The sequence below is a fragment of the Melozone crissalis genome, unplaced genomic scaffold (genome assembly GCF_028551555.1).
Source record: "Melozone crissalis strain CALT ecotype California unplaced genomic scaffold, PUWL_Pcris_2 ptg000036l_1, whole genome shotgun sequence".
NCBI classification, from domain to species: Eukaryota; Metazoa; Chordata; class Aves; order Passeriformes; family Passerellidae; genus Melozone; species Melozone crissalis.
Genome location: NW_026535814.1, coordinates 14,209,575 through 14,663,038, shown reverse-complemented (window position 1 = coordinate 14,663,038; position 453,464 = coordinate 14,209,575). Strand labels below are relative to the sequence as shown.

Below are 453,464 nucleotides of genomic sequence, written 5' to 3'. Positions count from 1 at the left end.
CTGTGGTTATCCTGAAGAGGAAGGCACTCAGTATTCATCCTGCTTATCCCATGGCCCGAGCTATCTGAGCAGCAAGGAAGCTACAGCACTTGCTAGTGCTGTGGCAGCTGTTTTCCCCCTTTTATAAATTAGACTGAGTTCTCAGTCCATTTATAAATGGACTGAGAACCATGTCCATGGTCTGTGTTCAGGTAAGCCTATAAAATGTGGTGACATCTCATGGCAATCAAGATTAAATCCTAGTACCAAGTCATGCAGAAGTTCATACATAGTCGGCTCCATGTGTGTTTTAGGACCATGTTTAGGACAAAGGTGTAATCTGTCAGGTGCCAGGAGAGAATATGGCCTCCTCAGAGAGTTCAGACAATTAACAAACCAGCCTGAGTACCAGGCTGCCTCAGTTTCCCCACTGAGGATGTTTTCCCATCCTGTGTTAATGGAGATCCCTGTCCATGACAGGTGGATCCTTCTGTATCCTTCCGCCCATCACAGAAGTGATCTCTCCAGAATGAAGGTGTCCCAGCAGCTCCTGAAGGCTTGGGGTAACCAGGCAAGCTGTGAAACACTTTCCACTCTTGGTCCAATGTTTCCTGCTGTTTTTAAGCAACAAGAAATTTTAGGTTGACACGACTAAGAAGTTTAAGAGAGTTCAAGGGTCTCTGGGCTGCAATGTGCCTTCCCAAAATGAGAGACAAATCACTTTGCTGGCTCCAGCACACTTCCAGTGGGCACCTGGGAGGTGAAGTTGTGTGTAAGCCCAGGCAAGAGAAAGCTTTGTTTTTTAGGGGTTTGCCCATGGGCTGCTCCATACAAAATTAAACAAAATGGGTCTGGAGAACATTGTACTCAGTTGAGAGCTTGTTTGGTGCCCAGAGGAAGCAGATCCAAAACTGGCTAAAACCTGTTATCCATCAGTTTGTCCTTTGTGCCACGAGGACCCTGTGTGGACACAACAGCAGTGTCAAGTGGGATGAGCCAGAACATCTTTTAGATGCCCCTGAAAGCAGCTGGAATTGCAGTAATGCTATAGCTGGGGTGCCAGTGGAGAGGGAAAACCAGCCTTGATGCAGGGATGTGAAAGGGAAAGCAATGTTCAGTCTGGCAGCTGAGCTCAGGGTTAACAGGACACCACTGAATCCTTACCACGGGCCTTCTCCCAGGTAGTTTCCAATGTGGCATCTCCCCCAAGTCTGAGAAAGTGTTTCTACATTTTCGGCCACAAAGCTCCAAATGGTTCCCCATATTCGTCCTGGGGGAACCAGAGGGTCCCAGGGCGGCCCAGCAAAATTCCTCTGGATGTTGTTCCTGCACTAAAAAAAGCTTTCCTGCAAAGCTCATGCCCACAGTGCTGAGAGAGGAGAGAGCCAGACTCCATCACCCTCATACAGTACCTCTGCCCCTGTGATCCATGTGCTCGGCATGCACACAGCTCTGCCACCCACCTGCACCCCAGGCTGATGGGGAGAAAAACAGACAACACTGAGACTTCCTTCAAACCCTGGGGGTGATATGGGATGTCTGGTCCCATGGCTGCAAAAATGTCCCCCCCCATCCCCTTCCAATCTGTCCCTCAGTGCTTTCCCTGCTGCCCAGCTGAGCCACAGGAAGCCACAGGGGACAGGTGCTGGAGGCATCCTGTGAGCAGGTGGCACCACAGCCACCTCTCCATGCCCCTGCCACATTTGGGATGTGTGCTGTTGGAGGGACATCTTGTTTGCCTTGCTAAGCTTCAGTCCTGGTTGATTTTTTACACTCCCAGTGCTGTGCACGTGCTGTTTGCTGGAGGTGCTGGTGACATGAGACTCCTACAGAACCTGGCTCACCACAGGCTGCCTGTTTTTTGGCAGGGGAAGTTTACTGCCCTCTTTGATGACTGCTGAGCTGAAAAACACCCAGCCCTACAGGCAAAACAAAAAACCCAAACAAATAAAAATCTGTTTTTCTTTACTTGGCCTCTGGGGTTTTGTGTCAGCACAAACCATCTTCATGGCTCTCCTGGCACCTTCAGGCTGGCAGCTCCTGCCTGCATTGAGGAGGCTGTGCTTTTTCCTGAGGCTACCAGCCTGGCCATGTGCCCAAAGGAGCTCTGCTGCTGTCAGTTTGTCCTTTCACCACAGTCACCCCCAGCCTCGGGCTCTGCCTGCCTGTTGGCTTTTTCTTACTTTTAATCAAAGCTGTGATTTCAGGCAGGCGTGGACACGCTCACAGCTCAGGTCTCCTGGGCCAGCAGCCACTGCTCTGCTATCACCCACAGGCACCTCCTTGAAATCCAGTTTGCAACAAATTGGGCTCCTGCTGTAGCTCCTCTGGGGTTTGGATTTTGCCACTAACACTCCTCCCTGTGCAATGCACAGCTGTGGATGTGTCTTCAAGCACGGCTGTGTAGCTGAGACCCAGCACAGAGCTGACCCCACTCACTGCCCCCATGCCCATGGTGAGCCTCAGACACGCAGTCTACATACAGCACCAGGTTTTGTGAGGATGTAAATCAAACTCAAACCCAAAGCTCCAATTCTAGGAGGACTTCTGTATCGCTGAGGATCTCCTGCAAGGCTGTGAGGGCTCTAAGTTGCCAGCTTGCCTGAAGGTCTTCAGCAGTGCCAGCTTCATCCCCCATGTGGTCATCAGCCAAGTCATACACCCAAGGAAGAAGTCAAAGGAACAGCATTGGGAAAATGTCTTTTATTGCAAAAGGAGGGAAGTGAAGTCCCTCTCAACCCTCAAGCCATGCTGTGTGGGTTGGCCACTGCTAGTGATGCCCAATGGCATAAGGCATCTATGGTTTATGTGGTAACAATGGAAAGGGAATGAAAAACATTATTTGGGGCAAAGAGGGTGATGTGGGGCAAGGCAGGCTCCTAAATGAGTCTCACATGTTCCACTCCTGGCCTTCCCATAGCCACAAACATCTACTCCATCCACGTCCTTGCTGTCAATGCCATCTGGAAAAGGGAACCATGGGGACAGTGGGGACAGTCAGAAGGACCTTCTGGAGAGCCCAAGGGAAGCTGAGAACAGGCTCCTCTTGCTCATCCACTACATTCTTGAAGTGTGTGTCTTTTGAGAGCAGCATGGACTAGCAAATCCCCAGACTCAGTGTTGATAAACCTTTTTTGGGGCGAATGTCAGTAGAAATAGGGCCACGACCCTACAGGTGTGCGTGGTCCCCACTCCTTGGGGCTGACACAACATTGGGATCCACCTGGACACGGCTTTTCCTGGCCAGCCCTGAGGCACAGCTACTCTCTGCTGTCAGGACCTAAGGCAGGACAATCCTCAATCCAGTGGGATTCTCTGCCACCACGGCAAACAAGAGTGAAGTTACTGCCAGTTTTTCCTTTTAAAATATACCTAAAAACTGCAGGCTGCAAGCTTTAAATAAAACAACAATCTCCACCCTGATTTAGTGAAGACCAGGGTAAGAAAAGCCCCAAATCTCCCTGAACCACCAGCCCCACCAACTTGGTACAAATGGACATAGTTAAACTTCTTTTTGTTTTCCAAAATTTTATCTCAATTGAGGTGATTCATGTTACAGTTCATACCAATTAGCAATTAGAAAAGTGGTTAAAAACAGACCCACCAGCATTACAGTCTGACAGAGGACAGCATGTACAAACACAAGCATCCAGAAAACCTGATTCACAACAGTGCAAGCTTCAAAATTCAATCACATAAGCATCATGTGTGAAAAGGTTGAATCCAAGTCCCAGACCTTGTTTGGGGCTTTTTCTTGGCTTCTTGAGACAAGCTAAACCCAGCTTTGGCCTGTGACCCATGGCATAAATCAGAGAAATATCCCTAGCAGCAGTTCTCAAGGTATCCATGCAGAGCTTCTGGTCTGCAAGGTCTGAGAGATCCTCAAGTCCTGCAGTGCTACAGCATAGTGTTAGAAATAGTGGTTTTGGTAAAAAGTTGGATGGAAAGGCCATCTAGAAGCCTGTGAGACAGCTTAAGGCAGCACTGCTGAGGCTGCCCTTAACATCAGCTCATAGTCCTCTCAGCAGCTTTACCTTTCTCCTGGCTGGACCACTGAACAGCCAAGTCCACTTGTGCCCTAATTACAGCATTTAGAAAAATAAGGATATTCTATAATCTTACCCATTCATTGATATAATTAAATAAAAGAAAATGATAACTTTGTTAATAAAATCATTTCTTTTTCAGGGGAGGGGAAAGAAGACAGTGTGTCTAATGGAGAATTTCCTCCATGACCTTCCTGACAGTGCCTGAAACCACTGCAAGGAGATTGAAGGCACTCATTGGGCTGCACCCATCATTTTAATAGTAGGAGGATACTAGCAGGGATGCTGTGTTTCTCTTCACACAGCCTCATTCCTCATGAGTGATGCACATGGTGAGTGGCACAGAACCAGGGGAAGAGAAGACAGTATCTCATGGTCATGCCAGGATCCTTCCCATGAAGTCCTGTGCCAAGAATTCCAATTCTGCATGGGCAGCTGAGCTGTGTAACATCTCCTCCACCTAACTGACACCTTAAGTTTTAGCTTTCATATTTTCCAGATTCTGTACTGCATTAGTATATAACTCTGAACGTCATATAAAGTGTTAGCAAGTTCTCATCACAGTTTGGTCAGACAAAACAATCCTTTTCCAGCCTGAGAACCAGGGACACCATTGCAGATTCAGGCCCACAAAGTATAAACAGAGAACTGAGGAGAGCAAACTGGGAGGATGGGACTTCACAACCTGAAGCTGTAATGGGACAATTAACTCCAATATGGAAATGGATCAAAACTTATAAAAGTGTAAAAACTCGTGACCTGTCGTTCATCTTGGCTGGAGCCATGGCCAGGCCCTTTGTGTATCCAAAGTGTATCCTTTGAAGGCCTTTCTAACAAATAGCTATTCCTTTAATACTGTCTAGCCTCTGTTCTAGGTAGTCTCTTAAGGCATCATAATGACTCCCATGCCAAGGCATGACAAGTATTTATTTAATGAGCAAAGGTTGAAAGGGAAGAGCTGGAGCCCCTCAAAGCTTGGTCTTCATGCATTTCTAGGGCTGCAGAAGCTCCCTCCACACTTGGCCCTTCTTAAAGGCTTTGGCCAGACTCATCTCCTCACCTTCAAAATCACCCTGCAAGCAAGGGCCAAGTCCTGCTAGTGCTCTGATGAGTGACACTGAGGTTCCAGGATTAATTCCTTGCCAGAGGATGTCTGTAACTTGTAACATCACCATTATCTGCACCTGTAGCAGAGAGGAAACGTGAGTCCTTCAGAATTAAAAGCCTGAGAAACAAACAGGCTTCAGGAAACGCTTGTGCTCCAGCTAGCCAGGGACCTGTAAGGCTCCCCTACATCCCACTTTGGGATTAAATTATACAGAGCAGATTCAGGTCTTACAGGAGTCCATGAAACCAGACTTCCTCACTTCCTAACTACAAAAGCACTACAAAATCTGATTTTGCCCCTAACACCAAAATTCCTCCTCCTGCACCCCATCACAACCCTCAAGCTTAATGCATGTCCTTTTCTGCCTCCTGGAAAGCTCTGTGGCTGGAGATGGCCTTTGAGAAAGATCCTCATGACACCCAACCCTACCCAAAACATGCACCATCTCCCTGCATGGCTGACTCGTGCCAGATCCATGCCCAGCCCAGACACAATTCCAGCAGAAGCCCCACAGATGCTGAGCTGTCCCTGGCTGGCTGTAGCCTGGGCAAGGTGCCCAACCCTTCCCAGCTGTCACAATTCAATTCTACCAAAGCTCATTAAAAATTCAGGGGTTGACACCTGTTCCAACTGGGACAGAGCTGGGAATTCTTGCCGTCAGGAAGACTTCAATCCTGTTGGCCCTGCCTTGGGTCTCTGTAAATGCATTTTCCAATACAAAACCAAATGGGAAATCTGCCAAAGACGCAGCTGCTGGGGACCTGGGGTGCAGGATGATATCACCCCACACGCCCTCTGGGAGCCTCTGACAGCAATCCCACCCCCAGCAACACAACATTGCCAGAGAAAGCTCCCCAGGACTCTTCCAGGGAGAGAGCAGGGCTGACTCAGGAAAACCCTCAACAAAATCATCACCTCTAACAGTGACCTGAGATGGGTATTAGCTAAACTTCGCGTTAGATGAGAACATTTCCGTGGGTGCAGTGAGAACGGGCGCTGGCACAGAGCCACCAGTTAGCAGAGATGGTGGTTTCCACCCACAGGCTATCGGCAAACGGCGCTGCCAGCCCAGGGCACGTGCCGCGTGCGGGAACCGGCTGTGTCCACGCAGTGTCTGGGGACAGCTTTGCTCCAGGCAGCCCTTCTGCCAGCAACAAACCTCATCTGTCCTTAAAAACCAAAAAGGATGGAATCAGCAGGATAATCATGTAACCAAGTGGGGCCATAAGGGCTTTAAAAAATGGGACATGCTGGTAGAGGCGGTGCTGCTCCAGGAAAGTCAATGTTGATGCCCCAGGCAAAACACACGGGCAAGAGCCCTGTAGAGGAAGTCAAATGGGTGAGCAGGTGGGATGCAGCTGTCCCAGCAGGAAATAAGCGACCCATTCAGTTAAGACACATGGACATCACTTGAGTGACCTGGCCTGCCTGGTACCTGGAAAGCAGGAGCATGAGGCAACTGTTAGTCCAGCGCCATGCCAGGCAAAAAGGGGAAAAAAATAGGTGTGTATATATATATATTTATATATATGTAACTCTATTTTGCTTTATGCTCTTAAAAATATCCATTTAAATATATTTGCCATATTAAAAAACTTACGGCAGGCTGTGCTGTAGCAATCCTCCCACAGCACACACCCCCACAGCCAGTGCCAGGTGCTCCCACAAGACTAGGAATGCTCCCCACTGGCACTAAGCAACTTCCAACGCTTGAAATCCTTGCGAACTGTAAAGGTAATGGGTTTACCACGTGTCTGCAGACAGACTGACAACTCCTTTCTGACCTATACAGATAAATTGCTGCCTACTGTAATCCCATCAGAGCCTAGGACCAGACCCAAATTAAAAAACTGAAGATCAATCCCCAAATAAAAAAAAAAATTATCCCCAAGAACAGTGAAGTTGATTTAGTTCCCTTCCTCCACCCCAGTCTCAAATGAAATGTGCAATTACAGTTATTATTTGTTAGAAAGTCCTAGGTAAGGCATGGTTATTCCAAAGCTGATTAAGAAGCCTGTTAGGAAACCCAGAGGAAATAGGCAACTTCGTCCAGGTCAACGGGATAGTCGGTGAGCAGCACTGGGGTCTTCTCAAAGAGCTCCCCCTTGTAGCTGCGCCACTTGCCCGCTGGCAGGTAGACATCGCGCTCCTGCTTGCCCATCTCCAGCACAGGAGCCACCATCAGGGTGTCCCCGATGAGGAACTGGGAGTCGATGCGGTGAGTGGCCTCGTCGCGGGGCGAGATCCACCAGATGGGGCGGATGATGGGGTCGCCCGTGTCGGTGACCTCCCCCGCCAGCTCCAGCAGCAGCGGGGCCACCAGGGACTCGTGGAGCTGCGTGAACTTCTGGGCGATCTCCACCACCTCCTTGTCGTAGAGCCACGGCGGGATGGAGAACTGCATGGAGGGCATGAAGGCCGACAGCTCCAGCCAGCGCACGTACAGCTCTCGGTTGGGGATCTCCACCGCCCCACTGGTTTTATTGGGGAAGAAATTGCCTCCTATCATGTCAGCAGATATGAAGGGGTAGCCCAGCATGCTGATGGTGAGGACGGTGGGGATGAGGGACTTGAGGCCCAGCTCGTAGCCCCAGACAGAGTCGCGGTCAATGATGCGGAAGAAGCAGGAGATGTTCTGGGACTGGTAGCCCACACGCACCTCGGCCAGCTCGTAGAAGGGGATGGCCATCTCCGTGTAGCGCCGGGACCAGATGCTGGGGTCCGACAGCGGGCGGAAGGTGCTGAACTGCTTGGGCAGGTAGCTGGTCTCGCCCGCGTCAAACTTGAAGGACGAGATGCCGTACTTGTGCCGCAGCTGGCGCAGGTGGCTCTGGAACCAGTCACGGGCTGCTGGGTTGGTGAAGTCCAGGATGGCCCCAATGCCGTTCCACCACTCCACCATGGCCGGCAGCCGCCCCGAGGGCTCCTTGATGAACAGCTGACGCTCAATCCCCACACCAAAATTGGAGGAATTGTAGTTTATAAAAGGGTGAGTCCACAGAGTGACCTTAAAGCCATCTTCCCTCAGCTTTGCAAACATCTCTGTTACATTGGGGAACTTGACAGGGTCAAAGTCAAAGTCTCCGTAGGCCTGGGTGTACATGTCATCAATCTCTATGTGGCTGCAGTTAAAATGGTACTTCTTGATCTTTTCAGCAAACCGCAAGAGTTTATCCTGGTCAATATCATTCTTGTAGAGGGCCCACGTGGACCATATGGGGTAGCGGAAGGCGTTCTCAGCGGGGATCTTGGAGGGCTTGTTGAAGTACCTGCGCACCATGTACTTGTGGATGGAGGTGATGTCGGAGCCCACACAGACGCGGTAGCTGAGCTCGGGGAAGGGCTGCTGGCCCGGCGGGGGCTTGTAGGGCGAGTCCTTGTAGCGGGCCTGGAAGAAGAGGGCGCGCTCGGTGGCGTTGAAGCCCAGGTGGAAGGGCACGGAGTCGTTGATCTTGATGGCCGCCGCCTTGGAGGAGAGCCAGTAGCGCTCGAGGATGCCGCCAAAGCTGTCGCGGAAGGAGTAGACATCGCTGGTGACGTAGGGCACGGGCTCCTGGTAGCCGGCCAGGCGGATGGGCCAGTGCTGGATGCTCATCTCCGAGCCCCCGTACCAGTGGGCGTCCTCCCAGAACATGGTGTGCTCCACGGCCGGGCCGGCCGCCAGCTCCTCCCAGCGCACGCGGTAGCACATCACCGTGTCCTTGGGCTTCACCGTCTGGATGAAGAAGTTGAGCGGGCCCCGGCTGGAGCGCGAGCAGCTCAGGATCTCGCCCTCCTTGGAGCACGACTCCAGGTCCAGGCTGCCCGAACGGAAAGCCAGCCGGAACACCACCTCGCCGTGCTGGTTGCGGATGACGAAGCCGTCCGCCCGCAGGTCCATCAGCTCCGTCTTGAGCCGCTCCGCCTTCCGCAGGGACACCGTGTAGTAGCACCAGGCCACCACCGCAGCAATGAACAGGATGAGGCCCAGCAGAATGGCGCCCAACATGGGCCTCAGCTCCTTGGAGGGCTTCTGCTTCACCGGCGTGAAGTTCTCTGGCAGGAAGGTGTACATGGTGCTGCGCTTTCCCTAGAGATTTCTCCAGCAGAGTGGGAAGGAAGCACGCCTGGGCTTGTCAGGAGAAGACACCGGATTGTTAGGAGAGCTCCCACCTCCACCATGTCCCAGAACACCCATCTCTGAAAAAGGAGAGGATATAATTAGTCTGAGAGAACCTCTGAATCAAGGGACAGCATGTCATGCACTTACTCCTCCCGGCCTCCTGTGCCCATCTGTGACTTGCCAGGAGCTGTGTTCCAAGTACCAGACATCATCTCCAATTTCTCTGGGCAAGACAACACACGCAGAGAATAGCCTGAGCCCAACACGGGGAACAACTCTAGGGCAACAAGGGCCCATCATTCCCATATTTAATGGCTTTTTGTTGTTGGGAACACCTTCAGTGAGTCAGGAGTGGAGACTGAGTGGCAGTAGGAGGCTGAACAGGAGACAGATCAGCCCACTAAGAGTGTCTTTAAGAGAAATGGATAACTGAGAGCTATAAAAGACACCATGTAATGGATTCCATGCAGCCAATCCTAATTTTAATCATATTGCCTCCCTGGCAGACTTAATTCATCTGCAGCAACATCCCTTTCTTGTCCTAAGCATGTCCCAACTGCTTCACTTGGGTGATGCTTTGCACTGAAGGTGAGTAAATCCCTGCTTCTCCATAGCTCACAGAAAGCCAAATGGGGCTGGGGTACAAGTGGCTCACGTCTGGTTTTGGGGGGCATTTAGGGGATGCAGTAAGTAGCACAGAATGGCTGGCTCCTGCCATGCGCTCAGAGCTTTACAGCAGTTCTGGGTGGAAAAGGACTTCCAGCTTTTCTGGAAGAAAAGCTAACCTTGTAGGAGGTGAGCAGTGGGCCCAAAGGGCCCTCCATCCATCCAGCAAGGCTCCAGGCTGTGTTTCAGTTCCAGCCCACTCCCCCTGCCCGGCCCCTGGGAAGTGGGCTGTGCCAAGAGCCTAATGGCTTTTCCTTGGCCAGGGCCTGGCTGGGCTCCGCCAAGCATAACGCCGGGATCCAGGGGGGAAAAGTAAAGTAAGGACATGGGAGAGCGAGAAACAAACACAGCTGCAGGAGGAGCAGGGGAGGGAGAGGAGCTGCAAAGCTGCAGAGCAGCTGCCTGGTATCTGCCTGGTGCCAGCAAACACAGCCACCTCCTCCCCAAGCTCTGGGGCTGTAAAGCTGCAGGCTGTGGGCAAACCAGAGGGAAAAACCCTCTTTTTGGGCACAAATGAAACCAGTTGCAGAGATTCCCTCTAATAAGGTTGGTTTTTTCCTTAACAAAAAGGAAGAAAAAGATCCAAAATGAATTACATAACCCTCTCCCTGCCACAGGCATGGCAATCCAGAACAAGTGGATCCTGTGCCTCAACAGATCCTTCTCCCCAAGAAAGGAAAAGTGAAGCAGAAAGAGGTCCTGAATGCCACCTAAGCTTTATTGTTCCATTACAGAGGTGGCCGTGTGTAAACCCACAGCAGCATCTGTGCACAGGCACGACAAAACATTCTGTGTTTATATCCATCTTGAAGCACGTATTGGACAAGACCTTGCAGTTGGGGGAACTTTTCGTGTGGCCAGATGGGTCATTCTAACCTTCCCCGGGGAGCCAGTAACTTTCTAGACAGCCAGTTGCTTTAAATGGGATTATAGAGGCATTAGGAAGTGATTAGCCTGAACAGGCGATAGGTTTAGTTAAACAACTTGTGCCGCAGCCAACTCCCACAGAGCCCTCACTTGCCAGCAGGGAGCTCAGTCACGGGACGGGGACAGCTCCAGCCACTCCAACTGTGTCACCCAGCGCTGGATCCTGCCTCCCAGCAGGGCAACAGGGCTCTCACCCACACTGTATCTGTGATGCAAGGCCAGCTGAGCCCAGCCAAAATTGGGCAATAAAGGCAGGGAGGAGGTGATGGTGGAATGAGGCTGCGTTTGGGATAAACCTTCATCCCCGCCTCAACTCTTCCTTGGCTTTAAGGTGAAGCAGAAGGACCTTGGCCAAAACTGGCAAAGCTGAGTGAAGCCACAAAGCAGGAGGATGCTTCTGGAAATACAAACAGGTAGGCTGAGCCCAAACAAGCCCTCACCCTCAACACTGGCAGGTTTGGGGATGCCAGAGAGAGAGAGATGAAAACAAATACCTGTGAATCTGGAGGCACGCCTGCGTCTCACTCGTGCCTTATCTAGGGACTGCAAAGCTCAAGGTGGGAAAAAATAAAATGCACCCTCCACCAAGCAGGACTTGCAAATTATTTTGGAAAATAATTTTGTTGAAGTTTTCACATCTTCTTTACAAAAAAAATAGGGTAAAATAGTGTTTTCTTTGCCAATTGTCATTCAGGGTTTTAAGCCCAAGAAGTATCTGATACTGCTGCTGTGGCTCCATCTAAAATTGACAGCAGCTCTGAGGGCTTCAAGGAGTTTCTGGATTTTTATCTCCCTTTCAGGAAGCTGGTTTATTATTTATGAACTTCTTCGAAGCTGCTCTATTTTTGGCTGTTTCTTTCTTTCCCTCCCCCCCCACCATGGACTGGAGCTCATGGCACACATGAGGGAGCCATCACTGCCACTGTCAGTAGAGAAATAGTGTTTTTTAAGAAAGGTTTTGCAGCCTCTTGAGTCCCTTGGACACCGACCTGCCTCAGAGGGACGTGCAAGCTGGATGACTGAGCCGGTGGATTTAATCCTGCCCTGACTGCTGTGGCTGGGCCAGGGTCAAACCCTGTGGCTGCTGATGGACACTGCCCACTTGGACACCATTTCAACAAAGATGCTGAGAATGGTGTTTGCAGGCATCACCCAGGACAGTGATGGGCAAAGGAGGTCTCCAAAAACAATCTTGGTCTCTGCCCTGTATTTTTTTTTGCGTTGTTAACGGAGTCTCCCATTCTCCAGTGGGAGATTTGGCTCTGTCCCAGGTGAGAGCTAAGTCTCCCAGGATCCCTGGAAACGCCTTCTGCCTCTCACTCACAAGCTGCAGCCCGCAGAGGTGCCTGCTCATGTACTGTCTGTTTCAACAAGTTTTTTTTTTTTGTGTAATGCTAACTTGTTATTTTGCTCCAAGATGACATTGTGGCGACCTTTAACTCCTCAAAAAAACAAACAAAAAAAAAGAAAACGAGAAGGGAGAGTGTCAAAGTCAAACAGCATGTTTGCAGCTTGCTGTGCCGGAGCTTCCCAGCTGACCCAAAACAAAGCTTTTTCTCTGTGTTCTGTGGAAGCAGTGAGTCGCCTTGCCTCAACTCGAGATGAAAGCAAAACATCTGAGCAGGACACACTTTATGGAGTAAAAATAAAAATCCATTTTTTGACCGCTTCTATTTTTACCAACACCACTGCTAACCACGGGCTGCGAGACCCACAGCACCACTAACCCCAGCCACTTTGCAATTAGGACATTCATTTAAAGAGGGTCAATAACATACAACTGGCCTCTATTGCCCTGGCAGGCTCAGGTCTGAACCATGCTGGGGGCCAAGCTCCTGCTGGGGACACACACCCACTTCCCACGCTGGGATGCCAGGAAACCCTCCCTCTTCCACTGCAAGGTGCTGCCGCCTCCTCCCCAAACATCTTGGCAGGAGTCGAGCTCAGGAAATAGTACAGAAACACTGCAGATTTTACAGGAGGCATCTCCAACCCCACACAAGTGCAGGGAATGAGGACAGCAAGTTAAGGGAGAAATGCCTTCTCTGCAAAAAAAGCTGTGGGAGCAAAAAGAGCCTCCACGTGCCCAGTCTGGAACTGCCTGCAGGGAGCCTGCCCTGACAAAGGGACTTTGCACGCCCGACAGAGGGGACAAACAAGCCCGTCCTGGGGGTTTAATTTCCCTTGGAGGGCTCTGCAGCAGAGCACTAGAGTTCTCTGGAGGGCTTTTTGGAGTCAAATAGGGTGAAATCACTGCTCCTCCCGCTTGGTGCTGACGGGAGCAGGTGGGACAAGTGGGGGCACCTTGGTGACAACACTGGCACAGGGCACAGGGCTGCTCCTCACACACCCCGATTCCACATGGATCAGAGGCACGGATTCCCCCCTAACCCTGTGGATTCCCCCAAATACGAAGCTGGATCACCCTGGGGGTCTGGGTTTATCAATGCAGTACTCAGGCCATCTCGGGGGGCACGTGTGTGGCACAGACACCCAGCCCGTGAGCCAGGGCAGCAGCTCTGCCTTTGCAGGGACAGACAGGAGAACACGGTGCCCCAGAGGACCCCTCACCTTCACCGTCCTTGCTGAGGCCAGAGCAGGGATGGACACACTGCCTGGCCTGACGGGTTCCTGCACATGGGGGGACTCCCTGAGCCTCCTGCAAAGTGACAGATGCTTGCTGTCAGGGCTGCTGCAAATCCCCCCCTGAATTCCTCAGCTGCTGGAGGCCCATGCAGGAGGCACCTCATCCCTCCGGGGCACGGTGCCCCAGCGCTTACCTGGCCATGGCTTCCTGGGGATCCCTGCCTGCCGCCTGGCTCCACCACAGATGTCTTTTTAAGCCCATAAGAGAGGAGCAGCGCTATCTCTCCGCGGCCCCGGCAGCTCCATCCTCTCCGTGGCTCGGGGCGCTCCGGGGCTCGGAGCCGGCGCTCCGGGTGCCCGCGGGCAGGAGGAGGGAGGGGACCGGCGCGTCACCGCCACCGCCGTGTTTGCTCAGCTCCGTGACGGATGCGTGAGCAGCCAGCCCTCCGGCCGGGCGTGCCAAGAGGAGCAGGAGGGGCGGCCGCACACGGGCGCTGCTCCCACCCGCTCCGGCTGCCGGAGAGCCGCGATGCGGGCTGGCATCTCACCTCCCCGCCAGGTGAGCGGGAAGGGCCGGCACAGGAGCGTCCCCTCCCTGCACTCACAGGAGCGCACCAGTCAGAAAGCAAAACGGAAAAAAATAACCCTCAAAAAACCCAATCCAATAGAGGGTTTGGGGTGGTTTTCGTTTTCTCCCCCAAATCTTGTGATTTCAAGCAGAGTCATGATCCAGAGGAATAATGAGGCGGACTTGTGTGAAAAGAAACAAGCTGTGCCCCACTGCTGCTGGCTGGTTTGTAAGATAGGATTAAACAGCACTGGGCACTCGGATGATAAACCCCAAATCCAAGGTGGCCATGTGAATAAAGAGCTCATCTGCAAAGTGCAGACAGGCTGCCAGCACCTCGCTCTGTCGGCAAGAGGAGTTGAAGCTGTGGCATCAGCCCTGCCCAGCCTTTAATACACTCACCTTTATTACAGGAATCGTGACTTTGCAGCCCAGTTTTGTCCTTTAAAGTTTTCAGTGTCAAGTGATGCTCCAAACCCATTTAGTCACCTCATCCACTGTTCAACCATGAATACAAAGCAGCCACTGGGATCCAATTCTGGCAGCAGACAACTTAATATTTAACACTCCTGACAATTTCCCTTTACAAAATCCTCTTTCTTTGTTCTTCACCCCGTGCTAATTACCAAGATGAAGTTTAAGAGGCTGGGTTTCCACTTTAACCCCGCACACAGCTCATGGTGATTTTGTCTCATGACTAAATCATGACCAGAGGTTTTTCTTTTCCCTGCCTGGAGGCACATCAGGGAGCCTGAATTTATCTGAGCCACAAAGAATTTGTGGAGATTTTAAAACAAAATGAGTCCTTCTGGTCCACTTGTATCAAAGCACATTGGGCATGAGAGAGAGAAAGCTCCAGGGCTCTCCCTTTAAGAATGTGTCCCTGTCCATCTTGGAGAAGTCCCACAGGCTCTGGGGGAGCTGGAGGGAGGGAGCCTGGCTCTGAAATTGTGGTCTATGGAGTAACCCTGTGTCCAGCAATCAGCTCCTCAGCACCTGCAGGGCCATCAGATCTTGTGCCCAATAGTGGCAAAAGCAGAACACCAAATACTGGTGCTATTAGCTTATTTCATTTGCCACTTTTGCTGTTTAAGATACACTGCCACAAAGATTTTGGTGTCTTTGCCATTGTCTGTTGCCCCCAGCCCATCTCTGGCTGGTACCAGACGTGTGCCATCGACCACCCCATCACTCCAACAGCCTCTCCCCAAAATGCATGTCAATCTCACTGCTCATCTCTCTCCTCCCACCCCATAAGTGGGACCTAGTGCCCCATTTGGTCTCACAGATTCTTTCTTCAAAGAGCTGACTCAGCCCTTTGGGAGCGCTCAGCATTTCAGATGCTGATGCAGGCTGAAACCTGAGCCCACCCAACATCCAATTGCTACAACACGATATGGGGGAGAAATGGAAACCTAAGTACATCCCTCTGGCACAGCCCTGCCGATTTTCCAGCCATTGAGCCACCATCAAACTCCAGGCACCGGCAGCTCCGGAGAGCTGTGGATGGCTCACGATGCTGGACTGTTGACGTAAGTACCGGAATTTACAATCGTATCCAACAGTTGGTGACACTGGACAACCTTGGCCCAAACACAGTCACCAATCCCTTTAAGTGCTCCCTCTCAGCTCTTCCATGTGCAGATCCAGCCAGGCAGACACAACCCCACGAGCGCCACTCTCCACTGGGCTGTAGGTGTCTGCTGCGCCAGGTATTTGCCCCTTGGACATCAAGAGTATCCCAAGGTGGTAAGGCATAAAAGGAGAAGCAGCATTTCTGCTTTTTGACAGCTTTGGCTGCTCCTTGCCATGGCCAGTGATAGTGGAGCTGTCCCCAAACCCACTCCAAACCCAACCCAGCACAGAGCACAATGAGCTGCCTATACCCATCTGCAAAGTTTTCACTGCCAACATCTTATCAAGCGGCAGAAGTTGAAGCTACACTTTGTTAGAGGTGCCGGGGACGCGTCTCCTAGCTCCGCTCATCCTCTCCGGGCGGCCAGGCTCGCACCCATCACGGAGCCCGCACGGTCCCGGCACGGCGGGCTGCGCAGGGCTCGCTCCCCGGGCTCCGGCAAAGCTCAGCACCCTCACCCCGCTCCCCGCGGCCCTTCCCGAGCCACCGCCGATGCCGCAGCCCGGGGTCCGCGCTCGGGGCACCCCTCGCCCGCCTCCGCCCGCACCCCCCGGGCCGGGCTGGCGCCCCCGCCCCGAGCGCAGCCCCGGGCGCCGCTCACTCACCGGCACCGCCGGGCCATGGCCGGGTCTGCCGGCCCGGGGGCTCCGGGCTCGGGGCTGAGCGCGGTTCCGGGGTTGGGCGCTGCCCGCCCCGCCCCGGCTCCCGCCCCGGACCGGCCCCCGGGCCGGCGCTCCCCGATGGGAGATGTAGTTCGGCCCGGGAAGGGCGCGGCGGGGCTGGACCTGCTGGGGATGTGCGGGGCTGCGAGGGAATGGGGGTGCCCCCGGGGCTGGGGGGGATCGGGGTTTGGCGCTGGCAGGGCTGTGCCGGGATGCTTTTGAGCCGGGATGGGCTTTTCATTAGACGCTTTGGGACTGGGATGTGCTTTTCATGGAATGATTTGGGGCCGGGTCAGGTTTCTCAATGGGATGCTTTTAGGCCGGGGCATGCTTTTCACGGGACGGTTTAGTCCGGGATGGGGTTTCAGGGGGTTTCCCTGCTCCCAGGAGAATTGGGGACTCCTTGGCCTGGGCACAGCATGGCAGGCTGCCACCCTGGAGTGGGGGTCCCCAGAGAGCTCTGTGCTGAAGGATCCCCCCACTGCGAGGACCACAGTGCCGAGGATTTATGATCAGCAGCACACATGGAGGGGCAGGGTGGCGTTGCCCCGGCACTGTGCTCTCAGATCGTAGTCAGACAAGGGCATTTCACGCCCTCATTAATTATGTGCTGCTTTCAAAGTACCCCTCCTTATTTAGCCTGTGTCAGTGCTCAGCATCCCAGATGGATGGCAGCTCTTCCTGGACAACTTGCCAAAAGCAAGCACGTCCTCAGCAGCCCAGCATGAAGCTGACAAACACGGGTGTCAATGACAGCTTCTATTTTTGGCTGTGTTACTATGCTCCAAGAGCTTTCCCTTGCACGCTTTCTTGGTCTCCAGCTTGTGCATGGTGGGAGAGCACCAGGCTGCAAGGGCTGTTAAAGTGCCCACCAAACCAGCCGTCAGTGGAATTTCTCCACCCTTCCCAAGAGCTTCCCCAGACTGTGGGACAGGCTCTGAGAGGAACAATTGCCCAAGCCAGTTTTGATGGAAGGCCACCTTTGCCCTTCACCGGTGCCATGGGGCAAGGTAAGCCTCTGAGATAAATTAATGTACCCTGGCATTGCCATCTCAGTAGGCCATTTCTAGTGGGTCTTCCTGCCTACAAACACCACCATCTCTTGCATGGTCAATTCCCTAAAATTCTTGTTACCAGACCCATGCCAATTGAGGAAAATATTCCTGTTTCTCAGTGGAGAAGACTTTGAGAAAATTCTCTCTGAGGCTCAGGCATAGGGACATATATGGGGAATCCAGTGCTCTCTGTTTATTCTTGTTGTTGCTTGGTTTTAGTTTCTAAACTCAGGAATCTAAGGCCAATCACATGTTTTCTGCAAAGTCTCACACCTAATTTTGGTCCATGGGGATCTGATGCAGTAGCAGAATGATGACTGTGCTGGTTGAACAGCATCTTTTCTGCCCTCTGCCCAGGGCTGGAAAAAGCTGCTTCAGCAACAGGGACATCCTAAAGGTAAACATGTGGGGATTAAAAAGTGTTGCCAGACCTGCAGTGGATGAAGGACAGGGCTGATTACTGCATAACACACAGTGTGGCCAGGGAACAGATTTTTGGTAAGCAGAGCACACAATGACAACAGAAAATACAAAAGCAGCATAAGAAACACTGATGTGGCCCCAAAATCTGGGAGATGCTAGGGTACGTGCAGGGATGCCAGCAGGATTTCAGGTGTTATACAGTCCCAAGCATGGCTGGAGGAGACCATGCATACAAACAATTGTCCAGGGAGTAAATCTGGCTTCCTTAAGGATCTGTCATAGAGATACCTGGGGATTATGGGGCACCAGGAGTATTCCCCAGGCAGCACTTACTACCAGGGGATATTTTTCAAGGGAAGTCAGAATCTTTAGGATATGCAGACATCCCTGGGATAGGGATGGTCTCAGTCCAGGCAAAGAGATGGATGGCCATGGCAAAGCCACAAGCACATACACTGAGAGAGCATCCTTTTGGCACTGGCAGGAGGACACAACATGCAAAGAGGGGCTGAACAGACCCACTGCCAGCACCATCAGACCCCAGACCCCATGGAAATGTGTTCTCTGGGACACAGAAGGACAGCTAGCACCCTGGCAGAACTTTTGGAGCTGAACAATCAGTTCATCTCGGGCTGATAGGCAGTGGGATTGATGGCTGATGGTGTTCCTGTAGTTCCCCTGCATTGCCAGGGGAACTACAGGGAATCCCCATCTCCTCAGTCAGCTGCTTGGGCTGACCCTGGCCCAATGGATTTTGTAATGGGGGCATTGTTAATCCCTACAGACAGGAGGGACTGGGGAGATACACCCATTCCATGTGGCAGCACCTGCCTCCACGGCTGCTGGGACACACGGTGAAACGGGCTACTAGGCAGGATCTAGTGCTGGAAATGCAGCTGGATCTGAGCATCAAGCCGCCCTTGGGGGTCATAGCAGTGCTGTGATTCTCTCCCCAAGCTCCCCACTCACCCATAACCATGGGAGAGAGGATGGAATCACTGGCTCCTCTGCCCCTACGTCCAGGGTGTCCACAGATATTTAAGCACTTTGCCTAGTGGCAGATGGGGTGAGTGCACTGGGACTGCCAGGAATGGGGCAAGCAGAGGTTGGGAAGGGAGTTACAGGATTGTACCAATGTTCTACAGCTGGCAAGCCTGAGAGGGCTGTGTTTCATGGAGGAGAGGGTGCCCTGGTTGGTGGCATGCACAATTTCTGTCCTGCACAGTGGTGATGTCCCTGTCCATGCCCTCTGCTTGCTCCCTCATTACAATGCATGTGGTAACGAGGCTGCAGGAGATGAGCTGGTTTGCAGTGAGCTTTGCCTCAGTGCTGCTGACCTTCCTAGCCTGTGAGGGGAAAGCTGTGTCCCACAGATGCCCTTTGAGTGGGGCCTCAGTTCAGGGATCGCTCCTCCTGATCGCAGGACCAGGGCTGGGAGGGATTTTTCAGTGCCCAGAACTGTCCCCAGCCCTTCACATGGTCCCCTGGCATGGAAGACCCACCAGCTTCCTCAGAACTCATCTGAGTCTGGGAACTATGTTACAGCAGCTCTCAAAGCAACCCCATCATCACCAGGTCACACAGGTGCCTGGCATGAGCCCTGTCACTGCCTCAGTTTCCCTTCTTCAGCAGATCCTGTGCCTGGCACTCTCTGGATAGGGCTGACATATCAGAGCTTCTGCTCTGCCAGCTCTAAAATTCCAAAGCCACTGCAGGACACAGCTCCAGGGGACAAGTCAGCAAGCACATGCTGTGGGGTATCAAACACTCCTGATCAGGGAGCATGACAATGCCTCACTACAGAGACACAGTGAGGCACCCTCTGAGTGCCACCCTCCTGCATCTGCAACTGGGTAGGTGTAGAAACCTCAAAGTTTCCTCCTCCTGCAGCACTTACCTGTGTTACAAACTTGTTCTGTTTCCAGAGCTCCTGTGGAACCCACTCTTGGATGGTCCTTCTGACAGTGCACAGCGAGCAGTAGGAGTTGGTGCAAGTGCTGCTGAGGGTCCTGTGCTTCTTAAAGAGGAACATGTAGCCTGCTGGGACAGGTGTGGGTTGGCACTTGCAGCCCAGGGTGATGTTCATGTGGGCAGTGATGCCATAGAATGGGAGCACTGGGATTTGGTGGCTTTCTCTCAGTCCCACGGCCATACTCCCTGACTGCAATTCCTGCCTACATCCCTCTCGGGCCATACCCTCCTTGTTTTGTCTTGGCTCGCAGCTCCCTCCCCTCCTGCCAGCAGCTACCTTACAATGGTAAGAAATAGTTTCAGCTGGTCCTAGTCAAGATGATTTTATTTTGGGAGCTGCAGGAGCAGTGATTGTGGCTTTTCAAGTCCCTTTCTCCTGTATTTCCTTGGAAATCCTACAGCAATCCAGCTGCAGACAGAGACCCCCACACCAGTGCCACTAATGGCTGTGTCACAGCACCAGCACAGCTGTCCCAGCCTGATGAGGTAGCCAGGGAAATTATTGCCTGCTCTGTCTCCCCTTTTTAATTAAAAGCTGGATTTGGGTGATTCTGTGTTGAGCCTTGTTTGCTGTTCCATCCAAGAAATGGTCTCTGCAATCAAAGAGAGCAATCCTCACCCATCTCAGTGCAGAGGCAGCTGGCTCATGCCAGGGTGGGAGTGGCATGAACTGAGTTTGCTTTCTCCAGAGCTGGGGAGCTGAGCAGAGATGCCCCTGCAGGGATGGGGACAAGCCAAGTCGTGCTCTGGCCCGTGACACTGTGCCCACTCAGAGCCCTGCTGTGCTCTCTGTTCCAGCCCCTCTGCTGCTTCAGCTTGGCAGATCCATGGGAACAGACCCACACCCATCTTGGCAGGGGAGATACCAACCTGTGCCCCTGAAGGGCTGCAGAGCCCTGCCTGGTTTGCAGCTGGACAACCTGGAACACCTGACTGGGTCCCAGCAAAAGTGAATTATGTGTCCTTAGAGAAGAAGAAAACAAGCTACCCTTGATTTTCACACCCTACTGGTCTCTGCTGGGCCAGGTTTAGGGTTTCCATCGGCCCCATTTCCTGCAGGGAGTCAGTGGGAGGCTGGGAGGGAAAGGTGGACACTGCTGTGCCTACCCCTGCCTCAGCTCCCTGGTCTTGGAGCGAGCCAGGTCACAGGTCTGGGGAGCACCACTGTGCAGAGGTGGAACCCAAGCCTCTCAGCTGCGGGGGTACTAATCCTGCACCAGATTTGTTGCCAGCATGATCCACTGGCCTCCATGGCTGTCCTCTATCCCTGGTGGTCCACAGGTTTTCCAGCTGCTGGTATTGGACTTTAAAATCAGGGCTTGGCTCCTGTGCCAACAGCTTAGAGGGGCAGAATAGCTGCAGGGCTGGAGAAAAGGTTATTTCACCCATTGGTGTCATATAGATGCAGCAGTTCTTTCTGCTTCTTGCTGACCAGATGCAGGAGCTGGGTGCAGCCTTGTGTGCCTTCCTGCTGCCCTGGGGACTCATGTTTCCCAAATGTTGGTGGCCAGTCCTGGAATATTTACCTCTGCCATTCACACAGGTCACAGTAGCTGCTGCTTCTGGGACCAAGCAGGCCATGGAGTGAAGGCTGCACCCCTGGTTTCTGCATCTGCAACTGCTGGGGGCTCAGAGGAGCTGGTGCAGTCCACACTCCCTTGCCGTGGTTTGCTCCAATGAAAAAAAAGGCTGTCAGGCTGGTTTTCATATGTATGCTTTTTAATATCATTAATTCTGTTACACTACACACAACCAGTAACAATGATAAATACTGCAATGGAAATGTTAAAAAAAAATACTATACACGTTTTTCATGTTTTTGAAAAAAACCCCCACGTTTTAAAATAAATTAATGCACAAAACTGATGGTAGAAAAGAGAAAACCCAAAACAAACCATAACACAACTGATCTGTTTAAGGCAATACTCTACACAGACGGGAACAAAAGTAAAACAGTGTGCTACATGATCTGAATGGGAAAAAAGGGAACAAAAGAAAACCCATACAGGATGCAGACTGATGCTTTGGAAGTGAGAAAACTCCCAAAACCAGATAAAAAAAAACAATGGCCAAGTTAAGTGCAGCATTAATACACTCTGCATGTCAAATGATTAGCAGGTTCCTAACAAGGACTAAGGTCAAGCTACAACAAATTTATCTTCCTAATTAAAAGGTTATTCAGGTCAAACCCTACATTTAACTCTATTTGTGATTGGCTGTTTCAGCTATATTTCACTATATGCAAGGACAGCCAGAAATTCGTCTGCTCTTGAGATAAACACAAAGGTCGGGAGGTCTCCTGTCCTGAAATGTATTTCCATTAAATAAATCCAAAAAGGATCTTGCTTTTGGTGACCTTGAAATACCTCCCACCACCCCATCCCCTGCGGCACCAGGCACCACACGGGGAATGGAGACCAGGAAGGCATTTGCTCAGGCTGATTTTTTTTCCCATGCTGAGGACACAAAATGGAAGTGCAAATTTGTTCTGGACTTGGAGGAGTGCTCTTTTTCTGTCTGCCAGAAGTGTCCATCTGGAGCCTGCTGAAAGTACTTTGCCAGCATGGAAGAAACCCATCCTGGCTCTGGCTACAGCCATGACATTTGCTATTAAGGTTGGTGCAGAGCTCCACACCTGCCTGGACAGCCAGTGAACCCCAATTATTAATGCAGCCCAGAACTTGGCCACTGGAAGATGGACAATAATTGTAATGCCAAAAAAATCCCTCTTTCCCTCAAAAAAGAAAAGAAAAGGGACAGTAGCCACTTTCTGCCAACTTCCTTGGGTGGATCCCCATCAGCTGCCACCCATTCAAGATCGGCAGTGCCAGATCTCACCAGCATTGACCCAGTACATTCCCAGTAAGGTGCATGTCTGCAAGGTGCTGCTGGGGGCAAAGAAACTTCCTGGGACATGATCAGAGCCTCCTGTACTGCCCTGCTAGAGTGCATGGGAAGGAAGCCATGAAACACAAGGAAAAAAACCCAACTGGAGTTACTAGACTTGTGAAGGCCAAAAACTGTCTGAGTTGCCTTGGGTTTGGGTGAGAAGGGGGGATGCAGAACTGGGCTGAGAATCACTTTGGTGCAACTGCCTCTGATGCTCATCACTAGTGCATGGGGCAGGGGGAAGAAAGGCGACGGCTGCTTTGAGAAAAGGGGAGTGGAAGGAGGACGTGTGTGCAATATAACAAGGCTTGCAATTCTAGGACTAACCACTGGACACGGATACCGAAGATTACTTGTGACAACTAGCTATCCTTCTACTGCGGTTGCTCCTTCCCCCATTTTCTGGTCTGATTCTTCTTCAGTTTGGGAAGCCATGGCTGTTTGGCATGATGGCCAGTGCTGACCTTACCACCCCAGTCCTTGCCCAGCTCATGGGGTGACTCTGCTACAGGTTGGACAATGAGGTCTGGAAATCACGTCAGGCACAGACTGGCTCTGCACGCCAGCCAGCACCTGCTTTCAGACCCTTCAGAAACTTATTTAATGGCAGCTCATCTCCCTTATTAAACTGAAGGTTCAATAACCTCTGTGGAAGGAGTAAAAAGGGTTTAAAAAGTGCAAAAAAGGGAGGGGAAAAACCCAACTTTCTGAATTGTCTCCCTCGCAAAGACTTCATCCTCCACCAGAGTCTCTCTCCCGGCAGAACTACAGCCCCACCAGTATCTCACAGCACCCTGCCCCAGTGCAGCAAAAGCAGAGCCAACAGGCTCCCCACTAAGGCCTCTGCTGCAGGACTCCAGCCCACACCAGGAGCACGTGGGTTGGCACGTCTGGGACCACAGACCTGGACCCACAGCGCTGAGGCCAGGAAAGCAAAGGCATCCGGCTTGGTGGGCTGCATCTCACCTGGTTTTGCACGAACCTGGTGAATCCTCAGCCCCACAGCCTTCATGTGGGTGAAGAGAAATCCCAGCCTCCTGTCTGATTCTCACCCCATCTGTTCACTGACCTACAGCTGGCCTGACTTTTGCTTGGGGTTTGTCCTGGGACAGAGGCAGCCACAAGTTGAACACAGCTGCTACTGCAGCTTCTCCATGCAAAGAAATGGAACAAACAAATGTGTGAACTGGGGGTGGACATGAAGTTCTGTCATGAAGAGTGTTTGCCCAAGTTTTTCAGCTCTTTCCATGTGTCTATATTATATCTCTCAACAAACTGTGTCTCCCAAATCATGGAGGCTTGAGGAAGGTGGGTACCAAATGGAGTTGCAGCTTATTTAGGTTGCAAAGGCAGAAAAGCAGCCTGGGTGAAGAGCAGCGCTTCCCAGGAGCACACCTGGTACAACTGCATGGGCAGCTAGGGGAGAAATGCTGCTCTGGGAGGGTAAATATCTTAGCAGCAATGAGACATAGGATGGCCTTCCAGTGGCCTTTTCCTGGTGCCTACTGCTTTCAAGTAAGCACCAGGGAAAGCTGCAACCTGCTTTGTGACATGGTTTGCTGCATGCTTGCGTGGGCCATGGGGCTGTGCTCTGTGTGATCTCAGTCAGTCCCGGCCTCTGCCTCTCCAGCAAGCTGTCAAAGATGTGCTCAGACAGGCAGTGTTCAGCTGCTGTCATCCTGGGACTGCCAGCAATGTCAAGTGGGGCAAAGGAAGGGAAGTAGCTGTAATTTTTGGGAAGCAATGCAGCAGCTCAGCTGCATAATACAGGAAGTTAAAATATGGACCACAGCCCCTATGAGAAACCTCCACTGACCTCCTGCAGATAATCCCAGCCACAAAATCTCTCTTTATGCTAAATTCCTGGCCCTTCTGCTTCAGGTCTTGTGTGGTTCTGTAACAAAGGTGGGTTTGTCTGATGAGGTGCAGTTTGGAGCAATCCCTCTCACAGCTGAGCCTTGAAAGGAATAGACAAGTATGCCTAGAGGTGAAAAGCAACTCAAAATGAAGACCTTTCCATGCCTTCCCAGCTAGCCCTGTGGCACTGCTCCTCTATGCAGATGTTGCTTTTGATCATGCAGCCCAAGCTTGCTGAGCCAAGCAGCAGCCAGGTGCCAAAGCCTACGGCATTCTAGGTAAGAGTGGCAGTACCCCGTGTGGGTGTGAAGTGAGAATCGAAAAGCAAAGGATGAGCCCAGACAGAACCACCAGTCTAAAGGCTAAGATGATCATATGGTTGCTAAAAGCAAGAGCATGAAACTGCCTTAGGAATATCCCAAAAATGAGCCTTTCAATCCTCTGTTCTCCTTTGTGACTACTTGCCATCCCAAGCTGCACTCCTAAATTCCTTAATTCTGCTATCAGTGGATGGTGCTGTTGGGTCATCACATCTTTGTACATGTTCCCTCTGGGAGCAGGCAAACTCAGAAGCCAGCTGTGCAAGAGTCAGCTGCCAAGTAACTGGATAACACATCCTTGACAAACATCTTTCTCCAAAGATGTTTAACCTCTGTACTAACCCCCACCCTGCTGCATTCTGGCATGCGTGAGGAACATCAGAAGATGGTAAAGAGAGGGAAAGCAGAGTAGTACTTTGAAAACAGGAATTAAATTTCTAAAGCATTATATTTACATCCTTCTTGCAGAACTGTCCTATCAATGGTGCCCCTCACACTTGACAGTATCCATGCAGGATGTTGGCAGCACTTTGGGAAGGCAGGTTTCTCCCATGTGCCCCAGAAGGGAATTGACGTCAAGACAGGATGTGACTTGCTTGAGGTTAGAGCAAATACGTACAGCAGCAAGGACCTCAAATCTCATTTTTCTGTGCTCTAACAGTCCAGCAGACCCACCAGGGCTGTAGCTGGCGGCAGTGCCAGCTCAGGGACAGGATGTTTCTGGTGTGTACATTTGAAAGCTTTGCTCCCCACTGGCATCAGCACTGCACTGAGACAGATCAACTCAGACAACTGAGATCTGCCCAAGGCCACAACAGCACTTGGCAATCTTTCCAGTTATTGCTTGTTTTCCTTTTCCTGCTTTCCATCTGTTGCCCAGCTGGGTCCTTCCTTTCTTCAAAAGCATCTTCATGTTTCTGTTGAGTCACACACAGGGCGCTGCATTTTTCAAGCCTCCTGCATTCTCCTGCACAGCCTGCAGGCCAGCCCAGGATCAGACTGTGCTTGGAAAGGGAAGGATCCTGCTCAGGATTGCAGACCTGTGTGTCAGCCAGTGAACCACTGAACACAGTGGGTGCCTCCTTTGGGACAAGAGCTGGTGAAACAAACCAGAAGGAGCTGAGTCCCTCTTGTCTGTGGGGGAAGCTGTCCTGAAGTTCCTCTCAAAGTCCATGCAGCAGGAATGGTCACCTGGTTTTGCAGGTGGAAGGTATCTGCAGGCAGGACAGCCAGGAGAGCACAGCAGATCCAATGGCCAAGCACACATGTTAGGGACAGACATGCAGCAATGTCAGATATCACCCAGTGGCTCTTCCAAGGGCTCACTTCAAGATGTGTCTGGTAAGATATCAAATGAGCCTTCAGAAATGGGCATCAGCCTCCTTTCAGCTGAGGTTTATGTACAAACACATGAACACACTATCTATAGACCTTTCTCAAGACTAGGAGGATGTTCCTCCTCCCAAAGACATCTGGAAATGTGGTGTTTGCAGACAAGAGAGATGGAACAGAGTGCTGTTTGCGTGGTAATTGTAAGGTAGACAGCAATGCAGCATTTCATACTCCATGGTGTTCCTCCCCTTGGTTTTCTGTACAACTTTGGATTGAAAATGTGGCCTGAGAGAGCCATCTTGTTTGGTGCAAAGACTGGAGGAAGGAACAATTTTCTTTCTTGCATGCCATCTGCATTTAGGAGAGCACCCAGCAGCTCTGCTGATTTTGTAGAAATGTTGTCACAGAGTCTTTGCTCTTGCCTTCTGCCTTCTTCTGGCCCTGGTGGCAGAGACTGGTCTAAGGAGAGCAGTGCCAGCATAGTCATCTATCTCCACACATTCCCAGGAATTCACCACAGCATAAAATCCAACAAGGTTTGCTTGAGCAGAGAGGCTGGATCAGATGACCCCATTGTGGCCCCTTCCAGCCTTACCTATTCTGTGACTCTGAGGGCATATAGAAAACCTGATTGCTAAAGCAAAGGTCTGAATGTGAGGCCAGACAGGGGGAACCAGCCTCATCTGTGGTTGATACCTACCAATGAGCAGTCCTCAATATTCCATAATGAGCCAACAAACATGCTGCATGGTCATAATCTGCTGAAGGGGCTGCAGTTCAGAAGGGTTAGTGTTCAGTTTTCTATGACAGCCACATGTGCATTGCCTTAAGCCACTCAGCCTTTCTGATAACGACCCTATACAGGTAACTACTTTCCCCCACCCTTTCTACATTATTCCCCTAATAAAATATATGAACACAAAGCATAGAGAGGAGAAGCCAAAAAATTGCCATTTTATGGTCCTTTACTGTCATGCTGAACCAACTATTTCTACAACCAACTCCTTCTGTGCACAGGCAAAAATGCTTGAGTTGTGCTTCGGTTTGTATTTGGAGGAAGCACCAAGTGGAACATCTGAATTAATCTCCCTCCCTCCCTAAAGGGCTGTGCTAGAAGCAGATGCACATCACAAAATGCAAAGGGCTGAAGGCAGTTGCAGGGCTGGGGAATGTCTCAGGGCACATGGCAGGCAAAAACCAGCAATAGGGGCAATAAAAGGACTTGGTAATGGTGCCATGGGACAGTGGGTGTCACAGAACCCCTCAGGTTGGAAAAGACCTTTAAGATCACAGAATCCAACTGTTAATCCAGCACTGCCAAGTCCACTAAGTCTGTCCCTCAGAGGAGAGGTGTTAACCCTGAGAGATAAGAGTAACAGCAAGCCTCATTCTATCCTAGACTGAACAGGACAGTGCTTGGCTACAGCTGGACTCAGTGATCTTAAGGGTGTTTTTGAACGTAGACGATGGCATGATTCTGTGATGGCAGCATGATGGAGACCTGTGGGGTGTTCAGCCCTCAGTGGCTGGCCCAGGTGAAGAGATGGCTTGTTGCTCTAGCAGGCACTCTGAAATGCTCTGAGCTCCTGAGCAAGGGCTGTGGGAAAGGCTGAGGTGTGTGGCCTGGCTGGAAGGCACAGAGACTGACCCAGGAGGATAAATGTGATGAAGATGTTCCATGATACCTGTGCTGAACTGCAAAGTCCCTCTCCAGAAGAGTGAAGATTTAAAGAGTCCTATAGGATTTGGTTTGACCATGGTACTTCTATTACATTTTGACTACATTCCCCATTAAAAAAGACTCCTTAAGGAATGTTTTTCCCTTTAATCTTTTTCTGTACTCTCTACTTCCCTCACCTCTAGACAACCTCATACCTGAGTTGTATTTTGGAAATATTCCCCCTTAGCAGCACTACCAGGTAGTGAGAAAAGGAGATGAATTCACTTGAGGAACACTATCCCCACAAGAGTTGGCAAGTTAACCATCACTTCTGTATGAAGAGGCAGGGATGCTCAACAAGCAGCACCATTCAAGTCCTCTTTCCGTGGCCTGGAACCAGAGTGGCAGCACGTTTTTTAGGCAGAGGGGACAAGCACAGCTTTAAAAGTTGTCAACACCATCAAGTAAATAAGCCTGGGAATCTTGTGTGCCTGCTCTTTCACTCACACTGTGGCTGGTATCAAGTTTTGCACTGCACAGAGTAAATCTCCAGGATGTTAAAAAAATCTCCTGCTAATTAAGGACTTAAAGACTCAGCTCACTTCATATAGATTTCAGATGGGGGATCTGTCTGTTGTGGTGCAGCTCAGGCTCTGCTTTGTGACTCAGGAATTCTGATGGGAAGCTCAGAACTGCCCTCATTTTTTTTCCTTTCCTAGGCTACAAAGCAGGTGATGACCCAAGGCAGGTGGTCCTTCCTCTTGAAAGGCCAGGGAAACACAAGAATTGTGCCTGTGGCAAAAGATTTCAACACCAAGAAAAATGCCAGCCCATCCCTTGCATATGCTGCAGTCAGGGAGAAGACATGTTTCCTAATTCCAGAAGTGATTCTGCATTCAAAACAATCTGCTGGTGAGTTGGGAGCTCAGACCAGCAACCTAATGTAACAGGTTTCCTAATTTTCCAGCACCAACTGCTCCTGACCCGGGACCATGTCAGGCTCACAACTGGGCAGACAGGGGGTGAACAGCAGTTTCCTCTCATGGGCATCTCTCAGCTGAAGCTGTTCATAACTCTGCTGCTGCTGAAAACTCATCTCAAGTCTGACCCTACCACACTGATGACTTCAGCATTAACGAGTTTCTCCCACAAACACCCAGAGACACAATGTCAAGAGAATATAAAGAGTCAAGCACTCTTAAAATGTGCTGTCTTCAACTAGCTTTTCCAGCACTGTTGTTCAGCACATCTCAAGTCCTGACTCATGCAGGATTAATTTCTTGTCAGTTGAACAAAGTTTAAGATTTTTGGAAAGAGATGGATTGCACAGGGATTAAATACAGGCTGAAGTCAGAATACGTGACTGAACTGAAGTCACAAGTATGGTTGGTATTCCTGGGCAATGAGCAAGTCCTTGAAGTGCATGAGTGGATTGCAGATTGAACCTGATGTGTTTGGTAATTTAATGTGGCGCTAAGGGTAGATTGCATTGGCTAAGTGACACAACAGCTCTAGCTAGTACTGACTCACAGTGAGATGTCAGCTACTTGTCCCTTTTGCAGGTGAATGAATTGTGTCATGCTAGTCCTGGCTAGCCTTGCCATAAGAAAGGATGCCCTGGTCCGTCCCCATTCCTGTGCCCCAGTTATAATATTGTTTTGGTTATGTGAATGAAACAGGTTGAGTGAATGAATTAAGAACTGACTTCCTCTCATTGGTAAAACACTTTGATACCTCCAACTTGCCCTAATCTTTCAAATGGATCGGTTTCAGTGGGCAGGATTACCTGAAGCCCCATCTGACCTTTCCCATTCTGGAAAAAGACACTTTACAAAATATCCCCAGTGCCTAAACAAACCAAGGAGGTATCTCTGGACCCCTCTGCATTCGCTCTCCAGACCAGTCAGCTCTGCCAGGCACTGCCTGGCACATTGAGCAACTTCTCTTTTGTTTTACCATAGTTTAAAATAAGTTATCAACCAATCATAAAATGAATTTTTTGGTTTCTCCTGGCTCCATGAACACAAAGAGGTGCACGTCCTACCATAGGAGGAAGCAATGGCTGTTAAGTTTTACAGTTATAGTGGAAAGCACTGATCACAGCCTGCCGGCCTCACTACTGGATGTGACAGGCAGTGGAGGAGGTGGCTTGGCAACACATGCAGGTGGGGTTGACAGATTTAGGGGGGATTAGGTCGAGGTCCTCGTCATCCGGGATCTCATCTAACCGGTACCCATCCTTTAGCAGCTGGATGTTCAAGTCTTGGTTGATCTGCTACAGACAAAGAGACAAACAGTCAAACACTTGGGACTTCTTACTTCTGGTGGTCAGAAGATGAAGTATTCATCCATCATTCCCTTATTTGGGAATGTATTTCCCCATCATTAACAATTGCCCCACAGTCCTAGATTTGACCTCAGGTGAGGGGAGGGTACTAACTTCTCCAGAGTAGGAATATCCAGAGTGAGATAAACTATTTTGTTATGGAATAATTTTTCCCTAAGGACAAGCCCTCAGTTAAAGTAATGCAGTAATATTATTAACTGGCAGATGGGCAGTCCCCCCTCTCAGTCTGGGGCACACTATAGCAGTGAAAAGATGGTAAAGTTTGGCTCGGTGATCTCAGGTTCAAGTGCTGTCTAACTGGATCTACATAAACAACACTCAGGGCACAGAAACAGCTCAGATCATCTGACATGGTCGCTGCTCTTGGCTGTTTCCCAGGGTTTCAGAGGTATTTTATCCAAGGAAGAGATACAAGGGGCAAGAGTTCTGAGCAGTTTGTGGGCAGAATGGCTGCTCAGCCCCTGGATACAAAACCCTGCAGAAGCAGTAGCCAGAGGCTTCTTACAAGAGGCCAAGCAACAAATTAATGAGAGAGTACAGGAATTTACTCAGAAACAATGCAGAGGGACTAATAAGCCTGAGCTTCCTGCCTTTTCTCTTTGAAAGGGCAAGAGTTCATATCTGCAAGTCCTCCCTGGAATTTCTGCTTGCTCCAAGTAAACACACACTGGGTGACCCTGACCACTTCAGTAACTGGAAATCACAGCACACCCTCAGATCCTTTATTTGTGTCCTTGGCATGTGTACAGTTGCTGAGCTGCCATGGCAGTCAAGATGATGCTTTTGTACCTCATGGGTCAGTGCAGGACTAGGCAGAATGAGGGAAAGTTTGAGTGAAACCAAAGGTAGCCGTGAAAACTGCTGATGGGCAGATCTCTGTGTCATCACCAGGGAAGAAAGCAACATGACACAGTTTCTGCCATGGCCCCTTCCAGATTCACGGAGTCTATACCACTACTAAATTTGTGTGGCCATTTCTGCCTGTGCAAGGACTCTATAAGCCATTTCTGGCTGCTCTGTTACTTGTATTCATGGCAAGGATGACAGGAGAGAGTATAACTCACCTCAGCTGATGAGTATCCCGAGGAGGAATATCTGGACATATCGAAGTCATCATCACTGCAGGGAAGTACAAGTACAGTGAAGAAGGAATTGGTTAGATGAGACCTGTACTCCCCACTTAGTCCTATCTTTCTTGTGCCATGAAACTGTTCTTGAGGCACAGAGAAGCTACATCAAGGGAGCCTGTAGAGCAGCTTTCATCTGTGACCCTCAGATCTTTTCTCACAGCTCTCCTCCCTTGTTCTTACACAGAGACCCACCATGGCATAGGTCAGAGGGAACAGTGGAGGGAAGAATGTGAGTGCTGCCCTCTGTCATGAAAACCCACTTAAGCTGTCATGTATATCATGTTTTTAACCTTTTGCATACCTGTCTGTATCCAGGGCTACCAGGGGCTTTTCATCTGGACTCTGGTCTAGCGACGAGTAGCCCTTGTTGGGAACGACGAGCCTGAAAAAATTAAATGTTGTCCATTAACCAGACAGTAAATGGACCACACACAGTAAATCAGAACCACACACTGCCTAGGGTAAAGCTGTATGATACTTGGCTTTCCCCATTCCACTTCTTTGCAAGCCCCCCCTTATTGGTGAAGATGTTTAAATGGGTGCAATTCAGAGGGAGCAACATGTGTCTCTGGGTAGCTTACAGTGGTTTCACAGGGATTAACACTGGGCATGCCCTAGGAACATACCCCTTCCTGGAAGAAAAAAAACAACATTGGGACATTCTGTACTTCATTCTGGTAAACCTGTTTGGCTAGCATTGCCTGTCATATCAGATTGCTCATTTTTTTGTTGCTTGTTTTTTTCCTGGCAAGGGCACCTGACACCAGCAGTAAGCACATAGGAGAAGGAGGCGAGGGGAAGCCAGAGGCCAGAGTGATCCCACTATTCTGCTGTTGGACATCAGGAATATTATGTGGTGCCTCTTTCTGAATCCCTATCCAGGCCGCTGGCAACACAACACCTCTGAGTTCTCAGCACTAAATTTAGTAATATTAGAAACCTGAGCTGGTGTGACCAGCATAAGAAACCAGTCAGAGCAGCACTTTTTAAATTCCGTTTTTTGCTATGACTTTCAGTTAATCAGAAATGTTACAAAGGCTGAGGATGACTCTGCACCTTTAACTGCCCGGGAGAGTTTGTGAAATGGAGTGCAGGCTTCAGAACTTCTAGGATAAGAAAAATGTGTTAATACAATAATATCTTGTTCACAATGGAGTCCTTTCATCCAAAAAAATGCAAAAATAATTTGGTTCACAATTAAAATAAGATTAACTAAACCAACAAATGGAGTAGGATTCTTTGTTCAGCAAGTAAGAACCTCAGTAGTGACAAAAATCTCTTTCAGTAAGTCAACCACTTTCTCCCAAGTGGTTTTTAACAGCACACCATGATGCACAATGATGCTTCACTAAGAGTTTAAGAAATATAAATCTAAGTATGATAATCCATCTCATCCATGCTCCAACTACTCTCTAACTACCTGAAATGTTTTTCTGCTCCTGCACAGATAATTGCAGCAAGCCATTAACAATTTTAGAAATAAGAAGTCCTGGCAAGCACCGTCAGTGGTCAGGCTCAGGAAGAGTAAGATATATCAAATCCTATAACAAAGCAGATACATAGGTTCACAATTAGTTATATTTTCTTACTGTGTTCACTGAAACATAAATTAAATAAATTAATTTAAAACCTGACGCAGAATTTCCAAACTGCTGCACCAGAGGACTGGAGAAAATGGGATCCACTTGCAAAATTCAGTTAGCCCCTCTCACAGAAGTGGGACAGTCCTTCTGCTCCTGAGGTATGAAGGCAGGAAGTCAAGAAGCAAAGATGTCTGGAGCTGAAGCTGAGATTTGGCAGCACAAGCCTGCCCATACAGATATCAGAAGTACTGACTCCCATTTTCCCTCTCCAGTTTTCCAGTCCCTGCTCCATATATATTCACTGACAGTTGTTATTAAATCATCAGTGAACAAAGCACTCTCAGGTGATCTAGGAGCAGAACACTGTGGTGATATTTACTTGATGAAAAAAACCCCCCACTACATCTTCTTGAGAAGTGTCTTTTTTCTTAATAACAAAAAACTTTAATTTAACTGCTGCAGACAAAAATTGTTACAGTGTCTCTGCCTCTGATTTAAGTATTTCCCTCACATCCTGATTGTCCTTATCTTCACTTCCCACTGTCCTTGGAATAAAGTTGGGTAGCAGTGGTAGCTGCTTTTGTCTGCAGCTGCCCTGGTAAGCTTCTTTGTCTTTGTGTTTTTGCTCACTTGAAGCCACACAGGTTGGACCGTAATGTCCAAGTTTAGGTTACCCTGAGTGGACTGTAGCACTCAGCTGTATTCAAGTGATGTGGATGGTGTTGTGGGCTCTGTCTACACTCATAGGAAGAGCATCACCCCTACCTTGTTCACATTTAATTTGATTTTAAGGAGATTGAGAGTGTTATGGATCCAATTACTCTCATCTGTAAGGCTGGCTGCACCCTTGTCCCAGAAGAGGACTGAATGGTGAAGGCAACCTTGTACTAGAGGCTGGATGTCAGAAATCCACAGGGATAATACAAAATAACAGAGGCCTTGGGGAAGAAGGAGGAGGTGGAGCAGAGAGTAGGAGAGGTAAAGCACAAAGGAAAACATATTTGATGAGAAGAGCAGGACTATTTAAAAAAGGGGGAAATGGTTTTAGCTTAATTATCCTGCAGAGACCTGAGGAAGCCAACAGTTCAGACTTAAACAATAATCTGGAAATTTTGCAGTGTGTCCTCCTGTCCTCCTGGAATATTTCCCATTATACTGTTACCCTGTGAAAACCTGCTTGAACAAGCTTGTGGCATTTCTGCCTTGCTGGTGTTACCAGTCAGTGGCAGACAGACTGAAGCATTCAGAGGTGCCCAGATGTCCTTAAGTGAAATAAAACTGAGCTGGCTGTTTGAAATCTTTTGTCAATAGGTGTCACTGCTCCGCTCTTTCCACCGGCAGCTTGGAAACAACAATCTCTTCATGGAAAATTTGCTCATGTTACAGGTAGATACCTCTATTTATCCCACCTTCTCTCCCTTATTATCTTCCTCCACTAATTTCAGTGTTTCTAAACCTCTCAAGCTGCAAATCTGCTACCATTCCTCTCAGGATGCTAGCTTGTGCCTATTGTCAAAAGAAAACAAGCTTTTCCAGAATGTACTTGGAAGATAAGGAGGACCAGTGGGCACGGAAAACACAGCTGAGCACAGTTCCTGAATTTCTTGCTGCCATGAAAGGTCTGGCTCTTTTATATGGCCTCAACATCTGAACACAGAGAGGAAGCAATGCAGCATGTTCCCCATACGTATTTCAGGGGGACTAGTTGAATAGGTCCTGTCAGGATTTATAATATTTTGGGTCTGGGGAATTAGTGTGAACAAGAAAGCTCATCTTTCAGATGCATTGCATATAGAGAGGCTCTGACCTGCAGCTCCTATTCTACTTAGTATATGGTAATCCAGAAAACTTTCCCCTTCATCAGTAAACATCCAGCATTCCCCAGATTCCTCCATCATTTTAAGTGAGGTCCTCCACTAAAACCTGCCACCTTTCCAGCAGCATGCAAAGCATGCAATCTTGTGGGCTCATGGGGTTTCCTCTTTCCTGAACATAGGTAAGTAATACATTAGTGTACTGAAGTCTGTGCAGACAAAAAATAGAAATAGTCTAAAAGAAAATATTCAGCTCAGAATGTCTTTGTTTACAGCACATAAACCTCACTAGACATACTGCCTAATACTCTCTTACAGAGCTCCTTCAAAGCATCTCCAGCAAAGTGTGACCGTGCTGTTCCAAGGGTGGAGAAGGTATGTAGAAAATCACACAGAGACAGATTATTTACAAGCCTTCATTAAATCTGCCAGTAGCAGAACAGGTCACCATCAAAAAGGAGCAGTGGAACTTACAGTGACAAAGGCAACCAAGGCAGAATTAAGCTCTAAACTAGTCTGTGTTTAATGAAGAAGCACAGCTCCTCTCCCACTGGCAGGAGCAGGTGCTACCTGAGACTACTCAGATGCTGCAGGATGGCTCTATCAAGCCCCTGATTCTGACCTGGCTGGGCTGCCTCTGCCTTCTACAGGCTGCAATACCTCTGGTCCTGGGCTTAAGTGCCCTTGCATCTTCCCAGGGGCTGGGATGCAACACAGCCCAGAGCATTTGGGGCTGCCAGCTCCAGGAAGGACCATCACTGTTCTTGCAGTGTGGCTGGCAGAAGGCAAATGCAATGAACACTGTCCCTGACCACCCCAGGACCATTAGGGACTGCAGCTCAGAGCACAGCTGTGAGTACTCTTCCAGTCCTTTACCTTGTTCGTGCCATCACGTTGTTCTTCTTGGGCTGCTGATTAACTGGGCTTCCCATGTTGCCATTCTTCAGGGACCCCTTCCGAGCCAGCTCCCTCTGCTTCTCTGCACAGGAGATAGGAATGGGAAAAGCAAAATTAGAGCAGCAGCCTAGCTGGCAACCACAAGAAGAAACCCAGATCTGGTAGAGGCAAAAGGCACAGCAGAATTAACAGCAAAGGACATGAACTTGCCACTTCTTATGAAGGGATGCTGTAAAGGCTGGATGAGCTGTGTTCCACTTTCTCCAAGGTCACCAGGGACTAAAACTAATCTACCTTCACTCATAGCAGCCTTTTGACAGGGAACACACTAAAATCTGGGTCTCCAAGACCCTTAAGGTCTTGGAGCTTCTGGATGAAACCCAGCTGAGGCAGACAAGAGGCACAGACCTTGTGCCTATCTGCAGCTAGTTTCTGCATGGACTCCAATACCATGCTGTACTAATATGACTCTGCTTCTAGCAGGGATGGGAACCCAGGCATGTATATAAATTGATATTAAATTTTCTGATTGAAAGTCCTTCCTTGTTTCTTGTGGAGGACCAGTTGCATTGAGTTACCAGCTAGTCACAAAAGTTGAGCTAACTGCCCCAACCTCATCGTGTAACAGCAGGCAAGGATTGTATGGAAAAGCTGAGCTTGGAGCCAGTAAGGCAGGAATGAGAACAGCTAAAAAAAATTCTCCAGAGTGTGAGAAAATGCTAGAAACTACTTTTGTGGCATGCCTAAATAACAGGTGTACCAGACTGCTTGCTGATAAATCTGAATAGTGAATTTGTTTTGCTTTGTCCTCTCCTGCAATGTGAATTCTGTTGTTGGGTTGTGTTTCTTCTGCAGATTTTATTTCCACTTGGAGAGAAGAGCAGCTTTTCTCACTTGTTGTGGAAAAGCAGCATGCTTCTACAGTGCGCAAGTTCAAGGTGAGCCAACACTTTCCCTTCCTCACAAGTCAGAACAGGGGGACACACATCCAAGGCTCCCTTTCTTAATGGAGAAATAAACAGCAGGGATACCTGGAGATTGTTATGATGAGGAACATAGAGACAAGAATACATACACTTGCAAACCATACCCAGCCTGCTCCTGCTGACAGCAGAGGTGAATAAATGCACATGGAACTTGGCAGGAAAAGGATTGGATTAATAACTCACTCTGGCTTGAGCAACTTGAGAGACTGATTCAGGATCGAAATCAAAACCTTAAATCAGAGTAATTTCTCAGTATGGAACTTGAAAATGCATTGGTTACCTCTGTCTCCAGAATAAAAGGCTGATATTTTGCAGGCCACATGAATTTTGCTGTTCAGAGAGAGATAAAGCAAGACTATGAAGGCAAATACCTACAACACGAAATACAACCTGATTTCCACTCATCTCCATCAGAAGTTCCAGTGCTGACCACAAATACACAGCACTGTGACAAGCTGCCAATGCTTTATGATGCTGATGAAATGGTTACAGGGGGCTGAATACACTGTCAGTGCAGGTGTGATGGCTCACAGCAATTATCAGCAGGGTTGAAACCCAGATTCCTTTTGGCTTTTCACTAATTTTCCAGAGAGAAGCTTCCTTCAAGAAGCAGGACAGAGCAGAGAAGGTTGGGAAGACATGAAGCAGTTTGTGTCTGCCTTTGGCATTACAAAACACGTACAGTTAGGAGTTTGAAGATCCTGTCTGATGATTAGCAGAATCACTGTGTTGGATGATGTATTTAGTTTGTATGCAAGTTTTTGGTAGTGGAGGGTTGCACAGGTGGGTCCTGTGAGAAGCTTCTAGATGTTTCCCTGTGTCTAACAGAGCCAATGCTAGCAAGCTCCAACACAGACCTGCTGCTGGGCATGGCTGGGCTCATTAGCAATGGTGGTAGAGACTCAGGGATAACACAGTTAGGAAAGGGGGAAAAGTCCTGTACAACTGCAGCCAGACAGAAGAGTGAGGGTGTGTCAGAAACAGCCCTGCAGATACCCAGGTCAGTACAGAAGCAGGAAGAGGAGCTGCTCCAGGTAGCAGAACAGATTCCCCTGCAGCCCATGGTGAGGCACCCCTGTAGCCCATGGAGCTCCACAAAGGAGCAGAGATCCATCTGCAGTCTATGGAGGACCCCACAACAGAGCAGGTGGGCGCCTGAAAGAGGCTGTGACCCTGTGGAAAGCCCATGTTGTTTCTGCGTTTTCACTCCTCTGCCCAGATGAGTAATAGAAAAGCTTTGATTGGCTCCTGCTGTCCAGCCAGGGTCACCCCACCACAGGTAATCTACTCATCTCCATGCTTGAGTGAAGCAAAGCAGCAGTTTTCTGTTTCAGTGGAGAACTTGGAGAATACAGACAGCTGTGCTGTCAGTCTGACTCATGCGGGAATTTGGCTGCACCGGTTCCACTTCAGCTAATCCTGGATGTTGTGTCAGAAGAACACATGGAGCACGTGAATGTGCGTGTGAGGAGGGGGTCCAGGATCCTTCTGACACCCCTATACTGCTCTGAACAGCATGAGGAACAGCCTTTTGTCTGGATCTGCCAACCACATCACATCTTGCTCCTCCTTTTTGTTCACCTTTTCACCTCATCTTTGAGACACTCTGTCCCTTATGACATAAAAATCATTTCAGAGAAGATGCATCTGCTTAAAGAACAAACTATTGCTTTCCTGCTAGCCCCACACTAGCCTGTGCTGCTCGTTGACTCCACCTCCTCCAGCATCTCCTCCAAGTGCTGCTTCAAAGTAAGCTCTGCTGGTGACAAGACAACAGCCAAGCAGACTATGGAGCATTCAGTGAGGCAGGGAAAACACCTAAGTAAAAAGTAGCAAAGGAAATGCATGCTGCAGACACAATGAGCACCACAAGTGGCCCAGCCTTGTGTCCTGCCTGGCAGTGGTCTCCTATTATAGTTGCCTGCAAAATTAATAAGAAGGTGCCCCAGCATGCCAAGCAATCAGCAAACTGTCCTTGTCCCAGTATTCACTCACCTGATCCAGGACATGTCAGAGGGTGGAAGGACAGACAACTGCATGCTGACAAGTGACACACATCCACACAGGGAGCCTCTTTGGGGAGAGTCAAGAAGGGGCTGAATACTCCCCTTATCATGGGAACACCTACTGCCCTAATGAAACATTTCAAGCACTGCTTGAGATGATTTAGTGCAATCTAAAATGGTTACCTGTTCAACTGGAGGGTGTGTCTAGCTGCTTTATGATGAGAGAAAATAGTAATGGAGCATGTGAAGCAGAATGGACTTAACATGAATGTGTCTAAACTAAAAATCAGACTTGAATGAATCCTTAAAATTATTTCTCTGGTTTCAGCATTTAAACAAAATCATAATCAGTTTTAATAACACTTCCAAGGTTTTTTAATAAATTAAATGCTGAACAGTTTGTTTGGAGCACGTTGCTATGTAGGGGTGGGCTTGCTTTTGCCTACTATCCCCCCAAACGAGAAATGCCAAGAGTAGTCATATGCTTGAGTCTCCTGCAGAACTGCTCCTTTTGTGACATGAAACAAAGCAGACAATGCAGGAATCTGGTGAACATCATGCTGTACTATGCTGAAGAGATATTTGAAGAATCAGACCAGCCCAAATCCGCATTTTCCATTTGCCCCAAGATAGTGGGTGAGTCTGGCTATGATCAGACATGGTGGGTGGAGAGTGGTTTAGGATGCCATTGTCACACTGTCACTGTGCTTGACTACCTGCAGCCCCCTCAGCTGAGGCAGCCTGACTGGCACAAACACTCTTTTATGGCAGATGAGGCTGATTTGCCTCCTTTGCACTGCGGGGGGGAACAAGCAGATGCTGACTGCTCCAGTCTCTTTGCTGAGAGCTGCTGGCTGGGCCTCAGTAACTCAACTGCTTGTGAACCTGCCTGACCAGGAGAAGATGGAGCTTCCTGCTATGGGGACAGTGCAGTGTGGACCCATGGATTTGCTGAAGTGGCAAGACAAAGAGAAATTATTCCAATGTGACAGAATTGCATTTTTTCATTTTCAAGGTGGATGAGATGAGATTTTGCGATGTATTTCTCTCTCTGTCTCCCACAGTCAGCTAAATTGTTTCTGAGGCTGAGGACTCTGATTCCCTGATGATTTCTAATTTCTCAAGTAAGCTGAGAATTTCAATTGCACACTAAATGAAATTAATACGTCTGCTCAAATTCTGCTGAATGATGAACAGATTCATCATTAAAGCAAATTAAAGGAGAAAGAATGAAATGCTGTCTACAGCTTCTTCAAGCCCAAGTCTTGATTTCAGTTCACTTGCATCGCTTAGCTGGGGGACATTAGCATGAATCTAGGTAACACTGAAATCTTCTCCACCTTTCACCTCTGACAGACAGTACTTGTCAGGGAGGACTGTGTCACTGCTTGGAGAGGATTTCAGGGTACATACATAAATTTGGGCTTTGCCTGCAGGCTGCACGGAAAGGAAGGTGTAAGGAAGTTGTGTGTTAGGACCATGCTGATCCCAGTGCTCCCTGGAGTGTAAGTATGACCATGTGGCTGGCGTTAGTGCAGATGATGGCTGTGCCTACCTGCACTGAGAAAAAAAAGCAAAAGAAAAGTGATTTTTACTAAACAGGTGTAGCAGAAACAAAAAGGACCTATGTGTGGCCAGTCCCCCACGGTGAACATGGGAACCAAAGTTTCAAGCTGATACAGGCCAGGCATCAGCCCTGATTACTCACGACATCGGAATAAGGATATTGTTTCACTGGTTTCAGAAAAGACTGTTCAGATAGCAAGGGTCAGGCTGCTATGTCACCCAACTAACCAACCTGGGTGAGACACAGTATTCTTAGCTGAAGCATGTCATTTTCCTGACCCAGACAATCTTGGGGAAAATAGTGAACTATTTTCTAGTTTCTTCAGCTATATGAACTGGTTAGAAAGAATCAGTGTATGAATCTGTCTTCCAAGGTCCCTCTAGGACCAGGTTTTAAAGATCAAATAGCAGCATTTCCATATGTTCTGTTAATCTGGCTGTTGCTCTGTGCTTTTGGCATGGCTGAGAAGTGGCACAAACAGAAGTGGGCTGGGAGAGGTTCTAAGCTTCCTTCAGCTCCCAAGAAGGTCTGATCCAGAACTGGTGAAGGACCTAGGGACAACAAAGTTAATGTTTGTATCTGCTGTGTAAGGATGCAGCCCTTAACTTCCTGCATGGGAGCTACTATCAGCAGCAGCCAGTGCACTGCATGCACAGCCGGGCAGGGCTCATCCTGAGGTAGTGCTCAGCTAGAGTGCTGCCTGGGCAAGTTACCGAGAGGTTTTTGAGGGCCTGGGTGATTTTATTTTGCACTTCCCTTCAGAAAACATGCACTAAAACATCACACTATTCCTTAGCACAGAGGAAAACATGTAAGGGAGTGCTCCAGTCCCAGCCAAAGCTATTATCTACTTAAACCACACATCTCCAGAAGTGGCTTTATGTTCCCAGTAGCATGTCCTCATTCCCTAGCCATGCTATCCCAGCCCCACATCTCATGTTTTGGACCCTCATGTGATTATGGGAAGGAATGGCTTCTCTGCTTCTGCCCACTATTTGGCTTAGCCCCAGAAGAGAGCAGATAATTTCCTGCAATGAAAACCTCATGGCTGTACACTTCAGTAAAAAAAAACAAAACAAAACAAAACAAAACAAAACAAAGCAACACTATTTTGAACACACAGAGCATTTTACCTCTATATGGCTTAATACAGTAGTGAATAATCTTTGTAAAACAGTAAATTGTGTTTTACTGCTGGTAGAAACTACATAACTGGTTTAGCTTAAAGCCATGTAGAGGATCTGTGGCAGCAGGGGAGCACAGAACCAGGATTCCTGCTCCCAGCCCTCTGCTCGAGCTGTCTCTGCAGCCATTTTATGCAGACAGGTTGCGAGGGTGTAGCAGCAGGCAGCAATTAATCTCTCTTCATCTTTCAACACCTTTCTGTACTGATTTCAAAGGCATCTATTGTCGCAGCTCCTACCTCACAAGGGCATTTATTTTGTTCTCATTCAGCATGTGCTTTTTCACTTAATTTTAAAGGATTGAGATTTTTATTCCTAATGGCTGCAAAATATTGGATAGAAAGATTTCATTTATCACTGTCAAAACTGGAATATATGAACAGCACTGGTGATATTTAAATGTAATTTTTTTTCCATTTTCCACATTTACCTTCAGAAAGGGACTTGTATGGTATTTTCATTTACTTTTCAAAGAATATTTTACCTGCCAGCCAGAAGAATAAAGTTAGATATCTGGGGAAGCATTTGCATCCTGACAAGCACAGCTAAAATATTTCTGTTTACAAACTGATTTCTGAAAGACCTAATCCATAAAACTGAGCTATGCTTGCTTTTAAGATATTTTAAAGGGACAAAGAGAATTAATTTACTTCACCTGGGGAGGACTTCTACAAATGCCCCCTCATTAGTTTTACTCAACTGAACACAGGTTTAAGTCAAAGCCATTTGCTTGACCTTGATAAATGGTATGACAGACAAAAACAAAGGGGAAAGAAAACCAAAAAAGGGAGATTTTTAAGAGCAATTTAGCTCTCTTCATTTAAATAATTAAATTCATTTAAAACATCACTTATGCTATAGGCACAATCTACAGACACACAGAGGTAATATTAATGCCTACATCACATTTATTATGAGTTCTGATGTTCTGTGAAGAAGCATTAAGGTTACTGGTGCATGTACTAAATGTGATGCATATTCAGAAGAGTAGTAGTACAAACTTGCTTAGCTGAATATTCACAGCATTTGGTTACACAGGATGTCATCATACAGTGTCTATTCGTATTAAAAAACACTTTTAATAGAGTCTGACATCAGTAGGCTTGAACTGCATAGACACTTAGTCAAATGTCCACCCTTTCATGCCAAAGGTTGGTCTATGGGAGAGCACATGTGTTATACTGCCTACATAAACCACAGATTGAAAATAATAATAATAAAAAACCATTTAAAATATTTGAATATGTTGTCATTGTGAAAGCTTTCACTGACTGGCAAATAGCCCTGTTTGGAATGACTTATTGAATTCCATCAGTAGGCAAACAAATAAAGCCCTAAGTGATAATGCAACAGGCAGCACACAAGCTTAGAAGGGACTCACAGCCTGCTGATTCCAGCATTGTGCTTGCAAAGGACTCTCAGCCTTTTCTTTTACCAGCACTGAACTGCAGCTGACAGTAAAAGCCATGTTTCTGGCTTTATTTATCAGCAAAAATGTTGTATATTTGATCCGTTTTGCTTTATCATCTGCTGCATTTTGTTTCCATGAACCTATGTACTTCAAACAAAATTCTGTATTTTCTGTCTAGTAAGATGAAAGCAGATGGAGACAGGTAACCAGGCTGGTTAACACGACTGTTTTCTTCCCTGGAAAAGTAAAGAAAGAGAGTCAATAGCGAGCAGAGTATTGGCAGGGCACGTCACCTCCAATTACTCTGCTCCCCAGAACGGGACTTTCAGGCATTGTTTCACTGGAAGAATTGCCTGTTTACTATGAAACTCTACAGGAGAACAGGATATGCACAGCTCAGGGTGCCTCTTCCTGCTATTCAATTAGTGAGCTGCAGTCCTGGGTACTTGGCTCAGCTGGAGCTGTCCCACACAGCAGCCTGCTCCCCTAACAGGATTACTGACCTGATCCCTCCTCCGAGGGGCTGCCACAATCTGGAAATTTGACACACGGCCTCAGAGCTCAATTAGTTATTTAATAAGTCTATGATTAACCAATCTGCTGATTAGGCTTTCATTAATTAGATTGGTGGGAATTCTGTTTCAGAGGGATGGTGGACTCTATTGTCTCGGAGCAGGGTTGGAGAGCCCTTGTGTTTCGCCCTGACATTTCTCTTTACTGCTCCAGAAATGCCTGCAAAAGCAGATGGAGACAGGAAACTAGGCTGGTTAACATGACTATTTTCTTCCCTGGCAAAGGTAAAGAGAGTCAATAGTGAGCAGAGTATTGGCAGGGCATGTCACCTCCAATTACTCTGCTGCCCAGAAGGGGACTTGGGTGGCACCTGGGGCTGCTGCCAGATCACTGGGGCATGGTGACCCTTGGGGACAACTCAGTATTGTGGCCTGGTTGTTACACCTGGAGCAGTTCAAAGGCTCCTTCCCCTCTCTTCTCCTCTCTTCTGAAGTCTTGCAGATGTAAGGAGGCAGGCAGGGTTTATCCAGGGCAGCTGGAGACCTTACAAGTACAGTTTCAAAGGGCCTGGTCTGTCGTTTTGGTATTTTGATTGGGGTGGGTGGCTCACCCCAGAGAAGAGTGGGAACTCCTTTCCTCTTTTTCTTTCTTTAAGAAAGAGTTTAGAGAAAGCTCATGGCTTCATCTCTGGCTTTGTTCTGTGGTTATTGCTCTGATGGATGGGGCTCAGTGGATGCTGCAACCTGCTCCCTGTAGGGTGCCTTGGCTGAGAGGGCAGGGTGCTGCCACCTTCCTCCTCCAGGCTGGCCCCTGCTTTGGTACAGGACTGAGCTCAGGGATTATCCCAAACTAGCATAAATTATTACATCTTTTCACATCCGCAAGGGATGCTCTGTCTTCTTTCTTAGGCAGAGCTGGTATCTTTGGGTGTTAGACAGCAGAGAATGGCAAAGGGGATGGCAATCAACTGTTTCATGTTCCTTAACGTCCTCATGTCACAGGTGCAAGGCTGAAGGTTTGGAAGCTGCCTTCTCCTTACACCTCTCAAAAGGATTGGTGACAAAACACAGCCATGCTTCTAAGGGGCAGAGGGAAACAGGACTGGCCAGAGAAAACTCATGCCCCTGCTGAAATCCCTGAGAAAGAGTCTTGAAAGACAAGATGAAAGACAAAATTCTGGCTGTAGCAGCTTTAAGAGCTGCAGGAGAGGAAGCAGGGCTGGGGGATGACAGATGCCATCCCTACTGCAGAGCCCTACTGCAGCTGGAAATCAGACATGTGCACTGCTGAGCTGCAGCCTCAGTCAAAGTGGCTTGGAGAGCTCAAAGGGGCTCAGGGAAAGCCTGATTCATGCTGAAGAAAGCAGTAATGTGCTGAGAAAGATGATGACAATTTTTAACACTGATCTGCAACATGACAAGTTTATGTCATGGTTTAGTATTTCAATGCTGGTGTATTTCATGCTGTTGTGGACCTTTTTTGGTGGGGCAGTAGTTCTCAGAAGTTTGTTACCACAAGCTCCCAGCTGCTGGCATGTCCCTTCAGGGCTGAGGTTATGGCACTGCCACCCTAGCCCTGCTCACCACAGGCAGCCTCAAAGCAGAAAGGATGGGTGCGAAAGCACTGCTGGCTTGAGCAAGGTTTTACATTGCTTTTGGGGGCCTGTAAGTGGGAATTTAGGCAAAGGGGAGGTGGGTGTTAGCAAGAGTGAATGTGAGCCCCCTTCTGTCATGCCTCACACTACTGATTTTGCAAAGACTCATGCCTTTTGATCGGCAAATGGGCCCACCTCCTTCAAACAGCTGGCAGGGGAGGTTCCTGATTCTGCCTCCCAGCTGCCTGCTCTCAACACCGTGGCACTAAATGAGACTGCTGGCAATGCTGCAGCTGCCACGTCCCTGCTATCTGACCCTCTCTCCTAAATGAACCACTGAGGCAGAAATTCTGGCAGACCAACATTTTTACCTCCCTCCTGAATGGCCAGCTGTATGCACTGAAGGAAGGAAAAAAATCCCAGCTTGGATTTGCTTATCAAAAGACCATTAGCTAAGGATTTTCTAAAGCATTTCTAAAAGAAAAGGAAGGAGACAGGCAAAAGCAATACAAGAATTATCATAATTTTTGTACTCCTTACATGCCTGGGTCAGGTATATGTTGGGCCACAGTGAGCACATGTTCAGCTTCACTTGGCACATTTGAGAGCTAAAATTGCCAACTGCATACAAACATAAGGTTTATTGTTGTACAGCTATCTGTTTGGCTGCCTGAGTGGAGCTGTGGTAAGATGAAAGGAACAACAGAGTTGTAAGAGTAGAAGAAAAGAGTAGAGAAACAGCCTGAGGGCGTCAGCAAGCAAGGCTTTATTGCAGTAGAGCTAAGGGACTAAGGAGTGTGCATAGAAGACACAGCTGCTTGCCTGAGGAAATTAAGACAAAAGAGAAGCTGTGCATAAGGACTACAGGCAGCTAGAATGGTGGGTGTTTCAGTGATGCACAGTTCCTTTTAATTACAATTTCAGTTTGAATTATCTTTCAATAATTAAGATATACAACAGGCTTTAAACTTTTGTATATAGAGACCTAAGCACAGTGAAAGTGGACTTAATTTAATGATGAAAAAGTGAAGAGGATCAAGACATAAAAAGGACTTTTTAAGGGTCAGGGAACTTATTAGGGGCTTCATAAGAAATGACTTGCCTTCTCTTCAGTCAGATTGTGCCACTGGGTGGACAGACAGAGCTGAAAAAGAGATGATGGTGGGAAGATCCCGGCTGGTTGCTGATGGAGCAGGCAGAATGCGCAAGGAACAAAATCCTGCAGACTCCAAAAGACATGACAGCAGGGAGGTATAACCTCAAGGCATGCTGAGATTTTAGAGAGTCTTTGCAAAGATACAAGCTTGCTCTGTGTTTCTTTTTGCTATGCGTTCTCATAAAAGAATCTAGTTTTCCATTTATAATCTGATTTGAATCAAGAACACAAGTTTCCATTGCCAATCAACTGTATGCAGGTTAACACCATCAACTGTTGTCTTTTTTTGCCTCACTATTTCTCTCCACACAAGCATCAGGAACTTTTAGGTCATACTGTATCTCAAATTACCCTGGGGACAGAAAACAAAGGCGTCAGGTTTATCTGTCCTTAAGACAACTTCGCTTGTGAAGTGACATCAGAAACTCACTCTGAATTGGAATGTCTGCAGGAGAGATGTCTGCAGAGAGTGGGAATGAGACACTGGGTCCCCTGAGGGAAGAAGTTCAAGTGCAGGGAGGATGGAGAAGATGTGGTGTCTACACACAGACACATGGATATTCAGTGACTCAAGTTTGGAATCTCTTTCTCTCACACTGTGCTGGAAGGAGCCTGGTTTTTGCCAAGACCCAGACAGAAACAGCATTAACACTCAGCTTTCCGGACAGCCTCTCCACCCCACTGATGCTGGCACAGTCAGTGCTGAAAAAGGAAAAGCTGTGAGCAGAGGGAAAGCAGGGCAGAAAATATTCTCTGCTTTCTTTGAGGCTTCGTTAGAAGCTGCATTTGTGAGGTGAATGGAAGGGTAATACCAGGCTTCAGGGAATAAAAAACCTTTAACTCCTCTTCAGCAGAGGTATGGAGGAAGCCCAGGGACTGACAGCCTTGTCCTTTCCAGGGATGGCACTTAAGCCAAAATCTGAGGGCACTGGGATCTGAGGAACTGTCTTTAACAGAGCTTCTCCTTGGGCAGTATGTGCACTGGGAGAAGGAGAGTAAGGATCATAATTTTCTGATCACTCAATAAACAATCCAGCAAAGCCATCTGATTGAGGAGACACGTCCTGACTTGGAACTCATAGGGATAAAAATGAGAACAAACAGAAAAGGAACTCAAAGTAGCAATTTTCTATCTCCTGCATCTGTTCCCTGAGTGCCTGAAGTCATATTGACTCGGTCTGATGACAGAAACAAGGTTTCTTCCTGCCAGGTCTCCAGGGTCCACTAAAATATAAAGGAAAGCAAGCTGCATCTCCTCCCCTGACCACAGTATGACAAAGCTGTCAGAACAGCTCTGACAGTATAACGCCTGCAGCAATGTCTGCTGAAAAAGCCACAGAATGCCACTGCTCTTCTACATCCCTCTGGAGAGAACTGCACTGGAAACTGGAGCCGGAAAGTATTTTCTTCTGTGAATTTAATTTATTTCATGCTTAAAAGCAGTGAATTGGAATAAACAACACCTCCAACAAACTGTCCCTGCTTTGTCTGTTCTGGAGAGGGTGCTTTGTAGTGGCAAATTCCAGTAACATGGAGAGGTGAATTTGGGGGTTAAATCTAACACACCTTGCTCACTGGTAAGGAAAGTGACTGTGGTGTTTGTACTTTACTTGCACTGTTAAGTGCACTCTGCTTACTTTGGCTGACCTTGAGAAAAACAGTACTTAGGATTTACTGCTGGCTTCATAACCTGATCATATGGAACAGAGACCTCATGAAGGTCAACCAACATCTAACAACAGTGCAAGGAGCTGGGGATGTGAAGTAAAAGTGAAAGATAATAGCACACGTCAGTGGTAGATAGTGCCCAGGGGGAACTTTCTGGAAATCTCTGGGGACCACTTGAAAACAATTGGGTAACTTCAACACTGCTGGACTGGCAGAGGGATCTGTATGTAGCAGACCCCAGAGGCTATGAAGGACTGTCCTGAATAATCTTTTTTTTTTTTTTTTTAGTGATATTCGTTTACAAATCATGTACTTCTGAGTTTTAGTTTTTAGACCTCAAATGTTCTCTGTTTAATTTTTTTACAATACTGTGATCCTGCCTCTGAATTATAGAGCTGGTCTGTGAGGTCTGGCAAGTTGTTCTTTTATTGCATCCTGCCTTTGAAAAGTTTTAGTATTGTTCTGTAACATTGTTAGATGTTTTGTTTGAACAATCAGCTTTTTTCTGAACTCTTGGACCATGAGGGAGTATTTATTTTTTCTGGACATCAGTTTGCTGCAGACCAACATTCACTTTTTCCCAAGGCAAGCTCTACACATTTAACAGTCTTGAACACCTGCCCACTGTCGCAGACATTTTTTCATAGAAATCCTTTCTTTCAGATTTCTGCATCTTCTGGGAAGCAAGGGCCCCAGAAGAGAATGTAAACAATTGTTATCAACTGCTGTGAAATGCAATAGGATGCACCTGTGATTGGTTCATGTTCCCACGTTTATAATTAAGGGCCAATCACAGGAGCAAGCTGGGGACAGAGTCCCTGGACACAACTTTGTTACAGATTCTTTCTTTTCTATTCTTAGATTAGCAGCATCTGCAACTTCTCTCTTTATTCTACTTAGTATAGTTATAATGTATTATATATCATATATCAATAAATCCAGCCTTCTGATCAAGAAACAAGATTTTTGTCCTTCTCTCACCACCCCAGCGACCCACTCAGGTCGCTGTAATAGCCCACTGCCTCCACTCCTGCCCTAAAATCTTCTTAAGAAGATCAAAATAGTCAACCTCGTGCCTTTTCACATTAAAATAGTCAATCTTGCCCTCCAGGATGGATTTTAATCTTCTTTGATTCAAATCCATTCCCTCATTCTACAGGGAAAAAAGCATGGAATTCATAAAGGAAGAAATGTGGGATGGGATGACTCATTTGCTTTTGTTTTATTCTGTGTCTTCTAACATTATTTGTGGCATGCAGCAGGTAGGGATCTGTGTGTGACAACCAGCCTCTGGGTCATGATCTCTTTCTGCAAATCCCCTTAAAAATCCAGACCACAGTTGAAAATAATCCCTTTGCCAATCTAAGATAAAAGTGGCTTTCCCAAAGGCTAGTTGAGACATGACCAACACCAAGAAGAGCTCAAATTGGTCTAAAAAATTGAGATGTTGCACAGCCACCTTGGTAGCTGCTTGACTGTCACCTCACACAAACACATGCACAAACAATTTAATTTGGTTCTGCTTTGTACACTCTATTAGTGCCCTGTGCTAATGCCCCAATGTTTTGCTAGGACACAGTAGGTAGAATAAATCAGCTGCTTGCTCATATTACAAAATCATTCAGCATTGAGGAATGCAAGTTAGGAAACATATCTGTAAAAGAAGCAATCTCCTTGTCTCTGCACTGGAATCAGTAAGAGAGACAAGCAAAAGAGAAAATTAGTTTTAACTTTTTTTTAAAATCAATCAAGAAGGTTTGGTGAATTAAAGAGAAAAAATAAAAAGAAGTAATTAAAACTTAAAAAGAACATTCATAAGAAGTGAAAATCAAGCAGCAGTTGCGTTTTTCTTGTTTACCAGGGGACATATCAGAGGACTGCTTTATACCAGTTCATGCAAGTCACCTAAGTCTACCTCTGCAAATCCAGGAATCCAAAGGTCTAACTAGACAAAATGGGTTGTTTTTGTTGTTGTTGTTGTTGTTGTTGTTGTTTGTGGGTTTTGTTTGTTTGTTTGTTTGTTTGGGTTTTTGTTTGTTTGTTTTGGTAATGAGCAGAAAGTACATGATATCTTAAAAAAACAACCTGGAGTCCTAACCAGAAGCAGGATCACCGTTTTCTAGTCCTGCTCAAAGCAGCATCAACTATGGGATCAGACTGGGCTGCTCAGAGCTTTATTCAGTCAGATTTTCAAAGCCTTCAGGGTTGAAGATGGCATGATCTCCCCAGGAAACATTTTTCATGCTTGACTGTCCTCATGGTGAAAAAGGATTTCTGTAAGGTGAGAAAAGTAATAGGCTGGGAATGAAGTACCCACTGATGCTCCAGACAATTTACTGCCAGCTCAGGCATGATGCTGTCATTCCTCAATAGCACAGAGGAAGTTTCACATGAAGCTTTTCCTCAGAACTCCAAAGTCCTGGTCATGTCCCATGTGATGATCATAACCAGGTAAATGCAGACAACTGGCATGATGTTTTGCTCCCTTTAGCCCTGCCCTTTTCCTGCTCTCTATCTGCCCTGCTTTGAAGCAGAGATTACAGCCTACCTCTAGGTCAGATGAATGTGCTGTAGAGGGTTCAATTCACTTTGTCAACAAGACCCAGAGCAGCCACAGCCTTCTCTAATCATGACTCTGATTTCCAGGGAGATGGGAACTCCCCAGTACCCAGGAATGTTTAACTGCAGATAGAAAAAAGCACACTGCCAACAAAGGAACTAAGATCGTCTCCTTTTGTTGATCTACCTGTTCCAATGAAGGACAGGAAACCCAAAGGACCCAAAGTCAAATTCAAGGACTGTGGTGTATTGTAGCTTTTCTGCACACAATAAACGTGAGTCAGCTATGTTAGCTTGGGAGAACTAAAAACATGACATCTGCCTGCACAGAAATAACTATGCCAAAGTTTTGCTTTCACATTTTGCTTCAACTCCTGCTCTACAGATCCTCTACAGAGGCTGCATAAAGCCACATTTCAACCTGAGAGCTGAAGCATTCAGGCAGAAAAAGAAACTGGACTTGAGTCTTTCTGAAAGTCATTAGCTAAAAAAGGCATAGCTGCTTTGTGACTTGAGTCTCCCAGACTTTTTATGGTCAAAACCACCTTGTGAATTAGACATGAATTTGTGAAGAATTCTGGAGCCATCAGTTATACGTTCTTTTAGTCAACTTAAAAAAAAACAAACCAGTGCTATGATTTACTAGGAAGTCTAAGTCCAGGATACTTTTCTTTTAAAAAATGTAAGCAAACCTGAAAATCCAAATTTTAAAGGCAGCCTCCATCATGGACTCAAACTACCCATGCTTGACAGCATTACTTTAAATATTTAGTATGCTTGCCCTGTTCAAGATGCACTTTTAGCGGTGTCATTTATTATGTCAAACATGGTTTCTCAGATGAACTTATACAAAGTATAATTGTCTCACTTGTACTTCTCATCTGTTCTCTCAATTTTCTAGTTCTAGAACCAGCATTGAAAGTAATTTGTAGAAAATCTTTCCTTTTTTTAAAAAAAACAGCTCTTACTCTCAGGTTGGGTAGTGATGGGGAACAGAGAGGGGCTGCTTTCTGGCACCTGTCAGACTTGGGAGCTGAGTTGCAGCCAAGGGGCTGCCAGCAGCCCACAGCTCTGAAACACCTGGCGTGATTAAACTTTCTTTTCACAGCCAGCTCACAGTTTACTCATGGCAGAAAGCAGTTTAAAACTCATGAGCTTCAGAGTAGTGAGCTAGGCAGAACTGCACCATTCCTCCAGAACACATTAGCACCTGCTGACTTCATTGTACCGATTCCACAGCTGTGATCAAAAAAAGAGGGTATGTGGGTTCTGTGGAAAAAGTGGGGATTGCCTTCCATTTACAGCAGAATGCAGAAAAAACCCCCAAAGTTATAGCAAAAAACGAGATGATTTTGGGTTTACAGTAGAGTTATCTTAAAGCCCTGTAGAGGATTTATTTTATTGTGCTATAAACAGTGTTACTTAATGAGACAAAGGGTTGGAACATTCACAAAGACTTAGGCTGAATCAATTCAAGCTCCTGTCATGGTAAGCAACAAGAGGAATAAAAAAGGCAGAGAGCTAAGGAAAATAAAATTTGGGCAGAGTTCACAGGTGAAAGGGATATGAAGAGGAAGGAAGGCAGGAGTCACTGAGAAAAATGGCTCAGCTATGCAGTCTCTAAAACTGAGACGTATGATTTCACTGATGCAGAAAGTGGGAGGAAGCCTGGGAGAGGAACAGTTTGCAAAGCAGTGTGGAGACAACAGGAGTCTACTACTAGTAGGAGGTAGACACAAACAGATCACAATTATTACACAGGTTGGAGATGATTATTTGACAAAGACTTGGTTCCATCTGCCAGGAATGTATGTATTACCCCTCCTTTCCACTTGTAACTGGACCTGGAAAAAGCATATTGTCTATGGGGCATGTTTTCCTAAAAATCAGTTAAGAAAGTGGGACAATGCTCAAACATTTTAAAATTTGATCAACAATTCCTGCTTTTCCTGCTGGAAGATGCTTCAAAAAGGATACCACAGCTATTTTGCACAGTACCAGGCTGCAAAGTCTCATTTCCATGAGTGATGCAGAAAAGCATACCCTCAGCACAAGCCACTCAGCCATGATGCAGGCACCACTTAAAGCTCTTTGAATTATATTTGTGTTTAACAACTAGAGAAATGTCCAATTACTGCTGTGACTTTTTTCTTAAATAAAATTTTATCATAGTAAATATATGGCATCTGTAAAAATAGCTTTATTTTCCTTGCCTGTGCCCTGCTTTATAGAGCATGATTGCCAAGTGGAACAAGGAAAGAGCTGTGCAAAAAGACTGAGATCTGAAAGAAACAGACAGGTGCCAAATTTCTACACATGGCAGAGCAGGAAGGCTGTGGTCTTTCCTGGAGAGGTCCCTGCCCTATTCCTGTCAGGAGCGAAGTGATTGTGTGATTGTCAGGACTCTGAAGGTTCAGAGACCTTTTTGCACAATTAGTCCTGCTATCCTCACTGCAGCTTAATTCTCACTCCTAAAGCTTCCCCATAAAGCAGTGGTGTTGGCTGGTGTAAGAGGCTGAGACACTGACAACAGCTGAAGCTGTTGAGTTGCTTCTACCAATCTAACCCACAAAACATGTGCCCAGCACAGGCCCCTACTGCTCCATGTCTTCAACCAGCTCTCCTTCCATGAAGAAATACAGGGTGGTTTGTTCTGTGCTGCCTCCTGCCTCTGGGAACTGCTCCTCCCTAGAGCTCTAGACCAAAACTGATGGGCATTGTAACATGAGATTGTTGCAGACTGGCCAAAAACTGTCCTTTGTTGCTGCTGCAACAAACATTTCTTGTGGCACATCTCCCTGCCTGCCACATTAGAGCTGGGCCTTGCAGGTGCTGCTTTGGCTGCACCACTGGCTGGGTCTGGAAAAATGAGGCTTTGCTGTGCACAGCTGGATGTAACACTGTCTGCTGTGCCTGGAACAAAGCCTGGGGTCACAGAAGAAGGTTCCTTGGGTGTACCTCTGCTCATGCTCAGGTACCAGGACCATCATGGTACCATCACCTAACAAGGACTCTACTACTGGCAGGACACATGATACGGATGACATCCTTGTCTCTTCTGCTCTCCTGCTGTGGCACACCAATGTTTCTGTGTTTTTATGAATTCTGAGGTTCCAAAGAATCCTTTCATATCTCAGAGAAGCAACATGAAGTTTTCAGGTTGCTATGAATATATTGTCTATGCATAAGGATAGCAGCTAAAAACCAAGAATTGCAGTGAACTTACTATACCAGGACATGTTCCTCCCCTTTGAGAAGTGTATGTTATCTCTGTTTCATAGAGCTTGATCTGCTGATGGAGCATTTTAGTTCCCCACATTCAATAAGCAGACAGTAACCTTTCCCTGTTAAGAGCTGAGAGTGCAGCACAGAGAAGACAAAATGGAAGCCCACATGATTTGAAAATCAGAACAAATTCAATTAACTATCAAGCACAGAGTTTAAGGCTCATCATTAATAAATCAAACATATTAAATAAATGCATCACTCAACACTGTCTGGATGCTGTGGTCTGTTCTGGAGCCAATTTACATTAATTACACTGGGCTATACTTGCTTCCCTCAACTGCTAGGCAGGAACTCATCTACCTTTGGAGACATCATAAGGAACTACAGAAATAGTAACACCTGTGTAATTCAGAACTGGGGAAATGTTACACTGTGGTGGAACAGGTGGAACCTACATTTAAGGACACAGAACTTTGAGGAGCCAGAATATAGTATTACTGCCCTTTTCTGAGTTGATTTTTTTGAAGATACCAACATCTGAGCAGGCAGCCTTATCATCTCAACTGCTGTTAATCTTTTTAATGTCAGGAACAAGCTGTAAATCACCTCTGGGGACCTCTTTCTTTTAAACCAGTTCTCTACATGCTTCACAGAAAACTGTGATGAGAGTAACACGTACTTGCATAATGAGACCTCTGAACAGACCACTGTGTGGTGCTGCCTGCTGGGGTTAGGCTTTGCCAGACCAGGTACTTTTTACTGTCATCACTACTTACTACTTTTACTGATTTTTTTTTTCTCATTTCTATCAGAGAATCTCAATAATTTGCTCAGTTTGGTTTTCTTCACAACATTCTGAGCTGCTTCTCATATTTGAGGTGATTTGACTGTGGTGGGTCAGACATAGAAGAGAACCTGTAATTTGCAGTTCTGGTTTCCCCTTCAGGCATGAAACCCCCATTCAGACTCTGGATGTTTTGTACCATTCTCAATAAAAAATAAAGTAATATCTTCAGGGTTAGCTCTCCTTCCTATACTATCAGACTGCAGGTAGCATAAAAATATGGACTGGCTAAAGAACATACCCAAAATTATCCACTTACATTACAGCTTCCTTCTTCACAACTTTCTACCTGAAGGAGTATTAGCCAAGTGTGGTCTGTGCAACACAAGATGTGAGTGGGTGTGAGTCTCTTGGCTTGTGATGTGTGTTGGTACCCAGGAATGTGTCATGGGAGAGGGGCACATACTGGCCAGGCAAGGCCAGCCAAGCCCTGGTGCAGTGGCATAACAAATCAAGCAAAATTACAGTGATACAAAAAGTCAGGTCATTTGGTGAATCTCATGCCACATCATTCCCATATGCATATGCTCGCGCTCTGCTCCTGGGATTTGCTGTCTGGAACCCCCCTTCCCTCTGTCTCACTCCCTCACACATTCCCTCCTGCCTGGGTCTGTCTGCTGAAATCCAGTGATTGCTTTGTTCCAGTTTGAATGGCTTTACTCCTTACCCAAGCCTGTCTCAGGCACCTCTTCCTTTCTGCCCCTCTACTTCTCTTCTAAGTAATCTGCAATAATATGCCTGTCAGAACGGGTTTTCTGCCCTCATCTTTGCAGCTCTGTCTGCAGACAGCCCTACTAGCCTTAATGTGATGCAGCTGCTCACTCTCTCATCCTTTCCAAAAAGAGCCTGGAAATATCCAACAGAAAGGATGCTGCCATAAATCTGTGTATTTCTCTTATAAATGGAAAGAGTAATAAGAGGTGAAAAAATGTTTAAATAAATTCCTCCCAAGCCCCATGAGACTTCTGAGTGGTGGGCTGCACTACTGTCTTTATGAAGAAAATCAATAGCAGCACTCTATTGCTCCTGCTCTCTGGCTTCCACCCCACCCTTCCCCCTGCACAGTGCACAGACTGTGTTCAAGGAAATGGGTGCTCCCAGGGGAGCAAAATGGCTTTTTGCACTTAAGGTAATGATATCACTTGAGGTCGCCATGCAAACAGTTATGGATATGAAAATCTGCAGTTCTGTCAACAGAGCTGGAACCTGGGGACCCAGCTTAAGAGTTAGAGCCTTTTTATAAAATGTTTCCCTAATTTACCTACAGAGCATCTTCCCAGAAACAACAGCTACTGTACCTAATTAGCATTAATCACCTTGTTACAGAAAAGCAACTGGGAATAGTACAGTACTTGAAGTACTGACAAAATGATACACTAATGGCATTGATCTGTCCACTCTACTTCAACTTCCCCTTTATTATTCTGTTTTCTGTATGAAAAGCTTCAGAAGTCACAAGTTTTGGAGCAGACTGGGAAGTGATGATGCAGAAAAGGAGCCACAGATGGAAGCAGATATAGAGCCTTTTAGCCTACATAAGATGCTTCCTGTCGGCTCTGTTTGTGACTGCACTTCCCAGCTCTGCATCTTGACCTGAGGCAAGAGAAGTCCTGGAAGGGGATCTCTGAGCACAGCATCCTTTTGGGCAGCACTAGGAGAGGCTACTCTGCTGTGTGCTTTGTGGCTCTTCGATGGAGAGCTTTAAGACAAGCTCTGAACACACACCTCACCCTGGGGGGAAGGGGTAAAACACCTACACCAATTGAAAGATTAATCTCAAAAGCCACATGGGGCACTCTGTTGTTTACTGGGATCAGAGACCTTCTGTAAAGTTTCAGGCAGAAATGCACCAATTTTGTTAAGTTGAACCCAGAGGGCTTTGTAGTTCTGACTGATAGTCCTGGTACTATTCCTCTCTGACCACAGAGCAATTCAATATCTGTCATGAATACACTGCAGCAGGCTGGAAGGCAGGAGCTAACAATACAGACATGTCATCAGCCTCTGTCCCCTGATGGATTATATCCTCTGTTCACTTCAATCTCCACCAAGATGGGGCTCAGTCACGAATTAGTTTTGTCCAAGTCAGACACACCAGGGAACACCATTCTCTATGTCCCTGTGACGGTGATTTTGCTACTTTTTAACCCTATCAGTTCTGCTTGGTCTAAGTGAACAGCATTCCAGTAACATCCTTGACGTGTGACTCTGTTTCTTTAGCGTAGACATTCAGTTTTCACAAACTTTTATGGCCCCTTTGAGAAATCTTCCAAAAACAGTGTCTCATTCCCTACATAATCCAAGGAGAGGAGGTGCTTCCATCTAAGGCCACAGGCACCTTGGAGAGCTGAAGGCAGCTGTGAGTGTCTCTGCCTCTCTCCCACATGTTCATCTTACTGCCAGGCTCCCAGTGTGGTGGACGTGCTGATGAAGATGCCTCTGCCATAACCCTTCATCCCACCTGTTGCATGTTTTACAGCACTCCAACCAATTTCCACATTGCCCATTCTGTTTTAACACAAACTAATGTCATGACTGCTAGGAAAGACAGACACAGACTGTCTGGGTAGTGATTTCAGACCAGAGAAGGGAAATTAAAAATGCAAAATAGAAAAGCAGATGGCATAAGCTTCATTAAAATAATATCTCATCTCCTGGGAATGCTAGGAGGATCTGTTGCCTTCCAGTGGATGTGGTGCCCTGAGATTTACACTTGGGGATTATTCTGTTCCTCCTTATCATAACTCTCCTCTGTTTTCAAAAGGCTTGTGGTATGTGCTCCATCTGGATATGGCTCCTAATAAGGATGTGCTGGAGACATCTCCTAAGCACTAATGTACACCCAACCCCCAACCCTTGCTGTCAGAAGTCTCCTTATCAATGATCTGAAAGAAAGAAAGAAGCAAGGCTGAACATTGCAGCTCCGGATAGAAAGACAAAGTGGGAGTGCTAGAAAAGTGACAAATACATAATTAATATGGATACAGTATCAATAAATGTTGAAAATTATGACCTGTGTGAACTCAGAGATCTTATTTCCCTTTGCTGCGAGGTTCTTTTCTTGATGTGGCCCTAGCATCAAGCACTATTATTCCATTTATGAAACAGGTGCAACCTTTAGGAAGTCACTAGAAATACAAGACACCCATGAAGTTTTTCCTGTATCTAACTGACCCCCCTCAAGCAAACATGTAGCCAAATGTATTTATTTAGAGGGGAACAAGCAACCAAGGAAAAGACCACTCAAGCAGCAGGATAAATCTGCGTGCACTATGTGCAGTTTTCACGCTCTTTCTGTCACACTTCAATCACTACAGCGTCTGGAAGCAAAAGTTGTACTCATGCTGGGTTGGTATTTAATTGAGCTCACTTGAACCAAGCTTCCAGCAAGCACATACGACAGATTTACACACAAATCTTTGCAAACTGAAAAATGACATTTATCAACCTTCCATCAGAACATCTGACATTTGAACAATTGATTCTGATTTAACAGTGAAAAATGCCACCATCCATATGGAAAACCTGCAATAGGATGAAGCCCCTAGTTGCTACCATCCCCAAACAATGGCTTTGCCAGATAAGCTATTAAAAATTTATGTACCACCTTAACTTTTTCTAGCCTCAAAGAGATTAAAACCAACCCTGACAAGTTCAATGCAGAAGGGACAAAAAAATCTAGTCAGAGGAATGGGGGCCAGAGCTGGGAGATGCAGTGATTAAGCTTCTAGAAAATCGAAGAGGCTGTGCAGATTTTTAGAATAAGAGCAGCAGGAGCTGATGTGTTAAAGGCATGTTACACTGGCCACAGACAATACTGTTAGTCTCATTTTGCCTCAGATAACCTAGAGCTCATCTGAGTATGGCTAAGAGTAGAGAGCTGGTCCAAGTGCCACTAGGTATGTGTACAATTCATTAAAGAGGAACACTCTTTTCACAGAGATGTGTTGGGGCAAACTTCTCTCTGGAGACAAGGCAGGAAGATGCTTGTCAGCCTTCAGGGCAATTCCTCTTCAGCAGGTAGCTTTCACCCCCTGTTATCTTCATAAGCATACTGTGGTCAGCACTGAGGTCACTTGGCAGAGGCACCAAGGGGAAAGGAGGTCCTGGGAACAGTGTGCCTCCACTACAAAAACTGCTCAAACACTTCCAGTACCTCCCTTTGACTCTTCATGCCACTCAGCACTGGCTAAATGAAAGAGAATATTTCCTATGTGGGAAAGCAGAAGTTCTGGCAGGAAGAGCTAATAATTCTCCTCTATCTGATTCCTGGAAAAAAGTTGGTAAGTTCTGCAGAAGTGTGACTGTGGACTGTTTTCACGTATTAGTCCATTTCAATAATAATAACCTTAAAATCAACTGATGTAGTCATCCCCAGCTGATAAATGTCAGCTTACAGAACAGTGAGTTTCTCCTGTCCTATTCTTCTCATTTCTATTATTCCACTTTTCATGGTTTTTTCCTCTATGCTATTTCTGAGCCTTTACTGTACTTATTCCTCCCAAATATGCTCTACTAAATTTTCTCTGCCGACTCCTGCATTTTATGTAAAAGTCATTAATGAACATATACACAAAATGACTGTTGGAGAACTTCATTAGTAATGTCCTTTCTTCTGATACTTTCTCCTTCAACACCACCTGATGTGTGTTGACTTCCCAAGTTTCTCATTCTACCAGCTTTATTTATAATACTGAGATTGGTTAAAGATCTACCTCAAATTACTCTTCCATTTAATTTCTATGAATTGAACTTCTTCACCCTGAATCCAAATCTGTTTTCAATGATCTGATCTCCTAGAAAGGTGTCATGACTTACCAAAGCCAAGTCTAAAAAAGCCCCATTTCCTATCAGGTTAGTGAATCTCAGGAGGATATTTCATTGCGTAGAAAGTCAAGAATATTGCAGACTTACCAATAATAGCATCAATTGCTCTCTAACCTGTTTCCTGGTGTTAAATTATCCAAAACAACTACTGCAGTAGTAATTATCTGCCTAGTAACATTAAAGAACTGTCTTGGAAGCGAAAAAGGATCCTGGTGGCATATGGCATGCTGGCAGTAATAATCTTTTACCAAACTATGAATTGTGCTGTCATTAACACACACTGCTGCTCCCTGCCTTTTCCTGAAAAGCAGCCACTGTTTCAGAGTATTCATGACTTGCATAACCACCCTCAATCAGCAGCATCCTCTCAACGTTACTTGCTCTGATGTGAAGGACAGCCAGGGGACTCCTTCCTGCTCCTACTGGGAAATTTTCCACACTTAGATTTCCATTTTTTTTAGCAAAAAGCACACTGTTCCTTTGGCTTGTCTGTCATCAGGTTCTTGAAGCTGTGTGGCTAAATAGCTGCTCAGGTTTTGGAGGCAGACAGGCATGTGTGGATTGCTCTTGTAAGCATTAGCCTTGAAAATAAGCAGTGTCTTGTAGTAACAGGATGATTCTGCTTCCAGAATTAAAAAAATACTGCTCAGAAATAGATGGGTATTTGTGTGGGAACCTTTATGGACTTAAAAGTCCTTCATCTCACAGAAAAGCAGCACTTTTTCTGGTAGTGTCTCAACTCCCTGATCCTTTACCTTTTGTTGCAACTATTCTGCCTTCTCTTCTTTTTACAGTCCCTCCATATTATCTTCATTCTTTATTTGGCCAAGCCTTGATTTCAGCTTAATAAAAAACCTGTAGGTTTAAATGAACTATGCCTTGCTTTTAAGGCATTGCTTCCTTTCTTTACCACATCCATGGATACAGGGGCTTTACATGTTTGTAGGTCAGTTCCCTGAATCACAGCAGCAGAATCACAATGATAAAACTGCTCTGTGAGTTGCTTGAGCCTTGATGGCACGCTCAGCCACATGCACAGAGATCTGAATATGATTCTGTCTTTCAGGCCTTGGATTCAGCCTTTTCACTCTCCATCAGCACAGACTCACCTAATTTCACTTGAAGTGGAGATGGCTTATAGTTCATGGCTACAGTCTCTCCCTCTCTCGTATCACAATCTCTGTCCGAAATAGCTGCAGCTGTTGGATCCTGTTAAGAAAGAACAGAAACAAAACAGAAAGGTTTAGCTGAGAGTTCTGCAGCTCCTTCTCTGAGTGGCTATTAGGCAACTCCACTCCCTTCACATTCAGAGGGAGCAAAGAACATGCCAGTGTTTTGAACACTGATACCCAGGGGCAAAACAGAACTTTGGAAGCACATTTATTATGTTAAAAGTACCTCTGGAAATGCCAAATTTCAACATCAGGCTTATATGATGGATCATACCAGGAATATAAAGTGGATGGTGGGTCACTAGTTCAAATTCAGCCTGGGCTGGCAGTAGTCCCAAATAATTTTCACATATGACTCCTTGGGGTGTTGTATGAAACATATTTACAGTTTCAGATGAATCCCAAGTAGACCACTCAACTTCAAGCTTAAAACTAAGAAGTTTGAGACCAGGTCTGTGTGGAAGTCCAGCTTGGAAGGACCGAGGACTACATGGGTAGGAGAATTCAATTTCTGCTCCCTCTTGGGACCTACTTCATGGCTGACAGGAAATATCTGTCAGCACAGTACCTTTCACTGTCACTAAAATTTCCCCCCTGGAAAACCAATCTTCCCAAACACTTTCTGCTCCAGCCTACTGGCAGACAACATTATTGAACTCTATGGTACAGCACATCAAAGAACTTGAGAGAGAAACAAACTAACAACTCAGATAGTTCTACTACTGATAAAAATAACTGAAGTCCTTTCACAGCAAACTGCAAACTTGTTGGAACTCTCTCCACTTAGCACCATAGTGAAAATTAAAACTAGTTTTCAAATATGTTCTTACTTCCATCTAGAAGACAGAAATCAAATTGAACATGCTGATAGATAGATGTGTATTAAATTTGGGTATACCACAGTTAGAGATGCGCAGGCAAAGCAAACATTCAGCATTAGGTCCAATACATTAACAAACCATCACTTGTGAGAAATCATACAAGGCATCATAAATTAAATACTAGAATACTATTGTCTCTCTCTCAGTTTCTGGAGTTTTTCTTTTGTACACAATTACATGTAAAATGCAACACATCATTTGGCACTGACACCTGTACCCAAAGCAGAGTCACTGAGTTTCAAAGCAAGGTTACATCACTCTTCACTCTCAGTAAAAAAAACTATCACTTATTGAGCTACTCAGTGCACATTAGCTCTTTTAATAATACACTGTGCTTAGGAGATAAAATGTAATTTTTGAATTAGGCTCTAGCTTGGTGGAAACTAGTTAACATATGTAGTGCTATAACATTTTATGAAAATCCTGCTCCTTTGCACTACCCAGTAGACTTTGACAGTACTTAAAATGGATGGTGGATACAAGACCTCACATTCAAGGACAATGCTGAACAAAAGACAATTTCTTCTGCTTTCCTCTAACGCAGTCACTGCTGCAGTTTTCCTCTAATGTAGCAGTTTAGTGACTAGGTTGCAAACCAAAAAAACAGCCTCCAGGAGAACATTTAGGCATAAATCATAGACCAGTTCATGGGGTATCCTTGGAACATGAATCTGGTCTCAAACATGCCCAGATGAAGGGAATAGATCAGAATCCAAGCTGCAGGAAAGAATCTCAGGGTGTAGCCTCTCACCCTCCAGGGGAAGGGAGCACCCAAGATTTGCAGATGCTTGCGGACGAAAGGAATGTCGGAAGTTAGAGGGTCCACAAAATCCTACAAAGCTCTGTTAGTAAATTACACACTTGTTATGGAAATTGGTACATTAGTTCTTAGCCTCCTATTAAGCACCCAGCAGTGGGTTTAGGATAAAGGAGGGAGGTGAAAGGAAAGGGAGAAAGAGATGAATTAAAGAGGAACAGAAAGAAAGAAAAGAAGAAAAAGAGAGAGAAAGACAGAGAGAGAGAGAGAGAGAGAGAGAGATCAGCAGTCCTGGCTCCATTGCTGATGCAGATGATGGAGTGTTCAGGGTCATGGGGTGCACACGCAGGGCTTTGTGAGGGTACCTTTTTATAGATAAATTTCCCTCCCTGGAGGTAAGTTTCTCCCTTTCTGTGTAATTTAGTTACTGTGGAAATGGGTTGGAGGCTTCAGGGTATTTTGTGGTCTCCATATCCTCCTACATGCCTGCTTCTTGACCTCATTCCTACACCTGTGCTGTGTTGTGCTAATCTCCAGGAGCCAGGATAAGGATGTTTGTCCCAGAAAAACACTGCTCTACCTCCCTGTGGCCCCTTCTCCAGCCACATTCTATTCAGTGTTCTATTACTAACAATCCTTAGCTGTTACTAGCAACAATCCTTGGTTGGCTCCAAAGCCATCCAGCTATCAGTGTTTGAGACATTCACCTGAGCTCCCTTATCTTTGAGCTTCTACACATGGGAACATCTAGATAACACAAAGGACATGTCTGTCTGTCAGACATGCTATAATCTCTCCAAGAGGGATGTCCAAATGCTGCTAAGTGGCACCATTTGAGTCCAGGCTTCCTGGATGAGTACCTTTTCTCTGCCAATCTGGGAAAAGGCAGGACACAGCCATTTCTAAGGAGCATGACTCCAAGACCTGCATGCTTCCTAGTTGCTACTGGACACAATAAGGAAGTCCTGTGAGCCCCAGTCTGCTGGCTGCAGGAAGGCACAGGAGTAAACATGATATGGGAACTGACACAGTGTGATGACACTGTCTCCTGTGCTGGTCCAGTCCAGCAGAGAGTACACTGAGCTCAAAGCCAGAAATGCACATGGCAGAGAAGGGGTTTGGCCATTTCTAGACTAGCCCAGGTTCACATTGTTAAAATCATGCTAAAACTCTAAATCCAAACTAGCCCTTCCCTTTCATAGCAAACTGATGTGCTCACAGTAACTTTACCTTTGCAGGCAACCTGACATGAGACATCCATTTGCATCAACAGAGGGAGGGGGGGAATGTTCGGAGGTGCCTTTGAAGATTTGAACTCTGAGCCTGGACCAGTGAACTCAGCCGGAGAAATCTCAAAAGTGGGCTTTAGACCAAACACACAGAAAAGGCTTCCTAGGCCTCCTGAGGAAACCAAGATGATTTTCAAAGAGTGATTATTCCCATTCTGTCTAAGACACTCATCTTAAAAGGACACAAATCTGTCCTTGGAGAAGTGTTTCCCTCTCCCCACAGTCTAGAGAGAAGGCCTGGCAGCTGGTAGAGCTTCTGACACTGGAGGTGGAAATAGGTGCAGAACATGGTAGCAGAGTCAGCCCTAAGAATTCTTCCCAAAGGTTTGGCATGACAGTTTTCAGCCCCAGCAGCACATTACAGCTGCACAAGAGATCCACAGCTTGAGCAGAGGGATCACAAACACCATCACTGTGGGTGACCACTACTGCATGCATGGGCCAGGCCCACTCCCCCCAGAGAGTAAAATGGATTTGAGAGGAAACCCAGCTGGGCCAGGGACAGTGTCCCCAGCTCCAGCAGCTATCTACCCCTGGCCCAGGAGTGGCAAGACACTATCATATTTCCCATCCATCACTTCACAGACATTCTGCAGCAACTCACAGGACTCCATAGTAACAATGCCCACTGTGAAAACAGCAGCATTCCCACGCCAGCTCGGCTGGAGCTGTCTCTACACAAATACACTCTGCCTCTGTGCGTACTGAATGGATGCACTTCTCTCTCTACAGCTCAACTGTCCAGAGAATCGTTTACTTGACTGATTAGCCTTTTGCTAGTGAATGCCTAAGAGCACACTGAGATTCAACACAGGCTTTTGCTATTGGAATTCACTGGGCAATTTTTTTCTTTTTCACAAGCCTCCCTACAGCAATACACACAGCTCTGCCCACAACATCAAAATCTCAGTTATATGGTGTGACTGGTCCCAGGACAGATGATGTTATTTCTTTTTGCTCACTGAGGACAATGCAATGCTCCCAAACTAAAGGCAAGTGCTGAGAAGTGCCTGCAGGGACTGTAGATGACTAAAGATATCTAATATATTTAAGGTTTTTTTTGTTGCTGTTCTTGAGGCTTCTGTATGTCTTCATTCCTAAGGAAAATATATATTCAGTCAGGGCACTGCATGAACATTTGGCTGGGGCCAGAGTTTAATCAAAGTTTTCTCCCCACATGCTCATAGCTTAATTGGGCATGCACAATCACAGCATTTGAACGGTGGGGAGTTTTCTTACTAGATTGTTTGTTTCTATAGGCTCGACACAAAGGATCTTGAAAACTGCCCTCCTGCTAGGAGCAGCCATGTCCCACAGTGTGTGCACCATGTGCCATTTCTGAACATCATAAATTAGTTCCAGTAAACCTTTGTGGAGCAGGAGTGCTGTGAATCATCAGTATGCAGGAGCACACACAGAAGGTGAAAACACTTTAAACCGAAATCTGGGGTTTAAGGAAGATGGCATGCTTAGCAGGATTTTTTATTTCTTCTGTTTTAAATCACTTTCCTTTTTGCAGTACTTAAGAAAGCATCAGCTCAATAGCCTTTTACTTTTACAACCTACCCCTCCCAATAACCCACACCAACTGTGGGGTAGGGAACAGCCCCAACTGATGGAGTTGGGTGCTTGGTACAAACTCACCCTGGTAGCACCTGGGAAAACAGAGCTTTCTATGCCTTCCTTCACAGTCAGCACTTCTGACCCCTTAACAAGGCCCCGCTTTCCACTCTGCAAATCCTCAGGGACCCCAGTGCATGTGGAAGGGAATGGCACACACAATTTCTTTGGTCTTCAGCTGCACCTCAAAAACATATGTGTAACTTGAGAATCTTTATCTGCCCCTCCTTCTCAAATCTTTATCTGCCCCTCCTTCTCAAAATCAGTCATATTTACACCTCTAATGAAAATGTTCTCCACTTTGCTGTCTGTGGGAAATTCATCACCAATGTAGCTCTGCTGCTTTTTTTTTTTTGGATAAAATCAGAGGGGCAGAACTGCCCTCATCCTCTAATCTCAAGGAAAGACCCAGTATAAAGAGCTTGACCATCACTTCTTTCCATAGTACACAGGCTTCTATCTGACCACCATCAGCTGTATCAGTATGAGCCAACTGATCAAGAATATCATCCAGCTAACTTGTCTCTCTGCAGTACCCATCAATGATGTCCTTGTGTCTTCTGTCCTACTTAAAAGATGCTGGAAGTCTCAGTACCAACACATGTGTCACAGCTTACAGTGAGGGCTTGCAGCTCAGCAGACATCTGCTTTCTGGAGCTGCCCATGTGGATTGCATACTGCACACAAATGCTAACAGGAAAGGACAAGTCCAAATGTTTTGTTTCTTTCCTACATCAAACATTGAGTCTGAAAAATGGATAGATGTTCTGTGCATAGGGGACTGACTTAGTGAGCAGAAAAACAAGTGAGAAACCACACACCCTGAATACAGGCGTTACATTTGGGTCAACGAGAAGTTTCTGCAATTCCAGTGTTGTCATTCAGACTCTTGGGCTAGAACATTGTGCTGCTAATAAATATTTATACCTTCAGTCTGTGCCCTGGGGAACAGAAAGTGCTGTGCTGTTGGCAGATTCCCTCTGCCTCAAGCTCTACCACGCCAGGCATTCCTGAGAAATCTGGCTATAGAACGCTTCTGGTAAGGGGACTCTGATGTGCACAGGTAGGTATGTAAAATATCACACTGTGTTGGACAGCAGACCACTGTAGCCTCTACATATCACTACAATATAGACATAAATATCTATGAAGATAAAGTGCCAAAAAATGTCCACCAGGAACAAAAAGATTGAAAACCAAGATGTGCAGAGTTTGATGTCTACGCAACAAACAGCAAAAAGGAAAGGCTCAAATTTACAGGGGATCAGATTTATATAGGGGATGAATCAAACCCAATGTATAGACAAACAATGGTCAGTAATAATGGCATGTTTGGCAAGAGAAAGGAAAGAGTCACAGGGCAATGTGCAGCAGGAATGTAACCAGAAAGCCTCACAAAAGACTCTCATGATTTCTTCCTCAGGCCTCAGCTTAACTGATTTCTTCAATGGGCTTCAGTTCACATAATGTGCTTCAGTTTTGGAGCCCATTTTTTCAAGGAAGATGTAATCCCCCCATCAGTCCTACGGATAAAAGCTAGAAGCTACAACCTCCCCGGAACACTAGAAGACTAGGATTGCTCAGAGAAGAAAGGGGAAGACTAAGGAAGGATATTATAGCTGTCTTCAGTTACGGAAAGGGCCACCAGGGTGAAAAAGAGGAGTATTTTTTTTTCATGTTTCTCATAATGAGAATAAGAAATTATTATCTTAAATTGCAGGAGGATTACAAGGAAATATCACAAAAAACTGCAGACTTAAGGCTAAGGAGATGTACATTTGCCCGATGAAGTTGTGGCATGTTGTTGCAAACCCAGGTTAGAAACTGATGTCACACAGAAATTCAAGAGAGCTGATCTGGTTTTCAGGCTGACTGATCCTGATCTGGTGCAAACTGTGAAGATCCCTGGTCTTTTTAGGGCCCTGTCTGTCCCCATCTGTCTTAACAGAAGAAAAACTTCCTTCTATGCCAGACTTAGAACACCAGTTAACCCTGGAAGAGACGTTCTCCAAGTTCCCCTACCCACTGCCAAGGACCGCGGCTGACCTCCACCTTCTCTCTGGGAGAGCTGAAGAAAACAATCTTTTCCCTAAGCCTCACATGTTGAAGGAACTCCAGAATCGCACGGGGTCCAGAGCAGAAGGCTCCTGGGAAGACACAATGGTCATTCATCAACATGTGCACTTCGCCAGATCCAGAGCAGTAACTGTTCATCTCAGCATCCCCACCCTCCCTGTGCCAAAGCCAAAACAAATGACATTTTGGCAACACAGTGACTGATGTACTGAAAAACATTCTGATAGCTACTGACTCCTTTCAACAAAGCAATAAACAACAACTGTTTATTGACTTTCTACTAGCTCAGCCAATGCACCACTTACAACATTGCTGTTTTTCTTTTCTGAGCAACTACTGAACAGATCTTGTTTAACAAATTAGGCCTGCAATATCCACTACAAGATCCAGATTTTGAACCTGATTAGTTTATAATTGTAAGACAAATTGGTGTTTGAAACTATTTTATATCAGCAAATGAGAAGCCAGTAGTATTAATATTGCTGCAAGATTAAAACCTTTAGTCTTATTAATTACACTGAACCAGCATGTCACCGAAATGACTTTTTGCTGTGTGCACCTGCAGTTGGGGTAGCTCAGCTCACTGACAGGTAGCCAGGAGTTCAGACCATTGCTGTGCTTCAAATGGGGCCAGAAGAAAAGTCCCTGCAGGTGCTGCAGTGCTGGTGCTGAAATGCTGCCCTGGAGCCCTGGCCACAAAGGGTCTGCCCGACTGCCACATCCAGGCTGAACAAAATGCAGCAAACAGAAAAGCATACGCTGTGGAAAGGGAACAAGATGTTTCGGTGATCTATTTTCCTAATCAAAAATGACATTTGCAGCACAGGGAAGAAACTTTTTTTTTTTAGATGATGGTGTATGACTAATCCTGGGAGTCTACAGTATCAGAGGAAGCACCAATGCAATAACTAGACCAAATACTTTGGGAAAGCATTTGAGGGACAAACAAGAAAAATGGGAGCAATTACATGATTTCTGTTAGATTTCCCTCTGAGAAACCAGCAGCACAAGCAGCCCCCAGCCTTTTCCTTTCAATCATGATAGAGTATATTTAACACCGTATTTCCCTCCAGGCTCTTTCACACACATAAGCCATCTCTATTATAACATGCATTTATAAGTTTGGTATCTTGTGCTAGCTTTACATGACTTAAATTGGATCATTAACATTGCAAATTAGAGAAATGCCACACTGCACTCCACACTGCCGGCAGCACTTACCAAGTGGCATGCAATAGCTATTTAAAACCAGCGATTAATTGAGGTATGTTTTCAGGATGATTCAGTATCAAAATAATTCCTTCCTTGTAAAGGATATATACGTGAAGATATTACACCTTTCCTTTTGTGTCTCTGATTATACAGCCACAGCTCTGAGGTGCAACATGAGTATTCAAGGCACAAAAGCATCACAGATTCCTTGGTAGCTATTGTAAGAGTCGGTTTAGCAACTGGCATCTAGCCAAACCAGGATCATAAAAAGACCCATACAACTTTACAACTGCTCTTTAAACCTCAACTCTTGAGGGGAGATACCCTTAAAATGATTAAAAAATTGAGCCATATGTCAGAGCCAAGGTCACAGTGTGCTTGGAGAACAGAGGCAGGAGCAGGAGCCCAGGTCCTTGGCTGTATGTTGCAGTTGAATGCTATGGAAAACTGCACAGTCCCAGTGCAGTCTGCAAGGGACCACGGCAGCTTCTTGTAGTGACTGAATTTGTGCCCTTCGGCTATTGTCGAGAGCTTATTTCAGCTCTGTGTCCCATCTTTACTTCTTCAAGCCTTTAACAGAGCATCACCAAGAGGAACAGCCTGTTTTTCATTTCCACCTCAAATTAAAATTTTCAGAGACACCCCTGCATAGTGAAGGGGAATTGTGCTTCCTTCCCATGGACAACCCTAACACCTAGAGAAATGGGCTGATGAAGTGCAGGACAAGCGGAGCCTACTACTGAAATGCCATTATTGTCAGCATATACAGAGTGGTTTATGGATCCCCTCCACGCACAGGTAGGCTGCCCCAGCTGTACACGAAACACAAAATCAAAGTTTGGCTGAATGAAATACTAGAAATTTGGGTTGGTTCTAGCAGATACTGCAGAAGTGACATATTCTGACAAAAAGAGACCTGGTGCAATACAAATGACACCAGGAGAGCCCTGTTGCAGTGATGTTAGCTCCCACCAATGTCCTGGAGACTGGATAATTGCTGCCACAGGCCATTGATTGGATCCAGCATGGGAAACGCGATGTTATTAAGCTTTTACAGTCTCTGGCTGTAGGAACAATAGCCGGAAAGGATGGGATGGCTCCACATCCACCCCTTTCAACAGGCCAAGGGCTCTAATCAGTGGTTCAATGTCACAGCTATTACAAGCATAAATCTGGGTTACCTGTTCTTTTCCAGTTGGTTGGGGTTTGTTTTGTAAGGCAGCTGATTTTTACATGTTCAACTTCTGTACAGGTGTGATGAATGAGGTCTTTCTTTTCGCTTCTGGAATACCCCTGGCACCTTTAATCTAATCCCTCAGATCCCTTTCTGAGCTGTTTGATTGCTTCTTCTGTTCACTCCTTCTCCAACAATAATTCTTCATTCTGTCTGTTTTCTGCACTTAGTAAACTTCCCATCTTCCAGAAAGCAAGGGTGTCTGGTTCTGCAGGCTCTCTGACTGTGGTCTCAACCCAGGAAAGGAGATAGGGTGTAACAGGATACAAACAAAGCCCTGAAGAAGCACTGCGGGGCACCACCACTCTGGAATGGAGGCTCTCCAGGGAAGCAATTATGGCACCAAGCCTGTGACAGTTCAAGAAGGATGTGGACAATGCTCCCAGGCACATGGTGCAACTTCTGGGGTTGTCTTGAGCAAATCCAGGAGTTGGACTCCATGGCCCCTGTGGGTCCTTACCAACTCAGAATGTTCTATGATTCAAGAGATTTATCACAAACCATAATGGGAGCCCACTGGCATCTAAAGCTCTGTAATAAATATAAAAATCACACACTCTTCCAACACAGCCCCAAAGATGTGCAGCTACCCAGGGCTCCTGCACCAAGCGTATCTGCCACACTGAAGACAGGTAGGGGTCTCAGTGCTGGACAGTAGCTTTGCCTGCACAGAGCAGAGACTCTGACACAGCACAGCCCGTGCTGTTGCTGGGCTCAGAGGTTTCCCAGGACAAAGTCCTGACAGTTCACTAGTCCATACTGCAAAGGTGGATCCCAGCAATAAAAAATTGCCAGTTTCTCTTCGCTAGTAGAGAAAACAAAGCCACTAAGCTCAGAGTTCAGCAGCCCTTTTCTCTTTAGCACCACGCTTTCAACTTGTCTCCAGAGACAGAAAGCTCAACCATCAGATTTCCATATTTATAAGGAGAGAGTTTCTGTTTAGCCAAGCTTGCGACAGAAATAACCCTGCAAACAGCAGCAGCAGCAAGGCAAACACATCTGAGGGGCAGGGATGTGAAAGCCAGGGGAGATCTCACAGAGCTCCTACCTTGGCATGGCTTTCCAGCCCTGCCTGAGAAATTCTGAGGGCACAAATCATTTTGGCTTCTAAAATAAGAGCTTGCCTCGCCCCCGCCCCACACTCCTGTATCTCCGTGACTAATTAGCATCCGGAGGGATACAGATTCTCTTCTGATAAAGCAATGTTTTGCTCCCTTCTCCCCTGACACATTTGTATTAGAAATATCCTCATTATGTGGCTAATCAGGGAAGCTGAGACAAAGGCACAGAAGCTGACTTAAAGGGAAATCACTGATTTTTATAAAAGCAGCTTATAAATTATTCTGTCTCAAAAGGGCAGGGATATTTCCTCCCCTCCCAGTGCTGAAAAAAATGCAAAATTGAGGTTCTTGAAGAAAAAAATCCATCTTTATTACCAGAAGTGGCTTTTATCATTCCCACTATTTACTGAGCTTGCTCCCAATTCCCTTGGTTACTGCAGGGTTGCAGTCAGTGCACTGCAAAGGTCCTGGAGAGCCTGCCAGCTCTGTGCTGCACACAGGGGCTGGGCTCAGCAAGGTATCTGACAGCTGCAGCGCTGCCTGACACTGTGGACAGCAAGTGACAAGGCTGGTTAGCAGTTTACCACGCTGAGTTTAAAAGTCAGCAGCACATGAAAAGTCAGCCACATCACCAGCCATCCCTTGAGATGGTCTGAAGATATTTTAGCTACATCTTTCATGTAGCACAGCAGGCTGAGTGAAAACCAGAGCGTATTGAGGTAATCTGCGCTTGGCAGAAGGTCTCTGAAATAAAGGCAAGCAGACACCATTTGGCAATAGCAGAAGAGCTTTTTAAAGGAATTTGTTTCCCTTCCATGCTCCCTGGAATGGAGCTGGTGTCCATCCAGCTCCAGCCTGTCTCCTTCACCTCCCGTTGACAGCACCAGAAAGAGATACCAGGCCAGACAGCTTCCGCCTCGCCTCCTTCAAGGCAGCCCCTTTATCAGCTGAAATCACGCCATCTGTCCCCAGCACCCTCTGAGGAGCCGCAGCAGATTGTGGAGCATGGGAGGATGCACTGTGTGATGTGGGAACAGGAGGTCGAGGGAGCTCATTGCATGCACAAAAATCCCAACCAGATCCCTGTTTGAGCTGGGAATGGAGATGAAAAGGTGAACACACTATCAATGCTCCCTGGGACAGGCTCAGGCACGTGCACAGACTCCTGGTCTTTATTCAGGTCCCTCTGGGCTGATGCTCCTTCTGCTGCTGACACACGGACCAGCCCCAAGGCCCTGTGCTGGCCCTCCCAAAGGCTTTACTGGAAGGCAGACTGCTGTGAACAGTGGCAGGGGTTTGCCTGCTTTGCTTTTTAAGTGTAACTGCCCAAATCTTTGGATTTTGAGCATTTTTTTTCAGATGCCAACTGTCTACTCTTCGGGATGAAATTCTGCACTTTGGACATTTCTCTTAGCCTAATTTGAAATATGTTCCATATTTGCATATAATTTTTTAAAAATACCAACTTTTTTCTTTTTCTTTTGTTGAGGTGGGGTGCTCAGAACACATTTGGTCACCTGAGCCCTCCCCTCCAAGTGATATTGATATTCCAAGGCTGGAGCTGATGAGGGCCGGGGGACTGGCAGGAGGTGAGCAGGGAGGAAAAGGATCTGGCAGTCAGACTAGAGATGTCTGCAGAAGGTGATAGAAGAAAGAGACTGGATGGATAGCCAGACAGCTAGGAGGGGAAAGAAGAATAGTTATGTTCCTAGAAGAACAGGCCCAAGAAGAGAAGGAAGAGACACAACAGGGACAGCAAAAGTACCCATGGTTAAAAGCACTGGAGGACACAGCTGTAAGACATCAGTGATATGATGTACCCTCCCAGGCAGTGCTCTGCCAAGGCTCACAGACCTGAAGCACGACATCTGACCATTGCTGTTACTTCTCTAGGAGATCCTAGGCTACGTTTGAGTGAAGCTCCAGAAACCTTCTGGTAATGAACAGATTTAGGAACCTGACTGTGACCTGAATACAGCTAAGGCTGGTGGCATGTAGCAATGTGTTCAGACAGAGCCCAGAGACATGCTGGTGATGCTGTGACAGGCCAAGTTGGGGTTTTCTCGTAGTAGATTTTTCTGTTCTAAAACTGCAGGGAACTGACATTTGAAGCAAATAGCAGGGATACTTTTCCAAGCTCTCAAATACAGCAGCTACTGCAGCCTAATTTGAGCCCCTGCAGCCCATGTGCTACAGCACAGCCTGTAATGTCATATCCATGTAAACCCTTTCCCTTGGTAGTGCAGCATGGACCTGTGCTGGAGATGAAACAGGGTTACACAACAAAAGAACAGAAGCCCAAGTCTGTGGTTTCTTGCAGAAGCTGCAAGTGATGTAGGGAAAAAGGGAGAGATGATTTTGTGATTATACATTGCGGAGCTGTCCTAGAGAATTGAGACTTGTATGCTCTTACAAGAAATGTGCCAGGTCTCTAAAACCAGATTTCCCAGAAAGGGTCACTAATAAGGTCTCCCTACTTCGTTGGAACACTGGATCAGAGCCCTGCAGTGTGATATGATGGGTGCTTACAAATGCTACCAAAATTGAGTGGGAGTAGTACTTGCTGCAGGTGAAAATATGTGAATCAGAAGTGGGGGAGTGGGAAAGACTCAGGCAATAGGCATCCTACACTGAAAACCCCAAATGAATTTTGGGCCTTACTCTGTCTGTCTCAAGCCCTTACCTGTGCAGTCACAAGATCATGAGACAGGGAAGGTATTTTGAAAAATCTAGAGGCATTTGGTAATTTCTGGCATTTCTAACACATCCCTTCACCTAGCAGTAGGGCTGCAGAGATAAACAAGGACTCTGTGAAGTGCTCAGATGTCTTATGTCATGCTAAATGCCACAGAACAGTCCATAAAATGTCTTTCTAGGCCATTAGGGGAGTTTTGCTCCTCTGCCTTTTCTTCACCTTGTGTTCCTGTGGCTCTGACACGTCATTCTGTACCTGAACTGTTTTTCCAGAATTAGCTTGTTAACGTCTTCATGCTCTTCGCTCAGTTAATTTTCTCACGAACTTACACTTTTCCCATTATGATTCAAACTGCTGCAATTGAGGGAGAGAGAGAGAGAGTGTTTCAATTATGTCACACATCCCTGGTCAGTGTAAAGAGTCATCTCTCTACCAATCTGTCCTTTCCTCTGTCTTGAAAGCCTGTTTGCAAGCTTCCCTGCTGGCATCACCCTGCTGCCTGGTGCAGCCATCCTCCACCAAAACATGGCAGAGTGGAAAACCTCAGTGAAGTAAGAGCTATTGAAGTAAGGAACTATTGTAGGAAATGAGAATAGCAGCCCCAACCCTTACCTTGATCTTACCAAAGACTTGCCCTCATCCCAAACAAGGGTGCATGCCCTGGGATGACCTGGCACTTGGGGAAGTTCCCTTTCCAGACCCAGTATTTAGACGCCTGCCAGAGGTGATGAAAAAAGAATGCCCATTCCTTCTCACACTGTTTATTTCTACTTCATTATAGATCCATGCATCCAGTAAGGTGAGTCTTGTACCAGTGGATCCACAAGCTGTAGGGATGGATTTTCAACTCAGCCTCTTGCCCCTCACCCCACTGACTCAGCTTTGGGATCAGGGTCACTTAAACTCACTAAGTCCTTAATACTTGGTGTTTTGAAGCAGGAGTTCAAGTATCTATTAACCTTTTACCTTTTTTTTTTCCACCTCTTTAATTGATTTCTTCTTCACTGCGTGCCACCAATGTGCTGCTTCAAGAAGAAACAATCTCAGTATTTTCAGCATTTCTTTCTTTCTTGTTAGAGATACTCAAACTCTTCATGATTCTAAAATACTGTTTTTAGGATGGCTGAACAGAAACACACACCATGTTCCAGGCAACATACTACTGATTTAGGATGACTTTACAGTTTTTTGCCAGCATTTTAATCTCCCTGAACTTTGGTTTGCCTTTATGTTGCTATCACCACACTGCACAGCTGGCTTCATTCCTGTTCCCTGTAGTGATGCTGAGTTTTTTTCCCCCTGTGTCTCAGCTTTTCTGCCTTCCTTTTAATCTTCCATAATGTTTTTGCAGGAGAAGTCTGAATCATTTTCCCCTCTTTTGTATTTGGGAAAACTGAGATCCAGAGAAGTGAAGCTGCTAAAGATAAGAGAAGGAGAATTGAGTCCTTCTCCAGGGTTCTGTCCCCTGCAACAAAAGCATCTTCATATAGGCAGTTCTATGAACACATTAGAGAGGATGCATCAGAAAGTACTGAGAACCAATATTACACCCCAAAATACACTTCTCCCAAATGCAGGAGAAAAAAAAAGTGGTCAGGAGTTGCAGTTCCAGCACTATATTACAGTCTTGAAGCATTTTAAATGAAGAGGAAAATTACATAAACCACCAGTCTCACATGCCAGAGTGTTCATCACAATTTTTAAATGTTGGTGTCAGTATACAGGCTTGCATGTTCATCCCATTATCTCCCTTTTCCAGCAAATTGTTTTTCCAAATTAGCTTGTGAATGTCTTCATGCTCTTTACTCAGTAATTTTCTCAGGAACTTACCCTCTCCTATTATCATCCAAACCAGTGTAACTCACAGAGAGAGCTGATGTTCCAATTATGTCACATGTCCCTGATCAATGTGAAGAGCCACCTCGCTATCAATTGCCACTTCTGACAATTTCTTCTCCTGATGAGTCTCACTCATATAAGGAGCTTGGAACTAAAAAGGGGAAGAGCAACAAGTGATCCTAAAAAGCAAATTAAAAATGTGCATCTTTCCTCTTAAGGTATCCTCTCAGTTTTAAGTTTTGAGCTGCACACAGCATGTATAGTGTCCTGTCTGTATGTTCCCCCAGGATATACAGAAAAACAGAGACTAGAGAAAGAAAAGTGAAACATAAGAATGGCAACTTCTGGGGCTTCAATTCGGTTTCTAAGCTGCCAATAGCATAAATACAAGTGAAAGCATTAGGAAAACCTTTCACTATCAATGAAGCCTTTTAGCTTAATAAAGACAGCTTAGATACATTCAGATACAGGAAAGATGGTTCACATAAAATTTCTGTAAGAAAGGTCCCCTGAGCCTGGTTCTGTGTGTCTTCACAGTTTTCAATTAACACTGCAGGTAGGCACAGAAACACTTTCAGCTCATTATCCTCTTTTCAAATAGTGGTGGACATAAGATATTCAGCTGAAAAAGCCCTTTGTAGATCTTTTAAATTCCATTATCATTAGGAAGACAGGCATCCAAAAGAGATATTGTTTTTCTTACTAATAATTTTATCTTCTGCAGGGTAGAAGCAGCTTTGTGCATTAATTTAAGGCTGCAATATCTGTGCAGCTGGAAAAATCTATCTGAAATGTAAATCTTCAGAGCAATGATGGATTGAAGCTGAACTCAGGCACTTGACTTATGGAGGCATAAATAGGAACATTACTGGATCAAATATTCATCAGCCTCCCAATGAAATAAAAAATGGTAAATAAATAGAAGTATCTCTGGGCGATCATTTTCATTATCTGACTATACAACACAACCAGAGAATCACTAAAGAAAGTTTGTCATTAGCTGTTAATTGAAGGCACTTTTAGAAAGTGCTGCTTAAGACTTGAAAGATTGACTGTCTTTCCAACCACTGTCTAATGTGTATGTTGGAGCTGTATTATAAAGCAGTCTCATTAGGACCCTGCCTCCAGCGCCACAGCTCAGAGAGAGCTTCTGATGCTTTAGATGAAATTCACATTTGAAATAGCTCATCTACATACAGCCTAACCCCTGGGCACATCTTCAGCATACTTAACTGCATACAGATCTATCTAAGCTGATGCTCATGTTGTAGAAACACAACATACCTAAGTGCATTGTAATGACACTCAAAAGAGGCAGCAGAGTCCTGGCCCATGGTGATGCACAGTCACATGATGCGCCAACAACCCACATCATAATGATCAGCCTATAAAAGCTGAGAGCAGTTACCTGAGGGCATGATTTTAGGTTTGCTTCCTCTTTACTGCTCTTCCACATACCTTCTTTTGCTCTTACCATCTTTCTCTCCTTATTTCCAGACCTTTTATTTTCACACACTAATGGGAGCCTGTTAGTGTTGAAGAGGATCTCCTGTCAAGATAATAATTCCTAGAGACACCATACTTCCCATGAAGCAGCCAGCTTCTACCTCTAACATGTTCTAACCTAATAAAACGTGAGAGCTTTCAATTTACTTCAAAATGGATACACTTCCACTTAAACTTTTCTTTGCCTCTACAATTGTTGAAGTAAAAATCCATCTTGTATCTACTTTACCTCCAAAGCAATGTTTTCAATCTAAGTTATAGGGCCATCTATAGTAACTCAACATTGGGCATCATCACAAGAATTGGTGCAAACTGCCTACAGAACCACTGCTTTTAATTGAGTGGTGTGATGTAGGGTGATCCTGAGACAGCACACAGGGAGCCTGAGCCCAACAGAACAGGGTCACAGAAAATGAAACAGGGTCATGGCCAGGAAACACCAAAAACAACTCAAGTGGCTCAGCTATACCAGAGAGATCAACAGTTTAATTGTAATATGTGTTCCATAAAAAAAAGGCATTTAGCTATAAGAAAGCATCCAAAGGAGGGCCATGAGGATGGTGAAAGTCTGGAGGGGAAAGCTTTATGAGCAGTGGCTGAGGTCACTTGGTCTGTTCAGCCTGGAGGAGAGTGAAGGGGAAGAGCTCATCAGTCTACAACTTCCTCATGAGGGGAAGCAGAGGGCAGACACTGATCTCTCCTCTGTTGTGCTCAGTGACAAGTCATGAGTGAATGGCCTGAAGCTGTGTCATGAGAGGTTTAGGTTGGATATCAGGAAAAAATTGGGTGGCTAAGCACTGGAAAAGGCTCCCCAGGGAAGTGGTCATGGCCCCAAGCCTGCATTCAAGAAGTGTTTGGACAATGTTCTAAGGCACATGGTGTGACTTTTGGGATGTCCTGTGAACAGCAGGAGTTGGATTCGATGCTGTCTCTGGTTCTCCTCCAACTCAGCTTATTCTGTGATTCAGTTTGTACAGCCACTAGAATAAACATCAGATGAGAAGAATGACACTGAGATTGTGTTATGTTTAATCACAGGATAGTGGTGTGAATCTACCCTTTCTCTGTTTTTTATGCTTCCACTTCTGCAGTAGTTGCAAAAAACTGGAAGCAGAACAATAGGCAGCACTGAGCAGACACCTGTGCTTACACAGAGACGTAATTCAATCACATGTCCCACTTCACTAATTTTAGACTTGCACTACTCCTACAGTATGTAAAATCCCAGCAGAATTTATTTGACCAGGAATTAGTGTTAAATAGCACAAACAGTACAGTTTAGAGCCATTTGCCTCAACTTCTCCAAGGGCTTTTCAGATACTACTCCCCCAACATTATTTAACGGGGCAGGGTTCAGGGAATTTGTGACTGACAACTTTTGAAGCTTCCAAAACCACCTGTATGGCTGAACTCTAGTTTGAGCTGCTAGTTCTCAGGTCCAGCTTTTACATAAGGCAAATTACAAAGCTGTGTCCACGCCTATAGTAACCCTGAGCTGCTGACGGTGACCCCTGCACAAAGAAACAATGTGCGGCATCTTAATTACACACTACTTAATGCCAAACATCTTCATTTACAACCATGCCCAGCACCTTGTACCCAACACTCACATAAACATTTTGGTTATCATTCTGTATTACCACTGCACAGGTATCCAGTTGCATTAGCACACCATGTTTTAACTCCAGACACAAGAAATACACCAAGTAGAACAGGAGCTTGTATTGTGGTTTGTGCAGAGCCAAGATGTACCTCACAAAAGCACGGCTGTGTGGAGAGCACAGATGCTGAAGTTGCATCCTTCCTTCATTTCAGTTTAACTCCTCACTGTCTCTACTCCCTGATATATCCAGCAACTGCTGCACAGCTTCTCCTGAGCTGTACATTTCTTCTGAAATGAATATAATTTCCCAAAGGCTTCCAGAACTAGCCTAGGTCTTACACCAGCAATACAGTTTTCAGGAGGCAGTCATCACAGTGAAGGTGTCTTAAGAGAGAAGAATGCAGCCCACTAACAACCAGCAATCAGGGCTTCTTACTGAGCCCCTGTCAGGAGGAACTCCTGCTCCTTCTGTCAGTGTGACCCCTTGAGACTCCAATCTGCAGGTGATGGACAAAAAGAGGAGTTTGGAAAAGAATTTTTCAGTCACGTCCCCACAGAGAGTATGAACTAATAGAGGCAGGTGAACATAGTCTACAACAGTGACTTTAGTCAAGACCTCAGCTATTCAGGCAAGACTACTGCCGCTAATACAAAGCATTCCCCCTTCCACCACAATCAACTGCCAGGCTGACAAGTCTGACATTCACCCACAAATTGTGACATTTGCTTGCATAATGTTTTTGCATTTCTTCCATTAACAGCACGGTTCAGCTGGCATGCTACTTTTTTCTTGAAATAGGAGGGATATGGCTTTTCTGGAGGCATAGGCTGCTTTACCATCTGATTACCTCCTCAAAGCCATGGTGCTCACCAGCCCAGAGAGTCTGAGCAGCAGCTGGAAAGAATAAAGTTGGGATCACATCACTCCTTGCATACACAAGCATCTCAATGCTTACTGCTGCGACCACAACTGCATTGACTGGCCCCTAAATCCAGGACCCAGCTTTGTGAAGCCACTGAAACTGGGCTGTGCTGATTCACAGATGCTGCTGGGCACAGCAAAGGGAGGGAGCTGGAGCATCTCATGTCATATTCAAGATGACTGTCACAAAAACACCACTGGTGAAAAAAATAGACTTTGTAAGCATGAGACTCCTACATCTGTTTAAGTCTGTGAGGTGAGTAAGTGGCTACGTGGCTCTGCCATGTGCAGACTCATCCCTGCTTCAGAAGCAGGAGTTTCAATGTTATCTGAGCAAGCTTTGTATTTTATATGCAAACAATTACATGGTCCAAACATCTGCTCTTCTTTCTCATAAACCTTCCTCACTTGGGGAAATGGAGGGAAGAAAATTTCAAGGTCTAGACCAAGTATCTTTCACACAAATGCACTCAGTAGGTCCCTTGTACAATTGCTTCTAACTGGAGGAACTTCATATTTCCATTCAGATCTTTCTACCTGAGAGTGTTGCACCAGCACTGAAAATTAAGAAATGCAAGTCATTACTACTGTTCTCCTTGTTTTCAGATGAAAAAATTTTAAGAGGGGAGGGGCAACACTACACATCACTGCAGAATTACTGGAGTGACACTATACTTACACTGGAATGAAAACAGCAGTCTTATTTAAACCTTCTAAAGATACCAGGATCTAAGAACAGCAAAAAAGCCCCACCAGGATGGAGGAAGCTGCTTTCACCCCAGCCAGAGTGAGAACCATCTGTTAAGAGATTCACTTACGTTGTTGGAGTAACAATGCCACAGCTGTTCTCCATGAATTAAAAAGAGAGCCAAATCTAAAAGAATTGCGTCTTTCAGAAGACAGTTAAAGAGACTCTCTTCCTTTTTATTGCATTTCAAAATGATACAAGGAGGGAGATGCCACTGGCAAACTCCTGCTTTTTCTTTTTGGAGAAAAAAGCAAAGCACATAATTTTAACCCAAACCTCACCACTGGTTTTCTAAATTTCATAACCCAAGGAATTTCAGTTCATACACATTCTATCCAGTAGCAGATAATTTGAGACCTATATTAGGGCATTGGTCCCTGTGTGCTAAGTATACCTCCCAAACAAACTACAAATCCATTTGGTACTGAGCACGCTGCCAACAGAGGTGGACATAAGCAAAACAAAGCATAAGGTCATAAGGTTCTTCAATCTCCTCCCAGTAAAAGAAGTGCTGACCTAGAGATCTTCTTTTAGCCAAGTGAATGTTCCTCTATTGTCTTTGTTTATTTTAATGACTAGGGCAAGCCTCATGCAAACCTTTGCACCCATTCAAATCTTGTACAAGGACAAGATGTCAGTTTTAAAATTGTCCTGTGCTCAAGCCAACTAATGCAATTCCTGAAGACCCCACTCACACCATCTCCACCGGCATCTGAAATGCCCCTGGCTCCCATTGAAGTGAGCAGGTGGAGTTTGTATTCAGACTGCTGGCGCCAGATGTCAACCTCAGCCAGTGTGATGACTTCTTTACAGCAGCCATGACATGACAGATTTAGACAGTGAGTCTAAAGAGACTCTAAGAGACATTTTCTGCTCTCTTTGCCTGGATGCACGTGGTCCTGACTCCTATCTGCTCCTCTTCTCCTGTGTCAGCTGTGACTTTGCCACTCTTGTTTCTGCATGAACATTGTGATGAACCACTGATAGCTGAAGCTGTGCCCCACAGTCTTTAACTAGTACAGTCAGCAAAGAATTTTCATAAAGCAGCAAACCTGGACCATAAGGACACTGCTCTGCATAAGAAAAGGCCTTAAAATCCAAGCACAACTGTGGAACACTTGAATTCTAAATGATAATAACTATTTTTCTTTCCTGTAAGAAATCTAATGCCTTTTTTTTTTTTTTTGCCTTGCAGATAACAAAAGCATGGCCAAGACGAATTAAATCCTTTCAATAACACTACCTAATAGATATTGTAGATATTGGTAAAGTATAGATAAATTACTTTCCCTCAAAACCAGACTAATGTGGAAAAGTCTGGAAATGTTAAAAAATAATAAACATGAAAGCATGTAATAATTACATTGATTAAAAAAAAAAACAAAAAAACAAGCCTGAACTGTTCTGCTTTTAAGAAACTGTCCTCTCAGCTTCATGGACTCACAGAAAGTTACTGGATGCACTTGCTGTGCAGCACCATAAACTGTAAAGATCAGGGCTACTGCTCCAGGCTAATGATGTAATTTTCCACAGGGTGGTTTTCATTTACAATTCACTTATTGTATCTGGAAGTCTAATTGTAGCCAAGTACATTTTCGGGTTGTTCAAGGTATAATAAAGAACCAAATAGCTCAGAAAGGCAACTTTAACTTTATAATTAGAAACATTTGCTATTTCAGGTGGCTTCTCCCCAGCATGTTTATAAGTTTCCCAATATACCTTTCAGCATGTTGTAAAAATAAATTATGACAACCACAGAGTGACTCATAGATACAATAAGAAAAAGGGGAGAGGATTCTGGATAAATCTGAGTGTTCGTAAGCAAATCTGAACGCTCATAAGCAAAGTGTCTTCTACTAGAAATAAAGATATAGACAAGGAATATCTGCACTTGACTCCCAGAAGGCCCATTAAACACAAGGTAACAATGGCAATTGGTCCCCATTTCCCCACACATGAGATTAGTTTATCTGTCCATGTCAGAAAAATGCAGTGCTTTGGCAGCCACCATCCCAGTGTAACCTGGTAGCTACTACCCCCTGGAATAGCCAGGGATGCTTTTCCAACCCTCCATGACCCCAGTTAATACTGACACTCCCGACCACTCTGGACCCTGCTGGCAGCAACCCAACCCCCTTTGGAAGTCACTGGGAGCAGTCTGCAGTGATGGGGACAAGGCAGGCCAAGTCACACAGCAAGTGACACAAGAATTTCACCATGATGGGGGACAGCCAACACTGCTCCTCTGCAGCTAATTTGGTGAGACCAAGAGCAAAATTAGTAGAAGGCATGTTTCATAACCTATTTTTTTATATGAGCTCTAGTATGGCAGAATTCAGTCTTTATGAAAATCTGTGGTGTTCTGTCCAAAGAGTATTCTCATGACTCTTGTTTAATATCTTTGCTGAACCGGAAACAAATGTTTTCTACTGTCTCACAAGTTCTCCAACTCCCTAATTTCTCTCTGTGTAAGATAAATATAAAAATTATGTTAGACACAGGAAACAGCCCCTTAAATTTAAAAGGCCCAGAGTCAGTTGTTCCAAGGTTAGTGGAATGGTCATAAATAAACAGTTGAATAAAAAGATGAATTTTCTCTTACTTCCAGGAATTTACGAGTTAACCCTTTCCTACTGCTATCCCTAAAGTGGATATTAAGGAGCAGTGCTGAGCAGCAAATATTTCTGATTGCTTTATTTTCTGCCCTGTATCATTGCAACCTATTTTTTCTGTAAAACATACAAGGTTATAACTGCCATTGCAGAATATACAAGTAAACACCAAATATCAAATCTTCTAAAGACTCTCCCTCCTTCCCTCTTTCTAGCATGTCTGGATATTGCTTCAATCATCCTAATGACATGGATGACACAGATTAACTCTCTTTAGGGACATTGGTCACAAATACCCTGTGAACAGTCAGAAAAAGGAGGTCAGGAGTCCACTTAAAAAAAAAAAAAAAGCAGAGCTGGACATAAGCACAGGACCAGATACCACCTCTTCCAAGTAGTTCTGTGTGTGGTTGCTGAATCCTTCTGCTGCAATGCTGTAAATCCTGAGCTCCTGTCCACCACAAATGCAGCTCTGCATGCCAGCACTGCCTGCATGGGATATGCTGGTAATGCTGGATACAGGCTCAGTCAGCATGAGGATGTGGCTTGGGGAAGGGGGACGTTCCTTCCCTTTTCATGCTATTTTTTGGCATTCTGTGTAAGTAGATACATTGCTGATGGCTGTTTTTTCTGTAGTGTGATTTTATCAGTACAGAGCTTCCACGCTTAAAGAACAAGAGTGCAGACCATTCTCTGCTTGCAGTGCACTAAAGAAACCTGAAGAAAAACCTTTTCTTTCAGTGGTATTGCTCAAACTTGACATTTAATGCACTTCTGCAGCCCACATAGCCTTGTTGAGGGCTCTCACCCTGCCAAAACAACGAGTAAGAAGAGAACGTAATACCTAAGTTTAAGCTCTTCTCTTTCCATAAATAACAATATGAACAACTCTATACTATCAACATTTAAAATATATGTTTGCATTTAACATCTTTTGTATTATTCCCATTAGGTTGCCTTTTTAAACCAACAGAATATTGCAGAGATCATGGAAACCAGCTATCTTGACTCTTACACTAAAAAAGTGAGAAATTCTGAATCCTAAAACTGTACTAAAAACACTTACTAAAAAGAAGAAAGAAAAATTCTGACTTTGCAACCTGATAAAATATTGGCTATAGTGTAATAAAGCAAGCTAGGAATTGAACAATTTCATAAATTCTGTCACTGTTAATGAGGAAAGTTTAACAAGAAATTAAAATTCTTACACGTTTCATCATAAGCAAGGGAATTAAGAGAAGCTATCAAACATACTAGTGCCTGCCCCACTAAACAGGCCACAGCAGATGGAGAGGCTGGAGAAAAAGCAAAGATGGCCAGACATTCTGCATGGAGCGGTGCTGTCAGCTCTCCCTCCCGGAGTGTCCATGTCCACAGAGCTCCCTGGATGCAGGGCATTCCAGAACACACTCACCAGGGCTTTTAGACATTAGTCTTTTATCTGTGATAAAATACTCACTTGCTATAACATGAACTAGCCGTGTGATGAAATGATGCCTTGCTGTTCTCATACCTGCTCTAGCTCAGCTTTGCTCTGCTCACTACTCAGCAGAGCACTGAGATCCCCCTGCAGAACAGAGGAGCCTAAAGCTCACCTCAGGCTATCACTACACGGCAGTCATACACAGAACAGCAGCTGAGTGAGTATTCATCCATCATCTGTGGCATGTAAATGACTAATTAGCATCTCCCCAGTAATATTTTGCAGAGAAGACTTGGTTTATTACAACCAGCCAGCACAATGCTGGCTCTCAGTGCTTAAACTCACTTGAACCTAACAAGTTTCTTCTTTGTAATTTGCTAGCTATGACATTTCTAAAGATCACCATCTCTGCCACACAAATCACCTCTGCAGGCAAAGAATGAGGCACATGTCCTAGCATAGGTACTTCTGCTCTGAAGTTGTTTATTTTATAAAGCTGTTAGTTTAGCACGTCAGGAAACACCGGGTCTTCATTTTCATCCAAGGCTCCAGCAATTTTCCCATCTCCAGACTGGCCATGGTGCTGCATCATACCACCCCTGGCTTCCAGCTCATCAGCAAAAAGAGAGTGAGGCTTTTATGAGGCCATGATTCTGGTTCTTCCTGAATCATCTCTGAGTCTGAATTTTTACTCAGTGTAAAATACTTGCAGATAACATTGCTGCTAGCAGACTCCAGCGGATAACTTTGAACAGCAAAGATCAGGTAACTGAACCTCTGGAAAGTTTTAGGGACATAATAATACCCTGGCCATAATGATAGGCAACAGACACCTAGTTATCTCAACTGCAGCAGTTAACAGAAGTTTACAGAGAACAAATAAAAAAAAATATTTCTTTCAAGCTTCCAGTATCTTTAATTGGATTCCCAGGCTTAAGGTAAAGAACAAGAAATGCAGGGAAAAGAGATGGAAATGCTAGAGATTAACCAATTTTAGAACCAACCACACACTGTTTGCTTACAGCTGGTGAGTGACCTTTGCATTATTCTCAGCTAGCAGGAAATTCCAATCTACATTAATAAGCAGAATATTGCTCTTCTAACAGTGTTTACTTTAAAGGCTTTCTTGCACATATAGACCTCAGTCATTTTCTGTGCACTTCTTCGCACTGTCTGCTCATCTCAGTGCATTTGGTTTGCAACAGTGCTAACAACCATGTGGCTGTTCTCTCAAAAAAAAAACCACTCAGAAAGTTTTAAATGGGAATGGAAGAGAGATCCTTCACCCTTCACAGCTATTCTGCAACAGGCATTTCCAGATGGTCACTGCTAAGAGGCAGTTACTTTTAATCAGGGATTCACCCCAAATTTTCTGAGATTATTTCAGCAATGAAGGATTTAATGTATGATTAGATGAAGACAAATGGGGTGCCATTCGTTGCAGACATACAGTTCTCATTAAACTCAGTAATGCCTGTACACAGACGTGACTGGATTTCCAGATTTTGACTGCAGCTTGCTAAAATATGTTTTCAGCTACAACCAAGCATTTAAAAAGGAAGCTGCAGCACAGTGACAAATTAGTGTCTTTAATATCTAACTGGAAGGAGGTCCTAAATTAATTTTATAGAAATATTCTTCTAGTTGTTTTCTGTACTGCAGAAAGCCTGTCTGTGTGAGGTACCAAAGCGTTCTCCATTTGACTAGAAAAGTCCAATTCCATCTAACTAGAGGTGATGGCAATGATCCTGCCCACGCAGCACCTTCTCCTTGCTTTGCCCTCACACCCATGGCATGCTGCTGTCTCCAAGACTGGCTGCATTGCTGCAGCAGGGAAAGCAGGTGTCACTGTAAGAAGTGCTGAATGAGTTCTGTATGCACTTAACTACAAAGAAACAAGGGAAACTTAGCCCAGCATCCATCATTTGGATGCCAGAACGCCAGTCCAAGTCACATGAAAACATTTCTTCTTGACAATGGACCCAGGCCCATGTTTTGGTTGCAAGCACAAACTCTTCACCTCACTTGGGAATATCAAGTGTCATCTTTCATACCTTGGGTACATGTCCTCCAAGAACAGGCTGGTGGTTGCCTGGCCTGTTCCTCTCTGTCGTGCTACACCTCTGCCAGCTCCTGACTCACAGAGAGGGAGCATCCCTTCCCTCCTTCTGCTGGCTAAGAAGGATCACTGTCTGGCTCAGGTTTGCAGAGACCTCATGAGGTCACCTGGTCCAATTTCCCCTGCTCAAAAGAGGCTACCTAGAGCTGGATGCCCAGGACCATGATGAGATGGCTTTTGAATATCCTCAGGCACGGATAATGCCTGTGTGGGAAATCTGGAAACCACGCTCCACCAGAGAACAGCACGTTTCTGTTGCTGCCCCACTACCTGTATTCATCTCCCAGGGCAATTTGAGGCAGGCAAGCAATGCTCTGCTGCCCTAAAATGTACAGACTTTCCTTAAAGAGGTCACCAGTGAAAATTCCTGCAGCAGTGTTGAATACAAGAACCCTGGCTTATGCTAGGTCTGAGGCATTCAAGTCCCATAAGTATACACTCTTCCTTCTTTCTAGTAAGAAGACACTGAACCAGCTAGGGAAAACAGCCAATTAAACATTTCCCTGCAGGTCATAACCATAGCTAGAAATTCTTAATTAACAAGTTAAAACTCATTTAAAAAGGCTTCTTGAAATTTTTAGGATTGGTATACTTAGCTTGCCAACCAGAAAATAGCCTGAAACACCATATGGAAACCACCAGATTTTCCTTTTGTATTTGTCTCAGTTCATATACAGCAAGTTTCAGAAGGAAGCATCTAACCTGCTGAAAGTTTATTTATCTGAAGGTTTTTAAAAAAAATACTGAAAAGAGCTTTTAAAGCTGTAGTTTATAATCGGTTTTGGAAACTACGACAAGGTATTTACTGTCCAAGACAATGATTTGAAGGTTTTGACTCATTTAAGGATCAGTGCTTTATTTGATCATCAAAATGAAAGAGCAACTGGATTAAAAAATTGGACTTGTCAATCTGTCAATTGTAAGGCACGGATGAAGTACAGTGCATCTTTTTACCTCGGTGTCCTCTGGTTTAAATTGTAGATTTTATGAGCTGTCGCTTATGTAAGCCAACACAAACAGAAACAGCAGGCCAGAACTCAGTCCCTAACAGAGAGATGACCACATCTACCAGAAGAGCAAATTTTTCATGTGAAAGCAATGAAGTGCTGACCCCTTTGCTTCCACATGTGAGGTAATGCAGTGCTGTCCTCCCTCTGCTGACAGACAGGACTTTCACAGCATCTTGAGCTCTGCCCACCAGCAAGCACAGTGAGAACAGATGTTCTGGGTACTTCTGTTAGAGTGAAGACAAGAACTGTGGGCAGTAAAAATAAATAACACCAGCTCTGCTTTACTCTGCTGATTTTGGAACAGTCTGAATAGCAGTCATGAGCTCTTGAAAAAGACACATCTAAAAGATGGTCAGCGAAAAAGACAATAGAAATTCTCTCTTGTTCACAACCCAGACAGCATGGCTTCAAGACATAATGCTCCTTCTGTCCAGGAATAAAACCAGCTAAAAGATCCAACTCAGATGTCTTATTTTCTGTAGACACTGACTCAATGGAGCTCCAGCATACTAAAGAGCAAGATCACTTCAGCAGGAATTGTGACATATTTTAATTCCAGCATGACCCATACCAGACAATGAAACATCTCTCCCCTTCTCTTTAGTATCAGAGCTCCAGCTCTGAGATATCAGATGCATAAGTATGTTTCATGAGTTTTATATGAACTCCAAATTTTCTTTGCTGCTCCACCTGTCCATAACTGCCCCACAGAAAGCCTGTGTCTGAGTTGTCTTGTGCTTTTTTCCAAAGTCAGACAGGTAGGCAATATTGGAGAAAGGGGAGAAATAGATTTCAGAGAATTAACATGCTCTGTTGGCCTCAGGCGCTGCACCTCCTCTCCTCTCCACTTCCCACCATCCTCAGCCAGCTCAGAAAATGTTGCTTCATCCTGGCTATGAACAGTCAGTAAGAAGGACCCCAGGAGGATGAAGGTTTACAGATTACAATGACTTACATTTCATAGCTCCATCTGACCAGAATGAGATGAGCTTCCCCTGCACTGCAGCGTTACAGAGGGTAGCTCTGAAATCAAAGATAATGGGATAAAAGCCACATCCACCAAGACCCTTCCTTCCCTGTTTGAATGAAACAAGCAATTAGTGGTTAGCACAACCACCCCCAGAACTGCAGGCTGGTGACAGAAATAGGAGAGGTGCCCTGGGCTGTGCAGAGAGAACAGCTTGTCTCCACAGGGATAAGCAGAGTGCAGTGAACTGCCTTCCCTGAGGTGGCCAAGCCAACAAAGCTCAGTGTGCCAGGGCTCAATCTGTAAGTGCTGTGTGGTGGAATGACCCTTTTTAGTCCACAGCATTACCCTCTCTGCTGACTGTCAGCATCTGTCCCACCCCTGATTTGGCTCCTGCTTTCAGAGTCTCTCCACAGGCTGGAAATGTTTAGGATTTCCTTGTCATGCACCATACGAGAACATGTTTGCACCAAGTTCCCAGGGCGTGAAACACGCTGAGATCATTACCCAGCCCTGCTGTGAGAGGCAGATGGTTTGCACGGAATCTGGCTGGTAGGCTGCTAGTCACACCCTTCCCTGCCCATGCCAGGTGAGGGGCCTGAGGAGGGACTGCTCACAGGGCCAGGCTGCCATGGCACTGCTCTTCCATGGAACAGACACAAGCAAGGACAGGTGACAGATCCAAGGGCACGGGCACAGTCACTGACCTTTGTAACAGAACATCAGAGCTGCAGAGGTGAATGAATTTTTATTTTGATTTAGATTTTGAAATGAATTCATACAATGAAAAGAAGGAACTCTGCTAATGTCAATGGAGCACAGCAGGACCCGAGGGGCTGTATTCTGTTACGATGTAGTGGCAGCTGACTCATTTAAAGGGTCTGAAACACTAGTGCAGGCTTCTCCAATGCTGTTCTTCTCCTAAACAGATTTTCCATTCCATCCAAGTCTGTGTGAGAGAGGGAAGAGCCAGCATTATTGTAACTGAGCAATTTAATCTGTTGCTTAGATGATTTTTTTTGACTCACCTTCCACCAGAAAGAAATTACAACCTATAATTAAAAAAAGAAACAAACCCAACCCCCAGAAAGACACAGTAGAAGAACCTTGACAACCATTATACACAGGAACATTGGGCTACTGGGGACAATAGGAGATGCATCAGAGAGCCAGGGACAAAGAAACTGAAGCACAGGGTAGAAGGGATAAGCTTACAGCCTGAAAAACAAGATGAAAGTTAACAACACATGATGCTCTCAGAGGCCTTTTCTGAACCATTTCATACCATTCTGACTCCAAGTGCTGTGCTACCCTGTGGTCAAAGTTCCCCTTTTGTTAACACGCTTTGTGCCTTATTTTCTCGTAGTTGTTTGATGACACCAGTTCATAGCCCGATTTTTTCTCTTAGGATCAACATCTCCTTATTTCCTTCTAAAACGTAACAGGCTGTTGCCCGACTAGGAAACCTAAAGAAAACTTGGTTACATAACGATTTGTTTACTTGCCCTTTAATACCCCTCCTACAACACCACCGTCAGGAAAGAGAAAGCATTGCTCAGACCCAGAGTGCATGGTCCACTTTGCAAGCAGCTCCCATGCAAACCTCAGCTTGCCTGAATTCTGCTCATCCTTTCTACAATGGGACACTCATTTGGGTCTCTTTTACTTTAACGCTGTGTTTTTTAGTAAGCCCTGAAATATGACATCCTAGTCATCTTTCAAAAAGAGCTCTGAAATTGGCTTGTATCAGACAACAAAACGTATGTCAAGGGGAAATGGACAGATCACTGTCACACAACCCTCCTGTCCCTTTGCAACCAAACTCTGTCATGGAGGGAGGATCTGCACTCCAACCATTACCTCATGACACACTTCCATGTTTTCACATACTGCTGAAAATATGCTGTCATTTTACTGACACACAGGAAAATGAGGTGTTTCAAAGCAATACTCACCCCACAGCTAAGCGGGGCAAACCAGTGCCATTCTGGGCATTCACCTGCATTCCAATCAAGATAAGGGAAGAGTGTTGAGAGTATTTATCTCTAGAAATCTGAACAATACTGAACAACTGAAATTTCATGGGCTTTTGTGCACTTGCCTAAAAAAACTGGAAGATATTAGTGAGAGGTTTCTCAGGGCTATGTTTTCTCTCTCCTTCCCCACCACGCACACATAAAGACACAGCCTGTGATTAAAGTCCTCTTCTACTCACCCGAAGCTATTAAAATGCAGGTTTTAAATTTCTAATTAGACTCATTAGATACAGATGTGCTTCTTTCAAGCTCAATTGTGCATTTACAAGGGTCATCTGGCCAGTACTCCATAGAAATTAAAGCATGGCTCTGCATTTGGAAATCAGTTCTAAAAATATTATTGCAGAATCCACAAATCTTAATGGCCTAGATCAAACACACTCCACTTTAGTCCTTTAGGAACATCTTCCTGGTGAGTAGTGTGCAATGTAATCCTGTGGCAGATTCCTTTCCCACACCCAGAACTGAACTGTTGAGTGCTTTTAAAGAATTGCAGCCATATTGTGGCAAACAGGGAATTGGCAGTGTCAGAGAGTGCGTGATTTGACCTGCACCACTTCAACTAAAAGTAACGCTATATGAAGCAGGACAATGACCATCCAGGCCTGGACTGAGTTGCTCTTACAAAAAGAGCAGCTTTCCACCATGGCAGGTGAAAGCTAACCCAGTCAGAAAACTGGAAGAACACCACTACTGTGAGTCAGGACCATTCTCTGCTTGAAATTTTGGGAAGGCAAACTCACTCTTGGCAGTTTGGAATTCCAGCTCTTTACACCCAGTTCTCTTCCTTATTTGCTCTGTACTACCCACTCAAAGTATTTAATTCTTACAGAGAAAATTCAGAAAGGCTTCACTTCCTCAGATCAATCAGCCTTTGAATCATAGATGTGTTACTGGTAAAAATTTGCTGACTCCACAAGAAAGGCTCCTTGAAAAACATGCCTGCCCTATGCACAGCTGTGACCCTTTCCCCCCAGTTTCACAAAGGACACTGTACTGTGTCTATGGTGATGCTAAGGGAAGGATTTTCAGGCTTCAAATTCCCCCCAAATTTCAGCCTCCTCTACCAGCACTGCAGTAAGCCAGGACTGAAAAACTTGATGGCTCAAGATTAGGATCAAAACTATTGAATGAAGATACTACAATACAATGTAGACACTACTACAACAACACAATGATTGTTGGTTCATGGGAAGCTAATTCTAGAAGGAAAAATTATTCTCCTTTTTGTAGTGATTCCATGAACAGACATTATTTTATGGTGAGAAAAAACACAGCCGTGTTGGAATAGTTGAGTCTTTATCAAAGAGCTTTATGAAACAGCAAGCAGTTCAAATACACATTTATTAATGAAAACAACAGAAACTCAATCAAGAGAACATGCTGAAATAGAATGCTCCATAAGCTTTACAGAACAATAGACTGGAGACTAAGCTGTACTGCACTGATCAGAAGAGCATGAAGGCACAAGGCTTCACCAGGGTAGAATGACCTGTTACACAGAAATGGCCAGGGAAAACACATCTCTGCTCCCTCTAGTATATTCGTTGCAGCACTGGTTTTCATTGCTTTGAATTGCGAGGTAAAGATAGAAGGATGAGTTTAGGTGATTTATACCCCTATTAACATCAGTGGCTTAAAAATAAAATCAGCAAGCATGGAACATAAATTTAAGTCATTAATGTTCCATTTATGCATTAGTTTTTACTCTGATGACTGGCCCTTCTTCATTTTTCAGACAAGGTTAACTTTCACTTTTCCACTAAATCTAGAGTTACTGGTACTATTTCTGCTACTGGTATCAGTCTGCAAAGGAAAGTAATCATCTATTGTTATGTTTTCCAGACTCTGGTGTCACAATAACATTAATATGATATCCTGCCCCCATAATTCCTACTCTGCTACTGAAATTATGGAACAGAAATTGGAGGTATAGTGCACAAATACAGCTTTCAAAAAGCAATAAAAAACAAGCCTTAAAAATCCTGCACATGTAAGATTATAAATCCATTTTGAAGCAATGTGTTGCAAAATTGATCCAATTTCTGACTACAAATCAACAAGATGTCAGAAACAGCTCTCTGCCTCAGTTTTTTGTCATGGGTTGATTGAAAAAAAAAAAACAAACTTTCTTCCCTTCTCTCAAATTCCCAATTGTGAAATTATTATTAATAAACTGAAAATCTTTCTCATGCCCTTGAAGTGAATTACCAAAAAAGCTGGGGTTTTGCACGTCCAATCTAGGCACCCTGCATTCAGCTAGTGATTTGTGCAGTTTGCTAGTTGGACCATGAAGTGTGGATATCCCTGGTTCTCTGGATGTTTTATTATACAACAGAAAGTTTCTTTCACAAGGGTTGAAATATTTGTCTCAAATCTTTAAAGTAGCTGATCACGTTTTAAATTGAATTCAATTATGTTAGCCAGCAAATTGGCTGTTGTTCCATGTGATTGTCCTGGCAAGTTCCATGTGCTTACCTGTTACCTGACAGACATCACTGGGCAGAGACTGCAACAATGAGCAACGGTATCATAATCCAAATTTCAAATTCAAGTATCTCTCTCTCTCTTAAAAAGCACGTGTAGTAACCACTACATTCCCCAATTTTTAGTAGTATTCCCAGAAACCTTCTCTGCACTTTGATATCAAAGTGTTTCTCTGCTCAACCGTCTTTCACACAAGAACTCCAGAAGTGGCTGGTTTAACAAAAAATAAAAGTTGGAAACTGTCAAGAAAACAGGCTAATAACTAACCAGACACTTTTGAAGCCTCTCTCTTTGTTTCCAGGGAGCAGAAGTGTGTGTTCAGACTGGTAGAGGACACTTCTATATACAACTAACCAGATCCTGCTTTTCTCAAGAAGCAGAAGTAATACTGTTTATTCAAAGAAGAGGGAAAAACAATTTGCAGTCTTCGGTGTTTGCACAAAAAACAACACTTTCTGCTTTTGAATTCTGTTCTGCTGATAACCAGGTGTTTGGAAATGCACTGCAGAACAGGCAAGTCTCAGGAAACCAGAGTCTTTAATGCTTAAAGTGATTAAATGAGTGACTTACCTCCCCATGAATGTGTCAACAAGAATTTCCCAAGTGTGATTTAAAATAAGGTGGCCAATAAAGCTGGAAGTTGCTCAAATTTGAAGGCATTTTTTTATGGTGCAATGGCTTTTGGTTTCTAACATGTTGATTTCTATACCTGTACTGTGAAGGGGCCAGCCTGGACTGTGTAACCCAACTTACAGGGACAGGAAAATCAGCAGAATACAGAGGCCTCTCTCTGAAAATTCTGAAAAGGGAGACGAATTTATGTTGAATTTAGAAAAAGAAGTTTGTGCTGAGAGGACCACCCGAAGTGTTGTATTTAATATTCCCTAAAATGCTCACTCCATTTTACCAGATTTTAGTGGCAGATTTGTGTCTACCAAGGTTTCAGAAACTCTGACCTTGGAAAAGATTTGACTTTTATGGGCTGTATCTTTCTATCAGAAACCTTGTTAGAAGTCAATGGCCTCTGGCACTTCTTTTATCAGTGCTACTGCTGCCTAATTACAGCCCAATTGCTGTTTCCCATCCCACTGAACACGCAACAAGCCTGTGGCTCCCTCTTCTGTGTGTGCCTGATGGATGGGATGAGTTGTTGATTCGCAGTTCTCCAGGGTCCCTTTCCCCGTGCCCTGCTGCACAAGTAGCCTGTGTCACATCTCAGGCAGTTCCAAGACCCGTGTGCTGGTATCTGCTGTCGCCAGATACACCCTGTCACACAAAAACACCCTCACAAGCCTCTGGGAAACTGCAATCTTCCCTTAGCTGGTTCATCTCCAGTCTCTTGCACACACACACAAGTCCTGGTGGCCCTCACACCAAGGGCAGAAGCCTCGAATTGCACACAAGCACACCTGGATTTATCCCAGTATTTGAAATAAGATCTGGCCCCATGGCAACCTGAAGTAATGTGGGGGAACAGCAGCAGAAGGTCTGGCAAACAAGAAGCAGCTTAGGACAGGCATCTTTGGTGATACATTTGAAAGCAAACTAGCTGATCTGCAGAACCATCATGCAAAATAGTGGTATCTTAATCAGTCTTAATCTCAACCAAACCCACTCCCAAGGCAGGAAAATCTGAACTGCTGAGCACAGTTGCATGGATGTCCAGGAATAAAAAGGCTGCGTCATGGAGAGACTGGCCAGGAAATGACACTGCATGTTCAGTCCTTTGGGGCCACTTGTCCTGAGAAACAAAATCCTGCATTGCAGCTCTCAGCCAGCACTAAGGCACATCTATACTACAATGAATTGGCACCAACTTTTTAGATACTTTTTTCCCATACAACACGCTGACACAGTAATGGTCTACCAGAGACTTTTATTTCAGCTCACATGTTTATTACATTTTTTATTTCAGCTCACATATTTACTACATTTGATATTTCTGTCCTGAAACAAATAGTTATTAGAAAAAAGGACCCATGTAGTTTCTCCTGTGAACCCAGTCCTCCACAATCATCCGGCAAAGTCTTAAATCACTGTTTGCCCTCCCACTGACTTACTTATTTTATAGACACAGTTGAGGCATGCAGGTAATTTAAAATTCTGATCTGATGGCTTTCATGGGGGCATTGCTGAACTCTTCCATTGTTTCCAGTTTTTTTCAGAGCCCAACGCATCATGGCTGCATAGGAGTCATAGAAAACACTAAAACCATCTGAAAAATGTTTATTGAGTAAAATTATTTCCAGAAAAAACAGGACAAATACCAGAGACCAATCCACACAGCTAATTTTCCCTACACCTGCAGGATGCAAAAAATCCTCTTCCTAAAACACCTTTCAGATAGTTTTTAAGAGGAAACGTGGCAGCATAGCTAGCAGTCCTGCTAATCTGCAAAAGCTCTACAGACTGCCCCCTGTAATCACTGCCTTAAACAAATAAGAAAGATGTACAGCTCTACACAATATGCAGTAGCACTTAGAATTTGCTTGAAAATGTAATTACAGTTTAGTTCAGCAAGTAACTGTAAAGGGAAATCACATTTTCTCCCCTATTTCTTAAGGAAAGCCACTTGTAGTCAGGTTTCCATGCTGCAACCCCTGTAGTTACCTACAAAACACATTCTTTAGGACACATAAAACTGCAGCCAAATAAGTGAACATCAAGTAATCTCCCTCCTGGCTCTCTCTCCACAAGTAACCTGTACAGAAGCAGCTGGAATTTGTTAGAAAATGAAGACGCAAGTCCAAGAGGCAATACAACCTCTTCATGACCAGGACACAACTCTTGCATAGCTTAGAGGCAAATCTCTTCCAAGTGGTTAAAACATTTTCAGTGCTCTGAGGGTACTATCTGAGTTAGTGCAGTGCAACCGAAAGACAAATCCACTTAGCTTTAAACAAGTTACCTGAGGTATATTTTCACCAAAAAAAGCACAAAGCTCACCGAAAGCTAAATGACCCAACTTTTGGGGTGGTAAATGCAGTCCTGGAAGGCTTCATGCTGGCATGTCTGGATTGAGATGCTCAGCTTAACATTAATTCAGGCATCTCTACTTGATGCTGGAGTCTTGTGGTTACAGGACGGATGCACTCAGATATTCCTGGAAGTGGAGAAGAGCATCATATCCCCATTCATTTTCTCATGTGGTTGTAACAGCCATCACCAGAAACCAACAGATCACATCATACTGCATACTGGATAGGAGGTTCCTTCCAGGAACTAAGAAATTCACTAAAATAAAATGATACACAGCTAATAATGAAAGAAAAAGTTCCATCCCAGCTAGCTAAAATACATGGACAAAACATTCAATTTTAAGAGAGAAATTGTTATAGAAATAATTTTTGTTTCTGATAAAGGCATATTCATATACTTCTTGCCTATATAAAAGTTGAAGAATCTCAGAACTGTAGGTCCTGCAACAAGGTAGCTTGTAACAACACCCCGTCAGGAAGAACAAAAGGACTGCTGCTCAGGAAGAACAGAGGATGTTGACCTCACACTTGCAAAGGAATCTTTCTAGCCCATGTTGGCTGCGGCCCACCATGACTTCAGCAAGAACAACCAGAGGCTAGAAAGATAAAAATCAGTGCTGCATGATTACATTAGAGATCATCTTTGGAACACAAGTGTCTACCTCTCGAGAGCTGTAAGGTTGTCTACACTGTTTCATAGTCAGGATAGAAATAATTTTTCTTTGAGTTGTTTTCATTGGAGAATTCCCACTGCTTCTAGGAGAGTCATCAGCTGCTGAGCTCCAGTGGCAAGTTCACATGAACGGTTTATTAATTTAGTCTTGTTTTGCCCTCATCTGCATTTATTTCTTAGGAGATGGCCAATACCTCCACGGGAGACCTGCCAGAACCTCAGAGAAACTGCTGAAATCTGAAACCCAAATCCATGTTTCACCCTTAAAAACAGAAGATGGGCATTTTGTGATTCCAATGCATTTGTCCCTGACCACCCCAGGAAGCAAAGGAAAGACAGACTTAAACAGAAAACTTCTTCCACAATGGGAAGACATTTAAAAAAATAATCAATTGAGAACAGACACTAAAATCCCTGATCTTGTTAGCATTGCTTCGGCATCCTCAAAGGGCAGTCAGAACTCTCTTCATCTATGGGAAGAAACCTTGTTTGTACCAGAAAGACAATGGATACATTAAGTATAAATCTAATATTCAGTGAGTTTACAATATGTTGGTTGCCCATAGCAATAAAAGGGCAGTACTGCCAGACTCTGCTTAAATGAGACTGCAATTTTAATCAATATTAACCAAGTGTACATCCAACCAGATGTTTATTCTTGATACAGAGCTGACATTTATGTACAACTATCAGGTTCAAAAGCTATTTTCTAACATCCAAGCCTGAGAATATTTAAAGATACAGTGGTACAGAATCACAAAAGTATTCTTTCTTTAAGAACACTGCATATACTTTCTATATATGTTTTTCTATAAAAAGTTTAAACCTTACAAAGTACAATCTAGAGGAGCATGAGACTCTTTCCTGGAAGTCTGGGCAAAAAGTCTCTGGTCTTGACCAGAATTTTTTACTGATTTTGGCTCATCAGGATGTTTCTGTGACTCTTACCCACATTCCACACATTTTGGGACAGAACTGAACCCCTTCAGCACCAGTTGTCCAGGTTCATCCTTTTTTCAGTAGCTCTTTGGTAGAGACAGGTTCACAGATAGACTCAAACAATTTGGAGAATAAGGATTTTTGCACTGATTTTATAACTCATCCCTTCAACAGATCATAGTGGATGGAGCTTTGGCAAAATTTTTAGCTTAAATAGGCAACCACAGAATATTCTGCATTGGAAGGAACCTATAGGGATCATTTAGTCCAACTCTAACTGCTACGTGTGTACCTGCTATGCCAAAACAGCAGAACAACAGCTTGCAGGAAGGCTCTGCCTTGCATGCCCTCAAGTACTTGAGTACTCCAGCATACCCAAACTTGTCAGAGGCCTGCAGGTAGCAAAGGAACCACCACACAGGCCTCCCACCATCCGCTGGATAATTAGCCAGATGGCAAGCCCGCAACAAAGCCACCATGAGGCAGGCCATGTTCCTGTTCACTGAACCTGGTAATGCAGCTTAATTTCTCCAATCTAAATACCAAGCCCTGAAAGCTGCTGTATCTCTAGCCCATTTTCTAGTTAACATTAGGTATCCAGAAGGGAGCTGTTTGCATTAAAAATAGGACATGTCACATTAAGCCATTGGCACATTCTATAAAATACGGGGAAAGTATTTTTAAGAAAGCACTCTAAACAATACTGGTGTTGTTCTTGCTACTTCTGTAATTCAAGGAGCATTCAGTACAGTAAAGGCTGCCCTGTGGCCGAGTTCTAGTGAGAAAAGTCCAAGCTCAGCACCATAAGCATTGCTAAATCTATAGAAATCCTTGTCCAGGTTATGAGATGGAGATAAGGACTTCTAAGAGCAACTCCTCTGGCAAATAGGACTCCTTGCCAGTTGCTTCACCAGCAACTTTTAACCCAGCTTTAAACCACAGGTTTGTTATCAAAAGTTTTAGCTCAAGTGTCCCTCAATGTGCAGCATTAATTCAGCTGACATTGGGGCTGGTTGGTGCCCTGTCCTGTGATGTTTCCTGGCACGTATGTTCACAAAGTCACATCTGACTGTAACATTCAAGACTGTGACCATACAACTTGCTGTGGAACAAGTGACAGAAGCACACAGCAATGCTGCAACATGGGCAAGGCAGCTAAGTTTACGTATTGGTGTAAACTGAGCATAAACACATACTGAAGATGTTACAAATCAAACACTGTAGTGTACAAGCTGGTTTTCCTTAAATTGAAATGTGTGTGTGTAATTACCGCCAGCCAATGCACTGTGAAACCCTTTCTGTTTCACCAGAGCAATGTCATACAGTATTACTTTTAGATACTTTCACTGACACTTGGAGCTCTAATATTTCACTCACTACAAGTACTTCTGGAAGAGAAACATCTAGTAGCCAACAAAAGCCTGTTGCAGTACCAAAGCCACAATCTGAGGAAAAACCAGAGTGATGACCAGCATCTCAAGTAGGACTAGGTACATCCTTCTTACCAGAAGAAGTTATTGCAATAAACTCAAAGCAACATAAAAGAGTAATTTTCTCTGTACTGGCAACTCTAAGAATCTCAATCATTCCATCATATCAACCTGATAATAATAATAAGGCATATTTCAAGGAAAGATATTGCTTTTCTCATAAACCTACCAGCTGAGGTTTGGACAAAACAAAAAGGTAAAGGCTGCTCATTTATTTTTTATTTCTTGACTTCAGATGCACGAGGGAAGGAAAACCAGAGAGAAAAGCTGAAAGAAAAACATCTACTCAACATCAAATCATCCTAGCTGGTGGTAGAATTCTATCGACACCACAGAGGAGAGACCTCTGTTAAAAAATAGTGATCAAGGCAGGAGTTACTCAGAGTAACATAAAACAATACCAAGGCTAGGAGATTTGGTTAATCATGTTTTTTAGCCCTTCACAGAGCACAACTCTATGATGCAAGACAGGACAGAGACAAACCTCAATAACAAGTGGAATTCCCTCCACCTCTTTACTCAAAGATATGTAACTCTTTGAAATGGCTTGGGGTTTTGGCTGTTTGGTTTGGGTTTTCAAGGTATATAAAGAGACTGATACAGATCTTCAGTGTACTGGGGGATGTGCAGGTTTATCAGCTCACTAGCTTTGTGAAACTGAAATCATGCTGTATTTCAGCCAGGTCTGAAGAAAGATCTGCACTCGTGGCTGAGTAAAGCAATAGAGACATCCACTGACCTGGAGGTACCAGCTTGTTAAGAATCCCTAAGAAGTTTTTCTCTCTCCTCCCCTCCATCACTCATCCTGAGATTTCAGGCACCAATCCTTCCATCCCAGATGATAGCTCTCAATTTAGAGCTTTTTGATGTGCATTCATTGCTTAGCATACCCCTCTGCCCTCAATAAAGTTTTTGCTCTTTTTTGGTACAAATCCTGTTGAGTTTCAGAGCTGGAACTCTAATCAGAAAACATTAATTAGGCTGAAATAGCTAGACATAGCTGGTGATTTTCCAGGTGATCTGCCAAACTGAAGGAGGGCCAGGTTTACAGTGGCACTTATTTCACTCCAGCAAGCAGTAAAAGAATTTTTAAATAAGCCTCACTGATTTTTAAGTCCTTTCCCCATCCTAATTTAGAGGAATTACCAAGATATGTGTAAATATTAACAAGTAGAAACTGGACATACTCAGGAAATGCTAAATCACAGAGTCGTGACAGGTTCATAGAATGGCCTGGGTTGGAAAGGACCTTAAAGATCATCTTGTTCCATCTTGTTCCCCCTGCCCTGGGCAGGGAAACCTTCCACTAGACCAGGCTGCTCAGAGCCCCATCTAACCCAGCCTTGAACACTTCCAGGGATAGGACATTCACAATTTCTCCAGACAACCTGTTCTAGTACCTCACCATCTTTACAGCAAAGGATTTCTTCTTAATATCTAATCTAATATCTAATATCTACTCTCTTTCAGTTTGAAGCCATTCATCCTTGTCCTGTCCCCACATGCCCTTGTAAGAAGTTCCTCTCCATCCTCCTTGACGGCTCCCTTTAGGTACTGGAAGGCTGCAATTAGGTCACCTCAAAGCCTTCTCTTCTCCATGCTGAACAATCCCAATTCTCATAGCCTGTTCTTGTATGAGATGCAATAACTCCTCTTTTTAAACTTTTATACTTCCAGGGTTATTTAAAGTTTCTGCAAGACAAAAGCAAATAGTTTTAAAATAACTTCAGGAGACATCCATCTGGTCATTCCAGCCTTTAAGAAGTGTCTAACTTGAACTGTTGACACCATTTAGGAGAGGTCCAACCCACACATAATTTCTACCCTATCAAGGCCATGTCTGTTAGGCTCCTGCCCTCTGAAGGACATTCCACCAGCACTCAAGTGACCATGGCACAGTTCCATCCTTCAGACAGGAACCTTTCAAAATTAACCAAGCAGCTCTGGTTGAGTGCTGTGTGTGCTCACCATCCAAGCACTGCCTGCACCATTTGATGTACAGTAAGACTCTAGTTCAGGCAGGGCTTATTTGCTACAATATTTGCTTAGAATAGACTTTGTCTGTGGGCAAACACTTGAGCCATTAACTCGAGATCAGGCTGACAAATACAGCAAAACTTGGAAACTCAGGGAAGGATGATAATAGATTTTGAAAAATCTGACCCAGCAATACAAAATGGCAACTGACAGAACTAATAGAGGATGGATGGAGTAAAGGATGGTACTTTCACACGCGTAAAAATATTTTGAAGTTGATTCTGGTGGCAGTGACAGATCCATAAGGACATTCACTAGGCACTGCAATATAGGATGGGCAGCACTACAATGTGCCAGGGAAGCAGCCCTGTCTTTGAAGAACAGGCATGGATCCATCTAAAAACTGATGAGACACATTGTGTTTGTTAATTCAGAAAATAAAAGGCTCAATGAGGACTGCTGAAATTTCCAAGGTACTCATTTGGAAGTGACCACCATTAAATTTCATACGATTTACCAGTTAAGCTGAATGTTATGCTTTTATTATCACTGGCAATCAGCAGAATTAAATCCCATGCCCTAGTAATGCCCAGGAAGAGCGCTTCTATTTTTGCATAATAAAAAGAACGAACTGACTTCAGCCCTGAAAAATTAAAGGATTTGTCATGTTTATCAATTAAGACCACAGCCTGAAGTACAGCTTCAGACTACTAAGAGAAAGTTCTTCAGTCCTGCTAAACGAAAAGAACAAGTTTGCAATATCAAGGGGATAAAAACTCAGCAAGGGTCTAATACACTTCAGAATGTCAAGCTTGGAGTGGTATTTAGCAGACCTGCTTCATCCACGCCTCCTGGTTCTCTGTTTGTCAGCATGAACATGTTATCACCGTTGCAACTGACTGCTGGCAATTCCCTGTGATGTTAATGAGTTCTGAATTTATGCAAAGTCTCCCAGTTGGTGCTTCTGCAAAATCTACCAACCAAGAGAGATACCAAGGCAGGATACCTGTGGTAAAAAGCATCTAGCTTTCTCCCAGTTATTAATTACTATAGCAAGCCAGACTTCAGTGGCCATTTGAAAATCTTTCAAAACACATAATTGACTGGCCTAGGAAAAAAGAGTTGACAAAGATGCATCACAACCCTGTTTTGAGGTCCTACATATCTACTGAAAGAAATTTATGACATATTCCTGTATTCTGATGAATCTTTCACAAAAGACAAATCAGAAACCAGAAATAAAACGCTTGATCCTCAAAGCAATTAGGATTTGCAAAAAGCTGTTAGGACCTTGTGCAATCAAGTAAATCTGCAATGACAGAAGAACGTCACAGCTTTTTTACAGAATTATCCACGGTCATTCAGAATCACAGCCACTGTCAAATATCCATGGCTTAATAAGAAGGAGGAAATTAAATGAACCAGCATCAAACACACACCTTTTATGCCAGTAAAAGAACCTTGTGCTCCTCCAGCAAGGTCCTAGGACATTAGCTACCGCACTTCCCAAAAACCAGCACTGCTATGCACATTCCACTAAATATTGATTCAAGGGCACATCATTTGGATAAGCAAGGGGAAATTTTGGGACTATTGGAGTTGATACCATGAAATACTGGTTTTCAGATCATAGTTGAAGAGAGAGATGGCAAATACGTTCTCCATCTCCATATGCAGATCCAACAACCAGGGTCCCACTCACTGAAAAGAGTCAAAGTGTGCACCTAATTCACTCATTTGTTAAATCGAGCACAACTTATGGTCACAAACCAAGCAGAAAGCACTGCTCCTCTAAAAGTCAGTACAGAAGCACCTCTAATCTTCTAAGTGCTGGCAGTTAACCTTGTGGGACAAACTTTTCTTACTGGGTTGGACTCTATGTGAAATAATTTTTTCCCAAAATTCAGTGATTAATCTTTAGAATTCAGCGTTGCAAATATAGAACCTTAGAGTTAATAAAAGCTCATATCTGACATTTCCCACTGCAGCACAGGGGAACTTCTTTTCTGCAGAAAGCATGAATTATAAATTCTATGTAGCTACATAATCCAAATAAAATATTCTCCCATAACCAGATAATCGCTTTATAATAATTCTTACATGCACAGCATGGATCATCTCAGCTATTTTCACAATCACTTTGCCCTAATTTTTGCAAGAAGTACAAGAGATTCTTTTCACAGGACTGCTTTTGTGATATGCTTTCTAAGGTACATCCACCAAAGGGTTTGGCTCTACTGGAAATGATGAAAACAAGGAGCAGTATGACATTTTATTTCATCAGAGCAGCAGAGGAATGGCTAATGTTTTGCAGAATTCTAGACTATTTCTTCAGGTTTTATATTAGCATCCTGAATGCTGTAAGTGGCAACTCCCGCTGCTTAAATCTCAGCACAGATGTGTCATGACATATTTTCAAGAAGAACTGGACTTGCTCTAACTCCTTTAACAATACCCATCTACCCCTAATTGCAGTGATCAAAACTGGAAGCTGATCTGACTTTTGACACACATATTAACAGAAATGGAATCACAACCCAGCAGTTTCTCCTTGGCTTATCAACTGCCAAGAACCCAATGTGTAGTGCAGCTTTTACATGCTCCACTGGGCTAGGTGACCTCCATCCTCAGAGCCTGAGAACATGCTGCTCCTGTTACTATTCTCAGAACTGCAATTCCCTTTTTCCCCCTTAAATAAAGGGGAATTAAGATTAGAGATCTAGACAGACCCACAGGCCCAAAAGAGATTGGTAGGGGCAGAGAGGAATGGTTAAGTCTTTCCCTGGCCTACAAAACAACTTTCCCACAAGATCCTTTGAAGTTTTAGAATTCTAGGCTTAGAAAAGAAAGCTTTTTCTGCTGTTTTCATATCACACAGATCCTGTGAAAGCCCTATTACACACTTCCATTCCCATCTTATCCACGTATACCCTAGCTTTTCTCAAGGGATACCATGCTAGGCTTTCTTTTGTTCCACATATATTCCAGAGACAGATACTGTGAGAAACAAGGTTCAGGTATGGTGCATTGCCTTGTGCTTTCAAAATAATTCCACATTTACTACCACTAGGGCTCAATGCCACAACTAAAAAGGAACCAGATAATTTTGATGAGGCAGGCTGTACTTATGCTAATCTATTTTGCCTCTGGAACAAAGATGTCCCACAGAAGCACTAGTGGAAGTGTTGCTGCAGAGGGGAGGCTGTGCAGTAAGAACTGGCCCCTGGACTGGCACTGGAGCTCTGTACATTTCTCTGCACGCCTCAGGCCCTTGCTCCAAACTAGTGAAGTCTGGAAGGTTGAATCTTCTCTAGTTCTGTTCCATCACCCTGAGTGCCCCTTTCCATGCACTGGCTGACAAAGCAGTGATTGCACAATCTGTATGTGGTGTTCAGCTGGAAAGTCTACTCTGGCCATCTCAGACAGTGTATTTTTCATTTGCATCACGTGCATGTTGTTGGGAAAAAAGTCATGCTTTCATACAAAGAAGTATATTGTTTTTAGACAACATGCCAATCACAAGATTCTGCCAGAAAAAATCTTTGCAATGCCATCTCTGGTTAGGAACATTCCTATTCATTTTTTCATTTCAATTACCAACATGTACCCTATGCAATGCCTACCTCCTTGCCTCCCTCTCTCATTTTTCAGGTCAGTCTGCTCAAACAGCTCCTTGGATGTTCAGGTTCTGCAAATTTCAGAAATTTTAAAATTTGTCTTTTATTATACATCAAGCTACTTACAACAAATGACAACAAAACAAGTTTGATATTAGAAATTAGGCCCTACAATTGAGTCACTACCAACGAGGATAAGACCCATGAGTATTAAAATTACAAGTACTTTCCTCTACTATGCTAAACACTACAGGTAAAAGCCTTTTGAATCAGAGATTTCTAACCAAGCCCCCCCAGGCACTTTCCTGTAGTTCAACCCTGAACCTGTATTGGTACATATTCCTCACTAGGTGCAAGACTCTACACTTAGCTTTGTTGAACTTCATTATTTGATTTGAATCCCCTTGCCTTCTCTTCTCTAACAGATATTAGACCTTCTGCTTCAACCCCAAGAAACTGCTTTCCTAGAACTAGCTGGCTCAAAACATGGGAAGTCCCATCTGCCTCCCTTGCCCTATCATTAATTGGCTGTGAGGCTGGCACGTCAGCCAAAGAGCGAAACGTGAACAGTTCACTGTCTGGGGACATGACTTCAGCCAAAAGAGCTTAGGCAAGTGTAAACAAATTTACTCTCCTGAATTTACAAATGTGGGTTTAACCAACAGGTCCTTTTCAATACTGCAATACACTGCCAATGTGCTCTTCTGCAGGGACTGCAGTACTTCCCCACTTAAAGGGAAAAAGCAACAGTTTCTTAAGCCTGAGACACCATCACAGAGGTGAGCACAGAAACTCAAAAAATATCAAATCACCACAATTAATGATGCAAAAAAAGTGAAATGATGAACTGATGAAGAGACAGATTTAATTGCATTTAAGGGAGCTAAAAATGCTTGGTCCACCAGGTAAAAAAGATCTACTGGCAAGCTGTAAGACATCTGTTTGAAAAAAAGGAGCATGAGAGTCCACCACCAAAGCAGGCCATCTCATCCCAGCTAAAAAGTACTTCCAATGCCTCTGGCAAACTTGCTGAAAAAAGAGAAACCATCATGTCCCAAATTCAGCAGGGAATAGGGAAGGAAACAATAATTAGATCAGCATAAGCAACTCTGACATTGATGCAAGGGCCAAAATTGGTTTTCACCCAGGGCCACATACAAACAAAAACATGAAACAAGATATAACCTAGGTAAACATTTTGCTTGGATATGGGTGTACTAAATCACTAACTGACATTCCCATGCAGTCAGTAAAGCACGCAAGAGAGAAATGATCATTAGAATATTGCTGCTCCGCCTGGCTTAGGAAAAGGAATATTAGACTGAATGCTGCAGAGCCCAAAAGATGTGCTTGTATAAATGGGAGTTGGCTCAGAAAGGAAACTGAAAAGAAACTAAGAAAAAGCAGTGTCAGACAAGCATGAGTCAAGACACCATACCATGTCCAAAGAGGAACAATCCATGTCTGATGGTTCTGGATGCTGAACAAAATAGCAGCTCCTCAGAAAAGCTCTAACACAGACTATTCTGGAAGCAGGCTGAGAGGAGAGCTGAGGTATGTTTGTTCTACCTGCTTCAGCACTGCACACAGAGTCTAAACAATGTACTCTGGCAGGCAGATGGTGCTGGGTTACAGAGTCACTTGGTGGCCAGTTATTTGATAGCCAACGACTTTTTTCTACGCAGTAGAAATTAACTGGCTCAGGAAGAATTTAAATATGTTCTAACAATATAACTTGTTCACAGCAGAGGCTGCATCCCCAGCAGAGAGTTGCCACTACAGCTGGAATACCTTCTTAAGATGAAACAAACAGTACTTTCCCTTTTCCCTTCTGTATAGGAAATAAGGAAATAAGGTCTCATCCATCTTTAGAGAGCCAGGGCTCTTCTCAACAAAAGCAATATCTGCTACTTTCAACTTTACTAAAAATACACTTTTCTCAGTCCACAACTAAGATGACTGCGACTCACCTAGTAAAAACAGTTGGGATGCAGCCTGAATACTCTGCACATATTTAGGAGAGCCCTTCTTTGCAAAGAAGTTTCCTGATGTGATAAAACCTTGCTATCCTGTGAACTGGTGATGGATGTGTCCAAAAGTTCAGCAGATTTGCTAGCAGTTACTCTTCAAAATCAAGCAAATTTCCACCTACAATTTCACTCACTCTGACTCAGTAATACCCAGAGACAAACCAGCGAAACAAATGCTTGCTTCCAACTGCTTACCACAAAATGGACACTAATCTGTTGCACAAGATGACACTCTAAAATTCAAAGAATAATGGTTCAGACTACAAATGCTTTGAGCTGAACTGATGGTTTTACTAGTGGCAGGTGGCTGCATCACTACAATGTTAATTTTATAGTGCCAGATACAGAATAACCTTGGCGGAATCCTATATTCAACTGCACAAGACCTCACTGGAGATGTATGGCATGTGTGAGTGTGAGGGGAAACACATTTCTACAGACTGCCTATGGAAAGTGACAAACAACTGATCTACGTAGAAGCTGAAAGGCAGCCAAGATCTTAAAATGTCTAAAGAAACAGGTACGCCATTGTCACTGACTAACTAGTAGTCCTGCTGTTAGCCAACTTTTAATCCTCTAGCCTACAGGCCAAACTGGTAATGGGGTCTCCTCCTCTATCCTTATCAAGTTCAGGCTTCAATTCCACCAAAAGTAAAATGTACCTCCAGACAGGTCACAGCCCTGTTGGTAAGGGGAGGGCTTTCCTGGAATGAAGTCCTGCAGAAATTAAGGCATGCCTTGTTCTCCTCTCTCACCCTGGAATTTTCCTCATCTTGTCTCTTTACAGACCTGCCACTACCTGCTGGCAGAGAAAGGATACAGCTATATCAGCACAGAAATTGCTGTCTGAGTAGGTATTAACATCACGCTACAGCTCACAAGCTCTTGGGAATGATGGTAGAATCCCAAGAGTGGACTGTGCAGATTTAATTGTTCATAGAGTTCACTGCCCCCTTTTAAATACCTTTCTTCACTCAGAAGGAGACTTCCAAATATGACTGACAGAACAACTGTAGTCAGAACTTACACAAAGAAGCAGAGAAGAAGGAGCATGCCAGCCAGAACACACTCCCATACCCTGACAGGTCGTCCTCCAGACACAACAGCACATCCCTCACCAGCTTCCTTTGGGAGAATGTGCTGGATTACTTCTGGAGTTTTAGCCTGGCCTGGGGTGGTGACAAAAATGTTCCTGTATCTCTGCACCTCAGGCCTGACATGGGACAGGGAAGTGACAGGACAGAATCCCAATTAACTGAAGTATTCAGGGAGGCAATCTTTAGGCCACTGTTACAGATGACATGACAGCACATCAAAAAAAAGCTGTATAACTAAAAGTAGCATTATCTGAAATCAATTTTTTCAGGACCCATAGTTCTGCAACATTACAAATCTCATGTACTGTAAGCGTTTACAAAACTAGTAGCTGTGTAACCCCTGGGCTACATTACAATGAATATATATAAGGATGATATTTTAATTTTAGAAGCTTTTTCCTTCTAGAAAAATGAGGGATTTTTGTACCTGCACTATAGACCTAATGTTATATTACCATACTACTTATAAGCTCTACAGGTACAGCATTTCATTTTGCTTTAGTTACTTTTGGTTTTCTGTTCTTCATTTTCTTCATTTTACAGGGAGATCTTAGCATGCAGCACAACTTCCTTAAGGTGAGATAGGCAGTATTTTGCAGAAATAAAGAATGCAGATTTTATAAGCATGCCAAGCACTCATACTCTCTGCTGACTAAAATTACAGGTTTTTTAAAAAAATGAAGCATGAAAAAAAAGGTAGATAATATAATGTATTTTCATTCTCTTCTGATGTTAAAAAACAAAGCTGTACATAAATGCATTTTCTGTACCTTCAAAATTTCTGAAAATTTTACACTTTCAGAACTGGTGCAGATTTGGCATCTCAGCTGAAGAGCCAGCAGTATCACTGCAGGATTTGGCTGAACAAAACCCTTACTTTGGCTGTCATCCTCATAACTAGAGCTACAAGCCTGAGGCCCCTGCTGGCAAGGAACCAGGCCAGGCACAATGATTCAGATTGAGATATAGGAACCACCAGCCCAATTTCTCTGGAAAGAGCTCCCATTTTTCATGTGGGCTGAAAACCAGGAAACTGAAATACTGCATTCCTGCTGTTTTCAGAAAGTGAGCCAAAGTCTTAGAAGTTTGTGTCAAAGCTCCACTGAAGCTGCTGCACTTCGACAGATACGTTCTTGGGAAAAGTGGTACTGATGCCATGTAAGCAAAAGCACTTTTACTCTACTTTCATTTTTGTGCTAAGAACAGAAACTGCCTGTGTTGGTCTATAGGAGCAACGTGTGATCCAACACTGTCACCTGTCACTCTGCCATCACATGCCAGCCAGGGCTTGGTGCATGCAAGAGACACGGGCTTGGGAAGGCATCCATGTTCCAACAGACTCAAGATACAGCCCCACTGCAGCGTGCTTGGTATGTTTCATTTTAACAAAAATTCTAAGGGTTTGGCAAGAGTTTAGGTAACAGTCCAAAACACAGATTTAAAAATCACAGGGAGAGTGTGCAGTGAGACTCCAGTGCTGAAGAAAAGATGGCTCTACACACAACTACAGGGCCAGCCACTCTTAGTTCAAAGGAAAGTTTACTTCTTTTTTGTCTGCAGCATCCTCACTGTGCAAGTTTCCCTTCATCTCTCCCTCCCTTCAATATCTACCACTGTAATAAGAATTTTATGTTAGGAAACCTTCCTGGCAAAAAAACTTGCTAGAAAACAAATCATCATAACAAATGCACCACCACCAACAGACCAGGAAAAATTGACTAGTTGGAAGTTAAGACATCAAATACCAACTCCATCAGCCAAGAAAGCTATCTCCCCAGTGTAAGTGTCCCAGAAATAATGAATTTCAGGCCTCGTCACGTCCCTGCAAACCCTGAATTGATTTTATCTGGAAATAACCCTCTACCCAGCAGCTAAGGCAGAGAGACCTTTCTGTGAAGGCAGAAGGGTCACAACAGGTCGAGCTGGAAATGAACAGAATCTTAGCAGGACAGAATTCCTGCAGTTGAGCTTGCATGATGTTGATAAAGATGGCGTGACACAAAACATTAGGAGTAAACAGAACACCCTGTAAATTAGTTTATATTAATTTGAAAAGGCAGACATTTTTAGAATAGAAGCCAAATGTGACCAATATACAAGAATGGAAATGTGCATCAGAACAAACAGTTCCATTTTAATGGACAGGCATGACATGAATGTGACAAAGTGCCAGTGACCAGTCTGTCTTCTTTTCCAGGATGAAAATGTACAGAATTGTACCACAACATCAAAATATGCAGTGTAACGTGTCTCTCCAAGGTTTGAAACACTGGGCCTCATCCCATCTGACAACTGGATGATGTTTAACCGGGTTAATCCAGGTTACCAGGTACTGCATGCCATCTTGTCCATCTGCACATAGCAACTCTGTCCCATTAAGCCTTGTGCTGAACCTCTCTTTTGGGTGCACATCAGTTACCCAGCAGTTCTCAAAACACATTTGCAGAGGTCACACAGAGTCAAGCCAGCTTGCCTGACTTCACAATGCTTATCCAAACAAGCTGGAAAGACGAGGAAAATGACTGCCCACCTCATTAATTTCACATCACTGCATCCAATGTGAAGTGCTGGAGAGCACACATGACAGACCTGGCCAACATGCAACCTGCAGGCCAAACGCCTCTCAGCTCTGCAACATAATCCCTATCTGACTTGTTATCAGCAGAGAGAAACTTGCAGCAACCAGAGATCCTGGTGGGCTTTGTCCAGCCTGCACTAGTTGGGTGCTGCCCTTAGCCTCGCAATGGGAAGCCAACAGAGACCTCGGTGGGACAAGGCTGTCAAAGAGACAATGTTCCCCAACCAGACACATTTTAGCTTTGAAGAACTTCGTTTTGCAAAAAGCCATGTCAGGTTCTCTGTCCCTGGTCTGTAAATAAAGCACTGGTTACTGTCAGGATGTGCTGCCAGCAGACACCAGACATTAGTGTACTATCACCCCTGACAGACAGCTGATCAATAAATAGCACAAGTGGCAGTGGCAGGTCTGGAGGTTGGAACGGTTCAGAAAGGTTTCAGACTGTGTTCTAAGAAAGGTATAGCTGCTACATGCCAAAGAGAAGCCAATCCTTTAATTTTGAAGATGGGCAGACCAGGGGGCCTGTCAGATGGTTTCCAGGCAGATCAGCAGCAGCTGTCCTGGAGTTCAGGGACATCAAAAGACATCAAAAGCTAAGATGACACTGTATCCATGCAGATGAACAGACATTCAAAAGCATGCATGCAGGTCAACAACACAATGGTCAGGATTTTGAGCAAACCCTAGCTTCATAAACCTCATTTCAGAACCTGCCACACACTGGCCAGCACTCACAGGGAACAGTGCTTTCCTGGGACACCCTGTTCCCGTTGGAACACGATGAAAAAATATTTCATCCAGTTGTATACTCTATAAATCAAGCAAGGGACCTTATTTGTTTGCTTTTAGCAGGGAATTATGTTTAGAAACATTTATTTTTATATACAGATTCAGTGGCAAGTCATGATGACTTTAGGTAACACATGAAAAACAAACTTTTACTTCAGCTTTCTGGATGTGGAAAAGAGTGACAGATGCATCTCTCCCTGAGACCATTGGAAGTGAAAGCTTTTAAACTGGGAAGTAGACAGTAAATCCTGAGATTACAAGGTTCTCTTGTAATTCTCTACTTTTGTACTGATTTTGACAGGGATGAAGTTCATTTCCTTCACAGTGGCTACTGTAGGGCTGTGCTCTAGGTTTGTGCTGAAAACAGTATTGATAACACAGGGATGTTTTGGTTATTGCTGGGCAGCACGTTCTCACCCCACCCCACCAGCCAGGAGTCTGGGGGTGCACAAGAGGTTGGGCAGGCCCACAGATGGGACAGCTGACCCCAGCTGACCACAGGGATATTCCATACCATATGCTCAGCATACAAAGCTAGGAAGAAGGACTAGGAGGGAATGTTTAGGGTGATTTTTTTGGAGGCATTTGTCCTGTCAAGTATTCATCAGGTGTAATGGAGCCCTGCCTTCTTCTCTGGGCATGGCTGAACACCTGCCTGCCCAAAGGAAATGGTGGATAGATTCCTTGTTTTGCTTTGCTTGTGTGCATGGTTTTAGCTTTACTTATTAAACTGTCTTCATCTCAACCCACAAGTTTTCTCACTTTTACTTGTCTGATTCTCTCCCCCATCCTGATGTGGGAGGGAAGTGAGCAAGTGGCTGTGAGTGATTTATTTGTTAACTGCGTTTAAACTGCAACCTTAAAAGTACAGAATGGGAGGGAGAGTGACAGACACACAGTAACTGTAATGGCACTAAGTAGCATTGGCCAGAACTGCATCACCCAAACAAATTAATATGAGAAATCCCAGACTGGCAAGGATTCTTCCAAGTATCCAGTCCCTATCTGCAAAGTACACACCAGGAGCTACAAAGCAGAGGAACACACCAGAAATGCTGTACCAGACTTGCTACATCTCACTTCTGAGACCACTGTCAGCATTTCCACGCCTCTGGAAAAATCCTATACACCCAATCACAACAATTGTGTGTGTAGACCTCTGAACACTCAAGACCCCCAAAACCAACAGGTTTCACTATGAGCTCCAGTAGTCAAAAAGAATTGAATACCTGAAGCACAGAGTATTTTTTTAATGCAAATGTTAAAGCTCTTTGTGAAAATTTTCTAATTCTAATGTTGAAGGAAACGGTCTCCTAAGCTTACTATCACTGCTGCCCAATCCACCATCATATTCTTCCCTGGGTTGGACCAGAGACGCTGTTTGGATTCTTCCTGGTTCATGTCCATGCAAACATGCATGTATCTGCAAATTCCACTCTTCCACTATTATCATGGATTTTCTAGAAAACACTTAGAGTACTGTTTTGTCTTGCAACAGCTTTTTCAAACTTGCTACTTTGACTACTGTGCCTTCAATAAAACAATTAAGATGGCCATTCTTGTCACATTTGTTGAGTCTCCTATATAAAAACATCAAAAATAAGTAGGGAAGGCAACAAGCCCGTATCAGCTTGTATGGACAGTTTTTTGCCCACCACAAAGGTCTGAAGCCAAAGAAACAACCAACAAAAAACAAAACAAAACAAAAACAAGCAAACCCAGAATGCAACCCTAACTAAGCATATTTTCAGAATTTATCAACGCTCCCACAATAAGAGAAATGTATTTCTTGCCACTGAAAGATAATTTGAGTCTGTAGACCTTGAAGAGCTTTTCTGTTCACAAGACATTTATGGTGCTCTCAACTTCTTACAAACACTAACTGCAACAAGGAACCTTGTTTACATCAGGCTGTGTTTACATCAACTCTAAATAACGTATGGTTTGATATGTTAGAAATCTCAAAAGTGCTTCAGTGCTGGCACAAACCTAGCAACAACCTATCCTCACCTGCTGCCAAAAGGAACTGTGCAAGTATTTCACTGAAATTCCTTCCACCTTCCCAAATAATTCATATGCCTGTCTCACACAATCAGATGCCACGACGGGAATTGCTTACTCCAGGTGCCAAAAGGAATCAACACCTTGAGCAAGGAAGCTCATTATCCAGCTTTCACTTTAATGCCAAGATGAAGGGTATTTCAACAGGCTCCAGGTTACTAATAACACACCTCCAGGCAGAGACTGAGGAAGATGGGAGTAAGAGGAGGGGAACACACAACAGAACCTTTTCCAGGTAGAAAACAGAAATGGGCAAACACATTCAAGAGGTCTGTGGCAGGCAGATGGGGCACAACACATACGCAAACAAGCCTGGGGCATTGGAGCAATGCAGCTACAAGCTCATAAGAAGTGTTGCACTACTTCACGATGGTCTGGCATCTCACCTGGCTGCCAGCCAGCTGGCCTTCCTTCATAACCCATTTCAAAAGCTATCAAAAGCCCAGGACCACTCTACCTGCCCACTTACACATCTGCAAAGTCCTCTGAGCCTGCAGACTTCCTTCTCTGAAAGATTCCCCAGGGTCCCATGTAGTAGTGTAACCATTATGTCAGGCTCTTCAGAGCTCATTAATTGAGTATAATTGTGTCTATGACGTGAAAAAAACATCCTGGTATGAAAAACACATGCGGTGGCACGGCATCAAACCCTCACAGATTACTTTCCTTGCACAAATAATTTAATGTGAGCAAAGCTAATTTGATGGTTTCTTTGTAATTCTTCCATGTTGAAGGAAACTGTTTCCTAAGCTTACTATCACTGCTGCCCAATCCACCATCATATCCCGAAACAACCGGGTTGGACCAGAGAGGCTGATGTTTCTTTGCAGAACACCTGGACTTTACACAAGATGAGCTTCTTCTCGCTGCAGCTTAGTGTCGAGAGCAGGCTATAAAATCATCCTCGGAGAAGGTCCTGCGGCTTCACAGCGCTTGTAACTTCAGACCCACCCCGAGCAGCTCCGCTATCCCCGGGGAGCATCGCCCCGCGCAGCTCCCAGCCCGGGCTGGCCACAAACACCGCCCGATTACTCCACAGACACCTCACCCAGCTTGTAAAGTCAATTAAAAGCCCAGCCGCCCTCAGCACCTACAACCGGGCTCCCCGGTCCTTCTCCCTCGTCCCCAGGCCGTTCCCGTGCCCTGCGGCGGAGAACACCCCGGGATGCTCCGGGAGGAGCGGCGTTTCCATCGCGGCAGCAGCGGAGCCGCCCGCCTGCCCCCACCCGCTTCTGCTACCGACGGCGCTCGGGGACACACCGGGGGAGGAGGAGGAGGATGATGAGGAGGAGGAGGAGAGGACGGGGCAGGGGGCAGGATAAGAGGATGGCCCGGGATGACACAGCAGCGGCCCCGGGCCCGCCGAGGATGGCGGCAGCGCCCAGGACATCCCGTTATATAACGGTGGCACGGCCGCGCCCGCAGCGCCGACACCCGGGGGCGTGTGCGCGACCCCCTCGGCACCGGGGCCATTTCAACCCGGGCACAGCGCGGCCCCACCCGCCCGCCCCTCACCAGCGGCTGCATCTCGGCGCGCACGGCGGGCACCTGGAACCGGTCTATCTCCTCCATCATCTTGGCGGCGGCGCCGAGCGCGGCGGGCGGAGCACGGGGGGCAGAGCGGGCGGCGCGGGCGGCTCCTCAGGCGCCGAGAGGGGACAGCGACAGCGACAATGACAACGACACCGCCCGCGGCTGCGGCTGCCTCATCGCCGCCGCCGCCGTGACTCAGCCGCGCCGCTTCCGGGTCCGGCCGCCGCCCCGCCCCTTCTGAATATTCATGAAGGGCGGAGCCATTGTCCCTCGCTCGGGGCCCGGATGCTGGGGTTCCGCTGCCCCGCCATATATGAATATTCATGAGGGGCGGGAGCGCTGTCATTGGCTACCGAACGGTGGTCTCCTTGCGGCCCCGCCTTCTTCTGAATAGTCATGCGAGGGCGCGACCACTACAACCAGTTTTGTGCCCGGTTGCTCCATTGCCCGAGGCCTGCCCCCCAAATTGAATATTCATAAAGCGGGAGGGACCTCGGTCACCAGGTCGAGGCCCAGCTGCTTTATTTCCAATGGCTCCGCCCAATTGAAATATTCATTAAGGGGAGGGGCCTGCCGTCAGTCTCTCGGGGCCGGGGCGCTCTGTTTGCAGCGGCAGCTGGGATGTACCATTTCCTCCCTCGAGGGGAGAGCGGGGGGAGTTGGGGAATGGCCGGGTCCATCCGCCACTTCCGGCGCGTTGCCATGGCTGCTGCCATCAACTTCCGGCGTGCCGGGTGGGCGCGGGATTGCGGCGAGGGCCGTCCGCTGCGCTGAGGAACGGCCATGCCCCCCAAGGCGGCCGACAAGCGCCGGCAGGTAAGGGCTTGCCGCTCTCCCGTGGTGGCAGCAGCGCCGTGGTGGCGTCACCGCATGCGACGTGACGTCACACCCGCATGGCGTCACCGCGGCGCCTGGCGGGAGGCGGCAGCCCAGCAGAGGGAAGGTCGCTGTGCAGCCCCGGTGTGACCCTGTTGCCCTCGGTCCCTCCTCTGAGCGCTGTCCGTGGTGTGACACTAGCGGTGACGTCACCGTTCCCCGAACCTCCACCCGTGACGTCACTGCGTGCAGCACAGATCTTTCCCTCCAGGTTCACAGAACCATCAGGGCTGGAAGGGACCCCCGTAGATCACCCAGCCCACCCCCCCTGCTAAGGCAGGGCCACCTGGAGCAGGTGACACAGGAACACATCCAGGTGGGGCTTGGATGTCTCCAGAAAGGAGACCCCAGGACCTCCCTGCGCAGCTGTTCCGGTGCTCTGCCACCCTCAGCGTAAAGAAGTTCTTCCTCAGGTTGAGGTGGAGCTTCTTGTGTTTTAGTTTATGGACACTGCTCCTTGTCCTGTCACTGGGTACCACTGAAAAGAGTCCCCTTGTCACCCACCTTTGATATATTTAGGTGCATGAATAAAATCCCCTCTGTCTTCTCCAGACTGAACAGGGCCAGCAGTGCATCAGAACATGCAGTCTCTCCTTGTAAAAGAGATGTTTCAGACCCCAGATCATCTTTTGTGGCCTCTGCTGGATCCTGTCTGGTATCTCCTTGTTTTCCCTGTGCTGAGGAGACCAGAAGGGGACAGAGCACTCTCGATGTGCCCTCACCAGGGCTGAGCAGAGGGGCAGGGTCACCTCCCTTGACCTGCTGTCCACCTGATGCACCACAGGATATCATGGGCAGCAGGGGCACACTGTGGGCTCACAGTCACCTCACAATCTGCCAATACACCCAGGCGCTACTAAGCAGAGCTGAGGGGTTGAAGTGACAGCTTAGGTTGCCCCACAGAGCTGTGGCAGTGGAGTCAGCACAGCCCCTCTTGGCCTTGTCGAGTCCTGGCTACATCATATTGTGTCATGCTGTGTCATACTGTCCCTTCAGCTGCCCATGACGCCCCGAGAGTTCTGTGGCATTACACAGCTCTTCAAACCAGCCTGTCTCAAAGCTGCAGCACCCCTCACTCTGTCACCATGCTGTTCAGCTCTGTGAGACTACAAAGTCTTCAGACACTGTCAGGCCATTTCATCACACTTCCAGCAGCACCCCTTCCAAGGCAGGTCCTAATGTGCTCAAGGTGTCGCCAGCCTGCCCATGGATCTCCCAGAGACATTGAGTAGACAAGATAAAATCCTTTTTCTTACAAAATTTTTAAAAATTCTTTTTAGTTATCCCCAGCTGTAAGTTTTGTCTCTTTCCTTTTGCTTTGCTATTTGGTCTTTGCTCAGCTCCAGCAATGAGGAGGAGTCATTTGCTACCCTTCCTGGCCCTAAACCTAGACTGCTGTGGGGTCCCTGTCTGTGAGACCTCACTGTAATCCTTTGGGCTCTGTGTAGGCATGTCTGCATGCATCCTCTTTTAGGAGGATTTTAGGATAAAAATCTCAGGTTAATTTGAGTAATTCCTGGGTCTTGTCTGCTACTGGATTATCAAAGGGTTTAATTTAAAAGTGGATGGTGGCCTGGCTGATAAAACCCTTTTGTTAACATTTTTAGATCAATCCTAACACACTTGATGTTAGGCTTGATGGGAGGAGGGTTAGCAGGCATGTAAGCAAGAGTGAGAGGATCACTCTAACATTCCTAGTCCCCTAGTAAGTACTAATAAGTATCAAGATACAAACGGCTTTATAAAGTTTTCAAAGGGCACAAACTCAGAATCAAAACCCACATTCAGTCCTAGACAATAAAACTATTTATGCTAAAATTGTAAAAAACCCATTAATAATGATGTGAACTAAACTGGGGATGAAATTCTTGCTCTGAATTTCAGTTTCTTTTATTTTCAGAATTTCCACATAAATATTTTCAATCAATTTCAGTAGCCATTATCTCAATACTCTGAAATGGAGAGGCTTCGATTGGCATGTTTGAAAAACTTAATGTGCTGTAAAGGCATTGCCTTTATTTTAAAGCTCTTGAAACATCATAAGCTGTTTAAACTCTGAGGATGTTTGGCTTTTCACGTAATTTTCATCACAATAACCTAAAAGGCAATAATTTTAACTTGTCCTGTATTACATTTCCTATATTTGCCTTGAGCTTGTTAAATCTGATTGCTGTTTCACGTCCTTTTATCTGCTAGAGTATTCTTGCAGTGGAGGAATTACTGAGTGGAACTACCTCTGAGTCCAGAGGTATTCAACTACACAATTTTCCCTCATTTTCTCTGACTCAGAGTACAGATGACATCTCAGTGGCTTTGGGAGTGTGGGGAGTGAATGCCTTTGTGCTTGAGGGCCTGATGTTTGATATCTACTTGGCCATAGTGGCCACTGTAAAACTAATTGGTGGGTCAAGGTTTAGATTCCAACTCTTGACAAGAATTCTTCTGTAGTATTATGCTCTTTCCCCGTCTCCCTGTGCTTTTTTTTCTTTTTTTTTTTTTTTTTTGTATATTGCTTTATTCTTTATTATGTTTTTCACTGCTGACTGCTTTCACTTTGAAATTTTTTTCTTGACATTGTTCTCAAAGCTGGGATACCTACCTGTTCACCTGTTCCCTTTTACCATATATCACTTCCAGCTCCTCCTCTGCTTTCATGACTCCATGTTCTTCACATGCTCAGTGATAAATTCTTGTTTTGTTTTTTCTCCTCCTTATGTGGGGGTTGTGTGCTCTTCTTCTGTGCCTGTCTTGTATCTGCATTCTCCTCTAACATCAGTTTCTTGCTTTGTTTCACTCGTTTTTTTCTTTATCCAGATGATTTCTGCCTCCAGCTCAGACTCCAGCCCCCTGATGGCTGAAAATATGTCAAAGTTGGGCTCATCATAAGAATTAAAGTCTGTGGTGTTCTGGATGAATTACTTGAGTTGACCAAACCTTATTTATAAATGCCTGTAGGCTTTTATATATTTCTGTACATTAATAAGAAACTTTAGTGTTTCAATGTTCAAAGTCTTAAAATAGTGCTGTATGTCTGGATCTTTGTGCTTCCAATGCAGCTTTGGAAATAACACCTATGTATGTTCTGTACTTCAATAACACCATTCCTTTCATATCTGAAATACGTTATGCACAATTGAGCTCAACAATTTTTGTAGGGATGTGGAATTATGGAAAGGCATAGGCCAACTTTTCTGCATCAGACTGAAGAGAATGAGTGCATCAGATTCTCAGCTTTTGTGAAAAATGAGGTCTTGAGCATAGCAAGCAGGACACTCAGAAGTGTGATGTTAACAGCAGAGATGTGTGGCATGTGCATGGGCAAGCCAAAAGTGTTAGGGCAGGGAACAGCACTCTGTTGGTCCTATGTCAGTCCTGTGTGGGGTCCTGGGTGATGAGAGAAAGTGGCCAGTGATTTTGAGATTGTTATTTTGAACATGTTTGACAGGTTGGAAGTGTTTGTTTCAGATTTCTGTGCCTTTCCTATGTAGCTCAAGGAGCTGTGTTAACACCCTGTGCTAGTGTGTACCTCGGTGGCTGCACCCACCTCAAGGAGAAGCAAGGTCTTGCTTTGGCTCCTTAGCAGATCTTCCGTGCATTTAGTATTTAAAATACAAAACCGGAATGTTCAATCTTACTAGTTAGGGTTAACCCCACTGCTGGAACGGGTCGCTTAAGCAGTGCTAAGAAAGGGTCTGAATTAGGACAGAGAGGCATTTCTTTTTACCCTTGTGGTCTTGCACCCACTGACATTGAAACAGCTTCTTTGCTGTTCAGCAAGTCACAAAAGAAACAAATAGACCTCTTCCCCAAATACAATGAGACACAGTTTACTTTTTTAGTATTTTCTTATTTTCTATTTTTTTATTCCCCTGAGAAGGCTTTTAAAGGTGCTTAACTTGTTCTTACACATGCATTAACATATCCATGGAGTATAAAGCAAACATTCCATTTAGTGTTGCTCAGAAAGCATTAGAGAATGTATTGGCAAATAGCTCTTAAATTGGCATCCCTAGTGTGTGCAAATAAATATCTGCTACAGGGCAGGCTTCAAGTGACTTTGTTTCCATGCTGTGATTTCTTGCTCCTTGTGCCAGCTGGTGGTTTACTATGGAGTTTGTTAATATTCAAAACAGGAATAAAAAGCTAGCAGGAAACTTACAAAATTGTTTTACAGAAGTGCCAGGCTTAGTTCTCATAATGTCTCTATCTCTTTCTTTTAGAATTCAACAAGTGCATTACTACCTTACAAGTACATTACATTTTCCCCGCAATTCTAGTTAATCTCTGTGCTGTGCTGTAGAGGAAGTGGAAATTACTGTCTCTGCTCAGGAAGATGAACTAAATTTAACAGGAGCATTCTGTGATTGCTCAGCCTTGTAGCCTGATTGTATTATGGTGACAGCTAGCATGGGGAGCAAAAAGGCTGCAGGAATGTCTCTTTAATTATATTTTAAAAATATAGTCTAGGTTTGTCATTTGCCCTGATGAGTGTTTCATTAATATGTAATCAATTTTCAGCTCTTGGAAAATTATCTTAATATGAACTGAACTTCAGCTTGTCAGAGTGACCAACATGCATCATCACTGCTACTGAGCTCTCTGGTATTTTAGGCTGGATCTGTGAATCCAGGTCTACTTGTCCACCCTTATGCTTTAAGGTGGAAATTTTACATTTCTCAAGGAGTCACTGAATAGTGGTGTCTGGCTCCTTACCATACAGTGACCCTTTATAAGATCTAGTCTGAAAGGGGCAGTTTGGGAGAAAGATGTACTGTGGGAATCCTTAAAATCGGAAGGCTTTGGGAAAGCTGCAAAAGGCAGGCCTCAGAGACAGCAGAGCTGTGATTAGAGATAAGCAGTAGCCATAAGATAGGTCAGCAGAAAAATTATGTAAGAAGTAGAAAAGTAAGGACAAATAGAACAATGGTCTGTGTATTAATGCTTGACTAGAATAACTCCCTAAGCTGCAGAAAAATATATCTAGTGAGATATTAGGAAGTTCTAAGCTTAATAATGGAGCTCTGTGCATTGTGTTTTAAGGCTTGCAAGTAGGTATTGTATTCCAAAATAAGCAAGCATTGTTTTAACGAAAGGTAGGTGTGCTTATGGTGGGGGGATAGAACTACTGTCAGTGTGCTTTTGCTTTGTGTGATTGGTCAAAAAACTTTTGAAGTTGTAACATTAAGTTCTTGGTCCGCTGCCTGGGATGTCTCAGTCTGTTGCCTGAGCTGATGGCATCTTCCCACTGTCATAACCATGAAATGAGACTGATGCTGAAAACCAAAACAGCTCAAGATGTGTTCCTAGCAGTCCTGTCCTGTTTGTGATTGTACTGAGACCCAGTTCGGCGATATGTACCAGTCAGCAAAGGCTGCAGTGACAGCCCTTATCCTGGATGGCAGCACAGCACACGTGGGAACAATCATTGCATCTCCTGTTTGGATAGACAGTGCTGGCCTTGGGGCTGAACCTGAGGAGTAGACACGTTTTTCCAGGAGGATTTCTATCTCACCAATTCAGGATTCAATCTGGTTTTAAATGAACACTGGCTCTTGAGAGTAAATCTCTGCTTCCTGGGTCACCAGGATGATGTAGTTACTACTGGAATTGCCACTGACAAGTCAGAGGATTTATGCAGCAAATGATAAAATAGTTGAAAAGCAAGGCTCAGGGAAAGCAGTTCAGAAGCAAACAGACTTGAAAAAACTTCAGAGCTTTTAATATTCAGTCAAGAATAGCAATAGGTACTGGTAGTCCTGTCTCTTTTGTATAAATTCAGTTGATGATTCTCAGATCAGCAATTAGTGACTGTCATGTCACCAGCAAAAAGGAGAGCAATGTGAAAAAAATGTAGATACAGTAAACCTGAAAAAGACCTGAATGTATGGTTGAGTGTGATTTTTTTATTTTCTTCATTGCAGGATAATCTGGTAATATTACTAGGGAGTTGAGGGCAAAATTTCTATTAAACATTGCAAGTCTTTGATGGTTCCCCTCACTATCTTTTTCTTTTAGGAGGCAGAAATATGATACCTCTTATGAAATGCCAGCCTGGTAGGGCTTTCTTTTCAAACTTCTTTCTCATTTACAGCAATGGTCTTTAGAAAGTCACCAGTAGTTTCTTCTCATTTTTGTTTTCCTATTTTATGACTACAGAAAAATTAAATATATATTATCCAGACATCCTATCCAAAATACAATTGGAAGTTCTTGTTGAACAGCTGAGCAGCAGAAAGACTCCCTGCTGAAGGACTTAATTTTGCATCTATTTGTACCTCTTGGTGGCTTCTCTGTGATCGAGGGAACTGTGAGAAGGGGAAGGAATATTAAATAGCATTTAAAACATCACTTATTATCTGTTTCCTCTTTTCATTTTTATTATCCGATTGAATTATGGTATCTTTGCTGTAGTCTATAGTCAATTTGTCTTGTAGCATAGTAGATGTCTGGCCCAGGGAAGAATTCCTATGTGCTGATATCATACACACCCTGGAAGAAAGATCCAGAAAGAAACAGTAACTTGGGTCTTCTGCAACCTTTATCAAAGTACGGTGACTGTCGCAGGCTTCTAATATCTTTTTGCTGTTGGAAGTGTGGCAATCTGTTAATTTATTTAATGTAAGATAGTCATCAGAATAAACATTACTAGCCTCCATTAATTCTGACTCTGGCATTTTTCTCTGGAGCACTTGAGCATCTCCTGGAGTGGTCAGAGTCACGATGGTGACTTGGAGGTGAGAAACTCCTTAATGTCTCCTGCCTGTTCTTTAGTTCCCTAGCAACCATGTCTGCTCTTTTTTCCCTAATATAAATTCCTCATGATTATTCACACTCCTCTTCTCATTAATTAATATTATTATTAAAGGCAGGGATAGCAGCACATTTTTTAGGAAGATTTAGGAAGACAGTTGATTTTTTTTCCTGTAGCAAAACCATCTTTGGTTTATCTAGAATTTGCTAAAATGTAGCTATTTGGATTGATTAGTTCCTTGTTGGATGTCTGATTAAGGCTTTGGATTACAAAACCCCCCCCCACCACTCTAGATGCTGAACAATATGAACCAATAATCTATAGCAACATAACCTGGGAGGACTGAAGTGAGGCAGGAAACCTACAAAAAAACAAAGTGTGGGACTATGGAATTAAGCTGTGTATCATAATGCCTGTGCCCAATGGAATGAAATGAATGTTTCCCCGGCAACCTTAATTCTCACATTTTCTAAGTTCTGAATGCTTCTCTTTGAGATGTTAATAGTAGTTAACTTTTTTCCCCTATAGCTAATGTGAGACACAAAAATGTGGTTGAATTTTAAACATGCATATGAAGGCAAGTAAACATCTTACTAGTGAATATTGAATATACAATCATTATGTTGATTCACAGTTATAATTTGTTTTTTATTTGTATTGCAGATGTGGTTGTGAATTCTTCCCTATTGTATGAACGCTGTGTGATATATTTAGGTAGATGTCAGAGCAAAAGGATTACATTTTTAATCATTATTTATGGGTAATGCATTGTTACAGTAAAAAGAAAAATGGGGAAGCCATGGTGACAGGACACAAACTACCTAGGTGATATTAAGGACTGTTTACAGCTAATGTGGCAGAGAGAGCTTTTAAGAAAAGGTATTAAAAAGGAAAGTGTTTTGGCTTTGGAAAGATTTACAGAGAGCAGGAGCTTGCAAAAAAAGCCAGCAAAAGAGCAAAGCACAGATACACCAATAAAAAGGAATGTCAGGACTGGCCTTTTCATCAAGCAGCACAGCAATATTTTCTGTGCTATTGTCTGAATTAGGAAACAGTAAAAGATTTTGTATTTTTGACTGATTTATGTTTGCTCCCCAGCTTGCTTCTTGTAATAGTTTTAAACAGATCTACTAGTTTTGATGACTAGTTTCACATACTGCTAATATTGCCAAAATACTCGGAACCCATCTTTCCTCATCTTATTTTTTATCTTTGTGCCACCTTCCAGCTGGGTTCCAAAAGTCTGAGATACTTTGTAATGCACCTTCTGCAGCATAGGTGGCAGTAGCAGGAATGATGCTTGCAGAACAAAGTATGTCTTTCCTTTTCATGCTGTCTTCAATAGAGTACTGAGTCAAGTGGAGCTAGAGTCCCTACCTTCACTTGCGAGAGTCCAGAATATCCAACAAAAAAGTCATTCAACTTTTGTTGTTGTTGAAGTAGGCCTCTACATTGTGAGGGATGTTTTATCTGGGCAGGAGACAAGAGTTTTGCTGAACAACCCCAGAATAAGCTAAGGACCAACTCCTTAGACAGCTCCAGGTATGGCTGTCCTACCTTTGTGCAGCACACAGGGAAGAAAGCCCCAGATCCACACTGATCTCTGTCTGCTGGCTCCCATCCTCCCATTTCAGATTTATCATGTCTTTGGCATGGGCTATGTCCATACAGTGCAGCATTTTACCAAGGATCTGTGTCATAACAAAGTAGTTCTAAAGCATAACTGTTCAGATTGGATGGAGTGGTTGGAGTTTCTTCAGTTCAAAATACCAGACATAATAATTTTATGTCCTGTCAGTCATGTGCTTGCTCCCTGCTGTAGGGAATTACTTGGCTTAGTTCCAGGGAGCCCCAAAGCAAACTGTCACAGTCGGCAAGTAGAGCCTGGTAGGCAAGAAGGAGAAGCATGGAGAAGGCTGGTGTATCTCACTGACAGATGCAATGAAACCTCTTCCTTGAATACCCTCTCCCAGTCATAAAGAACAGCTATCCTTTGATAAAGGTTAAAAACATGCATAGGGTCAAAGCTAAGACTTTGAGAGCCTGGTTCTGTATTTTGCAGTAGTTTGTAAACTTTGTTGCACTCAAAATCTTGTTTATGGGCAAAGAGAAGCCACAACTTATAAAACTAAAAATTTCCTGTCAGTGTGACAGAAATTTTAGTCTAAACATTATTGTCTGTCCAGAGGTATTCATTAAAGAAAATAAGAAATACTTCTGTGCAAAAAAAAAAAAAAAAAAATCATTAATTGTGATACTGCAGTTGAAGTTGTTGAGAAAAATAAAAAGCTTCCCAGTTTCTACCTCTTTTCTTGTATTTGCTTTTCCAGTGCTCTGATTCCTAAAGTTGATAGTTTGATTTTGCTGTTGCTTGTGGTGTTGGTAGGGATGTTATGATAAGTTGTCAGTAACTGGAGACCTTCTTTCGGGAGGATTGAGATGTCCATTTTGATAGTTTCTCCTTTACCTGCAGTTTCTTTTATATGATACCTAATATATTTCCCTTTTTCCACTGGTCTGGTGCTCCACATTACACCTGATATTACTGCATGTGGTGATTTTTCAGTGTGCTATATACTATTTTTTTTCCTTCTTTGCTACACCTAAAGCAGATTTTCTTCAGTTCCCCTGTTTGCAGACCTGCATTTCTCTAACTGGCCGGTGGTTACATGCTTACAGCTGTGGGATCTATGATGCCAAGTACGTGCTCCATGTCTTATCCTGCCCTGCCTGTACTCCTCTGTGCCATATCCTGACTCTCCTCAGGGTCTCTCTATCATACCAGGCCTGTACTGCATCATTAAATTCCAGTTGTAAAACCATGATAGTTGTGTACAAAGACAAGGGAAATAGAGCCAACTAGCCACCGGTCCCTGGTTAATTTGAAAAATTGTTCATGCACTCAGAGCTGTAGCTTTTCTTTAGTCTCACTTTTATATTTTAATACTGTTGCAGGTATTTATTCACAGGTGAATCTTTGTGTTATGTTAATTGAAATCTGTGCAACTGCTAAAACCAATTATCCTCAGATCGCCTTGGCAATGCCTTTGCTAATGGATAAATGCTTTTGTAGACCCACTTACAAAAGACAATAGTAAGTAGACTTAGTTTCATGTTTAAAATTAGGAATCAGATTTTGATTTGGATAAGAATAAAATTCTGCTCTGAAAGTCTGTTTAAGTCACATCAATTCACACATAACAAGGTCCTTGTTAGGGAGAGCCCTTTTTTGCCCATTGCCAAGCAATCACATGCGGGAGACAGGCCAGCTGCATGATCCAGTCATCTCAGTAGTGGTTGTGACACAGGACCTCTTGGCCTCTGCTCTGCAATCTGCCCATGGTGGGACTATAAGGGAAATGTTATAACTTTTATCTTCTCCACCTGCATCACAAAAATTTGTATTTTGAAGTGAGCCATATTTTCTAAGCATAGAAATATGTCATTCTGTTCATTTTTCATGGCTTTTAATATGTATCTTCTGGAATAAAGATAATCCCTAATGCCTTGTTAGTAACAGCAGTTTTATGTGTCTTAGCTTGTACAAAGAGAAATAACACAGAGACACTGTCTCACATTTTTGTGGAACTTTGTTCTCCTCTGAAAATATTTCTTTTCTGAGTTCTTATTGTCAAGACTTAACAAGAAATGGGGCTTGATGAGCAATGCTTTGGGATTCTGGGTCAAAGTCTTTCTGGCTGCTTAATTGTTTAATACCTAGAAAGTAGGTGGTGGAAATGAATATTTAGTTTTCATAATGAGGAGGAATCATGAGGGGCGTGTATGAATCTCTGTGGAGGCTTGTGTTCCTGAAAGTGTTCTTAAGACACATGGAAGACAAGAGGAAGAATAGATGTTGTGATAAAGTGGGGCTTTCCAGAAGAAGAAGGTGGAAAACCAGGTGAGAGAAACAAATGGCAGACTTAAAAAGCAAGCAGTGGTTCTTTGCATTACCATGTAGTTGTACTGTGGGAGTCCTTGCTGTGGAAGCTGTGCGTGCTAAAAATGTGCATGGATTCCAAAATCACAGAATAAATTTGTGGAAAAAAGATTCACTGATATGGAATAAAAAGGACAGCATTTCAGGTTCAAGTCCCTGTGGCAAGCTAAGAGGTCATCCTGGAGAGAATAGAATAGACACTTACTTTGAACAGTGTTGGTGAGAGATACTTGGCTAGGTGGACCTTTGATCTGAGCTGAAAGGCACACTCTAATGTTCTTTTGAAGAAAATCAATCAGCCCTTGGGAGCTTGCTCTCCCACCCCTTCATTTTCCTTCCCTCTTGTCTGGTATCCCCTTCTTTTCTGTCACAAAGTCAAACACTTTTTTTTTCTGAGTAACTCCTCTGCTTTTTTCATCCATACCATCAAATGTTATTTGTGATCCTACCTGAAATTGTTCTTGCCAAGGTTTCTAATGTTGTTTCCTTTGCTCGATTTACCAGCTCTCTCTCTTCCTTCAGGGTTCATGGTCCTGTCTGTCCCTCAGCATCTCCTCAAAAGGATCCTCTTCATTTCCTCTCCTACTTTCTGTTAAATTTTCATGAATGTTGGTCAGTGGCACCCTTCTGTTATTCCTTGACTCTGGGTAGGGTAGTCTCCCTCTGTAAGGCACCCTATAAACAATTGTTTAATTGTTTTCCTTAAAGCCTGTCAAAATAATTTTTCTGTGCTATCATGTGTGCAGGGGGGTTGACAATGGTTTGTTTCGCAACTGTTCATCAGTGTTTTCCATGTTTTCTCAGTGCTCATGACTTTATGGGTGTAGATCTATTGTCTTTGGGCTCCCTGTGCCATGTAAGCACTTAAAACAGGGGCAGCCTTTTAGTGTGTTTGACCAAGGCACTAAAATGTGTGTATGACATTTGGAGTGTATCACAGACTAGGATAGACTGGTAGTGTTGTACTAGGACAGAGCCTGGCATTTTTTCATGCTGAAAAAATCACTGTCTTGTGTTGTAAAAGGGACTGTTTTTCCTTCAAATGATTTATACGCACGCTGCTGGCATACTCAGCTTTTAAAACATAACATTGGAGCAAGCATCCAACTTCTATTCTGATTTTGTTAAATCCAGAAAGAAAGTGCTCTGGAAGTTTACATTGGATGTGTTCTCACTTTAGGGCCAAGGTGGACCTTCAGGAGGAAAGGCAGGAAAAGCTGGTAAAAGTAAAAAAAAGGTAAGATTCTCAAGTCTTAAAAAATGTTTTTTTCTTTTTTCAGCTATGAGATGCAAAGAAGATATAGTCTGAACAATGAGGTGTTTTTTTGTAAAGTTGGTAAAATATAATTTGATTTAGCAGTAAGAGGTTGCTGTAGGTTTCCACTGAGAAGCGAAATATACCAGCAAGTTAAGCCAAAAAGTATCACCTGGAACAAAGGCACAATTTGGGTAAAATGCAATATGAAAAGATTAAATTAAGATATTTGGGATGTGAATTCCAAAATACTAGCTGACTTAGACTGTGAGAAATCTGCCTGCTCAGTTTAGAAAATTCAAAGTATAGCCCATATTCACTTAACAAAGAAGTATAAACTGATAATAACTCATGATAATGTTTTTACTATTGGGCAAATAAGTTATTTGAATACCTTGATTTAATCTACATTCCTCTTACTTAGCTCCATTGGGAAAGATGGAGGATCCATGACAGGGATGGAAGAACAGTCTACATGCCTTTAAATAGACATATTGATAAACAACTTTTCACTTTCTTGGGACAAATCACAATCTCACTGAATGTTCCTCTTTTCTCCATTTAAAAATGGAAAGTTATTTACTTTTAAAATTAAAATCATAAATAAAAATGTTAAAACCATAATACTACTTATCTGATTCACTTGGGAAAACAGCCACTGAACTAACTGGCATCAAATAGTATGTGATAAATGTCCTACAAGCAGGTGTTCATGTAGGGAGCATTAAATCACAAACAACTGTTCTGCAGCCATCGTCCCTCGTGCATCAGAGCGCCTGACCTTCCTTACAGCTTGCCTCATTTCAGCTCCCTTGGGGAGAGAAATAAGGCTGCAGCCTGTGAATTTCCCTGGGCTCTTGAAATATGCAAAATTCTCAGTTACTTTCAGCCAATGCACATTTTAACCCAGCGTTGTGCTTTTTACCTTTGTGGTACTCTGCAGGTAGCAAAGCATTGCTGGGTCCAGCCTCTGTGGCTTCAGCCATAAGCTGTACTTACACCTTGGACTCATCCTCAGCTTTGTATGGCTGTAAAGTCAGCAGGCCTGAAAGAACTGTATTTACAAGAATGATTGATTTATTTTAAATCAACTCATTACACAATTTGAACTGAGGGAGAAATTTTGCCTGGAGCAGTTAGGCACTTTAATCAGCAGTTTTGTGTTCTGACAGTTTTTTCTGCAAGGACAATTAATTGAAATTCATTCCTGCAGTGATTCATTTTCTTTTTAATGACCTTATATCCTGACATGAGCCCAGTGCTAGCCCAGGGAGAGCAGCAGTCTGTTGTTTGGAGAATAGAGACATGCTGGCCTTTGCAAGAAATTGGTTAACATTCCTCCAGGAGCCACATCCCTGCAGCTTTGTATTTCAAACTAAATTCTAAGAGTAGCCTATAGAATAACAAGCCAGGAGTAATTGCAGGTTCTTGGCTTGTGCCCTTGAATAGTCCTTAAGTCCTATAATACCCTTGGGTATTCTGTGGCAAGGGAAACAGAATTGCCGACTTTTAAACTAAGATTGAAGTGGAATCACTTGAGTTTTGTTATTGGAGTTAATCCAGTTTTGTGCCAGGGCAGGAATTATCTTCAGAGTGCAGCTCCTCCAACTCACTGAACTCCTGCTGGCAAGTGTAGCCATACAAAAATCTCAAATTTTGGCCTGCCATTTGTGTTCTTCTGCTCTGCTCAAAGCAAAGATGGGTGGGAGAATGTTGTTTTTATCTCTTTGCTCTGTGCCTCAAGAAGTGCTGCTTTGGCAAGAAGCAAAGCTGTCAGAGTCTTGTTGCATTTCTGAGCTTGTCATTCTTGTTCTAGGATGAAGATGACTTTCCTGAAGCGGGAGAGGACGGGTCGACAGCAAGGGCTGCAGTCAGATCCCCGGATCAGCTGGAGCTGACTGAAGCTGTGAGTAAAACAATGCCTCTCTTGTCATGAGGTGTGTATGAAACTCCATAAGCAGAAGCCTACTCATCAGTTTTGGAGGAAATTCTGCAAGAGTGAAACTCCAGTACTTGCTGAAGTACAGTGTCTGCAGTAACATACGAAATGGCTTCAACCAAAAAACAAGGAGAATGTGCTATGAAAACCAGTTCTGGGCTTAAAGCACTGTAACTGCCTGGAGATAATCCAAAAGCAAAAATGGGGATGGGGCTTTGCTCAGTTAAGGAGCACCCAAAGCCAGCACTGAGCTTTCAGGTGCCTGTGTGCAATACACAGGACAGGGAAATGTCCTACAATTTTATTGCTACTTCTTCTATTGGTTCAGTAGCATTGCAATTGGTCACCCTTCCAACTGCAGATGTTTCTCTCTGCGCACTGCCTCATAGAACTCTAGCATTGTTCCCTGTCCTTAAACTATCACGGGGAAGGTTTATGCATGTCCTCCAACTCAGGCACCAAAAATAGTTAGCAATATTTTTTTTTGTTCACAGTGGTCAATCCTAAAAGTACTGCTACTGAGCTTATTGTGGTTTTTTTGGACAGTGTAAATTTTAAAGACACTCTACAGAATGCAGTTAGCATTTTTCAAGTGATTCCATATCTTAGATGAGAATTAAAATCAAGAAAGCCCATTTAAATACTGTAGTAGGAAGCAGGATGACTGTTCTGGATTGCACTCTGAGCCAGGTTGTCCCCAAGCACTGTTATTGTGGGGCATTAGCTGTATATGTGGTATCTGCAGTGAACTGAGCATAAACATGGTGATTTTATTGCTGTACATTGTATTAGTAGTGAAGTTTTATTTACAGTACTATTTTGTTTCCATTCCAAAGGAATTAAAACAGGAAATTATACGTACCTTGACAGCTGATAATCCCCATGTTCCCCAGGATATTATCAGATTCAACTTTAAAGTAAGTGTAACATGATGTATAAAACTGGAATTTTTCACAATTAATTGGTTTTGTGTTTTCCTTTGGTTTATAACCAGGTAAATTTTCTTTTAATGCAGCTACATCTTATTACATATTTACTTCCAATGGTTCTTAAAGGGTTTTTTTAGAGGGTAAAATCTAAAAGCATTGATTCATTTATTTATAAGTAGGATATCATAATTACGGTATAAGATCTATCAGTGAAGGTAAAAATTGCACCTAATCTCATGTAGTTACTTTTCCCATTCTTTGGTGGTTAAAGGACAAAAGTTAAAGTTTTTGTCAGTCTGTAAGAATTATGTCTCAGTATCCACACTTGAAGACTGAACTGCAGGTGAGCTAAAAAATTTGTTTTGTGAAATCAATGTCCAGCTTTATTCATGATGAGTAGGAGTGAGCAACAGATAGCCAGAAAATATCCAAGAGTCACACCTTCACTTTTATATGTGCAGGGCACATATATACAGGTTATACCCTGTAGCAGCCTTCTGCCACTACCATATACAGCCACCAACACAATAGGGAGGGTAGGTGATGGCCTTGCCCTGAATGAAAGGGCATGGAGACAGCTCCTCCAACTCTGGCATTGAATTATTCCCAGATTTAGAGAGGTGTTGTGGTTTAATCCCAGCTGGCTGCTAAATCCCACCATTCACTCAGTCTCCCATGGTAGGGCAGAGAAGAGAATCAGAGGAGTAGAAGTGAGAAAACTCATGGGTTGAGTTGGAGACAGTTTAATAGGGAAAACAAAAGCTGTACAAACTAAACAAGGAATTAGTTCACCACTTGAGGCAGATGTTCAGCAACCCCTAGGAAAGCAGGGCTCCATGTCACTTAATGGTTACTTGGTAAGATAGACACCATCATTCCAAACATCCCCTCCCCTCATTCTTATTCTTCCCCCCAGCATTCTTTTTCCCCCAGATTTATATGCTAAGCATTCCATATGGTATGGCATATCCTTGGAGTCAGATGGGTGAGTTAGTGATGAGGTGGGGTGGTGAACAGAACTGTGCAAGTGCTGCTGAGCAATAACTAAAACATCCCTATGTTATCAGCACTGTTTTCAGCACAAATGCAAAATAGAGCCCCAAAATACAGTAGCTACTGTAAAAAATATTATCCCTATCAAAACCAACACCTAAGAGAAGAGAAAACCAAGCAAAATATTCCCATGTCTGTCTCACCTCTGTGCTACTGTACTTGTTTGACCAACCATCGCAAGATTCCAGAGAAAGGAAGACAGTCTTGTGGAATAAAAAAAAAAAGCCCTTCTCTTCCATTTGGAGCTGAAGCTTTCCTTATTTATGGTATATAGATAGGTGATCAGTAATCCATATCTTCAAATTCTCCACAATGACTGAAGTGAGCTCAGTGGTATGCTGTGATTGACATAGTAAGCAAATCAAAGTAAGCGAACTGTTGAAGCATCTGTGTTCTTTGGTGGCTTCTGTTTGCTTTTAGGTGCAGCTAAAAACTAAATTATACAGATTAAGCTGTTCTTTACTGTGAAGGTAGTGAGGCACTGGAACAGGTTGCCCAGAAAAATTATGGATTCTGCAACCATAAGTGGGATGCGGCTTTAGGCAACCTGGGCTAGGGGAAGGTGTCCTTGCCCAAGCCAGGGAGGTTTTAACAAGATGTTCTTTAAGATCCTTTCCAGCCTAAACCATTCCAGGATTCTATGATTCTATGGTTTTGTTGGGTTTTACTTTTGTAGGAAGGAGCATACAAGCTAGTGGACGATATGGATCATACAGCCGTTCACTTCACTTTGAATGGATATTTGATACACAAAGATTCAGATGAAGGCAGACGCCAGAGTATCAGATCAGCCACTGAAGCAGGTAGCTTTATTGTCTGATACTACGATAATTTTCAAATAGACACTAGTTCCTCTTATTCAACACGATGGAATGATCATGCTGCATTACCACAGAATTAAACTGCTCCTACTTGGGCTTGCCTGACTGTTGGCAATCAAAATTAGAAAAATAATCAGCCAGGTGTTTGCTGCAATCTAGAAAATAGTGTGTGTGTTTTTATTTGAATGCTAACACTGGAATTTTCCAAGTTATTTAGTGTCTTTTAAACATCTTTCACTACCACTAGCTGGACATACATGTCTAAACTACCTAGCCTATTTTGAAAGTTTCAGACATGATTTAAAGTATCAAAGCAGAAATGTTTGGAATCTGGGTGATTTTTCAGGAAACTATCACATGCATGACCAATTCTTGAATTCTTACTAAGACATATACTTTCAGACAATGTGAGATACAAAACCCTGAACTACTTGGACCTTTGATCTGAGCTACTATCAACACTCCTAAGTGTTCAGACAAAAAGATGCATTAACCAGATACTGAAAGCTCTGTTGTTAGTAAAGAGTTCTAGGTTTGAATTTTCAGCAGGGAATGATGTACTGGCTAGTGATTTAATTGTATTTCTGCTGTTTGTGAAGGGAGAATTTCTGTCACAATGAGTGTTCTGTCAAAGCGGTAACTGCAGGCACAATGATAACACTGGGTAAACTCCTGAGAATAGTTTTTGCTTGGAGCTTCTGAGGGTCAGTGCCTCCTTTATTTTACACTTAACAAACAATGTATGATGATTTGAAGTAAGGCAAAGTGTTTAATGGGATCTTCAATGCCATGAAATCATGGATTTTTGGCAGTGCTTTTCATAGATTCCAAACCAATTAGTTTCAAGTGGCTCTATGCTAGCATGGCTACACAGTCAAGGCTATGATTGGAATGCAGACATCCATCATTGTCAAACAAAACTCGTATATTAATTTTTATCCATATAAATAAGAACAACCATGTTATAACTTCTGTGCCTTGAAAACATTCTTAGTAGTTGTACAAACTGCAGAAAATTCTGAAGGATAGAAAGGTCTGGAGCTGAAGCGATACCCAGAAACAGAGTTACTTAGATCAAAAGGGTTACAAAAGTTTGCTCTGCGTTAAAACATTTATTTTTTTATTTCAGTTAATCCAGAAGTACTGCAAATGAATTCTAGAAATACCCTTGTGACCTTTTGTGACTTTGAGCAAACAATTGTTCTCCAAAGTGGGGATTTGTTACTGTGTTGTCTAGTGATACAGCATTAGGAAAGGGTACATATGTACATCTATGCTCCAGAAGATAGAGGATCTGTAGAATATTGGATAAGATGTCCTGTTATTCTGGGCTCATTCATGTATCCTTTCTGTCATCAGAAGAGACTCTTGCTGAGGAGGAAGAGGCTCCTGTGGAGGCTGCTGCTGAGCCAACTGAAGAGGCAGAGACTAAAGATGAAGAACCCACAGAAGAAGCTGAGGTAATTCTCTATAGCCAGCTAAGAGCTGTCCATTTTGTTTTTAGTATTAGTTTTTAAATTACATTACTATAAAATGGGTTTGCTTCTGTGATTGATTATTTTATGTCTGAGATGTCTGTACTGTAGGTGAGAACCTCCAGGTTCTCCTGGGCAGCTGTGGTCCTGCTGCCATTTTTCAGATATAGAAGGTGAACAAGGAGATCATACCAGATCTGTCTTTATCCAGATATTATATCAATATAAAGTATAATCTGCTGGGATTTAGAATCTTCCTGGACAGTATATCTGTTGGTGAAAAACAAAAAATTGGAGAAATGATTAAGACATAACTGAATGAATGAAGTGGTGGCTTGATTTAAAGACTGATAGGAAAGGAGTAGCCTGTGAATGTCTGTTCTTATCCACATGGTGTCAGAACCCACAGTGTCAGAATTTCAGGTGAAACTCATTGTCTAACAAGGAAATGAAAACACAGGGTAATGGGACTCTAACAAAATCTTGGGGTCCCTGAGTCCATTTTACCAAAGGCAACTGTGCTATATTATCTCTCTCGCGTCAGGTATCTCTCTTATGTCAGGTTTTAAAATAATTTCAGTCCTTGAATGTATATATTCCCATTCAGATATAATTTCAGAATCTCATCGATCTGAGTGCTGGAAGTCTCCTAATTTGCATCTTAAATATTTATTCTTCAGTTACAGCCTCCTTCACTAGGCAGCAGAAACAAGCAGTCCGAGAAGAAGGAAAGAGATAACTGATTCTCTCAGGGTGAAGTCACTGCTGTTATTTCTTGCAGGCTGAAGAAGAAGGAGAGGGAGAGGGAGAAGGAGAAGGAGAGGGAGAAGGAGGGGCAGAAGGGGAACATGAAGCTGAAACAGCTGAGGCAGCAGAGGAAGAGCCTCATCCTGAAAAAGTGCCAGAAAGGAAGCTTAAAAACCAGTTCAACTTCATTGAGAGAGGTTCAACTACATTCCACTATCCTCTGCGGGTATGTTGCTGTTTCCTTCAGTGACTTGGAGGATCTTTCCTTTGGAGGGGGCATGTAGATCACCTGTGTTTGTATCATATCCTGTGATCTATCGATACTATTAGGGAAAAAGGTGTAGTGGTTTTACTGTTGTAAAACAATTGCTGTAGTGACAATGGTGACAGAAAATTTCTTGCCTCATGAACTCTTGGACAGCCTACAAAAAGTTTTGAGGCTTCTGTAAAACCTTAAGCCTCTACTTGGTTCTATTTTTCAAGTCTGTTTTCTTATCTGAAAATGTATGGAGCAATGTTAGTGTAGCAGCTGAGTACTTGGAATGTGTGAAAGCAATTTCTCTTTGTCACTGTGTACTTTTATGGTTTTGTTCTTCAATTCTTATTAATGGAGCAGAGATATAATAGATAAGATATAATCTCCATATATTAAAAGGACAAATATGTTTGGGCTTGTATTAACATGGGTACTAGAGTAACAAGCTTATGTAAGTGTGATAAATCTGTACTTCTTGTACATGGTACATCTCCCTCCCACTTTGCATGCACTTTCCAATAAGTACAGACCCAAACCCTTATGTTCCTTCCCTAAGCTTTTTGCTGAACCTACATCCATACCCTGTGAACATGTTTTCATGGGGCTTTCTGACTGAGCAATCCTGGTGATGTTGGCTCCTGACAGAGTGTTCAAAAAGGAGTTTCCTACACCAGGTATACAAGTTTCAGAGATAAGATTATTTTGTTTTCCTTGCTACAATTGGAATGTATATTTCCCCAAAGAGCCTGTCTGTTGTCTTACAGACATTACACCGAGGGTTAGATGTCTTTACATATGAAGGACTCAGAGAGATATATGAGTTACTGTGCTGCTGGAGACTGATCTCAGGACAGTTTGTCCAGCAGTGGGGTGCTTGCTATGAAGTTTGAGCTTAGATTCTGCATCTTTCAAAAATCCCACTGGAAGCTGTGGAATTTCTTATTACTTTGTTCCCAGATCTGAATATGCTTTCTTCCCAATGATTTTATTGGAAGAATCTTGTGTGTCTCTGTAGGATTCTGCCTTTGAAAGCAGAATACAGACCTTAAATAGCTGCATAATACTTCTATGCTGTACTGGATATGCAGTTTCCACCTCTGAGATGTCTTCATTTCAGAGGTCAGTAAAAGGCCACAGGCAGCTTATTAAAATTTTTCTGACACAACGGTTTTTTGAAAGTAGATGCTGTTCTTTTAAGGGAATGTTTCATAGAAATATATTAATTTATTTCAGAATGTTGATGTAAGGATGGTAAAAATATTATTTCAGTAGCATCAGATGAATTGACTCCGTTAAATTCTTTTGTTCTGATTGTTGTATCCAACTGGCTTTTTAATATATAGGACAAAACTTTTCAAATTTGGTAGGATGTCATAACTGATACCAGAATTGGTAACCAGAACATTTCAAATAACAGAGGTGAAAAAAACCCATATGAATTCCTTCAAAATTAACTGCTGAAATATTTGATGTATGTGGGAAAAAATCAGAAGGTCTTGTGAACATTCTTTTGGCCCACAACAAAATCTTTTTATAGTTGCACAATCTTCCAATCTACAATGTTGTACATTGCCTTAGGAGTCATTTGGATATCAAGTTATTCATGCAGCCTGTTTCCACAACTAGACTGTGGTACTGCAGGGTGCTTCAATGCTGAGATTATGCTTCTTTAAGCTTTTTCTTTTTTCAGGAAAAAGGATTGCAAACTGACCCTTTACCTTTTGGAACTTTCTCAGAAAATGTTAACCAGGTAAATCTATATCTATATCTATATCTATATCTATATCTATATCTATATCTGTATCTGTATCTATATCTATATCTATATCTATATCTATATCTATATCTATATCTACCTCCTTTTTATCTTTAAAGTTATTTTAGACTACATTTTGGAAATTGAGGTGTGAGAAAGTTAAAACCGAATTATTGTGTTTACATTCCTTGCAGTGGAATGAATTCCTTTACTGTGGCTTGGTCTCCTATTTGACTCTGACAGCAAACTAGTATGACCCTCTGTTCTGCCTTAATGGGTGAACTTGCTCATGGTTTGTATTTCTAAGGTTAAGTGTCTCAGTTTAGATGCTTTTCACTGGTTTGTTTTTTGCCAGCCACCCTGACCTGTCTGCTTTAGAGAGTCTTAAGGCAGTGGGAATGGGGAAACCGCAGGGTGAGGATAGTTTTGGATTCAGCAAGAGGTGGGCTGCAGCCTGCAGGGTACTGGCTCCTCTAGGGACGTAGCTCTCTCTTGGAGTATTGTTAGGAATTTGGCATATGCAGCACTTTGGTTTTTACTCTGACTAAGTTTAGCCGTATGCAAAAGCAGGTTTCTAATGGTGAAAGGCTCTGTAGCTTTTTCTGCATCCCTTAAAAATGTAAAATGAACTATTTTGGATGAAATTTCACACAAGAAATATGTTATATCTTTCAGTGGAAAGGGAATCAGCCAGTTCTGCTGATTAATTCTCAGATATTTGTAAAATGTAATTGTGTTTGTCACAGGTATAAACATAGTTTCAAAGTAGTGTATCAAACTGGTATTGAAAACACCATTTGGGTACCAGTGAGTAGAGGAACGGGAGAAGACAGTGTAACATAATGGCAGCAATTTAAAAAATGCTGGTATAGGAAAATGATAGGAAGGGGAGTGGAAGTATCTCTGTCAGGTTAAAAACGGTAATCTGTTCTATTCCTGAACCTGAAATTACAGAGTAATTGGCTTGAGATCTTCTTTCCTTCCAGCTGGAGTTTTCTTCCATTTTTTTCCTTACAGTGAGATACCCTGAGACTTAGAATGGAGATCTTTAAGATAATTAGCCCCTGACTAAGATTTTGCATTAAATGTTTGAAAGCTAAGAGGAAAGGTTTTCCTTTGATTTCTTTTTATATTGTTGAAATTTTCAGTGGGTCTAAAATAGTGTTTTTGTATAAACACTTTTTTCCCCTCAGCTCTTTTTCCTTTATGTTCTTCCTTATGTTCACAATCTCCTATTCCAAATTTTTCTGTTCTATTCCTTCTCATACTTATCTTATTTGTGCTTTCCCTGATGTTTGGAACATCTTTCCATCTTATTTCTGCAAATTTACAATATAATACAGTTATTTGTTTGTTTTTTGTTTTTTTTACCAAAGAGTTCTGCTACCTTTATTTCAATGTTCTAGTCTGTAGTCTATATTTGAATCATACTCCCTATCCTAAGCTAATGTGTCAGATTGCCTTTTGTTTTGTCCTGAATGAAATGTACTGGCCTCAGATACAATACTAGGATTTCAATACTAATGAATAATTCTGAAGAGAAGTTACTTTTGGATCTACTCAAGTAAGACATGTGTGGCATGTGGCAGAGCAGAAGATGTAAAACTGCTCTCAGTTTCCATTTCATCATATGCTGCAGAGTTGGAGTCCAAATTTAAATTGTGTTAAGCTCCTACAATTTAATTTTCCAACACCACATGAGAAATGTCATAAAGCAAATGTTTAATGCATGTTTCCTGTTAAACACTGGTAAATTAGCCAAACACAAAGTCCTGCAAAAATAAAGGTACTGACAGAGTCAAATAAGCAAGTAGAGTGTTGGAGGAAAGAAATTGTTAAGAATGCTGTAATGTTGTTAAAATAAGACATGCTCCATCATTCTTGAAAAATCCTGGACCTTCAGTCTTCACTTTTTGTGTAAGAAGACAGATGTTCAGCTAATTCCAGGAACAGTTGAACTGTTGTGATGACTATAATATTTTTTGTGATGGTGTAGTTGACTGTTCTCAGGAATATGATCAGCTCTTGATAAATCCTGCCTCTGTCTGTCTCTCAGTGGTTTATCTATGATTCCTATATGGAGGAACTTGACAGAATGGAAAAGGCAAAAGAGAAAGAAAAAGCAAAACCTGTGGCAGTAAAGAAGGATGATCAGAAAACTGGAAGAAAGTTATCCCTTGTGGAGATACCGGTATGTTTCACAATGTGGGGGGAAAGGTTGTTCAAAGTCCTGGTGGATGCATCTGTAGAGCAAGTCAGGTCAAAGTAAATCATGCTGGCAGTGTAGCTTGTTGTCTTAGTAGAAAAAAAACACCTTTAGGAAATGCAAAAGTTAGTTTTTGCTAGAAATTGAATTCCCAAAACAGGATTTCTGTTGTGCTGTATAAAACAGGATTTTGATTTTGCATAATCTAATTTTCAAACCAGATTTCCAAGTGAGATATATAGCTCTTGGCTTTTGTGCGCTGTGTTTGTTTCACATTTTTGATTATTATGTGAGAGATAAAAGAATGAAATAGGTAGAAACACCCTGTGATTTTTCAAAGAGTTATAAGGGAGGATGGTTTTACATACAATGTTTCAATCTGAAAGGCACTGAAATTTATGATTATTTCAAAATACAGCACTGTAGTAAAACACTTCTCACTATTTTTTAATTTTAATTTTTAATGATTTTATTGAATTACAATTTATGCATTTTCTAATTATAGATACCTAAGTGGCATGCTTCTCAGAATATCAGGTGTCCTAACACATGCCATGCCCTGACATGATGCTGTGAACTTGCTGTGAGTGTGATACTGACTCCTAATCCAGATTCAGGAGTAACCTAGGAGTGCCTTGTGGGAACGACAGTTCATTCTATCAAAGTGACAGTATCCCCATCTTAAAAATATGATCCCACTTCAAACACTGACTGTACAATATATAGGGCAATATAGCAACCCTGAGAGATCTTCTTCATGTTCCAAAATGTTTTAAAAGGGTTCAGGAAGTTTCTATTATGGTTTAACTGGCTGGTTCTTTCTTCCCCAGTCTAAGGTAAACAATTTAGAAGGCAAACTGAAATAATTTCTTTAATGACTGGAGCAAGATGCTCTGAGAATTATAATACAGAATCATGGAAATCAGTTCGTAACTTCCTCCTAGAATAGGTGTAGACATATATATATAATGATAGATAGATAGATAGATAGATAGATAGATAGATAGATAGATAGATAGATGGATAGATACATAGATAGATACATAGATAGATGGATGGATGTGTGTGTTTGTGTGTGTGTCTGTCTGTCTGTGTGGGGGGGGGGGGGGGGGGGGGGGTGTTTAATGAGAGCTGACTCCTGAAACTGGCTTTAGCTCTTTCCTACCATATGGCCAATACAATTGCAGAGGATTTGGCTGGTTTAGCCACGAGGTAGCACTGTGCCAGCATAAACTTTACAGTATAAAGAGACCAGGAACATGTTCTGATAGGCTTCTTCCTGTGAATTGTGCCATGGAAATTCACAGTCCTTTGAAAATCAGTAATCCTTTCACCTGTGTGTGTTTTGGAGAATTAAGCCTCAAGTCAACATTGCAATTACAGGCTTAAAGGGTGGACTGCTAAAAGCAAAATGAAAATGAAGTGGAACCATATTGTAAAGCACCTGCTGCCCACTCTGCTGACAGCAGTGGGAAATTGAAATCCAGTCACTCATGCTATCTGTCCCTTTGGTGTTTTGCTTTTAATGCTTAACACTTTCCAGGGGGCTTGAAGGGAAACCAAAAAGTTGATGCATTCAATAAGTGAAAGGAAAAGCTTCTTTATACAGAGCTGGTGTCCCAAACTGAGGTCCTCTGTGAGGCTGATCAACCAACCTGAAGTGTAGGAAAAACCTGATGAATTCTGCACTCATTAACTGGAAAAAATGCAACCTGAAGTACTCCAAGGCTCAAATCAGACTTAAAACAGTTATGATCTCAGTTCAGATGTAGGTATATGGAAATTAAAGGCTGATGGTATCAGGATCTATATTTCTGGCCTCAAGTCAGCAAATGGAGAAGTAGGTTTTGTGGAGCTGCTAACTCACATGTTACATATGTTGTTACACCATGCTAATTGAAACAGAGCTTTTCCAGCTGAGTGCTTTTTAAGGCCAGACTGTGCTTGGTCATTGCTGAAGGGAACTGTGGAACATCAAGCAGGAGACATGGCTGATCTGGATCAATGGCTAGAAGTCACAATTAATTTCCACCATTGTTTTGGTCAGGCTAGGTATTAGCAAGAAAAACTATGATAGCTACTGAGATAGTACCAGATTTAACCCAAGGGAAAGAAGAAGATAAAATAAGGGGGTATTGCCACAGATGGGTCTCTCATGGAAGCTGTTGCTATGGTAGGAAGCCATGAAAGAGAAGATCCAAGAACTAGAGCCACAGCTGGAGATGATGGTAGGAGTTAGATGAGGATTTAAAAATGTAGTGAAAGAAAAGAGAGAGAAAACAGTACTGATACTGAATAAGAGGTCGAAGGAGTGCATGACCGGAAAAGCAGAGAAGAAAAGAGGGGAGGGGAAGGGAGAAGAGGAGAGCCTTGGCAGTTCTTGACAGAAGCCTCTTACTAGAGGAGGAGAAGTAAAATGAAGCTATGCATTGCAGATTTCTTGCTGGGAAAAGCAAGAAAGACGTGGTTTAGCAAAACAGACAATAGAGGGAGCCAACAGGAAAGGAAGGGAGATAACCAAGAATTTCAACAGAAGGAAGGGTGAGAATTTTATAAAGAAGATATGTGAGGGAGTAGAAGTTGGAATAATAGAAAATATTTGACTGGAGACTGTAATGAGGAACTCCTAGAAATCTCTCCATATGCCTCTCACTCAAATGGAAGGAGAGGGGAAAGGGTGTGCTACATCTAATGACAGTGATACAACTTTTGGAACTTTTCCTCAGTATTTAATCAAGGCAGTACACAGACCATGGATAACACAGAATACCAAAGTGGAATGATATTAAATTTTCTGAGCTGAAAATGTCTGGAAGCAGAGATAACTAGACAGAAGTGTTGTATCTGCCTGTCCTGCTCTTTCTGTTCCTGTACCATCTGTTTATGACTCTGATTTCAGAGAGGATACTCAATGATCTTAAAGGTCTTTTTCAACCCAAATGATTCTGTGATTCCACAGTTCTGACCCAGAGACATGATGGTCTGACCCATAACCCTCCTTATGTTCTTGAATGAACTTAGAAATGAGAGTATTTGAGGCAGAAGCAAAATGCAAAGAGCTTAATGCAATTGGTGCAGTCTCACTCCTCTCACCCTTAGATAGCAAGGTATGAAAACACAAGTCTGGCATTAAGGATTTTGAATGAATCTATGCAAAAAGGGGTGGAGCAATGTGATTAGACCATAACAAGGACATGTATGCAAGAGAGGTAAAATCAATACCCTCAGTCTGACCTTTGCCGGCACATGGGGCAACAGAGTTAATGAGGAGGGAAAAAATACAAAACAGGGATTAAATATGAAATGGAATAAAATAGCGCATATTTACCAAAGGTAGGCTGTGTCCAAATAATCTCATCTCTTTCTTTAATGAAAAGCAAGTTGTGTTTTTCTTGAAGAAGCAAAGTAGAGGAAAGGTAATCTAGCTGGAATTCTGTTTAGCAATAGCAAAACTATTGCTATTGTGCTATTAGGCAATTATTAGATAGACCAGAAAAGTTGTTATTACAACTTGAGAAGGACTGGTGGAGTGGAAGACTTCATTTTGCAGTATCAAAACAATCTTTGGTAAGGAGCAGGTTTATCTCTCTGTCATTACATTTCTCTCTGTAATGACAGAGAGAAACATGAGTTTGTTTCTCCAGCAGCTCCATGTTGTGTGGCTATGAGAGACAAATCCACTGTTGGAATTTACCATGTGATGAATAGTAGAGAAGATATTTATGTTATGTAAGGTGAGCTGATACCTTTTCAGGCAGGCATATGTGATTTTGATCATCACTTTTCAATGATTGCAAAACTACATAGATATGGAAAATATAAGAAATTGAAAGCTTGAATATACAATGCTAGAAAATTTTAACATATTTATCGGTTAATGCAAAGGTAGGTAGGGACTCTGATTTGGACAACAGAGAGAGAAAGAGAGTTACTAAGGAAGAGGAGAGTGTCAACAGAAATACTGATGATGTCAACCAATTAGATGTATAAAAATTAAAATATGAATTAAATTAATTAAAATAGGAAATCAAAGCAGGAACTTTCTGCAGTGGGAGGTGGTTGATCATTGTCATAAGAAGTCCAAACAAAGTTTATATTTAACAGAGAAATGTGCATTCCTGAATCATGTGATGTTCTGTCTCACTTGTCTACCTCATAATAGCATTATCCCTGTCTGAGATGTGCCTGGTGAGACAGCCCACAGGGTCACAAATATCACTTGGAAGCTCTTGGGTGATGGCTGTCATTTGTCATGTAACAGGTGAATTTAGAATGCAATTAATTTTTACATTATTGTTCATCTGTTCCTGGTCATCCCACAGAGTGCAAGAGTTGTTACCGACTCCCCTGTCTTCAATATTATGTTTGCAGTTTATCAGAATTAAAAGCAAAGAGTGAAAATGAGGAGATGAGTACAGTTATGGAATTTAATAACTGCTTGACATGATATCAGCTAGAGGACTTTATTTGGGATTTACAGTTGGTGTTTGCATTCAGGTGTTGGCTGGGCATCAATGACAGCAGCCCTGTACTGTGCTTCTTTCTTTGCAAACCAGGGGCTCTTCTAGTCACAGTATATATGGTAGAGGCATGAGTGGATATTGCACTGATTTCAGGGTGGGGTTTGTCTCCTGGATATGCAGTTACACACTAAGAGAAGCTTTTTTTCATGCTTCAGTTTATGGGAGTCACACATTGCAACTGGCCAGCGGCTGAGAGGCAAGTATGAGGCAGTTAGTCATAAGGAATTACAGAGCAAGACCAAGACATTTTTTTCTGAAGTATTAGCCCATTATCCATTTTACATATGATTCAATTAACATTATTGCTGTTCTAAAAATAACTAATGCACAGAAGTAAACAAAGCAAACCTGGTATCCTATGAGCTCTCCTTGCATTTAGCTAGCTAGCTCAGAATTGGCCTAAGATGGAAAAGTGTGTTTCAAAAAGAATTTTTTTTTGAAGAAGGAGAAATTAGGCCTAGCACTTCCTCTGAAGATTTATTTCAGCAGCATACAGAATAAATAAAATCCAAAACAGGACAGGATACAAAGAGAAAATAACTTACTCTCATCTACTTATAATGTCAAAAATGTAGTCATAGATGTGTTGTTAACAGGATAGCTACCTGACAGAAAAGCTGACTTAAAATTTTTGGATTCATGAGTTTCCTGAGAGTTTCCTGAGAGTTTCCTGCTTTGCAGAAAAAACCCTAATTGAATAATATATTGTTTCTCCATTTACAAGGTTGTTTTGGTTTTTGTTTTATTTCTTTTTAATTTTTAATCTGCTTTCCACTAACACTGCCCAAAAATAAAATTTGTGGAATCATATAATAAATTAATAGAATGATTTGAGTTGGAAGAGACCTTAAAGATCATCTCATTCTGACCACTGTACCATTGGCAGGAGCACCTTCCTCTGCACCAGGTTGCACAAAGCCCTGTCCAACCCGACCTTGAACACCTCCAGGGCTGGGACATCCACAGCTTCTCCGGATAACCTGTGCCAGTGCCTCAACACACTCTCAGTAAAGAATTTTTTCCTAATATTTGATCCAAATCTAGCCTCTTTCATTTTAAAACAGGTGTTCCTCACCCTGTCACTGTACTTCCTGATGAATAGTCCTTCCCTGTATTTCCTGTAGGCTCTCTTTAGGGATTGGAAGGTGCTTTAGGATCTCCCCGGAGCCTTCTCTTCTCCAGGCTGAACAACCCCAATTCCCTCAGCCTGTCTCCGTAGAAGAGGGGCTCCAGCCCCTGATCATATTCATGGCCTCTTCTGCACTCACTCCAGCAGTTCCATGTCATTCCATGTCATTCCTGTGCTGGGACCCTGTGCTGGATGCTCCAGGTGGATCTCACCAGAGTGGAGCAGAGGGGCAGAATCCCCTGCCTTGATCTGCTGCCTTTCTCTGAACTTGGTTTCAGGTTCTACTTAATTTTTTCTAGGAAAAGAGGACTGCCCACATTACTGGAGGTGTAAGCAAACCATGGATTTATAAAAAATGTAACAGTTTATAGAATTTTTTTTCTCTTTTGTCTTCTCATCTCTGTGTAGCCCTACTAATTCTGTGCTGTTTGAATGAGACTCAATCTCCCTTGAGTCTCTGCAGAGCCCGGGAAAGAAGCAGAGGGACAGACATAATCTGAGGTCATGTTCTTAGTTCTGACTGTGACTGTGTGGTGTAGTTTGGTCAACCCATTTCACTTTTTCTTTTCATATTCGGAGCACACTCTGAGCTGTGTGTCTTCCCAGTGTTGTCACTAAGAAGGAAATCTTACTGTGTGGCAGCCATAGCAGGGGCTGTAAGATTGAAGGCTTTGAAACACTGGTGGGGCTTTGGGGCAGCAGTAGTGGATGGGGATTCGGGTGCTTGGAGCAGCAAGCTCTCAGATCACTTTGTATATGCCTTGGCATTCTGACATCATTGCACAGAGCTGTGATGACATATTTATATGGTCAACACTGCGGACTTTCAGGCTTTGTCCTTCCCACTGCTAGCACCTAGGCTTCTTGTCCTTCTTTCTAGTTAGTCCAGTTTGGATTTCACTGGTGATCACACTTACACACAGAGTATAGAGAGCACACTCACAAAAAATAGTTGAGAATGGAGTTTAGTAAGATACGGTGATCAGCCAGAGGGCTCTGGGAGATAGGCATATGAACCAGCTACCTGCTGACAGACAAACAGCCCCTGCTGGGCTCTCTTTCCTCCACGTGTCCATGGATGTGTGAATGGATCAGGTTGGAATTACCCAGTGATTGACCGAAGGACTCCTAAATCCCGTGACATTTACTTAATGCACGAGACCTTAGAGCTCTCCAGGTAGAGATGAGAGAGTGCTCATGCATGACCAAGCCCCTCTGATTTCATCACCAAATCTGATTAATTGTTAGACAGTGAGATGGGGTAGGAATCATCTGTGTCCTTTTAGATCATCCTGCCAGGAATTACATTGAAAGACAAGACTCTTATGTAGCTTTAGAGGTAAGTACCAGTATTGAGCTAAATCAGGAGCAAACACTGAAGTTACTGCAGCTCAGCTGTGGATGGCATCTTGCTAAATTTATAATAAAGCAATTACGTTTTTTCAAGTGCCTGTATCATTAGGTTCTAGCATGAGAGATTTCAAATTAATCTGTATTCAAGATCAAAGAACTCAGGTTTTTCAGTCACATGAGGTCTGAGGTACCTGTAAACAGACAGGAAATACATTTTCTCTTCCTTTCTATTCTCTTCAGCACGTCGATTCTCTAAGCATGGTTGCAAGGGCTGCTAAAATAGCGGAACGGATGGTGAACCTGAACACATATGATGACATTGCACAAGGTATGGCCCACTGAGAGGTGCTTCTAACTCAAGTCTCAAATGTTAGTTCTGCACATAAGTACCTACAGCCACAGCAAGGACAGGACAGAACAGAGTAGAAAAACAACTAAAATGAGCTGGTCTAGGAACCTGCTGACTCACACAAGGCAAATAGTACATCGGACCATGGGCAAGCAAAGACCATGGCACATTAGCCCTGCTCTGAGCTGGCTGGGGACAGCAGGTCTGGTGAGGACTGCCCTCCCTGCAGCACTTCCTTCCCGCAGCAGGTACTTCACTCCTGGATGCAGGTGCTAGTGACAGCAGCCGCAGCAGAGCTGATCCCTGCCCACATACCAACCATGGCAATGTACTCAGTCTTGATGTCATTTTACAAAAGTAATTTTGCTGCATCTGCTCAGCTTGCTCCTGAAGAGCCATGTCTAGCCTGGGAGTGGCCTGAGGTCACACCTTGCTCAGGGCTTCTGTTTTCTTGTTAATTCTTTGTCTGCTGATCATCAGTTTGGTTTTTATTTTTCTTATGTGTGACAGAACTTGTTAAAATGCATTTAAAGGCCTGAGTTCTGGTTTGGAATCAGGACTTAAGAACTGAGACAGATTTTACACTAACAATTGGGTTGTGCAGAAGCTGTGAGGATAACAGATTGTCTTTTAAAACTTCCCTGACACTGAACTATGCTGATTGATTTCTGATTTATATACTGGGACCTTTCCTTGATTTTTTTGATTGTTTAGATTTTAAATATTTTGAGGATGCATCAGATGAATACAGAGGCCAGAATGGAACCCTCCTCCCACTCTGGAAGTTCCAGTATGAAAAAACCAAGAAACTTGCAGTTACTGCCCTCTCCTGGTAAGTCTCTTCATTCCAAACTTAATCTCGACTGTTGCGCAGGGGAGTGGAATGGAATGTAAAGGGATCTTATGAGGCAGGGCTGATTTCTCAGGGAAAACGGGTTTGATTTGTTACAGCCGGCTGCTTGGGCAGCACTGAAACGTGCCTGGTGCTTCTGGTTGCAGAGAAGATTGTGTAAGGCTGAATGTGACAGGTTTGTGCCCTTCAGCAGAAACTGAAGGCAGAGCAGGCTCTTTGCAGCACTGGGGAAAAGTGAGTGTGGTTAACGGGGCAAAGAAAAGTCCTTTCTTGGAAAAGCTGGATAGATGTGTTGTATATTCCTACAGTATGCTGTAGGAATTGGCCCTGCATAGGACAGCCCCAAAAATCCAGCTATGTACTTGAGTGCTGACCAAACACTTCTTGTGCTCTGTCAGGCTTGGTGCTGTGACCACTTCCCTGGGGAGCCTGTTCTTGTGCCCATCCACCCTCTGGGTGAAGAACATTTTTATAACATTGAACGTAGCTCTCTCCTGATGCAGCTTGATGCCATTCCCTTGGCTTCTGTAACTGCTCATCATGGAGAAGAGATCCATGTCTGCCCCTCCTCCTCACAATGATATTTTGAGGGCAGTGAGCTCTTCCCTCAATCTCGGGTTCTCAGGGCTGAGCAGACCAAGTGACCTGAGCCACTCCCCACACAAGGGCTTTCCCTCCAGACAAAGGAGGTATTTGTGTACTGGGATCTTGCACAGTTCAGTGCAGTAGGCATTTCCCCTGCAGTCCACTTTCACATATTTTGGTCAGTCCAAAAATGATCACTGATACTTGCAAATCTACTCTCTTTTGTTCTGAGATATTATTGCTATGGTTATTGCTGTGGAAAAAAACCCCACTTATCACCAACACAAATGAGTCCTTTCACTTTTCAACATGCTTGATGCTCCTCAGAGCTGGCTTGGTTCATGCACTGAGCATGAGACACACCGTCAGAGCCTGCCCTGTGCTCCCCTGCAGTTAGGCCTCCTCTTACTTGTTTGTGTGAGCACGTTTGTGCCTTGATAAGGAGAATCTGTGGAGAGACAGAGCAGGATTGCCATCTTCTGCCTTTCGAGCCACTGTGGTATTATGTAAGAGAGTATCATGCATGCAGTTGTGTGAGAATTACAGATAACAGTAAAAATGGGAAGCAAAATTGGGAGAAAAAGCATCTTTAATAGGTAGTTTATACTGCTGTTAAATTTGTCTCCAGGAAATGATAAGAGAAAGATGACTCTGAAAGTGGAAGAATTACTCCAAATTGCTTTATGGAATAAGCTTTTCTAATTCAATTTTTATTCTCTCATTTTTAGCAGTGATGGTGCATTTAGTGAAAAGAACAAGAGCATTAGGATGCCTAGATATTAGCCCAAATGAAAAAGGAGAAATGAAAAGAGAAGTGGATTTATTTTATCAATTCACAGTACCAATTCAGAGAAAATACTCATAGATAATTTCCACATATGTTCATTTAATGGAATAGAATTCACAACACAGCACTGGTTGTGCTGTATGAGCTCAGGGGTAACAACAGTACTGATCTTTGTCCCATGGAAATCCTACCTGCAGCAATCTACCTCCCACAGCAGAGGTTGTAGAGGAGAGCAGATGTTTTTCAAGTAAAGGGACTTTTGAAGACACAGTAGATGGCTAATTGCTCATTGCCAGTATTTACCACAGGAAATACAATGTTCACCAGCTGGATCAGAAGGGAATTTCCCTTCCTGATCTGTGTTTGTGATCATGAGTTTATGAACTGATAGCTGTCTCTGAAAGCATCTCTCATAATTTAATAACAGGTACAGAAAGTGAGTTTATTGATTTAGAAACTCTTTAATTCTTGCCACTGAAAGATAGAAACCTATATATTCCTGTCTTTTTGCTTTTCTCAAAGATCTAATTTTTAAAAGTAAACTTCCTGCAATTATGAAATGGATAGGCCAAGAAGTGCTGGAGATTGACATGTCTGTCTTTTTATCTTTTTCATCTACTGTTTTGATCTTCTGATGTTCTGCTTTTTTGTGCATCATGACTTTGGACGAGTTGCTTATAAACTTTATTAGTGCATATGGTCAAAGGGCAGAACCCTCAGACTGAGTGGAGTCCTGTGAGAATGAACTCTGAAGTTAATGTGTGAAACACTGTGTATTGCTGTGGAACTACGTGGTTAATAATAAATGCCATCTTATATGTATTTTCTCATTACAGGAATCCAAAGTACAAGGACCTATTTGCAGTGGGGTATGGTTCTTGTAAGTATTAAATGCAAAAGAATCACTGAGAGATTTAAAATATTTAACAAGTGTTCTGAGATCAATTCAGACAATCCTCTGAGGCATGGATTGCATCTCGTAGCAAGAACTCACTTAATTTCATAGCAATAAATTGAGATTTGACTCAGTACAGGGATTAGGCCTTTCCATTCCATGACATGAACATTCAGAAATACATAGGCATAGACAGCAATTACTGTAGGACTAAACCAGATTTAAAACAGGATAATGTGATACATAATGGAATTGCTGAACTATTTTTTTTCCTTTGTGGTCTGGAGAGCAGAAATAGACATGATTTCAAAAGAGTTTAGATAGATTCATGGAGGTCGAGTTTGCTGTTGGAGGGATAAACCACCTGATTCAGTAAGTTGATAGCTGTGAGTTGAAGGGAGCTGAGTACTTACAAGGGGACAGACTGACCTTCTCAATTTAAACAATTGCTACATGTGTTGGTGTAAGATACTTGGCTAGACTAGCAACAGGAATCTTTGATATCATCCCAAATATGTCTTTATTCTTACGTCTTTTTCTGTGCTCTGACAATGGAACCAGATGGGTTGTCTTCATTTACACTGGTAAGGACTGTGCTTTGCTTGCAATGTTGCAAAATTTCATTTTCCTTTTAAATTTACATTTTTCTTTTGACTTTCACTCCATCTGAGTCTGGAAATGTTCTTGTTAGTTTGCCAAGATGCCTAAATTGGCCTGACACTCTTTTTAATTCAGCAGGCAGTAGCTATTCTGAAAAGCAGATTAGAATCAGCTTTAGGGAAAAAAAGCATGGTGTGAAGTGCTCAGGATGTCCTTGCCTTGTACAGCACAGCAAAATCTTATTGTTCTCAACTCTCTGTGCTGAGAGAGTGCAGGAATTTAGCAATGCCTTCCCACTGCTCTGTCAGCCAGGTGGCAGAGGAGGGATACAAGCTCAAGGAAGGTAATCTCCCTGCTTAACCTATTCCTTAACCTATTCATTTAATTGTTTTGATTTCATACACTTTGTACACTAGGCAAGACCAGTATGCTTTCTGGGTTGTGCAAAAGTATTGGTTAGTTCTACCAGGGTCCATTGTGCCAAAGGCAATACAGAGATGCAAAGGGAGGAAGACTCTAACTCAGTGGTTTGCCATGTAGGTGACAAGAGAGCCAGAAATCTTCTTACCCCATTTTTATAGAGGACAGAGGGCATAGCTTGTCTCAACCTGCTGAAGGCAGCTAACAGCTGAGTTTCTGCTCTCGACTCCCCCTTTAGTCAGCACGGAGAGGTCAGCACATCCAGAGGCCATCCATCCTGATGTTCAAGGGAGGAGCTAAGTGGCTCTCTGGAAGGGATGATCCCTCCTCACAAGTGAGCTGAGGCAGAGCACCTAGCTGGATTCATCTCACCTCACTTTAGTTGTCTTAAACGACTAAAGTGAGATGAGATAAATCCAGCCCAGAGGAAATGATCCTATAGTCACACAACGACTGGGATATCTTTGGGTCTGCTGTGGCCATAATTACATCATCAGTCTTCTGAGCAGCAGGCATTTGGGAGCGCTGCCAAAACACATGTAACACATTTGTCCTGCTGCCTAAAATGTACTTTTTGAAACTAAAGATCCCTTGTTTACTGTGGGTTGACACCACTCCAGACTCTTTCTTTACAGACAGGGTCCTAGCCTCTCCCTTGCTTTTGTACCCTATTTCTGCAGTCTTCTCCAGTGATTTATATGGATGGGGTTTCTGATGCTAACGGCGTTTCTTTGAGACAGGCTCTTCTGAGCAAGGAAATATTGTCATCGTAATTTGCAATTCAGGGTTTATGCTGCCTGGCTGGAACTAATTTTTATTCCCATGAGGAGGAGCTGTCTTTCTGTTTTTATTTTTGCATAAATGAGATTGCTGGGTTTCTGGGTACACTGACAGCTTGCAGTGCAGGGTTCAGAGCCACTAGTGGGTGTTGGGCTTGTGTTCTGCCTTGCTGATGGGAACACTATGAATACAAGCTCAGGTCTTTGCCATCACCTCAGTTCATGTTCCAAAAGCAATTGTGCCTCTGACAGGCTTCAGAGGTGGCTTTTTATGTGCAGCTCCAACTGTCAGCACATGAGCTGAATAGGGAATAACATTTTCTCTATGGCCAATGTATTTTATCCTACAGTTTCTTTGGATTTAATGGACGTAACTTTCCACTCAAGGATGTTTGAAGAGTACAGACTCAAACACAAAGCACTGGCAATTTGAGGTATTTGGCAAAGATGTCTACTCAGTTCTTCACAGTCTGAAGTAGGGCTCTATGTAGGCAGAAGAAAAGCGCATAAAGATACACATACTGTTCTAACTTTCTAGTGTAAAATCAGCATAAGCAGTGCTGGCACAGGGTCCCTGCACTGATGTGACTGCATCCAAAGCAAGAGTTGCTGCAACTTTGTGATCAAACTAAATTGGTGTCAAATCCAGACCAGAGCTTTCATGGAGGTGAGCTGTCTCTTAGTAGATGTCCTGAGGCTCCCCAAAGCTGAAGAGTAAGTGTGGAACACAGAAGATGGAGCAGCTCTGGTTGCACTCTCCTAAAACATAGAGACAGGTAAATACAGGGAGATTGGGCATACTTACTAGGCAGTCTTGTATTTTCCTGTTTCTCAAATGAACTGCCCAATGACCATGGATATTCTTTTATTTACTGCCTTGCACTGAGTGAGGCTGATGGATGGTTGGTCACTGCAGTAAGGGTATTCCCAAATAGGACATGCTTAGGATGCTTCAGCAACAGGAGAAAATAAACCAAATGGCCTTTACAGCAAGGTACTGCCTTTTCCTGTTTGCCTCTCTACTTTATAGGCATTTTCAGAATCAGGCACTTTAATTAGAGATTAGAATCAAGAAAATGAAAAGTAAAAACTAGTGCACTCACAGAGGGAAAAGTCATTCTGCAGGGACTGAGAGGAGATATGCATAGAGATATGCTATTTGCCTCCTCTTTTTCTTCATGAAAATGCCTCATTTCCCTTTATCTAGAAAACAAATAGTGGAAAAAATAATTAGTAGTGAATTCCCAATCCACTACTCACTCAAAAGATTGAATAAAAACAAAGATGAGCTTCATGTTACACCACTTTGGTTTGTACACAGCCTGTTTCAAGCCCCGGAGATTTATTCTAGGCAAATATTTTGTTTTCTAGCAAAATATCTTTCAGCCAAATACAAATTTGAGAGACACAAGGCGTCATAGAATCATGGTGTGGTTTGGGTTGGAAGGAATGTTAAAGATTGTTCAATTCAAATCCCCCTGCCACTGGCAAGAATGCCACTCACTAGATCGTGTTGCTTAGGATATCAAACCAGTCCTTGAACACTTCCAGGAATGAGACAACAGGTTGTCCCAGCATCTCACCTTCTTCACAGTAAAGAATTTATTCCTAATATCGAATCAAAACTCTCAGTTTAAGAAGGTTATCTCTTGTTCTGTCACTATCTGCCTATGTAAAAAGGTTATCTCCATCTCTTTTTTAAGCCTGCTTTAAGTACTGGAAGGCCACATTGAGTTCTTCTCAGAGCCTTCTCTTTTCCAGGTTGAGCAACCCCAACTCTCTCAGCCTGTCTTCATAGTGGGGATGCTCCAGCCCTCTGATCATGCCTGTGATCTCCTCTGAACTCACTCCAACAGATCCATCTCTTCCTTGGCCTCCAGAGTTGATCATCAGGCAGTGTAAAATGGGGTGGAAAATGCTAAATGTTGAGGAGACATGGAAGAGATTATTGTGGTGATGATGGCTAAGCCTTGGCTCTCTTACCCAAATTCTTGAGTATCAGGATTGAGAGCTCTTGCACTCTAAGAAAAATGTATTTAAATGTCTCCCAGCTCTTATTCACTCCTTGATCTCTGAGAGTGTTTTCCCAAAGGGTGGCACATGCTAATGCTCTAAACAGCCAAGATATAGGCTCTGGCAGTGAGATTTTTTATATTCAGTTAGTGTGTTTTCTGCTGATTCAATGCCATATAAGTTTAAATCAAATCTTAGTATATACTTAACTGGATGCTGAATGATTGCATTCATACTTTTGCTAGTACAGTTATTCTATCAGTTGTCCTGACAAGAGGGATGGTAGTTTTGACAAGACATTTACCCTCTCCTTAGGTCTAGGGATCCAGATAATAGGTGAGATAATTCAGCAGGATTGGAGTCCTACAGTGAGAGAAACCCACTGCATACAGATAAGGTCTGTGATCATTAATAAATGTTAACTACTTGTTAGCTGTTCCTGAAATTGAGAGAAATCCTTCAAGTTTTCTATGAGATCTCAGTCAAATTATGGAAATAACAATTGAGAACCATAGAATCAGAAAATGTCCTGAAATGGAAGGGACCCACAAGGATCATGGAAACCCAACTCCTGTCTCTACATAGGATGATCCCCAAGAACACCACCATGTGCTTGTGAGTGTTTCCAAATGTTTCTTGAGCTCTGTCAGGCTTGGTGCTGTGACCTATTCCAGTGCCCAGCCACTCTCTGGGTGAAGAACCTTTTGCTGATATCCAACCTAAACCTCCCTGGCACAACTTCAGGCCATTCTCTCAGGTCCTGTCACTGGTCACAGAGCAGAGATCAGTGCCTGTCCCTCCTCTCCCCCCACGAGGAAGTTGTAACTACAATGAGGTCTGCCCTCAGTCTCCTCCAGGCTGAACAGACCGGGTGACCTCAGCCCCTCCTCACATGGCTTCCTCTCAAGGCCCTTCATCATCCTTGTTGCCCTCCTTTGGATGCTCTCTAGTGAATTTATATCCTTCTTTTATTGTGGCACCCAAAGCTGCACCCAGAGCAGGACAGTTTGCTCCCTTGCCCAGCTGGCCTGGTGTCCCCAGGACAGGGATGTCCCTTCTGGCTGCCAGGGCACTGCTGACTCATGTCCAGCTTCTCATCAACCAGGATCCCCAGGGTCCCTTTCCCTGGCACTGCTTTCCACCCCTCATTCCCCAGTCTGTCTGTACAACCAGGGTTGCCCCATCTCAGAAGGAGACTCCATCACTTGTCTCCGTTAAACTTCATACAGTTGCTGATTGCACATTTCTCTAGTCTGTCAAGGTCTCTCAGCACAGCCTCTCTGCCTTTGAGGGAAACATCAGCTCCTTCCAATTTAGTATCATGGACAAACTTGCTTAACAGTCCTCTGAGAACCTATGTCCAAGTTGTTTGTGCAGACACTGAGGAGCACAGGGCCCAAGATGAAGCACCCCACCACAGACCAGCTGTCAGCCTGAGGTAATCCCATTTACCATAACCCTGTGTGATCTATGCATCAGCCAGTGTTCACCCACTGCATGATGTAATTATCTATCTGCAGACTGGATGTTTTGTCCAAAAAGGATATTTAGGGAGTCCAGCTCTTTGATACATTAGAAAATAATAAAAAAATAGAACTGAAAATAATTTTAGAAAGTTATTAGTCTATCTCCATGAAGATAATACTTTATTTAAAACATGGTTTGACGTCTAAACTTAGTCCACCTAATGATGATTGCAAGCCCTATAATTCCTGTCATCATTGACAGCATACCCCTGTAGATGACAGGCAAGCCTTGTGACAAGGACAGAAATGTATGTTTGAGAAGCAGAACATTAGAAAGCCTGAAAACTTTGATTTAACAGTACAGGCTGTGGGCTTAAGAAGGCTCAGTGTTACAAAATGTGCCAGATGTTTGCTTGTGTTTTCTTTTCTGCAGTGGTAGATTTAAAGGTTGTGATGCAGAATGTGGAACATAGTCTGGAATGGATTTATATAACAAGCTGCAGTTAAATTTGGTATTTTCTGATGAATGATCGAAGAGCTTCAAGTAAAAGCACCAAGTGGATTGAATACTGCCTAAAAAATTCACATCTTTGAAGCAGCTCTCAGAAAGTCTCTTCCAATATGTTTATGTATTTAAATTATGTTCCCAGAACAGGCAGAGAAGACTCCTGGGAGCAGAAATCCCTACTAATCTTTCTCTAAGCTACATAGCTTGTTTTTATATTGGGAATAGAGATTTAAGACCTTGCCAGACAGAGAAAAAGCATTTTATATTGCTTGGATGAAATTCTTTGCCTAGTATGAAGCTGTGTGTACATGCAATTCATGTGAGGGGAGTGCTCTGGAGAGGAGGGGTGGCTTGTCCCCAGTCACATAATGGCCTGTGTGCTGGACCAGGTGCAGCACTGACTGTCAGACTTTTAGACCCCACAGTGAAGCTATTGAAGTTTTCTGAGTAAAATGCTACAAAAGACTGATAGAAATTAATGTGGCCCACACATCTCACTCAAAGAGAAGTTCATGTTGCAGTCTGGATTCTGTTTGCTGTTTGGCATACATTTGTATGCTGTAACAGATTCCAGCCTTTGGATAAACTAGAATTTTTTTCATTCAGTCATGTTCCCAGCATGCAAGTTGATAAATGCATCTTCAGTGGTAAAAGATCCACGAGGCTCCCTCTCTGCTTTTGGTTACAGGTTGAGAACTGCATTGTACCACCATAGCGTCTGAGTGTTTCCTTTTTGTTATGAATGCATTTTTTATTGTTATTTTGGTATTTGTACTGTAAATAGAAAGACTGTCCCCTTTTTCAAATGCTTGTGATACCAGTTATTAATGGTAGTTGGGACAAGTGATATCGAAATATCAATTAGTGATATCTAAATATCAGTAGTGAAATTATGTTGAGGAAAAAAAGAATACAATCACAGAAATAAAACATAGTGATTTTATAGTCACCAGTGTAGGAGGATATTACAATACAGAAAAAAAGCATCAGTAGAATAAGGAGAGAGAAGAATTAAAAGGGGATTTGTAAGTTTTATTTGTGAATTGCTGTAGAACATTTGTATGGGCACTGAGTATGCCCACAATCAAACAGGAACACCCTGGAGGACTTGGGCTTGCTATGTACTGATTTAAGAGTGCTATTTGTACTATGTGATTTTTAAAAGCTGAAAGGAATTTTCCATTAATACATTGTATTAATTAGAAGAGGCTGCTGGGGAATAAAATAGGAAATAAAATGTAGCAATCAGATGCCTCTTAGGCAAGCATATCAAAAGCCATTAGTAACTAGGTCTAATACTTATCTATTATTTTATCCATGAAATCACTGCTGACAAAAAGTTTTGATGAGACAAATATCTGTGAGGTGTCAAGAAATGGAACAACCATTCAAGGAGCAATTTAGTTCCCATTTGTTGCAGAATACAAGGCATCACTCTATGTTACAGTGTTCTAAAAAGACAATCTGTGTACATACAGAGGGAAGCCGTATTTTCAGGAGCAATCATTTTTAAAAAGTTTTGTGTAGAAACTCCAATACTGAACTTCATCAGAGTTCCTTGGATCTATGGAGAGGAAGAGTTGCAAAGGAATTGAGGAGCTGAGAGAAATTTTAAGTGTAGTTTTTAATTTAATACTGAAATGACTACCCTGGAAAGGCATGCTCATTGCTGGTGACATGCCAAGGAGAAGGGTGACAAATTGGGAAGGGTTCAAAAAAGAAAGAATGATCTAAGAGCAGGGCAACTGACCTGGGAAACAGATTTAAGGAATTGGGTTTGTTCAGCTTGTCAAAGAAAAGCTTATTAAGTCATTGGATTGTGGTCTGTTAACTTCATGTATTGGGAAAGCAGATCATGTAACAAAGGGATCTTTAATCTGGCAGACAAATGATGTAACAAGATCAAAGAAGAGCTGGAGCTACATGAATCAGGCCAGACAATGTGTGGCTCTTAATAGCAGATGAGCAATTGAGAACAATTAATTTTGGCATGTGGTAAATTACCATCTTCTGGAAAATGTAAAATGTAGCAATTTTAGAGATTTGATGTTTGTTCTCTGAAGTTTTGGTCTGTTGAAGATAAAATTTCTTCATTTAAAGATTTAAAATAGTGAAATCTTGTGTCCCTGATATTTTATATTTTTCAGGAGTCTGATTTATTCACTCTTCTAACCTTTTTATGGGCTTCTTTCTGTACTGTCTGCCATTTGAAACTTCAGAGTTCATTTGCAAAACATCTATATCCTCCTCCATGGTCTGACAGTCTTTGAAAAACCTCCCTAGTGGAATCAGTGCTAGAAATTTAGGCCATCATACATCCAGTTTATTGAGATCACCAATTGTGGTCGATTAAACATAATTACACTGAAAATAACACTTTAGAATCTGTTTTCCAAATACTGAATATCGCTTACCACATATTCAGGGAGAGAAAGGACCTATTACACTATCAACTCTGTTAATAAATATAACCTAATAACCATAATGCATCAAGTGTATCACATGAAAGATGAATTTAATATGGGGACTTAATTACTGATTTTTAATATAACTTCTGTGAGCTTTGCTTGATTTTTCTGAACCTTAACCTTTTAATACATATAATTTTCAATTAACTCATAATATTAACTTTTGGTGTAGCATTTTGTTATGCTAGAGATAGTAAAGAGCTCCATTGGTGTGTTTGGGAAAAAATGTATTAACAAATTTTCTAGAGCCTGGGGATCAAAGGAGCTGCTGAGACATCCTGTTGTGTCTCCAGTGCATTGCAGGCCATTAAATTCCACCCACCCACCTCTCTGTGTAGACTAGTTAGTTTGATTAGTGCATTTTTATCCACAGGAGGCGAAACACTTGTGTACCTTGGAGTCTTATCTGTTCAATAAAACCCGTCTGACCCCTTTCCTTTCTTAGCTTTGTCTCTGGAAATGGCTCCACTTAAGCTATTGTGGGAATTCTTTTCTTAGCATTTGGACAGCAGCATTCAAGGATAGACAGGTTAGCTCTCTGTTGTCAATGCCAAGGGGATGGTCTTGTGATGAAAATCTGCCAAAAGATTTTCTAACCATCCATATTGAGACACCCCTTGACTCACTAGGAGAAGGCAGTCTACAGGTATTGAGGACAGGCAAAACAGTTCTAAGTACTCTTTCTTAAAAGGATCGTGTTTGCTTCATTTAAAATATTCGTTTCCCCACTCACAGTTGTTGTTATGCCTGCATTCTATCACATAAACACTATATGTTTTTATTTTGCATTCCCTCCAAATACTAAGGTTACATTTTCACCACAGCTTGACTTTTCTGTAGCAAATGTTCTTGAATCAATTCTATTTCTCACACTCTAGTCTAAGTAGCAAAAATTTTGCCAGGCCCTGATGCTATAGTGGTCCTGACCATCTTCACCATCATATCTTCTCCAGAACAGTGGGATGAATCCTGACTTCCCACAGAGCCCCTGTACTGCTGGCTGTGTTATTGTGCTTGGGTATCAGCTCCCTATCTCTTACCTGCATGGAACCCTGACACGTGACCTGTTTTCCTGATAATCCAATGCTTAGGTCAATAAATAGCAAAGCAAAATCTGGATAAAACACAAGCCAGTGTTACTTAACTGTAATGTATTTACTCCTGTCAGATACTTAAATACTTCTCCATTTCACTTTGTAGTTAAAAGGGCTTAGTTTCCTTCTGTTTGCTCTATATTTCATAGTTGAAACCTTGATATGGGGTATAAAGTAGATATCTTAATCTGAGTGCTTTGACTTGTATCTGAGAGATAACAGTAGTAAGACCAAAGGTTCAGCCTTCATTTTACTCTTTGCATTAGAACTTTGAGGATGAGGTTTGGTAACTTGGGTAGATTCACAAAAAATAATAATTAAATTTATTTTTTTTTACCTCACAATAGTTCAGATTTGTATGTCACTTTCTTCAGAAGAATTCCAGAGAGTCCTTGTAAGGGAAAACAAAATTAATTGATTAGTTTGGCCTCCATAGTGCTCCATAAGTGAATCAGGGCTGATGAATGCCAGGAGGCATAAGATCTATTTAGGGCTTGTGTGGGCAGATGCATTAGTTCAAGGGAGGGTTTGGTATGCTACGGATTTGTTCTGGTTGCCTCCCAAGAAAAGGCTCTGGATCCAGTGACCTTGAGAGGTTTCTCCATTTTCTCTGTTTGTGAGATGCAACCATGCTTGTGAAATCAGCCACACAGATAAGAAATGCTGTTGGCTCTGTAAGGTTTATTTATCAGTGAGTGCATACTTTCCTGTGGTTAATCAGCTATTGAAGCTCAAAAGTTTTTCAATCCTTGTTAAGAAGACAGAACTATTGTTACTCTATCTTGACTACAGGAGTGCAGCCTTTGTAGCGAAGCATTGCTGTTGAAAAACTTGATCATATAAATAATTTGTACAGAATTCTGTTATGATTTTTTAAAAGGTTATTGTTGCAGGCTTAGATACGACTGGGTGATCTGCATTGTTCAGTTGCATTCAGAGTCTTTCAAGCTAAGGATGTACTTCAGTGGTGAATCCCTGTGTGGTGGCTGCAATTTGGCAAGTGGCTCCCTGGGAGTAGGATGGGGATTTCAGGAGTCTTCTTGGAAGAATTACATGGAAACACGTCCTGCAGGGAAGATGAGTCTGAGAGAGTTGGTTAATATTCAAAGATCACTTCTTCTCAGGCTTAAGAACAATGCATCCCAATGAGCAAGAAATCAGGCAAAGCAGATGAGAGGCCCTGCATGGATCATTAAAGAGGTCCTGTCATTAATTAGGCATAAGCAGGAAACACACAGGAGATGGAAGTGGGGATGGACCACTTGGACTGAATATAAAAATGTTAACAGAACAAGTAAAAATGAGACAAGGAGGGCCAAAGCCAATCTGGAATTAATTTTAGCCAAGGATGTCAAGAACAAGAAGGTCTTCTTCAAGCACATCAATAACAAAAGGAAAACAAAGGATAATGTGGGCCTGTTACCTAATGGAGGAGGGGAAGTTGGTAAGAAGGAATTCAGGCAAGGCAGAGTTACTGAACACCTTCTTGCATTGGTCTTCATTGGCTACAACAGCCCTCAGGGTTCTCTGACCCAAAAAAATCAGTGTAAAGGAATGCTGGAAGCAAGACTTTCCTTTGATCATGTTAGAGAACACTCAGGCGACCTTGGCATGCACAGGTCCCTGGGCCCTGATGGAATGCATCAACAAGGACTGAGGGAACTGAGGGACACCGTAGTGAGGCTGCTCCCCATCATCTTTGGCAGGTCATGGCAATCATGAAAGGTGCCTGGGGATTGGAAGAAAGTAAATGTCACCCTAGTTTTCAGAAGGGGAAAGAAGGAGGACCCAGGGAACCATCAGCCAGTCAGCCTCACCTTGGTCCTGGAAAGATGGTGGAGCTCCTCGTTCTGGAGGCCATCTCTTACCACATGGGTGACAAGAAGGTGGTCACGAGTGGTGAGCATGGATTCACAAAGGATAAATAATGCTTGATCAACCTGATTGCCTTCTGTGATGAAACAGCTACCTGAATAGATAAGGGAGGAGCCGTGAATGTTGTCTACCTCGACTTCAGCAAGACTTTTGTCAGTAACACTCCAGTGTCATGTTATAGTGCAGAAAATAATCAATAAGAACGCATATAATAAAGCATGCAAAATATCCCCTGTGCATCTTCTCTATATGCCTTGATCTGCCCCTTGCTAAACCGGACACTTTAGCTGCCCTTAAAAGCCAGACTGTGTATGTAAATAGCTTTTGTTACAAAACATTATAGGCAACATATCTCTATATTTTTATGTAGTAACTTTACAAGTAATTAACTACTAGTTGTTTCTTTTCATAGATACCCTTAAAACAGTCACTGGGACAGAAATTAAAGGCATGGGGAGTGATGGAATGCTTATCTTCCTGTCTATGATAATATATTTAAAAATAATATATTTAAGATTGTTTTTCAAATTACATAAGGATTTATGATGTCTTCAGCAGAGTTATTTAACATATGAAAGTGAGAAAACAGGAAGAACTACAAATGGAAAAGGTAATACTGAAAAGTATTGGGAGTTTGTCTCTCAGGGAGTAGGTAAATTTTGTTTGGTAGCTAGGAAATTTTTCTCTGAGTGTGGCATGGTATTGCCAGGTCTGATCATTCAGAGATGACAAGGCATTATGAGATTAGTGGTTAATTGAAAGACTTTATTTCTTTTTATTTGCCCTCTATAATTTCAGGGTGGAATCTGTTTGTTTTAAAGCCTTCCTTTATTGCCATGAAGGCTAGCAGTGCTTGGTCTGAAACAGAGCAGAAGCAGAACTTTATTTAAATAATAAAGCTGAGACTTAAAAAGAAAACTTCCCGCTATTGCAGCACGCCAGATTTCAGGAAATTGCCAGCCCTGTTGCAACTTTTGTGTCTCTCCTTGCATGACCCTCTAAGCAGTGTCGCTTCATGAAGGTAGAGGCAGTGATTCTCAAAAAAATGGGGTTCTGTGACCATAGTAAAATCCCCGTGGGCTTGGGTCTTTGTAAATCCCAGTGGGTTTGGGACTTGCAACTTTTGTATTTCATGTATCTTGAGAGACCAGCTCACAGCTCCCCTTGGATCCCTAGAGTACAAAAGGAAGTCCCCCGTAAGTCCTGGGTCTGGTCTACCTTTGCTAGTTTGTTGCTCCTTGCTTTTCATTTGCTTCTTTTAAAGCACCTTAGTTTGTCTGTAATGAGATTAAATTGCTCTTGTGGCTGAATTATTTATGGCTTTTAATGTAATTTTCCAAATTTGTATTCCCACTGAGAAAAGTTAATTAAGTTTTGCAAAGGCAAGTTTGAAATACATTTCAGATTTGCAGAAGAGTTTTCAAGATTTGCACTGAAACCCCAAGCCCCAGTGGGATCTTCCATATTTTAAAGGCATCAGACTTTAGCTTCTTCCTAAACACCCCTTGTACTGCAGGATCTCTGACAGCCTCTAATCCTTCCAGGCTTCACAGCATGCTCTGAAAATTGCAATTTCGTTTTCTTCTTCGAAACAAATTCTTATCATTTCTTGCATATGGTGTTACAGCTGACAGCATGAAGTCCCAGCCTGAATATTAAGACTGTAATTCTATTTCTTGAGTTGTGGTGCAGTGTATAAATTCATTCAACTGGACTTCCAAGGTGGGTGCCACCAAAATGAAATCTCAATTAATTTACTAATGACAGTCAGTTGGGACCCTGTTCTATGTTGAGCAGTGGCTGATTCATATTTTAACAAGCTATTGTTTTCCCAATTTAAATTCTATAATTTCTTGAATCATCAGCTTTTCTCCAAGATGCACTGGGTGGTATTTGCATGATTAATCATGCATTTTGACTTTTACTTAGCACACGTATTTACATAACTGCAGGATTAGTTAAGAGAAAGGGCAGAATGTGGCTTCTAGATGAAGTGGAAAAAAGTTTGGCAGTGGAAAGAAATTTCAGCAAACAGCTGCAGGTCAGGAATTCTGAAAACCAGATGTCTGAGACAACTGGGCAGTGAAAGCTTTCTGCCAGTGGGGAAGATGAGGGTAATACCACTTCTTATGGGTATTTTCTGTGTTGGAGTAGGAGAGGTCATTTGGGCAATGTTTATAAAATACTGCCGAATCGTATTCTGATTTCATGCCTAGGTTTACTACAATGTTATGGCTATGAAATTATATCTAATTTCTCTTAATCTGGAAGGTGTTTGATGGTGTCTGTCTTCTGCATTACAAGATAAAATTTCTCCTTGTTTGTTGAAAATATCTTTTTATCAGCATGTTGGTTTGATTTTGGCTATTGCAGTGTTAGTTTCATACAGTAAGTGAGAGTTTTAAGAATTATATAAGATCTGGCTGAAGTGGGCCTCTAATTTTATCAGGAGAGGCTTAATTCTGCTTAATGGCTTCTGATAAATGTGTGACACTTAAAATCAGTGTCTTAAAGCTCAAGAGGATAGGACCTCATCTCCTCTTAAGCAGCTTGTCTCACCATTCTCAGAGTCACTTGCTGGAGCAAAAACCTGCACAGGTGCACCTGGCACACCTTGCCTGAGGGCTTGTTATAGCTCCAAAGCTGAAATTCAGAAGTACAGGGACAGACCTTGGACTGGGAATTAGATGAGGGATTTCCCACTCCAGCCAGGTAGGCAAGTAAGGATGCATTTTCCTGGAGAACAGCTTCCTTCTCCATGGCTCTTCTGCAGAGTTATTTTAATTCCTTGTATGGATGTGCATGTACAGCAGCTTGAAGCTCATCACAGCCCTACTGATGTCCCTCTATTAGGAGAGAGAGTCCTGGAAGGGAACACCTCTTCAAAATAGGGTTCTGTTGCATTAAAGCATTCACAGAGGAGCATGCGTGGGCTAATGACCCATCAAGTATTTTGCTACCCCTTGGGAAATTTTCAAAGGACTGAGTATCAAGAAAGGAAGGTTCTTTCTGACCTTGAGTACTATCCCCTGTTTTGACTGGAAAATTTAGGGCTGAGGGTTTACATAAAGACTCTGAAGATGCTTCATCGCTCTCCCTTTTGTGTGCTGTGCAGAGATGGAGTAGAAGAAAACACCCAGTGTATCCTTTGAAAACTGTGGTACCTGCTGTCAGTCAGCTGTCTACAGATTGGATCTGTCTGAATCCTGATATTGTATGAGCAGAATCCTCATGAGGTGTTTGGTGTAGTACCACCTGTGTTAATGGTTGCTGGCATCACCTCTGTACTATAAATATCCCACTGGATAGTCACACAGTGTTAATTCTTGCATGTGTTCATACCATTTTTACTTGCTTTTTCTAACCAAATATTTACAAACAATTCCATTGTACTCTCTGGCATCGTGAGGCAGCTCCCTAAAGGAAACCATTAATTTTCTGCTGTACAGCATTGGTTGATTAGATGCTTTGTGGAGGAGGAACTGATATGAAAGTGTAGAAATGAAAACAGCAACACTCCTGCCAAGCACTGTAGCCTGTTGCTTTCATTCATCAGCCGGTTTTATTCATTCATCTGAAGGAATGCTCATGAATGAATCTTATTGGAGAGCTACACAGGCTGCGAGGCAGCGCTCAGGAGCACAGCAGCCTCCCTCCCTTGCTGTCTTCTATCAGAATCCCTGTTCCCAACACCAGGGGTCAGCTTTCTACTGTTAATTTGAAGCCCTTTCTGCTCTAGCTATGTTATCTAGCTGTTACAGAATACAAGGAAACCACCGAGAAGCTCCGGCCCTCCTCTAGAGCAAACATACTTTACAGGAATGGTTAAGGTAGAAATACTTATGTGTTGGGTAACTTGTATTGCACTTCTCCCAGCAGAGCTATTTTCTAATTGCCTTTCTCTTCCATCCAGGAGCTGCAGTTATCTCTTTGCTGTTTAGACTGACTTTGGAGCCAATGGATGTGACAGCTCCTTCACGGTGACCTGGGATTGCAGAGTGGGCAGGATCTCTGCCTGCCTGCTTTAGTTACTTACATGGTCTCCATTGCTGTCATGTCTGAGGTTCCTTTCTGCCTTGAGAGTTTCTGTCTTTCCAGATGAGGTCATGCAATGCTGCTTTACTTCTTAATGATGAAAAAACTATGCCAAGGGGCTCACAGCAAAGAGCGAATACCCAGATCAGCATTCATCTCATATCCTGTAGAGCAGTCCTAGAAACAGCAGGCTCTATTCCAGAAATTCCCATAGAAGGGAAGTGACTCTAGAGGCACTTTTTTTCAAATATGTTATTCAATCCTGATTGCCACTTCCCCAGACCTGTGCCATCACACTGTGATTCTGTTCTGGACAGCCCCTAACTTTTCCCAACCATCCTATGTGAAGAGCAGGAAGATTTCTGACTCAGATGTCTTTGCTGGCTAGCATTCAATCAGACAGCTGGATCACCAGGCAGCTTTAAAGACCTAGTACTTCTTAGATTTATTTTAGGAATTGCTAGTTATATAGATTGAGTGTTACATAAGTGTAATGTCGCTATCAGTACCCAAAGATGGCAGTGTCATTTAAAATTATTATTTTTCAACCAGGTCAACAATGACAGCGCCACTGGGGTGGGAACAGAGAGGGGAATAAAAAATGGCAGAGGGAAAGAGAGATCAGCATTTTTAGCAGCTGCCCATAGTTAGATTGGTTTGTGTCAGTCATTTTGGACCTGAAAATATTTTCCTATCTTGATGTACACTCTGAGAAAGAAAACTTCCAGCTAAACCTGGAAAAGCAGTTGCAGAAATTTGTGTAAGGGGGTCTGACATGGAATATTCTATGCATTCTCATACTTGAGAGTAGCAGGGGGAAGAGGTGCTACTTCTGTGTATGATGCTGATGAGATCTTCCCTGGAATGTTGTATCCAGCTATTAACAGTTCAGTCTTCAAAATGGGTGTTAAAATTGAAAATGGTTCAGAGATGAAGCACATTATGACTCATGTTTGAAAACTCTGCCTTACAGTTAAATTCTTAAACAATTCAACTTGGCTTGTTAAGGAGAAGATTAAGTAGTGATTTGATTACTGTCCATTAATTACTTGAAGGGAAAGGAAGGAGATATCTTATAGAAAAGAACTCTTTCATCTTACTTTTTCATCTAGGACAGAATCTAGCAACTGGAAGTAGAATTCAGAGATCTCAGAAAGCTGGAAATGAATTTTTAATGGTGGAAGTGATTAAGCATAGGAACAAATAAAGGATTTATTCATCACAACTATCTTCTTTAGTCTTGGAATTTACAAATCTGCATTGAACACATTCCATCATTAATTCTAGCAATATGTAAGTTACTTTGTAAGCTCCTGAAGTTAGATGGCTTGTCATTATTCCTAGGGCAGAATGGTACAAAGAAAATGTAAAAGGCCCCATTAAAGACTTTTTCTCCAAAGACTTTTCTGTCTTTTGTCCTGAGGATGAGTGTGGATCATTTTTCAGCAGAATGCATTAGTAAAAACCTGAAGGAAATCTATCTAATTTAATGTTTTCATTAGTTGAAACTTGTAAGATGTTCAGACGCTTCTTAGCTTACCTTTGGTTTCTTCCTGCTGTAAAGCAAAACCACATTTTTTGCAATGTAAAATCTTCCTTGTTTGTCCATGCTTAGGGAACTCAATCATACTTTTTCAGTTCTTCTCTTCATGCTTGGTAATACTTATGAGGCTGCCAAAGTGTAGAATATAACCAGAAATATTTGGATGCTAACCTCCACTGATTCATACAATAGGCCACTTCAGGATAAGATTCTATCAGGAATATTTTGAAAATTCTGGTCATTGAAAAATAAGGGCAGATCAAATTTGCACTTTTTGGAATCTTTTACCATCAGAACAAAGTGAAAACAACTAATTTTGTGTGTGTGTGTGTTTTTAAATATTTTCATTGTGTGTTCTCACGAGTATCGCTTTGCTGTAGCATATGTGAGAGATGATAAAACTGAATTTTTTTAGGGTAAAATGAAGTCAACTAGGGAAGGTAGGAAAAAAAGGTATTCAGAGATGCTTAACTGTATCAGTGAGGGATCAAAGTGGTAAATCGTGTAAGTAGATTTGAGTTGTTTGATCCTTACACTTCTGTTTTCCTGGCTGTGAGACAAGCAGAACACAACTTTGCTGTGTGAAGAACTTGAGGCTCACTCTGTTTGTATAACTGTACAATCTATGCATCCTCAGTTTTTCAACATTATCATTCTGGATTTAAATAATTGATGATATTTAGCAAGTGACTGCTCTTGGGAAAAAGGCTCACCTGCAATAAAAGAAAGGCAGCAGGTATTGCTCCAAGAACTATTGCAAAATCTTTCAGTCCCGAGTTATTCTTATCGGATTCCTCCAGGTATGAGACAGCTGGCTCGGATTCTCCAGTTTCTCCCATCAAATAGTGTGTGATGAAGTGGTTTCCACTGGTGTGTAAGAGGTCTTCCTGGAGGGACAGTTGTATCAGCTCTTGTGTTGTTTGGTGAGTCCTCACAAGAGAAGCCGGCACAGTAGATTCTCAAGATGCTGATAGTGGCCCCCACCTTGGCTCCCACTGAACAGGAGAGGAATTTTATGGAGCAGAACATGCTTTCTAGATGCTGTGGAGTCCCAGGCTTCTTCCTGTGCTGCAGAGATGCTGGTTGTCCAACAGCAGCCTGGCTGGTAGAGATGGGAGATAATGGGGACATAAATTCCCCTTTAACTCCCACAGCAGATCCATGTGTTGGCCAGAGCCAGATCTGGTTTAGGTATCTCAGAGCTGCAGCTCTACAATGTTTGCTGTCCCTAGAGAAAGGTGGAGGTTTCTTATGTGGATAAACACCTGGTGGAGGGGAATGACAGAAACAGCGACGGACTCTTCTCAGTGGTATCAAATGAAAGACCAAAGTCAATTGAAGTGAACAGAGATAGATAAAAGTCCCTTAAAATGTAATATAGAACTTCTTTACTTTGGGAGTGGTTGAGCAGAAGAGCAGTATTTCCACAGTCTAGAGAGGCTGATTTTAAAAATGTGACAACACAATCCTGGACACCATGCTCTGACTGACGCTGCTTCAAGAAGTCAGAATTGGACTAGAGGTACCTTAAAATCTCAGGTATCCTGTGGTGCTGTGATTTTTTTTTCTTTCTTTTTCATCCTTTATCCATCGCATATAAGTGTAAGCCAAAATTTGCCCTATGTTTTGCATAGATACTTGATGCTTTATATGAAACTTTTGGACCAGTTCCATTCCCTTGTAGCAGCTTGTTCTTTGAAAATTTCACTCTGAAGGACCCTCTGTCCTTTTGCCTCAACTATCTCTTTCCCCCGACCTTGCTATCTTTTTCCCCCTACTTGGTCAAAGGATTGAAAGCTACTGCTTTGTTGCAGTATACAGTGCAAACTGATCTTATTTAGGCAATTTTAGGGTGAGGAAGGACAAGGTGAAGCTGGAACTAAACCTGGCAAGGGACACAAAAAAGGTTCTATAGGTACATTAACCAGAAAAGGAAGGTCAAATGAGGTGCAACCCCCCCAATAAAAAAAATATGGAAAACTGGTAACAACAAATGAGGAAAAGGCTGAGGCACTCAGAAACTTTTTTTCCCTCAGTGTTTAATGGCAACCTCTCTTCCTACACCTCTCAAGTGGACAAACATCAGCATGGGGACTGAGGGAGCAAGTCCCTCCCACTGTAACAGAAGGTCAGATTCCCCACCTGAGGAATCTTAATGTACATAAGTTTTGAGACCCAATGAAATTATGTGGTTGCCAAGCCACTCTCAATATTTGAAAAGTTGTATCAGGAAAATGAAGTCCCAGGTGACTGGAAAAGGGAAGCCATTGTATCTCTCTGGAGAAGTGGTAGAAAGAAAGACTCCAGGAACTACTGACCTGCCAGCCTCCCCTCTGTGTCTGGGAAGATCATGGGATCTGATTTCCTCCTAGAAACTCTGCTAAGGCACATGGAGGACAGGGGGGTGAATTGAGGCAGCCAGCATGGCTTTACCAAGGGTAAATCCTGCCTGACAAACCAGAGGCCTTCTGTGATGCAGTGATGGCAGGAATGGACAAGGAAAGGGTTACAGGTGTCATTTATCTGGACTTTTGTACAGCCTTTGACACAGTCCCCCACAACATCCTTCTGTATAAATTGGAGGGAGATGGATTTGAAGGATGGACTGTTGGGTGGCGAGGCGTTGGTTGGATAATGACATCCAGAGTTGGTTGGATAATCACATCAGAGTTGGTTGGATGAGTGGAGTCCTTCACGGATCCGTACAGGCACCATTGTTGTTTAATATCCTCATGAAGGGCATATATAGAGGGATCCAGTGCACTCACAGCAAGTTCGATGGCAGCACCAAGCTGATGGTGCTCTGACACACCTGAAGGATGGGATGCCATCCAGAGACAAGCTCAAGGAGTGGGTCCATGGGAACATCATAAAGTTCAAGGCCAAGTGCTGGTGCTGCCCCTGGGCTGGGACAGCCCCTGGTACCAGCCCAGGCTGGGCATGAGCAGCCCCAGAGCAGCCGTGCCCAGAAGGGCTTGGGGGTGCTGTGGGTGAGAGGCTGCACATGGCCCAGCCATGGCACTCCCAGCCCAGAGAGCCAAACGTGTCCTGGGCTGCACCCAGAGCCCCGTGGGCAGCAGGGCAGGGAGGGGACTCTGCCTGGAGCACTGCATCCAGCCCTGGGCTCCCAGCACAGGAACCACAGGGACCTGCTGGAGCCAGCACAGAGGAGCCACCAAGGGGATCAGAGGGATGGAAGATCTCTCCTATGAAAAAAGGCTGAGATAATTTGGGCTGTTCAGCCTGGAAAGGAGAGGGCTTCAGAGTTTTTTCTGGCCTTCCAGTATCTGAAGGGAGCCTCTAAGGACTATTTACAAGAACATATAATGACAGGACAAGGGTGGATGACTTTAAACTGAAGGAGCATAGATGTAGGGAAGAGATATATATAATATATAATATATAATATTGGGAATAGATTCTTTACTCTGACAGGTTGCCCAGAGAAGCTGTGGATGCCATGTCCTTGTAAATGTTCTAGGCCAGGTTGGATGAGGCTTGGAGCAAGATGGTTTAGTGGAAGGTGCCCCTGCCCATGTCAGGGGAGTTGGAACAAGATGGTCTTTAAGGTCCCTTCCAACTCAAGCCATTCCATGATTCTATGATTCTGTTTGAGACTAACAAATGTTTAGGTATTTCTGTTTTCTTTCTTTCTTTTTTCTTTTTTTTTTTTTTTTTACTATTTTTTCTCTGAAATCTACTTTTAGTAGCTCTTAAAATCAATTTATGCTAACCCCCAATTATACAACATACCTGCTAAGATACATAATATTTCATGTGCTAAAAATAAAAGGAAGCAAAACCCCCCACCATTTTTGACAAAGAAGTGAATATCTGGCTTATATCTCAGCCTTATACAAAGAGGAATGCTGAAGAATATTGGCCAAATTTAATGTGCAGTAGCTGGCTGCACTGAAAAATGGGTAGTGATCCATTAGGGACCTGGGAGATGCTTAACTACAAATTAGTAGGGGCCTGGGCAGTCCTCTAGAAGAAATATCACTGGTTTTATGTCCTGTTTTTATACTTTTCCCTGAACATTTGATGTTAACTACTTCTGTAAACAGGTTAGGGGCAGGTGTTGGATTTATCATGACTATTCTTCATTTTCATGGTGCATGCTAGTGCAAAATCGACTGCATGCCCATATGTATGACTCTGCTTCTTCCTTGCTCCTCTCTCAAATCTGGGTCTTCTGCCAAATGTCTTCAAAAATATTCTCAGAGCTGCTGTATCATTTCTCATTGTCTCCTCAATGGCCTGAGCTGCACATGTCCATCTCATCAGGCATCATCTGTCTGCTTCCAAGAGACCACAGTGCTGCCATAAAGGACTAACTTTCCTGTCTCTTAATTATGGAATACATAAGCATCTCCTGCAGTGTATGCATCCCCCTCAGAGCTGTTCTGGTCAGGAATACTAAAGTGCTGGCAGCCTAGCTTGTTTGCAGGCTGGTGTGATTATCCAGAGGCAGCACATTTGGTAGATATCCATTTGTGGTACGATCCTGGGGATTTCTAATCGTTGCGTGCCACCTGAAAGCCCCTCACTTGGCCACTTGATGGCACTCTTAAATATTTAATTGGTTGCAAATGTTATCAAATGTGCCGGTTTCACAGGACAGGGATAGAGGAAGCAGAGCCTCAGGTATGAAGAGTGAAATACAATCAAAATCGGAGCTTATATCAATGAAAACAAGAAAGGCAGGAGCAAAAGTTGAGGTGATGGTGGCAAATGCTGCCTGGTGTGTAAGGAGAGGATTAGCACCCATCCGGCTTCCCAGCTGCAGGGTGCTCTGCAGAGACAAGAGCTGCCTCAGCCTTTCCTCAGAGGAGAGGTGCTGCCTGCTTTTGATCATCTTGGTGGCCTTCTCTGGACTTGCTCCAACAGGCTGAGGTCTGATGTGCTGAGGACACCAGGGCTTGATGCAGCACTCCAGGCAGGGTCTCATGGCAGCAGAGCAGAGGGCCAGAATCCTCAGCCTGATGTTAGCTTTCATAATATACAGGCAGCTGCACCATTATTATTTACATTGTAAAATCATGCTCTTATGAGCATTTATTTAAAGAAGAAAATTTAAGGAGGAATTATAGGGTATGCTAGACCCATGATGAAAAAGCCTGTCTGATCAGAATGAGAAAACTGGTTTTATACAGAGCATTGCAAACTCAGCCAAGTTACATATTCCTTCTTTTTGCACTGCTCACCTGCTCACCTCACTCTCAGGGGAGCTCAGATGAAAGCCAGATAGTTCTGCTTTTTTCAGGGAACTGCTAGATCTTTTCATCCCCTTCTCCCCTGTTTTTGTTTACTTTTGAGCCTGTGCTTTCACAGGCTCTGACAAACAGTGCATGGTTCCAGTGCTTCCTAAGTACTCATTTTTGTTGGCCTGGTTGACTGTGTTTTCTCTTGTGTTACTCTGCCAGACTGTATTTTAGAGTAAGAAAGGCTATCTCTATCTACCCATCTCTGCTTCTGAGGTGTGTCTTGCCTCTGACATGTGCAGAGCCCACAGCACATATTAGGACTGCAACAAGGCCTTGGGCCATGTATAAATTACAACTTGCTTCGTCATCTGTCAATTTTTTCTTCTCTAAAATATCCAGAAGACTTTGAAATTCTGGTTTTGTACTTCTCTTATCCAAGCTGCAAGTTCCTAAGAGCCCCAGCTAAAAATGTTAACTGGATCAGGAGTAATAGGGATTTGTCAAGCAGCTGGTGAAAGGTGTCAAGCAGAATGTTAAATTTGACATTCAAGCATCTAAATCAGCATAAGCCAAAAAGATCTATCACTTGCCTCCTCTGCTCTGGTGGACTTGCTCAGCGTTTGCAGATCTTGCAGTACCAACACTGCTAATTGGAAGGTACATATTTCCCTGTGATAGGAAATGCCTGTGCTCACAGAGTTCAGGCCAATGCAGGTGGTCTCAACAGGAGCGTTCAGCTTCCACTGAGGAATGTCAGAAATAAATGCTGGTGGAATTATCATCTGAGGCAGTGTCTCAGAGGGGGTGCTGTAGTAGCCCTGGATCTAGGCATTGTTTTCATTGGTCCTGTGGGTGGGAATATAAACTCACAGCAGATGAAATGTGTGACTGATGAAAAAGCAGGTGAAGTTGTAAATCATTCTGGGAACCAAGCTGTCATACAGAGTGATTAATGTTGTGGTAAACCAGAATTATTCAAAGCAAATGCATTTTAGTGCAGTCAAACATAATATAATACCTCTCTAGACAAAAAGGAGTGTTGTATTTTAGAAGGCAGCAACTCTTAAAAAAAAAGGAGGAAAACCCCACTTTTCTGTACAAGTGAGAAACTTGAGTCCCCAGTGTGGTAACTTGGCAAGGACGCTGAACATGATTCTGGTGTGCAAACAGGGAATCCTGAGTAGCAGTAGAGATATTATTTAAACATTAGTGAGACTAATACTGGAATATTATGTTTGATTCCAGAGCCAACATTTTTCAAAGCATGCAGAAAAATTGTAGGTAGTTCAGAAGGAGCCCCAGGTTGATTCAAGAGTTGGAGAGCATGCTCCAAATGTGGAGAGAGAACAACATCCAATTGAAATTTGGACTCGAATTATGTCTGGCCCTCGCACAAATCCTAGCCATGTGACATCCTCCACTTGTTTCTGGAAAATTTCTTAATATTCTACTCTTCTCCATGTCTGCTGAGAAGTGGCTTTGTCTTTTCAGCTGTGGAGGCAGTGCCCTTCACTGGATGTGGCAAAGTTAATGTTGGTTCCTGGCTTTTTGCGAAGCAGCACTGTGCTGTGCTGGTGAAAATAAATAAATGGGATTTTTTGAGTTCAGGCTGTGATGGTTATCAAAAGTATGCTAAAATGTGGCTAGTGTTCAGTTTTTAAAGTATCTTAATTAAGAGAAGCACCAGATATGAAAGAAGCCCTTTATCCAGTCAAGGTAGGCATAATAGGAATTAGTGACGAGCCAGGTAAGTGAAGTAAGGAATTAGATGCAGCTTTTTAATCACTCAAAGTGATTAAATGTTGAAACAAACTACAAAAGGAAACAGTGGCTGCTCTGTTTTTTGAGATCTTCATATGAAGTATGCATTTACTTGCCAAAACCAAGTTATCAGGCTCAAAACAGGATATGCCAGTAACATTTTTGGATCTGTGAAAAAGAGGAGGCCAGGCTTTCTGGCCTTGAGTTACAAAGTAATGAGTTCTCAAAACATTTTCTTTTCTGGGAAGGGACTGTTTTGAAAGTCCAATATTCATATTTTCATTGCCCACAATATGGTTCACAGCCTGATCCATAGTGATGTGGGATATATCAACACAGCATTGTGTTGTACACAAGTAAAGTGTACCCGAGTGCTCTGAGCATTTAAAGGAATAGGAACAGATTGAGCACCAACGATCCTAGTTTAAATTTCTCAGGGATCCTGGGATGATCAGCTGCTTGAGCAGAGCCCTCTGAAGTCCCAGCTCTGTTCCCTGTTCTAGCTTGCTGTAGTGTCTTTGGCAGTCCCCTCTGCTGCCCTTTCTCATTCTGTAAAAAGGAATGCTGCATATACAAGCTTAAAGCACTCTCAAGTGCTATAAAACTTTGAGATGTTATTGTTATTCCTGAAGAGTTTTGAAAACACATTCAGCCCAGATTTGTTCTTTCCTGATTTTTTGGAACTACTGGCATACAGTTAAGGCTGAAGTGCCAGCTGTTTCCTTTCTTACAGCACACCAATTCTGTGACTGCAGCAAAGTGTGGAATTGGCACAGCTTTTTAAAATTAGCCAGGAGAGAGTCTTGCTAGAACAGTGCAAGGTCATTCAACTTGTTTCACAGCGGGTTAGATTAGCCTGTGCTCAGTGCTCTGCTGCACAGGATTTGCTCACTGATAAAAAAGAAATTGTATTGAAAATTCACTAATTTGTGACTTGCTCAGTCATCACGTCTATGCCATGCAGATGGAAGTACAGGAATATTCTTAGATTGCACTCAGGGTTTTGAAGATTTCCAATTTCCTAGGGAAAATTTACTGGTTTATTTTTTTGTCCTCTACACATTAAATATTGGAAAGACAAATAAATAGCTGAGATATATCTTTGGCTACCAACAATTTTGTGAAACTGATCTCACCTCCAAAGAGGAGATTATCTCACCAGATGTAGAGCACAGCCAGCCTCTTCCCTTGGCTTCTCAGTAAACCAGTCCTAAAGGACAGAGCCCTAGCTAGCCAGCTCAAAGCATGAGTGTATCTGGGAGAGTAGATGTGCTTGTGTAGCTGTGATGCTCAGAAACAATAATCTGTTCACAAATGTGCTTCATTTTGCTTTTTTTTTTTTCCTTCCCAGATGGTCTCTTGGAGGACACAAGACAGATTTTAGGTACCAGCAGTTCTTTTTAGGGTGATGATATCTAGGCCCAAGCCATGCCAGTGAGACAGCTTGCAGACTTGATTTTTAGAAAACCATCACAGGATCACAGGATCTAAGATATAAGGCTACAGTTTTTTGGGTTTTAAATCCTTTAAAAAGAAAGTAGTTTGCCAATTTATCACTCAAAAAACTGTAGCACTGGCTCCTTCTGTAGTAAAAATACTGACTTTAACTCATGCCTGTGGAGGGTCCCCGCATTGATGTTTATTATGTGGCTGCAGGATTTACCTGAAGCATTGTGCTTTCTACCTTGAGGACAATGTTGCTTTGAGCATAGTTGTTCAGCCCTAAGCATTTTGGAGGAAATGGAAGAAGACCATGTGTGTCTCATGGCTTTGTTCATGAATAAAGAGGGAGAGATACCAATGATTTTTTTTTTAATCTGTCCAGCAAACAAGAGACTTTGATTTGACACTGGACATTTGCTGATTCTTTTAAATTCAGCTAAGGAATTATATAAATGAAAAATCTGTTAAACCAGCTACTTAGTAAGCATCAGAATAAAAGATTCAAATGCTTTTAAGATTATTACTTTGCATAAACTATTTGGTGATATCACAATGATATTCTGGGGTACTTTTCTACCACTACAGTATTTTTCTGAAAAGGATTTGGGGTGAATCTGTTCAGCTTTAAAGGCATATTCAGAAGCATATTTTAGACAGTGGTCATAGTTGTTTTGAAACCTATTTCTGTTTGCATGTGATTTTACAGGCTCAATTCTCCATGTTGAGACCAGTAATCACGCTATCTGCATCTTTCCTTAGCAAAACTTGTCTTCCTACATACACTTGTCACATGTCAGGGTCTAAAATTTGGCCTCTGCTCAGGTGAACACTGAGGGCTCCTCATGGCAGCAAGAGTCTGTTAATTCTCTTCTTCTTGCTGTGCTGCCTTGTGTCTTCCTGTAAAGAACAAGTTCTGCTGGCTCTGATTATCAGAAAAACTGTCCAATATCTCTAATATCTCCAGCCCTTGTATCTCAGGGAAAAAAAAACCAAACACCATGTTGCACTTAGTGGATCTGCATGGGGCAGATATTCTCTATTCTTCCAGTCCATACTGATGCATCCATGAGGTGCAGAGCAGCTGTCTCAGGTCTGAAGCTGCTGCCTTCACTTCCAGCAGTGGTTCACCATTGCCAGATCTTGGTCTGTGCCTTTTGTACCTTTTGGCTGTGCTCTGTGATCTTCTAGCATTGATTCACCCTGCATCCTGAGAGCCTGTTTCCCCAGTGTTTTGGGGCAAAGTGCAGTACTCTGCTTGTTTTTACTGAAAACCTAAAAACCTTTTCCTTGAAAATGCTGCTCTTCAAAGCTATAGCACAGACACATTGCTGTGGGTATGTGCTGTGCTTGCCATTCTGGAACACTGAATATCACTAATGAAATAAGCCCTTTTTAAAAACTATTCATTAAAGAATATGTTGGTATGTCACAGGTGAGTACTCTGAATGAGAATTCACCATACATTAGAATGGATTGATATGCCTATGCTCAGCAGGTTTAGTGTTTTGCTGAGGTTTATGTGTCATGCTTCAGTGTTAATTGTGGGTTATTCTCATCACATTACCTTTCATCAAGAATAGGCTGTACTTTAGCAATCATATTATTCAGCCTTACGTGTGGTATTCACACATCTGTGATTTAACCCACATTCCTGGTATTTGATAACACAAAGGAGACAATATGAGTAGGATTCAGCTCTTAGGTTAAGCTGGGTTTAGCATTCTGTAGCAGCCACTGCAGTCAGTGGAGCCTGGAGACTAAACCAGCATTCACAGAAAACTCCCCTTTAAGGTGCTGGTGGTACTGATGGTAGCAGAGCTTGGGCTCTGAGAGCACAGCCATACATTTGGGTGTCATGAGCTGCAAAGTGGACCCTGCATTTCACTCTGCCAGAGCTTCTTCCCAAGGCTTTGCTTTCCTCCTGCCAGACTAACCCTCAGGTGGAATTGCTGAAGCTGCTGAGCCATTTCACCTGATGAAGGCCTGCTCTATCACCTCTCACTGAGCAATGTGGGTGGACTCTGTTCCTGTCAGGTCACTGGGAAGAGAACCACCTCCAAAACCCCGCTTAGATCTCGGGCTGAATCACCCCATGTAGAGGTGTCTCCTCTGCTGTCTGTGCACGGAGCATGGGGGCAGCTCTCTGAGGCTCCTCAGCACAGTGCTAACACATAGAAAATTAATATACCCTACAGACCTTTTGGGAATATGCCTGGCTGGTCAGCCCACTCCAAGAGAAATAAGAGAATGAAATAGGTCAAATTCAAAGGCTATCCAACAAATTTGACTTCATTCTGCTCTGAGTCACTCCTGGTGGTCGTTTCCACAGCCTTCCCAACTGTTTTTGCTTCTGAGGAGAGCACAGATTCGTCCTCATCATGCATGGACCTCAACTAAATATCAGTTAAATGACATTATTTGGCTAAGAACAAAGACAATTCTGTGATTAAAAGAACTGGAAAATCTTGGATGGAGAAAATAAGTTCACTTCCTTTTCAGCAAGAATTCTAAGAATAATGTTCCCCTTTATTTAAAAAAAAAAAGTTAGAAATATTATTTGGGGTCATATATGTTTCATACCAGTTTTGGAATCTTGCCTTGCTGCAAAATAAAGAAGCCATTTTCCTCTTCTACCCCCAGTACAGAGAGACCTGTGAAAATATTCTATTTTGATAATCTAGTACAAAGCAGCAGTAATAGTTTTGTTAATGTGTGTTTCTTTACTGGTTCTTTGAATGCTTTTATGTGGCCCTGCTAAACATGGAGTACACAATGTCTGTACCTGCATGCTGACTTGGAATCAGTTTGCTACAAACTCTAAAGTTAGTGTTATCACTGGAGTACACATTTACCAAAACCTGATCCTGCAGGTTGGACAAAATGTTAAGAAAGGTAGGAAGCAGTTTTAAAAGGAGAGGACTGTTCTGGAAACAGAATGTGTAGTGAGTACTTAAAGCACAGAAAGCAGTAAATTTATTTCCCATATACTGTGTGCCTGAAGGCATTGGCAGTAATAAAAAGCACTGGATGGCTAGAAAGCTCTCAGAGGCAGCATTGTTTTCATAGATTAGCAAAGTTCCTTCTTTGTTTCTGGAGAGCTTATCTACATCAACAGCTTTTCTTTCCCTTTCAGAGAATTTGGAAATTGTTTTTTTACATGATCGAAATACCCTAAGAATTGCAGAGACAGTCAGGGCATGATAACAAAAAAACACAAAAGAAAGATGATCCTACTGAGAAAAGGGAGAGCTAATTTCAGGCAGCACAAAGAAAAGGTGAAAGTAAATAGAAAAAAGATTGGAAAGTCTAGGCAAAAAAAGAGCTTCTGTGCCAAGCAGGGAGATGTTGGACATAAATAGAAAATAAAGCTCTAGTGACTTTTACATTCATGAGTAATGGCAATTGATAAAATGCTTTACAGATGCATTAATGAAATGTTTTTCTTTGAAAAAGTAGTGGAGACTGAAATATTAAATATTGCCAATACAGAAATTGAAATGGTGCTATCCTTGGTTCAGCCTTTATGTCTGCAGTGAAGTCCTAGCCGACAGAAAGAAATGTAATCCTAGCCCAAGGAAAGAAGTGTCCACAAAATTCTTCCTTTCCTCCACACTTCTCCTCCAGGGCTTCACAGCTCTCTCTCCTAGGAAAAAAAGCACACCAAAATAGTAGTTCTTCTGTATAAATACATTGTGCCTATGTCCTGGGGGTGGCAAGGCTGCTCAGATGTGGGCATACCAAAATGACCATGTGGTCCTGTGGCTGGTAACTTTGCATTCAGGTAGGTGTCAGGCACAGGTGAGAGCTGTCTGTTTCTGCATTTCAGTAGCTGAGGGTTCTGGAAACTGATCTGGGTTCTCCTTGTTTAGATGACTTCATGAAGCAGGGCCACGGCATGCTGCTGCTGTACACGCTGAAGAACCCCTCGTTCCCCGAGTACTCCTTCAGCACTGAGAGCGGTGTCATGTGCCTGGACTTCCACGCGGACCACCCCCATCTCCTTGTAGTGGGCCTCTACGACGGCAACGTGGCCGTCTACAACCTGAGGAGGGCAAGCCCCGAGCCCAGCTACAAGAGCAGTGCTAAGTCAGGAAAGCACACAGAGCCAGTGTGGCAGGTAAGGGTGCTTTTCCTGTCCTGTGACTGGGATTTGAGTTGCATGGAGCTTGGGCACAGCAGGGAAAGTCCTGCATGGGGAAAGGTGCTGTTTTAGTACCTGTGATTGATTAAGTTGTATTTCGAGCTTGTATTTCAATATTCAAGTTGTTTTTCAATGTTTAAATATGCAAAAGGCAAAGCGACTGCACGAATCCTTGGTCCTCAGCAGACACTGAACATGTGAGCAAAAGTTTGCTGTAAACAATTATTTCTCCTTAGTTTTCATTATTATAGTTGACTTCTCTTTGGAGAGGAACTTGTATCTTCTGTATGTACCAGCATGCAGCACTATTTGTGTTCTAAACAGAACATCACAGGATGAGCAGTGCATAAAAACAAGTAAAACAAGTCAAACAAGTATATCAGCCTAAAAGAGAGCTCTGTTGGGTGCAGTAAATTCAGGGGCAGCTGCCTGCGGAGCTGGCTGCCGCCAGGATTCAAGACATGCTACTGTGTAGCTGATTTTTAGTTGACCTTGAAGTACTCTAGTGAATTCATAACTATGGTGTGCAGGTAATGTTCTTAAACTACTGCCACTCTGGCATCCATCACAAAGATGGGTGGTACTGTGAAGGCTCAGGGTAAATATGTTGCTACATCCAGCTAACTGTCTGTGTCTGCAAGGTAATCTGAGCTCAGATTGAAGCACTGGTACATGTGTTTTGATCTTGTTCTTAGCAGTAGAAGTGTGGCAGCACAAGTTTCAGCATGGTGTGTTTGAGACAGGGGAATGTGTTTGGTTTGTTAGCCTGGGCTAAAGATGTTGCTGCAGTGACTGTGGCTGTCACCTGACTTAGGCTGGCTGATGCACTCTCATGCCAGCGTTCCTTGAATTTTGACACATGCCTTGCATGGATTGTGTCCCAGACATGGCTCCATCTTCCAGTAAATTCCAGGAGATTAAGAGAACCTGATGGGACTACAGATGAATGTGGAATATGCCAAGAGCAAGACCTCTGCTTGCTAGAAACAGAGAGTTTGTGCAAATGTAACATTTCAGAGAAGACATGAATTTTATATTTCCTGCCTGTCTGCCCAAAGCTTTTCCTCTAGCAGATATTTATAGCTCTTCTATAAGAGGTTAACAAAGTAGCCTGGGTGCGCGCACACACACACACAGAGACACACAGACACACACACAGACACACACACACAGAGACACACACAGAGACACACAGACACACACACAGACACACACACAGACACACACACACACACACACACAGAGACACACACACAGAGACACACAGACACACACACAGAGACACACACACACACACACACAGAGACACACACAGACACACACACAGAGACACACACACAGAGACACACACAGAGACACACAGACACACACACAGAGACACACACACACACAGAGACACACACACACACACACAGAGACACACACAGACACACACACAGAGACACACAGACACAGACACACACAGAGACACACACACACACACACAGACACACACACAGACACAGACACACACACACAGAGACACACACACACACACACAGACACACAGACAGACACAGACACAGACACACACACACACACACACACACACACACACGAAAGAAAACTTCTGAGCTTTTCCCATTGCCATTTAGGCTTCAGCCTAAATAAGCCTGGCAAAATAGTAAGTCCAATGTGAAGTTTTTTATGGTCTTGCTGCAGCATGCTGTGGGAAGTTGCAGCTGTTACATTAGAGACACAAAAATCCTAGATCCCTTGTGGCCCAGATGATGTAGGAAAGGACTGTGTGCTGAAGGGGTGTTATTAGCAGCAGGTTCTCAGACCAGGAGTAGGTACATACAGCGGTGGAGGCATTCTGTGTGGGGTTTGTAGGGGTAGATTTACGTGTACCACTTGGCAGCAGTGGTAACAATCATTAGACACTCTAGGAAGATAGCTCTGAAAAGGAAAGAAACTACTCCATGGGTATGGATAGATGCGTAAAGAAGTACCTGTTTTTTTATTTCCACAGGCTGAGTGCTGAGAATCATAATTGTTAGTTTTCTTTGGCAATAAGAAAATTTCTCTGAGCAACCTGTTCTAGTGGAAGGTGTCCCTGTCCATGGCAAGGAGGTTGGGACAGAACGTTCCAACTTTCCAACCCAAACCATTCTGTGCTTCTATGATTAAAGTACCGATATTTTACTAAACTTTAGAATTTTTAGCTTCTACAAAACTAGCAAGCAAAGTTAGTAGTTAGGTGATTGTATAGCAATCCAAAGAGCTTGTGCCTCTGTTGAAAGATCTGAAGTGTAAGCATTTGTCAATATCAGCCAAAAGGTTTAGGAAAGATTTGCACTCCATTCTGTGTGATGAAAAGCAGCATGGACTATCTGTTAGGTTGAGACATTGAATTGTTATTCCTCATTCAGCATCAAATGATTCTAGAAAGTGATGCCTTTTTTCTCATATTTAGCTCAAAGATTCCCTATTCTCCCCCACCACCACCCCACTAGTCTGAGGGCCAGTCTTTGTCTAGATACTAGACCTCAAAAAAATCCCCCTTTTTTGTAGGAAAAGTGAACAAAGTAGAAAAGTAACAATGTTATCCTGAGCAATTAAGAGCCTTTGTTCTCTGGACTGCCTGGCTTTTTTCTTTTGAAACAATGCAGCCCTTTCACAATGGAGACAAAATGGGAAGTGGGTAAAGCAGACTGACAGATCTTTTCTTGTGCTGTTTTATTTTCAGTGACTTAGTAATGTCTAAGTACGTTTGCATAAAACAAAGCTGATGTAATGTTCCCATTGTTAAGAGCAAAATAAAATAATACAAATTTTCTACTTCTGTTACCTAAGAAAGAGTTTGTCTACCTTTTATCACTCCCTATTTTTTAAAAGAACATAGCAGTGGTTTCTTATAGATCTGGCAATTATCTCCCATGTGTTAAGTGCTACTGCATTGTAAATAATGGAAAATTCTAGCCTGTTTTAAATTACACATTTCTAATTGCTTATTACTAATTGGTGAGGATCCAAATCCTCAGAGAGGAATAAACAGGTACATAGGCATATGAATGGATATGCCTGCAGTGCAATGTAGCTATTACCATCAAAACTCAGGTGTCACAAGATCATAGAAGTAGAAATTGTCTCCCACATCAGTGAATTCAGGCCTCTAGCTTTGAATGCAAACACCAGCTTAAAAGGAATCACCTCCTAAAAAACTGTATCAAACCTGTCATGTTCTGCTGGGAAAAAAAACCTGTGTGGCATTAACCTAAACTCCTCTTTAATAAAAATAATTCTCAGTTAGTCAGCAAAATCCTCACACTCCCATCATCTCTGAGTAGGTCTACAAAGCAAGTCCCTGAGCAGTGTATGTTTTTGAAGCAATGGCTCAGTCCCAGGGCTTGGCTCTGGAGGTTAATGAGGTTGGCCCATGTGGAACTACTGGGCTAGGCTTTGGCAGCCACAGGAGCCTGTGTTCTCTTGGAGGAAGGGATACCTTGTTGGGAAGGGGCTCTCAGCACAGAGCCTCTCCATTTTCTAGCTTTAATTTTTTTCCTTTCTCCTTTCTTTTAAAAAGTGTATGTTTGGGTTTATTTACAGCTGAGAAGAGTGATTTTTCTCTTACCTTTTTCACTACGATATACCAAATATTTTAGGTTTGAACTATTTGGAAGCTCGAGTAGTTCAGAATCAGGAATTGATAACTGAAACTATGTGTCAGGGTTTGTTTCTGTTGTTCAATCTCCTTTCTAAAGCACATCTCATTTGACATATTTGTTTTCACTGTGAGCTTCTATTTTACTTTCACAACAAGCCAAAAGGATGTTATTTCTGCTGAGACTAGCGCAGAGCCAATCCTGCTGCAGAGGGTTGAAAATAATTTTTTATTTTACTTGCTCACTATCAGAATTACTGACGAAATTCCCACTGCAGAGCGTTGACCCTAGGATCTGCAAATGGAACATTTCTTTTAGTTGTGCTTCAAGCAAATATTGGCAGTCACAAGCATGCCCGTGTGGACAGTGTGGTTTGGAATTGCTGTGGAGACCTCACTGGTTAGCAACACAGCTTTGTTAAGTGCTGATTTACTGAAGCTGATCTGGCCTCCCTGGGGAGCTGATACCATGGAGCTTCAGATGGCCTCCTGAGGGAATTATTATCTGCCCTATATTTGTACATGGGAGGAGAAAGGGCTGGCTATTGCAGGCTAATTCTTCACCAAATCCCAGTCAGGTTAGATGTGGTGCTCATGGTTTGTACAAAGAAGTCAAGGCAAGATGGTAATAGCCTGCAAACTGCCAAAGGAAACTAAAAGGAGTGTCAGCTTGCAGAATAGTTTTCCAGGAGAACTTGTGGAAGTCCCATCTCAAGTGTCAACCTGACAGAACACACCTGAAATTGCTCACTGGAGTTTGTCACATAATTGTGTGATCCCTTCTATTTGTCTATTTTCTCTGTTCCAATCTAAGTTCTTAAATAAATCTACACTGAACTTTTGCAGTTTGTGAAGCCATCACTGAATTCTTGTTTTGTTGATAGAAGTAAATGAAAATCCCTTTAAAGTAAGCATAGCCTGCATTCTTTACCCCATTCAGTGCTTCCAAACACAACTCCACAAAGAAAGATCTTTATGAAAAGCTGACCGTACTTTCTACACTTAGGAGAAAAAAAAAGAAAGGATTTTGTTCATAATCCTGTGTCACACCAGCACATTGTTTCATTCTGATGGTGAGCATTCTCCTAAATCTGTCATCTGCAGTCAGACAAACAGATTTTGCTGCTCGCATTGCCTCTGAGATGTTACTGCTTCACATAATATTTTGTTCCTTTGGCTTCAGGCGCACAAATTTTTTAATGCAAAGGAAATACAAGAAAAATACAAAACAGAGGGTTGCTATCAAGGCCAGAATAAAGATCAGCTGTATCAGAACAGCCTCAACACCCCTCCTGTTGCCCTCACTAAGAAGCACAAAATAGGTGCTTGCTGAGGAGAGTTCAGTGAAAAAAAATCTCATTCAACCCTATGATGATAGTCCTAGGGGATAACTACAGAGGAGAAACACAAATCTGGAGAAGAAAGGAAAACAAAAAAGACCCGAAGCCAAGGAATCTGAACCCAAGATAGGAGACATAATGTAGCCTGAAAGCAAAATGGAGCACAAACCTTATTGTGAGAATCATTTAGCATCAAACCTCTTCAGTAATGCAAGACAGCTGTGTTTCTCATATTGGGTCAGTTCAGTGTTTGCATGGAGGACCTTCCTCCTCAGCTCCAGCTTCCTACTACATTTTTTGTACCACCATCTGTGCCTTGCATACCTGGCCCAGTGCAAATAGGACAGAAAGCTGAATTAACTTCTAACACCCCAGAAGTAAAAGAGACCAGAGATGTCACTCATTCTGCACTTGCACAGAAGTAGGAAACAGTAGGAGGAGCATCCATGGACCAGAGAGCATGCATTTAGGGTCCAGAGATCTCAGTCTGTCTGAGACTCCCTTGCTGAAAGTAATTTTCACTCCTCCTGCAGTCCTTAGCTGCAATCCTGCTGCCTACACTGAATTCTGTGTCCAGTAAGAGGCTGTTGCAGCAGCAGCTGTCCTGTCTGCTGAGTACCTGACACTGGGCTCCTCACTGCAGCACCATGAGGCATTTAGTGACCGACTGGCATCAGCTGTGTCCCTGTCCTCTCCTGGAGGGAGCTGGGGGAAAGGGCTGTGCTTGCTGTAGAAATCAGGGTCGAGATCAGCAGCTTTCTGGTTGTCCTCAGTTGCTGTGAGAGCTCACTACAGGCACAGCCCTGATGGAGGAAATCCTGTCTCCCACAGAGTTAACTTCTACCACTTTTTCGAAAGGCTGTGCTGAGCCACAGAAATTCATCTGGAAGCTTTGGGGTCATTTATGCATGGTAGAAGTGGTGGAAATTGCAAGGTAGTCCGGTGGGAGGAATGCTGGATAAAATTTTTCCTGTGTGCTTATACCTTGTCCAGAACTGTTGGACATTTTTTAAGCCACTATAGGTTAGGAGAGGTAAACATCCAAATGCTTATTCCTAAATGTCTTTGACAATAAGGAACAAGATCTCTGATAGTTTTAACTTCAGCATTGTACTTTTTGAGATAGTATCTGTGTCTTCTGGAGATTCAGAAATTATTCAGGGTTATTTTTAAATTGTGCCGTGGGCATAGATTCTTTTGGGTTAGAAATTGTCTAGCAAAGTGTCCATTGCAGATCATGTAATGTTGGTCTAAAAATGAGCTCTTTTTGCTTTGATGCTGCATTTCCCTCTGTACTTCATTCAGATGCTGAACTTATTTTCTACCTTCTACTCTCACTGTTTCTTGCTAAATAGATTCTTATCTCATGCTACTCTTACCCTCTTCCCTTTACTTAAGATCCAAACCATCCTTCTGTAGGTTTTCAGGTTGATTATTTCTTTCCTGGTCTCTCCAAGCAACATACAAGAAACTTTCTTTGCCTGTTAGTTGCACTGGGGCTAATTTGTAGAGAAAATTTCACTTATAAAATTTAGAAGTCCCTTTATGCCTTGGGATGTTAGAAGATGTTAGCCTGAGGTTTAAAATACCAGAGAGGTAGTAATGCATTTGTTTGGTTGCTTGGGTCTTTGAATTCTGCTCTGCTGCTTTATAGTGTAGATATAAATACACTGATGGGTCTATAATGGCTCTTATACAGCCTGTGAAACAACAGAATGCTGCTCTGAAGAGGATAAAATAAAAGCAAGGGAATGATAATGGCAGAGTTGGAGGCGAGTTGGGCAGGGATGCTGCAGGCAAGGTCACATTGATATATAGTGAGATACAGGGAGCTGGGGCTGGCCATGAATCCCACCCTTCTCCCACCTTGATAGCCACAGCTTGATGTGGTGTCTGGGCCTCTCAGCATCCAGCAGGCCTCAGGAGAGTCTCTCCCCATCCCTGCTGCAATCCACTTGATCCTGTGGTGATGGGAATCTTCTGTCAGGCATATTGCAGTCACTCTCTCTGATGTAGCAACATCAGGCATCTTGGGAGTTTGGGTGTGAATCTGCCAGCCCTCTGTGTCTGCTTTTCCTGCACACAGAGGGGGAAACTTCATATTTTGTCTGTTGTAAACTGGGAATCTTGCATGAGCATGAGCATCTCAACCATGAGCACAGTCAGAATTGAAGCCAAGAGGTGTGAATTGCAGCTGGTGAAGTGCCCTGGAGCTTTGTTGGCCTCTGGCATGCATTGCTCAGCTGCATGCTGTGCCTGACATGGGAACACAGCCACTGACAGGACAAGCAGGTGACAGTCTAATGTCTGCTTCCTCCCTCCTCTGTTAGCATACCAGCCTAATAATTCACTGGGCAGTGCTGTGAGGGAAACAAGCACATAGATTCCTGGTGAAACACTGTACAAAACACAGCATCCAAATCCCAGCAGGAAGAAAACAAACTGAAAGTAGGACCAGCCTTATCCAGTGCTATTTATAACTGAGCTCTGCTTCCTTCAGATAAATCTGAGTCTCTGAAGCATGAGTAATGCTCAGCCTCAGGCCTTTGCCCTGCTTCAGTGGCACTCCTATGTCCATGCTCTCTGCTTACTGCTGAGTCCCTCCCTCCCACCACCACCACATATGCTCTTTGGTAGGAAAGGTTTTGCTACCCTTTTTCTGCACCCCAAATTTGTGGATGGTCTGATGCAGTAGGCCTAATTCCTTGCTCGTCTTGGCTGACCTTGCACCCTTGAGTTCACTTGTACTGAGGAGATGGAGCCTGGTCCTCTGAATCCCAGGAAGATCCCATCAAGGTGTAGGAGAGGAGTGGTTTTCTAATGAGCTGTTTTTATGGGACTAAATGTGTGGGAGTTTGTCTTAGAGTGTTTCCTCATTGCTGTTGAGCTCATCTAGTTGTTTTCCCTCAGCTATCAGGAAACTTTCAAGGACTTTGGAGGAAACAACCCTGAGAATGCTTGTTGTAAAACTTGTAAATAGACATATGCTGCTAGAAGGAGAGAAATAATTTGCAAAATTATTAGATGGGAAGTTCCTGGTTTTGCCTGTAGCCAGAACAGCTATATTCCACCAGATAGGCCCAGTATTTGGTGGTACCCATAAATAAAGTCATCATCCAGCCTCATGCCCATGACAAGGGTGCCTGACAGCTGGAGCAGCTCCAGGGCTGCTCCTAGAGCATCCAGGCAGTGCTGGGCTGTGTCTTCTGTTCCAGGGGGTTTTGAGATGCTTTTCATTATCATAGGTATTCTTAAAGAATTCTTCCTCCTGCATCTTTGCTGGGTGACATATGATCCTGCCAAACTGGCTGCCTTGGTTGCTGCCTGATTTCTTCTTTCATTCTTCATCTAGATGAAGCACCTGACTTTGTTTCAGTACCTATTTACTGTCACCAAGCCTGTCATGCCCCCTGACTCTCCTAACTGTTGTGTTCATCATCACAAACATACAGTTGGTAAAGTAAGGAGTTATCTGAGTAAATCCCTGCCTCTGCTACAGATAGGATGGCAGGGAGTCCTTTAGGTCAGCACTGCTCATTAAAAATGTAAGAGAAATGCAGGAAGCCTAAACTGACTGAGAGACATTGGAATCTTTGAACACTTTGATATTCGTCAGATGTCTAAACCATTTCCTCTCTAAGGCAAACACTACAGCCAAATATTTAAATATTACTGACTCACCTCAGAAGGAGTTATTCCTTGTAGACCTTACCTCTTCAATGGCTTCTGTCATGGAGGCAAGTTTACTTCCTCAACAAATTGAACTGATCCGTTCTGTCTTGTTGCATGATTTAATGGTAAAATGTCAACAAATTTTTTACAAAAGACTAAACAGCACTGAAAACCCTCCTTTGCTTAGCAGCTCCCTTATCTGCAGATTCCTGTCATAGCTGAAACATTTGCATTTAAAAGAAAACCCAGATTTTAAGATAGGAACATTTTTCAATGGATTTATTTTTAAGTAACAAGTAATTTTCATTTATCTTTCCCCATCAGCTTTTACTCACACTCAAAAGACTTGTTTGCTATACAAAGCAGTCTCATCTATTGCAGGGAACAAAACAGTCACAATGTGATTGAACATGACACACAGTAAACATGTGAGAGGTGAGACTGGATTTAAAATAAAACTGAACTTTCCTTTCTGCAACTGGGAAACTGTTTGTGAACAACAGAAATGAGAAGTAACAGAGGCCTTGAGTGTCCTCTTCCCATCATGGCTTCACAGACATTGTGTTATCATTCTTGAAGTATTTTCTTCAAAATGACACAGGGCAGTCTAGCTGCCTTCACCAGTGCTAACAGACTGGAGTCCTTGCCTCCTGTGTCTTACATGGTACACACTTCTTAATACAAGTGAAAATATTTCTGTGACACTCCAGCAATATCACTTTGCTGATTCCCTCACCAGCCACTGATGCTTTCCTCCACTACAGTCACTTAGCCAGAAATTCCCTAATTTCTACACATTTAATGCTTTCTTACTCCTGTCACTGTCCCACTGCCCTTGTCTTTATCACATCACCTTATTATTTTCAGATTACGTCTCCAGCTTTTCAAGATAACTTAGAGTCCTTATCCTAATGGAATTCAATGTCTTTCAACTGCGTCATCTGCAAATGTCCTGTGTATTTTGCAATTCAGTATGCAACTTACTAATGAAAATATTGTATAAAACTGAGCCTGATGCCTTGGAGAGGCTATCTAGAGCAGAGGCTAGACAAAGTTTAAAGAATGAAGCTAAAAACGTTAAAAGAAACAAGGATAGTCCCTCATGGGAACCATCTAGAGATGTTCTCCCATCTGGTCAAGACATTGCTGTCTAAATTCTTGGGAATTCATTTTCAAGCACTCAGCCACTTCACAGTAATTTCTTATCTTTCTTCTGAAGACATCACAGGGAGTATGCCAAAAGCCTTACAAAGTTAAAGATAACAAATCTACTCTTTCTTTTAGACTTGTTACCGTGATAAAGAAGGAAATGAATTCTATTTGACAAAGTCTTTTTTTGAGGAGACCATATTCACTGATTCTCATTTTCTTATCCTGTACATATGTACAGATGACTTAATACTTTGTTCCAGCTCTCAAAGTTCAGCATTAGGCTGACTCATCCACTGTCCTTTAACCTATCCTTCAAGACAGGTTTGTTTTGTGTTTCCTGGGGGCATTTTTCTCTGTTCCTGTCCCCCAGGACATCTCCTCTCTTCTAGTTTTCATAGCTAATTGCTATAAAATTCAGAGATTGCTTCAGCTGCTCCCTTAAGTACCCTAGATGGAATTTCATCAGGCCTTACAGAGTCAGATATATCTGCCTGTGCTCCTTAGAGTTAGTTTTGTTAAATATCTAGTTACAGTGTATTTTTTTATATGTCACTGAAAGAAAGGCAGCCTCAGTACAGCCTTCTGTTTTACTTGTAGCTCAATGTGAGACCTACCTTCCTTTAAACAATAAATGGATTCTAGAAGGGAGAGGCTCAGATGAGCCTTTCTGGGATATCTGATTTTGTTCTCTTGCCAGCATTAGCCTCCTGGGCTAAAAAGTCATGTTTGCCTCAAAACAGTCTCCAGCATCCTCCCCATGGAGATATCTCAGGCAGTGGCAGAGGGGTGACCCCAACTCATGGACTCTTTTCACCGTGAGGTTCCTGGATGTGCAAAGACTCTGGAGTGTGACAGCGACAGCCCAGCTCTCATCACATGGCAGGCCTGATTCTTCACCTCTGGGATGGCTTCTCCTCTTTTGTTGTGGCTGGATTCACTGTGTTTATACCAGTATTTTTCTAGAGCCCAGGGGTGCAGGTGTGGACAGGGACTGTGCTTTCACAGCTGGGTTTCTGAGGAAAAAAAAAATCAAGCAGTAATACCTTCTATGACATTGTTGACCAAATCACACCTTTTAAAAAAAATTTTTGAGATCTTTCATTCTTGCTAGACATTCCACAGCAGAAATGCTGTCTGTTTCCCAGGTAATAGACAGGAATGGCAAAAAGTGCAGATAGAGAGCAGCAATCTCTTTTGCTCAGGGTGCATCACAAGACAGGAGCCCTTTATGCTGCACGCTGCCATGCTGGCTCCAGCTGGTGATTCCATGGTTCTGGTGCCCCTCACTGAAGGACCAGCTGGAACCCTACTAAGGTTCCTGCCTGCCTGCCCACATTTACCTTTGGCAGGAACTCCATATCTACAGATAACCAGAGCACAACTAAATCTTCTCCATAGTCATATCATATGCTCCAAATGCAGGACCCAGGAGCTCTTTCTTCACCAAATATAGGCTTAGCCATAGAGTCTGACTGGGCTGCTTTGACCTTTGACCAGGCTGCACTCAGTTATCACAGCCCTTTAAAATCTTCATTACTGCCTTGAGTCAAAATGAGTCATCTGGACTAAGCTCAGTTTTTGCTTTTACCTCAAATAACCATGGTGAAGAATGAAGTTTTCTGTCTTCCTTCCTCCCACCTCTACACAGGATAACTTGCACTGCTGTCCAAGTTGGCGCTGAGGAAGGGCTACAGGCACTGCACTGTTCCTCACCTCCAAGCCTTGCGCTTCCTGTCTCTTGATATGTAGAAACTGATGCTGGAGTTACTTTCCTTGTGAGTTAAGTACTCTGCTTTCTAGATGGCCAAGTGATTAATTTTGAGGTGTCCCTTGTAACTGATTGCAGGAGAGCAGCCTTGCATTTTGCTTACACTCCTCAGGGTGCCTGGCCTTGGCTTTGCTTGTGGTTGCTGGAAGAGGATCCTCTCGAAGGTGTTAAGGTCCTCTTATTGTGTCAGACATGATAAGCAACAAATGCAGAATAGCTGGCAATGTCCTTGATGGAGGACATTTGGGAACTTTGTTGTAGATGCATTGCTTTGTCTCAGCAGCAAGGAAGGACAAACTATTTGCTTTAGCAAAACAAAAAGTCGGTGGACTCTGGATAAGCTGAGTGTAGAGGCAGACTTTCACACCAGCAGATCCCTTGGCAAACAGCACAGATAAGTGACCCAGAGAAGAGAATAAACAAAAAAATTGTGATTTGTCATTGACAGAAAAGGAAAGTGAAAGATTTCTTCTCTGCTGGTAATGACTTGATGTTTCTGGATGCTGTTTTGCTGAAAGTTGCTGTCAGGAACCAACAAGAAACACATTTGAGGGTGACAGCATGAAGAAATAGAACTGCTTCTTGGTTCAAATCAGAAACTGCTGTAAGGTAGTCCAGGAGAATATTTTACTAGAGCACAGGGCAAATCAAACTGGCTTCGGAAGATGTGACCTGTGGAGCAATTTATTGTAGATCCTCACTTCAGCATGAGCCCTCAGCATGATGCTGAGGCAGAATAAAAGGCAGGCTAGCTGCAAAATGGAGAAAGTGTCCACTACACAGAGCAAAGGTGCCCACTGGACTAGGGTGCCCAGGTTTAGATGGGTATTCCCAGTTGGAGTTTGGTCTGTCCAACTCTCTCTGCAAGAATCCATAAGGTTTTCACCTGCCAGCTGGTGAGCTGAGCCATTGTGCAATAGATGCAGCCAAACTGCATCCATGAGAGTTTGTGCTCTTGCTAAATCCCAGCACATGTTCAGCTTGTCCACCTCGAGAGAGCTCCAGAGCTTTTCTGGCACTTTGCTTTGGCCCAGGCTTGTGCATTCTGACACAGGAAATGTGGTTTGGACAGGGGGTTTGTGTCTGTGCTTGGCTGCCAGGTCAGGCACAGCAAGAGAGAACTGAGGCTGGTTCCCTTGCTCAAGGAGCAGATGTTTGCCTGTGGGAAGCCTGGAGTAAAAGTCTTTAGCTTGTGTGAATACAAGGAGAAGGGTCCTATCCCACTGCTTACCTTGTGTGACCAAGGTATGGGCAAAAGAGGGTGGCTGGGAGAGCACAGCAGGGCGGGGAAGCACTTGTGCTTCTCTGGTGCTCACATGGACTTCTGCAGGTCTGTGTCTCTCTTCAGCTAAGGAGGCAGATGAGTGAAATCCCTGAGCTGCTGGGCTGGGCAGAATGGCAGAGTCTCTGAGTGGGGCCTTTACATCTGCATCTACAATTCAACAGTGACTTACAAAAAAATGCTTGACGCACAGAAACAAAGACATGTCTAAAGCTGAGTATTAGGGAAAAGCACAAACATGAATTAATAAAAAGAAGTGAATGAGTTAAGTTAGCTGTGGTTATTCTGGGTCATAAAAGGGAAAGGGAAGCATTTGGGAAGCATCTAAGTAGTTAAAGGAATGAAGAAATAGACTTATTACTAATGCAAGCTTTCAGCTACTACTGAGCGTTATGAATAAGGATGAAATATTTGATGCTGTATTGTTTAACCTTACAGTGAGTGTCTGAGATTGTCTGCTTAATGTAACAAGAGGATAAAAGCACAGGTCAGAATAAGGAAAGAGCATATTAAAGAGAATTTAGATAAGTTCTTGCTCATCAGCAAAATCAGATTAAACATACCCTGGAGCACTTAAAGAAATAACCAGACCAATTTCTTGCCATTATATGCATTTCAGAGAGTTTTTGGGCTACATCTGTCCTGTGTTTTAGTCAGAGGCTGGAGTTTATGTGCAAGCGCACTTACAGCATGTGAGCTGAGTGAATACCTTGACTCAGAGGCAGGGTTGGCATGTGCTCTGCAGCATGGATGAGGGGAAGCACCACTCTGCTGTCACCTATGGACTCACACTCATTCATGTACCTGTCACATGGGCAGACTGAAGTATCATAGCCTACTGTCATCAGTCCCCACACACTTTTCAGTGATGCTGTAGAGCCAATATCTGGCTGAAAGGTATCCGCAGATTCCTTCTTAAAAGGGCGTGTCCTTAAATGCAGGAGGGAAAGTGGCACAGACAGAGTACCAGAGCACAGAAAACAGTGTCTGGACAATTCACCCAGCTAGAGGCATCTATGGCCAGCCACAGGGGGGTTGAAAAGTGTGGATAATAGCACAGCAGTGCACCAGGCTGCACGCTGGCCTGTAGCACCAGCAGGGCCAGGGAAAGGAGGAATGTGCTCAAAGGGCCGGAAGGAGTGGAAAAATGTCTGGAGGAAAATGATAGGATTGGACCCAGGGAATTACTGACCAGTCAGACCAATTTCAAAGACTGGAAAAGCACTTGAATAAATGGCAACACTACTGTTAAATGTCTGGCTAATAAGGTGATTCAGAGAAGCTGACATGGATTTGTCCAGAATAGATTATCAAGCCAATTTCTTTTCCTTTTTTTCCACAGAAACGGGCCTCATGAATAAGGGAGAGGCAATCAAGGTTATCATCTCAATCCGTCTTGACTTGACTAAAGCTTTTGATCCAGGCTTACACAGTGACATACATATAACCAAAGCAGAGAAATGTGAATTAGGTAAAATGGCCATAAAGAGGCTGCTCAGGTGGCTCAGGCAGTGTGCTTAAAGAGCTCACTGTCAGACTCTGAAAGTGCTACAAGTGAGACTCTCCAGCTGTCACTTCTGGGTTTTTTTTGATCAATATTTTCATTAACAACTCAAATTACAGAATAGGGAAGCCCCCCTGGGAGGACGAGGTACTTTGCGGGACATGATTATGTTCAAAATGATCTTGATAAATTGGAAGAAAGGCCCAAAATCAATGTGATGAAATTCAATAAAGACAAGAGCAAATACTGCATTTAGAGAGGGGAAATTAAATGCACAGATACGAAATAGGAGATGGCTGGTTAGGCAGCAGGGTGCCCGAGGGGAAGCATGGCAGATCACCACCAGTGATCAGCAATGGAATACTCTTGTATAAAGATATGTGTCATTCTAATTAATTAGCAAGAATATGAGAGAGAGGAGGTTGTAACTCAGGGTAGTTCTGTGCCACGTGTTTGCAGCAGCAGAGCCAGACTGAAGAGGAAGAACAAGAGTGGTGAAAGCTTGGGTCCTGAAGACAGGACCTGGAGGCAACAGTTGGGGCAGTTGATTTTTGTTGGAAGGAGGGGAAAAGGGAACAGTGGCACAAACATTTCTTGCCCTTTTGAAGACTGTTACAGAAAGGGGAATAAGCTGTTGTTCTTTGCATCCACTGGGGAGATGGTAAGGAGTAATTGGCTTGACTCTTGGTAGAGGAAATCTTCTGTATAAGGGCAATTAGGCACAGCTGTATCTACAGGGAGGTTGTTGGGTACCTGTTGTTGGAGACTTGTGAAAGCAACCTATGTGAATTGTCACCAGTGGCAGGGGAGTGTCTGATTTCACCTCAGAAGAGAATAAATATGCTTTTTGGGTCACTCCAAACCCTGCATTGCCATGATGACTTTGCCTAGGAGTTTACTGATAGCCAGGTTGGCACTGGAATGAATTTGTCCCCAGGTCAAAATAGCATGAACATTCCTCAGCAGCCCAGGGAGATGTTTGCATGCCAAAGTCATTTGAATGTCTTACTTGGCTAGTTCATGTCAGGGTGAATTGGGGGTGCAGGGGGGATTGATAATGCCCTTGTCTTTCCTCTTCTCTAGCTGGGGCAGATTTTATTAGTTTTTTCTAGGCCCTAAATTACAAAAAATCTGCCTTATTTCACTTAGGGCAGGTATCAGCAGGGCTGTGGTACTGCAATGCTGACAAAGGCATCCTTGAAGGATAATTATAGGGAAGGAAAGGGAAGGAATTGCTCATCAGTTAATGTGCATGTGTTGGATGTGGCACCCCATTCCTGAGTTTTGGCAAGCCAAGGGCCAGCCAGATCTGTGTTTGCAGTAGCTGGTGCCTGCACCACACTCCACACTCCGAGCCAGGGTGATTCTGACCAATTGTATTGTGTCAGTGCAAGTGACTTACAGCCTGTGTCCCATGAAAACGGATCAAGCATTATATATTTCATGGGAATGACATCAGAAACATGGGTGTTTTCAAATCAGATTGGATAAATGGTCTAATCTCCTGCTGGGCAGGAGCCATTACCAGCTACCACAGATAAAAGTGATAGTATTCTCTTGCTGGAAATGAATGGATTATCACCCTGCTAACCTGCTGTACCTAGTAATGAACATGAGTTCTTAATATTTCTATTTCTGTGTATTAAATACCATTTTGAATTGTCTCAACTTCTTTATAAATAAACGAGCTTTAAGAAATCAAAAGAAAAAGTGGTAGGCTGTTCTTGCAGCAATGAGTTTCACCCACTAATTTTGCACTGCAATAATAGTCAGGTTAAAGATCACTGAAAAAATTGCTTGTTTTTGTTACAGTTCTCATCATGATCAGGGACAGAAAATGCTTGCTGCTTTTTCCTTGCTTGTCTCCTCTCTGCTGTTTACACACTTTTATTTTTCATGTGCTTCTTTACTCTGATTGTATCATAGTTGAACTTTTGCTCTAAATAGTTTCACACAGCCAAAATGCCTAGCTGATTATCACATGCTTCAGGGGAAAAATTAACTTCTTACCACTGTGCAGACAGTTGCTTGGTTTTCTCCTCAGATGCTCCACCCCTCTCCGCATGGATGCTGCTAATGGTGGGAGGTTGTGCCATGTTGACAAGCCTGTGGGAGCAAGGAAAAGGCCAGTTCTGAGCAGATGCCCGATTTGATTGCAGTATCATGAGGGCTAATTACTCTAATAAGCATTTGTGGGATTCAGAGATCAGGAGGAAAGGGATCACAAACACGATTAAGGTGTCAGAGGTGTTGAATGAAAATTGAAAGGATTAAATGCCAATTTCTGTTTTCTGAAATTCAAGCTACCATCACTGAGAGCAGCTAATAGTCATCTGAGGGCAGAGCCTGGTGTCCCTGAGAGGCTGTTTTTCAAGCTGTCTACAAAAAGTACCCAACTCAAGTACTGGTGACTGCTCTGAACAGAGGAGGAAGAGTACCCCAAGCAATTCAGCCTACTTGATTTTTGGGGCTGGTGACCCCACCTACCCATGTAATGGATTAAGAGCTGTGACACCTAACTAAGAGGAGAAAACTTGAATAGATCTCCATCAGAGAGAGGTTATTTGGAGTAGGCAAACCCTGGGGTAAAACCTCTTTGCTTTGGGAATACTGAAAGGAATTAGCTTGGGAAAATCCCCCATGAACTCATGATAGCTCTTATGCTGTTTGGTCACCTCTGGACGAGGCTCTTGCAACACTCTGTGTTCACATCAGGACTCAGAAGGTGTGTCTGCACAGAATGGTGGGGATGCACAGAATGGTGGGGATGGACTACAGCTGCTGAACCTTCCTCCATGCATTTACCAGTGCTCTCATGGTCTGCAAAGTTTTCCCCAAATATTTGGGACAGTAAGCTGGACAGAAAGAACATGAGTTAGAGGAGAACACACAGATAAAAGCATTTTACTGTCAGACCATTTTAGAGTGACATTTAAAAAACTTTTGATTCAAAATATGATGTTTTTTCTGCGCTCAGCACGAGGCAGATTGGATGTCTTTGTAACCAGTGTCCCTGAGCTCTGCATTTCTCACCTTGAATTAAAACTTCTCACTACACCACCTCCTTCATCTGAAGCAGCTGCTGGTGACTATCACTGACAGCAGTAGCTCATGCTCACAGGCAGGTGTTCTTGGAACAGATACACCCAGCACATTTTGTCCACAGTGGGTCAGCCTTGGCAATTCTTGTCCTGTTGAACCTGCCTTTTAATCATTAATCATTTTATTCTGGGTCATATTGAATTATGTTATTCCTTTAATGCCATATAACAAAAGTAGTTCCACACAGAGACTTTCACCTGTGCAGGGATATTCAAAGGTATATGCCACTCAGAGCTCTTCAGTTGTGTCTTATAGGCATGAAACTGGTATTTTGAGGTATTCTCAGATGGATTCCTTTTACATTCAATTTTTCCTTCCTCAGAAAAGGAAGGAAACGTTCAGTGGAGGGTTAACTACTCTCTGCTGAGTCTCTTGCTTAATTTTCATGCTCCACAGAACTTCACAGTATAAACAATTTTACAAAAGAGAATTAACAGTTTTTCACAAGGACCTGTCACGCGAATACCCAGTCTGTGTAATTAAAGTATTGAGAAGGCTGTTTGTTTTCTGAACTAGGTATGAGTTACATAAGTGGTCATGGATAGAGCATTTGGTAAGTTCTGGGATGATCAAACCCATTTATCATGTTTATGGGATGATGTTTAGGGAACTTCATCTGCTCCACTGCTTGGACAGGAACAGATATACCTTTGAAAAGCTTCTCAGAACCTTCTAAAGTGCTTGTCCCCATCCTGATCTGACAGATGCCAACAGGAGTGTGTGCTGACAGACCCAGTGACAAGTCATTCTTTTCCCTTCAGTCTGATTGAATTCCCAGATCTGAAAATCGAGTGTTCTTAATGCTTTTGGTCTAACTGAAATGTCTCTTCTAAACTGTAAGCCATTTATCTGAGTTCTAATCTCTCCTGCTGAGCTGTCACAGTCGAAAGGCAAATCTCCTTACGAGGCAGACAGATACTCTGAAGGTGTAGGGAGGATTTCAGATTTAATGGAGAAGTTTTCATCTCCCTGAAACAAAAGTGCCCCAAGGACCCTTGTCACATGTTGCTTGCAAGGTCTTGCCTGCACCCCACACAGGGGCAGAAAGCTAGTTTGAGGTTGTCTGGCTGAAGGGCAGCCATATGGCACTGCAGTAATGTAATGAGTAATGTAATTAGTCAAATGTGAAAGGCAAGGCTGGTGCTTGGGGGCCTCGGTGTGGCACCACTGGTGCTGTTTGGAGATGTCTCAGGGGTCTCTGGGATGGTGCTGTGCCACAGTGTAGAGGTCTGGTGCACAGCTCAGACACCTCATAAGGCCTGTCCTTGATGGCAGTGCTCCAGTGGCCGTGGGTGGGTGCAGAGGGGCTTTAGTCCTGTGCTGGAGCATCCTGCAGGAAAGTGGCTGACCAGAGTGCTCAGGACAGTTCTGCTCCTGCTGGTGGAGATAAGCGTTCACACCAGTGAGCCTCCAGGGTGCAAACCAGCTGCTCTTTAGGAAGGATTTCAGAAGACTTTGCTTAGGCCATGGGACTCTGTCCTGCTAATGCTGGATGCCTTGTGCTGACTGGGACTGTCGTCTTCTTTCTTCTTGTTTTAAGGTCAAGTGGCAGAAGGATGACATGGACAGCAACCGCAACTTCTTCTCTGTCTCCTCGGATGGGCGGATTGTTTCATGGACTTTAATTAAGGTAAACAGTAGGTGGCAATTTCTTTTTCCAGTGGAATTATACCCAATTGCCTCAAAAGTTCAGTGATTCATTAGTATTATTTTTATTTCTAATGAGCTTGAAAAGAAATGTTAGCAATAGCAGCTGGTGCAGTCACAGCTGGATCTGGGGCTGCACATTAAACTCTGAAATGAAGCAGGGTCAGCCTACTCATTGTCAGGACCTAACCTTCATCCTGCCTGCACCTGTAGCACCCCATGGGCCTGAAAATGAGAGCTCATTTTCCTGCTTGGCAGCAGCAGGGATTCAAGCCTGGTCCTTGTTCTCACGCTTTCTTTGTCCCAGAAGGGTCAACTAGACACAGAACAGAATAATCTGCTTTTTTTCACAGCTTCCAGATTCTCATCCCCAAAATGCTCCCCTACAGAGTGCAATTTGAATTGGGAGAGGGTCAATTTAAATTTCTCCCCATGCGGGACAGAGTGAGTAGTACAAAGTTTGCATTTGCAGTTGGATGGCAGCATGCTATCAGACAGGCAGAGGGCTTCTCCCTGCCATGACATTGCCTACTCCAATACACATCCAATACAACTTTTTAAAACTAGTTTGCATGCCCTGCCTTTGTTCGCTTTTCCTTTTGGAGTATGTTGAAATATGTTGATAGAAACCTAGAACTAATGTCCCCAAATGACCCTTAGATTCATGTCTCTGAATCCCAATGTGTGGGTTTTTCTGTTGGTTATTTCATTTTACATTTAAAGATTTCAAACCTCGCTAAAAAATAATTGCATTGCCCTAAATATGAGTTTGAAGCAGCTGTCCCATTATTCCCCAACAAAAGAAGAAATTTCTTTACATCCCAGGATGCTAATTTTTCAATCTGTTTTACCAAAGCTTTCCAGTTTTGAAATTTTTAGGCCTTGCTGCCATGGCAGGGATTAATTTCTAGCATTACATGTAAATCTTAGCCTCATGTCCAGTTCAGGAACAGGACCATCTCCTAAAGAACAGTGTAAGCACAGGCAGATGGCACAGCTTATGAAGTTATTTTTTATAGACTTTTCCATGTTCATACATGCAGCTTCAGAATCAAAAATCCCTTCTGCAAATGTATCCCAAGTCCTTCTCCCAAAAGAGCTCCCTAGACAGAGACATACTAAGAGTGTCTCAGCACTCAGCTCCTGTGTTATCCCCTGAATAGGAATGCCCAAAAGATTTGGGTTGAAGTGGGCAGTACATGCCTGCAGCCAGACACATCTAGATGAGGTGATTTGGCAGGGTACACTTAGCAACTGAGCCCCAGTAACTGAGTGTGCTCAGCATGGCCCCCTTAGGAGGCAGGGAGCACTGGCTGAAGTCTCTTACTTAATGGAAATGCCACAACTGGGACGACCTAAATGTTTGCAGATGGACTCTGATAGCAGCTCACCCAGCAGAGGGTCTTTTGCACCAGTGCATAACTGTTTCCACATAATAATCTGTGGTTTTGCTGTCCCTTGGGCACATAGATATTTCCTTCTATGTATCCTTAGTATGACTTCTAAGATCTGTATCCACTTAGCCCACTGTAATTTCTACTTATTCCTTACATTACTGTAATGAACTTTGCCTTACCCATGTGAAAAGTCTTGGGTTTTTGGGTTTTTTTAGATTAAATTACTTCTGAAATTGCCAGAACTAGTATTTACTTAGTAGGCAGGGGTGGAAAACAGCAATGTTTTAGGTGCTGTCTGCTTTGGACATTTTTGCGGGGGACTGATATTCAACAGAGAAAACAAAAACCGTGATGAAAACAATGGTTTTTTATAATCTGTGGGTTTTTTTATACAGAAAGGAGAAATGGACAATCTGCTTGAATTCCAGTTTCACAAGAGCTTTTTCTGGGTTTCATTTGGAGTAAAACTGAAAACACTCCAGAGGTTTTATATTCTACAAAACCATGGTGCAAACGGGGAATAAATGAAAGAGTGCTTTGCTAATCTTTTTGAGAGGGCTATCCAGAAATAAAGCTCCTTCAAACACTGTTATCTGTTTGACACTTCCAAAGCTGAGAGCACAAAGTGAATAATTTCATTATTTCTTCCAGACAAATATTTGGCAAACCGCACTCAAGATTTGGATAGAAGAGTTGTCAAATGTTAGCCAGGGACAGTTGATCTGCCTTGACCATAGTGGTTGTCTCTGTTAGAAATGGGCACAATGACTTCGGACAAATTTCATGAAAAAGCATATGAGTTCTGTGTACTTAGACTGTCTTGACTTTGGGTCCTCATGAAGGTGTAAAACATCAAGGAAGGATGCAGGACTTCTCCTGCTGGAGGATTCTCTGCCCCCCCTCCTTGGGGTGTACACATTGCCTATCAAAAGGGAAGAACGTCTCAGCCATTTCAAAGAATTGTTTGGGATGCAGCATGGTACTGCTTCTCAGTCTGATGCTCAGCAATCCCATATTTGATTAGTAGTCGTAGTTCACCCCCTCCTGTGTGACCTACAGCTAAATTACTGAACAGCTCTGGGCCTGCTTCATCACTTAAGGCTAATAAGAAGTAAGGGGAAAGCAGCAGCTGTAAGACCTGATTCACTAATGCTTACAAAGTGCTCTGCAATTATTAGGCAGAAGCAACATATTATTGCTTGGTATTCCTGGAAGGCCAAATTGTCAGCAGGATGTTTACCCAGAGGTATATGTGAATGGTTCTGGTGACAAAGAGCCCCAGGAACAGAAGTGTTTTTTATGCTGTGAAGCTGGGTACAAGATAAAACCAGCACAGCAGGGAAGTCTGCACAAGCAGGGTCCTTTGTGAAGGAGAGGGGCTGCAGGAATTGTCCACAGGGGCCTCTGCTGGGTGAAGGTTCTGGGAGGAACCTTCAGAGGAAGACTGCAGAAAGGTGTGTGATTAGAAAGAAGGTCCCTTGAGGTTTGCCTTTCTACCAGAACACAGAGATAGTGTGCTAGCACATCTCTGGGCCTGCACAGATCACACATCTGTTGCACTGGGTGTATCAACGTGACCTGCTGCAGGCAGCTCCAAAGCTGCTCTTCAGACCAGACTCATGTCTAGGACAGGGCACATGCTTTCTGGAGAGCAGGCAGACCTGGGAGCCTGAGCAGAGGCAAGTGCCTGCTGAGCTTGTCCTGTCTGCTCTCCCAACAACCCACCTGCACTCCTACTTGGGCATGCAGTAGAACATGCTCTGCTCCTGATCCCTCTGGGGCTGCTCTTTCCAGTCCATGCACATGTACACCAGCATGTGTGGCCTCTTTCTTAGCATCTCTCCTGCCTTTACCCACTGAAATGTGCTGTAAGAGCTGCTGAGGTGGAACTCTTTAGGAGTCTGTCCTGCTTCTTGCTGCTCTTTTGGAAAAAAATTTACTGCCATCAATAGGCCAGCACATGTGGGTGTGCAGCAGTGAGAATTAGTGAGAAGGAAGAACATTTTGGAGTTTTGACCTTTGCTGAATCTTCTGTAACTTTGTACCCCTAGAGTATGATAGAAATGCTTTCTAGAGCATTGTCCTCTCTCAACTGCAGTACTGAAGAAGATCTTCTCCCACATTCCTCAGCATGGAAATTCCTGGGGTTGACTTTGCCAGGCAGAATTCTTTTTCCACCTGCGTTCTGCTCTGGGCTAAGAGAAGCTTCAACTACAGTTTAATTCACTGAGCTAAGTAGTGGTGCTTCAGTGGGATATTTGCATATTATACCATCCAGTCCACAGCCCATACTGCTCACTAATCATTAGTTTTTGTTCTTTTTATCACATAATCAGGGAATCACAGAATGGTTGGGGTTGGCAGAGACCTCTGGAGCCCCAGGGTGTTTTTACAGTCACAACTAACTCCATTCTGCAGTGGTATTCCACTCCCAAACCAGTCTGAGAATGTAACTTTCCCTCCAGTAGTTTCTTTATATTTACCTACATTATGTCTATTTACATCTGTCTTTTGTCTCTCACCTTGACTGTAAACTCTTTGGGACCCAACCTTTTGACCCTGTGTTCACCACCTTGCAAAGCAGTGTCATGATAGTTGTTTAAAACTCTGCTGAGAACAGAAACATGGGGCAGTTTTCTCTTCGAGCAAACTGCTTACTAGATGTTGCTGGCATCTCAGAGCCCATGAAATTGAGCGTATTTTGAACTGAGGCTGCTCTGGGGATAACAAGATGTTAAGAAGCCAGAACTGGAAAGATGAGAAGTTGCTATTCATTAATGTGGGGCTTTAGTTAGCTCCCTGAGAATATGAAATATCCATCTTAAATCACACAGGGTGATTTAACTAAACACTATCATTTAAGCTGACTGTGCCAACTTTCACTAAAAAACACTGGCCCTGAAACTCAAAATTTTCCAGGTCAAGTGCACATGTCGAGGTAATGTACCAGTGGCTCTCAGTTCCAGTGCACCAAAGCATCAGTTTCCTGAAGGTTTTGTGGAAAGCACCATGTTAGCAAGCTGCCAAATGTGAAACATTAAGCAACTTCTGGGCAGCTTTTTAAAATTCCTCCATAAAATCTGCCATTTCAAAGTACTGAATGTCTCTGTATTGTTGCTGCAAAGCATGCTATTCATGTGGAATCTCCTCTGCCTGCAGAATGAGCTGGTTCACATGGATGTCATCAAGCTGTCAGCAGATGAAACAACGATGCAGGGGCCAGAGGGGCTGCAGCTGCAAACGCTTGGTAAGAGCCCAAGTCCTTGCCATGCTGATTAATTACTGACACAAAGCCTCTCATCAGTCATTCTGGGAAATTAAATTGGGAACAGGGTGTTGAGATGGAAAGGAGCTAAAGGAGGGTTACGCCTCCTTGCTTTCATCATGCACTAGGGCAAAGTCTGTCTGGAGCAATGGCCACTGAGTCAAGTTTTGCTGGTTACATTTTGCCTTTACTTACATAAAAAGATGAATTGAACATTAGTTCAACAAATGTCCATTTTACTGGGCTATCTCTGTGTGGATAAAGCACATACCTGTTTATGTCAAAACTCAGTTTTGTTCTTATTGTCAGACATGGATCTAGACTGGCAAAATCAAGGTGAAAAGCAACCTCTGCCCTTTACTGGGTGCACAGTTCACCCAGCCAGCTTTGGGATGTGTCTCATTGAGTTTGGGCTCTGTAAAAACAGTGTTTATTCTGAGCTACTATGTTAGGCTCCTCTATACAAAGTGGAGTCAGTGCAGTCCTTCCAGGCTGAATCCTCTCATCCTGATCATCCTGCGCTTGAGACAGGATGGGATGAGTCAGCTCTGGAGGTCCTAAGCCCAAGGAAGTCCTTGAGGAATCCTCTTATCATCCTTCTACACCTGCTTTTGGCTGAGAAGACGGGACCTCTGTTTGGAGGAGAGCCTTGCTCTGCTTTTAAGGATTGCTGTGTTTCTAGGCTAGTAATTGCTGAGCAGGCTTTGGGAAGCTTTGCAGTGCCACAATAGGTTGCAAGAAACCAGCTAAAGCAGCACACTGCAGAACTCTCAGGGCTTTGGGATTATTTGTTAGTGTTACTGGGAAATGGATTTTCAAAGACTTGTCTTGAATATTAAACAATCTATTTGAATGTTCAAAATGCAGATGGTATTAGAGAGTTGAAATTACCCTAACAATTCTTTTGAGAACTACATTTTGTTAATGTTAAAGACATAATGCTTGAGACGACTGTCTGTGCAGAAAGTTTCTGTAACTGTGTGCTTCTGAGCCTTGTCTGCTCATTCCTGTTTCTCATCTGATGGTTGCTGTGGGTATCCCTGCTGGGAGGGACAGCCTCAAGGAGCTCTGGCACTCAACAGACATCCCATCTTCTGTTCAAGAACCCTGCTGAAATTTTCTTTCACCAACATGTGAAATGGCTTTCTTGGATGGTGATGCATCTGCCTCAGGAGCAGAAGCCACAAAATCTCAATGAGTCACATCCTGTTTGTGGTTGACACCTGTTTTAAACATAGTTCACAATGTTGCACAATTCAGGGCTTTTGACATTAACAGGATCCTTCTGTCCCTAGCAGAGGATTTCTTCCCAAATCACATTCTTTGTTATTGGCTTTACTGAAGTGAGCCTACTAAATGGATTCTGAATTAAGGGAAAAAAGAGCACTGGAAGTTATGGCGGGGTATTTTCTCACTGGGCTCTTTTATGCATAGGAAACCACTTACATTTTTGTGAATACTAAACAAACAGAAAAGATCTATTCTTCCCCAGCAGGAGGTGGCCAGATCCTTAGAATATTTATGTTTGCACAAGGTATTTTTGACTCTTAGTAAAATGAATCCTAGGCTAAAGTGGTTTCTGGTAACCTTTTGGTTCTTTCAGTACCCTTTTACATATCTCTGGGGTGGCTGTTCAAATTGCAGGTCTTGGGGACATGCACAGCTTGGAAAGCTTAACAGAAGGGGTGTCTGATTTATTTTGGGAGCTTCTGGCTAAGAAATCACTTCTGAAAACACAGGCAGTGTGTGTTTACCAGAGGCAGGAAGCATGTTTTGGCCAGCTGAACCAATTCTCTATGTGACAGACCTTTTTTTTTGTTAACAGGCTGTGGGATATCCTTTGATTTTCACAAAAAGATAGACTATTTGTTTCTCGTTGGTACTGAAGAGGGCAAGATCTATAAGGTAAAAAATATTTCTTTATGCTTTGTTTTACATCCTCTGACCCATGTGTGTCTTTGAGGCTCATCATCTGAACTGTTTGCTCAGGTGGTAACAAAGTACAGCTTCAGAGCCTGGTCCTGCCCTGGGATGCCTGTGGTGATCCTGAGAGCAGAGCAGCACTGCAGAGGGTCACAGGGAGCTCTCTGCACAGACCCAATTAAGACCCTATTTTGCAGAAATTTTTTTCATGCAAACTGCATTCCAGAAAATGCTTGGCAGACTGCAGCTGTGCAAGTGAAGTGCTAAGTAGGATCAGTGCAGAAGTTAAAAGGCGTTGATCCTCTGTCCCCATGACTGTGGGGAAATGGCAGGAAAAATATCAGCTCTTTTCCTTTTTAGACTTGATATCCTGTGAGCAGTCAGGCTAATGAAGCCCTATTTCCTACAGATCAGCATCCTGCAGCCCTTCCCTTCCACAATCACATAGAATTATAGAATCATTTAGTTTGGAAAAGACGTCTAAGATCTTTCTAGATCCTTTCCCAGTCCCACTTTCTTCTTGCTTTCTTCTTGGTAGGAACCTCCAGTCCATCGCTACGTATCCAAACCTTCCTCCTGATCGTCCCACACTGTTCTCAGCTCAGTGATCCCACCTCCAGCTATAACCCTTGTTTCCTGCTGGCCACCTCCCTGCAGTGCCCTGTTGGTGCTTTGGTTCTCAGTGCCGGGCAGGAGCTGTGAGCCAGCCAGCTCCAACCATGTTCTGAGAGCAGCAGCCATGCTGTGCTTGCTCTTCCCACGCTGGCGGCACTGCCCAGATGTTTTGTCCTCTCTGGCCATTGCTTTTCACAGAATGTGTAAGACCTTAATGTTACCACATCCCACATGCAGCCAGCTTTGGCTGAAAATGCCAGTGAGGGCAAAAGTTGTTTGTGAAGAGAGATGAGCACACAGAAGGACACAGGCATTGTGTTTTCTTGAGAAATTGGGTTAAAAATAGGAAGTTTTGAGTTCTGCTGTATTTAGCCTTGAACATAAAGCCGGTAGTGCCTTCCTAATACGGCTGTTATTTGCACAGCATTCCTCTGAGCTGGCTCTGGGGCTCTGTTAAGTCTGTAGCCACAGCCCTTCATTGTGGCGGGGTGGACAATCAGCAGGAGGCTGACCTGCAGAGCAGATGCATCCAGCTATCCCTAGAGGATGATCTGAACTCCTTCCCCCATATCCCACCTACAAAATGAACCTGTAACAGATTAACTACCCAAAGGAAATCATATCGTGCAATCAGTATCAAAAATTTCGGCAAGATATGCTTAACAAATATGTATCCTTTGCAGAGGTATGATGCTGATTGAAATCTCTCCCTCTGCCAGGCAGTTTCTAGGGAGGATTTCTGAGCAGTGCTCACTTGCTTTGGACAAGATAGGTACAGAAGGGAGGTGGGAGGAGTGGGCAGCTGAGCTGTTGGCAGTGGGCAATGGGTAGGTGCACTGGTTTTTTGTTGGTTTCAGAACACAAAACGTCCATACAGTCATGTGCAGATGTTCTGAGTAGTCTGGTCACCCACAAGAGTTGGTACCCTGGGTATTGAACTCTGATCAAAAGGTAGTAAGGAACCACAGGTTTTAAATTCCTCTGTGTTTGGGTGAGTGATGGATGTAGGTGAGTGTGGCAGTGGGTGTCAGTGTGAGATGGGAGCCATCAGGAGAAATATTCAGGATTGTGTCCTGGCTGAGTTACGCAGGAAATTAAACTCTTCATGGAGGAGCACTGGTCAGGAGACAATTTGGCATTGAAAAAGCTGTAGGTATTTCTGCCTTAGATAATTTTCAGTGAAACTAGAACTAGGGTGGTGTTTTAACATAAGAAGTGATCCCAGCCACGAAGCCATGCAGACATTTTAGCATTCTTGTATGGACAAATGTGGAGAGATACTGATACATAATATCTCCTCTTTTATTGTCAGGGTTACTGCTAAGCAACATTCTTGCATTTGTGAGCCTCAGTGAAAAGTGACTATTCTCACATCGTGCAACCCATCCCTGTAAACCTTGCTGTTCCCACAGGCAGGAAGAGCCTACCTTCAATCTGACAGTCAGGGTCACCACAGGCAAGAGAAATCTTGTGTGTAGCCTGAACAGGCTTTCACAGTATCTACAAAAAACATGGGGAAGAGTTCACCCTTAGCATCCCCCAAGAGCTTGCTGCAAGCAGTTTCAGAAGTTTTGGGGTCAGCTGCTGCTCCAGACAGTTTTCAAGGAATACCACACACCTTCATCACGTACTTTAGTGAAACACTGCACATCTGAGCCCCTTACTGGAGCTGCCCATGGACTGCCTCCTGCAGCCTTGCTCCACTTGGATACGGGGAGCAGGGGCCGTCCCACAGCAGCCTGAGCAGCTCTCAGGTTCTGTGGCTGCCCTGAGCAGGAGTGAGCTGCTCCGATCTCTGTGCTGCTCTTGCATCTGGAGTGAGATGGACAGACTGCTCACGTGCTGTCTGAGTCAGGGATCAAACACGGGCTGCTCTCCCCACGGGCTACATTTTAGATTATTTGTTAAATAAATTGGAAAATTAATTCCGGAGAAACTTTTTTTTTATTTCCCCAGAAAGCAGGCATGCCCACCAATAGTGTGATAATATGTTAATTCTTTAGCTGCAGAACAATTATGGTGAAGTTCTGAAAATGGCTTTGTTAATAGTGTTTCTGAAGCCAAGAAATCATTATCTAAATTACACACAGACTAATCTATTGCCCTTTTTTGTAGAGGAGAAACTGTTTCTGAATTAATATGATTCTGTAACGCAATTCTGAATGCTTTTTTGCATATCTTACTTGCTGTTTAGGAATTGTTCAGCTTGACATTAAAAAGTATGGTCTCTGAGATTCGTGTGGAAACATTGTGACTCTAAGTCTCTGGTCAGAATAACTTCCCATAAACAGACATTCAATAGAAAAATTGTGAAGAAATTTGAATACACTCATGTAAGAAAGGCTTTGGGTTTTTTTCAGTGTTAGGCAGTTTTCTTGAGAATAACAAATGAATATAATAAAACCTAGTGCAAGACTGACTAGAAGAAAAGGTTATTCTAATTTTAAACAAAACTAATTTCACTCATACTCATTCTCTTATACTATGTACCAGAACATTTGTGTCTTTCTGTTTTGGACAGGATGATGATGATGATGATCATGATGATGATGATTACTACTACTACTACTACTACAACTACTACAATTATTATTGTTGTTGTTGTTATTATTATTATTATTATTATTATTATTAATAAAATAATAATAGTAATAATAATATTAATAATATTAATATTAATGATTACAAAGGATGGTGGTTGTTGAATCTTTATCACATCGCTTGAGATTTCCCTAAAACTGGATGACAAACTGTTTTCTGGACATGCTCTGACTTCCAGTGACCCTTTAGTAATAGAGAAATAATTTGCCTCAGTGTTTAGCCTTGCTTTGTATTAGGCAAAGTTTTTTTCATTGTCTGAATATTTTGTGATTTAAGTTCTGTTCTTCATCTTCTCACCACCTTATCTTTGGGGCTTCTGTCTGTGTTCTGTCTGGTTGTCTAGTCCCCGAACACACTGAATTTTTCATCAATTACCATAGGTTCTTTCTCTTATAATTTCCTACTGTTCTTCCCTATGCGTTCACATGCCTTGGTTTCTACTTGTGAGCCTTTCTGCAAATCTCAGCATTTCTGTTACAGATCTGTACAAGCAGTCACTGAGCTAAAGCCAGGAGAGCATCTGGTGTAGCTGGTGACAGCCTGTCCACCACAACATGGGACACGTTTGTGTCTGGTTTCTAAAGAGCATCTGGATGTCTTGAGAAAGTGCCAGTGTTGGGCAGTACTGCCTTTCTGTTGCCGGATACAAACCTTCTCTGAAAAAAAATTGCTCTTGGATCTCTGTATTGCGTAGATTCTCTGTGTTCCTGTTAGTGAACTGAAGAAACTCTGCCTTATAAGGAGAGTAATAACCACCAATTCACCAGGTATGTGGGAGAGTTTTGTGTCAGACTACCGTCTAGCGTAAACTGAAGTGCTGTTGATGAAGATTATTCATAAGTTTTGTGTCCTCGGAGTTCTCCTTTTCTCACAGCATTCCTCCCCTCCTCCCCCATGTTTTGTAGCCTTGTCAAGAGTCATCTTTGACTGGTTTCCTGTATTGCCACAGACATATTTTTGCATTTCTGTTTCATCGTAAAAATACTGTTTACCATTCAAACACATCTGCCATCATTTAAGTAGGAGAAAAACACTCCCAGCAAATTTGAGCAGTGCTCTAGAAGATCAGAGAGGCTGCACAAATTCCTTCTCTCCGAATCTAGTCATCCTCTTCAAAGCTCTCCTGTCAGGACTTGGGTGTCACATATTCCAGTGGCTCTGTTTTCATACTAACATATCTAGTAATTGTAGGGTTCTTGAACTGAATAGTAGGGAAAGACTTTGCCAGCAGTTCTAGTTAGCTCAGAAACTGTTTTTTATTCGTTAAAGTCATGCTACTTTTCTGAGTTTTTTCTCAAGTTTGTGGTGTTTCTTCAAAATGCATCTTGGGAAGAAAGCAGCCCTGTCTTGCACTCAGAGATAATGATAAGGGTTGTGGTTAATGTGGTGTGGGGCTGGCAGGCACTGCCAGAGCACAGTGGATGCCTTTAGGCTAAAGCACACATGCAAGGTTCATTTCTCACAAGAGACACAGGTGGGAGTCTGCCCTACACAAATCTTTTTCCAGCTGATTTCATAGAAAAAAATTCATATCCCTTTCCTGTCATGGAGATGGCAAAGGCAGTTCTGTAGATCAGCACATCCCAGAGCAGGATGGATCTCCTGTACCAGTGCCCAGAGAGCTGCACTGATCAAGGGCTTAGCCCCCACAAGCCTTTGAAAACAGGACACTGAGCATTAGAGTTCTGTTGGAGGCAGACAAATCTGGTTAACATCTCACTCTTCAAAGTTCTCAGGTATTAGGGACATTCAATCCACACACTTGAAAGGACAGATGGACAAAGGAGCTTCTCTCTTGTGTTAATTACTTGTGACCCATCCTGTCTGTTTCCAGCAAAGTGACTTTCAAAACAAGCCTGATTTTCCTGATGGCTGAACATTAAGAATTATGAAGTAATGTTATGAAACATGGCATTAAAGGAGATTTCTGTCCCACAATTAAATGCAGGGGCAGCAACACAGTGCAATAAACTATTAGCAAGCTATAGACACTGTCAGTAAATCTCAATGGGACAGGAGCCACTTTCTTGTTTCCATTTCCTTTCACAACAAGGCTCTCAGGGATGTAGGAGCTGCTACTGTGGAATGGTTTAGCAGCCTTATTCCAGTGCCTGCATCAGTGAACAGTACCCAGACAGTAAGAGTCACTTGTGATAAACAGTTAAGCCTTAAGATTAGTTAGATCTTTGGTTTGCAAGGGTTAAAGTCACGTAACCCTTCAGCAATCTGCTGCTTGTGCAGATGCTGTGCATTCAGTAGGGAGTAATGAAAAGTCATTGCTGTGACAGTAGTGAGCAAACTAACAGAAAATCCTGAAACTAACTCCAAGCTGCTGTGTGAATACAGCTTGTGTGAGAACACAAGCAAAAGGATGTTTCATGTGAGATGGAGTCTCTGTTGCTAGTAAAGAAAGCCTCTGACGTGCTTGGAGGGAAGGAGGTTTGGGGAAGATAACCTAAAATTTCCATGTGCACAGAACTAACAGGATCTGGATCAAGTCCCCTTGCAGCCAATTAGATTGTAACTTCTCCCTGCTTCATAAGCTCACACGCAAAGTGACTTTTCCAAGGGTCCCAAATGTTTTCCTTTTCCAACTCTTAAAGACATCCTTCATTTTGCAATTCAGCAGCACCCACAGCTGTGATGCTGCTGGTCTGACCCTTGTGTGTCTGTGTAGGCATTGTCCAGCTCACAGGCTGCTGTTGGCTGCCATTCAGTGGGGCCCTGGCCTGCCAGGGCCATGCCTGAGCCCTGGACAGCCTCTGTGGTTCTCACACTGCTCTGGGAAGTGTGAGAACAGAAAGAGCTGCAGAGTTGTACAATGGGGCAGGCTCTCTGAGCAGGCTGTCCAGGGTGGTGACAGGAGAGGACTGACAGCATCTTTCCAAAGTATTTAGAGTCAAGGGGACCAGTGAGACATTCTTGTGCTGAGAGCACTGTTCCTGGAGGCTTTAACTGTGGCACTTCAAATGCACACAACGCTGTGAGCATTTGTGCTTCTGAGCAGAGCACAGTACTGTGAGCACACAGTGCTCCTGAGCAGCACAGGGACGTTCTCCCCTGCCTTTCTTGTGAACCTTTTATGCAGGAGAAGCACAGCAGGAGCCCAGGCTGGCAGGAAGGCAATATAGCTTCCACAGTGGAGAATGGTCTCAGGGGCCTGGTTGTTTAAATCCAACCAAACAACTTCCGTTTCTATCTCTGTGTGTTGCAGGGGGGAGCAGGATGTTGCCTGCAAGTGGGGTGAAACAGCATGTGCTAAATTATTGATTTTCTGTAGCACCTCTGGGTACAGCCGCCGCTTCCCAGCCAGCCCAGAAGATCCTGAGAGGCCGTACAAGTAATCAGAGGCATCTTCCTACATGTATTTAAGCTTCAGGAGGTCTAGCTCTGATTACTGAGTAGTTCTTTCCATTACAGTGTTCAAAAAGTTATTCAAACCAGTTTCTGGATGTGTTTGAAGCCCATCACATGGCTGTGGACACAGTCAGCTGGAATCCCTTCCATGTGAAAGTCTTCATTTCCTGCAGCTCTGACTGGACAGTCAAGATCTGGGATCACACCATCAAGTAGGTCCTGCTGGGTCCTGGTGTGGGTGAGGAGGTCCAGCCTGACATGCCTGCAGCACACATTGACCCTGTTCATACTTTAGCCTCAGTTTCCTTCCCAGGTGTTGATGTGTTGATAATGCTAATTGGTTTTTATTTTTTATACTCAGATTTGTACCCCCAGGTATGAGATATAAGATATAGCATCGGCTGCTCCAGTAACTTGCCAAGCAACATAGTCAGTCCAGAGCCTGACTGCTTTACTTCAGCTCTGGCTTCCTTCAGGCAGGACCTACTGTGGCAGAGAAATGCTACAGAGAGATGTCAGGGCGTGGTTTCTAGCTTCAGGGACCAGAAACCTCCTAGGAGCCAGAGAAGAAAAAAGAAAAACAGATTTGGAACATTTTAAAATATGGACTGAAGTTCAGGGTTAGTGGTTAAGGAATGTCTGGTTTCAATCAGGAAATTGATTTTGTTGTAAATCAGTCAGAGTCACATATTTCCTGTTGCCAATACTGCTCTAATATTCAATGTTGTTGTCAGAAGTCCAGATAATTTTTCCCATATAATTATTAATATTCAATGTTGTTGATGAAGTCCAGATAATTTTTTCCCATATGATTATTAATATTAACCAGAGAGACTCCATCTTGCTGTGTGTGTTGGGAAGAAGTTTTCAAAATGCTTTCAGAAAGAAAGAAAGAAAGAAAGATGCCGCCTCTCTTCTCATTGCAGCAGGTGAAATCCTGACCCATTTGTATTGGCGCTCAGCTTTGCCTTTGGCTCAGCCCTGGCTGTTATCTGCCGTAGAGAAATACTCCATCTCCCATTTCTGCAACAGCCAGGTGTTCCTGACTCAGTGTTACACTTCCACAGTGGCATGTGTTTACATGAATTCTTCTCTCTGTGTCTTTTTTTATAGGACTCCACTGTTTGTCTATGACCTGGCTACTGCTGTAGGGGATGTTGCGTGGTCTCCTTACTCCTCCACGGTGTTTGCTGCAGTCACCATTGATGGCCAGGTGAGAGGCTGGGAGCAACACTGCTCTGATTCGAGCTGAGAGGAAGTCAAAGGAGATTAGGGCTGAGCATGGGAAGGAGCCAGCCCAGTCCTGGCCAGGCGTATCAGGGAGCCACCAGCAGGAACCCACCCTTTCCTATGCTTTCCTGCATTTGGCACACACATCCCTGGGCATTAATCTCTCAGTCCTTCTCAAAGTGGGTGTTTCAAATTCATACAAGTCCTTCCCTGCTTTCCTATTAACCATGTGAGTGCAGGTGTGCAGCTTGCACATGGTTATGCATGACTAAAACACTGAATTCCCTCAGTATTAAATCGCCAGTACGTCCCTGGAGATGGGGAGATAATGTTCCAGATCAGAACTCCCCTATACAAGCTAACATCAGGGCATTGATTCTGAGCTTTAAAGGTGTAGAGCAACAATAGAATAAAGTGGTAATATACTTACACAGTTATTTAAAAATCATTTATAGTAATATGCCCAGGGTCAGCCCACAGAACTTTGTTCCAGTTAGATAAAATCAACATTTTTCCACCATGTGAGGCTGTCTCTAAGAGTAATAGTTTGGTAATGAACTCTCTAGATCAGTCCTAATACTGGCATGATGGCTGTTTTATTTTTGCCTCTAGCCATGTCTTGCAGTAGCTCAGATGGTTAATTTGGGCTTGGCAAGTAGCCAGGACATGCAGCTATCCATCAATACTTGTTGAATACTGTAAGAGTGCATTGCTCTAATGCTATGAGCTTTATGTTTAGCTGCTATAAATTAGAAAGACTGTGCAGTTTGGCCAGAATTGCTCCAGCAAAAGGATATCCTTTATGTGTCCCTATCATTGAATTGATGCCTTGAGTACTTTATTGTAGTTTAACCTTTATGTTATAGCAAGAAAATAATTTCACTGATACACTGGCTCAGGCTGTGAATTTGTCTCTCCTAAGCAATAGAAATCTCTTCACTGAGTCACATGTTCTCCCTGGAAAGCTCAGGATGCCACAGCCTAGGGAATGTTGATGCTCTTCCTTCCCAGCCAGGGTCAGGATTGGGTCCTTCTTTTGTGAATCTGTCTGTCCCCAGTCTCCCATACACCAAATGAAGGGCCTGCAGGGAGGCAGTGAGTGTGTTCAGTGCATCAGTCATGTCCTCAGGCTTGTTTTCCACAAGTGACATTGTGTGTGCAAGGGTTCTGCTGGCAGTCACGGCTTTGGTTGAGTGCTAGGGTAAGCAGGGCTGAGAGCTGTGGGAATCCCAGCTGAGTCCTGGTGCCTAACTGTGGGGAAAAGGGTGGAGATGTCTTCAGGCAGAGATATGTGCTGGGCAGCATGAACAGATGGAGGGTAAACACTGTGAGTACTTGGATTTCATAGTTACGTGGTCAAGTTTTGGCAGTGAGTTCATCTCTAGAGATGCCTCGTGCCACTTGGGCTCTTTCTCAGAGCTTTACCTACTGCGGAGAAACTGTTGTGGTCCTAGCTAGAGCTGGCACTGTGGGGTCTTCCCATCCCACCCTCAGCTTGTCCTAGCCACATCAGACACAGCTTCCATGGACCTGGAGTCTGTGTGAGGCTGCAGATAAGGCAAAAGCCTGTTTGAGTTGGCTGCACTGCACTAGGGTACCTCACTTGGCTATCCTTGGATCTAATTCAGTAATCCTGAACAGAACCTAATTTAACAGGATCTAATTCTGCTTTATGCCTTGTACCCCAAACTCTGAGGAGAGTGGCCAGCAACCAGGATCAGCCCAAAACTGGGCTGGCTAGCAGGACAGGTCCAGGCAGGAGCTGCCTTCCTACTGCAGCAGGCTGGCCAGGGCTGATGCTGACAGGAATATTGGGTCTCTGTGTTAGCCACCAACCATGCTGGCTGCAGGAGGGTGTGTCTGAAACATAGCTTAGTTGCTATGGTGGAACAGAACCTTCTAGATCTGCAGTGGAAGTGGAATAAATACTTGTTTACAGCCTTTTCTATTCTGGACATATTCCACTTTGTAGCAGAGTGCACTTGTGAATAACTCAGTGCTTTGCAAAGGGCAGGCTCCATTAATGCCGGGGAAAAAAATCTGCATTAACAGGATGTTCTACGATTCTCCAGAACAGAAAAATACAGAACATGAAGCCAGAAAATAAAACATTAAAGGCCTCCTGTTTGTGAACAGCCTCTGTCTTGGCATCTGCACATAATCATACCTGCAAAATTTCAAGGTTGCCTGGAGGTGGTTTTAAAATCAGGCCCTAATTGCAGTCTTCAAGAGATACCTGGCACATTCTGTAATACACTTTTCCTTATTCGAGCTCATGCTATATGTCCAAAACATGTACGAGCCTCTTAAGATTGACTTGGAAATTGGGGCATTTTAGTATATAAAAATCTCTCAATCCCCATGAATCCAGGAGGTAGGGATTTAATAAAAGCTGTAAATATCAGGGTCATTATGATAAAATGTGTTTGTTGGCAGCTGGGCATCTGCTTTGGACAGCACTGCTCTTCATAAATAACCCAAGTGTGCACATTCCACTGCTGGTGCAGTGGATAATGACTGCTACTATTGCTCTCCATCATGTTCTGGTTAATTTCCTTAGTTTCCTGCTCTGCTTGCTGATCATTTTATTTCAGGAAGATCATAAACAGAGATTCATAAAAGAGAACACCTTGTGTTGGAGATGGTAAAAGCCTGTCAGGAAGAAAAAGACTAGCTGGGATGAGAGACTCACTTTGGAAATAAAAAAAAAAAATGGTGGTGGATTTGAATATCTGGACATTTCCATTTAGGGTACAGGAAATGTGGAGATACTAGTCAGCTTATTGTAAGGACAGAGGGCAGAGAAATTGAAGGGATTTAATTCAATGTTACAGCATTTAGAAGTATTTGCTTTTGGGAGTTTGCTGTAAGTCCATCTTAAACTTACATTTAGAGTATAAAAAAATAATTGAAACATGTAAAACTGGGATTCATTCCTGAAATTTTCTCTTGGTCTTCTTTTACTTTACTTTCATTAATGAAGGAAATGATGTTGACATTTTCTACACTTCTGTGAGTGCAGAATTCATGCATGAATAGTTACACCTCTTAAAAAAGCCAAAGATTCATATCACAAGTGTGCCCCTGGCTGGATCCCAGGCTGTGGGCCGTAGCTGCCCTAAGCAATGGGTGTGATGGTGTGGTCAAGCTGAGCTTTTTCAGCCTGGAGAAGGAGCTCAGCAGCCTGCCAGAACCTTCAAGGAGGTCACTAAGAAGTTTGAGCCAAGATCTTCACAGCAGCACATGAAGTGATGATGACACACAACAGCTGAAGTGAGTTGAAATGAGGAGTTTGGGCTGGATATATGGAAACAGCTTTAGCTCTGAAGGCAGTCAGGTAGTGAAATAGCTTGCTCAGAGAGGCTGTGCTGTTTCTGCCTGTGGAAAGCTTCAAGACCAGATTGGACAGACCCCTTAAAACCAAATGTGTCCTCAGGGTTGACCCTTCTTTAAGCAGAAGGTTAGGGACTTCTGTGAGTCTCTTTCAAGCTGAATTGCCTTCTAATCCTATGATCCTATGAAATGTCCTGTGTGAAAAGGAGGATCCCAGGGGTTTTGCCACAGGCTTGTACACAGTACAAGTGCATTCTCTGTCTTGTTTTTGTGGGCTGTGTTATTCATTACTAGTGCAGCAAGAAGAGGGTCCTGTTATAACCATCTGTAGTAAATATTGATAGCCTCAAGATAAATGCCATCCCAGTGTTCACTCTGCAGAGAAAACTGGTCAGACATTTGCTCCAGGGTTTTTCCCCATTAGTGAAACTGTTGACCTTTCAAGATGTGAAATACTTTAAACAACCCAAACCTTCAGGAAGTTAGTTAATGGTTTGTGCTGCTGCTCAGGAAGCAAGTGTGCTCTTTCCTGCTTATATAAACCTCTTTTACTGTTTGTACAACTGTTTTGAATGTGGAGCCTTGAAGACCAGCTTTCTGTTGAATCTAACTCACAGGATAACATGCCAAGGTTATTCTGCCAGCTGGTCTTGCTGCCATCCTTCCTCAGTGAAGAGAGAAGCATTTGCTAAGTGCTGGCACATGTGTGAGTGTACACAGAGCAATTTGCAGAAACTTGCTGCCCATTTAGCGTGGACTTGAAGCAAAAGCCAAACTCTATCTTCAAAGCATGAATGGTTTTGCAGACAAGAGACTTGTTAAACCTTTCAGGCTTGCAAATCTTTCCTTGGGTATTATTGACTTAGTCCTGCCTCTCCTTGTAGGACATGAATCAGGAGTGCCAGCAGGCCTCTCATCTGCTGACACTTTTGCCCAGATGTCAGGGCAGTGAACACGACTACAAATGCCCTTGCTGCATTTGAATCTTTCCTCCTCCCCTTCTGCAGTAGCCCAGGGGGATTATCCATACCTTGTCGGGCTACCATTAGTTCTGCAGGGCTGGGACAGGGTCTTTCCTGGCCCTCAGCACTGTGACCAGGGCAATTGCAGGGGTGTAAAGACACTGAATGAGCATAAGTCTTTTTGCCATCACCCAAAAGGACCTTTGAGTAGGCTGAAGCAGGTGGGAGCTTTCTTAAAATGGCCTTGAAATTGTATTTGCAGCATAAGTGGCTGTTTCTTGTAAAACCGTTCATTTTCTTCTGCTGCAAAACCTAAAAGGCTCATTCTTATTCCCTGCTGAATCTTTGAGATTGATGTGGACTGCTGGAGAGTCAGCTTTAGAACAAGGGCTGGTGGCATGTCAGTGCTCAATGAGATAGATGGTCAGAGTCCCAAAATTAATGCTGCCTTCACTTTGTGCCAATTAGACTGTTCCCCATTCTCCTCCCTCTGCCACCAGACTCTTTGTACATCAGCATTTCTCTCCACTAGCAGCTATTTTTAGGGAATAAAGCTGGCCTGGAAGACTTTGGTTTACTATGGCAGGCTCTGAGCCCTCACTCCTATACTGATGCAGCCCCCTTCCCATCATGGTGTGCTCTAGTGGTCTCCAAGCCTCAAAATGAGCATCAGGCATCTCAGGACACTACTGCTCACTCACATCCATTAGCTGCTGAGTGCAGGTGAGGTGACTTTTTCAGCATTGTAGTTGGTTTCAGCGCAAAGTCAAATTTAAACCCCTTTTTGTCTATGGCTTTACAGGAATTGTTTTTTTGCAGAGAGGCTCAGAGGCCAATTTTTCATTACTAAAGCCATTGCTCTTTCAGATTATGAAATATGGATTTTGACAAAACTGATCCACTGAGATTAACTAGTTCACTCAGGCACACAGGAACCAAGTTTGCCTTTTTCTGCTTCATGGGTGTTTAAATCAAAAAAATTACTTCGACAGCATCTCAAAAGATTTTGTGTGTTGATTAATCTGTTAGACTTTGCATAAAGACCTACTGGGGGCTCAGAGTCCATCAGGAGAATCTGCAAGAGTTTATAAAGCTGCTCCTCTCTGTTCTTAATTAATTTTTTAATTCACTGCTAGGAATGACTTCTCACTTAGGTTTGAATTTGCAAGTTTGGATTTTTGTTGTTTTGGCCACTGAGAGCCTCCAGCTGTCTGTCAAATTCTTCTGTACAGAGATAGCAGCTCCTGAACCTTGATCTTTATTGCTTGGCATTTGATAATGACCTGCAATCTGTGCAAGTTCATTTTAAATGCCAGCCTCCAAACCATGGCAGTTCAGTGTCTGCCCTGAGAGCAGCTTTGCTGGCCTGCCATGGGGTGCAGGGGGCAGAGACCAGTGAGTGCCTCTCCCAGCAGACCTGGTGCTGCCCTTTCCTGTGCCACTGCCTGCCCTTGCCCCAGCCTGCAGTGCTGACTCTCCCTGGCATGGCCAGACCCTGCCAGCATGAGAAGAGATGAAGCTTCAGCCTGACATCAGGGATTGAATGACTGTGGGTCACAGCAGGGAGGGCACAGCGGGACTGGCGCAGCTGGGGTGTGTGTTCAGGCAGCTCAGGCTTGGGAGATGTGCCCCGGGGCACTTAAAGGACTGGTTGAAACCATCTCCCTGTTCTTTATCAGGTACTTGTGGTGGATGTAAGAATAGGGCAGTGTCAGGGGAGTGGAAAGAAAGACTCTTTGCCCAGTATTCAGTGCTGTGACAGTGCAGAAGAGATTAGCCAGCCTAAACAAGGTACCCAGAAAGATTCCGGGACAGATTGGTTGTTCTGTTTGTGAGCACTGGTAGATCAAGGAGCAGGCAGTCTAGTAAGGTTTCACTAAAGCTGTATCACATAAAACCAATCAAATGCTGTTCTTAAAAGTAACAGGGCTGGTAGGTCAGAGGAAGGGGATGTAGCCCTTGCATATAGGTTAACTTCAGGAACACTGCTTTATCCTATTCACTGAGGCATGCAGGGGGAGCCAGGCTGGCCGAACTGGTGACTGACAAGGAATTTAGCTTGGATAAACAAGCACTTTCTTGCAAAACAATGTCTTGGGGTTTCCAGAAGAGGCCAAATGGTCCTCAGCTTGCCTGAATGAATAGCAGCCCTTCTACATGCTTAGGCTTTGATTTCTTACTGACTTGTGGGAGCTGAGTCAAATCACCTAAGGCCGATGCTGTTTCCCTACCATGTCAAATTGGGAATGACCCAGTTCTTGCTGAATGAGGAAAAGATAAGAGATGCAGCCCTACAGTTAAGTCAGGTGACAGGCATTCTTTTCCCTGCTGTGTCATGTGCCCTGAAGCATCGGGCTGGGATGCTGCAAGACAGAGAGATGTGCTCAGCCCTCTCCCATACCTCAGAACATGCAGCTGGCTCCTGGCTGGCTCAGCCCAAGAAGTGGATTTCACACATGCCTGCTCATCCTCCAAGCAGGAAGCTGCCTCTGAACCTACCTGTAACAGAGCTGGAGCCTGTTCTTTCACCAGTAGCGTGAAAGTGCCAAGAAAGGGCATGAATTTTATGATCAGGACTACTGAGGTTCAAGATTCCTGTGTTGTCATTGCAGAAGGCAATGAATGCTTTCTGAGTCAGGTCTCCTTTACTCCTGCCAGGACCCAGGCTGCCCTGTGTATCAGAGGGACCAAGAACTGTCTTGCAACATTCATTTGTAAATGAAAAATGTCCTGCTTGGGAAAATCAACTGTATTGCAAGCTGTTCTTGCTACAGTGGCATTATAAAAATCAAGCAAACAAAGGTCTCCAGTGCAGAGCAAGCTGGGCTGCCCTGCCTGCCCCGTGCCTTTGGCATGCTCCAGTAGCTGCCATGCTGCTAGACAGAGTCTGGGGGCGGCCTGTCCACTTGTTAAATGTATTACCTGAGAGTTTGAAACAAATCATCTGTGGAGCTGGCGAATGGATGAGGGATCATGATTCAGTCAGGAAAATGAGGTAAATCGATCAAAAGGACAGTGAAAGCCAAGCTCTGAAAGAGATGTCAACTGGTAAAGGGCAGCATGGTATTAAATTATCCCCCACCTTTTGCTCTTACACTGATTTTATTCTTTGTTGCCAAGTTACCAGACATATCTGCCTTGTTCTTACACACACATATATATTTCCCCCCAGTCTTGGTTCTGGATGCCATCAGGACATTTTTGAACATGCTAGCCCACTGCTGGGGAAGGAAGGCATACAAGACTGGAATAAAAGCTCCAGCCATGGCAGATTCAGTAGGGGTTTGAGGACAAAATAAAGACAGTGTCAGTCAAAGTAGCCCTTCAGCTCCCTTCTTCATGAGCCACAAAAATTAAGTATTTTGTTCTGCTGGCAGAGAAGTTCTGCCAAGGGTTCTGCTTCCCCCCACATCCCCTTGCATTTGCCTTCCTGTTGCCTCAGGGCAGGGAGCAAAAGGGGCTCAAGTCACCCTAGAGGTGCCAAGCAGATGAGAGCCAAGGCTGGCTTTCAAGCTGTAAGTGCAGTTGGTAGAGCAGGTGGGGAAAGTAAGTCCAAAACTCTGAATGTGGTTTGGTGCTGGAGCTGTGGTACCTACCTTGGACATGCACTGTGCCATGCTTGCAGAGGAGCTGTGTGGAGCTTTAGTGGGGAACAGCTGGATTTTAGGAGGTGGAATGCATTAACATGATTTATAGACAGAGAAGCTGTTGGTCTGGATAAGACTGAGCTGGATTTCTTCTCTGGCTCTTTGGAAGTTAAGCATCAAAGCAGCTCTTTTGTGTCAAACATTTCCTGCAACAGTGACACAATAGACTTAGATCCATTATTGCCTGTACATCAAGCATGACGAGGAACTCTGTTGTTACTGTGATGGCAGTTTAAAATTGTTCTAATTGGATAAAAAGCATCAGAAACTGCAGAATTCACTTGGTCCCACCTCAAAGGAAAATGGGCTCAGTGCTTGTTTTCAGGGAATTAGCAGAATTGCTGCCCTTCCATCAAGAAATTTGCTTTGAACATCTGCCTGGCTCATCTACTACCATCCTGTCCAGCACTTCAGTACTGTGGGTCCAGGTTTCTTTTGATTATGGTTGATACCAGCTCATAAATCCCCATGCTGCAAGGAGCTGCTTAACTCAGCAGCTTGGGCTTCATTTGGAAGATGCTGCATCTTCTCCTGTGCTTTCTTGGAACAGGCACGGAGGTTTACAAGGATCATAAATAAAATTACTGTCAGAGTAATTGGTTACTGTCCAGAGTTTTATTCTCCTGTAGTTATGGGTGAAACAGAAGGGAATTCTTGCACTTTCCTATTTCAGGCATTTTCATGGTTTTTTACGTCTCTCTTTGTGTCTTTTTCCATGTTTCTTGTTCTTGGGGTCTGATTTATGTTCCTTTAAGCAAGTGACCGCATATTGTTCCTAAGTAATCTGTAAAAAAGAACTGAAATGCCCTTACTCACTGTTTTTTTAACTCATTAGCAGAAAAAACATAAAGTGTCTGCTGTGGTCTGCAAGCAGCAGGCGCTCCAGACTCCTCACTTGTTTCTACGAAATCTGCAGAAGGTATTGAAATGAGCTTGTCAGGAGGCTTTTGCCTCCTTCCCTGCTGATGTACACCTAAATGGAAACATTTTTGAGGTCTGAAAACCAGAGGTTTGAAACCTTCACTCTTTAGTTTCTAAATTGCTTGTGGATGAGCAAATGTGGGTGAGCAAATGTGATGGCCCCAGGTCTCAGCACCTGCAGGGAGGGACCAGCCTCGACAGCATGAGAGGAGTGGTGCAGAGCTGGCAGAAAAGAGGAGGACTCTCACTGGTTTGTAAACTCTGAAAGGATAATGACACAAGTAACATTTTATAAAAATGCCCTTTTGTACCAGCTGCCTGACAGTGTCTGAGTATCAGTTCTTGTCTGGGTGCTGCTGGATGGGGGCCTGCCCTGTAACCTGTGCTCCATGAAGGAGGGTTTGGACATGGTTCTGGCTCTGGTCATCCTGGCTCCCCATGAGTTTGATACTTGAGTCACACCTGGGGTTGGGTAGCACTTGTGGGTCATGGTTGCTCTTCTCTGGGTCACAGACTCTGAGAGGGCTCATCTGGCAAGACCTGAGAGGCCATCTCTGTGTGCAGGCAGTGGTCTTGGGGCAGGGGCCACCCTGGCAGTAGGATGGAGAGAAAACTGTGTGTTGTTAGTGATGGGAGATCCAGCTGGATCCCACTCCATAATCCTTAATTTCAGGGCCTGAGCCAGCAGAGCAGGGGTCTAGGGACTCTGAGACTAGGGGACTGAGTCTCAAGGAGAGCTGCAGGTTTTCAGTCTCCATTCTTTGGGCAAAAAGGCAGCTCTACAGATGGCGCTGGCCACATGTAGCTCTGCTGCTTTGCAGCACTGTTAACCTGCCTCAGGTGTTGTGGGAAGCCCTGTGCTCCTTTTAGGCTAATCCCAAAGCATCAGAAGCAGTGCTGCTCTGACCCCATTTCCCTTTCTCCTAAGAGTAGCTGTGAGTGTTTAAGTCAGAGCCTCTGAACTCCTCCTCAGTGCCTGTGGCCCAGCCCTCCATCTGGTGTGTCTGATAGGAGGCTGATGTTTCCAGCTGAAGAACTGAAATAGTTTGTTCTTTTCCACTATTCCCTTGGCAAAGGAAAACAAGCCCATTTGTTTAGAAGCTCATAAAAGAGGAGCTTTATAGTAGGAACATTCATAAACTTGTTTGCTTTTGACCTTCTCCACATTGCTGATGGTTTCAAGTTCTTGTCCCAGGCATTGTGCTTGTCTGGGCTGTTCGTGACATTTTTGAGAAACAGCCTCACCCAGAGTAATTTAAATTGCTCAGCACTCCAGCACTGAGCCTTTGGCCATGCCATCTTTCTCCAGTGCAGGGCTGGGCGGGATGTGTGAGGGGGGCATTGACAGCCTTACACAGAGCAGTGCAGACCTGGCTGCCAAGAAGAAACCTAGCCACTAATTCCCTGCCACTTTTCTTTTCCCCCTAGATTAAATGGTGCTACTCAATCAGTGAGCATTTCCCAGGCTCTTAGATTACTAAATTAATAGAATGTATTCTATGAAGGCAAGAAATCAGATCTTTAATGAGTGTGGCTTTTGGGATACTGATATGCTTGAAACAGTGCTTGTTTATTTTCTGAGAAAGTAAGACAGCAGGTGTAAAATACAAGCCAGAAGAGCCACCTTGATTTATGTTGAGAGGTAGGAAATTGAAGTTACCTTTGCTGGACTTTGAGACCTCAAGTGTCAGGTCAAAATTCACAATGTAATGCTGGCATCTAGTAATTTGAACAGATAAAAATGCTGCTGTGCTTTCACCTATGCTTCTGCTGACTAGGGAAGGGCTCTCCAAACTGCAAATCCTTGTCTGTGGCTGATGCTTTTTATTCCCTTCTGCTGTCATGGCTTTCTTCAAAATATGTCTTGACAACCCTGTCCACTCTTCAAGCACTTTCCCATTTTATTTTACTTCAGTCTGGAGGTAGTGTTCCTTTTCTTATTTTTTGCAACTGTAAGACTTTTGTTCTCCTGCTCAGACCAAGGACATCACGAATTCCTAGATTTTTACTCCTATGAAGACACAGCAGCTCATGAGACTGCCTGGGACATGTGCTTGCACTTGGCCCAGCTCTATGCTGTAAATGGATTCAGATAAAATTCACTGACTCATTGGTGCATAATGGGAAAGTACATGTAGTGATTTGATACCTTCCACACTCTTTGGAATAAGCTTTTGTAGAGCAGCATTGTCTGATTTCAGATAATTCCTAGATTCAAATTGTCAGCATGGCATACTGTTGAAATTACATGTTTCCTTTGTCTCTTAAGTGCTGGTAAACAAGACACAGCTGGAAGGAGGTTTACAAGTAGTTCAGTTCTAATTTCCTCTATATTCCCACTGTATTTGTTAGCATAAAGCATTCGCTTCCTAATTTTTCTGAAGACAGAAAAGGGAAGAGAAACAAGGCTGAAAGTATTCATGGTGGATATCAGGTGGAAATTCGGGATGCTGGAAATGGCTCACCTCAGTCCTGGGTGAGAGAGACACATCATGTTTTATTAGCCTCTGCAGCCTGTATCAGTAACTGGAGCTAATTGCAATTATTGGGAGATAATGTTAAGTTAATTCATTCTCTCAAGCAACTGCCACTCTTTCCTCTGCACAATGAAATGTGCATTATTGTGCAGCTGGGGATGTGGCAGGTCTGTGCCACTGGGCCAGAGGTCTGTAGTCCCTGCCAGTGGGACTCCTGCCTGAGTGGATCCTGGGGCCCCTCTCCCTCCATCCTCACCTTTCCTGTTTGCTAATTTCCTGGCACTTTTCCTGATGCTGTAGGAGAAGGACATGTGTGCAGGTGTAGTGTCTGGGCTAGAGTGAGCTGCCAAGCTGGCATTACCCCAGGGTACACTCTAATCATACTATGGCTGTCCCCATCACTTCCCCATCACTTACTGGTTTGTGTCTTTATCATTGTTATTATTAAGCTGAAAATGTTAGTGAGTTCTGTAATAAGCAGTAATGAGAATTTCTGACAGCATTCCCCATTTTGGGCATCAATCTGTGTTAGACTCTGATTTAATGCCTGTTTGTCTCATTATTCACACTGAGAAGGGAGATTAAGGTCTGTGGGGTTAGCAGTGCTGGCTCTGAGCCTTCTCCAGCCCAGATCAGCTGGAACCTTGCCAAGGCTTGCACCCACAGCAGGGAAGTGGTCCTTGTCTGTGAGCCCTGCAGGAGAGGGGCACTTCTCAAAGCAGCAGCTGACTTCTGCACACTGGTTACTTAAAGAAGACCCTGAGCACAGATGGTAATTGTGCGCTGTGACTGGGACGTTTTATCAACAGGACCTTTTCTTTCTGATTTCTCCAGCCATCATTCTGTCACTGAGAGATGCTCTTGCCTAATTAATCCCTCTTGTGTTCTTTGCTTTTCTTTTTCCCCAGGCCCATGTGTTTGATCTGAACATTAATAAGCTTGAGCCTCTCTGCTCCCAGCTAGTGGTGACCCAGAAGAAAAATAAAACAACACATGTGCAGTTTAATCCTGCTGACCCTGTAATCATTGTTGGAGATGAACGAGGCCTCATCACCTGCTTGAAGCTCTCTCCCAACCTGCGCAAGAAGCCCAAGGTAAGGGTGAGCTGCATTCCCCCAGCCACAGAAGGCCTCTGCAGGCCTTGTCACTGGCCCCTCTCCTTCCATGCAAGGCTGTTGGCAAAGCTCCTCTCTTTAGAAGAGTTCTCGCAATTACCTCAAGCTTTTTCGGTAGGATGTCTGAGATGTTAAATCCTTGTGTCTGTTCCTGTTTGAGCAACAGGACTCAGTTTGCTTCTGGTAAGGAGTGGGGACTGGTGGGAAAGGAGTTTGCTGCCTCCAGTCATCACCATGGTCCAGACAAGCTCTAGTCCAGAAGCTCTGCAGATGTTCATTTGTTTCCCAAAGTTCACACATTTTCTGAGTTTTGGGTTTTATTTGCAAAACTCCTTGAAATCAAGTAAAGGAGAACCCAACACTTGCCCAAGCCCTCCCACACAAACCATGCTGCCTGTTCTCTTGAGTTCCTGCATCAGAGCCTGTCCCTGACCACCCTGTCAACTTTCCTGTAAATGACCAAGCAGTATGTAACATGTAAGGAGACTTGGGATCCTTGTCTCAAGTGACAGCAAGGAGATACATGTGCCTCTCTGGGTTGGTGAAGTGTTTTTTCACCCATCCATGAGGGCCAATTGTGAAGGATGATAGTATCTCTTACGTGGATCTATTACTGGATTTTCTTTCTGGTCTTCATCCAGCTATGAGTTGAATGGCTGTAAATGCAATGTCCTTTTACGCCCTTGCAATTCTCATATCCAGTTGTCTTGTATTAAGTGAAGTCTTTCAGTTTCAGGCTTTTTAGAACTGATCCAGGAAAGCAATCTCTCAAGATTATCATATTTTATTTATGTACTCCCAAATGTTTTATATACCCTACTTATCTACTGTATTAGGCAGGGTCTTTGGCCAGGAACTAATCACACTAGTGTCACTCCAGAGTCTTCAAAATTATTTTTAAAAGGTTCCTGCAGCTGGCTGCCACTGGAAAGGTGAATCTTCCCTGTGCAGAGGGCATAGAAAACAGTAAGATGGCACTTTGTCTGGGGCTGAGTTGTGGAAGCTGTGGAGAAGAATCTCTCATATGCTTCACACTTTTCTATTTCCTGCAAAACTTGAGACTGAGACTGTCAAAGCTCTCTGTGTTGTCATTAGTTTGGCTCAGGATAAGTTTCCTTGGTGATTTATGAGTCCTTCCTGGGCATGGATGAACAGAGTGTCTGCCATGGACCCTGCCTGTACAAGACTTGAGCAGGGGAGAGGAGTCACACACACACAAGTGAGGCTGCTCTCCTCTTCATCCCAGCTGTGGACTGATCAGCCCCCAGCAATACTGCACTGTGGGCCAGAGTTATAGAAGAATTTGGGCTGGGAAAGACCTAGAACACATCTAGTTCCAAACCCCTGCCCTGGGCAGGGATACCTTCCACTAGACCAGATTGCTCAGAACTCCTGAGAGCTCTCAGCAGAGCAGAGCAGAGCAGAGCAGAGGGGCAGAATCCCCTCCCTGCCCTGCTGCCCACGGGGCTCTGGGTGCAGCCCAGGACACGTTTGGCTCTCTGGGCTGGGAGTGCCATGGCTGGGCCATGTGCAGCCTCTCACCCACAGCACCCCCAAGCCCTTCTGGGCACGGCTGCTCTGGGGCTGCTCATGCCCAGCCTGGGCTGGTACCAGGGGCTGTCCCAGCCCAGGTACACCATCTTCCACATGGCCTGGAACTTTATAATGTTCCCATTGGCCATCCCTTGAGCTTGTCTGGGTCCCTCTAGATGGCATCCTGTCCTTCAGGTGTGAATTCAAATGTCTCCTTCTGCTCCTGGTGGCCAGCAGCTGTCCTCCATGCAGTTATGGATGTTGTAATTTCTCTTTGCTGACCTTCTTTAAAGGCAAATTGCATGCTGTTGACAAAGCAATCTAAAGTGTGAGTTTAGGAGTAACTCCAGTGCTTACTGCTGACCGTAAACCAACATGTAACTACATCCCACACAACATATAAATGGGATGGAAATGGACTCTGCTGCTCTGATGTTATTAAACTATCTGTCTTCTGATGGCTTGGTTAGGTTGGGAGGGATACTGAACACTGAACTAAAACTTTCCCACACATGTGGAGAGGAAGGAGGGATGTTGAGGCACGACTGGTTGTGTGTGGGGGTTTCTTGACTGCAGCCAGCCTGAAAGATGTGAGGATTTAAAACAGATGACATGCAGTGTGGTGGCAAAGTGAAGGATCTGGCCTAGCCTGCTCAGTGCCATAAGTGAACAAGTGGCGAGGAGATTTAGCTGATGGAAGAGAATGTTTTAGCAGAGGGACATCAAGCCCTGTCAGAACAGGCTGTGCCATCCAGTGTGTGCTCCTGTCTATCTCCTTTCTTTGCCAGCACCAGCCTTTGTGTCCTTAGCAGCAAGCCTCCAGCTGTGTTTGCAAGAATATCATCTCATGGTAGGAAGTCAGATACATTCCCAGAGTATTGATCCAGGTTCCTTCAAAGATCAGATCAGTGTGCTCTTTACACTCTTACCCTCTGCATCCAGCTTTCCTGTGTAAAATTACTCAACTTTTACCTGTTTTCTGGGATTCCCCAGGCTGGAGTTGACAGTCACAGGACTTCCAGAGCTTTTTGTAAGTTAAGAGGGTCCAAAACTGTGCAGAGGAGTCCTGACATCCCAGCTGCCCCCTTGCATAGAAAAACCTGTCCAAGCCTGGCTCAGTACCTGGGTACCCCAGGCTGTTCTGGCAGAGCCCAGGTTGCCAAAGGGACAGGGCAGCCAGGGGCCCATCCAGGTCCCACTACCCCTCTGTTTCACACTGGTGCCACAGGGGATTGCCTTCTCAAACAGCTGGGACAATTGCTTTTGACAAGTAAAACTCTCAGACAAATCAACCTGTTTTGGGAGAACTCTAATTAGCCACATCATTCCAAACCCTAAACTTCCCCTAAAAATAGACACAGTGCTGTCTGCTTCATGTTCTGCATATTCCTTAGCTATTGCAAGATAGAGCTTACAAAAGTGACTGAATTAATGTAATCCTGGTGAAATTTCAGCCATTTTGAGTTTATTGGGTTTTGGCTGTTAAAGCTGCTGTGGTGGATAAGTGGAAATGGGAATGATGAGGATGCTTTGGTTCTCATCAGTCCTTGGCCCCTTCCTCTCTTCATGTCCTTGAGCAAGGAAGGAAGGTTCAAGATCTCTTTAAAGAATTTGCAGGGTTGGCCTGCAGCTTAATTAATTTATGTTCGTAAAACACTTGGGGATCTTTAAGAAGTGTTATTTAATAGTCTGAGTTTTGCTGTCAGCTATATTAGCACAGTCTCATTTATGAACACTTGGCAGAACAAATATGCCAAGAGGGGAACTTCTCGAAAGTGCTCAGGTGGTGTTTTCAGAAGTAACTTTCACCAAGACACATAGTAAAATCTTTAAATAAGGTCTAAAATTCCTTGTGAGTTTTGGCATCCTAAACTCATAGTGGCTCATGGGGAAAGGTGCATTTCTTGTTGAGAGGAAGCTGGGGACAGAGTCTGTGCCACCCACCAGGCACTTGTGTCAAGAGCACACAGAGAGCACAGGGGTACAAGAGATGTCAAACACAGTGGGTGTCCATGTGCCTGTGCCATGGGGAATTGAGTCCTGGATATTGCTCTATTGAGTCCTGGATATTGCCATGGGAGTTGGGTCCTGGATATTGCCCTACCTCTATAGATTGAAGTCTCTGGGGCAGGACACAGAGATCCCCTTGCCCCAAGCTGTATTTATTTCCGTGAGGTGAAACTAGTTTGGGTGCTTCTGCTCGGAAGTGGGGGACAGAAATGCCTGCAGTATTTTGAGATGCAGCAGTAGGAACAAGTGACTCTCTGCTGTCATCCAAGCCACTTTTAGACTACAAGCACTCTTTAAATATTGCAGCGGATGTCAGGCAGGAATTGTTTAACTAATAAAGTATCATTTCTAATTTGTAACGACCTTGGTGGTTGAGTTCACCCGAGGGAAGCATTGCTGTAAGAAGAATCAGTTTGGGGCAGAGCTGTTTAATTAGTGAGCCTTCCGGGTTTCGTTCGAGGGTTGGAAGAAATTAAAGCATTTTGTCATCACAGTCAGAAGAATGTATGCTCATAGGCTTTGGTTTATTTTTTAAAACTGCTAAAGTAGCCTGGCTTAACCTCTACCAATGCCAAAAGTAAACAGAAGATAGTGAAAAAAAAGTGTGCAATGTTTTTTAGAAATTTTAGGAAAGCACAGCAGAGTAGGAATAGAAGAGAAAGCAGATCAAATAAAAGTTGCCGTTCAGAATTTGCTGAGGCTAAGGCAAATTTCTTGGCCAGTACCCAGGATGAATGCCAGGGAGGCAGACAACTTCTTGGCCTGGTGCTTGTCTTGGATATTTATCTTGGATTATTTAGGATGTTAATCTCTGTTCCTGCTACTGGTTTCTTCACATGCAAAGCATCTCTTTTTCTGTTTCTTGGTAACAGCTGAATTTCTTCCCAGCAGTAAATCCTAATTGATTGGGTGTAGCTGGGCAGGAGAGGAGTGGGAAGGCGAACACAGCTGCTTGCCCACACCAGGACACAGTGCCAGGACTATGCATGTTCAGGAGCTGCAGGCGCACACCTGTGGGTCTGATGCTGTGTGCCTGTGACCAGCTTGTAATGTGGGGATAGCAAGGGGTGTGGGCTGGCTCTGAGCCTTCACATCCATGTGCACGTGCTGGGCAACTGCTCTGCTCTCTCTGTGCCTTATCACACCAGCCAGTGTCACCTCTGGACTCTGACTCCTTGCATCTTTGCAGCCCTGACAAGTTTGCCCTTGGCCAGATCCAGCCCAAGGCTGTTCAGCCAAGGAAGGAGCATTAATTTTAGTTTCCTGAAGCACTGTGGCTTTTTGGCCATAGCTGATGGCAGGATCTGGGAGGGATTTGGGATCTGTGATGGACCATGGGAGGATTTTGGAGTTTTAAGGAGATGAAAGAGGGAAGGGGATTTGGAGAAAGTTGGTGTAAGTGTCTTTACACAAGTTTTAAAGGAGACAGTAGGAGAGTGATTGAAATCTCCTCTTCAACCTCTTCAATCCCCCTCCCCAACACTGTATCCCAGCACAGAGATCTCCTGAGGCCTGAGGTTTCTTCCTTCTTCACACTCCCCAGCAGCACCCACTGCACAGAGGTGGTCTCAGGAAGGGACCCTGGTTTCATGCCTGTTCCCAGTTTCTCTGAGATGCCACTGATGTCCAGAGCAGGTTCTAGCCCTGGAACACACTGAACAGAGAGTGGGATGCTTCGTCATGAACTGCTTGTAGCCTTGTGTTTTTATCACTTTGGGTGAAAGGGAGTAACTTGAAGGAGTAGAGGATCAGGAGATTTTTTCTGTCCTTAGTGTTTTTCTGTAGATGTGGGAGGTGTAAGGGATCAACCAACCAGCATGTAAATACAGAAATACAAACTTGAGCTCCCTCCTTCTGTCACAACATGTGCAGTCTATCTGCACATCTGACTGTATTTAAGGAAGGAAACTATGGATTAGATCCATTCTCCAAGGTCACGTCAGTCCTGGATTGGTGATCTGTTTGGTACTGAGGGAAGCATTTTTGTCCCTGTATTTCCTATCCCAGCAGTTCTCATTCTGTATGAGGGAAAAGCACTTGTCTCTCCTCTCCAAACAGGTCAAGTTTTGCTCTCCTGGCAGTGTAATTCTTAGTCCCTCTGTTTTCATGCAAATGCTTCTCTCTCAAAGCCTTCTGTGCTGCTCCAGCCATGGCCAATTTTCTCAGTGTCTCTTCAGAACTGGCTAATTGCTCAGTGACCCAGAAGCACAAAGCACAAGCAGTGCTGGAGGAATTTGGTTTGCTGCTGTGCCCTGCCTTCATGAGGATTGCCTCCTCCAGAGCCAGTTTGGCCTCTGGATAAGGAAGCACATTACAAATGAGCTTGGGTCTCATAAAAACTGACCTGCAGCTTGATGGCTTACTCTGAAATCTGAAAATGCTTTTTGGTTTCTTTTCAGTCTCTCCCCTGTTATTTAGCCTAGTTGCAGGTAGCTGCTCTCTGTACTGTTAGGCGGAGAGCTGGGGAACACGGGGTGCACCCAGGGACTTGTGAAATCCTGTGTCTGACTGTGCACAGCTTTCTGTGCCACTTTTGTAGGCCATGTAGGGATATATGCACAGGTGTTTATTCTTTGGTGTGGGAATGAACCCAGTGCTGAGGCCTTCAAGAAGAGGAGGTTGGAGACGTGTACAGCCAGGTGGCTCTGAGGCTGCCTTGGGGCAGGAAGGTCTGGAGGTGGTTGCTGTGGCAGTCCCTGGGTTCAAGGCATGCAGGTCCCAGCAGGAGCTGTGCCACTGGTGTGGAGCTCACCAGGGAGTGAGCAGCTCTGCCTGTGGCCTGAGGCTGTTTTGCTGCACGGACCTGTGACTCATAGCTGTAAATCAGCAACTACCAAAGGGAGCACAGCAAACACAGGCTACCGTGCCCCTTCTGCCTGCTCCTTGCCCTCCACGGGTTCCTGCCCTGACACTGTGCTAGGAAAACCATTAGCAGGAAGGCCTTTGCATCCCCATAGGGTCTCTTTTCCCTCCACTGTCCCACATCAGGTTCCTCCCAGTTTAGCATAGCCTGAGATAAAATGAAAGGACTGTCTAAGCCTGGGAAGCTGTTACTTGGGTAATGAGATGGTCCATGTGCCAGCAGGCTACAGTTCCTGGGCAAAATGGAAGCCTTTGGATATTCACCTGGACACCCTGGGCATAGTCACTGTGCACAAATCCAGGTGTCCAAGAGTGTTGCTCCACAGTTACAAAGGGTTCTGGATCCTGAACAGAGGTGTGGCAGCCTCAGATACTCAGCATGCTTGGAGAGCTAACCCAAACTAGCAGGGGTAGTTCAACAGGACTTGAATACTCTCATTAAATCTGTTTTCTTTACTTTTGGTGAAATAACTTCTGGGTTGCATCAATGTATGTGAAGGGAGAAGACAGCTCCATGTAGCAGAAGCATTGTTGAACCCCAAGGTCAAGAGCTGGAATTTTTCTTGGTTTTGCTGTTGCTGGCCACATCTTCAACCTTTTTTTGTTATGTAATGTCCCTTTCTGTGGCTGCTGTGTTTGGCAGTTGTTGGAGAGAGAACATCAGCATATTTACAAGTTATTTTAAGTAAATTCCCAGTGGTCAGGGTGAAATGTGTTTAGTACGTTAAATGGAAACACTGGCAACTGAAGCAAGAAAAGGTCCCATTTTACAAAAAATCCATAGTACTTATGAATAATTTCTAAAGTGCAAGTCTCATTCTGTGAGGTGCTGTGTGCTGTCAAGGGGATACTGACAAAGACAAGAAGACTGGCTTTGACTTTTTAGTTTTTTCTTTGAAGGTCTGTATAATAAAAAGAGTTGCCTATGTTTGAAAGTGATGTGAGACTGCTCCATTTTGCAATACTAGTGGTTTGGAGAAAAATACTAGGGGGATTTGGTATTGTGATCAGTAATAGTCAAGACTGCCTGGGCATAAATCTGGTGTGTGTCCTTGGATTTGCTGTCCTTAGTGACTGAGATCTCAATTTGGCTGAGCAAAATTGGTGTTTCTAGTTGTGCCTTGTTTACACCTTCCCTTTTATTTCCTTCCACATTGGTGCTGTTGTGCTGCTACAAGCACTGTTTTATCTGCAGGCTTTTCATCCTCTTCCTTTATGCACAGATTGTGTCTGTTCTTTGGTGTCTGCCATCCTAGAACTCCCCAAGTCCCACCAGTCTGGACTTTGCTCCTCTGCAGCCTGAAGAGCCCATTGCTGCCTGTCCTGGGAAATGCCTAATGCATGAGAAGGAGCCTTGCCTTATGTTTTCAAAGGACTTTCATTTTGGTTAGATCTGCAATTGTCTGAATAAGCCTGTTCAGCTTGCACAGGTGCTCTTTGAGCCAGATCCTCAGCTTTCTTCAGTGCCTTGGCAGAAAGCACAGGGCAATATTATGGCAAGTGAGGCACTGCTCAGCCTCACAGGAGCTGCTTGGCTCACCTGTTCTTCCTGTTTCTTTATTTGTCCTCTGTGCATTTGTTTCTCTGCAGATGACTTAAATTTCATCCTGGAAATTGGGGTATCCTGAGAAATCACCAGTTCTTTGCCTGAATAACAGCCCCAATACTGGGGGCAGAGGGCAGAGGGACCCCTAGGGCAACAAGCTGTTTTCAAAGCATGGCTTTGGCAGAGCCAGCAGCGGAGGCTCTTTGGGAGGCTCTCATTCTTCCAGCAATGCCTGGGTGTGAGTGCAGGACTGCCAGCCATCAACATGCTCTGCAGAGACAGTTCAGTGTTCAGCCCCTCTGCCAGAGCTGATTAGAGTGGCCTGATGAAGGAGATAACACGGGTGCTTATCCTCCAGGTCATCTGAGGGTGAGCTGATTTCATGCCAGAGAGCCCCAAGCCGCTCTCAGGAGTGCAGCTATTCCTGAGCACTGGCTCTGCACAGGGGAATGAAGGAGGAAAGCTTGTTGACTCAGCCCCTGAGCCACAGGGTGTGTTTGAAGGACAAGGTGATGGCTTCTCATGAGAACAAGGTGCAAAGCAATGCCTGGGTCCTCAGAGACCCAACCATGGTCCTGGCCTCTGTATGTCCTTGGATGAGATACAGCTCCTCTCCGTGTTGAGTAGGATGAGGGCACTCATCTCCCTTGGAGCCACAGCAGCCAAGTGACATTTTCCATAGGTACCATGGATCTACTCTCCTACAGCCTCTTCCCTCCTGCTGGCACATCCAATACAGTCATACCTTAGAAATGGAGCTGCAGTTGGGGTGCAGTGATGGACAGCCCTGTCCCACCAATGCCCAGATCCTGGAAGGCTCTCCTGCCATCTTTCTGCACAATGTCACAGACTGTTGAGCCCAAGGTTCCAAGCTGAGCCAGCCAGGTCACTGAAAAATTGAAGAAAATTAGGAAGTGGAGCCAGGGGCAGAGGGAATTGATGGCAGTGGTATGAGCAAAGGGATGAGAAGCTGGATCATAGTACAAGTGGGAAGGAGCAGGCACCCCATGGGGGACCTGGCCAAAAAAGCACACAACATCCTGGAATGTAGGTCAGCAGCTCCTTGTTGACTCTCTACCTCTACAGTGTAGGTTTGGCCTCTGTTTGCCATGGCATCCACTGGTCATGCAGTTGAGGTGGAGAAATGTAACTGATTGTCTCCAGCTCATGGTTGTGTAGTGTTTTGAGCACCTAAAAACTCACTCAGCAGGGATGGAGAACAGGACACTGGTCTTCATTTGCAAGACCCTTCCCCATCATGTTTTTGCCTTGCCTTACAGAATCCAGTAATGCCCCAGAGCTTGGAGAAGGTGGGCTTTTACTCTTCTTGGAGCTCTACAAGGAGAATAGATACAAATTGAGAGGGGAAATTTAGGTTAGTTATTAGGAAGAATTCTTTTCCTGTGAGATTGGTTAGACCACAGGACAAGTTGCTCAGGGAGGCTGCAGATGCCACAACCTAGGCAGTGTTCAAAGCCAGGCTGGATAATGCCTTGAGCAGCCCCATCTAGTGGGATGTATACTTGCCCATGGAAGGGTGGGGGTTGAGACTGGATGGTTTTTGAGGTCCTTTCCAACCTCTAAAGGTTCTGTGGTTCTGTGATACCTTGTCCCTGGGCATTGACTGGGACCTCTGGGACAGCGTTGCTGCAGAGCCTGGTGGTATTTGCTACAGTGACAAATGCAGGAAATTTGTCATGACATGGAATAGGAAGAAATGCAGCTATGAGAGCCAAAGGAACAGCTTGATATCTGGCAGATTCCTGCAACTCCTCCTGAACCTCTGCCAGAGCCTGACACAGCCTTCCCCAAACAGCCGGCCTGGGCTGGAAAGGGCTGAGGCTGCCTGTGGAGACACAGAGGGCAGCTCCCTGCCTGGGAGATTGTGTCTGTGCCATTGTAAAACACACCCCAAATGCTTTGCTGTAAAAAGCCCTTCGCTTGCAGACTTCACCTGTGGGTTTTGTGACTCTGGGTGCATCCATCTGAAGCCCTTCCTGCCCCTGCACGCCCTGATCAAAACCATCGTGCTGCTTCCAGCCCTTCCTGAGCCTCTCCCCAGCTCATGCTTGGGCCACCTCCCTGCCTTCTCCAAAAGAAAAGAAACGGAGACACCTACACCTGCAGGCAGGGCAAATAAATGCCTCTTGCACAAATTGATTTGATGGAGTCAATGCAGAATTGTTTAAATGAGAGAAGGGAAGGGATTGCCGATGAATAAAATGTCTCACTGCTCACAGAGATGGAACTGACGCAGGAGAATTATTTTTATCCTGTGGAGAAAAGGAAGAGCCCTGTGAAGCAGAGGAGAAGAGGGTCTGACTTACAGTCCTGCTGGCTGTGTAAGATGCAGTGATGTCTACAATCAAAGCAGCTCTGAGGTTCTCCTGGAGGGAAACTGTTATGCTCCAATTCACTGACTGATTTTGCGAGAAGGGATGCCAGGACTGCGTGAGGCCGTCTTAGGGCAAACATCCCCTGGTCGCCTCTACTCCCATGTCTCACCAGGGAGCTGCCAGTGATCCCACTGCTCTCAATCTAAGGTGTGCCTGACCTCCTCACCCCTCACAGGGTCTGGTCACTGCAGAGACCTGTTCTGCCAGGATAATGTCGTGTTTTCCGACCTCCCACCTGTTGGGCTGAAATCTTGTTATCCCCCAGAGCACCTTCCATGAGCTGTGCCCTTGCTACACCATGTCCTGTGGGTGCTGCCCTCCCCAGCACAAAGAGATCCCTTCACATGCCTGCCCGTGATACTCCCATTCCTCTGCAGTGGCTGAGCTGGCTGTTTTACTGTTTGACAAGAGTGAAACAATAAAACAGCCAGGTCCCATCCAGGTGATTATCTCTCTAACTCCAACCCTGATGGCACAACACTCCATCCCCACAATCCTGTATTTGTGCTGGGGATTGTTCCTGCTCACTTCAAGTATCTTGCGTGTGTCCTTGCTAATTCACATGCAGGTTTTCCAGATCATATCTCTGGTCCAGCAAAGTAATTTCAAATTCCAGTCCTACCTTCCTGGACACCTGCAGCCTTCCCATCTGTCCCACTATCCAAGCACTAACAGAAACTCTGACCAGATCCCCACCAGAGCTGTGAGAGTTACACGCATCACAGTGCTGACAGCTCTGGGTACAAATATTCAGCTGGGTCTTACCAGTTTCTACTCACTTTATGTAGATCTATTGTCTCACTTCAGGATCAGAATATCAAGGGAGACAGTGGCAAAGTCTTCCCGAGGTCATGGTTAATGACTTCCGTGCCTTTCCAGTCCACAAGGTGTGTTCTACTGTTGCAAAACGAAATCAGATTGGTGCAGCATGACTTCTTTGGTGTAAATTCATGTTAGGAATTATGCATTTCGGGCACTCATAGGTTCTTGACTTGTTCTATTCATCTTCTGAAAAGTGAGATTAAACGGAAAAGTTTTCTTTTCTGACTAGTTGTTGCATTTACCTTTTTCAGCTTCCTGATTCCTGTCATCTCCTGAAATTCCCCCAGGAAATGCATCAGATTAAGGCTGTTAGGTTGATCAGGTGTAGCAACTGCTGCCCTTCCCAGGGGGCTGGGGCTGCTGTGGTCAGGATGCTCTCAAACACAGTAATCAAAACAAAGTATGTGGGTACAGATAGCACCTTCTATTACGCAAATAATTATTCCTGGGAAGGAAAAAGAAGTGCTTTTGCCCTAAAGCTGGTATTTTATTCTCCAGATATGTATTATTTGAGTTAATAAAAGTCATTGCCTTTCCCTGCAAGCCTGTGCTGTCTGGGTACACGCTAACCCTGCTCAACTAGACCAGAAATCTCCACACGTGGTTACTGGTGTTGGCTCTTATATCCTGAGGAGAGGGGAAAGGATCCTTCCCAGAAGCACAGGAGGGAGCATGAATATCAGCACTGCTCAGTTACTGCTTTCTTATTTTTTTGCTTCATCTGACTTTTTGATGATTATATAGGCTTGCAGTCAGAAGTAAGATGCCAAAGCAGTTAGACAGCAGAATGACCAGGAACAACTTTGCAAATGTAGCTGTGAGACTGGAGGATTCTCATCCCTCTCCAGGATAAGTTTTCTTGCTTTGATCTGCACTGAAGCAACATGCTAAGCCAGGGCAATGAACTCAAAGGCTCTCCTTTTATCTGGCCTGACCAACCAATGGATATTCAGTGGGAGTGCAGGAAATTAATGGCTTTGTTTATTTCATGTCAATAACAACAACAAGAGCATGACAGGGTTTGCCTCTTGGTTTGAGTTCATAACAGAGCTGAGCAAAAAGCTGATGGATTTGGTTTCAATTAGAACTTCCTGCTCAAGAAGAAAGCTGTGCTTTAAAACCTGTGCTGTAAAAACACTGCAGCCCAAATGACTCCTGCAACCTGAGGGCTGAAAAAGTTAGGCAGCACAAGTGAAATGGATGCCCACCCTGACAAACCCCTTCTTGTCTGCTGCCACGAGGCCAAAGGCAGGGCTGTGGAGGTGCTGTGTCACTCAGCTCAACCTCATGGGGTTTTCCAGCCTAAAGCACCAGCAAAAGAGAGGGATGTGGGTCCTGCTTCTGCAGCCGGGAGAGCCTGGGATAGCTTGGGCTTGAAGTGCAGTGCCTTGGGATGGAAATCCTGACTGGCTGTGGGGTGTAAAGTTTACCCTTCTGCAGTGACAGGGAAAACTCCAAGTTGCTTGTGCCTTGCTGTGTGGGGAAATTTCATTTTTGAGAATTGAGAGTGCTTTTACCCTGCTCATAGCCAGGGATGTGCTGCCAGCCATGATTTTTCCGATGCCTGTGTGGTAGGCAAAGTTTCCTGCAATCAGACCTGCATATCGAGGTTAGTCTGAGCTCTGACTTACAAAAGCAGCAAGGAAATGGGGCACCACCACTGCCTACCTGCAATGGAAAAAAGAGATATAGCTTGGTAGAGAGAGCTCCAGTCCTCAGTTCCCTTATCTCTGAAATCCTCAGTGGTGGTGGCAGGCTGAGCAGGGGTTAACAAGACAAGGCAATTGGTATTTCCAATCCGTATCTTCTCCCTAGGAGTTCACTGGAGAGGTACAGCTTTGGGCCTGTGCTTCACAGCCTGTGCTTTTGGCTTTCTGCAGGCTTTAGTGAAACCCCTGAGTGCACCTTGCCCCTGCCTCTCCCTGAGTGAGTAACCCCAGGTTTTGGAAAGGCTTGTGTGGATTGGGCTGGGAGGTGCTACAGAAATGCCACACATTATGTGATGTGGTTGAAGGACTCAGGGGAAACTTTAAACATTGCAATTGACCTGTTTCCCCTGCCTCAGAAAGAATCACTTGTCTATCAACATGAGATCTCTTCAACACCACCACACTCCCTTTTACACGTGGTACTCCATGGGCTTTCAGCCTTACTTAACAATTGCTGTTTGGCTCAGACCTGTGGTGAACTCTTGTCAAGATACTACTTATGCCTCAAAGAATGGTTGAACATGGACTTTCTCTGGAAATAATCACCCTGCTTAAAGTAACAAGCACTGCAAAACACCTGTGTGGGTTCTGTTAAAGAGAGCTGGGAACAGCAGAACTGTAAATGTAACTAGGAAGGGGTCTCTGCACACATCCAGGGCTGACTCTGCAGTGGAGGGGATTGACTGATTGATTGATTGACCCATTGATTGACTGATTGATGGGAAGTAGAAATGGAAAGTAAGTCTTGAAAGACAAAGATGGTTGACCTAAGGCCTAGGAAACATAATTTCAAGGAGGTTTGGAGGACATTGCCAGTAAATTAAGCTTTATAACTTATGATTTAAAATATGTAATTTAAGATTGTATATGTAATGCAATTATATTCTATATTGTATGCATATATCAAATATTGTATAGTATATAGTATGTAATGCAATTCTATGTGATATCTAAATATATTTTAACAAAATATAATTTGATTTCATCCTAAAGGCACCTACATGGGGAGGGATTTGCAATGAAGGAAAGCTCTTTAAAATCAGCAGACAGAGATATAATGGGATTTGGCAGCTGACCAAATTAAACAAGGCCTTGAGCACACTTATTTAGCATGGCACTAGCTTGTCTGCATCCCTCACACTCCTTCAGGTCAAAACACCTTGTCTTTTAGTGAAAGCTCTGTTTTAGCTCCAGGAAGAGTCATTGCTGTGTTCAGGTTACTGACTGAAGCTGTGTGAATCATAATCATTATTTCTGGGTTTAAAAAGATATAAAATCTACTTCCACCTTTTGATCTTAACTGACATGATGGGGGAATTGTCAGGCAGCATTACAGAGAGAGATTCATAGCTTTTACAAAGGGGTAATGACAGCTCAGAGCAGGCCACGTAGCTGCATTTACAGACTCCTCAACTCCTCACTTTTGTTGATTATAGCTTGGTTTTTAGCCTGTGTGTTAAACAATCAAACTGCAAGCGCTCAGCAACAGCAAGGTGCTACAGTAACAGTGGGAATTTATTGACACCAAACACATGTTATTGTTTTTTCTGCCACTCATTTAAGCATAGTGGCATAACATATACCTGTCCATTGTGTCTGGGATTATATAAGCTCCCCTCTTACATCAGCTTTTCAATTTGTGGGTAGGCATGGGGAAACAATCCCACCCCTGTGGTGCCAGCTCTCCAACTCCTAGTCCAGCTTCCTCCTTGGTCCTGTCACCATCTGCCTCAGGCTTCTGCTCTCCATGGGTTTTCTCCAGAGCTTCCTGGTTGTCATTTTTCACTGAAGGACCTTTCTCTTCTCTTTACCTCTTTGACACCAACATTCAAATTGGTGTGTGTAGCTTCCACAACATCTAGATACCCTGGGAGCAGGGTGCTGGGGACCTGGCTCCCTCTGTGCCAGTGTTCTCCAGGAGCTGGGAACTGAGGGCTGTGTTGGTCTGCACTGCTCCTGACATTATGAGCTATACAAGGTTTAAGAGGATATTTGCTTAGAAATGCTGTCTGCAATAAGAACATGATAACGGAGTAGGGTAGAGCTGAAAGACTCATCTTCCAGTTTACACTTGGTGATGAAGAACATCCTGGGATTGCGAAGCCACAGGCACCTTCAGGCTAGAGGTGCTGTTGGGATACTTCTAGTGCAGCCTCCAGCTCAGAGCAAGTACAGCCCTGAGATCAGACAAGGCTGCTCAGAGCTTAGACTTCTCTTGAAAAACTCCAAGGCTGGAGATCTCACAGCCACTCAGGAGTCTTGTTCCAATGACTAAGTGTCAGAGTGGAGAAAAACTTTCTTATGTCACGTTGAATCTTTCCCTGTTTCAGTTTATGGCTGTTGTGACTCATTCTCCTGCTGTGCACTCCTACAGAGAGTCCATTTCTGTCTTCTTAATATCCTCCACTTGGGTGCAGGCAGGTGCCTGTTAGGTCACCCAGAACTGTATCTGCTATGGGCTGAGCAAGCCCAGCACTCTTAGAATCTGTTCAGTGCAAATCCTCCAGCCGTCAACACTCTTGGTAGTCTCTGCTGGACTCAGTCTGGTATATCAGCACCTCTGTTCACCCCTTAAACTGCCTTCTGCCTCTGTTTCTCTAGGTGAAACCATTAGCTGAAAATGAAGACCTTTCAGAGCCTGTTTTTCATCCCCAGGGCAGAGAACGGACACACCAATCCAGCACAGCTGTCATCTCCTTATTTCTTTCCTTCCTAGAAAGCTTCTTTCCCTTTTTTTCAGTGACTAAGAACATGGCACACAGGACCAGGGACAGGAGGTGAGAAGGGTTCATCCTCTTTGCTTTCTCTCACCTCTCAAAATTTCTTTCATTAACACTCACCTAGTGTTTCTTAATTAGCACCTTCTGGCTTGGAACTGCCAGCCTGTGTTGCAGAAAATCCACACAAGCTCTTGTCTGTTGTGTGACAGGAAATATCAAACATTTGGGCTGTTTGCTAGACTGACAGCTGCTCTTACACCATGGATTATACAGGGTCTGAGTGTTGTTCTCACCCTCAGCCTCTGTAGCCATCCTTGGCTTTACCTGTCCCTCCTCAGGGAACCTTCTGTAGTTCTGTATTTGTTTTCTGGTGCCAAGCCAAATGGCAAGTGCATGTCTGAGCTAAACCAGGAGAGTGCAGAGAGTGCAGAAATTATGCCAGAAACAGGAAAAGTAACCAACTGAAAAATCACCACAAAAGAGCAGTTTTCAGTGAAAAAACTGGGATGAAATCTCAGAGCAGTCTGCAGGTTTATTTGGGAGGATGGATTGGTGTCCTCATTGGCATTTCAAATTTCTTATTCATTCCTGAGCTGATCTAGAGAGTTCACTTATAAAGTCTTGGGAGGATCTGGCAGCATGGAGGTCACAAGGACTCTGAAAGGCTCTGTACCAGATCTCCACATGGGGATATGAACTGAAACTGAGGAAGTGGTTTCAGTGAAGACCAAAGTACCAACAACATCTGTCAGGGCTGGTCTCCACTGTGCTTGATTCTGCATAGGTACAGAACATGAATCAAGTTTCTGTGATCCAAAGACTCAGAATTATGCTAATGAGCCCAGTTTAGTCAGTAATCCCATGCATCCAACAGGATATGATTTAATCATGGAGTGAGGTGAGAATTTGTCTCGTATTATGTACACCACTATAGAATACAAACCCCAGATTGTCATATAGAAAACAATGCCTTCCTTTATGGTTAAATCATGGATTGCTGGAATAAATCAGCTCTGTTGCAGGTTCTCTGCTGCTGTTGCTGGATTGCTGACTCATTTACAGGTGGTTGCTGGGGAATTTAAATTGCAAACAACCATTCATGATGATCCAGACTTCTTACGGATTTTACAAGCTAGGGAGAAGCTGGCACTCTTTCTCCAGTTACCTTCTTCTCACCTTCAGGACAGTTTCAGCTCTTACCTAAGGATGTTATGCATCTTTATGGCAAAGAGGGCATCAATGCAAGTATAATTACTGTAATTTGGATTTAATTTTCTGAGCACAAGTGCCTCCTTTCTGTCTTCCTTTTATTTCCTGCTTGGTTGCCAGCTGTGAAAACGTCTCTTTCCAGGATTGTACTTGATGCCAGGCATGCAGCAGTGAAATGGGCTCATCCCCTGCTGGGCTGTGTCTCACCCAGCTCTCAAGTGATGGTGACTCTTCCCTCACAGGGAAGGGAAGAGCTGGATCAGCAAAGGTCCAGAAGAAACCACCACACCTTGGCATTGCTGACTGCATCTCCCAGCACTTTACATGCAGGATCCACAGGATTAACTGTTTTGTGGGAGAAGCAGTGGGGTATGGAGGGCTGAGGCAACATTATTTCTACAAAGCAATTGCTTCCACCACTCCTCTAAGCAAGTTTAGGCATCTCTTTTGTGCTTGTGGAGAGGAACAACTCTGGTTGGAGAGGAACAACTCTGGTTGTCACCTTGAGCGCTCTGAAAACATCACCAGGTGCTTGTTCAGTCCTTACCAGTTCCCCCCAGACCTGCAGCCCAACAACACATCTGACTTTCAGGGATTTCCTCACACCAGGGAGATACCAGGAGTCAGTGCCTGGCTCAGATCAGAATGGAAACAGAGAGCCTGGGGAGAAGTGACCCCTCCTGAGATGATGATCTGACTATGCCATTGGAATCTGCAGCCAGAAGTGGTATCCAGATGTGACAAGACCTCTGCCATCTCCATCAAGGAGATCCCTCCCTTAAGGAGGATACTTCTTTTAAGGATACCTCCTTTAAGGGCCCCCAGGAGGAATGGTGGCTGTTTTCCTGGCAGCACTGCCCCAGCCATGTCCATCTGTCCCAGCTCCAGCAATACAAAGAGTGAGGCAAGGATCAGGCCATGTTTGCTGGTGTTTTGAGGCTTTCAGTGACACTACGGTGACCAGCTTTGTGTCATAGTTCCAGCTGTTAACCAGCACTGCCAGGCCCATCACTAAACCATGTCCCTGAGTGTCAGCATACCTTTCAAATACCTTCAGCACTGGTGACACCACAACTTCCCTGGGCAGCCTCCTCCAGTGCTTGACAAGCCTTTTTGGTGAAGGATTTTTCTGTAGTGCACCTATCCACTGAGTGTTAAGGATGTGCATCAATGTCGGTGAGCCTCTGACAACAGGTCCCCTCTAGTCCTTACGTCTGCAATTATTTGTCAGATAGCTTATTTTGCCACTGTTTTGATGAAACTGCCAGCTGCTGGTTAACCTTCTTCTGTCTTTGGTACTCGTGGGACTCGCTTGGCAGTGGAGAGATTACTTTGGGAAGTGCTTGCCTTAAGGACCTTGATGACTTCCACATAATTTTCCTTCCAGCATGCCTGTATTTTGCAATACTTTGTTTCAAAGAATATCCATTCGTTTCAGCAGCCAGCGGAGCAGATGGGTTTAACTGGTCTATGGCTCTGAAGTAATTACATTTTGGTACAACAGAGACACAGCAGCAAACATGTAAAATTAATTCAGGTGCAGCATCCCAGTCAGTGTCTCAAAGCAAAGAGGACTTTAGGGAGGCCACTCCTGGCCACGCTGAGGCTGTGCTGTTGGCCGTGTGGACAATCACTAGGAATATCTCCCTCTGGTTTCCACAGATGATGTTGGATTGGCTTTTCCCATGGCCAGTCCCTTCTTCAAAAATGTATTAGTATCAGAGAGATGGATTACTGCTCCCATCTCTCTCTCCTGCTTCTGTTATAATTAAAACAGCAATATATGCATGAAGCAATTAGATTTTAATAATGCTTTTCTAAACAGGATGTCAAGGAGCTTAGTACAAAGACTTGGGCTGGAGCCAGATCAGCGTCTTAAGACTGGATTGTGGTTAAAACTGGCTGTCTCCTGCTTGAACAGCTTACATGAACACAGAATCCAGATTTGCTTTTTATTCAGGGTGTACCTCATCTTTGTCTCCAGACAGGACCCAGAAGACCCCCTGTTGCTGGGTGGCAGGCTCAGGGTGAGGTATGGGTAGGGACACATCACCAGTGCATGTGGTAATGTGTGTCTGCTGGTGGGACAGGAGCATCCCCATCCCCTCCAGTCCTGCTGCCATCCCCATCACTGTGTGCCAGGGATCCAGGTCCATCCTGGGCTCCTTCCTGCAGAGCAACTTTTGGCCAGGTCAGGCCATATCAGCTGGCAGTGTCTCCCAGAAGGAAAGGAGTGCTTCTGTGTGTGCCTGTGCCCCAGGGGAGCACTCCCTGAGCTGCTTCCCAGCATGTTGCTGGAATTCTCCTGCACTGTTTTATCCTGTCTGCTTCTGGCTGAGATGCAGTGCTTGGGCCCTGCATTTGCAGTCGAATGAGCAGGAATGCTGTTCCCTGCACAGCCTTGCTCAGACCCTCACGGACAGTCCAATGCAGCTGGGTCAGTGAGCATGGATGGGGAGTGTGTAACACAGCCCCAGCATCACTGCAGGATATGTGGGCTCAGAGGGCAGATGTCTCAACAGGCAGCAGAAAACACGGACCAGCACTATGCCAAGCCCACTCCAGGAGAGGACTGACACCAGCAACACTCAGGAGCCCTCTGTGGTGGGATACAGCTGTCTGTCTGTGGGGCAGGAAGGGATTTCTCAGCTGCCATAACTGCGTGAAATCCCAGGGAAGAACAACAGCTCTAGCTGCAGGATTTCCTGTGCTTGTCCTACGTCCAGCTCCTCGCTGACCTCTTTTAAGCCCTGATTTGCATGCTGCAGCGTAGCTCAGTCGTGGCTGATGTGATTTAGCGTGACGTCCCACGCTGCCCAGGCTAACAGGGTATCTGCTTCCCAGGCCTGGGAGTGTTTGTGTGGCATTCATCATTTGCCTGGCTGTTTCCTGTGCAGCAGGTGGAGAGAAGCTGTGCAAGCTTCTGAGGCAAATGGGGAGACTCAGTTTGAAGTAAACAGGATGCAGTTCGGTGAGGATGGAGGGAAGCAGAGGGAAAGGAGGTTGGAATAACTGGCTGAGGAGGTGAACAGAGGAAGGTCTCACTTACCTGAGCAGAGAGCACAGGCAGCGGGGGGGTGAGCAGGAAACGTGATCTGATCCTGCTGCACTGCTTTGCACTGCAAAGGCCTCTGCTCCAGTTCTGGGTACTGGGGTTGAGGCACATGAGGAGCAGGACAGCAGCAAGGACAGTTGTCCTGGTTCAGAGCAAATTTGGGAGAGAATTCCCAAAGGGGCTTCTCTAGGAAAGCAGGTTCAATCGGCCCCTCCCCGCAGCCGGTCCGGGAGAAAATACCTCCTTGGAGAAAAGTGGAAAAAAACCTGTTTATTAAACAATAAAACCTAAACAATATTAAACAATAAAACCCCTTGCCACTCCAAAAGAAATGACAAACTGAGAAAGTCCCTCCCCGGGTTGCAGCTCAGCTCACTCAGTCTCTGGTCAGTCCCTCAGTGCTGGAATTGTCCCAGGCCAGGCCTGGCCTGGTGGGCCACAGCTGCAGCTGCCGGTGCTCCCCTGGGTGTTCAGGCCAGAGCAGGTTTCAAGAGGTCCAAAAGAAAGGGGGAAAAAGGAAAAAAAACACAGTCCAGGGAACTTCTTTGCCTCAGCTAGCTAAAACTAACTAAAAGCAAAGGAGAGCTCTGTCCCGCTGTCTGTCCATCCTCAGATAGCACAGTCAGGAGCAGGAATGTGGAGGAGTGAGTGCAGTGTCTGAAAACAAACTGCACACTTCTTCTCTCCCCCCTTCACTCTCTGGAACAAGTCTTAGAGGTCCAAAACTTATTATTCAGCATTAGCAGAACAAGATGACTGGGGATAAAAGCATCATATAGTCAACCCAGGACTGGTTCAGCAGCAGCTGAGAGGCTGGAATCAGGGAGCTGAGAGAGGTGAGCACTGCCAAAGAGATCCTGGGCTGCAGGGTAAGGAAAGAAGTGCTCTGAGGTAACAAGACAGCAGGAAAAGACTAGGGAGAAGGTTTCAGTGGGCATAAGAGGGGCATGCTGACAGATATCTCCAAGAATGGGTTAGCAGCACCATTCCTGGGGGGTTCCAAAGGAAATGGCTGTGCAGGTGTTGGGAGCAGAGTGGGACAATCCACTGCATGGGGCCTCTTGTGCTGAGCACCCCAAGGACTGAACAAGCATCTGGACAAGCAGTTTAAGAGGAGCTGCTCCCACCATGGACAAGAGTGCACTAGTGAACTAACCCCTCCTAGGTCAGCCTCAGGTGACTCTGTGAGTTAAATGAAAAATACACAAGGAGAATGCATTGTTGAGATGACAAAATTGTTCTCATAGCTGAAATATCTAGTGCAATTTCTGAAGCATCCCTGAGTTCAGTCATGGAGAGTGGGAAAGAGAAAGAGAGGAATGTAGCTTGACATTAAATTGCAGACTGAGTTTTTTCATAAGCAGAAGAGTATCAGTCATAATACATCTTTCATGGCATTGGCATTTAATGTTATTACATATGAGGCTTCTTTGAGCAAGGACATTTATTTTTACTTCTAATAATAACAAAATCCAGTTTCCGGTGTACTTGTATTTATCCAAAATGAAGTATATTCACATTCTCCCATGAAAGTAGCAACCAAGAATATATTTCCTATACAAATGCTTTTATGAACTGCATTAAAAAAATTTAAAGAAGGTGGTGTGTTAAAAGGAAAACAGCAACTGGACTTTCTTAAGGCAATTAAAAGGTGATCAAGGTGGATATGTATATGTTAATAATTGTGGCCAGAGAAAAAAGGCACTGAAAAAGCTCCGGCTTTTTAAAATATACTGTTCATACAACTGCAGATGTTGTCTCACGAGATGCTGTGCTCTATGATATAAAAGCAACACCCAAGAGTTGCAGGAGGTGCATATTCACATTTGTGTTTGATTGCTTTTATTAAACTCTAATCTGTAACAGCTTACTGAGCTGGCATGCCAAAATGCAAAATGCTAAAGTAAAGCTGAAGTAATTAAAAAAAAAAAAAAAAAAAAAAAAAAAAAAAGAAAGAGATGCTGAGTGTTAAGGAAATGTTGCTGGGTGGCTGACTGTGCTGCCTGGCAGGAATCAAGGGCTGCAGCTCAAGAATGCTGAGGTCACTGCACTCTGCAGGGCATATCCTTGATTTTATCCCTCTGGATGGGTTTGCTGTATGTGCCTGTGGGTGCTGTGTGTGCCCGAGCCTTTCACGTCAGGTTTGCCAACCCAGGTGAAGAGGTGCTGCAGATGTGGCCACTCATGGCAGGTGCAGAGTTAGGGAAACCTGCTCAGCTTTTGGATTGTCTAGGTTACACTGAGGTTTGGTGTCGGGTGTCACTGGAATTCCAGCAATATTTGAAGTCAAGCTAGAACACTAGGTATTGCCTGTCTAGTGGGTTTTATGGATAATCTCAATTAAAATCTCATTTCCTTCCTCCCCACTGCTTGGGTCTGAGAGATCCCACAGCTAAACACTGGGCACTAATGCCTCCACCAGCCTTTGCATCCCAGGCCTTTATAACACCTGGCATGTAGACAGGCTTTGACTATTGGGGCTTCCCAAAATGTTAAAAGCTACTTGAAATAATTTATCCCATCCTGATGAGCCAAATGGCACTTCAGAAAAGCTGAATCCAGTAGGGCTGGATGCAGGGTTTGAGTGGGTGATGCGCTGCCTGTCCCCACAGTGAGGTGAAGGAAAGGGCATCCCATTCCCTCTGTCCTTATCCCAGTGATGGTTTGCACCACCAGGACTCCCTGGGCTTGAGGAAAAAGCTTTTAGGGGTTTTATTCCACTCTGACTCCTTCAGGAGGTCTCAGTGTGCCAGGACAGGGTAATTGCCTTGCACAATGAGCACACAATGGTTTTTCTCAGTGCTTAGTAAACGTCACTTAAGTGATAGGACTGAAAATCTTTTCCATGTACCTTGTGAAGAGTTTTTTTTCTCACCAGGCCGCTCTGTTTGAGTAGAGTCTATAGATGTTGGCTCATCTCAGTGACTAAGGCTGATGACACCCAAAAGAAAGCTGTTGTTCATCTCACACACCCAGAGCTCACAGTTAGAGCTTAGCTAAATTGTCCTCAAGGCTGACAAAACACAGTGTGACCTCCTGGGACCCTGTTGCTGATGTTTCCTAGTCACAGCATCTGTGCAGAGTAGCATTTATGGTATTAGCTCATTTCAGACCCATAACGTATTAAGATGACTTTAAAACTTATCTTTCTCTTTAAAGCTATTTATTTGGTGATTAATGACCGGTGGGTCATGACAACACCCCTCTTCTGAACTTGTGTCAGACAATGGGAAAAAACAGAAGACCGAGAGTTTTACATGGTTTTGGTGGGTTTCTGCAGCTGGTACAGGGATAAATTCGGAAGGAGGTAAAAAATCATTGTAATGCCCAGTTCAGAGGAGCTGTGGGGACTGCCATGAGACAAATCTGCACTCAGCTTGGCCTTGTTCACTGAAGTTTTCATGCTAAATGTGGTCTTTTTATGGCTAAATTTAGGTGCCTAAATTAGTGGTCTGTAAGAGACATTGCTCGAGGCTCTGGAGTTAGCAAGAACAGGGAACGTTCTTCAGGGAACAGCTCCTGCTGTGTGCACAACTTCTGCTTGGCAAGAGGACACTGCAGGGGGGGTGAGCAAGGAGGGGGAGTCCCAGCCAGCCCCTGGCAGGGCAGGCACACAGTAGTGACCATGCACAGGCTGTGCTCCCTGATGGCCATGGATCTGACCAGGCTCTTAGCTCCCTGCTGCTGCTGCTGCTTCCATCAGGCATTCCCTCCCCTCTCCCATGGATGTTTGTGGACAGGCCAGCTCTGTGGTGTGCTCTGGGCAGCTACATGCTGTCTGGGGACAACTGACCCCTGCCCACGTGCCCTGCCCAATTCCTCCTGGTTTATTTCTAGTGACAATCCCATCCGCTTCCAGGTCTGATCCAATTTTGCACTTCCTGCCTGCTGGATGTCCTGATCTCTGCTCCCATGCCTTTCCTGGCAGATGTGTGCTGCTGAGCCACAGGCTGGTCCCAGCACTGTGACCCAGTCTAAATGGTGACTTCCAATAAGCAAAGGCAGGCAGCTGGGGCCCTGAGACCCGTGTGCCCTGCTGTGCTTTGGCATGGGCCAGTGCAGATTCCAGGGAAAGTCTCTGAGTCAGGATGTGAGTTTGAGCAAGGTGAGGGTGCTTGCCCTGAGCTGCACAGGTTGTACCTGAAGCTGGAGGTAAGAGCATCCTTGAGGCCAGTGATCCTGTGTAGCTGCTGTCACCTGAATGACCCAGCTATCCCCGGGGCTTTTCTGCTGGCTTCATTCCCTGCAAAAAGCTGTTTACTGTCTCATTTATTTCCAAACAGTAGTGGAATAAGCCTAAATCCTTATATCCAGTCTGTCAGCTAATCCTTCCATGGGCCAGGACCGATGCTGTCAGATCAGGCTGTGGGTGTAGCTCAAGACTTTCTGTGGTGGAAAAGCATGTTGCTGTTCATGCAAATGGACTTCTGGAGAGCCCAGAAGTGGTCCTGGCACAGACATCATCCCCAGCTCAGCACAAATCCAGCTTCATTTGCAGCAGTGGGTTGCAATAGGACCATGATGAGGTAGATCTGGGAGGCTTCAGGGCTTCAGCTCTTATCATATTCCTGTTGATCCCATTAATGTTTGGTTAGAAGCCCAGGGAGATGATGAGGAAAATTTTTCTGTGTTCATGAAGGAGTTTGGCTTTCCCTGGCCTTTCTGACAGAAATGCTCCAGGGAAGCTTCACTTTTGCTTTCATTTGTTGAGTTCACCAGGCCAGTCACTAGTGTGTTTTGGTAGTGGAGGAGCCCTTACCCTGGAACTGTCACCTCAACCTGAGCAGAAGGAACAAGAAAAGATCTTCTGTCAAAGAAACACTCCTCTGAACAGCTGGCAGGCTGTGTGCCCCTTCCCACTGAGGATAATAAGAATAAGCAATTTTAAATGTCTTCTTGAGGCTTCTCACCCCCTTCAAAGCAACTCTGTAAAAGCTTAAACCCTTGTGCACAGGAGGCCAGTTCTTAGGTCTGGGCTGATTTAGAAAATGTCTGGGCTGCTTTATAAAATGTCTAGGTCCTGTTCCAGCATGACTGTATCCAGAAATCCTATGGTGTAAGGAATGACATCAGTGTCATGACAGCAGCAGGGCAGAGACAGGCCTGTGCCCCTTGGCCAAGCTCAGCAGGTTAAAGGGTCACCTCTGCTCCCAAGGAAGTTGTGGGACTTTCCTGACTATGCTCATGTCAGCGTGGTTGACTTCCTTGCTGCTTTAAAATATAAACATGTTTGGCCTTGTTTAATCAAGACTTCGGAGCAGATGTTTCATGATTATTCAACCAATGGGAAAAAGACATGGAAGCTGAGAAGTGCCAGCATCACAGCTTTTATGGGAGTTTTATTAACTCAGTGGCATACTGTTCAACTAGGGAATGAAGGCATTAGCCAAGACTCCAGTTTAAATGAGTTCCTTAACCTGAATGCAGAGTTCATCATGTGCCAGTGTGGGGATGGGTGGGGCTGAGGCTCCCAAGGGTCAAGGAATCTTCAAACAGCCAGGCCTGTCCTCATCTTTGTCCTAGTTCTCACTCCACCCTTCCCCCTGAGGCTTCCCTCAGTCATCTGTAACCTCCTGCTTCACTTCCAGTGCCAGCTCACCCTGGGGCTGAGAGGACCATCAAGGGTCCTCCACACTGCCTGTAAGCCTGAGCTCTGTGCCTCAGTTTCCCTGTTTGACAAGCCAGGGAAGACCTCAGATGTGAGGTACAGGGAGTACAAGGGCTGTGAGAAACCTGGCAACAAATACAGCAGCATGGACACAAACAGGGGGTCTCTTCCCCATCTCTCCTCCCTGAGGTCACATTCTGTAAGCAGGGCAGCGTCCATCCCCACACAGCACCTTTCCTGGCCTTGCCCTGAGCTTTCCTGCCATGTCCCTCGTCACATTTCAACAGGAACACTTTGCTCTCCAGCTGGAAGCAGCTAACAGTAAAGTCAATGCAAATGCTGCTCTGAGCAGCTCCAGTACCCCTTCCATGAGCTGCTCAGGGACAGACCTCCCATGTAACCTCAGCTCTGCATCCAGCAGCTTCAAGGGGAAGATTGATCTGCCCTGGCTCACTCCCAGCTCCTGATGAGCCCTATGGATGTGGTGTAAGCAGGGATGTAGGTGGAGGGCAGGCTCAGCTGCACACATGGTGGCAGAGCCCCACAAGTGCCCTCTCCACACCTGGCTGTGGCAGCTACTGGAGGCAGAACCTTTTGGCAGCCGTGTGTGGAAGTGACACTTCCCCACCTCGTGTGTGCCCTGGGACATCAAATAGCTCTGCTCCAAGAAGGACTGCTCCTCAGAGGTCTGATGCAACCCAAGTCCCTGGATTTGCAGGAAGCTGCCACATGCATCCAAGCAGATCCCTCCGTGCTGCGCTGGTGCCATCAGCGGCCTAGCCAGCTCACAAGCACAAGTGCCCTGGGAGAAGCAGATGACAGAATAAAGGGAAACTTTCCATGCCAGTGCCCCCAAAAGGACATTGTAATTTCCATTCCCTGTGTCATCTTGCTTGCTTGGTTATGTGGCGTTAAATTAGGGCTCTGGTTCAGTTACGGCTCATTACAGGCCTGCGTGTGGCTTTGTTACAGCGTTACACAAGCACCAAAGGAGCTGAGCCAGTGTGAAAGTCAAAGTTTTAGGGACAGTTTGGTGACCAGGAGCTGAGCCTTGCCTGAGGCTGGTGAATTCAGCAAGGCTTAGACACAGTTCCCATGTGCCTGCATGACATCAGGTAGGGTGTGTTCCTGACCCTGCCAGTAGAGAGGTCAAAGGGCTTGGGATGGAGATGGGTTGGTGACAGGTGGCTTCAGCATCTTCTCTTCCCATTTGAGCAAAGAAGGTGTCTCTTTTGCCTGTCCCGAGGACCTTTGTATGGTGCTGTATGTGACACAGAGTGCCAAAGGGAGGAGTTTGAATGCTGTCAGACAGAAAACCAGCTTTTCTGCAGAAATAGCTAGGTCCTGAAATACCTCAAGCAGCTGTGTTTATGCCAAGGCTCTCACTCAGAGAGATGCTGTGCTGTGGTGTGGGCCATTATTACAAACATCACTGGTCCAGACATTACAAACATCACTGTGGCCCAGACCAGAGCCACAAAGGGTGCTGCTCACCTGCTGGCATTAACACAATCCAGCACTGTCCCACCATGGAGACTATGGACTCAGTAAATGAAAGAACCTGGGCTCATCCCAGTGCTCAGAACAGCAGTGGGGCTCTCTTCTTGGAGGCAGAGGGGTTTCCAAATATCCCTGTCCCCATCCTCCCCCCAGGACTGCTTTCATCTCAGCAGTGTCCTCTGGCAGCTTAGGAAACCTCTGCCCCACCGAGGTTGTGCTGGGCTGGGAGGAGGAAGGACACAGGGAGGGATTCCCCGGGGCTTTCCCCGTTGTCATCACTCTGCAGTGCCCGCGTTTGCTGGAGACACGCAGCGAGATCCATGCGGGATAAGAACTTTCCCGGCGCTGTGCACTGAAGGGAGGGTGTGTGTTTGTAATTGCTGCGCCCGCGGCCATTAGCGGGGCTGGAGAATCGATCTGCTCTAAGTGGGGAGAGAGGAAAGCTGGCAGTCTCCTTCCTCGGTGCTGAGTGCTGCCCCTCTGGCCTTGTGAGAGCACGGAGAGCAGCGGCTGCGCTTTGGGGATGCCAAGAAGAGCCTGTACAGCAGCTTCCTGCAGGCTGCCTCCAAGCGTGGCCAGGGATGTTCCCTTCCCTTTGCTCTGCTGCAGTGCTGGAGGCCCATTGCCACCTCTCCTGAGCCCACCTGCCAGGCTGTGCCAGCCCTCCTGCTCACCTGTGCTAGGCAGCTGCTTCCTGGGGTGCCCAGAGCCATGCTGCACACAGAGGTGCTCCCCAGCCCCAAAGCAGGGGTGTCCCACCGAATCCAGAGGCAAGGCGAGATCCAGCAGGCTGGCAAAGGGGAAGGCTGGGACTGAAAGGCAGCACTGCATGATGGAAGTGGTGACTGTGGAGATGCTGTTTTGGAGAAATCCCATGGCATAGATGCTCAGCTGCAGGAGGGCTTGGTGGGCTCAGTGTAGCTTGGAAAATTCCTCTGCTGCAGCTGTGTCTTACGTGATGAGAACCTGGAGAGCCTAAGCCCGGTTAATCACTTTCCCAAAGTGCCAGAACTCTTGAGAGCAATGCTGCAGCCCACAGCACAGCAGAAACATGTTCTGCCCAAAGCACTGAGTGGAATTTGTGCCTTCAGCAGGGACATCATCCTCTGCCAGGCCTGGAAAGCTCCTGCTGCACCCAAACAAGTGAGGGCTGAACTGGGCAGGCTCTTTCCCTTGTGCTATGTGATTTTTCTCAAGATGCTGGTATTTTGCTGTAGCACTCAGGCAGGGAGCCCCTGCGATGCTTGGGACAGCTGCTGGGGGAATGTGGGAAGTGCCATGGGGCTAAGAAGGTCTAGGAAGAGAGAGGCAGAAAAGGCTTTGAGTCATTGTGGATCAATAGATCCACTATCATTCCCATCCAAACACTTCATTAGTGTCCTTTCCCAGCTCATAGGAGCTTTCACACATCTCATGGCACCTTGGGATTGAAAAATGAGGATAAGCAGGTGCATCCCCCTGTGGATAAGCCTCCAGTGAGGGGTGAGAGCTCAGACACAGTACGCCAGGAGCCCTCCCTGTGTTGGACACCCCTCCTCATCCCTGCTTTCCTCCCTGCTCACAGTTCTATCCTGCTTGGTCTCTTTGCAGGGGAAGAAAGGCCAGGAGGTGAAGAAAGGTCCCGAGGAGGAAATAGCAAAAATGGAGAAGCTGCTTAGCCTGGTGAGAGAGCCAGGGAAGAAAGAAGAGCAGTGAGAGGGGGGAATGATGACTCTGTGGGCAGCCTCCGACCAAACAAGCTGGGCTTTGATCGGTGGCTGCTTGGCATGCAAGCCACGGGCCCCCGCTGCCCACTTTTTGCACAGCAGGAACACTTTTCCTCTATGCCCGGACAAATAAACCGAGGTGCTGGGAGAGCTGTGGTATGCAGTCATGTCTGGCTTGGGCAAATCTCACCACGCTTGGCCCTCCAGAGCCACAAGGCCCTTGGCTTTCCCCAGCCTTGACTGGGCTTGCACCAGCTGAGAGCCCTATGGAGGGCAGGAGTGGGGGCCTAGGAAAACTTCAGGGCTGCAGCTTCATGGCAGCCAGTCCCACTGTGAGTGCTGGCCAGAGAGACTGAGCTCTGAGCTGTAAACACCCCCCAGGCATTTGTGCAAGTCAAATGGAATGGCATTCCTGGATTTTGGGGTGGGGGGTGGCAACCTAAGCCAGAGGGTGCCTGGAAACCGGGCCTGGTGCCCCAGGACTGTGTGAGAGACATTCCATGCCTCCAGACAGCACATGGCAGCAGCTGCCCGTCCCCAGCTGTGGGAGGCTCACAGCTCCCCTCTCCCCTGGGGCCTCAGCGTGGGGCTGGGGTGCCTCTGCCCAGCTGGTGCCCGTGGGTTTGCAGAGCCTGCCACCACTCTGTGTGCAGCAGAGGATCAGCTGCTGTGTGGCTGCGGTGGCAGCAGGAGCAGCAGTGCCTCACAGCATGCTGATGAGCGGTGGCTGTCACCACCAGATCTCTGTGCACAGCTCCCAGGCCTGGGGAGCAAAGCCACCAGACAGGTGTGGTGGCAGGTGTCCTCCATATGCTCAGCTGGCCTGTCTCGCACAGGCATCCTTGGAAAGTGAGGCCACAGCTTGGGAACTCGGCGTGCCTCTGGCACAAAGGTTGGGGAATGCTCTCTGCTGACTCCCACATGCCCCAGGCAGGAAATACCCAGTCAGGCTTCACCCAGCATTTAAAAGCCATAGACAGATGTGGACATGAGCCCTTCCTTATCACCATCCCTGAGCAAACCACCCACAGTCCTTTGGACACATCAGTCCCCAGCCCCGGGACAGTCACTCCTCAGCCCTCCAGGATGGCAGGACATTCCACCTCCCCACAAATTTTCCAGGCACTGGGTAGAGCTCAGAGACACAAGGTGGGTCCTACAATCGGTTTATTAGTCTAGTAAAAACAAGGCTGCAAAGGGATGTGTTTGCTACACCTGACACAGGGAAGAGCCGCAGGCCCTGCCAGGCCTGGCCAAGCCTCTGCAGGACCCTGGCCTGGCATCCCTCCCACCCCACCCTTCTGTCCCCTTATTGCAGTGGCCATGCCAGCGGTGACTGTGGCTATTGCTCGGCTCTAGGAAAGGCAAGGCAGAGCCCTCCAAAACCCACAGCACCCACCGGCAGGGCAGGGGGATGCAGCTGTCAGGCTTGCAGACAAGCCAGACGACAGCATCCTTCCCCAGAGAGCCACTGTGATCCCCAGGGAACAGGCAGGGTCAAAGAACCTTCAGAGCTATTTGTCCAGGCACCCTCATCTCGCCAAGAAAAAGCCACACCAGGCTGCTCTCAGCGGGATCAGGGACGCCTGCAGGGGCACGTCTGCTGCCCACGGGCAGGGCGAGTGCCACGGCTGACCTCAGCCGGGAGCAGGCAGTGGGAGGGCAGGGACACGCACCCAGCGAGAAGGAGGAGGGTGGTTTGCCTAGCAGCGTTGGTGCTGATGCTGGAGGGGACTGACAGACAGGCCAGGGATGATCGGGCAGCCCATGCAGGCCCTCTTGTGCCTCATTAAACCCGCTGCTCAGGCACACATCTGCCAAATGCCCACCTGAGGCTGAGGGCACACGGCACCCAAGGCCACCCCCAAGCATCTGGGCTGGTGACACCCTGCTCTGCCAGCAGGGCTGGGGCTGCTCAGGTTTCCCTGGGCACACCCTGCCAGCCTGCACTTGTGCCAGCCCTGCTGCCTCCCCTCTCCAGGCCCCCAGCCCACTTTGCTCAGGCCTGTGACTTTGCTGCCACTCTCCCAGGCCATGAGCACCAGAGAAGGGCCCGCAAACTCTTCCCAAACAAGGGGTGCACTTGAAGGCAGAGCTCCTGCTGTGCTCACTGGCTGCTGGGACAGGCATGGCTGTCCCTGTAGCATATCCCCATCAGTTGTCTCTCTATCCCCATCACCACTGTGGGCACTCGCAGGAACTTCACACACCAAAACCACAAAGGCAAAAGACTGTGCCCCCTGTCACAGCCCCTGCAAGCAGCTGGGTGTCCCCTCGGCTTTCATCATGCCTGGTCCAGCACTCAAGTCCCAGCACAGGCATCCAGTGTGGCACAGCTCTTCCGGCACAGCTGGATAGCCCAGTCCCCAGGCAGATCAGGGCTGCAGCAGGTACTTCTCTTCATTCCTTGACTCATCCACATCAGAAGCCGGGGTCTTCTTGGGACATGAGGGGGTCCTGCAGGCTTTGCAGAGGATGAGGAAGAGGATGAGGATGAGCAGCGCAATGACACAGTTAAAAGAAATTGCCACGATGGCTCCGGTGGAGAGAGCAGGCGCCATGGCCGTGGTCCCGCAGGGATCGGCAGCGCCCACAGCCCGGTCTCACGCTCGGGATACCAGGGCAGTGATGGAGCGTGCAGCCTCCACTGCTGGCATTGGCAGGGGACAAAGGGGACGGCCGTGGTGCTGGCGGTGGGACGGGGATGGACAGTGTCACCCCGTCACTTCGGGCACTCACACCTGTGTCCCGGGCTGCACCACACCACAGGGAAGCTTTCTCTCGGCTTCCCCTCCTCCGGCAGGGCAGTGAGGACACAGGGATCACTGTTCTGCCTCCAGCACCTGGAAGAGAGAAAGTCGCAGTCACCGTGGCATGAAGGGACAGGCTCTGAGACCCCCTCGGGCTCTGGTGGTGCCAGGGGACAGCTGCCCCAGGGCCCCCTCGGGGCTCCGCTGGAGTTCGAGACCTGCAGCGGCTCCCAGGTCTGATGCTCTTTGGGGGACATTTCCAGCCCTGGCTCTGCCCCTTATCTCCCGCACGGGCCACCAAGCTGGAGGTGTCCCCAGTGGGAGACCCTTCGCCTCATCCCGGCCCAGACGCTCCTTCCCGTGCACTCCCGGGTGACTCCGGACAGCCCTGGCCCCGCTCCGATCCCCTCTCCATCCTCCAACTCTTTTTCCTGCCGGCGGGACGCCGCTGCCAGGTCCCGCATCCAGAACGGGCCGGGTGGCAGCAGGTGGGGGGCCAGGGCAGCCCCGTTGTGCTCTTTACCGGGGTCGGGCAGAGCCCCGGCTGCGCCTCTGACCCCCGGGGCCTCTGACCCCCGCCCGCCGCGGAGCGGGACAACCACGGAGCCCCCGGAACAGGACAGCAACAGGTCCCACCAACTCCGCCCTCCCGCCGCGGAGCCCCGGCGTTACCCACCTGCCTCCGCTTCTCCCCCGGGGTCGGACCCCGGTGCCGGCGGGAGGGCGGGCGGCGCTGCCGGGCGGGGGTCTCGCTGGGAGCGGGCTGGGGCGCGGGGTCCCGGCGCGGAGCGGCCCCGGCGCGGCCCCGGCAGCGCTCGGAGCCGGCGCGGTCCCGCCGCGGCCGCCCGTGGGTGCCGCAGCCCCGCGCGCCGCCCGCGCCCTCCCGCCGGCACCGGGGGGCGGGCCCTGCTGCCTCCCCGCCCCTGCCCCGCCATTGGTCAGCCCCTCCGCCCGCCGCCCATCATTGGCCGAACGCCTCTCTCGGGACACGCCCCCTCGCCCGGCTCCCACGTGAGCGGCGGGGGGAGAACGCCGGGTAGCGCGCGCTCTGCCGGCCCGGCCCGGGACCCGGCCCGGAACTGCCCTGGTAGTGCCCACAGTACTGCCCCGGTACTGCCAGCGGTACAACCCGGTACTGCCCCGGTACTGACCCCGGTACTGCCAGCGGTACAACCCGGTACTGGAAGCGGTACTGCGCCGGTACTGCCCTGGTACTGGAAGCCGTGCTGCGCCGGTACTGCCCCGATACTGCCAGCTGTACAACCCGGTAGTGCCCCGGTACTGCCAACGGTAGTGCCCTGGTACTGCCCCGGTACTTCCCCCGCTACTGCCCTGGTACTGACAGCGGTACAGCCCCGGTACTGCCAGAGGTACAACCCAGTACTGCCCCGGTACTGCCAATGGTACGGCCCCGGTCCTGCCCCCACTACTGCCCTGGTACTGCCGGCGGTACTGCCCCGGTACTGCCAGCACAATTGCCCCTGGTACTGCCAACACTTCTGCCCCTGGTAGTGCCCCCGGTGCTGTCCCCGCTAGTGCCACCGGTGCTGCCCGGACTGGCCCCGGTGCTGCCCTCCCACCGCTGCTGGTGCAGCCCTGCCCGCGTCCCGCTGCACTGCCCTCATGTGCTGCCTGCCTGCCCTGTCCTTCGTGCCCGGGGCCACCGGCTGGCTCTCCGTGCTGCTGCCTGCCCCTGCACACACACACAGACACAGACAGACACACACACAAACACACGCACACAAACACACACGAACACACAAACAAACACACACACACACACACACACGCACACGCACACACACACACACACGCGCACACGTGCACCTGGTCCCACACACATCGGGGCTTGGGGATGCTGAGGATGGACTTGCCAGGGCAGGGCAGGGCTGGGCTCCTTCCCAGGTCACAAGGGCTACAGTCAGGCAGGGGTGGGCTTGGGCCCCATGATAGCCCAGGGAGAGGAGGGAACAGGACATTAAGGGAAAATCAGTATCTGGAATATGAGCAAGATGACTGGCATAGCCGGCTTCTCCCTGTCCTGTCGGTGGGGAAACTGAGGTACAGGGCAGCCTGACCCCATGCACAGCTGCCAGCTTCCACATGGGCATTGGAGCCAGAGAAGCCCTCGTGTGGGGCTTCACCCCAAAGGGGGGCACTCCTCCTGCAGGGCACAGGTGTGGTACCCAAAGGAGATGGCTGAGACACAGGAGCGGGGGCTGGAGGGGCCCTCGGGGAGCTTCCTGGAGACCCGCAGGGATCAGCACCTGCAAATGCTCTGAAAAACCACATCCAAGCGCCACATATGCCTGGTGACACAGATGCACAGCAGTGACACCGGGGTCTGTGGCAGCAGGCATGGTGTCACATGGTGCGGCTCCGTGGGAGAAGAGGCAGCCGGATGAAGGATGGGTGAAGGGCAGAGCTGTAAGGGAGCTGGGACAGCTCTGTGCTGACCCAAATCCAGTAAGGGTTTGATGGTTGGGTAAAGCTCAGTCCTGAAGGGAGAGCCACCAAGTCAGCTGAAGATAACTTCTAGTGAAACAAAAATAACAATCACTTTGCAGCTTTGACGAGGTGGCTTTAAATGTGCCACGGCGATGAGGGAGGGTTACACAGGCTGCCTGAGGATCTGGCTCTCGGCTCTCTACTAAGAGGGTGTTTTGAGTAAACATAGACACATTGCCAGCCGAAATGTCAGAAGCCATCTGATCAGACACTCGAGCATCTTCCTTGGCATTTATGGCTAATCTGCTAATTAGTCGAGAAAAGCGGTCTCCTCCTTAGATGTGAGGGAGCAGCAGCTGGGAACGGCACTAAGATAAAACAGATTAACTCTGCCCCATCCGCGGGACTCACATCTGCCAGCACAGCAGACAGGTCCAAGCGTTTCCCTGACTCCCTCCAGGCAGTGGGGCAGGAAGCAGCGAGCCCTCCAGAGGGGCAGGAGGCGTGCAAGCCTGGCACAGTCCTGGCTCCTGGCACTCGTTTGGATGCGAGGCAGGTGTCTGTGCGCCAGGCAGGCTGCTCGAGTCCTGTCTGGTTGCATGGGCAACACACTGCACCTCTCACTTGGGTAAAATCTCTCAACATTTGTGCTGTTACTCTTTAACTGGCAGTGCAGAGTGCTGTGTCCAGCTGGAGCTCACCATGCAAACACCGACATGGGAAGAGCGCAGGACAGGGAGTGCTCAGGACACTTGTGAGCTCTCAAGGCGAGAGTCCAGCCCATCACAGGAACAGCCCTTCTCTCCAGCCCAGAATTACTGACCAGACCTGCTCCAGGAGGGAAACTACTGCATAAGAGATGATCCATCCTTTGCCTCACTCAGCAGAGTTTAGGACGAGTCTTTTCGAGGCTGCAGTTCCAGCCAGTTTATTAAAGGACGGAAAAAAAATTAGCAAAAAACTTCACAGAAAAGAATCAGAACCTTGATCTATTTTGGATGTGAAAAGAGGTTAGTATTTGGATAATAACCTCCCCTTGGATCAGGGTCCATTTACAGTCACGCAAGGAACAAACAGTGCAGCAGGAGGGCTGGAAGAGCAGAGCTTCAGCCAGCAGCCGCAACCCCACCACCAATGCTTACAGGGTGACCTCCAGTGGGACGAGTGAGACATGACAAATTTCCAAGTTACATGAAGTAACATCTTTATTTTAAAACCATCTTTGTGCATTATCAAGGAGCAGAAAGGGGAACAAACAGGATCCTTTGGAGCTTCCCATTACCACCGCCCCAGGACAGCTGCAGAGCCACAGGATTTCAGGCTGGTTACAACACGAGTCGACTGCTGCCTGTTTGGAGAGAGATCCACAACCACCAGCTCTGCTGAGCCAAGGAGCTTCCTGCACATGATGCCACACAGAGCTGCATCCTGGCAGTCCCACATTCCACCCCCCCGACAGGCTCAGCAGGACTCTTCAGGCACAGAAATGGTTGGCCCAGCCCTGTGCCCTGCTGTCTGTATGTTCATAAGCCAGGGCGGCGCTGGCAGCTTCCCAGGGATTCCACATCAGGTCCTGTCTCCCCTTTGTACTGGTCAGAGCAAGCTGCACCTGGCACACAGACAGGTGTCTGTCCCACTGCCCAGGCTGCTGCACGCCCAGGCACCTGAAACCTCACTGTTGGTTGGTGTGATGACAGCACACCGACAGTTCTTGCTCAAGAAGAGGCAATTCCCATCTTCCGCGATCCCCTAAGGAGTACAGCCCGGCAGCCTCTGGCAAGGGAACTTGTCAAAACCCATTTTCAGACAGCCGTGATCACGCCCAGTTGCAACAGTCCGCTCCTCCTGCCCTCCCGTCAGACCTGTGTGAGCCCCGTGTTCAGCAGCAGCTGTGCAGCCACAGCCCCGGGCTGGTTTCTGCAGCTCCCCTGAACCACGCGGAGCCGCCGCCTCAGGGCCCGCCCGTCACTCCCCCGGTGGAGCGAGGGTGCTTCCCCGTGCCGGCAGCTCCCCGGCCTCCGCCCTGCTTCCTCTTCATCTGGCCCTGCGATTCTGCTTTCAGTGTCTCAGTCCAGAAGGCATCGAAAGATCCCGGGGCCTGGTACCCCGGCTCCTGGGGATCCAGGGCATCTTTGCTCAGCAGGACACAAATGGCAGGAATGTTCCTCTTCACTGTCAAGGCATCGAGGCCTGCCTCAGGCACAATGGGCTCCCAGATTTCTTCGATCTGTCTGAAGAGCACTTTGGTGATCTGGTGCAGCTCCTTCAGCCTTCGTTTCATGATTTCCACGCAGGTGATGGTCTTGCTGACGGCCTTGCCTGAGCCAGTGAATAGAATCTGCCTCACCGAGTCCTGCTCCATCTTGCTCATGGCATAGCCCATCAGATTCCTAATTTTGCTCCCATCCTTCACCTTCATTTCAATAATATCAGTGGGCAGGTCAGTGAAAGGAAGAGGACAAGGTTTCTCCACAATTTTGGTCTTCTTATAGTTCTCCATTCTGCAATGCTGAAAAGAAAAACAGACCCATGAACACCCAGCTGTAAAGAAACTCTCACCACAGTTAGCTACAGCCTTTCCTTTGAAGGGCACTCTGAACTGTCAGGGTTGGGAATCCTGGAAAGGCATAACCAAAAGATTAGCCCAGTCCTCATAAGGACATACCTACACTACTAATGTTACCACAGGGTGGCGTGAGCCTTGGCAGGTAGGCTGTGAAAAAAACAGCTTTAGTGCTGTGGGCCTAAGCAGGGTGACATGAAAAACACTGCTGTATCTCAAGAGAATGCAGAACAAACAAGTGAAAAGGGGTGACTAAGAACAGAACTTGGGGATGCTGGCCACAGCTGCACCAGAAAATGCTCAGGATAAATTCAAGCAGAGTTTATGTGCAGGATCTCGTGTACAAATACAGGCTCATGGGGACTCGGCCAGCCCAGCTGAGGGTAAAACACTGCGTGTCACAAGGGAGATGGCAAGCCAGGGATTGCAGGAATAAAAAAAGCTTTCCTCGAGTAAAAGACAGAAAGGCCAAGTCTCACATCTGCCATCTCAGCCAAGTCAGGTGCCATCCTGACCTAAGTCTGCTTGACCCTGTGCAGGGCACTCCACGTCCCCACGCACAGCTCAAGGTGCAGAAGGTCGCAGTACTTTGTTTTCCGCAGGGTCCTGAGTCCCGCTGCACCCAGACGCTGCACCCCGCACCCCATCCTCCTCAGGGACACGGCAGCGCGGAGACCCCGCTCCGAACCCTGGGAGTACACGAGGCCCTCACCCCTACACGGCCACCGCCGCATCGGTTCCGGGAGGCCCGGGGGGAGCCAGGCCGCCGCGGTGGGATGCGGGAATGCCGGGGTGGGAGTGAGGGATGCCCCGGTGTGGCGTGCGGAACCCTCGCTCACCTGCGGCCGCCTCAGCGCGCCCTTCGACACAAGATGGCGGCCAGCGCCGGGCGCGCGCAAGCGCGAGGCGGATGGGCGGGGCTCGATACAGGGGCCACGCCCATCAGCCACTTGACCGGGTGCGCCCGTAGTGGGCGGGGCGAGCGGCGGCCCCGCCCACAGGGCCGTCACGGGGCTTCCCCGCTCCCACGGGCACATTCCGCTCTCCCGGCACCGGGCAGGGACACGGAGTCCCTGTGTGCTCCCACGGGCACATCCCGCTTTCCCAGCACCGGGCATGGCGTCCCTGTGCGCTCCCACGAGCACATCCCGCTCTCCTGGCACCGGGCATGGACACGGAGTCCCTGTGCGCTCACACGGAAGGCCGAGCGCCAGCTCCCACCCTTACCTGAGCTCCCCAGGCAGCTGCAGGGAGCGGGGTTTTTTTTTAAAAAACAGCGAGGTTGCTGATCAAGGAGAGTTCAGGAACCGGCAAGCTCTTCAGGGATTCCGGTGGGGATTCTGCCCCGTTCCTGCCGGACTCCCAGGTCACACTCAGCTGGGCAGTGTCTCACCAACCTGAAGGGTTTGAGACCCTTGCAAAAGCATGGCCTTGGAAACTCCATGTTACAGCCAGACCAAGCAAGGCATGGCTTGTGCCTCTCACTGGAAAGGGAAAGAGCCAGCACGGGCCTTGGCTTGCAGCAGCCTCAGGAAAGCAGAGGCAGGATAAAGGCAAAAGCTACTCCTTCTCTCAGCACAGAGATGGAAGCACATCAAGGCGGAAAAGATCCACAAGACCAGATTCCCCTGAGCATGGGCAACTCACACAAACAGGAGTGTGGGGCAGTCTACAAGAGTGTGGGACTGGAAGGAATTTACCCACCCTTGGCCCAAGGCTGAAAGGAACCACTGGCCATCTCTTGGAGGCTGCCAAGAGACCTCTGCCTGAGGAAAAATCCCCAGTCTGTGCCAGGAGCACTTCTCACACCCAGGGAGAGACAGACAACTCAGTTAGTGTTTCAGGACTTTACTACGGCCCACAAGGAAGCACAGAAATTGGGTTTTTAAAATACGTTAAAACAAAGATGCATTTCAGAGAAGTGCAAGATTTGCAAACGGTGGCAGATTAAGGAGCAGTGTGGCTTTGTCTGGGGGCTGGCAAGGCTCTGTACAGGGCTGGGTGCCCCAGGACCCTTCCTTGTCACTTCTGCATGCTCGTGCCAAGCGGGAAGGAGCTGGGACCAGCAGGATGCAAGCTGCGCCACAGGAGCCCTGGGCATGCTGTGCTCCCAGCTCTGCCATCACTCTGCCACAGGTTTTGCCTGCTTGGCCACTTCCAGACGTGTCAGGATTTCATTCCATTGCACAAACTGCTTGGAGAGAAGCAGAGTCTGGACATGACACTTAAGGAAAGTAATGTGGAAACTGCGAGGAAGAAACCCAGGTCAAAGCATCCTGACAGCACCATTACACCCCTGACTCCCTGGGAGAGCACAGGGCACCAGGCTGCTGAAAGCCTATACAGATTCAATCCACCCAGTGGCTGAGCCACTGCACAGCACCATACACCCACAGGAGTCCAGGAGGCACTTGTGAACACCACATACCACTGCCATGCAAGGGCTTTCTACAGAGTTTCCCTACCCACTGTGGCCTTGGGATGTGCCTCAGCACTGGGATCCTACGCAGCCAGGACAGGGACACAGGTGTCACCACATCAGAAAGGCTGTTAAACCCCAGGCTGGAGATGCAACAGGATCAGCCAGGGGAAGGGGTCAGTTCAGGTGTTCCAAGCCCAAAGTTCAAAGGATACCATTTTGTTGTAATCCTCAAGGAGTGTCTTGACGCTGTCAGTGAGATCGTGACGCTTCTCCTACGAAGAGGGGAGTCACAGTGCATGAGCAAAAATAAGGTGAAGGACATTTCTCCCTTCCCAGTCCATGACAGCACGGCAGGAAACTCATCCAAGGCCAGCACTCAGTGCTCAGGCCCTGGCTGTGGGTGCTCACTGCAGCCGGACTGGTCCCATGAAGCAGCAAAGCCACCAGGCTCACGCTGCTGCCTGTCTCCCCTCAGTATCCAGGCATTGCTTGCTCCAGAACTGAAACTCACAGCAAAATGCTGAAACAGACCATTAGGAATTGCCCAGACTACTCACTGCCAGCTCCAAGAGTGCTCATACAGGGAGGGAAAGGGTGAAGGGACAGGGTGACAGTGTCAACAACATTCCAGAGAGTAGGACACTGGAGGAGAGCAATGCCTCACCTCAGTGTCTCTGTAAAACGGGGAATTCAAGATGGTTAAACCCACTGTCACTTGCTAGGTGTCACAGAAAGCTGTTTTGAGCAGGGTTATGGTGGGTAAATTTCCAGTTTGGACTCAATTCACAGAAATCCTGGCTCCTTTTCCCCCTTGGAGTACTTAAACTTTTTTAAGACTGTACTATGAAAACTCAAATTGCAAAAAATTGCCATAAATTAGCAACTCAAGCAATTACAAATACAGGGGTGTCAGTACAGCAACTGGCAAAAGGTTCCTAGGCCCTTCTCATCAGTACTGATAGGAATATTGACGGTACCTGCTGCTGTATGTGAATCTGTGAGAGCCGCTGCAGTTTGGCTGCGTGGTCAGGAACCGCTGGAAGCACAAAGGAGAAATCACTTTGGGTTGTTTTACAGCACATGGAACAGCTCCCAAAGTGCAGCCCAGTCCTCCTCCATGAGCACAGCATGGCAGAACTCCACTCACTGAGTGCAAGTGTCCCACACGATTAAAAAAACCTACTTAACTACGCTATGAGCTCAGGGATGCCCACAGCGAGGGCTAATCAAGAACTACATCAGAGCAAACCACCTGCCAGGAGCAGGGATGTGCTGGCTGTGAAAGAGCTCACAGGAAGGAATGATCTGCCAGGCTCCACCCTCTCTGCCATGGCCCTCTCCCTAGGCTGCTCCACAAGCTCTATCACCTCCTTGTCCCTGCAAGGGAGGCTGGAGCAGCATGAGGAAGGGGCAGACCAAGTTTGCACTCAGTTTACTCTCACCCCACTAAGCTGTCCTCTTCTCCAGTCCCAGGCTGAAGACAAAAGAAAGAAAGCAGGACAGGCCACAGCTCAGCAGGTGGCATGTGCAGCTCCAGCTTGCAGAACATGCATACCTTGGATACTGGTGCTGTCCAGGATGGGCTGGAGGTTCTTCACCTGCTCCAGAAGGGCTGCACGGGCAGGAATGGCCTGTTCCTCTGGTTGCGGGGGACAAGGAGCAACATCAGTAAACACAAAACACTGCTCTGGCTTTTCACAAATAGTGGTAATTTTTCCAGCTGATCTGTCTTTACAGAAAGGAGCTAGTTCATGATTTTATTTACATTTTTGTGCTGCTCATCCCTGGGTATTGATTCACACCAATTTCATGCCAGAGAATCCCCACCAAGTTTTAATGAGAGGACAAGGAGTATGGGTACAAACTGAAATTTAGGCTGGGTATTAGGAAGAAATTCTTTACTGTGAGTGTGGTGAGGCATGGCACAGGTTGCCCAGGAGGCTGTGGATGCTCCATCCCTGGCAGTGCTCAGGGCCAGGCTGGATGGGGCTCTGAGCAACCTGGGATAGCTGGGGAGGTGTCCCTGCCCATGGCAGGGTGGGTGGGGACTGGATGGTCCTTAAGTTCCCTTCCAGCCCCTTAACATTCCACGACTCTATGGAATTCCATTCACAGATTGCACCATTGCAGCTTGATCAAATTCCTCAGGTCAAGAAAGGACAAGGCTAGGGAATGTCAAAATACACCCAAATGTCTTCTGATTTTGTCCCAGCCTAGAGAATACTGGAAGTGGGGTGAGGAAACCATTCTAGCTCCAGCTTTTCTTACCAGCCTTTGATTAATTTGGGGCTACAGTGAGTGATCAATACGGGAGAGATCAGAGCTGATAAAAATACAGTGTGGCTGTGCACAAGGGAGCACTGAGGGTGGCAGACATCCTTGTACAAACCCCTCTCTGACACCTCCTTGGAGCATGCTGTGCCACATCTTTACAACTGAAGAAAAGAAATCCATCCTGACCCATCTTAGGTAAAGGACACTTTTTTTTTGCAGTGCTACAAAAGCCTCCTGTTTCCCCTCATTTTTTCATGCCATACCTGCCAAGATGAACTGCAGCTTCATAGTGTCTGGAACAGCCATCCTGTCAATGTACTGGGGGTCAAGGTATTTTATTACATCTTCAACTGCAGGGATGAACAGGTTTGGAGACAAAAATTAGGAGAGATGTTATGGCATTCACAAGAGCAGCTCCCCTTCCTCTACGTATCAGATTACTGTGCAAACACTGCTCACTGGGCCACCTTTTTTTTTTCTCCCACATTAATTAATTTCTATGTCACTTTGGAGCTCTATGACCAAGAACTGACAAACGGCTCAAGCCAGGAAACACTGCTTTAGGGACAACTGGAAATCTTGCTTTTTGTCTGGACAATTATCAAAGGTGAGTGAAATCTGCTTTCTCCCATCTTCAGGACAAAACCAGCCAGCAGGTCCCCATCTGGTCCTTAAAATCATCCACAAATGCAATTTATTCTTTGATACTGAGCAGCCACTGCAGCCACAGTGACCCTCCCTGCCCCTCCCGTGACAACACAGAGCAAAACCTGGCCAGCATGCAGCTCTGCACGATAAAGCACCACCCAGTTTGGAGGCAGCTCCCCAGTTCTGCCCACTGAGTGTGAACTTTATTGCTCCCACCACATACAGAGGGCAGAGCTACTTCAGCATGTCCAAGAAGTCCAAATGTGCAGGAATTCATTCAAGAAGCTCATGCTCCAAGAGCCTTCAAGGACTGCCCTTCAGCCAGAGCAGATCCCGGCACTGACACGGGCAGATGGAAATTGAGCAAATAAGAGCCTCCAACTGTTTCCCACCTCTGACTGCTGAGCTGGAGGATCGCGAGCACAAAAACCTCTCCCAATTACTTATTTCTGTGCCAAACAAACCGAGATAAAGGCCCAAAACAAGCAGATTGCGGATGGTACTTTTGTTTATAGCAGCGAAACGCTTTGGAGCTCCCCCATCCCGCCCTCTGCGATCCTTCCCGTTCCGCAAGAGCCGCTCACTTTTCTTAAAAAGGATTTTGATCCTCTCCCTCTTCCCGGCGATATTGTTCAGCGCCACCTGCACCTTCACCAGCTCGTCCGCTACCTACAGAGGCACAGAGGGAGGGGACGGCGCTGTCAGGCCCCGCCGGGCAGCTGCACCCCAGGCACCCCAGGCCCCGCCGGCCCGCCCCAAACAGCCCCGGGCCGCCCTCCGCAGCTCCCCCGCCGGCACCTTTCGCGGCGCGCAGCCCCCGCCGCCGAGGCCGACGCGCTGCTCCAGCTTCTCCAGCCGCCATTGCAGCCGCCGCAGCTCCGCAGCGCCCGCCGCCATCTTCCTGCCTGGCGGAAGCGGCCGCGCCTCACTTCCGGCGCGCCCGGCGGTTGCCATGGCGGCGCGTTGCTAAGGACCGCGGTTGCCATGGAGGCGGGAGGGGAGGCCGCGTCTGGCGGAGCGGGGCCCTCTCGGAGGACGCGGCGCGGTCGATGGCGATTTGCACTGCAGAGGGAGGCGTGCAGCCCTCCCGCCGCCTGGGAGGGCAGTCGATGGCCGCTTCATTCCTGCGTGGTCCTCCAGGAAAGAGGCGCTGGGATGTATTAAAAGGAATTGATGTAGCGATCCGTGTGGATGCGGGCCCTTTGAAATCCGGGAGGCTGCCGCCGGCTTTCCCCCAGGCCTCTGCCCGCGTTCACCTTTCTCTTATCGACTGCCTCAGGTGACACTCGCGAAGAAGAGAAGCACTAATGAATGGTGCAGCCAACCCCAGCCGGGCTGGCACTCACAATTACACGGATTTCTGACAGGGATGAAACTAATTCATAGTAGCAGCATCTGCCACAGAAAAAGTCCAGAGGGTTTCCCAACCGCAGAGCAAGAAGTATCCTAGGGAAGACTGTGGCCAGCAGGTCAAGGAAGGTGATCCTGCCCTCTGCTCAGCCCTGGTGAGGGCACATCGAGAGTGCTCTGTCCCCTTCTGGGCTCCTCAGCACAGGGAAAACAACAAGATACCAGAGAGGATCCAGCAGAGGCCACAAGGATGATTTGGGGTCTGGAGTATCTCTTTTCTGAGGAGAGACTGTGGGAGCTGGGCCTGTTCAGTCTGGAGAAAAGACTGAGGGGATCTCATAAATGCATATAAATATATCAAAGGCTGGTGTCAGAGGGGATGGTGCCAGACTCTTTCCGGTGGTGCCCTGTGACAGGATGAGGAGCAATGGCCATAAGCTAAATCAGAAGGAAGGACTTCATTATCCTGAGGGTGACAGAGCACTGGAATGGCTGACTAGGGAGGTTGTAGAGTTTCCCTCTCTGGAGACATCCAAGCCCCACCTGGATGTGTTCCTGTGTCACCTGCTCCAGGTGACCCTGCCTTGGCAGGGGGGTGATCTCAAGGGGTCTCTTCCAGCCCTGCTGATTCTGTGAATTTTCAAAGCACATTCTGATGTCATCCTCTGTATCCCAGGGCTCAGCCCCATCATGTACAAATTTCCTCAGCAGTGCCAGGGTGAACATGGGCCTGGGTATCGCACTGCCATAGCCCAGCCACCAGGGAACACCATGTCAAGGTTCCAGGCCACTCTTTAGGTAAAAACCATCAGCTAACAGCAGGTATTTTGCTAACATCGCTGATAATGTGGGCTGCATGGCTTTGGGGAACCCTCCCATTGCCCTCTGCTGAAAGCTAAACCCGCTGTGCCCTGAAAAATCATTGTCCCTACAGGTGCATTCCTACTGAGCATGGTACAGGATGCAGGCGGGAGCTGTGGGGTGGCCCAGTGCCCCGGCAGCCCTCACGCCCCCCCAGATCTCCTGCAGGAGCTGTGCAGAGTGCTCAGGCAGCAGGAGAAGGCTGAGGCTTCGTGTGCGCTGCCTTTTCTTCCCAGGGATCGATGCCTGGGATCTTCAGAGGGCGAGGAGCTGAGCTTTGTTCCACAAAGGCGACAAACAGAAGCGGCTTCATTAGCAGGAGCGCCCGGGGGCTGCAGCAGGGGTTGGGGGCTGCAGGGGGCAGGGCTGGGCACACAGCCATGGCCTCTGCTTCTCTAAGCCATGGCCTGTGCTCAGAGGGAACCAGCCCTGCCGTGGCCTGGGCCCAGCACGATGGGAGATGCCCCAAACACACAAATGCCTGTCCTGGAGGGTCCCAGACCACCCAGCACCCTGAGCTGAGGAACTCAGGCAGCACTGGGATGGGCTTTGGGACTGTCCCCATCCACCCTTCAGAGTTCCATCCAGTTTGCAAGCCTTTGAGTTCCATCCAGAGTTCCATCCTTTGCAACACCTTGTGACAGTGTTTGCAGGGGTCCCAGGATGAGGGAAGAGACAAGAATGTTGACTCTATGTTTCAGAAGGCTTGATTTATTATTTTATGATATATATTATATTAAAACTATACTAAATGAATAGAAGAAAGTATTTCATCAGAAGGCTAGCTAAGAATAGAAAAAGAATGCAATGATAACAAAAGCTTGTGTCTCGGACAGAGAGGCCGAGCCAGCTGACTGTGATTGACCATTAATTAGAAACAACTACATGAGACCAATCACAGATCCTGTTGCATTCCACAGCAGCAGATAATTATTGTTTACATTTTGTTCTTGAGGCTTCTCAGCTTCTCAGGAGAAAAAAAAATCCTAAGGAAAGGATTTTTCAGCAAATATCATAGAAAATATCAGATATTTTCAGAAAATATCATAGAAGGGAGCTGCAGCTGCAGCACCGATTGCCCACAGCCCAGCACATGGAGCCTGCTCCCTGCTCGTTGGGAATGAGAGCAGGCCTTTGGCCACATCCCCATCCCTGCAGCCTGCAGGGGCACACTGGTTCAACCACTTGCCCCGGGCACAGCCCTGCAGCTGGATTCAATGCTCCATCAGCTGGGCTGGATTGTCCCCTCATCCTCCACCTTCTCTCTCGTGCTCAATTACAGTCCCTGCAGGACACGGGGAAGCAGGCATCAATCAGGGCTGGTTGCTCAGGTGACAGCAGCCGTGTCCCCGAGCTCCCCAGGGAGCACGGAAGCGCACATCACCCTCGGAGCCCGGTAATGAGTGGGGACGCAGGCCCGCATGTGCCCTGCCGGCTCCCTGGGGCTGCGCTGCTCGATGAGCCGCGGCCAGCGCTTCACAGCAGTGCAAAGGGACACGAGACCCCAATTAAGGCTGCATCAATCCCACTCCAGCTCTGCTTGGTACACTCACAAACAGCCCCCACACACACGCACACACTCCTTGTTGTTCATGAGCCTTCCTCCATCCCCGGTGGCCGGAACACAGGGATGGACCCGCCAGACCATCCTCCTCTGCAGGGGTTCTGTGTCACCCCCATGCCCTCCCAGCGTGACACCCCGACCCTCCGTGTCACCCCCGTGTCCCGAGGCTGGGTCTGGGGCCGGCAGCGCTGCTGCAGCACCCTGGACAGCGACACCGCTCCCCGGGTGGGCTCGGGGTCCGGGCTGGGGTCCCCCCTTGCCCTAGAAATGTCGGCGGGACTCTGGGTTGTGGCTGCTCCCGAGGGGCTGGGGCTGCTCCCGGAGGACTGGGGGCTGTCCTCGAAGGGCTGAGGTGGGGCTGTACCTGAGGAACTGCGGCTGTCCCTGGGAAGCTAGGTGTCCCCAGGGGTCCGAGTCTGACCCAAGGGGGGGACTCAAACAGGAGTTTCTGTCCCCACGGGAGTCCTCTGTGCCTCTTCAAATGTATAGGTGTCTGCACACGTGTGGAAGCCCATGTGCGAGCCTGAGTGTGACAGTCTGCATGTGCATGCCACTGAGTTTGTACAAGGGAGCACAAGTGACCACCCACATGTATGTGTGCCTCTCAGCTCCACCACGGTCACCTGTGTCCTCTGTGGACACTGCTCAGGTGCCAGGCTGGTGTATCACTGCTGGCATCTCACCAGGTCCAACCCGACAGCCCCATGGACATGGTCTCAGCAGCTCCAGGGTCATGTTTCCTTTCCTGGCACAGAGCAGCCTAACAGGATGCCCACCCATGGGTGAGCTGCCACTGGGGGCTCATGGGGGCAAGCCCCACAGCTTGGCTGGCACAGCTGGAGTTGGTGCCCTGTCTGATCCAGCCCATATCTGGTGGGCATAGGGCACCCGTTTGCAACTCAGAGCTCCCCAAAATTGAGGTTTCACGGTGGGCCATGAAACCTCAGGCACCACAGGTGTTACCCCAGCATGTTGGGGTGTCCTGCACCTCCAAACTGGGCCCTGCAGCATGGGTGGCACCATGCCCTGCACACAAGCCTCAGCAGCGGTTTGGTTCAGGAGTTTGTTTCCTTTAATAGTCAGATGGAGTCACGGCCGCGGCAGGAGCGCAGGGAGCAGCCGGAGCCGCGAGCCCCCGCGCTGAGGTAGAGGAGAGCACCACTCCATGCTCCCCTGCTTTGGCACCCTGGGGCACACGCAGGAGGAGGAGGCGCCTGCCCAGCCCCAACGAGGTAGTTCAGAGTGCCATCTTCTCCCCCTGTCACCCATCTGGGGACCCTGGCACCCAGGCAGTCTCTTTGGTGGTGGGGGGGGCTCTGCTGGGCAACCCTGCCCTCCCCGACATAAACCCCCAACCCCAGCCACACCCCAATAAGCTTCACCCCCACCATTCCCACCAATATCCCCATTATTTGCCCCCCCCAGGGTGATCCCCCTGAGCTGAGGACCTGGGGGGCTGAGATGCCACCACCCTGGGGTGTCTCAGGGCAGGGACAGCAAGCCCAGGCAGCACAGGAGGACTGGGTAGGGGTGTCTGCAGTGGGCAGGGGGTGCAGTATGTATATCGGGGCTGCAGTGCATAGGGGCTACAATTTATAGGGGCTGCACATATCATGCCTGCAGTGTTTGCACGGAGGGTGCGTAGGGAGAGGCAGCGTGGGCACCAAGGGTGTGTGCAGGGGATACAGTGTATGCATTGAGGGGTGTAAAGGGGCAGCAGTGCGTGCAGCGAGGTGGGTTAGGGGCTGCAGGATGTAGGGGATGCAGCATGCAGGTCCCGGGGGTCCCCCAGGCATCAGGGCAGCAGGAGATGTATGGGACGGTCACCTGGGGGTGGTGCCTTGGGAAGGAATGTGTGTGTGTGTGAGTGTGTGTGTGTGTGTGTGTGTGTGTGTGTGTCAGAGGGCACACATGGGGATAAGGGACAAAAGGGCCCGCGTGAGTGTCCACAGCCTTGCATGGACACAGCTCAGTATTGCAGCAAGAGGCACCTTTGGGTTGCCCATCCCACCCAGGTGGTCCAGCTGGGTCCCACAGCTCAGTCCCCCAGACTCTGGGCACCCCCAGCTGCTGTCAGGGTGGGGGCACATCTGCCTTACAGCGAGGTGCTAGTGGGAGTGTGGCTTTGGGAGGACGCTGGGAGCAGGGGGTTTGGGGCAGGCATGGGGTTTGGACGGGTCTGGGTGCTCCCTCCACCAGGTGCCAGGGTGGCTGAGGGCCGGCGGGCGAATAGGACACCTGGGGGACAAGAACAAGCAGGTTAGGGCAAGCCCAGGGGTGGAGGATCGACTCACCTGGCTCCCAGCACCCAGGCTGGGGAGGGTGGGACAAAGACTCATGGGGCTTCAGCCCTGTCATCACTTGTGGTGCCTCCCCCAACCCAGTCATCCTTGCCTGCATGGGGCAGCCTGTGAGGTGGCCCAGGGCCCTCTTAGCTGGCAGCGCCACATAAGGCTTAGCCCTGACCTTTCCTGCTCATTAAATATTTAAATTCTGAAGGCAAAACCATTGATTTTAATTGTGGGGTCTCTCAGCAGGACAGGCATAGATCTGGGGAGCATGGGATAGGGATCTGGGGTGCACACTGGCACCACAAAGGATCCTCTGCTCCACCAAAGCACCCCAACATCTTTCTGTGCACCATGTTCTGCAATCAGCCAAGCCCCACACTCAGCCAGAGACCCTCTGGGCACACAAGCTTTGGGCTGACCACAAATCCAAGCCCTGCCTTTGGGACCCTGGGGTGTGGAATGACCTTAGGTGCAGGGTCACTTCTCAGCCAGAGTCTGTCCATCTATTCCCCCCCACTTTAGCCCTTCATCGCTAGCACCTGCTTTGGGTCAATTTCCATCCTTGTCAACCCCCTCCTCCTCCTGCCCCCTCTCCCCAAGCCCTGCCACTTCATTACGATGGATTTTATAGTAAAGACATCAGATTGAAGGAAGGACTTGCTGGCCAGGCAGTGGCTATAAGTTATTGGATTTCCTGGCCGCAATTACACGGGCCAAGCGGCCCTTCTATTTACCTGTGTAGACAACTCCATTTATTTCTATTGACATGTTGATACTGCTAATGCTGTTGGTGGACAGGTTCAATGCGGTCTCCTGTCTGTCATCTGGGGAAAGGAAATACCAATATGAGTGTTAAGCGAAACAGAAACAAGAACCTGTCCGAGACAGATAAGCCGGGACGCAGTCCCTATGGGCATCCACACTCCTCTCCAGTGGCTGCTGCTGCCACCACCTCGGATGCCAGAGAACGGGATGGCCAAGGCTGAGGTGTTGCATGTCTTTACCTCGGTTGGAGATCTTGATGTTCATGGGGAACTGGGAGGCCATGGCCAGGAGGTTGTGCTGAAGCGCGTGTTGCACCAGCCGCTGCTGCTCCTCTGCAGTCAGGGCCACCTTCTTCTCTGGGGGCTCCCCTGTCTCCAGCTTCTCCCGCAGCTGCTCCAGCACCACTGCCTGTGAGGCAGCTGCTGCTTGGGCTGCTGTGAGATGGTGGCTGGCCAGTCCCACTGGGATAGCAATGCGCCCCGGCACTGATGCTGCCAGCATTCCGTCCTCTGCAATGACCAAGAGAGCTCAGTGGGTCCCTCATCACCACGCCACCTCACCATCCCCAGTGGTGCCAACTCCACCCCACCAGCAATGGGGTAGGCCAGGCCACCACTCCCAACATCCCAACTCCTTCTCTAAAGCCAGAGAAAATACACAGGTTTCACACCCTGAAAGGGACTAAAAGAACAACATTGTTCCTATTTTCCCTCAGCAAAAAGGGCTACAGCTGACAGGGAAACATCCCTGCTGCTGCAGCAGTGTCCATCTCTAGGAAGACAGGATCCTCACCCACCTTTCTTAATGCTGTGCACTTGGCTGAGCTGGCCACAGCTGTGAGTGGAGATGCTAAGAGCTGGCAGAGGCATTTTGGGGGTGCCCAGCAGGGTTGGGGTGCTGGCTGGAGAGTAGTTGAAAAGTGCCGTGCCAAAAGTCTGCCTGCGCCCCTCCCGACGGTTGCTGTCGATGGCAGCTTGGAGCTCTCCGGGAGAGCTGAGCGCCCGCTTCTCACATTCGTAGGGATACAGGTACTTCATGTATCTGCATGGGGAGAGAGCCAGGGGGAGATCCACGGCCGTGCACCTCCCAGCCTGCCCTGTGCTAAGCAAAGAGCCCTTGGGAAGGAGCAGAGCCCTCCAACCACTTTTGTGGTACTCCATGTCCGACCCCATCCAGGGCTCTGGGACATCTGAGCCAGAGGGTGTCCCGGGAGAGGTGTTCCCCGCCTGCCATGCTGCCAGGCACTCACTGTGTGCGGAGGGTGAAGGCAGCACTGGTGATGGAGGTAGGTAGGTTGAGGCCCTTGGTGATCTCCCGCCAGATCTTCTTGTTGATGACTTCGACCAGGCCACCCTTGTCTGTCACCAGCTGGTACAGCGTGTACAGGTCCAGCACTTGCTTGGCCATGATGGGGATGCGATTCACTGGTGTTCCTTCCAGAGGCACACAGAGACACAAGAGGGTGTGGGGGGCTGCCCACAGGGCCCTTTGCACCTGGGATCACAGCCCCCATCCTGCCCCCACTGTCACTGCAGGTACCCACAATGGGAGGCACATCTCTCCATGCCCAGGTGAGCACCCATGGGCACCTGGCATGCAGGTAGGACCCTAGAGTGCCTGGGAGAGTGGCCAAAAAGCAGGGGAGACCTCAGCATGCTGGCAGAGGGTCACCTCTGATGGAGCTGTCAGTGTAGCTGGGTATGCTCTCATCTGGGATATGGAGCCTCAGTGGGATGGGCAAAGTACCCCCTCCAGACACCCTTAGATAAGGTTGTCTCCCTACAATTCTCAGAGCAATCTGTACAGCACCAATCTATGAAATCTCTCAGAGCATCCTAGAATGATTCACTCTGTAATGCTCTTTCAGAGCCCCATAAAGAGAGACTCCCTGTACACTTTAAAAAGGGACCCATCCTATAACCTTTCTGAGGAGGGAAGATCCTCACAACCCTTCTGGGAGCACTCACCCCACTATCTCTCTATGGAGAGGTTTTCTCTTCCAGCTCCAGACACTTTCAAAGAGTTCCTGAAAAACCTCTTAACCCTACAGATGGCCCCAAAAGTTTCCTCTGCTTAAAGAACTTTAGTGCCTCTCTTCAAGAAACCTGACCCCAAATCCTCTTCAACTGCCCTCAGCAGAGACCCTGATGCCTGGTGCCCCACCATCATCCTCCTTTACGAGGCTATGGGGAACATGGGTTCACCAGGGTTCTGTGAGCTCAATATAGATCAGCATGGTCTCCACAGCCACCAAGGCTGGCTAAAAACCCCTCCCCACTTTCTCAGCACCCCCAATAAACTCACAGCCTTGCTGTGCTCCATGCCTCCTTGGGATGATGGTCTGGGCATTTGCTGGAAGCTGGGCAGAGGAGGGACAAGCACCAAATCCCATCCCACCCTGTTCCATCCTGTGCCATTCCATCCCCTATTTATTCCTCCTGCGAGGTGGCGGGGCACAGGCAGTATTGGAAAGCCATCCATTTGGCCCAGGGAGGCTGTCACGACTGCGCTTCGCCCCTCAAACGAAGCCGTCATTCACCGCCATCCTCCAGCATCCCTAATTTATGGCCCTGATATTGGCTTGGCTTCTTCACATAAGCCTGAAAAATGAGCTCTTTTTATTCTTTTACTGAGTTCATTTAACTTTTTTTTTTGTGTGTGTCTGTGTTGTTCACCAGGTCGGGAAGGGGGAGAGGAGTTTATCCTCCTGGGAGAAAGGCAGAGATATTGACTTGACATCTGCTGTCAGCAGCTCACCAGCTCTGCTCAGGGCTGCTGGCACCAGACCATCACCTCGGGGGCCAGTTTGAGGGCTCTTCCTCACCCCCACAACAGTGAGTTTTCAGGGTCTCAGCCCCTAGCCAATGGCCCATGGATTCCTCTTCTCCCATCTCCAGCCTTGGTGACTTACAAAAGTACCTCACCATTAATCTCAGGGCTGTGTGGAGTGTGTGGCTGATGCCTGTCCCACTGACAAAGGCACCTGTCTGCATCCCCACAGAGTGATGGCCCCAGCCCCAGCCAGGGAGAAGGCCACAAAAGCCCAGGGAGGTGATGCAGCCATTGTGGAGCTGCAATTAGCACCTTGATTGATTAATAGCCCCATGTTATCAGCAGGGCACGCAGCTTGGTGGTGAAATGGAGGGGGGGGGGGGGGGCTGCAGACCCCAGTAAGTAGATGTAGAAATAGTAGTAGTAAATGTAGAAATAGCTCCCTTCTGTCCCTGATTACTGCCTTTGAGGTGCCACAAAAGCTGGGGCACGACTATGAGCTGCCCCACTGCCTGTGTCTGATGGTGGTGGTGGCATGGCCTCCATGAGCCACCAGGGCCAGCTGTGCCCTTGTGCCATGGGCTGGCCTCAGAACGTCTGCCCCCCAACCCATTCTTCAGCCCTACAAATCTTCCACTCTGCTGACAAATGTCAGGGCTGATACAGTCCCAACAGACAGCAGGTGGGATGCAGTCCCTTTCAGCAGGGCTCACTCTGTGAACATCAATCCCTCCTGGAGACCTTGGGGACACAGCCTGGGTGTCACAGTCCCCTGCCCATGCACCTCTGGGTGCCCCAGCTGCACCTGCAGTGGTTCTCAGGTGCTGCTTCTTACCCAGCTCTTGATGACCCCTGGGATGCTGTCCTTGCCTCTCAGCCCTTCTGTCCCCTTTCTCTTTGGTACCCCAGTCCAAAATCCCTGTCTCCTCCAAAAGGTTCATGCACACCCATCCCTGCACACCTGCACCTGTGCACCCACACCCTGCCTGTCCTGCCCAGGGGGATGGCCCCCACTCAGAGGAGAGGCAGGACAGAAGGGATGGAGGGCACAGGAGTGGGACATCCAGACACAGAGGGATGTGGAGCAGCACTGTCAAGGAAGCATTAGGCTCCCTCCCTCCTCCCCACACCAGCAGGCACTTACTTAATTAGCCCCGGCCCCAACAGCGAGGGAGTTAATTAGCTCTGGAGAGAGAGAGATAATGAAGCTGCAGAACAGCCCATGAATCTTGCAGCTGATGGATGCTGGAGGGCCGAGGCAGTGCTGATGCTCCCACTCACTCCCCACAGCTCTGCACCAGGGCCAGGGGGCACCCATGGGGCAGCACCCAGCCCACCCACAACCTACAGCTGGCCCCAGGGTGAGCCCTCTGGCCGTGCCAGCCACTCACCACACTCCCGTGTCTGCAACAGGTTTGTGGTGTCCCAGCCCAACCCAAAAGTCAATCTCTGCAGCCCCACAGCCAGGTGGGCACCCTCACCACCCTTCCAGTGTGCAGGGCATGCAGGTGACTGCCCCCTCTGCCCTCCCTCACCCCATGCACAGCCAGCCCCAAAGCTCCTGCACCCCCCTCAGCCTTTCCCCGTTAATTAGCTCAGCATTAACCTCTGCCTGGGGTTTACTGGCTATCGAGCGGCTTGTTCATTAATCCACACACCAGCAAAAGGCTCTAATTAATACAGCCGGCCACACGCCCGCGCTCGGCAACTTTTAATTGTCGCAGGCCCGGCCGGGGAGGGCGAAGGTTAAAGCATTTATCGAGTCCCAGGGAGCCAGCTCGGCTCCCCATGCCGATAGCAAAGATTTCCGATGAGGATGGGTTGGCTGGCGAGCCCTTAACCCCTGGGTGCCCGGCGCTGCCTGGACTGCCGGCCCCACTCCGCAAATCACTGAGATGCTGATGGTGGGCATCCTCACCAGGCGCTGCACAAGAAGCTCTAAAGGGCACTGCCAAGGGCATTCCCACCGGGCATCCCTAAAACGTCCTGAAAACTGCTAATGGGCATCATTAAGGGGTGTTGTCAATGCCTGTCACCAAGGGGGTATGTTAATGGACACCCCCACCAGGTGTTTCCAGCGGGCATCCCTGCTGGGCATCCATAATGGGATATCTGGGACAGATGCCCCAGCCTGGGGTTGTGGGGGAGGCCCAGGGGGAGCACCACAACACCTGCCTGAGGGATTTGCAGAGACCTGGAGCAGCTCAGAGCCTGAGAACAACACACCATGAGCCCCCCACCAGCAGCCGAGGCAGGGGTGGCAGTGGCACCCACCCCATCCGCCCACCTTTACCTCTCTTCTGCATGAAGCCAAAGAGGTCATCCAGGAATTCCTTGCGTTTCGGGTCCTCATCCAGTTCATAGAGCTGGAGGCAGGAGAGAGAGAGGGATCAGTGCTTCCAGCACATGCAGGTGAGAATGGGGAGGGGAGCAGTGCCTGGGGCTGAGCACAGCCTGTGCCAGAACCTGGCATCACCCCTGGCTCCACCTGCCTGCCCTGCCAGCAACAAGAGGCTTTCTGTGCACCCCTAACAGAATCCCCTGACACATCCTCTGCCTGGGTGTGGGCTCTCCCTGTGCCTCGGGTCTGACATGGGCTCCCCACAGACCAATGACTATTCTGAATCTTTGCTGCAGAGAGGCTGGCTCTGTGCCTCAGTCTGTCTGGCCCCTCACCCTCTTAGATGCAAGAATCACAGCCCAGAAACATCAGCAAACCCCAAGCCCCAGACAGGAGCTCGGGATCAGGATGCTCAGCTCTGCTCTGGCACTGCCAAGTGTTGGTATTCCCAAGCCCCAGCATGGTATCAGCATCCTCATCACCCCTCATTCCTCACAGGAACACAAGCCCATATGAACAGTGGGGGATGATTCCACCCTGGGGAAGGAAAAGTTGGCTTGACCGTACCCCTGGGTACTACCAAGGGAGCTGCAAGTGCTGGGGCTGCCATGTGCCCAGGATTGCACAGACACAAACATGTGTGGCTGTGAAGACACTTATGGTGGATGGTCTGGACACACGGACACAGCCTGAGCTGAGGGACAGCACTGGGGAGGTGAGTGGAGCCCCTACAGCAGGGACACCAAGTGCTGGATCCCTGTGAAAGCCGGGCTCGCCTGATTCCAGCACAGCGCCTGAGTGACCATGACAAATTGGAGCCTGCCAGATCGATGGCCCAGCAGTAAAAGTCAGAGCACATGAAGGAAAAATTAGCACCAATCGAAGACACTATAGACACCAATTCCTCCCAGCAAGCCCGGCAAGAATTTAAAGCCATTGAAAAGAAACAAAACTCAGCAGTCCAGAATGGATTTCCAAAACGTATACAAAGAAATGCAAGCTGGAAAACAAAGTCAGGCACAAAATAGAGTCGTTTAAAAAACAATTGTGCTGGGAAAGGCTGTTAAAAAACAATAGGAAGGGAGCACTACCCCGCTCCACACAGAACATTACTCACCAGACAGATAAAGGGAGCTATGCTTAAGGGTCGTCAGGCTGCAGGCACAGGGGGATGTGGGGATGGGGGTGGATGCCGTGGGGACACATGAATTCAGAGATACGGGAATGTAGGGATATGGGTCTGCAGGGATTCAGGGGACACGGGGATGGGGTGATCCAGGGATGCAATGGGGACACACATACAGGCACATGGGAATGTAGGGATGTGGGGTGTAGAGACTTTGAGGACATGGAGATGTGGGATGTGGGGATGGGGGAATGTGGGGACCTACAGGGATGTGAGGATGCTTCTACAGACCCCATGGTTCACACCACTGAATAGACACACCTAACACAGTCCCCTGTCTAACTCAGGTGCCAGCTGCCTGTCCCTTGTCAGAGACAGATGGGTGCTAACTGCCTGTCCCTAACTTTATCTAGGGGTACACCTGCCAGACTCCCACCCTGCCCACAGGTGCTGAGTGCCTGCTCCATGGAGCTCCTTCTGCACTGCTTCTCCACTCTCTGGATCCCACTTACCTATCCCCTCCTTGTAGCTGGGCGCTCCTGGAGTGCCCTGACCCTGGGTACCAGTGCTGTGTCCCTCTCCACCGCAGTGTTCCCTTCCTCGCTCCCCATCACCTGCTCTTTTCCAGGAGGTCCCTGAACCATTGACTGCAGTAACTAGGTCAGGCTCTGAGCAGAGCTCCAGGAGGCTGCTTTGATTTCAGCCCCAGGAAGGCTGTGTCAGGAGGCTTTGCCTGCATTTTCCTGCCTGTCCCTGCCTCTGGAAGGCCTCCACACCAAGCGCTTTGACATCCCCTGACATCTGGCTTGTCAAGGCAGGGGCAAACCCCCAGAACTGGCAACTACCACTCATCCCACTGCAAGGTGAAGCCATGGCCTTCCTGAGGGTCACCTAGTGGATGGGCTTCAGCACCCACACACCTCTGCCCTGGGTGCCACTCGTGTTTCCCCTCCCATGGATGCAGGCAGGATTCCCCCCTAGAGCAGGCCGCTACTGACTCCAGCCCCCAAAACAGGTGTGACCTCCAAGGGACAGGTTCTGTTTTTCCACTGTTTATTAACCTCTAACCTTTTATCTGTGGGGCACTGAGATGCAAAAACACATTACATCAAACGGGGAGCAAAGGTCAGCTTTTAAGTGGAGATGAGAGTGGAGCTGAGTAACTGGGGACAAGTCGGCATGGCCCCTGGGTACACCTGGGATGCACGGGGTGTTCCTTGGGATTTGGGGATGCCCAGGCTGAAGAAGAGATCTCCTGGGTCACACACAGTCACTGTGCATGGACACATGCCTCACCTGGGTGTGCACAACCCCACATGGGCTGCCAGAATCCCACATGGGGGTGCACAAGCCCATGTGAGCACAGAAAACCCTACACAGGCATGCACAACTACATCCAGGCTTGCACAACCCCACAAGCGTGCACAGCCTTGTGTGGGTCTACTCGACCCCACAGGAGCGTGCACAGCCCCTTGTGGGCATTGCACAGCTCCACATAAGCATAGGCACAACCCTGTACAGGGACACAGATCCCCCTCGTGCCACACAGAAAGTGGAATGGGCATGTACAATCCTGCACAACCTTGCATTGGTGCGCACAGCCCTGCAGGGACACGTAGAACATCACAGGAGTGTGGAAAAGCCTGTGATGCACATGCACACGCAACCCACAGGGGCACAAATCCCTACACAGGCACACACAGCCACGTCTGGAAGTGCACAGCCTCTCATGGGCAGGTACAGCAATCTGGTGTGCCCCCAGACTTCCATGGGCACACTCCAGACTGCAGGAGCATCCACAACCCCATACACACATCCTGGGCACGCACTCCAAATGTGCATGCACAGCCCAGATGGAACATGCACGTTGTTGTATGTGCACCCACAATCCAAGAATGGAACACACAACACCAGAAAGGCACTCACAACCCCACATATACATGCACAATTCTGGACAGGCACTCACAATCCTGGAGGGGCGTGTACAACCCCAGAACGGAACACACGACTCTAGACAGGCAAGCACAACCCTGACAGCACACACAAATCCCAGCTGGGCATGCACAGCCCCAGATGGGCAAACAGAGCCCCATACATGCGTGCACAGCCCCAGATGGGCAAACAGAGCCCCATACATGCGTGCACAGCCCCAAACAGACATATATACCCTGTACGTGCATCCACAAGCCCAGATGGGCGCACAGAGCCCTGAACAGGAACACAGAACTCCAGAAGGGGATTTACAGTCCCACACATGCCTGCATAGCCGCAGACAGGCTCTCCACATGGATGGGCACCCCTGACCCCACAGAGCACCCCCCTGCCATGTGCCTTTGAGCAGTGGTCTGAGCCTTGCCCAGGGGCAGTTGTGCAACACAACCAGCGGCTCCTGCTTGTGGTGACCTATGAGCAAGGACCCTTTTAATCGTGTTTGTATTGATATAATTAGTAACTCATTTAACGCCATCGATGTAACTATATTCCTCTATAAACGGAAGTATTAAACTGTCAAGCCCCAGGATCAATATCCCGCCGGTGTGCAGCGCAGCCCTGCTCTGCCAGCCTCGGGGACCTGTCCATGCTTGGCCACCCCACTGGCTTTGGGACCCCAGCAGCAGCACCCCAGCTCCACCTGGCCCTGCTGGCTGGGTGCTGCTGCAGGACTGGCTCCGTGTGTCCTCATCCCACACCCCACGCTGGGTGCAGCTCTGGGACCTGCTCCCTCCTGTCATCCCATTGCCATGGCGACATCTATATTCCTTACGGGATGGGGATAACGGGGCCTGTCAGGCAGGTTAAAGGTCAGTGGGTCGAACATGGTTTATTAACAGGACGTGAATAGGCCTTGTGCTTCCTCCTCCTCCTCCCCCCCACGATTAAGTAACATTGTTAACACCATTCATTCACCCAGGACATGACTTTCCGGAAGCCAGGAGGGCTTCTAGAGATGAAGCTTGGGTCCCCTTAGCCTAGCTGACACACTAGACAGAGGAAGGATGCAATGAGGTGCTAAGCCACCCGCCAGGCACTTCAGCTTGCCCTGGTGTGTCCCCACACAGTCCCCCCTTGGCCCTGCTGCCAAGAGAAATGATCTCAGTGGGACCCCCACAGTCCCTGCTCAGCTGCCACCTCCTGCTGGCAGCGAGGGTTCAGATCAGCAGCCAGGATTTAATCCACTTAATATGAGCTGTATCGATCCTAGACCCTGCTCAGCTCCCCCCCACCACGCAAACACCCCAGCCCTGAGCTCCTTAATATCCACCACATTGATTAGCCACACTGCTAATTTTTCCATCTGGCCACTGTTCACGCAGCACGCCCAGGTAATGCTCACCTCCCTGCACCCCCCAGCCACACACCACGGGTGGCTGACTGCTGAGGCACTGTTTTGGAGTCACTGCACCTCTCTGGAGCTCGACTGCTGCCTCTGAGATCCTTCCTGAGGAGGATGGCTGGCGCACAGCCGAGCACCCAGACACTGGTGTGTCCTCCCCTGTGCCCTGCTGGCATGCCTCAGTTTACCCTGCAGAAAATCACAGGATCTGGCCATTCCCAGTCGAGGCACCGCCCTGAGCACACTGGGGTTCAGGGATCCCACCAGTATCCACAGCTGGAGCCTTCCCTGCCATGGGGCCCACACAACAAACTAAGGGTTTGCAGCTCCCTCCCCCGTCCCCACAGCCAGAGCTGGGGGGCAGTTCACTCCCCGCCAGGCACAAACCACCCCCTGACCTTGCAAGCCACCACTCTCCTCTTCCACCAGTTGTTAATAAGTTAATGGTTACGGGACGGCCGTGCCGGGACGGCCGGCTGCATTGGAAGGAAGGCAGCGCTGGCTCGTGGGGCACGCTGCTCCGCTGGGCCCACAGCCCCGAGGGGTGCAGGGTGCCCACCCATCCCAACATCCCACCAGCCCCAGCAGCCACCCCACCAGCGTGGCCAGACACCTCTGTGTGGGGACCTCTCCCAGCGCCGTGGCTCCCCTCAAAGCCTGTCATCACGCTTAATATTTAACGGCGCTTTATAGAGCAGGCAGGTTTAATCAGCGCTGATAATGCGGCGGATCCGGCAGGTCATTAGAACCCCCCTTGCCGCCGCTCCCGGGAGGGCTGCCTGCCTGCTGCAAACATTAACCCAGCCCCGTGCAAGCTCGGCTGGCAGGCACTGGCCTTGGGACAGAGCCCCCCACCCACAGCCTGGCCCCGGTGTGATGTGGGGCACTCTGTGCAAGCCTTCTGCTCAACACACTCTGCAGGAGGGGAAACTGAGGCAGGGGGTGCTGGCATGGCTCCCGCACAGGCTGGAGGCAGAGGAAGCACACGGCTGTGTGGAGCCACCACGGGCAGCGTTCAAGGCCCCTTGTCCCATCCGGGGGCTGCCCCTTGTCCCATTCGCTCCCGGCTCCCGGCTGTCCCGCACGGTCAGCCCTTGTTACTCGTTCATGGCTGAGCAGGCAGGGAGTCAATGAGCGGATTTGTTCGGGTTAACCTCCCTGACCCATCGGCGCTTGCTCCGCCACTGCCTCCCCCTCCATCCTGGCTTTCCTCTCCGTGTCTGCCTCCCCCTCCATTCCTGTCCCCCTCCCAGCCCCTGATCCCTCCATGGGTGACTGGAGTTGTGAGACACCCTTCAATCCCTTCAATCTCTTGAATCCCTTACTAGATGACTGGAGCCATGGCACCCTGTCCATGACCAGCACCACCCCAGGTGTCCCCAGGGGACACAGACAGGCACCCCCATGGTACTTGTGTGGGTGAGCACACAGGGCAGGCTCTAGCACCAGGTCTGTGCAGGCACACAGCTGCTGTGGGGCTGTGTGAGGATGGGGTGCACCCACGGAGGGCTGTGTGCATGCCTGGGGTGTGCATGGGCTGTTCAATCCCTCTCCCCACCATGCACCTCTGGCCCCAGCCCCTTCCTGCAATTTCTTGGATGGAACAATGTAGAAGGAAAGGTTGGTGGCCACGCCAAACCACACCCTGTGAAAGCAACACCAGCCCCTGCCTCAGCTACTGCAAGAGCTGTGTGCCTGAGCAGAAAGAGCATCGGGGCCTGGTTCTCACTCGTGCCCTCCCACAGACACGGGATGTAAGCTCTGGAGTATGATGGAGCTCTGTAGGCATGATGAGGAACACAGCCTGACCAACAGAGACAGCTCCAGTGGGTGCCCTGTGCCCCAGGGGACAGATTTCCAGAGCTCCCACACAGAGTCTGCTCAGCCTCTGCACATTCATGCACACTGCAGCTTGCTCTGCAGATGCACACACGCGTGTGCATGCTCTCCTTGTGCACCCTCACCCTGGACAAACAGCCCCAGCAAGCACACTCACACAGCCCCTGTATGTGCTCCCCCTCTGCACAGATCCTGTCCACGCTTATGTATCCCTACAAACTCTTCACACACACACATCCATCCATCCATCCATCCATCCATCCCCTTGAGGCCAGACTCCACCACCTGAGATCCGATCTCCCCGCTGCAGACCTGCCCAGCTGGCCGGCAGCACAGGAGATTTACCTCCATTATTAACCCAATTAGTGGATTATTGGAGGCCCAAGTTGATGAGGGGGTGCATCTTCCCCAAAGACTCAACTGGCATCTGCTTTCAGGGAGGCAGCTGGGGAGGGAGGTGGAAGTGTGAGCTCCTGATGGTGCTCCTCTCCCCTCCACACTGAGGGTATTCTCACACTCTCTACCAGTTTTTACACCTCCTCCTTGGAGCCCCACTCCCAAACCCTTTGGACCCTTGTCTGGAAGACAGTGCTGTGGCAGCTTCTGAGGCTCTGAGCATCCCACAGGCTCCAGTGGGGCCCGGAAGTGCCCTGAGGGCAGCAATGGGAGCAGGTGCCTGGCACCAGCACCACTGCTCAGCACTGTGGGCTGGGCAAGAGGCAGCCTTGGAGGGGGCTTAGCCCTCAAACCCTGCCTCAAGGTCCATGCAATTCCAAGATTGTGTCACTGGTACAGGCATGCAGATGTCTAAACACACTGGGACACCCCACGTGTGCCTGTACATGGTGAACATAGGTGTGTTCAGACTCATGTGGGCACACACACACACACACAACCACAGCCATATGGATCCATGCACACCTGTGTGCTCATAAGGACCTATAAACACATTCCAGCACTTCCATGGGTTTTCACACACTCTGCATGCTCCTGTACATCCATACAGACACACAGGGATCACTACACACAGGGGCACTCAGGTGGGTCCACATACACACACACACACACACGCACCTCCACACTTACATGTCACTTATACAGATGCACACACTCAGGTTGGTCTGTCGGCACACACACCCCCAGAACAGCTCTGTGTGCCCTTCCAGCCACACCCCAGCAGCCCCCTGTCCTGCCCTGTGCCCTCCACTGCTGCTGGGTTGCCAGAGCTGTTGGAGCTCCAGGGATTGGCACACTGACCCTTGCTGCTGATGCCACCTCCCCGCTGCAGGTGGTCTCAGATCAGGGGCACAGCTCTGCTCACAGGTTTGCTGGAGAAAAGCCTCCAGGCAGACAAGGATGGGGCAATGCGTCCATTTCTCCCTCGGTGACTCTGCAGATTAATCAGGACCCTCTAATTTAGCCCTGGGAGCCCTTGGTCCTGCCCTTAGGTTGAAGATGCACTGACGGTGAGGAGGGCACTGTGGCATGGAGACCACTACCCTCTCCTCAGAGTCCCCCTCTTCAGCCACCTCCATTCCTGGAGCATTCCTGACTCTGTTTCCTCCATCCCCAGGGACAACACCACAGGAGAAAGCAATAGGGACAGAGGCAGGAGGGTGCACACCATTCATTTTGGGATGACCCTCTGTGTCACGAGGAGGTGTTTGTCTACAGGGGCACACACATCTCCAGGCTCTGAGATGTGAGTGCACACATCACAGCCGGCAAGCCCTCCCTAAATGCATGTTAAGGACAGGTGGGTGGGTGCAAGAGGCAACTCCTGGCATCAGGGACAGGCAAGGCAGGAGGAACGGCCACTCCAGGGTTAGGCTGAGGATAATAGCAAACAGCTGCTGGCAAAACCAGCCACCCCCAAATTAACCACTGAGGCTACCAGACACCCTGGAGTTCCTAAAGGGCTGGCTGGGGCTCACCTCCTCCTGCAGCTGCTCCTGGGAAGGGAGGAAGGAGCTTCAGAGGTGCTGATCCCCCCAATCACAGCTGGGTGTGAACATGCCAGAGGGGCCCTGGCAGGGAGGGCATCTCCTGCCAGCAAACACTCTGCTAACAGAGAGCTGGATGCAAAGCCCAGATGTTTGAGTCCCTCCCACCCTGCGGAATGGAGAAGAAAGCCCCAGGTTCTGGTGCTGTTCTTTTATCACTGGAGGAAACCAGCGCACCCATCCCTGTCTATACGCATGGTTTCTCTAGGGGGAAAGCTGAATTCATGGAGCTGAGCTTGGCACCAGAAATGCCAGGCTCTTACCCGTGCCCTCCAAGTCAAAGATAATACAGCACCACAGAATTATAACCTGGAGGCATCCCAGCCCTTAGGGAAGCTGGGGTTCATGGCTAATGCATAATCACACCCCACTTGGTAGCCCCCACCCCAGGGCTGGGTCTGCCTGACAGCCCTGGGTGTGGAGACCTCCCAGACCTTTGCCCAGGTCTCTACCCATGCGTCCTTATCAAGGTACATAAACCGGCGCCGGGGGCTGATGCAAGAGGCAGGGGTGAGGGGGTCTCTCAGCCTCCTAACACTGCAGCAGCGCTCCCAGTCAGAGCAAAGGTCCCACCAGCCCCCCCTCCCCAGCCAGCACCTCAGGAAGCGCATAAAACTACAGCACACATGTGGGATATTTCCCCAAAACGCTCCTGTGTGCAAAGCAGCATTTGCCTGTTAACCCGGTGGGTTTTGCCACAACCACCTCGTCCTCTGCTCCCATTTTTAGCACCACTGCATTGTGTGGAAATGCTTCCCGGGCTGGTCCTGCACGAACCTCCTACCCTATCCCCATCAAGGCATCATCCCCACTGCAGAGAGATGGGGAAGTCTCTCTCTGCTCACTTTCTGCCAAACAGCCTGGATCTGATGGTCTCTGTTTACTTAGCTGTGCCCCCACCCAGGATAATGAGAGCAGGGACAAGCCCTGAATCCCACCCTGGGTGACAGCATGATGGTTTGGGTAGTTTCAAGCAGGGAGTCCTGGTGGGAAATACAGTTCTGGCTACTCCAAGGGTCTCTCTCCAGCTCCAGGACTCTCCCAACCACACTGCCACTACCCCAGAGCTTTCCAGCAGACAGACACACGCTGCCCCCTCACCTCCCCCACAGCATCACAGCCCAACCCCTGGGAAACCTCCGAAAGCTGAAGCACAGCCACCCTCCCCACTGAGTCCCTGCAGAGAGCGGAGAACCTGTTCCCCAGGCTGGGTGAGGCACAGCCCTGCAGCTGTGGAGGACCCAGCAGGGACATGTCCCACCCCGGCAGGGGAATGTCCCCTCCTGCATGATCCCAGGGGAGGGACAGCAGTGACAGCCACCCTGCAGACCCCAAAGCATGCTGGCACTGCAGCCTGCTCCAAACCACAGAAGGACATCCCGTTGTTCTCTGGGCTGTCTGGGACACGCCACAAGGTGGGAAACACAGGCGTGGGTCTCCAGATGAGGGGTCCGTCACTTTTCCAATCAGGGTTGAAAAAACCCAAGGAGAGTAAACAAGGAACGAGCCAGCTCTCACCGTGGGAAGCTGTGGCAGGATTTATCCCGCACCCCAACCTCTCCTGTCACCCCTCTCCCACTGTTCACAGCATTCCTGCCCTGCACAAGGAGCCGGGCAGCCCCAGACAGGGGCAGGGCGGGAGGCTGAAGGACGAGAAATGCCGGGGATGCTTTCCTAGCCTCCCTGGGAGGGAGGAGCTGCTTCCCACCTCCCGGCTGACCCCGGGAACCGGACAGTCAGCCTTTTTCTGTGCAGCGGGGTGTAATGTAACACTTCCCGGACGAGCTGTTTGGCCTGTGCAGCTCACCCATCCCGGGCTGCTCCAAGGCAGCGCCAGGCTCTGGCAGCATCCCTGGGCACAGCCGGGGGCAATGTGCTGCCCGTGCCCTGTCTGCATCTCTACCGGCTGCCTTGTAGCCAGGGCATGAGCCCCGGCCCCCCAAAATAACAAGGTGTTGGGCAATTTGAAACAGAAAAGGCAGCAGCACGCCCCTCCAGCAGCCAAAAGTTGGGTCCCTGCTGGTGTTCCCTTGCTCTCCTGCTGGAACTGGATGAGACCAAAGTGCTCTCATCCTCCTGTCCCTGAGCAGCACCGTCCTAAAATGCCACACAACAGCTCTATGGGGACATCTCTGTGTGTTCCACCTCCTCACCACATCTTCCCTGTCACCCACTGTGCCTCTCTCTCCCCCACAAGGAAGCTGAGAGCACAAACCTGCCCTGGCGCTGTGCACTCCGTGCCCACACCCCTGCATGCAGAGGCACCCGCTGTGTGCAAACCAGAGCTTGCACAACACGGCTCAGACGAGATCCACACACATTAAATACAGGGGGACTTTTCCTCCATCCTTTACACGAGCTCCTGAAGCCCTTTCCCCATGTCCCCAGCTGCAGAAGGGTCTCCCCTACACCCACCAGGAATGAGGGGACAGGGTGTATGCGCTACTTCCTCCATCTGTAATACACCCTGGCCCTTGCAGAGACACAACAACTCAGCTCCACAGCTCGCCAGCTCCTTGGGGTAGCCACACACCAGAGCCCCTGCCCTTTTCCATCTCTGTAAATCCCCCATGGACAGGGGTCAGCTGTTTTACTCGTTATAGAAGGCAGCAGGATGGAGCACAGATCAGGGTGGGCACAGGGAGATGCCTGGACACAGGACACCCTATCATGATGCAGGGCCTGGGGACAGGTACAGGGGACACCAAGGAGGGAGGTGGGGTCATGAAGCAGGGCTGAAATGGGGTTTGGTAGCAGGGAGATGGGGAGCAGACAGGATGATGACAATGCCTAAAGGACGGGACAGGGCTTAGGGATAGGGGACGTGAGGAGCATTCAGGGGGTATCCATTTAGGGGAGGATGAGGTTTGGGGACAGTACTGGTGGGGTTTCATTTAGGGTGGGATAGCAATAATGTCTGGGGGTTAATGGGGATATGGGGGATGTCTACTCAGGGTGGGTCCGGGCTGGGGCATGGTGCTGCTCATTTCGGGGTGGGATACAGACAGGGTTTGGGAGCAGTGGGGGGCATAAGGACTGTCCATTCAGGGAAAGCTGAACGCGAGTTTGGGGGGACACCGGGGATGCCTGCCGGGAGCAGCCGGTGCCGGGGCAGCGACGCCTCCTTACCTGCTTGAACTGCTCCTCGTAGGTCCATTCGTGGTGCGGTGGTGGCGGTGGCTCGCGGGGCTCCCCTTCTTCCTCCTCTTCCTCCTCTTCCTCCTCGTCCTCCTCCTCCTCCCCGGCAGCGGCGAGCGGCGGGCGCGGGCCGGGGGCCGGGCGGCGGCGGGGAGCGGCGGGCGGCGGCCCGGGGCCGGGGCCGGGCTCCCCCGGGGGCCGTCGGGGAGCGCCGTCGGGGCCGCGGGCCAGGCGGGCCGCCTGCTGCCGCTGCAGGCTCTCCATCACGGCGGCCAAGCGCAGCCCCCCCGCCGGCCCCGGCCCCCGCGGCGGGGCGGCCGGCTGCGGGCACAGAGCACGGCCTCAGCGCTGCCGCCGGGGCCGGCGGAGGAGGAGGGAAGGGAGGAAGCATCCCCCACCCCACCCGCTCTCCCCGCCGCTCCCGGGGGCCTCGCCCGAAAGTTGCCCGCGGAGCCGTCGCCGCTCCCGCCGCCGGAGGGGCTTCGTCCCCCGCCGGGACCGCGGCACCCTGCCCCGCGGGGAACCGGCCCTCCGGCGCCACAGCCCCGCTCCTGCCGGCGACGCCGTGCCCGCTCCTGCCGGACACGGGTCCGACCCGAGGAGCCTCCTTCCTCCATCCCGCTGGGGACCCGTGTCCTGGTGGGACTCCCGCCCCAGTTCCACTGGGAACCGCGTCCTACCGAGGAGCCCCTTGCCCCCCGGTCCCAACGGAGACATCCGCCCCGACGGGGAACCCTCTCCTACCGAGCCCCCACCGCCCCGTCCCCGCGGGGACCCCGTCCCGATCCCGCCGGAAGGTCTTGCCGGGCGCCCTGTCCTCCCGGGACGCCCCTCCCGCTCCCACCGGGAATCCCGATCCCGCTCCCGCTCCCTGTCCAACGCGGTGTCCCTACCCCGCTCCCGCCATGCACCCCCGCGTCTCCGGTGCCCCTCCGGCCGCTCCGTCCCTCACCAGGGCGGGTTTGGCCGCCAGGCTGGGGTTTTCCACCATGCCGCCGGCTCCGAGCGCCGCCCGGGGCTCGCCCCGCCGTCCCGGGGGGCACGGCCGGCTGCTCCGCCCGGTCCCGGCCCCGGCCCGCCGCTCACATGGCGCCGCGCCCGCCGATATTTCTTTTATTCCGCAGCAGATGAGGGTGGGTGGGATTTTCCCCCTCTTTTCTTTCTTTCTCTCTTTCTTCCTTTTTTTTTTTTTTTTTTTTTTTTTTTTTTTTTTTTTTTTTTTTTTTTTTTGCAACAAGTGGCAGTCAGACAGCAACACCCCTCCCCGCTCCCATTTGCTAGCGCACGTCTAGGGAGTCACCCGGGGAGGGCTGGGCTTCTTACGGCAGCCCCGGGGGATCGCCGCGCACGGGCCCGCCGAGAGCCGGCGGGGGGGAGCGGGACCGGGCCGGGGGCGGAACGGGCTGGGAGACCCCCAGTGTGTGCCCGTGTGGAGGTGCTGGACGAGGGGAGTGCGGGGGGTGTGTGCAGGCTGTGCACACATAGACGTGTGAGGAGAAGGGAGTGTGAAGGAGGGAGGGTGTGCGAGGGGTCTGTGCAGCACGTAGGAGGGTGCTGCCCCTATCGCGCACCTTTTAGAGGGTCTGTCTGTGTGTGTGTGGATACTGGCGTGTGCTGGGAGAAGGTGTGTATGTGTGTGTGTGTGCTCATTGCCTGCGTGTGTGTAGTGGGATGGATGAGCCTCCCCCCACGCGTGTGTAAGCAGGGTGTTGAGCACCCCTGTGCCTGTGCACAGTGGGAGAAGTGAGTGCATTAAACGTGTGGGAGCCCCACACACCATCGGGAGTGTGCCCGGGGTTTAAGGGATGTGTATGTCCCGGTGGTGTGTGGGGAGAATGTGGGTCCATCACTGGAGCAGTGACCGTGCACACGCAAATGAGAAGCAGCGTGCACTGTCAGAGAGGCTGAGCACCTGCAGTGTGCACACACGTGTGTGTTTGCTCTTATAGGACAATAATAAATGCCCTCTATGTGTCTGTGGGGAACTTGGGGGTGTGTGTTTTGTGTGTTCACCTGTTGGTGTGTGCAGTCTCTGTTGGGAGGGGCAGGAGTGTGCACACGTGCTTTTTGGGGGGAGGTGGGTGTGTGTTCATGCTACCAATCCATGTGCAGGCACAAAGGGGTGTTCGGGGCAAGCTCCAAGTGCTGAATCCTGAGCTCCACCCTCAAGGGCTGGGGTATCACAGCAGTGTGATCCATGACCCCCAGCCTGGGACTTTGAAGGGATCTTTGTGGCAGGTGCTGTGTGTGCCTGGCCCCTGGCTAAAGGGGTCAGATTGTAATGTGGCCTGGATGCCCAAAGAGGCTTCGTGGCGCGGGCAGAACAAGGCCAAGTGTCTCTGTCACAGGAGTGGCTCAGTGCTCCTGGCTTGCCCTGTGTCCCTGCTTGCAGTGGGGTAAACTGTGGCACCAGGGTATCATCAAGTGTGTCAGCAGATGTCACACAAGGATTTAGAACAAGGTGAGAGCACGGCATCTCTCTGCCTTGGGTGCTGCCTGCTGGCAGCATCCCCTGACTGTTTCCTTACTCTCCCTCCACCTGCCTGTCTGCCAGATTTTCCTGACTGCTTTCTCTATGGAGGAAACTTTGCCAGGAGGCAAAGGAGGCACCTGCTCTTCCTTGGGCTTTTTTTGGCCAGGGCAGCTTAGGGACCAGCATTGCCCCACAACACTGGGGCACAAGGGACAGTGGCTTTGATTCCATCCCACAGCCAGAGCAGTTTGCCACTGAGATTTCCTACTGCTGCACTGGGTTTTGGTGGCATGGGATGACAGGAGGCTGGGTGGCAAGGGCTGGTGGCTCTGTCCCCTCCATGGCCACCTGTGTGCTGCAAGGGTCAGGGGCAGCCAGCATGAGCCAAGTCCTCCCTTTTCCTTGAAGCAAAGAAAGGAAAGGAAATCTTGAGGAAAACCAGCCACTGGCCATGCTAATGGCAGGAGCTGACTTCGCTCTCAGGCTCCATGTCTCAGCTCTGTCCCTTTCACCACTTCCCTCTGTGGGGAAAAGCTGCTGCTTCTGTGCTCTCCAGTTTCCCTATGAGCATCTCCTGAGCAGCTACCCCATGTCCTGCCATGGCTCTGATGATTCTCAGGGCTCCTTAAGCTTCTGGCACCTCAGTGCATGTGACACAGTGCACCATACTCACCAGGGAGGCTCTCCTGGAAAAATCAGGCGGTTCCCTGGGAGCGCAGGGCAGCTCCCGACCCTGCGGGGCCCCCAGGCGCTGTTTATCTTTGCACAGGAGATAAATTAGCTGTCGGCCATCCTATTTCAGTGCTGGACAGCTGTAGCTTGCACTGGCCCATCCCATCCCGCTGCGGCAGAGGCAGGGACCTCCTGGTGCTTGCCAGCCCCTCTGAGTGCTGGTCAGTGTGGCACTCTTGTTGAATTGCTGCTGGGAAGATGAGACCTGGCCCTATTTCAGAATGATCCACAGGGCCAGATGACCCTTGGGACTCATTACACAGGACCCCATGGTTCCAGCTTCCCTTCCCAGTGCTGCTGCCTTGCACCCCACTGTGCTGCACCCTCTGCTTTGGGCTGTGCCTTATCCCCTGCACACTGAAAGCTGGGCTGGGTGGGGTGAGACAGATGTGATGACTTCTCCATGGCCCAACAGGAACCCAAGTGTTTGGGGAAGCTCCCCTTCTGCAAGGCAGAGGGGTTGGGTCAGTTTAGCACCCAGGCCAGCTAGTGGCAGCACCAAGGTCTCCAGAGGGTGCAGTGTGTCCCATTGCCTTGGGCATGGCCACCAAGGGACCTGTCCTACTCAGCTCCTCTCTAGAACCTCCACAGTGATGACAGCAGCTCTGGGGTTCTGCACGTGTGTCATGAAGTGTGTCAGGCTCTCCTTGGGGCAAGCAAGAAGGACCATGTCCCCTTTGCCCCGCTGCTCAGCATTTTGCACCCATGGGGTCTGGTGATGCTCCCAGCTGGAGAGAAATTCCCCAAATGGCTATTGACAGCTGCAGCTGAGGCGGCACAGATGGATAGTGAGGGTATAGACGGGCACAGCAGACAGCACAGCAGAGTGAGAGATACTTGGAGCAGAGAGATAGCTCAGGAGGAATCGAGAGATAGATCCTGAGGGCTGATCAATACCCACTGCATGTGGAGGGACAGCAAGATAAAGCAAGTTGCAGGGGGAAGGTGTAAAGAGGGCAGCGATCTGCATTAGTCCTGGTGACAGCTCTGGGGAGATGCCCCTCATGGTTGCTTCAGCTGGGGTGGGGGTAGAGTCAGACCCAGGATGCAGGTGCCCGTGGCTGACACTCCTTGCCCATCTCCAGCCACTCCATAAGGGTTTGGTGGCCCTTGGGGGTGTCCTGGGGTCCCATGCGGCCTCTGCACACCAAAGGGTGTGTATTTTGTGTGTGTCCTGGTCACATCTTCTGTCTCTCCAAGGAGTACCTGCTGCCTGTGGACATTTTGATGGATGCTGTGTCCCCGGGCAGCCAAGGGGGAAAGGGGCAAGCCCTGGCCCTGTGCTGCAGCTGGGTGACTGAAGATGAGCTTCCAACCTCTTCCTCAGTTTCTCCATGAGAACCAAATGCTGCAGGCAGCTGGGTCAGGCCAGCATGGATTTGGGCATGGATAAAGACTCACGGGAAGAAGAAGCAGAGGCACTAACAGCATGCAGAACTTGCTGTGTCCAGAACTCATCCCTTCTTTGCTGGTCATTGGAGACACTTACCTGATTAAGAGGTTGCAACCACGAAAGGGATGCTTTCTGTGACCCTTTAATGAATGCCTGGCACTCAGTGCTCTGTGCTGGGATGGGGACAACCCCTCCTGCTGCAGCAGAGCAGCCAGGGTGCCTGGGTCTATGCCCAGCTCCACCCTACTGGCATTTGCCTGAGCTACCCTGTGCTATGTGGTTTCTCTGCTTGTCATGGTTTCTTTCTTCCCAGCTGAGCTGGGAATGCTGAGGAAGGAACCCCCAGAGCAGCCTTTTGCATGGACAGGGCTGCTGGCCCTGCAGCCAGGCTGGGGGGGATCCCCCGCCTGGTGTGGAGTTATTGACACGGGAGCTACAGAAAACACTGCTGAGATTGTTCACACTAATGTTATTTAGCAGCAATATTTCCGTAATAAAAGAAATCAATGGGCAAGAGAAAAGACCTGTCCAGAGCTTTGATTTTCTTATTTTAATGGCATACTTATTTACTCCCACCAGCGTGCCCATCGGATTTTCATTACGCGGCCTTCGCTGTAAGTGGAGCGGTATTGATACGAGCTGCTGAGTTAGCGCCTTGCCGCGCGGGCCAGCTCGGGTGGGACTGCTCGTGTGCCCCAACAGGGCCCTGCCAAACCCCGGGGAACAGCCTGGGGTGGGCCAGGGAGGCCTGGTAGCCACAGGAAAACACGTATGTGCACACACAGAGCCTGCCCATGCGTGTGCGCGCACACACACACACACACACACACATACGCACAAAAACACAGCCTGCCCATCCATGAGCACACATGTGTAGTGCAAGCTGTGCACACGCACAGGTGTGACACACACGTGTCACCTGCATGGGCACACACACACAGAGGAACAAAACTCTTCTGGCTACACCCACGCACACACGTGTCCTACCCACACGTGCCCCAGCACTCACACACCTGCAGCTGCTCTGTATGGGGAGATACCTGTTTATAAATGTGTGATAAATGCCTGTTTATAAATGTGATGTCATTTTTAAATGTGTACCAGCCCCACCTGAAAATTGTTCTACCTATAATGCACACACGATCTGTGAACACACACATGCGTGATGTGTCTGACAGCATATATGTGTACCTCCTGTGTGTGTGTGTGCAAACCTCTCAAAACCACCCACTGTGTGTGGGTCCAAACCATTCTCGGGAGGCCACAGACTCAGCACTGCCACTATCCCTCAAAACGATGGAGCCCCCTGAGCTCCGGGACTGCCCATGGAGGCAGGACCTGGCACCAGCCCACGCATTTGGTCACCAGTGACTGCGGCGGCGAGAGGAGTAACAGCACCATCTTCTGCCAATCCCCGGGAGCTGAGGCAGGGCTGATCCTGCCCAGCGACATATTCCCAGCTCCCGGGACCTTGAATGGGGTGATGAACCAGCTTCCCCAGGGACACCCAGCCGTCAGCAGTACTGCTGCTGAGGCTGGAGCTGGCCTTCACTGTGCCAGGGCTCAACATGCTACAGAGACTCACCCAGAAACCCAATCATGTGGGATGAACAACTTTATTACTGGTATCTCTTTTCAGGTAGCAAATTAAGAACTAGCCCGTGTGTAGGGCTGCTGGTCAGCAGAACAGGGACAGTCCGGGGAGCAGGAGAATCAACATGCTACAGGCCTGGGTGGCCAGGAACACACTCGTGTGTTTGGCAGCAGAATGGAGGTGAAAGCCCTCCACCAAGCAGTGAGCTCACACGGGTCTGACCACAGGGGTACAAGCAGGGTGCACATCGGGGTTTGGCTGGAGGATTACAGCACTCTATTGGCAGCCGGGATCCCATGCCGGGAGCCGAGCAGAGTGGCTGTCCCCAGGGGGTCTCACAGCCAGGGGAAGCATTTTGAGGGGCGAGATCCCATCCTGAGCTAGTACAGACATTTGGGCACTCGAGGACACCAGGTGCATGCATAGCCAAAAGGCCACGCAGAACGGGGTCTCCATTAAGGCGACAGACGGTGGGTTTCCCCCTTGGGGGGCACTGGCTGGAGAGCACTGTGGGGAAGCAACCCTCTTCCAGCCCCAGCCACTCCCGAGGGCAGGTGACACACAGGGGAGCAGGGGGCCCTCCAGCACAGAAGCCAGACTGGGGGGAAGTGACCCTCTTCCAGCCCCAGCTATCCCCAAGGGCAGGTGACACACAGGGGAGCAGGGGGCCCTCCAGCACAGAAGCTGGGCATCCCCCCACTGCCAGGGGGTCTCAGCGCAGATCCTGCCCTGTGCCAGGGTGACACTGTGTGCTGCCAACCCTCATCAGCAGGGATGGAGCCACGGGAGACGCTGCCAGCTGGACACAGCACTTTGCGCTGCCCGCAGTCCCGGCAGGCTGCCAGAGACAAGGGGGACTCACTGGCCAACCTCTGCAATGGGTGCTCTGGTCTGGCCTACCCTGTGCACCCTGCCCCGAGGGCAGCATCGTTCCCCTGATGTCTCAGGAGCTGAGGAAATCTTTTGGGGCCCAGGGACAGCCAGCTCCAACTTCTCTCCCGCTGCATGCTGAGGGCACACAGGGGTGTTTGTACACTGCAAGGCCACTCCAGCCCCGAGGGATGGAAAAGCAGGATGTGACTCCGATAGAAAGGAGGGACAGGCAGGCAGTAAAGAGAACTGACGTTCTGTGTTGCTGGACTGCCAAGGTCCCTCTGTCCTGGCACCCTGTTGGCCTGTGGGGAATGGACAGAACAATTTGGGGAAGGCACAGGGGATCTCCTGCTGCCTCTGCTAGAACCTGGGCTTGGGGAGGAAGAGAGAATGGCTGGGAGGAAAGGAGCCAACTGGGCTCAGCAGGGTGCCCTGGTGAGACGGGCTCAGCACCCAAAGGTGTTGAAGAAGGCATTTGCTTCCAGGAGCAGCCCCTTTGCGTAGACACGCAGGGTGTAGAAGAGGGTGACGAAGTCCTGAGTACTGAAGAGGGTGTCAGCCAGGGCGAAGGCGAGCGTGGAGGGGATGAAGCCCCGGCCGTACTCCACCATCCAGGTGCCTGCACTCCACTGCACTGACGTGGCCTCTCCCGCCAGATGCACGATGGTGTCCCCTGCCAAAACACACAACCAGCACAGCTCCCAGGGGCTGCCCCACATCACACCCAAATGCGAGACATGGGATTAGAGCCTGCACAGTTGAGCCCACCCCAGCCATGCTCCCTTTTCTCTTCCTGCCACCCACTGAGATGCTGAGATGTGCTACTGGGGACCCAAACTGCTCTATCGTGAGCTCTTCGCTTCTGCCAGCTCTATGACAGCAAATGGCTGTGCCCCAAAGACATGGATGCAGCCCACAGGTCACCATAGTGCTGCACTTACCTGGATAGTAGATCTCACTTCTGGTGGTCCCCTCCTTCCATTGCCGGAATGTCCCCGAGATGACAGTGTCAGAAATATCTGCCCAGTAGCGACCTGTGGGAGGATAGACAACACTGCCTTAGTGTCTCCCTGCCAAGGGCAGCACAGGAGGTCTGTGTGGTCTGAATCGTGGAGCGGGAGGGTCAGGATGGCAGCCCCACTGTTTCAATACACCAAGAAGTGCCAACAGCTCCGGTACCCTCACTGTCTGTGTGAAGAGCCATATACCACCAGCCAGGGCTGCTCAGTGTCCTTAAGCCCCATTATTTCTAATTTCTTTGGCATTTGCTGCCTCCTAAAGCACTGGGAGATGAGATGTCTGCCATCGCCTGCCAGCTGGATGCGGAGAGTCCTGGCCACACAGCATGTTACATACAGGGACCTGCAGATGCTGCAGGACACCATGGGGGCTGGTCCCCTTGCAGGGAGGGTTTGGCCAGCATCATTCACCCCATACAAGTAGTGAAGCAGTGGGCTCCCTGAGCTGGGCACACCATGGCCAGCTGCACCTGAAGAATGGAGTAGAAATAGCTCAGAGAACTCCCCTGCCAGCACCCCAGTCCCCCTGTTTACCTGAGTGTCCCCCGGTGTCGACAGCTGTCCCGAAGAGCAGCACGTACTCGGTGAGCGAGGCATGGAGCAGGCACATGGAGCCCATCCACCCGCCCGCATTCACAAACACCCACTGCAGGTCCTCGTCTGGCAGGATGTGCCCTGGGTGCCTCTTTCGCAACTCCACAATGATTTTGGAGAAAGCCAGCTCATGGTCCAGCCCTGCACACCCACGGCCACTGTAAGTCCCTGGCACAGAAAAACCTCAGCCGAGCAACACCCTGAATCCCCTGCACAGCCACAGAGTTTCAGTGCACCCTTGGAGAGGTCTGCCTTGGGAAGATATCTCCTCCCTCCAGCCCTCAGCTCCCGCTGACCCAGCTCCACCGCCTGCCTGGATGGTGACGGAGGATAAGCAGCACCGGGTGCTCCAGTCCTACAGCCCATCCCAGGTGCTGGGCAATACGGGAAATCTAAATAACGTGACAGTGTCCCTGACCTGCTGACATGCAGCTCTGACCAAACTCCCTGTGCCCTACGGGGACAGTCCTCGTCTGAAGTTCCGGGCCTGACCCACCTGGAGCTTCAGCCCCAACCAGGTTGGATGATGCCGCTGCCCTGCTCCCCTTTGCTCCAGTCCCATCTTCCACCCCGCTTTTCCTGTTGCTATTCCCCGGTACCGATGCCCTCCCTCTCCCATCTCGCTGCCCAGGTCCAACTCTCTGCCCCTCCCTGACCCCAGCCCCATTCCCCATATGATCCCGACCCCCCTGTACCGAATTCTCCTCGGTCCTTCGTCCCGGCTACGCCTCCCCCCTCCAGCCCAGGCCGCCGCTCCCCGCCACGTCCCCCGCTCCTCTCTCCATCCCCAACCGGTTGCCTATCCCCATCCCCACCGCCATCCCTCCTCGGCCCCGCTCCCCGCCGCCCCTCCGCGTCCCCACGGCCGGCGCGTACCCGCGTGGTGCCGGGCGAGCTGTGCGATCTCGGCGGGGCTGAACTCGTACCGCTTGGCCGCCAGCCACCCGCGCAGCCCCTGCAGCACCAGCGCCAGCGCGCCCAGCGCCAGCCCGGCCCGCAGCGCCCGCCGCCCCCACGCCGCGCCCATGCCGCGCTCCGCCGCCCCCGGCACCGGGAGCGGGACCCGGGCCGGGACCGCCCCCGCCGCGGCCACGCCACGCACGGCCCGGGCGGCTGCGCCGGCGCGGCGGGGCGGGGCGGCAGCCTGAGGGGGCCGAGCCCGCCGGGTTTCCGGGAGTGGGAAGGCATGGAGCCATCGCTGGCAGGGGCTGCGGAGGCGGGCGATCGCTTCCGTGCCAGCGGTACGGATGGGGTTGCCTTCCTCCGTCCTTCCTCTCAGACCCCCGGCGGGGCCCAGCACGGCCCCAGGACGGGAGCTGCGGGGACCTTCCCTGCCCAGAGCAGCGGGGCTCCCGGGCTGGGACAGGGAGGAAGGGGAGAAGCTGAGGGAGGGGTGAAGCTGAGGGAGGGCATCGGGCGGCGTGTAGAAGGCAGACCGTCCTGCTTGCCCCGTGAGGGGGCCTGGCGGGCGGGGTGCGTGTGCCCCCATTGGGGGGGGGGTGGTCTGCCACTGCTCTCCCTGCCCACAGAGCACCAGCACGTTCGGTACAACCCGCTGCGGGACGACTGGGTGCTGGTATCGGCCCACCGGGTGAAGCGCCCGTGGCAGGGTCAGCTTGAGAAGCCGCCCCCCGAGGATGTGCCCCGCTGGGACCCCAAGAACCCCCTCTGCCCGGGGGCCACCCGGGCCAACGGCGAGGTACCACCAGGGACACAGGGACCCGGGCTGCCCCTGCCACCCCCTCCTGCCTTCATGCCATCTCTCACTCCGGCAGGTGAACCCCAAGTACGAGGGTACTTTCGTCTTCCCGAATGACTTCCCTGCACTGCAGCCCGATGCTCCAGAGCCTGGTAACTTTGGGGAGCAGAGCAGGCTGCTGGGGACCCCCCGACTTGGAGCCTAGGGCTGCTGCAAGGTGGCCTGGAGACGCTTGGGTTCTGCCTCAGCACCTTCTCCCTGTCCCCTCTCTGTCCTTCCCCAGATGACAATGATCACCCCTTGTTTCGAGCTGCCCCAGCCCGGGGTGTGTGGTAAGTACCTACATGGCTCCAGCGGGTTTGGGACACAATTTGTCAAAAACCTCTGGAATGGTGCTGGGCTGGGTCTGCTCCCCTCATGCAGTGCCTGTACTGTACGCACCTGTTCAGTTTTGGGGTCAATCTGGGGGTTTTGGCCCTGTCCCTTGTCCCTCATCCCACTGCACCCAGCAAAGCTGTGAGGGTCTCTGGAGACACCCACAGTCACAGCTAAGTGTGTTTCCTCTGTAGCAAGGTGATGTGTTTCCACCCCTGGTCGGACCTGACGCTGCCCCTCATGTCCCTGCCAGAGATCCGGGCTGTCGTCGATGCGTGGGCAGAGCTGGCAACGGAGCTGGGTGCTTCCTACCCCTGGGTGCAGGTGTGGGGCTGCTGGGGGCTGCTGTTTTGTGGGGTGAAGGTGGGAGGCCAGCACTGGGTACTCTGGCAGTACTTGGGGTTGGAAGGATCCGAGTTGTGTGTGGGTCTCTTGCTTTGTGTCCTTTGTGCCCTTTGAGCCCTGCTGAGCCTTTCCACACCCTTGGGTGTGAGGCTCTGTCCTCCTGCAGGTTGCTTCCCTGCTGTGCTGGGGACACCAGGACAGCCTGCAGCAGGGGCTCTGTGGCTGGGACCTGCTAGCTGCACCTCTTCCTCTTCTCACAGATCTTCGAGAACAAGGGAGCCATGATGGGCTGCTCCAACCCGCACCCCCACTGCCAGGTGAGGCTGTCCCACCTCTGACCTGGCTAAACTACAGGTCCCTGTGGTGACCCTACAACAAACCCTGGGGGCAGATGTGAACGGCAGTCACCCTACCCTGGTCCCGAAGCTTTTTACAATGAGGATTCCCCTATGTCTGTCCTGTCACCCTCCCTCTGAGAACTGTCCCTTGTGCCTGTCACATGCCAGACTCTCCACCTGGTGGCAGCAGGGACCTCCAGATGAGCAGCAGGACTAGGGATACCCCTGCAAGTGCGGACTATGAGCACCTCAGTCTTGTGCCCCAATGTCCCTCCCAGGTGTGGGCCAGCAGTTTCCTCCCGAACGAGGCGAGCCTGGAGGACCGGAGCCAGCGCCAGCACCTGAGCCAGCACGGGGTGCCCATGCTGCTGGAGTACGCTGAGCAGGAGGCTCGCCGAAAGGTGAAGGCATGGATGTTGTCTGTATCCCCTCCCTGGGAGCTGGGTGTGTGCTGGGCTGGGCTCCCCAGCCCCCAGGAGATGGGCCCTAGGAGTGCCCTGGGGAGTTGGGACTTTTTGTGTCCCCATCAAGCACTGTGTGTAACACCCCCCAGGCTGGGGACAGAGTGGCTGGACAGTGGCCAGGCAGAAAGGGATGTGGAAGTGCTGGTTGGAGCTGGCTGAACATGAGCCAGCAACATGTGCCCAGGTGGCCAAGAAGGTCAATGGCACCTGGCCTGGATCAGGAATAGTGTGGCCAGCAGCACCAGGGAAACCATTCTTTCCCTGTATTTGGCACTGTGAGGCTCCACCTTAAATGCTGTGTCTAGTTCTGGGTCCTCAATTTAGGCAGGATGTTGAGATGCTCAAATTCATCTGGTCAAAGATCTGGAACACAATCCATATGTAGAACAGCTGAGGGAGCTGGGAGTGTTTAACCTGGAAAAAAAGGAGGCTTAGGGGAGACCTTATCACTCTGTGCTACTCCCTGAAAGGAGGTTTTATTCAGTGAGGGGTCAGTCTCTTCTGCCAGGCAAGCAGTGACAGGACAGGGTGACACAGTCTTAAGCTGTGCCAGGGAAGTTTAGGCTAGACATAGGAAAAAATTCTTCACTGAAAGAGTGATTGGGTGTTGGAATGGGCTGCCTAGGGAGGTGGTGGAGTCAGAAAGACTGGGTGTGGCATTCAGGGCCATGGTTTAGTTGATAAGGTGGTGTTAGATCATAGGCTGGACTTGGTGATCTTTTCCAGAAGTCTTTTCCAACCTGGCTGATTCTGTGATTCTGTGCCCTGCAGGAGCGGCTGGTGGTGGAGAATGCAGACTGGCTGGTCGTGGTGCCATACTGGGCCACCTGGCCCTACGAGACCCTGCTGCTGCCCCGCCGCCATGTCTGTCGCCTCCAGGACCTCAGTGACAGTGAGAGGGACAGTGAGTGGCCCTGAGCTTTGTTGTACCCCATCCCACATCCTTTGGGCTTGACCTTTGTTATGAGGCAGCCATGCTGGTGCTGGAGGGCTTGTGTCCTTGGGGTGGAGCTGCCGAGCTTAGCTGGGGAGGGGAATGGCACCTCTGTTTTGTTAGGATAAGAACTAGTTGTTAGGATAAGAACTAGCACTTCTCGTGGCACTTGTGTATTTTTGGGGTCATGAAGCACATAGTGCTCCCTGTTTTGGGGAGAGGCTTCTCCTGCTGCATTTCTCGGGCTCCCTGTGTGAGTGGGGAGGGGTGAGAATTCCCAAGTGCATCCCTGCTGCCTGTCCCTTATGTCCACCCAGGGACGGTGCTGTGGGTGACCCCACTGCACACCTGACAAGCCGCTGGCCAGCTCGGCGTGTGAATCACTGTCACTTTCCTGCAGGCCTCGCCTCCATCATGCAGAGGTTGCTCATCAAGTACGACAACCTCTTCGAAGTCTCCTTCCCCTACTCCATGGGCTGGCACGGTGAGTGGCGTGGCTCTGCAATCCTCTCATTCCCATCCCTGTCTCTTCCCTGTGGCTCATGCAGTGCCTCTACCTCTCGGGATCTCTGCTGGTCAGAGTGACCCCGAGATGCCTTAGAAAGTCTCTTTTCCCAGCCAGGCAGTCAAAGAAGGAGTCAGAACTCTTCAGTTCTCGGTCTCAAAGTTGTTTATTGTTTCTTATCTATAAAATTCTCTCTCCTGTCCAGCTGAGGTCCACTCAGCAGGATAGACAGAGGCACTCTGCCTCCCCCAGGGTGGTGTTATCTTTTTATACTAAAAACTATATGTACAATATTTACAATTACTTCCCAATACCTATCACCTATGTTAGACAGTGAGCTTCTACTCTAAACCGATCTAAAAGTGCCAACATCACAGCAGAAGATGGAAGCCAAGAAGAAGTAGGAGAAAGGCTGGGCACACCCAGATTCCTCCATCTTGCCCCCTGAACCCCCATTCTAAAAACCCCAAAAAATCTATTTTTCTCCCCATGACAAACTGATTATTATTCTACTTATACTTCTGTGGCTTGCAGATCCTCATATAAAGTTGTTAACTTTTTCCATGGGTCATAATCAAAGTCACGGGCGTCTTGGGCTCTGTGCCAGGGTCTCTGAGCCTCCTGGCAGGGATCCTGGCTATCCAGGACAGCCAGATGTCCTGAATTCCAACATCTACCCCCTGCAGGAGCCCCCACAGGCTCCTACCTGGCGGAGGACTGCAGGCACTGGCAGCTCCATGCCCACTACTACCCCCCCCTGCTGCGCTCTGCCACCGTCCGCAAGTTCATGGTGGGGTACGAGATGCTGGCACAGGCGCAGAGGGACCTCACCCCGGAGCAGGTGGGTGCAGCTCAGGGGGATTGGGGCACCCAGGGGGCTGTGTGCCAGGGCTGTCCCTGCGAGCAGCCCCCGGCTGTCCCTTGTGCTGTGCCCTGCAGGCAGCCGAGCGCCTGAGGAGCCTCCCCGAGGTGCACTACAAGAAGAGGGCTGAGTAGGTGTGATGGGAGCAGCTGAGCACCCAGTCCTCCGATGTGAGTGTGAGAGGGGTTCTTATTGCTTCCCAGCGCTACCTGAAAAGAGGTCATAGCCACGTGGGGGTTGGTCTTTTCTCCCTGATAACTAATGATAGGACAAGAGGGAGTAGCCTGAAGTTGTGCTAGGGGAGGTTTAGATTGGATGCTGGGAGTATTTCTTCACCAAAAGGGTGCTCAGACATGGGAACAGGCTGCCCACAGAAGTGGTGGAACCCCTGTAGCCTGGAAGTATTAACAAAAAAAAAAAAAAATGTGGCACTTAGGGGCGTGGTTTAGTGGTGGGCTTCACAGTGCTGCACTAAGAGTAGAGGTTTCAGATTTTATTGTTTGGTGTGCTCAGTGAGGCCACGAGTCAGCTGGGAGTGGTGACAACTGAGGTCTGGGAATTCATGTCGGTTGTGAGTCCTCTGAACTCCCAGATTCTCCTGAACCTTGTCACAGTTTGGCTGGTTTTTGGGACTGGTTTTGCCTGTTTGGGGACTCAGGGTCTAATCCTGTGGCATTCTTGTGTAGGTGGTGTTCGCTGTCTCTTTCACCATCCCAGGCTCTGTCTCTGCCCCCATGCTCCTACCACCACTGAAGGGCTTACCCTCCTTACCAGTCCAGTCTCACTGGTGGGACTGGGATTTCTTCTGCCCCGTGGAGGGGCACAACCCCGCTGGACAATAAAACCTGAAGCAAAGTGCCTCTGCCTGTGCTTTCGTGGCTCTCAGTCCTAGGTGGGAAGTTTGGGGTCTCTGGTGAAGACCCCAGCTGCTGGTGGGGGGTAACACGGGGCTCAGGGGTTGTGCTGGCAGCCCAATACCTGTTGCTTGTGTCCCTGCCTCTGCGCTGCCTCCTCTTCCTCCCTGGGGGGAGCTCTGAGTCTGTCTCTGAGCCCTGCAGGCTTTGGAGGAGTGGGAAGCAGAGGAAGAATGGATGCAGCCCAAGGCCTAGCCAGCTCCTGGGAGAGGGCTGAGCCCTGGCAGGCTTGCTGCATGGAGGCTGCTGGCGGAGATGCTCAGCCCTGGAGCTGTTCCTCCTCATCATCTCTGGCTGGGACTGCTGGTGGCAGCCCTCATGCTGCAGGTACAGGGGCTGCTGGGATGCAGCCAGGGAATGGTTCATCACTCACCTGGTGGTGCAACTCTTCCTGGTGCTGCTGTGCCCACCCATGGGGTGGGATAGTGGCAGCCTGGACCCTGGGCCGAGCTGGGGAATATTCTATTCACCTCTGTCTTTGCTCTCCTCCCTTTCCCTCCAGGAAAGCCCTGGAACTCTGCAGGGGTAGGTGATGGATAGTGATGGCACCACAGCTGATATGGGAGGATGCAAAGCACTATGAACCCTCACACCTTCACAAATAGTTTTTATTTGTCATTAATGAGCCATTCTCACAGCTCTCTAATGAGACCCCTCTCCTTGTCCAGTTTGTGAGTGTGCTCCCGGGGTCTAGAAATACCTTGCCAGGAGAGAAGTGCTCTCCTCCCGCCTCCAAGACAGCAGTCCATGGGAGGGCCGTGTTCCCCGTGCCCCATCTGTGCGTCGCTCCCTGTGGGGCTGGGACAGATGGAAGGGCCTCCTGCCTGCGTGATGCTGGATGCCCTCCTACGTGCTGGTTTTATCTTTCTGTCTGATTGCCTCATCCCAGAGCCCACAAATGCCATCACCTGACCTCAGCCCTCCCCGGGTGCTCCGGGGCTGTGGGGAGGAGCTGGTGGCTGACCCTTGAGCTTGAAGCCGTCATTGTACACAGCATCCCTCACCAGGGCATCGGGGCTGCCCAGCTGGGAGCCTGGCCTCTTGCAAAGCTGATTTCTCCCCTCCTGGGACAGAGTCCGTTTGATCTCTGCCCCCATCCCGGCCATGAGCCTTTTCCATTGCAACAAGTGCCTCTGCTCCAACTTCCCAACTTCCCCGCTTATTCTCCAGGGTCCTGGGGAAGCGGCAACAAATTGCCTTAAGTGTGGCAATCCAGCTCAGGGTAATTAGCCGCTGAACCGGTTGTAACGAAGCTAGTCATCTCCCGGCACGGGCAGTTAGCTGTGATTTAATGGCCCGGCGGCTCCCAGCCCTCGGCTGCCGCGCCTCGGCCCGCGGCCGTAAATGAAACTCGCAGTTAAGTCAAGCGGTATTAAACTTTACAGTCGCCGTCTCTGAAAACGGGACTCTCTTCAATAAATCAGGGCAAGTGGGATTGTAAATATCGAGGCAGGATCCATATTGCTTAATTAAACAGCACCTAATGAACAGCCTGTTTGTTGTGTTGTGATTTAGGATGGAGGCTGGGGAGCAGTGTGTGTTCAGGGGGGCTGGTGTCCGTGCCACGGTGCCCTCTGCTGCAGGTACCAGCTGCTCAAGTTTATCTGCTGCTAAAAAATCTCAGAGATGGCCTGAGAATTAGTTTGACGGTGGATTTTTTTTTAGTGAAAACAAAATCCCCCTCTGAAATCTGAAACAGGGTGAAAGCAGCAGTTGAAGGAGGAAGAGGAGGGAGTGCACCCAGGTGTAAGAGCTTGACCCTGGTTATGCTGAGCTCCCCACTTCCTCACAACAGCTCCAGCCTCCTCTTGCCCTCATACTTTGGGCTTGTGCACAGGGTTGTGTAAGGCTGGAAGGGAGCAATGAGCCTTTCCCATGGCACAGGGAGGCATCGGGGTGGTGCAAATGGAGCTGCTGGGGATGCAAAGGCATTGCAATTCATAGGAACTATCGCTGGTGTGCTGTAAAGCCCCAAGCCTTTTATATTTTGGTAGTTGCAGTCCACTTGTAATTAAAAAGTGATTTATTGCAGGAGATTAAAAAAGTCCAGCTGGTGAGGGATGAGGGAGTGGAGGGCCTGCAGGGCACCCAGCTGTTGTTCTGGACCTGGGAGCATCAAAGGGGAGCTGAGGCCCATTGGGATTCCTCATAAGGACGTTCCTTTGATGCTGTTTCATTTCTCCAGGGGAGCTGCTGGAAATCCTGGGAGAAGTATCTCTGTGACTGGGTCATCCCTGTCCTGTGTCTCCATCTCCCAGCATGAAGGCAGAAATGTCCTCTGCAATCGCTGCCCTGAGCTGCTCTGGAAGAATGAACAGGGCAGGGGGTAGGGAGAGTGAAAGGAACTCAAGCATGGAATTAATGAATTAAAATCCACTGGGGTCCCATAGGATACGTCCCTCTGTGGTGCGCTAATGGGTCTGTGAGGGATTAGGAAAGGGACAGAATGTTGCTGTGCCAGGCTGGCACAAGCTGTGCTCTGCCAGGAGCAAGGGATACACCCAGCTGGGGATCCAAATGTACAGAGATGCTTGGGGGGGGGGGAGACCAGGAATTTATTTTCATTTTTGTCCCATTTTCTGATGCCACTGAAAGAAATTGGTCAATCTGCCAAGAGATGTGACTTCCCCAAAGCTCCTGGGAAGCTTTGTCTCTACTGAAATGAGCCAATGTCCTTGCCCGGGTTGTAGCAGCGGCCGTGTCCAACACTGTGCATGTGTGGGAGACCCAGAGCACTCTCAGCTTTGACACTGACTCCTCTTGTGGCCGTGGTTGAGCCCTGGGTGCCATTCTGGGAGGCACATGGTGGACAGGCACCATTTGGCACGAGCACTTCATGGTGGAGGGCAAGGGGCAGGTTTGTGCCCTTTGGTTGAGTGTCCGTGTCCTTGGCACCTGCCACAGGCTGCAGAGCTGCAGACAAGCTGCAGATCCTGTCCTGCCCACCCCTCCTCCTCTTCCCCCTGCCTTCCAGTGCAGGTGAGACAATAAAATATTGAGCAAAGGAAGGTAATCTGTGACCAGTGTGTTTTAATCAGAAAGAAAGGTTACGAGTTGAGGCCTGCTGGCTCCTGCCATGCTGCAGTTTTACTGTCCTTCCTGATACCAGGTTAATGGCTGTCATTTCATTCCAGTTTTACTACTGGATTTGCCCTTATTGTTGAGTTTCTTCTTGTCTGCTGCTGCCTGCAACCCTGATTCCAGAAGAATTTGAGTTGCAAGGATTCCTGCTGTCACTCACTGGGGGTTTTGGCAATGGCATTAGAAGAAATTAGTAAAATTTTAGGGAGGAAGAGAGGAAGGATGAAAGAAAGAAATGGAGGAAAGGAGGGAGAAAGGAAGGAGAGGAAGGTGGGAAACAGGAAGGGAGAGAAAGCTAAATCCCTCACATTTCTATTTAAAAGACATCATCCGGCACTTACCATGAAAACAATTAATAATTTTAAGCAGATGCTAAACACTCTGGTGCCCTGAAGCAGGCAGGCTCCATGCAGTGGGGAGATTTTGTGTGCCAGGAGAATGCAAATCAAAACTCAGATCCCTTTTAGATCTTGTCTTAACTGGGCATGCAAGAGCAGCTGGGACAGCAAAGAGCACCCACTTTGTCCTGGGCCACGTGGTGCACCTTCCCTGGGTTTGGCAGCTTCCTTGGCAGGAGTTCAGACTAGCAGGAAACAATTTTGGAGGTGTTTTGCCCGTGTTTCACACAGCTGGTATGTTTCCTCTGCTGATGGTCCCTGAGTCCTTCTTGCAAGGCATTTTCAGAGCCCTTGGGCACCATGAGTTGTGGGATGGCTGCTGGTCCCAGGTGGACACAGTGGGATGTCTGGATGATGCCTAGCAAGCTCTGTATGGACTTCAGGATGGCAGCCCCAAGGCTGGAATTTAGTTGGTTAATCATCTGATAATACAGGTAATTTAATACTGTCACATTACAACATCCATGTGGTCAGTAAGCACCGGGCCCCCCAAATTTCCTACATGCCTGGTGTTGGGGAGGTACCTTGGGGCTTCAGCTCTTGGCAGTGGGGTCCTGTCATTGCGTGAGGTTTGAGCCTTTCCCATCCTGGAACCCCATCCCAGAGTCAGCAGCCTCTGTTTGGAGCAAGAGAAACACCAGGAGCATCCAGATTCCAGCTGGATTCAACCCAAACAAAACTGTCTGGGGACGGAGGGGAGCAGGTGTGGGTGGGAGAGCAGGGGACTGCTCTGGGATAGGGGCAGCCAAAGGGAAGGTAATCTTTGCCTGCAAAAGGGAGTTATCCACCAGCAGTGCAGAGGCTGGGAGAAAGAGCTGGAGCCCTTGCAGCACCCAGGGTCTGGCATGGCTGGGATTGGGCACCCTGGCTGTTCCTGGCACACCACTGCTGCTGGAGCCAGCTGTGAAGGCTCACAGACATCTGTGCCTGCCCCGTGGGGAGGGATCTCCCTTCATCCTGATGTTCCAGAGAAGAAATCTCTATATATTTGCTAATTATCATTAGTGATGCTGAGAAGTCTGCTACAAAGCCCCAGGAGCAGCAAGACATTGCAATGCCAGGACGGATCCGAGGTGGGAAATCATCCCCTGCGGTGTGCTTGGGCATGAGGTGATTCCTGCCAGAAGCAGAGCCCTTGGGAGAGAGGAGGAAGTGGAGAGATACTAATTAGGTGTTAATAAGCGAGTAATTAGTAGATCTCCAGCCTCCTTGGTGCCCCTGGGGCTGCCTTGCCCAGCTCCAAGCCAAACCACCTGCTTCAATGTACCTAAGGTGATTTGAGCCCCACAGGAGCAGAGATGAAAAAGCTGCTGCTCCCCACACATAGTGACAGGCTCAATCTCACAAAATATCCTCATAAATTGCCCTCAGGAAACAAAGCTCGACAAATAAAAGCCGAAAGTCCATTTGCAGCCTGTTAGCTTTTAGTGTTTAATCCCTCATTTATTTTGCCTGCATTTATCTCAATATCAGGGCAGGTCCTCCACTCCCTCGTGGCTTTGTGCTTGGGCAGGGAGACAGGACTCCTGGGTGCCTGTGCTGTCCCTGTGGAAAAGGCACTGCCACCCTCTTGTGCCTCAGTTTCCCCATGGCTCAAACACAATCAATCGCACAGAGGCCAGACCCCATCAGCTGTGACCAGGCAGTGGGAGCCCCTGTGACAGCTCTGCAAGGGCTTTTATAGGATCCTTGGAATATCCTCAATGTGACACCCTTGAGTTCCTCTGGCTTGGATGGCTCTGTCCCATCTGGCACAGATATGAGGAAAAAGGTTTCCCTGGGACTGGCTGCTGCCCCAAAACAGAGCTGTGCAACAAACCCCTGGGTTAGCACGCCCAGACTGCTGGCTCAATATTTAATTTCAGACAATAAAAATACCTAGTTTTAATTTTATTTTTAAAATCAAATTTTTAATTCTCACACAGGAAGGAAACAGAGTGAGAGCGAAGCCAGTATGGGTCCCCAGGATGGCAGCTTGCTTTTTAACCCTTTCCATCCCGCTTTCAAATTCCTCTTGGGATCAGAGATGCTCAAAAAGTATCTGTCTGGTTCCAGCTGCTTCCACTGCGCTTCAGTAGCAGCAGGACCCTGCTCCATCCCAGCCCGTCAGGTCACCTCAGAAGTAGCAGATCCATTGGCACAGGAGAAAAGGAATGACCCCCACCCTCTGCTGGAGTCTGAAATTCCCTCTGCCCTGGAAAGGACTAGCCGACACATCAGGAACTCGGAATGATTATGATAAAACCTGTGGGACACCAAGGGCATCACTATGATTTGTGCTGTCTAAATGTTAATCAGAATAATAATGCCTATTGAGACAGCTGTTTTAAAAGGCTGTGATGTCGGAGTAAAAATTCCAATAAAACTCTATTAGCCCTTCCTCGTTACACTAATGGTGCCTGCTGCTAAAAGCCCCCTGCTATAGACACCCGTATTAATGGGCTTATTACAGGAAATAAAATCTGAGGCTGAACATTACAGAGAAGCCTGATTAATTCAGCAAGGTAATCTTTTTTTCTTCCCCCTCCTCTCTGCCTGTTCTTATTCTCCCTCTCTTTATTTAATGAATGTACTTCTTGAACTGCCAACTTTTGAGCTTTTCATGGAGTTTGGGGATGATTTTAAACTGATCTCGTTCACAAAGAGATGAATGTTTGAGCTGGCACCTGGTGCAAATGGGGGGGAAGGCTTGTCAGATATCTCCATCAAATCAGGGGAGAGGAAAAGCAGCCAGACTAGAAGTGAAGAGGTCAGAGGGGGGGGAACAATGGATGTCCCAGGGATATCCACCTGGAGTAGTGGCTTGTGGGCTGAACAGCCCATTGCTTGTCACCAGGCAGGTGCATGTGACATTGGCCAATGTGAAGCTGCTGGGGGTAGAGCAACATCTGCCCTCAGATTCTGCTTCCCACCCTTTCTTGTCCTGATTTATCCTCTTTTGCCGTCACCTCTGTCCCTGGAGGAAGGTTTGCCTGGGTCTCCTGTTTGCAGGTGCCATCCCCAAGCCCACTGGCTTCACCCAGCGAGGCTGGCACCCTGGGCTCATGCTGAGAGGCAGAAACACTCTGACACACACACCACTGTTCATCCAGGCTATAAATAACTCCCATAAAAATCCTCTTCTTAGCCTTTTGTGTTCAGCCAAACCCTGCCAATGGGAAAGGAGATGGCATCTATTTTATGGGCGGCTGGAAGCCGGCTTTGCATTTTTCTGGCTCACGTAATCCCACAGGTACCCTTGCTTCTTTTCTTTTTTAACAGACTTTTGATTCACATTCCTCCCAGCCAAGTTTAATTATGGCTTCTTTTCCTGCTGCCCAGGGAGGGGAAGGGAAGAGGGCAGCTCTGCTGGTGTGTGCAAGGACAGGGAACGTGGGGCAAGAAGGATGGAGGGAAAGGGGAGAACAGGAGGGAAAGAGGAAAGTGAGAAGGAGGGAAAGCAGGAAGAAGCAGACAGGCTGTAAAAAGGAAGAGGAAGAGGCAAAGGACCAAAAGGAAGGAAAGTAGAGCCCAGCTGTGTGCCCATCCTGGGAAGCCCAGAAGGGTATCCAGGTTCCAGACTTCATAATGACTGCATTTACTGATTTCTAATTAACCACAGCAAGAAGGTGTGAACACTGTGAGCTTTTGGAGTAGTCTGGACCTACTAGGTGATGGGCTATCAAAGTCTGGAATTCCTTGATCCTAATTCCACATGGATATGTTGCAGTCATACACGGGGCCAACATGCTACAGGCAGATAATGATTTAATGACAATGTAGGGAAGTTGAATTGCACTGGGAAGAAGAAGACGGTGGGATTGCACAGTCCCTGCCAAGCAATCCTCAGGGGTCTGCAGGTGGGGCTGGAGTTGATGTTTCCCTCTGGGGATCTGTGACCTCCTTGCCTTGGGAAATGTGGTGGTCTTGGTTTGGGGATGGCTGGAGATTTTTTCTTGTGTTCATCATGCTTGCGTCCATCCTGCTGTCAAGGCAAACACCCCATTAACAGCAGGGGTCTCTTCTGCCCTATACAATAACACAGCCAGTGCTCCCTTACTTACATGTCTACCCTAAAAAAAGAATGCCTTCCACGTCATTAGTCCCTCAGATCTTGATGGAGGGGTTCCTGCTGTGATCTCCTCACCACCACACCCTTGTCAGTGCCATCTGGAAGTGCAGGTGAGGATCAGCATGGGAAACTCTGTGATGAGGGAGAACACTCTGGGGAGTGGGAAGAGGGGACAAAAGCCTCCAGAAAGGAAGGGGAAAAAAAAGATGAAATCAATTTAGTAACAATAAAGCCTCTTACTGTATTAACTGCTAATCCACAAATACACAAACACACAGAGGGAGTCCTTGGAATAAAGGCATTTAATTAGGCTATTTGCTTGAAGCTGGCTCTGAAAGGTCTGGCATGATGGAGGAACAGGCACAGTGGGAACCTTGTGGGTTATTCTTGCCAGGACCACTGGTGACCTTCCCCTTTGGTTCAAGGCCACGGAGCAGTGCTGTCCCCTCCATGGGGACACGACTGGATCTCTCTGGACTTCCCTTTGCTGGCTGGGGAGATTGTCTCCTGGCCCCCCATGGATGCTGGGGAGCTGACTTTTCATGATGTTTCCCATCCAGCTGGGGTGTGAACTGTTGGCATCATGGGGCCGTTTGCTTTTTCCTCCTCTCCTTTTCCTTGAAGGGAGGAGGCCGCAGTCAGGGGGGTTATAACTCTTCTCTCCTTTCATTTGATCTGCCAGAGGGCTCAGCAGGGGGAAGACCCTGTCTCGGCAGGCTGCCCATGAGATAAAAGGCAGAGAGGACCAAGCCAAGACATTTTTTCCACTGTTCCCCCCACCCCTTCGCCCCTTCCTCCATCCCCCCCGTTTTCTTGGCAAAGGACGAAACAGGGAAATGAGCATACTCCTTTCAAAGCCCTTCCTCTTTCAATATTGAACCGGGCCTGGATTCCCTTCTGGATGCCTGATTGCTGGCATTCCCGCTCCCCATGCAGCCTAAACTGTAACAGCTGAGGGCTGGGGATGCTGTCGGGGCACTGCAAGCACGTGTGGGGAGGCTGTAAGGGAAGCACCAGCCTCCTGCTTCCCATTCCAGCGCTGGGGCTGTGCTGCATCCCACAGACACCCGGCCCCTTGGGGTCCTCAGCCCCACTGCCACTTTTTGCCCCCAAACTCTGCTGCTCTGGTGCGTCACAAGGTGTGGGGTCTCTGCTCCTGGCAACCTCATGGGTTGGGAGATGTTTGGCTGTGTCACCGTGTCCTGCAAAGCCTCTGCTAGTGTGGGTCATGGGAACAAGCTCCACTGTCCTGGGATTCTTGTTAAGGCTTGGGAATGCTGTCCTGCCCCGAACTGGGATGAAAGCCACACCAGGGAACCTGGCAGAATGCAGCCCAACTCCCACTTGCTGCATTGGACTCAGTGGAGTGTTTAATTTTAACTTTTTCCAGAGATTTTCTTTTGATTTCATCCTTTTCTATTTGATTTTTTTTGAAGGAAGATAACGATCTTGCATTTCCAAATGAAATCATTTGGCACCTGGGTGGGGTGAGGGAGAAAATATTTATTTTTCATTTAAAGCTGTTGAAACAGGATAGCTGAAATGTTACATGTCTTCTTTTTTTTTTCCCCAGAAGGTTTTTGGAAAGAGAAATTTGTTTGAAGTGACCTTTTCTTAGGAAGTGTTTTGATGAACTGGCATTTTCTGGATGGAAAAGCATTTCTGCCCAAAGTGCCTGGCCCTTCCCCAAAGAAAGGGCAGGAGCAGAGGGGCCATGTGAGCTGCAGAAGGACAGGGCTTGGTTTTGGGATTACTCCAGTGCTCTGGGGAGGGTGCTTGGGCTGGTGTGGCAGATTTGGTGCCAGAACCTGGGGCATAAAGACCGAGGTGGTGAGGGCAGCTCTGGTGTTGTGGCTCTCTGGGGCTGCTGGTGAGAGGAGTCCAGTGGTGCAAGGGGAACTTAGATGGGACAGCCTGGACCTCCAGCACAGCACTCCCCAGTTCCTCCTTATCAACCCCTTATCATCTCTCATGCCTTTGTCGTGCTCTGTGTAACTTCCCGAGGAAGGAGGGCAGCCCACTGGTGAGGCCTAAGCGTAAACTCTTAATTAGCAACCACTTCTAGTTATGCTTCAAGGCAGGAGGATTTGGATTTGTGAGGGCACAGCAGGGATGGAGACCTGCTGGGTGTGATCCACAGCTCTCTTCCTGGGAGAGTCTCCTTTGGCAGGTTCCCCAGACCCAAATCCTGGCAATGCACACTCCCTGGGGCTGGACAAACACAGCGTGCCTCTGTGCTGGCATGATCCTGCCTTACATCCAGGGCTGCACAAAGCCTTTTCAGCTCCAACAGCCCAAGGACTGAGCTGGACATCCCACGGGGCAGCACCCAGGTACTCTGCAGAGCTGCTGCCCCCAACCAGGGGCCCACATGGTCAGTGCAGCCCAGTCCCAGGAGGGCCACATCTCCTCGCCTGCATCCCAGGTGCATGTGAGAGGGATGGCAGTTGGGGATGCCCCAGGAGACGCTCTCTTGGAGGCTGTTTCCCTCCTTTAATCCCATTTGGCTGTCCTCATTTGCTGCTTTCCTGCACATCTCGTGTGGTATGTCGATTCGCTGTCGCTCTGGTTTATTAATCAGAGTGTCAGGCAGGGGCAGATCAAATGGCTTACAAGAGCCTAAGTACGTTACAGCAATGCTATTATCTCTCTCCACTAAAATTTGTAATCTCCATGAAAAATTAGAGCAAGCTGCTCTGACAAGCCCCATTCTCCATATGCCCCACGAGCAGGACCCTAATTATTTTACCTTTTTTTAACTCTTTATTTATCCCATCCTCCACCAGCTGCCTGTTATTTTGCCTGGGACTCGTGCATTGACAAAAGAGATTGGCTTCACAAATGCTTTTAATCCCCTGGTGCTCGCAGACTGCCGGTGTGAGACTGCTCTGATTGCATTGAGATCCCTGCCAGAGAGGCAAGCAGCTGCTTTTGTGGGGTCCCTCATACTTTTTGGGGTGACCTTGCCTGGGGGGGTGGCAGTGTCTGAGGCTCCTTCCTGAGGTACCCAGCAGGTGGTGGTGATGTATAAGTAATTCCTCACAGTGTTTTCTTATCGGAGGATTTTAATGTTTTATTCAGCTTCAGGCTGATGTTATCCATCTCTTGGGCTTCCAGTGGGGGCTCACCACATCATGAGACTTTCTTTTCATATTTGCCAGGGTGGACACAGTCAGGGTTTGGTTCTTGTTCCCCTTTTTGTGCTCTCCAGACTGTGTCATGTGCAGACTTCCATATGGATGGAAAACAAGCAAAACCTCTTATCACTCCCGCAAGTCTAGTTGACACAGTCTTTCCACTCTTTGACTGCATTTAATACCTTTTATTTCACATCTTTCAGCACTTTACAATAGGACCAATATAATATCCATAACAATTTGAGGGGATGGTGTCTGGAGGGAGAGAACAGATCGGCCTGGGATGGGGATGATGCTGTGGCTGTACCTGGGCTGAGAGAAACATTGGTGGACTGGGAAGCTGAGGTGCTCGTGTCCACTCTCTGGGGGTGAGAAGCAGTGCCATGGTTGTCCCCCAGTCCCTTCCTGGTGGCTGTTGGGACAGCTGTTGTCCTCTGGGGAAGGCACTGGGACAGATCCTGGGAAAACTCACTGACTTCTCCCAAGAGCTGCAGCCAAGCTGAACCAGAGGAACATGCTGGGGCTGGAAGTGGAGAATTCAGGAATATGCCTGTCAAAATCTTTGCCCAGGGGAGAGGCAGAGGGGAGCTGAGGGTGTCCACGTTGGTTGTGCTGGGCTGGAGCCTGTCTGGGCATCAGTGAAGGGCTGGGACTGCAAGGGCTGGTCCAGCTTGGCACTGCTGGGTTTGCAGCCCCATTTCATCCCAGGGATGCTCAGTCTGCCAGCTGAACCCCACGGGCATCAGTACAGAACAGCCAGGGGGCACAGTGCTCCATCTCACTGACCTTCAGCATGGAAATACCCACAGGTACCCAGGGAATTTTTAATTCTAGGAGCCACCTACTTTCCTGGAGAGGCCAGAGGTGTTCTCAGATTCTCCACCTTGAATGTCTGACCCCAGTGCCACTGCTTTGTGTGGGAAGTAAGTGGTTCCTCTCTGCTTTTTACTCTCTGCCACATTTATGTCCAGGTGTTTAACTCTGATCTTGGATCAATTTAAACTTATCCATTTTTTCTATGACAAGGGCCTCTGAGATGGTGAAAAATTGACATGGTGTAATAGCAGAGAAATGGCTTTGGATCTGCAGCCAATCTCTCCTGCAGGGTAGAAATGAAGCCCTCCAAACACTACAGAACATCTGAGCAAATTCAATAGTTTCTCATTTTTATATAGGTGTATATATATGTGTGTGTATGTACATGTGCATAGCTCCATAATACTCGTATTAATATTCTCCACCCATTTCATTGCAGCATCTGGCCATCAGAAATGCAGCTCCTAATGCCGTGGGCTAATGGGATCTGTTTTTATTTGTCCTTGTTGTAAAATAGGTACCTCCATATTAACTTTGCAGGGCATTATATTGATGTAGGGCAGTAAACTTTATGGCAGATTTCACAACCCTGTTAAGTGCATCGTCTTAGGCTGTAATATCTATCTGGGAAGACAAGTGAAACCCTTGCCAGCAATACACGCCTGGGAAGGTGGTGTGAAGCTGGGGAAGGAGAGGACAAGTGGTGCTGATACCTCCAGGACCCTGGGGTGTGCACAAATCTCTCCAGATGCTGGGAAAGGGCTTTGCTCACTGCTTTTCGGCTGCTCACAAATTCTCTGTGAGCAGTGTCCGTGCCAGCAGCGATTGCATCCCTGGGGGTTCTGGCTGGCTGCTCCAGAGGCTGTTTGCTCTCCTGCCCCTCCACCCTTCCCCTCCCCAGTAAATCTGACGCTATGCGCACTGTGGCCGCTGGTCACAGATAACTGCTTAGCTTAAATCCTGCTTGAATTCCCTTGGCTTATCTGCTAAATGGGATCTCGGTTATAAATAGAGTCCTGCAGACATGAAGGTCTATTTGGGCAGGGGCTTGTTTGGCAAGGAGTTTTACACAAGTTTGAGCAAATTGCTGGGGAAAAGCTGAGAGATAATAACAAGGAAAATGATATTAAACTGGTTCCTCTGCTTCCTCCTTATCCCTTAGCTGTTAGCAACTCACCAGGAGAGTACAGCTCTCAAGCAGACAAGGCATTGTGGGTCTCCAAACTCCAGTCCAGCAATTGCAGCTGTGAAATGCTGTCTCAAAGCCAGGAAAAGGAGAGAAATTCGTCCTCACATGTGCCCCCATCCATGGCTGCCCTCTGGGAGGAATGGGGGGAAGATGAGCTCTGTGGCCATTGAGGCACAGAAGCTGCAGGGATGCTGGCCCTCCTCCCCCAGCTCCTATGGCTGGCTGCCATCACTGTCAGCTAATTGGGATGCTGATAATTATTAGTGTTTCATGATTTAATTTTCTCCTCATTACAGTCTCTGCCTCAGCCTAACTGGCGCTGAGCAGATCCCTACAGAAGACCAAAGGAGGTGGTGGGGGTGATCCCCACCGTGCAGGACCCTGGTGAAACCACATCAGATGCAAACTGTGCCTGGGGGGAACCAGGTAAAAACCCCACAGCTTTGGGGCAGTGAAAACCAGGCTGGGCAGTGGGTCAGCAAGGCTGGGCCTGAAACAAGTCAGAAGAATCCTAATTCTTCTGAAAAGCTCTGAGGGATGAATTCAGCACCTGCAAAAGACAACCATCTGGGGGAGGTAGGGGGGTCTGTGTGCGGGAGAAAAGCTTTGTTGGTGTGTGTATCAGAAATTGCCCAGCAACTCAGGTGAAAAACAGCCAACAAATTAATTTATGTGGGTTAGCACAGGATAAATGTTGTGTGGGGAAATCAGTCTGCTGGACAGGTTGGTTGGTCAGTGCCTGGTGGTGATGGGAGCCTCCAAGGGTTCTTGCTGTTGTGTCCTCAGCTGGGCCAGGAAAATCTGCCAGACTTTATCTTGCTCAATTCTCACAGCTTAGCCAGGCATGATCCTACCTGAGCCCCCAGAGCATGCATAATTCAGTACCACTGGCACCTCAAGTACATGAGGAACATCTCTGAAATCCCTGAACTGCATACAGAGGGCAATCCTACATGACCATTCCTCCTGATGACCTGCAAACCTCTTGTCTCAACACAGGGGGGTCACTGCTGCAGCAGGGATGCTTCGAGACTTTCCTCCCAGGGTGGAGATCATCCCTTTCAGGTACACAGGGCAGGACTGAAATTCCCGCCTGGAAGGCTCCTGTGAGAATTACTCAGACACTTAATTGTGAAATTACCCTGAGGATGTTTGCAGCCAACGTGAATTTTTGGGACTTGTTCCATCCTTTTGCTTGTAAAGCCTTTTAATTTCTTTCCCTTGTCTGGTCATCCCCATCAGGGAAGAGTCAGGTTTTCCTGAATCCTGGGGTGCTGCACTGAAAGGACATTTGAGCAGACATTGCTGGCTGGAATTCAGCACCAAGACCCTTCCCTGCGCACAATCCAGGACTCAGTTGCCAAAGAAGTTTTGGCTTGGGGCAGATTTTCCCCAAGGGCAGAGGGGTGGGTAGGAGAGGGTGCTGGTGGTAGGGAGCCTTGCAGTAACCTCCGTCTGGGTCAGTGCAAGCCCCCATTGATGCCAGCACTGCCTGGCGCTGGGCTTGAACCAGGAGCGTGGTGTGGTACGAAAGGGAAACAAGAGAAGCAGCTTGACAGAGGGCAATTTGGGTAAAACAGCATCAGGAGTGTCAAAATAGATTTGTTTCCAATATAGAAAACACCTCCCCAGGGAGCATGAGGGAGACTTAGGAGTTGTTGGTTTTGGAGGAGAGAGGCAGTGAATTTGATCTGCGAACAAAGGGGAACTGGCAAAAAGCTGATAGCTTTTGCTCTGATTGCTTTGCTTCCTCTGTGCTGGGCTATGTCTTCTTTTTTTTTTTATCCTTTAATTTTTTTCCCTTTTAGTTTATTGAAATGCTCTGGATCTCAATTCACTTTCTTTGCTCTTTACTTCTTATTGCTTTGGCTGAAACTTTAAATCCCCAGTATGACTGGGATCAGGGCAAGAATAAAAATATCCCATGGAAAAACAAAACAGCCCAAGGACATGAAAACAAGCTGCAGCGTTTGTGATGTTCACTTTTGGTAGCAGAGGGTGGCTGTCTCTTGGGAGCAGGACAGGGGCACGGGGATGGAGGGCTGTGGGCAATCCCTGCACCACAGGGTGGTCAGAGGGAATTGGTGGGCTGCACTCTGACTCCTGAGGATCAGAGTCTCTGCTAAAATCATCTCCCTGACTTGAAGGGCAGGATAAAGGAGAAATCTCCCTGCCAAGGGGTGAGGCTAGAGGCTTTTCCTGAAGCTAAGAAAGTGCCAAGAAGGAAGCTTTGCCTTGTGAAACGTCCTCTGAGAGCTGAAGGGACATTAAAAAGTAGCTGCCAAACCACCTCCTTGCCTGACGCTGTTTTTTTCAGAAATGAAAATCCTTTTTCACAGGGGCAAACTGAGGCCCAGGGCAATGGTGTGGTATCAATAGGTGAGGAAGCCTTGGAGCAGCACCCCACATTTCTGGGCATCAGCTGTTTTCCCTCTGTGCAGACAGCTTGTGTAGTCAATGCGTCACGTTACTCTCCTTTCATCAGCCTGAAATTACCATTTGTAAAAAGGGGAAAGAAATCCAAATCTTCAAGAAGCCACTCAGGCTGTTATCTGAGGCTTGTTTCTTTTTTTGTTGGTTTGGGGGTTTTTTTGGTTGGCTTTTTTTTTTTGCCTTTTTTTTTTAAATCAAAGGAACAGATGTTTCTTTTTGATATTAAATGGGCTGCAGGGCTGGATCCTGCTGTTGCTTCCAGGACTGTGTATCTGGAGTGAAGCAGCAGTCCCTCCAGTTGGGGAGAGGTACTTATTTGCAGTGCCTGACCCCTGGAAATTTTGGGAAAGGGGCTTTCCCCTCTTTGTGGCACCTTGCTGTTGATGAATTAGTAACAGATGCATTTACAGCCTGCTTTGGAGTGGCTCTGGGAATATTTCTCCTTCCTGATTGCTCTTTTGTCTACCTCAAAACAGGGCAGGTTTAGTTTTTCTGCAGCCTCCCCATGTGCCTTTGGCTCAGTTTTTCTCTCAGTGGTGCTTTTCAGTGGATGCCACTCAAAGAGACTCAGGGTGGACCAGTGCAGCTCCTCTCAAGAATTTCCTGGGTAAAACCATTTCCCAAGGGCATCCCCAAGCCCTGCTCAACCTTACCCTTTCTGTCAGTGTTGGCAGGTGCAGACCAGCCTCCTGCAGCACCTTGTGTGCAGGGCCTGGCTTGTAAGATGTTTTTCTGCAGCACTTGGGCTCTTGTCACCTGTCCTGACCCTCCTCGCATTTCTACTCTAGAAGATGTGGTGAGTAACTCTTTGCCCTGGCACCTTGAAGCACAGGGCCAGGGGCTTGTGTCCAGATGAATCCTCCTGCACATCCTGCATGGACATGGCCTGCTGTCAGGGTCTGATTCTGCATCTCTGGTCTGTGTCACAGCTGGATTTAGCTCCTGGTAAAAAAGATGAGAAAGCTGGAGCTCAAGTGATGTGCAAGGTTGGATCCCCAGGGCCGAATTTTGTCAAAACAGGTGATTCCCTGCAGGTCATAGTGGCATCTGCTTGCAGGGCATTTGAGCAGAGGCTCAGGAAGGAGCTCAGCAATGCACAGTGCTGAACCTCACCATCATCATCCTCACCGTCAGATTGGCGGTGGGGCACAGCAGGGCCAGGAGCTGCAGCATGAGGACAGATGCCTGGTGAAGGGGACAGTTTGTCAGTCCTGTCTCCTCAGGACTCCCTGCCCTGAAAAGAGAGTGGGGTCCACCCCAGAAATGCCTCATCCTGTGCCCAAGACAGTAAACTTCATGATCACCCTGCTTCTTTGAGAAGCAGCATCTCAGGGGTGTCGATTTAAAAACCTAATCTGAAAGAGAGGAACCCTAATTTGGGAGAGATGTGCTGGCCTGGAAAGTGCATGAGCACTATTCCTGGCCACATTGCAAAGAATGGTCTTTGTGCCTCCAGCACCACAGATGTCCTGACAAAGCCCCAGCTGCTCTCTGAGGACAGTGGCCACTTTTCAGAAAAGGTTATGGGCTCCCTGATCAATGGCTGAGGACTCTCACTGCTCCACACTGGGGCTGAGGTATGGGGGCTGTGGCTGGTTGGGTACAGAAAATAGCTCTGGACTGCATCAGAGGCATCTAAAATGTCAGATTGTCTTTAATCATGAAAATAAAAAAGGAAGAATCCAGTCTGACTGCTTGGCTGTGCTGAAATAATAGCTCATTTGGAAGGTGGAATTTAAGCCTAAAAGCTAACATTTTTGGTGTGTATTTATAACAGGCAGGCACAGAGAACCTATCTACACTGCATTTAATTTCTTTCACAAGCTCCTTTGATCCAGGCATTACTGTCCAGGCAAAACTGGCACAAGCTCCTTCACAGGCATGACCAACCATGCTGCTGTGAGCTGCCCAGCACTGGAACTGAGAGTGGATTCATTTTAATTGAGTGCTTGGGCTAGCTGCAGCCAGAAATCTTGCTTCAGCTTGTCACCGTGAGCTCATTGCCTCCAAAACCCAAAGCCTTGCCTACCTCACAGGGGTGGAAAAATGGGGCACTTGCCAGGTGCCTGCAGCAGGTCTCAGCTGCAGTGTGTTGGGGGATGCAGAGGAGATGCTGGGACGGGGATGCTGGGATCCCAGTTTGGCTGGGATGGAGCCAGGGAGGTGTTTGTGCAGCCTCTTGAATGCCCATGAGATGTGTGGAGTAAAATGCCCGAAGAGAAGGGCATGAATTCTGGGCTTTCAGCACATTATCACAGTCTGCCCCAGGGCAAGCAGGGAGGCCACGAGCTCTGGGAAAATCAGGCATCCCTTCCCTGTGAAGGCAGAGATATACTGCCGGAGTCTGCTCCAAACTCCTCCTGCCCTGCCCTCCAGGGTACAGTTATTTTTGCTAGGAAGGAGAGGCACTTTTAAAGGGTGGCCCATTCTGAACACATCAGATCCAGGCTGGACCACAGATCCATCTGGGAGGGAAGACAAACGCACTGCCTGGGCTCCTCCAGTAGCACACGCCTAGCACATGCCCAGTAAAGCCTGTTCCCTCTCCCAAATAATATTTCAGCCTACCACAAGCTCTGGGGTTGCTGGAGCATGGCAACTTCAGTTGCTGACGAGTCCTTGTACCAAGAGACAGTGAAGAATTTAAGCACTCCCTCTGCACCTGCTCCATGCCTTTAAGCACTTCTGTTTCCCCTGGCTGTACAAAATCTCTTTTCCAGGCAGCAGTGTCCCACTTGACCAGTTCCTCCAGCAGCTTTCCCAGACCTTGGATTGTCTCCATTTGGGGATCTGGGAGAGCAGGAGCACACACACTGTCCATGTATACAGATGTGCATTGCTACATGGCGATGTTGGTATTTTGCTATTATTTCCTGACAACTGGTACCACGCTCGCTCTGGAACAGCAGCACCTAGCTCATGAGCTTGGCAGTGCCCCAAACAGTTTATTTCCATTGTGTAAATCAACCCCATATCTCATTTGTCATCTCACTGATAAGAAGTTTTGGCAGGTCTTTTGGCAGCTTTTGGAAATCGGATTACCCTGAACACGCGGTGCTAGCAGAAGATGTCACCTCAGTGTCCACACCCTTCCCTAATTCACTCATGCCCAGACTGAGCAGGGCGGGTGCCTGTGCTCCCTGCCTCAAGGGCTCAGCCCTCTGCTGAGAAACTGGCCGTGCATCTCAGCCTGTTTGTCCATTTCTAGCTGGGACAAAAACTCCCTGCTCTTGTGCCACCTTTAGGGGGTGTTTTGCTGCTTGCCTTCAGGTTTGTTTGGAGATCAGCCATAAAAAAACCTTGTGGGATGGGAGCCCTTCCAAACCTGCCTGCTATGTGTTTGAATAACAATGGTCCTCTGCTTTGTTCTGCTGTGGGATTGTCCTCATCTTCTGCTTCTGGGGAGGAATAACCCCTTGCACCAGCACAGAATGGGGGCTCAACAGCTGGAAAGCAGAAGGACAAGGAACCTGGGTCACCTGCTGGGCACCAGGCTGTCCATGGGCCAGCAGTGCCCTGGTGGCCAGGAGGGCCCTGGGGAGCATTAGGAGGAGAATTGCAGCAGGCTGGGGAGGTGAATCTGCCCCTCTGCTCATCTGGAATGCTGTGTCCAGATCTGGGCTTCTTGGTAGAGGAGAGGCTGCTCCTGGAGTGGAGCCAGCAGAGGGCTGTGAGGGAATGGAGCATCTCTCCCATGGGGAAAGGCTGAAGGAGCTGGGCCTGTTCAGCCTGGAGGAGAGATGACTGAGAGGGGTCGTCATCAGTGCATAAAGTATCTGAAGGGTGTCAGAGGATGGACCAGGCCCTGCTCAGTGGTTTTGCACAATAGGGCATGAGGCAATGGGCAGAAACTGATGCACAGGGAGTTCCATATGAAGGTGAGGAGGAATTTCTTTACTGTGCAGGTCACTGGAACAGATTTTCCAGAGAGGATGTGGAGTCTCCCTCACTGGTGGCACTCTTGAGCTGTCTGGATGCAATCCTGTGCCAGGTGCTCTAGGATGGTCAGGGTGGTGGGACCAGGTGGCCCCTCTGTGCCACCATCCAGCATTCTGGAATTCTGTGACTCTCATGAGTCTCTGGAATTCTCTGAGTTCTGAGCTCATGGCCCTGCAGACTCTGCTGCGCCTGAAACAGGGACCCTGAGGCACCCATGAAGGAGGGACTGTTCATTTTTATGGTAATGGCAAATTGATCTTCATGCTCCTTTCTGGCTGTCTTATTGTGTATTTACATTTAACTTGCCGGAGGCTGTGCTTTTTAAAAATTCCTTAGCTGAACAAGCCTTCAATATGTGAAATCTGCCCCCTTTCCTTCCTTGCTCTGCAGTTTTACCCAGCTGGCCTTTCAAAAGGCTTTTTCTGTGAGGAGGAATGTGCCCATGCTGAGCCTCCAAAAGGCTATTTTTATCCAGTCCCTATGTTTCCTGCACAGGATTCATCTCCTTGGCTCTTTTTCTAGTTTTGATTCTTTTAAATGAGTGTCCTCATGGCAATGTCACTCCCTTTTCCCAAGGAAAGACTGGCAAGGGGGATTTTGCCATCCATACATGTATATGATGGGCACCTCATGTGTGGGCACTGTTGGCTTGGGGGACAGAGCAAAGTTTCATGGCTTTTTTGGTGAGCTCAGGGACCAAGTGCTTTGTGCAAAATCCTCCCTAGAAATAAAAATATCATGTCAGCATCACACAGGGAAATGGTTGAGAAATGCTAATTTGGTTTCAGAGACCTCCTGAAGCCACAGTAAGAAGAGAGTGTGGAGCTGTTTTTCTAGAAATTGACAATGGTGTTGTTTTCATTAATTTATTCATAGAAAGTGTTGTCAATCATTTGAACAGACTGCCCAGGGAAGTTGTGGAATTACCATCCTTGGAGGTGCCTGAGAAACCAATGGACATGGTGCTTGTGCTGTGCTCTAGCTGACAAGGTGGGGATTGGTCAAAGATTGCTCTCACTGATATTGGAGGTCATTCCTGACCTAAAGGATTCTGTGATTCCTCACTGCCTCCCTCAGGAGAGGTGTGTTTTTCTCTCTGGACCCACAGCAGTGAGGGTGGGCTGGTCCTGCACTGCAGCAGGGTGCAGCACACACCCCTGTCAGCCTTGCAATGCTGCTCTGTCAGAAGAGGAATGTCAGGAATGTCATATCCAGCTGGATCCCTGAGGTCTCTGTGGTCTTTTGGAGGGAAGTGGCACTCCAGGTGGCAGAAATTGCTGGGCACCTGTGGAGGAAACGTGCATGGAACATTCTTTCAATTTTATTGTTATTAGTCTTTGCTTGTGCAGCAGCCAAGTTGTCTTCTCCAGCAGCTTGGCAGTATTTGAGCCTGTTTTCCTGCCCTGGGCAGTCCCCCATGACCAGCCTCCTGTGCCAGGGATTTTTCCCCTACACTGCTTGTGCTCTTGTGCACTTGCAGCAGTCCCAGAGCAGAGAGGTGAGATGCTTTCATGGCAAGCTGTACCCTGACTGCAGGATTTACCAGATTTCTCTGTAAGACAGCACTGGTTTGCTCACAGCAGTGTTTCCTGCATGCTGCTGGTCCTCAGGGCTCCTTTGGAAACCAGAGTGAGTGCAGTGAGCAGGTGAGGGTGGAGCCTCCCAAGGACAGGGCTCGGCTCTGCTGTGGCTCCCTTGGGGCCTGCATGGTGAGGTTTGTATCCCACTCTTCCTCAGCTGGATACCCAGATCAGGCAAGGGGAGAGAGGCCACAGAAAGAGCTGTGGGCCCAGCAGCTCCGTGGCTGCCTTCACCCCATCACAAAAGCAAGCTGAGGCTGAGCTGGGGAGCCTTCTGCACTGGGATCAGCCTGATGAGCAGCGGTCTTACTGTATTAATTAGACATCTGGAGAATCTGGCAGGAAGCCCACTTAATTATCCTTGGTGATCAAGGATACTCTCAGGAGTCCTTCCCTTTTTGCCTTCTCTCAGAGCTTCTTCCCTCCAGTGTGTCACCATTTGCACACCCTGGAAAGACCCTCACTCTTGGCCCAGGTGGGGAAATTACTCTTCCAGACTTTGAGAGCCCAGGAGTGTCCATCAGTCACCAGATACAACATGGGCAACACAGGGTGGTGGAGAGGGAAAGATGGGGCAGAAAAGTCAGGCTGTGGAGCATTGCCCTTCTTGTGAGCCTGTGCTGCATTGCCTGAAACTGCATTTTGGAGTGTCCTGAAGGCAAGTTTCACATCTCTGGCTAATAGCAGTGTTTGCAGTGCTTTGTCCCTGGTGTTTGGCACAGCCTGTGAAATATCCCTAGGTTTGCCTTCCAGCACCTCCCAGACCCAGGACAGAGCTGAGATGCATTTCCAGCCCTGTGCCCCAGGGTGCTGTGAGGATGGTGAGGCACTGGCACAGGTTGCCCAGAGAAACTGTGGATGCCATTTCCATCCCTGGGAGTGTTCAAGGTCATGTTGGATGGGGCTCTGAGCAACCTGATGCAGTGGAAAGTGTCCCTGCCTGTGGCAGGTTTGGAATGAGGTGGTCTTTATGGTCCTTCCAGTTCAGGCCATTCTGTGATTTTGTGATTAGCAGCTGTGCACAGGGCAGGGTGTTCAGGTACTGTAAACACAGTAACCTGCACTCCACTGGGCAAAGAGCTCCTTGCTGCCCGCACTCACTGCTTGGCAGCTGCTTGCAGCCTGGAGCCCCTTTGCTCTGCCACCAGCCCCCTGAGCCTGGTTTTGCATCAGACCCCTCTGTTGTGCAAAGGGGTGCTGACACCATCCCCTGACCCCCTGATGGAGCTAAATAGCTGCAAACTCCTCTCTGAACATCTACTGCCATTAGCAAAAATGGAGAGGGGACACCTCCTTGATACTGCAACTGGAACTCCAAGGGTAGGAACAGAAGCATGAAAAGCACTGGAGGAACAGATCTGCTGCCTTGATCCTTCCTAAAGCTTAAATGGTACTGGTGGGCCATAGGAAACAGTTAGTTTGCAATTAGCACATGGGAGGCACAGTGAGATAATTAGCCACCGGTTAACAGGATGAATGTGAGGACCATTCCCTGCTTACTGATGTTTGGCTAATTTGACATCAGAGGCTTTGCTAAGTGATTGTGAATTGCACGGGAGGTGCAGTGAGCTGGATCTTGCTAACAAGGGTGCAATGATGTGTGACTTGCACCGGGGACATTACCTGCTCCTGTCCCACATGGCTGTAATGTCTCCTGGATGTCTCCTGCTCCCCAGCTGCTCTGAGGGCCCTGCCAGAGCTGTCTGCTGGCCTTGGCCCTGTGGGGAGGGAAGGCACAGAGCCCAGCTTGGCAATGGCTCCTTGCACCTCCTGGACTATCATGGCCCACCTGACAAGACCACCCTGCCATCCTCTGGTCTGCTTGACCAGCAGCAGGGTTGGATGTTAGGGGACAGGGACCTCAGCATGGAAAGGATGAGGAGGCCTGGCAGGATAATAACAGGTACAAGGAGGTGGCTTTTGCAGACAAAAAATCAGTGTAATGAGGAGTAAGAAAGTACTGCAGTGGATGATGTTAAGGAGAAGGGGCAGATAGCACCAAGATGGGCACAAAGGAGAAAAGAGGGAAAGGAAAAGTTTTGTGGTGGCCCAAGGGAAACCTGCGGGATGGAGCTTGCCAGACAGGGAAGTATGAGCTCTTCTGTGGTCCTGAGGGACTCTGACATGCCCGTTCTGTCCTAGGCAGAGGGAATGGCATGGAGACACAAAGAACATCCTTAGAAACCTGGGATGTTGTGGGGCTATTCCCGTGGGTTACGGCCTCAACACCAGGAGACATGAAGTCTTGGTCTGGACAGGTGTCCATCTGCACAGTGGTTGTCTTGCTACCCCCACATCTGGGCATGGTGAGGAATGGGAGGGGAGCAGGGATGCCCAGCTGGTGCCTGCCCAGGTTTGAAACAGGCAGGCCCAGATGTGCCTGTGGAGGCAGCCCTGTGGCTGGGTCAGCACTGTGTGCTGGACTGAGCCAATTGCCCTGCTGGGAGACGGGGATAATTAGCTTGAGCCCAGCGTGATGCTGATGGTACTTTTGAAAAATGCTGCCTTAGATATTTCAAGGGCGTGCAGCTAAGCAACCTGTTAAATGCTCTTACAAATCTAACAAGATAACCAGCCCCCTGAGAAGCTGAACAAACACTTGCATTTCCACTCAGAGGAGGTGAGCAACCTTTGCAAACGTCAAGCCGTTCTCCAGGAGGCCTGGGGGCAGTGCAGGAAGAATCGCCAGGGGCCGCAAAATGGGAATAGAAACCCTTGTAAAGTGGCTTGTCTTCAGCGATTTGTCTCTTTGCTCCCTGACTTGAATGAGAAGCTGCAGAGACAGCATGAAAATGAAATATAACCAGGAGGAATACTCCATTTCAGCTCTCCTGCATCTCTTACTGCTCCCTCTGGTCCCTGCCGCTCATCTGCTGAAGTCCAAGGCAAAGTGTTATTGAGCTGCAGGATCTGATTGAATTTTTTTCACATCCCTGAAGGGCCACAGTGACTGGAGCGCTGCTTTGAGCAGGAGAGGACATGGTTAGCCAGTTGGCAGGACCAGTCCTCGTGAGACACAGGCGGTGTCTGGCCCAGACTGCTGAATGAACGGGGGGCAAGGCCAGCTCCCTGTTGCTGTGTGGAGACTGCAGCAGATGTGTGAAGCAAGGATAGAGGCTGAAAGCAAACCTGCCTTGGTAACACACCCAGAGAATAGTCATATCCTGTGTCTGTGGAGAGGAGCTCTCTGCTGCCCCATTGCTGTGATTCCTCCTAATGGGGATTGATGGGCTGCAGGTAACACCCCTGGGATTAAACTGTGTTGGGAGACAAACCTTTCTGTCCCTGGATTGAATGTCTTTCTTAGGATGCCCTGGAATTTGACTCAGCTCTGAGCTGCTCACCTGCTGGTAAGCCCTGGAGGGCTGCCAACATTTTGGAGAGGAAGAGAGAAGCAATTCATGGCTTCAAGGAGGGCTCTGAGCCACTCCCAAAGCAAATCAGAGAGTGAGCATGGGCCCAGAGGCATTGGAATCATCCTTCCTCTGCAGGGTACAGTGTGGGGGTGTGGTAGACAGCCCCTGCCACCACACAGTGGTGAAACAAGGAAGGCAAAATCTCAACATTTCAGAGCCTTTGGGGGGTACTCCTCTCCTGAAAGCCCTGGGCTGTAGGTGCCCACTGTGGTGACTGGGGGAGCTCATATGGAAATGCAAGGCTGGGCTGGAGTGGAGAAGGTGAGGATGAAGATGCTGCTGCTCTGCACTGTCCATTGTTAAGAAGGAATTGACAGAGGAATCATCCTACCTTTCAGGGTGTGCCCTGCTGCCCATTCAAAGCTGTTCAGCCAGGCCCAGGGGGCTCAGTGTGGTGCAGCTCAGGGAGAGAGAATGCAGCCCCTGTTCCCCGGCTGAGCTGCAGGCAGGAAGCACAAGGGCTCCTGCACCTTTGGGGTGGGGGAAGAAGTGTTGTGAGCTCTTGCAGCTATTTGCACAGAACAAGTCCATCTATAGTTTTCATGATCTCTGTGATGTTCAAAGGCTGAGCTGTGGTCTTTGGTCTCATCCCTCCCTGGGGACCGCCAGCTGTGTCTCTTTAGCTTTGGGGTGAAGGTGCTGCCTGTCTGTGCACAGCTGGGGCTCCCAAATGGGGTGTGCATCAGCTGCCAAGGCAACCCTGCTCTAGCCTGGAGAGGAGATGGCTCCTGCTGGCTTCAGTGACATCAGGCTGAGCTGGCTGGGGAGGATACAACAACATGTGTTTGCTGTCCAGCTGGCCCCACCAAAGGCAGGAGCAGAGGCCTGGCTGTGGTACCTGCTTCCACCTCCCTGGTGCAGGGGGAGAGCAAACCCAGCCCAGCAAGGACAGTGGATGAATTGAGGTAAGGGGAGATGGCCAAGGAGGCTGGTGGTGGGGCTGGGCTGAGCACACAGGAGCTGGACCACGATGAAACCCCTCAAAGGGCAGTGTAGTGTCATGGATCCCCATTCCTTGGGAGTGGAGAGAGACCTCGGCTCCACATTTCTGTGGTTTCTTTGCTCATTATAGGAAAAATGAAGGGTGAAGACAGGTCCATGAATCATTACTGTTTGGTTTGGCTGCATCACAGCTCTGCCTTTAGGAATGGCTGATTCTTTTTCTTCTTGTGAGTTGCTCTCTCTTCCCCCACTCCTTCGGGTTTTGGGGTTGTTTTCTGGTTTTTGTCCCTTCAATTGTCCTGAATTATTGCAAGATGGTGAAACAGAAGATCTCTTCCTTTCCTTGCATTGGCTTCTCTTGCAGCAGATGTCAAACAAAAGAGTCCAGGTTTTGAATAACTCATCCCAAAAGGGGATATTTCACCCGTTCCATGATGAGACATTGCAGGAAGCCACTGGCGTGGCCTTCAGGCTCATGAGAGCACTTTCCAGGGAAAAAAAACCCCAAAGTAAAAAGGAACCGGATTCCTCTATCTATTTCTTAATTACGTTTTTTTTTTTTTTTTTTTTGGGTTCTTGTGGAACATCTGTTCTGAATTTGTGCACACTACGTGAGTATCCCTAGATTTGTTCATTCCTTTGCTGCTGGGACGCTGGGGCTGCACAGGGAGAGGGTGCACACACCACCATACCCTTGTACCTCAGCAGCATGGGCTTGACACAGGACAAACACAGCAGCAGAGTGGCTGCTTCCATCTCATGCTCCACATGAGAACTGGGCCTGCTGCCCTCCCCTCCCACTGCTACACATCAGGGCTGGCTGTGCCATGTGCTTTGGGCATGCACGAGCTCAGTGCCCAGTTTTTATCTCGTGGCAGGGACATGTGCCTCGGTGCCTGGTGAGGGTGTTTCCAGACTCATTTCCCTTCTGCTGTTCCAGGCTGAGGCTGGGGGGGAGGCAGCATCCCTGTGTTTGCAGTAATGAGGGTCCTGGAAAGACAGGGTGCAATTTTCTCATTTGATTCTGTGCTGGGTTATAATCTTTCCTAATTCGTCACCTGTCATGACACAGGAGCGAGGAACGAGAGCTCCCTCTTACATATCACTGCTTGATTACATGGTGTCAGAAGAGGCTTTCACAAATTATTCCACATAGGTGGAACAGTCTGGAAGGGGACTTGGTAGTGAGGCATGCACAGGGGCTACAGTCTTTGCAGCTCACCTGCAGTTGTGTTGAGAGGCCAAGGGTGGACATCCTGATCTCTCAGGTAGATGGACATCCTCAGGAGCCAAAAATCGATCTTATGTTGAACTGGAAGGAAAAAAGCAAATCTCCCCCAGAAATCTAAATGTGGGTGTCATCCTGATGGCATTGTCCCTCGGCAGGGCCTGCTCCTGCCCTGCCCTCCCAGGCTGGGTAGGGATTGTTATGGAGCATCCTGATGGAGATCAGGCTGGGGAGCTTCACGACCCACAGCTGTGCAGTGGGATTGTTCTGGGGATGGCAGCAGGAGGGCTAATCAGGGAGCAAACTGCCAGTGATATAATCAAATCAGGGAGAGGCTGCTGTGAGAATTGGAGGTGACATTGCAAAGTGTGTGTGTGTGGGGCTGTTTGTAAAATGGCTCGTCATCACTGAGGGAAGGCAAGCAGGTGGCCAAGGAGTAACAGTAAGTCTGGCTAACAGAGCCCAGCTCAAACATGTGCTGTGCACAGGGATTGAGACATTTCTTCCAGTTGTTTCTACCTTAGTTTTCATGGGCTCATTAGGGAAGGCAAGTTTGTGTTCCTTCGTGTTCTACAGAGACAGTGAGGGAGCACAGATTTGCTGAATGACCATGTGAAGGGGTGAAGCGGCCGACGCCCCTGCGCATCTGAGGCCAGCCCCCCTTGGTGTCCTGGCCTCGGGCTGGGCTGGATTGCGGACTTGGGTTCGCGCTGGACGAGACGAGAGAGGAGGCGACCACTTGCTGGGGGTAAAACGTCGGTTTATTGAAGAGCCCACATGCAGCACAGGGCAAACCAACAGGTGGAAAAACCCACAGCAAAATGGCCCCGAAGACGGGGGGGAGACAAAGTTTTACAGGGAAGGGGGGGAGACGGGAGGGGAAGCCCAGCTAACCAATAAGGGAACATGTAGGGAGGTACATAAGAAAACTGACACAAGAACTTATCCAATAAACATAGAATAAAGGAGGGGCCCCGGAACGCCAGCCAACCACCACCCCCAGAGAGAAGAATGTTCTAGAAAGCAGGGAGGAGTGGGGGGTGATTGACTGGGCCCAGGGAGGAGGAAAACTTTACTTATATGGTGGGATAAGGGAGGAGCAGTTATGTAACTTGGGAGATTGACAAATAAGGGGGGCAGGGGTAACCGTGGTAACATAACTGCCAAAGACTCTGTGGCGGGAAAACTGGAGGAGGAAGAACCATCTTACAAAGAACAGGGGGGAATAATACATAAAATGGGGGAACAAAACAAGAAATTTAAAAACACACTACAACAACCATATGGGTTGTTTCCACTTTGAAAAAAGTGGGACAATGTCACAAACTGAGAAAGGATTGTGAGGTACTGCCCTTGTGCCAAAACCAATTCTACTCCATTGTGTACTCATCACCAGTGCTCTTGTGACTGCATGAAGTGGCACTGATCTGGCTAAAAAACCCTATTTTGGGTGGTGTGGGGCCTGCCAGGTTCATTTCGGATGGATCAGCTGCATAAACAGGCTCACTGTGCCGTGGTATGACTAGTGGAGTCAAGCAGGGGGGATGAAGGGTGCAGGAAAGGACTGGGTGGGAATAGCTCCAAAGCTTTGGTGGGCTGCAAAGCCAAAGCTGAAACCTGCTGCTGCTGCTGCTCTCTATCGGGCCAGGAGCTCCCTCAGAGCTCTAAGAGGGAGCTGTTACCTGCAGCAGCACAAGTGTTAGAGAGCCTGAACTGCCCAGCCTGCTGTTACACTGTCCCCAGTGGCTCCAGCATCCAGTGCTCATGTGGGCTTGGATTCCCTGCTCCACATCCTGTGCTTGGGCTTTCCTGGCTGAGCTTGGGATGGAGGCTGGCTGGGACTGTGGTGAGAGCTGCTTGTGAGGGCCTGCAGTGAGCTGAGGAATGCTCAGAAAAGGTCTCTGGCACATGTGCTGGCCTTGTCCACCCCTGCTATGCCCAGGGCAGCTGCAGGACAGATCCTGACATGGGGAGTCCTGGGAGAAAGGAGTGGTCCAGATCATGGTGAATGACAGCCTCCAGTGTCTGTCCAGGGGCTTGTACTGAGGAGGTGACTTCAGCTCAGTTTTGAGGGACAGGTGCCCAACCCTAGTCCAAAGGGTGTGTGGCCCTTTTCCTTTTGCCCCTGTGGAGTTTGTGTGTTGCTGTAGCCCTTTGCCGCCACTGACTCTGGCCTAGAGACCTGGGGTTGCCTAAAATCCAGCTGGCCTGGTCTCATAAAATCAGAGAATCAGAGAATGGTTTTAGTTGTCAAGGGACCTTGAAGATCATCTCATTCCAACCCCACCTGCCATGGGCAGGAGCTCTTTCCACTGACCAGATTGCTCAGAGGATGTATAGTAGAAATGTATATAGTAGAAATATCATCCAACCTGGCCTTGAACATTTCCAGGGATGGAGCATCCACAACTTCCCTGAGCAAGTTTTCAGTGCCTAACCAATCTCATGGTGAAGATTTTTTTTTCCTAATATCTATTCTAAATCTACTCCCAACATCTCCTTGCACCATAACAGCTCTGGTTGAAGTGCTGGTGAAATGCTGCTGGCCAGGAGCACATGCCATGCCTTGTCAGGGGAATTGCAGGGCTGTGCTTGAGCTGATTGAAGATGCCCCAAGGAGATGCTTGAGCTGCTCTTCAAGCTGGCAGAAAGGGATATGTGACGATCCCTGATCCATGCTGGCCAGGGAGGCCACCTTCCATGTTCTCAAGGACCAGGGAGAATCTGACAACGGGTGTTGCGGGAGAGCATGCACAGACAGCACAACAGATCAGGAATAAATCAGCAATGGGCACTGCCTTACTCAGCTCCCTCTAGTCCAACTCTTCTGCAGCACAAATATTTTCCCTGTTTGCATCCCTGGATCCACTGTTTAATCTAGTTTCAAATGCCCCAGGCTTTCCTTGGAAAAAGCTTCTCCTCAGCCTCATAAATCTTCCTGTCAGGATGTTTTTTTTTTCCTTGCTACAGACCTGAGAATTTCCCTTTCTTAATTTCATGCTGCTTATCCTCCCTTTCCCACCCCGAGCCCTCCCCTGGAAAGGCTCTGAAGCAGGACAAGAGCAGCATTTCTTTCTCTCAGTCTGCTCTCTTAAGGGTTATTTCTCACTTAGGACTTGTTCCTTTCCTTCTGTCTCGTTCTACCTGCTCCTAGGCTATGCCATGAGAGCCTTGGGCTGTGCTGGTAGTGCTGGGAGAGGCACAGGATAAACCTCAAGGGGAGGCTCTCTGAAGCCTCTGGTCCCATGGTCACCTCTCCTTAGCTTGTCCTCTTCCTAAAATCCCCCTTACTTCTCACCTCTGACACTCAGGAACAACCAGTTGCTCTATTTTTGCTGCTGTCCAGCTTAAACTTTCTTTGCTGCAGCTTTAGTCCCTCCCTGTATTGCTTTGCCCAGCACAGCCATGGAGTAGAGCTCATTGTTGTGACTTTGGCTGCAGCTTTCCCTCCACTGGAATCCTGCTCATCTCCTACTCACACCAGTGCTTGAGGTGACAAGAAACACTGGTTCTGAAAGTCCTCTGTGCTCTCCTGGGAAAGGGTTTCAGGCTGCTGCCTTTGCTGCCCACGTACTGAAAACAGATGAGCCCAGAGAAGCACCTTGCAGGTTAATCTTGAGCCTCTAAATGTGGTCAGGTTGGGTTGCAGATGTTGATGCCAGAGTGTATTTATTCATTTCACAGTTTTGCTTATTTATCAGATCCTGTGATCATTAAATTGTGCATTACCATTTGGCATGTGGCAGGTTTTAATTCCTATGGCTGGTTTATGCCCTCTGCAGGTATTAGCCTAAATGCATTTCCTGACAAGTGATGGATGCTCCAAAAAGCTGTGGCAACATATTTATTGATCAGAGCTCTCCATAACCCCGGCTCACTAATGCAAGCTCTCGCAGCGCTAGGAACTATTGTCTCCTCAGACTGTTTCATTAACTCAGATGTGAGGGTTTGGTCTTTCCTTTCACGCAGGATGGAGTAAATCTTGCTCAGTGTCAACTCTGACAGCAGCTCCAGCTCTCAGTAGGGTAGACCTGGCCTGTGCTCGGCAAGGGGACCTCTGAGGGACATTTAGGGGTAGAGAAGCCCTTCAATGACTTTCCAGAGAGTGCAGAGGCAAACTTAAACCTCCCAGGTGTATTTGGGGCTGGCAGGTGCCTCTGCAGTTGCCTTTCTTGCAGATATGTCTGAGCTAGCTGTGTTCTGGGCTGTGCAGCAGAGGGGGGAGCACAGCAGTGGGTGCTGCTGCAGGCTCTCCCTGGAGCAGATGGAGTTGGTTTGGGAAGTGCCACCCCGAGGCTCCCTGCAGGGTCTGCACTGCAGAGCTGCCTGGGTGCTCCAGGGAATGGGATGTGTCTGCTTGCCGGAACTCAGCACATCCCTCCAGGTGTCCAGAGTTGCCAAGGACCCTGTTGGGGGGCTCAGAGACCCTGGCATGCTGCCCAGAACACCCGGGGATTTGATTTTGACCCTTGGAGCAAGTTGCCAATTTTGTATGAGGACCTGAAAGTCACCCAGGTTTGAATAGTGTAATAATAAAATATTCATAGGGTGAAAATGTAGATTTTAGAATTTTTGGTATGGGGGTTATGGGGACAAGATGGAGGAACTTGAGCATGTCTAGCCTTTCTCCTTCTTCTTCTTGTTCTCCATTTTCTGCAGTGATGTTGGCACTTTGGGATTGGTTTAGAGTAGAGGTGCACTGTCTAACATAGGTGATAGGTATTGGGAAGTAAGTGTAAATATGTTATACGTAGTTTGTAGTATAAAAAGGCAACACCACCTCGGGTTGGTCAGAGTGACTGTAGCTGCCCTGCTGAGCAGATCTCAGCCGGGCAGAAAGAAAATTTTATAGATAATAAACAACCTCAAGACCGAAAAGTGAAGAGTCTAGACTCGTTCTTCAGCCGTGTGGGCTGAAGCAAAGACATCCTACGCATCTCTGGGCAGCATATATGAAGAGATATCTGAGATCTGCTGCTGCTGGCAGGGCTCTGCTTGGAAAAAACTAGTAGGAAAAGTTCTGCTGAGAAAGGTCTGTCAAGGGAAAAAGCTTTTGCTAACTCTTGAAGAGGTGGAGGACCAGAGAGGCATCTTGAGCTACCCCTTTTCATGGAGGTGTGTGTGGACTCTGACACACTCAAGGACCTAAGGGACTACCACAGGTGAGGAGTAGATAACAGTATAGCCAAGCTGGCCAAAAATTAGTCAGGAAACAAATTCAGCCCAAAGGTGAGTTATGGAGGCCTGAAGGAGTGACAGGCTACTGTGGAGTGGAGACAGGGCTGCCTGCCCTTGCACATGGCATGAAATCCTTTCCCTCTCTGCAGCTGCAAAGCTTTGCTCCTGCCTGCTTTTCCCAAACCCACCCTGAATGAATGTACCTTCTTCAGAAACAAAACCCAGAAGCCTTGAGAATTTCCCCATTCTTCTGGGAGAGAGCAGGGTAGACAAATGCAGGACGTGCTGCCTTATTCAGCATCCCAGTAGAGCTGACACTCCATGCGGTGGAATGACCTTGCAAGATCATGCCCAGAACTCTGCATTGTCATTTTTCCCTCCTTTTGAGAGCAGCAAGGTGGGATGGCATCAGCTGGGAGATTATGGGAGCCCTGTGCCTTGCAGGGTGACATGGGGAGTTCAGGCTGTGATGATGGCTTTGCAGAGCCACACCTGGACATGGGCACTGGGGTGGAGAAAACAGAATGAAGCTGCCAAACCCATGGCTGGAGGGGGAAAAGGTGAGGGGACAGAAAGAGCTGGTGGGAGGGAGATGTGGGATCCTGTTGGCTCCTCAGCTGTGGGAAACTCCAGCTGACCCAAACCTGCTGGAGTGATGTCTGCTGGAGAAGCCGCTCTCTGCTCATGCTGGAGGGGAGTGACATCCCACATGCTGTAAATATTTATAGAAAACAATTCCTCACCTCTTGTCCTGCTGTTTGCATGGCCTGATCACCTGTGGTAAGAATAGATGAGGCTGTAAGAACAGAGAGTTCCCCATGGATATGACCCCTGTGGCCAGCACTGGCCTCAGCTCTCTGCCAGTCCCACCACCTGGGCTTGGGTTATTTGTGTGCCCCATGCACACTGGCTCATCTCCTCTGACCTGTCTTGCACAAAGCCACTGGTCTGGGGCTGGAAACTGGAAATTAGGCCCCTGAGGAGGGCCTGAGGCCAGAAAAAACACAAGCTGTGTGCTCACATCTCACTCATGCCAACACTCACAGCTGCCTGGCATGAGCAGCTCTAGGTCTGAATTAACCTCAAAGGGGCAAATCCACCAACCAGCAAATTCAGTACTGAACTAGGGTTTCCCTGCAGTCCTATGCAATCCTCCCAAAATGCCAGCGGTGTCAGGGGATGCTCATCCAGGTTCCCACCACCTGGAGGGAAATACTGTTTGGTTTGCCTGCATAAGCACCAGGTCCTTGGGCCTGTTAGCAGATGACCATTAGGTCTGGAAGCTCTCAGTTGTCCTCACAGCTGGATCACCAATGATAATGAATAGTGTTTTCAGGGGGCTGCAGCAAGGTATGAGCTGGAGCCAGGACCCCTTGTCAAGGGGTGCAAAAGACCTTTGGGAAGAGCAGGATTCACCCTCCTGTCATTGCATGGGCAGCCAAATTCCTGGGGGAAAAGAGTAGGATGAGGATATTTTCACCTGGGGCAACACAGACATCAGGACTCTTTCCATCTTCAACTTCCCACGCTGGAGACTGGTGAAGAAAAACAGTTGTTTTACAGAAAGAAACTGGGTCTTGCATTGATAGAGAGAGATTGCAGCCTTATGTGAGAAGAAGAAAGAAGCTAAACGAGGTGCTGATGCAGTGAGGATCTTTATTGTTAAGCACTCTTAATAATGCATAGAGTTGTACTCATCTTTCAGTAACTTTATTCCACTATTGTAAATCTCATTTTAGTGATCCCATCATTTCAGCCTTAATTCCAGCTGGCATGGTGGAGCCATCTGCCAGCCAGGAGACATTCTTACCTTCCCCTCCTCGTACCAAACATGGGGAATGTCCTGCTCCCACAAATTCAGCTCACACATAGCTGAGGGCAGCACAGGAACCATCTGGAGCAGATGGACCTCCCAGACTCCGCAGTGAGGAGAAGTGTCTGGCATCCAGTGGGAAACCAGAAATAGTGCTGGGAGAAGTCCTGGGGGGAATAGAAATACAGCTTGAGAGCAAAACTTGATGATGCTAAATCAGAGTGAGCAGTTAGAAATGCCATCCCTTTCACACAGGCTCTCCAAACAGCTGCGAAAGCTCTCTTATCAGAATAGGAAACCCCCCAACCATATAAATTAAATATATTTTGGTTTGTAAATCACTAGAACGGGACAGAAGCCAGCAGGTTTCCTCAAGCATCCTGCTAACACCTGTGTCCCTTTGCTGGTCCTGTGAGGCTGGAGACAAACTTTGGGAGCTGTTCTTGGGACCGGGTGGCAGCGCCCGAGCTGAGCTTTAATTAACAGAAAGTGGCTGCTGTTCTGCTCAGCGCAGCAATCTTAGACTTCAATTGCTGATTGAGGCAAGAGCCATTTCTCACCAGGTAGAGGAAATAAGGCTTGCATCAGAACATAAAAGATTGTTTTAATTAAACCTGGTATTTCTAAGCCTGTTGCTGGCTGCAGCCGAACGGGGGAGGCAGCTAGAGCCAGTCAGAAAATTCCCAGAAAAAAGGCGCTTTTTTTTTTTTCTTTTCAGTTTTTAGGCTGGAAATGGAGCATGATAGAAAAATAAAAGGCTTTTGTTTTTCTTTCAGAGTTTTATTTGCCTTTTGGTCATGCAGGCTGGAGGCATCCCAGAATTGCCTGTGCAGTGTCACAACGGAGGAAAGGACCAGTCCTGCATCCAGCTCTGGGGGCTGCATTTGGCTCCTGCAGGACTGACTGCAGCCCAGACAGCCTGATGAGATCAAACCCCATCCCTAGCCAGCACTATCTCTTTCTCTGCATCTTGGTTCTCCCCTCCTTTCCCCAGCTCACTTTTATCTCCACAATAGCCTTTGCAGAAAGGTCAGTATCCAGATTAGTTTCTGCCTCAGCGCTGTAAAGATCTTGGGGTGCTCTACACTTAAGTCTGGGTGCCTTTTTTTTCCCAAGCAGTTGTGTGTCAAGCCTGTGGCTCTCCTCACCAGCAGCCAGGTGGAGTTTTGGGTGGTTTTGTCTTGCAACACAAGAGCAAAACCAAGCAGACAACAAGCCCCAAGCTCACCAAACACTCTGAGCAGGCTGTAGAAAGGATCCCAGCCTCAGCTCAACTCTCTGCTGCATTTTCTAATTCTGTGAGAATTTCGAAATCCTCAGATGGAGCAGCAAATCCCTCCAGCTGTTCCCATTCCCACTGTGCTCACCCAGCCCAGGAACATCTTACTGATCACTGAGCATCTTTGAGCTGCAGCAACCTGCTCCCTGGGCAGAGGCAGCCGTCCAGGCAAAACCACATTTTTGAATGCATGTCCCCTTTGGGGTTTTCCTGCTGAAGAAGGTAAAATTCAGAGCTCCCAAAAATCATGACTGCCCTGGAAATCAAACTGGATATAGGCTTGGGCTTCACAGGCAAGGGACAACCAGAGTCGGTGTGGCAGCACAAGCCACCCAGATGGGACACCTGGGGTGGACCATGCTTTTCTGTAGCCACAGGCCACCTCCCACCCCTGCATCCCTATGGAGGGTGAAGAATATCTCCAGGTGGGTTTAGAATCATAGAATATGTTGAGTTGGAAGGGACCCAAAAGGAATCACTGAAATAGAACTCCTAGCAGAGGACAACCTGAAGAACCTCACCATGTGTCTGAGAGTGTTGTCCAGACACTTCTGAGCTCTGTCAGACTTGGTGCTGTGACCCTTTCCCTGGGGAGCTGTTCCAGGGCCCAGCCACCCTCTGGGTCTGCTAAGATGTTGCTTAGCATCTGGGCATCATGTATGGATGCCTGCCCTTTTCCTGCATTTGTTTTGCCTTTTTTTTTTTTTTTGACCTACTCAGTAGCTTGTTCTTCAGTAGTCCCAAGCTGGTTGTGACATGGTCTGGGTGAAGTGACCAGGGCACTGGGCTGCATCTGGAAAAAAGGGGCTCCTTCTGAGCCCTTTGGAGGTGCTCAGGGCCTCCAGCATCTCCCAGGCTAAGCCACAGTGGTGGGAGTGTGGAATGCTAGCAGCACCATCAGACCATAGCGTCCAAAACGGAAACTTCCCAGCTTGCTCTGTGCAACTAGTTGATATTAAATCCTCAATTTCTTGCCTAAAATAAACACAATTGAGCAAACACATAAAAATATGTCTGTATTCACAGACAGAAATACACTTACACGCCACATATCTGGAGTTTCAAATGTTTCATTTGCCCAGAATGCTGCTTCAGCAAAACCAAAACTATTTGCAGAACAAAGTCAGTCACAAAAACCCAACTTTCCCAGCTCAGAAATTTCTGGGGGCAAAAGCAACAATGGCTATTAAAATGAAACTGCCTGCCAATGTATTTCCAAACCAGAGAGTTGCAGATGAATCCAAATGGTCCCATTTCAACACTGGAATAAATTTAGACAGACAAACAAGTAAATTGAGACTAGCATGAAACTACTGGAAGTTATCAAACCAATCTACTGTTCTTCCCTTCCTTCTTCCTTGGAATTATGAGCTTCTCAGTACCAGTAAGAAGGCAAAAGAGCTCAAATTTTTGTCTCAGCACAAGTCAGGAAATAGTCCTGAAATCTCAAATATTTCCATGGATTAGATTTTTCAAAGTTTTATTAATTATTTACAGTGTTTCATGGTGCTTCTGAAATACCTCCTGCAAATGGCTGAACTAAAATAACTTCTCCTGATTGAGCAGAGGAGCCAAGATGTTTTGGTTGTGCATCAGGGATGTTTTTCAGCTCTCTGGGTCCTGTCAGGGAGGGGCTGCAGCCAGCTGAACTAAACTGCATATGCAAATCTTAATTAATTAGCAATTAGGTATGGCAGCTTGTCAAACTGCAAAGCCTGGCACTGAAAGATGCACTCTGTGGCCACGTCCTTTCCGAGTGTCAGCCCTTAAGCAGGGCAGCATTAAAGCTTTAGTGACAGGGATGTGTTGCTAAGCTGTGGGCTTTAGGAACATCCAGCTCACTTCCAAGGAGCACAAAATGAATGGAAATGTATTGGAGATGGATGGAAATCTACTGGAGATGGTCTGCCCCAGATTGCTGTATATAGGCAGAGAAGAGGGGATGTGGGGTCGTGGGCTCTTTTCTCTCCTCACAGGTCAGGTGTGTTTGGGACTCTCCAGCCAGACATCCCCTGGCTGGGGACACCAGGTGAATATCCCAGCTTGCAGAGGCAGAGGCCTTGCCTCCCTGGAGGTCTTATTAGCCTGTACCAGAGCCACCTCTCATCTGTGCCACTGTCGGGATTACCTCAATCCCCGCCAACAGATGAATTTCCTTAAAGCCAAATTTAATTTTGGCTCATTCTGGCTGCAGTCCGTGGGTGTTCAGGTGGCTGTGAGCACCAGGACAAGCTGTTGGGCAGCTGGGGCAGGGCTCTGGTGGTGGTGCAGCACACAGGGCATTTTTCTCCCCACAGCCTCTGCCCCTGGGAGGGATTGCTCCCTGCACGGCTGCAGGCATTGCCCACACCCAGCTGCCCTACAGCATCCATGGATCCACCATGTGTAGGGGGTGCTGGGCAGAGGAGATGGGGCAGCAGCCAGCCAGGGGGGCCTGGGTACCCTGGGAGCACCAGGTTCTGCTGGAATTACCCTCCCAGGGCTTTTCTCTCTGAGCTTGTGGCTCACGTCCTGCTGCTGCTGTTAGCCAGCCTGGCCACAATCAAATAATTTATTTCCCACACAGCCTGAAAAAACCCCACATTTCGAACCAATTTATTTTGGGGACCTTTACACATTTCCTAACAGATTTTCCAGCAGATTTCTGGTGCATTAAAGCCCACTGACCATTGCCATGGCTTCTCCTGTGGGCCCCTCAAGCTGCCCTTATGTTTCTCAACAGGAAAACTGGCAGGAAAAATACTGACCTACATTTCCCCATGAAAAGTTTGAAGCACCACAGAGGAGTGGCACCACAGCTTTGGGCCACATGACATGAGTGGCTGCTCATGTTCACCTGCACTTCAAGTCATCACCAACGCATCAAGGAGCAATGGTGGGAGCCAGGCAGGACACATTAGAGACCCTCATGGGGATGTTACTGTGCTGCTGTGATTTTAATATCATTAGGCAGGAGATAACCTATCTCCACAGATAAAAACAGGAACCCAACATGAAAAATGCAGCCATTATCCAATAAGACACAGGTTCTTTGGGAAGCTCTGAGTGGAGGTAAATGCATCTAGGGTTGAAATTTCAGTTTGTTCCAGCTTCCTCCTGGGGCCAGATCTATGGGTAGAGAAAGGAAAAGATTTGTTTCTTTCAGAAGAGGTGTAAAGCTCTTTACATATCACCAGGTGCCTCGGGCAACATGCTGACCAGGTCCACTCGTTCTGTCTCATTTTGTTAGAGCTGTAATCATGTTAATGACAAACCTAACATTTCCCAATGACTCTGGGTCAACAGCTGAATTCTGATAATTTACTGCAAATAAGAGGATTCCAGAAGTTAGACTCCACTCTCAGGTGTCCTGGCACCCTCTCTGCTCAGCACAGCATCCTGGGGACATCTCCTGAAGAGATGGAGAGATTGTCCTTGCTGGAAATCATCTTTTCAGCCCTCTCCTGCACATTTCCTGTTATAGCTCTTTGCATCAAGCAGAAGTAATATTTGGCAATATTTGCAAAAATAAAGACAGCTTAATCCAGAGCCTCCAGGAGGAGGCAGAGGGGAGAGGATAAATGTGTTTAGGCACACAGAAAAGAGCTGCAGAGGGGACTGGAATAAGAAGAGATCAGCTCCACTGAGCACAGACAAAACCAACTGCAGGCTCAGCAGGAAAGGTTTAGGTAAGACATTAGGGGGCATTTCCCAGTTAAATGGGCATCACGGCACAGGAATCAGGTGCCAGGAGGTCTCACCATCCCGTACCTTGCTGGGCAGTGCTGGCTCAGCTCAGGCAGGAGCGTGGGGCTGCCGCGATCACTCGCAGCGTGGTGACCTCCACCAAACACAGAGGAGACAGCCCTGCCTCGGCATCCACGCCTCGGAGCAGGCAGGGAACAGCCGATGTTGTGTCTGCAGTGGCATCCTACAGGTCCTGTTAATCACACCGAAATAATCAAGCCCGGAGGAGGAAAGTCAAATGCATTAACTGCTAATTACAGGCGCCGCTAACCCCGCAGGCACTGCGTGCCCCCATCACCGGGCTCGGCTCAAAGTCAGGGAGCCTGGCACTGTGAAGGGGAGGTGACAGCCCCGGGCAGGACCTGCTGGCCTCACCACTCCATCGCCAGCACCTCCCTTCTTCCTCACTCGAGGCAACTCGCAGCTTCCTGGGCACAAGCACAGCGCACTAATTAAAGGATGTGTTAATATTCCTGAAATAACCTGCTTGTTGACTCATTCCACGACCTTGGGCGACAATTTTTCTCCTCCTTGCAGGGAGGACAGTGCTTGGCCAGAGGCCGGCGTGGGGCAGAGGGGAGGCTGAGAGCCAGAGCTGCAGTGCTCTGATCCAACATGGCACTGCGTGTCCATGCGGTGAAAATGCACGAAAAGCTTGAATCCTGCTGGCATTTCTCTTCTGCCTGCCCATTTCAGCTCTGCTTGTCTCCTCTCAGCACTCAGCAATGCAGCAGATGTGGAGAATCTTGAAATAACAGGACTGTCTTTAGCACAACTGGAAGCTCTAACAAGAGGAGATTAAATGCTGGAAATCAGACCTCTGAGCTGCACCAAACACCTCCTGAAATGCAGGGAGCCCTCCCTTAGAAGCAGCAAATCTCTGTCAATTTTCTTCCATGGTCTCAATCCTGCATCAGCACCAGGGCAGGCTTCCATTTCAAACCTAACCTTTTTCTCAGCTGAAGCAGGGCTCATCTGGCACTCAAAACTTAGGGCACAAAACCAGGAATAGCAAATTGTGCTTCAAAGCAGCAACTGTGCCCGGGTGTCTCCTTGCTGCAGCCAGACACCCACCTCCTGGGCAGCCTCTAATCCACAATCACCACACAGACCTCATTTCAACCAGCACGCCTCAAACTACCTATTTAATTGCCCAATATTCATCTCTTTATGAATCTATAATTACCATGATCTTATTTGTGTTTGCACTGAATAGATGCCCAGGCAGCATCAGGCTCGTTCTGCCACATTACTTGCCAGGTCTTTTACTGAGCTGTGGAAGCAGATCTCCCTTTCCAAGTGAATTTTATTCCTTGCATTAACTTGGCTTTACAGACAAGGCTTTAAACATGGAACAAATTAACTCATTAGCCTCAAATAATCCAGTGACCAAAACAGGCCATGTTTCATGGACTGTTTTCCAGCCCATACTGTCCTGGCAGCAACTGCAATTGAGAGGGTGGGATATTTTCTCAGTGGCTGCCCTGGGGATCTCCCCACAGGTGCACCAACTCTACCACTCACAAAAAGCACCAGCAAATTTAGAGTAAAAGTTGGACCCACATTTCTCCAGCCAAAACTTTCTGACTGGAAAACTAAACATTTTCACCAGAAAGAGAACAACTGGAAGAAAAACACTTCAGTTCAGGCCAGGCAAAATGGGACTGCCTGCAGTGTGGTGATGGCTTACGAGAAACCATTTCTGAGCCTCTCATGCCACAGTTTGTGTGTGTAATGTGGGCTCTCCTGTCACCTGGGGGATGCATTTTATCCCCTCCTGCAGGTCCCATATCCCAGTGCTCTAGGGAAGCCTGGTGCCCGAGGCCATTTCCCAAGACTCTTCTAAGTCTCTTTTCAATGAAACACCACGGATACCCACATAATTTCTCCTCTTTTACATTCAGCTCCAAAGCAAGCTGGCTGGTAAGTGCAGGAACTCAGCCCGTGGGCAGCCAGCTCTCAGCCTGACCTCCAGCCAGGGCTCCATACCAATTGCTCTGCACAGGCTTTTATGGCTCTTTCAGCTGCACTCAGCTTTGATTGTGCCTGATCAAAATGCACATGGCCAGCGTTGATAATCACTGATGATCAGGAGCTTTTAGGAAGCAAATGACGGGGCCAGTACTCGCTTGATGGATCAGGTCATTAGGAGCAGCTGTTTCCCTCCTTGACTTGCTTTTTGAAGGGAATTTCTGTTGTCATTTTTTCTCCTGCCCCTCTGGGAAACTGTGTGAAGGTATTTTGGGGGTCTCTGGCCATTGAACCTACTTGAAAACATGAAAGATTTGGTGGGTGTAAGGGGGGAGGTCAGCACAGCCCTGCTGTGTCCTGGCTGGCATGCACAGCAGTGGGTTTGGGCAATAATTTCTGCATCAATCAGCTGCTGATCCTGCGGGTGCTCAAATAGTTCTCCTGGCTGCAAATGGAGCATCTTTATCATCACAGAGCCCCTGGTGGGGGCAGAGGCACAGGTGTGGTACAAAGGGATTTAGAGAGAGTTTCCAAGGCAGGGTTTTTGTTCCCGAGCTTTGCCTGCTTAGCTGGGTGGGCTGAAGGTGTGAAGGGCTCGTCTGTGCTGGCCCAGCTGTGAGCATCACCTGGGGATTTGGGGGTGAGGGGCTGCTTGGGGGGCAGTGAGGCAGCCCTATCCTGCTTGGTCAAACCCTGGTGGGACATTCTGCCAGATCAGGTTCCTTCCCCAGTGAGGAGCTGTGATTTTCCAGATGAGACTTCACCCCTGAGGACAGAGAAGTGGCTGTAACTACCACCCACCAATGCAAGGGTGCAAATATGGGGGCCACAAATACCCTCATGCCCTGGGGGAGCTGAGCTGCTGCTGCCAGAAATCCAGGAATTGGTGACAAACTCCAGGATTGTGTTCCAGCCCAACTGATGCTTCCTTTCCCTGTCCTTCTTGGGACCTCAAACCAGCCCTCAGGGGCCTCTCCAGAGCATATTCCCACTGTACAGATGGAGACAGAGATCTGCTGCAGTAGCTGAAAGGGTTCAGAAAGGTTCAGTAAACTGGCCCCCAGATCCTGCTGGGCTGCAAGCCCCAGAGAGAAGCCCACAGAGAGAAGGAAGAGTGCAGCAGTATTTAGAGAAACCCATCAGAGATGGAGTGACAGCTCTCTCTGTCTGCAAAGATTTGGCAGCCCTGGGCTACTGGAGCCAGGCTGAATTGCTTTATGCAGCCACAGTAGGTTTTTGTGCCATGGTAGGGCTGAATGTATCCTGGGAGAGCTCATCCTTGGATGTTGCACTGGTCTCTGGGGATGGATGTGCACACAAGGTTAATTGTAGGTGCTGAGTATCTGCTCCCCTGAGGATACTCAGCTCAGCCCTCCTTGCTCTGGTGAGACATTGAGTGTTTAGGAATTAATTACGAACATGAGTTACAAAAAAATATAATTCTGTTTAATAATAATAAAAAAAAGGGGGGGAGGAAGAGAAAATTTGCCAGAGCCATATATTAAAAACAAATTATGTTCAGCAGGCAGGTGAGTCAAGGCCCGCCAGGCAATTGGGAAGGCAGCGTGCAGGTGGTAATTGAAAAGAGTGAGACACAAGTGAGCAGCCAAAGCTCTGGCATAATAACTCCCAGCACACACAGAATCACAAAGTTAGCAACAGGCAACCCCTGGCTGGGGTGGGAGCTGCCCTGTGTTGTGTTCTGGGGACCCCTGGCACCCCCAGCACTGGGATGGGGAGCAGGGCAGGGATCTCCTGTGGTGATTCCTCATGGTGTTTCCTCACAGTGCTGCTCTCTTGGGCCTGATGAACCTCAGATCACCCCCAGGCATTTATTGGATCTGAGTTAGTGCCAGAGATCCCTTTACAGCTCAAATTATGGGTTATTGCAGAGCAGGAGCACTAAATACCTGCTGCAGGAAGGATGCTGTTATCTCTCGTCAATCGTCTGCTTCTTCTTGTAGCTCTCTCCTTGGGAAAAGCCTTGGCATCCCATCCTTCTCCACTGCTCCTGACATCCCTGCTGGGTCCAGCCTTTGTCCCCAGGAAGCCCCCCTGGACACTTGGGAGCAGCTCAGGCCAAGGCTCTCCTGTGGCTTGTGCGCAAGCAGGTGTTTTTGGGCTTGTTTTGGGCCGTGTGTGTGGGAGGCACTCCTCCTGTGGGGTCAGGTATTTCCTTGCATAGTGAGCTCATGAGGTGTGATGAGGGTCCCTCTTTTCAGGGGGAGCAGACCATCTTGCCTGCTGCAGAGAGTTCCTCTCACTCACACCATGCTGGCTCCCTCTTCCTGGGGGAGAACTGGGGATACTGGGCAGCCTTTGGGTCTCCTCCTTTTCACCACCTAATTGCCAGGAGTCTTGATGTCCTAGGGTGACATTATGATGCTTGCATCCCCATTCATGTGTTCTGCTTATGCTGGATATTATGTTCTGTGCCTTCAAGGCTGGCTCTGAAGAGTGAAAGTTTTGTTTGGGTTTCTTATCAGCCACTCCCCCACGGCTGGCAGGACACACAGACGGTGCAGTACATGGTGCTGCTTTTGCTTTTTGCTTTGCTCTTGCTCTTGTTTCTGCTTGCTCTTGCTTCTGCTCATTAGCTAGTTTAGCTAGACAGTCTAAATTTCTTCCTGGACTGTTTCTCCTTTCTTTTTTTGGACCTACTCGAACCTGCTCCAGGCTGGGGCCTGGCAAACACCGAGATTTTGCACCCTGTGGCCTAGCGGGGCCTACTCTGGGCAGCAGCTACCCCAGCACCGGAGGGACTGATAACAGAGCAACCACCCCCAGGAGAGACTTTCTGAATCTGTCATCTTTTTCAGAGCACTGAAAGAGTGGTGTCATCTGGTATTGTTCATTTTGTGTGCTGGGGGGTGCTGTGCCTGTCAAATAAACAGGTTCTTTCCACTTCTCTCTGAGGAATCCTTCTGGAACCAGTTGGGGGGAGGGGCTGTGTGGGTTTGCTTTCTGGAGGGGCCCCCCTTTGGAGATTCTCTCCCAAATTTGCCCTAAACCAGGACAGTTGACAAAAAAGGAAGTTGAGGCAATGAAATGGAGACTGGGAGAGCTTTCCATCCCAGTCCTTTGCTTGGGTCCTGTCTACACACTGTCAACCGGCACACAGTCAGGCCCTGAGGTTGTACCAGCGAGAATCTGCAGAGCATCTGCATCTCAAGGAGTGCAGCAGCTCCTCCACTTAATGGCCCAATTGCCATCCTAGCCCCTCTCACCAGGACTCTTGCCCTCAGGAGAGGTTATATATAACATCTGATGCTGCTGCTAATTCCTTCTCTAACCCCATTCCCTCCTCCTCCCTCACAGTTCCTTTGTTATCATGTCATGGCTTGGGCTCTGTTGCTTCGATTGCTTCACATCCAATGGGTCAACCAAGACCAGCACTCATTTTTGAGAGATGCTGTGTATGCAGAGACTATCCCTGCCCAGGGAACTTATGGATAGCTCAGAAGCCACAGTTTATCCGGGGGTTGCAGAGAATAGAGGCACAGAGAGAGGAGATAATCTGCCCCATGCTGCACAGAGGATTCTACATGAGGAGCAGTCCCAGCCCAGGTGCAACCATGGCCCCACATAAGGCATGTGGAGTGCTAAAAACAAGACAAACTAAGCGCAGCTGGCATAAAATCCATGCAGTACATTGAACTGTAATGATTCTGACAATAAAGCAACCCAATAAATATTATGAAATGAAAACAGCCCTCCGGGAGCATTTGCAATCGATTGCTGAGAGCTGGCATTTGTGCAGCAGATTACGTGCAAGACAGGTTTGCTCTGCCTTTTCTTCTTTCCCTTCTAAATGCAGAATGAAAAGAGCTCTCTGGAGTGGATGCTGGGGGGAGACCCCCTCCCTCCTGTGCTTGGGCCCTGTCAGAAAGGGAGAAAAAGGTGAGTGAGATAGAAGGGGATGAGAGGCCAGTGGGGTAGGAGTTTAGGGGTGCAACTCCTGTCCTTGCAAGCAGTGACAAGGGGGACAAGTCAATGCCCCCCTCATCCCAGCCTGCAGAATTGGGTTTCCCCTTCCTACCCTGAGACATTAATTTCCCAGCAGTTGATGCATGATGTGGATCTCCTGCCCCAATATGGGCTGAGGGGACCTGGGTGGTGTGTGGGGCTGGGATCTGGAGTGGGTTTGTCTGAGCTGGGATGCACTGGTGGTGGGAGGAGGTTGTTTGCCATTGGTGCCTTGCTCAGACACAGCTCTGCCCTTCCTGCCTCCCTATTCCTTACCTGAGAATGGGTGGCTACAGATGCTCCTTGGCTGGCCTGGCACACAGACCAGTGCTCAGCTGGGTCTAGTGGACCTGGTGCTGTGGAGATGGGAGTGCTGTGTATTCAGGATCACTGGAACCTCACCCAGTTTCTCTTGTCTTTGCCTGCCGTGGGCTAACCACAGTGTGATTTTACTGCCACAGCCTGGATTTTCCTTTTGCACAGCCCCTGTCCCCTTGGTGCCCCATGAGATGCTCAGCTGAGCCAGCCCTTATTCAGTTTCAGCTCCCTGGGTGGATTATCTGATGCTGTGTGCCCACTATGGAGCACAGGGAGGTCCCTGCTCCTGCTTCCTGGCACCCAGGCATCCCAGGCAGCTAAGCCAGGCTCAGACCTCCCTCACACACAGCCTGGGCATGCACTCCCCTTGATTTTCCTGGCTCCTGCCTGCTCCCTCTTGAATCCTCTCCACTGGGCTAATTAATCCTGTTCCGAGTGATGGCCTTTTTACTGCTGCTAATTACAGGAACATCAGCCTGTGAGATAAGCGTGATGGGCTGGAAACCTGTGGTTTGCAAGGAGTTTGGTCAAACTCAAGGATGGGAGAGGGTAAGGGAATTCCTCATAAATTCAAGACATGAGCCAGGCGGGCAAGGTGTGAGGAGACGGATCCACTGGATGAAGCAAAGTGGAGCCAGGCTCCAGAGTAAATAAGAAATACTTCTAGCAATAAGTAGTGGATGTTCAGCAACCTGGTCACGGATGCCAAATGTTTACCTGGATGGCAGGAAAGGCTGGGCAGCTTTATAGAAAAGAGAAGTTTGTAGTTACACGGGAATTCTGTCTTGCTCAGGAATTCCCTGAGCTGTGCATCTGCTGCATCTTCAGCAAACACTCAGACACTGGTGCTGAGGAGGGCTTCAAACCCTCCTCACCCTTCAAACCTCGGTGCTGAGGAGGGCTTCTCCAGCACACAAACCCTCCTCAGCCAGCACCTCTCCCTCTCTGCTTTCCACCACCTCAATTTCATCAAAATCCTCTCTTCTGCAGACTCGAGGCAGGGCACTGAACACTGAGAAACATTGCTCAGGCACTGCTGGCGTTTTGGCCACAAATAGCTCTGTATCAAAAGAAAAACATTTTAAAGCTGCTGCAACATAGCAAGAGCTGTCTTAGAGAGTGTGTTATCTCATCAAGCGTGCCCAGAGTGAGCTCAGCTCTTTCACCAGCCTCATTTTTCTGAGCAGCAGCTGATTGCGATTTACCAAGTGACACCTCTAGAGCTATGGGTTCTTTTTTCAGTGGTTTTTTTTTTTTTTTTAAGTTATTAAGTTGCTTGATTTGGTGGTGGGGCTCTTTTGTTTGTTTTGTTGTTGTTGTTATTGTTGTTTTTCATTTTAGGCAGCTCTTCTGTGAACTGTTTAGACACGAACAAGAAAAAGAAAAAAAGAGGAATAACAATTATCCCTCATTGGGGAGTGAGGATAAATAACCCCACCTACTGTGGGTGTTTCACAGACTGATGGTATGGCCAGCTGCTGGGTAGATGACAAGAATGGGCCCAACTCTGCTCTCAAATACTTACCAGAATAAATTTGAAGTATCTTTGGCTAGAGTCAATAGTTATTACACTGGATTTTTATCAGTGTGAGTGATAGCAATTGAAGGATTTTTCAAGGCATTTATAAATAAAAACGTTCCTGCTGGCTAAATAGATACACTTCTTTGCTAACTGGGAGTAATCATATGCATTTTGATATCAGCATCTGCTAAATAAGTCCAGGGCTGTGTATTAATGAGGGTGCTGCAAGAACTTTGGAGTACAGGCTCAGAATTCAAAGCAAGCGAGATGGATGGGAGAGAGTGTCTGGAATCAGCCAGATGAAATTTAGTGCAGAGAGCACAGGGTACCACATTTGGGAGGGATAAATGAATGCATGAATGCATAGACAGGAGAGCCTGGAGAGGCAGCAGGATGGCAGGCAGGGATCAGGGGGTTCAGATGGATGACTAACTTAGCATGAGTCAATAGTGGGATGGTTTAGCAAAAAGGGCAGCTCACCTCCTGGGATGCATTAATGCTGGATGTTGGACGTAAGCCATTGAAATCTGCAATTCTGCTTTGTCTGAGCTGTGTCCAGGTCTGGACACTGTAGCTGAGGGCACCTGCAGATGAACTGGAGAAAAACAGCAGCATGTTTGAAAGGAGAGCTGCTAGAGTGGGTCAGGAATCAATGTTTCCTTCCTGTGAAAACGTCTGTTTTTCAGAGGCAGGAAAGGAAGGACATTGGCTCAGTTCATTTCTGAAAATGAACCTCACAGTCCTCTGAATTTGACCCTATGGGGCAACAGAGCCTGCTTTTTGCTATTTCTGTCCCTCAGACCCTCCTCCCAGGTAATGTGGCCCTGCCCTAATGGGATCCCATATTTTGACACAGCAGCTTTCTTTTAGTATGCATTATAGTACAGAGCAAACCATTCTCACTTCCTGTTTTTCAGGTTATCTCCATTTCAGCTCACATTCCTTGGGTTTGATGAGAAACGAGTTCCTTGACTGACTTCGGGACAGGAAGTTTGGCTTCAGCATTCATGCTCCGGGCTTTCCCTTTGTGTTATTTCCTTAAAAGCTAAAAAGGGGCTTCTGGGCCAAAAATACATCTTATCCTTGTGATATGAACTGTAGGTCTGAGCAATGTTTGGGGAAAAAGTAACCCAGAGAGCCAATACCTACTGCTCGTGATATCTGTGCTCAGGATCCCAAGAACAAAGGGCAGAAAACCAGAAAGCAGCTGCTTACATTTGGAAGTGGGGCTGCTTTGTGGCCAGCCCTCCCTGACTGGGAAATATCCGGCTCCCTCGGCTCGGAGGCAGCCTGTGAGGTTGCGGGGAGGCTGCCGGAGCAGTTCATTATCCAGGGCTCGGTGGAAGCGGGAGGCAGAGTTTTCCACGCTGCCTCTTTGCGATGCGCAGCGCATAGCGGCTGCTCCCGGGTGACATTAGCGCTCCGGCAGGCGTGCGGACACCGCAGGAATGCAGGAATGCCGAGAGAGTTCCAGAGCACCAACACGGCCTGGGGATTCAGCTCCTCTTTCAGCGATATCACGGCACACCTGCAGGAGGGCTCTTGAAATCAGAGGGATAGATTATCTTGATAATAAAAGCAATCAGAAGCCGTCCTGCCCAGGATATTTAAATGGCACTGCAGGAGTGTCAGGGATGTGCCTGGGAGTGTTTTTCACAGGGTTTGTGGCAGTGCCTGTGGATCTGGCAGGGGAGAGGGAGGGTGAGAAGTGTCCCTAACCACCCTGACCCCACACTGCCTCTGTGTGGGATGGGCAGGGGAGTGGGGCCGCAGGGCAGGGTGACACTGAATGCCTACACTGAGAAAACAACAGCCTAGAGAGTGATCCATCCCTACCAGAGGAGGCTGAAAGGAGTTGGATGAGCCATCACCCCAAAGGACTTCATTTCTCCTTCCCTTAATCTTGCCCTTCTCCCTGCTCCTGCCTGGAGGGCGCCCATGCATGCCGCTCTTCTCTATGGTCCCATCACCCCAGATACAGACCCGTGCCCCATATTGGCCTTGGCAAGGATGGATCCTTCTTACACCTCCTCCCCTCCTTGCCCACGTCCATGCATGCCTAACACAGCGCTGCTGTGTGTGCCTCTGGCTGGCAGACAAACATGCTGTCCTCCACAGGCATGTGTCACCTGTGGCAGCTGCAGGGTCCCTATCAGACAATTTGAGGGGCTGTAAGGGCATACCATCAGGTAAGTCCATGCCCTGGGAGCTCTCTCCTAACACTGCCTTGACATCCACGATATGGTCCCACTATATGTGGCCAACCTGTGTGACACCAGTCAGCTTGGTGTTGGATGCTGAGTGACTCACTGTGCTCTCCAGCAGTTCAATGACATCCCCTTGGTCTCCAGCTGTGCAGGATGCCAGGATGGGGTTGTGTTATTTGTCTGCCTCTCCTAAAGTGTTTTGTACTTAGCTGGATTCTACCAGAATCTGGCTGGGCTGGGGAGAGGAGCCTGAGATAAGGTGCAGAACCCTGACTTGCCAACAGCCCCCCTGTCCCATCCCACCAGACCCAGAGGAGCGGGTTCTTAGGGCCAGGGGCTTGCTCTCAGGAATGTGATGGCAGCTGGTAGAAATCACACACCCAGAGCACTCAGATGTCTGCTGCTTAGCAGGGCTGTGTCTGAAGTGCTGCACTCAGATGAGATGTGTCCTCTTCAGAGGGCTGCACTTCCCTGTCAGCTTCGCCTTTTGATTCCTCCTGGCCTTTTTGCTGGTTTGTTTTTTTTTTTTTTTTTTTTTTTTAATAGGGTTTTAGAAATGAGGCCAGTCCTTGAATATAAAACACCACTTATTTTTGAGGATTAGCAGACAGGTCACCTCGTTCAGTATTTGAGCAGTGATGTCTCTGGTTTACCCCATCCTGTCTGCCAAGGGAGGACTTTGGGGGGTAAAGTCTGTCCCATGTGTTGCTGTAGGGTGCAAAGGCACAACTGCTACACACACACACCCCCCCCACAGCATGAACAGACACATGACAAAAGCCTTTCACACCACATCCCACACCAACTGTGCATGCAGAGCTGTCACCCACATTCCCTGTCATACAGCCCTCCTGCCTAAATGCATTGCCAGAGCATCTCTTTGCACCCAAACACACATCTCCAGCCTACAGAGCCTGTTGTTTGAATGTTTTGCTCCACTTATCACACACACATACATCACCTCTCTCGTGCATTTCTTGAAACGTTCAGAGGAGCAAACAGAGCCACAGCATCCCACACGCTGTCACCTCAGCACAGTGACCATCCCCAGTGCGGCTGTGCACCCATCACAGTGCAGACAGTGCCATCCCACCCCACATCTCCCAGCTGGGCACAGCCTGTGCACACAGTGCCATCCCACCCCACATCTCCCCCCAGCTGCACTCCGCTGACCCATGGACTCATTGGCTCTTCAGCACCCCTGCCGACCACACGGCTGCTGTGAGAGATTGCTGCTCGGTCCCTTATTAGCAAAGAAAACAAATCTAATCAGGAGCAGCACGGCTGCAGGTCTCTCCTGGGCGAACAGAAGGGCTGAGCAAGCCCTGGGTGCTGCGTGCAGACAGGTCCCGTGGCCCCGGAGGTGTCACTTCCACAGCTGAAATGAGAATTGCCACAGATCCGTGTGACATTTTGAGTCATAAGGCTGCGTGCACAAGGGTGTCAAAGGCCTGGCTGAGAGCAAAGTGCAAGGCAGAGATAAGCCCCTGTTTATTACCAGTGGAGAGATGTCAGACCTTGCTTTTCTCCTCTGAAAAACAGACCTGGTGATTGCACACAGCTCAGACTGCTCAGAGAGGGCAGGCTCCAGGGGGCAGGCTCTGATCCCGAGGATCCATGGCTAGCTTGGCATCTCTGGGATAGAACTTCCTCCAGAAGACACATGAAGCATATTTCCCCATCCTCTCTGTTCCCACAGGCTCTCTGCAGGTACAACAGGTTGCTGCTGCCAGCTGCCATCCCTGGCAGCCCCCTAGGGCTGCTGATGTCTCTGTCTCCTGCATCTTTTGGCACCTCTGTTTTCCTGCAGCTCCCCATCCCTATTCCCCATCCCTTGGGGTCCCAGCTACGGGCACTCAAGCAGGGACAGCCAAGCATGAGACAGTTTCTTTCCCTACGTGCTGCAGGGAAAGAAGCCCTGCAACCAGGTGAAGCGTAAATGAGGCTTTTGAGTGATCTGATTATTGCTGTTTCCTCTTGTCCCATTTTTCCAACAGCAAAGGCACCCCTGACCTCGGCACTGTGCTATGTTTCAGCTGCTGCCTTTGATTTCCTGTACTAGGGATGCAGCCAGCTCCACACCCAGGTTTGCTGGCAGACGGATTTCTGGGAGTGTGTGTGCCTGAGGTTTGATCTCCTTCACTTTGTGCCTCTGCAGAAAGAAAAACTGAGCCGTTCTGTGAGAAATTCCTCAAAGGAAAGGAGGGGAAGCATTACCCAGCAGGGCAAGTCACACAGCTCAGGAACCTCGAGCAAAGACAGGGACCTCTTTTCTTTCCCATAGATGGGTCTACAGGAATGGAAATTAGCAGGAGACAGGACACTGAGGTTAGGACAGGGCACTGAAACTGGAGCTCCTGCCCAAACCTGGGGATGCTCCTCTCGCCCCTGGAGCAGGAGGTGAGTGGTGTGACCTGCCTGCAAACAGAAGAGGCAAGGGATATGTGAGGATAAAATCATCTCCTTGGGAGTGGAGAGGATGCAGGATGTGCTGTGGGTGCTGTGTACGAGCTCTGAGTTCCAGGACATGGTGTCAGCTGGGTTTGGGATGGGAAAATGTACCAAGCTGAGGCAGGAGGAGGGAGTACTGCAGCACTGAGTCCCCCAGCCTGGCAGTGACAGGCAATGCCCCTCCATCTGCTCTGTCCTGGGGGGAACTTGGCTCTGCACTTCGGCTACTCAGTCCCCAACTCTTGTTTAGCTCAGATGCCTGGTGCAGCTCCCCAAGCACACCCTGGCATCGTGGTGTGCTGTGTGCTGCTTGCTTGCAGGCACAAAATGCCATTTTCCAGGGTTCCATGTGCCTACAAGACAGGTGTTCTCTAGCCACTGGGGGAGATTTACAACAGCTTTTGTCTGCTCCTAGATGGGTAAGACAGCTGTGATTCGGTTTGGGCATTGTTTCTCCCACCATCATCACAGAAATTGGAGTCAGGATGCCTGTGCTGTCATCTGGGATGCAACAGCACTGATGAGGCAGGGGGCTGGGCCTGGAGAACTGGAAAAAGATGTCTCCAAAGTCCATCAGCAGCAGGAGGGAAGCTGCTGAGACCTGAGGTGAGTGGCTTTCAGCCTGAATTCACGCAGCTGCAGTTTAACTGGCCTGACCCTGGATCCCAGGGTCCATCTCCTGCCAGGAAGGACAAAGCTCCTTGGCACAACAACCCACATGGCTGCAGCCACTGTGGGGGGGGCACAGAGCAGTTGGAGGGCGGCAGATGCCTTACAGGGTTTAGGCAAATGGAGAAAGGCAGGAGAGGGGGAGAGGGTAGGGGAGGTGTGCAGGCACACAGGAGAGGGGAGAGAATTCCAGAGGAGCACCAATATGTGGAACAGACGATTAAGACACAAAAAAAGTGGGAAGCAAGACCTAAAAGGTAACTAACTAGAAAATTAAAATTATTCAGCTACAGAAATAGGCCTAATGGGCTTCAATGTGGTGCAGGCTCCAGCAGATCACACAAAAAACACGTGTGGGGGAGTTTCCTGAAAGGGGCTGGGGACCAAGAGGAGCCTCAAGTCCCCTGGAATCTCTAGAAACCACTTTCCTTCCTGCTCACAGGAGCAAGCCCCTTCCAGGCTCCTTTCAGGCTCCTGTCTATGCCTTGGTTTCCTGTTGCAGATGCTGCCAAACTAATGTCCCCAGGGTGGATCAGGCACATCTGTCCCCATGTCACAGCTGGTGGCTTCAGCACAGGATGGCAAGGTTGTACAGGTGCAGCAGCCCACATGGGTCCTTTGCCTCCAGGGCAAAATGCCTCCCCTGAGGCTTGGGGAATTAGCTACTCCACCCTTCAACCTGGATTTTTTGAGATGGTTCCTCCAGCTTGCTGAAGTTGTTCTAAATTCTAAAATCCTGCCTTCCTCAATCCTTGAAATCCCTCATAGCTTGCTGATGCCTGTGGATGGAAGATGCATCCTCTGCTTTCCATCACCTGAGCCATCACTTAGAGCATCAGCAGCCCATGCCCACCCTGTTCACCAGGCCCCACAGAAGACTGATGGAAAAAACCATTGGGTGTCCCTACTAAAATGAGAGGTGATGGGGACTGAGGCTGTGGAGGACAGGGATTGTGAGCTGCTGGGATCTGGGTCCCAGCTTTGCTGGGGCTGAGCAAAGCTGTGCAGGGTGCTGGAAGGGTAAAACTTGTGCAGAGGAGGAATGCAAAGGTGCACGCTTGATCTGGAGGTGCTGGGTCAGCCTCTTGATGAGGAGACGTCACCCTGGTTTTTTAAGATTTTCTAAGCCTTCTGATGTTGACATTCTTGTAGTGAACTTTCTCACACACTTTCTGTAAATAACTCATTGCTTTGCATTCCTTTATAGAAGAAGAAAAAGTTGATGGACTGTTGGTTTGTCCAGTGTCATTGGAGAGGTGGCACTGTCACCCTCCAATCCATTGTCACTCTTGGAAAACTATAAATGTTGGAGTCAGAAAATAAATTTCCCTTTTTTCTTCAAGGTGAAGAAAAGCGGTGTGCGCTTGTGTTCCTTTGTGTCCTATAGTGACAGAGATCCACTCTGGAGAGGATCCAGGAGGACCCTCCATGGAGACCCCAGTCCAGCTGCAAGGTAAGGGAAGCCCAGACCATGTCCAGTAAGTTGTAAAGGGATTGGAGACAATCCCAGAGGGAGAGCAAACAGCCTGGCCATCCCAGCTCCATCCCTCCTGACATCTCTGTAAAAGAGGGAGGTGGGAAGATGGTTTGTGCTCAGGCACCCAGCAGCACCAAACACCCCAGTGCCTTTGAGAGCAGCCACTGTAAGGGTGGATATGGGAACAGCTTCTCCTCTTGCTAGGGTGAACGCCACAGGGTGCTGCGTGGTGGCTACAAAGGGACTCCCTACTCCCCCCACCTCCCCAGCATTTATTGCCTAACACCTTGTTCTTTCTCCCTTTTCATCCAGCCTGGGCTCCCAGCTGCTCGTCTCCTGGAAACGTGCTGGGAAAACATGGCATATTATACAATGAGAAACAGTAAACAGTGTTCTTGCTAGTTTCCCACTTGTTTTTATTCTGTGAGCATCAGCTGAAGCCACAGGGATAGGGTATTTAATTAGAGTATTGTCTTTCACCTGCCTTTAGTCTCTGCAGGGTCTTTTTGGGGGGATCCCATTCCAGTGTGGTTCAGAAATTACTTTACTGGGGAAGTGACAGGGGCACATCCCTACAGTGTTTTAACTTTGCTTAGCACAGCTTGTTCCTTGGAATTCTCATTAATCTGGGTGTGGGATGCCAGGCAGAGGACAGAGAAGTCCCAAACAGATTCCAGGACTGTTCCTGGGCAGGGATTAGATCCTGGGATAGATCCTGATGGGGTCCATCAGATCCCAGTGGATTCTCTCTCAGAGACAATACTGGCACAGAATTCTATTCCTCTTTAATATCATGCCCCTGCAAAAAAATGCCTATGATTTGCACTCAGTGCATTGCAGCATATTCCCCTGGAGGGTTCTCAGGCTCTTTATGCACTCTGATTAACAATGATCTCCTTTACCATCACAGTAATTTATTTATTCAGCACCAAGGGGCAGGCACGCTGCCTCACAGACAAAAATACCCCACATCCCTTCAGAGGTACTGGTGGAAGTACAATGGAAGATGGAAGTCTTGCTTTGAGACCAAACTCATGGCCCAAAGTTTGAGCAAAGGCACCAGCTGGTGCGGAGGCTGCAGCCAAAGGTCTCATCCTGCAGCTGGACTGTGCTGGGCAGGGCAGAGTAACTCCTAAACACTTCTGCAGCAGCTTCTCTGCCCCTGCTTTCCATCAGCTTGGGTCAATTCCCAATTTTCAGCAAACCATGAGTTTGGTCTCAAAGCAAGACTTCCATCTTCCATTGTACTTCCACCAGTACCTCTGAAGGGATGAAGGGATAGAATGAACCCTCAGCAAGTTTGCTGATGATAAGAAATTGGGGGGTGTGGCTGATAGACCTGGTGGCTGTGCTGCCATTCAGGCACATCTCCATGGGCTGGAGAGCTGAGCTGAGGGAAACCAAATGAGGCTCAGCAAGGGCAAGTGAAGGGTCCTGCACCTGGGGAGGAAACACCCAAAGCACCAGCACAGGCTGGGGGCTGAGCTACTGAAGAGTAGCTCTGTGGAGAAGCACCTGGGAGTCCTGGTGGGTGACAAGTTGACCATGAGTTATCAGTGTGTCCCTGTGGCCAGGAAGACCAGTGATATCCTGGCATGGATCAGGAAGAGGGCAGCCTGCAGGCCGAGGAAGGAAATCCCCTCTCTACTCAGCCCTGGTGAGGGCACATCAGAAGTCGTGTGTCCTGTTCTGGGCTCTTCAGCACAAGGAAAACAAGGAGCTACCATAGAGCGTCCAGTGAAAGCCACAAGGATGATTTGGGGTCTGGAGTATCTCTCTTCTGAGGAGAGACTGTGGGAGCTGGGCCTGTTTGGTCTGGAGAAAAGACTGAGGGGATCTCATAAGTGCATATAAATATATCAAAGGTGGGTGACAAGGGGATGGTGCCAGAGTTTTCAGTGGTGCCCAGTGACAGTACAAGGAGCAGGGTCCACAAACTGAAACACAAGAAGCTCCAGCTCAACCTGAGGAAGAACTTCTTTATGTTGAGGATGGCAGAACAGCTGTGCAGGGAGCTCCTGGAGTCTCCTCCCTGAGACATTCAAATCCACCTGGATGTGTTTCTTTGTCACCTGCTCCAGGTGATGCTGTCTTTGCAGGGGTTTGGACTGGGTGATCTCCAGAGGTCCATTCCAACCCTAATGGTTCTGTGACTCTGTGAATTATGGCAAGGATAATCCCATCAGGGATACCCTCAGATTCTTTCCTGAAGCCTACAGGCTGATGGGACCAGGCCTGTGTGACCCAGCTTCTCTCCCAGGTGTACAGCCAGTCATGCTCAGGCACATTCTGACTTTTGGATGGATAAGTTGTGGCCTAAAAATTATTTTCTGTAAATCCTACCACAGGCTCGTGCAAGGCATAATTTATGAACCCACATCCTGCAACATTCCCTCCCTTGCCACGTACAGAAGCAAGCAGCTGTGCCTGGGAGGAGTGGTGGGCACACACACACCCTGAGGATGGCAAATGTCCTGATGTGAGGCCAAGTCCTGCCAAAAAGCAAACTATTGTGGCAAACCAGTTCTGAAACTTATGCCCCCGTGTGACTCTTCTTTGAGAGAAGAAGAATCATCCTGCAAGAGCAACCACCAGGCTGCAGAGCAGGGGGTGTTCTGACTTTTTAACCCCACCATGTCCACAGCAGGGGTGACACTGGCTAGCTCCAGGTTGAACATGGCTGCAGAGCAGTGGCTCGAGTCCTCCAGGCTGTTTGGAAGCAGAGAGGTGGGAGGAGGGTGCCCGATAAGCTGAGTGGTACAGGATGCCTGGCAAGATATATTGTGTTGTGTTTTCAATTTGCACATTGACACAAGACAAACAGATGAGATTTCAGTACAGCAAGCTCAATTAATCGGGGCTTTGACAGCTGTGAGGCTGGACATTATTAATCTCTTTTTGCAGACAGGCCAAAGGGGCAATAATTACATTTTTCCCCAAAAATAATAAGGAAAGATGTTCCTCATGCTGCCCCCCTGCCCCTTCCCTGAAAGTACATTTCCTGATCAGATTATTTAACACTACACTAACTGCAAAAATACTTCAGCTCACCCATTGCATGCAAAACAGGACACAAAATGTGTAAGTGTAAAATCCTGAGAATATCCTTCTTGGGGCTCTAAGGTTCATAGGAATGGGGGCACTCAAAGCCAGGGCTCTGTGAGGTGAGAGCTGGAACATTTCTCTGTGCACTTGGAGCCACAAGTGTGTGCTGCAGCATGGGACACCCCGGATCCATTCCCAGCTGGGAGGCTGCCTGTTTGTGAAGCACAGCAAGGAGCTGTGGGATGGATCCAGCACCCTCTGTGAGCACAGGGGGGTGGAAATGCTGGCTGTCCACAACACCCTAGGACCTGGGGATGCTGGAGGCTGACCTTTCAGCCCAGTACTAATGGGACGCTCCAGCCTGTGCTGGGCTGGGGTGTCTCCAGCCATCAGAGCATGACCTACTTTTCCCTTTCATTATTCCCCATCCAGGGGAGGCAGATGGAATAAAGGCAGCTGCAACCCCCAGGAACGGGGAGGACAAACTCCTCCAAGGGCAGGGAAAGGGGCATGTGCTAACTTCCAGACTGAAACCAGCTTTTTATTACTGTGCTGCAAAAAGTCATCCTGCCTGACCCTCCCTTCGCCAGTGGAGAAGGCAGACAGGCAGAGCAGCCCATTGCTCCCGTGCACTGCACCTTGCAGACACCACCCCAATCCATCTGCCTCCAGACAATGTCATCTTCGAAGCGGGAGACATTTAAACAGTGAAATGCCAAAGGAGCAGCATGGTATTTAAAGGCAAAGAAGCAATTATGAAAGTTCTCAGGAGAGCAAGCACACAAATGAGGGAGGAGCGGGGAGAGGTTGTTTATCCCACTCCTAAATGTGCCATGTGTTCACTGGGAAGGGGCTGTGCAAGCACAGGGCTGAGTGGAGCATCTCCAGAGGGGACAGGTTTGTTTGACAGTTGTCCATTACAGCATCTGAAAATCCTGATGCTGCCTGCGGCCACGGGGAAGGTGAGGAGCTGCAGTTCCTGCAGTCCTGTGCCTGACTGAAGCCTGACAGGCATTAGTGGCAGAGGGAGGGAGCATCAGGGGCTTGGTTTGTTTCTGCACTCAGCCAGCAGGAGATGGAGGCGGGAAGGGAAGCAGCCAGGTGTAGTTAGTAGTGCTAAGGGAAATTCTGGGGTGGGCCTCAGACTCGGTCCTAATCCTCTGCCTGCTGCTCCCTGCTTTCCCCAATTCTCTTCTCAACACATTTTGCATCCTCACCCTTCTCTTCACGACCCACAGAAGTCAGTAGCCTCGGGAGTTCTGGGGGTGGGAATCTGGCACAGAGATGGTGGCATCTCCACGCTAGTGCTGGTGTGTGAGCTGCTGGGTGGTGCAGAAATGGAGGAGGAAATAGATGTGGGAATAACGCTGTCCGCATGAGCCATGGTTCACCCCCAGCTCCTGACACCCCAAGAACTGCTCATTTGGTTTTCTGATGAGGCTGGTCAGTACCCCACAGGGGAATTGGCAGCATGGAAATGGGACTGCAGGTGTGGACAGCCTGCCCGTGGCTGTGCAGCTCCCCAGGGAAGGAGGGCTCAGCCTCCTCCCCTCTCTTTGCTGGGCACACTAGAAAGCTTTCTCCCAACATCCAGCCCAAATCTTTGTTCAAATCTGTCAAGTGCCTTTGGTGCTAGGTAATGCTAAATAATGCTAATTTTATTCCAGCTGCCTTGCTTGTGCTTAAAAACACTGTTGGAGAGATAGAAAAATCAACATCAGCTGGAAGTGCCATCTTTGAGAGAGAAATGCTAGAGAAGCAGTGGGAGGCAGGATTGAAAACCTGTGGGGGGTGAGAGGCTGAGAAGGAGACAATGAAGGTATCTGGGGGCTCAAACCCTCGGCAGCACCCAGGCCTCAGCGTCCCCTGCTGAAGCAGAAAATGTTCCCAGCCCCGGTAAATTTCCCTGCAGTTGTGGCTGTGGTTTATCAGCCGATAAAACACAGCCCTAGGGCACCTCGGGCGGCCACATGGTGTGGACAGGTGCTCTGGTATGAGCTGCATCTCTTTGTTCTGGGCTGTGAAGTATTTCCATGCATTCCCTTTGCACTTCCAGCTCCTTGCAAAGGGCAGAACATCAACCCCAGCCACTCTCTGCCTTTACAGCTGGTTAAATACACCATTACCTCCATCAAAACAAATATCCAGGGATGTCTGTTGCTGCCTGTGGAGGGATGCTTTTTGTGTGCTGCTGTGGTGGTGAGAGCAGCCTTGGAGGGCTGGCTGGCTAAAGAACACTGACTTGGCAGGGAGGAATGCAGGGAGAGTCCCCAGGCAGCTGAGGGGACTCGGTGGCAGCTTCTCCTGCTGCAGAGAGGCGGGGGAGAGCCCACCCTGGGACAAGATGTGGGGAAAGGCTGAGCCTCAGCTCCCCTCCCCTCCTCTCCAAGGCCTTGCCTTCCGTCCCAAGCAGCAAGACAGGGTGTTCCTGCCTCTCCCAGACACCTCTGGATGCTCACAGGGAATTTCCATGTTGGCTTTAGGTCAGCCCAAGGCGTTATTTTATTTGACCCTAATTTTATTTTTAAGAGCTACACTAAATGGAGGGAAAGGTAAAAGCATTTCCCCTCTGCCCTGCCCTCCCTGCTGGAAGGTTAACACATTGGCCATTTCCTGCCTGCGCAGATGGGGTATGCCTGGAGTTTGTCAACTCAAATTCAAATTAACTCTCAATTCAGTGGCTTCGTGTGAGGCCCTGGGGGCAGGTGGGGTGAGCAGCAGCTACAGATGTGGGCAGGCAGGGGACACAAATGGGGCAGAGGGGAGCTGGCAGCTGGCCCTGGGGACCCTGTCCTGTAAACCTTGGGGTTTTCAAGAAAAGAAGGGAAAAAAAAGTAAAAGGAGGAGAGGAGAGGAGAGGAGAGGAGAGGAGAGGAGAGGAGAGGAGAGGAGAGGAGAGGAGAGGAGAGGAGAGGAGAGGAGAGGAGAGGAGAGGAGAGGAGAGGAGAGATAACCTGGGTTCCTAAGACCAGAAGGAACTCTTCTAAGGAGCTAATTTGACCTCCCATGTGCTCTAAATCATTGAAATAGAAATGAGCAAATACAGGTGAAAAAAACTCCCCTTAATATTTGCTTGCCTAGGGGAATAAATTTGCTGGGTTTGGACTATGTACCCCCCCTCCCCATGTTTGCTTTCCGCAAATATCCAGTCATTGAGTTTTACCTGAACGGGCATTTGAGGGAAGCCAGTCACAATCTTGTGCACACAAATTAGTGCAGAGATGAATTGGCTATTTCCAAATGCCAGGCATGGAGCAGGACCCATCAAAACGCCCTGAGCAACCACCCTGTCAGCCCAGACTGCCAGGAACCAGCCTCTTAGTGACTGTTTTCAGAAAAATTACAGATTTTAACAGCATGTTAAATAGCTGTGGTTTGTTATCCACATTTGAGGAGTCTGCAACCCACTTCCAGACATGTCCTAGGCAGAAAAACAGGATAGGATTTCTTTGTGTGGAGCTTTGACTTTGTTTCTCTACAGAGGAGTGTGAAAAGTGTCTGATGTAGAGATCTGTGCTTGTGTAAAGTTGTGTTTGGAGGGGGACTCGTACAGCTCTGAGTGTTTGCACAGCTCATACATGTGGCTGTGGCCTGGCATGTGGTTTCATAAGATCAGCAGGATCCTTTGTAGCCCTCCAGGCTGCTCTAAAGGGAAACCTCTTCCCAGCTGTGGCCAGATGTAGAGGCCAGGTGATGTGGTGTTCTGCTCTGCCCTCCCTGCTCTGCTCCTGAAGTGTCCTTGGTGACTCTGTCGCACACCCCACACATCTCAGCTCTCCAAAACTCCTGCCCAGGTGCTCTGGTCATTCTCCCATCTCCCCCAAGCCCAGTGGCTTGCTGAGGGTGTCTCGTTGTGGGCGTCTCACAGGGCAAAACCAGGGGTTGTCGCTCAGCCTCACACGGCTGTCACTGTCCTGCTGGGACATGGCACATCTCCTGGTGATCCCGAATGTCTCTGGGGGCAGAGGTATCTCCCTCCCAGCCATACTTCTCCCAGTTCCCCGTAGATGGGGGCAGAGGTCTCCTTTTCCTCCAGTCCCAGTTTGGTGGGACGGAGCACATCCTCTCCAAGCAGGGGGTTTCTGTCTGGAGGAGGGGACACAGCAACTTTCAGTGCCCTTTTCACTCACAGGTTTTGAGATGTATGAAGAAAACAAAAGTATCAGTCCTGGACAGCCAGCCCCGCTGTGGAGGGGGATGCTGTGTGTGGGTGGGGCTGTGCTCCATCACACTGTGATGGAGAGAGGATTTGAGAAAATTGTGATCTGTTCCCAGAGCAAAGGGAGCCCCCAGGGAACAGGGGCATGTTCTGGGCCTGGGACAATGAGCACGGTGTGTCCAGTGGGTCCAAGGTACCTCTGTAGGGTGGGTTGAGTGCTCACTTCCCGTGGTGGCCCAAAAATCTTGGGCCCTTCCTTACCCCTGTCAACGACAGCAGAAATGGTGTGGGGTCAGGATGACCGATTCCCATGCTCCCTATCCCCATCAAAGCCACAGGGTGATTTATTTCTTCCACTCACCACCCCCTCATATTTTCTGCAATTTTTCTATGTAAATCATGACACTGATTAATAACACTTAGCGCTTTCCAGTTCCACAGCACATTGCAAGTATTTCCTAATTAATCCGCGCGAGGCTCCCATCAGGGAAGGCACGGTGCCACCGTCCTGACTTCCCAGGCTCGCAGCCTTCTGGCGGACAGAGATGGAAGTGCTCATCTGCACATCGTTAGCCCCACGCTGCTGACGCTTAATGAGTTTCCTCGCAGCAGAAGGGAGCGGCGCACGGAGCAGATGGGGCTCTCGCCTGCATGCCACGCCGAGAGGATGGAGAGCCGTGCAGCCTCCCAGCTTGCTGTCCCTCCGTGGGGTTCCTGCCCTGGGGCAGGTGGATGCTGGCTGTGGGGTGCTCTCCCACTCCATGAGCAGGGGTTCTGCCAGCTGAGGATTCAGGGGACTTAAAGAACCAACTGTGGCTCCAAGTGTACTTCTGCTGGTGAGAAGTAGAAACCACTTAGGCAGAAAGAGCCAGCCAGGAGGGGGTTAACAACCTTCTCATGGAGACACCTGAATTGTCACTTCCTGCTGGATGCTGCTATGGCCCATGCCATGGGTGCTGGTGTATCCCATGGAAGATGGAGCCTGGGAAGGGGTTAAAATGAAGAGTTTCCTAGCTGCAAACCAGGCGCAAGAAACAGATCATTTTTACCCAAAGCAATTTCCCTGGCAGATCATTTTCCCACCTCCCCTCTGCTATTACGGCAGGTAATTGTGTCTGAATGACAAGCTCATCGCTTCTCTCTCCCTCCTGCTTTTCCTCCTGCTCTGTCTTACAGCCAAGCCATGAAACTGGTTGCTGCAGGTGTCAGGCCCCAGGATGCAGTCTTCAGCCTCCCTGCAGGCAGCAGCAGCCCAAGGCAGGCAGGATGGCCTTTTGGGACACTGGCTGGCATGGCCTGGCTGGCTTCTCACACCTCCTGCAGCAAGACCATGAGCTTTACACCTGCCTCCCACAGCCTCAGCCCTGGCCAAGGGCCATTTAGCTCCAGTTTTCTGTAGAATCACGGGATGGAAGGGACCTTAAAGTCTTGGGTTGCTGTTGGTAATTGCTGCCCCGAGATGCATAGGATGTCTCTGCTTCAACCCACGTGGCTGAAGAACGAGTCTGGACTCTTCACTTTTCGGTCTTGAGGTTGTTTATTAATTCTTATCTATAAAATTTTCTTTCTGCCCAGCCGAAGTCTGCTCAGCAAGGCAGCCACAGGCACTCTGACCGCCCCCGAGGCAGTGTTGTCTTTTTATACTACAAACTACAGATATCATATTTACTCTTAATTCCCAATACCTATCACCTATGTTAGACAGTGCACCTCTACTCTAAACCAATCCCCAAGTGCCAACATCACTGCAGAAAATGGAGAACAGAAGAAGAAGAAGAAAGGCTGGACACACCCAAGTTCCTCCATCTTGTCCCCAAACCCCTACACCAAAAATCCTAAAATCTACGTTTTCACTCTGTGATAATTTTATTATTACACTGTTCAAACCTGTGTGACTTTCAGGTCCTCATACAAAGCTGGCAACTTGCTCCAGGGGTCAAAATCAAATAAATACCCAGGTGTTTTGGGCTGCATGCCTGGGTCTCTGAGCCCCCTGATGGGGTCCTCAGCAACTCTGGACACCTGGAGGGATGTACTGAGTTCCAACATTAAAGATCACCAGGTTTCCACGCTAGGCTGGAATGCCTTCCACCAGACATTTTTCAGGAGGAGCAGGGCTGTGTGGTGGCTGCTCTCGGTGGCAGCTGGCAGGGATGGAGACCCTGCTGCCAAACTCTGCTGCTGTGCTGCGTGTCTCCGCATGCTGAGCCCCTCGCTGTGCACCCTCAGCATCCCTGGCTCTGCAATCCCTCCAGTGCTTCCCGGAGAGGTGGGACAGCCCCCTCCCGCCGCTGCTCCCGGGGCTTATTAGAGAGGCTCCTGCGGTGCCCTCTTGACACTTGTAACACGGGAGCACATGTCTTCAAAAAGCCAGGCCCTGGCCATATCCCCTGGGCCTGCCGCTGGCTTTCCTTCCCCTGCTCTCACGGCGCTCCCCAGGAGGGCTGTAAATTTGGCAGGAGCTGCATTATTTCCAGACCAACCCTGTCTCACGTTTCCCCTGCCACCTGCTTAAGTGTCACCCCTTCCTGCTGGCCCCACGGCCTCCCCCTGCCCCTCGTGCCCCTCCTGCTGCTGCTGCCCACCCTGCTGGCTTCTGACCAGACTCAGCACCCTCAGCTGGCACGGGCACAGCTGGAAATGGATTTGTGGGTAGCCCTGCCTCCCCACTGCACACATGCTGTGAATGGGGAGCTGTGTGTGCGTGGGTATGCACACACACCTCACCCTGGAGGCTCCTACAGCGCAGGGATAGTGGCTTCACATGGCCATGGCATGAGGTTAGGATCCTCTGGAGCCTCTGTGCTGGGGTGCCTTGTCTCCCTCACTGCCCTCATGGAGAATCGAGGGCTGCTCTGTGTCTGAGGTTGTGTCGCAGGCCTTGTAGCATCCCTTGATTCCTCTCAAAAATGGCCAGAAAAATTATTGCAGGTCACTGCTTGGGGTGTGGCTTGAAATCACAGCGACCCTTCCCCGTGTCACCCCGATTCCCTTCATCCCAGGTTGAATAGAGATCCAAAGGTTGAATATCTTCTCTTATTCATCATTGCATGGGCATCAGCTTCAGGGAGCCTTTTGTTCTGGGAGACCTGGTGCAAGCAAGGTCCTTTTCATCTTGCCCCCTTTTTGGAAGCTTTCCTGGCAGAAAGCAGAAGAGTGGCTTCCTCCTTGCACCCACCAGGTCCTCAGTGTCTCGGGAATGCTAGCCTTGTTTGGAGGATCTCAAAGGCTTGTTATTCATTAACCCCACCAGAGAGTTTCCTGGCAATTAATTTTTAATGGATTGAAAAATTCTCTGCCTAACCCCGCTTTCTTCAGAACCAGCCTCCAAAGCCGTCGCTCACCCTCTTGATGTTTCTAATCATTATCTCCTACATTCCTTTAGCTGTTTTAGAAACCAAAGCTGGGGAAGAAATTGGAAAGCGTTATAATTTCATTTGGGTTAAACTGTATCGCTTCAAGTTTCGCTCCCCCTGGGCACGATCATCAGCATATCTGATCAGCAAACATCTGCCTAAGCCACCCGCTCACGCCTCCCGGGAAATTTGGGGAATAAAATAAAAAAAACCGAGACGAAGCCACTGACGTCACCTCCCGGCTTTTGCTCTTTCCCCCTGAGTTTTATTTCTAAGGGACATTTGCATAGAAAGAGGATCTTTGTTTCTGAAGGTTTTGCCAGCTCCCGCTGCCGGCTCCCCCCATCTGGAAGCTTAATCCCTTCCCTGTGGTGGCTGCGGAAAGCGGAGCTGCTCGCCGGATGGTCTCTGCCTGCTCCAGCCCCCTCACACCTCCCAAAGGTCCGGCAGCCTCTCGGGTGAGTCCTGTCACCCCCAAAATAAGGCACAAAGAGGCTTGGGGCACCGGTTTGGGATGTCTGCGGCGGCGGGGCTCTCGGCGCGCCGCCTTACCCATGCCGTGCCTCAGTTTCCCTGCGCAGAGCTGGGCTCCAGAGAGGGTTAATGCGCATTAATTGCCACCCGTGAAGTTCTTGCAACATCCGGAGAATGACACTGGCAAATAAACAACCCGAGTAATTTGTGCCGTGCTCCCAGGGAATGGAGTGCTAATTTAGCCGTACAACTGAAGGCACGGCCACCACCGCACACCGGGAGCCGCTGGAGCTGGGATCAGCTCGGCTGGAGCGTGGAAAGCCCCTGGATACCCATCCACCCTTCCCACTGCCTCGTCTGCCTGCCCCCGCATCAGACCCGCTGGCTTTATTGGCTAAAATGAGGTTTTTACAACTCCGCTGCTCAAAACATGTCTGGGTTTTCTTGTGGGCATTTCCCCCTTCTCCCAAAATAATGTGTGAATTTGCTTTTTTATTTTTTTTCCTCGAGATGAGAAAGAAGGAGATGGAGCACAGACTTTAAAAAAAAAAAACCAAACCAAAAAAAGCCCCGCCAACCGAAAAACCCAACAAAAACCCAAAAACAACAAACCACCCCCCCAAAAAAACCCAAAAAACCCCAAAAAACAAACCAAACCAAACCTAAACAAAACCAACAAAACCAAACTTCTTCCATAAAAATATGTTTCACTAAGAAAAAATAAAAATTAGGCTTTTTTACATTTAGCTCCCCTCAGATGGAAATTTTTAAACGAACAAAATTTTCCCAGGGAAATTTTTTTTTTCCATCACTTGTCAAAAAGGGCATATTTTATCCCTTCTGCTCCTAAAAATAATATTGAGATGAAAAACATCTTGAGGAGCTGCAAGAGCTCTCAACCTCTGTGGTCAGTACCATGTGGAGGGAGGAAAGCAGCAAGAGCATCTTTCCCCAGGGAAGAGAATGCTGCTGCAAGGCAGATAAATGCTGGGATAAATCCTAAGGAATGTTTTTTTTTTGTTTTTTCTTCCTTTAAATCTAGATGTCACCACCTTTAAATCAGCACAGGTAGCAGGTGCTTAGTGGAGTTTATGTTTTGTGGTGTATTTGGTCAGCAGGGTGAGGGCTCAAAACAAAACCTGCTCTGCCATTAAAAATGTAAACTCAGGGCAGCTCCGTGGGCTCCACCATCCAAACCCACCCCGCCACCTCTGAAAGTGATGCTCTGGAAATCAGGAAGAATGTTTTTGGCTCCTGGCATTTGCAGCATTACCTGGGAAGGAAAAACACCTCTGGTCTTGATCTGTGGGCAAGCCTCCAGAACAGGAGGCTTGGAAGAGCAGTGCAGTTCCTTTACAGAGCTTTATAATTGATTTGAAGTCACAGGGAAGCAATTAATATGGAGCCCCATGGAACTGCTTCAAAGCATGGCTGGATTTTTGACCCCATAGCAGCTAAAGCCTAGGAAAGGGAGCCAATGGAAATTGTGTTTTGAATGAATGAAGCTCCTCCTGCAGCATTTGCAAATGCAGCTGGTTTTCAGATAGATTTTTTTTTTTTTGTTCTTTCTGTTGAGAATGCCAAACTGTTGAAAGCAAAACAGCTTGTGAAAATGCGTGGATTGTAAGAAAAACTTCATTCTCACAGAGAGAAAAAGGGAGGAAGTGGTCAAAACATCAAAATGCTTGTGCATAATACACTGTAATGTATATAAAATAATTTAATAGTAATGGGTAATTAAAATCAGGACAAAACATTTTGATTTTATCCAACTGTGCTGAGTTGAGTGACTCAAAATCATTAAATTCCAGTTCACAGGCAAAGCTCTGCCTTTGTTTTGTTCCACTTTGGAATGAGGATTGTTTTGAAACACTGGTCTCTCCTGAGGAGCAATCTCTGAATTTCCTCCCAGCAATAGCTGCTGAGGGAGATGGGTGGGTCTGCTGGAGGAGGGGAACAGGGGTTTCTAGCAGGGAGCTGGAGTGAATTCCTGTGGGTAAGCCAGGCTTGGGACTGACCTGCAGCACAGCAGGAATCCATCCTGGGGAAGGAGCGAGGAGCTGAGGCGGACTGGGCTCTGGGGATGTGCACTGAACATCCAGCTTCCTTGGACCTGTGTGCACCAGCTGGGCCAGTGACGTCTCCATGAGCTCTGGTTCCCAGTGGGAAACCAGTTGGTTGAGAGCACATGTGCAGTTTTGGGAGGGTAACACACAGCAGGGTGTTCCAGCAGGGCAAAACCAGCCTGAGCATCGCCTCCCTGAGCGGGTGCTCTGCTCCCCTCCGTGCACAGCCTGCCCCTGGCCCACAGGCTTGTCCCAAACACCACATGGCATCTTTGTTCTTCAGGGGCTGTTTTGTGGCAGCAAAGAAACCTGTGGTGCTGATGACACAAGCGATGATGAGGAATTAAAACCATTTCCAGGCTCCTTTCTCATGCACTGCTGGCAAGTCAGGAGTAGATTGGAGATATAGAGCAACTGTCTCTGTCAGAGCACAGCCAAAGGAAGATAGGCCTGTTTTTATGATTAATTGCAAATTAATTAATTTTATATTAAAAGAAGTACTACTTTTTGTTTCCTCATTGTGGGCTTTTTTTTGTGTTTGTTGCTTGAGAAAGGCAATAAATACCATTAGGCAAACGGGTTTCAAAGTGTCATGTGAAATGGAAACCTAGGTCTTCAAATATGACTTTCATTTGGGTTGTGTGAGGGCTTTTTTTAATTTGGCCGGGTTTTGTTCTTGTTTAGCTTTTGCTTTTGCCTCAGCCCCAGTAAACATGCAGATCAAAAAGAGGGATGCAAGCATAGAAACCTGGATGCTCAAGCAGTGCTACAAAATGGGGTGTAGGATGCTGCAGCTGCGGCTTCACACCACACTCACTGGGGCAATTTTGTTATCAGACACTGGATGACACGGTGGGGGGAGGTGAGGAGGGGCTGTTATTTTTCCCATGTGTTTTAAGAGCAATTTTGAGATTCTTGCATTCTGAAAGCACCCTTTTGCTATGGAAAGGAGGGTAGTCTCCTTTCAACCAGGCAGCTGGAAAAGCCTGCAAACTTTCAAAAACACAATCATATTTACAGCAGCTAAACAATCATTTAAAGGGTGAAAGTTCCTTCTTTCAGAAGAAGGAGGTGTTTTGGCTGTGCTGTGATTTAATTGCAACCTGCAACTACAGTACTTGGCTGTGGCTCATTCATTACCTGCTCTTCCCCCGGTGGGATGGGGAGTAATTCAGAATTCAGAGTAATTCAGAGTAATTCAAGAGAGATTCAGAAAAAGGTAAAACCCACAGGCTGAGGTAAGAAAAGGTTAATAACGGAAATAAAGTAATATATTAATAATAACAACTGTGAAGAGGGGTAGAGAGGTATAAACCTAAGACAGACAATTGATGCACAGCACAGTTGCTCACACCCATGGGCCAATGCCCAGCCCATTCCTGTCAGAAATTGGTGTCTTCCAGCCAACTGTCCCCAGTTTATGCGCTGGGCATGATGTTCTGTGGTCTGGAATATCCCTTTGGCCAGTTTGGGTCAGCTCTCCTGGCCATGCTCCCTCTTGTGCACCTGCTTCTTGTGCATCTGCCCACTGGCTCTGAAATGTCTTTAATTTAGGGTAAGCCACACTGAGGAACATCTAAACCATCAGTGTGTCATCAACATTATTCTCATACTAAATGCAAATCACAGCACTATACCAGGTATTTAGAAGGAAATTAGTTCTATCCTAGCAAACACAGGATAGGCTGGTGCCCCCTCTGCCAAGCCTCTTATGACTAAATGGCATCTCCAAGCCCTCCTCCATCAGCATTTTCACTTACAAGGCCAGTCTGGATGAGTTTTCCTTTTGTGGTTAGAGTATGGGGTAGGCATGTCCAAATTCCAGTCTCCAGCCCAGCTGGTGGTTATGGACTTTCCTTACTGCTGGTGAGATAACTCTGTATTTTCGCAGGGCAGGATTTCTCTCCTGCTCCATGTCCAAGAATGCACAATCCAGGAGGAGCCACACTCCCCCCAGGTCTGGCATAGCAGGACTGACAGGGAGAAGGTGGGGAGCTGAAATGAGCTGGTGACACCCCCAGATGATGACAGGGCTGCTCCCACCTCTGTCTCTCCCTCACTCCCAATCTCCAAAGCTCCACTCACACCCTGTGCTTCCCCTCCTGTGGTTGGCAGTGCCCACCCTTGGTGCCCCTTTGTTTTGTTCTCCCGTTACTTTTTATTGCTCTTCACATCCACTGAAGTTTATTTGGGTCTGAATGTGATAAACTCCACATTTGGGCTTTTTTAAAAAGCCAAATATTTGTGGAAAGTAATACTTAGCCAGACTCATATTCCATCCTTAGCACAAATCTAATCCAGATACAAACCAAACAGCAGGACGACAACTGCTCTTAATACTCACTGTGTTTTCAGCATAATAGTTTTCATTAAAGGGAAAAGATACCAGCTTTTAAATTGCTTCAGAATTATTCCCCATAATAATTTAGGGCCAGGCCCACCCTGAGCTCCCTACTGCCTTGCCCCTTGCAGGGGTAACTCTGACCCTTAAACCCCCAAATTTCCCACTTGCTGCTCTAGGCTGGTCTTTCTTAACCCACTTTGTTGAAGAAGCTGAACCGTCTGTCTTTGTGGGTGTGTTAAAAGATGATCAGTGATTGAGGTGACCACATTTGCAAAGAGGATTTGATTTAGCCTATTAATTGGATTTAGTCCATTAATTAATTTTGATTTGGTCTATTAATTTTCAGGCTTGGTTCTGATAATCTCTATGTTATCCCCCTTGTTCTCTCTAAAGGTTTGCTTTTATATCTGTCTACCAAGCCCCAGAGATCCTCCCAGGCTAAGTGGTGAAAATGCAATTTATGATTCCGAATGCTTCCTTGTGGAGCTCATAAACCTGTGCTAATCCACAGATATGATTAACAAAGCAGGTCTGCTTTACCAAGAGAGCCAGCAGGGCATTGGTGGGGAGGTCCTGTCTTCATGTCTGAACCATTCCCAAATCTCCCCTGTCCAGCTCAAACCTCTGAGGGAGAGCAGGGTTGGAGCAGGTGGTTAATCCAGCATTCCTGACAGATGGGAGTGACACGAGGTCTTCTGCTACACAGCAAAGGTGAAGGAAGGGGTTACAGAGGTGTTGCAATGCCAAGGAGCTTCCCTGGCTTCCAGCTACCCTCCTCAACAACCCTTTCTATCTCCAAGGAGACTCACCATGTGAATAAGCCTTCTTTTCAGCTGAAATACTACCTGGAAGCTCTCAGCTCCTTTCCCTTCTGACCACGTTCTGGTCTTACCCTGACTTGTAGCCGAGCTCTTCTCCAAAGTCAGGACCACTCACTACAAAAACCTGTTTTTTGTTCACCTTTTTGGTACCACGCAGGGCGCTGATCCCTCACCTCAGAGGAATGCTGCAGCACAGCAAAACAGTCATGAAAGATGATGAATAGTGTGGAGCAGTCCCCCTTCTGACAAGCTCATGAGTGACTCTGCTCAGGCAGGTCCAGGGCAAAGGTAGCCAGAGATATGTGGTAAAAGGCACAGTAAAGGGGATAAGGGGCACTGTGAGAAGCAGAGGACAGAACAGATTGCTAGCAATTGTTAAAAACAACACAAAGGAACATGTGATAGACCCGTGGAACTGGTTGCTGCATAATGGTGTTGAACTTAGAAGCTTGCAGGAGTTTAAGAAGACAATAAAGAAAGAGTTTTTCTGGGACGCTGGGGAAATGGGTGTCTGGTCCTACCTGACATGGCCCCCTCCCCTTTCTGAGCTGTGTCTCCTCTACTGAGGCAGCCAGATGGAACCACAGTGGTGTTGAAACCTTGCAGCTGAGCCAACATCCACCAAGCACAGATTCTCTTTGCACACACTGCTGAGTGTAAGAGCCATACTGAGGGAGCCCAGGTGGGAGTATCTACTCATCCTGGGCTCCAGCTCTGTGATCCCTCCCATGTCTGATCCCTGCAGGCTGTGTGAACAGGATCCAGGATGCACAAGGCCCTGCAGGAGCTCATGGAGGGTCTGCAGGGTCCCAGAGTGTGCTGTGCAGGGACAGACCTGCAGTGTTCTCCTGCACTGGTGTGGGCTCAGGGCTGCAGTGGGATCTGCTCCCACTGGAGTCTGGATCTGCTTGGGAGTGCCTGTCACTGGGTGCAGACTGGCACTCAGCTGTGTTTGTCATCTGCCTTTTCTGTAGGTAAGAGGGAAGGAAAGGCAACCTCAACTGCCCCTTTTCTGCCTGGCTTTCCTAGTCTGAGGCTTCACCAGCTTCAGCCCAGTCAGTGGATCACAGCCTCTCCTGAGCTTGTGTGCTCCCACACTTTCTCCCTGAAAACTCTTTCCTCTCTCTCCTCTGTCTTCCAGGCAGCATCTTGCAGCCACTCCTGCCTTCCTATCCTACATCTTCCTTTGTTGCCAGCCTCTTGAGTGATCCAATTCAGCCACTGCCAAACCCTAAAACATTGGTGTGCTCTGTGATTTACAAAGCACATTGCCTCCAGTGAATTCCTTGCCTGATGTTTTCAGAGCCCTTTTGGGTAGCAAAGCAGCTATACATCACAGAGCAGTTGTGTTTTTTCTCCTTTTTATGTTTCAGGGGATTGAGGGATTTCTGAGTGTTCCTTGAAGCAGCTACAAGAGCTCAGAGCTGAGTTGATGAGCTGGACTCAGTCACCTGAACATGAGGTCTCTGAGTATTCGCAGAAGTTAAATCCTGGCTCCAAGGGCCTTTCTCATATTTTTGGGGACTGTCATCAGTGAGCCAGCACAGAAAGACAATAGGGTTTAATGTCCTGAGCAGGACCAAAACAGGCTGTGTGTGCACAGAAACCCACGAGGGAGCGTGTAGATGTCTCTTTGGGAGTCTCTGAGGACAGATGAGCTGTTTCTAGCTTGTGAGGATCCAGCTGCAGTTGTGTAGCACCTTCTCTCCCTCCTTGTGATGTGTGTGACCTGGAGCTGGGTGCACATGTGCAGATACCCACCCTGCAGCAGCTCCTTGGCTGAGACCTGGCACACTCATTTCCTGAGAGGAGAACTGGCAGCCAGAGAGGCTGCAGCCTGGAGGGCAGCTCAGCATCAGCATCTGGCTACCCTTGTCTTCCCCTGAACTTGGGGAGATGAGGGATAAGGACAGCATTTTCTGATTTCTTGGGGTTTGGATGGGAAAAGTTAAGAGCATAGCTCCTGCTGTACAGGAGGTCTGTGTGGTGGGCTGTGGAGGAGGAGCTGCTTTTATCCAGGTGGGTCCCTCTCTTTTCCTTGCAATGGAAGGGAAGGACAGAGGTTTTTCCTCTGCACCACAGCTCTGCTCTTCCTCCAACAATCACCTGGAGGCTTGGCTGTAGGGAAAATACCTGTGCAGGGTTGCAAGGGGATGGTGCGACCAGGCAGACCCTCCCAGCAGCTGAAATCTCAGTGCACACCCCAAGTTTTGAGAAGAATTCGCTCCTCACAATTCAGCCATCCAGACTTTGCACATCAGGAAGCTTAATGCACCTCTCTGGGGTGGCGAGCTGAAATTTTGGCAGCTGGGGCTCCCAGGGTGATGCTGTCTTCACGTCCTCCTGCAGTCAGAGTGGGAGGCCTCGGTGCTCAGCTCCATTTCTCCTGCATGGATGCCCTTGGAGGAGCCATCCTGCCCCTGGAGTTCCCCTGTCTGACACACTGTGCTGCCCTGAGCTGTCAGTACTGCTGGAGATGCCCTGTGGGGAAGCAAAGGTGCTGGAAGGACGTGCTCATCATACCAATTTCCACAGGCTTGCTCAGCTAGGTGCAAGTCTAGGGGACACAGAGCATCATACCTGGGAGTCTGAACAATCTGGGTGGCTGGAAAAGTCCAGAAGCCAGAGGCTGGAGGCATCCTGGGATTAGTGCTGCAGGAGTGAGGGGGAGTATGCCACCCTGAAAGGGGCTGGTGACAATTAGTTCCAAACACAGCAAACTGTAATCACCGAATTATTCAAGAATAATTATGCCTTGATAACAACATTACACTTTCTATTTCCCCTATTGCTGTTCTTGTTAAATATAATTACCATGCAAATTGCACAGCATAAGCAAGCCCAGGTGATTAAAAGGGCCATGGAGGCCTTGGGAGCAGAAACTGAGGTGACTATAAGTACATATCTCTCTGCTTGCTTTGTTGTTTGCCCAGATTTTCACTTGGGAGATCATAGAATCATGGCTGGAAAACATCTCTATGATTATCAAGTCCATATTCCCAAGGGCCACATCCACAAGTCCTTTAAACACCTCCAGGCATGGTGACACCACCACTGCCCTGGACAGCCTGTTCTAGTGCTTGATAACCCTTTCAGTGAAGGAATTTTTTTCTAATATCTAATTTAAAACTCCCCTGGTGGAACTTGAGGTTGTTTCCTCCTGTCTTAGCTCTTGTTATATGGCAGAGGGGACTGACCCTCACCTGTCTACATCCTGCTGTCAGAGAGCTGTTAAGAGTGAAAAGGTCCTCCCTGACCCTGCTTCTTCTCCAGTCTGAGCACTCCCAGCTGCCTCAGCCACTCCTCTCAGGCCTGTGCTCCAGACCCTTCCCCAGCTCTGTTTCCTTCTCTGGACACACTCCAGCCCCCTCAGTGTCCTTCTTGCTGTGAGCAAACAAAGCTGAGCTCAGATCCCAGCACAGGGGATGGGCCCTGCCCTGCTCCTGCTGCCCCTCCATGGCTGACGCAGGCCCGGGGCCTTTGGCCTCCTTGGCCCCCTGGGCACCCCCAGCTCGTGTCCAGCCCCTGGAAACCGGCACCTCCAGGGCCTTTCCCACTCAGCAGCTTCCCAGCCACGCTGTCCCAGCTGGAGCTGCAGGGGCTGTGACCCAGGGACAGGAGCCAGCACCTGGCCTGGTTGAACCTCACACAATTGGCCCTGGCCCATGGATCCAGCCTGGGCAGATCCCTCTGCAGATCCCTCTCCCTGAAAACTCTTTCCTCTCTCTCCTCTGTCTTCCAGGCAGCACTTTGCAAGCCCTCCTGCCTTCCTATCCTACGTCTTCCTTTGTTGCCAGCCTCTTGAATGATCCGTTTCAGCCACTGCCAAACCCCAAAACATTGGTGTGCTCTGTGATTTAACAAAGGACATTGCCCTCCAGCAAATCGGTGCTCATGCCCAGCTTGGTCTTGTCCTCAGAATGACTGAGGGTGCTCTCAGGTCCCTCATCCAGATCATCAGTAGTGCCCTCAAACAGGGCTGGCCCCAGAACTGAACCCTGGGGAATGCCACTGTGGCCAGCCAAGGTGGGTTTAGTCCATTCACCACCACTCCCTGGCGCAGGCTAGTTTCTACCCACCAAAGAGTGCACCTGCCTAAGCCATGGGCTGCCAGTTTCTCCAGGAGAATCCTGTTGGAGGAAGTGTCCTCACATAATTATAGAATGAGTTCAGCTCAGAGAAGTGAGGAAGGGCTGAAAGATGTGGCTCCAAGCCGATCACACATCTGCCAGCAGGCCCTGGATGGGCTGTGCTGCAAAGACCTCCAGGTGCAGTGTGTGCAAACCAGGATGTGACTTCTCACTGCTGACCTTCAGGAACTGCCCTGCACAAAAGAGCCCCAGAGGGAGATATTTTCCCACCTCCCAGTATTCCTGGCCAGGGCAGCACCCATCCCACACTCTTCTTCGTGGTGACTGGGCACCTGCTAATCTTTCTGTGCTCCTGTGGCTTTGTGGTACACCAGCATTGCTCTTCCAGCTCTCGCTGTGCAGATGCATTCATGGGTAGGAACTGGAAGATGCTTTTTTTGCTCCTTTCTTCCCCTCTCATCAGAGTATAGGCATCTGAAGGACATGAACAGGAAGGCAGAGGAGGATCTGTTAAGCATAATGAAGTGGAGGAGTGTGACAGAAACTGCTGAACGGAGTTCCCTGGGGAGGGCTGGGAGCATTAACACCTGAGTCAGTGAAAAAGCTGCTGAACAAACCCACAGCATGGAAGGACAGTCTCATGGACGCCCTGGGGGACAAGGACAGCTCTTTGCAGCAAGGGCTGGGAGCTGGCATGCTCAGTCCTGGTGGCTTGTGTGGGATTAGCTCTCCACACAGTCTCCTGCCACTGCCTCTTTGCCCTGTTTTGAGGTCAAGGGACACATTTCCCATACACCTCTCATTTCTGACTGACCCCAAGGCCTCTACCCCTCGTGCCTCACCTGTGTCTCATGGCTGCAAAACAGCCTCTACAGTCTGGCCATCATGTCTCTGCTGGGCTGGGACCTGGCAGACACTTGCTGCCACAAGTCCTTTTGATTCCACTGCAAACAGGGTCTGAAAAACAGACCCCATGCCCAGCAGCCATCCAAGGGCTGCAGCTGGGACAAGGATAGAGTGGGAGGCAAACCTTGCTCTTCCCGTTCTCCTCTGGACCACCCCTTTTCTCTGCCTTCACCAAGCTGAGAACTGCGGGTCAAAGGCACTTACCTGATGTGCTTCCTGGTGCAGCCATGAGATCACTAATTAGGGCTAATCAGCCATGAGATCACTAATTAACAGACACTCATTATAGGGCTCTCAGCTCCTCGGATGAAATTCTCCTTCTGTACATACACACACAGATACATACATACATACATACATACATACATACATACATACATACACACATACATACATGTGTGCACAGAGTTTATTACCGTGCCAGAGAATCCTTCTTCATTAGGACTTGGAATTTGCTTTCGATGCTCTCAGTCAGATCTTTAACATTATTTAAACAAATGGGTTTGAGGGAGTTTTTGTTATTTTTAATGCAGACCAGATTTTGCTGGGATCAGAGAATTAAGTTGTTCTTCATCTAGACCTATGAACTGCCTCCCAGCCTGCAGGAGCCAGGAGCGTACTCAGCGACAAATTCAGCCTGGAATGCTTTTGAAATCATAGCCAGGTGTCCAAGGAGGGGGAAAGCAGGGTGAATGCCTCTTGTCACCTGTGTCACAGCTCCAGGGTCACCATGGACTGTGGTGCACACCCAAGGTTCTCCTGAGTGTGGGGTGAGCCCCAAGCAGGCGCCAGCAGCTCCATCCCTTCCCTGTGCGTCACAACGCTCAGGGACGTCAGGAGCACATCTGGTGTGACAGGGAGGGAGTCCCCGTGCTCGGCACAGCTGGGGCTGGGTGTCTGCCCACAGGCAGAGTGCCTGGCCCTGCTGTGTGGCACCTCCCCGGCTGGGACCGCTGGCTCCCCAGGGCCCCACATGTCAGAAGCAATGCACCCCATCTCTCATCACCCATCTGGGTCTGGCGTGTGGGTCCTGGGGAAGGGAGAGGCCTTTTGTTGGGAATGTGGGAGATCCAGGCGAAGGGGGAAGGGAGTTGTCTGACATTCACGTGTTGCAGGGGTGGGGCTGTGCCCAAGCAGTCCTGGCTGTGCAGTTGTGGGAAAAACAGACACAGACTGCTTCTGTGCACCTAAAATGTGTCTAGTGGCAAAAAAATAATTCAGAGAAGATGATTCTGTAGATGATGTTCCTTTTAAATGTTGTTTTCCTGAGGATTGAAAGGAAGGAGTCATATTGAACCATATGCCAGTGGTATCCAAACGTGTCCTGGGCTGCACCCAGAGCCCCGTGGGCAGCAGGGCAGGGAGGGGATTCTGCCCCTCTGCTCTGCTCTGCTGAGACCCACCTGGAGCACTGCATCCAGCCCTGGGCTCCCAGCACAGGAACCACAGGGACCTGCTGGAGCCAGCACAGAGGAGCCACCAAGGGGATCAGAGGGATGGAGCACCTCTTCTACAAGGAAAGGCTGAGAGAGTTTTAGTCGTTCAGCCTGGAGAAGGGAAGGCTCTGGGGAGAACTTATAGCACCTTCCAGTACCTAAAGGGGCAACAAGAGAGCTTGAGAAGGACTCTTCAACAGGAACTGTTGAACAGTTCAACAGGACAGGGGGAAATAGCTTCAAACAGAAAGAGAGTAGGTTTAGATTAGATATTGGGAAAAAAATATTTACTGTGAGGGTGGTGAGGCACTGGCAGAGGTTGCCCAGAGAAGCTGTGGATGTCCCCTCAAGGTCAGGCTGAATGGGGCTTTGGGCAGCCTGCTCTAGTGAAAGATGTCCCTGCCCAGGGCAGGAGCATTGGAATGAGATGATCTTTAGGGTCTCTTACAGCCTAAACCTGTCTCTGATTTTGTGATTCTGTAAGAAAAGAGAGAGATAAAGAAAAAGAAAGAGATAGACAGTCTTCAAATTTTGCTCAGCAACTAAAAACAGACACAAGTTAGGTATTAGAATAGCATTTCTTCTGAAAAGCGGAAAAAAAAAATCCTGTGTGAGATCACCCTGGTGTAGAAGCATTTGGTGGAAGAGATGGGAGCAAACCATTATCTTGCAGAGGAGTCCAGGTGGTAAAGGGAGTGACTGGAGCTGAAATAAAATATTGACACTGGAACGGACATGGGTGAATGGGCCATGAATAAATAGAACTCGGAGATGAGGAGAAACCACCCAACCAACAAGAGTCCTGGAAATGCCTCCTGTAAAGCAGCGATGGGGGTAGGGAGATAAAAGGAAGCACAGAGTGGGTCCTGAGACTGAAGCCTCACTTTGCCTCATCTTTTGATAAGGCCAGGGCTGCTGCTCATGGGAGAAAAATAATGAAGTGTAATTAGAAATGAGGTTTTAGGAGTTATCATGGACAGTCTGGAAGCAAAGTTTGGTGAGCCCAGAGCTCTAAGCTTGAGGGAACTGGATAGACTCCATCCCAGTGAGCTGACAGGTTGGCCAGAGAGAGTTTAAGCATCTCCCAGGTCTTGGTGTGATGTGGTGGCACTGTTACTGGTGGCTGTAACTGATCTGGGACTGGAATCTCAAAGCTGCTTCCTAGCTATAAATGCAGAAGGCTTCAAGGAGCTGCTGCTGCTGTGCGCCAAACAGGAGATGCTGGTAGGGCTGGAGGTGCAGTCCTGGGAAGCTGGAGGGACTCCCAGCAAGGCTTTTCTTTTTGCAGAGTAAACAGATCCAATGCTATACCCTGGAATCTGCAGAGTGAGGTGTTCTCAGCAGTCCCCTGCAGCACAGTGGAGGGGGAGCTGCTTCTCCACCTTCACTTTCCAAATCACTGCCTCCCTTGGCATCATCAGTCGAGAGAGCTGCCATCCACTTGAGGCTCTCTCCTTCTTCTTGTCCTGATTATTATGATCATTACTGTCTCATTTCAAGCTGTAAATCAGAAATATTGTGCCTCGTATTTTTCCTCCCTGGGGAACGCATAACTAGGGGTGAGATTGGCTCTGAAGTTCAGTGCTGTTCTGTTGAAAAACTGCCTCGACAAATCGAAACTGTCTCACTTTTTAGAAGAAGTTTTGATTGGAATCAATCTTTCTTTTTTTTATGAGCATAAAAAGGGAGTAGTTAAAAGTAAGATTTATTCCAAATTCATCTTATCAGCTCTGAGACATTCAATTTTGTAATCAATTCCCACAGGGGCTCCACCAAGAAGCCCATATTCAGAATCAATCTTGTATTTCATTAGGTTATTTCTGGTGTTAAAAAATAAGATTGATTCTTACTTTATGTTATAGCGCTACAGCAATTTATTTTTTAATGATATGAGGTAAGAATCAATCTCTGGCTTCTTTTTCCTTTTTTATTTTTTTTTTCTTTTTAAATCCTGCTTTTCCTGCATTGGTTTTGTTAGAGCCAAGAGAAGTTAGCAAGCTCTGAAGGATTTTCAAATTACTCTTGTGCAAATTTAGCTCATGTTGGTGCCAGGCTGCTGCTCACAGGATCTGCAGAGCACCACGAGGTCTGATGAAAGGCGCAGTCTGCCCTGTCCTGGGATTTTGGGAACACACTACACAAAACTGCTCTGATCTCCAGTCCTTGGCAGCAGCATCCTGACCCCCATGGACTCCCACAGCAACCCCAGCTTGCCCAGGAGCAGGTATCCCAAGGACACTGGTTGCTAGCTGCTCCCATAATCACAATGACAATGAAATTACAGAATTAATCCCTAATACTTCATGAGTTGTGTGTGATTCATCATGAGTGGTTCAGAAGTTATTCAGGCAAGCACAAGTGCTTTTCAGTTGGGAAATTACCTTGCTAGCAGCCCTGGGGTTTAGTTACTGTGTTGGTATTTCCCTGGCTATTCTAAATGTATTTTGGTTTAGGTAGTGGCACCTTGTTGTTCCTTCCTTCTTTTGCCTTTTGAGCAACAGAGAAAACACAGCACAGGTTTTGAGGGGGGTAAACTGCCAGAGTAACTGACCCAGGAGGGAACCATGAATTGAAGCTCCCTAAAGCTCAGGATAATGAACCTCATGGAGTCTTTCTGGCCCTGGTGGATTGTGGCACCCCCAGGGCAGTCAGCCTTTCCCTTCCTGGGCTGCAGAAGCTGTTCCTTTGTGGTGCTGATGCGATGCACAGCAGCAAGGGCCAGTCTCTCTCTCTGCCCTGAATTTAGAGTTACTGGGACATGGTCTCCAAATTTTGCTCATGATGCTGGGATCCTGGCTGCTCTGTAGTGTACCACTGGCCTGCTGGTCTTGGAGGAGTGACATTTACCAGATATGTCCTCTGTTTGCAATCTGGTCACTCTGGACACTGCAGGGTTTGGAGGCAAAGCTGAAAAGTGACGGCCAGAATAGCAGAACTTTTTCTGCCCAAATACCCCTGGAGCCTTCTGAAATCCCTGCCAGGGCTCTTGTTCATGAGATGTGATCCAACTCTCAATATCCAGCAGAAGTGAAAGGTTGTCTCCAGGTTTATCTTACATCCAGCTCTCACTCCAGCCTAAGGTCCACATCCTCAGCTGGGCAGATGAGGCTGGTAGTCTTCCCATGTTCCCTCTTGTCCTCAGTGGAGGGCTGAACCTGTTTTCCTTCAAACAGGTGACTGGGAAGCACCTGAGTTTACTGGAAAATTTCCCCTTCCTCTCTCCCAGAATGACTCATCCCCAGGTCAGACCATGCAGTGGGCACATCCTCCCAATGTGCTGAGCTCCATGGCTTGGCTGCACTGGCAAGGATAGACTTGCGAAGCTGAAGATTGCAAAGGGTCCTTCCCCTTGAGGAAAATGGTACTGGGTTTCATCACACACCCTTGGGACTTCTGAAACAGCAGGGCAGGACTGAGACACATAGGGAAAACCGGCAGCAGGAGCCTCCTGTGAGTTGTACACCCCAGAACCACGGCTCTGAAAGTCTGTGTGGAGCAGAGATCCTTCCAGGATTACTCACATGTTGTATCCTTGTGCATGATGGGTGCAAATCTCCAATTTTGTCTCGCTCTATCAACCTTCTGCTCTTGCTGTCTCCTCATGCATGCCTCTTGCTTGTCTCTATCTTTGTCACTGTGTACATATCTGTCTGTCTGTGGCTCTGGTAGCCTTCAAAGGCCCTGAGTTCATTTGATTTCATTATCATTTCCCATCTCTTGAGCTCTATCTCTTTGTTTTTCCCCCTTTTCTCATTATAATTTACATGCGGCTTGGGTGCATGCTGGAAATGAAATGCGAATTTGATAAAGCAGCCACAGCTCTTGCTTCCAACCGTGGCCTGAAAGCCCTGAACCCCTTGGAGAAAAGCAGGCTGTCTTTTTTTTTTTTTTTCCATAAAAGGGGAAAAAACATAATTTTTTTTTCCATTGCACTGGCATAGAATGAAATTCCTCCAGCAATTACCAGGAGATAATGGCCTGAAATTAAACAGTCCTATCTCATTCTCTAACTATAGGACTTTTTATTTTTTCAAACTATTGAATACCAGGCGAACAATAATCAGGCAGGCATTAGGCATTCACACGCAGGCTACCTGGGATATGAAAGTCCATACACACAGCAGAGCTCCTTTTATTTTTTGTTATTAGTAAGGCACGCAGAGCCCTATGCAGATGGAGAGAGGCATTAACCTGGTGCCCAGCAATGCTAATTCAGGTGCAGGCACCACTGCTGCCTTGCTCCTGGAAGCACCTAATTGATGATGGAGGGGGTGGGGGAGCTGCCCTGTGCTCTTCCCTTGCCCATCTGTGCCATCCACAGTGCCATTCCTGGCAGTCCTGTCCTCCTTTTGTGACACAGTGAATGTACAGAGGGAGTTTGAAGGAGGATGGGGGTCAGGTCAGGTCCTGGTGCACTGCATGGGAGTTTTCTGGGCTTTGCAGCCCCGCACACTCCCGCAGGTGATCACATCCTGCTTTTCCCTGCTCTGCTGGTCTCTCCAGGAGCAGCTGCAGGGCTCTGCCATGGCCTTGGAGTTGGCACACCGTGTTGAAGCTGCCTGGCACAGACAGAGCCAGCACACTGCTTCCTGCTGAGCCAATCTCACTCAAAATACCCAGGAGATTTCAGCAAAAGAGTAATTGAGCTGCTCTGACTTAGACACAGCTTGATGTACAAGTGGAAGGGAAAGATTCCAGGAGGAAGGAGCTTGACTCCTAAAGCTGGTGAGAGGTAAAAAGAGGTGAGGAGACAGCTGGGACTGAACAGCGTGCTCTGGGTGGATTAAATGCACCATAAATGGACTCCACAGAAGGTTTGAAAAGATGGAGTCACGTGGGGTGGGGAGAGATGGTTGCTTGCAGTGACAGGGACATACATCCAAACAGAGCCTGGGACTTGCAGGAGGTGCCTGCACTACTTGTTGAACTGTGAAAGACATTTTGAATCCAGGTGCTGAATTCCAGAAAGAGCAGAGGGCAGGGACACATTGGAGAGAGGAGGCACTCCCCACTGTGTCTCGTCCTGGAGAAGGCGGTAAGGCTGGGGTGTTCTGCTCCCAGTTAGGTGTGACAGTGACCTGCCACTGTCCTGCCACACACACAGGGACTGCAGCTCACAGGAATGCGCCCCCAGCTTGGGAGCTGTTCTATCCAGTAGCAAAGGTGCCTTCTCCATCTGTGACTTGTGCCAAGCTAAAATTTAAAGGGATGGAATGACACATGGAGCTGGGGGAAGAATATAATGTTCCGAGTTCCCAAAATGGCTTTTCCACCAGAAACCTGGATTCACTTCATGGATTCCTCCTGCTTCAAAATTATTTATAAAAAGAACTTTTTAAAGTTGTTGAAACAACCTCCTTCAATATCTGCATGGCACAGTATCTTTGCTTGGAAATACCTTCACTGTCTAATACTTGTCCGTGTATAGTCATGAGTTAAAATTAAAACAGAAATCATATGAAGTACTCCCAAATCCACCAAACAGCACAACGTATTTTTAAGTGAGGGGGATTGATGGGTGGCTTTTCAGTTCCCCAGAGCAGCTTTTTCTCCTGAAGTGAAACTGGAAAATTCAGCATCACAAATACCACGTCCTCTTGAACCAGGCAGGAGACAGGAGAGAGCCCTGGAGGCTTTCTGCAGAGCTGGCCATGATCCTGTGTAGGCAGGCAGGGGCTCTGCTCTCTCAGCCCAGCTGGGAATGCTCCAGAAGGATTAACAAGATAACAGGGACTGGCAGAGTCATGCCTATAATTTATTAAGGCTTTCAAAAGGCTTTTGATAAAGTCCCTCATAGGAGACTATTAAGGAAACCTGGTAACCAGAGGATGAGAGGAAAAGCCAAGGCATGGATTAAAACCAAGATAAGGCAGGGAAGGAAGGGAAGGAACAAATGGCCAATTCTCAGCAGGCAGAAAGGTTAATAGTGGAGAGCCTGAGGTCACCCCAGGCCCTGAGTGGCTGAATATATTTATTAACACAAGCACAGAGGGAAAGGGAGCAGTGTGGCTGTGGAGCTGGCTGGGGGCTGCTGCAGCAAGGCAGATGGGGGTGAGATGTGGCAGCAGCCCCGTGGTGGGATGGGATGGAATGGGATGGATGGGATGGGTGGGATGGGATGGGATGGGATGGGATGGGATGGGATGGGATGGGTGGGATGGGATGGGTGGGATGGGATGGGATGGGATGGGATGGACAGACGGTTGGTGATAGTGCATCTGGAGCTGTGCTTGGGGCCAGTGTGGGAGCTCTGGTTAACCCCCAGAGGGCTGTAGCTGCTGGTGGGGTGCACAGGGGGGTTGTGAGAGACACTGCCCTGGGCTCTAGCAGAGGAGCCAGGGCAGCGTGAGACAGCTCACATCTAACTCAGAGGCAGAACGGTCAGATTCAGTTGGGAACAAGCCCCAAACAGAGCTAACAGGATTCCCTTTACATCAATGGGACAGATTTGATTCTGTCTATCATTGGGTCTTGTCTAAGACAAGACCCAATGATATTGGGTCTTAGACAAGTATTTGTCACTTTTCACATCAGAAACAAGGACAACATCTCTTTATCCCCAGCAGGGCAGGATGGCAGCCCTCTAGACTCAAGGGAAATGCAAAAGCCAAGTTAGTGAATTTAAATATTAATCTAAGTGATGAGCAGGGTCCAAAGGAGCAGTCTGGAAAAACTGCCTGATGAGCATGAGGAGCAATACTGGGTGTTGACTTGGTGAATATTATCCATCCTGTGCAAACACCCCAGCGGAGCAAACAGCCTGGTGGAACAAACAGCCTGTGGACACCTGATTAAACAGTGTTTGTGATAACTAGTGGAGAATGTCTTTTTAATTACTTTTGTGTGGGGGAATGCAGATTTGTGAGGAAAGTCTCTTCTGTTTTGTTTTTGTGGACACAACAGCTTGAAATACTGACTTGAGAAATGGCTCCAATGAAAAGTTTGGAAGATGGGAGAAAACTTTTGGTCTTTATTAGAGACGAGGAAATGTAAAGATTTCCTCATTTTGAAAAATGACCTGACTGGAAGAAACCATAAAGGAAAAGCCTGAACTACCACAAAGCATTTTGAAACTGTTAAAATACAGCAAATCCAAAATTATTAACATGAGGTATTCCTCAAGAATTCCATTAATTCAAACAAGTTAAATTAATTTTTCGTTTCCAATTTTGATAAATTTTTTACTTAGAAGAGTAAAATTTAGAAAATTGATGAAACTTTTGGCAACAAAGCCTCACAGAGAAAATTGCTCGTCTGAAATCCATGCAGGGATGAGCTGTGTAAGGAGGAATTAGATCTCAGCAGCAATCTCAGTCATGGGGTTTCATAATTGTGTGCTCCATGTTTTGAACATCCGCACCCTTTTAATGGATTTTCCTAGGTTAATTATACCATTATTTCACCCTGCGTGTATAAAACTGGCTGTTCAAAGTCAACTGTAAATGAAAATTGCAGCTGTTAAATCGCTGGGGTGGCTGACTTGCTGGCTGCAAAACAAACACGGCACCCACTAATTGGCCTGTAAACAAGGGTGGTGGGGAAGGGCTGGGGCGAGTCTCTGGCATCCATCGGGCACCATCCAGTAGGAAACTGAGCATCGGGAATGCCAGTCTCTGGAAAGACCCTCTAGATGCCAAGGTCAGCAGATGGCCCGGGGGGACAATCCCAGAGGCTGAGCTGTGTGCACACTTTCCCTTTCCTCCCAGGTCACTTGCTGCCTGCAGTGTTAATTGTCCATTAGGAAAAACAAGCAAACAAACCCATGTGCCTGCCCAAGGTGACTCCAGAGGGTAGGAAATGCTGGAAGAGCACTTCTCACCTGCTCTGTTGGCAGAGGGAAGGAGACAGACGCCTGACTCGTGTCCACACCACCACTGACAGCAGTTGGACAATAGACTCGAAAAAAACAAGGAAAAATCATCCAAAGGATCAACTTTCTGGAGTTTCGGTAGATAACTTAAGATGATACCATTTGAGACTTTTCAGGCTTTCTGGATCCTTCCATTTCTCTTTTTGCCCTCTTCTTCTTCCTCCTCATCCTCGTTGGAAACTGATAGAAAAAAACCAGGATGCTGAGGAAACATCCTTCAGCTGAATTTGCCACCTTGTGGATGTCGCAGCGTTTTGCAGAGATCCCTCCACAGTGGCAGAGAGCAGCAGGAGGCAGGCTGTGTCTGCTGGGACCTCCTCGGTTTTGCTGCTTGTGCCCCTCAGCTGCCCCTCAGCTCTCACTGGACAGGCATCCCCAAGGATGTGCAGCCTGGGCAGAGAACATCACCTCAGGCCCTTGGAGCTGCTTGGGACTTGGCAGACCACCAAATTAGTTTCCCCAGGATGCACCTTCTCCCTTGGAGCATCGTCAAATAGCTTTCCCCCCCTGCTTTTGAAAGATCAAAGTATTAAAGTCTGCCGGTGAGCCTTACCATCCTCCACCAGGCAAGCGTTATTTTAAGTGGAAACCAGTGTTTCAGCTAATTTTAGTTCTGTCTCTGGAACTTGTGATGGCAGTCCTTGAGAAACCTGAGGGCTCTGTCAGACCAGAAGGCATTTTAACTCAGGGTCCCAGAGAGCAGTCCCTCCAGTCTGCCTCCAGCAGGAAAGGCAAAGACAAAGCTGTGCAGCTGTGATAAAAGCAGGTAACACTGACTGCAGCTTTCTTGGCTGTTCTGTGAGCATCAAGTAACCAGGGAATGGGAAGGCCCCAGAAGACTCTTTTCAGGCTGTTCCCTGTCTTGAGGCAGAAGCAGCTCTAGTGAAACCAAGCACATGCTTCTCTCACCACCCCTATAAGGGGATAACTTGGGCAACAGAGCCTTAACTCTGCACAAAGCTCTTTTTTTTGTGTCTCTCCATAATCTCCCTTGCTGGCGTATGCAAGTGTTAGGGAAAGTTTTTAAAGTAAGCTAAAAAGTTAAGTTTATCAAAACATTTGTCTGCTCTGAGCTTCTGTTTGCTGTAGCACCTCTTTGGTGCACGAGGAGCAAGGAAACTCAGATTGGAATTAGGGACAATAAAGTTTGGGACACGAGTTGCTTAAGAACAGTACTAGGGACTGGTGGTGTTCTGAGGTTCCTGTGGGTGGGGTGTCACAGTTTATGGCAGAGAAATGGGTTCTGCAGTGAGACACAGGTCCTGTGTCATGCCAAGGTCACCCAGCCAGCTGTCCCTCCTTCAGCTGATGCCTCACCACCAGGCTCATGAGACCTGGGATGAAAGGGTGCAACAGGTTAAGGGGGAATTAATCCCTGTTCAGATGCAGTTCTGGAAGGAGCTTGCCCTGAAAGAGTCTCCCTGTCACCAGCGTGGGTTGAAAACCATAAAGCAGCCTGTGTGCCTCATCAAGTTTTTGCATTGCTCAGCAAGGTAGCGGTCTTGTTTAACGTATTTATTAATGATCTGGAAGTAGAGGTAAACAGCTTGTTAATTACATTCTCTTGCCTCAGTTGGGAGGCATTGTGAATGCCAGTGCAGATTGGGTAATAATAGAGACATCAGAGACATTAGGAAGACATGCAGGAAAGAAAATGAACTCCCTCTTGGCTCAGGGAAGTCACAAAATAATCCAGGACTGGGTTTTTGAGCAGCAACAGTGATTCAGGTTGGGAAAAGACCAGTGACCAGCAAGGAAGAGAGGGATTTTAGAGCAGGCAAACGTGTTTAAGGTACTCTTAGGATGGGTGGCACTGGAGAGAACTGAGTGTGAGTGTGGGAAACAATCCTCCCCCTCCTCCCCTCTCAGGCTGCCACACTCCTTGCTGTCTTTCAGAGCAGCAATGACTAACGGATCCTGTCTCAAGGAAGAGTTACAAATATGATCAGAGGCCCTGGGAAGGGCAAAATTGCTTCATGAGGAAAGATTAAAAGTGCTTGCATACGTCAAGCTCAGTTAAATGATGTTCAGGGAAGGTGGGATAACAGCTGACAAATATTTGAGCGGCATAAATCTGAGCAGTGACAGTGGGCTATAAATACAGCACAGGAGCTCTTGTGGGGTGCAGGTGTCATTTTGAATATACCTAACATCTGTCATGGTGCAGGTTGGGGAAGCAGCAGCGCCTGTGTGGCTGCTCCCGAGCACCGAGATTTGAGATACGGAAGGGAAGGGTGGAAGGTGAAATATCTGCATTTATCACTGTGAATTACCACTCCTGGGCAACAGCACAGCCAGCTGCTGCAAGAGCTGTGAGCAGGGGAGCAGCCTGCTCCTTATCAAGACTGAACTACCTGCTTGTGGTGTAATGGGGAGGGGAAAAAGTTCTAAGTCTCTTTTAGCAGCTGGGAGATAGGAAGGGAGCTGGGAAAAAGGTGCCCTGCATGGTTTTGGCACTGGGACCTCCTGGCACAGGTAAGCTCTAATGTGCCTCTGATGTCCCAAGGAAATGAGATTATGAAAGGCAATGTATGACTGCAAACACTGACTGGATCAACGACACATCTACAGACCCGTCTGGAACTTCCCTCCCTGTTAAATACAGGTTTTAAAACTGGGGTTAAAAATTGTAGTCTGGGCATGAAGAAAAGATCTGACACAGGGACTTACGTGTGAAGGAAGATCTGTGCAAAACTGCAAAGAGTCCATTTTGTCAAAGAGAGTTTCAAGCAGTGAGGATACAAGAATATGCCTGTCATTGGGATGCTATTGGGAATATATGTTATCAATACCTGTCCACAGCCTCAGCTGGCCTTAGGCCTCTCTGCTTCGACAAAGGTGTCTCAGAAAGCTTCTCAGGGCTGTCAGTGGGAATGCTGCAGATCTATTTATGGATTCACCAGAAAAAAAAATGCTCTTTTCTGTAGTTTGTCAGCCAGAATCACTAGAGGAGGGGTCTGGAGCTGGGATTACAGCAATGTAAAGAGAAGCTTCATCTTGGCTCTCTTTGGGAGTCACTGCCTTAGTGAAACAATGGTATTGAGAACAAAGTGTCTAAAACCAAAATCCTGTCTCTGAGCAGTGGAATTATCTCACCAACAGCCTTAGACCACATAAACTTGTCTGGTGCTGGTCAGGAGTGATAGGTCTACTAGAAAATCTCCAATATTTCTTTCCTTACCCTTCCTGGGTCAGGATTTCCCCTCCCTTACAGGAGCTTCCTAAACAACACAAGGGAGTTCACTTATCCAACAGGCTTTTAAAGAAAGTTTAACTAAAGTAGGTGCCTTGCAGAGAACACTCCTCTGTTGGCTTCAGAGAAATGAGCCAGCAAATCTGATGGCTTTTTCTCATCCTTGAAGTATTAAGTGGCTTCTTTTTTGGATGCATGACACAGGAGCTTTCCTTGCACCCTGCAGGGTTCTTATGCCCTCCTCATAGTGGTTTTTGAACAACTTGCCTGCCACTTCAGACTGCATCCGACTGTGGGATCCTCTCAAAAACACAAGCTCCCTGTGCACTGATAACTGAGAAGTGTCTTTTCAGACTTAAGTTCCTCTTCTGCAGCTCCTACTAAATACAGCACTTAGAGCTTTTATGGTGTTTTTCATTTCCAAAGTGCTTTACAAACATTAATAATACAAAACACATGAACTCCACTGCCACAGTAATACCCTAATCCTTTCTCTTATCTCCTCTTAGGGCTCAGAACTTCCAGCCCAGCAAAAGCCCACAAGATCTGGAGTTCTCTGACAAATAAACACCATTAAAAATAATCTCTGGATGTTTTCTACTTCCTCTTTTAAAAGTGCCTTTCTACATCCCTTCATGCCAATAATCCATTAATCCAGTCAGTTGCTGGGTTATGAACTGTGTATGGTAATTGGCTTGAAGAGTACTGCATTTCTGGGCTACAGCTCTCTGGACTACATTTGCAGCAGCTTTATAGGAGGACTGCACACAGGCAACACATTCCTGTGAACCTGAGACTCAGTTTAGGCACTGGATTTTCCACCTTTGGAGCTAAACCCAGCTCTAGCTGGAGGCTGCAGCCTAAGGCTTGGCAAACTCTTCTTTGCCAACCCTGAGGGGTGAGACTTGACCTTGTGCACCTGACACAAAACTGTGAGGACGTGTTCCCCAATCCTTCTGCCTGCTCCCTGTGTGCCCTGCAGAGCAGGCAGCAGCTCAGTGAGCAGGGCTGATCCAGCACAAATTGATCACATCGTACATTATGGAAAAATAAAATTGGAGGTGACTTGCCCAAATGTGCTGGGCTGCAAAGTGCAGCAGTTTGGTGGCTGTTTCATGAGCATCCTGGAGACTCCAGCAGCATGGCTGGAAAACCCAGGGACTGAGCAGGACAAGGGACAATTATTTCATTCATCCAAAGGTACACTGTCTCTGAGTCAGAGCCACACATGAAGTTGCGTGTCATGGTGGGATTTCAGTCTTGTTCCTTTAAGACAGGGGTTGGGCTTGCCTTCCATTCCCTCCAACATCCCTGCCTGATGCTCTGGATGCTGTATGGATACACATGAAGTGATGCCAGCCTAAATCCACAAACCATACAGTAGAAGAAATGTCAGCCACAGCTTTCAGGTAAGGCTGACAAGGTAAATGAGTCAGCCTTGGTGTGTCCCTCCCCCAACTGCACTGGGACCCTGGCCCTTGTAACTCTTCCAGTGACAAACCAGGTCATTGCTAAGTGCTTTGAAGCAGTTGTGGGTCAAGTAGGAGGTCTGTGGCAGGAATGTGGCTTGATGCCCACTCAGCACTGATCTGGTGCCCTCACCAGAAAGCTCTGCTTTCCTGGGTCATGCCTTGCTTTCAGCTTGCTGCAGTTAGTAACCATCTTTGCAGACACCTCAACAGCATCTGTCTCTAATGCTTGCCTGCACATTTTTTTCTCTTTGCCCCTGCTCCGATTTTACCGGCCTTAAAACATAATTTCCATTTCTACCCTTGATTTTGTATTCAGATTTAGCAACCTGCATCTCAAATTTATGCCTAATAATTCTCCTTATCAAGCCATCAAGTAATTTTCCTCCCTCAAATTACTGCCTCCCCCACTCTCTCTGCAACTCCTCCTCCTCTTTCTTCATCTCTCTTTTGTATCTGGCAATATTTCAGACTCCTTCCATAATTTGCTTGACTGTGTAATTGATCAGAATAACTCAGTTTTATTACAATTTGCTTGAAATCCCTTTGTTAGCAATTAGAACACTTTGTTTAAAGACAAATAAGATTTAATGCGATTCTCTCCTCCTTGGCAGCCTCCCAGTCTGGTCTTTCCATGCCTCCTTGCGGCTGTCTGCTCTGTGCTACCCTACCCAAGAGCTGGCAGCAAATTCTCTGTTTCATGCCTCTGGGATTCTGCCCTCTCCCTCTCCCTCTGATACTTCTGGTGATGCCTGGTCCACCTTCCTCACTGATTTGCCAAGATTTATTGTGCTGGCATGGAGAATGTGGGATGCCTTCCCTCCCTTCACTGTACTCTCTCTGCCCCTGAGGAGGCTCAGGCTCCCAGTGCAGCAGCAAATGGGTCTGAACCAGTCATCAGGATATTGAGGTGGTTTTGGGCCACATGAGGAACATCCTCATGCCCAGAGGGCAGAGAGGCTGCCTGTTTTAAAAGAGCACAAAGGATTGTGAAAGGGACACAGGAGCGGGTTGGTAATGTGTGTATTTTTAGATTTAAAGTCTCATCCATAGTTACACACAATAAACAGTGCCTTGTATGTGTCTTGGGTATCTTTCCCAAAATGCCTTCAGCATACTAGAAATGATGCCTATCTGATAAATCCCAGAGATTAGCTGTCATCTCTACTGGGAAATGGCTCTACAGCTGTCTGAACTACTGCAGCCCTGATGCTGTCAAAATCCAAAACCCCTCCAGTGCTCCCCTGGCTCACAGAGCCATGTCGCCTGTCTGTGGCTGATTCTGAAGGTGACTGTCAGCTGCCACCTGCCTGGAGATTTATTGCTTCACCCAACCAAGCGTGGGGAGCAGGATAACAACTGCTGCAGAGGGACCTGGGCCTGCGACCCTTTCTGTGGTCTTAGCTTCACTTGGCACTGGTCTTACTGTAGGGTAGAAGTAGGTGGGCATGGAGCTGCACATGCAAGGGGTACCAGCTGGTGGCCAGCACAAAGTGTGCAAGGAGGATGACAAGGAGACAGGACCTGGCACCTGGGCCCAGACCCTCATCTGAACCCTGATTTGTGCTCAGAGCTCATCCTTCCCCACAAGCCCCCCTGTGGCAGCCTCCTTCCCTTTACCAGAGCCCTGTCCCCCTGATGCACATGCTGAGTCCCCATGTCTTGGCAGGTGACACAGCATGGCAGGACCCAGCACAGCAGCTGCATCAGGATGCAGGCTTCCCTCCAGGCTTCCCTCCAGGGAGGTCTCCTCCATCACATGGATGCTTTCTCCAGACCTGTCTATCCAGCTGAGAGGAACTCAGGCTACCTGCTGCACCTCACAATTGGGGACTCAGGAGGCTCCTGAGCAGGCAAGAGGTGTCACCTGTCACCTGTCACCTCCTGGACAGGCCGTGCATTCTTAATCTGCAGCAGCACCTTAATCCAGGGAGTGGCAAGTGAGGCAATGGCAAAAACAATACAAAACTGTCTCCCTCACTCTGGAAAAGCCTCATCAGGAGCATTGTATTCAGTGTCTGCCTTGCCTTGGGAAACTGTAAATGCATCTGTCTGGGAGGATGCAGCCGTGCAGGCTCCAGAACAGTGGTTATTTCTCCCAGGGGATTTTGGATCTAGCAATGTAATTTCAATAGCCTGATGCTTTGTGTGATGGCGGAGGCAGGGAGCCAGAGGGATGGGCTCATCCAGGCACCCTCCTTTCTGCCTGAGTGGGTAGTGTGTCCATCAAGGCAGTGGAGGAAATCCATGTGGTTAACACAGTGTGTCACGAAATATCAAAATATGCCACAGGATTTCCGGCCAAAATGTCAAGTAGGGTCTCATGAAAATATCTGACACCGGAATTACCCTCTGCCAAAGCTCAGTGGAGTTGCACTGTGGCTGGACAGTTAGAGCGTGCTATTTGCAATCGACTCAGAGCTGCTCTGTTAGCGCTGGGATTTACACTGCTGAGCTTCTTTCCAAGTACATTTCATAAACCTGGGTTTAACTTCTTGCTCTGCAAGCATTTTCTCCAGGCCGGTCTGGATGCTGCAGCCAGCTCCCTGCCCTTTGGCACTTTGCTTTTTGAACAAAGAAATGCTTTAAATATTTCAAAATATCCTTAGAAGGTGCTGTACATAACAAATGTAGGTGACCAGCAACTCAACACCTTCAGCTTCATGGGAGTTCTGACTAGCTGATTTAAAAACCCTTAACTAATTAAAAAACCTTTAACTGATTAAAAACCCCTTCGCTGAATTTAAAACCCCAGTCTAAATCATTGGGAGTTTTGGAGTTAAATGCTTGAGAAGAGAAAAGCAGTATTGAGCGATAGCAAGGCACACAGAACTGCTTGCTGCAAGGTGACCACTAGTATCGGAAATAACTTATTTTGTACCAGCATTTGCATTCTGACATTCCTGGTCTGAGCGATCACCTGGGCTCACTCAGGATGTGAAAACAGGAAGGGAAAGCGAGCACAGGGATGCTGGCAGTCTGACAGAGCAGGCAGCAAACACATCATCCTGTGCCACAGCTGCTGCTGCTGCCCTTGGCCAGGGGATCTGCTGGTGCCCAGGAGGGGCAGGAGCTGGAGGAGAGACCTGGTGCTGCATGGCTCTGGGGCTGGTGCTGGTGCTGGAGGCAGCTGTGTTTCACAAAAGGAACAGCAAATAAACCACCATGCTATTTGCGTTTTGTCTGACTTTAATTCTGTCTTCCTGCTGGCTGAGCTGGGTCTTGAAAGGAGCCTGTTGCTTTTGTTGATCTCTTCTGGTTCTTTTGAAAAAGGAATCAATGCATTAAAGAGGTACAATTAGTGATGCAGTGGTGGGTTACTTGTTTCAGGGAATTTCTCAGAATTATTTTTTTTCCCTCATGTTGCTGGTGCTGTACATCATGACCACCAGCCACAGGCAATATCATTTTTGATAACAAGATTTCTAGGGTTTTTTAAGTTAAACTCTTACTGCCGGGGTGTGAAATCTGGGCACTGAAGGATTGTAAGAGAGCTGAGACAGCCAGAAGACAGTCAGCAGCTTTGCCTGTCAGTTCTCTGCAATAGCAGGAGCTCAGGTGTCTTGCAGCAGATGGGAAGGACTCCGTGCCACTCAGTGCTGCGTGCGGCTGTGGAGGTACTTGAGGCTGCTGCCTGAGATCCTGGCACAATCAGCCTGCACTGCTCATCCTCTCAGAGGCCAGCAGTGTTGTCTGCTTCTGGAATTGCTTTCTATGAACAGCTCCAGTTCTCAGTGGTAAAATGCATCCTCAGAAAGCAGGGAAGTTGTAGATGCTGGTGGGGACTGAGGGTAGATGTAAGGCAAGTATTTCCTGTGTTGCCTCAATCCCTGTGAAATTTACGTGGTGGATTTCGCTGGGAGTCCAGGAACAGAGGTGAAGAGACTTAGGCCCTTTCAATATTGAAGCTGGTTAGTTTGACATTCTCCAGTCAAGGTCTCAACCATGTGGCACTCTGTCTTCCCAACCCAATGAAGCAAAACTTTTGGGAGAAGCAAGAATGGCAGTCACAGTCCTTTGCTGAGATGTCAGCTCCAAGCCCAGTTGGTAGTGAGCTAAGCCAACTATATCCCTATGTCTTAATACAAATTTCACTGGTCTTCAGTCTCAGTGCAGGATGACTTGTCTGGTGTGAATAGAAATATCTGAGCTTATATAAGACTTCCACAGTCAGACCCTGGCATGTCTTCAGGCTCCTCTCACAGTGTGCAAGACTGCCTTCTCTCTGTCTCCCTTTCTCTCCAGCTTGGCAGGCTACGAGGTGTCAGGGTGAGGTAAAAAGATGCTTCCATTCATAGCACGCTTCCCTACGGATTCCTGAGAACCTGCAGCACGAATCCAGCCCCATGTGTCATAACTCCTTTGCAGGGCTCCTGGCTGATCAGGACATCCCTGATGTAAACTTGGCCAGAGGAGCCAATAGAGCAAGAGTCAAAGTAGCAGAGTGAGCAGCTTACGCTGTAAATCCCAATCCTTGCAAAACATGCAGATGAGATTCAAATTTGCCCCCCTTTGCAATATGAGTAATCACCATTCACATGCTTCTTCCTTCCCTCTGCTCCTCAACAGGGTCCAAAGGCCAGTTATAAAATGTTCCTTTCCCTGATCCCATCCTCATGGCTCTCAATGCAGCACCGCATTCCTTCTGTCCGTGGCCAAGCTCCTCTGGCTTGGGGGACAGCAATCCAGAAGGCTCATGCGTGCCTGTGTTTATTTTTTACACACTCTTGCTGTTTTATGGTGTTTTTTGTGGTCGAGGGGTCAGTTGGGAGCAGAAATAATTTGCCTGCCTTGGGGAAAAAAATGTATCTATTGGCTTTCTTGGCTGCAGTTGGAAAAGCTCTGTTCCTCCCTCCTCCCTGCCAGAGAGGCTGAGCATCTCCAAATAGCCCCGGGGACACTGGAGTGCTCACTGCATCCAAGCTGTGGGATCTGGCAGGATCAGGCACCACCCCTGGGTTGTGTTGCCTGAGCAGTTCTCGGTGGGTCACCAGCAGCCACAAGCCTGGGAAAACTTCCGAGCTTGGAAATCGGTAGGAAAGATGATGCTGCCTTAATAAGGAAGTGTTGTGGCCTGTATTTTAGGGATTGAGCTGAAGGGGGTTCTCATGTGCTCTGGAGATCAAACCAGCCATGTCCATGTTCCCATCTCTGAAGGCTCACTAGTTTCACCTCTCTGCTGTGCTCACTTTGGCTGGTCATGCCTCACAGTGTGCACTGCTGGCCACAGCACAGCCTGGAGCTCTTCTCTTTTTTTTGGTGAATGGGAATCTTGCCAGGTGTTTCCCTTCCAGGTAATCCTTCCAACCATTTTAGCCACTCCATTCCTCTTTCCAACACGACTGGTACCATTTCCTGGTGCTGTGCATGGGGACCACACAGGCACCACAGCCCAGAAGTGCATTCACCACCAAAAAAGAGAAAGAGAAAAAGGTCCACACAGCTCCTGAGTCACGTTTTACAAACTACAGAGCACCTCATGACTTTGTCCTTTCAAAAAGCTTCTTCTGACCCTCCAAGAAGCTTGAGTTCTGTGCACTAGAGCTTGGCTTTGGTGCTTCACAGGCCCTGAGGGTCAGTGTTTATGTTTCTCTGGTAGCCAGAGGGAAAAGCAAAGGAAGACCAAAGGTTCCTCTGCAACCTCAGCATGGGCAGAGGAGATCTGCTTCCAAGATGAGTCCTAAAGGGAAATTACTTCAAGCCAGCTGCTCCCAGCCTAGGGTGTCTTTGTGATCTCTGCTTTACTGTTGTATCACCTCCTTTGCCCTTGTGTCCTACCTTCTTTGGTGACCATCAGGCAGAGGAGCTTCTAAGCTGCAAAATGGCAGAGGATGGAGAGACAAGCTGTGTGAAGAATTCAGAGCAGAGATAAAAGGTGAATTCTCTCCATGACATGACACAGCTCTTTCTCTGTGGCTTCAAGCAATAGGCTGACAACTGCTTTACCATCATCATGCACCTTTCCCCTATCAAAGTAAATTTTTTTGTCAATGGATGGTCTCATATTGACAGTCATGGAGAGTAAAATCCTTTATCATGGCCTGTAGAGGATGGGGATGGACAACAGATTCCCATATGGAGATTCTTCAGCCACACCAAGGAAAGGGGTATTGGACATGTAATGGCTGTGGATCCAAGCTCAGGCTGTGTTTAATGGTGGGAAGATGTGGAAAGGTGCTGAGGTACTGGCACTGACACAGAGGGGCTCTGGGTGCCCCATCCCTGGAAGTGTCCAAGGCAAGGCTGGATGGAGCTCTGAGCAATCTGGTTTAGTGGAAGGTGTCCCTGCCCATGACAAGGAATTTGGAATAAGGTCATCATTAAGAATCCTCCAACCCAAACTGTTTTGTGATTCTATGTGTAGCGCCCATTGAAAACTGAGGTGTTTTTGCAAAGCATTTTTTTCTTCTGTGGGAGCAATCCTAACCCTAACTCAGCTTTTCTACAGGTCTGAGAACAGTTTTCAGTTTGCAAACAGTTGTGCATGACAGCTGAGGTGTCAGGGGTGTAAATGCTATAAAGAGGCAGGGATGGAACTGGGAAGCAGAGGATCACCATGGGATATCTTCCCAGAACTGAGATGTTTCACTACTGCTGGATTGCTCACACACCCTGCCCAGCCAGGCAGAGGTTTGACCATGGGTCTCTCAGCACTATAAGGAGGTTGTCTGAGCAGCCACATCTGCCTCTGTCAACAGTGATGCTCATGGAGATGATGGATGTGACACTGAACACCTTGAGTGTACTTCTGATTCAAGAAGTTTGGGGGTTTACATGTATCATAGGGAGGAAATGATCCTTCAGTAATCAATCAAGTTGGTGATTAATGCATTCTTGCCTTAGCAGAAATTTTACAACATTATTTCTCAGACACAGCTGGAGGGAAGGAAAATAATAAATCCTGAGTGTCAGGGGGAGTGAGCACTGGGAGAAGTTGTTCATTGTCCTTTCCAACAAAAGTACAGGGTGCAGTGAGTGAAATTAGCAGGTGACAGATTCAAAACAAGCACCTAATACAGCTGGCAAGTCCTTGTTGTAAGTGATAAAGGCTTTAATGAGTTCATAAAGCCTGCTGGAGGTAACAATGCAAGCCACATTTACAGCAGAAAGTCTCAAGATGCAAAACACAGGGCAGGGATAAATATCGATTAGATCTGCTGGCTCCTGCTCTTGTCACCTGCTGTGGGCTACTCTGGGATGCTGAGCCAAGGGGACCTTTGGGACAATCAGCCAAAGCTCCTTCATGCAGCAGCTGATTGCAAGCTTGGCTAAATTCCAAGTGCCCTGTTGCCTCATTCCCAACCTGATCTGTTTGGGCAGCTCACACAATTCCAGCTCTGCTGCTGCTGCTGCTCCCAGCTTTCTGCCTCTCCTGGGATGATCTCTGTGTGGTCATCTGCTGTTGCACAGGCTGCAGCAAAGACAATCTTGTTTGTAAAATGAAATGAGTCCGAGAAGATTTGTCATTTGCATCACTGAGATTAAACAATACCCTTTATTTAAGAAAATTATAAAATAAACCTAAATCTTCACTTAACACTGTTTCTTCAAACTTGTAGTGATAAACATGCAGGAAAAGCTTTGCTCAATAATCTTGCAGCCTCCCTGCTGCAGCAGGCGATAAAGCAGGAATAACAAACTACCTGGAGCTGGCTACACACCAGCCACCACTCCGTCAGCACAGATAGGAGTTAATTATTTCCTATCAGCTGGCCAGGTCTGGAAAGTAAGGGGCAATGATTTCAAGGCTCCTCTTGTTAAGCAATGGTGACAAAAAAAAAGGGAGGATATTAGGATTATTGTCTGCTTCTTTCATGAGGAATAACAAGGATGGTTGGAGCAGAGCAATTAAGGAAGAAGGGATTTCATCTTCAGCAACTGCATTAATGAAATAAGAGATAGGTCTAAGAGAGAAATCCTTGAAAATATGAAGGATAATGTGGCTCATCATGGGGCGGATATTTGAATAACAAAGGTTTCAGTTTCTTCTTGTAGTGCAATGTGGGAGATGCACAGTAGTGAGAGAAACAGGCTCAGACCTTGAGCTGAGCAATTCCCTGCAGGGAATTGTCCCACTGTGGGGCTGCCACCACATTTTCCCTTCATGTCTTTCCCATCACACGTTTTCTTGTCCCTTCAATATCAGTCATCTTTTTAAGGGGTCCTGGAAAATTCCTCTTCTGTGTGAGTGTTTTGCCACAAGGGATGGTCTTCAGACTTTGCAGGATTTTCTGTGTGAAGGTGGGATGGGAAATCCATTGGGGTACATCTTTGGGAAGATGTGCCTGAGACAAACAGGGGGCACCTGGTCCTCAGCCCACATTGGCACCCCAGCTCTCAGAGTGAATGAATCCATTTTGCTTTGGTGCCACATCACCCAGTCCTGAGGCAGAATATCTTTTTTCACTGTGATGACAAAGCAGACCCATGTATTCCAGTATGGTATCGATGCAGGATGGTAAAAAGGATCCTAAAAATCATTTTCTACATACCTACTGTCCATTCCAAATGTGAATTTCTCTCTCCGTGCTGAGGTTTCTTTCCTTATTTCAACCATGTCTCTATTAGCAATGTGATTTTTACCAGTTAAAGTTATGCCGCTAAAAGCCTTGATTTACAGTTTTGGAATTATTCGTCTTCACAGATGGAAATGGTTAAACCAGCATAAGGCACCTTTATCCTGAGATAACCAAGTCCATGCAAAGGCAGCTTCTAATGCTTTTAACAATACCAGCACTGTTAGAGAGCCAGCTATCACTTGTTAAAGGCAGACAAGCCCTGTGTTAAAAACTCCTCTTAAGACTGCTGTTTTTTATAAAAATGGTGCTCCATTCCTCCCTAAGACTAATGAAATATGATACAGGAAATCAACATGGCACCAGATATTTATTAGAAATGTAACCCAAACCTGAGAAACATCTCAATGCAATAAAAATACAGATTTGCAAAGACAACAGAACATGACTAAATGCATCATGAGAAATAAATCAGAGACTACCTTCAGTTTATATTTGGAAAGATGACTGTTCTTTATTCTCTTTAATCATAAATTCCTCAAAATAAGACCTCATTTATACCAGGAGCAAGCTGCCAAGGGTTATATTGCATTAACCTTCTAGGGATTTCTTCAGATGTGATGGGCTGGGTTTCTTAGCTGAGTACAGAGTGCCAGACCCATTACAGGATGTCTGGACAGGTGGCAGTGGGGGGTCACGCTGCCTGAACCATCACCTGCCCCTTCTGGACACGCAATCCACAGCACCACAGAAGCAGCAGACCTCAACTTTTGTCCTAACAATGGTGCTGCTGCAAAAAGAAATACAGACATGTCCAGCTAATTATTTATAATGCAGTTCAGAAAGGTCATTGTGTCAGACGAGGATTTATGGGAAGTCACACGTATACATACTTTGCAGGCGTGTTACATCTGCCCTGGGACTGTGCCAATCCCACATTACCTATTAAGCAGCCACCAATGGTGTTTATCATCCAGGACAGCAAAGCTTTATCATCCCCCAATGCTATCACTGCTCTGCAGCTTCATTTGTGTGATGCTGGGCAACCTGCATTGTGTGTGGAGGCCCGTTTCACTCTGTCAGCCTTAGGCAAAGACAGCCTTGCTGCGGCTTAACAAACACCCCAAGATGCTGAAACACCTCTTCAATCATAGAATCAGTAAAGCTGGAAAAGATCTCTGAGATCATCAACTCTGGCCAAGTCCAGTCTGTCCTCACTGACAGCCTCACAGCCATACACAGACCCCTCTCACTGATCCAGCACGGTCCCCAGAGAGGATAAATACCACCACCACGTAGCTGCATGTCACTGCTCAGCCCTTTAGTAGAGGGGCTGTTACAGCTCATTGAGGCATTGCTGGAGTCAAGGATGTAGAAGCAAGGATGGGGTGAGCAGGCAGACCCTTGAGCACGGCAATGTGATCAGGACAATGCAAACTGTCCCTTAGGGGCACTGGCATGCTAACAAATGTGTGCCACCAGTCTGCCCCATCTCTGCTGTCACTGGGGTGGAGACGGGTATGAGCTCCCAAGAAGACCCAGCTTGTTGTGGTGTGTTTTTAAGTTTCTCAGTTTGCTCCCCCATTTTATGTATGTTCCCCCTTTGTTCTCCATAAATGGTTCCTCCCTTCCCAGTTTTCCCGCCACTATTGCCCTGACGGTTGAGTTACTATGGTTACCCCTGCCCCCTTTAGTTGTCAATCTCCCAAGTTACATAACTGCTCCTCCCTTATCCCACCACATAAGTAAAGTTTTTCTCCTCCCTGGGCCCAGTCAATCACCCCCCACTCCTCCCTGCTTTCGAGAACATTCTTCTCTCTGGGGGTTGTGGTTGGCTGGCGTCCCAGGGCCCCTCCTTTGTTCTATGTTTATTGGATAAGTTCTTGTGTCAGTTTTCTTATGTACCTCCCCACATGTTCCCCGATTGGTTAGCTGGGCTTCCCTCCCTTCTCCACCCCTTCCCTGTAAAACTCTGTCTCCCCCCCCCCCCCCCCCGTGTTCGGTGCCATTTGCTGTGGGTTTGTCCATCTGTTGGTTTGCCCTGTGCTGCCTGTGGGCTCTTCAATAAACCGACGTTTTACCCCCAGCAAGTGGTCGCCTCCTCACTCGTCTCGTCGTGCGTGAACCCAAGTCTGCAATCCAGCCCAGCCCGAGGCCACGACGCCAAGGGGGGCTGGCTTCTGATGCGTAGGGGCGTCGGCCTTCTTACCCCTTCTGCTAGCTGTATTTAGGGCCGCGTACGCCCTCGCGCACCAGCTCAGATTGGAAACCCTTGCTGACCTGATGGTCTGTGCTCTCTGTGACCACCAACATGTAAGGCAGCTCTAGCTCTGGGGAAGCTGGGTGCTGAGCCCTTTGATATGCTTCACTGTGAAAACAGCAACCTGCAGACTTTGACCATGACAGGAAGAAGCAGAACAAGCATCTAAACCGTGTCTTGAGGAGGACACAGTAGGGAAATGCAGCACTCTGCTCTTGCCCACATGGAGGTTTCAGTTCTCCATAAAGAGACCTGTGGCCACACCAGGGGTGGACAAACATGCAAGAGGGTTTAGGAAACTGGCTCCCATCAGCTCCAGTACAAAACTTTACAGGGAGTTGCTCTCCCACTTCATCTTTAGGATGTGTGACACCCCCAGAAATTTTTAATTTAACTTCCCATCAGAGAGTGGCTGCTATCAATGGCTCTCCTGTGCTGTTTGCTGTTGCAGTGCTAATGCCTTCATACAGCAGGCTGTGGTGTTGTCCCTGGTACTGTGCCTTCTCTCTTTTAAGCAATTCAGTTTCCCTTCCTGGGTAGCAATGTCTGTAAAAAACAAGGTGAAGTCTCTTATTATCTAGCAGGTTAAGGGTCTCCTGAGCACTTTGTCCACTCTATAATCTCTGCTCCACAGCATCTGCTCTTTATCTGTCTCAGTTACTTGTGCTTGGCATGTGGATTGATCGGTGCAGCTGGGAGTGCTCAGATATGTACCTGTGAGCTTAACTGGCTATTATGGGGGGGTCAGGTCTTTTTCCAGGTTTGTTATTTTTGGTTTTTTTCCTTGGGTTTTGTTGTTGTTGTTGAAGGTTTGTTTTGGTTTTTGTTTGTTGGACCTTTTTTGTTTGTTTTGTTTGTTTGTTGTATAATATCTATCTATCTATCTATCTATCTATCTATCTACTTATTAAAAAAAAACTGGTAAGCTCAAAAGAACCCAGTTACAATACAAACCCGTGTTGTCGCTTCTGTTTGTACATACAATGCTTTGATAGTTCTTACTTCACCTGACTCTCAGGCTACATAAATGAGACAAACAGCAGGAAGAAAACAACAAAAAGAGAAAGAGACACCCAGGAGGGACCTGTCAAGAGATTGAAGTCCCCTACATTCCTCTTAGCTGTGAGATAACGCTGAGATCACTCTTCCTTTTTCCCTGAAATTATCTACCCTGGGATACTTTTGCTGGCAGAGCAATAGAAGTTACGCTTGGGCAAGAGCCTGCAGCTCGTAAAGAAAAACCTCAGAGCTTTCTCCTGCAGACTCCTCCAGCATCACTCCCAAGCAACCTAAGCTCTAGCAGTGGCTTTAAATGTGCTCCAGCTGAGGAAAAGGGGACAGAAGTTATTGACATCCTCATCAGAACTGTAACCGCTCATCCTCAGTGGCAAAATCCAGCCAGGGATATTTGACCTTTGAGTCTAACTCCCTGTGTTCCTGCCTTGTGTTGCATGGAAATACTTAACTTTGATCAAACTGGACACATTTAAATGGCCTCTTCACTTCTTGGCCCTTGCAGTGTTCAATAGAAGCAGACGAGGGAATGGCACCTCTATCATTCACAGCCACACAGATTCACCTCCTGATGGCTTCTTCCTTCCCATGGAGCCCAGCTCATCTTCCCACAAAGTTTCTCAGAAAGTTGGAAGCAGTTTCCTTGTCCAAATAAGCTTGATTTTTTTTTTTTTTTTTTCTCCAGAAGATTTATTTAGGCTTGTTCCTTCATGTTACCAAGTGGTATGTCGGAGTGTGGTGTGTCTGTATTGAACCATGATGTCCGCTTCGTACCTGTACTGAAAGATTGGCACTGTAGCAGCGTTTTGTTTGAACTTGCCTGCAGGCAGCCTGTTATGCTGGAAGATGGCAAAGCTTCAGTCTGGGGCTGTTGGCTTTGATTTGGCTCTGAACTGCTGGCTCCTCTCCAATAGCTTAATGGTCGTCCAGCAGAGGTATCAAAGCATGGAGAAGGGGGAGGAAACAGGGGCCCTGTTTACTAGTGGGGCTCTGATCCTTGCAGGGGCTGAATGTCTGCAAAATAAGAGCTCGCAGGCAGGCCAGCTTTAGGCAGCGCTGACCCCGTCAGCTCAGACCAGAATAAAGGCGATTTTGTTACAAAACAAGCTCCACATGCAGAGCGCAGCGTTTCTCCTCAGATTACACACATGTAGCAGGAATTTCCCACAGGCTAGTGCTGGTTAGAGGTCACCCCCACCACAACCACATCAACACATCCACAGTGCCAGAAGTTTGCAGCCCATACTTAGCACTTGCTTTTAAGGACTCAACTGGAAGCTCAGCCTATAAAAGGTCATTCAAGGTCCCTGATGCCTCTCTGAAAGAGGGATGCACTTTGTCACCTGCACCATGAGAAATGAGCCTTGGCACAGAGCTGCTGCAGAAGAGCTTCTGCATGGTGGAGGACAGGAGGACGTCCCAGAATTATTGGTAAACTGTATTGCTGAACTCTAGGGAAAATTTATTCGCTGAAAAATTGGTTTAGCTTTGAAACAGGTTGCCCAGAGAAGCTGTGGAGCCACCATCCCTGGAAGTGTTCAGCAAATGAGCAAACATTGCAGATCATGATATGGGTTAGTGGGAATGGTGGTATTTGGTCAAAGGTTGGGCTTGATCTGGAAGACATTTTTCTGACCTTAATGATTCTATGATTCTGTGAACTGTGGCTTAGGGCAGATGCATGTCTTACTGCCACAACAAGTAACCTTCTGCTCAGAGAACTGAGCCTGACCCCTTGTCACTGATGTCCACTGGCGTTCTCAGCCATTGACCACTACCCTCAACAGTCATTGACTTCCACCCTTGTAGCTGCAGTGTCCTTCATCCCTGTGTGATTGGCTCAGGAGAGACCTTGCAGCCTTTCTGAGCCCTTAGAGGGTTATCACATGCTGGCATGTTCATCCAAAGCCAGACAGAGCGGGGAATTTAATTGTTGCTTCAGTATCCTTCCTCTGAAGCAGTGTTCCACGTCTCCACTCCCCAGGACAGCAACTAATGGCACAGCTGATCATCCTCTGCATCTGCATGTCAGACAAAGCTAGCATCTCAGAGCAGGGGATATTTTCTAAAGGAGATACTTTTGCCAAACATACCCCCATCACAAAATAATTCCTTTGTTATTTTTCATACAGTTTCCTGTGTCTTGTGTCACCAAGTTACAAGGTGGGAATTAATGTTGTGCTGTTCAGGTTTTCTCCCTTTAACAAACACTGATTGTTTTCTGTTGGTTTTCTCCTGTCTTGACAGGTTTATTTCTCATATATGTTTGAGATTGACTTTAGCACCAGTGAAAGAAGCCGCACTGACAGCCAAGGAACCAAAGTGTCTTGCTCTGCAGAAGTCGTGGCAGCAAACCCACCTGGGCTGGGTGCTCCTTGTTGAAACAGAAGTACCAGTGCCTGGGGCTTCTATAGAGTTGTAATGAGCAAAATTAAAAAGGAACAACAGACTAACAACCGAAACAAATACTGCGTCATAGCATAAAGCAAACTTCTCTGAGAGGATGGGAGCAGGTTGGCTTACACCAGCTTTGCATCCTGTCCCCACCCTGGCTGCATTAGTGAGGAATCCTTAAAAAGCCCCAGGTAGGGGTCGATAAGCAAATGTTATTCCTCAGGAGTGCAGCAGGGAAATTGAGCCTTTGTGACCCATTTAGCCCCCGGCCTCACTGCTGAGACTGCAAGCTGCAGAAATTTCTGTGATGGAAGTGCTGCAGTAGAACGTTGCAAGCAGGGGTTTCTGAAGTGAGACACTTAAAGGCAGGCATTGGATCCCAGGTAAATGGTCTGATTGGAAGGCATGGGGAACTGCAGTGACAAATTGTTATTTGACTTTGCCTCACAGAGGGTGGATATTATGCAGCTAGTGATGCAGGACTTGCATGAACAAGGATAAAATCCAACTTTGTGCCAATCACACCCTTCACAGTGCACTCCTGAGACAGGCTGACCCCATCCTCTGGACTGTCCTCTGCCACCAGTGCCAGCAGAGGCTGTGACACTGGCACCCAGCAGGAGCACAGGACTGTGTGTGCAGGTCCTCTCCTGACGCAGCTGGATCCATGGGGCTATTGGAGACAACTTTGTGCAGCCAAAATAAATGGTGCTCATGTCAGTACAGAAAACTTTCCAGCTGAGCTGGGGAGCCCCAGGAGGGAATCAAATTGCTCAGCAATGCTAGAGCTTTGGCTATCTCCATCCTGTTCACCCTCTCACATTGGACTCGCACGCGGGCAGAGTTCAATCTGGCCCATGTAGCATTCACCTGGGAGTTTCCTGACTCTTCAGCTGCAACTTTTATCTGGATGACACATTGGGATTTTTTAAAAGCCATTAATGCCGCAGGAAACACATAACCCTATCAGGCTACCAGCTGCAGGCTCTTACACCCATGTGGGAATTTTGCTGGGATGTCATTTGGAAAACAGGGCATGATGCTGGGGCTCCCTGTGCCTGGCACTGCAGAGATTTATCTCTGTTGATAGTGTGAGGGTCTTTCAGAAACAGCCAGCAAGTGCAGGGCAGGGGCAAAAGGCTTAGAGTATGTGGTCACAGCGTCTACAAATGAGAAATATGCATATGTATATGTGTGCAGCTAAATTCTGCCTGCAAATACAGCCATGACTTGTGTGTGTTCTTGGCCAGCCCACAGGCATTGTCTCTGTGTATACAAATGTAATGACTGTTTCTGTATGCTGGGGGTGAGCGTGCATGTGTTTTTGTGTGCATTCCTGGGGTGTACAGGCATCCTGCTGTGTGTGCCCGCTGACTCAGTAAATTGGTGTTTGCATATGGAGTGCTGTGTGCTCTCGAGCAAACCAGCCTCCCTGTCCCTGAGCTGTGTGTGGCTCCCTGTGGGCTGCTGATGCCTTCTCCCCTCTCCCTCTCATTCCAACCACTGCTGCTCTGTGCCCAAACAGAGAGAACACTGAATAAATGGTGTCAGTGGCCAGCAGTGTGCTGGGGTATCAGTCACTGAACAGGCCCTGGGTGGATTTTGAATGCCTGTTGTGCAGGATCCAGCATGCGGTGGCTGGGGGCTCCAGCACCAGGCCAAACCCAAACAGCATCACCCAGAACAGCCCTTGGCCTCATCTGCAGGCTGGAATTATGAAGATTTCTGTGCCTCCTTTGTTCAGTGGAGGAAGGTAGCTCAGGCAGCCTTGTGTCTGTAATGTCACAGCTTTGGGTTGATCAGTAGCTCTCCGTAACAAAACACAGGCCTGTTCTGCTCACACTAATCATCATCATTGCCTTCTACAGGGCTGGAACCATCTCAGAATCTCTCAGTGCTCACAGTGACCCTGAGAAAAGTTAGAAAGTCTCTTTTCCCAGCTAGGTGCTTGAAGAAGGGGTCAGAACTCTTCAGTTCTCAGTCTCAAGGTTGTTTATTGTTTCTTATCTATAAAATATGTTCTCCTGGCCTGCTGAGGTCCATTCAGCAGAAATGTCAGAGGCACTCTGCCTCCCTCGGGGTGGTGTTATCTTTTTATACTGAAAACTATGTGTACAATATTTAGAATTACTTTCCAATACCTATCACCTATGTTGGACAGTGAGTTTCTACTCTAAACCGATCTGAAAGTGCCAACATCGCAGCACAAGATGGAGACCAAGAAGAAGAAGAAGGAGAAAGGCTGGGCACACCCAGATTCCTCCATCTTGCCCCCTGAACCCCCATTCTAAAAACCTCAAAATCTACTTTTTCACCCCGTGATAAATTCACCATCATTCTATTTAAACTGTCATGGCTTGCAGATCTTTATCTAAGGTTGGTAACTTACTCCATGGGTCATAATCAAAACCACAGGCATCTTGGGCCAGGGTCTCTGAGCCCCTTGGCAGGGGTCTTGGCTGCTCAGGACAGCCAGAGGGATGTCCTGGGTTCCAACAGAACCAGGTGGCTGTGAGTATCCAGGATCCAAAAACTTCCGGGGGTCACTGCCAGTGAGCTAAGCCACAGTGCGATCTCCGCCCCCAGGCCAGGTCAAATCAGGCAACTCCTGATGGAAGAAAGGGATCCTGTGCTTGAAAATAGTTGCTGTGGCAAAATCATCTGAGGGAAAGGACTGCCAGGAATAACACCACTTCCTAGCCAAAAGCATTTATTTTAGGAAGGCACACTTTCTGTCTCTGCTGCAGAAATCAAATGCCAAGAAAGGACAGAGTTAAGAGAGACCAAGTGTTCATTCCTGCCACAAGGCAGGATTCTTCCCATCCCAGGTAGGTGCATGTTTAACCTCTTTGTAGATGCCTCAAGAAATGAAGATTTTGCCTCTCTCCCACACAGTTTATCCTAGTACTTCATTATTCCCAGTCTTAGAGGTCTCCTAGCATCTAATCTGAACCTCCTTCCTACCTCAGAACGTGTCCCATTCCCAGTGTCAATAGAGAATTCCTTTCTTATTTGAAGCAGCTTTTTAAACATTTAAAAGCTGTGCTCATATCTTGGGCTTCTCCTTTCAAGACTAAGAGGTCCTGGTGTCTTTGATCTTTCCTTATGTTGTTTTCACTGCTCTTCTCTGGAGATCTGCCAAAAAGTCCAACTGTCTCCTGAAATACTGCACACACCTTGGATGTGGTGTTCTTCCCATAAGGAAATCCCAGTTTCTGGACGATTGCATCTGTTTCGAATTCAGGTCACATTTACAGCAGTTGAGATTTGCAGAAACAACTGACAGAGGTGAGCAGGGCAATATACTGTAAGAAATCTTGAGTCTGTGGCACCTGGGTGCTCTTTTCCTTCCAGTACAAATGGAAGCTACTCAGGAGGTGCATTGCTGGCTCAGAGCACCTGGAGATGCTCTGAGTGCTGTTGAATTTCATTCCCATATTTCCCCAACGTGGTCAGGGAAAGCTTGGCATCCTGTCTGGCACATCCCCAGCCTCCCCAGCAGACAGAGGGGCACTGCCCTTCCCCATCCCCTGGTGCCTGCATGGTAGAGTCACCCGTGGCCTCAGCTGGCTTTGGGACGGTGTGCTGAGCTGGCAGTCAGTCAGCAAACTCAGGTAAGGGTAAAATCCTATTATTCTGCAGATATTCTGAAATATTTGACTTCCTGCCCCAGGGAAGAGATCTCCAAAACCACAATGAGAAGTTAGGGATGTGATTTTCAATGAATGTACACTCGCTGTTTCATGCAAGACCCATATTAATAATGCATCCTCTGCAGGAGAATCCAGAATCCACATAATCCTTACTAAATACAAATAAAGTGCTGTCTGTACTGTTTCCTTTTGAAGTGTGAAACACGAGGAAAAGTCCTGACTCCCAAACTCCAGCGAGGCCAGAAGAGCTACAGTAATGTCCCAGCCCAGGACCTTCCTGGTGCCTCATTGACCCACAGGGTGTCTCTTCTCCATGGGAAATTAGGTGATCTTGTAGGTGCACCCATGGGAGCTCTTGCCCACACACCTGCAGGTGCTTCAATGAAAGGTTTCTTTCAATGGGAGCAGACAAAATCCACTGAGAACTGCAAAGCCATAAAAGCCCTCTATCGATAAGGTGTTAATCTGTTTTTTCAAATTCTTTTTCTTTTGTTTTTCCTTTGTTCCTTTCATTTGTGACTATTAAAAAAAAAAAAAAGAAAAAGAGAGAGAGAGAGAGAAAGTGAATGAATAAAAATCCATTAAATCTAGCCGTTAGCTTAAATGTTTATACCATGTCTAAGTGCCTGATCCTGCCATTACTTTCCCCTGCATCCTGCTGTACCTGCAATTCAAGAAAATTGCCTCCCAAATTGCCATCTTTAGTTTATGATCCACGCACACCTTGAGTGTAAGCAGTGGATGGAAATGGACTAAAAATTTAATCCAGACAGGATTTCCTTGCATTTTAAGACTCCTTGCTGTCAAACTGCAAGTCCTGCTTATTAAAGGTCATGTACATTAGAGAATGAGGCAGGGAGAATTATAGGAAATGACACCTTTAGTGATGCATATAAATTTTCAAAAAACATAAAAAAGATATAGACATAAAAGATCTTGCCTTTACATGTTTGCCTCTGTACATAGGCAGAGAGACCAATTAAAAGTTGTGTTTGCTACAGTGACATGTACATGCAGAAACCTTTGGCAGAAATCTTCAGCATTGAAGCTGCACTGAGATTTGCCCTTAGAATTGGCTAAAATCCCTCTGTTTCACACTTCCTGCATGATCAAATTTCTTATCCTAATTTGACCTAACAGTCTACAGAGATTAATGAAAATTTCCATGTAAAATTTCTTTTTTGGTTTTTTGGTGTTTTTCAAGGGAAGTACTCTTCCATGTCCGCTTTCCCTAAGGAGGCTTCTTTAAAAATGCTCTTCCTGGAAATGTGGACCGAGTCATTTCTCCTTTATTAGGGACTTTCTAGTTAAATCACCACTACTCTAGTTTCCAGTAAACTCACAATTTCATGAAGATACACACTCTAATCACAGTTTCAGCTGTTAAACTGGTTCTCAGATCATCTGCCCTGAGTTCTCTGGTTCCCAGAAGGCAACCTCTTCCCTCTAACACTCTTTTCCCCCTTCTCCCAGCATCCTTCCAGTAATCACTTATTTTTAGGACTATTAATTTGAAGTTTCCTAAATAAAGGCGTAAAAAAAACCCCATAAAAAATAAATAAAAAGCGCTCATTGTTTTGCAGAGTGGTGGTGAGCTTGGGGAGAGATGAAGAATGGGAATGGAACAGAAGGAAGGAACAAATTAGTGGAAGAATGGTTCTGTGGGGAATCATTCACCACCAATATATCATCACTAGCTCGGGATGCCCTGGTTCTCAAATTGCTGATGACTAGGGGGCAGCAAGATTGCTCTATCCTTCCAGTCCTGCCCATTACATGCTGTTGGACGCCTTTGGGATGGGGCAGGGGTCATGTTCTGACCCAGCTGTGGTGAGTGCTGGACCCAGGGCGCTGTAGGGTTGCTTGTGCCTGCAGGCACATCCTCCACCTGCAGGCTCCTTGCCCAGGTGACCACAGCAGGGCTGTGCTTCATCTCTGCATGACCCTGCGGAGATTCCTCTGGATCCACAGCCCCCTGGGGTCTGGATCATGTGTCAGAGCTGCCTGCCTCTCTGAGGGCAGCGAGCACAGAGGGTTTCCTGCAGCATCCTGGGCATGCTCTGCAGAGCTGATGGGAGTCTGGTGTGCCAGCCCTCATGCACTGACACCAAAACACAACTATGGACACAACTAGGGCAAGCGCTGCTGGAGGATTCTGTCCCACTTCTGCTCCCTATCTCATCAAGCCCCCACTGGAGGGATGGACACAATAAATATTCATAGTGTACTTTCAGGTCTATTAAAAGCTACGTCTTTTTTTTCCCCCCTCCAATGTAGGTTCATCTATTCTGATTATGCTAAGGGCCTACCAAATCACTCTCTCCAAATTTGCCATAGCCCTAGTGATAAATGCAGCTGCTGGAGTGGGTCCTTTCTGGTGTTAATCAAATGCTTTAATGAAGTCAGCATGCTGTTCACACGCATTAAAATGCTCAGTCCCAGCCTGAAGAGCTGTGGTACCTCTCGTGCTCCTGTGCCTCTGCACCAGAGGTAAATAAAGCACTTAAGACCTCTGCTGAGAAGGGATGAATATCTATTTGTTGCTGCTCCTCCTTCAGGCACTCCTCCCTCTCTGCCCCCCACTTTATTTTTTTTTTTTTTTTTAAGGTATGAATGGTATTTAGTGCCTCCACTCCCAGGATCACACAGGAAAGTGTGATCAGTGTGACAGAACAAGAGGGAATGACCTATTTTCTCAGAGCTTTACTGAAAGTTCTGCCAGACAAGGTTTAGGTTGGATATTAGGAAAAATGTCTCCATCTAAAGGAGTGTCAAGCACAGGAACAGGTTGCTCAGGGCAGTGGTGGAGCCACTATCCTTGCAGGTTTAAAAAAGATGAGTAAATGTGGTACTTGTGGGCATAGTTTAGTGGTGGAGCTGGCAGTGCTGGATTAATGGCTTCAGCTGATGGTCTTAGAGGTCTTTTCCAGCCCAAATGATTTTTTAATTCCATGAATGATGGACAGCCCAGTAAGTCTGCTATTCAGGAAGGCTGTAAACCATGGCTAACATAAGGGATAAGTCAAACTCCAGCTCAAGACATTTAGGAACTGGGTACCCAGGCTGCTGTGGGAGTCCAGAGAGCTATTTCTCTGACCCTGACTTAGACACTGACCTGTGGTCAGCTGAATCACTCTCTGCTTGGTTGTTTAGACATTTTTGTCTGCTGTGTGGGTGTCTGCATGGGAGCTGGGTGCATGGATGCATCCACGGTGGGATTGAAATCCCACCCCACTCCCAGTTACATTGACACTATTGGAAGGTTTAGACACACTTTTAGACCTGTGGGATCCCTTTGGGCTTCCTTCTGACCCAGAAATAAGCACTGCACTGCATTTGTGAGCTCATTTTAGAAGGCCACGATATTCTGAAATATCTAAGATGACATTATTTGTCTATGAGTAGGTAACTGAATGGGGTGATAATTCCCAGAGAAATGAATTTGCCATGGTATGGCTGCATGCAGGCACCTGGGTTCAGGTTACTGACATCCACATGAGGTATTTTTTCCTCCCTGACTGTGAATCCCCATGGGAAGAGCTGGAAGGGTTGCTCAAGGATGTTAAACTTTGTACATTCAGGCTTGCTATTATCAACAAAAACTGCATTTTGCGGACTCTGAGTGTATATCACTGTGGGTGGTATGCAGACAAATAACTCCCCAGGACCCAAACAAGACCCACCAATGAATTTCACATGGGCTACAAAACAACAGCTGCAGACATCACTACCAAGCAGAACTCAAAAAAATGCTCAAGGGAGGCGGTGAGACTGTAAGCACTTCCCATGCCCCTGAGCATCCTGAATTTACTTATTTGGCATCCACTTGGAAAAGGAAGATACAGCCTTCACTTGGGGAGCTGAGCCACATGGTAAATTGTGTCTTGTGTCACATCACAAGTGAGTTTGACCCAGCTGAACACGGTTTAAAGGACACTGACTGTTCTGCTCTTTGTCGTGTCTGATCTATTTTTTAAAAAGCTTATAATCCATCCTTTAATCCATTTTTTCTCTCTTCACATGGGTCCTTCCTCCTCTCTTTCTTCTTTTTTCCTTTTTCCTTGTTTGCCTACATTGATGGAAATCTTATTCACTGTTGCTGAAACACAAAGACAGCTGAAAAATTGACACTGAAAAAGGACTGAGTGGATTCCTATCATAGGAGTCCAGGAATCTTCTAAACAAACATAGTAAGAAGTGCACAGTGTTTAATTTTATATTCATTCTGAATTAATGTCAGTAACTTACAGTTGGTTAAAATACCTTTTGTGAGGCAGTATCCTGTGATGGAGGGCAGCAGAAGACAGAATATCATACATTTCTCTTTTGTGTTTTCCCACTCATGTCTAGAAACAAAAACTGGGGTGTATTTCCAAGCTTGAATTTGACTTGAGGTTCTTGAGACAGTCCCTGCAATGTCTTTCTCAAGGTGTTGAACAGCTCCTGAAAATCTTTACCAAAAGCCATGTTATCCTGGCTAAGGAGTGTACGTGCTGCTACAACACACCTCTTGATCTTGCTTTCAGTAAACTAAGGAGGTTGAGGGCAAAACTCAGGCCACCTGCTTCAGTAGGTGATAAGGAAAGTAAACAGAATTCATGTCCTCCTACTGGAGACAGAAATTCAGAAAACTTGCTCTCCTGCTCTCCTCCTCTTGTGCCAAAAGAGTCACTCACTGGATTCTTCTGTGGCCCTAAGCTCACAAGAAAGGGACATTTCATCTCTTCCACCCTGGGGTGATTTTTGTGCAGCATCCCAGGTGCATTTTTGCCGATCATTCTCAAAGTTAAAACACGTTCCCTACTCCTATTCTTGCTTCTACTCATTATATCTTTTATCTTGTTTGCCCATCCAAGTATCACACAATAAATCTGCCATCAAAAGAGGAAATTGCTTTCCCTTTACGAACTCCTAATATTTTTCCCAATTCTCTGCTTTCTAGTGACAGCAGCAAGATCACAACTTCCTTTCTTCCTGTGGGAGGACACTCCCTTCAGCTCTGAATATGTGTCCTGTCCTTGTAAGCTGTGACCATTTTTGTCTCAGCCAACAGCTTCCTTACCAGCAATTTTGCTTTTCCTCCCGTATTATGGATGGCAAGACACAGTCATGCTAGGATGCATGACTACCTACCAACTCCTACGGACCTTGCCTCCTCAGAAACGCCCCCACCTGCCCTTGCTGCCTCATAAACAACTACTTTTTAGCAGATCACTTAGCAGTTCCTAATCCATTTAGAGAGCACTTCATGGACATTGCATCACACTAAATTTTTAATCAAACTGTCATGAGCTGCGAAGTCGAAGCTTTATTAAAGTCTAAATATATTATATTCACATAGTCACCTTTATCATCCTAACTTTTTATCTCATCAAAGACTGTTTGACAAGTCCTATTTTCTATTAGTCTGTGTTAACTGGCCCTAATTATGTTCCCATGCATTAATTCTGTTTTGATTGACTCCTATATTCGTTTTTCCATTATTGTGATGAGATTATGTCAGACTTGCCACTCTAGAGCTGCTGGGGTCAGATCACTTTCTCTTTTCTAATACTGGCACATAATGAGAGCTCCCCGACTCCTCTGGAATTTCCCTAGTGCTACAAGAGTTATCCAAGACTGATGTCAAGGGGTCAAAAATTTCCTCAGCCGGTTCTAGGAAAAGTCTTGGCTGCAAGTTTGCAGATCCTGTTCGTATAAAATGTGTTTATCCCTAGAAGAAGTTGCTTAACTTCCTCCTTGGTTGCTAGTAGAGTGGAAAATATTTCGACATCCTCGTGTGATATAAACACATCCTCTTCTTTCTTTCCAAACCCAGAGCAAACATATTTATTGAATATTTCTACTGTCTTTAAATCATTATTCACTTTTTTTTCTGTCTCCACATGGTTGGCCCATGACATCGCTGACATTTATGATTTTCCTAATTAGCCTAGAAAAGTCTTTCCTGTTCAATAATTTGGATCTTTCCTTGCCACCTTTATCCTCTCCTTTCCTTTTTCTGTACTTCCTATCTTAAAATTTATACTGATTAGCATTTCTGCTTCATGTCCTTGCTTTACTTTGCTATTCTAGGGCTAATTGCTACCTTCATGTCAATGCTGAACTAAAAATGTCTGTTTGGCCAAAAATTGTTCGGATCTTTTTCTTGTGAAACCATAGGGTTTAGGGGCTTTGTAAACTCCCCTTAAAGCTTTCCATATACATGTACATGTACATATACATATACATATACATATACATATACATATACGTATACGTATACGTATACATATACATGTACATGTACATATACTCATACTACACATATGTGTGTGTGTATATGTATGTATGTATGCGTATATATTTTTCCTGTGCTCAGGGAAATTCATGCTTTCCCTCAGCTTTGGGAAATTGTATTCTGAAGTCACAGCACACGTCTTTTAGAGGGGGGCTTGTTTTTATTTGGTGTCACGTACAAGATTCCAAGGAACAGAACCGCTTGGATGCACCCAGGCCTTCCAAGAGCTTTCTCACTCTGCAGAGATGGATGTAGCTGGATCAGGCTGGTCAGGAGGGGGAAAGTTGTCCATCCAAGACAACCAAACCTACAAATCCTCATATTTTTTATTTTTACCACACCTTCCTCAGAATCACCCTATGTCTGCAGTAAGGCTCAAGTCTAAAGAGCTCTGCCAGGGTCACAGGTGTTCTGTAACAGTCTCAGGACAGCTCTGCTGATATGTAGCATTTGATGTTGACTGAACACAGCCATTTCATAAGATTCATTTGGAACCCATGTTTGTGTGACCAAGAACTCCACCAGATGAAAAATCATTACAAGGAAAGGAGACACCAGGCAGCTGGAGGGAAAAGAGTTCTTTTACATTACCAACATGTGGAAGACAAGATAGATTTTGTTACTCTGAGTAAAAAAGGTTGTACCTGCTTGAAGGTTGCCTGACTCAATTTGCTGAATGATTCAGAATGACCTTAGGTGTTGATAATTCTGTCTCCTAAGAGATTTCCTAGGAATTCAAGCTTTTTACAGCTAATATGACTTTACCCAAGCTGTGTGTGTCTCAGGACTATTCAATAATGACAGTCAGTTTGGTTTGTTTGCAATCTCACTTTGTCTGTTCAGCATGTAAGGATGCCAGAAGATGCTTTATCAGGGTTCAAGCTGAAAGAGTATGAGAAATCTTTGGCAAAGTGAGATGAAATTGTAGGTGAAATAACTATCATAAAGCAAGTTGTGGCTGACAGACGCAGTTCTAGAATCATTACAGACAAAGTTCAGCACATTGAAGGAATAAAACCCAGTCAGCTCAGCCCTAGTCATTGAGTCTGAAATGGATGGTTTGAATCATGGTTAATTTATTCAAACTGGCTTTCCATCTTGATGTGATAGACAGGTATGATATGCCTATCCCCATTCGACATTTTAAATAGTTCTCACAATAATGCGTCAAATTGAGTTCCATCACTGGTTATAATGCAGAGCATTGACCTGTGACATTTGGAATTAAATGACGGGAGCACAAATGCACTCATTCCCGAGTGATCAAGCTTTTCGCACAGGTGGAACGTTTTTGTTCGAGCAGCCATTTTGTTCCAGCCATAGCACCCAGCCTGTGTCAATCACAATTCAAAGCAAAGGGAGCAATTCCTCTCAGAACATATAATTATGCTGCTGATCTCTTTACCTCAGGATGCTGTGGACAGTAAGAAATTACTTGTGTTTAAAAGATAACTGGGCAGATTCGTGGAGGAGTGAACTACTGCTGGCAAGCAAAACATGCTCACTTACCTCAGGATGTCTGTGTGATAGAAAGTACTGGAGCCTGGCAGAGCACTCAGGAGAAATATCACTATATCCTTGCCATGTTTTTGTACTTTCCATGTGAGCATCTACTGCTGGCTATTTCCAGAAATAGGACAGTGTTATAATGGATTTTTTGTCTGTCTGAGTGCACCCATCCTTATATTTTTAATCAAACCCAGTGGAAATGCCTGACCATGATTAAAAAGGGAATGGGAATGGGCTGTGGGTACCTAAAAGTTTGGCATGGCAGCTCTTCAACTGAGAGAGAGTGTCACAGGAGCTGATGTATAGCTGGGTGCAGTACAACATGAACAACAAAACAAACGTCCTCCTTGGGCTGGGATTTCATAGCTGAGCTTGCACTCTCCTTGCAGACACGATCTTAATGGTGAATGAACTTCAGGGTAGACTGCATTTGATGCAAGATAGCAGTCTTTATTCAAGCTGACATTGACAAAATGACAGAGTGGTAAAGTAATGGCACATTCTTTGATATTGCTCTCAGGGTCAGGGTGCTCACTGCTGTAGGATGGCTTATCGATCTGGCTTGCCATTTTTAGAGACCAGACAAGATGTCAGAAGGAAGTTGCAACTGGTGAATAACAAGAATTAAAGGATTTTGCATTGATTCGTGGCCTTCACAAAGCTTGGACATACAGGTTTCTTATGGTCTCTGAACAAACAGTTCTGAAACTTGTGCACCTCCCACATGATGATTCCATGGATAGGAGGTGCTTTGACAGCCAGCAACTTTCTTATTACTGCTCTCATAATTTTATTCCTGTGAGCTTCCAAGAATGCTACATACAGGGATGGATTTCATTTTGAGGCCCGTTGTGACACAAAAGGGCAGCTCTGATTTCATAGCTACATGCATTCCTTTGGAGAATGAAGGTTTGTGAAGAGTCTTGGTGCACAAGGAGGATGCCAAGCCAAATGTATTTTTAGCTGCTCAGCCAGCTGGGTTTCTGGTGTCTATGAATTCACTGCTTTTCCCCACAACGATGAACAGAAACACCAGTCTTGTAAAAGTTCTCAGCAAAATATCTGTAAAAACTGGTGAACCCAAAGGTGCTGTGAAGCTCCCAAACTTCCTTTGGAGCCCATCCAGCAATGGCAGAAACACTTCAGTTTTACAATTATTCCCTCTGAGGAGATGGAGGAGATGGTGTATCCAAGGAATTGCACTTTAGTGAACTTTCAGTGGTTTTTGAGAACAGTCTGTTTTCCCAAGCATCAGCTAGAGAGGACCAGCGCTGTGCATGGAGCCAGCCAGGAATGAGCTTGAGGCATCCATGTGGACATTACGGATGCAAGGCCCAACGGGGACAGGCTGAGCAGCTTTGCTAAATACTCAAAGCAAAATGTGTGCTGCAGAGTCTAAAGCCTTCTAGTCAACACCTTCATAAATGCACACCAAGCTGCAAGCTCTATTTAAGCCCAACTCCATAAACATCCTGGCACTCTGTGTCCTTTTCAACAGTTCATTGATTAAAAACAGATGACATTTGGTTTTGATCATTATTTATTTTTCACAGTTTGATGCAGTCAACAACAAGGCATAAAGACGCATCCTTTTTTAACAAACATAACTAGAGGCAGAGAGGGAAATATGTGACTGAATGAAATTCTTTGTTGGGCTTTTTTTTTTTTTAAGGTATTCCTATGGGGCTTGAAATCTAGTCTGGAGAAGTGGTAAATTATTTCGACTGAGGTGCTGGCTTCAAAATTCAGATAGTTTGGGTATCAAAAGTCTGAGGCTTAATGACACCAGTGAGATTTCAACCAGGTATTTTTCAGAGGTCTGGGGGAGAGATTCACCTAGGCTTTCTAGACACAGATGTGGTCAGTGTGACCACATTACTTCCAGGACATCAACAGCATCTGCAAAAAAATTACCACTTTGGACAAAATGTGTCCCTACTGATGGGATTTTTCCAAAATGCAGTGGTGATGCACTGCAAGAAAGAGCAGGGTAATGTGTCAGGTTGATTGAATCAAACTGTGTGTTCACAAGGTGAGCTGGGATCAGGACTCAGGGAGCTCACTGACACAACCAGCAGCAAGGTCAGGAGGGGCCCCAGCTTTGCTGGACCAGAAAATGAAGCTTCAGGGTAGCCATGAGGTTCCCAGATGTGACAAAGTCACTCCAAAGAAACTGTGAAGCAGCGCAAGCAGAGCTGACTTTCTGTGTGCATGGGTAAAGCTGAAACAGCAGCAGAGCTATCAGCTTTCAGGTCTCACCAAGGCTGGGTATTGTGCACATTTTCTTGGCTGGGCAACCTTTAAGAAAATGGATTTTTCAAGTGTGATATAAACAAAGCCCAAAGAAAATTGTCCTGAATGGTCCATGTGGTGCCTTCCTTTCTTCCCATCCTATCAGCCGGCACTGGGATAAATAAAGGTCCCGTGTGGGGAAAGTAAATACGATCTAAGCAGGAAGAAAACAACTTGCCCTTGATTTTGCAGACTTTGCAGGCCTGTCTGCAGAGTTTGAGCAGGGGTTTGTACAGGTCTGGAGTGCTGACCCCAGCCAACTGAATCCTTTGCTTTATTCTATCAGCTTTGGCAGAAACTGACCGAGGCACGTCAGCCCACTCACTCCTGGTCAAACGTGTGCGCAGCAGATCAAAGCAGGACAGACACTGCCTGTTGCTTGCCAAGAGGGCCAGGTGGCAGAAAGCTTCTCACATGTCAGCAGGCACTAGGAGAAGTTTGGGAAATGTTAATAGACAGCTGATGTCCTAGTGGAGGTCTCAGGCTGCAGCTTTCAGAAGGTCACTGCACCTTCAAGCACAGCTGCTGCAGAGTCAGGGGTGCGTGTAGCTGGGTGGGATACAGGGACACAGGGATACAGGGCTGAACAGAGGTATACCCGTTTTCCTGGAGTGGGTCAACACAGAGATGATGACCAAGGGCTGGTTGGGAGCAGAGGCAGATGGCAAAGACAGAAATATGAGTCTTTGTACCCGTAATAATCAGCTTTGTGTTTCTTCAAATCACAAACAAGTGTTTAAAGAAGAACTCATCCTCTTTCCTGGGTTGCTTTGGTGGTCTGGAATACACTCCAGGAATTGCTTCCAGTGAGCCGTCTGTTTCTACACTCAGCTTGCAGAGTAGTCAATGCCCCAGATCTTAGTGGAATTTAAATGGAAAAAGGGCAAAAAGGCTAATCCAGGGAGGGAGCCAGGAAGACATTTAGAAGCAGGAACATGGTAACGCAAAATCACTGTTCCCAACAACACTTTCAGTCTCCTCCCTAGGACATAAGTACTAAATGGGACAGAGAGCTGCTGTGATTTGGCTTCTGCTCCTCATATGTTGAATTTTATTTTCCTATTTAATTTTTTATTGTCCTTTTTTCTTTTTCATTTGGGAAGTGACCCAAGAAACTGTGTTTCCCACATAGCCATTTCAAAGGAAATTTGATGCTGCAACAAGGACCCTGGGGGAAACACTTTGGGAAAACAGCACCAGCTCTGTCCTGCATTTCTTTTTTTTTTCCCTAGGAAGGAAAGGAAAAAAAAAAAAAAAGAAGGGGAAAGGGAGAGGAGCACTCAGTGTGGGGAGACGTGAAGCTGGGGGAGATTGGGTTTCAGAAAAGCAGGCGATGTGGCTGCTTCATCCTGCTGCTTGAGCCAAGGACTCTCAGCCTTTACTCAGCCACAGAAATATCTCACTCTTCAAAGCTGACACTTTTGTGATCCCTTTTTTTTTTTGTCCCTTTACCTTCTTGTCCCTACCAGAAGGCTCCATAAAATCTCTCCTGATTTGATACAGCCTGCCATGAGGTTTTCTGGACATCTTCTTGCCTTCCCTAGGAGACAGGAACTTTGGTGGGGAAAAACACTGTGTGACACTGTGGTCAGGCACTCCCTGGCAACCTCCTGGAGATCCAGAGACACAGCTGTTTGTGTTAGGGCTTGGCACTTTCAGGTGAAGTATCCTCATGCACAGCACACCTCTAAGTGTGCCCCCAGAGCGAAGAGCTCAGTGTTTTACAGGGCCACAGACTGATTGCTCAACACAGCATAATTGGGGCTCTGATGACACTTTCAGTATCCTGGAAAAAAGGATCACCCTCCTGAACAGCCTCAGGGTGCAAAATAATCTCTCCCAGTCGTGCTGAAGTTGGCTGGGATTGGAGAAAGGAGGAAAAAGCCTTTCCCCAGCAGGTGCATGTCCAGCTGCTTACCCTGCCTTTGATAACTAAACCAAGGCTATGATCAAAGCCGCTTGTCATGAGCATCTTCCCCAGCCTCTGAAATGCAACTTTTCCTTGCCAGCTTGGAGAGACACAATGCTGGGGGTTGGGATGAGCCAGAGCAATTGCTGAGGGATATCCTGTTCCAGATGCAGGTCAGGTGAGCAGAGAGGCAGACACCAAGTGTTTCCACCTGAGCTGCTCCAGCCATGCAGCTCTGGGCAGGCTGGGCTCAGAGAACCCTTAGGTCACCAGCTCCAGCAGTGCCAGGAGGGTCAGTGGAACTGATTCCCAAAGGCTGCAGGAACAGACTCTTGTTTCACACCCTGCAGGGGACTCTGACCCAGTGGGCCAAGCAGAACCAGAGAAATGGTGGTGTTTCACCAGGCAGCTCCCTGTCATTCCATTTTGTGGGATGGGAACAGTAGTAGTGCTGCCCCAGTTGTACACAAATGCCCTGAAGAATGCAATAGCTGACAAAATAGTCTTATTTGTAATCTTCTCGCCCTGTCCTTCACAGTCGTGGTAACCTCAAGAGCACTGCTCACTGATGCTGCCAGACTGGTGGGATTTAGTCCCTTCAGGCAATGACAGCAAAAGCTCATTTTTACATCCTTGTGATCCTGGATGCATTTACTGTCTCCCTTTCAGAGTGCTCCTTCCCTATAGCTGGGAGCTGTCTGGCAGAACAACATCAGGAATCGCCTCCCAGCTCAGTGCAGGTCAAATCCTCACCCTCTTGCACAGAGTGAACTGATAAGTGCTGCAGAAAGAACAGTTGTGTCCCACAAGCCACTTGGAGCAGCATCCTTGAGTCCCAGGGGGTCCCTGAGTGAGAAGGTGACCAGGCCTGGTCCCCAGCTGTCCCTCACTGTGCCATCATGTGCTGGTACCACGTCCAGGTGACACAAGGGTGTCCAGATCCACCACAAGCACACTGCATGTCACAGGGATGTCACAGCTCCTGGGCAACTGAGCCCTCATCCTGTGGAAAGGAAGTGCTAATGGAGGCCTGAATGAGATGTGCAAATTAGTTCTTCTTTAGCATTCCCCGTGTCCTCTCAGCCTCTCTAAAGAGCCACTGTAACCCCTCACAAGGTCCTCTCAGGCTCTGAAATTCCCCCAGGCTGGCAGTCTGCCCCTATTCACCACAAAGTACACAAAGGCCAAACCTGCTCTGCTGTAGCTGAGCCGTCTGTCCATTTAACAGAAACCCAGAATACTTCAGGTTTGAAGGGACCTTTAAAGGTCATTTGTTCCACGTCCCCTGCAGATACATCTGTAACTGGATCAGGCTTCTCAGAGCCCTGTCCAACCTGGCCTTGAATTTTTCCAGGCATAAGATATCTACCACACCTCTGGGCAACCAGTGTCACTGTTTCTTCACTCTCATTGCAAAGAATTTCTTTATTGTATCTAGACTGAATATCCCTTATTTTTGTTTAAAACAATTCCCTCTGTCCTACTGCTACAAGGATTCCCACAGCATGGCACACTTCCCTGGGCAAGGAGACTGCAGGAAGTGTCAGCTGGCTAAGGAGGCCATCACTAAATCCCCGTCCTCCTTTCTATGACCCACACTGGTGCCCAGAAGATGTGACTGTGTAATTCCACGTTTCCATTGGTCCCCTGGAGCTGAGCATCACATGCTGTGTGCAGGTGGCTGGAGTTGACAGAACCAGGAGGCTGCAACTCCATGGACAGCGCTGGTCCTCTCTGGCTGATGCTTGGGAAAACAGACTGTTCTCCAAAAACACTGAAAGCTCACTAAAGTACAGTTCCTTGGATACACCATCTCCTCCATCTCCTCAGAGGGAATAATTGTGGCCACAGAGACATGGGATGTTCCTCTGCCTGTGTGAGGTTGTCCTGGGGGTGCACATGATTTCCCAGGGTGAAATCCATTGTTTATGCTGGGATTCAGCTCAGCCACTCCAAGCAGTGCAGCCTGAATGATTTCATTTACTTCCCCTCCCACCCAGACAGTGGACCCTGGCTCTGCTCCAGAGGAAGGGACACGTTCCAGAGTGGAACAAGATTGTCAGTGTCCAGCACAATCTCTTGCCCTTGGCAAAGGATTCTAGATAAGATCAGCAATTTTTTTTTTTTTTTTGCCATGTATAGATTCATTCATGGAGGAGGGACAGAGATCCATGAGATTCATTTCATGGATGGCTCCAAACAGCTGTGGCTCAGAAGCAGCTTTCAAGTGCTCTCAGCCTGGTTGCATCTGAGTGAGTGTCCTGGAGGCCTGATTTGCTTTCTAATCCACCTACCTGTATGTTTCAAACATATTGCACCCTCAGCTTCTCCATCCCAGTTTATTTCCATATCTTATTGCATATTCCCAAATGATGTTGAATAACACGTCTGTGATATTACTTTTTAAGTAACCTTAATTGTCTGATTTTGATTTGTGTTTAAATTGCACCTTCCCCTGCAACCTGAGAGGCATCAGAATTATACACACAGGGTTTCGTTGAGAAGTGTTTTTGTGTGCTCATTTGGCAAGCCCTCCTGTTGGAGGGCACATGCACGAGGGGGCAGAGTTAAAGCTTCTGGGAAAAGATCAACTTCTGAATTTTCCGAGGCTTATGAGATTAAAACCTCACATTTAACGTCTCATTGAAAGAGAGCTGTCAGATTCTATTTCACATAAGATGTTGTTTTCCTGAAAAGTGCTTTTTGCGAAACATATGGCCAAGGTAATTGTTTGGGGCTTGGGGGGTAGGAGTGGGGAGAGGGAGTTATTCCAGGGAAGGCGTATCTTTTCAACAGCTCTGACCCGAAGAATCAGAGCCCTCAGCCAGTGCATGAAAATGAAGCTGAGTTCACAGTGCAGCGATGTTCCCTTTCCCGTTTCCTTTGCCAGGAGGGAGAGAAGCAAAGGGAAGCAGGCTGCTCAGAGGAGAGAGCCATGCAGTGCCTCAGCACAAGCCTCAGACACCTTCCATGGCTCCAGATCCACCTCAAGCAGAGCTGAGAGACTACAACCCAACTGGCACAGGCCTGCTTGCACATGGGTGCATTTAATGAGCAACACACTTTGTTCATTACATGCCTTCACTTTAAATCATAAAAGATTTCATGAAGGCTTTTCCTTTCCAAACATATGTAGATTAGTTGCTCCCCTTTAAGGTGGCTTTTGTGTGTACAGCAGAGAGAAATGTTCAGCCAGGCTGAAGCTCAGGGCTGACATCAGTGGGAGCTTTCGTTAATTGAATTACTGTTTTGTGGCAGAATGTTTTAAAAATAAGCGGAAATGTCCCACATACTTTTTTGGCTGAGAGATCAAATGTATCCAAAGGAATTCAATAATATTCCTACATCTGTGAGTCCTGTCTGTCCCTGGAGGAAAAAAAAAAGTCAAATTCAACCTCCACCATTGTTTGTGTTCATTATATTCCCTTATCGTCCTTTTTGGCTTGTGGGCAGCAGGGGGGAACTAGCAGAGTTCCTCGGGCCTCAAATGGAAACATATAGAGTCATATGCATATCACAAGAGCAGGAAGGACAGTATCAGAAGAAAAGACTCTCCACTATTCATCTGAATAAGAGCCGTGATTTGCTTTGAAGGCATTCACCTCCCCCATTGCTTGCTTTTCTTGTGAATACTTATTGTGGCAGAATCCAGGCTGAAAAGGTGCAGGTAAAAAAAGGAAAGCACGAGGTGAGATTCTTTGAACCAGCATTCGCATGCAGAGCCACATGTGGATATGAATTTTCAGGCAAGTGTATCTCTAGATGTGTATTGGCAGGCAAATCCCAAAGCAAGTACTTGCACTTATATGAACTGATGAGGATTTATCTAAGAATTTGCTGGCAAAAGAACACTCATGTGAGCACTTATTCAGAGATACACTTGCAGGGAAATACTTGTTCACAGGCTTGTCCACAAATGCCTTAGCTGGAAATTCATATGTAAATACAGGTGCTACCGTCCCTCCATGTATGCCCAGGGAGTGAAGGTGTGATCATGTGCAAGTGAGCAAGGCAACCAACAAGAAAATGAAAATACAAATATGAAGGGAGAGGAAAATGGTGTTTGGCACTCATGCAAGTGGAGCTGGGTCCTCATGCAAGGTCTGTGTGGGTGCACAGCCTGGGACACTGGTGAGATCTCACATGCAAACACATTCAGACAGGGCTTTACTGTGGTAGAGGCTCGTGTATGTTGGCCATGCAGTCAAACACAAACACATATCCATTCTCCTGGCCAATGGTTGGGCAATCTAATATTAACTGGTTTTATGGTGGAATAGGAAAGCAAGAACCTGCCAGTCAGCCCTTGGCTGGCTGCTTGGACATTCAGGAGTCCTCTGTGAGAGGAGGAACAAAGCCACACAACTCACACCCAAAGAGAAACTGCCTTAGCTGTACACTAAACTCACAGAGGAAGAGCCCAGGTGGAACAGCCTTGCCAATTCCGGATCTTGGGATGTCAAAGAGAAAAACAGCAATAGCATCAAATCCATCTGGATGGATTTGGCCTTCTTCACCAGAAAAATTGTATTGGACACTCCAGCTTTTTCTTAAAATGTTCTGTCACTAAACAGCTTAATCTCCCTTTGACATCAGCTCTTAGCTTCAGCATCAGGCCAAGATTTATTTAAACTGCCTTAAATGGACATTGCCAGGCTGGAAAGAAAAATAATTATACGAAACAACTGATACTTTCAAAGCAGAGAACTTCTCACCCTGTGCCCCTAAAACAGACTCTCCTGCATAGCTTCTTGTAGCATGGGATTTATCAAGGAAACAGGGAGGTGAATCCCCTCTACCAGAAGGCTCCATTGCAGACAGACCACACCAACCAGTGCCTTTTCACTGAACATGAAGGGCTTCAGGCAGCTGCAAGTAGCTGAGCTCTGGTGGCAGCTTGTTGCTGATTTAAAGCCATTGGGTCCTGTGTATCTGCACAGGAAAGTGAGCTGTACAGCTGCAGAGCCAGCAAGGCCCTGTCTGCCTGCACTGCCACCTCCCCATGAGCATCCAGTCCTGCTGGAGCCCTGCACTGCATGGAAATCTGCTTGTGGTGGCGTTTGCTGGAACAAGGAGAGGGTGGCGGGGGCAGAAATGGAGGCTTGATCTGCCTTTGGAATAACCCTCCTCTTCACATGGTGTCTCCATCTCTCTCTCTTTCCCTCCTTCCATGAAGCTCTGCTTTCCATCTTCTTCCATCCATACATCCTCTTGTAAGGCAGCCCCTGTGCCCGCCTCACCCTTCCCCAGAGCCTGCAGGCCTGCAGGCCGCACACACACCTTTGCTGTCATCAGACACACATCCCTCACACTCCCCGTGTGGAACCCGCCAGCCAGGCTCCCCGAACGCCAGCCTGGGGAGCTGTAAAAAGGTAGATGTGTTTTTCAGGAACACGAGCAGCCCAGCTGAGCAGAACTTCAAGGGGGCCACTTCTCGCTCCTTTTCATTTCCACTCTGAAGAGTTCCTGAATGATGTCCGGTGGGAATGAGCTCGCCAAGAAAAATGCAGCTGAGCTGCCATCGTAAGGGCTGCGTTCTTCACGCCATAAAACCCGAGTGGGGGAGCCGTGTGAGAAGCTAAGACCCTCACGCACAGGCCGTAATGTTCTTTTTCTGCTTTGAAGCGGATTTAGGGCTGGCTCGGCCTCCCTGGGGGCTGGAGGCTGCTGCTTATCCCTGCAGCCTAGCAGCAGCAATAAGCAGCTGAACGTCCTCAAGCCTCTTCTTTGCAAAGCGCAGAGAACAATCCTCTTCCTCCAAAGTGGTGGCTGCAATCAAGGAATCAGAGGGTGGATTGCCAGAGAAAACCACTCTCTCTGACAAGTTTTGGACCAGAACACTTCCCCCCTCCAAGGCCTGTCACCATCTCATTCTTGCTCCACTCACTGCAAGGAAAACCTTGCAGGGCATCCTGGATGGGAGCTGGGTACTCTGCGTCTTCCCCGCAACTTGTTTCTAGGCAGAGATCTTCTGGACAGCATCCCAGAGGGTTTTGAAGAGAGGTGGGTGCTGTCTGGATCCCTTGGTATTTGCCAGCTTTACTCAGCATAAACCTCACTTCCATTTTTCCTGCATATAGGGCAGTTCTGGGGGTTTTCCTCTCCTCTCCTCTCCTCTCCTCTCCTCTCCTCTCCTCTCCTCTCCTCTCCTCTCCTCTCCTCTCCTCTCCTCTCCTCTCCTCATGGATGTCCAGCTGATGATGGACATGGATCCATTATTTTCTCCAACATCCCAATCAGCCGGGTTCATCATTGGATTTGTCAGCTGCCCTGGGGATTCATGGCAGAGAACAAGGCTCTGGTCAGGGAAGGTGGTGTTTTGTAGAAGCTGGTTACAGGGCAAGAAATCCCAGCACTGGGGCACTGTGGCAGAACTTATCCCTTTCCGACAATTATTTCTGACCCATTTATCTCTCCCAGTCTGTGGCTGAGTAGGGTATGCCTGACCAGGGTAGATGTACAAACCCCTGGTTACCTGAAAACTCACTCATGGGGAAAGGGGATTTTGGAGGAGATTCAGCTCTGGATGTTTGGGTTACTGGCTTTGCTGCTTCCCAGCACTCAGTGGTCACCACAGCACACACTGAGAGCAAAGGACCATGCAGGGCTCAGGAGCAAATCCTGCTTTGGCCATGGAAGCCAGCCACATATTCCTACAGCCTTCCTGGGGGGCTGCAGTAACAAGCAGCTACAAATGTGTGACTTTTTTCCACCAGACGCAGCTACCTGAAAACTCAGCATCTAATTTGCACTTGTCATTTGGGATATCTCTTGTTTGTTGGACACCTTTGATGCAGATTCACCCTGTCTGTCGAACACCCTTGTATGAAGAAGAAGTTATTTTCCTCATTCCCTGGAGGTATCTGTTCCTCTTCAGTGGCTGTGAAAGGAGCAGACAGCAGTTACAGTGTAAATCAGAACCGTGGCATTAACACAGCAAAAAATTGGTGGGATGAGCCCTACCCTCTGTGTCAGATGGGAGGTCACCCCTATATCATGCTGCCTGCCCTTTCTCACTGTCTATAAAAAGAACATTTTGATGGCTCTGGTACACTCAGATCTCTGGTGTTACACTAGGTGCCTGGGAGTGACAGAGGAAGAGGAGGCAAAAATGAGATTTTCAATAACCTTTCTAGGGTAGAGGTTAAAAAAAAATTGTGGCAAATTTCAGAATTCCCCACATCCTCTGCGATGACCTCTCCTGCCACAGGGATGGCTGGATATGACTGGTACCCACCCCTCAGCCACTCTGGTGTGCAAGATACTATTGCACTATCATCCACTGAGGCTCGTTTCATGGATGTGACATAAAAATCTGCTTTGACCATTGAAGATAGATGTGCTGCCAGTCCAGAGGAGCCAGCATGCATGTTCTGTGTCCTTTGCAGGGGAAATTCTGGTGCCCAGGCTGTCTGCACAGGGAAATTCTGGTGCCCACACTGCAGCACAAGTGCCAGTACTCACACTCATGACCTTCTCCCCAGCCGGGTCTGCTGGAGATCTCTTTGCTTTATTAATGAGAGCAGAGATTCCCTGAGAACAATTAAAAGAGTTGCTGTGGGCACACACAGTGCAGGTGCAGACCTACAGTGGTCCTTCAGGTCCTGTGCAGAAACTGGCAGACTGATCAAGTCAGAGCCCAAGGAACACTTTTTCACTCAATTAAAGTAGTTTAAAATGAAATCGTGGGTCCTCAGATATACCTACCATAGTTCATCTCTCAAATGCATGTATTAGATACATTCAGATGGGCTGTCTAAGTTGATAACAGACTTGGGGAATGACCTCAGGTTGAACTGCAGGGAAAAGAAATTGTTTCCTCATTAATATCTCAGCAAAATAAATGTCAAGTGGAAAAACAGTTTCTGTGTAATCAATCTTGGTTCACAGACATTGTGCTCTGACAATTCCTCTCATGGAAAGGAATATATTTCCCATAGATCTGTAGTGTTTCATACATTACAGCTTTCATAATATCAAAAGCCAGTGCTTAGGTTACATTGAGCTTTTCTTTCTAGCCCTTTGGTTTCACATGACCATAATTCTCTGTAAAATTTCTCTGTTCAGACTAAAACTTTCACACTTTGTACAGGGCAAGAAATGATGATTTTTCTTTCACTGAAGAAAATCCTTTTAGCTATCTTTGATTTATTAGAATGTGTGTAGAGGAGAACTACACTTTTATGGCTTTTTAAAATGTATTTTTCTTCTTGGCAACTAGCAAAGCTAGGAAAGGCCTTTTCCTAACCTATTTGGCATTTTCCTTCCCAAGAAGCTAAGCTTTTGTAGGGAGTGGACTGGGGAAGTCATGTACAAGAAAAACAGCCATGGAAGGATCACCTCTAAGAATGTTTAGCTATAGACACAATAGGGTTTTAGGGGGAAGGGAAAAGAGACCAGTTTACACCTATTTCTTGCAAGCAAACATTGTGTACAGAACATGGTGCTGGGGCTGGGCACTGGGTTAAATTGGTCACTGGGTTAAGGACAGGAATGTAAGTTTAAGTGACAAGACAATCTCCCTCAAATGCAGAGTGGTGGTGCATCTCTATTTGCAGTCTTACCAGGTGGTATGGTTTGGATTCTAAAGACATTCACTTTTGCTGGTTTTTGTCCCAAAAAAGTTCCGCCTGAAAGTCAAATGGTGAGGCAGAATCTCTTGTATAATTGCAAAGGAAGCACTTTCTCAACTCCGCCTTTATGCTGAAATGTGTGAAAGCATGGCTTAGCAAGACACCGAAGTTTCTCTGGATTCAGATTCTGAGGCTGGTTCCCACCTTGCTCTCTACCCAGCTGCCCATGGTAGAGGCAAGTGGTTCCTAAATCACTGGTCAAGTAGCCCCTGAGGAAGGATCCTCCTGTCCTCCAGCCACATGCCATTGCTGCCCTGGATTTACCTGCCCTGGGCATAGAATCACAGATTGGCTTGGGATGGAAGGGTCCTTACAGATCCTCTCATTCCAACCCTTCTGTCGTGGGCAGGTCACCTCCCACTATCCCAGGTTGTTCCAAGTTCAATCCAGCCTGGCCCTGGACACTTCCAGGGATGGGGCAGCCACAGCTTCTCTGGGCACCCTGTGCCAGGGCCTCATCACCCTCACAGGGAAGAATCTGTTCCTAATATCTAGTCTAAATCTCCCATCTTTCAGTTTAATGCCATTCCCCTTGTCCTATCACTCTGTACCCTTGTCAAAAGCTCCTCCTCAGCTCCCTTGTAGCCCTTTAGCCACTGGAAGGTGCTGTAATGTCTCCCCAGAGGCAGCCTGAACAAGCCCCCCTCTCTCAGCCTGTCTCCACAGGACAGGTGCTCCAGCCCCTGATCACCTGGCATCCTCTGGACCCATTCCATTTATGGTGAGATGTGAATGTCACAGAGCTGGATGCAGTATTCCATAGCATCCTGCTCTTGTCCCTGACCTATCGTGATGGATATGTGGAGCCAGGTACACTGGGAAGAAAACACCTGCAAGACCTGCAGAATACTGAGGTGAATGAAAGAACATCAATATTAAAAATATGGGATTATTTTTAACCAGTGTCATGCTGCCCATGCAAACTGGCTCATGTGTTTGAGCACCAGGCATTGCCACCTCTGTGAACCTGCTGATTTCCAGCTTGTAGCAGAGTACAAGAGAAATACAAAAAGCTGCACAGTGCTTTCTTCTACTCTCATTTTCTCTTACTGAGAGAGGCTAAGAAAATGTCATGCAAAATCCCCGTGTTAATGTGACAATAGAATTATAGATCCTTTCAGTGAAGGATGGCAGGAAGTGGAGAGGTCGATCCCATCTCAGCCACATTAATTTGTAGCCCCTATTTGTTGTGCTGTCTGCCTCTAGTCCTGGAGACAGGGGCAGTTAATTCCAGCAGAATTTCCAGCAGACCTCATGGAATCTTAGCTGAAAAGCAAGTTTCTCACCACCACTGGCATTTTTAAAGCAAAGGGGAATTTGGCCTCAACTTCTTGCCTTGCTTTCTGACCTGTGCAATAGTGTTGGTCTCACCTTCTTAACCCATTTCTTCTATTTGTCCTACATATCCCTTGCAACTACTCAGAGGCTGGATTCATCCTACTACCTTGGAGCATTTTCCTCTGAGATCTCTGCTTTCTGTGCAAGAAAATTCTAGCTGGCATTTGCAATTCATTGTAACTAGATCCAGGCATTGCCCTATTCAACACAGTTGGCTACCCCACAGAGATTTCCTTCACGTCATGATATTTGTCTTTGGAAATTTTAGTTGTAGACCTGTTGTCACTGTCTACTGCTACTTGAATTTAAACTAAAGCTGACAGGAATTGTTAGATCTCAGGCTGTTTTCTGCAAAGTTCTTGTACATAATCCTTTGCTACTTAGTAAAAATAAAATTTCAAACAGTATGGCAACACTAATATCTCCTCTTTTTGGGGAAAAAAATCTACCATCTGCATGTTCTCAACAATATTGTCTGTCTTCAATGATTGGGCTGGAAAAATCTATTAAATTAAATGGATTAACTGCACACATTACTCAGGGCCTGTCATTTGGATCCCTCCAGACTTGAGACCCTGTATCATGCTGATTTAAACTCGAGGGCAGTGAGGCATTGTAAGGCCATTGGTGGGCAATTTGGAGCAAGATGTAAGACTATAGGTAAGCTACACTGTTTTCCATAGATGTTTAAATCATGAAGTACAAAGACCTTCCTAAGATAATGCTGTTCCCAAGACTGAGAACTGTTGGTATTTATTACCTGTAGAAATAACCCTGAGCAAAACTAAAGGCCCATCAACCAGGCTTTGGGTCTTGCTGAGATGGAACTTTTTGTATTTTCTTTTGGCAGGAAGCTGCATGTCTTAATGCCCTGGTCCTCCACCCCTGCAGCATCTGACCCTAAATCTGTGGGGTGACTCACAGCATTAATGGTGAACTGACTTGGGGGCATTCATTGCACATTTATACAGCCAAAGAGACCGGTTGTTAGGGAATGTAGGCTCTACAGTCAGGTAGGAACACATTTTAAGACACTGGGTATTAAAAGTATATTTACAATATAATAAGCCAGGCTGTATATTTCAAAGATCAATGGGAAGGGGCCACTTTTGGTGATGTTTGAAGTCTATCTCCTGGGCTGTCACATATATTCAAAGAATGCCTGCTATACATTTAGATCAACCCCCATCCCAAATGGAGGGGAACGCAGCTCTCTCCCCATATGGGGCTAATCTCCGGGAAGGCAGAGTGAGCACATGGTACCAATTCCTACACACTTTGGTCCCTTAACTCAGTCCTGAAGGCAGGGAGCTGGGGTGGGGGCAGGGGGGAAAGCCTGGTGCCACCCATTTATCACACAGCAGAGGGGTGCCTGCCTGCTGCTCACAGGTGGTGAGTTTCCCTTCCATAACGGGAGAGAAATATGAGAGGGCTGATCCCAGGGAGTGACAGGACAGGAATGGCCTCCTGATGGAATTGCAGAAACTGCAACTCCCTTCCACTTTGTGGGACAACAGTGGGAAGGCAAATAGAACCAGAATGAGCTCCACCTCTCTGCAGAGCTTTTTTTGCAGCTGAGTCCTGCAAACCCGACATACATATATATAGTGGACATATATAAATATAGTGGACGTATATATATATATCTATATATATAGGATGTATATATATAATGGACACATATATATATATAGTGGACATATATACATATATAGTGGATATATATATATAGTGGACATATATATCTATATAATGGACATATATATAGTGGGCATATATATATTGAGGATAGATATAGATATAGATATAGATATAGTGGACATATAGATATTGTGGACATAGATTAGATAGATAGATAGATAGATAGATAGATAGATAGATAGATAGAGGACATATACATATATATATTTATTGTGGACATATATACATATTGTGGACATATATATATATTTATGTTGAACACAAGCAACGCTGTGGAGGGTGAAGTGTGCCTTGAGTGCAGCAGGTCTGCCTGAGCCACCAGAGTTGCCCTTGCAGCCCAAATGGGGACACAGGAGCCAGGCACAGCACTGCCCTGCCCTGCACATGCAGGCTGCAGGTGTGAGAATCACTGCTGGTGCTGGAGGATGGGTAAAGACACTCCTGGCAGGAGGGAAAACGATGAGTAAAGAAACATGCCTTCTGTGGCAGGAGGGATCCTGCAGTGGGAGACCTGGATGAGGACAGAAACATTTCAGGGTGAATTAAAATCCAAGCTTTTAAACACAATGTTATTTCTTAGAAGTTTCTCAGAGCTGTTACTATATTTTTTTTTCTCTGCTTTATTAATAAAGTGAATCCTGGTTTAGGCAGTCTTGACATTTTTTGGGGTTTTTAAATCTCATTTTCTTTTATGTGGAAGAAAAAAGTAAAAAGAGAGAAAGAGTAATAATACAAGAGGGATACATCAAGAACTAATGTTAATGCACCCAAGCTTGAAAAACTAACATTTTCAAGGGAACATCAAAACTAGGGAAATGAGAGGGATCTCTTGCTTAAAATTTTGAAACAATACATTGTACTATAATTTTTTTCCAAACTTTGTTGATTTTTTACTCTTCTAGTTGCATTAGAGAAAAATGTTTTCTAGGACAAGCCATGATGAGATGAGAGTCAGAGCTGTGAGGTGTAGCAGAATTGCTTACCCTCCTAGAGATTACTACACGAGATATAGTCTAAGCCAATTGCATGAATATCCTGTTTTGGTTGTATTCATCTTGTTCTGCACAGGCCAAGCCATGCCCTCTGATGCACCATGCAGAAATGACTGTGCCTCTAGGCAAGAGATGAGGATCTGCTGAGAAAATCATCCCAATCCCTCTTCTGCTACAACAGGGGCCTTTGCCTGACAAATGCACATTTTCAGTGCAGGGATTTCTATTTTTTCTGAGACATTTCAGAAGGAAATGAGTTATTCCCCAACAGTGCCAGATAGTCTCACTGCCTGTTAGACACTAAAGGGGAATTGCATTTCTCAGGGCTTGTGTCTCTTACACAGCAAGAGCAGAGAGATTACCTGAATGGACATCCTACCAGCCTTGCATGATTTGGCTCTGCACCTGGGGGAAATGCCACACCCCAAATCTGAGTGACAGCTGACATTCCCACCTGTAATTTCCAGATGGTGGCAGGAGCAAAGACTGCTGCCCTGCGTTAATGTACAATCCCAAGGATGTGAACTCAGCTCTGGGCACCACTGAGGGTAAAAATGAGGGATGCTCAGCTCCATGCTCTTGTCCCTGTGCAGCTCTGAAGGGTCAGGGGGACATTGGGGTGGTCCCTGTTTCTCAGGGCGTTCCACCCTTCCCAGAACTCACCAGCAAATGCTCCTGGAGCCATGCAGCCTTGAGCACAGCCTGCCTTCATCCCAGTCCATGTCCCTGTCCCAGCAACTGCTGTCAGGCCTCAAACTCTTCAAGCAGCTTTGTCAAACTTTAATTACGTGACTACAATCTGTCCAAGATTTTTATGACATTAATAAGAATGTTCCTAATTAGCATTTATTGTTTTTATTATTGAAATCCCAAATTACACAACCAATTGATTTTTCCCTGTTGCCCTCATTAAGTCGGAGTGAAATGCATTTTAAAATAGATTGGCATTTAATTCCTTTAGAAAGTGGTGATTAGATCAAGGGCCTGTTTCACTGCATTTGGTTGCATGAAGTCGCTTTAGATTTTAATTTCTCCTTGTTAGTATGAAGCTGAGTCACTCACTGAGTTCCTCTTCCCCCCTGCCACACAGGCACCCACTGGAAAAATCTCCCTCCATGGCTTAGATCAGGACTTTGGAATAAATGAAAGCAAAACAAATGTCTCCAGACAGCGGATTTGACGTGAGATGAAATGCAAAGCTCAGCCGGGTGTTGAAACTGTTCAACTTGCTTCATGAGCTGGCAGGATGGGGAAATAAACCTGAAATTATTGAGGGGTGTTTGGCTAAATATACAGACTCTGATATTTTCCTGTCCTCTTAAGACAGCCTGCCTGTGCTTGCTGCCTGTTCCCTGTCTCTCCTCCCTGCCTGCTAGACACTCCTCTGGTCTGCCATGCAAAGCCACGGAAACTCAAGGCAGGCACAGAGATGAGACCCAGAGCACACTTCCAGTTGATGCACAGGTTTCTTGCACAGCTTCACCAAATCTCAAGGTCCTCATTAAGGTTCCTTCCTACATAATTGCATAACAATTTGTTGTCCCGTGATTTTAATAGGGCTGAGAATATGTGGCTACATGAGGACCTCCATTGTTTCAAAATGCTACAGCCAGCTTTCCCCAAAGCCTGTTACATCCAATGAGGAGAATTTGTGTGATATTAGGGGTATATCTTCTTGATCTCCTTGATCTTCTTGCTTCCCCTGAAAAATGGTCAGAGCAATGCTTCTTTTCATTACATTTCCTGGGTGACGGATACCTCTGCAGACAGGGCAGTGTCCAGCAGACTGAACTCTGCTATATCATGGGATGAAAAAGTGCTACAGTCTCCTGTCCCGGCCAGGATTTGGCCATCAAGTCCTCCAGAGTCCTGGCTATAGAATATGCAAAGAGTTTTCTTCCAGTACAGGAGTCTGAGGGTACATCCTTCAGAAAAGTCCCTCCTCTTTCATCTTCCTGCATGCCAAATAAACCATATCTTCCCATATCAAATATAAACAGCACAAAGAGAAGAGAAACAAACCAGAATTTATCCAGACAAGCAGGCTGAAGAGGGACCACTCCCTCCTGCCCAGCCGTGGCCTGGAGTTTGTGTCTCAGCCGTGCATGACGACCCACAGAGCCCCGCACTGGGCTGTGATGGTGGCTGTGCTGGGGATCCCGTGGGACAGGACCCTTCCCTCAGGAGTGCCTCTTCTCAAGGATCCTTTCAGGCTTGTTATCTTCTCTTGCTCAGCCGTGATTCCCTTTCTTCTCCTTATAAAACCCACGTTGAAATTGGCTGGAATGCCTTTTGGGGAATGACACTTGCTGGACCCACACCGTGCCTGCAGCTGTGCCTGCTGGGGTGTGTGGGGCTCTGTGTGTGGGGCAGGTGACCCAGGGGGCTGGTCCCAGGCTGGTGCCACCACCTGCTCCTGCAAATTGGTGCTGAGAACAAAACTGGGGGCAGAAATGCGTGGTACTGGGGCTCCTCTCCAAATGGTTTTACATGTGAAGCAAGACAGAACACAGTGTTTGTCTTTACTTTTAGGTAAAATTTTTTTACAAAATTATTATTTTTGTTAGAAAAAAGAGGTTTGTTTCCTATTTTGTATGGAGTTTCTTTTCCCAAAAATGAGTGGGTACCACACATTTAAGCATGGGCAACTGTCTCCTTAGAATTCTGCCAAAAGCAAAAGGGTTTGTCTCTCCACCATATTTGCTTGTGTGGGAAGAAAACACAATTCCTCATCCCTCCATCAGGGTCACCTGGACACCAGTGGAACCTGTGAATGAAAGCAGAGTTTATTCTGCACCCTCACTGTTTTCTTCTTCCGCTGTGGCAACTCCCACAGAGCCAAAATCATTTTTGAAATCCTGTTTGCTAGATTTGTTACCTTTTGCTAAATTGGTTAGATTTTGTTGGATTTTTTAGCCAAAATATGTGGTAAAACTGTCCTTCAAAACAGGTCATGCAATGTCAGTTCACCTTTCTGAGTAGCTAATCCTGCATCTCCATCCCTGCCCCAAGCTGCATCCAGGGAGTACTGGGGTTTGCATTTACTGCTGGCCAAGACATCTGTAAGCCCTTGAATATGGGTTTTTTATGGCACAAATTGCCCACAGACCCCATGCTCTGCCTCGGGCTGGGCTCTGTGTGCCATAGGGAACATGTTGCAGTAGTTTTTAGGATGGGGAATGTAAAGGTGGTGATGGCACCAGGAACAGATTTTAGCTGTCTGCCAAAGCATGGGAAAGGGCAGGCTCAGGATCTCACCAGGTAGAGGGGGAAACTGAGTCACAGAGCAATGGAGCATTTGCCCTGGAGTTGTGCCAGAGCCGGGAAGGAGTCCAAGTATCCTGAATGTCGAGCCTTTGACCCAGACACCGCCCCATGCTGCCTCTTTATTAAGCATCCTCTAAGATGTCTTTAAAAAGTCTCACAGAAAGGCTCTCTTGTTCTCCTGGGAGCTCTATATTAGCATCTGAAACACCCGTGCTAAATTTGAGGAGGAAGGGGGAGGTGAAAACGCATGAGTAGCTACTTTGATTAGGTAATAAAGTATCAATTTATTTTTTATAAATACAGAGAAAATTCAAACCAGCTGGAACTTGCGGTGCCCCTTTGCACGCCACATTTCTAGCAAAATTTCCTGCGATTCCCTGGAATCTCTGCCCTGTGCATTATCATGCCTGAGGGTGCACGGACAGTTCCTGCGCTGTCTCTCTGCTGGTCAGCCAGCCACACACTAAGGCAAGGGGCAGAGGGACTTCTACAGCTGTTTACACTGGATTTTTGCCTTCTTGAACGCTGAGGGGATTTTTCAGCAGGGCTGCAGAGCCCACGGTTACCTGGGGCTTTTGGGAGAGCTGGTTGTTTCTCTGGCGGCTCAGGGGCCTGTGCTGCTCTGAGCAAAGGATGCTGAGGGAGGAAAAGGCTGGAAGCAAGGTGTGCACGCTGGGAAGCACTTGGGTGTGAGTGTGCAAGCCCATGTGCACGGGTCTCCTGGGTCTCTGCTTCTCTCATCATGTTTGTGTCTGAACCTCTACCTGAGCCACTCCAAACTGACCTGCACGGAGAAACTGCGAGCTGGGGTTGTGAGGAAGAGGAGGCTGGGGAATAGTCATGAGGCAGCAGAGAGGGTAGGAATGATCCACAGCCATTGGACAGGAAAGAAGAAACAGGTTTAAAGTGCAGGAAGGGGATTTCGAGCAAGATACGAGTAAATCACAGTGACAAGAATTAAGTGTTTGCTGACTGTCTGGAGGGAAGCAGGCTTGCTATTTTGGGGAATCTTTGAGAATAACATGTCTGCCAGGAAGGGCTGGAGAAAGACTAGTTTTGGGGAAGGAGATGACTGATGGCTCTCTGTGCCCTTTACAGCCTTCTCAGCTGTGACTTTATATCCCTTAAGCTACAGCAGGAACAGAGCTGATGTAGCGCTGGTGGGAAAAATAACTGAGCACAGCCTGAATGCAATCCCTGCTGTACTCCTTCCTCAGCACCCCAGGGCCTGCAGTGGATTAGGCAAAAACTTTTCCTCAGAGAGATCTTTCAAACAGCCCACATTCTAGCCCCAAGAAATGGCATCTCCTGATAAAGCTTGTTTTGACTGTGACATGAAGGAGTGAGTCCAGGTGAAGGAATATATAATCTCCTGTCGTTGTGTTGATAAAAGCAAAGGTGCAGTGGAAAGATCCTGTTGGTGGAGAGGGTTCCCAGTGGACTCTCTGAGCATTTAGGACTGATCCTACAGGGAAGGGGCAGATGTGGGGCCCTGGAGCAATGCTGCATTTCCCCAACCCACACATTGCCTTTGTAAGATCCCATCCGGATCTTTCCCTTTATGCCCTTTTTTTTTTCCCTCCTTTTTTTTTTCCTTCTGACAGGAGAGCTATATTTTGCAACATGTTGAACTCCACAAACAAACTAAGATTCTATTTTAAACTCCAAATTGATGTATCCAACCGGCAAGGAAATTAGCATGAATTAATTAGGGTGAAGATGAAAGGCTTCGCTAAGCAGCGTTATGAGCAACAGCCTTTATTAAAGCCCCACAATACATTCTCCACTTACCGAAGAATACAGCGTTTAATGAACACTAGATCTGAGCAAACCGCTGGCTGGGGCTGGCAGAATGGCATACCGGTGCTTAACTAGCACCGCCCGTGGTTCGGGATCTCGGTGCCTCGGCTGCCAGGGATGTTCTGTGCCCCAGCATCCTCCCCCGGCCGCCTCTCCTGCGGCTCCATGCAGCCCTGCCGCCTCCCACGCCGCTCCGGCATCGCACAAACAAGCCCCCGTTCCGCTCAGCTGATAACGGAGCCAGCAAACAATCTGATAAGTAATAGCTTCGCTGGCAAACAATTAATCACGACAACAAAAGCGTTTAAGGAGGGGGTGCGGGGGGTGCAAAAGGGAGGCAACAGCGAGCCGAAGCTCCGGAGTTTAGCGGCTGCAAGCTGCCAGAGAGGCAACGTGGGGAGTGCGCAAGGGTTTGTGCCTCTCCTCTCCCTGCCCTGCGGCTCAAACTCTGTGTCCCAGAGCTCCAGCTCGCAGTGACAGCCCGTGTCACCCCGGCGCTCTGACTCACGGCTGATAGCGTCCCAGAAGGGCACAGGGACGCCTCGGCTGAGCTAACCAAGTTTGGGACAGTTAATTAGCGAGGACCTCAGTGCCCTGTAACCCTGCCCTCGGCTCGCCGTGTGACTGCAGAGAATGGATAGAGTGTGTGCCACACTCGGCTCTCCCAGGACAGCGGCTGATTTTAATGAGAAGCACACACCTCTATCCCTCTGCACTTAAAGGAATCACTTGGCTGCCCAGCAATGCCCTCCTTTGCCTCCTCTTCCTCCTCCAGATTTTAATTGCTCCTTTCTACCCCCCACTGCTCCCTCAGACCAATCAACTCCCTTCGGTCCTCTGATACACGTTATATATTTCTCGTTATTTCGCTGTTAACTTTACGCTGTTAACTATTTGCTGTTTGAATTCCCTCCTGGCCCTCAAGTTTCCACCATAAATGTGATAAGTTACAACATCTGTTCTGCCAGGACCGGACTTTCACTCTCAAAAGATTGTTATTTTACTTCAAAAAGCCCCAAAGCGCAGCAGCTCGCGGCTCTCGGTGCTCCATGGGAGCACAGCAGCCCCCTGCACGACACGGGAATGCCAGGAAATGACACTCTTTGGGTGAAATTCTCTGCACTTTGGTGTGAGGAGTGCACTTTGAAACTTTGCATCAGCCTAGCAGTTAATTTGGGTGAGAAAAGACTGCTTCAGCCAGAAACAAGCCCTTCTACAAGTGTTAAATTGCATTTTTTAACACTTTCATGTGAAAACTGTGGGGTTTTTTTTTTTTATTTTAGGATCATTTTTATTTTTTAAGATCATTATTATTTTTTATTTTAAGATCATTATAAGAAACGTTGGGAACAGCTGAAGGGGAACAAGACGCTTTCCTTAAGCCAGAACTACGCTTTTCAGCTTTCAAATTCACCCAAAGTTTTGCTTCTGGGGCAAAAATATTTTTCAACACTCCTGTTCAAAAATTTTTCAACTCTCTTGTTCAGCTTAAAAAAAAATCAAGAAAAATGTTGTTTGTCCAAGCCACTTCTAAGCATAGCTTTTTTCTCAAGTAATTATTTATTTGCTGGCAGGGATTTTGAGTGTTAACCACAGTGTGGTCTTGCTGGGTGAAGTGCAAGAGGGCTGCTGTATGCTGGGAATCACCTCAAGGAACGAGGCAGGATGGAGTGAAAAACACTGCCTTGAAGGGCTCTCAAATGCTGTAGGAAAGATGAGGAGAGCAAACAAACATCTTCCTGGAGTTCACAAAGCTCTGTGCGGCAGAGGAGAGCAAAAAAAATTCTTCTTTCATTTCTCAGAGCTGACTGGCAGGAGAGAGCGCAGCCCTTTGCCTGCCTGCCACAAGCGCAGAGGCCACCTGTCTGACTCGAGGCTGGAAAAGAGCCTTTCCAGCATTCCACAGGCTCCTGGTGGAGGAACAAGCCTGAAGGTCGTGTCAGGGGTGATGGAGAGTGGGTCCCAGGGGATGCTGCTGTCCTGGTGGGGTGGACACACGAGGTGAGCGCTCCCTGCTTGGTGCAGCAGCTGCTCCTGAGCGCGCAGAGCTGGCCTTGCTGCCACCATCCCCTGCCTCTCCAGAGCCAGCACTCAGAGCTCATCTTCAGGGAAATTCATGGCAATGAAAGGCCTTTGACTCACAGCTGTGCAGTGCCAGTGTTTTCCCTTCCTGCCTGGAAAAGGATGGGCAAGTTTGGTACCAGCAGCCTGCCCCTGTTAGCAGAGCTCAGCGTGAGCTGGGAGGATTGTCTGGGGCAGCTGGAGAGTGGCCTGGGCTCAGCATCTTGGCTTCCCCCCACAGAGGTCATCCCAAAGAGCAGGGAAGTGGTTGTGAGAGAACCTGGGGGAAGTTGAGTGGTTTTAAGAGGTTTTCTGTTCCAGGATGGAACAAAAGCCAGGGAGATTTAACCATCTTCTTGAAGGAAAACAGCAGGGGAAAAAAGATGTGGGGATGACTCAAACAGTTCTGCTTCGGTTTCCTTTTTTTCCTTTTTTTTCATTTTTCATTTGGTTTTACAATGTATTGCCCTTTTTGAAACAGGGGAAGAAGTCATCTTGAAACACTGCACTCAAGAAAGACCCAAATGAAACACTTCAATCTTATCAAAGGACTCATCCTCTTTTTTCCCCCCGTCTTTCTTTTTTCTCTTTTCTTCCTTTTTTTTCACCTTAAAATGAGTTTTGTCAGAAGGCAACACTTCTAAGTGAAACACTTTGCTTTGGATAAATTGATCTTTCCCCCTGGAATATTGGTTCAGCAGGAGGAGGTTGCACAGCCTGTGAGGAGGCCTGGAATGCTGTCAGTGCCCACTCTGCTAAAACAAGGCTCAGATATCTGGACAGTCAGAAAAAATCCTTCTAAACAGTCTGTCCCAGCACCTCAACATCCTCGAGGGTGTGCTTCAAACCAGCAGCAATGCAATGGGGTCGTCTGATTTTTTTTTCCTTGAGTATCATCCTCAGGCTTGAAACAAAACATCGCTCTAGGATTAAGCAATTTTTGATGAATTATCTGCCTGTGAAATAATCCTGGTGGGTTTTGTGCCACTTTATTTTTATAACACTTTTACCACCCACCATGTCCTGTGGCTAGAAGTTACACAGGTTAACTTCCATATATGAGAGAAAAATCCCTTTGCTTCTTTTGAACCTGCTTTCTTCTGGTTTGATGCACGGCTGTCTCAGAAAAGGCAGGAAAGCATCCATCCCCAGTCATCTTTTCCATGTTATTTTAGACTTGCTGAGCTCCTAATCTACCCATCCACAATCACCACCCAGCCCTTACACAGACAGAAGAGTCCTAATCCATGCAGCCCTGTTTCCTTTTCTATGGGGCTAGCTGCTTCTTGACCCCAATCACTCTTTGACTTGGAGAAGTCCAAATTAACCCTAGTCCCCATATATTTAATAAAAAGAAAGGGAAAAAAAAAAAAAAAAAAAGAAAAGGAAGCTGGAAGCTGCTCTATATTTCTGTACCTCTGATCCTGCTGGTACTTTTCCCATCCTTCCTTATTTAGGAGAATGCATTTCTCCTGGAGTCTCTTACACAATGCTGAAATTGTCTCCATTCTTAGTGGAAGTAGGGACATTTTTCCTCACTGAATGAAACTTTTCCTCTTTTATGTCTAAAAATACACCTTGTACTGATGGGGGTAGTTCTGATATTTTTATCAATTTCGTCAAATGCCTCCAGTCTGAAAAGAGCGAAAAATATTTCTGAAGAGTGTTGGAACGTCTCGGTTTTCCATTTTCGACATGAAACTTCTGCATTTTTCTTCAAAACGGTATTTTGCTGGTGTTTAGAAGGGGAGCAAATTATTTCCTATTTCCTTAGGAACAACATGCATCTCCTTGCTGCAGAGAAACGCCAGAGTGAGAGACCTGATGTTCCACAGCGCTGGAGGGCAATTGTCAGGCGGGAGCAAAGCATCTGTGGTCTGGGAATGAGGAAAGAGACAACGTGAAATAATTTGGCAGCCAGTTTCAACCTAGCCAAAGTCCCTGCCCTGAAGTTTTCTCTCTTCATAGAGGAAAAGCTCTCAGCTCCCGTTCTGAGCCTGACAGGCTCAAACCACCCAGATCCTGGTGCTGGTGACATCCCGCGCCCTGCAGTTTACGGGCAGGCTCCCTGCTGGAAATTAGGATTCTCAGGAGTGACTGGGATGTGATTAGCGGTTCTTTGATGAGTGCCCAAGTTCTCCCGGAAAAATCAGGCAGCGAGGTGGCGGCTGCTCTGCTGCAGGCTGGTCCTGCCTGGGAGGATGCAATCCTCGGGCTCCAGCTCGCTCCCGGCTGCGGCGCAGGCGAGGAGAGTGGGAAGAGGGGAGTGATTCCTGTTCCCAGCGCTCCTGAGCCGCTGCTTAAAATCATTTAACGCCGAATAAATTATGGTGTAATTTAGTTGCATAGCATTTCATGCTCAATTAGTGCCACTTTAGAGGGAGGCAGCTCTCCGTGGAGGATGAAGCTCGGGAATTTCACTTTGCGCCGGGGTGGGGTAGGGGGGAAATGTATATTTTAAAGATAAACGGGTAACCATGGCAACAGCACAACTCCGGGAGAAGCCGGGAAGAGAGGAGCGGCTGGAAAGGAGGGAAAGGTAGATAAGGGACAGCCTGGCAATGCTTAGGAAGCAGATCTATCTGCGGGAGGAATGGTGCTGCTGGCTGCTGCATTCCGAGCTGCTGTAGGAGCCCCCAGTTTCATAAGGGTGCTCCAACCTGGAGACGTGGTCACCCCTGGGAAAAGCAGGCCCAGGAGGCTGGGACAGTGAGCAAGGGAAGATGAAAAAAAGTCGGGAAGTCCCTACAGCCGACATCCCACGGGATAAAACTATTGGGAAAACTTCTAAGTGGGCTGGTGGTCAAACTGCTGGAGGGGAGCTCACAGCCACGGGTGTGCAACAGCCAGCTTGACTTCCATCCATCACAATGCAGATCTATGGGGGTGGACACCAGTCTGGGATGTCCAGGACCCCTGGGGAGGAGCCCTTCTCCTCCTGCCCAACTCCCTCACCACATCACTCGACCAGGTGAGAGCAGAGCCGTCCAGGGGCCCAGCCACGGTAGGAGGACACAGAGCTTGGGGCTGGACACCACGAGGAGGATGCACGTCCCTCCTCCCAGCCTGTGAAACCAGACATCCTGAGCTCCCAGGGCTGCAGAGGGCCCCCAGCAGCACCCTCTGAATGCCATCAACACAGTGGGGGTGTGACAGCAGCGCTGGGGCTGTCCCAACTTGGCACAGCTCTGAGAAAGCTGCTCCCCACCAGGGCATTTCCCTTCAAGCTCAGAGGCCTGCCAGGTATGTCCTGAGCAACCATGTGCCCAAGGATACAATTCCCCAAGCTAATACATCTAAGAGACAGAAGGCATTTCCTGATGTTCGGATGCAATTTTTCTTGCCTGATTTCATCCCCTTTCTCTCAGTGAAGCTACCAGGAGACCCTTAACACCCTCCCTCCTCCTCCCAAGTTCTTGCAAGCAGGCAAGTTCCCCGTTTTACTCCTTCCCCACAGACTTTTCATCACCTTTTGCCCATTTCTGGAGTGCCTTTGCATTTCCAGCAACTTTATGGTGTCCAGGAAATCACACAAGCACTGTTCCCAGGAGAGAGGTCTGATCCAGATGGGTCCAGCCTCCAGATGTCTCCTTGCACAAGACCTGTGTGTGAGCAGCAGCGTGTTCAGCTGCTTCCCTCACCGAGTGCAAGGGCAGGGTCAAGCCTTACCCGTGCTCTCGGCCTTACCTTTGCTGTTGACCTAAATAATAGCAGCAAAAACAACCTCCAGCCTCTCTCCTCCACCTTGGCTTCCTCCCCAAGTCCCCAGAGCTCACTGTTTCTCCCTCTGGAAACAAGTGAGCTCCTCCTGCAGCATTAAATCAAAGTGTATTTAGCATTAGGTAGAGCCACCAGAAATCTCTCAGGAGGTGAATTCAGGGTGCCTGATATCAAGTTGTCTCAATTTAGAAGAAGAAGAGGCTGGGCTGTTGAAAAGGATGTGATCTTCACAACTGGGGGGAAAAAAAAAATTACTAGAGCAGAGAAGAAGAAAGTTTTCCTTAAAGAGAGCACAGCATAAGTTTCCTTCTTTAATAGGCTCCTGCAGTTCTAGGAATAAAACAGGAACTGTCCTATCGAGATCTTAACCACAGGTATGGAAAATGCATGGAGAGCCACGGGCTGTGCTTTGAAATGACAGACAGCTGTGCGGGATTATATACCAGCATCAAATTAAGATGCTGGTATAGCAAACACAATGAAAACGAGCACTTGCACAATATCCAGAATGGACAAAAGATGATGAATGCACATCTGTAACTAAGAGTGTAAAGAGGATATGCCAGCAGTTGTGGAATTGAAAGGAATGAGATGCAACATAAGGCATTTAGACATCCTCTTCCAAGGAACTCTGGAAGAAAACCACAGGTCGTCTGTCATGACCCCCTCTGCGGCGCAGCCCTCTTGTGTGAAGCAGGGAGCTGCATCTGGTTTCTGCTGAATGGTGTCCAGTATTTGACTGGAGCATCTTACAGAAAATCATCCCTTGCTTTTAGATGTGGAGAAATTACCACGTCCCAGAAATTACCACATCCCTGGGATTTTGACTGAATGTCTGGTCACATCTTTTGCTGCAAATGTGGGCCTTACATTTCACTGGAATTTGTCTGACCTTAATTTCCAGTTGTTGGCTCTTTTGTTCCTTTCCCCATGTGATTGAAGAGGCTTTCACACCTTGTATTTTCTTCCTGGGAAGGTACTTACACATGGCAATCAGTTAAATCTCAATCTCTTTGATGAGCTAAACAGATCAAGAATTTTCAGTCTGTCATTGCAAGGCTGATTTTCTTCCAGCTTCGCAGTTTTTTCGTGGCTCTTTCCTGCACTGTCTCCCACTTGCTCAACTTTGATCATCTCATTTTCCTGCCCTCATCTTTCTTCCCAAGAGTTTTGCTCATAATTCCCTAGAAGCATGGAAAATTAGTCTTTCTGAAGTATTGAGAGTGTGCGTGTGTGTATGTGTGTGTTTCCCCTAGCCAGGACCATGCTCCAAAAGATGACATAAATGAAATAAAATTACAATTTCTGCCATTAAGCAATCACCAATTTCCAAAAGCAGGGATCTCACGGATCACTTAATGCCTGCTATTTATCCTGACACATCCATTACTGACACAGTGCTCGTCTGGACGGGTGCAGCATCTCTGGTGTTGGGATAGACAGCATCTCTGATTTTAAGCACTTGCCTGAAGGTTCCTTGGAGGGGCACAGCATCTTGAAGGGAGCACCTAGTTATGGACACATAGCTGCCAATTTGGATGGCTCTTTGTCTGTAGTGCCCTTCCATGGGGAAAAAACGAGGAATTTGGGGGGTTAGAGAATGGAATTTGACCCAAACCTTCTCTGCCTCAGTTATCTCACAGTTTTCATCTCTTGCTTCCAGCCTGGGCTCCTTTCCTGGATTCCTTTCAGCCCCTTCCCCACCTCAGGTGCCCAATGCACCCCTTGATCGTGATAAAGAATGCAGGAAGCTATGCAGGGTCAGCCCTTGCACTTCAAATTCCTTCTCTTGGCTCCGTCTAGGGAATTGTGCTGTTCAGTATCATCCCGGGATGTTATTAATGTGTTGTTTACTTCTCCGTCCCTGTCATTAATAAAGATGTTAAACTAGACCAGCTCTAACATCGATCCCTGTGGCACCTTCTAGAAACCTTCCTCCCCATGCAGACCCCTGCAGTTTATCATGGCCCTGTGTTTACACACCTCTTAGCCAATTTCCCGTCAGGTGTCTCAGCTTGTATCCACTCCAATTCGAATTCATTTGCCAGGTACGGTTTTGCAAGGCACTCTATCAAATACTTTATTAAAGGTGGCCTCTAGATACTTGCATTTTTCTTCCCTTTAATACAAATGGCTCCATCTGAAGAGATAACACGCAGGCTGGTGTACACATTTGGAAGGAGATAGGGCCACATTTGGTTTACAGGCAGTGGTTATCAGCACCAGTGTTTAAGTTTGGGGGTGTTGGGGAATGCTAATTGAAACTGTCCATGTTTTTTGAAGCCAGGGATTTGATTCTGGCCACCTTTCCTGAGTGGGAATGTGTTTGTTTTGTTTTGCTAATTTTTAAGAAGTAACCAAACAACAGATCTGTGAGAGGTTCCCAAAGTGCTTTGTGAGACTAAGTCAGGTGTATATCCTGGAAAACCCCAACTTGCAAAAAAAATCTACTTTGGGAAGACTGGCACACCTGGAAAATTTGGACCAAATCTAGCAAAGAAGGGCATGGGAGGGGATACCTGACCAGGGCAGTGCTACAACGTGAATGTTTTCAACATAAACACCAAATGTTTGGTTTCCAGATTGTAGCACCTATGTGGGCAGTGGGAGGAAACCATGGACTTGCCATGTGGATGGGCTTGAGGCATTGCTGTGTCTCCATGCCCTTTGTCTGGAAGCAGGGAGCCCTGGTCCCTGCCCATGGGTCAGTCCTGGCTGCAAGGGCTGGCTCCTGGCTCACTCTAACTCCATCCATGCTGCTGGGGGCCACAGTCAGCTTTTGCAGTCTGCTGGCCTGGGAGAGACTCTCCAAACCTGTGTGATTTTCCTCCAACCCAGCAGAGAGCTGTCTTCTACAGGGCTGTGGATTGCAGGGGGAATAGTGCCAGGACAAACCTTGCAGGGTCTGCAGTCGATAAGCATCTCGGCAGGTCAGAGAGGGATCACATTCCCATTGCCCTACTTCATCTTTTCCCTCTCCTTCCAGCCAGGCTCTCCATTACAAAACGTACAAGCCAGGCAGAGCAGCCCATCTCCCCTCATTCGTGTGCGTGCTTGTGTGTGTGTGTGTGCAATCATTTTTCTCCTCTGTCAGAAGACAAAGCTGGCTTGTAAAAAACCCATTAATCTGAGCCCATGCCTCGTGCTCCTTTTCTGCTGTGCAGGACTCCAGAGGAAGTGCTGAACGAGGCATTCTGCTGTGCTAATGCCTCCTAATCTTCCCCTCTACCCTGATAGTCTCCAGCAAACCCTTGCTGAGCACTGGGGCCATACGTCTTCACGGCTGCTCACCAGGGGCATCATTAGGAAAGGGCTCTTAAATGGCTTGACATTCATGGCTTCCCAGAGGAATGGAGCTGCTGACAGATCTCTCCATTTGGAATATGAAATCTATTTGTTCAGATGCATAATGACCGATTTGTCTTCTCAGAGGAGCTGCTGCTGAGTCCTGGGACTCAGTTGTGGTGCTGCAGGCCAGCAGCTGCATGCTGAGACCACAGCAGAGCCAGCCCTAAGTGATGCTGATTAGAGGAGGGGGGAAAAAACAGCCCTGAGGGGGCAGAGGTTGCAGGAGAACTGCAGTCCAGGGATGGAGAAGGTCTAGAGAAAGAGGCTCTGCAGGGATCCAAGCCAGGCAGTGTGCTGGAGCTCACTGAAGGAGGGGAAAGCAAGGCAGCAGAGCCATCCTGGAGGAGCTGCTGGGTCGTGCTGCCATCTCCTGTAAGGAGCCTTGACCATGGCCTCGTTTTCTTGTCTGCAAGCAGCACCTGGGCACTCAATCCACACTGCACCAGTCCTGACACCAGGAGGGAATGGACATTGCTGGTTCTTCTGCTGCTGGCCAGAGCACTGTGGAGAGCAAAGTGGGACAGCAAACAGCATCACAGCGCAATATTAGGGGCACAGTGCTTCCATACCCGAGGCTTCACCAGGAAAGGTCACACCTTCCCTTCCCTGTTTCATCCCCTCAAAGCCTCGAGCAGCTTCAGGGCAATGAAGGAAGCTCTGGGGCAAGGAAAGAGCAGAAATTCCTGATGGAAAAGCAGAGAAGTGATATCAGAACCCAGAAGGTGATGAGGAGGCAGAGAAGGTCACAGAATCACAAAATCAGAGAATGCTGGTGCTGGAAGGGACCTCTGGAAATCATCTAGTGTGACCTCCCTGCTAGAGCAGGTCATTGTTCTTGGGGTGATACAGTCAAGAGTAAAAGGAGGACACAAAAAGGGCAGATGTTAGAAAAGCTTCACCTGAAACAGGGGAGAAATCAGATCCCTGGGGAAGCAACCTGGAAACAAGACTTGTTCTGCAAGTGACCTGCATGGATCCAGCATTCCAACAGGTTGTAGGGATTTCCTGAGGGGTAAGGGCAGAAGATGCCCAGAGCACTGAAATCTTCATGCCAGCCTTCATTAAGGGTGCAGGGAAGGACCTCATTTCCTGTCACCCTCCTACTGCAGCTGAATGAGACACTGACCTCTACCACTGAGGTGTGGGATTTTCACTCCTAGGGGAATCCCAACATTTCAGTGTCTGCTTGTTTTTACCAAAAGGGGTGGAAGAGTTGCCATTTCGAAATTTTCCACGGAGCGATAATTAAGCAAACAAACAAACAAAATCAGTAACAACAGAAAAACTGGACAGCAGCAAAATGTTTTGATGCTGTGAGAAGGTCTGGCAGGGTTGAACCTTTGTGGTGCAGGAATGTGCAGACTGAGGGGATATGGAAAGCTGATGAAAAGTTATTCTCAGGTCTGAGCTCCCCTCTAACCCCCTGACTTGGCATCAGCAAGTCAGAAGAGAAAAAGGCATCTCAGGACAATGCAGTACCTGCTAGTTCAATGCCAAAATGTCTGTACTTGGTCTGCCTCCCAGCTTCCACCACGGATGAATTATTTTTCAAAGCAGGAAGCAGCTGAGGATGCCTGGGCTTGTCCCGTGCCAATGGGAGGGCTTCCCAGGCACACAGAGCCCTGAATGCTGTGAGTGCTCCAAAGCCAGCTGCCTGCACCATAATTGAATCAGAGGAACAGGAGGGAAGAGCCACATCTCTGCTCTGCTGTGTCTCATCAACACACGAGTTGGCTATCTGGAGCTTGGGGCTCTTCCAGGGAGCCCTTGGCAGCGCTGCTCACAGCACTGTTTGCCTCTGTAATTACAAACAACACCAAGGAGATGCCGGGGGTGCTCAGGGCCACCTTTCATGCTGGGATTTCTCTGTTTGCATTGGGTTATCAGTGTACCATGAATTTCTGGGCGTGCAGATCAGGACAGACGCCAGCTGGGGAGCAGAAAAGGAGAGAGCTGCAGAGAATGCCGGGCCCCTGGATGCTCCCAGAAGACAAGCCCAGGTCTAGCACTTGTCCTGGTCACTGTAGTTAGATGAAGGGTCACTAAGGGTGTTCCTGTAGCTTCCTAAGGCACCACTGGGCGTGCAGCCAGGTTGGATGTGGAGCTGGAGGAGATGAACATACTCCATGGTTGGGGTAGGGGTTGTGCGGTCTGGCTAAAAATCAAACCAGCCTGGAATGTATCATCTCCATCGCTACCTCCCATGGATCCACAGGCCAGTCTATCACCTGGACTTTCGTTTCCTCCTTATCCTGCCCTCAGATTAAGAGGAGAATGCTGGTGTTGCTTCACCTGCACCCCTGTGCTGCTGCAGAGCTGTGGAAAGAGCCCTGGAGCAGGCAGCAAGAGGCAAGGGCAGCTCTAGCAGGGAGCAGAAGAGAAGGGAGCAGGAAGCACAGCTCAGCCAAGGCACCCAAAATGCCTGTGTTGGTTGCAAACAGCTCTCAGGCGGGAGTGCAGAATGGATGTAGAAACGCAGGCAGCACCCAGACGGAATGCTTGCCTTTGGCCACAGAGAAGGGAGCAGGAGCTCTGCTCCATCCAGACCCACACTCAGGCTCAGAGCCACATCCACTCCAGGATGAGCCATGGTGACTGTTGTAGTGCCTGGCTTGGTCTGTGTGGGCAGAGGATGCCCTGGTGATGTGTCCATCCAGGGCTGGGAGCATGTGTGCCAACATTCACCCAGGCCTGGCTGGTCCATGGGAAGCTGGCACCCTGCAAGTCTGAGTCCCCAGAGAGAATTTGGGGCAAGATTCAGTGAGGCCCAGATGACTGTGAGAGGAAGGAGTGCGGCTTTCTCAAACTGTACAGAGAAGTATCACTCCCAATACAGCAGCAGAAACATCGATGTGCCTGGGACTGAAGCAGCTCCTATGCGTGTGGATGGGTGAGGATGCAGCCTTGTGTGTCTTGGAGGTGTTGGAGCAGCTCTGTGAGTGACAGACAGAGTTTTCAGGCACTGCTCTCCAGGGACTGCTGGCTTAGCTCCTGTCAAGCCATGGGTGTCCCAGCAGTCCCTGTGTGTCTGAAGGCTCTGCTGGAGAGAGGCTGCCTCCTTCACCAGCGACTCACAGCAAAAGAAGAGTGACCCAGCACCCAAACCAACCCAGTGACCAAAATCCTTCCTTAGCAGGCTCGTCCCTGTGCACGAGGGTGAGAAAACAAGCAGCATGTCAGACAGATGTTGGCTAATGAGCTGGAAGGTGCCCAGGGTGCAGCCTCCAGCTGGAGTCACACCAGAAGCTCTGTGCAAGTGAGATAAAGCCCGGCTGTAGACATTCAGTGGGCAGACTGTAAAAGGCAGCTTTGAGGCATTTCAAAACCAAGTGAATTGAGCTCATCCTAGTTGTCCCTTGTCCCTTACAGCGTGCTAAGACACTACAATCTTACCTGGTTGGTGTCAAAGTTCATTCTGGGGCAGTTTAATTGTGGAGGGAGGGTTGGAGTTGTGCTCATTTGGGTTTTTACCCCTCTCTCCCTGCAGCTCTGCTCCCCAGCGCTGTGGGACACCACTGTATCTCTTTGGCAGGCTGATACCTCGATCCTGGTGCCAGTGGTGAGCACAGCTGCCTGTGGAGCTTGTCTTCCTAAAGGCATTCCTGAAGGAGGTGGCCTGGCCTCCCTGAAAAGGGTCTGCTGCCTCCTTACCTTTGTCCTGATCTGTGGATGGTTTCAGACCTGTGGCTGGCATTCTCACAACAAGCTGTACTGCCTCTCTCAAAGTGAAGTGTTTTCAGACAGAGAGTGGGATGTTTTTGTGTACTCAGAGCTTGGAAAACTTGCACTGGGCTTCTCATGTAACTGTGGGAAGAGCAATGAGAATAAACAGATACCTGTGGTCATTTAGAGTCCTGATATGTCAGCCCTGAGCAAGCACAGACAGCACTGAGTGTTCCCAGCTCCTCCAAAGACCTTCTGTGTCACTGCCATTAGAGCACAAGGACAGGCCCCACCAGCCTGGTTCTGCTGTTCACTCTGACGTCTCCTCAGGTGGGAGAGTCTCTTCATCCTCACCAAGGAGCAGCTGCAAAGGGTTACTCTTGGGTCATCTGTCTGCCTCTGCCCCGAGATGTGTGGGATGGTGGTTCTGCGGCAGCCTGCACTTTCGAAGAACGAGTCTGGACTCTTCGCTTTTTCGGTCTTCAGGTTGTTTATTAATTCTTATCTATAAAATTTTCATTCTGCCCAGCTGAGATCTGCTCAGCAAGGCAGTCACAGGCACTCTGACCGCCCCCGAGGTGGCATCGTCTTTTTATACAAACTACACGTATCATATTTACTCTTAATTCCCAACACCTATCACCTATGTTAGACAGTGCACCTCTACTCCAAACCAATCGCAAAGTGCCAACATCACTGCAGAAAGTGGAGACCAAGAAGAAGAAAGAAGAAGGACTAGACATGCCCTGATTCCTCCATCTTGTCCCCATAGCCCCCATACCAAAAAATCCTAAAACCTACATTTTCACCCTGTGAACACCTTGTTTTTACACCATTCAAATCTGTGGGGCTTTCATATCCCCATGCCAAGCTGGCAATTCATTGGAAGGATCTAAATCAAG

General features: G+C 47.3%; 8 protein-coding genes across 16 annotated transcripts; 2 read left to right on the top strand and 6 right to left on the bottom strand.

Annotated features, from left to right (window-relative positions):
- Positions 1-2,712: 2,712 nt before the first annotated feature.
- LOC128941494 (myogenesis-regulating glycosidase-like) lies at positions 2,713-16,302 on the bottom strand. 2 transcript variants are annotated; one of them, XM_054283279.1, is made up of 2 exons: positions 16,224-16,302; positions 2,713-9,312 (listed from the first exon to the last, which is right to left on the bottom strand). In XM_054283279.1, the coding sequence occupies exon 2, from the start codon at positions 9,185-9,187 to the stop codon at positions 7,151-7,153; it is 2,037 nt and encodes a 678-aa protein (XP_054139254.1). In that variant the 5' UTR covers positions 9,188-9,312; positions 16,224-16,302; the 3' UTR covers positions 2,713-7,150. The 2 variants fall into 2 exon arrangements, with proteins under 2 accessions (XP_054139254.1, XP_054139255.1); XM_054283280.1 differs by lacking the exon at positions 16,224-16,302 and adding an exon at positions 13,609-13,774.
- An 11,564-nt stretch (positions 16,303-27,866) lies between these two features.
- Positions 27,867-114,309, bottom strand: FAM219A (family with sequence similarity 219 member A). Of its 3 annotated transcripts, none has more exons than XM_054283346.1 (6): positions 114,115-114,309; positions 60,211-60,310; positions 35,538-35,640; positions 31,566-31,646; positions 31,199-31,253; positions 27,867-30,062 (listed from the first exon to the last, which is right to left on the bottom strand). In XM_054283346.1, exons 1-6 carry the CDS (start codon positions 114,172-114,174, stop codon positions 29,904-29,906), a joined length of 558 nt encoding a protein of 185 aa, XP_054139321.1. In that variant the 5' UTR covers positions 114,175-114,309; the 3' UTR covers positions 27,867-29,903. The 3 variants fall into 3 exon arrangements, with proteins under 3 accessions (XP_054139321.1, XP_054139322.1, XP_054139323.1); XM_054283347.1 differs by having other exon boundaries at positions 27,867-30,059; XM_054283348.1 differs by having other exon boundaries at positions 114,148-114,309.
- A 559-nt stretch (positions 114,310-114,868) lies between these two features.
- DNAI1 (dynein axonemal intermediate chain 1) lies at positions 114,869-252,725 on the top strand. 4 transcript variants are annotated; one of them, XM_054283426.1, is made up of 20 exons: positions 114,869-114,948; positions 126,880-126,936; positions 128,771-128,860; positions 129,730-129,810; positions 131,552-131,678; positions 133,059-133,156; positions 133,953-134,144; positions 135,865-135,924; positions 137,987-138,121; positions 145,382-145,469; positions 146,205-146,322; positions 148,552-148,595; positions 177,692-177,939; positions 196,967-197,056; positions 201,630-201,717; positions 203,561-203,640; positions 210,295-210,443; positions 211,345-211,444; positions 223,710-223,895; positions 252,477-252,725. In XM_054283426.1, exons 1-20 carry the CDS (start codon positions 114,916-114,918, stop codon positions 252,579-252,581), a joined length of 2,169 nt encoding a protein of 722 aa, XP_054139401.1. In that variant the 5' UTR covers positions 114,869-114,915; the 3' UTR covers positions 252,582-252,725. The 4 variants fall into 4 exon arrangements, with proteins under 4 accessions (XP_054139401.1, XP_054139402.1, XP_054139400.1 ...); XM_054283427.1 differs by having other exon boundaries at positions 133,056-133,156; positions 133,971-134,144; XM_054283425.1 differs by having other exon boundaries at positions 133,056-133,156.
- Positions 252,726-258,976: 6,251 nt separating this feature from the next.
- Positions 258,977-262,095, bottom strand: RPP25L (ribonuclease P/MRP subunit p25 like). Of its 2 annotated transcripts, none has more exons than XM_054283531.1 (2): positions 261,581-262,095; positions 258,977-260,299 (listed from the first exon to the last, which is right to left on the bottom strand). In XM_054283531.1, the coding sequence occupies exon 2, from the start codon at positions 260,288-260,290 to the stop codon at positions 259,742-259,744; it is 549 nt and encodes a 182-aa protein (XP_054139506.1). In that variant the 5' UTR covers positions 260,291-260,299; positions 261,581-262,095; the 3' UTR covers positions 258,977-259,741. The 2 variants fall into 2 exon arrangements, with proteins under 2 accessions (XP_054139506.1, XP_054139505.1); XM_054283530.1 differs by lacking the exon at positions 261,581-262,095 and adding an exon at positions 261,193-261,278.
- A 90-nt stretch (positions 262,096-262,185) lies between these two features.
- On the bottom strand, positions 262,186-266,651 carry DCTN3 (dynactin subunit 3). Its single transcript, XM_054283529.1, has 7 exons — positions 266,496-266,651; positions 266,282-266,366; positions 265,313-265,399; positions 264,331-264,414; positions 263,753-263,811; positions 262,988-263,047; positions 262,186-262,565 (listed from the first exon to the last, which is right to left on the bottom strand). Exons 1-7 carry the CDS (start codon positions 266,649-266,651, stop codon positions 262,476-262,478), a joined length of 621 nt encoding a protein of 206 aa, XP_054139504.1. The 3' UTR covers positions 262,186-262,475.
- A 4,916-nt stretch (positions 266,652-271,567) lies between these two features.
- Positions 271,568-290,072, bottom strand: ARID3C (AT-rich interaction domain 3C). The gene is made up of 8 exons (XM_054283401.1): positions 290,034-290,072; positions 289,073-289,402; positions 277,594-277,666; positions 273,778-273,961; positions 273,325-273,569; positions 272,768-273,037; positions 272,498-272,587; positions 271,568-271,710 (listed from the first exon to the last, which is right to left on the bottom strand). Exons 1-8 carry the CDS (start codon positions 290,070-290,072, stop codon positions 271,568-271,570), a joined length of 1,374 nt encoding a protein of 457 aa, XP_054139376.1.
- A 5,215-nt stretch (positions 290,073-295,287) lies between these two features.
- On the bottom strand, positions 295,288-298,786 carry SIGMAR1 (sigma non-opioid intracellular receptor 1). 2 transcript variants are annotated; one of them, XM_054283416.1, is made up of 4 exons: positions 298,636-298,786; positions 297,700-297,900; positions 297,088-297,180; positions 295,288-296,819 (listed from the first exon to the last, which is right to left on the bottom strand). In XM_054283416.1, exons 1-4 carry the CDS (start codon positions 298,784-298,786, stop codon positions 296,593-296,595), a joined length of 672 nt encoding a protein of 223 aa, XP_054139391.1. In that variant the 3' UTR covers positions 295,288-296,592. The 2 variants fall into 2 exon arrangements, with proteins under 2 accessions (XP_054139391.1, XP_054139392.1); XM_054283417.1 differs by lacking the exon at positions 298,636-298,786 and having other exon boundaries at positions 297,747-297,798.
- Positions 298,787-298,922: 136 nt separating this feature from the next.
- Positions 298,923-304,124, top strand: GALT (galactose-1-phosphate uridylyltransferase). The gene is made up of 12 exons (XM_054283445.1): positions 298,923-299,000; positions 299,289-299,458; positions 299,535-299,610; positions 299,742-299,790; positions 300,028-300,157; positions 300,439-300,495; positions 300,795-300,917; positions 301,752-301,884; positions 302,315-302,398; positions 303,106-303,260; positions 303,359-303,451; positions 303,968-304,124. Exons 1-11 carry the CDS (start codon positions 298,946-298,948, stop codon positions 303,413-303,415), a joined length of 1,089 nt encoding a protein of 362 aa, XP_054139420.1. The 5' UTR covers positions 298,923-298,945; the 3' UTR covers positions 303,416-303,451; positions 303,968-304,124.
- The last annotated feature ends 149,340 nt before the right edge of the window (positions 304,125-453,464 follow it).

What these genes read in the sequence shown, in the direction of transcription:
- DNAI1 (XM_054283425.1), top strand. Translation starts at nt 114,916, where the DNA reads ATGCCCCCCAAGGCGGCCGACAAGCGCCGGCAG. An exon ending in CAGATCAGCCACTGAAGCAG is followed by an intron (nt 131,679 to 133,055) that starts GTAGCTTTATTG and finishes TTCTGTCATCAG; the next exon opens with AAGAGACTCTTGCTGAGGAG. An exon ending in TCTCAGAAAATGTTAACCAG is followed by an intron (nt 135,925 to 137,986) that starts GTAAATCTATAT and finishes TCTGTCTCTCAG; the next exon opens with TGGTTTATCTATGATTCCTA.
- ARID3C (XM_054283401.1), bottom strand. Translation starts at nt 290,072, where the DNA reads ATGGTGGAAAACCCCAGCCTGGCGGCCAAACCCGCCCTG. An exon ending in ACGAGGAGCAGTTCAAGCAG is followed by an intron (nt 277,667 to 289,072) that starts GTAAGGAGGCGT and finishes TCCTGCCTCCAG; the next exon opens with CTCTATGAACTGGATGAGGA. An exon ending in CATCAAGATCTCCAACCGAG is followed by an intron (nt 272,588 to 272,767) that starts GTAAAGACATGC and finishes TCCTTTCCCCAG; the next exon opens with ATGACAGACAGGAGACCGCA.
- RPP25L (XM_054283531.1), bottom strand. Translation starts at nt 260,290, where the DNA reads ATGGAGAACTATAAGAAGACCAAAATTGTGGAGAAACCTTGTCCTCTT.
- FAM219A (XM_054283346.1), bottom strand. Translation starts at nt 114,174, where the DNA reads ATGATGGAGGAGATAGACCGGTTCCAGGTGCCCGCCGTGCGCGCCGAG. An exon ending in GCGCCGAGATGCAGCCGCTG is followed by an intron (nt 60,311 to 114,114) that starts GTGAGGGGCGGG and finishes CTTTCTTAACAG; the next exon opens with GATCCAACAGCTGCAGCTAT. An exon ending in TCCACTTCAAGTGAAATTAG is followed by an intron (nt 35,641 to 60,210) that starts GTGAGTCTGTGC and finishes TCTCCTGTGCAG; the next exon opens with AGAAGCAGAGGGAGCTGGCT.
- DCTN3 (XM_054283529.1), bottom strand. Translation starts at nt 266,651, where the DNA reads ATGGCAACCGCCGGGCGCGCCGGAAGTGAGGCGCGGCCGCTTCCGCCA. An exon ending in AGATTCACATACAGCAGCAG is followed by an intron (nt 263,048 to 263,752) that starts GTACCGTCAATA and finishes CCCTCTTCGTAG; the next exon opens with GAGAAGCGTCACGATCTCAC. An exon ending in TTGAGGATTACAACAAAATG is followed by an intron (nt 262,566 to 262,987) that starts GTATCCTTTGAA and finishes TGTCATGTCCAG; the next exon opens with ACTCTGCTTCTCTCCAAGCA.
- SIGMAR1 (XM_054283416.1), bottom strand. Translation starts at nt 298,786, where the DNA reads ATGGGCGCGGCGTGGGGGCGGCGGGCGCTGCGGGCCGGGCTGGCGCTG. An exon ending in GCTCGCCCGGCACCACGCGG is followed by an intron (nt 297,901 to 298,635) that starts GTACGCGCCGGC and finishes GTGGGTGTGCAG; the next exon opens with GGCTGGACCATGAGCTGGCT. An exon ending in AAGTGAGATCTACTATCCAG is followed by an intron (nt 296,820 to 297,087) that starts GTAAGTGCAGCA and finishes GTGTTTTGGCAG; the next exon opens with GGGACACCATCGTGCATCTG.
- GALT (XM_054283445.1), top strand. Translation starts at nt 298,946, where the DNA reads ATGGAGCCATCGCTGGCAGGGGCTGCGGAGGCGGGCGATCGCTTCCGT. An exon ending in CTACTCCATGGGCTGGCACG is followed by an intron (nt 302,399 to 303,105) that starts GTGAGTGGCGTG and finishes TACCCCCTGCAG; the next exon opens with GAGCCCCCACAGGCTCCTAC. An exon ending in GGGACCTCACCCCGGAGCAG is followed by an intron (nt 303,261 to 303,358) that starts GTGGGTGCAGCT and finishes TGTGCCCTGCAG; the next exon opens with GCAGCCGAGCGCCTGAGGAG.
- LOC128941494 (XM_054283279.1), bottom strand. Translation starts at nt 9,187, where the DNA reads ATGTACACCTTCCTGCCAGAGAACTTCACGCCGGTGAAGCAGAAGCCC.